This window comes from Pituophis catenifer, unplaced genomic scaffold (assembly GCF_029215685.1).
Source record: "Pituophis catenifer annectens isolate HBS135680 unplaced genomic scaffold, rPitCat1.0.hap2 SCAF_3, whole genome shotgun sequence".
Taxonomy (NCBI): domain Eukaryota; kingdom Metazoa; phylum Chordata; class Lepidosauria; order Squamata; family Colubridae; genus Pituophis; species Pituophis catenifer.
The window spans coordinates 175,185,411-175,762,126 of NW_027256883.1; the positions used below are offsets into that span (position 1 = coordinate 175,185,411).

The 576,716-nt window shown below is 37.1% G+C and overlaps 2 protein-coding genes across 3 annotated transcripts in view; one reads left to right on the top strand and one right to left on the bottom strand.

Annotated features, from left to right (window-relative positions):
* Positions 1-6,924, top strand: part of DDX20 (DEAD-box helicase 20) — an 8,947-nt gene extending 2,023 nt beyond the window's left edge. Inside the window, exons 3-11 of the mRNA XM_070939823.1 lie at positions 115-283; positions 959-1,073; positions 1,968-2,110; positions 2,303-2,441; positions 3,085-3,143; positions 3,780-3,862; positions 4,665-4,770; positions 4,861-4,962; positions 5,691-6,924. Coding sequence (XP_070795924.1) covers positions 115-283; positions 959-1,073; positions 1,968-2,110; positions 2,303-2,441; positions 3,085-3,143; positions 3,780-3,862; positions 4,665-4,770; positions 4,861-4,962; positions 5,691-6,778 — 2,004 coding nt within the window. The 3' untranslated portion in view covers positions 6,779-6,924. The remainder of the gene's footprint in view (positions 1-114; positions 284-958; positions 1,074-1,967; positions 2,111-2,302; positions 2,442-3,084; positions 3,144-3,779; positions 3,863-4,664; positions 4,771-4,860; positions 4,963-5,690) is intronic.
* Positions 6,925-20,186: 13,262 nt separating this feature from the next.
* KCND3 (potassium voltage-gated channel subfamily D member 3) lies at positions 20,187-350,488 on the bottom strand. 2 transcript variants are annotated; one of them, XM_070939824.1, is made up of 7 exons: positions 349,383-350,488; positions 97,235-97,397; positions 58,608-58,709; positions 45,453-45,545; positions 35,136-35,192; positions 31,314-31,561; positions 20,187-20,388 (listed from the first exon to the last, which is right to left on the bottom strand). In XM_070939824.1, the coding sequence occupies exons 1-7, from the start codon at positions 350,486-350,488 to the stop codon at positions 20,187-20,189; spliced, it is 1,971 nt and encodes a 656-aa protein (XP_070795925.1). The 2 variants fall into 2 exon arrangements, with proteins under 2 accessions (XP_070795925.1, XP_070795926.1); XM_070939825.1 differs by lacking the exon at positions 35,136-35,192.
* Between the last annotated feature and the right edge of the window lie 226,228 nt (positions 350,489-576,716).

Genomic DNA, 576,716 nt, shown 5'->3' on the forward strand with positions numbered 1-576,716 from the left:
AGTTTTATTTTTTCCAAGTATTTAATTATATTTATTGGCTGGTCTGAGAAGAGTAGATAATTTCAACTTCAGTTGATTTTCCACTGTTAATTATAGAATTAATATCTGTTTCAGATTCTAGTCTTGGCACCTACCCGAGAGATTGCTGTGCAGATACATGCAGTAATTACAACTATTGGGATCAAAATGGAAGGCTTGGAATGTCATGTCTTCATTGGAGGAACTCCTGTAAATCAAGATAAAATGAGACTTAAAAAGTGTCATATAGCTGTAGGCTCCCCTGGTAAGGAAACATTGCATCTGAGATGTTTTAATCCCATTATTTCATGTGCTGGATAACTAGCAGATGCTATCTATGTGAAATTAAAAAAAAAAATAATATTCACATATTGTAGAAAACAATAATTAGATTAAAAAATAATTAGGGTGACCTAATATGATGTTTTCTTGGACTAGTATACACAATTTCAATTCCATTCTTCAACAGTGGAAGGTTGTTATGCAAGTTAGTTGCTATCACTTGTCCTATGTCGCAAGATTATTATTTTGGGGAAAACTTGGAGAAGGAATGTAATATATGTTGTGTTGAATATCTGGTGAAAAATTGATACATAAGCCTAGTAAAGGAGTAAATAAAAATATTGTAGACATTCTGGAGACAGTACAGCTAGTTCTTGTTTAGCAACTGACTTGTTTAGTGACAGTTCCCTACTATAGTTGTGATGAAAACGTAACTTGATGATCAATCCTCACATTTACAACCTTCACATGCGTATAAAGAAAAGCTGAAGTAAGATCATAAGCACAGTTGTAGTTAGTGAACACTTCACTTAATAACCAAGTTGCTAGTCCAAATTATGGCTGTTAAACAAGGACTTTCTATGTATATATTTCATTGATCTGTATAGATTTACATGATAGTGCCTCTTATCTTCCTTATTGCTTTTTTCCCCTCAAGGTCGCATTAAACAACTTATAGATCTGGACTATTTGAATACATCCAGCATTCGTCTTTTCATTCTTGATGAAGCAGACAAGCTTCTGGAAGAAGGCAGCTTCCAGGAACAAGTAAAGTAAGTATAGTTAGTTACATAATTTCTTTTTTTCATGTGTAAGGTTTGCAAAAATATAATGGTCTGAGAAAATCGTGAATAGACTTGGAACAAATGTGGGAATACAATCCTGGAAATGCAGAAGTTCAATAAAGAAAGGGATTTCTTTATTGAATTTTCAATATTTGTAAAAAAAAAATTGTAATGATGCCTAAAAAAAATAATTCTGTGTAGTTAACAAAGAAACATAAAGACCTTTCAGATATAAAAAGAATTAGAATCGTATATCTCTTGAGACAGTATATTCCACAATGTGGGAGCCATTATGAAATAAACTTGCCTTTTAGTTCACAGTCCTCTTATCTCACATTGGGATGTTTTCTTAGTTCCTGGACATAATAACACCCTGTTAGAAAGATAGCCAATGATATAAATAATGTTATATAATGTACGCTTGGGGTTATTGTCTTTCTGAGGATCTGGTGCCAAAGTTTAAGAATATGAATGACCACCTTTATCAATACTACCTCTAAGCACATTATTTTGGGAGCCTTTGTCTTGCTTACCACGATTGGTAAAATTTAGATGCATTAAGAGTCATTCCTTTTTTTAAAAAAATCTTAGTACTTGCTGGTCCACTTTAGTATTTTGTTCTTAAGATCTTTACTTGAATCAGCAAAGCACATCATAATAGCGTCTCTTGTGAAGCTATTTTATGTTTACTATTATCATAATTTTTGTTTGTTGCACTGGCTATCCGAATGATCCACATTCTATGTATCATCTATACAATATGGCTTATTGGTATTTTAAGCAATTGAAATTAATGTGTATATGTATCCGTGTGCCCCCCTCCCCATTAATTGGTCCAAAATATTTATTGTGAACAGTGTTTTCTTTTTTTCCACATCTTAGTTGGATTTATTCTTCTCTACCAGCCAATAAGCAGATGTTGGCAGTTTCAGCCACCTATCCTGAATCCTTAGCTAATACTTTGGCTAAATACATGAGAGAGCCCACTTTTGTGAAGCTGAATTCTACTGACCCAAGTCTCCTTGGTAAATGAGTTTTTTTTAATTTTTGTACAGATATCCAGTATTTATGGAATTTATGATATGTTCTGTTCAGCTGTTTTATGTAACACTGCAACCACATACTGTGGTGCAAATATATTAATTGTTAAATGTGTATCCTTCTCAAGGCATTTTTGATTTTTCATATGATATATAAACCTATTCTGTTTTGGTTAGGATTGAAGCAGTACTACAAAGTTGTGAATTCTTACCCATTACCTCATAAGACCTTTGAGGAGAAGGCTGAGCATTTACAGGAGCTCTTCAGGAAAATACCGTTCAACCAGGCCTTGGTTTTCTCAAATCTACATAGCCGGTATTCTGAATTTTGTTTTGTTTTTAAATCTGAAAAAGTTCAAACAAAAATTTGGGGAGGTTGGTAGTCATGTGCATTAAGTGAATGTCAAATACATATAATGTTGAGATAAAAGAAAAGAATTAGAATTTTGCTTAAAAATGTTTGGAAGAAGTGTTTTGGCTCTCATCCATGCACAGTGTCCCTCTTATTTATTAAAGCAACCCACATTTTTTCAGACCTGTTTCAATAAGTAGCATAGAGATTGTGTGGTGAAAGCATGCCTTCCAATCATTTTCAAAGAATCCATAGTCCCAGCAAGTATATAGTTAAGACTGCTTAGCCCATTAATTTAGAGAGATGTTTGATCATTAAAAGCTAAGCACATTGCATAAGATTCAATATTCTTTTTTTTAAAGAATCCACCTCCTTTTAATGAATTAAAAAAATCAAGAGTTTATTACTAATAGAGCAGATTAAGCTATGAGAGGAAAAATGTTCACAGTGTTATATCTTCATAAAAAGCAGTAGCTTCTTTGTTTCTGCCACATAATCTTATAAGGCAGTTTAAATAACTGGCAAAGAAAACTATTACGAAGAGGAAACAATACATACATTTATATATAGAAGTCTCTTTCTGACATTTTATTTTTCTGCCTTAAAGAGCTCAACACTTGGCTGATTTATTGTCATCTAAAGGTTTTCCTGCTGAATGTATTTCAGGTAAGCTTGTAGATTTGTTGTTATTTTGTTGAATATTGTGTACACAAAAATTGTTATTTTTAAAGGTATATGCATGTAAATTCAGTGAGTTCTCCTTATTTCTTTAAGTGGGATTGAATTATATTGTACTATTAATGTAGTTTTCTATTTGTAATATCATTTGCCTTCTTGTGCTCCTCCCACTATTCCTGGAATGTTTGTTCCTGAGATGGGTGCAGATTTGAGCATGTGCAAAGTGTTGAACGGAACCCAATGACTGGAAATTCCATTGTGAAATAGAAATCTACTGGTTAAGGCATCATTGCTAGAAACTGGCAGACTGTGAGCCTTAGTCCCATCTCAGGCAGAAAACCAGCTAGGTGACCATGGCCCTCTTCTAACAAATTTGTATATTCTTACCAGGTTCATTTCTAAGGCATACTTTAAATGTTATAAATTAAATTCTGTTCTTAGGATTCTTGCCAAAAAGTTCTAACCTGACAGTTAAGTATAAATTTATTTAAATTTGCTGATGAATAACATGTTACTGCTTTCTTCAGGTTTGAGGTTAGCCAGTTTTCTTAAGAATTCAGCTAGTAGAGTTCATATATTTCCTTCACTTTTCTTTTTCATATTTATTTATCTTTGTTTTTCTAGGCAGTATGAATCAGAACCAGCGACTTGATGCCATGGCTAAGCTGAAGCAGTTTCATTGCAGAGTGTTAATTTCGACAGATTTGGTTAGTTCTTCTAATTCATTTTATACAACTAATAAAAATACAAGACTAACTCAAGGGATCTAGAAATGTTAACCATAGCTAACATATTGTTTTTTAACAGTAGACCACCATTGTATAAATATTTCCCTATCTGAAGCTTTGCTATTTATTCCTATTTATTTGCATTTTATTATACTATTGTTGCAGTGTTTGCAGCAAGAGAAAGATACAATACCAACTTTAGATTTATTTATTTATTTATTTATTTATTTGTTATATTTCTATGCCGCCCACTCTCCGAGGACTCTGGGCAGCTTACACCAAAGACATATTGCCCCCAATAATCTGGGTCCTCATTTTACCCACCTCGGAAGGATGGAAGGCTGAGTCAACCTTGAGCCGGTGAGATTTGATCCGCTGATCTGCTGAACTAGCAGTCAGCTGAAGTAGCTGCAGTACTGCACTCTAACCACTGCGCCACCTCAGCTCTTATAGAATTTAATTCTATTTTATAATACATGTATTAATTCATAAAGCATTGAATATTTTAATTGAATATTTCTGAATACAATTGATTTTTTCTGGATTGTGCCTGCTGTCCTCAGTGGAACTTTTCCAAGCATATGCTTTTATAGAGTGTAGGCTATTGTATTAAGGAAACTCTTTTTGAACTCAAGCACTTGCATTTGACTCAAGCCATTAAGAATCTGCAGTGTTTTTCCTTTATGGATTTCTAACATGGGAAAGGAATACGAAGACAACTTCTTTAAGTTGTTTGGCTTAGCTTCTACTCACAAACACTTTGCTGTTTCTTTTCTTTCAGACTTCCCGTGGAATTGATGCTGAGAAGGTGAATCTGGTTGTTAACTTAGATGTGCCTTTGGATTGGGAAACATATATGCATCGGATTGGTAGAGCTGGACGCTTTGGTAAACACTCTTTACCACTCTACTATTTTGTAGAAGCAACATGGACCAACGGTTTTGTCCCAACTCTTCCTAATCTCTGCTTTATTGTAGGAACTTTAGGATTAGCTGTGACATATTGCTGTCGTGGAGAGGAAGAAAATATGATGATGAAAATTGCACAAAAATGTAATCTTCAGCTTCTTTCTTTACCAGGTAAGAATGACTCCTGTACATGATCATAATTTAATGAATTTAAGTGCCTTTGAAAATGGCGTTCCAGAGATGATCCCATTTAGACAGTAATTGTGTACTATTGTATTGTTAATTGTGCATTCATAGTCTTACTCAGAATTCTAATAATTAATGAAAGTGACACATTTCACATGATGAAGAACTTCAGTGCATATTGCAAATAATTAAATGTGAATATTTCTTATCATGAACACTTTGAAAATTTTGCATTGGTGCTAGGGAAACAGTTCACTTTAACTAATAAAAGTGTGTTTGGAAATGATTTAAAACAAGGTAGAGAGAAATTTTAAGTTACATTTAGCAGCTAACTGCTAAACAAGCTAACAAGAATATTTTGTTACGGGTAACAGAAGAAAAGATATCCAAATTCATTAGCCTGCACTTTGAGATATCATTGTATTTGTTCTATAGCACTGTGTACAATCATTTAGTTTCTAGCAATGCTTTTGTTTATCTTCCCTCCTTTTAAAATGAATACTTGTAACAATTAAAAATCTATCTCTATGTGTTGTATTTAAAACATACATCATTTAAGTTTTGTGTTTCCAGATCCTGATTTTTTCATTTTAAGATAGTGGAATCTGAAAAATAAAAACATAAGATTTTAAATAATTTAAGCACTGAAATTATGGTATGTTATTATCTGATTCAGTCACCCATGTCTGATTTTGTTTTTCTTTTCCTTGAAGAAACTTTGCCACCAGAGCTGCTGGAACATTTTGAAGGAGGGCATGTAGAAGTCACTGCTGTCCCATATCCCAATGCATCTCCTCATTCATGTCTGTTGCCAACTAAAAGGCTAGAAGGGACAAGGCAACCCCCAACAATAAGTGCTAGCACAGAGATGATTGTTTGTGACAATTCTCCGGTAGCCAAGCCAAAACAAGTTTTCAAACAAAAGAAGCTTCTTAAAAATAGAACAGAGCATGCTAAAACAACAATGAATAGAAATAAACATGATAATATCCCACTGGAAAAACACCAAGTGGAATCTGATAGTGAAATTGCTGTGCACAATAACGAACAGGTGGACAAAGAAAGTTTAAAGAACATGCTTCCTAAAATCCCTTGTCTGTCTTCTTTTAAGAACCAGGATTCTGTCTGCTTATGGAGCATGGTTGATTTTATTGAGGATTATGAATATTTCATTAAGGAAGGATTGGAGAGAGATGTAGAGATTATAAGAACTTACGTAAATCCCAGAAACCAAGATAAACAGTTAGATTCTTTAGATTTAGTAGGAATGGAATCCAGTAAATACTTGGAAGCAACAACTGGGACATTGGCTGCGGAATCTGATGATAATGATAGTTCTTGTAGTTCTGAATCATCCATATGTAGCCAAGAGAATCAATCTTGCATCAAGACCTCTTCAGATATGCAGCAAAGAGATAATAGTATACTGTCAACAGACCAGACACATCCTCAGCAATTCAGTCCTGTCCTTAAACAAAAGCAAGACACTTTTCTGGTCCAAAAGAAGATGAAAGGGAATGTGAAACAAAGTAAACAGATCAAGCGTGACCACTATCACTCCATTCACCCCATCAAGACTGAACTTATAGAAGAGGCATCCCAAAGCAAAAGTGCTCCTTTTCCTCACAATGAAAATTTAAATCCTGATGAATATTGGAGAGGATATTACCGGGCATGGCGGAAGCATTATATTGAAGCTTCTCGTTTATACTACCAAAAATACCAGAGACCATTAAACATGCTGACTGCATATCATGCCAATACAATCTACCTGGAAGAGTTGTTAAAGAAAGATAGATAAAATTAAAAGTAGTATGTCTCTTGTCATACCTAAATGATTCTTTATGCTTAGGTATCTTAAGTGTACTCTTATGTAATATTCATTTGATATGTCTTATTTTGTATGCATTTCAATCAAACCATTTTGCTAATAAACTGGACAAGAAATTTTGTGAGTAGCTATTGCCATGTTGTCTTTATGTATTAGAATCAATCTCTGGAATGGTAGGTGGAGAAGACCTTGGGAGACTGAGCAAAAAGTTGCTACCCAAGGGAACAGTCAGATAAAAAAAAAAGGCATAGTGTGCAACTAGGTAGTGGTGGTCCAAGAGACTCGGAAGAGAGCCTCCCTATTTTCTCAAACTGTAAAGGAAAAGGGGGTGGGGAGAATTGTGCTTTCAGACTTGGAAGATTGACGTCAGCCTGATGGGGCAAGCCAGATAAGAATCAGAACCAGATGAGCTAATTGTACTTTATTGTAAAGCTACACTGACAGAATCTTACAAAGTCTGAAAGTACAATTCTCGTAAGAATTAAGGCAGGAACACCTCTACATTAAATTCAAGTTACCAAACCAATGCTGGTTTGACATGTAATGTAGAACAACATGTTATATGGTTAGGAATTTGGCAAAGAGCAAAATATAATTGTGTCCCATGGGTAATTATTGAAATGCTTAGGAAGCAAAGGGAATATAAACTGCTAAAGCACAAGACATGATATCATACAACTCCTTGGCATTCTCATTGCCATATACTTTTTTTTAAAAAAATAAACTATTACAATCCTGAAAACAATAAAAACTAACTAATACTTAGAATAAACAAAAAAAGAGCAGTTAAAAATGCAGAAATCAAAAGATGATAAGTGAGTTCCCATTTTTTTTGCAACATTTATCAGTATAAATGTAATTAACCTCTTAAGGGTTAGAACATTGCTTACATTTTTCTATAATTATTTTCCTCCTAAGCATCAAAACTATATATTATAACTTGATTTTTATTTTGTTTCTAAAGATACAACGTTATTCTGGAAGCTGATAAATGGGTAAAGATAAGAACATCTTAGAAACGAGTGTTCAGAGAGGAATTGGAGAACCATTGTAGATTGTTTGCTCCTCATCCTACTCCAGTTAATTCTCCAATTAATCTAAAACTTGTGTGACACTATGTTCTAGCCCTTTATCTCTTTAAAAGAAATTGAGCCCCTGGAGAACACCATATTGCTGGTCATTTATTAAAAGCTAATATCTAGTGGAAGTCTATTTTGGTTAAACTCTTTAATAACATTAATTTCTATGGCCAACTTTCCCAGGATTGGAATACAAGTATAGCGATCCAAATATACAAGGAAGGTGATTGTAGCCACCCAGAAAACTATAGATTGATTAGTCAGATTTCACATTACAGCTAAAATTATGCAAAACATCTGACTAATAAATTAGAGAACTGGGTCATCAATAATAGCTTGCAGAGGACAGGAAGGGCTTGGAGCAGAAATTCCAACAATTGATCATGGTTTTATATTGGCTTATGTGATAAGTGTGTAAAACAGGCCCATAGGAATTACTGCCTTTGTGAATTTTCATGAACTTTTTGATTATATTGATAGAAGCAAATTATTGATTAAGCTAGATCAGCTGAATTTGAATAAAATGTTATTAATTTTGATCATGGTTTTATATAGAAATATTCAAATTCAGGTTAGGTTCACCCTGGTAGGGCACCTGACAGATATCAAGGCTTTGAAAGGGATAAAATGAAGGGTGGTGGTGTTTACACCTTTTTAATGTATTTATTAATCTTGTACTTATAGTTACAGTTCAAGTTAGAAATGCTATTCTTGGATGCCTGCCTCTTAAACAGACCATTTTTTGTAGTTTTCTTTAAAATTTTAGATACAATCACTGTGCTTTTCCAAAAAGTATACAAGATGGTTTGAGACATATTCCTATCCTGCAAAATTTTTCATTATTTGAAAAATATTTTGATTGGTCATAAAGTTCCATAGACCAGAATGCTCTTTTTCTTCTCCTTAGTTTCCCCAATTTGTTATTAAATGTTTATAAGAAAATAGCAGGGGCAACAGAACAAAGCCTAGTTGGCTAGGAGAAATATGAAGGTTTAGTCTAGACTTTATAATGTCCTTAAATCATTTAAAGGATTTTAGAAAGCATTCTTTTCAGATAATAGCTCCTTTGCATGATCTAGACTTCGACAAAACATTTAAGATCCCTCTCATTACAACGTTCAATAGGTGGTGCTATTGACATTCTGCTTATATGCAGTCCTGTTCATTTTGTTGCTGAAAACCACATGAAATATAAATTTCTGTTTTTAAAAAACACCCATACATTAATATCTTTAATTTATTTTATCCTATCTGCAAATACAATACTTGTATTGATATCTCCAATTTTACTTTTAAAGAAGTTACACATTGATTTAACCTGAGATAATGTGTGATTCAAGTTCATTCGGTGAACTTTTAGCAGATCCAGTCACTCTGCTACATGGGCCCTAATTTTCAAAATATTATTAATGATGAAACAACATTTTTTCTGGTGTGGGTTGTCTTACGCATAAATGTGTTTTCTAGTGTGTGTTGTCCTACACATAAGCAAAAACTTTAATCAGAAGTGAAATTATCAATTGGCCCCCAAACTAATTTCCCTGCTTTGTTTCAGTTGTTTTATATCCTATCTAGCATCTCATAATTGAAACTCAGTTGGGTAGATGTATAACAGCCAGTTTGGTGTCGTGGTTAAAGCAACAGGCTAGAAAACAGGAGACTTGAGTTCTAATGCCACCTTATGCCCAAAGCCAGTTGGGTGACCTTGGGCCAATTACTCTCTTTCAGCCCTAAGAAGCATACAACAGCAAACCATTTTCTTTCCAAGAAAATCCCAAGCACTAATTCAGGAAGTTGCCAGGAGTGATTGCTGATTTAAAGGTGCAAAAAATAAATTCTAGTATTCTACTACCCAGAGAATCTTGTCTCCTTATTGCTTATCAACCTGTGTAGCATCTGAAACGTTGCTATACTCTTCTTTTTCTTTTAGTCAGTACAATTAATTGTTATGTTAGAACTCATATTTTTGCATGATTTTCCTTTGTGCCAGGGCCTGATTATCTGCTGTGTATTATTTTACATGTACGGAAGTAATCATGTCATTCAAATGAATAACTTTTGTCATGATTATCTATGTGCATGGAGTACCATACTTACTGAGCATTGTGGTGCCTGCTGCTATTTTATTCTAATATTTACGATGAGTAAATGTTTTTCTAGGTTTTTGCATCCCTCACCAGACAAGGTTTTGCATGGGGGATTTTTTAAATTCCTTTTCACCTTTCCCAGTACTGTAGTCTTTATATGGAGTCTCCGGAGAAAGGCAGCATATAAATTGAACTAATAAATAAGTGGATAATTCTAAACATGCTTAACTATTGGTATGCATCTGATCCTCAGACTACATGGCACAGCCCAGAATAATAAATTTTCCAGATGGTTGCTTTTGTATAAGAGCAACATAAGCAAGCTAAGAGAAATAATTGCTGCCCAGATTGTAATAGGATATGGGAAAAAAAGCATAAAGAGGTGCTGTTATATTTTATTTTACTGCCAAAATCCCAGACAAGAAGAAAAAGAACTCTGACCACTGCTTAAAGTTTGTTCAAAATCCTCTTGAAATGTAAAGAGTAAAATGAAGCGCAGGTAAGGTGCTTCATTAGAAATCAATCCTTGAAGCATGCAACAAGTATGACCTACTGTTCAATTTCCATTATCTTTAGACTTGACTTTGCCATAGAGGACCAAATATATATTGTTTTCATCTAGCATGACAGTATTTTCAAAAGCTGCTGTGCTAATAATCAACTGGAGTGCCATTTCAACAGATCTTTAACCTAGAAGCATACTTTTTACCCTGTTAACCTATAATTACTTTTACAAAATAATGCTGTCTGGTTGTAAAAATGACTTACAATGCACAAAAAGAATATGTACCAGTCCTATCTTTCTGAGTAATTAGAAATAATTCATACCTGATTCATTAGCTGCGTGGGAATCGCAAATTTCAATTTTGCCTGTGTTAGGCTCTCCTTTTTTTCCCTTGGAACTTTGAAGTTTGTATTTAACACTTCTGTTGAATATCCTTGATAGATTATGTGCTATTGAGTCAGAGTTGACTCTTGAGAGTTGAGTTGAGACCCCATAGATAAGACTTTTTTTTCTGGACAATCTGATCCCAAATTGGTCCTTTAGGTCTTCCAATGATGCACCCATAATCTCTAATTGAGTCCATTCACCTTAGTGAATATTCCTAGGTTGCAAATTATTAGAATATGAATATTTTTTAATTAAGGTACAAAATAAAAGCTACATGTTGTACAATGGTTAATTATTAGATATGTACTCCCCAGTGTTTTCAAAACTTTAGTTTTAGATCTAAATTTAAAAGCTGACGTCATAAAGTCATTTTGAATATAAACTGTTGTTCTCAGAATTAAAAACAGCTAGATTAGTTTTTCTGTTCTACAGTTATGAATGTAAGGTTATGTGGAGGATAAGAGTTAAAAAAATAAAATGTACTGTTGCTCTGTTCCTGCAGTGTTTGGAGTTTCAACACTATAGGAAACAAAGTAGAATATTTTCTACCAAAAATACAGACTTCATTTTCATTGTGGTACAACACAACAGTTGTAACCATGATATATTTCTCTTTATCAGCTTCTTCTCTCTCTTAAATATAATATATATATATTTTGTGGGCAAAGAGAAGACTGCAAGCTTACTTACAACCTTCAGGAACTGTTATACCACACTTATATTGGGAGCTAGAGTAATGTCATTCTGATTTAAAAGTATGCCATACTGAAGTTCATACAATTTGTGAAGAAGCAGGCACAGGTTTGTACAATGATTTGTACAGGTTTGATAAAAGATCAAGAGCTTCTCTGTAATGTTCATATTACTAGGATTAAGTCACCTAAAACACCAAATAGCATTAAATGAGGGCATGTATTACTGATAAATATATTTCATATAAAATGTTTTGAGTTTTATCGAATTCATTGCTAGAAGATGACTAGGATTGAACAAGATTGATTTATCAAAATTTATCAGCTGTAATAACTAAATGGTGCCTCTACCTACAAAATGCTATTGAATATCACTTACTGCTTTCATGTAAAATCTACAAATTTCTTGGAACAATGTAATTATCTATATTGGAAGTAAGAAATCAAACTAGATAGATTTTTGATCAAATCTGGCAAAGTTATGATTGTGGTGTATCTTGGAGTAGAGTAGATGATTTAATCAAATAGATGACATCAGTTAAAAAAGTCTTCAGCAAGAATTGAATATTTTGTGGCACATAATTCATTTAATCCAGAATGGATACATCAGGTACAGCAGTGGCACAAGACACAGTACTGTAAATGATATACAAGTTTCAACATAAGCACTACAGTTTCAAAAAAAGACAACAAGAAACTAAGGATCCTTTAGAAAGTTTTGTCAAATGAATCTATCTGCAGTTTTGTACAGTATGTTTGTCTTGGGCATGATGTTTTGTAGTAAGCAAAGCCCATTTAGAGTATGAAAATAGAAAATAATACAATTGAGATAAAATTCTGGTAACAACATAAAACCTCTAATGCAAACATCATTGCATTGTAATGTCTCACTGGTTTATCAAAAATATACCATCACACACATTCTTTAGTGTATTTTATTGGTCTACGGAGCTGCTGGAACTCCAGCCATGGTTGCAACAGTAATTTAGGAAGAGATATTATACAGATTATAATCTTTCACCTGCATTTCTATATAATGTAATGTGATCAGCACTGGTCTTTAAAAAAAAGAAAAAGCAATTCCTTGCCAAATTAGCATTAAATCTAACTCTGCTTCTTGAACTTTACATTTCACAATGTAAACACAATGGATGCTTCAATTTCACTGTCAATTCTCTGGACATGAAGATAAAGTTGTTCCCTTTTTGATTTAGCAATGTTCATTTCTGAAATTGGAGGGACTGTTTAAACATTTGACAACTCATGAACTTTAATGACTTTATTGATACACTCTGGCACCCTGATAGTATTCATTCATAGCATTGCATTCAAATATTCCTGAGGATCAAGTACAGACCTCTAGTTCTTATTTAAACAAATGTCAGATTTAAGGGTTAACGTTACTGAGCATCTTGGCTTCAATCATCATCTGATTTCAGAGGAAAAGAAACAACCCTCAACCAGCAATCATGTATGTATGATGGGATCTCACATTTCACTGTAAATGCTTTTATTACTTTTAAAGTGATTGCTGAACTAGAGTAGCAGTGATTAAAAAAAAAATTAGACACTAGAAGTAACTTGTAGTGGACTGCATGGGCAGGATTCAACATTTCCAAGCCATACAATTACATACAGCATGATCCTAATCACATTTAATCTAAAAGAAGCTCCATAGTGTTCAATGAATCTTAAATAGACATATAGAGGATTATAGTCTTAATTAGCCAGTATAGAAGTTTCTCAGTTTTGACGTGGCATTTATATATGGTTATTGCTATTGAAAACCTGGTTACAGAGTAACAGTTTGATTTGATGTGCCTGACTTGTGAGATGGACATGAACAGTAATTTAATTATGAACTAATTCAAAGCGGTTACCCAGGAGAAGCAAATCAATCATCATTTCAACACGTTTAAAAACATAGTTTAAAAAAGCCTTCCTCTAGAAAAAATTCTGACCATGTAAGGAATATTAATCAGAATGTTAAAGTTTTTTTCTTTTATTGCTTTTTGCAATTCATTTATTTTTGGCGGGGGATGCAATTCTAACAGTTATTTCTCTTAACTGTGGCAATATTAAATTCAGCATTCTTATGTTCCAAACAGTCATTTATATAATCAGTTTGTAATTGTGAAGAGAAAAGTGGAATTTGGTTGGAAAAATTGAAACACAAGATAGAATGATATTCTTTAATGAAAAAGCCAAGTCTGCTTTACTATATTAGATCAACTTTGAATTGGTTACAAAAAGGAAAAAATTGTCAGTGACAGTAACATGAACCAAATAAAGAATTAGGCTTAAAGCCTTTGGTCAGAGTAACATTTTGTCTATCTACTTCTCAATTGGTGATAAAATAGATACAAAAATAATTAAAATAATATCTTATTTCTTGAAAACATGATGCATTTCACATTCCCTAAATTGTAAAGTATGTGGGGCAATCATTTTCATGGTGGAAAAAGTTTAGATCCATTAAAATCTAATTACTGTTATGCACGTCATTATTCAATATGAGATTCGCCCTTACAAGTACTTGCAGTATATCCTTTATTTCTTGTCATCAGTCTTTAAGGATAGATATAAATGAAATCATCTCCTTTTCTTCTTAAAAGAAAGGAGTGCTATCAGCATGCCAAGGGAAATTGCAATGTATATTTGTCCCAATACAACTGAAGGAAAATTTTATATTATGTCCACTGATACTAGCAAAATTATGTTAGTATGTGGGAACTACAGGTAGTCTTTATGACCATTTATTTAGTGACAGTTTGGAGTTGTGATGGCACTGAAAGAAAGTGATTCATGACCCATCCTTGAAGTTACAATTTTTGCACCATCCCCACAATCATGATTTGAGCACTTGGCAAGCAGTTTGCATTTATAGCTGGTTGCAGCATCTGCTGTTACATGATTGTGATTTGTGATCTTCCCAACCAACTTCTGACCAGCAAAGTCAATGAGGGGGAAGCTGGATTTGTTTAACAACCATGTTATTCACTTAACGACTGGGGGAAAAAGTTGCACAAATAGGTCCCATCACCTGATGACTTGCTTAACTATCAGATTGCTTAATGACCAACATTCCAGTCCCAATTGTAGTTTTAAGTGAAGGATATATCTTGTGGATGTATGGCAGAAGAGCAAGATACCATATATACTAAGTAATGAAATGTAAAATTTCTACCTCTAGAATTTCATAGACAAAAATTAAATATAGTTATACTTCTGTATTTTGTATTCTATACTTCTGTATAGTTATACTTCTGTACTGAAATCAGTTTCAAAAGCAATGATTTTTGGGAGATAGAGCATGACAAGTCATAAATTATATTATGTCAAATAAGACAAATGCTTTAGAAACACTTGACATATTAACAAAAAAGGTTTTCCATTCCCAGATGGAGGTGGGCAATATATATTGACACTAGTTGGGTGAGGTGATGGAAAATAAGAAACCACATTCACTATGATTAGATATGAAGGCTACATAATAGTCTTGTTCTCAAGATATCCAATCCAATATCTCCTATTCCAGGCAATTCATTCTTCTGCATGCGCAGACAACATATGACCTGAGGTTTTTGAGACAGCTGGCTGACAGCTATGCTTTATGTTATTTCAAATTCCAAAGGAGACTGAAGTTTACCACTTCCCTCCCCACTTCCCACCCCCACCCAATTTTTTCTTGCTGTCATTACTTTGAAAAAGGATTGGCATAACCATGCAGCATTTGGAATGCATAATTATGATAATGCCCAAACATATTTTTTCTCTGTCCATGTAGTTGTAGATAAGGAGTATGTGAACACTAAAATGAAGTGGCTACAAGGGCCAGTTTTTGTGGGCCTCTTCTAGAAATTAGTCTTGATCATGAATATAAGAAAGGGCAATTTCAGTAAGTATAATGAATGTCATGGATATTAGTGAACCAGATCTGTTTGGGGCTAAATCCAATCCTCATTGGCTTAATTGCCTGGATACTTTTGAGTTAGCATGAGATGCTCATTGTGATTCAGTCACAGGAAAGTATCAGGGAATCAAAGTTTTTCCTCTAGTCACCAAGTTTTAGAAAAAATGTTATCTTGTCTGATAAAGGGACCTGCTATGTCTAAATAGTGGGCAACTCTTTTTCACAAAAAGAAACTGGCATTTATGAGAATGCAATAGAATTTAAAATTCTGCTGAGGCCAGTCTGTTCTCAACAAACTAACTACACATGGGATTCCAATCTGGTTTAGATTTCTGAATTTTCTAAAGATTCCAAACTTTTCATAGCAGGAACACATTCTTAGAACTTTAGGATTTTGAAACTGATTTTGAGCTTGCCCAGGTGGACAAAATGCCAATTTGGCAATTAAACTAGATATCACTGTATTCTGATGCAATAAAATTTTTTGAAACTAAGAACATCAATAGTCAAAGGATCAGATCAAATGAGTACTGTTTTAAATAGCTGCATGTGGTGAGTTTCATCAAAAATATTTCCAATGCTAATAGAGAAAGATATATGCAGTGGTGGGATTCAGCCAGTTTGCACCACTTTGGGAGAACCGGTTGTTAACTTTCTGAGCATTTTGGCAAACTGGTTGTTGGAAGAAATAATTGGGGCAGAGAACCGGTTGTTAAATTACTTGAATCCCACCATTGGATATATATCTTTCTAGGCATTGACTAGCCTTGCAGCTGCTTAGCTTCAGCCTTAAAGTATGTTCTAGATGTATGAAAGTGACAGGGCTTCTATTTTCTTTGCATATAATCACCTTTGTTAGAATTCAGTACCAGTCTACTACACTATGTTATCTATATAGCACTAGTACTAGCACTTATATATCACTCCACAGTGCTTTGCAGCACTCTCTCAGTGCTTTACAAATGTCAGCATATTGCTCCCAAAAATCTGGGTCCTCATTTTACCAACGTCAGAAGGAAGGAAGGCTTGATCAACCTTGACCTGGTCAAGATCGAACTCCTGGCAGTAGGCAGAATTAGCCTCAATACTGCATTCTAATAACTGCACCACCACATCATCTGGTATGAATCATGGTACGATACATATCAACACATGTGATTGCTGGATAATAATGTTCTGTTGGGTAGACATGTAAGCTATCCTTTGGCTTGTTTTAACAGGATTGTTAAACAAGCCATGGTAGCTTAGTTTACCCATCACTATGACATAAACCATGTTTAAAACTATTTGCATATCATTGTTATGCCAGAGGCAGCAAATATATGTCTACTGCTATATTGTGTGTAGCTTCCCGCTATACTTTTGGGGGAAATAATTGAAATTTGGAAAGTATGTTGTAATGGAAGGCAGTAGTTTAAAGGATCAAACTTTTCCTATAGAAAGGTAGATTATACTGTGAGTAGATTGAAACTCAATAGAGCGAAACCCAATTTTTACATAATTCGCTATTTCAAACAGATAGTCTTATTTCTGCTAATGGGGTGAAATGAATTGGAAATAGAGCAAAACTAAGATTTCTACAGCTATACTTTGCATAGGAACAAAAATCAACACAGTATATTAAAGAGAATGGAGGAATATACTTCAGATTGCCTAGGTAGGAACTGATTAAGGTATAATGTAATCTAAATGAAGCTAAATGAAGCAAAGGAAAGCTTCAATAAGGCATTTCTGTAAGTTGCATGATCATTTTTTTAGATTATGTACCAGTATCAGAAAAGAAAGACTAGCAGTTTAGCCTATCTGGCAAGTAATTCAATCAGCATCAACATCACCAGTGAAATTATGAAAACAAGGCAACAGTCCTTTACCCAGTAACCTTTTCCCCCATCAAAGTGTGTGAGATGGGTGGTAGTTACTAAGTAAGAGTTCAATATATAGATATGAAGTGGACAACTCTGAAATTAAAAAAAAAATCAGTTCATAATTTCACAAGCTAAACTAGAAATATCTTCAGGAATAGTTAAAGCAAAAATGTCCAGATGGTGTATGTAATCCTGTGATCTCACAATTTTTTTTTCATCAGACATATGTAAAGGGGCCCAGCTTAGATGGTATAGTCATAATTGCCATCCTGACTTCTTTCAACCACTGCAGATAGCCCTGGGGTTAACCCAGGCACTGACATTTTGGATGGCAAATTAAGGCCTCCTTCAGATTATTAGAATAATGAATTTTTCAGTATATTGGGGACATACAGCATGTCCAACTTTATTTTTTAAATTACAAGATGCAGTGTTAAGCAACAGATTATCAAAATTTCCTGTTTAGCATAATGCATGGATCCAGCTATTTGTATAAGCCAATGGATAGAATTTAGAGTTGCCTTAGTTGAATCCTTCAGCTGATAAGACCTCTTATGGTGCAATGTGCAGGAATGCCTCATTTTAACAACTCAAAATGGAAACATTTACAAAGGTGGGATTTTTTTATAAGCTCTTTGAAATTCAGTTTTCAAAGAGCTGGTCACATCCTGTTCAAAACTTTGGTTCCAGACTCGGTTTAAGATGTATTAACATGTGAATTCTACCATTTAGTGGTTTCCAATAATTGCTCATCTGATACCTTTAATTTTAATGTGAAAAAAGCAACCAAAAACAAAACCCATACAGAAGATAACTTTTTCAGCACAGTTTTTTTCTCCCCTTTTGGTCTGAACAATGCTTGAATCAGCAAAGTCTGTCTTCCTTTTGCCACACAAATTCTAGCTCAAAATGTCTTGGGCTATATACTTTGTGAAGATATATAAAAATGAAAGCAAGGTATCAAAAGACAGCATGTTGTGGACATCAGATATGTCAAAGCTTAAACAAATCTAAGATGGTTAATAAATTGCACAATTTAGTAAGAAAAGAAGAATACAGTGTGTGTACAGTGAAGCAGTGTGTGTCTTCTTGGCATAAATGTGGCCACGCAGGTTTGCTTCCAGAGAAAGACATTAGGAGAATATCGGTATAAAGCTTTAGATGGTTATACCTCACAGTCCTAAACTTTCTAAACAGCGTAACAACAGTTAACAATTGGTGAACTATTCTGAAACATAGATATTTTTAAACCATCTATTAACAGTATTTTATAAATTGATTAGAAATGAAATTCTAATATAAAGTAGGCCCCCCCAAATCTAAAAGCAACATCTCCTCATTGAAAAGAAATGATACTTTATCTAGGGAAAGTAAAATATTATATTGCTGTATCCATTAAGCCAATGCAACCCAGAGAGTTTCACTAAGAGCCACAGGACTGCAAAAGTTTTGGCTCTTAAAATAGTCCTAACAAAGGACACATCCACTGACTATTGGCTATTATATACAATGGGAGACACTTCCATTACTATTAAAGAAACACATATAAACATAAAAGAAAGCATGGGCATAGATTACATTTCAGTTATGAACATCTGCAGCAGCTGCTTCAAATGATTTTGCCCTCTGAAACTTGCTTGAATAATTTTTAAAAAAAATTAAATTTCCCCGAGGCCATTTTCTGGACTTTAAAAATACAGAACTAGTTAATCTAATCACATTCTCTACCAATCTGTGATAACCAAAGTAATACTTTGAAAAGCAAAGAATTGTGGTGAACTATGAAAGCCTGTTCTTTTGTTCCACAAATATGATTTTTTTTCACAGACAATAATTAGCAGACAAATACACTGTTTGCAACTGCAATTTTTGTTGAATTAAAGGCAATTACAGAATTGTGTTAAGAAAAAGTGCCATCTAAAATGAATGTTTCATTAGTGCTTGTGTGTGTGTGTGACTGCATGCAGGCATCTGTTTTGCTACTGCGCACTAAAGGCTGAAGCCTGCAAAGACACACTCATGCAGAAAGGGATGGACAGTAGGTAGAACCGTTGAATCCACAGGCATTACTTAAAGCATGTTGTTGACCATGCAAACAGTAAGTCTTTGCAGGATTGAGCCCAGAAACAGGAATGTGTGCTCAGATCTTTCATAGTTGGAAAATGCCAGTTTTGTGGTTCTCTTATTCGTTCTTACACACGCATGCACACATGCACAAAAGAATGAAAATTAAATTTGTGTGACAGGATGCATTCTTTTTTTTTTTTTAAATGTTTGGGTATAAAAGAAAATAAAGAAGTCATTTTGGTTAATAAAAGATCCTGCTGCATGAAGACAGAAAAAAAAAATCACAAAATCCATTTTGGTCACCTTTTTCAGTCATTTCCTCATGAATAAATATTATCCATTAAAAACCTTTAAAAAGGTGTTGAGATACACAGTGTTATAATTCTACTTCTTTACTGACCTTCTTGTAGTTATGACAGGACATATATATCACTATCCAAAAACTATTCTACGCCTCATGTCTTAGAACAAGGCTTCAACTTGTCAAAGAGAGATCCTTTGGCCACTCTGTTCTTACATGCATACACACACGCATACACCCATACATACAAACACAGCTTCCTGATTCTTCTGAGCTCGCTCTGCAGCATGAATGTGAGTTTGAAGGAAGCTGCCTCCTTCGGCTCTCATCCTCAGTTCTTAGATGTTGGTCAGGTTGGTCCATTGTCCATCCAGCCATTCATCTAGGCACAATTTGCAGCAAAGAAGGAACATGGAAGTTGGGGAGAAAGGGAGAAAGATTGGCCTTCCAATCTACTGCCATCATGTTTGACCAAGCCAGTCTTACAAAGCTGAAACCTTGACAATGTTGCTGCTAGCCATGATTGTGTTCATTGAATGGCTGGGGTTGGAGGAGGAAGGCCTGTTTTCACCTTCTGGTGCCAGAGCCGGTGGTGTTGGGATGCTGATGATTGCAGTGGTTATTTGAGGAGCTTTGCAGTTCGGTCTCAGACCATCATCTGATTTCATGTTTAGACTGGAGCGACTATAAGATAAAAAGACATTTTCTGTTCATTTTAAAGGAATAGAAGGTAAGAACAGAGCTGCTGCAAACTTTGTATATGTTTGAACTCCCAATTTTAGGACTCTTCCCCATGTATCTATTATCCTTGGGCTATGAGCATGCAAGAACCACACTCTAACAACATCTGTATGACAGAGACTGACAAATGGATGTGGGTAATACTACTCAATTTCCCATGACGGACAGTCAGAGAGACATCCTTGCACCTTGCAAACCTTAATATTCCCAACCAGAGAAGGGTCATTACTTTAGCCTGATGTAGTGCACTACTTTCAGCACTCCTAGCTGGAAGATACAAAAAGATACCATAACATTTACAAGTATGTCCTTGTGATTCAGGACAAGTAGAACATTTTCTTTTGTACTGCCAGTTTTATACAGCACCTTGAAATGCCCTAATTGCCCCACTTCTGATTAGTAAAACAAGCATACAATGATCACCAGTTCTTATTTTCTGATATTAACTCTGAAATAACATACAAGATTGCCAGGTTCTGTGAGGTGACATACGAAATTAGATTAAGAATACTTAAGATGTAATTGACAGACAGTTGTTCCATCTCTTGCAATCGTGTCACAATGTAGAAACACTCTTTTTAATTTCTCTGTGCCATAGTGGTCACTAAATATTTGTCTGGAACTTGCTTTCCTCCTTCCTGTTGTAATAGGTATGCCTTCATATCCAAGCATCACTTGGTGCTGGCTCACATATTCTTAATTAGAAAATATTCTCCAAAAAACAAACAAACAAAAAGCCTTCCTACAATCAAAGAAAAACACCTACTCATTGCAGTTCCAAGCCTTCTTCAACTATTATGATTAGCTATCTTTATTAGTGCATATTTCTGAAGGCTTACTGTACTTTGCTTAAAAGAGAAAATTTGACATTATCACCTTGCAGTCTATAAATACTATTATCTGTACATACATATGTGAAATAAAAGAATTCATAAAGCATTATTTATGCCTGACTTGATGTTCCTAAGTAACGTTTATAAATGTAGCTCTAATTTAATTTTATGGGAGTGGTATGTTATCTAAAAGGGGTAGATTTAAGTTTCTATGGAAAGAGATGATTTTAAGCAGGATTCTCGCTAGCCAGAACATAATATAAATTCCAGCTATAAGAGAACTGTAATTCACATTGAATTAATGTGGGTAATTGCATATATTGTTCAGGATGAGGAGAAAATCAGAATACCGTTGAGGTAAATAATGACGTAGTGATCCAGGAGATGTCAGAAAGCATCATTCATGAGATGCTGGAAGACTGTGAAAGCATTAGTCAACCCAAAGAGCATGACTGTATTATTTGAAATGCTCATACTGAATGGGAAACACCATCTTTCATTCATCTCTTTTACTAATGTACACTACATTATTGTTGTGGCCCGCCAGCGGCCTGTGTGGATCGTGGCTGATCCCGACAACAAGGAGGCTGGTGTGGTGTCATGCCAGCAGCCTGCGCTCGCGTGGGACAGTGAGGAGGCCAAAGAGGATGTGATGCCAGAGGCAGAGACTCAGCCAGGGCCTTCAGAACCTCCAGAGCTTCCTTCCAGTAGAGAGAGCGAAGTGGAGGAGCGTCTCCTCAATGCTCAGGCACGCAGGGCTGCCAAAAGGCAGGAGTGGCTACTCAGGAGGAGGAGATCTACTCGAGAGTAGGGCTTGAGGATAATTGGCCAGTCCCTTAGCCTATTTAAGTCGCACGCAGCTAGTGCTTTCTTGCTAGAAACAACGTCTCATTACTACAGAGCATCTTGGAGAGCGAGCGACTTCTCATATCTGGTTTTCTGGGCTGGTTGCCAACCTTTGTCGGACTTTGTTCTTAATAACTTTGATAAGGACCCTTTACACGGGAAGCCTGCATTCTTTGAGAGGGGTTTGTTTGGAATTAAACAGTGTTTGCTGTTTTTATACTATAAAAATACTTTTTATAACACCAATAAACCAGGCAGGTGGTTAGCATATCTGTTAAGGAAAAAGCAAAAATCAAGGACAATAGAGAAAATAAGATATAAGGGTAAGGAGGTTTATGAACAACAACTGATTAAAAAATCTTTCCTAGAGTTTTATTCGAGGCTGTATACTGGTGATAAAATCAAAGATATAGATATAGATAGATATTTGCAGAAGGAAAATATTTATACAATCTCAAATGAACAGAGGGATAGTTTAAATCAAATGATAACTTCCGAGGAAATTGTGTTAGCAATTAAGCAATTGAAAGTGGGTAAGGCTCCTGGGACAGACGGTCTGACAGCTATTTACTATAAAACTTTACAGGAGGAAATGGTGGAACCATTGAAAGAATTATTTAATAATATACAACAGGGAGGAGAGGTGCCTCCAACTTGGAAGACAGCATTTATCTCGTTGATCCCAAAAGAAGGGCAAGACGAAACAGATCCTAAAAATTATAGGCCGAACTCATTATTGAACACAGACTATAAGATTTTTTTCTAAAATTTTAGCAAATAGACTAATGACAGTTATGCAGCAAATGATTAACTATGATCAAACTGGATTTATAAATGGCAGACAAATGAAGAGTAATGTAAGGCAAATTGTTAACTTATTAGAGTATCTGGGAAGGAACAACCAGGTCCCCGCAGTGTTAGTGTTTTTGGATGCTGAAAAAGCCTTTGACAGATTGAATTGGCAATTTTTATTAAAATTAATAGAAAGGATGCAATTTGGAGAACAATTTGTACAATCTATTAAGGCAATATATCAAAAACAATCAGCACAAATAATAGTTAATGGTGGCTTAACAGATTCTTTTAATATAGAGAAAGGAACAAGGCAAGGTTGTCCCCTGTCTCCATTATTGTTTGTGTTGACGCTGGAAGTTCTACTAAATAAAATACGTGAGATGGATACAGTAAAGGGAATTAAAATTAGATAGCATGAGTATAAGTTACGAGCATTTGCGGATGTCCTGGTTGTTACCTTAACCCAACCGGCACAATCGATTACAGCCTTGATGGACATAACCTGCTTATATATAGACAAGTATCTGGTTTTAAAATAAATGCAGCAAAAACGAAAATAATATGGTGAGAAGCCAGAAAGAAGAGATAGAAAGGTTAACAGGATTTGAGGTAGTTAAGAAGGTTAAATACTTGGGGGTTTATATTATGACTGCAAATATGAAATTATATCAGCACAATTATGAACCACTATGGCATAAAATACAAAAGGAGATGGAAAATTGGAAAAAACTACAATTGTCTTTGCTGGGAAGGATAGCCGCTGTAAAAATGAATATTTTACCAAAATTCCTATTTCTTTTTCAAATGATACCTATACTTAAAAAAGATGAAAATTTGAAGGAATGGCAGAAGGGCATAAATAAGTTTGTGTGGGCAGGGAAGAAACCTCGAGTTAAACAAAAGATAATGCAAGATATTCGAGAAAGAGGTGGTCTTAAAGTGCCCAATTTAAGATTGTACTATGAAGCCACTGCCCTCTCAGCAATTACAGACTGGATAAATTTAACGGAGGAGAAGATAATGAATATTGAAGGATATGGTTTGGTCTACGGCTGGCATGCTTATTTAGTCTATGACAAGAAAGTGGATAAGGCTTTTAAAAGTCATATTTTAAGAAATTCCCTATTGCGTGTCTGGAAAAAGTGTAAATATAAATTAAGTGACAAGTTACCAATATGGACAGTACCCAGACATGCGATAGAGAATATAAACTTAGAGCAAAAGCAAGATAAGATTACATATAAGGAACTTCTTTATAAGGAAGGAGTTAGATTACAATTAAAATCAATGGACCAATTAAAAGAAGAAGGAATTATTAGGACATGGTTTCAGTATGGACAGCTGCAGGCCAGATGGAGAGAAGATCAAAAAATTGGTATTTTGCAGCAGGATGAGAATTTGATAAAGCAAACAAGAGATAAAGGTCAAATGCATATAAAAAGGTTATATAATGCATTAGTGGAAATAGATTCAGAAACAGAGTTAATTAAGGACTGTATGATAAAATGGGCACAAAACGTAGGTGAACCAATAATGATGGAAACATGGGAAAAGATATGGGTTAGAAATGTAAGATTTACACAAGCACGAAATTTAAGGGAGAATTTTTATAAAATGTTTTATAGATGGCATTTAGACCCAAAAAAATTACCCTGTATGTATTCAAACTTACAACCTAAGTGTTGGCGATGTGAATGTAAAGATGCTACATATTTTCATATATGGTGGACATGTAAAAAAATTAAGGCTTTTTGGATAAAAATATGGTGGATTATTCAAAACATTTTAAAGAAAAAAATCAAATTTACGCCACAGTTTTTTCTGTTGGGAATAGTCATGGATTGTAATGTAATAGAGACTAAGTTGGTTTTGAACTTAATAACGGCTGCCAGGTTACTGGTGGCACAGTACTGGAAGAAGGAAGATCCACCCACCATTGAGGAATGGACATTAAAAGTTGTGCACTTGGCAGAAATGGCGAAAATTTCATCATATTTTAAAGACCATTCAAATGAAAGATACATATTGGAATGGAGAAGATGGATCGATTATATACAGAAGAAGTATCCGAATAAGAAGATTCATATATAAGGTGACCAGACGTCCCGCTTTTGGCGGGACAGTCCCGCTTTTGAGCAATTTGTCCCGCGTCCCGCGGCGTTTCAAAAAAGTCCCGATTTTTCTTGAGCCCCAGCTGATGGCTAGAAGAAAAAAAAACTGTTTAAACTCTTGCCCGGGGCTTCAAAGGGCCGCCCTACAGGCAATCAGTGTAAAGCAGTTTTTTTTTCCCCTAGCTAAGCTTCAGAAACGAAAACGAAACCGAAACCAGGGTCTTTGGTGCAGCGTGACAAAATGAGGCAGAGAGAGATTTATTTTTATTTTTATTTTTCCTCCCCAAAAAAGGTAGGTGAAAAACTGCAAACATGGGAAATTTAGGAGGAGACTTCAAGATTTTAAAACACAAAGGAAAAAAAGCTGTATTTAACTAGGGAATTGTAATAATTGAGATACTATTAATTGTATATTGTGTTGAAAGCAGAAATGGTTAAGTTGTGGTTCGGAGGAATATATGGGAGAAATTATTTGGTTTATTATTATTGGTAAATATAATTAATTGATTTGTAAGAAATTGGATTGCATGGAAATAATTGGAATATTCATGTTCATATTGATTAATATACAAAAAAGATAGTTTTATAACTAATTGATTTATATTAAAATGTTGAATTTGTATTAAACAACTGTATTACATAATTACATAATTAAACAATGTGAGGATGGATATAAAAATAGATGACAATGGGAAGGGGTATAATATAGAATAGAAGGGAAAAATTGAATTTGATTAAGATTAGAGATGAGGATGAAGGGTAATATTGGTTTTTTAAAAAAATAGATGAGGAATAAATATGGCAAAAAGGAAATATAGAAATTGTAAATTTAATTGAAATGACTAAACGCTGTTTAAATTTGTGAACCAGCCAAATATTCTGTTCAAAGAAAATACATTGTATGTTTGTATGTGTGTTTCTAATTATTGCTATTTATTCATATTTGTTCTCTTTTATTCTTTAAAGTTTAACAATTCATTCTTTATCTTAATATCTTTATATTTGCTTGGGGTTGGCTTTCTTCCCTTTCATCTTTTTTATTGTACAGCAATCTTTCTCCTCAAACCTACCACCTCTCTCTTTTCTTTCCTTCTTACTTTCTCTTCCCCCCACCCTCTTTTTCTCCTCCCTACTTCCTCTTTCTTTCTCCTTCTCCTCCTCTCTTCCTCCCTCTCTTACCCTCACTCCTACTCTAATTTCCATTCCTTCATCCCTCTCTATTGCTGTAATCCTTTAATGCATATGGACTACTCAGAGGGCTGAAAAAGTTATTTTTGACTGGTCCTCACACTTTTGACCAGTCCTCGAACTTATGACTGTCCTCACATTTTACATTTTTGCCCTATCTTGTCATCATGGTGAAGAGAAGCAGTTGTGAAATGAGTGACATGGTTGTTAAGAATGCTGCATGGGCATAAATGTGAGGATGGTCATAAGTGTGAGGACCAGTCAAAAGTGCGAGGACCTGTCAGAAATGACTTTTTTCAGCTCTCTGGTTAGTCCTTTTGTGCATATGGACTACTCAGAGGGCTGAAAAAGTTATTTTTGACTGGTCCTCACACTTTTGACCAGTCCTCGAACTTACGACTGTCCTCACATTTTACATTTTTGCCCTATTTTGTCACCATGTTGAAGAGAAGCAGTTGTGAAATGAGTGACATGGTTGTTAAGAATGCTGCATGGGCATAAATGTGAGGATGGTCATAAGTGTGAGGACCAGTCAAAAGTGCGAGGACCTGTCAGAAATGACTTTTTTCAGCTCTCTGGTTAGTCCTTTTGTGCATATGGACTACTCAGAGGGCTGAAAAAGTTATTTTTGACTGGTCCTCACACTTTTGACCAGTCCTCGAACTTACGACTGTCCTCACATTTTACATTTTTGCCCTATTTTGTCACCATGTTGAAGAGAAGCAGTTGTGAAATGAGTGACATGGTTGTTAAGAATGCTGCATGGGCATAAATGTGAGGATGGTCATAAGTGTGAGGACCAGTCAAAAGTGCGAGGACCTGTCAGAAATGACTTTTTTCAGCTCTCTGGTTAGTCCTTTTGTGCATATGGACTACTCAGAGGGCTGAAAAAGTTATTTTTGACTGGTCCTCACACTTTTGACCAGTCCTCGAACTTACGACTGTCCTCACATTTTACGTTTTTTTCCCTATCTTATCACCATGGTGAAGAGAAGCAGTTGTGAAATGAGTGACATGGTTGTTAAGAATGCTGCACGGGCATAAATGTGAGGATGGTCATAAGTGTGAGGACCAGTCAAAAGTGCGAGGACCTGTCAGAAATGACTTTTTTCAGCCCTCTGGTTAATCCTTTTGTGCATATGGACTACTCAGAGGGCTGTAAAAGTTATTTTTGACTGGTCCTCGCACTTTTGACCAGTCCTCGAACTTACGACTGTCCTCACATTTTACATTTTTGCCCTATCTTGTCATCATGGTGAAGAGAAGCAGTTGTGAAATGAGTGACATGGTTGTTAAGAATGCTGCACGGGCATAAATGTGAGGATGGTCATAAGTGTGAGGACCAGTCAAAAGTGTGAGGACCTGTCAGAAATGACTTTTTTCAGCTCTCTGGTTAGTCCTTTTGTGCATATGGACTACTCAGAGGGCTGAAAAAGTTATTTTTGACTGGTCCTCGCACTTTTGACCAATCCTCGAACTTACGACTGTCCTTACATTTTACGTTTTTTCCCTATCTTATCACCATGGTGAAGAGAAGCAGTTGTGAAATGAGTGACATGGTTGTTAAGAATGCTGCACGGGCATAAATGTGAGGATGGTCATAAGTGTGAGGACCAGTCAAAAGTGTGAGGACCTGTCAGAAATGACTTTCCAGCCCTCTGAGTAGTCCCTATACACATAGCCATGGCCACCCGGTCACATGACCAGCTAGCCACGCCCACCCAGTCACATGGCCTCCAAGCCATGCCCACACAATAAGCCACGCCCACAATGGTGTCCCTCTTACCAATGTTAAAATCTGTTCACCTTACCCTATACACATAGCCATGGCCACCCGGTCACATGACCAGCTAGCCACGCCCACCCAGTCACATGACCAGCTAGCCACGCCCACAAAATAAGCCACGCCCACAATGTCCCTCTTTACCAATGTTAAAATCTGGTCACCTTATTCATATAGCATATGAATGAAGTAATCTTAAGTAATTTATGTTTGTTTTTTGAATTATAAGGAGTTAAGGATCAAGGGAGAATATGAAATGTAATAATTTGTTAGTATATTTTAGCTTTTGATTTGTGAATGCTATACCCTGTGCTTGTTCTGGGAAGTCTAGGGAGGGGGGTGGGGGGGGGAAGGAGGGGAAGGGGGGGGTGGGAAAGGGAGGGGGGTTGAGGGGGAAGGGTGGGGGGATAAAAATGTACTTTCTATAAAACTTTTCAATAAAAAAAAACAGTGTTTGCGAAGCTTGGTGTGTGTCACATTCTCTGGGAATTCGAAGCTGGGGCAGAACAATTATATGCTTTTCTAAGGGTCCAGCTTGATAAACACCAAGCCTTTCAGAACCATTCCAGAAGTTGTGAAATGAGTGACAAAAGATAAGGTTATGCATGGTAATCTGGTTCAATTGCCAGCAATCATTTCAGAGCCTAAGGTTTCCCAATTTTTTATTTTTATGAATGTTCAGTATAGGAGCTATTGCAGGAGAGGATGAGGATTGAATTAAAAAAATATCAGTGAAGATTGCCAATTCAAGTCCTAAGAGGGTGTTGAGTTGCCCAACTGGGATCTTGGTTCCAGGCACCAGATCAACAGGGCATCCATATGATCACTGAAGTGCTAACTGATCATCTTCTGCTTCACTGAATATGTCTGCGAGTGCCTCTCGGTCTCATTTGGCAGCTAAAATGCCAGTTCTCTGGTAGTTCCCCAGAGCTCCAGGATCTTTGAAAAATTATGCTCAGTGGTTCCGAGATCATGTCTGCTAGCTCTTTCAGAACCCTGGGATGTAATCCATCTGGTCTGGCAATTTGAACTTGTCTAGAATGGATAAGTATTCTCTGGACTATTTTGACTTGTATTCCTATTCTGTCTTCTACAATACTACTTTTGATATGTTAGACTATTTTTTCCTTTTGTATAAAGACAGAGGCAAAGAATGAATTAAGCAGTTCCACTTTTTCCCACTACCTGTGACCTCCTTGCCATCTTGTCCCATTAGTGAACTGATCATTTCCTTGACATTTTTTTCATGTTGAAAGAAACTTTTAAAATTATTTTTGGTATTTGTTTTAGTTCATTCTGTACCTTAGTTTCCTGACTTCATTTTTGCAGATTTAGTTATGTGTTCCACTTTCCATTTTTTCCATTTTAATTATTAAGTGTCAACATAGATGATTGAAGCTCTTTTGTGTTATTATGTGTGTTTTTTAAAACTATTTTTTAAATGTAACATGCTTATTGTTTTATACTTCTTTTTCTGTAAGCTGCCTAAGTATCATTTTATGATATAGGTAGCCATAAATTTGATAAATAAATGGAGGAGCATATTTTCATTAAGATCTCAATTTGATCACTACCATCCCCATCCATTAATACTGAGACTTTGCAGACACATTCAGTGAAGCAGAAGATGATCTGTTACCACTTCATTGATCATATGAATGCAGGTCAGGACTGGGGAAAAAAAATCTTGAAATCTTGAAAGTCAGTTTTGACAGAAAAGAAAAGGCAGATTTCTCCATCCTTAAGTTCATATGAACTTGATTTCAGAAAAGTAGCTGCTTAGTTCTTGCTTCTAAATGGTTCTTCCATGTACAATTTCTATTTTTTCTTCTTCTGATACTAATGATAGATTAGTGCCCTATCAAGGATCTTTACCCAAGAAGGAAGTGACAGCTCAGTCGTATTTAAAAAGAGAACAGAAGCTGAAGTTTCAGTTCCACTTACCAATATGCAAGGGATGAAGTTATATTTGCTTTTAAGCTGATTTTAAAAAAATAAACTGAGAGAAGAAAAACGCAACTCATTTGAAACATTGGTATGTTTTTCTTTTGCTACTGAAAACTTTTTAAGTTAGAAAAGAAAAAATGAATTAGAACTACATAAACTATTGTCAAGTCAATAACACATTGTTTTTAACTGAACCATAGCCTAACCAGCGAAATTAGTTACTTTCTTTTGTTTGCATTTCAAACAAAATTAATCCAATTTTGCTGCATTCTTTGAAATAGCACCTTGGAATTTTTTTGTTTTGTCTTCCAGCTATATATAACAAAGTCTATATTAGATCTCACATATTTTATATTATATTTTTTATATTAAAGACAAATTGCAGACTTGGTTTTTGAAAGCTGTGCTTCTCTCTGCCTTCATTTTGGGCAAATGTACAAATTTTATAGCAAATTTTGTTTTTTTGCTATGCACAGTAACTTGCCATCTAATTCATAAAAGCCCATACAAGAGATCAATACACTCTGCAGAAGGTTAGGTCCTGACATCTGAGTGTCATATGTTAGTTATTTAAAAGTTTACTGGATGATGCTTGTCATTGCATAAGGCAGCTTTTCCCCAATTCGATACACTCCAGTAATATTAGGCTGGCATTTTTGAGAATTCCTATAAAAATAATAGGATATACCATGAGTATAAGAGGATATACCATGGATAATAGATATACCATGAGTTGCAATTCCAAAATATCTCAAGGTGGTGGTTATTTAAGATCTTACTTTTGGTTTCTTAATCCTAGCATTAATAGCCATGACAGTATAAAACTAGACTAGACTAGACTAGACTAGACTAGACTAGACTAGACTAGACTAGACTAGACTAGACTAGACTAGAATCCTTTATTGGCCAAGTGTTATTGGACACATGAGGAATTTATCTTTGGTGCATATGCTCTCGGTGTACATAAAAAGACAAGATACATTCATCAAGAATCATAAGGTACAACACTTAATGATAGTCATAGGGTACAAATAAGCAATCAAATCAATATAATCATAAGGATACAAGCAACGAAGTTACAGTCATGCAGTCATAAGTGGGAGGAGATGGGTGATAGGAACGATGAGAAGACTAATAGTAATATATAACAAAATATATGTCAGAGTTCCATCATCCAGCTAAATGTGGAATTAGAAAATGCAGATTTAAATTTTAGAATTAGCCAAATACTTTCAAATACTCTCCTGGAAAATTATCTTGAATGCAAACTCAGCATAGTACCTAAAACCACTTTTCCATGTTTGGGCTGGATGCCTATGTGCTAGTCCCCTTACATCAATGAACCCACCCTCTTCTCCACTGTACCTTGTTGTGAGTGAGGGTTGTTCACTGCATTGGATATGTATAGTGCTGAGCTCCTGCATGCTCCGTAGTCGGGTTGCTGGCACACTGGAATTGGGGAGGTGCGTTGTCTTCTTACTACGTCGAGAACAGCAGGAGGTAGTCAATCCCTGTTGACTTGAAAGGGAAGGGCTTCGGGTTGATGGGTAATTCTGCATTGAGCTCTCCAAGCAGTTTTGCTCAAACATCTGCTCATCAATGAACTCATGGTTCTGTCAGAGAGAACATCAACATATATCAGTAATCAGAGTTACACTTTCAAACACTTTTATGTGTTCTCCATGGGAATCGTGACAGCATTTCCTTTCTTTAAAATGCATCTGGCTGTCATGTTGAAAAATAATTTGCTTATGGTAATATAGTTCAGTTATATCCAATTCCATAGTCTGAACATTTGTTTTGCTGTTGAATATCAGGAGGAAATATCCTGACAGCTAAATGTGGAAGTACTTGCATAACTGATTGGTGTGATTCAGTAAATAAACATTTCCTAAATTAAGAAATAGTTCCTATTTTTATTAGGGAATAAATTTAAGTATCCTAACCTGATATTGTATATTTGTTTCCAGATATTAATGTATTTTAAAAGAAAACCCGACATTCAAATATGTGGATGCCAAATGCCGATGCCATATTTCTGAACTGTTATAAATCAACTCCAATATAATTGATATAGTTCAACGGCGGAGTCCTTAGTGCTCTCTAAATTTGGTTGCTTGCAGGCATTTCATTATCTGACCAGGTAACATCACCAGTGCTAGTGAGTATGAGGTTTGCTCCCTGTTTATATACAGTACCTTGCCCTGTCAGTATAGATCAGGATGTGGTTTTTTCCCCATGGTGGTTTCAATACTCATTGGTGGTTTCAATACAATACTAATCATTAAAGTATTGTTTTTGCCTAGTTTTTGTCTGATTTTACCTGGGTATTGGTTGCCGGAGGGGATCTGTTCTTGTCTTTTTGTTTCCTTCTTAGCTTTTCATTGTCTCTTTTGAATAGTGTGTAAATTTGGTTTACCTCTGTGTGTTTATTAATGGCTGGTTTGTCTAAATGCCAAGCTACCATAGTGTTTTTGGATGTAGCTTAGATGCTCACAGTTTACTAGTTGAAACTATGTTGAATCTGTCCATATGTTCTACAATGAAGGAGTTTTCATCATGTTTTCTGAGTGCTAGTTGGTGTTCATAGCTCTTCTGTTTGTCTTACCTAGTGTTTGTAATAGTCCTTATAATGTGTGTTGATTCCTGTTTTTTCTTCTTGGGCTACTGGGTCTTGGTTGACTTAAGATGTTTTGGAAGGGTCTAGTTGGTTTGTGTGCTATAATGATGCCATGTGGTTGTAAGTCTGCTGGTTGTTGGTTGTTTCTGAGATGTTTTTGATGTATGGCAATGTTACTCTTTTCATAATGTGTTGGTTGTTGTGTGGCAATAGGTTGTGTGGTCAGGCAGTTTTTGATAAAGTTGTATGGAAAACTGAACAGTTAGTTTCTTTTTTTTCTGGTATCCTGGGTTGCTGCAATGTGTTTGTATGAATAATGCTTTTACACAACTGCACCTGTGGGAGATTGAGTTGTTACTTTGGTAATGGAACATTAAGTTAGTGTGGGTTGTTTTTTTGATAGACATAGTTTATTCAGTTAGGATTACTGCGTTGACCAGCTACAATGCCAATATCAGTTCAGAAAGCTAAGATGATTTAATTCAGTTTGACAGTTTTTATCAATTAAAGTATTCAGTTCAATGTGATGTTTGATTTGAATTTTTGATTTTGACTTGAGAAGTAACTTTGATTTGTTGATAGCAATCAAATAATCTTATTGAATATTTGAACTTAAGCTTCATTGGGCCAATTTTGTACCCTTATATATTTTCTGTAGGCCTAAACTAAAAATTTTTGATGCCTGCAGCAAGTTGTTTTTCCATGGAAAATAATACATATGTAGTCCAGAATATTTGTAAGATATAACTACACAATCGAAGATTGTCATTATTTGAAGCAAAAAATAAAGTTCATTATTTAAGATGTCTTTTAATAGATAGGTAGGTTGCAGTAATTAAAAATACTAATTGTATATTATGATAAAAACAGCTGATTATCAATCTGTGCTTTTGACCATCTTTTTGAATGGAACATCATTATGCATCTCAAGTCTCTGAGACAAATCTAAGTAGTCTATAAATAGGGGCATACCCAAGAACATGTTCTCCTTTATATACTCATGCAAATAATTTCAATTCATGTTTTGAGAGTAACATCAGAAGGTATTCTCCAAGGGAATTCTTGTTCACAAGGTTTGAAATGAAAAGCATTTAATTCAACTTTGCTGGGTGACCTATTAAAGTGGGGGTAGTCTTTTAGCTATATATAATTGCTGCCTATTTGAACATTCAGAAACAGACCATTGGATATATTTGAATAAAACTCTGGAATGAAATTTTATTAACAAAGTGGTTACTAGTAGTGCAGAACACATAAAGAATTGTTTGTTTTTGAGATTTGTTTACAAGAATTCCAAAGTAATAAACCAGCTGTCAATTTTCATTTAAGAAAATTCAGATGTCTTCAACTCTGAGTCAAACAAGGCATGGTTGTGATTAACATGGCAAATAAGTGGAAATAAAGTAGTATTTTATCTTTTCTTAGATAAGATAACTTAGATAATAATTTGCAATGGAGCAATCATTTATAATGATTAATGAAGCCATTTTAGTTGAATAGTGTAGAACTATTCACAGAAAATTTATATTTTCTACTGGGATGCAATGAGTGGAAAAACTTTAATCTAGCATTCTGGAGACCATCCTCATCTCCATCGTTGTCGTCGTCATCATCATCATCATCAGGAAGGACTTGATAATTGGACAAAAATGCAAAAATCCAGTCTAAACAGCTGGCTGACCACTATAATAAAATGTCTATGCTGTCCAACCTTCAATGACTCTGGGCAGCTCCCAACAATCAAATAAATTGTTGCAGATGTCTTTTACAGATGTTGTAAGTTTATTGTCTGTGACTTCATCCTAAAATGAAATGCCCTCATACACTGAGGAAGAGCCTGTAATACAGTGGACTAAACACTGTTATTAACATCTGCTGCTTACAATTACTGCAAGTTCAAATCTCACCAGGCTCAAGGTTGACTCAGCCTTCCATCCTTTCAAAGGTAGGTGAAATGAGGACCCAGATTGTGGGGGCAATAAGCTGACTTTGTATAAATATACAAAAGTATGAAGGCTATTGCTTAATGCATTGTAAGCCACCCTGAGTCTCCGGAGAAGGGCGGCATATAAATTAAAGCAAAAAAAAAAAAAAAAAAATGAGGACATTTTCAACAGGCTACAACAATTCTCAACTATGTTTTACATAAATCCAGAACATGAAAGTAGAAATCTTGGATAAGAATTTTTATAGTTTGCAATCTAAAAAAATAATAATAGGCAGATCAGGAATGCATAATATAGGTATTTAGCAAATAGGTGAGAAATGAATGGAACTTTACTTATGATAAGAGTTAAAAGGAAAAACAAACATCTTAGCATATTCAAAGCTGCCACATCCACATCAAATAATTAAACATTCACATTTAGCATATTTGAGCTTTTAAAAATAGATAAAGCAATTGCTGTCCCTCATTCAATAGTCTTAACAGTGCTCAAAGCCAACAGATAATAAAAAAGCTCCAACATGCACCATCTGTTAAAAACAGGATCATCACAAGGAAGGAAGCAACACTTGAGACATGGCACAGAGATGGCAGTAAACAGATTGAATTAAGAAAGAAATACCTTGTAGGTGGAAGTTCGTACAGATAACAGGGGATCATCCACAAGATAGGACAATCCCTAGAGGACAACATGTCAACAAAAGATAAAAACACCATTGATTGTCCATTCCAGCATTCCAAAATCCAATCCCAGCATTGTGCCTAGCATCTCACACGTTTGAATGGGCAATGAGGCCTTTCCTCAAGCTTATTTTAGATTGAACTGTCATCGCACTGGTAGCAGAAGCCTCCCAAATAGCCAGGAAAAAAGAAAATTATTGTATAAGCCACTAAAGGAGACTCTCTCAAATGGAAATGCCTAGGCAACATGAACCAGAGAGCTGATTGATAAAAACTGAGGTTGCTTCCAGACCTATATTGCACAGTGTCTGCCTTATTCAAGGAAAATTTCAGTGCAAGTAATTTCATTATTTAATTATAATCAACCCATGCTTTCCCATTTATAAATTAGAGGCTTTTTAATAGAAAAACATTAAGCAAGGAGGATATTGGGAAATTATTCTGCCGCATAGCTCCCAGCGACTGCTAAGATCCCACAGAATTGTCTCCTCCAGGTCCTGTCAGTTAAACAATGCTGGTTGGTGGGCCCGCGGGGGAGGGCCTTCTCTGTGGCAGCCCCAGCTCTCTGGAACCAGTTACCTCCTGAGGTCCGGACCATCCCTACCCTATTGGCCTTCCAAAAAGCGGTGAAGACCTGGATTTTCCGGCAGGCCTGGGGCCGTTGATCTCGCTCTTGTGATCTGGCGAGATCCAGCCATGAAAGGCGTGAATGAGTTTTTAATGTTTTTAATTTTTAAATGTTTTTTATAATGATTTTTTAAAATGTATTGTGAGCCGCCCTGAGTCTTCGGAGGGGGGCGGCATATAAATTGAATTAATTAAATTAAATTAAATTAAATTGAATTAATTAAATTAAATTAAATTAAATTGAATTAATTAAATTAAATTAAATTAAATTAAATTCTTCAAAATACTGTAGTGTTATATTCCCAGTCAATAAGTACAAACAACTTAAACCTTTGACAAAACCTATTTTTATTTACTATTATGGTATAATTTTGTTCATTATCTGAGTATTAGTTACAAATTATTACATACTGTACTGCTTTTATTAAATATGCTTCTAAAGTGCAGCTACATACATAAAATTTGTTTTATGATTTCCAAATGTTTAGATGAACAAATTAAAGGTTGAAATTAACTGCTTTCTCCTCCCTTAACTTTTTTTCTCCTGTAACAAGAAAAAGTTTTACCAGTTCTACTCCTACCAATTTTCTTCTTTTTACTTGGAGCAGAAAGGCTTTACATTGCAATGTAATTTTTTTATAAACCTTTTTTAACAAGCTACTTTCCCCTCCCCCCACACCTTTCCCCCACCCTTCGGCCTGAATGCTGGAAAATAAAGGGATGAGGGAAATTTGTAATTTAGGAATTTTATTGCTGTCCTTTGACTTGGTCAGTTAATTGTTTCTTTCACAAACTGGACCTTTCTTTATTGAGTCAGTCTTCTTTCTGAGCCAGCACCACCAGGATCATTGCCCATCTGCCATGATTCTTTCCCTGGGTCTCCTCAGTTGCTCTGAAAGCTTTTTCTCCAGGGCACTTGCAGGGATGATCTCTTTCCTCAACTCCAATTCTCTTTCTGATTTCTTCTATTCTTTGGATGTTCTAAAAGTCCTCAGCTTCTTCTCCAGGAACTAAACATGTTCCATATTAAGCCATATTCTTTGAGAAGCAACATCAGCAGCAGTAATAAATGGCTCTAATTGTGATAAATCTTAGTAATAGCAATTCAAACACCCAGAGCTGCAACCAAGATTAAGGAAAGCTCCTTAAACTCTCCTGTATTCTGCCTTAAAATGCCCATTCTTGCCACCTTGCACCTTCATGATCTTCAGGTGTACATGCAGCATTGGACATTTAACTGAAAGTTATCGGTACCAGTCATTCCTTGAGTTTTTTTCCTGAGTAATTCTCAGTAATTATATTTGGGCAAGTAGAGTCCCAGCTGCTCTTAAAGAGTTGGGCATCTTCTCACAGAGAAGAAAACAACATTATGACAATTCTTTAGCAGCTGTAAACAGAAAACTCTGCAATTGGGTGAAGTGAGAAAATTTATCCCTGGGGAAAGATAAATAATACATTAGGGATTCTGCTTCTTCCTCTGTTATGTGAAGTATTTATCCTATTTCCAACTGCAAAGCTATTTTGTGTCCTACTGTAAAAGCTTTTTAGTCCTAAAGCAAGGATTTTTCCTTCTTTATAAGCAACTCCAATGTTACAAACCCTTCCAGAATAAATAATAAATAATCTTTCTGAATAAAGTGGTAAGTCTGCAATCCTCTTTATGGAGAGCAGATCAAAGAATTAAGACTGCACAAAGACTTTGAATGGGGTATGTAGCAGAGCAATAACTTGACTAATACTTCCCTCTCTCCACTCAGCTACTGTGTGACTGTGTGAATGTATATGCATAGCAAACACTTCTGAAAAGGGAACTGGCTGTATGCATGTACATATTATAATCGGGGTGGGCTGCTGGGAGTCCGCAGGGGTTCAGGAGAACCTCTAGCTAAGATTCTGTGCAGTTTGGGGAACCCAAAAAATACTCCTGGATGGCCCCACCCCACCCCTCCCCACTCCCAGGAGTCCCCACGCAGCCTGTTTTGGATGCAGGTAAGTGCAGGGCACATGCAGAGGCTTCGGGAGGGCAAAAAACAGGCCTACCAGAAGTTTGGAAAGGCCAGAAATGGGCCGAGAGGGCCTTCAGAGCCTGGGGAGGCTGTTTTTGCCCTCCTGGAGGCTTGAGGAAAGCCTCTGGAGCCCAGGGAGGGCAAAAACGCCCCCCCCCACCATGGTGCAGGAGTCTGACTAGGCCACACCTACCATGGCCACACCCACCCAGTAACTGGGCAGAGAACCCCTTGCTAAAATTTTTGAAGCCCACCCCTGCATATAATGTAGGCAAATGGAGCAAGTCTTAAAAGTAACAACACTGAGCCTTCTGGAGAACAAGGTTGCTTTCATGTTTCAAGAGAGGGTGTTTTATAAAGTGCTCCTTTTGAATAGTTCACACTGCCCTATTCACCAGTGTGTCTTAGCTGAATCTAACTCTGGCTTTGATAAGAGAAAGAACATCACCATTTTGATGCTTTGTTCTGACTCTATTCACTCTATATATTTGGCAGTTCTGGAAAAACTGAGATAAGATGGACTAAATATTGGCCTGGGGATAAGCAAAGCTAGTATCATGAAGCCAAGGAGAAATTGGAATTCTCTGGCTATTTTAATGAGGCTACAATTAACTAATGGAGAAAAGCACTTAAACTTTTGAGGAATTGTCAGTAATGGCCAAAGGCTTGCAAATTATAAACTGGGAAGGAATGGACCTCGTTTTCCAGGTCTGCTTTCAATGGTTGGGAGCAGAAAACTCTGGAAAATATTAATTTGGAACAGATTACTGTAGATCAATGTTTCTCATTGAGACATGAAGAAAAAGAACATTGGACCTTCCCCCTGTCGTGAGAGGACAGTGGAGTCCAGCTCTACAAATGGACATTTTGTGATCATTATGCTCAGTTATCCCTTTGGACTATGATAGACCCCCGGACTGGCCTTTCTTTCCCATCTTTGGTTCGGTCGATGCTCCAAAAAGCCGACCTTCTCGTGCTGCGAGACTCCCCCCTCTCGCAGGCTTGGCCCTCCACATTATCGAGGGCCTATCTTGATGACGGGCTTTGGAATCCCGAGAGATGGTATGTAGCGAAGAGGGGGTTGAGGGGTTTTTTAGTTAAATTTTTAAAGAAAATCTTAAGGGGACCCAGGAGGGCGGGTGGGGGTTGTAAAAGCGGACCTGGGGGGGTCTGGATAGCGACTGAGCGGGATGATGGGTCGATTAGTTGCAGCAGGAGGGTCGTGAAAGGAAATTTAACCGGGGAGCAGGGGGATGACAGGAAGGGCTGTGAAATTGAAATAATGAGTGGGAGGGGCAGGTATGACGGACGCAGGGGGTCATATCAAGTGTCGGGGGTGTGCATACACTGTTTACGAGCGATTGCGCACTCCGGCCCCCAATGCGTGACTCGTGTCCTGGGTTGTGTAGAGTCTCAGGCCCAGGGTCCGCGGCTGATGTTGTGTAATGCCAGGTCGGTGGTTAACAAAGCCCCCCTCATTTGTGATCTTATTTTGGAGGGGGGTGCGGACCTGGCAGGTATTACGGAGACCTGGTTGGGCCAGGAGGGGGGGTCCCCCTCGTTGAGATGTGCCCGCCAGGTTTCCGTGCATTTCATCAGCCAAGGGCCCAGGGGAGGGGTGGGGGAGTGGCGGTGATTATTAGGGAGAGTCTTTGTCCGAGGGAGACCACTGTTCCTCAGATAGCCGGATGTGAGTCCCTTTGTGTGAAGTGGGGCCGTGGGGTGCAGATGGGTTTGCTGACTACGTACCTGGCTCCCTGCCACGTGGCAGTGACCCTGCCCGAGCTACTCGACGTCATTGCCGGGGTGGCGGTTGATACCCCCAGACTTATTGTCATGGGGGATTTCAACCTCCCATTCGCGGGTGAGGCGTCAGAGGCGGCTCGGGAGTTCATGGCTTCCATGACGGCCATGGACCTGACCCAGTTAGTTCAAGGCCCAACTCACATAGGGGGACACACTCTGGACCTGATTTTTGTCTCTGGTCAGTGGTTGAATGATCTTGGTAGAGGGGACCTAGATATTAAACCCTTGTCATGGACAGATCATTCGCTCCTCCAACTAGACCTCCAACAGGGTTCTGGGTAGGATTAGTGCCGCCACGTGTTTATTGGACCCGTGTCCCTCCTGGTTGGTGCTGGCCTCCCGGGAGGTTACACGAGGCTGGCTCCAGGGGATTATAAGTGCTTCTTTGAGTGAGGGTGCCTTTCCTGCTGCCTTGAAAGAGGCGGTAGTGAGGCCCCTCCTCAAGAAGCCTTCCCTGGACCCGGCTGAATTAGCCAACTATCGTCCAGTCTCCAACCTTCGTTTTGTGGCGAAGGTTGTTGAGAGCGTGGTGGCACGACAACTTCCCCGGCACCTGGATGAAGCTATCTATCTGGACCTGTACCAGTCAGGCAGGGGTACAGCACAGAAACGGCATTGGTCGCGTTGGTGGATGATCTCTGGAGGGCTCGGGACAGGGGTTGCTCCTCTGTCCTAGTCCTATTAGACCTCTCAGCGGCTTTTGATACCATCGACCATGGTATCATGCTGCAGCGGTTGAGGGGGTTAGGAATAGGGGGCACCGTTCTGCGGTGGTTCTCCTCCTTCCTCTCCGACCGCTCGCAGTTTGTGTTGGCAGGGGGACAGAGGTCGACCTCGAGGCATCTCGCATGGGGAGTGCCGCAAGGGTCGGTCCTCTCACCTCTCCTGTTCAACATTTATGTGAAGCCGCTGGGTGAGATCATCCGTGATTTTGGGGTGAAGTGTCATCTGTATGCTGACGATACTCAGCTGTACATCTCCACCCCAGACCACCCCAACGATGCCCTTGATGTGATGTCCCGCTGCCTGGAGGCCGTGCGGGCCTGGATGGGGAGGAACAGGCTCAGACTCAACCCCTCCAAGACCGAGTGGCTGTGGCTTCCGGCGCCCCGATATAGTCAGCAGGTGCCATCACTGACTATTGGGGGTGAATCTTTGCCCCCCACAGAGAGGGCTCGCAATCTGGGTGTCCTCCTGGATGCACGGCTGTCTTTAGAAGAGCACATCATGGCCGTGGCCAGGGGGGCCTTTTATCAGGTTCGCCTGATTCGCCAGTTGCAGCCCTTTCTGGATCGGGACGCCTTGCGCACGGTCACTCACGCCCTTGTCACCTCCCGGTTGGACTATTGTAATGCTCTCTACATGGGGCTCCCCTTGAAGAGCACTCGGAGGCTCCAACTGGTCCAGAATGCGGCCACACGGGTGGTTATGGGTGCAACTCGTTGCGCCCACGTGACACCCCTCCTGCGCGAGCTGCACTGGCTCCCAGTGGTCTTCCGGGTGCGATTCAAGGTGTTGGTTACCACCTTTAAAGCGCTCCATGGCATAGGACCCGGGTACCTTCGAGACCGACTTCTGCCACCAATAGCCTCCCACAGACCAGTCCGCTCCCACAGAGAGGGTCTCCTCAGGGTGCCATCGGCCAAGTTATGTCGGCTGGCGACACCCAGGGGGAGGGCCTTCTCTGTGGGAGCCCCAGCCCTGTAGAATGAACTGCCCCCGGAAATACGTAAGATCTCCGACCTCCGGGTGTTTCGCTGCGCTCTGAAGACCCTGTTGTTCCGCCAGGCCGGGCTATTAACATAACGTTTTAAATTGGGGTATTTTAAATTTCTGGGATTTTTAATTGGAGCCTAACTATTTAATGATTTTAAATTTTAATTATTGTTTTGTTTCTGTGTTTTTAAATAGGCTGTACACCGCCCTGAGTCCTTCGGGAGAAGGGCGGTATAGAAATAAAATTATTTATTTATTTATTTATTTATTCAACATCTTTAATAGGAGCGGCCTCCGATTCCCAGAATTTTTCTGCAAACATTCTGGGGAATTCTGGTGGTTGAAGTCCACACATTTTAAAATTGCCACAGTTAAGAAAACACCACTCTAGATTAACAGTGGGAGTGTGTGTGGAAAAGGGACTCAGAGATAGGAAAGCTGGGAAAAAACCAATTATAAGATAAAAGGTCTAGTGTGATTACTAGATGGAACAATTGGAATTGTGATTTCAAAGACCTTTGCCTGGAAGCACCTAAGAAAATAGAAGCTACATATTCATATAGAAAAAGTTGAATATTTCAGTACAATATTATTTGTTTGCTTATTTTTTAAATTGATAGCAAATCCTTTCCAACATTGTTTTACTTAATTAATTGAATTTAGAGATGATTCATCACATCTCGGATGTTTTAACACAAAGCTTAGACAATAGACAATACCAAAAGCATTATTTCTGATTTAAGGAAAGGTGAATTGCCCCTTGAAACCTGTTAGCAATGCTTATGTATAGGTCATTCTTCATTCCACTAGCAATTGTGGGACACTGCAAAATAACTCTTTAGTGGCTCTAGAATTCATTGTCTACAATAAGACAATGTGTTAGTGTGATGTTTTTTTAGTCAGTTAAGTATGATGGAAAGGCATGCATGTTCAGCACAAATGCTGAATGAACTATTTTGATGAATGCACTGAAAAACACACTGAACATGCTATATGTCAGTCCTTGAATGACAACCTATCTGTTCAAAATGATAGATGGTTAGGTCAACAGTAACACACCCAATAACTTAACAGCTATTTATTACTGATTGAGATTGCAGTGAGCCTGATTCTAATTCCATGCTGATGAAGCACTACATGTATTTTCATTACTATTTCTGGTAGATAGAGATTTCAGCTGATTGGTGAATAATTTATTCTTATTCATTCAGATTGTATATACTTTGCTCATTAATTATTTCTTTAAACAGCCAATCTCCAAAGTTTTAGAAATGTATTTGACTATTCCCCGTTAATTATGCTGAAAATAATTCAACAACTAATTATTTGAATCATTGTTATTCATTGAATAGATTATTCTTACAATATAGCTAGTTTCTGAAAAATATATAATACATATTGAAGGGAGCTGGAATGATATTGTGCCCCACAATCCATCCAAACACAGTATTCATAATGTTTAGTTGGGGAGAGTACCTTGTTCTTACTCTTCCCCTGTTTATTCTGTAATTCTGTAATGGGATTACATTATGTGTGTGTATTTGTGTGTACACAGTATGTATGTGTGTGTATTCCATTTTTCAACCAGAGCAGGTATCAAGATATACCATTTAATGTTCACAACAGCAGTATGATTTAACTAAAAACACGTAGTCAGATTCATGGCTAAGAAAAACTTTGAATTCAGGTCTCATTGTGGCTCACCATTTATTTAAGTTATAAATAATGTAATTTAAAACATAAATATGCATTTCATATAATTTGGAAAACCCCAATTTAATAAGCTATAATATTTTAAGCAGTTCATGTAATTAATAATCTATTTTCTCACATATTTTTCTAAATCCTGCAAGGCAACACATTATCATTATCATCATCATCATTATCATCAGGGATTGAGATATTCTAATAACCTTAAAAAATAATTTGTAGGTTTTGTTTGGAATATTTTAGGAATAGGATAAACCATGTCTGTACCTCTGTGCTCAAAGGAAAATAATTACATTCTTTGTCAGAATCTACTCCTTTGTTATGGTTCAATCAGAATCAGGATGCAGGTTTTATTACCTGCTATTTAACACAAATTTGTAGGTTTGAAAATGCAAAAATACTTTTGTGTATAACATAAATTCAATCTGAAGAACAGACTTATGAATTTACCTTACTATTGATGTATCTTTCCTAAATTATAAAACAATTACATGATATATGTGTGTGTGTGTGTGTGTGTGTGTGTGTGAAGAAAGAAGCAGACATTCTGCGAGCTCCGGAACTTAAAATTTTAAAATAATTGAAAGGTTTTATTCTATTAAGCTTTTGTCAGTAGAATAATTTTTTTTAATTATTTAAAAATTTTAAATTCCGGAGCTCGAAGAATGTCTGCTTCACTCGTATTTTTACAATAGTTTTATATATATATATATATATATATATATATATATATATATATATATATATATATATATATATATATATGTATAGGTCTTGGGTTATTCGGGTTTTCTCCCGCGTAAAATTGGAAGTGTCTTGGCGACGTTTCGATGAAGTCTCATTTGTCATCTTCAGGCTGGTGTCAACCTGAAGATGATGAATGAGACTTCGTCGAAATGTCGCCAAGGCACTTCCAATTTTACGTGGGGGAAAACCCGAATAACCAAAGACCTAAATACAAATACCCGCGAAAACCTCAGAAAACAAATATATATATATATATATGTACATACATACATACATACATACATATATACATACATGTCTTCTTAAGTTTTAAGAATTTTAAATATTTTAACCAACTTATTTACAATGACGCGGGAAAACACCTGAGATTTTAATTTTTTCCATATATATATATATATATATATATATATATATATATATATATATATATATATAAATAGCTGTAGCAATTGTAGGGACATACACTTTCCTTCTTATGCCTAGAAGAAGAATACAGTAGATAAACTATATTTGCTAGCTGTACATATTCACTAACGTTAGGTGAATACATGCCTTCTGAATTTTTCTGTTAGCTCTCATTGTGGAGATAGTATTCAAGACATGTTTGCAATATTTATTGCATATAGTAGAACATGCTTATGTAATACACTATTCTCCAGAATTCTCTTTTTTTCTTCTTCTGTGCTCTCAATGTGAAGGTTTTCTATTTGTTCCTACAGCTGCAAGAATGACAACAATTCCTCCAAGGCTTTGCATTCTGTACCCACAAGAGGCCTTCATAGGACTTTCCTCATGTATAATTCATACATTTAAGAAGGTCTATTGCTTTGTATAAAAAGCAACACAGGCAGGATAAGACTGAAAATGTTATAATTTGAAGAAGGGTAAAATAATAAATAAAATAAAATGTTTATTAAGATAATAAAGATACGGATACCAATGCAACAGTAATCATTACAAGGTAGTTGTACAGAGCAACTAGGGGCCTTCAATATGCACTTAGGGGCATATTCCATATACACATATACTGGCACATCTGGCCAAATGATCAAACTACAAAGGTAGTTTGATCAAATTACAAAGATAACTAAGAGAGCAATGTGCTTTGGTATACAGCAGATTGCTTTCATATTAATCATGGATCCACAGAAATGGCCTTCTAGATGTTCCTTACAGTACTTCCAAATCTTAGCAGCCCTACCCAGCATAGTTAACGGTTTAAGATGAGGGCATGTGTAATAAACATATAGAGGGCCATTCATTGTTCACCCTTACTCTAAATACTGTAGTATGATTATTGAGTAGCCAATGAATAACCTGCTCGGGTTTCATACTTCTATTTCAGAACTTATGCACATATTTCCTTTTCGGCTTCTTTTTTCCTCCCTAACTGTAGTTAACAAGTGTATTTGATAACAGTTTTGCATATTTGCAATAAATCATAATGTAATAACAACATTATTACAGGGAGGGAGGAGAATATGGCACTCCAGTTAAAATTAGGCTTATCAAGGCTCAATATTGACTCAATCCTGGCAGGCTAAATTTAATATATAACCCCCTTTTCTGTTGTTGTTGCTGTTGTTGTTTTAACTGCATGGGCTTGAGTGAAACAAAACTCAAAAGAACTCCCTCTTTCTACTTACAGTTGTTTTTTCCAGGCAATGCAGCAGGTGGTGATGCTGACTTTCAATGATAGATGTGGCTTTGCTGATATTGTGCTCATCTTCCATAGACCCCTAAGCAGACAGAAAAGGCATCCATGAGACCATTGGTACAGAGAAAATAGCAATCATGTCCAGCATCTGAAAGTGCAATATGGAAAAGATGAGCGAGAAAAAGACAAATAAGTGCTCTTGAGTTTCAATATCCTTGCGTAATAAGAAGGAGTCCTAGTTCTACTGCATAGGGTTATCCCAATACATGTAGTTAAATTTTAAAAAAGGGAAGAAGAGGACTGTAAACTTCCCCCTCCACCATTAAACAAGGGTGAAGACAGAGATAGAAAGAAAAACAGATTGGCAGGTAAAGCTACCAAATTAAGCTTAGTTGTTGTCTTTCCTAATCCCCAGCTGGACAGTGATTGTAAGGTTATGTGCATTCTAATCCAGACCAGAACAACAGACTGGGAGAATCTTATTCCATGGTAAAGTGCTGCAATAGCTGTCCAGATTGCTTTTGCTACAACATAATCAAGAAGATTTTATTCCTGGTTAATAGAATCAACAGAAACATACCAGACAATCTAAAAATTGCCTAAATATCAGGGGTGAAATGCTCCTGGTTCGGACCGGATCGCCCGATCTGGTAGCGATGGAGGCGGGTAGTTCGGAGAACTGGTAGCAAAAATTCCTGCCCACCCCCATTGCCCAGTTGAGCCGCATAATCATCAGAGGCTTTTTTTTATTTTTAAAAGCATTTTTTCTACAACCTCTTTGGCTGAAAAAATTTACTTTTAAAAGTAAAAAAAAAAAAGCCTCTGATGATCGCGCAGCTCAGCTGGGATCATCAGAGGCTTTTAAAAGCATTTTTTCTACAACCTCTTCAGCCGAAGAGGTTATAGAAAAAATGTTTTTAAAAGGAAAAAAAGCCTCTGCCGATCAGGCAAGTCAGCTGGGATCGTCAGAGGCTTTAAAAGCATTTAGAAAAAATGATTTTAAGAGTAAAAAAAAAAAAAAGTTGGTCACGCCCACTCAGTCATATTACCCCCTCCCACCAAGCCACGCCCACAGAACCGGTAGTAACAAATTTTACATTTCACCACTGCTAAATATATAATTTAGAACTTTTTTAAAAAATTGTCTCTCTCTAGAAAGCTGCACTAAACAGGTCCAAAGTCACCAAGGAGACTGGCTTACATTCCTCAATTGTGCCACCAAAGCAACTACTCCTATATGTCTAGGTTAGCTCTGCTTCTGCATTCTTTGACACACCAATAACATCTGCAGCTGCAATACAAAGTACAATTTAATTCAGGTGCATGGTTCTTGGTAAGAACGAATAGATCTTGGGAAGAGGTTAATACACATCAGTGTAACAAACACATTTTAAAAAACTACAAAGAAACTCTATTGTATTTACAGCACAGACAAGAGAGGATGGAAACCCAACCTCCCCTTTTTTGCCACAGCTGCATCGCAGCTTTATTATCAGCATGGAACATCTGAGCTACTTGTAAAATAGTGATTGAAGATGTGGACAAAAATTGTGATGGCTCTCTAAATTCTGCACATATGACAAGAGGCTTCATTTATCTGGAAATACTGACATTTTATCAATAATCAGCATTTAAGCAGATCTAATGGTCAGGAAAAAAAGGATTTTACACCTCTGTGCAAGTGATTCATATTCAACACTTTCTGAAGGGAAACAGGATCTTTCCAAGTAATCATTTTAGAAAGGAATGCTTACTACTTCATCCTTGTAGGGAATCAAAATGAATCTCTTCTCTGTCATTGCATCTCCTGCTTGTCCTTGGAAAGCAAGCTATATTTTCCTAGCATTCAACATGAAGACATGGCACAATCCTTGACATATGACCACAGTTTGAACTGGAATATCTGTCATTGAGCAAAGCAGTTGTTAAGCAAGAGATCACATGATGGCTTCATTCAGCGATAGCAATCTTGGCATTCCTAGACGGAGTCGCTAAGCAATCTTGCCAGTCAAAGTCCCAGATAAAGGGTGTGAGGCGCCTTGAGGTACCTGTGCTCCTGCATCTCCACTCAGGAGCTGAAAATACTCTATTCCAAAATGTAAGTAGAATTTTCAGCTTCCTGCTAAAGGAATTCAGCTTGTGCAAGTAGGCATGAAGTTGAAATCCTTTGACAGTGTAATGGACTGTGGAAATTACCTTGGGGAAAGAGAGGAAGAGATGCTGCATAGGAAACAACCAGACAACAGAGGCAACCCCCCCACCCCCCCAGTGGCTTCATGGTCAGAGAAAGAAATTTAGAAAGGACCTGCCTTGATAAAGCAGTTAAAAGGGTGGCAGGAAGTTTTGTTCTTTCAGACTTGCACTTATCTGTTAGTGTGGCCTTATAATAAAGTAGATTTTGCTCATATAGATATGTATCCTGTCTCATTCACTTGGGAGAGATGATAGGATTTCAGTTCTGTGCAGGCACAAAGGATTTCAGGTCCATGCAAATCGGTACAGATCTGAAATTCAACAGCAGGCAGCTCCTTGAAAAAGGATTTCAGCTTTGGGTCTGCTTGTTTGGAGCTGAAAACTTTTGGAACGGAGCTCTTTCAATCAGCCTCCAGAGAGGAAAAAAGAGCATAGCAGCTTGCAACCTTCCCTGTTGACTTCTGTACTGACTTTTTAGGGAAGCTGGCAGAGAGGATTGTGAATGGTAATCACATGATTACCATTGATTAATGGGGGGGGGGGCTTGGGGTGATCAGCTGGGGGGGGCTAGATGTGATCAGATTGCCAAGCACCCAGATCACATGAGGTGACTATGTGTACATGAGCAATGTTTTGCAACAAATGGAAATCCTTTACAGGCATTTCCAAGGCCATCGTTAATTTGATTCACCATAAAGTGAACAGTACAATTTTGTGTTTACAATATTATGCCCAGCATAATATTGTTTATAGCCATTACCTTGCACAAGTCCTTGATAGGGTTGCAGCTTATGTTTTTTGTCCCATACCTACCATCTGTACTTTTATGTGCACAGATGGATGCTGTCTGGTTGAATTAAAGACAATAATTAAGCACCTCCCATTACAGATTGCTTGATGATAATTCAGCCTTATTACAGTTATTTACCTATTGTGGTTCAAGAAACACATGTCAGCTCAAAGGAAATGGAATTTTGTTCCAAGCAAGGCTATGTTCACAACTCTATAGTTCTATAGCTTTATCTGAGTCCTTTCTGGGTTATTTCACTGGCACACTATTACCTAAAACTAGGAGTGAAACCTAGGGATATGAGAAGCTTCTTATACTGAATCATACCTCAACTAGAGTTTATGTATCTGGATCTGATCTGGAATTTTTGCATGCAAAACACATGTTCCATCATCTGAACTATAGCCCTCTTCTGAAAATAACAACTGCAGTCTGGATTATTTAGATTAAGTTAGTGATTGGTGGCCATTTTGTTTTCTTTTTGTGCCTCCTTGAAAGAGTCCTTGAAGAGTGTATTTTGAAGCAATCCTAGAGCATCAAGGAATCAAAGTCTGGAACAAATCTACCTTGTTTTAAGAATTTTCTGAAAACAATTTGTAAGTTGGCAAAACAATAACATTGCATTACTTCCTTTTCTTATATTTATTTCAGCATATTCAGAAATGGCAAATGAAATTTGCTAGACATTTTCATCAACTCAATTAAATGCAATAAATTGCAGAAGGTCATTCTAACTCCTGTGAATGACCCATTTTTTGGAATATAGCTGTAATGCTGATCTAATGAGGACATCACCTATTTAAAGGATACTCATCAAATTAACCTCTGTGGCTGAAATTCTTTGAGGTACAATAAATGCCCTAATGAATGGGCAGTGCATATCACTAATTTTGTGATTCAAGGACATGATTTGCCTAGAATCAGATATATATATATATATTATTTTTAGTGTCCCTTTTTTTGTTGCTATGCTTTAGAAATGACATGGCTAAGTATGTGTGTGTATTTAATTTAAATTTCCTGACCTTGAACTTCACCTCAATTTCACAGCATGTCTTCTTTAATCATTGCCATCAATTTTATTTGTGTTCAGTAGTTGGGACTTTCAAAAACCATTAAATATGTTAAATCAGTAATTATGCGCTCCAAACAGCTCCTTTAACTTGGATCGGTGTTTGACAAGGACATATCTTAGAGAATCATTAAAAATGCATTTACTGTATGATAATGAATATTATTATTTCTGTTATTATGGCATAACTATAAATTGCAGTTATTGACTCCAAATTTTATATTTCATAATTCTAACAGAGCAAAGATGAGAGGCTGAATGGGGATATGGTCAGTGGTGGGATTCAAATAATTTAACAATCGGTTCTCTGCCCTAATGATTTCTTCTAGCAACCAGTTCACCAAACTGCTCAGAAAGTTAACAACCGGTTCTCCCGAAGTGGTGCGAATTGGCTGAATCCCACCACTGGATATGGTGGTATGACAATTGTGGATACATATTTTTTTCTTCAGAAGTTATACTGCTACATCATATATTGTGATTCTGTCTTGCCCTTGTTATAATTATCCTCTTTTATAATTTTAGCTTTCAAGCTTTATATAGTTGCATTGGCTTGGCTGCTTGCAACCTGTTTTAGACTTTTGTTTAAAAAAATAAATAAAATTAATACAATGGAAAAATTCAATACTGACGGAGTTATGTCTTTATACATCACATATGGAAATTGCCACCATTAGGTATAGTGATAGCCATCAATTTAGACGAATTAAGACTCAGTTCATGGAAGAATAGTTTTGATATCAGTATATTATTTCCTGGGTCACAAAGAGCACATCTTAAATAGCAACTATAGGAGAGCAGAAAGAGAATAAAGTTATTTCTGTTGTATCCTGTTTGTAAGCTTCTAGTTGGTTACAATATGATATTAAAGATGAGACAATGGCTCTTTAACAGAGGTATTATTCAGTGGTGGGTTCCTCCCAGTTCCACCCAGTTCCGCTGAGCTGGTAGCGGTGACAATATGAGGTCACTGAACCGGTTCTGCCCCCCCGCCCCCCACCCCCATGTTATTCTTACCTTTTATTTGGCCCTACCCCCAATCTATTGCTGCCTCCTGAGTCCCAGCTGATGGCTAGAAGGAAAAAAACTGTTTAAACTCTTGCTGTGGGGCTTCAAAGGGCCGCCCTACAGCTGATCAGTGTTAAAAGAAAACAAATGAGTAGAGCGGTGCCTGCAAAAATAAATGGATAGACCAGTGCCTGCAAAAATACATGAGTAGATTGGTACAGCTCTGCAAGCAGTTAAAAGCCTGGTGGACCAGTACCTCTGCTAAATCCTAGATAATTGTCACATGACCATCAAGTCACACCCACAAAATAAGCCATACCCACAGAACCGGTAGTAAAAAAATTTAGAACCCACCCCTGGTATTATCTAAATTATGCAACAATTAGAAATAGCTGAGCTCCAGATACTTTTCTGGTTAGGCTATTCCATTGAACCCTGATTCTCTAGCTTCATTCTCAAAGTACAGCAGTGCACACATAGACACACCAAAGAATGAAATAGTTGGAAAGGAAGCAGTTGGAGTGGGTATAGGCACCATGAGTGCAGAGGTGAACAACTAGGCTGCCAACTGGAGGGCATTAGTTGTTTCCTGAATCTGATCCTACTAAGTTTCAATCTGTTCTCCAGTTGAAGAAGACAGGCTAAAAAGGCTAAGATAAACCTATTGTCTTTTGATCTGATTTGGCAGAGCTCTTTTTATGTTACAACCAGGAAGAGCTACTCCTATGGTATAGGGTTCCTGCCTAAGCAGGGGGTTGGACTAGAAGACCTCCAAGGTCCCTTCCAACTCTGTTATTCTATTCTATTCTATTCTATTCTATTCTATTCTATTCTATTCTATTCTATTCTATTCTATTCTATTCTATTCTATTCTATTCTATTCTATTCTATTCTATTTTTGCATAACATGTAAAGAAGGATGCCTTAATAAGCCAAAGCTAAAAGAAAAGATTTATTCCTGACTTTCTTTTCTGAGTTGTTGTGATGGGAAAAAGCCAGAGGTCCTGCTTTAAATATCACACTATACAAATCACAGAAGTTTCCATGGTTTATTTTGGCCCTCTTGCTATACTTGCTCATTTTGAAGAATTCTGGCAATATGATATCAGAATAGCTCACTTTTTCTGCATGTTTTCAAATAAGTTGTCATATACAGTACTGGTGGATATTTTTTTACATTTTAGGAATGTATATAATGCTAAACAATCTTTCTTTCAACTTCATCCAAAGGTACATCTATTAACTTTCAGGTCTCACCCATTTGGATCAAAATGTTGTGAAGTTTACTTTTCCAAATTGTTCACATAATAACAACCATTGCAGCATCCCCGTGGTCACATGATCAAAATTCAGATGCTTGACAACTGACTCACATTTATGACAATTGCAGTGTCCCAAGGTCATGTGACAAGCAAAGTCACATTCTGACAAGCAAAGTCAATGGGGAAGCCAGATTCACTTAACAACCGTGTTACTAACTTAACAACTGCAGTGTGATTCACTTAAGAAATGTGGCCAGAAAAGTCGTAGCAAATGTAGCAAAACTCACTTAACAAATTTCTCACTTAGCAACATACATTTTGGGCTCAATTGTGGTTGTAAGTTGAGCACTAACTGTATTTATATGGCTTTCTAGAAGCCTAAAAGAGTGAGGGCCTGCGGGATCCCAAGGGAAGGGTGTTTCATAGGACACAGTCTCCTATGGAAAAGGCACACTTCTTAGCCCCCACTAAATGGCAGCATTTGATTAAAGGGAGCTGGAGGGTGCCACTTCATCCAATCTATGCTTTAGTCATTTAAGAGCTCATTTTTTAAATGTATCTTTTTAATGGTAATTTTTGATAGTATGGTTATGTAGTGTCAGCACCATCAGAAAGGAGATTTCATCAGGTTTCTGTCTAATAAGGCTAAGTGCAGTCCATGAACTGGTGGCACTGTTGTTTGCAGGCGCAGTAAAGAGAAGGAACAGGCCTTTTTCGGAACTGGTAGCAGCACATCAGCACTATCAGTGGCATCTGAAAGTCAAAGGGGACATAGCAATGACACAGTAATATCTTCAGAGGGGTTAGGCTTACATTTTGATGAGCCATTCACTGTGGCTTTAAATTCTGCAATTTACAGTATAAATTTGGCAATGCAATCAAGTACATTAAGTCAATGACCTACAGAATTTAAAACAAAAAAGCATTAAGTCAGCCTCAATCCACTAGATGGCTGCTGGAACTAAACTGAGGATCTAAATGTGATCCATATTCTATCTATGCATATACAGGGTTATGTATCTACTCAAGAAAAAAAAAGTTCCACTAATCTGCCAGTTTAGGTCTGTAGTTTAAATGCAGTGTTGGCCTTAGATCTTTTCCGAGAACTGAGATTCTTAGGAGAATTGCATTCCCATTTCCTTCTGAAATGAGTAATTTTTGAAAATCTGGCAACAGAGGGCAGCATAGAAGGGCTTTATGATCTATTAGCTTTATAAACTTGATTTGTATATTTACTGTCTAACAAGGAAGGAATGTAAGCTTTTATAGACAGCAACCTGAATTCGGGCAGCTGATAACTGTAGTATTACTATTATCTACTAATCCATATCTGCCATAATGTATTGGAGGGAAAGCAAAAGCATTTTGATAAGCACAGTGGAAGAAGAACTGAGATTCTATTAAGGAGGTTATATTTGAATCAGGAATACTCAAGAGTTAGGCTAGCAGATTTACTGTGGGTCAGTCTGTAGTCTCAGTTCAGTTCAAGACAAAGGGAAATGTAATGCTTGTAATAATGTTTGTGGTGATAAGAAACAGAGCAGAATTGCATCACATTTATCTATCAGGTATTCTATATAAATCATAATCAGAAGACACATATCAGCTATTCTATTCTATTCTATTCTATTCTATTCTATTCTATTCTATTCTATTCTATTCTATTCTATTCTATTCTATTCTATTCTATTCTATTCTATTCATGAGCTTAGTATATTTCCTAATATTGAATGCTATGATTTGGTTTTTAACTTATATAAAGCAGAAATATAATATCCAAATACCTGCAGTTTTACAAAACATCATTTCAGCAACATGCTTTCCCATTTCTTTTTAGCTGTGTGTATTTGTGTATAGGGGGCTGTATTTAGACTGATGATACTTTGCCTGGCAGGATTTCACTAATGGAAGGAATTTATGAAAACTACAGGTAAAAGAAAAGAGCAGAAACAAGTTCCAGGAAGTTCTGCACATCTGTTTCAAGAAACTGTGATGCTATAAAAACATCAAGCAGTCTGATTTAGATTCCTGCAGCATCTTCCCTGGGGTTGCATAGTTAAATCATAGACTTTTATTAACTCATTGGAGCTGGCATTGGGAGCAGGAGCCAAGTCACGACAACACTGTGCTGTGTCCAAAGGGTGCAATATGCTTGATAGCAAGATTTCTAAGACATATTATTTGAGGGGGGAAAAAACTACATGTGACTGTTAAATGCTTTTTCCCCATTAAGTAAAACTGGCACCTGGTTTTAGTGGGCAATAAAGCTGTAGACAGCAATAATTTGAAAAACGTTTGCTGCTATTCTATTCTATTTCTGATGATTACTTTATTAAATGGAGTTCTATTCTCCTACTCATCCTTCATGACTACATTTTTGCAGTTCTACATGAAAATAAACTTTATATTTTCTTATTATGATGGCTGTTAGCTTGGCCATTAGAATCAACCAAGAGTAAGATTGGAAATCTGAATTAAAAAAAATTAATAAATTAATTGTCCCTACACTATAAACATTGATGTAGCTAGAGAGAATATATTAAAAATATGTAAATAGATGTCTCTGATGGTAATACATCAGTAAGTATGTGTCTCTCTGTGTGTGTCTGTTTGTCTGATCATGCATGTTCTTCCCCCTCGCTCTGCCTACACACAGATATTATAAATTTTATTAATAAGATCAGAAGGCATGGTATCAGATAATAAGCAATGCACATTTGGCCTGGAGGGCACATTAGAAGTATTTTTTGTTTGTTTGTTTGTACACAAAGGTTTACTTCAGGGGTGAAATGTAAAATTTGTTACTACCGGTTCTGTGGGCGTGGCTTGGTGTGTGGAGTGGTAATGTGACTGGGTGGGTGTGGCCAACTTTAAAAAAAAAACCTTTTCAAAGCATTTTTTCTAATGCTTTGAAAAGCCTCTGCCGATCAGGCAACTCAGCTGGGATCGTCAGAGAGGCTTTTTAAAAAATACCTCTCTGACGATCCCAGCTGAGTTGTCTGATTGGCAGAGAGGGATTTTTTAAAAAAGCCTCTCTGATGATCCCAGCTGAGTTGCCTGATCAGCAGAGAGGTATTAAAAAATGTAAGAGGTTGCAGAAAAAAATGCTTTGAAAAGCCTCTGATGATCCCAGCTGAGCCGCAAGATCATCAGAGGCTTTTTTTTAACTTTTAAAAGCATTTTTTCGTCAGAAGAGGTTGTAGAAAAAATGCTTTAAAAAAAAAAACAGTCTCTGATGATCGTGCGGCTCAGCTGGGCATGGGAGGGGTGGGTGCAGGGATTTTTGCTACCAGTTCTCTGGTCTCTTTGCTATCCGCAGCCATCGCTACCAGATTGGGTGATCCGGTCCGAACCGGGAGCATTTCACCCCTGGTTTATTTGTACATTTCAGTGATGCCCTTAGTGAACAGAAGACAACACAACTTCTACAATAGATAGAGTTTAACATGACAACGGTTTGCAAATTTGAATCCATATTTACAACTTAGAATAAAAGATACATGAGAAGAAAGTACTGTTTTGGAGACTCTTCCAGAAGAGTTATTTGTAACAATTTGTTGACAAACATATCCTGTGACCAACAATGGGGTTTTCTATTACTGTTTTGGATCTTTTCTCTACTTTTATTTGAATAACTTTTCTAGCTCAAAAATATTCTTATTCTCCTTGTGTGATCTCTCCAAGTGTTTCAATACCATTCAGTATTTCAAGATAAAGTAACATTTAGGGAAGAATATTCCAAAATATTCATTGTATATATATATATATATATATATATATATATATATATATATATATATATATATATATATATATATATTTAATCATGCTATAGTATTATACAGAAGATATAGCTAAAGTGAGTTGTTCCAGAAAACAAAATAAGGAACCATATTTTTTTTTATTTTTTTATTTTATTTTGTCGCATTTCTATGCCGCCCAACTCCCAAGGGACTCTGGCTTAAACCATAGGCTTAAATAGCAAAATAAGTAGAGTTTAGTTGGACATCAGGAACTGAGGTAATCCTTGGAAAAATGGTTTTGCCAGTCTTGCCCCCCACCCCTGGAATGACTATCCTTTCAGTTATACAGTAGTGAGATACAAGTAGCCTTCATAATCTTGCCAATCCCATTCTTAAAATGAAATAAAATTTATGCCAGCACCTTTAAGTGTTAACTTGGTATCCAATTTCTCATTGTCAAGAGACTTAAACCTGCCCTAATTTTGCGTAGTTTAAAAGTAGGAACTGACCCAAACATACATACTAGATTGAACATCTTTGAATTCAAATTTAGACTGCTAAGAGAATTTAAGTAAATTCCCAGTTGCACTGACAAAACCAGCACAGAAATGTATCATTCCATCTATACAAGTTAGAATAAATTTTAAGGTTGTAGCATAAAAGAAGTTGCAGGCTAAGAGAATGAATAAAATTCAAATCATGTTAGTGTTGCATCTCAACAGTGCTATGGCAGCCTAGGAGATAAGGTAATAGAATTATTTGCTAGCTATTCACAACATGTCAGAAACACTGCTCTACACCCACAACACAGTATTCTTCATAAAAGTGAAGCTACAACTTTGTATATTGGGAAAGTGCAAATCTAACCATTCAGATAATGGGATGCTAGACACCTGCAAGCTCAGCACAGGAGAAAATGAACGCTTTGGAGATTATTAGAACATTCTAGGCCTGTAACAGTTATGAATAACCCTGATGTGTATTGACTGTTGCAAATTCTGAAGCAGAAGAAAAACCACAAAATCTATAAAATAAGTTCAAAGTTATGATATGTTCTCGAACCACATGATTAGATTTGGTTGTTTTGCTTTGAAGCATGTTCCTGCTTCAATTTGTGAATCAGCTTTGATGGGTTGATTCAATAAAGGGGTTTTAAATCAAAATACTCCTTTGGAGCTTTGAACAGCTATACTTAATAGCATCCTTTCCCTCTACTCTCCAATTGTTTTGACCTGTAATCTCCAGAATTCCTGGGCATAAAAGAGAAAGGAATAGTTTGTCAAATAAGCCAATACCAGCTTCTCTCCCAAAATGATGAGATTTAATGCAACACCTTTGTCCCACTATAATATCACTATTTCATAATCAAAAGGTAGAAACAAGTAGAAAAATAAATTAATGATTTTTAACTCATTAAGGTGGTAAAAGGAGCCATAGTGGTGTATTGAAGCTTGGTGGTGCAGTGGTTAGAATGCAATATTGCAAGCTAACTTTGCCCACAGCCTGGAGTTCAATTCTGACTGGCTCAAGGTTGACTCAGCCTTCTATCCTTTCAAGGTTGGTAAAATAAGGACCCAGGCTGTTGGGGCCAATATACTGGATTTGTAAACCACTTAGAGAGTACTATAAATCACTATGCAGTGATATATAAGTCTAAATGCTATTGCTAAAAAGCTGAAATCCAACAAAGAAAGATGGAAAAAGAGTTAGTCAGACTGATCAATTTATTGCCCTTAATCATTATCATTTGAATATTTTATTAAAAGTTAGTAAATTGAACCTGTTGCAATTTATTAAAGGTAATTTATTCTTTGCAAACTGAGTCCGTAGTTGTGTTTTATTAGAGGAAAAAAAAAAATTCCAGATTGGGAGAAAAATCCATAATTCAGAAAAACACAGGGTTGTAGTATTCTGACAATAATATCATGATCCTTTGTTTCTAAAAAGCCCTCAGGAAAAAAACCCTAAAAATCTCTGAAATTGAAGAGATATAATGCATTCATCCTTATTCCCAACCTAGTTAGTTATTAATTCTAGTGAAATTGAAATCTTAAATATGATTTTTGGCAGGCCTTCTCCTGGGCTTCTAACAAAATTGAAATCTTTTTTTCCCCTCAGAGACATTGGAAAAGCTGCTGATGAAATTTGCTTCCCTTAACTTCCATCCTACTTTATTATATTTAGCTTAGGCCAGTTGAATGTTAGGATTCTGATGAAATATGTCAGTGGCCAAGGCTAAATATCTAAGTCTAAATCCTGTCTTTTGTGCTTATAAAAGAAAATTAATTTTCAGAGATTCCAAGTAGCAGAATTATTGACCTGATAACTTTGTAGTGTAAGGAATTTAAGCATTTTGGTATGTAGAAATGGATCTAACAATGGACTTTGCCTATAATTAACAAACATACAAAACATAGTGGTGATTGATGACCATCCAAATGTTTCATTGGAAAATAATGGTTTTGTTAACCTGCATGATGTGATTACTTGTCAATTGAGTCTGATTTTATTGTTAATATTAATTTTCATAATTTAGCAATTAACTTCATTTAATATTATTAAAATATAGAGACATGTATATTTAGCATCTACTATAGAACTGATTAGAGATGTGGTGGCTCAGTGGCTAAAACACTGAGCTTGTCAATTGAAAGGTCAGCAGTTCAGCGATTTGAATCCCCAGTGCCACGTAATGGGGTGAGCTCCCATTACTTGTCCCAGCTTCTGCCAACCTAGCAGTTCGAAAGCACATAAAAAATACAAGTAAATACAAGAAAAATAGGGACCACCTTTGGTGGGAAGGTAACAGAGTTCCATGCGCTTTTGGTGTTTAATCATGCCGGCCACATGACCACGGAAATGTCTTTGGATAGCGCTGGCTCTTCAGCTTTGAAACGGAGATGAGCACCACCCCCTAGAGTCGGGAACGACTAGCACATATGTGCGAGGGGAACCTTTACCTTTATAGAACTGATTAAAGCAGAATTCAAGCCTACCTACAAAAATGACAAGATAAGTTGGAGTGGAGTTATCTTAAACCTTGCTCTAAAAGATTCTCATATTCCAGTCAACATACCGTCAACTCCAGTGCTTCATTGAGAAGGCCGTTGCGCTTACTGTGAAGGTAGGCGTGGGAACTTCCTGTTTTGGCTACACGAATCCTGGCTAACCGGGCTTTCTGCAAAAGGAAAGAAAGAGGAGACAGGTTAAATTTCAATAGTAATGGGTGATATCTGAATCTGAATATTTAAAATTTGATTCTTCTGGAAGTGTAAAATAGTGGAGATAATATGGGCTTGTCCTCCTATTATTGCATTTTTCTTTACCATATAGTTCTATAAAAATGATTTTGGGAAGAGTAACATGGCTGAGAGCTGTGAATATGTTTTGAGTGACATAAGATTGAATTTATACTTTGAGATAAAGTATAGCAAAAAAAAAAAAAAAACCAAAAAAACCAAAAAAACATCAATGCTGTTTTATAAAGGAGACAATGAGGAGTTATATGTGTTATTGAACTAGATCTGTGGTAATATATTGAAAGGTTTGATCAATTATTCCATATGATCAAGATTTAATGCTGTGTTTAAAAACTGAAATATTTTCTGCAGCTAGGTATTTCATTTTTATGATTTTCTTTCACCTCATTTACTCTTATTTTTATTTTATTTCATTTTTTTTATTCCTATATATTACAGCAAATATTTAAAAAAACGAATCCATCATTATTGAGCTACGTACTTTTCTTTCTACTGATAAAGCATGCAACCAAAGCTAAGCATCAGCATTTTTACTATTTTTACTCTTAACGAAAGTTAATAATTGCTACTATTTATTATTTCTATTCATTGTTGGTTAGACTTGGTTTTAAACACTGAAGTCTATAAGAAAAATCCTGCCTCAATTTTATGTCTGCTCAGTGACTGAGTTAAAAAACCATAGAGTTCTGCCACATGCAGAGAATGCTCTGCCTCTGAAGCTTGACTCCTCACTATCACTATCGATGGAGCAGCAAATGCCTAGTACATTTCTGAGTATCATATTCTTGCTATCCTTTACTAATGTGTTCCCTGGGTCTCTCTTTCTGGAATAACGTGAATTTGAATGTTCTCTTATTTGGTGATTAGGAAGGGTGTCTGCCTACAATGGTATCAGCCCACTGGTTGCAGACAAAAGGAGATGAAAGTAACAAATTGTGTGAAGGGCTTAATTCACTGCCTGTTGGGTATGATTTGTAATTTCAAAATGGATAGGTATCTCTCAAGTCTATTTCACTATTAATTTGGAACACTCCTGACTTACCTACAACTGAATAAGGGAAAGAGTGAGGACATTGTACATATTTATGCTGCAATCCTATTGAATTAAACTGCCTTTGGTGGAAACTATTTCCAAGAAACTATACTTAGGATATAAATATAACGATGGCACTCTAAACATATTCAGTGGCTTTTCTTCAACAAACTACAAGAGTAGCACAGAGGAAAAACTATAACAATGAACCTAGCAGGTATGCCCATCAAATCTCAGGTGTCTTGTTTCTATACCAATGTGGAAATATGAAAATTAAACACAAACATAAACTAGGGTCCCTAAATCAGGAAGACAAAACAAAACTTGACAGAATGACTCTTACATTTGTCACATAGTATTAAAAACATAGTAGGCAAAAGAAATAGGTGCAATAGAAAAATGTATGCATATTATACTATATAAAAGAAGGCAATATATACTTGCACAGAAATCTAGGAATTAAAACATGGAAATGCTGTTAAAAATATTTGGGTAAAAATAAAAGAATAAAGAAAAGTGATGCCACCAGGGGAGTTTATTTTAGACCACCTAAGCACATAAAGGAGATGGATGAGGTCTTTCTGTGTCAAATGACCATTCTTTCAGAGACACATACAATAATGGGATAATGGGAGATTTGACATTTGTGGGAAATATAAATCTGCTAAGAGTCAGAGGTCTAACAGATTTTCTTTTGTTGGCAACTTCACTTGTCAGAAGATGGAAGACAGAAGAAGGAAGTCTGCTACTGTGGACCCAATCCTCTCCAGCACAAAGGAATTGTTTGAAGGAGTAATGGTAGCTGTTATCATAAGGAAAGTCATCCTGGGATCTTTGAAATTGAAATTTTAGTCTGAAATATTTAATAGAATAACAGAGTAGGAAGAGAAGTTGGAGAACTTCTGATCAACCCCCTGCTCAACCTAAACCATTTCAGACAAATACCTGCCTATTTTCAAATGTGCTGAATGACCACACCCATCTCTTCTTAAAAATCTCCAGTGATGAAGCACCCACAGCTTTTGAAGGAAAGCCATTCCATTATTTGTTCTAACTGTCAAGAAGAAATTTATGGAACTGTCAGGAATTTAGGGAAGGAGAAACTGAGCTCTGCATATTAGACCCTGGAATAGTAGTTTTTAATGAATTCTGAGGGAGGTTAGGCTGGATCCTATGGGTTGAATTTTTGAAAGAGAGAAGCATCAGGAATGAAGGGAAATCCTATAGAATGAGGGAGTATAAGAGTCACATCTGAACAAAATATACGAAGAGCAGAAACTGGAGAAATCTAAAAAGGTTAGCATGAACAAAATGCTGAAGACAAAAAGAGATATTTATAAGGAATGGAAGGACAATTGAATAAGCCAAGAAGAATATAAGGCTGTTTCCTCAAACTGTAGGAACTGTGTCAGCAAAATTAAAGCTGGGAATGTTTTAGACCTGAAAACTATAATAACAACAACAATAACAAAGGTTCCTAGAGACAAAAGGAAAGGCCAAGACCATGTAGGTTCTTTGCAAGAATGAAATCTTGACTTGGTAAAGGGTAATATGAGAAGGCAGAACTTCTTAACTCCTCTTTTGTCTTCGTCTGTAGCTAATGTACATGCATTAGATAGTCACTTCAGTAACCTGGAATGTAAACCAACAGACAAATTTGTGGAACAGCTGTTAGACTCTGATAATTCTGGACAACTCCAGAAGACTGAAGGAGAGCAAATACCATTCCCATTTTCCAAAAACCGGAAGGACTTGGGCATGTACAGAATTCTCAGTTTCATGTCTATAAACAGAATTTCATAGGTTACAACTGATTCTGATGTTTCAGAACTACAAATAGGCAGAAAGCAGGGGTTATTTCAAAATGTTATTAGGAAAAGGGGAAACCTTCAAAATACCGAGTAAGACTTTAAATGTCAGAGATGCTTTTAAAGAACAGCCATCCTATTTTATCCCAAAATGTTTTATCTGCCAAAATGATTGATGAACATCTTGACTGACATTTGTCCTTTAATGAGATGGGTTTCACTTTGCTGTGCCTGGAACATCTTTTAACCATTTTATTTACTTAGCTTTATTTTATTTATAAGCATTTGCACACTGTCTTTTCTCACAATTCTAGGCAGGCTACAATACACAATAAACTTTCTGTATAATACTAATAAATTCAGCCCATTAAAAACCAAAAAAGTGCAAGAATTTGGGCCCTGGTCTTATGAATCTGCACTTACTTGCTCCTGCTGATCAAGTTCTCAGTTTCTGACTCTGTCATACCATCAAGGTAAACCAGGTCAAGAAACAGACCCAACAGGGATTCCTGGAATGCTCTTTATTTTTGGGGGTAGAATAACAGAATCTTGAAAGTTATTCCATTTTACCCCAAGCAAAATCAAGACAGGGTTATCTTGAGTTTCTTTCTCACACTTTCTTCTTCCTCAATTGTATGTTTCCTGAGATTCTTCCCTTAACAGTTTGATTATTCCTTTTGCGTCTTAAACCCAGATGTTTTCTTGATTTCAGTATTTTGTGAAAGAATGTTTCAAATTCAATCAAACTTTGCTACTTAAAACAATCCTAGAAACAAAAACCATACATTATTTGCCACAAATAATTAATTTTGCTTAGAGATGTTTATATTTCATGAGAAAAAATAAACAATGCTACATTCTCACACAATATTTCACATAATAAAGAATAATGATTAAAGTTGAAAATTTCCATGAATTTATTAAAATTAATTAAGCTATTAATTCAATTTAACACTATTCATATTAACTAGTAGATGCAAGTACAATATTTCTAATGATGATCAGTTTAAGGTTTTTGAATGGAAGCTTGATGCTGAGAGTTTATAAAAACAAAACTGTAATTCATATACCACCATTCTTACGAGTGCAAACTGATGTTCTGGCCTCAAGGTACAAGGCCAGGTTATACCATTTCAGGTGAGGGCGTAACATTAAATGTTCTCCATACAAGAACAAACCAAAGAAAACAATATAGAAAACATAAAATAATTGTTCCCCCTAGCAAAAACTTACCATGGCTTATAGAAAATTTTTAACCAACTCTGGTGGTTTCAACTTTAAGGTTTAAAACAAGAGAGGAAAACTTTTTATAAGCTATCTCATTTTAGTCTGCTGACAGTGTTCATTTGATCATTTCAAGAATCCTGCTGCCTCTTCATCTTTGCTCAGGCCATATGGTGCATATCAGTATGTTATATCTTTGCTAGCAGTGAAACTCTGCTTTGAAAACTTACCATGTCGACTCTTTTAGAATCATTGTAGTTCAAAGTAATTTTGTTCATTTGCAGTTAGCATAATGAGGATGTGGGATGCATTCTAACTAATTTCTATAGACCACCTACTAGAGTTCAGTTTTTTTGTACTGCTATCCACTCCCAACAATTGACATTATAACAAGCTGGTTGCTTCTGGTTTTACAATGCTGCCTGGCATAAGAGACCTATAAGACAGCCAAGAATGAGCATTTGAGTCCTAGTATACTTAGTACATTCAAATATCCTTCAAAGCAGCAGAAATGGCACATGAGATACCTTGCACATCCATAAATAATCAGGGTATTCATTTTCAGGTTAAATAATGAACATCCATTCCTAGTTTAATGACCAAATTAAAATGACCAGGTCATTAATCAAAATGGTTGCTAAGCAAACGTGTGTGTGTGAGAGAGAGAGAGAGAGGGAGGGAGGGAGAGGGAGAGAGAGAGAGAGAGGGAAGGAGGGAGAAGGAGAGGGAAGATCCTATGAAGATCACAGGTTGCTGCTATCTTATTCAGATAAAGTTCTGTCATATAGCTACAGCAGTGTTACTATCACACCAACATGCATTGTTGTCATATGCACAAAATATGGTAATTAACACAGACATTGGTTGGAAAATGATTTTTTTATTACTGCGGAGCTACAAATAGTCACTAGCTGTGGTAGTTGCTAAACAAAATGTAGAAAGTAAGTAAGAAAAGAATAAGTAAAAACAAATTAAACACATGAGGTAGGAAAACAGAAATATAAACATCTAGTTTATATGACAGCCTTCTCCAACCTTCCTTCATTCTATTATTGCAAATCATTTTGGTTCCATCACATCCATACGATGTTGGCCTTTTAACTGTTTAATTGTGCTCATGTTTTCAGGATTTCATCAATTCAATCCAACCACAGCGTTCTTCATTTATTTATTAATCAAACTTATGTAGCTACCCACTTATGAGAAGTGACTCTGGGTGGCATAGAACAATACATAAAAACAATGCATATATGAAAACAGAGTTCTAAAAATATAAAAGCAACCTTAAAATAAAAATAAATAAAACTAAAAAAAAAAAGTACAAACCCCTAGCGGAGAAAGAATGAGTGCATCCCCAATGTGGAGCCATCTAAACAAGTCTCTGGTTTCCTCCTGGGATAGCATAACCAGGTCTTGAGGGACTTTAAAGGTTAAGACCACCACCTTGACTTAGATGCAGAAGCAAACTGGCAACCAATGCAACTCCTGAGCAGAGGTGTAATATGTGCATTCCTAGGAGCACACATAATTGCCCGTGCTGTTGCATTCTGCACCAGCTGTAGCTTTTGAATACTCTTCAAGGCATGCACACACAGAACACATTATGATAGACCAATTTGGAAGTGACTAAAGTAGAACATGAACGACTGTAAGCAGAACCTCCCAATCCAGGCACACAACCTGAAGCTGTGCAAAAGCCCTCCTAGCCATAAAGGTCACTTGCTTCTGGAGCAGGACTTGTTAGTCTAGGACCTTGCATATCCAGTCTGCTGGGGTAGTGCAATCTCAAAAACAAACATCAATATTATAGTTCAATTAAATGCAATTGCAGTGAAAGAAGATTCAGTTTCAGGACTAACTCCTTCCCCTACTTTTGGGACTGTGCCCCTGATACCTCAAGGTAAAATTAAGCTCACTGCAGAAACAGTTGCATCTCTTTGGTGTATTGACTTGTTTGTTTCATTTAAAATAAGCTTCTTTACATAAGTGTATATTGTATTGTTTTCCCTTCATTCTTTAAGCACATCTCTTTACTACTAGGACTCTGAAATCAATCTAGGGAAAGGTGACATCATGACACTAATAACTGGATCCCAACTCTGGAAGTTAGCTAACATATAGCCAAATATATAGCCTACCCATATCTGCTATAAATTGGGAATATTGCACACAGAGGGTCTTGGGTGTTAGAACTGCAGTTGAGCTAAGGCTTATCAATGGCTTTTAGTAAATTTAGAAGTGCACATATATCAGGTGTACAAATATAGCACTTAAATTTACATACCACTCCATATAAAAGCTTAGAGCATTCTCTGAGTCATTTACAAATGTCAGTATGTTGCCCCCAACAATCTGGGTCCTCATTTTACTGACCTCAGAAGGATGGAAGATTGAATCAACCTTGAGCTCGTCAGGATTGAACTCCTGGCTGTGACCAGAGTCACAATACTGCATTCTAATCACTGTGCCACTATGGCTCTTATAGAATATAGAACAGTATGATAATAGAGACTACTGCCAACAATAAAAATGATGTGTTTCAAATTTTCAGCAGAGACTAAGCAAGTCATACTTGACTGTTCAAATGTCTGGAAAACCTGTCATTTTAAAATTCTGTATGAATTACTTTCCAAATGTGATAAGGTTCATGTCAACAAGCTGTAGTTTCCTAGCAACCCTCCTTATCATTTCCATACTGACATCGTATGTGCACTCATACACAAGGGAAGTATTCATTATAGGGATAGCAGGAGGAAAAACATCTGTGTCAAGAAAACCTATGTCCAGAAATAGAGATGGCGCTCTCTATAATGCTAGCTATTAAGAATTAGTGCCATGAAATATTTAGGAAGAATTGGTTTTCTGCAGTGCACATGCAGCCAATCAATTAACATATTGTTTATCTGCTGCAAATCTGTCATTCAAGAAAATAACTACTCACCATGACCTGAAAAATGAGTGTAGTGAGTAACACCACAGATATAAATTGTATATTTAAACTGTATCTATAGGTACTAAGATAGAGGTACCTAACCTGAGACACCAGAATTAAATGTACTTTTCCAGTTCTCTTAGTACTACTGAAACCTGCTACCAAATTTAAGATTTCATGTGAAAACGGGAGAAGATATTGCATATATGGGAAGTAAAATATGTCCCATTGTGTTTACTTTACTTTTGAACAAATATAGTTTTTCTGTGGTCCCCACTCATGAAGGTAACTCTGAATTGTTAAATAAAACACCAAGCCCACCCCGTAGTTTGAAAAATATTTATTCCTTGCAAAACAAGGAAAGGATGTTTCTGCTTTTAAAAATTATGATGAGGGCAGGAGAGAGTTCCTTAGTTTGCAGCTAAGAAGGGATCTTGAATTTTTATAAACTCCTCACTTGTATACTTGCATACGTGGTAGTGGGAATTCTCTCTCTCTCTCTCTCTCTCTCTCTCTCTCTCTCTCTCTCTCTCTCTCTCTCTCTCTCTTTTTGCTTCCATGAATGATCAGGTGAAAATGCAATAAAAAAAGAAGAATTCCTTAGCTAACATGCTGATGCAGATTTTTGTAAAAAATAGTCAGCATCCCATCCTCACAAATGAAGAAGATCTTGTTCTTGTTCTCCTGATGTCCCAAATGAGAATTTTGAAAAGGAATTTTGAAAAGGAATCCTGCATTCTATTCATAACTGGTAGGGAACCCCAGTTATAGCAATACTAATTTTTTTAAAAATAAACATGTAAGTTCTACGCTGATAAGATTCAATTTGTATCATTTGCATTTACCAAAATGTTCTAATACCATTCTTGGCTTCAAAACGGAACTCAGTAATACTATTTTACATTGGCCTAAGCATTAGACACCTTCTTCATAGCTGTTACAGAAGGAGAATCAATTTTGTCATATCTGTTTGATGCTAATTCCCAGGCAGGCCATTTTTATTACCATGCACTAATCTATAGAATTTGATTTCATGCTCTTGGCAAAACCCAATACTCTACATATTTAACAGCTGCTTCAGTGTTTTTTCTTTCGGTAATTAATATTCCAAATATCTGCAGTAGTCACATCTGCTCTGTTCAGCACTGCATTGTATTCCTTGCTTACAAGTTGCTTGAAATTTATTTGTAATAGACCCAGTTTTATGTGGGCATTATCTACGTACATTCACCTGTTTTAGACAAGTAGAAGAGGTTATCACCTGCAACAAACTATTCTTCCTGGATTACTCTATAAAAAACAATTGGCCTAAAACCTAGTAGGCATCTCAAAAATACAAAATATTTTGCAGTAACATTTTTCAGTGTCTGTTCATCACATATTACATTGGAAAGACAAGTGTTCCCCTTTTTCTACCATGCATGTTAGTAATCAATGCTATGTGCTTCATTTGCATTTGTTCTGTGCCAGCACTTATAGGTCAAGAGGCCAGCCTTAGACAAAAAAAAAAATCACATTGCAGGAATACAAAGGTTCAGGAAAAAAATATATTCAATTTCAGAATCAAAAGTTCAGTGCAAGAGCCAGGAATTAGAACTAAAGGTACCAATCTATCTGTCTTTCAAGGAGCCTCATTGAAGATCTTTGTCCTGTTTACTGGAACCTTGGCATTTGCGAGGGCTAAAGATGTTTTGCTGGACAGGTCCTAAGCCAGGCAACTCAGTCTGCTCAAGGGCCTCTACAGCAGGTGGTTGAGATCTCTTTCAAACTGAATATGCCAATATGCCCTATTTTTTTTAAGAGCTCACTGGCTCCTATAAGATTAAAAGCTCTCAAATCCTGTTTCTCCAATTCAGAGTCTGGCTTGTCAAACATGCCTAGAGCAACAATATGGCAATTGTTTTTCTGGTGGACTGGTTCCTGTACAGTTTTAAAAATGCTGTGCTCTTTCATTCATTCATCTATTTCTCCATCACAACTCCATGGCTTAAATCAATAACAGGCATCCAGCCTTAACTGTATATTAACCATGAATACTCTCTCTCTCTCTCTCTCTCTCTCTCTCTCTCTCTCTCTCTCTCTCTCTCTCTCTCTCTCCCTCCCTCCCTCCCTCCCTCCCTCTCTGTATCATCTCTCTCTGTATCATCTCTCTCTCATCTCTCTCTGTATCATCTCTCTCTCTCTCTCTCTCTCTCTCTCTCATCTCTCTCTGTATCATCTCTCTCATCTCTCTCTCTCATCTGTCTCTCTCTCCTCTTTCTCTGTATCCTCTCTCTCTCTGCATCATCTCTCTCTCTGTATGATCTCTCTCTCTTGTCTGTATGTGTATGTGTATGTGTAGGTCTATGTGTATGCCTATGTCTATGTCTATATATATTTGAGAGCTAACATATGTTAGCATGGATCTTGTCAATAGATATAGCACTTTGCAGTTATGTTGCCTCTTCTAAATCCAGAGGTATCTAAATGAGTTAATCATGGTGTTAATAATATTCCAATATTATCTATTTTAATCAGCAGAGGTCTCTATTAATATACAAGAATACTGCAGGAACATGAAACTATATGAAATGCTGCCTGCTTCCTTTGTTGAATTTCCTTGACACTAATTATTGGAGTAAGGTGGTGCTATATAATAGAATGTGGGAGTGGGAGACTGAGAGATTGGGAGACTGGGAGAAGGATGCCATCTAGGGAACAGTCAGATAAAGAGCATAGTGCATAGTGGGTGGAGTAAAAGGCTCAGGAGGGATATCTCTATTGGCCTATAAAGGTGACAGCAGGAGAATGAACTATCAGACTTGCAAGACAAGTAGACCAATCAGGAAACCCAGCCAGTTAAACTAATTCGATTTTATTGTAAAATTATATTAACAGAATCTTGCAAGCCCTACATTTGCTGTTACCTTTACACCCCAATAACATAGGGAAGGTCCCACCTGAGCTATCTACTATGCAGCTGTGGGCTACTCTCCCTCTTTTCTGACTTCCCTAGGCAGCACCTCTCTGTGTAATGTTCCAAGGTGTAATTGTATGTGGGAATGAGTTTGAAGGATGAGGGGAAGATATTCTGCCTAGAGAACGATCACACAAGAGTGGGAAGAGCCCCCAGTGGCTTAATGGTCAGAGAAATAAACCTAGGTCCTTCCCTAATTGATCAGGCTGTTAAAAGTGACAGCAGGAGACAAGGCCATTCCCACCTACCTTTAGATGTTGTGACATGAAAAAGCAATAGAGATAACGAACACATTTACTATACCAGCAGAAATAATAGGTTTTATGCAGTCAATAGCTCTGCTGTGATGCCTGGAAACAACACTGCTTCACTATGCAGAACAACATCAAAGGACATTTCAGTGAAGGTTTAACTTTATTAACCAGTTTTCAGAGAATTTCTGCATACATAATTCTTGACTGATATTATATGCTTGATTTATAAAGGAAGAGAAAACAGACTAGGGGTAAACAGCTTTAGTTAAAATGTTGATTTCAATGGGAAAAGGTAGTTATGTTTCATTACATTAGTACCAGTCAGAACAAAGTGCAGCTAACTTAGATTGGATCTTGTTCAATATATTTTGGTGAAATATTTCTACCCACTCAATTTTTAAGTTAATATTTCTAAATGTACTAAGAACAATTGAAGTATACCTGGACCCACTTCATTATAAAACAAAACTAGCTAAAGTTAGTAATAAAGACAAGTTAACTATAATAAATAGAAATGTTTCTCTTAACATTGGCTTTTTGGTAAATAATATTAGTCCCATCATTGACATTTACATTTGCAGTGCTGTCTTCTGCAACTATCATAGAATATGTGTAACCACATTTTGCATGGTAAAGCAGTAGTTTCCATTTAGTGTATGTGTTACTAAAAGCTTCCTTCCTTCCTTCCTTCCTTCCTTCCTTCCTTCCTTCCTTCCTTCCTTCCTTCCTTCCTTCCTTCCTTCCTTCCTTCCTTCCTTCCTTCCTTGCCTGCCTTTCCTATTTTTGCAAATGAATGGTGTTGTGTATGTATCTATTTTGTGCGGGAAATTCAAATGCATAGTGAATCCTGATTGGTTCTTGGTCGCCTCTGGAAAGTATATAAAGAGAACTGTTGCCTGTGAGTTTTTGCTGAAGTTTCACCCTGAATTAAAGAGCTGTTGTCACTAGCCTGCTTGTGCCTCTCGTTATTCCCGCGCTACAACATTGGCAACGAAGATGGGATAGAGGACACAAGAGGAAATTCAAAAAGAGCTTAGAGTTTCAGCCAGGGTGACTAGCGAACACGGAGATACGGCATGTCTGCCTACGTTCCACCAAAACCCTTCGACCCAACCCGAGAAAAGTGGGATCGTATCTGACCAGGTTCGAGTGCTCCCTGGAAGCGAGTGAAATGCAAGGGCTCTCTGCGAACAGAAAAAGGGCTCTGTTCTTAAGCCACTGCGGGCCAGACGTATTCGAGATGGCCGAATCCCTCTGCGAGCCAACCCCAGTCCAGACGGTTCCTGGGACGTCCTTCAGGCCAACTTGAAAGCCCACTACGCTCCAGTTCTGTCCAAATTCGTTCAGCGCTACGAATTCCGGCAAAGAGTTCAAAAAGAAGGAGAGCCGGTCAGTGCTTATGTGGCCGCACTTCGAAAAGCCGCAACGCATAGTGACTACAGAGACTTAGACGACGCATTGCTTGAATAACTGATTTACGGGGTTCGAGATACCTGGTTGCAAAGGCGTCTTCTAGCCAAGCCAGACCTAATGCTAGCCGGCGCGCTAGACGAAGCCCGAGCACACGAGACATCAACGAAAGCGTCGGAAGCGCTGCAGCGTCCCAGTTCAAGCAAAGATGGGCTGAAAACAGCCCCCGTCCACAGAGAAGAGGTGCGAACCAGCACAGAGGAAGAGTTGGACGAGGACATCTTCCATACAGAAAAGAAATCGAACGAACAAGGCCGCCGCCACGAGAACTGCCCTAGCTGTGGCGGGGATCACGAGAGACAGTCGTGTAAATACAGAGAAGCCATTTGCAGGCATTGCGATAGAAAAGGCCACCTAGCACGAGTTTGCAGAGCTCAACTTCTGCGTAGTCGAAAGCCACGTGACTACCGCAACCAACCAGAACCAGCTTGTTCAAAACAGCCAATCAAAGATGACGGCGCGAGAAAATGGCGCGAACCTCAAAAGCGGGAGACCTACAGCACGAGAATCGGCCAAGCCAGCACAACCGACGACGAGAAAGTCTACACGAAAGTAGAAATCGATGGCAAATCGTGCGAAATGGAGATCGACACCGGGTCTACGTTATCGATCATGTCCTGGTCAACACTCAAGGCACTCCTGCCCAAGCTTCAGAAGAACCAGCTGTCCCGGCAGAAAATCCGCCTACTCGACTATCAGGGAAACCGAGTTCCCGTTGAAGGCGTGGGCACGTTCCGGGTCACGTACGGCGAGTTCCAGAAAGAGCTGCCCCTGACCGTCGTTAGCAAGCCCCTACCAAGTCTACTGGGCATGAAATGGTTCCGGGCCCTCGGCATGGGCTTCACGGGCGTTCACAGCATCAGCGGATCATCACTTAAAGAAATCCTGCTCCACAAGTTTCGGGACGTTTTCGAAGAGACTCTAGGCAAGTACGTGGGGACCCCTATATCTTTCAATTTAGACCCCAACGTAGCGCCAATTAGACTGAAAGCAAGGCAAGTTCCCTTTGCTTTAAAGCCCAAAATTGATGCAGAGCTCGACAACCTCATTAAGCAAGGGGTGCTAGTTCCCATGGATCATGCTAAGTGGGAAACCCCAATAGTTACGCCAGTCAAATTGGATGGCTCAATTAGAATTTGCGCTGACTATAAGTGTTCGATTAACAAGGCGTTGCAGCAGAGCGCCTATCCGGTTCCAATAGTCCACCATCTACTACACTCCCTGGGCCCTGGCAAGCTATTCGCAAAACTAGACCTTGCGCAGGCGTACCAGCAACTGCCAGTAGATGACGCTACGGCAGAATCACAGACAATAGTAACTCACAGAGGTGCCTTTAAATGCACCAGGCTTCAGTTTGGGGTCAGCATCGCCCCAGGACTTTTTCAGAGTACTATGGAGCGCCTTCTACAAGGCCTCCCAGGTGTCGTCCCATATTTCAACGACGTCTTGATTAGTGGCCAAGATGAAGTTCAGTTGGGCCAAAGGGTTACACAAGTCCTAACCAGATTCAGAGAAGCGGGACTTAAACTCAAACGAAATAAATGCAGGATAGCAGTGCCATCAGTGGAGTTCTTAGGCTACAGAATCGACGGCACAGGCATTCACCCCACAGAAAGCAAAGTGAGGGCCATCCAAGGCGCACCCACCCCCAAGTCAAAATCCGAGCTGCAGGCCTTCCTGGGCCTTCTCAATTTCTATACGATGTTTTTGAAACACAAAGCCACCATTGCGGAGCCTCTGCACAGGCTCCTGGGAAAAAACATTCCGTGGGTTTGGGGCAAGCGAGAAGCGACCGCTTTCAATGCGGTAAAGAGACTTTTGTCCGAGGACAGTTTCCTCATTCAGTACAATTCTGAACTACCTCTTGTATTGGTCTGTGACGCTTCCCCCTTTGGCGTAGGCACGGTTTTAGGCCATAGACTGCCGAATGGGTTAGAGGCACCCATCACCTATTACTCTCGCACTCTATCTAGTGCTGAAAGGAACTATAGCCAGCTAGATAGGGAGGCACTAGCGGCTGTAGCGGGGGTCAAAAAATTTCACGAGTATTTGTTTGGCCGCACCTTTGAACTCATTACAGACCACCAGCCTTTTGGGACTTTTGGCTGGAAATAAACTGACCCCGGAGGCTCTGTCCCCCTGGATGACCAGATGGTCCATTTTCTTGGCCGCATATTCATACAGACTGCTCCACCGGCCGGGCAAAAGCTTAGGACATGCTGACGCCCTCAGCCGATGTCCCTTGCCCGAACTATTGGACAACCCGACCCCGGAAACCCCGGTTTTACTGCTTGACATTGTTTCCCTGGGCCCCATTTCTTCGAACGAGGTGGCGAGGGTTTCTGCCAGAGACTCTGTTTTGTGCACAGTAATGGGCTGGGTAACGAGAGGTTGGCCTACCAAGGTGGACGGTGGTGACTTCCAATTGTACAAAAAAAATGAACTGTCAATGTTGGGGGGTTGCTCGTTGTGGGGTGACAGGGTGGTCATTCCTTCGCGGTTAAGGCACAGGGTTCTAGAAATGCTGCACGAGAGACACCCTGGGGTTGTTCGCATGAAAGGCCTAGCTCGTAGCTATGTTTGGTGGCCACATCTCGACCAAGATGTCACTGAGTGGGAGGGGAAGTGTAGGTCCTGCCAGGAGCCCCGCCCAGATCCTCCCATAGCGCCCGTTTGGGAATGGGAAAAACCAAAGGGACCGTGGGGGAGGATTCACATAGATTTCGCTGGCCCGTTCCATGGCCAGAACTTTCTAATTATTGTAGATGCATATTCTAAGTGGCTCGAAATTTCCTTAATGCCATCGACCACTTCTGAGGCCGTAATAAAAGTACTCAGAAAACTATTTGCAACACACGGGCTGCCGGACACCCTGGTATTCAACAATGGGCCCCAATTCACGGTGACTCAATTCGAAGGCTACTTAGCTGAATTAGGCATAAGACATGCACTATCCGCTCCTTTTCATCCGGCTTCTAATGGCCTTGTTGAACGATTTGTAAGAACGGCCAAAGGAGCCCTCTCCCGACTCGATGCAGGGGACTGGCAGGCTAGAATAGATGAGTTCTTAGCGGTACAGCATGCCACCCCATGCCCCACTTCGGGCCGCAGCCTGGCCGAACTTTTAATGGGCTGAAAGCTACGATGCGTTCTAGACAGACTGCATCCTAATTATTCCTCCGATAGCTTCACCAGGGAAGGGGGAGGACTAAGACACTTCGAAGTAGAATCACTAGTTTTTGCTAGAAGCTACACCAATGGGCCCTTATGGGTAGAGGGAATCATTGTAGGAATTACCGGTCCAAAGTCATACACAGTTGATATCAGGCATGGTAAAATCTGGAGGAGACATATAGATCAATTGCGTAAATGTTTACCAAATGAAAACTCGTGTCCTAACTATCCAAGTCTTCCCGACACAGCTGCCTCAAGCCCGAGTAAGCTGGAATACTTATCTGGCAGTATGGAGCTACACTTTATTCCATATCTATCTTCATTAGTTTCTGAAGATACACGATTCCATTCTCTTCTTATATGGAATTCCTTTTTAATCTTATTTGCCCTTGGCTGGTAAAGCAACTGATCATCATTGCAAATGCAGTGTATCATTTTATCTTCTTCAACACAGGAGAACATAATTTCCAATCTATTTATAGAACAATAACCGGAATTTGGAACTCAATAAGTACAGATATACAAGATGATTAAAGAGGCAGATTCTGTAGCTAAACTGGACTAGATTTAGTCACTTTTAAAATCCACAGAATCCCTTTCAGATATACTGCAGAGCTTCCCATTCAGTTAGATATTTGATTTAGTCAAACCTGATTTCTTCTACACATGAATTAATATCAAATTGATATCTAGATTTTGAAACAACTTTCATATTTTAATGTTGGGTTAGTTTTCTCTCTGTGCAATACATTATTCACACTATCTAGAGTAGTACAGATAGTCCAATAGCATCATATTCTTACCACAATAAGATCTGACAAATATGCTTTATGAAAATCAAATTCTTTCAGGACCATTTGAAACTATCAGTGTCATATTTGACTTGAACTCTGACCTATCACAAGAATGTTGCCAAGCTCAAGTGAAATGCTGACTTTATTCTCAGAACTTTAAATAATTTGAGGACATCTTACCTGTCTGTCTGTCTACTCCTGTTTACTCGCATGTTAAATTTTGCAAATAATGATTGGTAGCATAAGGGGGAGAGCTGTTTAGTTAATGAGCATACTATTGATAATGGTGTGTTGTACAGACAATCTTCACTTAATGACCAGTTATTTTACAACCATTTAAAGTTAAAATGACCATTGTAAATGGTTGCACTGCCCCTTCATAATCAGATGACTGCATGTGGGGGTGGGACAGCTTTACAACTAGTCATAGTGTTCTGCCATCACTTGACTGCACTTTGCAAAATATTTTGTTATTTCCAGAAATTTTTTGCTGGTTTTTGGCAAAATATTCCTATTGAATCAATGGGTTCTTTTAATATCCATGGTGTTTGCTGTGAAAAAGTCTAGAAAATTACTTCTTGTCACGTGGGTGCCTCAATTTACATCTGTGATGACTTATCATAATTCCAAGATCAGTTAGTCATAAATCAAGGCCTACCTGTAATCCCTAAGAGAATTCTGAGCATGAACTTGTTTTGTTATGATCCTTGTTGTGCTGTTAGGGAACTGCAATGGTGTCTGATTTGTAAAGGTTCTGTGGCTGTTGATTTATAGCATATTATAGCATCACCCAGCCATTGCTAGGATGAGTTACAGCCTGTCTTATTAATGATTTATTGCTACAGTGATAGCTGGATGATGGTGTAAAATGCTGGTTTTTCCAGAATATAAAAAAAGATGTTGAGATTATTGCAAAAATGCAGAAAAGAGCAACAAAGATGATTAGGGGATTGGAGGCTAAAATATATGAATAATGGTTGCAGTATGGTAGTTTAATGAAAAGAAGGAGTATGTCATGATGTCATGATAGCCATGTTCCAATATCTAAGGGACTGTCAGAAAAAAAGAGGGGATCAACCTATTTTCCAAAGCACCTGAAGGCAGGACAAGAAACAATGGATGAAAACTAATCAAGGAGAGAACCAACCTAGAAATAAGGAGAAATTTCCTGACAGTTAGAACAGTACAATATGACTTGCTTCCAGAAGTTGTGAGTTTTTAAGGGATTTGTCTGAAATGGTATAGAGTTTCCTTCCTGAGGAGGACACTGGACTAGAAGACCTCTAAATTCCCTTCCAACCCCTTATTCTGTTACTCTGCTATAAATCATTAACAAAAGGCCACTTAATATTTTGGGTAGGATTTTTTTTTATTATTATCTTAGGGATTTATTAATTTTTTAATTTCTGTTTATGTCTTTCATCCTCTATGCCATCCTGAATAGCGACCTTAAAAGTTTTATAAATAATAAACCAGTATATCAAATGCGATAAGATCTTTCTGATAATCTGTGTTCCTTTTTTTACTTTTTACTAATTCACAAATACATAAATCTCACTCTCTTAAAGATGAATGTATAACCAAAACCTTATACAAAGAACACCCAACCTTATATCAAAGGCAGAAAGACAAAAGTTGCCAATGCCATCCTTCTGCCAAACATGGAATAGGAGTCCATTTCAGTAATACATTTACTCCAGTTGTCATGGAGACTTATTTCCCTGGCTCATGATTCCACTCTATGGCATTGGTACACATATCAGCTAGAATGGGCCTTAATTATCACAACTGATAGTTTAGAAAGCCTGAGATGCTTTCTATTTGCCACCTGGTATGAGGCTGCCTGACAAGAGAGCCGACAGGAAAAAAATTCTGAAATTGCCTTTGATTTTTACTTTTGGTTGATGCTGCTTGACGCTTATCATCAGACATACATGAAGAAAGGGACTGCTTGAAAGACAATCTGCATGACTAAAAGATTTCTGATGGAAAGCTTTTTGCTGATTTTGATATAAATCCTGGTCATGAGAAGCTGCATGTGCAGCACAAAATATTCTGTCATTTTTCTTTAATCTTCTATTAGTTTATATGTGATTTTTTTTGATATCTCAGGACTCATGCATTCTTTACCTTTAATTAAGGAGAGAAGCAACCTAGAACTAAGAAGAAATTTCCTGACAGTTAGAACAGTGAATCGTGAAACAGCTTGTCTCCAGAAGTTGTGAATGCTCCAATATTGGACATTTTAAAAAAGAGATTGGACAGCCATTTGTCTAAAACAGTATAGGGCTTCCTGCCTGAGCAGGGGGTTGGACTAGAAGACCTCTAAGGTCCCTTCCAACTTTGTTATTCTCTACTCTACTCTATTCTAGTCTACATCTTGCCAATTATGCGGCCTCTGATCCGACGCAGATCCCGGGTGGCTCCTTGGTTTACCGTGGAGCTCAGGGAAATGAAGTGTCGGAAAAGACGCCTGGAGGGTGGTTGGAGATCCTCCCGATCCGAGTCCGACCGAACACAACTAAGAACCCATATTAGGTCTTATCTTGTGGCGATGGAAGTGGCAAAACGTAACTATTTCGCCACTCTGATTGCATCTGCAGAAAATCGCCCAGCAGCCCTGTTTAGAGTGACCCGCTCCCTCCTTAATCAGGGAGCGAGGGAGCTCAGCTGTGCTGAGGATTTTGCACAGTTTCTGCAAGATAAAATCACTCAGATTCGGACCGGGTTGGACTCCGACTGGACAGAGTCCGTTGAGGTGACAGGGTCTAGTCTCGGTGGAGACATCTGGGTTGAGTTTGAGCCTGTTTCATTGGATGACGTGGACAGGATTATGGGTAGGTTGGGGTCTTCCACATGTTTACTGGACCCTTGTCCCTCCTGGCTTGTTTCGACAGCCAGGGAGGTGACTGGAGACTGGATCCAGGCTATTGTCAACGCTTCACTAAAGGAAGGGGTCTTTCCCGCTGCGCTTAAAGAGGCGGTGGTTCGACCCCTCCTTAAGAAGCCTAACCTGGATCCTGACGTACTTAACAACTACCGTCCAGTCTCCAACCTTCGCTTTTTAGCGAAGGTTGTTGAGTCCGTGGTGGCACAGCAATTCCCTCAATTCCTGGAGGAAACTGACTACCTGGATCCTTACCAATCTGGTTTCAGGCGTGGCCACAGCACGGAAACGGCATTGGTCGCCCTAGTAAATGATCTCTGGCGGGCCAGGGATGGGGGTTGCTCCTCCATCCTGGTCCTTCTTGACCTCTCAGCGGCATTCGATACCATCGACCATGGTATCCTGCTGCAGCGGCTCAGGGGGATAGGGTTAGGAGGCACTGTTTTACAGTGGTTCTCCTCCTATCTCTCGGGCCGTCTGCAGTCTGTTTGGGCGGGGGGTCAGGGATCCTCCCAGAGGCCTCTCACTTGTGGGGTGCCTCAGGGATCGGTTCTCTCCCCTCTGCTCTTTAATATCTATATGAAACCGCTGGGTGAGATCATCCGTGGTTTTGGGGTGAGGTATCATCAATATGCTGATGATACCCAGCTTTACATCTCCACCCCTGACCACCCTAGGGATGCCCTTTCCGTGATGTCCCACTGCCTGGAAGCGGTGCGGGTTTGGATGGGGAGGAACAGGCTTAGACTCAACCCTTCCAAGACTGAGTGGCTGTGGATGCCGGCATCCCGGGATCTGGAGGTTCCATCCTTAATGATCGGAGGTGAAATCCTTGCTCCCTCCGACAGGGTCCGCAACTTGGGTGTCCTCCTGGATTCTCGGCTGTCTTTAGATGACCATCTGACGGCCATAACCAGGGGGGCCTTCGCACAGGTCCGTCTTGTGCGCCAGTTGCGCCCGTTCCTAGACCGGGATGCCCTCGCCACGGTCACTCACGCCCTTGTTACCTCTAGGTTGGACTACTGTAACACCCTCTACATGGGGCTGCCCTTGGGATGTGTCCGGAGGCTTCAGCTAGTCCAAAATGCAGCCGCGCGGGTAGTTACGGGGGCGTCTAGATACTCCCGTGTAACACCTCTCCTGCGTGAGCTGCACTGGCTGCCGGTGGCACTCCGGATACGTTTCAAGGTGCTGGTGCTCACCTATAAAGCCCTTCATGGCTTAGGCCCGGGGTACTTGCAGGACCATCTCCAGCCGTTCTCCCATCGTCCTGTGCGCTCTCACAGAGTCGGCCTCCTCAGGGTGCCATCGGCTAAACAATGTCGGCTGACGACCCCCAGGGGGAGGGCGTTCTCTGTGGGAGCCCCGACCCTCTGGAATGGATTGCCCACTGAGCTCAGGACAGCCCCCGACCTTCTTTCCTTCCATCGCGAGCTGAAGACGTGGCTCTTCCGCCAATTAAACTGATCCGTTTGGGGGTACACTGGTATAATTTTAAATCGTTTTTAATTGGGTTACTGATTTTAATTTGGTATTGTATTGTGATTTGTATTGAAGCTGTCATTTTGTAAGCCGCCTTGAGTCCCTAGGGAGAAAGGCGGCATATAAATCGCAATAAATAAATAAATAAATAAATAAATTAAATGGATCTTGTGGTGGGTCAATCTTGACAGTGAAGAAGTTTTAGGCTGAATCATAGATAACATAAATTATATTATATTCATGCCTCTGTTGACTGAAGAGGGAGACATAGGTGCAAATTTATATTCTGTGAACACTGAGAATAGCACGTTTTCAGATACAGATACAGGTAATCTTAATGCACAGTGCTGGGTGTAAGTTACTGCTCTCAAGACGAAGGCAAAAAACTATGAGAAGGAAAGGAAAGTAATTGAAGTAATTGAACATGAGGTGAAAAATTGAAAGAAAAAACAAACAAACAAGCAAAACCCTGAAGCTTGCTCTCTCTTTCAATAGAATCCTTCAGATTTTGCTGCATACACAAAATGCCAATGTATGCAAATTAGGAGCTTATTCTCAAAGATTCCCTCTTGAGCCTCTTAAGGATATGTTCAGATTTCTCAGACATTTCCTTCAAAAGCTTCTGCTTGGCCCATAAGTTCCTAGGCTGGTGCTAAGTTACCATTAATTTTTAGTTTCAGTCTTCTTACCGAGCATCCTTTTTAGAAAGTTTCAAGTCTCTTGGTTTTCAGACTCTAAATAGTTCCACTTTATAATTTTGGACGGCAAGTTACATCAACTTCTATTAAAATTTAGCAATGTTAATTAAATCTTCCAAGAATCTAGATAGGAATCTAGAAACCACTATATAAATTTCCGGGCCAAATTTATTTAATGTGGTTTTATATTGTTCTTTTAAATTTTGTAATCTATGTGTTTTATTTTTTGGCTGTTCACCGCCCTGAGTCCTTCGGGAGTAGGGCGGTATATAAATTTAATAAAATAAATAAATAAAATAAAAATAATATATCAACCTGTTGTTAGTTTTGAATTTATGATATGAAGCATGTTAATGTTTTATTTATCCTATAGTTCACATTTAGGTCAATATATAAACTCAGAGGCTTATCTTGAGATTTTTCTTTCTTATTAGTGAATTAGGGGAATGGAGCCAGAGCTTCAGAGAATGAACTCTGAAATATCTTTGGTATTTAACTGTGATTGTGACAGTTTCATCAATTATAATAAGTCTTGGTATTTTCAAAAGATGAGATCTTACTCCCATATGCCGTCCCATGCACCTTTTTTTTTTTTTGTTTTGGGCATTGATTTTTTTTGTTAGACAAATGAATATTTTTAGAATTTGTCAGCTTATCTGTTATGTTAGTGACATCTTTATTGACAGATGTGTGAAACATCTTTCTCTGAGGCAATATAATGTCATAAATCTAGTGTTAAACATTCATCTCATCATCACTCTTCATTTTTGCCTTTGCCAATTGCTATCACATCTCCCCCAGCCTCTGGGAACATGGGTTGTAGGGATGAAATATTATTGGTTTTCATTAATCATAAAATAGACAAAAGGAAGAAAACACAGGTTCTATTTACTGGTATTATTATGGCATTTTCATATTTCTTCATATGTTTCCCTCAAGGTTACATCATTTATAACAGAATAACAGAGTTGGAAGGGATCTTAGAGGTCTTATAGTCCAACCCCCTGCCTAGGCAGGAAATCCTACACCACTTCAAACAAATGGTTATCCAACATCTTGTTAAAAACATTCAGTGTTGGGGCATTCACAACTGATTAATTGTTCCGTCAGGAAATTTCTCCTTAGTTCTAAGTTGCTTCTCTCCTTGATTAGTTTCCATCCATTGCTTCTTGTCCTGCCCTCAAATGCTCTGGAGAATAGCTTGACTCCCTCTTCTTTGTGGCAGCCCCTGAGATATTGAAATGCTGCTATTATGTTTCCCCTAGTCCTTCTTTTCATTAAACTAGACATACCAGTTCCTGAAACTATTCTTCATATGTTTTAGCCTCCAGTCCCCTAATCATCTTTGTTGCTCTTCTCTGTACTCTTTCTAGAGTCTCAACATCTTTTTAAAATCATGGCAACCAAATTGGATGCAGTATTCCAAGTGTGGCCTTACCAAGGCATTATAAAGTGGTATTAACACTTCATGTGATCTTGATTCTATCCCTCTCTTTATGCAGCCTAGAACTGTATTGGCTTTTTTGGCAGCTGCTGCACACTGCTGGCTCATATTTAAGTGGTTGTCCACTAGGATTCCAAGATCCCTGACAGGGCTATCAACATAATAGTTTTAAATTGGGGTATTTTAAATTTCTGGGGTTTTAATTGAGCCAAATTTATTTAATCATTTTAAATTTTAATTGCTGTTTTTGTCTTGTGTTTTTAAATAGGCTGTACACCACCTTGAGTCCTTCGGGAGAAGGGCAGTATAGAAATAAAATAATAATAATAATAATAATAATAATAATAATAATAATAATAATAATAATAATAATAATAATAATAATAATTTACTACTATTGAGTGAAGTACCACATAAATTGTACCTGTGCATTTTGTTTTTCTTGCCTAAATGTAGAACCTTACTTTTTTCACTGTTTAATTTCCTTTTGTTAGATAGCACCCAATGTTCAAGTCTGTCAAGATCCTTCTGTATCTTAAACCTATCTTCTGGAGCTATTCCTGCTAGCTTGGTGTCGTCTGCAAATTTGATGAGTTCCCCATCTATTCCCCCATCCAAATCATTGATGAAGATGTTGAAGAGTACTGGGCCTAAAACAGAGCCTTGGGGTACTCCACTGCACACTTCCCTCCATGTAGATACAGTTCCATTGAGGACTACACATTGAGTGTGGTTGGTCAACCAGTTACAAATCCATCTGGTGGTGATGCTATTTAACCCACATTTTTCTATTTTATCTAGTAGTAGGTTATGGTCTACTTTATCAAATGCCTTACTGAAGTCCAAGTAAATTATATCGACAGCATTCCTCTGGTCCACTAATTTTGTCACTTTGTCAACGAATGCAATAAGATTAGTCTGGCATGATTTGTTTTTGACAAACCCATGTTGGCTTTTGGTTATTACTTTATTTGCTTCTAGGTGTTTGCTGATTCGTTGCTTGATTACCTTTTCCAGAATCTTCCCTGGTATTGAGGTCAGGCTGATAGGTCTGTAGTTTCCTGGATTTATTTATTTTCCTTTTTTGAAGATGGGAACTACATCAGCTCTTTTCCAGTCCTCTGGTGCTCCAGAATCTTTGAAAGATATAGTTTAGTGGTTCTGAGATCTCGTCTGCCAGTTCCTTCAGAATCTTGGGGTGTAGTCCATCTGGTCCTGGTGATTTGAACTTGTCTAGGGTAGACAGATGCTCATTTACCATTTTCTTCCCTATTTTAACTTGTATTCATAATCTGCTTTCTGTGGTGCTGTTTTTGATAGATTGGATTGTTTTTTCCCTTTGTGTAAAGACAGATGCAAAAAACGAGTTAAATAGTTCTGTTTTCTCCCTCTTGCTTGTCACCTTCTTGCCACTTTCTCGCAGCAATGGACCAATTGTTTCCTTGACTTTTTTCTTGTTTTTAACATGTTGGAAGAAGCTTTTTTTGTTATTTTTTACTTTTGTCACAAGCCTTTGTTCATTCTGAGCCTTAGTTTTCCTCATTTCATCTTTGCAGGCTCGGGCTATTTGCTGATATTCTGCCTTAGTTATGTGCCCCTCTTTCCACTTTTTATACTTGTCCTTTTTGTCTTTCAATTTGTCAGAGAGTTCTTTATGCAGCCATGCTGGTTTCTTTTGAGAGCTGTTATTTTTCTTCTTCATTGGTATTGTGCTAGACTGGGCTTTTATAATCTCACTTTTCAAAATTTCCCAAGCTTCTTGAGTTGTTTTCCCCTTCAAGTCTTGAATAACCAATAGGTATAGTAAGTATATAATAAAATAAAACAAAGCAAAAATTATAGAATTACTATGTTAGAAAACCAATGTAACTGACTGAGCATATGGAACAAGCTTTTCCTTTTGAGACTCATCAATATTTTCTCTTGGGTTTCTCTTAAGTGGGATAAAGTTTTATGGGGTTGGGGTGAGGAGGATGGAGGGATGAGAAAATTTTCCATATCTATAAATCAAGGAGATAGTTATCTGATTAAATAAATAATTAAAGTGAGTGTTATAAAGGCTTTGCAAAAGAAAAGGTAGGAATGATACAGTGGAAATGGCTTGGTAGATAGTTTATGGTTGGGGATTAATACATTCTGAAACTGGGAAAATATATTGCTGGGCAGCTATTTTATATGTCAATTTAAATACCAATACCCCACAAGGTTTAACTTTTACTCTTTCATAGATTAACTTTCAAATTGTGCAAAATGTTTAAGATGTACTAAAAAAAAATGAGAATGGAGGGAAAGTTTTACACCTTCAAAATCACATTAGCCCAGGGCATTGACAAATAAATGGAAGCATGCAATATGAATTAAAAATTACAATGGCTTGAGAAATGCATTTCATCCATGAGTAAAAAAACACTTTTTAAAAATAACTCTTCAGGTTTTATGCTCATCAAAAGGTATTGCTTCAATTTTGGTCTTATAAAATGCATAGCTGAACCCAAACTAATCTTTCAAAGATTATCAGATGTTATAGTATCTTTGCTGGAATCATAAATCTTAGCATTAATCACTTCCACTTTAGCAATGTTGCTTAAAAAAAAAAAACTATTGGCTGCCTCATCCAAGGTTCTTTTGTGCTTCACTTTGTAGCTAAGGATCCATACTTCAGTAAAAGAACATCTGCTTTCCATGCAAGCCCCCCCTCTCTCATTTGCCAGTCCAGCAATATCCTAAGAAATTTCTCTTTGGAATCTTAGCGAACTGCAGCTAGTCAATGTAAGTGACATTGAGTTAAATGGACTAACCAATCTGATTTGGTATCAGGAAAGATTTTGGAAAGCACTGGCAAAACCCATAACATATAAAGACCTTCAAATAGAAGTAGTAGTATGACTGTGGCAAAAAAAGAAGAAGAAAAAACAAAGAAAAAGCAAAGATAGTACTAATAGTAATAGGCACCCTAAGTACAATTCCAAAACATTTGGAGCATCAATTGAAAACCAACAGCATTAACAAATCACCACCAGCAAATTGCAAAAGATATCTTATATGCTCCAATGATCTTTGGAAATGACTCTATATGTGAATAAAAATGGCAAACCCAGTTTAAATATCTGGTTGACTGTGTGATCAACCATAATAAATTTTATCTAGACTGAAGTCACATCCCTGGGGTTTTCCTCAGTTTAAATTATTTGCTTGTTTTCTCCTTCATGTCTTTTTCGTCTTTAATTCAATATAAGCTGGTTCAAAATATTTCAGGGCTATTTCCTTCCATTTCTATGCTTGGGTACTTGTTTTGGACGCAGATCAACAAACTTGTTACTAACTCATATTTTAAGGGTAGCCTTGAGCTACTCAGCTGGCAGCCAATTTTGCAAGATAAATTTGGTGCTTAGCAGTTCTAAAATTCACTCTTAAAATTTGTTTTTTAAAAAGCAGAGCAAATTACATTGTGCTATTATGTATACTCTGCAGGTGCTCATTATCTGGATTGCTGTGCAGCTTCTTTTTGTTTTCTACCACATGAAGCATAACTTAGTGAAATGAACTTCCAGGACTAGTTTAGTTATTATATTTGATCATTCATATTAACTTAGAAAGCAAAATCATAGATTTTGCTTTCTAAGTTTTGCAATATCACGACTTCTCACCTTTTTCTAGATGCATTAGAATTTATATGGAATTGTTTTAAGATAGTGTAATTTATTTTTAATATACAATACAATTTATGGAGCTGGTCTTTGTAGACTGAGGAAATTATTTTTTGCCACTCCTCCTCTTCGTCCATTCTACATGATTTTTATAGCCTTATCGACTCTTAATGATCTTATAAGTTATTAGCCAATTGCTCACAGTCAATGTCAAAAAACCATTATACTACTCAACCCCACCCCCCTCTGTCTTGTGGATAATATCACAAGCTACAGGAAAAAAATATCACTGAATTAACAAAGCTGTCTGAACATCGATAAAGTCACCTGATTTTTTTTTTTTTAATTTGATTTATATGCCGCCCTTCTCCGAAGACTCAGGGCGGCTTACAAAGTGCTCAGCAATAGCCTTCATCCTTTTGTATATTTATACAAAGTCAGCTTATTGCCCCCACAAACTGGGTCCTCATTTCACCTACCTTAGAAAGGATGGAAGGCTGAGTCAACCTTGAGCCTTGGCGAGATTCGAACCCTGCAGTAATTGCAGGCAGCTGGTCTTAATAACCAGCTTAATAACAGGGTGCCTTAAACTCCTGTACTACCAAGTCTCTTATTTGATTTATTGCTTTGAAATGGTTTCTGTAATAGTGATTTCTATGGCTGGGGAAAATGGGAGTTTCTCAAAACATTACCAACAGTGAATATATTTCAGGGCCAGCCATATCTGAGAAAAAGAAAGTTAACTCTGGTCCTGCACTCTGGGAGAACATAAATTCAACTGTCTAATGAATTCACTGATCAATGAACACTACAGATCAGTTTCCAGGATTCTGTATGTTAATCCCTTATCCTCTTGACAAGAGGTCTAACTCATGAGACTCACTGTGAATCTGTCTTTCTGGATTATATTCTGTTGTTAGGGGCTTGATAGATCCTCACTTAGATTTGCAAATGTGCTTTGATGTTTGATTTGACTAGTTTTGTTGAACTGAAACATTCCTTCAGAGCTAATTCAACCTAGTACATTGGGGATTTGTTCTTTTTTCCTTTAGCTTTCTTTTGGATGCTTCCTGGATTCTGACTTTTGTATCTACTCTGACATTGTTTTGCCAAATCTTTTCTGACTTCTGGCTAGCAAATTGATTTTGTTTGCAATATATGGGGTATGCTGCTATCTTGAAGACCAGATTTTACCACCTGATTTTGTTATGGATTTTATTCTTTACTGCATCTAGCTCTAAGAGATTCTAACTAGAAGAGAATATTTGTAGCTAAAAATTGAACTGTGAGATCTTTGGTGCTCTCTGAGCTTGTTAGTTTTTTGACAGATGTTTCATTACCAAACTAGGTAACATCATCAATCCACTGATTATGTTACCTAGCTTGGTAATGAAATATCCACAAGAAAACCACCAAGCTCAGAACTACATAAATAAAATGCCAAAATAATTATGCCACAAAATTCCAAAATAATTATGACACAGCAGATGGATTTTTTTAAAAAAATCATAGCATTCCAAGGAAAAGAGGATAGTTCTATACTACAGTATAAAGAAGAAAGGAAAATGGTAAGCATTGATATTAAATGTATATTCCGTAATATCTATAATTTTAAACTTCAAATGTAGAAATACTTCTAGTAGTAGTAATCATCCTTATAATCTTAGCAAAGATGATGACTTATGCCATAAATAAACACATTGTAATTGAATCAAATTGCAATTTCCTTAAATTAATGCTAAATTTAAGCAATAACAAGTTTTCCCATGTCATGTATTTCTACTATATTCTGCAGGTCAGGTTGCAACCATGTTGATCCCTCTGCCATGAAAATTATCTTTACAATAGCCCTTTGAGGTAAGTTAAGCTGCAAAATAATCGCAGACAATAAATTATATTTCATCCTAGCTGTCTCTGATTCTGGTCTGACACATTAACCACTTCATTACACTAATAATGACAGTTTTATTCAAGGTAAGATTACTGACTAAATTGCAAAAGGTACCCCTTTTTGTATTATGTATTCTATGTTTCTGAATATTGGTCTCAATTTTAAAAACTTCAGATTCTCCTGTAAGACTTAGGGTATGTGTTTTTAGATCAGAATTAGTTTACAAACTGAATGAGCTACGGAGTATCCCTTGGGGAAAGGCCAGATTAGGTGAACCATTTCAAAAGTGTTTAACATATCCGTTCACTTTATGAAATTAATGAGTAGTAAGGAATATAGATGGAGGAAGCTTGTATAGGAGGTCCTTTCAATCAATATTAAAATAGTTCCCCCCCTTGTAAACTCAACAACTTCCTTTATTCTGTTCAGTGATACTAAATCTGATTTATAGTCATTCCTTTCAAAAACTTATTTCAGTATTGAAAAGGACTAATAGAACAAACAAATTTGATTTGTTACACCTAACAGAATCTCCCTGCTCATTGAGCCATTTCTATCTGGTTATTTGAAAAGAAGAGCAATCTAAGCAATGCAAAGACCAATGCAATATATGTTTCAATACCCTGGGGAGAAAGAGGAACCTGTGTGTCAAGGGACTTGGGTAGGTCGGACATGGGAAAAAGTTCAGATAGTTTCTTTATGTTGAATACTGTACATCCTTTCAATCACATCTTTCTTTTTCTTAAATACAGGTAGTCCTCGAGTTACGACCACAATTAATCCCAAAATTTATGTTACTAAGTAAAACATTTGCTAAGTGAGTTTGCCCCATTTTACGATTTTTCTTGCTACCATTGTTAAGTGAATCATTGCAATTGTTAAGATAGTAACATGGTTGTTAAGTGACTCTAGCTTCCCCGTAGACTTTGCTTGTCCAAAGGTTGCAAAATGTGATCACATGACCCTGGGACCCTGCAACTGTCATAATTATGAACCAGTTGCCAAGCATCTGAATTTTGATCATGTAATCATGGGGAGGCTGTAATGGTCGTTAGTGTCACTTTTTTCATTGCTGCCGTAACTTTGAATGGTCACTAAATGAACTGTTGTCAGTCAAGAACTACCTGTATTTCAGATACAAATCCAGTGTAAGAACTTTCTCTTGTAAGGCAAAACGTTAAGCATGTTGAAACTCTCAGGGCTACAGAAATTTTCAAAAGAGCTGATTTGGATTTTGAGGGGAAAACAAAATTTTGGCCTTGTTAAAGCAGCTGCATCTTCTTACAGACTTGCAGAGACAAAGGTGGGATCAACTTCTGGAGCAGTCTCTTTGGAAATAAGTCTGAAACTACTTGGGTAGTGTAATTGCACAAAATGGAGATGCAGTGACAGACGTCAAATGCTGCAATGGAAAAGCAACAGAGGATGAATAAAATCTGGTCCTTCTCACCTATAGCACTGAAACTTAAATTTTGTTTGCTTGCCTTACTATAGTTGCCTATAGTGATCCCAATAACTTTTTATGCCAGTGAGACCTGGAAGGAGTCAGTGAGTATTAGCAAGAATTGGACATCTTCCAACAATGATACCTTTGTCGAATCCTAAAGATTCACTATTTTGACCATGTTACTAATGAAGAAGTGCCCCCCAAGAGCTTTTCCTGCAAATTACATAACATAGTCGCATGCAGAAGATTCCACCTTGCAGATCATATACTCCGTACTTATTTTAATTGTGATGCTTCTGAGATGAATAAACAAACAAACAATATTCTCCATAAGGGAAATAATTGAATTCCCAAGAGGGTAATGATTTGGATCCCCCGATGCCAAATGACCAAGAAGGCGTCCTTGAAATAAATGGTAAAGAACATTCATAGATGACTTAAAGACTTTAAACATCATATGGGAAGGTGCTGATGTACTCGCCCCCAAACCAAAAATACTGGAAATCCCTTGCTGCTAGATATGCTACGTAGTATAGGACTAAGGTAAGATCTAATGCTAATGCTAAATTTGAAAATAATACATCCTTAAATACTTGAAAAAGCCTCTTTTGCACAGGCCTATAAATTATTACAGCATTTTTTCAATTGATTGGTTTAACATCAGGAAGCCAATCTTGGAAATGGGATGGGGTGAGGGATTGGAAAACATTTGGGAGCATATTTTATGTCTGGTTGGAGGGTAGGTTTTGTATTGGAGGATTTTGTTTTGTTTTTAAAGTGTTCTATGTTCTTATGAACCAGTGGGAGGAAAATAGACTTGTCTCCATGAAATAATCAGTTCTACAGTCTCTTTAGGTCCATTTTTGATTTGTTGAGTTTTTTCTTGTTGTACTACAGGTTATATAACAGTTCATGAAAAGAACAGTTTTTTGCAGTATTGAAAATTAGCACAAGTCTTTTTGTGTGTGTAGGAAGTTTTATTTAGGAAGTAACTTCATGCCCTCTAGATATTTGGGATTTTTACTAGCTCCAGTCAGCAAGATCAATTGTATGAGATTTTGGAAGAAAATATCTGGAAGGCATTTTATTTCCCCATCTTTACTGTCTACACCTCCACCATAACTAAGCATTCTAGTTTCTTGTCCAGTTCTTCCTTTTTCCTGTCTTTTTTGAACTGCATTAAAAATTCAGATCCTGCACCTGAAATTACATAATTTAGGCTTAGTTTAGTCTGGAAAGTCATTGAGTTATTAAATAAATTCCACAAAATAAGACTCTTGACATTCACTCAAAAGGAGCATCTTTCAATGTTTTACACTTAGAAGATGTTTAAAAAATATCCATGAAAGGCCTTCATCCTCAATTGTACTGAAGTGAACCTTACAAAAGTTATTAATTTACTGTGATCGAATTAGCAAATTATTAATGTCTAAACACTAGCATGAATTTGGACAACGAATCTTAATGTTTAATTCAGGCAGATCACTTACTAATTCATTTCCACTGTGTCAGTTTGGGGAATAGCTGTTTCGTGTGTTTACCTGACTTATTAGCATATCAGCAACTCAGTATACAGTTTCAGAGCTTCAATCAGAGTAAGAGTTCATCCCTTGCAGTGCTCCTGGATCAGGTCTTGACCTATACTGCACCCACTACAGTAGTTTGTTTTGAAGGTTGAAGCAGCATTTGGTTTTTTCCTGCTTTAGTGCTACTTTAACTGAAACTAGAGCAAAACTGGAGGTTTTTGTGGGAGAGGGAGGTTGCATTACTACTGTAGGATTCCTCATTGTTTGTTTCACTCTTGGTTTTGCTGTTGTTTTACCTATCAGCATCTGAATGCATGGAAGACATTTCTTAGCATTTGCTGGAACCTAATCATGCTAAAGCACCATAAAGTAACCTAATCAGGAAACTCAATCTTATTTCTTCAAGTCACTCTTGAATCAGTTGCACAATTGGTGTAAAACTACGGTTCATCTTGATTTTCCTTGCTTATATAGCAAGGAAATTATATAGTATGCAATAAACTCTTGCCTCGTTCTGCTTTCCAGCCTCGGGACTCAAGAAAGCCATTATCTCCTCTTTTTCTCTCTTCTCCAACGTTCCCATACAGGTAGTCCTGGATTTAGGTGCCACAATAGGAACAAGAGAATTCATTGCTAAGCAAAGTGGTCATTAAGAGATGTTATGATCTTTTTTCCCCTCAGGATAATTAAGCAAAGAGAGAAACAGAGGCTCAACACAATAACATATGTATCTACTCTCTATCTCTCTTTTGCTTGACAAATATATACAATATGCTTTGAATATTGTTGATAGCAGAGAAGTGGCAACTTTTTCATGGAGCGCAAGTATAGGAGTTTTACTACTGTTGGAATTGGGCAGTTCAATGAACAGGATATTGAATTCGTTTTTAAGGCCTTTTATCATCGTCTGGAGGGACTTGTTTAGAAATGTTGAGGGCTACTGTAGTGGAGGTGATCAAAATTCAGTTTCAAATTCAATTTATTATTGAATGAGAGTATGAAAATAGAATAAAAAAAATGTCGTTTTCAACTTTATGATCGCTCAGTTGTGGAAATGTAGATCCATTCCTGAGCTATCATGCTTTATTGATTTGATTGCTTTGATTTCTATTTTGACTTTCTCCTCAGCTGAGTCTCAAAAGCCAAAGAACAGCTTCTTATTGTATTTCAGATTCTGCCACTTATTCCCATTCCAAGTCCCTGCATAGTTTTTCCTGCTCCAGCCCTGCCTTCACCTAGGATTGGCCTGGCCAGTTCTTTGGCAGTTTCCATTCAAATCCAAAGCAAGCCCTTCTCTATTCCAGTGTTGAATTATTTGACTTCTGGCTTTGCCTCTCCACCACAGGTTATTGCAAAGAACTTTAGATGCATTTCAACCATGAAATCATGTCCCTTAAATATATTTAATAAGGTAAGCATCAGCCTATAGATGTAAAATTCCTTTCAAGCTCTTTCTTCTTTTACACAAAAGCAAGGAAGAATTGATAGAAATATGGATATAAAACTATGATAAAACTACGAAGTTTCTTTTCACTGTAAGAACAAAACAACACAAATCTACAAAAGGAAGGGACATTATTTCCAAGGTTGATATGTGGATAAATAATGTATCATTTTAAAGCTCTCTCTTAGCCAGTCATTCCAGAACTGATAGCAATATGAAATGAGCACTTTGCTAGTTATTTATCTAGTTGCAAATGGTGGAAAACATAATCATTAAAAAGTGGTGTGTAAGATGCATAAAAGCTCCTCAAATTTCATGAGTACTCTCCACAGCATTTGTAATGAATTGGTTTGGTTGCATGTTTACTGAATTATTTGCTATGTGAAAAGTACTTGCCTGTTTACATTTTGAGTCCTCTCTGAGCTTTAGAGAGCACCAAGGACTCCATAGCTCATGAGCTATGTATGTTCTCTTCTATTGTATTACCCTTGGTATACTTTATTTAATTCAGACATTTATTTCAGCAGAGTGAAAATTAGAAATGTAAATGTGATGAGAAAATATAATGTGCATGTTAGTGTGTGTGTGTGTGTGTGTGTGTGTGTGTGTGTGTGTGTGTGTGAGAGAGAGAGAGAGAGAGAGAGAGAGAGAGAGAGAGAGAGAGAGAGAGAGAGATTGTAAGACCAGCAATCAATCACCTTAGCATGAAGTTAATAGCAAAGAAAATTAAGTGTCAGAAAGTGAGTGTATTGGGGGATTATAAATTACTGACAGTTTTGGATAGAGGAAGAAACAGGTGGAGGAATACAGTTTTGTTTAATCTAAGCACTAAATTCATATTTCAAAGGTTTATATTATTTATAAACTATATTGTAAAAGATACATGACTTTTACATGGGTATATGCTGGTTAAAGCAGTATACTGTATATTATTACTTGAATGAGAGGAGCTAATAAAACTGCCCTTTAAGAAATAGGGAACAAATTTTGAGTGTAGAGATCATTACCTAAAAAAAATAATGTGGAATATTGAGTCTAAATACTGAACTTGAAAAACAAAGCAGGGTCAAATCTGTCTATTACTTTTTGGAAGACCATGAAGAAATCCCATGGCTGTAGTTAGACTGGTATGTTGAAAAAACATCCTGGAAGAAGGCAATGAACCATATTCATATTGTGGACAAGAAAACCACATGTTCATGTTGTCACTCAAAATAGAGTTCAACTTGAAAAAATAGAGACATGGATGTTATAATTGCTATTTTGGGGTTTCAGTGTAAATATTCCTGGGTGAATTCAATAACCCTCTGGACAATTGATACAGAATGGTATCTTTAAGGTGACCCACTGATCCTTGGAAAGAATAGAATAGAATAGAATAGAATAGAATAGAATAGAATAGAATAGAATAGAATAGAATAGAATAGAATAGAATAGAATTCTTTATAGTGTGATTGGACACACAAGGAATTTGTTTTTGGTGCATATGCTCTCAGCGTACATAAAAAGACAAGATACACTCATCAAGAATCACAAGGCACAACACTCAGTGACAGTCATACGGTACAATAAGCAATCAAATCATACTAGAAAACAATCAATATCAATATAAATCGCAAGTATACAAGCAACAAAGTTACAGTCATGCAGTCACAAGTGGGAGGAGATGGGCGACAGGAATGATGAGAAGACCAATAGCAATAGTAATGCAGCCAAATATGAATAGTTTGAGAGTGTTGAGGGAATTATTTGTTTAGCAGAGTGATGGTGTTCGGGAAAAAACTGTTCTTGTGTCTAGTTGTTCTGGTGTGCAGTGCACTATAGCGTCGTTTTGAGGGTAGGAGTTGAAACAATTTATGTCCAGGATGCGAGGGGTCTGTAAATATTTTCACAGCCCTTTTTTTGACTCATGCAGTATACAGGTCCTCAATGGAAGGCAGGTTGGTAGTAATTGTTTTTTCTGTAGTTCTAGTTATCCGAACTAGACAATTATAGAGGTGCAGAGGACAGACTCAATAGTTCCAACATACAGGAAAATATAACAGATAAAATAATGCAAATCATAAGGATTTGGGGATATTATTTCTCTAGAATATAATTGTTTTCTGTGAAAGTATGTATTTTTAGAGTCTGTGTGATCAAAAAGACTATTTTAAGAAAGTGAAATGCTATTGTTGTTAAATTAGAGGTATGGAGGTGTGAATACTGTTGTTGGTGATAACAAAATAAGCTTGTGTTTATGGGCATTTAAAAAAGATCCGTTTTGGAGATCATAATTAATATGATTTGTTGTATTTTATGACATTTTAAGGATCGGAACTGATGTATATAAAGAAATAACATAAGAATCCATGTAAGTTTTCTTTTTTGTTGCCAAGGTTACAACAAAGGATGGCATTATGTTGTTGTAGGATAGTTGAATTTACCATTGGTAAAACAAGCTAGATTACTTTATAACCTGTTCAGATGCAATTTTCAAGATATAGAAAAGGCTCATGAATATCAGATTATTAACTCAACAGTTGGAATGCTGGAATGAAAGCACTATAAAAGCTTCTCATATTGACACTAAATATCTAGAAATCCTGTTTAAGAAATGTGCTTAGAGACAAACATCTTCATAACAATGGTTTTGTTCCAATAAGGTAGTGAACTTCAACTAGTTCATTTGCATGGGTGGAATCTCATTGTCTTTAATGAGACTGTAGCCTTATTTTTTTAATATAAACCAAATACAAACCAATTATAAACCAGAATACAAGTGGTAGGCAATTTGAACTGATCTAATTAATAATTAACAGTATACATATTTTAGTTATATGAGATAGATAGACTGTATAAACTATGACTGTTACCTGGCAAATGAATCAAACATATCTACATAGATAGCTCTTTTATGCCATGCCTGGCTACGTATTGATCCCATATCCCGTCTATATTGCTTATATTAGGGGTGTCAAACTGATGGCCCGCGGGCTGGATGCGTCATACGCAGGCCATGCCCACCCCAGCTCTGTGAATGTGAAAAATGTTGTGAAACGTCACGTGATAGCAACATGACATGGTGGGTTTGAGAGCGTGGCTTATATCAAGACAACCACCTTATATGTTTCTCTTGATGACAATGGTCTATCTTGGGCTCAGGGTCCATCCATTCCTCCTATGCTACTGACATTAGATTTCAAGTTATCTTCTGACATCACATTATGCAAAACTGTACTGTTCCTAACCTAGTTAGTATGTTAAATGGGAAATCATTGGAAGCTCCTTGTCACTGAAGCTGTGAACTTTTTAATGGGAAATGCAATATTTATGTAACATAATAGAAACTTATTAAACTTATTAAAAAGTTGCCAGATAGAGGGTGAAATGGAAGTCAACAGATGTTTTATTTTTTCCTCTTCTCTTACAGCTCACTCATTTCCATTTGTTATCTCCTTTTGTGTTATAACAATAGTGTGTTCATCATTCTTTGTTGCAGGTAGAAGAAACATCCAATTCATTGTGGATCATGTCTCTCTGCCTGTCACTTGGATTTACCAGTCAACACTATGATGTGCAAGAGGTCTACTTCAGCCTTTTCTGCAAAAGAGAGGGAGGTGCTGAGGTGCTATTAGAGCTAATTAGAAGAAAGTCAATTACCAGAAATTTTTCCCCAGAAGAGTAAAAATGCTAGACAGCCACATCAGCTGTCTTTTGTTATATTTGCAAGTTTACTGAGAGGAACATTATTTAATGCTCACTCCGTGTGTGTGTGTGTGTGTGTGAAAGACCTTTCTTAGACTTTGAAATCTAATATTTATAGACTAGCTATTAAAGTGATTATTGCAATGCAACCCTGTCCTTGAATGGCGGGGTAGACTGGACATTAGCATTTGAACTACTATAAGTCTATGTATTTGCCATACACTACGTAAAATAAAATGCAGTGCAATCTTAGCCTCAAATTATACCTGTAGTGGATCATTGAATCATAAGAATTGTGGAATTGGAAGATACTATGGGGATCATCTAGCCCATAGATGCATCTAAGTACATAAGAAAACCAGTTAAGCATCCAGATTCTTATTTAAAACATCTAATGAGGGAAAACCCATAACTTCAACAGGTAGAGTGCTCCAAACTTATATCTGAACAAGAGGTAAGCATCTTCAAGAATATTAATTATTTCTCTTCTTAGTTCCTGATCATTTTCTCTATGACAGTAATGGCGAACCTTTTTGGCACCGAGTGCCAAAAAGGGAGTGCACGCGCACCTAGGCCACAACATGGAAGAGGAGCTGCCCAGGGTGCATGCGTGTGCCCAAAAATGAACTTCCGGTTTCAGCTACTCTACTTCCTGTTTCAGCCAGCTACTCTTTTTTTTTTTTGGTAAAGAATTTTTTATTTTTTTTTCCAACATAAACATAAAAAATGAAATTTTTTCAAGAACGAAGTCTTGGTCCGGTCACAAAAGGGTACACTAATTTAATAAATGAAAAACAAACAATTTTAACATGAATTCCAACATCTTAATAAATTTTTCTATTATCTCATCATACATCCTAATCTACTAAGGCAAAACTCCTTTTTATATTCAATTATAAATTCAATTATAAATAAAATTCAATACCGCTTTATCTAATTTTTTTATCCCTTGCTCCTTTTAGCATCAACATTGAACACAAAGACAATCAATCCTATTAATCTATATATTTACCTTAAAATTTTATTGCCACAAATCTTAATTGTATACTCCAAGTGTATACAACTCAATTCTTATTTCAATTTTAATCAAAATTTCTTTCTATTTTTCTCGGTTTCTAAACCCAATCTATTCTATCATGTTCTTAAATTTTTACACAGAAATCTCAAAATTTACCATTTCATTTTAATTATCACCCAACATTTTCTTTTTCACCCCTTATTAATAATTATTCTTCAATATATTCTCCTCATTCTCCTCCATTACTCCACCTATTATTTGGCTGATTTCCAGCATAGCATATTTTGGCTGAGTTTTCAGCATATTATCCTCCTTAACTCCCCCTTTTATTTGGCTGATGAACAGCATTTTTTGTTTTGGCTGATTAACAGCATTTTCCTCTTAACTTATGGGCTTCTGGTGCACATTCGCGTACAACGATCAGCTGGCTGGCGTGCATGCTCATGCAGGAAAATGGAAGACCAGCTCTTCTAGTTTACGGCACTGACACATGCAAAAAGGCCAACTGATCATCTTGCATGCATGCGTGCCAGAAACCCAGGAGATGAATGGGCGACGCCACATGTGCCAGGTGACATGGCTCTGGTGCCACTTCGGGCACATGTACCATAGGTTCGACATCATGGCTCTATAACATCTTTTTACATGCCTGATCTCATGCCCAGTCTTCTTTTCTTCAAACTAAACATCATGTTCCTTCAGATTGTCCTTACAAGATATACCCTTAAGTTCCTGTCTCATCTTTGTTGTCCTGCTCTCACTCTATTCTAACAGAGTCAGTATCAGGATCACCACTAAATTCTTTATTCCAGCAGAACAAAATATTATGCCAGCAGAAAAAATAGCTTGAGCTATATAGGTATAGACTTTGAATCTTAAGAAAATTGGTCATGTACCTCAGAACCTGAAGATGCACATTTGCATATGGCATACAGATAAATACTTTTTCAGAGTGGCTATTCACCTTATCTCAGATGATGGATATACTCAGAAGAAAGATTTGAATAATGAAATAAGGGCCAGGAGTAGTGACAGATGATTTGACTCAGTTCTGAGGAAGCACAGTAGGACATGTGTGTGAACAGAAGACAGAGCCAGATTCCAGAAAATGATGGTACTTCCTCCTGTTTTTTGCACAAAACTCTCACACACCAACGTATAATGACTAAATTTTATTTGATTTTCCTATTGTGAGAAAATGTAAAGGCAACTAGAGCTTTAGGGAACTCTTCCTGTCACTAGTACAACGTGCTTTCACATTCATTATCTAAAAATTGTGACATTTCAGAATCTGATGTTAAGTAATTATGATAATTATAATGATGATAATAGATATAAAACACCTGAGTTCACCTTTATGACTGCCACAGCAACTGAGGTGTTTTCAGAGTTTTATGCTTCTGTTTAGGATCTTTCTGCCTGAACAAATTAACCTTGTTAAAAAAATAACCCACATGTAAGGAAGATAAAACCTGAGTTGCTAAAACACAGACTAAAGTATGATAATTTATCTGGATGTCTCATTCATATCATAATGAATGCATAATATTCATAGAAAAACCAATGCAAGCTAGTGTCAGTAGACTCAAACTAAAATATGTTTATTGTAGCTTTCAATATATCTTACCTTTTGTGCTCGTCGCTTATCAGCTCTTTGATTCTGATGGTAAATTCGGCTGAAATTGGAAACAATAACTGGGACAGGAAGAGCAATGACAAGCACACCACTCAGCGAACAAATGGAGCCAAATATCTTGCCAGCAATTGTCTTGGGCACCATATCTCCATAACTGGTATGGGGGAAAAAAGAAGACAAATAAAGTAGCAGTGTTAGTACTAAGTAGAGCATATGTAAACAGTGGCCAATCTGATAATCTAGAGCAGTGCTTCTCAACCTCAGTAAATTTAAAATGTCTGGACTACAACTCCCAGAAATCCTCAGCCAGCATGGGGCATTCTGGGAGTTGAAGTCCACAATTAAGCAGCTGAGATGGAGAAACACTGATGCAGAGCAGGCTTTTTAATCTGTTCCATGGAATTCTGAGATTCCACAAGAATTTGATGGGATTCTATAAGAGAAAACACAATCTACCCAAAATTGTGTAAATTGGGTATGGGAAGCACTCTGAATACTCTGCTAACAAAAAGTTCTGCCGAATCTACTTTAAATTTCCTACACTCTTTACTGAATCTTAGTTTGTCTTCATTTAGTGTGATGAAAGCAACCTGCTCCATCGGATGTTCCATTTTAGCACTTCTGCAGAATAAACCCCTATGGCCCAAGATATAAAAGCAATCTTGAGCTCTATAAAAATGACAGATGATGCATTATCCCATATTTGCTTTGTTTACATTAACAACAATCTCATGGTGATGGATGTGCTGTTTAAGCTTTTACTTGCTTTTCTTCAAGCCACTCTGAATCTAGTTTTTGGCAAAAATGAGATGACTTCAGATTTTGCATCAATTTTTCTAAGCCAAGAATACGTTACAATTTTCAGTTACTTTTAAAAGACACTGGGACTGCTTTATGTCTAGAGTTTTTTAAAAAATCCAAATGCACCCCATATATACTTACTGACCTGTACAATATTAACATAAGAAAAAATGTACAAAAGCAAGCATAGAATTCCATTTTCAGGTAATAGTTCAACGTTCAATTGCCTCTACTGTAGATTGTTTGTTATAATGGCTGTTGTAATTTTGAACTCTAGGAATCACTATCCTATCTTCATTCATGTAGTAAACTATTGGTACTGACCACAAAACAAGAAATAGAACTTGGAAAATGTAACAATAAAATAGTCTTCCCTCACTGAATATATACAGTATATATGGTGGATTTTAATTCTCCTAATCTATAGTCAGTACAACCAGTAAGGAAAATTGAGCTAATAGGGAAACCTGACAATAAAAATCATTCTCCTTACATCAAATCTTCATAATAAATTCTGAGACACACTAATTAGAAGGTCTGTGAGATCCTTTGATCTATAGATAGCTTTACTGAACTGCATCTTCAAACTGAATTTTTTTATTCAATTTCCAGATAAGTTTACTGCATTGAATCAAAGCAAGTGACTCCAACTTTGAATAGAATTAATTCAGTCTAAAGGTTCAAGATGAATATATACAACAAATTAAACTGAATTACTGTTTCATGTAAGATTTGGGGGTATATCCCTATTAATTGACTGAAAATAGGGAAAAACAAATGCACACTTTAAAATATATTGAAAGATTTATTCCTTTTGTGTGTATCCCAAAGTCAGCTTTTTGAGGTAGACCAAGTCAAGAAACACATAGCACACTAATTTATTGTTGTTTGATGCAACAACAGAATTATGAAAATCTGAAAGTGTTTTCCCCCAATCCCTCTTCCACTAAAGAAAATAAAGTTTCATTCTTGTCCGCTATTTCTTCCCAGGACTAAGTGGATGTTTACCTAACAATTCTTGCATTCTTCAAGTTTAGCCTGGTATCCCTCCACAACTGGTGAAATCAGTACAACATATTAAATGTTGAAAGGTTCACAACACGTTTTTAATTCCCACCTTTCAAGTTTATCTTAAGGCAGGACAGATGGATCAATAACACACCAATCCACTAGTTGGACAATCTTCGGAATTAAGCATGGACACCTCTTTCATGAGAAGCATAAGGCCAAGCATTATTAGAAGAATTAGAAGGCAGAATCTTCCAGCAATATAAATACTCTCAGAATTAACCACAAAAATAATGTATCAGTGACATTACACCATGCTCCATCTGTAACATGTTATCTGAAATATCTAGACTTTTCTCAAGGGCTTATAATCAATGCCTATTTTTGCTGAAAGATTCTGGGATGCCTATAAAAATGTTTAATACTTCTTTAAGAGCTGAGGTGGCACAGTGGTTAGAGTACAGTACTGCAGGCTACTTCAGCTGACTGCTAGCTGCAGTTCAGCAGTTCAAATCTCATTGGCTCAAGGTTGACTCAGTCTTCCATCCTTCCGAGGTTGGTAAAATGAGGACCCAGATTGTTAGGGGCAATATGCTGACTCTGTAAAACCGCTTAGAGAGGGCTGTAAAAGCACTATGAAGCAGTATATAAGTCTAAGTGCTATTGCTATTATACAAGTATAACTATGTTTACTGATCACATTTCCGAAGACTTGTAAACTATTTCAAGAATACAAATTAGTTCATACCTTCTAGAATTACTATTGATCTGTATTAGAAAACTGAAGTACCTCTCTGCTTGGATCAATAGTATTTAAAAGCATTGGGGATAGTATATCTTATAAAACAGATACAGCAGAAAAAAATCTTGAAAGAATCCCTTTATTCAAATTTTTCAGTTATACAGGTATCTTAGTAAAAATATTAAATAAACACCTTTAAAATGTTTATCTTTTTAAGATTGCATATGCATCCATATATAATACTTCTTTTTAAAAGGTAAAGAAAGAAAAATAAAAACAACTCTAGTAAATGCCAATACTTAGAATATGGGTTTTAAAGCTTACAGCAATATACACCGTGAATCAATTGGAGAACAAAGAAGGGGAAATTCAAAAATTACATATTTATTTATATTTTTAGTTTCTTTTTCTTCTAACAATGATAAATAATAATGTAGTGGAGATTTTGCTGTTAGGCTAAAAATTCATATATTTTTTCTTTAATATGAATTCTGCTTTACATCTTTTATAAATGTTATATTGTGCATTAATGGTATAACCTAATTATCTTTCCATCTATAGATATTATCCTTTTTGAAAATATATCTGTTATAAATGAAGGGGGAAAAACATTTTGAATGAACAAAAGAGGTACATTTGCTTCTAGAACTCACTACCTCCTTGTCTAACAGAGTCAGAGAGCTATCTTCCAATGGTGGGTTAAGTGGTGGGTTGCCCCCGGTTTGCACTGGTTCTATAGAACTGGTAGTAAAACTGGCAGGAAGCTCCGCCCACCGACCCTGATGTCATCAAAATACTTCTGTGCGTGAGTGAAGAGAGCAGTGTGTGTGGCCCCTCTGCGAACCAGTAGTAAAGGTAAGTAGAACCCACTCCTGGGTGGGTTGCTACCAGTTCGCAATGGTTCGGGCAAACTGGTAGTGGTAGCAGTGGGAGGCTCTGCCCACCCACCCAAACATCATCAAAAATGCTCTGTGCATGCACAGAGGTGCCGCACACTCACAAAGTGAGTGTGCGCACCTGCATGCTCCCAATAGCGAACTGGTAGCGCTGGGATTTGAAACCCACTACTGCTACGTTTCTTTATTAAACTTTGCTTTTTAAAAAATTTTGAACTTGTATAGCAACCCCCTGTCTGCAACCCATTGGGCCACACAAGTGGCGAGCAAGCGTGTGAAGCTTCATTTAGTACATAGAATAATAAAGTTTTGGTACTTTGGAAAATACTTTGAACACCTTTGTCTTTGTAGGAGCCCCTCAAATATTGGAACACTGCTATCACATCTGCCCTAGTCCTTCTTTTTCATTAGACTGGACATACCCAATTCCTATAACCATTCTTTGTAAGTTTTAGCCTCCACTTCCCTAATCATTCTTGTTGCTCTTCTCTGCACTCTTTCCAGAGACTCAACATCTTTTTTATATAATGGTGACCAGAACTGGATGCAGTATGCAGTGTTGTCTTTTTTATTTGCACACACACAGGAGCTAGGTTGTGTTCACAAAACCATCTTCTCACCCCTTGTAGCCACTGCTGCTGCTGCTGCTGCTGGTTCAATGGAGGCAGAAAGTTTAGGAACCTCTGTTGTATAGAATCCTTCTGTTCTGACCCGGCTCCCAAACACGACAAGCACACTGTTTTTAACTAAATGTTCCCTTTATTAGGAGCGTCAGCAGCCCCGGCCAAGAGTTTCTCTCTCTCTTACACACAGCAGGCTAATGAAGTCTCTAAGTGCCTGTGGAAAGCAAAGCCCATTCCCTTTCTCCTGAAATGGCCCCAACACACCAGGAGTCTTTCTCTCTCTACCCACACTCGTAAAAGAAGTCCTGGAAGGTACACTCACTCTTATCCAGCAGCAGAGACACACACACACATGCTTAGAAGGTATGCCCGACACTCAGCGCCACAGATTCTAAGAAAGAATTCTGATAAAGTTCCAGACAGGATTCAGAAGTTCATAATATCAGTGGCTGACCAACAAGGAGACAAATAGTTGTCTGCCATGCCTATTTATCTCTGCCCCCTGCCTTTTATCCCCAGAGCTAGGGTGGGACTTAGCTAGCAGCAGTGGCTCTTCCATCCTCTTCCATTCCTTCTCTGCCTTCTGCACATCTACACGTCAGACACCAGACCCAGCTTTTCTCCCTCTTCCTCATCAGCCACCTCCGGATCTGGGGGATGTTGCTTATCCATCTGGGGACTGATGGACAGCCCAGGCTCTGACTCTGTCTCTATCTCTGACAGCTCCATTCCCTCTTGCCGCTTGGAACTCTCTGATTGCCTTGATGCTGGCCTCGACTCCCACCCCACCTTCTCATCTGATTTGGCAGCCAGGAGGGCCGGCGGCTAACAGACCACGATACCTCCTTTCTATACTATCCCAGAAACAGACAATTATGACACAGGGTTGCTTGTAGCCTTGGGGAACCCTTTTAGTGACTGCTTGGATCCTCTCTAATTTCCATGATTGTAGAAAATTAAAATCATGTTTTCTTGCCTTTTTGACATGAAAATGTATTACATGCCAGACAATTCTGGTGACATCATGTCTATCAGGTCACAAGGAATTGGAAGAATTTATATAAGAATAGTGCTCTAAAATAAAAAAGTAAAATAAAGGTTCCCTGCCAGTTGTGCCTGACTCTAGAGCAGTGATGGCTAACCTTTTTGCCATTGCGTGCCAGGAGAGGGAGGGCGGGGGAGGTTTGCGCGTGCGGGTGTCCACACCCATAATTCCCTGTCTTGCGCATGTGTGTGCAAACCCCTCTCCCCCAGCTCCTGGCACGTGATGGCCCGGTAGGCCCATTTTTCTTTCTTACCTGGCTCCAGGTCCTCTCTATGCATCTGGGAAGGGTGAAAAGAGCCTTTCCCACTCCTTCAGAGGCCTGAAAGGGCCCATTTCCTAACTCCCAGTGGGACAGGAAGTGATGTTTTTTACTGTCCCCAGCCTCCAGAGCCTCTCTAGGAGTCTCTGGAGGCTTGGGACAGCAAAAAAGTCACTTCCTGTCCCATCGGGAGTTGGGAAATGGGCCATTTCAGGCCTCCAGAGGGCCTCTGAGGGAGTGGGAAAGGCTGTTTTCGCCCTCCGCAGATGGATAGAGAGGATCTGGAGCCAGGTAAGAAAGAAAAATGGGCCTTCCCCACGCCCCCCCAGGCCTTCCGGAGGCAGGAAACAGCCTGTTTTCCTACTCCTGGTGGGCCCTGAAGGCCCAAAAATCAGCTGGCCGGCACGCGAATGCGCTCCAGAGCTGAGCTGGCATGCCCACTGATATGGCTATGCGTGCCATAGGTTCGCTATCATGGCTCTAGAGGGTGATAAAAAGGTAAAGGTAAGGTTCCCCCTGCACATATGTGCTAGTTGTTACCGACTCTAGGGGGTGGTGTGCTCATCTCGTTTCAAAGCCGAAGAGCCAGCGCTTGACCAAAGATGTATCCGTGGTCATGTGGCCGGCATGACTAAATGCCAAAGGTGAATGGAACTCTGTTACCTTCCCACCAAAAATGGCCCCTATTTTTCTACTTGCATTTTTTATGTGCTTTCAAACTGCTGGGTTGGCAGAAGCTGGGACAAGTAACGGGAGCTCACCTCATTAGGCAGCACTAGGGATTCAAACCGCTGCACTGCCAACCTTTCAATCGACAAGGTCAACATCTTAGCCCCTGAGCCACTGCGCCCCTTCTAGAGGGTGATATTCATCTCCAATTCACAGCTGAAGAGCCATCATTGTCACAGATGTTTTTTGTGATTATGTGCCAGCATAACAATATGCTGATGCCACATGGAACAGTGTTAACAGGAATGTCATTTAAATACACAGAAACCCTCAAAATCCTCTCATCACTAATTAGCTCTGGTCACTTGTAAGATGTGGTCTTACACATTTGAGATTCTTATTTTCCACAAAACTTTAAGCCTGGCTCTTGCCCAGACAAAGATTTGCTCAGAAGAATTATACCTATTACAGTCCTTATCTTGTATCTAGAGGATCTCCAAGTACAGTGATATATATATATATATATATATATATATATATATATATCTTTTTTCTTTTTTCATAGGCTTTTATGTGCATATTCTTTCTAGCCAGGTTTTACCTATGTAAACTTAGTTGTTTAGGGCTGAAGGGGCTGAAGAACAACTAAGTTTACATAGGTAAAACCTGGCTAGAAAGAATATGCATATATATATATATATATATATATATATATATATATATATATATATATACTGATTTTCTTTGATTTAATTTTTATCTGCATCAACTATTACTGATACCAGGATAGAATGATTTGTTCTATTTTGCAGAATCCAATCTGTGTTGGTCACTGGGACAGAGATTCAGTCTTCCGAGCTTTCACACTCATGCTAGGGCCCATCCTCAGGTAACTTCTCTCTCACCAAAATGTGATCAATACGGATTGGATCCTCCAAATCCCAGATTATTCTGGGATACATATATGTATCTTCTATTTTGTGCCAAAACAAAGCATTGGACTGGATATATATTTATGATAGAATAATATGAGAGCGACTCAGTGCAAATGAAGAGGAATACAGACACAGCGTAAGAAGTTGTCAAGAACTTTAGATATAGTGCAGAATATTTGTTTTAATACAACCGACCTTATCACATGTTTGAAAATGAAATTTACAGAGAGGGAGATTGACACATTTCATTCTATAGAAACTGAAATATCTTTTAATTACTATTACTTTCATCCATTCTAACTGGGTGCAAAGCTTGTTTTGCAATGAATTTGATCTTGCAAATTTTCATATTTATTCTAATCAGATTGTTCTCTCGAAAACAATTACTTTTGCAATTATTTTAAAGTTCAACCCTGCTTTTACTGAACTAAATCCAGTGGAAAGTTGATTGATGATATTGGTATCTATGGATAATTGTCTATTTTTCACTAATACATTAAGCAATTAGAAATAAAAAGTAACTAAAACAGAAATTAAACAACACAGGAGCCCTGGTGATACAAAAGATAGAATGCAGTATTGCAGACAAACTCTGCTCACAGCTTGGAATTCAATCCTGATGGGATTCAAGCAAGGTTGACTCAGCTTTCTATCTTCTGAGGTTGGTAAAGTGAGGACCCAGATTGTTGGGGGTGATATGCTGACTCTGTAAACCGCCCAGAGAGTGCTCTAAAATGTATAGGATGGTATATAAATCTAAGTGCTATTACTATTACAAACTGAAAGTCAGCCAAGACATTTTTTTAATTAAATATGAAATAGTCTTTTAACATGTATGAAAGGCAGGAGGTTCTGACCAATCACTTTATAGACACTGTGGAAAAGTCTTCATATTTCTTTATTGGTTTTTTCTTTACTGGTTTTATCATCTAAGAGTTCTGGGACATATTAAGTCTAATGTATATCTGGTATAGGGATGCGGTGGCTCAGTGGCTAAGAGGTTGAGCTTGTTGATCGAAAGGTCGGTAGTTCAGTGGTTCGAATCCCTAGTGCCGCATAACAGGATGAGTTCTCTTTAGTTGTCCCAGCTTCTGCCAACCAAGCAGTTCGAAAGCATGTAAAAAATGCAAGTAGAAAAATAGGGACCACCTTTAGTGGGAAGGTAACAGTGTTCCGTGCACCTTTGGTGTTTAGTCATGCCGGCCATATGACCATGGAGATGTCTTCAGACAGTGCTGGCTCTTCGGCTTTGAAACGGAGATGAGCACCGCCTCCTAGAGTAAAAATGACTAGCACATATGTGTGAGGGGAACCTTTACCTTTATATCTGGTATGGTATACGGATTTCCATTTGACCTTAGTTACTGCTGGCTGGTTATTTTTCCCAGGTTTGTTACTGGGAAGTTAAGGTCTGAGGTCTGAACTTGTGTTTGCATCTTAATTTTCTGAGAGAAAAAGTGGATTATTTCTGTAAAAAATCCATAAATAATAAATGAGCAAACAAATGTTCTATAGCTTTAGTATTCTTTGTGGATTTTGCTATAATGGCTAACAAAGCTATCGTTTTGGATAGTGTTATGACTTAGTAATATTGTAAATCAAGGGTAGATGAAGCAAAATATACCTTTCTGGAGGATAAGCGATCAGGCACATTTGTGCCATGTTTACCTCTATTCCATTGCATGGAATCGTAAGATGTGTAAGTGTTTGTGAACATGTACAAAATGAGATTCCTGCCTATACATGTTCAAGAAGAAAAAAAGTTCTATACTTGGAAGAAAGAACCATTCAAAGCTATCACCCAGTAATTGTCATATTTGAAGTTATGAAGTACAGGTATATGACTACCCATTCTCTTGCATAGCTCTGGCTAAAATAAAGGAGTGAGTGAGCTATTTTATTCAGTGATGAAACTTAGCTAAGCCATACTTTTTTTCCTTCATTTTTCAAATAAAAGCAGAGAGAAAATACAGGTAAACTGCATCAGCATGAAACTCTAATGCACTGAAGTAATATGAAACTCTATATAAATGGCATTTTAGAAATAAACAAAAATGCCAACAAAATGTTCAATTTGCTAGGACAAAAAACACCACATGATTTTCAGAAACATATCAAAATAATATCAAGACCAAAAAAAAAAAAAAGTCAGAGGCATTTTTAGAGAAGGAAAATGGATCTGGTAAGTATTCTCTAGCATGAGAGTGCACTTTTCACAATTTACAATTTACAATTGACTTGGTCTAATGAGAAAAGCAAAATATTATTGGCTACAAGCAATATCCAATAGTTTCATACGATGCTCAGCAGGTGGCTATTGCAAAAGGAACAGATGTATAAAGGAGGCAAAAATGTCAAAGGGAAGCTGAGAATAATATTTTCTTGAGGCCAAATATTATTGGATACATGTAACTTCCTCCAAATGGACAGATTTAATGAAAGAAGTTTGATCTCCATAAAACACTTTTATAATAATAATAATCATCCTTGAAATATTTCAGTCAGAGAATTTAAATGGCGAAGAATCGAGGCTAATTAACATTATGCTTGCATCGTGTCTACCAATTGTAGTGCATGAAAATTATTTTTAAGATGTTCCACATTGAACTATCAGCTCCTAGCTTAAAAGATATATTTGTGTATCTATTTTTCCACACGGATGCAGGTTTAACTTCTAATCATACAGATAATTATTAACCAAAGTTCTAATATTTCTGGCCACTTTCAGTCCCATCCTGGTAATAGACCATCCAGGTGCAATGTCTCTAAACAGGAGCTACAAAGAAACATACTGCTAGTTGTACTTCTTGCTCTCAAGATCATATGTTTCCTCCTGTCAGTTTGTCACTAGTATGTTATTAGTATCTTGGGGAAAGGGCTCAGCTCAAAACACAACTGTATCAGCCAAAACAAGATAGTTGGCAGGTCTGAAGTAAGTTGTGTATTTATTTTTCAACTTCTTCTAAATCTTTACTACATGCTTAGATTCTTCAATTTAGGAAGAGGCATCCTTACTTCTGCTACAAGGAAGCATGAAGAAGGCTCCTATTTGTGGTTTATAGTGTCTTCTGTTCAGAGGTGGGTTTCAGCAGGTTCTGACCAGTTCTGGAGAACCGGTAGCGGAAATTTTGAGTAGTTCGGAGAACCGGTAGTAAAAATTCTGACTGGCCCCGCCCCTATCTATTCTCTGCATCCCGACTCCCAGCTGATCGGGAGGAAATGGGGATTTTACAGTAACTTTGCCCTAGAGTGGGGTGGGAATGGAGAATTTACAGTATCCTTCCCCTGCCACGCCCACCAAGTCACACCCACGGAACCAGTAGTAAATTTTTTTGAAATCCACCACTGTTTCTGTTCTCACCCAGCAATGAGATGATATAAAGCCTGTTCTCATTACTTTGTGTAGCACATTCATGGTTTGAAGACTCTATAATAGCAATAGCACTTAGACTTATATACCACTTCACAGTGTTTTACAGCCCTCTCTCAGCTGTTTACAGAGTCAGCATCTTGCCCCCATCAATCTGGGTCCTCAGGATGTAAGGCTGAGTCAACCTTGAGCCTGGTGAGATTCGAACTGCTAAATTGCTGGCAGCTGGCAGTCAGCAGAAGTGGCCTGCAGTCCTGCATTCTAACCACTGCGCCACCATGGCTTAGAGTAAGATACTCGAAGTCACTGTTTTGGAAATGGTCAATACAAACATTGTCTGAGTCTACAAACAAGGCTATGAATTGACTTTCGAGTTTTCAAAACTACCTTATATCAACAAATCTTTCTTAGTATGAGAAATAAATATTTTACTTGCAACTGTGAACAAAGCTCTTTCGGTGCGGGGAAGGTGTTTAAGTCTTAGTTATGATGGATCTAGAGCTTAAACCTAAAACCTAAGGACTTAGACCAACAAGGAAAAAAAATCACATACTATGTTTTTTCTTAGATGTAACTAGGCTTAATTTTAAAGAACACTTTCATCATTGAGAAGAGTTATTGCAGAGATAGTTCACAAAAATAAGCAAATTGTCAATAAATGGGATAGCAGAAAATGCCAGCTTCACAGAAAATGCAATATTACTGAGTTCTAAATGAAAGTGGATATCCAAGAGTGGTATCATTATTTTACTGGAATTATTTGCCCAGACAGTTACAATGCTCTTAGTACATTTAGCAATTATTAGGAGATAAAACATATGTTCAGTGTTGTGACACAGCTATCAGTTCCCCCCACCTTATCTAATTCTAAATGTCAAACTGTATTAAAAAAAGACAATATAAGCTAGAAAGCTTAAAAATACTTCTAAGATGTAGGCTCTGGAATCTTGAATCTGCAGGTCTTGGTTGGAGGAAAAAAAAATGCTTCTATGACCGCAAAATATCAGTCCTAAAATGTGTTAATTTATATATTACTAGCTGTACCTGGCCACGCGTTGCTATGGCCCAGTCTGGTGCTTCCGCTGGGCTAAAAGAGCGAGGCTGAAGTTCCAAAGTCTCCACAAACATTTGGTGGGTGTGGCCAACTCGACGTCACTCACTTTCATCAGTCATATGACAGCCCTCAAGCCACGCCTACGCAGCTGGGGATTAGGGCAGAGAACTGGTTGCTAAAAAACAATGGGAACCACAAAATCCTCCCTCTCTGTTTCCCCCTCTCTTTGTATCTCTCTATGTCTCTCTCTCTCCCCGTCTGTATCTCTCTATGTCTCTCTCTCTCTCTCCCCCCCTGTATCTCTCTATGTGTCTCTCTTTCCCCCTCTCTCTGTATCTCTGTCTCTCTCTCTTCCCCCTCTCTCTGTCTCTCTCTCCCCCTATATCTCTCTATGTCTCTCTCTCTCTCCCACCTTTGTATCTCTCTATGTGTCTCCCTCTCTCCCTCTCTCTGTATCTCTATGTCTCTCTCTCTCCCTCTCTCTGTATCTCTCTATGTCTCTCTCTCTCCCCCTCTCTATCTCTCTATGTGTCTCTCTCTCTCCCCCTCACTTTGTATCTCTATGTCTCTCTCTCACCCTCTCTCTCTGTATCTCTGTATGTGTCTCCCCCCCCTGTCTCTCTGTATTTCTCTATGTAACTGTCTCCCTCTCTCTCTGTTTATCTCTGTCTCTGGCCCGGCATCTTCTGCATCCCCCGCCATTGCCCTTACCTTTTCAGGCCAGGCCTTCGCAGCTCTCCACACCACAGCATGTTATGTTAACAATATATTTGTTTCTACTCTCCTACCTATCTTAAGCTAGAGCCCATTACTTTAATTTACAACTATTTATATTTTATAGAATTATGAATTTCTATATCTGAGTTTCTATTGCTATGTTTGTAGCACTATATTTTTCTTATCTGGTTTTGAGCTCTTTAAATCTTTCCAATCGAATCCAATCAATCTTTAATACAGGTAGTCCTTAATTTACAACCACAACTGAAACCAAAATCTACATTGCTAAGTGAGAAATTTCTTAAGTGAGTTTTGCCTCATTTTACCACTTTTTTTTTGTTGCCACATTTGCTAAGTGAATCACAGCAGTTGTTAAATTAGTAACCCTGTTGTTAAGTGAATCTGGTTTCTCCATTGACTTTGCTTGTCAGAAGGTTGCAAAAAGTGATCACATGACCCAGGAACAGTGCAACCGTCATAAATGTAAGTCAGTTGTTAAGCAGTTGAATGTAAATTACATAACCATGGGGATGCTGCAATGATCATAAGCATGAAAAATGGTAATAAGTCACTTTTTTCAGTACTGTTGTAACTTCGAATGGTCAGTAAGTGAATTGTTGCAAGTCGAGGACTACCTGAGTCTTCTGTATCTGGACTGCTGATATTTTTTTGTTGATATATTTTGGAATTATACCTAGTGAAAAATTTGTGATTTAATTTTCAAAATTCATGTGGTAAAATGTTCATTTTCTTTCATGGCATTGCCAACATTTATTACTAAGTGATTTATCTATCCTGGAAATTATTGATAGAGTGACATTTCATAACCAGTCTGCTTTTCCCCAAAATTCCCTTCATCTGTGCTTCCTATAAGTATTCAGGAATATATGTGGAAATGCCCATTTATAGACATTTCATTCAGTAAAAACATAACTGCAGCTGTGGTGTAGTATGTTTCCTCAGAGAACAGAGCAACAATTTTTATAGCATTTTTAAACATATAAATGTATGTGCTACCTGAGTCTTCTGTATCTGGACTGCTGATATTTTTTGTTGATATATTTTGGAATTATACCTAGTGAAAAATTTGTGATTTAATTTTCAAAATTCATGTAGTAAAATGTTGGTGTGTTGGTTTTATGTCCAGCAGGTGGCACTATTTTTCAATGTTTTTCAATGTTTGTCAATGTCTTTCAATGTTTTCCAATGTTTTTCATGTTTTTACCTGTCACAGGTGTGACATGTATATAATATAGGTATATAAAAACACGCCCGTAGTCGAATGCAACGTTGTGTCAAAATTTGAAAGCAATCGGTGAAGAACTTTCGGAGATGTGCGGTTATGTACAAATGGACATTTACATTTTTATTTATATAGATTAACAACCATTTTGATGTGAGATAGAAGGAACTGTATGCAAAAGGGTTTTCTTAGAATGTATTTTTGGGAAAGGAACCGCAGTTGGGTGTGGAGCAGGGGTGGGTTCTACTTACCCTTACTACTGGTTCGCATCGCGCCCAGTAGCTTCTGCACATGCGCAGATCAACTTTGAGGACGTCTGGGTCAGTGGGCGGAGCCTCCCGCCAGTTCTACTACCGGTTCTTGCAAACCGGTTCAAACTGAGGGCAACCCACCACTGGTGTGTAGAACTTGCTTTGAAGCTAGATATGTTCAACCTCTGCTAATATGGAAAATATTTAATTAGAACAATGATCTGATTTGGAATAAGCCCATTTTCTGTGTGAAAAGTAAAAGCACATGACTATAAACAGCAACATGAACTATATTCTAAAACTCATTTTATATTTCAAGATATTTCCAATTTTTCATATTCATAGGGCTGGGTGGTGATTGGTATTATAACGAGCGTCAGAGTCAGATAAGTATGCAATCCCTCCCCTTTTTGCAGCCATTATAACCCCAAACTGTACATAGACAGTACATAGACATAGATGCTGAGCTTGTCAATCAGAAAGGTCGGCAGTTCGGTAGTTTGAATCCCTAGTATGGGTCTCCTGCATCAGCAGGGGGTTAGACTAGATGACCTCCAAGGTCCCTTCCAACTCTGTTAGTGTTAGCATGCAGGTGAAAAAAGTGCCACAATTAACTCCCAGACCTGAATATCCAATCTGTACATAAGCAACATCATCATCCAAACCCTGTAGTCATTCCACCCCACAAAATTAAACTCTGTCCATGTTTGCTAAAACATTGCCCATAGTTGACCTGAGCAAATGCAAAGACACCTTTTATTTTTGTAAATTGTTACAAAATATAAAACAAAGCAGAAAACAAAACAATTTGCTATGAAAAAAACTGAAGGACTTTTATCGATTTCTCATATGTTTCCCCACAGTGTCCCTTTAATACTGTAGCTGTTTGATTATTTGATTTGGCAAGAGAGTTCATAAATGAAATGCTAGCAATAGAGACAGTGCTTCTCCCCCTCAGGCAGTTGAGCAGTGAATAAATACTTTTGAGAGGTACTATGAACCACACAGTCTGATATTTCTCATTTCCACGTGTTATCACAGCTGTAAATGATAGTCCACAGAAATATTGTAAATCAAAGTGCAAGAATGTGTGATTCAGTCTACTATGGAAAGATATTACATTGTTTGAATTTTCTAACAGGATTACTAAAATGGTCTCTTACAGTTTTAAAGGCTGTTAGTCCTCTTTTGAGCAATCCTTGATCACAGTTCTGCTTTTGCCTCATCCATTACACCCATTATGGACAGTCTCCTGGGATGGTTATACTTTGTTTCTATTTTTGATGAAATAGAAGAAGTAAAAGGAATACTTTCTTTTACTTCTTCTATTTCTGAAGAAATAAAATAGAACCTGATTTTTTCTATCTAATGAGTTATGCTAGAAATTTTTGTTTCATGTAGAAAAGTTGATGAAAAGACGTTTGTAGAAAGACGTGACATTGAGAATGGTTGAAAAACCTAAAAATGTCTCTGTGGGGTGTGTGTGTGTGTGTGTGTGTGTGTGTGTGTGTGTGTGTGTGTGTGTGTTAGAGAGAGAGAGGCAAACAGACAGAGGGGGAGAGAGAGAGAGAGAGAAAGAGAAGAGTGAATAGCTAAACAAATGCATAAAACTGGAATGAGTGCAGGCAGCTTCAAACAATGTCAGTATCCAATAGGATGCTTCTACTGAGTTGGATATAGGAATCCTTTCCTGCAATAAATTTGATTCATGCATTAGAGCAGTGTTTTTCAACCTTGGCAATTTTAAGACAGGGCGAACTTCAACTCCCAGAATTCCTCAGCCAGTAGTAGAGGAAAGGCATACAAAAATAAGCAGGTTTGCTTGATCAATTTACAGAAATGATGAAGATAATGATAGACATTGATATGAGAATAGTATGGAAGAAATTAATCATATTCATTTCCTGTTTTTATAATATGAATTTTGATGTTTTGATGGATGTGAAGAAATATCAAAAATGGTCTTATTCAAGTATTGAATACTCTGATGCAAACACAACTATTGCCTGATAGATACAGTCTCAGAAGATAGCTCTAAAATTTATTTATTTATTAGATGTTGATCCTACTTTTATTTCTTAATAGTTAACTCAAAGAGGTGAACATTCCTTATATTCCTTCCTGTCCTATTTTCTCCACCATTACAATCATGTTTGATGGGTTGGGCTGAGAGAGAGTTACTGGCCCAAAGTTATACAGCCACCTTTGATGCCTAAGATGGGACTAGAACTCATTGTCTCCTGGTTTCTTGGCTGGCACCTTACCACTACACCAAACTGTCTCTCTCTATAGCTTATATTACAAGATCTCCAAAGATAATGCATTCTTTGCTCCAGGTAGGCTGGACTGTTATCACATATTGTACTTGGGTGTTTTATTTAAAGAAGTAAAACATATCTCTGATTTCATTATTTTATTACAGTAATTCAAGGGAACAGTCAAGCCCTTCCTAACCCAATTTAAACATCTAAAACCAAGATCATAAATATATGTTTCTGTAATTAAAATGTAACTGTTGCAATATTTTCAGGATCTGACTCAATAAATTTAGTAAGAGTTAAAGGTTTAAATATTTCTCCTTTTATTTACATTAGGCATTCTATATTCACTGAATATTCACAGATAGAAGCAAGGAAAATGGGTGCATACAGCTCCTTATATATACAATGGGTGGAGCTAGATATGGGAGTGGTGAATTATGAATACATTAAGAAGTGAAGAATAAATTAACCCCTGATACCCCGTTCATATACTATTTACACATTAGAGAATAAGGCATTTACATCTGACAAATCCCCCTCTAAATGCCGATTCGTTATGCTACACCAATTACATTCAGATTCAGGACAGTACAAAACATATAACTTAGAAGTCAAGTATTTATGCTGCTTAGAAGGTAAAGGCTTTGTCAATATGTCAGCTAATTGTTCTGAAGTTTCACAATGCACTGCTTTAATAAATCCATCCTGAGATAATTGTCTCACATGTTTAAATTTTATATCTATGTGTCTGGACCTTTGCCCAATGGCGTCAGATCTAGATATTTCAATAGCTGCTTTATTGTCTTCATGCATAACAAAAGGTAAAGCAGGTTTTTTCCAAACATCTGAAATTAAATCATTAAACCATACAAGGTTATTTGCAGCTTTAGATAAACAAACATATTCTGCTTCTGTCGTTGAAGTGGCCACTAATTCTTGTTTACCAGTGTACCAGTAAACTGGACAGTCATTTAAGAGGAATATATAACCAGATGTACTTTTTCTACATGAGGTGTCTCCAGCCCAATCCGCATCTGCGTAACATGTGAGCTTTGGTTCTTTATTATTGTTAGGTTCTAACATTAAACAAAAGTCTAATGTATTTTTCAGATATCTTAATATTCTTTTAACAGCTTCCCAGTGGTACATTGTTGGCTTGCTGACATGTCTGGATAATAAATTGAGGGGTAAAGCGATATCAGGTCTTGTCCAATTAGAGATATAAAGAAGTGAACCTATGACTGATCTATAAAACGTGTTATCTTTGAATTCAGGGGATGATTCATCAGCATTTCTTAGAAAGTCAGTCTGCATAGGAGTATCACAAGGTTTGGCATCACTTAGATTGCATTTGTTTAAGAGCTCTATGATCTTATCTCTCTGAGTAAGTTTGAATCCTCTTTTAGTCTTATTAATTTGAACACCAAGATACTTATTTACTTTGCCTAAAGATTTCAATGAGAAATGTTCATTTAGCTTAGTTACAAATGTTTCTCTTCTCTCTTTATGTTTTCCTATGTATAAAATGTCATCCACATAGATCAATACAAACTCTATGTAATCATCACCCTTTTTGACAAAGAAACAATTATCAGCGGTGGTGGCATTGAAGTCCATAGTTTTAAGTACTTTTACTAAACAATCATACCATCGTTTACCAGATTGTTTTAACCCGTATAAACTCTTGTTTAACAACCAAGTCTCATTCTTGTTTGTGTATTGACTGTGAGGTGCTCTTACATATATTTCCTTATCTAGTTTTGCGTGTAGATACGCAGTCTGTATGTCATATTGGAATACATCGAGATTGAGTGCTGATGCTACTACTAGAGCTGTTTTGACACTCTCAGTTCTTACTGTGGGGGAATATGTGTCAGTATAGTCCTCCGGATATTTCTGTGCATAACCTTGTGCAACTAGTCTAGCTTTGTATAGGGTATTGCCTCCCTCTAAGTTTTTAATTTTATATATCCATCTAGTACCAATAATTGTTTTATCTTTTGGTGCAATTGCAGGTGTAAATACGTTTAATCCTTGTAAACTTTCCATCTCCTTTTTCATTGCTAATTCCCATTTTTCTTTTTCTTTACGAGGAAGTTTTAACACTTCCTCATATGTATTAGGTGTAGTTGACTCACCATCCATATGCATTATGTAATCTTTGTATTTATTTGGCATCTGATTTCTGGTGTTTCTAATTGTTTTTTCAGGTTTACTATTATTATCATGCAAATATCTTGCTTCCTTTTTTGTTAGTGTATCTGTCTTTATTTTGTGTTGGCTATTTGTCCATGTTTTGGTTTTGTTTCTATGTTTGTTGATATTTTGCTTTTCTATAGTCCCTTTCTCTTGAGATTTTGTATCTTTGTTGTTACTTGGAAATATTTCATTAAGATGTATTTTAGACCAGTTGGCCTGCTCATGGAACACAGCTGTTCTGGAAACTATAAATTTGTTATTATTATCAATGAATCTCTACCCTTTAGTGCCTGTCTCATATCCCATAAATCTGAGTCTTCTGGACACGTTTTCTCCCTTTCTTCTTAATTGCTTAGGTATGTGTACGTCTGCAGTGACTCCAAATATGTGCATGTGTGCCAATTTTGGTTTCCTATTATACATCACTTCATATGGTGTCTTATTTACAATACTGGACCAGGTTCTATTCTGTGTGTAATTGGAATAATGCAGGGCTTCTGACCAGAATTGTTTGCTTAAGCCAGCATCTTCCAATGTGCATCTAATCATGGTTTGTAATGTTGAGTTCTTCCTCTCTACAATTCCGTTCTGAAACGCAGAAAATGGACTAGATGTGTAATGTAACATTCCTTTGTCCTTCAACCATTGGGAGAATTCTTTAGACATGAATTCACATCCCCTATCTGTCATGATTTGTTTTATTTTTTTTTTATTGAAAAAGTTTTCAAATACAAATTTTTCCCCCTTTTCCCCCCCCTCTCCCTCCCCCTCCCTAACCCCCCCTCCCCACCCATCCCCCCCTGTGACTTCTTCGTAACAAAAAAACCCCTTTCATAACAGATTACTTACTCCCTCCTCAAAATACTGACCTTTACTTACTAAAAATATTATAAATATCATAACATCCCCCTTTATCCATACGTTTCAGAAAAGAAGAGAACAAAAAAACAAAAAAACAAAAAAACATTATACTATAACTATTATAAAATAACTTCTAATTTAACATAATAGTGTTTTATATCTATATATTATTACAACAATTCAAAACCACCTTCCACTTTAAAACTATACGATAAATCCTACTTTAATATTTAATCTTCTATATATATTACTATAACATTTCAAAGCGGCCTCCCCTTAAAATCTAATTTAACATTTATTCCACTCTATCCATTTCCTCCACTCCCCTAAATATATCACTTAAAAATCCCTTTTCTTAAACTAATCAGTCTGTAGTTAGCTTATTCACCCACTGTCCTGCAAATTTACCATACACAACAATTCTTAATATCTTTAATTCACTGCCCACACTACTTAAATATATATATATATATATTCCATTATATCTAAATAAAAAAAAAAGAAAAGACAATAACTTTAAATTTATAGTCCATATAATATCTTCTTTGAGGTCTTTCCGCTGGATTGTTAAAACCAACATCCATAATAGGGTAACATAGCTTACTGATGCAACAGTTTATTCAAGATCTTCAATCATATCTGCCCCCATCAGTAATAAATATCTTCTTATATGTATAAAAGTAAAAACAACCACCCGAGTGACATTATAATTATATTCCATATAATAATAATTGTGGGTTTCATCAGGATTATTGATTTCCATCATCGTAGTGGGTAACAACCGGATCTTCTGCATGCCCCAGCATGATTCTCTTGCCTTATGATTCAAGATAATTATAATATATTTATCAACACAAAAAGAAATTTCAAAGTAGATAATTCAAATCCATCAGTTTGAGGCTCTTTCCACGTCCCAAAATTATGGCAATGCAGAGATCTGCCACTATCCTCAGGATGATATTGACCAATATGTCGCCTCCTCTATGTTTTCACATAATTATTCATATTTTAAAGTCACTGGCTTCACTGTTGCTTGAGTTAGAAATTTCTATTTTTATACAACCTATTTCTTTTTTTGTTTTCTTTTTGTGGGTTTGACTTCCATCCTGGTTTCCTTTCTACAGATTGTGTGTCAACTGGTCGGTTTTCATTCTGCTTTGTAGATTGGTCGTGTTGATTTTGTTTTGGTGTCTCATGTTTCTTTTTTATCCCTTGTATATCCCCTAATTGGTTTCCATGCTTGCCTTGATAAGTCATCACATTAAAATCAGATGGCACTTCTCTCAAATTTGTAGATAATCCAGCTGGGGTGTCTGGTAAATCCAAAGGCAATTTATCTGGTACAGTCTCTGTAATTCGATATTTTCCCTTTATTTCCAGCTCCTTCTGCTTATCCTGTATCATTCCTGAAGATGTTAAATTCATGTTCAACCTATTTTGATAAAATTCTTCCGCTCTTTCAATAGTATCTAACTGATATCTTTCTCCTTGATGTCTCAGTATAATACCAACTGGGGCATTCCACCTATATGAGATATTTCTCTTTTTTAACTCAGACACCAGAAAACCAAATTTCTTCCTTTCTGCTAATATCTTAGGTGGGAGTTCCTTGTAGATCCATATTTTTCTTCCATACAATTGCAAATTAGAATTAAAGGAATTTTGCACAATATTATTCCTAATTTCCTTGTCCGTAAAATAAATCACCACATCTCTAGGCAGTTGCCTTTGCTTAGCAATCCAGGAATTTATTCTGAAAACTCTGTCAATCCTACAAAACACTTCGTCAGGTTGAACCTTTAAAATCCCAGCTAGAATTTCAGAAGATATTTTCCTTAAATCATCTCTATTATTTTCCTGCAAACCTCTCAGTCTTATCGCATATTCTGTAAAATTATGTTGAACCATTAGAACCTCTTTTTCAATCCTCTGTTGCAGATTTTCTACATTACCAGACTTTTGGTCAGCATCCATTTTAGGTTTTTCTTCTGAGCTATTATCCTGAATGTTTATCAAATCATTTTCATTTTTTTGAATTCTATTGTCCAATTTATCTTGAATTTCATCCATTTTAGACTCTAGTAAATTAGTATTTGTATCCAACTGTATCATAAATTCTGAAAAACCATCAACCACTTTTAAAATTTTTTGCTCCAAAAAGTCAAACTTAGATTTTACCAGTTCTTTAATTTCCTGCTTAAATTCTTCAAGATGCTGATTCACAATCTCATCCCTTCTTTCAATCTCCTCTAAGAGAAATTCTATTATATTAAAATCAGGTTTCTGAGACTGAAGAGTTAAAACTTGTTCCTTTAAATTGTGGGTGAGGGAATTCCCCCCCCCTTCTTGTTTATCTGACTTTGTAAGTCTCAGTGCCATGTTTCCGCCCAGGCAGGCTTTGTTAAAAAGAAAAAAAAAGAAAAAAAAAACAAGAAAAAAGACTTCTTTCCAGTCAACAACAATATCAAGTCTCCAATGATTTGTTTTATTTTGATATTGTGTTGTGTTTCTATGCGTTTATAAAATTCTTTAAATTTCTGAAAGGTTTCATCTTTGTGTTTTAATGTATAAACAAATCCATAGCGACTATAATCGTCCACTATAGTCAAGAAGTAACGTTTTCTATAAGTGATTGATGGAGTTAGTGGACCAACTAAGTCCATGTGTACTAAATCAAAAATTTTGTTGGTTGACCTAGTAGATTTTCTTGGCCTGGGGCTAGTTTTTAGTTTTGTAGATTTACATACTGAGCATTCCAAATAGTTTTCACAATTTTTTATTTTAACACCTTTTGCGTGTTCAGTCATTTTTTGTACTACAGGAAAACTGGCATGTCCTAACTTCCTATGTAAGATGTGAGCACACTCATCATGAATTGGCTTACCTATTTTTGGTTTTTTTTCATTATGTGCATCTTTGTGATCATGAGATATTTTACATTCATCATTATCACTGTTGCTAATGTTTTCATCATCTACTTCAATACAATCTTCCATATTTGAATCAATGTTGTGCAACCATTTTTCCTTTGTCATTAGATAAGGTAGGCCTCCTTTAATCATCACAGTGCCTATATCTATTTTATTTTTCTCCAAAGTCGCTTTTCCTTTAGAAAAAACAATGTTAATATCAGAATCCCTGCTTAGTTTTATGGCACTTAGTATGTTATGAGGTATTTCAGGTATTAGTAATACCCCCTCTATTTTTCCTAGGCCAGGTAAGGTTACATTCCCTCTACCTAATACTTGAACCTTTTCTTGGTTAGCTACCTTTATTACAAATTTATCTTCTATAAATGAAGATAATATATTTTTGTTATTAGTGGTGTGATTAGTTGCTCCAGAATCAATAAGCCAATTATTGTTCTCATTCTGCTGTATGTTAATGTTGTCTTGTTTATTTAACCCATTCAGTGAACCAGATTTTCTATCCTTTGAATTATCTCTGCCCCCTCTATTCTCTTTGTAATTTGGTGGGCTTCTATATCTATGTCTACCCATGGAAGGTTGTCTATAATTGTATTTGTTTCTATATTCTGACCTATGTCTTTCTTTTGAAATTTTGGGGCAATCTCTTCTATTGTGTTCCCTGGATCCGCAGTTGTGACATCTAAAAGTCTCATTATATTTATCTTGAAAAGCTACTTTTCTATATGGTTTGTGTTCTATGTGATTGTTAGAATGATTCCTTCTTGAATTGTCTTCTGCTATTAACTTATTGGATAGACTTTCTATGGATAAGTATCCTAGATTGATTGTGTCTAAGTGTGACATATAATTATCCCATGATGGGTCAAGTGAGTTGATGATAACACTTTTCATTGTTTGGTCTGAAATCACCTCCCCCCTTAAATGCAGTTCAGCTCTTATTTTGTTTAAAGATATTAAGTGCTCACTTATGGAAATCCCTGGTTTTATCCTAGATGAAAAGAAATCTTTAGACATCCTTGTGGTGGTAGCTACACTGTCACTGTGAAACAAATTGAACATGCATTGAATAATTTCTGAAACAGTCATATTTTGCTTAATGCTGTGATACATTGCAGGAGATACACTAGAAATTAATAAGAAAAATGCTCTATGGTGTAAACAGTCTAATTTTAGAGTCCAAGGTCTTTTTGGGGGACTAGTGATAAAAAACAGTAAGTTTTCTTTCATAAAGACAACCTGGAGCTGCTGATACCATTCTTGTAAATTAATGCCATCTATCCTCAGCTTTGGGAAGTCACTGGGTAAGTTTCCGACATTATTAGGTCCATTACTTACAATCTGAGGTAGTCCGTGGTCTCGTAAATGCTGAAAGTTACAAAACGGCGTGGGGATGCTCGCAACGAGCCTGCACGGTCTTCTTAGCAATTCATGTCTTCCCGGACCGTCTGCGTAGTCTTGCGCATGCGCGTTGTCCATTTCGTCCCTGGAGTCGTCGTGAGAGGTTCTCGTCGTTGCGGCTCACTCGTTCTGCTCCTCCTCAGACGAATCGGTCTCTGGCTCGATCTTGGGAGTCCTGACGATGGTGGCTGCTCTTCCTCTTCTTTTGAGAGCGTTGGTGCTTGCTTCGGTCTGTGGTGTGGGGCGGTATCGGCAGGGCTCTCTGGGTTCGGGCATCGGCGCTCTTGTAGTCAGGATGGGAGCGGGTAGGTCTTGAGGCACTGGCTTGCTCGCTCGCTTCTTAGTTAACTTTTTGTTAATTTTTAGTTTTGGCCCAAATGCAGCAAAAAGTGTTTTCATTGCTGATTTTATCTGATTATTTGTTGAATCACCTTCACTTTCCGATTCTGATTCTTCTGAGGTGTTTGAATCTTCTTTTTCGTTTTCGTTGTCTGATAATGTTTTTCGCGCCAGAAATTTTGAATTGAGTTTTCTGATTGGCTCTGCTTCGCTCACCCTGGAGGTCTGTTGAAACCAAGATGGCTGCCATTCAAAATTTCGCGCGGGATCACCGTTTTTCTTCTTCACAGTATTTTTTTCTGCAGTCATATCACTCACTATTTTTGGGTCTTTTGGTTTTTCATTAGTGATGTGCTTCTCTCTCGCTGCTCCGCTGTTCTTCAGCATATCTTGGAGGTTCGCGATGAGGCTTTCATCATTCTTCTGGCTCTTTAATAGTTTTAATATCTCTGACCTGAGTTCGTTGTTTTCTATTTTGATTTCCTCCCGATCATCATTTTCATCTATTATTTCTTCGTCTTCAGTGGTATATTCTTCGGATTCTCTCGAAATCGCGTTTGTGGATTCGTCGATTATTTCTTGGTCCGTTTCCATTTCTTTGCTGTATGCCCTGGTGTTGGGCCTATCTCTCTTAGACATTTTTAAATTTTTTATTGAGTCAATTAACCATCCTCTGCTACCAGATTGTTGCAATATTTTCAGGATCAGACTCAATAAATTTAGTAAGAGTTAAAGGTTTAAATATTTCTCCTTTTATTTACATTAGGCATTCTATATTCACTGAATATTCACAGATAGAAGCAAGGAAAATGGGTGCATACAGCTCCTTATATATACAATGGGTGGAGCTAGATATGGGAGTGGTGAATTATGAATACATTAAGAAGTGAAGAATAAATTAACCCCTGATACCCCGTTCATATACTATTTACACATTAGAGAATAAGGCATTTACATCTGACAGTAACTTTGTAATACTTTTTCACTCATTCCTATTATTTTATTTTAGGCTATCTCTGTGTGAAGAGCAAGTTGATTCATTCACTGAGATAATGCAAAGCATTTGCAAGTTGACTTTGGGAAGCTTTAATTCCTAATAAAGGAGACAACCAGGCCTTGATAAGCTATAAAGCTAGTCTCCAAAGTAGAGGGTCATTAAAAAAAAATATCTGTAACTGTGGATTAAACACAGTAAAATTAAAGTACCTGTCATTGTATGAACTACCTCGGGAAATTTTAAATAGCCGACTTGTTCTTATGGATGCTAGTTTGCTAATTATCTTCAAAGTAGAAAAGCCTAGAATTTTTGTCCAGAACTGTTTTCTTTTACATTATGTATCCTAGGAACAAAGATCTACTGTGCATGAGAACACATCAAGTTCATGCCGATCTGGCAACTCTTTCCAAGTCTCATGATAGAAGATTCTTTTAAACATTGTTTTCAGAGGAAAGTAGGAGTGCAACTTCCCCAAAACTTCTCAGCTGCAACAATTTTTCCCACAGTGCTTTAAATTATTCTGAAGCTTATCAGAGTGATCCTATGAGTTTAATCAGGGACAATGTTAAGCTTCAGGAAAAAAAAAATGCAACACTATTCCGGTCAACATTGGCAAATTGTAGGCACAGTTCAGGAGCTGGAACCCTGATAGCTGCTACAGATTTCACATATTGTGTCAAACATCTATGGTTAATGGTAGAAAACTTTCCTTGAAAGAGAGTATTTGATTTATATTTTCTTTGTTATTTTCCTAAAAGATGATGCCATGAGAATTAATGGATGTGAACTATGGCTCATCCTCAGTTTCCTCAGAGGAAGAATGGCACTCAACTGATCTAACTGGTGTCCTGTGTGAATGGAATAAAGCAAACTTCCTTCATCTTGAGCTCAGCTTGTGGTGAGTTCATGGATCCATTCATCTTGGTTTCTTTGAAGGAATTTGCTATTGCCTTCTGGGATTTATTTCAGTTTTCCAGTGTAGTCTACTATTTAATCACTAAGTAAACATGTGTAATTCTATTTAAATCTGTTGATGTCAGTCCAGTTTTACATTCTCAAGTTTATCCTTTTTATTCTGCATTTCAGTTTCAGCTTCATGCTTCAGCTCTTGCCTTTTCTGTTAATTGACATGTTTATGCAAATGATTAGGACAAATAATTCCCCCTTGTTGACAATAGCTGCCCAGTACGCTACATAGCATGGGAGGATCTAATCGTAATGCTAAAAATGTTGGCAATAGCACATTAAAGCAACGGTGTGACATTCTCTTAATTTATTAAATTTGAATCAAGGAAATGTGGTTTTAATAATTGAGTTTATAGAATAAGTATCACAGTTTTGTGTTATGTCCATCTAAAAATGTGGTGGTTACACTTTTTCTAAATTCATAGATGCATGAATATCTGGGATGGGGGTTAAGCTTTAAGAATATCATATCTTCAGCAATTCAGTGAGGGGCATTGTAAAGATCAGTGACCTGTCAGGGGAATTTTTGTGGTTGGGTAAGAGCTTTGCTTTTAAAATGCATCTGTTCTACCAAGCATTCACTGCAGCCAATGAACTATACCTTCATCTAAGGTGGTTAGGCACCGTTCTGCATGGCAATTTTTCTTCTGTTCAAGGTTTTAAGCAGACTACTTTTATACATTTTATTGAACTACATTCATTTTAATTTTTCCTAATATTCCTGCTTTTGAACTTCTTGAATTTTTTTTAATGTTGAAAAGTGAATTAAAAGCTTATTTTAGAGAATTAAAAAAAAAAACCCATAGGAATTAATATGTTCACTACTCCCTTGTTTTTATCTATGATCAATTATAGTTATAGGACTAATTGTGTTACAGAACATATATAATGAAGAAAACGTCTAGTGTTCAAAAATATTGTATTTCAATGAGCTTTAATTGAATCTTCTTAACTCAAATGCATTCTAATTTTTTCTCCCTCCTTCATGACTAGGAGACCCACAGAAGCTTCCAATTATTTGTTTTTAAAAGGTAACTAATCATTTTGAAAGTTTTTGTTGTTGTTAAAAAATGAACCAAATGACCAATTAACGAATGTACATTTTATTCAATAGTTTCCTTAGTGTGGCTATGAAATAAAAAAAAGTCTTACAATAAGCAACCTGAGGACCTAACTAGCCTTATTAAGAACATCAAAGCAGTCACAGGAAAGTTTTCAATGTTCTGCTTCTGAATCCAAATAAAACATTTTTCTCAGTTAAAATGTTATATCTTAGCATAAATTCTACTTTTGAGGGGGTCTTCACACCTTAAGTTAGTTTTTTCTTGCTGCCCTGTTTAGATAGTTTGAACCTTTGCTTTTTCCTTTCTAATACATCTAAATGAAGGACTTACATCTTATCTCTGTTTCTTGCCCAAATATTGAAAAACATACTATGATACTAATCATACCCTGACTCTGATACAAATATTTATGTAATTCAAATTATTAAAAATGCTGATATTTGGGTGGAAGGAGGACCAGGGCTAGAATCTCCAATTTGTTGCACTGGGTGAAATATAATTGGGGTTGCTAAGTTGGCCATTCTAGTGGAAGATAGGTCTCCAATTTCGTGGTTGCCTCCTCTTCCAACTCAGCTAGCCCTACTTGGGGACCTGGTGGCAAAATTGTTGTGGCAACTGACCTCAAGCTGATATTGATAAGTTTAGGTCTGTCTGTAAAAAGTTCACTTCATTAATTTGAAGTGAACAAACAAGTAGTTCTTGCATGCATTACTGCAACTGAGCTGAGGGAAGGTTTTGATGTCCTCTTGTAGATTTGCCCAAAGAGGTTACTGGGTCCTGCACCAACATTGATTTCAGAACTGGAGAGGTGGGAAGGTGATCTATTGCAATACCTTCTCTGTGGTTAGGGTTACTGTTTTTAGAGCTACCTGGGTGTGAATGCCCATGTTTTTGATTAGGGTATAGGGACAAACTAGGAGTTGTTTCATTATACCGTCTGCTCTGCTGCTCCTTAGGATCCTTTCTGGAGTTTCTGGACCTGGTTGTTAGGTAGTAGACACTCCCTATTGGGTAGTACTGTGGGAGTTTAAGTGAGCCTGGGTCTAGTAGAGTCCAGGAATTCATGGCCTCCGTGATAACTATTGGCTTTTCACAGGTTATCTCTGCTCCATCACATGTGGGCAGTCACATATTAGACACCTTGCTAATTTCCAAGCAGTTGCATGATCTGGATGTGGAGGATATTACCTTTGCCATGGTCAGATCACTTCCTCCTCATTTCCTCTGTAGAGTTAAATCCATTCAGATGGTCTGCTAATGATATTTTATAGTTCTGGCTAGTTCTTAGGGATCTTGCAGGCACTTTAGCAAGAACTGGATAGCTAATTGAGATAGCTGTTGAGGACCAGCTATAGAATGACCTAGGGGAAAAGGATTTTTTTTGGATTCATCAGTTAGTTTTAGAACTGGGTTTGAGACAGAGCCAGCATTGGTCATGACTCTGCCTGGACTTAGATGGAGATAGTGCATTTGTTCTAGTCCTTTTGGACTTCATGGAAGCTTTGAAACCATCAAGCATGGTATCCTTCTGGACTGGTCATAGGGGTTAGGCATTGGAGGCATTAGTTTTACAATTATTTTACAAGTGAAGTCTTTTGCTGATAGAATTATATGCATGGAAGTGTTAGTGTGTATGTGTGTGTATACATGTGGTTCTAGCTTACCAACTACTTGTTCAATGGCCATTCAAAGTTAACAATGGCGCTGAAAAGGAGATTTGGGACTGGTGTTCAAACCTGTGGCCCTGGCAGCATCCCTGTGGTCACATGGCAGCTGGCACACATTTAGGATAGTCACAGTGTCTTGCAGTCATGTGATCACTATTTACAATCTTCACAGCTGATGTCTGACAAACAAAGTTGGTGGAAAAACTGGCAGGAATTAGCAAGTTTTGGTCAGGTGGCATCACACTTAATGACTATAGTGATAAGTTTACCAATTGCAGCTGGAACTAATGTTGTAAGTTGGGCATGATCATGCGATGTTTCACTTTACAATCTCATCACTTGCTAATAGAATTGCCAGTCTTATTTGTGGTCAATAAAGTGAGAATTACCTATATGTATGTACCTATATGTGTGGGTACACATATGCATACCTGCAGACATACACACTCCTGGATAAATATCTCCTCAGGATTTTACTTTGTCTTAATTTTTGAACTGTACTCTGTTAGAGATATTTCCCATGCAATATTTCATACATTTATAGTTTAATATGTAGAGAAATCAATAAAAAATGAATAGAAAAGTATATTCCAAGTAATATAACATTTATTAAAGCATTAAAACAAATAAGAACATCAGACAAAACCAGCAGACAAAACCAGCAGATAAACAAACAACTTTATTAGTTTGTTAATAAAGGAAGCCTTTCCAGTAAAAGTTATATATTACCAAAACCTGGGAGACTTCTTGAAAAATGCAGGAGAGAAAGAAATATGCTGCAATCTAAAGTGTCAAGTTTTTATTTGTTGTGGGCAATCATGGTGCATAAATGAAAAGTTATTCTTAATTGTTGTTTGTTTCAATTGCATTAACATCTTGCTATGTAACATTTCAAGCAAGACAAAACCTGCTTTTCCACCCAATCTTTCATATACTGTAAGAGTCTGTTCAAGTTGTTACTGTCAATCTTTCTTCCTTAATCTAAGGCCATTGACAGCTGAGGATGCAACTGACAATAGTTCCTTGACTGTTTGCATCCAAGTGTTGGATATCTTTTGGATAGCGCTTGTGACATCACTAGTGATATATGACTAATCTTCCTAGAATTATTTTGCAATTTTTATACTATTAAGCATCACTTTAAAATAATACTTCAGAGTGAAGTAAGGGCATCACAGCAAGTAACAGTGTCTGTCATTGACAAAACATTAATTTATTTCATTTAACTCCAGAATGACTCACAGTCCCAATGCAAGAGAGACACAGATTGCATTGCATAGGTGCAACACTCATTTTGTCATCCCCTTCCCTGCTTTATCCCACTAAATGCCTCTGGAACAAGGATGAGGAATCAGTAGTCCTCCATTCATTATTGAATTACACATCCCTGGTGTCACAGTCAGAATGTATACTCTGTGTAGTTGTAACTGAATAGATGAATGAATATAGTGCTTATACAGCTTCAGTTTCCAGAATCATACTAAAATAATATGACATCAACTAACTAATACAATCCTGGGTTCTATAAACAGAGGCATAGAATCAAAATCATGTGAAGTATTAGTACCACTTTATAAATGCTTAGTTAGCCCACACCTGGAATATTGCACCCAGTTTTGGTCACCACATTAAAAAAAGATGTTGAGACTTTGGAAAAAGTGCAAAGAACACAACTAAGATGATTAAAGACCTAGAGACAAAAACATATGAAGAACAGTTGCAGGAATTGAGTATGGCCAGTTTAGAGAAACATTAACTAGGGGTGACATGATAGTAGTATTTCAGTATAGCAGTATTCCAGTATTTGAGGGGCTGCCACAAAGAAGAGGGAGGGTCAACTTATTTTCCAAAGTACCAGAAGGCAAGACAAGGAACAATGGATGGAAACTAATCAAGGAGAATAGCAACCTGGAATTAAGGAGAAACTTCCTAATACTGAGAAGAGTTAACCAGTAGAACAACTTGACTTCATAAATTGTAGGTCCTTGGAGGTTTTTAAGAAAGGACTGGGCAGCCACTTGTCTGAAATGGTTTAGGCTTAGGGTCTCCTTCTTTAGCAGGGGGTTGGGACTAGAATACCTCCAAGATCCCTCCCAATTCTGTTCTAATTGATTGATTGATAATATGTGGCCAGAATATACCTTATTCCACAGTGTTCATAAGATATCCTCTTTGTCATTCTGTATCCTCTGGATACAATTTGAGATGCTACTGCAAGGTGATTATTACTGTGATTGTGTCAGAAATACAAATCAACGGAACCATGTAGGAAATAATGTTGATCTATGCTGAACTGCCTGGCTCCTGCATGCAGGTACATTGGCTTTCAACTATCAGTAATCAGGTGAGATGAGCAAACAAACTCTTGGCTGACTGAATTGGTCCATCTGCTTTCTTCCTTGGAGCAATGATTCCATGCAAGCCAAATATAGCACATTATTGCATCTAAGCAGACATATATAAAACATATTGCTTCCATGACAAGATAAAAACATTCTTTTTGTTTTGTTTTGTTTTTTTGACTGAAGGGTTCTTCAGAATTTTTTTAAAAAGGCAATTCATTTCTTATTGTTGCATAGAGCTGCAGGGAGTATCAGCTTTTGTTTTGATAGATTAATATCATGCTATGGCATCAAACAAGGACCTCGATGTCTCCAAAATGAATGCACAGTAAATCATCTGGGACTACAAATAGCACAGTAAAAAATGCTCCCTGTTGTAGTATAAAGATATGGCTTACAGATTTGCTCATATGTCATATTTTTCTGAATGAAAGGGGTTCAATTTAATCTCCATCATTATTGCTATCAAGAGATGAGAAACTTTCCATGAAGAAAATCTGGAGTAAATCTTGAATCAAATGGGGGAAAGATGCTGGAAGACACATTAGTTAACATTAACTAAAAGCTTCTTTCTTCTAATGTGAGGGTTGTGTCAGGTCAGACTTTGATCCCCTACATGTCAGGAATAGACAAATGGTGGCATTCCAGTGCAACTCCTACCATTGGCTATAGTTTTTAATAATGTAGGAAATGATAGCTCAACAACCTTTTTCCACAGATGACTTTCCGTATTATGTAGTATTCACACATTAAGATGATTCTGGACATTGTTTCTTCTGTCTCATTGTATTGTAGAAATTATTTCCTTTCAGTGTAGACATCCATATTATCTGTGCTATTATTCTTTAGTATTCCCTTCCCTTTCCCCTCTTTTTTCTAACTGCTGCAACTTTAATAAATTTTTAGTGAAAATCTGACTTCAGAAGAAAAATACTGTTCTCAGTTTCAAAAGGCACGTCATGACATATCATTACAGAAGTCCAGATTAATGGACTTCAATCTCGGTGTTTCTCTCTCTGTCTCTTTCTCTTTGATGAAAGTTATGATCAAAGGGACATCACTTCCTCAGGACTTTGAGCTAAGCAGAGAAGTTGTCTGGACAGAGTTGAACTCTTCCAGCTGGTAATAAATAAGGTGCTGAGCAGCTCATTGGGGTCTAAAAATAGCTTTTCCAGCAGCCTTCTCTGATGATTATCTCTCTATCACACTCTCTCTGCAACATGCACCTAAAAATAGAAAATGATAATCAAAAGGCTGAAAGCTCTTTAACTACAGTGTAGAGACATTAGCAGCTGCAGAAATAATGAAGACTTTGCACAGTACAATTTTTGATTAGATTGCTGTTTTCTACTCTACATGGTTGCTGCAATTTTAATAAATCAGATCCATGACATGGAAGCCCTGTGCCTAATGCCAAAAATATGTATTCAAAAGAATGGGGTTATTTAGCAGGTGAGGTGAGGAACCTGTGGTTCTGTACATGCCTCGAAGGACCATCCTTTTCCTTCTCCTTTTGTAAGGCTTAGGGTGGATATGGGATTGGTTCTGGAACTACTTTACATTTTGTCACTCTACAGAGCCCTGGTTAAACTACCACTTGGTTGCCCTGCAGACAGGATGCATTTATTTTTATTAAGAGCTTGGTGAGATAATATAGATCTTTTTAAACTATTTATTTAACATGTTTTACTGTGGTACCATAGGATTGACAGAGCAATTTCCATAGATCTTTTTGGCATTTGCATATCAATTTATGCCTCACAGTTTGCAAAACAACACATTTCCTATTTATCAGCTCTCATTAGAATAACTGTAGCTACTTTTTTCCCCTGAAGAATTTAGTACTGTGGGTAAATAGGCATTAATGCATTCTATTAAGATCTGACACATAAATGATGTAAGCTGTTAGTTGTTGTTGTTAGTGTTTATTAGTAATTCACTGATTATGTAAAATAAATATTATATTCTAGACTTGAATGATGTTCATGACAACCATTAAATAAATGCTGGATATGCTTTTCCAATAGTGGTGGTGTAATGCATAGTGAAATTAAGTTTCTCAAAATCATTGAGAACCTAACTACATATTCTTTTAGTCCATTGCTCTGAATCATAGGGATTAAAGACACTTCAGAGGTCATCTAGTACATTCTTGGCACATCTCAACTTGACAGATGCAGCTCAAACCTTCCAATGGCATCGCAACATCTTTTTCATGCCAGTTTCTCAGGAATGTAGCTGGTCATTTTAGATTTCTCAAGAGAGAAAGAAAAAGAAGACCTTTATTCTTCCAGATGGTTGATCTTATCTCTATGACAGAGGAGACATTTTGAAGTTAAGAACGTTCTCAGTTCATTTTCTGGCATCTTGGGACCATAGAAGGAGCTTGGAAAGCAGTAATCAAAAAGATGTTTATGTTTGCAATTTCTGTTTGTGTATTCCAAGATTGTCCTTACAGGTTCACCTGCCAATGACAGGGTCTTATAAACTTGTTCTTTATTTGACAGAGTTACACTGGGACTACAATGAGAGAGGTTCTAGTTCTTGAAATTAAGTGTTATGATGCTTAGCTCATTCCGGAATCTAAGGAGTCTTTTTTTCAGAATTCTGAATATCTAATAGCTTCCAAGCAGTTCTTCTGAAACAAAAATCCTGACAATGATAACAGGTGGTCTGTGTACAGTCCATTTTCTTCTTTTCTGTCATCTCTTGGCAACAGTGGTTGTAGCTCAGAAATATAATAGGTCCACCTTCCACAATGAGCTCTAACTGGATTTCTATCATTTCAGTTTAAGATAAACTTTTAAAAAGAGTTTAATTTAGAAGTATAAGTGTTGGAAGACAAAATATTTAGGTGATATAATCTATCATACTTTTTGTATTCCAGTCTTGCAAATACTTAACAATCACAGTGTTGTAACTGAGGTTTAAATCAAAAAGGTTAAATAATTTACAAGTTCTTTCTCACTTTTAGTCACACTGAATTAAATGACAAATAGGTTACATAAGCCTTGGAATATGGCACTTCAGTCTTTTAAGTAAGGCAGATTGAGACAAACCACCATTAAAAGCTAACCTTGATCTTTTAGAAACTTCTTGATTTCTTTATATAAAAGTATATAGAAACTTTGTTGCTTTTCAAGAGTATCTTAGATGTTTAATTTGCTTTTTAAAATGTTGGGTATCAAATAGTGGCTTATGAAATATAATATGAGAAGAGAGGGCCTCCTCAGGGTGCCATCCATCAGACAATGTCGGCTGGTGACTCCCAGGGGGAGAGCCTTCTCTGTGGCGGCACCCTCCCTCTGGAACGACCTACCCCCAGAGATACGCACAATACCAGACCTCCGGACTTTTCATCGGGCCCTGAAAACTCATTTATTTCACCTAGCCGGGCTGGCTTGATCCCATCCATTCGGTTTTAATTTGAAATTGGTTTTAATTGGGTTGTTTTAAATTGTGGGCCAAAATTATTTAATTACCTTTTAAACTGTTTTTAAATTTTGAATGCTCTGTTTTATCTCGGCTGTTCATCACCTTGAGTCCTGCTGGAGAAGGGCGGTATAAAAATCAAATCAAAGAAATAAATAAATAAAGATCATATAGCTCTAAATCATATAGTAAAAGTAATAGAACAGAATATGCTACCTTTAAATCTCAGATGTCCTGTTTGAATTCTAAATTTTGCACTGATTACGCTCCACAAAAATATGTAATTCTAATGCACAAATTATTTATGGCAAGCAATTCTGTAATGCTGATAATGATCTAAGTGATATACTGAGAGCAAATAGCAATAGCCCAAGAAGGTTTGCTGCCTGTACAGAAAACCCACATTTATCACAATGGAAATATAAAAGAAAAATACACAAATAATTGGAAATACTGTTCTTTAATGATATCCCTAAATCTACTGTTCAAGTTGAACTACCTGCTTAATGAAAGAAACATAAAAATTGAGGAACAAAAATGTTTCAGCTCATATTATTAGCTTATTAGCTCCCATCCTGAACTCTTTTTGGTGATTTGGACTGTGATCTTTTCAGGTCTCACATGGAAAATAAAAACTATAGAAGTAATTATGTAGGGCCTGCATAATCTGTTGCATAAGCAATGACTTGGGAATCAGAGCACCCGGCATATGAGGGTGACAGGATAAGGGTTAAGATGAGGCTCTTTGACCTAGGGAAGAGCTGGTGGATGTTAGGGGGTTGGATGCAGGTGGGAATTTACAGATAGGACAAGGAGATAAGGCTGGCTGCACTCAGGGAACACAACCCTAGTATCTTTTACCAGTTTTGGGTTCCAACTGCCTTACATCTCTTTCTCATTGATTAGTCATTGGACTTTCAGAGGTTCAAGTTTTCACCTGCTATTGCTAAATGCCAGGCTAGCATCCCTCATCTGTGACTTAATTGTGGCTGAAAGGGATAACTTGGAATGTAGGGCCCAGGGGAGGGGCGGGGGGGGGTGGCGGTTATTATTAACGAAGGTCTGGGTCCGAGGGAGACCACTGTGCCACAGATTGCCGGGTGTGAGTCCCTCTTTGTGAGATGGGGTCATGGGGTTCAGATGGGCTTGCTGCTTATGTACCTGGCTCCCTGCCGCGTGGCAACGGCCCTGCCCGAGCTACTCAACGTGATAGCCATGGTGGCAGTTGATACACCCAGGCTTATGGTCATGGGTGATTTCAATCTGCCGTCCATTGGTGAAATGTCAGAGATGGCTCGGGAGTTCATGGCTTCCATGACGGCCATGGACCTGACCCAGTTAGTTCATGGCCCCACTCACAGGGGGGGACACACGCTGGACCTGATTTTTGTCTCTGGCCAGTGGTTGAGTGGTCTTATTATAGGGGATATAGACATGAAACCCTTGTCATGGTCAGATCACTCACTCCTTCGTCTGGACCTTCGAACCGCTACACCCCGCCGCAGGAAGGCGGACCCAATTAGATGGATCTGCCCCAGGCGCCTGATGGATCCTGATAGGTTCCAGACGGAGCTTGGGCCAATTCCTGAAGATCTGGCACAAGACTCGGCCGAGGACCTGGTAGCTGCCTGGGATCGGGCGGCTGGTGGGGCCTTGGATCGAGTCGTGCCTTTGCGGCCTCTGACCCGGTGTCGATCCCTCGTGGCTCCTTGGTTCACCGAGGAGCTGAGGGAGATGAAACGCCAGAAAAGACGCCTAGAGAGCGGTTGGAGGGCCAGTCTCGCTGAATCTGACCGAACACTGGTAAGGTCGCATATTAAGACCTACCTAGTGGCGATAAAGACGGCAAAGTTTAACTACTTTTCCGCCTCTATTGCGTCATCAGGGAATCGTCCGGCCACCCTGTTCAGGGTAACCCGCTCCCTGCTCCATCCGGGAGCGCGGGAGGATCCCTTGGAAGGCAGGGCGGAGGATTTCGGACAATACCTGTATGACAAAATCGCTCAGATCCGGGGGGATTTGGACTCTGACTGGGTAGATCAGGGCAGGGTGACGAGGAATAGTCTTGAGAATGTTACCTGGGAGGAGTTTGATGCTGTGACTCCGGATGATGTGGACAGGATTTTGGGGAGACTTAGTGCGGCCACATGTTTACTGGACCCGTGTCCCTCCTGGTTGGTACTGGCTTCCCGGGAGGTTACACGAGGCTGGCTCCAGGGTGTTATCAACGCTTCATTGAGTGAGGGTCACTTCCCCGCCGCCTTGAAAGAAGCGGTGGTGAGGCCTCTCCTCAAGAAGCCGTCCCTGGATCCGGCAATATTGGCCAACTATCGTCCTGTCTCCAACCTTCGCTTCCTGGCGAAGGTTGTTGAGAGTGTGGTCGCGCGACAGTTTCCACAATTCTTGGAGGAAACATCCTATCTAGATCCGTTCCAGTCGGGTTTCAGGCCTGGACACAGCACGGAAACGGCATTGGTCGCGTTGGTTGATGATCTCTGGAGGGCTCGGGACAGGGGTTGTTCTTCTGTTCTGGTCCTGTTAGACCTCTCAGCGGCTTTTGATACCATCGACCATGGTATCATGCTGCACCGGTTGGAAGAGTTGGGGATGGGGGGCACCGTATTATGGTGGTTCTCCTCCTTTCTCTCCGACCGGTCGCAGTTCGTGTTGGCAGGGGGGCAGAAGTCGACCTCGAGGCCTCTTATATGTGGAGTGCCTCAGGGGTCGGTCCTCTCGCCCCTCCTGTTCAACATTTATGTGAAGCCGCTGGGCGAGATCATCCGTGGCTTTGGGGTGAGATACCACCAGTACGCTGATGACACCCAGCTGTACATCTCCACCCCTGGCCACCCCAACGATGCCCTTGAAGTGATGTCCCAGTGCCTGGAGGCTGTGCGGATCTGGATGGGGAGGAACAGGCTCAGGCTCAACCCTTCCAAGACTGAGTGGCTGTGGCTCCCGGCATCCCGATATAGTCAGTTGACTCCATCACTGACTATTGGGGGCGAGTCGTTGGCCCCCACAGAGAGGGCTCGCAATCTGGGAGTCCTCCTGGATAGGCAGCTGTCCTTGGAGGAACATCTGACGGCTGTAACCAGGGGGACCTTTTGTCAGGTTCGCCTGATCCGCCAGTTGCGGCCCTTTCTTTGATCGGGATTCCCTGTGCACAGTCACTCATGCCCTCGTCACCTCTCGCCTTGACTACTGCAACGCTCTCTACATGGGGCTCCCCTTGAGGAGCACCCGGAGGCTCCAACTGGTCCAGAATGCAGCAGCGCGGGTAGTGACGGGAGCAGCCTGGCGCTCCCATGTAACACCGCTCCTGCGCGAGCTGCACTGGCTCCCAGTGGTCTTCCGGGTGCGCTTCAAGGTGTTGGTTATCACCTTTAAAGCGCTCCATGGCATAGGGCCTAGCTATCTTCGAGACCGCCTGCTGCCACCGACGATCTCCCATCGACCTGTGCGCTCCCACAGAGAGGGCCTCCTCGGGGTGCCATCAGCCAAACAGTGCAGGCTGGTGACCCCCAGGGGGAGGGCCTTCTCTGTGGGGGCACCTACCCTCTGGAATCAATTGCCTCCAGAGATAAGGAGAATCCAAGACCTCGGTGCCTTCCGCCGTGCCCTTAAAACCTTCCTTTTCCAGCAAGCCGGGCTGGCCTAATTTTTTAAGTGTTTTTAAGTGTTTTGTTTATTGTTTTTAATTAATGGGGCCAAATTTATATATGTATATTTTAACTGTATTTTAATATTTGTACTTGATGTTTTTAATTGGCTGTTCACCGCCCTGAGTCCTCAGGGAGAAGGGCGGTATACAAATTCAAAATAAAATAAAAATAAAAAATAAAGTATTACTGACTTAGAGGGATTCAAAAAGGGTTTTCAAAGAGGGATTATTAGATGTTTGTAAAACTGAACTCTAGGAATCAGGATTGTTGCTGCTGTACCAGGCTCCCTTCAACATAACAACTTCTTGCCTAAGTTGAGTTCTGTGGGCAGGTTGGCAGTGGAGTTTCCTAGGTTTGTGCCTATTTCGCTAGATCAAGCAGATTGGGCATGTTTCCAGTCCCATCTGACAGGACCCAGGAAATGTGCCTGTCCATCACAGTCACAACAATAGTGAACATCATATGCTCCAAGCCTTGTTTGGCACAACCCCACTGGTATTTTGTAACTCCATGAAGTTACGGATGTTATCTTGGGCATGAGGTGTGAAGTCTGTTAATTTGACTTTTTCTTAGTGATTGCTGTTATGTGAGTTGGCACTAGTGTGCTATTATTGTATCATTATTGTTATTTATGTGTGTGGGAGGGCTCCTTCTTGCTCTGTCAGTTTTTGAAACTGATGTTCATTGCCAACATCTTCAGTTTGCACAATGAGTGATTATATAAATTAATATAAATAAATATATCTTCTTAGTCATCTTTTCTGTAAGCTAAACACACACAGATCCTTTAACCATTCCTCATAGGCCTTGGTTTACACTCCCTTCACTATTTTGGTAGACCTTTTCTGATGTTGCTCCAACTTGTCATGGTCATTGTTGAAATGTGGTGCCCAAAACTTGACACAGTATTCCAAATGGGATTTGAACACAATAGGGTGGATGGGGACAATTTCTTCTTATGAAATAGGCTCTTATGTTTCTATTAATGCAATCAAAATAGTGTTTGTGTTTTTAGCTACATCCCACTGTTGGCTCATGTTTAACTTGTGATCTACTAGAACACTCAGACATTTCACATGCATTTTTGCCAAATCAGCTGCAATATTTACATCTATTTTTTCCTCCCCAGTTGCAGAACTTTGCATTTCTCCCTGTTTGAAAATGAAGACTCGATCATCCAGGCCAAAAGCATCTAAAAAGGCTAAATCATGGCAACTGGACCATACATATTGCATTTCATTTTGGGGAAAAACCCTTGCAGTCAGTATAGCAAAAGTTAGTACAGTCCAATGACTTTGACTCTTTGCCTAACCAAATTTTCATTTTGACCGAAGAAGTTATTTGGATGAGTAACAAAACGTCTTTAATAAACTTTGGTCCAGTAGCCTTTTTAGAAGATTTTTCCATGTTAAATTTCATCCTGTTCATTTTAGCTCACTACTCAAGAGCCTAGTAGTATAGAGCCTTTAATCTTTTTCTCCCTTTTTCCATCTAAGTGCCTGCAGAGTGTCCTCTATGATACATTAGAATGGCATGTCTTTCTCAGTAACATACCAGGTCTCAGTACTGACCTGAATTTTATTTTTATAAAGCATCAAAATTGTCCACAATATGAACTGGATATACATTTATTTTAAATAAATAATTGAAAAATAATTAAAAAAATATTTGAGGCAGTACTTTGCTGCAAAAAAGGTTGCAAAGGCAAACAATTTGCAAGAAAAATGTAACTGGAGAGAAGGGTGGAAGGAGTCAAGGCTCTTAAAATTACTGAGGTCCAATAAGATGTAAGTGGATCCAAACGACGGAGCAATGCATAGAGAATCTGTAGCCATATGAAGTGAAATAGAAATTACTTAGCTTTATAAAAAGGATTAAGGACATCGCCTAGAACAGTGGTTCTCAACCTTCCTAATGCCACGACCCTTTAATACAGTTCCTCATGTTGTGGTGACCCCCAACCATAAAATTATTCCTAAAACCATTGAAAATATGTGTTTTCTGATGGTCTTAGGCGACCCCTGTGAAAGGGTCGTTCGACCCCCAAAGGGGTCACGACCCACAGGTTGAGAACCACTGGCCTAGAAAGATAGCCATTTAAAGTTTTGTTTTTACAGCTTGCAGAATAGCTTGCATTATTCTTCCATACTAGAAGCAAATTAATTTTTATTGGGTTCCAGAAAGAAAACATTTGAAAATCTAACCTTTAGTCCCACAGGAGTCTTTTATTTTATAATTAAATGTCTCATTAATTTTTCTCCAGGTGTAGAAGAAATGAGCAGGAAATTGTATCCTCCCATTTCACACACACAGAGCAAATAAATCAGAGGATTGTTTGCCTACAATCCCACCTTCTTCTCAGAGATTAAATAATACTATCCTCCCTGTGCCATTTGAAGCCATTGCCTCAACGAAGTCACACCAGTATCATTACAGGGGAAATGTGCATGTAATGCTTTCCCAAATACTAAGAAAATAACAGTTTTGTCTCTTTAATCATGCTAATTAGCATGGCACTAAGGTCATGATGGCGAACCTATGGAACACATGCCTGAAGTGCCACACGGAGCCATGTCGCCTGACACGTGCAGCGTCACCCGTTCCTCTTCCAGGTTTCTGGTGCACATGCGCCCACAAAGATCAGCTGGCTTTTTTGCATGTTGCAGTGCAGGAAACTAGAAGAGCTGATCTTCCGTTTACCTGCGTGAGCATGCATGCTGGCCAGCTGATCATCGCGTGCGCATATGAACCAGAAACCCGGAAGAGTAGCTGGCTAAAACCTGAAGCTCAGTAGCTGAAACTGGAAGTTCATTTTCGAGCACCCTGGGCAGCTCCTCTTCCAAGTTGCAGCCCAGACATGTGCGTGCATGTGCATGCTCCCATTTCGGTGCTTGGTGCCAAAAAGATCTGTCATCTGCTTGGTGAATCCTAAAGTTATTTGGAGTGGAGGATAATTAGCTCAACTGGCCAGATTGGCAGTTGGGACTTGTGAATAATCTGAGCACATGGAATTTCAAACCTAGTTTCATGTCAAAGGTTTTTGCAGGTGATCAGTGTGGTCATCCTAATGTTTAAAATACTGGAAAAGCAATAGCGATGAATGATTCCAAAAGAAAGCAAGGATTAATTTCTCTGTAGTGCTACATAGTAGAGATAACCCATGATGGAATCCTAAATTAGCAATCCTGAATTTATGTGTCAACAAATGGGAAAGTGTAGGTTGATAAGAAAGTTTTCTAAATTTCTTGTTTTGGTGATCTCAGATATCGACAATGACTGGCTAGGAATATTGAGGTTCCCTTGGGAGTTTTGAGCTGACATGGCAGTTGTAAAATTGAGGATGTTTTAGCCATTGCATTTAACCAGCTCATTCAAATAGTCTGATAACAAAGTAAATTTGTTATAATTCCAATCACTTGAAGAAGACTGCTACTAAGTGAAAAAGTATGTGACTTGCATACTAAACATTCTATGTTGAACCTTCCCTAGAAACAAGTTCATTTCTTATGTGATTCAGTTGCTGATCAGTGTAGGCCAGTAAAGAATATTTTCAGGAAGGGAGGGAAGGATTAGGGTTAGGGTTCATACCAGATTAGGTGAAGCTTTGGAAATTAAACATCATTTAATTTGATTTCAATTTAATTTGGGGTGGAGACATCTCAAGTAAATGCTTTGGGCCCTGATGAGCATTGTGTGGCTGGGCCTTGGTGTAGGGATGTCAAACTGGCGGCCCGCAGGCTGGATGCATCACACATAGGCCATCCCCACCCCAGCTCCGTGAATGGGAAAAACATCGCATAACGTCACATGACAGCAACGTGTTGCCGTGAGTTTGACACCCATGGTGTAGGCTATACTGAGCAAGATGGACTCAAGGATTGATTCTGTAAAAAGCAGCTTCAAGGCTAGGCTTCAAGATTCAAGGCTAGTTATTATTATAAGCAAATTATTAATGTGCTTAATGAACTACAGCTTTAATTGATTAGCTCTGTGTAAACATCATGCAAATTTTATAGCTAACAAACTAGGAGTGTTGAATAAGATATTTTGATAGATGCTAATGCTTCATCATATAATTCCTTGTGTCTTATTTTTATTAACTCCCAGAAAAAGCAAGCAAGATATAGACAAATGTTTCTTCCTCTGGTCCTTTACTATTTTCAGTAGCAGCTGAGCTTCCTTACCGTGTACATATTTACTTGAGCATAAATCCCATTGATTTTAATGGGAGTTACTTCTGTATAAACATTTTAGGATAGCAGCCAGAACCTAAAACTGCTAAGACAATCAATATAAATTTAAGTAAGATGTGTTGAAATTAATGAAATCATTTTCTGGTTAATCCCACATTAGGTTTAACTTTGTTATTCTATTTGGTGTATATTTTTAATAAATATCATGGGGAATTATAAAATATAATATTATTGTTTAATGCAGATTATGCAAACACATATATATTGTATTCACACACAGTTGAGTCTTGTTTATAAATCCATTGTAATTCTTATGACTCCTAATTTATATGTGATGAGACAGTTGGGAGCTTTTTCTGGCATCTCTCAAACTCTTTAACCTGACAAATAACAAGCAAAGAGCAAGTGAGAGCAATATCCTTAGTAAAGACTGTCAACCAACATTTTTCTTAAAGGAACTGGGTCATTTACAATTCTCCCCTCCCCAACATGTTAAATTTCATATATATCTTAAAATATGCACATGGGCAGCTTGTTTTTTCATTTTTTAGTAGAACAAACATCAAATGTTTGGCATGCCAGTAAACCTTTAGTAATATTTCTATCATTTATTAGTGGTTATTAAAACTGTAATTCTCTTCACTTGCTATTGAGAACAAGCCCTTTATGCACATGAGAACTCACTTTTGATTAAGCATGCTTTGGATTCCACCATGCAAAATCCTAATCCCTAAAACATTTGACATGTTTTTCAAGGGGACAATGAATAATATAAACAACCACAGTGCATAACTAAAATCATCTTATGCTTAATGCCTTTAGAAGGTAGGCTAGCATTACAATGTAATCTGTAAAAAGACGGGGGATAAACAACTTGTTTTCCCGGCTGTGGGCCTCACTTGCATTTTGAGTAGCATGCCAAAGTAGCATGATGGTACTAGGGTAAACAAGTAGATTGAGCCAAAAATGATATCATATTCTTCCAAAGGAAGATCGCTTTGAACAGAGGGAGGGGAAGGATAGAGAGAAGAAGTTAACATAGACGTAAAAGAGCTAATCTGAAGAAAACGTGCTCTCTATGAATTTTCTAGCTTCCTCTATTTTTTCAGCCTAGGTTACCAATTTCACCTGAAGAACCTGGGTGCATTTAATACATTTGTATATGCAGACTGTATATGTCTGCATTAGAACCCACAATTCAAGAAGAGCTAAGGTCTGGATGGAAATTAATTCTGGCCTAATTTTCTCCCCTGTTTTAAAATTTTTTACATCGAAATTTTAATTTGTTTTAAATTATTGGGTTTTTTAATTGTCTTGGGCTAAATTATTTAATCTGGTTTTAATTATAGCTTTTAACTTTTGTATTTATGTATTTTATTTTGTGACTGTTCACCGCCCTGAGTAGGGCGGTATATAAATCTAATAAAAGAAAGAAAGAAAAAGAATTCAATTAATAGTTATGGAGGAAAACTGCCTATAAAATAAGTACTCCATTAATTTATTTTCTGTTTGCATAAAACACTATTTCACAAGTTCACACATTTTTCTTACTCATTTGAGCAGAAATAAAAAAAGGTGACAAATAAAATGGAAGGAATACATAGCTATACTGGAAAGGGAAAAAGGAGGAGGGAGAATACATTTGGAATAGGAAGAGGAGAAGGAGAAGATGAGGCAGGGAAAGAACAGAAATCCTGCTTAAATATTTGGAAAACAAATAAAACCAAGCAAGCACTAAAAACAATTGAGTCTCATATTTTAGCTGGTGACAGCTACTCTATCTACGACAAATGCTTACTTTTCCTATTAGATAAACATGATAACTATATTTGGTTATATTATGTTTAATCATTGTTGCCTTTGATCACATGAAAAGCTATAATTTGGAGATAGCTCTGGGAACTCTGGAATTCTTTTGGAAACAGGATACAGTCCTATACTCAGGATTATAATAGAGGATAGAGGATAGAGGACTTCTGCTGGTGAAACAAACAGCAGAGAAAGAAATGCATGACTTGAATGACTATATTAAGAAAAGTCAATAAGCTTCGGTGATGGAAATCAGTCAAGGAAAACTCCTGAAAACAACAAAAGTGAAGGTTGAATATAGAAAAGAAACAACTGAAAAGAAATAATTAAAAAAGTACCATTAATGGGAAGAAGAAGCCACTGCATGGTCAATATATGAAAGATATAAAAAGAAAAGTAGATAAAAACCCACATGGAGTTGGTTAAGATCAGGAGGGGTAAAGAAAGAAACTGAAGGCTTTATTTTAGTAACTCAAGGCATGCTTTGTCAGATAATTGCATGAAGGTGAAAACTCAACATGTAACAAATAACACCTTTGTAGTGAAAAGGATGAAACAAAGGTCCATTTGATCAGTGACTGCAGTAAAATTTCATAAACTGGCTACAAGAAGTGTCATGACCTGTTGTAATTTTGTAATTATTATCTATTCACAACAATCACAGTCATAGCTGTCATTAGCTATGGTGTAGACCTTCGCACACTTCAAGTTCTTTCTGAGAACCTAGGATGTTCTAATGCAGGGGTCCCCAAACTTGGCAGCTTTAAGACTTGTGGACTTCAACTCCCAGAATTCTCCAGCCAGCTATGCTTAAAGCTGCCAAGTTTGAAGACCTCTGTTGTAATGTGTGGTACATATGGTATGCTGATTCAAGCAGTGTGACCGTTTGCAATTGAAAGGTGGAAATGTTGTCAATGCACAGATTTTCTAAGTGTTGCCCATGATTTTTTGGTATGGCACCCAGTGTGCAGATAACCACTAGGGACCACTATCACCAGTTTAGGCCATAATATTTCAGTTTTGATTTTCCAATCTTGATACTTTTTGACCTTCTCCTACTCTTTGTCTTCTATTCTTTAATATCAATCCCCTAGTATTGTCAATCCATATTTTCTTCTTTTCATCCACAATTAAGACAGGCATGTTATAAGTCAAGATTGTATTAGTCTGCATTTAGAAATGATACTTAGCTTGCTCATTTTTGTCTACTATATCTTCTCACCAATTATTCATCATTGACACATAATTTTTATAGATGTCCCAATGAATCATTTTGGCAACTGTGTTATGTCATTGTTTAGAATCAGTTTGTGCAATCTTCTTGTACAAGTTCAGCATATGATTACTGCTTCTGCTGTTTCTTTGGACAATTTTCATTTTGAATCATTTGTTGGTTTTTTTCAATTCTGGTCTTGATTGGATTGATTAGTATTTTACATTTTTCTTCCAATTGCTTTTTCTCAATCCTAGCATTCATTTTCAAGTATTCATTTTATCATAAGAAGTCAGTTAAGCAGGAGTTCTGGATCAGAAATGGCCCATTTCAATGTATACTCTGGCTTCCAGATTTATCAACAAGAATCTCATATTAGATAAATAATATCTAATGCAAATTCTTTTCAATCTTTTCCAGCTTGATAACTTCAGAAGCAGTGGAACTGCAATTTTCATAATTCCCATTTTGCAGGACCAATCAGGCTACTCTAGATACACTTTATTATTCATGATTTATTTTATTATCCATCACTAGTAAACATATTAATATTCCTTGATGGCCAGTAATTAGGGAACATATATCCCAATGCTTGCATAGGAAACGTACTCTGCAGCCAATCACTACCCTGTTATTCTGAGAATTCTTAATTTTGGAGACTCCCTTTCGACATATTGTATTTTGCTTTAGAATTGACTCAACTTTCTCACTGTCCACTTCTTAACTGAGGCTCTAACACTTTTCTGGATATCTTTTTCCTACTCCCCCCCTTCTCCCTATAGTTGGAGCTAGAAATGGCTTATTGCCATGCCCTTCCTCTGTTGTTCCTTCAGTCTCCTTCCTTGCATCTAGATCCACTATTTTCTTAATCGTGCAGTCAGAGCTCTAGGCAATATACATTGTACTTTCTCTTTAAATTTTCTGAGAAAGAATGGCAAATGATTAATGGTTCATGGAAGGACATGATTAGTTCCCTCATCAAAGGACAAAAAAAGAACTATCCCCCATTTTTTTTTTTTGCACTTTGTATTTTGCACAGGAAGCATGAGTGAATAATGTGTACCAAGCTTCTTTCCTAGTCTCTGGAAAGGATCTAGATAGGAAGAAAGGCTTCAGCTCTGTATGGGCAAGGCTGGATTCAGACATTTTTTTATCTTTATTTCTGAATGGCATAGTAGTATGTGATCCTATAAATATAAGTTTATTTAAAATCTTTTAAAACATTAAATGAGATGAAGGATTAACATGCACACAATAATAAGAAATATGCACTTAGTAGACACATAATTTCTGGGCTGAAAATGTTTAGGAAGATTACAAAATGCACAAGATTCTCTAAGCTGCCTTAGGTGTAGTGCAATAACTCTGGCGAGGGATGATGTTAACTACAAGGTTCATTCATACTACTTGATGATCTTTGAAGAGATCTTCAAAGTCTAAACTTTTTAATTCATTCTGGCCCTCTTACTAAAGTCATCTCAAAAGTCTACTTTATTTTTATCTCAACTCACTGTTCTCACCCAATATATTTGCAAACTTTTGTTAAGTTGTTATCTCATTTGTATGTAAATTCTGATTTTGAACAATTCTCTCCCTAGCCTATGACTCATAATCTGTTACATTAGTATTTTGAGGCCTTGGGAGCTAAAAAGAAGAAAAAGTCTAAATTTTATTTAATCTTCTCAATTCCTTTGTGAACTTTAAAATTCTGATTTAGCATCTGCAAGCAACTCACCCTGAAGGATATTTAAGCACCTGACTTTTATTGTACAAGAGGCTATCGACAGTCTATTTCTTTGCTAAATGGGGATGTTCTTCATTAATTTAACTTGTTGGATATTGGAGAGATGAAATTTATAAAACTGCAGAAATGAATATACTCAGAAATCTGGCATGCAAATAAAGTTGTATCATTACCGAAGAGCATGCAATTTCAAAATCCATAATCTGACAAATACAGGTAGGAAGAAGAAAACTGTCAAATGACAATCTTAAATAGCAAATCAAGCATATCTAGGGAATTACAGAGATGATTTCATGCAAGAATTCATCTATATTAAGGATACTCATTTTTATGTCCCATGCTCATAACTGTTCAACTGTGCTGAGTTTCTGCTATATTAGCTAATATTATTTGCATGGGGACAGACACTTTCACTAGCAATGCGATCTGAAATTCATTTATCAGCTAAAGAAGTCATAAGAGGATAAGAAATGATACAACCGTATGCTATAGATATTCTCCTGAAATTAGACATTACTGCATACGTACTTTTCCAATTGGGAAGTTATGAACAGCCATTTATTAACAACACTAGCAGAATAATAGAGTTGAAGAGACCTTGGAGGTCTTCTAGTCCAACCCCGTTCAAGTAGGAGATCCTAAACCATTTCAGACAAAATGTTGTCAAATTTCTTCTTAAATATCTCTAGTGATGGAGCACCTACAACTTCTGAAGACAAGTCATACCACTGATTAATTTTTTTAAAGTCTCATGAAATTTCTCTTTATTTCTAGGTTGGTTCACTCTTTGATTTGTTTCCACCCATTGCTTCTTGTCTTGCCTTTGGGTACTTTGGAGAATAGCTTGACTCCCTCTTCTTTGTGGCAGCCCCTTAGATATTGGAGCACTGCTATCATGTCACCCCTAGCCACTTCTATAGCAATAGCACTTAGACTTATATACCTTTTCATATTGCTTTTACAGTCCTCTCTAAATGGTTTTCAGAGTCAGCATATTGACCCCAGCAATCTGGGTCCTTATTTTATCCATCTTGGAAGGATGGAAGCCTGAGTCAACCTTGAGGCGGTGAGATTTGAACCGCTCAACTGCAGCTAGCAGTCAGCTGAAGTAGCCTGCAGTACTGCACTCTAACCACTAGGCCACCTAGGTTCATATCACATAAACACTATTTATTTATATATATCTAAATAATAATAATAATAATAATAATAATAATAATAATAATAATAATAATAATAATAATAATAATAATAATAATAATAATAATAATTTTATTTCTATACCGCCCTTCTCCCGAAGGACTCAGGGCAGTGTACAGCCTATTTAAAAACACAGACAAAACAGCAATATAAAATTTAAAATAATTAAATAAATTGTCTCAGATTTAAAACCCCCAAAAATTTAAATACCCCAATTTAAAACTATTATGTTGATAGTCCGGCCTGGTGAAACAACAGGGTCTTCAGTGCGCAGCGAAACACCCGGAGGTCGGAGATCTTACGAATTTCCGGGGGCAGTTCGTTCCACAGGGCTGGGGCTCCCACAGAGAAGGCCCTCCCCCTGGGTGTCACCAGCCGACATAACTTGGCCGATGGCACCCAGAGGAGACCCTCTCTGTGGGAGCGAACTGGCCTGTGGGAGGCTATTGGTGGCAGAAGACGGTCTCGAAGGTACCCGGGTCCTATGCCATGGAGCGCTTTAAAGGTGGTAACCAACACCTTGAATCGCACCCGGAAGACCACTGGGAGCCAGTGCAGCTTGCGCAGGAGGGGTGTCACATGGGCACAACGGATTGCGCCCATAACCACCCGCGCAGTGGTTAAAGCACTGTGAAGCGGTATATAAGTCTAAGTGCTATTACAATTAAAGTGCACACAAAAAAAAGTTTGTTTCTCTTTCAAGGTATTACCAGAAGTTATATTTATAGTCTTCTGCATCTGAAAAGTGGAAGGGAGGGAGCCCTAATATCCTGAAAGGGACACACTTTATCTACCCTTAAAAGAAAAGAAGGAAGCCCTTACTTGAATATACTTGTTGAATATGAAACAGCAGATGGCATGAGAATGAAGTAAAGGATTCATAGATTGAGTATGTGGCCTGTCAAGAATGACTTACAGATAACATGGATGGTGGTGTAGCATATTTCAAAGAACAACAGCAGAAAAATGTGGAGTTTTTTTAAAAAAAGATTCTTGTGCTCCTGAACAGAGAAGGACATTTGCAAAACAATAACCAAACCCACAGCTTGAAAGACTTTAGCATATTTTCACCAGATACTAATGTATTCATTTTCATACTCTGCTTTTTTCAATTATTTTGAATTATTTCCTTCTGAAATAATTGCTGAAAATTGGTGGGGTACTATTTTGAGGTAAGGAACATGAGTTTAATTGGAGAAATTTGCACAATACTTTGTATGGTTATAATGAAATAATATACACATACATACATACATACATACATACATTTCAGTGGTGGGTTGCTACCGGTTCGCCTTGGGTGGTGGGAGGCTCCGCCCACCTGCCCAGACATCATCAAGAACCCTCTGCACATGCGGAAGACCATGCACTTGTGAAGTGTGTGTGTGCACCCGTTCGCTCCCAATATCGAACTGATAGCGAAGAAAATTGAAATCCACTACTGATACATTTGTTTTCAGTGAAAAGAAAACCGGTATAGAGGAAATTTTCCTTCTTTTCCTTTGATTCTTCACTATTATGCTTTCAAGCTTAATTCTATCAACATATGAACTATATTTTTTAAAGAGAGCAAACATATAGATATTCCCAGAATTCTATATGATCACATGACATATGATTATTCACAGTAATTGTTTGATATGATCCATGATAACTATGCTTTGCTTGTTTTCAATTCCTTTGTGTTAAAATTACAAAATTGACATAGTCCTCTGTCTCCGGTCTTCCTCTCCAGTAATAGGAAACAACATATTTGATTTTTGCTTTCCTATAAGGAAGAAACAATATAATTTTAACCCAGATTATCAAATATCAAAAAATATTCCATAAAATGTTTTCACACCTGGATAAAAATATGTATGCCCAATAATTTATGTATTTTAGACCTAAAATTCAGCATATAGTTATATGCCTTCATGTAAACATGAAGGCATATAACTATGCCTATGACCTGGCCATCTTCTCAGTCTCAAGGCTCTGGTAAAATCTCAAAAAAGAAAAAACACTTTCTGCAATAAAAGGAACTTTTCTGATAAGAAAGTAAATCAGAAGCTAAAGCTATTAGTCATAAACTGATGAGGAACAGCTAATAAAGAACCTCTTATTTCCACTCATTTAACACAAAAGAATTCATAAATAAAGCCTTCTAAATGTGTCTTGTGGAGTTCCAATTGTAAGTAAAATAAAGAAAGAAAGGAAACTAATTCATATATATTATAGTACCAAGAAAAAACAAAACCATCCAAAACCAAACTTTAATATTAGATTCATATGAATATTAATCAACTTCTGTATATGCCTATCTCTCAAAATGCAATGAATATAAAGCATTTTGCTTCTTATAAGTTAAATAGTGACAAAATGCCTCTTTTCTTAATTTCTTAATATTGTGTATGGTTCTCCTGATAGTCCTCTCAGTTGCCTGGTGCCAGATTGTAAAAATTTCCAATTCCCACAAATTGCCATGAAGTCCTTGCTTGCACTAAGTAAAGAATCTTTCTATTATACATTTAAATTGAAAACCTCACTATTTTTCATGAATCACATAGCAGAACATATTTTAAGTACTTTAGCTGGAGAACATGATCACTATAGGACAAAGCATCCCTTGGGTCTCATGAAGCTACATAATATGCTGTGCTTGTTGCCAGATGGTGTCACAGTAATGAAAAATCCAGATTTGTTTTAAAACTCATCTATTTCATGTGCTTTTTTTTTTTTATTTTAGAGTTCTTATTTTTTCCCTCTAGGTTTAAACTCGGGAAAACATCCTTAGAGTTGACTAAAACAGGACAATATTTTAGAATAGGCTTTCATTGCATTGTTATGTGTAAAACTATTTTTTGATCCGTCATCATCAAGATCAACTAAAGAGAGTTTAGGAGTTTTTTTTTTTAATCTGTTCTTTCAAACAACTGCTTGCTTCATTGAGCAATATTATTTTGCCTGATCATTAGGATGCTGTGATTTTGGATATAGCTTTTGCTATAGGATTGAAAAACCAGGTTAGGGATAGATTGTCATGAAGGAAGTCTAATAATCTAGTCGCTGGGACTTGATGCCAACTTGGTGGCACATAATAAATCAATTTTCCTATAGAAACTAAAATGCAAAATCAGGCTGTTGAGGTTTACATTGTATCATACTGACCAATAGAGCATTATAAACTTTGCATTCTAAAAAGCGTGAAAAATGCTACAGATTAAGGCATTGTTTTTTTAAAAAAAGAAAAGGAGAGTAAACAAATGTAACTCTATGGTACAATCAGTGTAAGGAATTAAACCTTCTGGAGGAATAATTCCTTCTGGAGGAATAATGCCTGATGTAACCCCTTTAGCTTTTTCATACAACATTTTTTTTTACTTTGAAATAGATGGTGGGGAATCTATAAGCAGTTTAGTCTAGTGGTTAAGGCATTGGGCTAGGAATGGTGAGATATAAATCATAATCCTGGGTCTCTTTAGGCCACTGGCTTTCTTTCAGTCTAGTAAGAAGGTAATACAGACTATTTCTGAAAATGCCTCAAAAGCTGCAGGGTATCAAGGAGTTAAGATAGCCTTGAAGGAAAAAAATAAACCACAAGCTGTGCAACAGCAAGCTGGGTCTTTTAAGTTTTCTTAGGGGAGGGGGTACATTCAAGCAATAAGCGTGAATGGCCTTTGCTTCCAGAAGAAAATAATGATTCACCATCTGATGAATTAACCTCACAGCAAAATTATATTCCATTAGAGTAGAATTGCCCTTCAGCAGGATCACTGTAATACAGCAAGTCCTCAGGTTAAGAATGTCATGATTTAAGGATGACCCATAGTTAAGGACAGAGCCTATTATAGCAAAATTTGAGTTAAATATGCAGTGATTCAAGTTAAACACATAATGATTCAAGTTCATTACATACAGTAATACTACTTATACAATATTATATAATAATATATTCCAGTTTATACAGAAATATGACTTACGAACACCCGTTGCATCTTGGAAATGCAACTTATTTTTCAACTGGGGACTGCCTATACTTTGCCATCTTCAACAAGGAACATGCCATCCCAACCAAATGCAAGTCCAAGCCCTATTTTTTATCAACACCACTTTATTTTGGAACAAGTATTATGTTGGAGTCATCTGTATGAGAGGTCATCTCTTTAAGAAACTGTAGTGATCAATGTAGTAGGGCCTGGGCAGGACCTATGTACAGTATGTAACTGCTCTGTACTAGGGATCACAACAAGATGCACATTACAACAGGAAAATTCTGCCCTTTGAGAGTTTACATTTGAGCTGAGCCATCTCAGATATTTCTAGCTAGTTTTCTTGAATAAAATTCAGAAAAAAGAAATCAAAATAATAATTCGGAATGTTAATTTAATCAGGTTAAAACTAGGAAGTGTAAATTACTGAATAGTGTTAACCGGATAATGATGGTTCTGTAAATAGATACTAATATAAATATAAGAACGTAGATGAACGATTGAATAAGAATAGAGAATATATATCCATGTCAATTCAGTAAGCTGTAAAATAATATATGATGTAATGTTATGCTACGTGTTTTTAATGTGTTTTCTTTACTTTGTTTTTAAAGTCAATAAAAATTGACTTTAAAAACAAAGTAAAGAAAACATTAAAGTTCAGTAAAAATTATTTTAATTTTTTTTTTAAAAAAAATCAGCACACTTTGATATCACAGAAGACTAACTCAAGAAGTCAAAAAGTCAGGATCAATTTCTGTACAGTGTCCTCTAGAATACATCTACCAATGCAATGTATCACTAAGGGAAACAACTGTTTGGCTTGACTGCCACTCGATCCTACCCTGCTGAGTTTGTCTTTGTATTGGACACGCTTATCTTTTTATCTTTTGGCTTTACCAGTGACTTTTTGAGTAACCTTGACTAATAATATTTTGCAGAATATAGTTTGCTTTCCAAAGCTGTCTGCCATTCTTGAAGCCTGGCACTGTCAAGGAAGCTAGCAGAAGTGAATGACACAGACTAAAGGACATAGCAAAAATCTCATTCTGATTCTATGTTATGAACCGTCCATCAAAATAGAGTACCACCTTTCATCTGCAAAATATTTTTTCTTCTGAAGGTAAAAGTCTGTCTGATTCTTTTTCTGTAGATTCTTGTTTATTTGATAGTTGAACCTTTTCATGCTGATACCGGAAGCAAGCACAGGTCAATATTTAATTCAGTTGAAAGTCCATTGTAAATTTTAGAAGGTAAAACTATAAGGTAAAACTATTTAGTGCAAACTGATTCATAAATGACTATGCCTGTTTTCACATGTTCTGTTAAATCAAAAGTAAGCAACCACATTATGCCTTAGCAGTATGGGTAAACTTACGACATTATCTGATAGCTGCTTCAAAACATTTTTAAAGAGTTCTTAGAGTTGGTAAATTTTATTAAACTCTTTTAACCTGTTTTATTTTTTAGTTAAGAAAAGCTCTTTAGAAGATTCTTGTTTTAAGTCCCTAGCACAGCACATACAGGAAGAAATTCACCCCAATTGCAAAGTGACATTAAATGTATCTTGAATTATTCGGTTTTAGGGAATAAAACATCAGGGGTGGGGGCAAAAATTGGAGTTGCAGTTGGGATGCAAATGGAATTCAATCTTTCTTCTTTGTGCAGTAGGTATTTGTTTGGAAGATATATAAATATTTATTTGTTGTGGAATTATTTTATAATAGAATGGAATCACATATTCTGCCCATATGGAGTCTCTAGGACCTGGGCAACAGTTAACACCATGACTTGCCAATTTTCTTCCCTTGTGGCAGAAGTTTATGTTTCTACTTATTTTCAAGGTGCTAGAGAATTTGTCTGAAATTTGTCTTGGGCCTGTGTACCTTATGGTTGGAGGTGGCAAATGATATTTCTTCACCCATATTTCTATCATTCTGAAGTCTCCCTGGCTGCTGCCCAGATTTAAAAAAAAAAAAAAGAAAGAAAGAAAAGAAAAGAAAAGAAAAGAAAAAAATCAATATGGAGGAGTTTCTTTTAATATTACTTTTCCTTGGATGCTACTGAAATATGAGAATCCAAGTAGGCTACAAAACTACTGAAGCACTAATTGTAGAATGTAAGAAAAGAAATTTGTATACATTTTTTGGTCACTTCATAGCCAAGTATGTGCAAAAACACTTCACTCCATCCAAGAGATTTTCAGCAAAATCCTCTGTCCTTTTCTTTCAGTGGTTCTGCACAGTGGTGGGATTCAACTGGTGTAACAACCAGTTTGCACCTTGCATGCACCGTGCATTTGAAAACAGCTCTAAAACTTACCTTCTACTGCTGCCCTGGTGAGTAAAACAGCTGAGGCGCAGCAATCTGCTCTGCTGCTCCTATCAGCTGAGTTTCAAACAAAGAAAATATAGTGCAGGGGCGGGCAGGGGCGGGCAGCCCCAGCTGATCGTCAGAGCGAACTGGTTCGCTCTCAGCAGATTGTTGGAGCTACCGATATGCCTGAACCAGTCCAAACCAGCTGAATCCCACACCTGGTTCTGCACAGAATCCGCTCATATCCTTCATTCTTAGTTTAAAGTGCTTGGTATGTATTTGTGTGTCTATGTCTGTGCATTTGAAAGTATACATCCCAAAGATGGGTATGTTGGTAAGAGTTCAATTAAAAATTAGATTTATAGACTATTAAGTACAATGATGGAAAAAACTGGTTTTAAGACTGAGAAAAAGTAAAATACTTGTGTATTTCTTTGACAAATATGAATTGTATATTATTTCAACATAATTATGTTGAGCCACGGAGTGAAATTAAAAAGAACATTGTTAAGTTAGGAGAAATTAAAGTTGTCACTGGGGACAATCTGCAGTAAAAAATTAATGTTTTTATTTCAGACAATGCCTGTTTTGACAATTCCTGTATCATTTAAACAATTGCAAAAGATATATCTACATTTATATAGCAAGGGGAAAAAACCACAAATTAATATAATCTGTAACCAAAAAACAAAGGAAAGAGGAAGATTGGGTTTACCAGATTTAAAATTGCATTTTGCTACTTCTTGTTTGGTTTGGATAAAAGAATCGATGTTGCTGAGCCATAGGAGACTTTTAAAGATGGAAGGTCATAACCTGAGGTTTAGATGGCATGTATATTTATTGTATGATAGAATTAAAGTTAATGTGAATTTCAAAAATTTATTAGACATGCCATATTGAGGATGAAGAAAAGATTCAAATCCAAGAAGTGCCTAAAACAAGAAACATATCATAGAAGAGAAATAGGAGCCAAGAACAAATGGTTGACATATTAGGAATTACTGAAAAACCATCAAGGGGAATTTTAAATTCTTTAATTCTTTAAAAAGAGCCTTTGGTGGCGCAGCTGACTAAGTGCTGTTAAAGTAGTACCAGCTGCCTGCAATTACTGCAAGTTCAAATCTCACCAGGCTCAAGGTTGATTCAGCCTTCCATCCTTTCGAGGTAGGTAAAATGAGGACCCGGATTGTGGGGGCAATAAGCTGACTTTGTATAAAAAAGAACACCGCTTAGGGGCCTCCGAAAGCCCTACTAAGCAGGTATATACAAAAGTATGAAGGCTATTGCTTAACACATTGTAAGCCGCCCTGAGTCTCCGGAGAAGGGCGGCATATAAATCGAACCAATAAATAAATAAATAAATAAATAAATAAATAAATAAATAAATAAATAAATAAATAAATAAATAAATAAAATTAAATCAAGAGAGCAATTAATAGCACAAGAATATAGTTGTCAATGGTTTTCCCATGTGCAATGATTCAAAATGGACAAAAAGATTTAAGGTATGGAGCAAAGCATGTCAAAATTTGAAGCACAGTTGTACTTCAAATGATGATGATGTAATGGTCATTATGTATAAACTTTTCTTGAAATTTGAAACAGAGGAAGAGCAATTAAAGTATGTATGATTATAAGATGAGCTAACAATTTTGATTATAATTTATGGATGGACAAATGAGAAAATATGAGTTTAAAAGGATTTAAATTTACATTGAATTATGGTCTTAAAGACAATTTTTACAAAAATTTTTACAAAAAAATGGTGTAGATCAGGGGTGTCAAACTTCATTTCATCAGGGCTATATTTGATCCCGGGGGGTGCGGGGGCATGGCCAGGATGGGTGTGGCCAGCTTGATGTCACGCCTGTTGGGGACACCTGTGGTGGCCCGAGCGCTCTGCCAGTGAAAACAGGCTCCGAGCGCTGTTTCAGCTGCCATGGCCTCCTGCAACCCCCAGCCAGTGAACGGAGTCAGGAGCCTGTTTTCTGGCAGATGTTTGCAAGAGGCCATGGCAGCTGAAATCAGAGCTCGGGAGCCTGTTTTCACTGGCAGAAAGGGCCAGTCCTTTGCTGTTTCCAGGGTAGCCCCATGGCCAAATCTAAGTACCCCGCGGGCCAAATCTGGCCCCGAGGCCTTGAGTTTGACACCCCTGGTGTGGATGATACCAGAGAAAGAGTCTACAATACATAAAGGCACTTCAGATGTATGTTGGAAATGCAAACAACATAAAATCATATAAAATAGATTTATGATAGAATAATTAATGTCCAGATTATTTCAAAGAATAGAATAAGCACATGCTTGTCACATGTAACTCTACCAAGATCAAGTAATACAGAAGCCTGTCTTCTGAAAATTTTACATTCTAGACCAGAGGTGTCAAACTGGCAGCCTGTGGGCCGGATGTATCATGCGCAGGCCACGCCCACCCCAGTGCCATGAATGGGAAATGTCACAAAAAGTCATATAATGGCAACGTGATGCGGCGAGTTTGAAACCTGTGTTCTAGGCAAATAGAAACTTGTTCTAGTAGTTCAACATAGCAAACCCTGCTCCTGCTTACAAAGATATTATGTGATCTGTAAAATACATGGCACATTTATATATTCACATAAATTTAGCAATAACACTAAATACAATAGCACTTAGACTTATATACTGCTTTACAGGGCAATGTCAGCATTCCGAGTAATACATCCATTGAAAGCAGAACTCCAAGGCAGGTGGATTCCTCTAAGAACATGTTTATTGGATACATCATATTGGCAAAGTCATTGAAAGTCAACTCTGAAAGTTCCCACAGTTTCTACCTAATTAAAAGGTTAATACTTTCCCCCTTTCCAGTGTCATCAGTCACATTGTCCAATGACTATGGCTGGCAGGCTTCTCTCCTCCTTCACCAGCCACCTGTTATTATGACCTTGTTCCCACAGGAAAACTTTTTATTTTGACTGTAAGCTGGGCTATCTACTTCCCCTCTCCCCTTCTTTTTCAGGCTTCATGGCAACTGTGAGGCAGGGCAAGATGGCTTCAGTCAGGTTCACTTCAAAGTTGACATGCAGTATAGCCCTCTCTATGCAGTTTACAGTGTCAGCATATTGCCCCCAACAATTTGGGTCCTCATTTTACCCACCTCGGAAGGATGGAAGGCTGAGTCAACCTTGAGCCTGGTGAGATTTGAACTGCCAAATTGCAGGCAGTCAGCAGTCAGCAGAAGTAGCCTGCAGTACTGCACTCTAACTACTGTGCTACTGTGGCTCAACTTTAATTAAAAGGATCCATTATTTTATTAATTAGTCATCCCTTTTACTGTTATTAGAAAATCAATGAATTGGAAAGGACCATTTAGGCCTTTCTGTTTCTGTTTGGTGTAGGAATCAGATGGTTATTTTTTTTTAAACAAAACAAAACCTAAAACAACCATCATCCATTACAATTACAGAAAATGTATCGATCGGTTACAATTCTTTTATGCTTAATTCCGTATCCAACATTTACAAGTTATTTAATTTCTCTTATTTGACAATTTATTATATCCCTTTGTATTATTATTCTCATTTACCAATTATTTAACAGTGGCTTATCTCCCGTAAAAAACCGCTTCATATATTCAGATGGTTCAGATGGTTATTGTTTGACCTCGGCATGAACATTGTGCAGAGTTCAGTTGGAAGCTACTCCCAGACATTAGCTGGTTTTTAAGAGATACCTGTTCAGAGCAGTGAGCCAGCCCATACTTTGAACTAACTTGTGAAAGGAGGCCAGGAACCAGTAGGAAGAAAAATTATATAATACAAGGGAGAAAGAGATCTTTGCTGTCTTCTCTGTCCTGGTGTTGTATGTCTGAATTCTTCTTAAAATGTGAAACTCAGAACTGGACACATTCCAAAGTGGGAATTGAAAATGCAAAATTGAAATTGCACTTCTTTAGATTCCACCCAAAAAATGCATTTGTTTTTTTTTTAAACCTAATCACCTAATAGTTGGAATAGCAGTTAATTTCATTTTGTAGTTGTAGATTTGATTTCTGTTTCTTCAGAATCTTGCATTTATCTCTGTTAGTCTATTATTTTCATTCCATTTCTCTAACATAACAAGATAATTTTGAATGTTATTTCTGCCTTTCAGGGATTTAGCTATCCTGCCAATTCTGTTTTGCCTGAAAATGTGATAAGCGTTCCCTCCATCTCTTCAACTAAGTTGTGAATAAAAATACTAAAAAGTGGGGGACTCAGGACTGAATCTTGTCACATCCTATTTAGTATCTTACTTCAATTTGATGAGGAACTATTGGTGAGGATTCTTTGGATATGATGATCGAGCCAGCTATTTTCAATCAATATATTTAGTTGTCATAACATCTAGCCTATAAATTATTGAAACTTATATAGTATTAATCAAAACATCACATCACATATTTTACAAAAGATGTTAAAATACGTTCAAAATCCCATAAACTACTAAGAAAGATATAAATTATAATCTGAGAAAAAGTTAGTTTGGAAAGATCTATGATATTTGTAATAAAAAGATTATCTTATATATTTTTCTCTTATATATGTCTATCTGAATATTTAAGAATGAATGGCGTTAGTTAAGATAGACAAAATATCAACAAAACAAAAGAAAGAATTATATTCCTTTTGATAGAAGGGAGTTATTTTTCTTCTGGCTATGCATTCTGAAGGATTTTTTTAATGATTCAATGTGCTATCCACTCTGGCAGAGTCATCATGTTGGACAGAGCTGAAACAGTCTTAAAATAGCCATCAGTGGATTCCATTTATTTGAAAACCATAAAATGATAGAAGAAATCACAGCTGGAAATTGAAAAAAGGGTGTTGATCAGTTAATCTTTTCAGCTGAAATGATGGTTAAAGGCACTGTAACCTCTGTCATATATTCTTAATTACGGTGTCAACACCAAGCAAAGCTGTTCTATTTTATCTCCACTTATTCTTCTCCTTATTTTTTTATTATTATTGACTTTTTTAAAGAAAAAATCCCACAGCTTCTGGTGTCCTTGCTGAGCCATGTCATAGTTAAACGACACACATGCTGTGTATTTTAATGAGCTGCTAACACTGATTATATGAAAAGCAACCCTGAGACTTCAGGGTCCAAAATGCTCCTATGAGATATAAATTACCTTTTTAAAAAGTCCTCAGCTTTGAGGCAGGTTTCAGTCCTTCTGAACTATTGGATTAGAAACTGCAGGGAGTTAAAAAGATGTCACCTTTCATGTTAACAATGAAGCTGAGAAGATTTTGCTTCTACCCTAGCAGTGGCTAAGGCAAAGTTTGAACAGGAGAATTTATTTTGGTCAGTCTCAAATGAGCTCAGGGCCATTCAGATTTGATCCTGAGATGGTAACACAAACCTATAGCTTTCTAAATCTGTTCACTGCCATCTAGTGGTTTTCCAGATATTTGCAATCTAGATCAGGCATTCTACTCCCATTAGGAAGTGAAAGAGTGAAAGGCAGGAAGGCAATTTCCCCTAGCTTTTGAATAATCTGTTGTGAATATTTAAGGGAATCTTTTTCTACAAAGAATAACAGAACAGAATGACAGAGTTGGAAGGGTTTTTGGAGGTCTTCTAGTCCAACCCCCTGCTAAAGCAGAAAATCCTATAACATTTCAGACAAATGGTTGTCAATCTCTTCTTAAAAACCTCCAGTGTTGGAGCGCCCACAACTTCTGGAGGCAAGTCATTCTACTGATTAATTGTTATAACTGTCAGGAAATTTCTCCTTAGTTTCCTTGTTTAGTTTCCATTGATTACTTCTTGTTCTGCCTTCAGATGCTTTGGACAATAGGCTGACCCCTGTCTTTGTGGCAATCCCTTAGATATTGGAACACTGCTATCATGTCACTTCTAGTCCTCCTTTTCATTAAATTAGACATACCCAATTCCTGCAATTCTTGCAGTTACACATAAATGTGTCAGAAAGAAGTTTTACCAAACCTTCTTTCCAACAACTAGTTTTCTCTATGAGCTTTAAGATCAAAGGACATTCTATCATTAAAAATCCATCAGAACTGCCAAAATTCAGTGGACCGAAATGTATTGCTGTGCTTAAATATGAATTTGAATATGTGTCTCTAGAAGATTTTCAGGCATTGTTATGCTAAAGGCAATCCAATAATTATTTAGTAGACAGTATTTTTTTGCTTAGTTCAGATTTGGGTTAGCCGTTAAAAAGACATTAACTGTGAGACTACTGAGAATTGAGATCCTTTCTTTGGCCAGACCTTGACTATTGGTATGTATTTTTTTTTATTTTTTTTGCATATTCCTCTGGATCTGCTGTCAGAAAGAAAGGCAGGAAAAAAATAATAAAGTGGGTTACTTTTTATCAGTTGAGAGGATACGGGGATAGAGATAACTGCAGGGAACAGAAGAAGGGACAGTCATAGAACATAGAAACATAGGGCTGGAAAGTCGAATCCACTGTTCAAGGCAGGAGACCTTATATCATCACAATGAAATGGTTGTCCAGTCTATTTTTGAAAAAAATCAGTGATAAGAGGACCCATAACTCTAGAAGTCAAGCTGTTCCATTGGTTAATTGCTCTCGTTGTCAGGAAAAAGATCTCTTTTTAATAAGGTTCCACCCATTACTTCTTGTCCTGCACTCAGGTGCTTTGGAGAATAAGTCAATCCTTCTTCCTTAAGACGGGTCCTCAAGTACTGGAAGACAGTTATCATGTCCCTCTTAATCCTTCTCTTTGGCAGGCAAGACATACCTAGTTCCTTCAATTATTCATTATTAGTCTGGATTATTCAATTATTCATTATTACACTGGATTTATACTGGGATTTAGGTAACTATTGATGATGCCAGTCATTTTTAAAAATAATATTTATTTTTATTCCCCTATATTATTTTTTTTAAAATAACTCAAATCAGAGAACATATCCAACACACCCTTCTCCTCCTATTTTCCCTACAACAACAACCTTACAGGTTGGGTTGAGAGAGAGTGACTAGCTCAAAGTCAACCAGCTGGCTTTCATGGCTAAGGTGGGATTTGATGGTCTCTTGCTTTCTAGCTTGATGTCTTAACCATTAGAAAAAATCTAACCCTTGAAGGCAACTCTCTCACCCTTTGTACATCCTCAGTGTTTTAAGTTTTAGATGAATGGATAAGGCACCAAGCTGGAAACTGGGAAACCGTGAGTTTTAGCCGTGCCTTTGGCACCCACTCTCTCTGTCCTAAACAATAAGCCAGAGCAAACCACTTCCAAAATATTGCCAAGAAAGCTGCAGGGATTTATCCAGACAGTCATCAGTAGTCAAAGGCACACATACACACAAGGCACACACACTCACAAAAACCCAAAACCTAGAATATAATCTGTTGGCAGATCAGGAAGATCAGGAAGGAATGTAATGCTGGAGAATTTGTCTTTTTTAAAAAATCCAGAGATTAAAACTACAGTTTTCCATACTTCTTTAAATCCTGAAGAACATTTAATTTTATGCTATGCTGTCCATCATTTCCAAAGATAAACTGCTGTTTAATAGTTTTTCAACGCTAATCCAATATCCAACATTGTGTCAAAAAAATTCTGAAGGTGAAAGTTGTTGATCCTGAGATTGAAAGTAAGTGGTTAAAAATGGATTCAGTATTTATTTGGTGGTCCAAACACAACACCCACTAAATGTGGGTGTTTGAGTGCCTACATGTGTCTTCTCTGCCAATTAGCTGACAGATGCATAATTTCTGTCATGTTAGGAAGTCATACCCATGTCAATACATTGATCAGCATCTTCCTATTTAGAAGAGGAACAGCATTTGTGAGCAGAAGGGATTTGAAAGAAGTCATTACTATGACAGTCTGGAATTCAATCAGGAAATAGAAAATGAGAAAAATAAATAGAATTGAAAAATTGTATTGCTATGTAGATGTTATTACTGAAATGCAGACTAGTTTAAACTGGTCAAACATCTAGCCATAATTAATGTTGAATGCATCATGAAGATGAACACAATAGACTATGGCAAAAAGTTCCAATTCCTCCATCTTGAATAGCATTAAGTATGAAAGGGGACATGGAGATGAAAAAAATGTCATTTTTCCAAATGTTTTCTGCACTGTATCCCTATTCAGTTTTCCAGGGGACAATATAAAGAGAGAAAAAAAATGAAACTAAACGTTCAGCAAAATGATCCTACTCAGGGATCTGATCCCCATGAGTTACCAAAACTATGCAATATCAAACCTGTCAAACTCCACTGTGGAATGTAGACCTTAGAAAGGGATAATCCAATCATTAGAACTCTACTGGATAAATAAATGGAGCTCTACAAAACCCATAAATTTAGCTACATTTTGAATTCTTTTGTAGTTCCTATAATTCTAAAGAGAGGTAAAATAAGGATTAAAGACTCAGAAATTTACTTTTCTACATTTACTACAATTTCTACAATTATTCTTCTATATGTGTAAGAGGGAGTTTGGGGAGGTCTGCTCCCTACTGTTCTGCAACTCCTTGGTTGCAGAATTCAAGAGCCAACATTTCAGCAAAGAACACTCAATAATCCAGAATGCTAGACATACAAAGCAACAAACAAGTTAGGAATTATTATTTTATTGCTTTTATTAATAACTCAGTTTCTCTCACATTCATCTTCTTTCAAGAGAGACCAAAATAATTCCAGAGTTTGGCTAGTCAGTTAGCCAATGAAGCAATTTGTTAATTTTAAAAAATTTAGTGAGATATCTCATAGGATAAGCCTAGAAATTATGCCTGTGCACTGCTTTGAAGACATGCTTTGCTTTAATGATATTTGTTCAAAGCAACCCTTTGAAGATGCTTGCAAAGCAATGCACTTAAAAGCAAAGTGAAATGGCCAGGTTGCTCCACTTTGCCTTCATTCCCAGGCTTTTCTACTTCAAAATATTGCAGAGCTTCCTAATAAGTCAAATCACAATGCTCTCTTCCTTCTTGAGATGAATCATGTTGCCTCCATGATGTAAAGTGCCTTTCTGAGACAAATTATGGTTACTGTTACTTCCTCTCCCTGAAAGGCTTACTTGCATTAGGATGCAGAAGGATAATTAATAACGCAATGGCAATCGAGAGGTCTGTAAAGTTCCCTTATTCGTGGTTTTAGAAGATCTTTAAAGACATCAGGGCAGTTTACCGAAGTCCATATTGGCAGAGAGTTGTTTGGTTAGTAAAGTTATTCTTTATAAATTTGATTAACTGTTATCATTCCTTTTTACCATTTTTAGCATGTTGTAAAGAGATAAAAACTGAACCAACCAACCAACTAACCAACCAAGCAAAACAAAACAATCCAAAAGTAATTAAGTGACCCTAAGTAACATTAGGATTTACAGTAACAAGGTGAGGAAAGTGTGAAGATTAGGACTTCTGGAATTCTTTGCAGTCCCTTTACCAAGGATTTTGTATGTGTGAGGGTCTAACCATAGCTGGTGAATGTATGAGCCACGGTAGCATAGTGGTTAGAGTGCAGTACTGCAGGCTACTTCTGCTCACTGCAGCTGCCTGCAATTTGGCAGTTCAAGGCTCAAGGTTGATTCAGCCTTCCATCCTTCCGAGGTAGGTAAAATGAGGATCCAAATTGTTCTATAGTATAGTTCTTAGAATTCTCAACTAATTCTACACATCTTTAACTGCATAAAGAAACTACTAATCCAGCAAAAACTCAACTCCTGTCCTTTTTTTTTAAAATGAACCCAATGGATTATTGTGCTTCCTGAAAAACCCTACCTACATTAGGTTTGGCACATCTGATCAAAGAGTACCCCAGTAATTCAGTAAAATTAGATATTTTTTTAGTTCCTTAAACTATAAATATTCTAAAATCAGTTAATGCGTCCGTCCTATATCACAAATATAATAGTCTTTTTTTAGTTCTATAGAATACATGGGGAAACTGGGAAATCTATTGCTTAAATAACTATTCATGATGGTTTGGATAATGGAGTATGCCATGGGAAATGATATTATCATTACACTTTATAAATCATAATCTCACCATCATAATCTCACCTGTTTATGAGAGGCAAAATGCACACCTGTGTCTAGTTAGCAACAGACTAAATGAGTTCAGCATTTCTTTGCCATCCTATTATCCTTCTTTCTTCTATTACCTTTGGAAGTCATGTTTGTTATGTCAGGAAAATGTATAATAAACACACTACTTGGATTACATGGCACTCACTGAATGGAATATGAAGCCATAACATATCTGGGAACAGGAATGGAGGACTAAACACAGCTTCATGTTTTGCAGAGCCAATGACTGAGGTAGTAATAGGAGCAAGTGAATGGATGAGCTTTTTGGAATTCTTCTCTGGATCAAGGACATGACAAAATCACTCACAAAAATAGCCTCCCTCTCCACATACACAATCTTCTTGTGAAAAGATTGTAAATCAGTGATCCCCAGTGGGTTTAAGAGCTCTGGGAGCAGAAGAAAAAAAAATATTCTGCCTAACCACTGTTCAATGCCATTTCCTCTCTTAACTACTTTTGGAAGCTGCTTATTATTGACTTCTTTGAAGTTAATAACTCTCCAAAGGACAAGCTTTACTACATCGCTGGGAAAACCTCCTTCTATCCTGCATGAAAGAAATTCCCATGTAAATTTAAGGATTAAAAATAAAAGCTTTACTGTTTGGAAAAGGGGACTAGAATGTGGATTTTGGAAAGTTAAGGGGCTAGATGGACTTGAAAGAATATTTCCTGTGGGGTATTTAAAAATTTATAAAAGAATATGTGCAGATTTTGAAATTAACTATAACTGTCTTGTGGGAAAGTTTTCTTGATTGGAAAATAAACAGAAGATGGGGGGGGGATTTGAAAGTTGACTAGAGGGAACTAGAGAGAACAAACAAATACATTTAAAGGAGAAGAGGCCCATTAATATAATGAGCAGTTCTATTTGACTATAGAAGAAATTAAGACTGTTTGGGAACAATGTACTCAAACATTTGTTTGATGCTATAGCAAAGGGAAAAACAACAGGCTGGATAAAGCCGAGACTGAGATTGATTTGAATGAGGATTTGGGGGTGTTTTTTTTTTTAAAAAAAATCTGAATTACAAAAGTTTTATAGAAACAGATGTTACGTATCTGAAACTAGATTTAAAAATATCAGAGTATAAAAGTCACATGGGAAAAGATGCTAAAATGAATTTATAAACAAAACCAGCTGTTGTCTTAATAATTAAAGGGGGCATACAAATAATAAATTAGAAAAGTGACTTGGCAAGCCGTCTTATCTCAGATTTACAAAAGCACTGTGTGGAACGAAGGACAATTCATTCTGAGAGGATACAAAAAGAAATTACTGAACCTGTTCCTGAAAAGAAATAAAGAGAAAATGATAAATCAATTTGTAGAACATTACTTGATGGGATTAAAATAAAGTTTTTAAAGTAAACAAAAGTTCTACTAAGTGAATCTATTTCACTATAATGCCTTGGTACTGCCACACTTGGAATACTGCATCCAATTTGGTTGCCATGACTTTAAAAAGATGTTGAGGCTCTAGAAAGAGTGCAGAGAAAAGCAACAAAGATGATTAGGGGACTGAAGGCTAAAACATATAAAGAATGGTTGCAGGAACTGGGTATGTCTAGTTTAATGAAAAGAAGGACTAGCGGTGACATGATAGCAGTGTTCCAATATCTCAGGGGCTGCCCCAAAGAAGAGGGAGTCAAGCTGTTCTGCAAAGCACCTGAGAGCAGGACAAGAAGCAATGGGTGGAAACTAATCAAGGAGAGAAGCAACCTAGAACTAAGGAAAAAATTTCCTGAAAGAACAATGAATCAGTGGAACAACTTGCCTCCAGAAGCTGTGAATACTCCAACTCTGGAAATTTTTAAGAAGATGTTGGATAACCACTTGTCTGAAGTGGTGTAGGGTTTCTTGCCTAAGCAGGGGTTGGACTAGAAGACCTCCAAGGTCCCTTTCAACTCTGTTATTCTATTCTATTTGACCAGGGTTAAAATATGTGGGTTTTGCTAGCTATTAATGGGATTTCTTTTTGACCAGGACTGAATGACATGGATTTAAAGATTTGTTTTTAAGTATGGAAAGATTTTTTTTGCTTTATTTCTTAAAAAAGGTGATAAATCTAGATTAAAAAATAGATTTTTAATGCAGGTGTTAAGTTGTAAAAAATGTTTCTTTTTGTCTGGAGGAGAGAATCATCTTTTATTTATTGTCTTTTTCTCTTTTTTCTTTTTTTCTATCACTTTATATTCTTTCTTTACTTTTTATATTTTTCTTGTTTGAATTAGTTTTTTTAATCTTTGTATTCAGAAACCTCAATAAAATTATTATATATTTCTAAAAAAGCCATAACATATCAGGGAGATGGTGTAGAATAGAAATGGAAAACCTCACTGAGTCAATCCTAAAAAAAAATATTAAGCCTAGATTTTTTGTTAGATGCAAATCTACATCAGAGCCAATCGTCCTCAGTGAAGAGATTCCCTTGATACCTGAACGGGCTCCTGGGAGTTGGGAATTCTCTAAAACTGGGTTTTAAATTAATTTAAATTTAATTTATTAATTAATTGCCTTCAAGTCAGTGTTGACTCCTAGTGACTGCGTGGACAAATCCCTGCAGTTTGCTTGGCAAGGTTTATTAGAAGTGGTTTGTCGTTGCTTGCAGTGGTGGGTTGCTTCCAGTTTGCCCCGGTTCGGGCAAACTGGTAGCGGCAGTGGTGGGAGGCTCTACTCACCTTCCCAGACGTCATCAAAAATGCTCTGTGCATGCTCTGAGCACCATGTGCTCACAAAGCGAGCGCATGTACCCACATGCTACAGAAAGCAAACCGGCAGCCCCCGGAATTTGAAACCCACTACTGGTTGCCTGCTGAGAAAGGACTCTGAAAGTGACTGACCCGCAGTCACCCAGATGACTTCATGCTATAAAGACAGGACTAGGTCTCATGATTTTTAACCTGATGCCATAACCACTACACAAAACCTACTCTCTAATTTAAATTAGTTCAAATTAATTCATACCAGGGGTGGGTTTTAATTTTTTTTACTACTGGTTCTGTGGCCGTGGCTTATTTTGTGGGCGTAGTTTGATGGTGATGTGACAATTCTTTAGGATTTAGCAGAGGTACTGGTCTACCAGGCTTTTAACTGCTTGCAGAGCTGTACCGGTCTACCCATTTGTTCTCGGAGCGTTCTGGTCTACCCATTTGTTTTTGGAGGCACTGGTCTACCCATTTGTTTTTGGAGGCACCGGCCTACCCATTTGTTTTTTGGGCGCACTGGTCTACCACCACACTGCTTTTAACACTGATCAGCTGTAGGGTGGCTCTTTGAAGCCCCATGGCAAGAGTTTAAACAGTTTTTTCCTTCTAGCTGATCAGCTGGGACTCAGGAGGCAGCAAATAGATTGGGGCAGGGCCAAATAAAAGGTAAGAATAACGCAGGGGGGGGGCAGGAGGGCCCAGCTGCTGAACAAAGAGAACCGGTTCGGTGACATCATATCGTCACCGCTATTGGCTCAGCAGAATCGGGCCGAACCTGGAGGAACCCACCGCTGATTCATACAGAATGAAGACTTAACAAAGGGAGAAAGGAGAAACATGCAAAAGTCCTTAATCTGACGATTAAACAGAACAGAGAAAATTGCCCACAGGTATGAACTGGGCATATTTTATGATGGATGTCTCATACAGATTGGAGGAAAAAAGTGCTCCACTCCCATCATTGCCATCCTTTTCCCCAAGTACAATCTTTCTTGCTTAGTGAGAGGATGACAAAACTCATCTGAAGTTGGGCAACTTCTAAATGAAAGCTTTGTCTTGTCTAATGAAGAAGAGGGCAGGTTTTCACTTTCTACAGGGTATACATACAACTCAATAATATGACTACTTTTAGACATATCTAAAAGTAAGTTAGCATATGCATACCACCTCATAGATATTATTGTAAAAATTACGGGTACTTTTCCTCCTTGCAGCAAACAGCCAACAGCCTGATCAGCTTCAGCACAGCCTGATTTAGCACAAGCAGCTGATTGATGATTGGATCTGCCTCCCGGAATAATTCCCATCATCTGTTCCAGGCTGCAGGGATTGCCACCACCCATCGCTGCCGTCATCACCCATCGCTGCAGCCACCTATTGCCGCCTCTGCATGCCCCATTTTTGGCTTCTGCATATCCTGTTTTTGGCCTCCGTGTGCCCCATTTTTGGCCCATTCTAGGCGATGGGGATCCCCACTGCCATCATCTATCCCCCCCTCCGGGAATGGGCCAAAAATGGAATGTGCGGAAGCCAAAGATGGGACGTGCAGAGGTGACAATAGGTGGCAGTGACGGTGGTGATGGGTGGTGGCAATCCCCACAGTCTGGAACAGCTGATCAGCAGTGTTCTGGGAGGCAGATCCAATCAGCTGTTTGTGCTAAATCAGGCTGTGCTGAAGCTGACCAGGCTGTTGCTGCAAGGAGACAAATTGCTGGGAGGCAAATTGCTGGGAGGCAGAGACAGATTTTTTTTCTTGTTTTCCTCCCCAAAAGCTAAGTGCGTTTTATAGTCCAGAGCGTATTGTAGTCCAAAAAATACGGTAGGTGCATAGGTAGCTTTTTTCAAGCTTCAACTGTTGAAAAAGGTCTCTTCTGCCTATGTTGACACAAGACAAAGATAAAACTATATAGCTACTAACATAAAAGGAAATTGAATTTTTCAATTTGTTCCTTTGTCCTTACTATTTAGCTATCTTTTCATTTTCTGTCTTTCAAACATCGAAAAGATGGAAAGTATATTTGTGTATTAGTGTATAGAATATATTAATAAAAATTATATATATATATATATATATAAAAGAAAAGATGGAAAGTCTGAAACTCCAGCTTCTCTGTGTGAGGTGAGGAATGCAGTATTCCATTAAGTTCACAATAGAACAGTAACCTGAGAAAAATATTTATTTTCCCCTATACTGTATCTCTCACAACAAACTGATATAACTGTTTTTAAATAACATTCTCATTCTATTTCAGCTTTCTGTATTTCTTCATAAAAAGAAAAGCTATAAATTGAATCTCCGCTTTGAAATCTTGGTTATTTTTTACTTGACACAGAGATATAAGAGCTCTACTTTTATCTGCAATGGGTTCATTCATATGTCACATGCAATTCATGTTTAATTTGAATGATAAACATGCATATGTAAAATAATTATATAAAAAAGAAAAAAATCTTCACAAAATTTCTCGACCATTCATGATTTTCGTATTTTTTATTTCCTTAGCTTTATGAGTGATAGACACAATAATATGGGATAAGGGATGAATAAGTAGATCTTGCTTGGCTAGTAAGGCAAGAATATATTTCCCATGAAACAAATCTACAATAAGATAGAACATAGAACATAGAATAATTTGTTGGAAGTGAGGTCTTCTAGTCCAACCTATTGCTTAAGTAGGAGACTCTATATCATTTCATATAAATGGTTCTCCAGTCTCTTTTTGAAAGCCTCAAGTAATGGAGCACCCACAACTTCTGAAGGCAAGCTATTCTATTAGTTTTTTTCTCTCACCATTAGTGTCAGGGCATCTATTAATCCCATGTTTGGCTCTGGGACTAATTACCCTGGTTTAGAGGAGATGGATCGTGGCTTAGTCCAAGTTGCAATATTCTGAAAAGAAACGCGAGGAAGAGTTTCTAATAAAACTCATTTATTTGTTATAAAGAAAATAAAACACCTCACTAACTAAGAAAAGTTAATTGCTACATTTTTGAAAGTAATTCGCGCCGGCTATGTCAGCCGGACCTTGCTGGAAAGAGAACAAAGGAAAAAATGTGAAGGAATGTGGGTGGATGGACATGCGTAGTAGCTTCTGATAACAATTCTTGGCAAGGTACGGAAAGTCTGATAGTCCAGAAATGAGAAGCTCAGCTGGTAAATAAAATAACGCAGTGACAATTAGGAAATGTCTCCTTTGTTCTAGGTTGCTTCTCTCCTTGGTATGTTTCTAGCCATTGCTTACTGTATTTTTATATTTTATATTATTTTTTTTACTATATTTTATATGATATTTACTGTAGCAAAGTCATGAAGCCATTATGAAAGAATTCCATCAATTGATGTGTATCAAATAGCTACTCTATTTATACTACCGATTTCCAAATCCTCTTTCTGTTTGTTATATGTAAAGATCTGGAAGATAGTTTCCACTTGTTCCTTGTTTTGATAAAGGCTAGATTATCCATTTATATACCTCTGACTTCATGAGAACTAAGGCTCACCAGCCCCATAATTAGCAGCGTTATATAGGGCAGAAGCAAAAAGAACCTCACTACATTTTTTTGCTCTGTAAGATGATAAGTAGATACATTCAAGCATTAAGGATGAATTAGAGAAAATAACTAATTTCTTTAGTTTACTGATCCACTAAATTGGCAACATCAGCATTCCTTGCTATCAGTGTCATATGGATTATGCCTGCTATTATGCTAGCTAGAGAGATGGCTGAGCATATAGATATTGCTTGACCAGATTTGACCAAGCAGTTGTTTGCTTACTCCTTGCACCTCTTAAATGATCATAATAGAAAGGGCATGGCAAGCTCTGTCCTCAAAATACAATGCCTTTTTAAGAGAGTGTTGTACTTACCTCTTTAAAGGATATAATTTAACCTGTCCTGAAATAGTAAGTTCAATTAAAAGGCCTTGATAATTTTATCCAATAATACTATTATCAAATGCACAAATTTATTATGATTTGAGAGACTATGATCATCAGGATGAAAGGACTTTCATAATAAATTTCAAATGGAAATTGAATAGGTTTCAATTTTTGGGAGTGACTAACATTTGGGGAAAGGCAAAGTCTGGCTTTCAATAGGAAGAAAAATGGATTAAGGAAATTGTGCTGATGGTACACTTCTCCTCGATCTGTGGTATTGGGAAGGGATACTTCCACTATTATGGAAGAACCACTGTCTATTATTAGTATTGTTAGTCCTGACTTAACAACCCTAATTGGGACTTGGAACTTTGTTGCTAAAGAAAGAAGCCATTTAGTGAAGCAACACATGATCATCCAGTTTAATGACAGAAGTTCCTGCAGTTTTTCGTTGTTGTGATTGAATCAGAGTTGGTATTCAGCTGGTTCATATTGGTTTGAGTGAACCGGTAGCGGAGATTGTGGGTGGGCTCTATGCTATCTTATTTAGGCACAGTTTTGATGCTGGGCGCATGCAAGGAAGGTGCATGTGTGTGTGAAGCAAACATGCATGCACACGGCGAACCAGTAGCAACAAAATGTGAAACCCACTACTGCATTGAATCTCCGGTGCTTGCTAACTGAAACATCATGTGCCACAACTTGCTGCTCTTGCTGGCTTCCCCAATGACTTTGTGGGAAGATGGCTGGGAAGGTTATAAATAACAATCATGTGATCATGAAAGGATGTGACTATTGTAAATGAACAACGGTCACCGAGTGTCTGAACTACCCAGCCTGGTTTTTATTGCCAAATGGCTCAAAAATTAATGGAAAATTTACTTCTAATCATTCAAATCCATCAACATATGTTTGACAAGAATGAGGCTGATAGAGTTCTAACAGCTTTCTTCTAAGGAAATGAATGTTGAAAGATGTAAATAAGTAGTCTTTAATTAGTTGATTTAATCAATTAATTAAGTTGAATTAATTTCTCAATTTAAGGAATTACTCCTCATGCACTTTCTTGTTAAGGCATTAGTTATAGTGCTTAGAGCCAAACATTGGTTTGTGTCTCCATTTGAGTGATTAGGTAGTGAATAATACATTTTTTTTTAAATCCAGAAGAAGCCCAGATTCTTCTCCTCCACAGAAAAGCAAAATGAGGTACTCCAAACTTGCATGAACTGAGGTGTATCTCTTCCATGCACATTTAATTCTTTGGATATTTTCTTCTGTACTATTATTTGTATATTAATAAAATTAGTCAAATTATCTCCTATGGCAGATTCTTGAATAGGATCTCTAATTTCTAGATTTGGAAATAAGACTGGGGGACAGAACTGAAGTGGAAAAAATAAATCATATTAGGCCTGTTTTCTGTCAAAGAAACATTCATTCTTTTTCATCTGCTCTTTTGCAAACAAGAACAACAACAAAAAAACATTATGCGTCTTGCAGTTTAGTGACAGCTACTCACATTTCTTTTCATTTGGTCTACTCTAGATGAACAGTTGGCCAATATTCTTTTCTGGTGTTGGAAAAAAAACCTTGGTAGAATGGCCATATGCCAACACTGAACTATCATAGGAAACATGGCATGCTACCTTATCAAAACAGAATGCCTAAGAGTTTTGAAGAGGAATGTGGGAAGAGACTGATACCTGCACAGTTAAGGAGAAATCTACTATTTGATACTATTGATGGAATCAATCAATAAGGGACCTGAAGATTTCTTCTTCATTTTCTTTTTCCATATCAGCCAATCGTGGGAAAAGATTGGATATTGCCTTTAAGATTTTAGTGAGATCTGGGATGCAACCGGAGACATATATTTCCCTGCTATGGCAATGTCACTGAATATGCAAAAGACTCTTGTGTCAGTAATACTTGAAAACTGCCAAAAGGGATTATCCAGTATATAGGAAGCTCTCCATATTTCTCCCTTTTCCCACAGAAATCTCTTAAATACTTAAGTTTTATTCATGGACATGGAGACTATATCTTAGATGCAAATTATCTATAGAAGCTAAGAAGCATTTACATTCTGTCACTGTTTATCAGAAACATAGTGAATATATCAGATGTACTTGCCAACATCCCATGAAGGACGAAACTCTTTCTTTATAGAAATTACTTGAAAATTTGGAAAAAAGCACAATTCCTTCATAGAATAGTGAATAACAACTGTGTTGTCATTGTTGCAATTTATAAATGGAGATACACTTCCAAAAATGTGGAGCTAAAGCATACAAAGCACAAAAAGCAGCTTTGTTCCTCTGTAAAATGCTCAAATAAAATGACACAGTTAAAAAAAATAACAGAAATATGTCTATACAGAGAAATATGTAATGCAATGTAGATAAATGCTATCTGTGAATTATTATACATTGTGTCTGAGGTCGCTGGCATTTTGATGTTAACATCCATCCATCCATCCATCCATCCATCCATCCATCCATCCATCCAAGTCCTACATTAATCCCATAACAATTGCAGCAATAATTTCATCTAAAGTTTTTACTAAATAAAAGTAGGTGTCGTAAATATCAAATATTATCAGGGTAAATGGTTAAATACGAAAAAAAATGTGCATATTTATATTCTGTAGGTACTGAAAAAAAAATTATATTACAAGTAAATTTAAGGGGAAAAAAATATAAAAAGGAGTTTTGATGACAGTGGCAAGTTCACATCCCTAAAGCAAGCAATGTAATTTTCACATTTATCTTGCCAAACATATCTTTCAACAGCTACCCATCAAGTTGAGCCCATAATATCTCTTCTTCTCATCAACATAAAGAAGAGATAGAGGCCAAATATTTCTTTATTTATACCTGGTACATTACATAATAACAATGAAAAAAATACATTTCAGCCATAAATAATTACAATTCTGATTATTATTTTTTTAAAAAAGACAAGTGTAAATTGCTTAGCACACTGCCCTGAGTCTTCGGAGAAGGGCAGCATATAAATCAAATTAAAAAAAAAAAATTACACAGTACCCACATAGGTTGTTTACACAATAGCCTTTTTTTTTAAATTGCCATTATTTTTACCCTCTAAATACAGCAAATTGTAATCTCATCTTGGAGGAAGATGAGAGGGAACAGTTCTTCCTTATTTTACTTTTCTCTTTGGAGCCCTCTGCTGTTTTGAAGTCTACTAAGCTTTCCCAGTGATGACTGCCTGTCCAGTCCCATTCACTAGCTCTACTTTGGCTCCAAATGATGAACTTTGTAAGGGACATTGTTATAGCCTAGTTTTTTTTAAAAAAAATGTACTGTCCTATTTTTCCCCTAGTGTCATGGAGAGAAAGAGAGAGAGATTTCATTTATTTTGCTATAAAATTAGGCTTTTCAGACTTGATTGCTGTCAGAGAATGCAGTTTGAGTACTAGCCTGTTCATCCTTGAGGCTAGTGACCTGATAACAGTAAATCTGCCATGTCCATTTTATTTTCACTTGCGCCTCTGTGGGTATGTCCCCAGTATTTCACATTTACCTCTTTCCAGTCAACTGTTCCATAGGCATACCTCTCGATCCCCAGAAATACACAGGAATGTTCTGTCTGCTTTGCTACACAACATATCAGATCTTTACATTAGTGAAAGAACTGCATCCTTTGGATAGTTCTGAGATCAAACAAGTGACAACAACAACAACAACAACAACAACAACAACAACAACAACATTATCTTAACATGTTAACTGTCTATGCAGGTGAACATCTAATTAAGATAATTATAATGCTTTTGCAATGCCAGTCTGACACAGTTTGTGACATTGCAATTATGTAGCAGCAGTACAGAAGGCACCTAAAAATTGGAGGGTTACAGAAATACAACCCTGGACTATGTGTGGAGGAAAGAGACTTTGTAAAATAATGTTGGGATCAATTATGTTAACTTCAAATATACAGACGAGGGAATTTTGAAACTATTCTCAGTTACAGCCCAGCAACCTATCTTATATACTTTAACTTGTGTAAGAAAACAAAAGACAATAAGAACTGTACCAAGAACAATGCCAAGGCACATGATAGGTTTTCTATTAAACTATCCTAACCCACAAATAACTGTCTGGGTTCTTAAGAACTCTCTACACCATCCTTCAAACTTATGAATACAAAGTTTAATTCCTAGGACTGACCAAAATTTTACAAAACAGATCTTTTTTTTATCAAGCTGGGTGAAATAAAAATCAGGATTGGGGAAAGGAAATAAAAGCAAGCAAAAAGAAAGGATACAATACAGACTGTAGTCAAGAAATGGAGATTAAAAATTGAAAAAAATTGAAAATCAAGAAGAGTCCGGTAGTATCTTTTTCAACTATATAAGTATATATATATATACAGCATGTGTGTGTGTGTGTGTGTGTGTGTGTGTATTTATCACCATCATTTTAGCCATTGTCTATCCACTGAAGGATGAAGGCACCTTTGCATGTTTTCAATGATTATATATTTGTGTGTGTGTGTGTGTGTGTGTGTGTGTGTGTGTGTGTGTACATATATATGTATATGTGTGTGTGTGTATGTATATGCATGTATGTATTTGTATGTATATAGATATGCATACACACACACATCTATAATCAGAGAAGAGGCCTTCATCCTGCAGTGAAGAGACAATGGCTAAAATGATGATGAATATCATATATATATACACATACATACATACACACACACACGTATGTATAAGTGTAGATACACACTTAAATCTAAATGGAGATTTTATTACTAGAACAATAAGCTTAACAATGGAACTGTCTGTTTTTTCTATAACTAGCCTGATAAATAGTTTTGGAAAACTCATAAATTTGCTTATTATATTTCTTCATTTGAGTTGATTGCATATGTTCAAAATATATTTGAATTCTTTTCAGTTTAAAATTTCACTCCAGAAACAAATCTCAACTTTTTTCTGATCTATTAAAAATCCATCTCCTTTCAGGGAACTCATTTGTTCTTAGCATTTAGTGGCATCCAAGATGCCCTGTACCAGAAGCCTTCTCTTCTGTTTACAATCCCTTCCTAGAGTTTCTCCTTTAAAAATTCATTCAGAATAGAGCTGGAAGGAACTTTGGGGTCTTCTAGTCCAAATCCTGCTTAAGCAGGAAACCCTGTACCATTTCAGACAAGTGGCTATCCAGTCTTTTCTCCAGTGATGAAGCACCTACAACTTCTGAGGCAAACTGTTCCACTGGTTAATTGTTCTCATTGTTAGGACGTTTCTCCTTAATTCCAGGTTGGTTTTCTCATGATTAGTTTCCATCCATTGTTTCTTGTCCTGCATCCTGGTGCTTTGGAGAATAAGTGCTTTGGAAAATAATAAATAAATGCACATATTATATAAGGTTTGCCTTCATAGACAAATGAAACTTCCCATGAAAGCTTGTTTATTCCACAATGAACCTTTCCAATAATTGAAGTTTCCAAATTCTGCCCCTTACGGTCATAATTTTTTAGTAACCCACTAGTAACTTCCTAGTGGTCTACAGTGTTTGCTAGGAATTCTGGAAAATAATGTTCCAAGTCATCTGGAAGATACTATTTAGGAAAGGATGTTTAATTAGAATGCATGATAAGCATTGATACCTTCAATGGTACCATAAACCATAATTCATCTATAGAAATTGGGATGTGTGACTGAGTATTTGAGAGAATTAGTGTTAATAATTCATTTTTGTTGTCATGTGGAAATAAGACAAGTTTTTAATCCTATGCTTTTGGTTTTTTTCCTCATGGATTCAAGTCAATGTGTTAGATACTAAAGCCAACCTGTTTGATCTACTAATCAGCTGAATTCACATATAACACTAAGCCAAGATATTTAAATTATGATAAAACAAACAATAATGGCTTTACTGACTTCGCATACAGAATCAAAGCCAAAAGAAACAATGTTGTGATATAAATCCACAACCTTAGACCAGTGGTGAAATCCAAATTTTTTTACTACCGGTTCTGTGGGCATGGCTTGGTGGGCATGGCAGGGGAAGGATACTGCAAAATCTCCATTCCCTTCCTACTCCTGGGGGAAAGATATTGCAAATCTCCATTCCCACCCCACTGGGGCCAGTGAGAGGTGACATTTGCTGGTTCTCTGAACTACTCAAAATTTCCACTACCGGTTCTCCAAACTACTCAAAATTTTTGCTACCGGTTCTCCAGAACCTATCAGAATCTGCTGGATTTCATCCCTGCCTTAGACCAGTCATTCTTTCTCAACTTTAAGAAAAAAGCAGTGACAAGCCACTTCTGAAATTTGCCAAAAGGAAATTGCAGGGACTAGTTCAGGCAGTTTCCAGGAGTCAGTACTGACTCAAAGGGATACCTTTCCCTCAAAATGTTTCACGTTTATGTAGGTTTCGGTTGAAAAACCATATTACTCTGCTGGATGTTCACAATATAAACTCACAAGTACGCTGTTTACATATCCTAGTATTGCTTTTTTAAATTATGCATTTTGCATAAAAAAACTCTTATGTCTATATTTGAAATTAAAAGTCCCTCTTAAATATTACACTGAATATATTAGACACATCAAATTCATCTGAAAATCTTAAAAATATGAGATATTTGAAGTTTGAACTTGATGAGTCAGCTAGGAACACCAAATGGCGTGAGATTCCTTTTACGTTTATTTCACTGTCATATTTCAGCTATAAAACTAAATAATAATGGTATTACATCCTCTTAAAATTGGATTATATTAATTATAGTCTTTTTATATTGTGTTGGTACATACTACTGTCTCTGGTGGCAATGCCCATTTAATTACTAATTTTGGCTGAAGGAATTTGAGGAAACTGGAAAATTTCCACAGCACTTATTAATAATTAATGCCAAAGTAACTTTATTATTTGTTTTCCAGAACATAGAAAATAGTGCAATACAAAAACAACTTCAGTTTTTATTGCCCAGTGCCAAATTTACTCTACAAAACACTGGAAAGCTGAAGCATATATTTCTTTGAATCATGCATACAGGAAAAGGGTTGAAAAATTAACACAGCAACAAAGTATCTTGAAAGATCATTTAATTGCATAATCAAAATCTGATTTCCCTTTTACAACTGTTATCAACAAGATCATTCCCAACATATTACTTTCATCTATATAAATGTATTTTTGATTAACAAAAATTGATTGTGGAATTTTTTGTATTTAAGTATTACTGAGGTATAAATCAGAGGTGGGTTCTAGCAGGTTCTGACCAGTTCCCCTGGAATGGGGTGGGAATGGAGATTTTACAGTATCCTTCCCCTGGAATGGGGTGGGAATGGAGATTTTACAGTATCCTTCCCCTGCCATGGCCACCAAGCCATGCCTCAACCCAGCAAGCCACATCCACAGAACCGGTAGTAAAAAAAATTTGAAACCCACCACTGGTATAAATATAGACAATAGACATAGATGATGATATAGATGTAGTTGATCTAAATACAATAAAGAGCCAGTTTGGTGCAGTGGTTAAGACATTATGCTAGAAACCAGGAAACTGTGATTTCTAGTTCTAGCATTGGTATTGCCAAAAGGAAACAGTCACTTTCCCCACTTGGGAAAGTCACTTTCTCTGAACCCTAGGAAGGAGGCATGAAAAATCCTTGCCAAGAAATCTGCAGGAATATGTCCAGGCAGCCTCTGAGCATCAGATACAATTGAAGGGAACAACAACAACAAAAATAATGCAGTATATGAATTTTGCTTTTGTGTGGATCCTCTTTGCTTCCCAATAATCAATATTTTATTGATCACTATGTACTGTCTATGATTTGATTTTAAAAAGAAAGAGGAATTTAAGTAATCTGAAAACATACATTCAACTTGAAGTTAGTGCTTCAGTAGATACTTGGTTTTAATTCTGATTTTACAGGTCATAAAACTAATTTCTATTAAAAAGCTTCCAAATTTATAAAAAGTAAACAAGATTGTTTTTTTTTCACTGTGGATACCAATGGGTAAATTGATTAGAATGATATTTATTAGCTTCTAACTCCTAACAACAGGGGTAAGTATATCTTCTCTTTCAAGGTAATTAGCTGGAATAGAGTGATCATTATAAAACTATGAACATACCTTATATTGAGTCTTAATGATTGTGGTATTGTGTTGTACTGGAATATCCAATCTTGGAATGAATTTGCTACTCATTATAATCTGTATGTTACATATTTATTTTTATAGTAGTCCCAAACTAAAAGAATCTAGATGGAGCATTAAAATGATTAAAAAGAAACAATGGTAATAAATCAATTTATTAAAAAACCAACAGGAATAATAGACCAAATAGTAATAAAACAAATAATAAACTAACACTCCCACAAGATAGATGTCAGCTCTAGATTGGAAGGTGTGGTAAAATAAAATTGCCTTTAACAAACATGAAGAAAGGGGACTAAAGTCCTCTGGAGCTAAAGAGTTCCAAAGCTTGGGTTCAGAGAAATCCCATCTAGTTCTCTCTTCGGATAAAAGAAAGACTCTCAATAGACCTTCAATTCAATTCTGTCAAAGCAGTCATGATATCATTTCTTTCAGGGGTGGGTTCTAAATTTTTTTACTACCGGTTCTGTGGGCGTGCCTTATTTTGTGGACATGGCTTGATGGTCACGTGACAATTCTTTAGGATTTAGCAGAGGTACTGGTCTACCAGGCTTTTAACTGCTTGCAGAGCTGTACCGGTCTACTCATTTGTTTTTGGAAGCACTGGTCTACCTATTTATTTTTTCAGGCACTGGTCTACTCATTTGTTTTTGGAGGCACTGGTCTACCTATTTATTTTTGGAGGCACCAGTCTACTCATTTGTTTTTGGAGGCACAGGTCTACCAGCACACTGCCTTTTAACACTGATCAGCTGTAGGGCGGCCCTTTGAAGCCCCGCGGCAAGAGTTTAAACAGTTTTTTTTCTAGCTGATCAGCTGTGACTTAGGAGGCAGCAATAGATTGGGGGTGGGCCGAATAAAAGGTAAGAATAACGCGGGGGGAAGGGGGGGCAGAGGGGGCGGGGGAGCAGAACTGGTTCGGTGATGTCATATCGTCACCGCTACTGGCTTGGCGGAACCGGGAGGAACCCCCACTGATTTCTTTATAGGTAAGTACCAAGCCAGTACTTTGAATTGGGCTTATTGGTAACCAGAGGAGCAAATTCAGGAAGATTTTATGTTGCAGTGTTGGGGCCAGATTCAGGAGTAGTCATAATGTCTAAGTCATGGCAATTCTTATACCAATCCAGCCAGGTAGTGACCAAGACTTGAATTGTTCACAGTCATTGTAATCCACTGCAGATATTCTACACCACACAAGGGCACCACGAGGGATGGCATCACACAAAGGAGGGCACCAGTAGCAAGTTTTTTTTTTAAAAAAAAATGTTTTTAATTGCATAAAAGTGCAAATGCTACAGCTGTAGTATAAAACAATTATTTTTCCCCTGCTTTGCATGGAGCAGGTTTCCCAGATTACTCAAACCAGAGTGTCTTGGTTCAAGGAAGGTTGCAATTGGTACATTAGCAAAAGTTGTGCAAAACCTCCCCTGTCCACAGTCAAAATGGGAAACGTCTTCACAGCCAACTCACCATGGCCAACTTGCTGTGGAATGACTTGCTGCAGGACAATTTAACAATTCTATTTAATTATTTAAAATAAATAAAAATATTTTAATTTTTGCCATTCACATTTCATTCTGTCTCACCTTTTACATCCTTTCTTTAATGATTCTATTCCACTATTTCTTTGATATTCATGTAACTCTTGTCCCACAATGAGTTGGCAGTGGCAAGTTGGCCACGACAAGCTGGCCATGGTGATTTGGCTGTGTCAAGTTGGTCGTGGCAAATTCTCATAGACCTGTCCACAATGTCCACTTTCTGTGCAAGTGCAGGAGAACTTCCAAGTCATACTTTTGGATGACACATTCAGAATAACTTCTGGGACCAATGGTCAGGGATGTTTACTGATATACAACAACTTATTCTTAGATATATTTAATGTATGTTAATTTTATTCTGCCAAAACAGACAGCCTGCAGACCATAGGTCAAGTTGCTGCTATCTAGTATTATACCATTAGTTCCAGAATGTTAGATCAAAGTCTTTTTCAGGTCCTTCTAGTTTAATTTTTCATCCAGAGATTTCTCAAACCTTACAAGAGCCTGTATTTTATGTGTTCTTTCATTTAACAAGAATAATTTGAAATCCTTGATTTACAATCTTATTTGTTCTATGTATCTTGGAACAAGAATGCTAAACCTCACTTGGATTGTATTTTCTTGCACTGTGCCTGTATGTCTGTGTGAGAGAGGGGGGAGGTGAAACTAAATTTTTAGTTTCTGTAAGTAACATTAGCTCACACATTAAGAAGCCTGCTGCATTTTTTCTCCAAACGTGCAAAACACTTTTCCTATTAGTCCTGAGGAAGGAAGTATCATGTGCTTTAATGGAAAGATGGCATACATTACTGCCACAGTTTTGAGCCAGTGGAGTGAACTATCAATACACATGAAATGAAACCCAGCAATCTGGGCTGATGCAGGGTAAGTTACTCACCCAGAAAACTTTTTGGTTTGTTGAATGCTGTAGTAGTCTTGCATGAAAAACCTCAGGCATTTTCTCTCTCCTTCTGAATGATTTCCATAGTTCCATAGTCAGATAACCAAATAACCAATAAAAAGGGAGAGCTGTTTTTAAATTTTGTATTATATTAAAGACTCTAACACCTGGCAAATTATTTATTGATTATGTTTTGTTTCCTTGAGCAAAAGAATTTTGGGAAGAACTGGACAATGGGGAAAAGTTAGCAACCTTCCTTTCAAACTTTATTCATGAGGCAGGTTAATCAGCTGGAAAAGCAATCACCTCACTTATTTTTTTTAAAGAGATGTGAGAAATGGCAGAGTTCCTATGGAAAAGTAAATTTACTACCTTTTCAGAAATAATTTCAGGCACAATCTATGACATATTGTTCCTGTTTGATTTTGCCTGATTCCTTGATGAATGAGAATGAAATGAAGCAGGACTGATCATATAACCCATTGCTAATCCCATGTCAGCTCCATATATTTCTGCGCCTTGAAATGCATATACAATGAGTATGACTTGATCCTATTTAACATAGATTGAGAAAATGATGACTGAATGAAATCCAACTTTCTGTTTAAAAAATGCAGTGATTAAAAACTTAAATGGAGTAGCGAACTGTTGCTGTCCTTTAATCTGCCAAATCAAGAAAGATGGGAAAAGGTGAATTTTAAAAGGAACAAATCTAAATGGAGGGGTAAGAATGTATTTTGAGATTTGCAAAGTATGCAAGAGAGTTTTCATTACTTGGAGATGATTGAAGCATATAGTTCTCTTTCTGTGGGGTGTTTGTTTTTGTCATTAATATCTTGCTGCTTTTAGGATCTCTCAAATTTCCAAATAACATAAATCTTCAATATTAGGAATAACCAGGTAATCCATGACACCTTGATCCTAAATTGTGTGTTTTTTTCTAGTTCTTCTAATCTATGATCCTTTTAAAGATAGTGGGTAGATTATGCAAATTAATAACAAATGTCAGTGGTTTCCATTTGGGTCTAAGGCTCAAGAAGGTAAATTTAATTTTGGAGGCAACATAAGTGGGTTTAAAGAGGATACTTCACTATAATCTAACAGAGAAGGCATTTTCCCATTAAGACAATTTTATTAAAATCCATCTGCTTTCACTGATATCAAGATGATCAGGAAGTGAAATTTGTCATCTTTCTCTACTTTGGGAAGAGACTTGGAATGAATCCACACACCTTAGTGGTACCTCAGAACAGAATAGGAAGCTGAATGGTATGGCTCATGCTTTGCAAACATGAGACTTAATCTGCATCCTGAAATTTTAGGGAGTTGTTGCCAGTTAGTGTTGAAAATATTAAGTGAAGTATATATTGCCATTACATTTCCTAAAGTAAAGCGAGGTGGCAACATTCATACATACAAAACAAAAGCCCCTTCACAACCCTCAATGGTGTAGCTTCTACTAATAGTGGATCAATCTATCTTTATATAGATTTACAAAAACCAAGAAATGGGGTTACCTATGGTTCTTATGATATATTTTTTTCCCTCTAATCCATAAAATTCCTTTCTTGGCCATAATGTTTCATATTTTGCTTTATCTTCAAGTGTGCAGCAGGGAGATGTAAAATGTGACAAATGTCACAATTACCCAAGGAAATAAGTAATTCACCAGCTAGGGTTTTTTTTTCTCCCTATCCTTTTTAATTTATTGGATAGATTTGATCTCTTGGATAGTGGCTTGGAAAAGCAAATTCTTTTCATAACTGGCTATAAATGAGACACAGTAGTTAGTCTAAGGTAAAAATCTCTCAGATTTTTTTTTATCCTAGATTAGCAACTATTTCATTTACAGCCAATTAAATAAATTGATGACAACTAGGAAAGCACCTTGATATCCGGAGATTTCCACTTACTTTATTTTGGCTTATTGATATTGAGTCTATTCTGTTTTTCATTTTCACAATCATAACATGAATAATAGCATTTTTTTTAAAAAAATCCCTCAGCAAATCACAAATAACATTAAAAAAGATTAAAAGCCCACTTTTGCTAGGACCATTTTCCCAAAATCTAATCTAGTTATGACAATTTAGTAGAGTTATTAGCACTCCCTTCTCCAATTTTACCTTCTTCACTGGAGAAGATCATAAAGAAAATCATTATAAGACTTACACTGCTATTTATTGTTTTTATTTATCCTGAAACTTTGGACAGGTAAAAACTAATGCAGGTTTCCAAATCATTTTATGAAATGAAACTCTCACAGTCATACATATACATATATCTATCAAACTAACTGAAAATCTAGCTGGATTTGAGTTTTAGAAGAATCAGGGTAGGTCACCAAAGGCATGGTACCTCATTCTAGCATCATATAGGACTCTTCAAATAATGCATCAGAAAAGATAGACTGTATATTTTCTTTAATAGCAATATAAGAAATGTCAGGGTACATTCTGTCACAGAATTTAATCATTATTGGTGTATGAAAGATGTTACAGAAATATTTTATGTTTTAGATGAGAATGTTTTGAATTATACTCCAAAATCACAAAATTTGACTATTTTTGAGGAATTTTTTTATGATTGTATCAGACATGAGGAACTTTGAAAATGCAATTTCCCCCCATATTAATCAATAAATCAAACAATTTACCAATTACACCTTGGCATAGATTTCAAAATATTTTAAAGAATAGACAAATTTTTATGTGTTATTTAAGGCATAATTGTTAAAGATATGATATACAATTTATTCATTTTTATTGATTTTGGGTCACTAAAAATTATTCATATCAATTTAACTTATTAATTCTTTTTTATATTTATTTTTCTTTTGTTTGCTTTGGTTTAATAATTAATTAGATTACTTTTTGATAGGATGCATATTATCTTGAAAATATGTTTTATTCATTATGTTCTGTGTATTTTTTTTTAAAGAAACATTTGCAATAAAGTAGAAAATGGTACCTTATTTTTTGTGACTAAAATTGTAGCCCCTAAATTGTATTTTCCACCCACTTGTAAAAGTTCCAAGAAGGAAGTTCTACTTTAAGCATTACCAAGAAAATAAATTGGAGGTAAAGAATATCACTATGAATCTAAGATTAGTTCACAACTTAATAACCAACCCAATAAAATCAATGTTTACAATTAAAACAAATCAAGCACAACAATTGTATATATATTAAGGAATGTTGTATAATCTCCAAAAACTGTTTACATCCATAATTAATATAAACCCAATATTAACCTCAATACTATCAAACTTCATGACAACAGAGTACAATAACAATCCACTAGTCCACTAAAAAGTATTTTAAAGCCTTTTAAAGGCCATAAAACTTTCACAGAGTTGAAGGAAAAGACGAAGCTGATTCTAGAGATATGGCACTAGGCCCCTAAAATTTATAATGTTATCTAAAACATAGTAAACCTTTAACTCTGCTCAATCATTGTTTTTTGCATTTTAAAGTGCATGTGATTTTGCAATCTCCTTTCTACACTTTGGCAGAATTTCTGCAGTACACAGGTGTCTGTATATGCATTCTTCTGTGGCATCATAGGCATGTAAATAGGAAAGTAACAGTGTCCTAAAGAACTGCTAATTGCATCTACCTGTGTGCATTAAAACACCTAAAAACAATATTTTAGCACAGATTGAAATGATAATTTTTTTTAAAAAAATTCTAAAACTACAGTCTGCCAGGAGTATAACAGCCTGTTAAAATGAAACAGCAGGGTGGTAAGACTCAGCTTCTTCTAAAGTCATTGCACATATCATAGCAGCAATTCTTTAAAATAAGAGAGAAGGAGAGAAATGGAAGATGTAGAAGAAACTTAAAAGAACATAAGAAAATGATTTGATGGTTGTAGGCATATGTCCATATTGGGAAAACTGACTGAACCAAGAAAAGTAACAGCAGGGGCAAAACTCAGCATGAAATTCACTGCTAAAGCTTTTTCTTGTAGGTTTGCTTCATTCACCATTTAAAGAGGACAGAGAAGTGGTTTAATGGGTAGAAGAAAGAATAGAGTTTTGAACCTTTCTGATATTTTACTTCTTACACATGCTATTTACTCCTGCCCATATTTTTTTTCTTAGTTTTTCTTGGCTCACTTTCAGGAACATATCTGGGCAAACAAAAAAAGAGAGGGAGGGAGGGTCTTGGAAGCAAAGAAAGAAATAGAAGAAAACGTAATACTCCACCCCCACACTCTTCCTTTCAAGTAAATGTTCCAATTTCCTGCATGAAAGAGGGACTGACAAGTAAATAATCCAAACATCATTTTACCTAAAGAGGTGGAAAGCTAGCAATTGCCTGGAGATAAAAGATCTGCTGTCTGTTTTAGGCAACCTGAGATAGGATTAGAGGCATTGAATTTCGTGCACAGAAATGTTTTTGGTTCTGTTACATTCTGGTTATTTTTCTGTAAAGCCTTCTACATTTGCAAAGATGCACTAAACTCCTCACTTTCTGATCCAAAGAATCAAAAGTTTTATAGCACAGATCTTAGAAATACATAGTGTATAACAGCAGTTTCAGGTATGCCAAAAATACCCTTTATATATTTGTTGGCTACTTTTCTTCTTCATGTTTCAGACACAATGATGTGAGTCACATCATTGTGTCTGAAACATGAAGAAGAAAAGTAGCCAACTTCATGTGACTTCAATATGAAACATATTTTTTTAAAAAATATATAGTTTGGGCCACACATATTAGGAAAAGAGTGATAATGAACATCTGTAAAGGCCTGTACTAAAATTGTAAGAAAAAAGCAGCAAAGGGGAAACTGATGGGCCATTAGTGAGAAAACTTTGCTCTTGGGTTAATTATTCTGTCTTTGTTAGTGTCATAATGTCTTTGACAGTGACATAAACAGATGGAACACACTTCTTGTAACAATGGCCCTATGAGTAATCTTTCTCAGTCTATTTAATATGGTAAAAGTAATAGCCAACATTTGAAATTAGTCCAGAAATATCATAATTTCAACCATTTGAATATTCTGCCAATCATGTTTTCCACCTATTCGATTTTCTGAACTAATATCAAAGGTAATTCAACTCATAATATATTCAGCATTCCAATTTAGATATATAAGGAAAAAGGCTACCAAAAGTAGGCCTGGCAGATAAAAGAAAACCACAGATAACATAATTTCTAGTTGGCAAAATCTGTTCTTCCATCATTGCCATCATTATTGCCACCAATGGCTGAGATGATGAGTTGAGTTGGGGAACCCCAACTAGATTGCAATCTTCAAACCTCAGAGTATGTCTATCAGAAAGATTTATTTTAAAAAATGTTTCCAGCGCCATGTATAACAGGGAAACCTGCATTGCACTGCTTGGGTGACAGTGGAAAGGACCAGAATAGATGAAGTGCCTTCTCTATTATGAACATTTTTATATGGTTTGGATAAGGATGGCCTAAAGGCTTTACATTTTTTCCCTTAACTTTCTCCTTCCATAAACTCCAGGTTTTGAAGTAGGAGCCATTCATGTGGATTTCACAATTTTAGCTCAGAATGTCTTGGTGTGAAGCCATTGTGAGAAACGGTCACCTTTATTCTAAGGAAAAACTTTCAGTGTGGGAAAACTATACAAAGTTGTGCAAGTTATTATGTTATGTCAAAGTACACTGATTAATTGGTTCTTATTAATAATGCATAAAGAACCAACATTTTCAAGACAGGATTTTAAGGATTTGCAACTATTCCACTCAGAAATACAAACAGTACTGAGGGGGAATATAGCTGTTGGAGGCACTTTAAAAAACTGCATCTCATATGATAGTCACACAGCCACACAGAAAGTATGGGTTAGAAATAAGGAACACTATCAAGCTGAGCTGAGGTCATTGTGCTCTGCCAATGTAATGTAGGACATGTCAAATTTTTCAACTTTCAAATTCCAAACATTAGGGGTGCTCAAAAGTTGCGACATGCCTTGGGGTATTGTAAAGATATTTTGATAACTTTAATATAATTTAGATGTGCTTGGTAAGTAACTACATAAATATCATTACTATTTAACATTTTGTTTGTTTAATGGGCAGAAGAAATAAGCTTAAGGAACAGAAGGAAGATCCAAAATCACAATACACAGATAAATCCGAAAATGCAATTTTGAGAAAGTGTCCCAGACAGAACTCTCCCTAGTCCTCATCAAGATAAAGATTCTGTTACTGTAATCTCCCAAGATAAAAAAATAAATAATAAACAACAATCCAATCAAGGAACCACCAAGAAGAAAACAATACTCCCATCAACACTGACAGGGCAAGCCCCATTCCATTCTAGTACTGAAGACTTTACAAAATTGCATAATGAAATATCTGCAAGAAAACAACCAAGCTCAGAACATAGGAAGGACCCTACATTTCAACCCTGAGCTTATCTATTAAATAAGAAACAAGATGGCAAACTCTAATAGCAAAAAAATAAACAAACCCTAATAATAACAATAACAACTACAACAACATATACTTAAAAAGATAATGAAGAGCATAATTCTAACACTGAGACCAGATTTAGCAATCAAGAACATCTGAATCCAAGAACTTCTAGGATAAAATTGTGGTTCTATTCCAGAGATAAATGCTCCTTACTTTTAAGAGCCTGCGGTATGACATTTTCCTTTCATGACCCCTTTGACTCCCCATGTGCATGCCATTTTTATTTACCAATGCCTACCTACTGTACCTACTTTGCCACATACTAATCACACTAATCTGTTTACCCCAGATTCTTATGTTTCTCTTCATGAGATACATTAACTGGATTCAAAAATCATGCTTAGGCACGGTGTGTCCCTACCATTGTCCTGGTTATCTGTGAGATAGCCTCTCTCTAATAGTTTCTGGTCATGTATATGTTTATGTTTATGTTTATGTGGAGTGGAGTGGAGTGGATGTGTTCCAGGTCCACTCAATTAAATGTTATCTTGTGGGACCAAGGAAGTATATGTCATTGTCCTGCCTTCTCTCTCGAACAGCAACTCCCCATAGATATGTATGGTATCTACTCTCCTGAGTTCTGGGGGGGGGGGGCTTAAATTCTGTTTCTGTTTCTAATCCTGAGGTTAGGGGGTTTATGGAACCTTTTTCATTTTTTTATTGTTATTGTTGCTTTTTAGACAGTCTATTATGTTTTGCTATTATGTTTTAATTGTTCTTACAATTAAACAATTGTATGTTGTACAATTGGAAAAACAATTTCCTATGTTGTAAGCTGCCCAGATTCTTTTGGAGTAGGCAGCCATAACAAATTTAATAAATACAATAATATAATTTAACTAGCTGTTAAGTAGGCAGGATTCTCATAGTATGTTAAACCATAAACCATGATTTATAAATTAGAGTGGCTAGGTTCAAACATTAAGTCAAAACTATATAAACCACATTATAGTTGAATGTGACATATAAACTCAATCATTACTGAACCCTGTGTATATGAATTTCTTATAAAAATACCACTGTATGTGGAATCTCTGTGATGCTCACACAGATACAATTTGTGATAAATTACACTGCTTGCTTTTTTAATGTGATGCTTGATAGATTAAAGTGCTTTATGTAGAAGCTCCATCAACATCTTATAGACCCAGCTGCAGCAGTTGATCTGTACCCAAGCTTGTTATCTTGGACATGTATTCAATATTCAAATCAGATTCATTCCGTATGTCTTTCAGACCTAGATTCCTTTGTGAGTCTTTGGGAAAGAAAATTAGTTTGATTCTGAATAGTTTTAGATGCAGAGTTAACACAGAAATAAGAGGGATAGCATTCAAGAAGTTAATTTTTAAAGAGCTGATTTATATTCATGAGATCTTTGACAGTATTTCAAAGCTTAGATTTTATTTAAATTTAACAAATGGTCTTGAACCTGTACTTTGATTTTTAGGCCCAGTGGCTTTAAGATAAGGATAGTTTTAGTTTCACGCTACAGGCATTTCATACAAAGGTAAAGTTATATCAACTTTCAGACCTCCAAATTTGGATTGCTATCTGGACTGTAATATAGCTCAAAGCATTCTTATTCCACCATGATAGATTGATTCTCCCAACTTTCATTTTGTTTTGACTGATTTCCTCTCCCAAGTATCATAATGCTATATTTATTTTTTATGGGGGTGTTTGTGTAACAGATGTATACAGGTTGAAGTCATACTTCACCTGAAATATTTCTATCTCAAAGTTGATGGAAGATTGTCAAGATAGCCTGCATTTGCTGAAGATTTCACAGGTCTCCTTGTGACTGTGATCATATAGTAATTCTCCAAAAACAGAATTACAACATAGCTAGAACATTTGAGAAACATATTTGTCTATCATTTTGAAAGGAAAGTAATACTTTATGTCTTGAAATTATTGGAAAGGATAAAACAATGGTGCAATCAGTTTTGTTTTGTTATTAATACAGTATCAAAACATAGAAGTCATAAAATATAATCATATGTAGCAGTAGTAGTAGTACCTAGATATCTCTTCCAATATTTTATCTCACAGGTGATTAGATGCCTATCCCAAATATTAAATTCAATCATTAGTTTTCACTAACCTGGCCAATGGTCAAAAAGAGTAATAGTTTAGCAACATCTGGAGTTTTTATGCATATGATATGACAAGATGCTTTTTTCTTGCTCATTTGTAATAAGCATCTTCTGATTTTCCCATAATTTTCAGTCATGGTATGATTACAATTTTCTGTATTGTCAGATTTTTATGTTTTTCATTCATTGTCCTCCTCCTCCTCCTCCTCCTCCTCCTCCTCCTCCTCCTCCTCCTCCTCCTCCTCCTCCTCTCCATTTACTTTATCCATTTATTAAATTTACTAAACTTGTATTATTCAAATATGGTTGATTGCTGAAATCTGGGAATGGTTTTCTTCTCAAAAACACCAGATAATCTAATTGATGCATGGAAAAATGTCAAGGCTAATACATATAGGATAGATAGAATACGCTAAAAAGGGGTAGGTGAGTCACTTAAGACAGTGATGACTCTTGTTATGTTACTATTCTATTATTTCTTTGATTAGAATACTAATACTAATAATTCTTTATTGTGCTTACTTTATCCTTATGCAAACAGGCTCTTTACAAGATATAAATTAGCTATAGATGAAAAGCACAGAAACAATGTAAAACAGAAGAATGTCTGTGCCTCTGATCCCAATGCCATATGTTTAACTATTTACACCAAGGCAGGCAAACAAACATAGTTCTCTCCAGAAATCCCTGCTCCTCTGAGACCTTCCCAGTCTCTAAAATATACTAACTAAGAGCATCCAGAGAATCTTTAAAGCCACTAGTATGACAATATCCTCTAGATTTTTTATGTCATTAGCAATAGGAATGCTAGCTATATGATGTCCAGTTTTGGTTGCCACGATGTAAAAAAGACGTTGAGACTCTAGAAAGAGTGCAGAGAAGAGCAACAAAGATTATTAGGGAACTGGAGGCTGAAACATATGAAGAATGGTTGCAGGAACTGGGTATGTCTAGTTTAATGAAAAGAAGGACTAGGGGAGACATGATAGCAATGTTCCAATATCTCAGGGGCTGCGATAAAGAAGAGGAGTCAAGCTATTCTCCAAAGCACCTGAGGGCAGGACAAGAAGCAATGGGTGGAAACTAATCAAGGAGAGAAGCAACTTAGAATTAAGGAGAAATTTCCTGACGGTTAGAACAAGAAGTTCACAACAACAACACTGGAAGTTTTTAAGAATAGATTGGACAACCGTTTGTCTGAAATGGTATAAGGTTTCTTGCCTAAGCATGGAATTCGACTAGAAGACCTCCAAGGTCCCTTCCAAGTCTGTTATTCTGTTATTCTGATATAACCGCACAGTAGGCTAGTGTCATTATAAAGATATCAGCTACCTTTCTCATCTCCAGCTTACTTACATATCACATTTCTAAACTGCCTGACAACTTCAGTTCCCTGAATCTCAGGTCATAGGTGACCTCTTCATGTGCAGCTGCCATCCTCTAAGCAGGTATCCCTGACCTTGATAAAGTGTTCTGTTTACAGCAGAGCTGTAAACTTGGAAAGCCATCGCTCTTTATTAAAGTACTTCTGTTGTGCACAGTTCAGTCTTTACAAGAGATTATTTGATCCTATTCTATCAGACATATGCACTAGCACCAATTGAAAGCACATGCAAACTCAATTTCCCATTTTGCAGTCTGATTAATTTGAGGGTTCTCTGTTTGGAATAGTACCATTTATTTCAGATAATCACAGTTGCCTTATGCTGAGGTATGGTTTTATCTGATCAAATAGGGGTATTCCCCAGCCCAGCCTGAAGTTTTCAGGAAGTGAACCTGAATGAAGAACATGTGTTTTATGACCAAACTATATTCCATTACACAATGGACCAGCTAACAGCAATCCATCCCCCCCCTTGCAAAAAAAATAAAATTAAAAAAAAAATTAAAGAACAGTTTAACAAACTTAGAAAATTCAAAGTAAAAATTAAGTGTTACATTTTGGAAGAACTTTTATGCCGAAATGACAACCATGACTTTTCTCCTTTCAGAGAGTAAAAAAAAAGGTGGAAATGGGTTGTTAGGAGGGTTAGAAAGATTCTAGCAGGAGGAAAAGAAAAGAAAAGAATTACTGAAGCACTTTCCACAAAGCAAAAATCAACAACAATCAATTTGTGACAGTGTTATTTGGGTAGTCTCATTATTTTATTTTGTTGTTTTTAAGAAATCATGAATCAGCCTCTCTATATTTTTTTTTACAGATATTACAGGGTTCTCCATTTTTTATTTATGTGGTCTTAACATTGATCTAAACCTTTGCCTGTGAAGTTCTAGTTTTTCTTATCTTTCTTTTATATTGTTCTCATGTTTTTCCTCAGATAAACATCAAATTTGGGGAGGCTAAGATCCTAGACTATAAATCAGCCTATTGCTATTCAAGTGTATGGAGCAATTTATTCCACTGGGATGACCTGAAGCCTTTGGTTGGTTGTATTTGTAAAATGAACTCATACCTTAGATCATTGACTGATTTCTTGGAACATATGAGCTGCATATGAAGAACATTTGACAGTCAGAAGAAGCTACTGTTCTCTTTCTCTCTCTCTCTCTCTGTATTGATAGATAGATAGATAGATAGATAGATAGATAGATAGATAGATAGATAGATAGATAGAAGTTGCAATAATGTTACATTAAACATGACTTACTTCAGCTATCTTCACGCTGTGTTTTTTCCCCCAAAGCATTGATTTTACTTAAATCCATGAATATGTATGGGTAATGTATTTAACTTTTTTTAAATACATTACTGAATTTGCATGGATAACGCTGAATGAGTTAGCAATAGCATGATGAATCATTTTTCCCAGTTAGCACCATGTCAGTTCTGACATGCCTGCCCCCTTCTTCTATTTCAATCAGGGTTGGGATTTTTTGTATGAGGATAACAGGATATTTCTTAGGTTTGTTGTTATTGGGGGCAGGGAGCAGTGAAAGGAGAATGGATATGGAGGAACTTTCATTTATGTTTTAATGCCAATTTTCTGATTTATTTACTTATTTAATTTATATGCCACCCTTTTCATTATCCAGAGCGCTTTCCAACTGAATCATTAGGAGGCAAACTAATTATTCCTCAGAACCTGTTGTTAAGTGAAGGCAGCAGAGCAAATTGGTTGGGGGAGATAGCACTTTTTTGTGAGATGTAAATGCCTTATTCCCTAATGTGTAAATAATGTATATATGGGACATCGGGGGTTAACTTATTCTTTGGTTCCTAATGTATTCATAATTCACCACTCCCATTCTTGGCTCCACCCCTTGTATATATAAGGAGCCACCTTCACCATTTTCCTTGCTTCTATCTGTGAATATTCAGTGAATATAGAATGCCTGTTATAATTAAAGAGAAATATATTTAAACCTCTAACTCTTATTATCATTATTGAGTCTGATCCTGAAAATATTGCAACAAGCTGGTAGCAGAGGATGGTTAATTGACTCAATAAATACTTAAAGATGTCTAAGAAAGATAGGCCCAACACCAGGGCCTACAGCAAAGAAATAGAAACTGAACAAGAAATAATCAACGAATCCACAAACGCGATTTCGAGAGAATCCGAAGAATACACCACTGAAGAAGAAGAACTAATAAATGAAAATAATGACCAGGAGGAAATCGAAATAGAAAATAACGAACTCAGGTCAGAGATATTAAAACTATTAAAAAGCCAGAAGAATGATGAAAGCCTCATCGCGAATCTCCAAGAAATGCTGAAAAACAGCGGAGCAGCGAGAGAGAAAAACATTGCTAAAGAGAAACCCAAAGACCAAAAAACTGTGAGTGATATGACTACAGAGAAAGTCGTTATGAAAAAGAAAAGATGTGATCCCGCGCGAAATTTTGAATGGCAACCATCTTGGTTCCAACAAGCCTCCAAAGTGAGCGAAGCAGAGCCAATCAAAATGCTCAGTTCAAAATTTCTGGCGCGAAAAACGTTATCAGACAACGAAAGCGAAAAGGAAGATTCAAACTCTTCAGAAGAACCAGAATCAGAAAGCGAAGACGACTTAACGAAATCCCAAGTAAAGTCAGCAATGAAGACGCTTTTTGCTGCATTTGGGCCAAAATTAAAAATTTCCAAAGCGACAACGAAGAAGCTAGAGAACAAGCCGATACCTCAAGACCTGCACGCTCCCATCCTGACTTCGAGAGCGACGACGCCCGAGCCCAGAGAGCCATGTCGATTCCGCCCTACACCGCAGACCGGATCAAGTACCAACGCACACAAAAGAAAGAAAAGAGCAGTCGCCGCCATCAAAACTCCTAAAACCGAGCCAGAAACCGACTCGTCTGAAGAGGAGCGGAGCGAGCGAGCTGCAATGGAGAGAACCTTCCACGACGACGCCAAAGAAGAAATGAGCAACGCGCATGTGCGAAACTACGTAGACGGTCCGGAAAGACTTGAACTGGCCAGAGAACCGCGCAGACTCGTTGCGAGCATCCCCATGCCGTTTTGCAATTTCCTGCACTTGCGAGACCACGGACTACCTCAGGTTGTAAGTAATGAACAAAATAATGTGGGAAACTTACCCAGTGACTTCCCAAAACTTAGAGTTGATGGCATTAATTTGCAAGAATGGTATCAACAGCTCCAGGTTGTCTTTATGAAAGAAAATTTGCTATTCTTTATCACTAGTCCTCCAAGAAGACCTTGGACTTTAAAAATAGATTGTTTACATCATAGAGCATTTTTCTTAATAATATCTAGCGTGTCTCCTACAATGTATCATAGCATCAAACCAAACCTAACTGTTTCAGAAATAATTCAATGCATGTTTAATCTGTTTCACAGCGATAGTGTAGCTACCACTACAAGAATGTCTAAGGATTTCTTTTCTTCCAGAGTAAAACCAGGGGTTTCCATAAGTGAGCATTTGATATCTCTAAACAAAATAAGAGCTGAGCTGCATTTGAGGGGGGAAGTGATTTCAGATCAAACAATGAAAAGTGTTATTATCAATTCACTTGATTCATCATGGGATAGTTTTATGTCACACTTAGACACCATCAATCTAGGATATTTATCCATAGAAAGTCTATCTAACAAATTGATAGCAGAAGACAATTCAAGAAAAAATCGTTCCAGCAATCACACAGAACACAAATCTTTTAGGAAGGTAGCTTTCCAGGAAAAATACAATGAAGCTTTTAAATGCCATAATTGTGGGTCCAGGGAACACAATAGAAGAGACTGTCCCAAAATCTCAAAGGAGAGACATAGGTCAGAGTATAGGAGCAAATACAATTATAGACAGTCTTCCACAGATAGACATAAATATAGAAGCCCACCAAATTACAGAGATAGTAGAGGGGGTAGAGAAAATTCAAAAGAGAGAAAATCTGGTTCACTGAATGGACTAAATAAACAAGACAGCACTAAAACACAACAAAATGAGAACAATAATTGGCTTATTGATTCTGGGGCAACCAACCACACCACTAATAACAAAAATATATTGTCTTCATTTACAGAAGATAAATTTGTAATAAAGGTAGCTAATCAAGAAAAGGTTCAAGTATTAGGCAGAGGAAATGTGACCTTGCCTGGCCTAGGAAAAATAGAGGGGGTATTGTTAATTCCAGAAATACCTCATAACATACTAAGTGCCATAAAACTAAGCAGAGATTCTGACATCAATATAGTTTTCTCAAAGGGGAAAGCAACTTTAGAGAAGGACAAAACAAATGTAGGCACTGTGATGATTAAAGGAGGCCTACCCTATCTAATAACAAAAGAAAGATGGTTACATAACATTGATTCAAATATGGAAGATTGTATTGAGGCAGATGATGAAAATGTTAGTAACAGTGACAATGATGAATGTAAAATATCTCATGATCACGCAAATACACACAATGAGAAGAAACCAAGAATAGGTAAACCAATTCATGATGAGTGTGCTCACATCTTGCATAGGAAGTTAGGACATGCAAGTTTTCCTGTAGTACAAAAAATGACTGAACACGCAGAAGGTGTCAAAATAAAAAATTGTGAAAATTATTTGGAATGCTCAGTATGTAAATCCACTAAACTAAAAACTAGTCCCAGACCAAAAAAATCCAACAGATCAACTAACAAAATTTTTGACTTAGTACATATGGACCTAGTTGGTCCATTAACTCCATCAATCACTTATAGAAAACGTTACTTCCTAACAATAGTAGACGATTACAGTCGCTATGGTTTTGTTTACACATTAAAACACAAGGATGAAACCTTTCAGAAATTTAAGGAATTCTACAAACGCATAGAAACACAACATAATATCAGAATAAAACAAATTATGACAGATAGGGGATGTGAATTCATGTCTAAAGAATTCTCCCAATGGTTAAAGGATAGAGGAATGCTACATTTCACGTCTAGTCCATTTTCTGCGTTCCAAAACGGGATTGCAGAGAGAAAGAATTCCACACTACAAACCATGATTAGGTGCACATTAGAGGATGCTGGTTTAGGCAAACAATTTTGGTCAGAGGCCTTACATTATTCAAATTACACTCAAAATAGAACCTGGTCCAGTATTGTGAATAAAACACCATATGAGGTGATGTATAATAGGAAACCCAAATTAGCACACATGCACATATTTGGAGTCACTGCAGACGTACACATACCTAAGCAGTTGAGAAGAAAGGGAGAAAACGTATCCAGAAGATTAAGATTTATGGGATATGAAACTGGCACCAAAGGGTACAGATTCATTGATAATAATAACAAATTTATAGTCTCCAGAACAGCTGTGTTCCATGAACAGGCCAATTGGTCTAAATTACATCTTAATGAAATATTTCCAAATAAATGCAAAGATACAAAATCTTGTGAGGAAGGGACAATAGAAAATCAAAATATCAACAAAAATAAAAACAAAACCAAAACTTGGACAAATAGTCAGCACAAAATAAAGACAGACACATTAACAAAAAAGGAAGCAAGATATTTGCATGATAACCATAGCAAACCCGAAAGAGCTATTAGAAACAATAGAAATCAAGTACCAAATAAATACAGAGATTACATAATGCATATGGATGGTGAACAAATGACACCTAATACATATGAGGAAGTATTAAAACTCCCTCGTGAAGAAAAGGAAAAATGGGAACTAGCTATGAAAAAAGAGATGGAAAGTTTGCAAGGATTAAATGTGTTTACACCTGCGATTGCACCTAAAGATAAAACGATTATAGGTACCAGGTGGATTTATAAAATTAAGAATCTAGAAGGAGGCAATACTCTATACAAAGCTAGATTGGTTGCACAAGGTTATGCACAAAAATATCCGGAGGACTACACTGACACATACTCCCCCACAGTGAGAACAGAGAGTGTTAAAACAGCTCTAGTAGTGGCATCTGCACTCAATCTTGATGTATTTCAATATGACATACAGACTGCGTATTTACACGCAAAACTAGATAAGGAAATATATGTAAGAGCACCACACAGTCAATACACTAATAAGAATGAAATTTGGCTATTGAACAAGAGTCTATACGGATTAAAGCAATCTGGCAAAAGATGGTACGATTGCTTGGTAAAAGTACTTAAGACCATGGATTTCAACGCTACCACTGCTGATAACTGTTTCTTTGTAAAAAAGAGTGATGATCATATTGAATTTGTATTAATTTATGTAGATGATATTTTATATATAGGAAAACACAAGGAGAGAAGAGAAACCTTTGTAAATAAGCTAAACGAACATTTCTCGTTGAAATCTCTAGGTAAAGTAAACAAATACCTTGGTGTACAAATTAACAAAACTAGAAGGGGATTCAAACTTACTCAGAAAGATAAAATCATTGAACTTCTGAACAAATGCAATTTAAACAATGCCAAACCCTGTGACACTCCTATGCAAACTGATTTCCTTAGAAACACTGATGAATCTTCCCCTGAATTCAAGGATAATACATTTTATAGATCAGTCATAGGTTCACTTCTTTATATATCTAATTGGACCAGGCCAGATATTGCATTACCACTCAACTTATTGTCAAGATATGTTAGCAAACCAACAATGTATCATTGGGAAGCAGTCAAAAGAATTCTAAGATATCTGAAAAGTACATTAGACTTTTGCTTAGTATTAGAACCTAGTAATGATAAAGAACCAAAACTTACATGTTACGCAGATGCGGATTGGGCTGGAGATATATCATGCAGAAAGAGCACTTCTGGTTATATTTTTCTATTAAATGACTGTCCAGTTTACTGGTACACTGGTAAACAAGAACTGGTAGCCACTTCGACCACAGAAGCGGAATATGTTTGTTTGTCCAAAGCTGCAAATAACCTTGTATGGTTTAATGATTTGATTTCAGATGTTTGGAAAAAACCTGCTTTGCCTTTTGTTATGCATGAAGATAATAAAGCAGCCATTGAAATATCCAGATCCGATGCCATTGGACAAAGGTCCAGGCATATAGATATAAAATTTAAGCATGTGAGACAATTGTCTCAAGATGGATTTATCAAAGCAGTGCATTGTGATACCTCTGAACAATTAGCTGACATATTGACGAAGCCTTTACCTTCTAAACAGCACAAATATTTAACATCAAAATTATATGTCTTATATTGTCCTGAATCTGAATGTAATTGGTGTTGTATAGCGAACCGGCATTTAGAGGGGGATTTGTGAGATGTAAATGCCTTATTCCCTAATGTGTAAATAATGTATATATGGGACATCGGGGGTTAACTTATTCTTTGGTTCCTAATGTATTCATAATTCACCACTCCCATTCTTGGCTCCACCCCTTGTATATATAAGGAGCCACCTTCACCATTTTCCTTGCTTCTATCTGTGAATATTCAGTGAATATAGAATGCCTGTTATAATTAAAGAGAAATATATTTAAACCTCTAACTCTTATTATCATTATTGAGTCTGATCCTGAAAATATTGCAACATTTTTAAAGAAAATATTAAAGCCAAAAGAAACAGCAGATGCATTTAAGATATAATAGAGGTTACAAAGCTCAGGTTATGCAATAGTATAGTATATGGTACAAATAATATAATTTGGAACCTGTCTTGTTAACTGTAGCTGCAAAATAGGGAGCTATTAAGATGCATTTTAAAAATGTTCATTTTTAGGGGAAACCATTTTGGAAGTTTTTACGCAAGTGTAAAAAGATAAAAAATATTTGCAAATAACTAAAGGGACAGCATAGTACACTTGAAGATCTTTGATATAAAAGAGAAATACCAGCTTAGATTCAGATATAACCTTGGGAACGTGTATTGCTCACCTCAAAGAAGAGGTGAACATTGTTGTCACCTACTTTCACTAGCTAAAATCAGAATATCAGCCCATTAGAAACAAAAGTAAAGGATAAATTAGATTACTGTTTTCTTTCTTCAGAAATGAAATGCTGTCACTTATATTATAGGACTTCCATGTCTGGGCTATATCTAGATGGTCATAGCAATAGCAATAGCACTTAGACTTATATACCACTTGACAGTGCTTTATAGCTCTCTCTAAGCAATTTACAGAGTCAGCATATTGCCCCTAGCAATCCGGATCCTCATTTTACTGACCTCAGAAGTCTGGAAGGCTGAGTCAACCTTGAGCTTGGTGAGATTTGAACTGCCAAATTGCAGTCAACTGGCAATCTGCAGAAGTAGTCTTCAGTACTGCATTCTAACCATTTATTTCAGTAGAAGAATTTATATTCTGTTCTTCTAGAGATGCTAAGAGTGACATACAATCTCATATAGGACAAGAAATAAATTGTTATTCCCTTTAAAAAAATGATTTCCAAAATAAGAATGTGTCAATAAGATGATGATCAATAATTAAAAATGATGCCAACAGCAACTATGGACATTATGTGCTGTCTCCAACAAAGCTTCTTCTCTCAGTCCTATCAATAAAGTTTCCTCTTCAAGGTGGAACGTAAAGATCTGCCTCTCCAACAGATCTTAATATAAGTGGATGTTGTATTCTATTAGCACATTCTACTAGGAACCCTTAATGGCAGGGGTGTCAAACTCAAGGCCCGTGGCCCAAATCTGGCCCATTGGGGTACTTAAATCCAGCCTGCGGGGCCAGCCTGGAAATATCAAAGGACCAGCCTGTGATACCTCTGCTGGATAAAATCGACCATGTGTGGGTCCCCCATAGCCCATTTTCAGCCTCCACAGCCTCCAGCAGCACTCTGCCAGCCGAAAACAGGCTTTGCAGGGGCCTTGGGACAGGCCTGTGCAGCCCATTTTTGGCCCATTTTCAGCCAGCAGAGTGCTGCAGGAGGCCATGGAGGACAAAAATGAAGTGCAGAGGTTAGAGTTAGGGTTAGGCATAGGCCTCCTGGGCCCCATTTTGGCCAGTAGGGTGCTGCAGGAAGCATCCGTCCTGTCTCACCCTGCTCCCCCGCTGCGCCCCCCGCCACGATGTCAGCCCTGGAAGCCATCTTTTCTTTGGATCTTCAGGGCTGCCACATTTAGTGCTGTGGGAAACTGGGAGGGGGGAAATTGAATGGAGTGGGGAAGATATCTAGCCAGAATAACCTTCTTTTCTCTGACAATCAATTCTGCCTTGCATCTGGAGTGGAATGACTGGGAGGCATCTCCAGTTGGGATGGTGCATTGATTGGACCATGTGATGGACATGTGGGTGCAAGGGAAGGGACTTGGACTTTCTTTTGGGTGGGGAAAACCTGGAAGCTTTCAGATTCAGGTTTTCCCAGATGTGCCAATATAACATCTCTAATAAAATGGAACTTGGAACTCTGACACATGGAGGAGAACTACAATGCTGATCCAGCTCTCGAAATCCAGTTTGACACCCCTGCTTTATGAGACAATCCAAGGAAGGATTCATGGTGCTGCTTTAATGTACAACTTCCCTAGAAATTTGAATGTCCCCAACCAAGCTGGCCTTCCAGAATGCCAAGAAGAGTTTTTCCCCCAGCTGTTGGGACTGGAATGTTAATGAATGTGTATGTCTATTATGTGGGTCAGGTCAGGAGATTTTTACAAGGCCTTCTACTCTGCTCTTTTATTTGATTTTGATTTTGATTGTGTCTTTTAATTTTCTGTTAATTAGCCTGAGTTCAGTTAATTAGATATGTAGCCACATAAAATGTGTTAAATAAACAAGAAAATAAAAATAAAAAATGAGTAGAAATGATGGTTGTCTTTATGCACAACATCAATAAAAAATGCTACTTAACCTAAATGTGTCTCATGAGTTGTGTTCTATATTCCTAATAGCAAACTTGGAAGATTGATGCATAATTTTGAAAAGATTTTGTTAGAAGAATTAAGTTATTATAGTGCTAAAATTCATAAAGGGGACTGCTCATAGATACGGTAATTTATAGAAGAAGCTGGCATAGTGATGGCCAAGACAAATTCATGAAAGTTTGGTCATAATCATAATTGGAATAAAATAGTAGAAACAATACATTAATATAATGAATAATACATATCAAAACATATATCCTACACATTAAACAAGTGGGCTGATGATCTTCCTTATTAGGAAAGATTGTGACATTTGGGGCTTTTTAGTCTAGAAAGAAGATAAATGAAAGGGAGTGATTCATATGTACAGAATTATGCATGGATAAAATAAACAAGACAAAACTGTTTCTCCTTTCTCAAAATATTAGAAACAGCGGTTGAATTCTAGGAGACAGGACAGGACAAAAAACTGGAAGAATCAGGACACACAAAACATATTTTTTTTTACACAATGCATAATTAAATTTTAGAATTTGCTACCATAAGATATGGTGCCAGGTACCTGCTTGGACCAAATTGTGAAAGTAATGGGGATCAATAGCTATCAGCCTTGATTGTAGTGTGACTGCCCCTGAAGACCATCTACCAGGATACTAGGGGGCTTCCTTGGAGACTAGGGGACTTCCTTGTGCCTCAAAATGAGTTAGCATTTTGAAGCAGCTCGGGTAGATGCTTCCATAATTCACAGAACTTTAAGAAGGAAAAGCAGATATAGCACATTTCAACTGTGAGACTTGAAAGAGTCTATTCTTATATCCAATCACAATAAAAGTAGTTTTAACTTTCCTGAGGAGTTGATTTCCTGGTCTGGTCTACTTGGTGGGAGTGACTTCAATCTTGCAAGTCTGATTGGGTGGTACTCCTCCTGAACGGCTTCCAAACTATACATACTGTATAAGGGTTGCACAGATATTTATTCCTAACTAGTGATTGCTTGATTTCTGTAGCTATATAAAAATAAAGCAAACACACAACTACTCATTTTTGCAGCAACCTGTGAATGGTGTAGCTTCCTGTTTGCTTTCAACCTAAGAAATGCCCTTTGCATTTGTTTCATGCTATTTCAAAAGTTTTTTTCTCTCTAATAGGTCACTCAAGATCTAGGCCATTACATCATTCACCAGAAAAGTATATTGTTCTTGAACACTCCAGAGTCCAATATGACCTGTTTCCCATTTTCCACCCATGTCAAATCAGGAAGAAAGTTTAGAAAAGAAGTACATGCATACTCTATTTGTACAATACATGTTGGTCTGAAAAATGATAACTAAAAACCACTTATTACCAGTACCTGGCTACTTCTGGCGGGCTGCTATAGTGGCACATGACTAATGTCATGGCAGCAAAGAGATAAAGTAAACTTCAGATCTTTGCTGCAATCTGCATTTTGAATGCCCAAAAGTTAATAAAATTGAAGAAACTGTATGCTATAGACTTAAAGCAAATGACTGACAAGACAGAAATTAAAGAGAGATGGAAAATGATTTAGATAATTTTACATTATTGGAAATGAAAGTAAAAGAATTCTGCTTAAGATTTGGAGCAATTTCAGAAAAAATAGAAAGGATATCAGAGAAAATATTTCTGTACCTTAATAAAGGTACAGAAGTAAGGGTAGTTTTATAAGAAGACATTTCATATAACTGAATAGTGATTTTTTTTTAAAGGCAAGAGTAAATACAAGTGATTTTCGATGATTTTTTAAAAAATATCCATTTTTTAAAGATTTTTGCATCACCACCAAGCATGATAAAATGTTTCTTCATGTTCTTTATATTTCCAATATACATTTGAAGTGCCTTTCTATATTCTAGAATTTTTTTCTGGCATAATGTATGAACAATATGTTATTTTATAAAAATTCTCTTTGAGATCATAACACATTTTAATCACATATTTTCCCATTGATCAGTCTAAATATTATACCCAAATTTCATAGCCTACTTTTCATGAATTTTTAACATGTTCTTACTGTGTTCCAAATTTCAATAAATATTTTATACATCATCAATTGTTTTTCAAATTCTGTCTTGCTTTCTTCTAACCCATAAGTCTTTTTTTTAATTTTTCAGATAACTGTAAATCAGAAAACCATTGATAACTGTATCCTTCTGCTATTGGTCTCTTGATTTGATTTTAATTTTCCCTTGATAAGTTTCCAATGTCACAGTCCATCAACTATTTTTTTAATGCCTCTATTAAATTATTTTTAATTTAATTACTTTTATAAATTATTCAAGGTGGCAAACATATTTAATAATCCTTCCTCCTCTTGTTTTCCCCCCAACAACAATTTTTGAGTTAAAAACAAGCTTTGAAAATAACTCTCTTAAACATGGCAACCTATTTTAAAAAAGAAACACACACACTTATTTTTCTTCTTATGATCATATTTATTCAGTTAATTCCTTTTGATGCTGATAAGCAGCTTTTGTGAGAAGAGAAAAATTCAGAGCTGGGTGAACATTTCAAATACAAAAACATTAACTATCAGAGAGAGTGAGTAAAGAATGTGCATAATACCCTGGATCACTGTAAAAGGATTAAAGCTTAATCACAAATTCTGACTTGAGTCTCAGAGATTGGTCTCTTTCCTGTTCCCTTGCTGTGCAGCGGGCCATAATTGCTATTTTGATGCACCATTGAGAGGATAATTATTATTTTTTTAAAAAAAAGCTAAACTGGTTTCATCAATTATACAATATTATTAATTTCGAGTCTGCTTAATTGAGGGAGTCTTAGAGTCTTGTGACCTAAACCAAAGAGAAGATTTTGGTTTTGGCTCTCTCTTTAAGGGCTTATTTTTTAATCTGGCACATGCATGCTGTGTTACTAGGGAAATCAGTTTTCTGCAATGAAAAAGGAACTGTTTTCTTTTTTTTAAATAGTAAGCCAACCATGATGTAGATTTAATAACCGGTGATAGGTTTTGAAGTTATCTCCTTTAGTTTTAAAGTCTGATTTTTGGATTAGCTGATTCATGCTATACTTTATTATCTAAAAATAATTTAACTCATTCTCTATATAATCCTTCTGGATTAATAAACTTGGTTTTATGAAATTGGGCTCCTTGTATCAGTAAATGGATAAGTATTAAGCAATAAATGATGATTTTATGCAAGCCAAGAATAAACTGCTGAAGCTACTGTACAAATAGAGGTGTGAAATGATAGGTCTGATAGATATATTTGACTTTGATATAGCGGTCTGATGGTTATATTTGACTTTTTAAATATAAAATATGAAACCAAAATATATTGGCTGGGTTTGCACGTTATGCTTTGGCCATTGTAGCCTGTAAATCATAATTTATTAGTTAATATTATCCATGAATAAGTGTCCTAGGATTTATTCACAAACCATGGTTAAAGCAAAATATGTTTCAACCATTGTCTGACTCCTTGCTTTAAATCCTATTGTCATCTCAAGGATCTTGCTTGGTCCTTGAAATTACAACAATGATGCATTAATTGTGCTGTGATTAATTATGGAGCAGAGATAATATCAAGATCCAGGAAGTAGGTAGGTGTGGAACAGTGTTATACTAAAAATAATTTTCAAACCATTGCTTTACCAATTGATTGTTTTATTCTGCTTTGTATTAAAAGAACTCTAGACATAAATTATATTTTAAACTCTATCTACCTACAAATAATTTCATCACCTGTTTGAGGTAGATAGATAAAAGATAGATAGAAAGATAATTAACTTGTTGACAACTTTTAGCAATCATAATTGATATTTTCCATGATGATCTGTCCCTAACCTGGCCTTTTATGTCTTCCAAGGGTCTATTTATATCTATTGCATCTATTGATACTATAAATGTGCCCATTCACTTTGCTGCTAATCATTCTCTTCAACTTTTCCTACCATTGGAGCTTTCACATAATGTTTCAGCCTGATCATTTGTGCCTCAAATGAGAACTCTGGTTTAATTTGTTCGATGATGAGCTTGTTTGTTTTCTTGGCTGCCTATGGTATTCTCAGGACTTTTCTCCACCACTATACTTCAAAAGTATCAATACTGTACTCTTCCTAACCTGCTCCCTCAAAGTCCAACTTTCGCTTCCATAGGGATACCATTAACTGCACTACTCTGATCTTTGTAGGTACAGATACATCACAGAATATCTCTTCAAAGGCCTTCATGGTCATCTATTGTGTGCTAGTCTACAGTGTATTTACAGTCTACAGACGGTAAGATGGTTCCGCCCCAGGCGCCTGATGGAACCTGATAGATTCCAGATGGAGCTTGGGCCATTTCCTGAGGCTCTGGCACACGCCTCGACTAGGGACCTAGTGGCCGCCTGGGATAGGGCGGTCACTGGAGCTCTAGATCGGGTCATGCCTTTGCGGCCTCTGACCCGGCGCGGATCTCACCTAGCTCCTTGGTTCACTGAGGAGCTGAGGGAGATGAAAAGATGCCTAGAGAGTAGTTGGAGGGCCAGTCTTTCTGAATCCAACCGGACACTGGTAAGATCTCATATTAAGAATTACCTAGTGGCAATAAAAGCAGCAAAATGTACATATTTTGCTGCTCTTATTGAGTCATCAGATAATCGCCCGGCCGCTCTGTTTAGGGTGACCCGCTCCCTGCTCCACCAGGAAGCGCAGGAGGACCCCTTGGAGGGTAGAGCCAAGGATTTTGTTCAGTATCTGTATGACAAAATCACTCAGATTCGGGAAGATCTGGACTCCGACTGGGTAGTTCCAGGGGGGTTGACTGAGGCAGGTCTTGAGAATGTTATCTGGGATGAGTTTGATCCTGTGACCCCTGATGACATGGACAGGATTCTGAGTGGACTGAATGCGACCACATGTTTATTGGACCCGTGCCCCTCCTGGTTAGTGCTGGCTTCCCCGGAGGTGACGCGAGGCTGACTCCAGGGGATTATAAATGCTTCATTGGGTGAGGGTGACTTCCCCGCCACCTTGAAAGAGGCGATGGTGAGGTCTCTCTTCAAGAAGCCTTCCCTGGACCCGGCAGTGTTGGCTAATTATCGTCCGGTCTCCAACCTTCGTTTTGTTGCAAAGGTTGTTGAGAGTGTGGTTGCGCGACAGCTCCCCCAGTACCTGGATGAAACAACGTATCTGGATCCGTTCCAGTCGGGCTTCAGGCCTGGGTACAGCATGGAAATGGCATTGGTCACGTTGGTTGATGATCTCTGGAGGTTGTTCCTCTGTCCTGGTCCTATTAGACCTCTCAGCAGCTTTTGATACCATCGACCATGGTATCATGCTGCACCGGTTGGAAGAGTTAGGGGTGGGGGGCACTGTATTACGGTGGTTTTCCTCCTTTCTCTCCGACCGGTTGCAGTCTGTGTTGGCAGGGGGGCAGAGGTCGACCCTGAGGCCTCTCATATGTGGGGTGCCACAAGGGTTTGTCCTCTCGCCCCTTTTGTTTAACATTTATGTAAAGCCGCTGGGCGAGATCATCCGTGGTTTCAGGGTGAAGTACAACCAGTATGCTGATGACACCCAGCTGTACATCTCCACCCTGGACCACCCCAACGATGCCCTTGAAGTGATGTCCCGGTGTCTGGAGGCCGTGTGGATCTGGATGGGGAGGAACAGGCTCAGGCTCAACCCATCCAAGACCGAGTGGCTGTGGTTTCCGACATCCCGATATAGTCAGTTGATGCCATTGCTGACTATTGGGGGCGAATTGCTGGCCCCCATGGAGAGGGCTTGCAACTTGGGTGTCCTCCTGGATTCACGGCTGTCTTTAGAAGAGCATTTGACGTCCGTGACCGGGAGGATTTTTCATCAGGTTCGCCTGATTCACCAGTTGCATCCCTTTCTGGATCGGGACTCCCTACACACAGTCACTCATGCCCTCGTTCCCGCCTGGACTACTGCAACGCTCTCTACATCGGGCTCCCCTTGAGGAGCACCTGGAGGCTCCACCTTGCGCAGAATGCGGCCGCGTGGGTGGTTATGGGAGCAACATGGCGCTCCCATGTGACACCTCTCCTGCGTGAGCTGCACTGGCTCCCGGTGGTCTTCTGGGTGAGCTTCAAGGTTTTGGTTACCACCTTTAGAGTGCTCCATGGCTTAGAACCTGGTTATTTACGGGACCGCCTACTACCACAAGCAGCCTCCCACCGGCCGGTACGCTCTCATAGAGAGGGGCTCCTCCGGGTGCCGTCAGCTAAACAATGTCGACTGGTGGCCCCCAGGGGGAGGGCCTTCTCTGTGGGGGCACCCACTATCTGGAACGAGCTCCCCCCAGAGATACGGAGGATCCCGGATCTACGCACTTTCCCCCGTGCTCTTAAGATTCTCCTATTCCAGCAAGCCGGCCTGGCCTAATTTTCTCCCCTGTTTTAGAATTCTTTTAAATCGAAATTTTAATCTGTTTTAAATTATTGGGATTTTTTAATTGTCTTGGGCTAAATTATTTAATCTGGTTTTAATTATGTCTTTTAACTTTTGTATCTATGTATTTTATTCTGTGCCTGTTCACCGCCCTGAGTCCTTCGGGAGTAGGGCGATATATAAATCTAATAAAACATAAAACATAAACAAACATATTTTTTGATTGTTTGTTCATTTACTAAACTGAACCAAATTTTGGCATAACAAAACAATAAGAATGAATGTGAATTACCTAGATATCCATAGTACAAATAAACCACATGAGTAAAATCTAAAGAGAGTTTTGAATGTAGCTCACATGTCAGTCTCTACCTCTCTAACTTTGTGGATCCCACTTAAAATGGCAAGTAATCAGTAGTGGTTTCCACTTACTTTCGCTACCAGTTTGGAATCGGGAGCACGCACATGCGTATGCTTGCTTCACTCGCTTGTGGCACTATACTATGGTGGTTGATCATAAGTGGCAGAAGTATTTTTCGGTAACTTCATTGTCAATTATAAGATTGGTTGTTGTACCTTGTCATTAGTATACCATTTACAAATTACACATTTTAGAAATGTAGGAATTTCATAGTAATCTTATAGTTAGTTATCATTAAAACAATAGTTTCTGGTACTTTGAAAATAGTTATTATCAGTAAGAATATCTGACAGACTCAAAATATTCCTAGTGATCTTTACCCAAAGCAATAAAAAAACTCTATGTATCTTTCATTTCTTACTTTCTGAAATATTTTGGGACCAACCACCCATGAAAAAATATTTTTCTATAACTGTGCCCTGATTAAGTCACAGTACACAAAGTATCATTTTGTGTGGTGTTTTAAAATATGTATTTTAACATAATTTATGTATTGGAAACTTTAAAGCATTAAAAAACTAAACTGAACCAGTTTAGTTTTTTCATTCAGTTTAGTTTTTAGCTTCATTCACTTGCGGCACATCTACACATGCGCAGAAGTATTTGTGATGACATCCGGACAGGTGGGCAGACCCTCCTGCCGCTGCCACTACCGGTTCACCTGAAGACCGATTCGTCTTCATTACTGTACGTCCATTGCTCTAGAAAGCTATTATTTCAATAAATTATTATAGTTTGACAGAATTGAAAGCATTTAGCATACTATACACATTATCTTATTGAAAGTGCTTTCCAGTATTACTAAAAAAATGTGGTGTCTATTGCTGAAATGCTTTGGCATTAAGTGTGTATCTTTAATTTGTAGATAAGAACTGGTGATTGGCAGATACTAAGATTAGAGCAACATCTGACAGCTGTGGCTAGGGGGACCTTTGCACAGGTTCGCCTGGTGCACCAATTGCGACCCTACTTGGATCGGGAGGCTCTCCTCATGGTCACTCATGCCCTTGTCACCTCACGGTTAGATTATTGCAACACGCTCTACATGGGGCTACCCTTGAAAAGTGTTTGAAGACTACAGTTGGTCCAGAACGCAGCCGCGCAAGCTGTCGTGAGTGCACCTAGGTACACCCACATTAGACCAATTCTCCGCGAGCTGCACTGGCTCCCTATTGGTCTCTGGTCACAATTCAAGGTGTTGGTTATTACCTTTAAAGCCCTACATGGCTCAGGGCCAGGGTATCTTCGAGACCACCTTCTACCGCATAACTCCCAACGACCGGTAAGATCCCAGAGTTTGTCTCCTCTGGGTCCGGTCAGCTAAACAATGCCAGCTGGCGGGCCCACGGGGGAGGGCCTTCTCTGTGGCTGCCCCAGCTCTCTGGAACCAGTTACCTCCTGAGGTCCGGACCATCCCCACCCTATTGGCCTTTTGAAAAGCGGTGAAGACCTGGCTTTTCCAGCAGGCCTGGGGCCGTTGATCTCACTCTTGCGATACGGCGAGATTTGGCCATGAATGGTGTAAATGACTTTTAATGTTTTTAATTTTTAAATGTTTTTTATAATGATTTTAAATGCATTGTGAGCTGCCCTGAATCTTTGGAGAGGGGCGGCATACAAATTGAATTAATAAATAATAAATAAATAATAAATACCTGATGGGAAGGGAGTTGGTATTTGAATGCTATTCAATGCATGGTCTCAGCTCATTGTAACAGTTTATAGTCATTTTTTATTCTTTGCTATATAAATGGTCTTTTGAAGGAATTAATTTTATTTCTGTACATTTTCTGCTGAGCAATTCATGCTGTTGGAGATTCAGATCTTATTTTGTTCAGCTAACAGAATCTACAATAGACAAATACAGGGTCAAGACTTTTAACTTGCAAATTATAATATTCATGATCCTGCATAAAGGTTTTTCCCAGGAAAAATACAGTTTAGTTCAAAATATTGATCAGGAGAGAGGAGATATTTATTCCTTTTCATGCATTCCTTTTATTATGAAAATCATCTCCTTTGAGCTCCTTTTTGCTCCATTGAAGAGAAGAAACATGCATTCATAGCTTGGTTGCTGTTGTTGTTATCATCATCTCTGTTACCTGAACAGATTCCTTAACAAATTCATGCTTTTAGATAGTCCTCTAAAAGCCCCCCCCCCATTTTGGTCTACAATAGAAAAGGTGAATTGCTGTATCTGCCCAGATATACTCTGCACACCCTGATGTCCTGTCTTAAATGCAATGAATAGTAATAGCAATAACACTTAGATTTATATACTGCCTTACAGTGCTTTACATCCCTTTCTAAGCAGTTTACAGAGTCAGCATATTGTCCCCAACAATTTGGGCCCTCATTTTACCCACCTCACAAGGATGGAAGGCTGAGTCAACCTTGAGCCTGGTGAGATTTGAACTGCCAAATTGCAGGCAGACGGCAGTCAGCAGAAGTAGCCTGCAGTACTGCATTCTAAACACTGCGCCACCGAGCCTCATAACTAATGAAGATAACACCAACATGAAATTTTCCTGAAAATTGATTTTTGTGTTTATGATGTAAATTGGAAGCTTTTCTCTTCTCCAGTTGAAGTTATACACTAATAAACAGAACTTTGCTGGGCCTTAAATTGTTTTACTTGTTTATGTAGCCAATAAAGTTTGCAGTTTTCCAGTTTAGGCTGCTGCTACCTCAGTAAAAAAATAAGATCACTTCTACCACAACCCACTTCAGCTATAATTATATTCCAAAAATAGTTCAAACTTTCTGGTCCCTGCAAAGTCACAATCTTCTTTTGAGGGAATGTATTTAAAGTGATGTTAAAATGTTCATTTTTGAAATGTCAAGTATTAAGAGTTCAGTCCTCCGCTAAAGTATTTGGAGATAACTCCCACTAGATAGAACAAGATTTACTTTTTGTGATTAAACTTGGACAGAATTGGCCTATAAAATATTAGAAGGAGGGGCAGGATAGCTAGAGTTGTTTTATATTGAAAAACCAATAAAAAAAAGTTTCCTCATGGTATCTTCCTTTGGAATTAAAGCAAAACAAAACAAAACCCCCAAAGCTGAGAAGTGCCGCATAAAAGATTGTACTATGAAAGAGATATTATTTGTATACATCTGATTGGTCAATAGTATCACAGGCATTGATACTAAAGAGGCACCATCACTTCTTTAGCTATGAGCATTCCTTCAAAATTCTTTTCTTTTGAAACACACACACACACACACACACAGACACAGACAGACAGACACACACACACACACACACACACACACACACACACTTTTCTTTTTCTTTATGAAACTAGGAACTAGTAAAACAAAAGTATAGGACAATTTCTCAGCACCCATTCTAAATCTTGGTGAGTTAATTGAATTCTTTTCCAAATGAAGTTTGAAAGGGCATAGCTATAGGATAATATGTGATGAAAGCACTACATTCAGGTATTGTTTCTTTATATAAATCTAAACTTGTCTACAATCCTATGCACAATGCTTTTGAAGTAAGCCCCACTGATGACATAGAAGTTGACTGTTAAAAACATGTCTACAACTGAACCAGAGCTGCTGTTCATTCATTGCTTATTATCCAAATAATAGTGACAGTGACCTACATCTAATTCCAGAGCAGTGGTTCTCAACCTTCCTAATGCCGCGACCCTTTAATACAGTTCCTCATGTTGTGGTGACCCCCAACCAGGGGTGGGTTCTAATTTTTTTTACTACCTGTTCTGTGGGCGTGGCTTATTTTGTGGGCATGGCTTGGAGGTCATGTGACTGGGTGGGCGTGGCTAGCTGGTCATGTGACCGGGTGGCCATGACTATGTGTATAGGGACTACTCAGAGGGCTGAAAAAAGTCATTTCTGACAGGTCCTCGCACTTTTGACTGGTCCTCACACTTATGACCATCCTCACATTTATGCCTGTGCAGCATTCTTAACAACCATGTCACTCATTTCACAACTGCTTCTTTTCACCATGGTGATAATATAGGGCAAAAAACGTAAAATGTGAGGATAGTCGTAAATTCGAGATCTGGTCAAAAGTGCGAGGACCAGTCAAAAATAACTTTTTCAGCCCTCTGAATAGTCCATGTGCACAAAAGGACTACCAGAGGGCTGAAAAAAGTGATTTCTGACAGGTCCTCGCACTTTTGACCGGTCTTCGCACTTATGACTGGTCATCATTTATGCCCATTGTAACATTCTTAACAACCGTGTCACTCATTTCACAACTGCTTCTCTTCACCATGGTGACAAGATAAGGCAAAAACGTAAAATGTGAGGACAGTCGTAAGTTCGAGGACTGGTCAAAAGTGCAAGGACCAGTCAAAAATAACTTTTTCAGCCCTCTGAGTAGTCCATATGCACAAAAGGACTACCCAGAGGTCTGAAAAAAGTGATTTCTGACAGGTCCTCGCACTTTTGACCGATCTTCGCACTTATGACTGGTCATCATTTATGCCCATTGTAGTATTCTTAACAACCATGTTACTCATTTCACAACTGCTTCTCTTCACCATGGTGACAAGATAGGGCAAAAATGTAAAATGTGAGGACAGTCGTAAGTTCGACGACTGGTCAAAAGTCGAGGACCAGTCAGAAATAACTTTTTCAGCCCTCTGAGTAGTCCATATGCATTAAAGGATACAGCAATAGAGAGGGATGAAGGAATGGAAATTAGAGTAGGAGTGAGGGCAAGAGAGGGAGGAAGAGAGGAGGAGAAGGAGAAAGGAAGAAGAAGTAGGGAGGAGAAGAAGAGGGGGAGGAAGAGAAAGTAAGAAGGAAAGAAAAGAGAGAGGTGGTAGGTTTGAGGAGAAAGATTGCTGTACAATAAAAAAGATGAAAGGGAAAAAAGCCAACCCCAAACAAATATAAAGGTATTAAGATAAAGAATGAATTGTTAAACTTTAAAGAATAAAAGAGAACAAATATGAATAAATAACAATAATTAGAAACACATATACAAACATACAATGTATTTTCTTTGAACAGAGTATTTGGCTGGTTCACAAATTTAAACAGTGTTTAGTCATTTCAATTAAATTTACAATTTCTATATTTCCTTTTTGCCATATTTATTCCTCATCTATTTTTGTAAAAAACCAATATTACCCTTCATCCTCATCTCTAATCTTAATCAAATTCAATTTTTCCCTTCTATTCTATATTATACCCCTTTCCATTGTCATCTATTTTTATATCCATCCTCACATTGGTTAATTATGTAATATTACAGTTGTTTAATATAAATTCAACATTTTAATATAAATCAATTCGTTATATAACTATCTTTTTTGTATATTAATCAATATGAACATGAATATTCCAATTATTTCCATGCAATCCAATTTCTTACAAATCAATTAATTATATTTACCAATAATAATAAACCAAATAATTTTCCCCATATATTCCTCCAAACCACAACTTAACTATTTCTGCTTTCAACACAATATACAATTAATAATATTTCAATTATTACAATTCCCTAGTTAAATAGAGCTTTTTTTTGTTTTGTGTTTTAAAATTTATTATTCTTTATTTATTATTCAAATATCTATACCGCCCTTCTCTTTTCGGACTCAGGGCGGTGAACAGCCAAGATAAAAACATCTATACAAACATCACAGTTAAAAATAAAGTTAAAATAATTTATAAATTTGGCCCATAATTTAAAACTTGTCAATTAAAATCAATATTAAAATTTTAAAACTAACCCTAAAATCAGGACAGACCGGCTAACTGAAAAAGATAAGTTTTTAGGGCCCGACGAAAAATCCGGAGGTCAGAGATCACTCGTATCTCTGGGGGTAGATTGTTCCATAGGGTAGGTGCCACCACAGAGAAGGCTCTCCTCCTGGGGGTCGTCAGCCGGCATTGTCTGGCCGACGGCACCCTGAGGAGGCCCTCTCTGTGGGAGCGAACCGGCCGGTGGGAGGCTATTGGTGGCAGAAGGCGGTCCCGTAAGTATCCTGGCCCTAAGCCATGGAGCGCTTTAAAGGTGATCACCAACACCTTGAAGCGCACCCGGAAGTCCACCGGAAGCCAATGCAGCTCGCGCAGGAGAGGAGTCACATGGGAGCGCCCCGTCGCTCCCATAATCCCCCGCGCAGCCGCATTCTGCACCAGTTTGAGCCTCCGGGTGTACCCCAAGGGGAGCCCCATGTAGAGAGCGTTACAATAGTCCAGACGAGAAGTGACGAGTGCTTGAGTGACCGTGCGTAGGGAGACCCGGTCCAGAAAGGGGCACAACTGGCATATCAGGCGAACCTGACAAAAAGCCCCCCTGGCCACGGCTGTCATATGCCCTTCTAAAGACAGCCACGCATCCAGGAGGACACCCAAGTTGCGGGCCCTCTCCGTGGGGGCCAATGATTCGCCCCCAATAACCAGCGATGGCATCAGCTGGCTATACCGGGACGCCGGCAGCCACAGCCACTCGGTCTTGAAAGGGTTGAGTCGAAGCCTGTTTCTCCCCATCCAGACCCGCACGGCCTCCAGGCACTGGGACATCACTTCCAAGGCATCATTGGGATGGTCTGGGGTGGAAATGTACAGCTGAGTATCATCAGCGTACTGATGGAACTCCACCCCAAAACCATGGATGATCTCACCCAGCGGCTTCACATAAATGTTGAACAGGAGGGGCGAGAGGACCGACCCTTGCGGCACCCCACAAACAAGGCACCTTGGGGTCGACCGCTGCCCCCTGTCAACACGGATTGCGACCGGTTGGAGAGATAGGAGGAGAACCACCGCAAAACGGTGCCCCCCACTCCCAGTCCCTCCAGCCGGCGCAACATGATACCATGGTCGATGGTATCAAAAGTCGCTGAGAGGTCTAATAGGACCAGGATAGAGGAATAACCCCTATCCCGGGCCCTCCAGAGATCATCCACCAACGCGACCAATGCCGTTTCCGTGCTGTACCCAGGTCTGAAGCCGGACTGGAGCGGATCCAGATAGACAGCTTCATCCAGGTACTGGGGAAGCTGTCACACCACCACACTCTCAACAACCTTCGCAATAAAGCGAAGGTTGGAGACTGGACGATAGTTAGCCAAAACAGCCGGATCCAGGGATGGCTTCTTGAGGAGAGGCCTCACCACCACCTCTTTCAAGGCAGCCGGCAGGACACCCTCACTCAAAGAAGCATTAATAATCCCCTGGAGCCAGCTTCATGTAACCTCCCGGGAAGCCAGCACCAACCAGGAGGGACACGGGTCCAATAAACATGTGGTTGTGTTCAGCCGTCCCAAGATCCTGTCCACGTCCTCAGGAGCCACAGGATCGAACTCCTCCCAGATAACACTCTCAAGGCCTGCCTCAGTCATCTCGTCTGAACTAACCCAGACGGCGGCCAAGTCTTCCCGAATCTGAGTTATTTTATCATCCAGATACTGTACAAAATCCTCAGCTTGGCCCTGCAAGGGGTCCTCCCGCGCTCCCAGATGAAGGAGGGAGCGGGTCACCCTAAACAGGGCGGCTGGGCGGTTATCTGATGACGCGATAACAGCGGCAAAATAGCTAGATTTCACCGCTTTTATCGCCACTAGGTAGGTCTTAATATGAGACCTTACCAGTGTCAAGTCAGACTCGGAACGACTGGCCCTCCAACCGCTCTCTAGGGGTCTTTTCTGGAGCTTCATCTCCCTCAGCTCCTCGGAAAACCAAGGAGCTAAGTGAGTTCGGTGCCAGGTCAGAGGCCGCAAAGGCGCAACCCGGTCCAAAGCCGCGGCAGCCGCCCTATCCCAGGCGGCCACCAGGTCATCAGCCGAGTCATGAGCTAGAGTCTCAGGAAATGGCCCAAGCTCCATCTGGAACCTATCAGGGTCCATCAGGCACCTGGGGCGGAACCACCTGGTCGGTTCCGCCTCCCTGCGACGGTGTACGGCGGTCAGAAAGTCAAGTTGAAGGAGTGAGTGGTCAGACCATGACAAGGGTTCAATATCTACATCCCCTGTATCAAGGCCACTCAACCACTGACCAGAGATAAAAACTAAGTCCAGAGTGTGTCCCCCCATATAAGTAGAGCCGTGAATTACTTGGGTCAGGTCCATGGCCGTCATGGAAGCCATGAACTCCCGAGCTACCTCAGATGTTTCACCGATGGATGGCAGGTTGAAATCCCCCATGACCACAAGTCTGGGGGTATCAGCCGCCACCTCGGCTATAACATTGAGGAGTTCGGGCAGGGTCGTTGCCACATGGCAGGGAGCCAGGTACGTGATCAACAGACCCATCTGCACCCCACGACCCCACTTCACAAAAAGGGACTCACATCCAGCTATCTGAGGTACAGTGGTCTCCCTCGGATCAAGACCTTCTTTTAGAAAGACCGCCACCCCCCCTGCCCCTGCCCTGAGCTCTCGGCTAATGAAATGCACAGAAGCCTGATGGGCACATCTCCACGAGGGGAACTCCCCCCTCATGGCCCAACCAGGTCTCTGTGATACCTGCCAGGTCCGCTCCCCCTCCTGAATAAGATCACAAATGAGGGGGGCTTTATTTACTACGGACCTGGCATTACATAACATCAGCCGGAGACTCGGGCGCTGAGACTCTGAGCAGCCTGGGGAATGGGAAGAGCTAAGGGGACCGGGGCACGCAATCGCTCGGAGATAGCGAGCACATGCCCCCACCACATGATATGGCCCCCTGCTCCCGCCATACCTGCCCCTCCCACTCAGCGTGTTAATAGAGAAGCCCTCACTAGAGGGCATTCTAACAGTCCCCTTTCCCCCAGAGTCCGCATCCCCTACGGCACCATTAATAGCAGCCGGACTGGTCTCCAACTCCCGTGGGTTTTCCCCCAAACCCACATAACCTTCCCCACCCTCAGAACCCCTTAAAAGTCTATTTAAAAAAGTCTTTAAAAAACCCCTCAATCCCTTTTTTGCAACATGCCACCTTTCGGGGTCCCAAGATCCGTCATTAAGGTGGGCCCTCGATAACATAGGGGGCCAGGCCTGCGAGAAGGGGGAGTCTCGCAGCGCAAGAAGCTTTGCCCTAGAATACATTTTAACACTAGAGTGATAATACAAGTTTGGCCTAGACATGGCCTAGGGGTTTATAATGATGGTTTCAAATGTCCAGGAAGCAAGACTAAGTTAATCGGAAGAGTCACCATTACCCTCTCACGGTAATGGGTAGGAGTCCTCACGTTCAGTCCAGCTGAGGGAAACTATCCAACCACCCTCTCACGGTGGTTGGCCATCCTAATCAAGGCAAGATGGAAAAAGTCAGAAAAAGTCCAAAAACCACCCTCTCACGGTGGTTTGGGCTTCCTGGCCCTGGAAAGATGAGTCCCATCCACGGCGAACGTAGTCTGGAGCTGGCTCCATCCATCCTCCCGTAACTGCCTTGAACTCTTCTCTTTTTCCCTAAATTTCCCATTGTTTGCACCTATCTTTTTTGGTGAGGAAAAAGAAAAGAAATCTGCCTGCCTAATTTTCCAACGTTGCAGCAACAGCAAAGCCAACAGCCTGCTTTACTTTCAGTTTCGTTTTTCACCATAGCTAGGGGAAAAAAAATCTGCTCCAGCAAGCAGCAGAGCCCTGAGCAAAACAGCTGAGAGCAAATCAGCTGAGAGTCAGGAGCCGATCTAATCAAGGGCTAATTAGCTTATGCTGAAGCTCCACGGGCCAATAAAATTACAAAAAAACACTGAATCATTTGTTAAATTGCTGGCTCGCCCGCCCCTTGCCCACCACTATTTATTGGCAATAAATAGTGGTGCGGAGGGGCGGGGCAAGGGGCGGGGTGAAACCGGCAGAATCCCACTACTGGCTATAGGGTGGCCCTTTGAAGCCCCGTGGCAAGAATTTAAACAGTTTTTTTTCCTCTAGCCATCAGCTGGGACTCCGGAGGCAGCAATAGATTGGAAGTGGGCGGGGTAAGCGAACAGCCAGCGATCCAACAGAGCAGAGAGTGAGGATGAGTGAAGGCGTGGGGGGGGGGCGAGAGAGGGCTTTGGCAACCCCTGTGAAATGGCCGTTCGACCCCCAAAGGGGTCGCGACCCCCAGGTTGAGAACTGCTGTTCTAGAGCATTCTGGAGTTCCTCCAGATTCTTGCAGCAGCCACTGTCCAGTGACAGACAAGCCAGTAATTATAATGAAAGAAAGACCATCATCTTACAATTGGTCTTCTCTTCTGGTCTTTAGAGGTGGGGAAAAATTTAATAGGTTTGCTTTTTAAAGTGCTCAAACTAACATCAAAAGTGCAGTGCAATTATCTGCTGATATTTATTCAGTTCTTGTTTCCAGAAATGCAAACAAACATGTATTTTATGGGAATTAAAAATGAGCTCATAAGCTATATGATGGAAATAGCTTGCGAATATGTGCATTAGATAATAGATATGTTTATTTGGGCAAGAGTAATCAGGAATGAATACATACCATCTTACAGATTTTTTTTCCCCAAAATTGTAAACTGATATGGAAAGAGGAAAAGGAAAAGGAATTTTAGGTTGGAAGCTGAATAAAATCAGATTTGACAGATCTGCTTATTCCAATGTCAGCAGTGACATAGATTAGGCTCAGAAGTAAAGGGCAAGTAAATAAATGATAGAAACAGCTATGAATATAAGATGTGGTTCTTTAGGGAAGGAGCTTCTGAGGGATTCTGTTCAAATTGCTTCCCCCAAAACAGGCCATCTCAGCGGGTTGGACTATGGAATTGTTTTAAAGCAAGAGCATCTAGAAGCATCAATAAAGTATACTTTCTTTTTAAAGAGGCTTGCTATTTTTTCCCCCTTTTTCTCTTTTCTTTGACATTACCGTTCAGTATTTCCACTATAATTTACTCTCTCCCCTCCCTTTAAATTATGACAATAGAAATAAAAACTGGGTAAAGCAAGAGAGGATTGGTGAATGAAATACATTTTGCTTCAAAATCTACCTAAGAATTTTCACTGGGATCAATGTAAAACTGACCTTTTGTAGTTATCTATCTTCCCTTTTTCTACCTTTTGAAGATTGACTTTGTAAGTTTTGAGAATGTTAATTATAATTAATGTTAATTATAGCTTGAAGGTTATCGCTTAAGGCTCAGTGTATTGTGTGAATCCAGATGATATTAGCATTTCCAATAAACTGTGATTAAGAAAAAATGCTTTAATATAGTTTATGAAACCACATTACCCAACACATTAAACTAATATCACTAACTAAAGTGATTGCAAGACCATTTCCTTATCTTCATCCTGTGCATTTTTTTAAACATAAATTAATGCACTGTGTAATATTCATTATGACCTGTGCAATTTGTTTGTTTAAAGGATTGATGTTTGTTTAAGGATGTAAAGGATGTTTGTTTAAAGGATGTATGTAAATATTGCAATTCTGGATGACTAATAACAAATTGCAATTCTGGGTGACTACCACCAGACTACTACCACCAATAGTCTTCCACCGGCCGGTATGCTCTCATAGAGAGGGGCTCCTCCGGATGCCATCGGCCAAACAATGTTGACTGGAGGCCCCTAGGGGGAGGGCCTTCTCTGTGGGGGTACCTACTATCTGGAATGAGCTCCCCCCGGAGATATGGAGGATCCCGGATCTTCCGCTGCGCTCTTAAGACCTTTTTATTCCACCAGGTGGGCCTGGCCTAATCTTTTCCCTCTTTTTAATTATGCAAATTTTAATCGGTTTTTAAATGATTGGGGTGTTTTAATCTGTCTGGGCCAAATTGTTTAATTCAATTTTACTTTTTTTAAAAATTTTGTATCTATGTATTTTTACTATTTGGCTGTTCACTGCCCTGAGCCCTTTGGGAGTAGGGTGGTATATAAATCAAATAAAGTAAGTAAGTAAGTAAGTAAGTGACTAATAACAAATATCAAACAAAAGATAGACCCCAACATCAAACAAACAAACAAACAAAAAAAACAATTCCAGTTCAAAACCAGAAATTTGTTAATACGTTATCAGGACTCATACTGATACCCAGCTCCAGATGATGGGGAACACTACTGTAATGTAGCTGTAGCTGAGTTAACTATATAATGACTGGGGGTGGGCAGGGTTTATTCCAATGAATGTAGAATGACTATAAATCTGAATAGGGAATGAGGAATATCCATGAATGAACACATACATCTATATATGGAAGGCATAGGACTTTGAGCATGTAGTTATGGTTCCCATTTTGGAACTGGGCAATTATAAAACAGTCAGTTTTATATTGATCCCATGCAAAATTCTTAAGATTTTGAAACAAAATGTACTTCAGTCATTAGCCATCTCTTGTTCATCCCAATTTTTGTGAGTATTGTCAAAATCTAAAAGGGAGAGGCCAGGACAGATATATATTATAATGGAAATGTTGTATTTAATATCAAAGAAAAGAGAAATAATTTTTTTCTCTTGCTTCAAAAAAGTTCAATTAAATCTTAATCTGTGTAGTTTTAATGTTGTAATATTTTAATTGTTTTTCTACTTGCTTTATGTTTTCTACTTCTTTTGTAACCCGTAAGCCACCCAGAGTCACTTAACATGGGAGATCGGTGTGCTAACAAACAAACAAACAAACAAACAAATGTGTTTGATTGTGTTTGGACTTTGACAAAGCCCCTTTCCTCCTCTAGATCCTGGGCCATTACATGCAATGAATTTCTTAGCAGATAAAGGACTTCCAGAATGCAGGTAAAGGTCAGGATAACAAGTTTCAGTTTAATTCAAATTTTAGTTAATTTGTATAATTAAATATGTAACTTTATTGTTCTTATAGAATATATAGCATTTGTGAAATAACAAATACTTTAAATATATACCTCATGATGATACATATTTACATAGAGTACTTTAGTGCCCTTTTGTAAATAGACTGAAGAGATTTTTCTAAACAAATGTCATGGTTATGAACATTACAAGGTTTTTTTTTTTTTTTCTCTTTCTCTTTTTCTTTTGGAAGGGGAGAGTATTTCATTGAGATGATTTATTATCTTAGTCTCATTACTAGGATAAACATTTGGCACCAAGCTGGCACTTTGGCTGGCCACATTCCCCAGGCCAGACGAAGAAGTTTATTATATGGAACATATACAAATATAATAGAGATGCTGTTTCTACTTTATTTACATGTTGGAGTCATGTTGTCGCCTAGAAATGCTTATTTAGAACATCCCCCCACTCTACCTCCACTCTTGTGACCCTTTACTAAAAATGGAGTTCTGAAACACAAATACAGTATATGAAAGGATTGGCTACTCTTCAGAGTCAGGAATCTAATACCTATAAAGTATTCTCTATTTGAGGAACTTATTAAATACATGCATGCAGAGTTTATTAGTATTAATAAATAATATAAAGGGTGCATTAGCCATCTTCTTGCATAGGAACAGAACTAAAGAGATGAAAGGGGTCAGACCGCTGAATTGAACATATTTTGTGTGGGAATCCAAATGAAAGACCTGCATCAAAAATGGTATAGACCTTCTAAGGAATACTGTATTTCAGAGAATAGCTACTGGAGGAAATGGAGTTCTACTCATACACAGTATATTGCCAAGTATACATATAATGGATATGGATTGAATGGTTGCAGGAACTGGGCATGGCTAGTCTAGTGAAGAGAAGGACCAGGGGAGACATGTTTCAATATTTGAGGGGCTGCCACAGAGAGGAGGGGGTCAAGCTACTTTCTAAAGCACCTGGAGGACAGACAAGGAATAATGGATGGAAATTGAACAAGGAAAGATTCAACCTGGAAATAAGGAGAAATGTCTGACAGTGAGAGCAACCAACCAATGGAATAACTTGCCTTCAGAAATTGTGGGAGCTTCATCACTAGAAGCTTTCAAGAAGAGATTACACTGCCATCTGTCAGAAATGGTGTAGGGACTCCTACTTGGGCGGGGGGCTGGACTAGATGACCTACAAGGTCCCTTCCAACTCTGCTAATCTGTTAAATTGTTTATTTGCCTATTTATTTCTATCAGTTGACAGCTAAACAAAAAAAGGAAGGCTATGGTTGTTTTATATATATCCTCGTTGCTCATGCTACAACCCCTCCCCCAGTTTAATCAGATATGAGTCCTATTATGACCAAGATGACATACACCCAGCTGCACAGTGTTGCAGCTAAAGAAATGTACATGGTAGAATTGGCAGGAATTGGGAATAAATAGAAATTTGTCAGGCTCAACCCCAAAGATGACACAGAAATTCGAATAAAGTCCAATTCTTTATTTGCTTGCACATAACAGATCGATATTGTCAAACTAAAACCATAACCTTCTAACCTACTAGATATATCCTAAGAGATTCTATGATGTGGCTACCCTGAAACTCTTCCTACATTCCCAACCTGGTTCAGGGTTAGAGTTAGGGTTAGCCATGCTGAGCTATTTGAGCAAGCACCACGAACCTTTATGTTCTGCAGGCAATTGTTTTCATAAGTAAACTTTTGCCTAATAGTGTGTTCATAGTCCAATTTACAAAGCAGATGGTTAGAAATGCAGCTGTGCTATGTTAATTAACTACACACATAGCATATGACAATACACCCTGAATCCAAGCATCGTGCATAAGTGTGAGATTCAATTAGCACTTATGCATAAAAAGTAGTGAAACAATCAAAAAGACATATGTCATAACCTTTGTTATAGTGGCTAATAAAGTCTTCATGAAGACTTTCAAAGGCCTAGAATCTGTCAATCAAATTATAATTTCTGGGCTTTTTTTTACTTTGGTTTGATTTGATTTGCTAAGAAATATGCTCTGAAGGGACTCAAAAGTGAAAAATATGGATCATTTTGTTTTTATTTTCTTTTATATTTTTTAAAGATTTATTTTGTTATCGCTACATTAATCTTCAACTCTGTAGGAATGTTAACTGGCTAGAGATATATGGCTAAACAGCAAGGCCACATTATTTCTTTATTCTTAACTTCTGTTAGTATTACCACTCTAAGTATGTCCCAGTCAGTAAAATAGTAATCAATAAAGCAATGAAGGAAGTGAGAAAGACTCAGTGTTCCAGTGTCCCATTATGCATTTGCATTTGGAAACATCTTGAGAAGGAAGAAAAAGATAGCACTGGAATACTTTTGGGCAGCAGGGAGGAATACCAATTATGTCTGTCTTAGATACCTTGAGGGATATCTGCATAACCAAGCCTGCAATGAAGAACCTAGGGCCACACTTGTTTTGTGGGTAGATAATTTCTATCACCTATTTGATTTATAGTTATTAGCTAAAACACATGAAAATTCAGGTCATACTTCCAGAATGCTTCTGTTCTTAAGAGTTAATAAATATTACATCTAGCAGTATGGTATATTGGTAGGACATTTTTCAAAGTAGATATCAACATAAAATAAAGTTAAAGTGATTGAATCAATTCCAATTCCCAATTCAATAGATTTAGTAAAGAACTCAGCCACAAGAAGTCAGAAATGTTCAACTGAAGTTTAGAATAAAATAAAACAGCAATTTTGTTGACTTATCAGATTTAGCTATTCAGTTTCATGAGGAACCTTAAACTTCGATGGTTCCTGGACTTCAAACAGGAGCTTGTTTTTCCACTTTGCCAAACTTGGAACTGGAAAGCAAACCAGTCTCATCAAATAGAAGGTTCTTAAAGGGAAGAAGGAAATTTCAGCTGATCAGTCAAAGCCTTGAATAACCTAAGCAGGTGTCTTCCATGTAACTCCTACATGGAAGTATTTGTTGAGCAACAGACTGAGTCATAAGAATAACAGAAAAAGAGTTGGAAGGGTCCTTTGAGGACTTTTCATCCAAATGGTTGTCCGATTTCTTGTTAAAAACCTTTAGTGTTGGAGCACCCACAATCTGGAGGCAAATCATTCCATTGATTAATTATTCCAACTATCAGGAATTTTCCCCTTATTTCTAGGTTTCTTCTGTTCTTGATTAGTTTCCATCCATTGCTTTTTGTTCTGTATTCAGGTACTGTGGAAAATAGGTTATTGCTTCTTCTTTGTGGCAGCCCCTTAGATATTGGAACACTGCTATCATGTCATACTTAGTCCTTTTCATTTAATTAGACATACCCAATTCCTGCAACTGTTCTTCATATGTTTTAGCCACCAATCCCCTCATAATCTTTGTTTCTCTTCTCTGCACTCTTTCTAGAGTCTCAACATCTTTTTATATTGTGACAACCAAAATTGGATGTAATATTCCAAGAGTAGTTTTATCAAGGCCTTATAAAGTGGTACTAATACTTCACACAATTTTGATTCTACCCCTCTGTTAATGCAGAAGAAAAAATATAGGGATGTAGATTCCTGTTGGTCTTATTGCTACCATGTTTGGATATATTTTTTGTTTAGAGCAAAAGCTTAGAAAGAAGAATGAGGACTCTATTAAAAAAAATGAAGATGCTTCCAGTTTGAACTGAAACTTCCTTCCTTAAACAATGATCGTCTCATAGCCACACCACTACCACTTATCTTAAATCTTCAATCTTATATAATGGTATCAACTCCTTCAGATAGACATATATAACTACAAACAATCTGTCTCCCTTGACACCCATCTAAATGTTCACAGACATATGATCCCTGCCCATCATATTATAGATTCAATGTCAGAATATTACTTCTAGTTACTCTACATGTATACTGAATCTGCCAGAAATACATGAAAATAAGGAACTTTGAATACAAGTAGCCAGATTTTGTAGAGTTCTTGAATTTGAATAGAAGTATCTTAATAAGCAAAAGGTTTGGATTTTTGATCAGTTTTAATCATCCTGCTCCTTTGATTTCCCACTACATTTATTGAAACAGTTAATAACAGTTTAGAATTTCAGTGTACACATTTTTAAATAATCTTGATAAAAATTCTATATAGGGTGTAACAATCTTATTTTTAATTAGCAGTAGGCTTAATCCTATTCCCTTTGAATTCTGTAACAAGCTAAAGCAGCCCATAATGAATCACTTCATTCAAAATATAGTAACTAGATTTGTAGAGAAACAAATCTGGATTAAGTAAAATTGTCAATTTCAGAAAAAAAACAAAAACAAATCCAGCTTTAGATGAGCACAAATGAATGTAACGAAATCTAAATTAAAATGTCCTGCCAGTCAGATTATTTAGACCCTTCTCATTTTGATTGGAATTGCACACAGTAAAAACCTATGCCAACTAAAAAAAACCCTGAGAATAGTGGTGCCATCAGGTTAGGACTTTAAGGCAGATGTCCACAGCCAGAAAAATAAACATTAAGATTTCAGATTGTATCAAAGCCTCATTTTGAAATAGTTGTAGGAATGCATATTTAATGCATTTAAAGGAGTGGGTGAAAGCAATGGCAAGCCTATTAAGCGTAGATTCAAAATCGTTGATTGCATGGTTCCTTTCAGCAGAAGTGAAGATGGTATATACAGGTATGTAAAGTCATTTATAAATTATTTTGAATTAAAAATGATACTAGTTGCTCAAGAAAGGCAAGGATTTTTATTTTCTTAATGCTGTAATACACCTTCTGTTCACCTTTCTTTTCCTTTACTAGTATTAATCAGCACTTATTTTGCATAGAGCAAAAAACAAAACAAAACTTACCGCAACAGGATCAGAAACCATATAATTATCTGAAGAAAAGAGGAACAGAAGAAAAGCCACATTTGGTCTAACCTTCACAACTTGATAACTCCTGAGACAAAATAAAGGCCAGCAGATGTTTCAGTTTTCCTTTGAGTTTTCAGCTTTCCTGAACTTTATACTAAACTGACAGTGAATATTAATAATCCCACTCAATTGCTAGGCTACATTCAGTGGGTTAATAATTTTGCCCACTGTATTTTATTTATAAGTTCAGCAGACTAACTAAAGTTTCAAAAACATGTTTAAATGAAGTCTTTTCATAGTATAGCAGAGACATTCAGGACAGATTTGTGAGAGATACAATAGATGTAATACACTATATTCTAGAACAGAATATACTAAATTTTATTTTCTGTAAAAGCTGGTAAGCATCATTGGGTCCATCTGGTTACATTATAACAATAGAAGGAAAACTCTAATTAGATTTATATTCTTGACATTGTAGCAAGAAAGCCAGGTTAGTGCATGGTGGGAAAAAAATCCCAGGAGTATCACCTTATTTCACTAAAATGTGTAAACTTTGATGAGCTGCAGCTTACTTCATGAGAATAGTTTTTATAAAACTATTAGAAAAGACTCTTTACTGTTTATATTCCAGGTAACTCTTGCCACTGCATTTCTATGATTCTAATTTCCTGTCACCACAATAACATATTTGGCCTTGGGAATCAACCTGTATTGGTCTCAACTGATTCTTTTTACTAGGCAACAACACACACACAAGCCTATTTCTTGTCCCCCCACTGAAATAGCTTCTCAAAGGCTTTGAATTATTGGGAAACATTTTGTCAAGGTTCCAAGTAACAATCCCATATCAAGCAAAACTCTGAGGCCAGTGAAGTCCTCAAGAAATAGTTTTATTGGAAATATCATATTGGCACAGATCTGGTGAAAACCGACTCTAAAAGTTTCCGTGGTTTTCACCTAATTAAAAGTGAAAGTTTGTCACTTCTTCCAAACCCTCAGTCACGTGGTCCAATTAGCATACAGTCCAGTTGCTAGGTGACCTCAGTCTCCTCCTCCTGAACCTGTGGGAATGTCCTTGGTTCCCAAGGGAAAACATTTTGTTTTGGCTACAGTACCCCAACTATCTCTATTCCACTCCTCCCTATCCCTCAGTTCCAGTATGTGTCAGCACTGAAGTGGAAAAATAAAAATGGTCTCAGTTCAGCCAACTTCAGGGTTGACATATTTATCTCTAGAGTTGCAACTATTAAGATTCCTCTTCACTGGTAATTTAAGCATTGGTTCCAAGTTACAAAGAGAGGAAATATGAAGAGTTTTTAATGACAACCCTTTAAAGAACAAATTTGTTTACCTTTCTTTGGAATAATGTCACGCAATTTTCAGTTTTTTGGGTTTGCAACTGCCAGGACAAGTCTCTACAGTATTCTTGGCAAGGTTTTTTTGGAAGTGATTTGCCACTGTCTTCTTTCTAGGGTTATGAGACACTGGCCCAAGGTTACCAGCTCACTTTGTGCATAAGGCAGTACTACAGTTCATAGTCTTATTTCTAGCTGGGTGTCTTAACCACTATAAACAAACTGGCTCTAATTTTTTCATATTCCATTAAAATACTCTAGTGTTGCATATTCATAAAAATACTGGCCTGTTGACAGATATTAATATATTTTTCAAAAACAAATACTGGCACTTTTATTCATTATATTTTATTGTATCTAGATTTTTCATAAACCAGGCAGCTGACCAAATCTAATGACAGAAAAGATAGATTGTAATTATCTAGCCCTTTGCTTGAATGCCATTTTAAACCTAAGAGCTAGTCATTTATCAATCATCAGTTAATCTTTCCACTGACTTACATTGGAAAAGAGATTAAAATGCCTTCCATAGCAATAAGAGCTGAAATGGGATTTTAATCTGCCTGGTTATGGATTGATTAAATTGGGCAGTAAATTTTCAAAGAAAAGTCTCTTTTTGTTAGGGTCTGTAATTGACTTCCTCAGGCAATAGTCTGTCCATCCAGGGCTATGAATTAAAATAAAATGGTCCATCCCATTTTTCATTTTCTATGTCACTTTTTCAATATGTTAACTAAACCTCTACCACTAAATTTTCCTTCCCAAAAGACTGATTATCTACCTTTGTTTTTTTTCCATCATTAATCTACTCTCCTTACTTTGATAGTATATTCATTTATTAATCCCATCTGTCATTTACATTTGTTAAGGGATGGAAACGTAATCCCTATGTGACTTTAATTCTCTGCATAATGGGTACTCGTATAGATTTACATGGCATCAATTGCTCCAAAAAATTCTTAGTGAAGTTGGATGCTAAAATAAAGAAAGTGTGGTGGCAGATATTGCTCTTCCATAAACAAACTATTATTCTGTAGCCATGAATAAAACATTCAGCATATATCCATGAAAATATAAACCAGAATAAAAGTGTCCTCTATCCAATTGTTCACATTTAATTACAGTAAAATCCAGGTTTTATGCATTTTAGAAACAATGGACACATTTTTCATTTGATCACCCCATGTCTGTTAAATGACAGAGTTTTCTGCAGATAGTGCTATTTATGTCTCATGCGTAATTCTGTAATTATTTTTCCCCCTTCTGTTCAATTGTGTCCTGTTCTCAGAGACTGCCAAGATTTTTCAGAAGTGGTTTTCCATTTTCTGCTTTCTAGGGCCAAAAGAAAGTGACTGGCCCACAGTCACCCAGCTGGGTTTGAGCCTAAGAAGGGAGTAGGTCTCAGAGTCTCCTGGTTTCTAGCCTGATTCCTTAACCACTACACCATGGGTGTCAAACTCATGATGTCACATTGCCATCACATGACCTTTCACAATGTTTTTTCCCTTTGTGGAGCTGGGGTAGGTATGGCTGATGCGTGATGCAACCGGCCCGCAGGCTGCCAGTTTGACACCCTTGCACTACACCAAACTCTTACTATCAAGCTACTCTGGGCTAGAGAAATTGCCAGAGAATCTATTTCCCAAAACAGTACTCTTGTTTATTGAAAATATTTTTCACTTTGCTAGCCAGGGACATTTAGAAATTCCATAAGTAAAACATAAAGACAATAAATGATCCTCAGTAACCGGCATGAAGTAGAATGTCTACATAATGTTTTGCCATCGGTGAAGCTACATTCAATTTGTAGTACCCTTTTTTAAGCCAATGATGATCACCAGTTTTGTGGCAGTGAATTAGTATGAATTCTTTCTTGTATCTGCCTCAAACCTATTCCCAATCAGTTGCTTTGGATCGTTTCAAGATACAGAAGAGTAAGTGTTTTCACATCTATATTTTATCAATTTTAATGTATTTACCCATTAGATTATCTTTTTTTGGAGGAAAAATGGTTATAACCAAAAAACTTTATTTCAGTCATTCCTTGAAAGGGAAGTGTTTGCCATTGTACTATCTTCCAAATACAATACGTATTTTGAAATATTTGCCATCTGGAGTTTACTGGCCTATGTCATAGGAAGTGAAAAGATTCCTCTAAATGTTCTATTTGCCATGACACTAACAAACCAGCCTTTTGATATTTCTTTTCCCATATTACTCTGCTCTCTATAACTTGACATCAGTTGAAAATAAGCTCCCACCACATCTATCGATGTTTCCCTGGATTCATTTTCATCCCAGCTGAATTTAAGCTTTTCTAATATCTCTCTAAATGACTTCTCTCTCTCTCTCCAGCTTGTACAGCATCCTGCTCTCACAACCTGGCTCTTATGTTCTGAAGTTATTGAGCAAAACACCCCCTGGCCTTGAGCATCATCCACTGAGATTGCCTGCCAGATTCACTTACAGACCCAGCTTGCTGGAGACATCTGCCTATGTTCATTCAAGATGGCTGAGGCTTGCATGAATGACTACCAAGTTAGATGTCACCCTGTTGTGAGACATCTGGTGTCTAGCACAACACCAGAACCTCTCAGTTTAACACCATGCCAGGCAAATGCTTTTGGAAACCTGGAGAAAAGGGAAGGGAAACAACAGAAAGGCTGACAAGCTGTTAGACAGTTGCTAACACATTAGCTTAGAGACAGAGTAGGGATGAGGGTCGGGAACCTGACAACCTCCCAGACTGTGCAAACATTTTATCATTTGTGTCTAAATGGGCACCAGCTGCAAACTGCCTTTATTTTATTTATTTATTTATTTAATTCAAGGTTAGTGACTAAATCTTATTACATATCATATTTATTCATCATATTTATGACTCATACTGAGTTGCTTTGGTGCTGTCATTGACTCATTTATTGTTATTATTAATAAGAGCCAGTTTGGTCTAGTGCAGTGTTTCTCAACCTTGGTAGCTTGAAGATGGGTGGACTTCAACTCCCAGAATCTGGTCTTCCAAGGTTGAGAAACACTGGTCTAATGATTAAGACATCAAACTAGAAAGCAGGAAGTAAGTTTTGGTCACACCTAAGCCATGAAAGCTAGCTGGGTGACCTTGGGCCAATCCTTCACAGCCCAACACAGCCCAGAAGGTTGTTGTTGTTGTGAGGAAGATAGGTGGAGAAAGAAGTATTAGGTAGATTTGGTGTCTTGAATTATTTATAAAAATAATTAAGGCAAGATTTAAAAAAATATACAATTTCCAGTTGTACTGGCTGTTTTTTACATAACTACTAGAAGTTATAATATGGATAAGTATCTTAGGACAGTTTAGGTAAGATTTATATGCAGTGGTGGAATTCAAATAATTTCTGCCTTAATGATTTCCTCCAACAACCAGTTCACCAAACTGCTCAGAAAGTTAACAACCGGTTCTCCCGAAATGGTGCAAACTGGCTGAATCCCACCACTGTTTATATGCCATTGCAAGCATCAGAATATCCCTGTGTCTACATAAATGACTACATGTAAAGAGCCAATCTAGAACAGGATGAAGCAATAGGCAGACTTATCCAATTTGACAACTTCCAGATGAATTGACTGGGTTCAAATGATAGAAACGTAAGTGTTTGAAAGCAATTTTCAATTATTTTTAAAAATATAAACTTTGTTTTTACAAAAAATAAAAATACTCTTGTGGGGTAGCTTACAAGAAATTGTAGAGTAGAAATGAAATCAAAATATAAGCTGACAAAAATGACTAGATAAAATTTTGTAATTTGAACAAGTATGAAATATATAACACAATGTAAGTGTGCTTTACACTGTGCCTTAAAACTGTCTTCCTAAATAGAGGTAGATGCGTATTAAGTTAACAAAGGATTCTGCAACCACCATCAAATGTCTCTAAAACATTTACTTTGTAACATCTATTAAATTCTCAATTTTCTATTAGGCTGAAAAATTAAACATTTAATGAAGTTCAATCCTGTCTTCAGTTATTACTACAGGACTGTTATTCTTCTTTAGTATCTATTGGAATTTAGTAAACTGCAGTTCAAATACAAATCACTGCATACAATGTTATTTCTATCAGAGTTACACTCATGGTCATCTCATTCAATAAGCCTTTATTTAGCTTTATCTACTTCACAGGATTGCTATGAATTGATAATGGGATAACAAACCCTAAGCCCTTTATAGCTTAAGGACACCTGCATAATATTCCCTCTTTGAATTTTCTTTCAAGATGTTAAGCAGAACAATAGTGATAGTTGCTAAGTAATTCCACAGTTACATACTATAAGCTCTTGAACTTGGATCTCCAAATCTGAGACCAGCACCATAAACACTGCATTGATTGTAATGGCGTATTAGCACAATATGTAAAGGGAAAGACTTTGACAAGTAGAGTTCAACTCTTGTGGGCTTCATATGTCCAATTAGTTTTCTTAACAATAATACTGATTGACAAATTGCCCGCCTACAATGTACCGTAATGTATTGTTGTATTGTATCAGTCCATGTGTTTAGATAATAGTTCACTGTGACATGTAAAACCAGAAGATTGAATTAAATAATTGCTCAGGTAAATCTGAGTAATCTTTTAACAACAGCCACCGGCATTTACCTATGCCTATGATGAAGATGACTTTCTATAATAATAGGTGTTTGTTAAAACAATATAAATACATTACAATCTCCTCTTAAACAATATTTCAGAAGAAATTCTGCCCAACACAAATACATGTCTAATTTTGCATGCCCTTGAAATGCCCAGCTGCTACTATCTATATCAGCAATGAAACTTATGAATTTACCAGTCTATTTACATTTACTCTCAAAAATAGGGAATTGTGTGCTGCCTATATCAATGCTACCTATGAAGCAGCCCAGAAGCAGTCTTCAGGATATGAGTCATGTCACAATGCATCAATGTATTGCCCCTGCAAAAAACTGACAAAGATATTAGAACTTCAATATCCCAAATAAGAGTGGGAAAAGATGTTGTATGTCTATGATTAATGCCAATGAGATTTGCCTTTTACTTTTATCTTGCATGAATCTCTAAGACAATTTAAATTACAAGTCTTGCTTTCTTAGTAATTAAAGTCTCAAGCGGCTCATGTAGACTGATTGTACACACATATGTCACAGTTGTGTATGTGAAATTGTATTACCATTTTTCATATTGAATTAAAATACTAATTCAGAAACAGTATGCTGAAAATATTTATGCATACTATTCCTATTTTTAAAAGCATGAACATAAGTGGCATTGTAGCCATGGGTATCTTATACAAGCCTCAATAATATGACAGCGATGACAAAAGTAACATGATGTCACTGCAAGAGCTGTGGTGGTGCAGTGGTTTGAATGCAGCACTGCAGGCGAACTCATTGCTTATACCAGGAGTTCGATTCTGAGTGGCTCAAGATCGACTCATCCTTCCAAGGATGGTAAAATGAGGACTCAGATCGTTGGGGGCAATATGCTGACTCTGTAAACTGCTTAGGGAAGGCTGGAAAGCATTGTGAAGTGATATATAATTTTAAATGCTATTGCTATTGCATGATTGATGCAGATATGTAAGTTTCATGACACAGATCACATTCTTTATTTTAACCCAAACTTTGTTACTTTATAAATAACTCAAGTTGTTAATAATACTTAATAGTCTTTCTTCCTCTTTTTCCTCACTACAACCCTGCAAGTTGCATTGAGCTGAGATAGAATGATTGGCTCAGTCACCCAGCTGGCTTTCATGCCTAAAGCAGGATCAGAACTCATAGTCTCCTGGTTTGTAGGCCAACATCTTAACCACTACACCAAACTGGCTTTCTATGATGTTATAATGTACAGCTTATTATCATTTCCTTCCTTTCCCTCCTGAAATCACCAATAACTATAATATTATGGCATATACAGTCACTAATGATGATAATATGTACTGTACTGCATACCTTGTTTCCCCCAAAATAAGACCCTGTCTTATATTTTTTTGAACCCTGAAATAAGTGCTTGGCCTTATTGCCATGCGCTCAAAAGCCCGGGATGTCTTATTTTGGGGGAAACAGGGTAGCATTAACAATCTCTCCCTTCTCCTCATAATATTAATTAAAAGCAAAAAGCAGTAGTTAGTAAAGGCAGGAAACATGCAGGATAGTCTATGCCAGGGGTATCAAACTTGTAGCCCGCGGGCCAGATGCATCACACGTTGGCCACGCCCATTCCTGGTTTAGCAAAGGGGAAAAAAGTCCCAAAACATCATGTTATGCCGCCGTGACAATGTGAGTTTGACACCCCTGGTCTATGCTATACTTTGTCTTTATCACCAATCTAAGTGTACCATAAGTCTCCCTTACTGATCTAGTTGTTCAAAACTCATTTTGAAATCAGTGTTAGATATAGACTTATACTGCGTGTATTAAGTCAATTCAGCATAGTCTCATCAAAATAGCAGGAGGAATTTGATTAAATCTTTGCCTTTCTACATCTAATTCTTTCAACTTGAAGTTATAATATTCTTTACTCTATATCTCTGTAATCTCTGTATCTCTTTCTCACATGTTTCTGTGTCCTCCTCTCCAACCAAGGCTAAATCAATTCAATAGAGTATAGTATCTTCTTATTACGCATCCTTTCATCACTATGGAACTCTTCCAGATGTGATTATATGTTCATTATCATATTTTAAATTTTCAGTTTCACAGGATATAAATTACCCAGTAGGTAAATGGCAATCAGTGCAGATCCTTCAGTACCAGAACAGTATTATCTCTCTACTTCATATCACTCAAAAACATTTGGCAAATACCTTGCTCAGTTTAAATTAGCAATCTAATCTCTATATTACATGGGCTCTAGATAGCAGTTGAAGCTAACAAGAATGACTTATATAGATCTGAGGTTTCATTAGTTTGTCTACCAGAGCTGTGTAATACAACACTCTTAAGTAAAAAAGGTCTTGCAGGTGCATTTATGTATTGTACTAAATTTAATTAGGCCTATTAGATTTAATTAGGCTTAGGATGTTGTGTAAAGCCAAATTGTTTGATAAATTTATAATTCACTTTATTGCATGAACACAGAAAATGGGTCAAATCAACCATGACTTTAGTCTTGTAATGTAAACAGATGTTATACAAAAAAGCTTTTGCATGCTACTCCACAAAAATCTTACATGCCTGGGTTACATCTGAATCATATAAAATACTAGATAATATATCGAGAATCATATTTGAAAACAATCTAGGGTAAATCAGTGCAGGAGGCCATTTATGCATACATGCCGCCCATCTACCAAGGCATCTATTACGCACTAAGGCCATGACTATGTCCAAACTCTATCATTAGGTACATTCTAAATATACTGTAAGCATTTTAGTTTAGATTGCAAACAGGTGCTACATTCAGCCTTCATTAAATTAATATGAAGGAAACTGCTGACATTCCATCCCAATCTCATCCGGCGATGGAAGTTATTTACTTTATTAATGATCAGCTCTATTAGCCCTTGTCATGGTTGCCTTTGACTTTTCTCTAAAGTTGCTGGGTTGGTTGTAGTTAGGTCTTTCCAGAAGCATGCTAGAACAGTAATAAATCTTCTCTTAAATGCCAATGAACATCATAAGACTCTTTTCTGGTTGCTGCAAAATGAATAATGAATGTGAAAAAATACAAAGCACCAGGAAGACAACTACAACTGAGAATGACACTTCCTCTTTACTTAATGATGCCTTCAGTTTTGTGCTTATAACGAAAGTGGATAAATTTGTAGAACCATATATTATGTAAACCTTTCTATCCAGAGTTCTGGATTCCTCATTGTTAATGTGAATAAATTAAAATTTTACAGGCTTTCTTGCCATATTGGCAGACAAAAGTCCAAAAAGAGAGCAGCTTGTTTCAATAACAAGATCTAAAGGTTGCCCTATTAAATGAAAAGATGTCAATTTCAAGGGAAGACAGTGTGTGTGGTTGTATATCTAACACATATATGATCTTATTTTATATGTTATTGCATGTTGATGTTATCATTGGATCAAATAGTCTATGATATAAAAGTCTTCCTTTGCTTATTGCTTTCAGCTAAAACACCATAATATTTTTGAGGTCAAGGGCTAGATCAGATCTGCATGATATTTTGGGAATGACACATATGGATACGCCAAGAGGCAAAGTGTATGTGCTCTTTTGAACCTTACCTATTCACTTTTACACACTTACTTAATTTGCCTTACCCCATCTCTCAATTTATCCATTTTTAAAATCATAGGATTAAATCCATATTTAATTGGAAAAATGGGTGGCAACTAAGAAGGGAACCAAACCTGAATCAGAATGTGCTAGTAAAGTTTCTGTAAATAGGTTGTGGTACTTTTCACATGAAAAGTAGATGCTCAGTCAGGCTGTTATGTCTGCTTATTTGCTTTTGCAAACTATGAAAAGCTTTGTGGGAAGCTGATTTCTTCTTCCATGCTAAACTGCAGCCTTTTAAATAATGAGGCTGTTTCTAATATGAGTCTGTAAGTGTTGCCCACCAAAGGTGCCATTCTCTTCCCCATCTTGACATTTGCATCTTGCAAACGGCATTTGAGCACTGACATCAATGACTTGCCATGCTGAGCAGCTTGTCACTGATAAATATTGTTACAGGACTATGTCACCTTGAAGAAAAAAAAGGCTCAGCTCATGAGACAGAACATGAGTTGCTTTTCTTTGGAGAAGAGATTCAAATTATTAATCACAAGACACTGCTGAGACCTTATTATCAGAATGCATAAAATTATAAAGAATACTCTGTTCACTTTCTCATTGTAAGTATATCTGAACCTCAAAGAGAAAAGAATATTAGAAATGTAAGTGTGTTACTGTTATATACATCAACAGTTAAACTTCTTGACTTCTGGGGAAGAATAGTAGACTTAAGATACTTCTGGGTGTCTTATTATAATGGCCTTCGGAGACATTTTTGATTGTCTCTGAAGTTGCATTGGAACCTTGAACCACTTATGTCATTTGTGTTCTGTGTTCTTAGCAACAGTCTGTTCCAGAAGAAACTGTTACAGAAAAAGATTTGGAAAAAAACTTGAAAGAGAATAATAACATGAAAAAAATTTCTGTTAGACATTGTATATGTATATGTATATGTATATGTATATGTATATGTATATGTATATGTATAAGGTGCTTTATAAACCAAGAAGCAGGGGTGAAATGCTCCCAGTTCGGACCAGATCACCCGATCCGGTAGTGATGGAGGCGGGTGGTTCGGAGAACCGGTAGCAAAAATCCGTGCCCCCGCCCCATTGCCCAGCTGAGCCACACAATCATCAGAGGCTTTTTTTTAATTTTTAAAAGCATTTTTTCTACAACCTCTTCGGCTGAAGAGGTTATAGAAAAAATGTTTTTAAAGGGAAAAAAAGCCTCTGGCGATCAGGCAAGTCAGCTGGGATCGTCAGAGGTTTTAAAATGCCCGGCTTATTGGCATTTTCAAAGTGGTATTGTTTATTTGTTTAATTTCATACGCCAATTTAGTTTGTTTAATTTCTTCAGCCGAAAAGGTTGTAGAAAAAATGGTTTTTTTTTTGTTTTTTGTTTTTTTTTAATTTGATTTATATGCCGCCCTTCTCCGGAGACTCAGGGCGGCTTACAGTGCGTTAAGCAATAGCCTTCATACTTTTGTATATTTATACAAAGTCAGCTTATTGCCCCCACAAACTGGGTCCTCATTTAACCTATCTTAGAAAGGATGGAAGGCTGAGTCAACCTTGAGCCTTGGAGAGATTCGAACCAGCAGTAAATTGCAGGCAGCTGTGTTAATAACAGGGTGCTTTAAACCACTGTAGTACCAAGGCTCTTTTAAAAATTAAAAAAAAAAGTTGGCCATGCCCACTCAGTCATATTAATCCCCCCACCAAGCCACGCCCACAGAACTGGTAGTAACAAATTTTACATTTCACCACTGCCAAAAAGGAAATAAAAATGCCAATCTTAGACAGTAATTGGAATAATTTCTTCTCACTAGACTTCCAGAACAGGCTTTTTAATATTTTGAAGAAATATGAGACAAGGATCAGTAACTATTTGGATGGATTAAAGAACAAGACTTTTGTGCAAAAAGAAATGACACAAAGTTGGTTTATTTGATCAGGATTAAAACTTGACATTCTTTTTTTTTAAAAAAAATGTGTGGTTCTTTTTGGACTTGCTAACATTTAGATTTGAAAAATAATTGCTTACAATTAATATGGTGATTAATTAATTAATATGGGCTTATATTTCTTTATGTCTCCTAATGTAACACATTTAACTTGTGTCTAACTTTGTATCTAACTGTCCTTTTACTTAAAATAAGGAATCTTTGTGAACTTGTTCTCTCTAAAGAAAAATATTTCTGTCTTGTTTTCTTAAATATCAGTCTTTTGTCCATACTACAATATTGAGACCACTTTATATATACTAAATGTAGATTATAGTTAAGAGTTATGAAATGATGAGGTTTATATTTCTTACTGTTATTATTTTAATGTTATTTTAATATTATTTATTTCTTTATGTTACCATTTTCTGTTTGGACTGCTCTTACCTGCATTGGAGAATATATTTACTTATTGGATTTACCTATAGTTACCTGCAGTATATTTAGAAGTTGAATTATGGAAGGAAGAGTTTTTATCTGCTAATCAAGAAGAAATGAATAGATAGGTAGATAATAGATTGTACATGTGATGGGGATTTCTTTAGGCTTCTTTTCCCTTTTTCTTTCTCTTCTTTTAATTTTCTTGTGCTTTATATTCCCTCCCATTTTTCTTTTAGTTTGTATTATCTATTACTATTGTAATTAAAAGTTGTAATAAAATTACTTGTTTAAAAAAGTTAAACATTCTGTTTTAGTCATGATTCCTTTAGTCACAAAATAGCTAATGGTTCTTGCTTACTATTAAATAAGTAATGTAATGTAAATTAATGTAAATTTAGCCTTTGCTACTTTCTCTTATTATCAAATTAAGTATTGATAATGATAATTCATCATCTACATTCTTCTGACATTTTTGATGAAGAACAGCTGTGACATTATGAAAGCTTTATACTATAATGAAGTAGTAGTAAAAACCTGTGGAATCTATAATGAACTCATATTAGGTCTGAAATTACGTACTGGGGAGGGAAAAAAGAAAATGGTTAGGAAACAAGATGGTAACATTTAGGGCTGGAAAGGGATCCTTTGGTAAGAATTTTGATCATAATTAAGCAAAGGGCAAACTGCAGTGTGTTGATGGAATTTTATTTATTTATATTTTATTTTATTCATTTATTCATTCATTCATTTATTTTTCACATTTCTGTACCACCCATCTCCCCAAAGAGGGAATGTTAGAAACATGAGAATAATAACATGTTTATTATAAAATACTCAGAATGTTTGAGGATTTTTTTTTTCTAATGCATCACTAAAAAGCTAGTTTCTCATTTACAGCTTCTTCCTCAATTCATTAATTTTACAAACTATATATGTCACATTATTAATATTCCTTTTAGCATTATATTTAATTTTACATTTATTTCTTCCATTTGTTCCTTCCTGCTATGTAAATATCCTGTGTTTGCTAGTTTGGAATCTTGCTGATACAGTCAATATTATTTAATATGGTTTGTTAATATATGTTAACTTTATAAGAAATTGTTGCTTTTGAATTTTAAAAGCCAAAGAAATGTCTGAAGGAACTAAAGCCAATCTTGGAACTAATATAGGGTTCCTATTTGTGTGTTCTATACTTGTAACTATATATAATTATTCATGTATTTCTTAGAAAAGGCATTATAATTGCCCCTTTTAATTTAAAATATTTTGTTACTATGATAGTAGTTGTTTATTTCTAATGAAAATGGAAATTTTTGAATCCTTTATTCACTCTTCAGGGAATTTTATGTGTGAAGTTTCTGATTTTTCCCCCCTGTTAATTTGTTGTGAAGGTGACAATATTTAATTATGTAACAATGGCTTCTTCTGAAACATTGGTAACTTTCATACTCCCACCTGTTTCTTCACTGGGCTGTGTTTCACAATTCCCCTCTTGTCTGTGATTTCCTGTTGATTGATGGGTGAGAAGAATTTTGGATTAGAGCAGGGGTCTCCAAAGTACAGCCCACAGAAGGAACAAGAGTACAGAAGGAACCCACAAGATCCTTCTGGCCTGCCAACTCCTCTCATGTGCTGTGCTCTCTTGGATCGTTGCCTCCACCCCAGACAAAGAAAGGTCCATCTGAACTGGCTCAGGTCTGGTAGAACGATGAAAAGAAAGCTGGCTGGAGTGTCACTTTTCTTTGCCTGGGGTGTGTGAGTGAATTTTATTAAATTTTATTCAGTCATTCATAAAATTGACCCCCCCCCAGCTTTCAAATGTTTGCAAAATGTCCAACATGGCCCAAAACTGAAAGGTTTGGAGACACCTGGATTAGAACATTGATTTCCAATCAATGTTCTGCAGTGTTTAAATGTAAGTTTTGTCTGGTTGGGAATTGGGTTGGTTTTGGAAGGATTGGGGCTATGCGTTTTCAGAAAGCTAATATTTATTGTTTGAACTTTGAACTCTCTATCTCTTAACTTTGAACACCTCTCTACTTTTTCAGGCAACTCCACAAGCTTTCTGGGTATGTTCAATATATCTATGAATAAAGGCCTTAGGAAGCCTGTGAGATGAACTTCATTTTAACTTTTATAATTAACCGATAAAATAGTCAGAAAATACCTTCAGTTCAGGGTTCAGTTGTCAGAACACTGAAGCTCACTAACATTCTAGTGACATTCTAGCCACAATGTTATTTGTTTTATTTTTCTAATTTTGATAGAAACAGCAATGATCATGATGCTGCACACCAACAGACCATGATAACTGTTTGATTGAACTGACATTTGACACTCAGATCTCATATGGGACCATTACTACTTCTACTTTGGAACAGGGAAGAAATTAATTTGGTTAGCATTTTAATACAGTTACTTAATTCACACTTATTGAGCCAATACACAAACTGAAATGAGGTTACACTTTTATAGTTTTCTCAATTTTGTAATGCAGATCTCCAATTACAAGGTGTGCACAAAACTGCATTTATTAGGGGAAAGTGCGTAGAAAAATACAGATAGGAAAAATAACACATGAAAATATATTATCTTGGGGAAAATTACTTGCAAAAGATGTGCACAGAAATATGCAAGCAAATACAAATGAGCCTTCATTTGCTCTATTAAGACAGTTACCAAACCAATGTAGAAGTAGGATAAAACAAAGGTGGAGATGAAAGTCCACCTTCATAGGTAGGTAGACTCAGATGTCTTCTCCTTGCTGTTTACCATTTCTTCTTCCATCTAAATGAAGAGATTAAAGGGGCATAGATCAAGACAAGACATGCCTGTTTCTACAAGAGGAGGTTTTATATCCAGATGCTCTTCAGCTCCTGAAGATCTCATTACAGAGACAGGATAGAAGATGAACTGTGCCACCACTGCAGTTATGCAAATAGTTCAATTTCCTTCTACTACTTTTAATAGAAGGAAACCTTTCAACAAAGGAAATAAATTCCAAGTATAAAGCCTGTTGATCTCACACTCAGCTTTTGGATTCTTCGGAGTTTTCCACAAAATATAAAATACCAAATAAAGAAATCTAACACATGAAAGATTTCCAAAACTGCCAGTTGTCTATTTCTAAAGCTCTTTACTATGTGTAAAGGTTTACTAGGTTTTGAAGTAAACAACAACAAAGACAGGAAACAATGACTAGCGTATCAGTATATTATAAGGGTAAAAACATGAGGTTTCATCATTTTTAAGCTTTTTATTAATTTATCCAAGTACTATTAACACTTGCATAGTTATCTGAATGGCTAATGTTAGTTAGAAAGTGGGCAGCCACAATCTGAGCCAGCTGTAGCTTCCACATTGCCTTCAGAAATATCTAACTGTAGCTTTCAGCAGCTTCTGGTCAGAAAGAATTACAATTAATGGCTCAACTGAAGCTGGCTGAAGGTTGTCCTGCCCATGACCTTTACCTGCTGATCTAGCAGGAGCCAGAAATCTAGAAGACTGTACATCTGCTTCAGGGGAAGTATAATTCTATCAGGAGTGATTGATGGCTAGTATGGACAGTATTACAGGATTAGTCTACACATTTCCCTGCTGTTATTGTGCAGTAACCATGGATTGTTCCTCTCTAATTAACAAGCAGTTGTTGCGGCTTCTGTTCAGATTTATAAATTAAATGGAAATCTTTCTGAGCAGCTATTTTTAATCCTCGATTTTGTTGCGCAAATTGCTATGGTCAAGTTAATCCCTCCTGAAAAGGAGACTGGTATTTTATTATGACTACATGGTTAACTGAATTTTTTAAAATGCAAGATTTATTTTTCTATTTATATCTTCCTCTCAAAATGCAATTGGACGTTTTGAACTTTTTGTGGAAAAGAGGAAGGTTGCAAGCCTTATTTCCTTGGGTATCCCCCCACCCACTTCTTTGAAATGGTTTATAGCTCTTCTCTGCAAATAGAGATACATCTCAACTTGGCACTAGAGGTAGCAAAGCTTTTCAGAGTAGGGGCAGGGTGGGTGGGTGATTGCATTTTCCTAACTAGAGCACTGAGAAGAAGGCATTATGAAATTATAAGGTTAGCCATAAATTGTTTTTTTATTTGATTTCACATCTAATCTATTTCAAAAGATGTACTCTCTAGGAAAAAAGGCATAGACTAAGAAAATGTCATGCATTCGCTGCTTGTTCATTTCATGAAAGGAATATTTTTCACAGAAATAAAGATCGCATTGTGCAGATTTAGCAGACTGTCAATCTACTTCCAGCATTCAATGTAGGTATTAACACACAAGTAATATACATGTACAGTACACCTATACACAGTCACATGAAATAGCTGACATACAATTACTGTAAGTCTGAAGCAGGAGGCCTTCCTGTATGTTGAATCAGGATTTGTGGATCAATGAAATGAATATCACATAGATTTATTTATATACATGAAAGCTTCTTTCAGGAGCATAGTTGCCATATACATTGGCATCTAGGAAAGAGCCAGTTGTATTCATTCCAAAAAGTATCTTCATGCTTTAGTCATTATGTTGCATGCTAGCCTTCTTTCAAGAATGCCAGAAACATAAACATTGGGTTATTGGGTGCTATATTTGCATAGCAATTCTGCAAGATTAAGAGTTTCATTGGACTAAATAGACCTTTATACAACCCTTATAATTCTTATAAGGCCTGTGCAGGGCTTCATATGTGAAGACAAAAAAAGTACAGATAGTCTTCAGTTTATTAAGGTGATTAATACCAGGAACTTTATCACTGTGACACAAATATAAAATGCAACATCACGTGGCAACCCTGATTTATGACAGCAGTTCTGGATTTCCAAGTTGCAGTTGTTAAGCAAATTCACCAAGTTAAGTGTGATCCCTGGGCATGGCTAGACTAGTGAAGAGAAGCACCAGGGGACACTTGATAGCAGTGTTCCAATATTTGAGGGGCTGTCACAGAGAGGAGGGGGTCAAGCTATTTTCCAAAGCGCCTGAAGGCCAGACAAGGCATAATGGATGGAAACTGAACAAGGAGAGATTCAACCTGGAAATAAGGAGAAATTTTCTGACAGTGAGAGCAATCAACCAATGGAACAGCTTGCCTTCAGACTATGTGAGAGCTTCATCACTGGAAGCTTTCAAGAAGAGACTTTACTTTACTTTACTTTACTTTATTTTGGATTTATATACCGCCCTACTCTCGAAGGACTCAGATGGACTTCCATCTGTCAGCAATGGTCTAGGGCAGAGATAGTGAACCTTTTTGACACTGAATGCCGAAAAGAGAGTGCGCACGCATGCGGGCAGCACCAACTGCCAAAAAGGAAGCACTCTTCCGGTTTCAGGCACCGCTGCATGCACAAAGGCTAGCTGATCATCATGTGCGCATGTGCGCCAGAAACCCAGAAGAGGAACGGGTGACACCGCACATGCCAGGTGACATGGCTCTGCGTGCCACTTCGGGCACACGTGCCATAGGTTCGCCATCACAGGTGTAGAGTTTCCTGCTTGGGTGGGGGGGTTGGACTAGATGACCTACAAGGTCCCTTCCAACTTTGTTAATCTGTTATCTGTTATCCCGTGAACACCATTTGTAACCTCCTGCCATTTCCCCCATTGACATTGGTTGCCAGAAGCCGATAGTAAAATGGTGAACATGTGACTGCAGGACATTCTGACTAATTGCAAGCAATTTGCCAAGCAGCCAGATTGGAGCCACAGGGACACTGCAATGCTCATAACTTCAAGGACAAATCATACATCTTCAGCGTTGTTGTAACTTCAAATGATCGCTGAAAAAAAATCATTGTTAGCCAAGGACTATCTGCATTTCAAAGTGTGCAGGAATATTCAGCTACTGTAGTACCTGTCTGCAGTTTTTTAAAGGAACACGTTATTTTCCTAGGATCACACAGCTGCCCTCAACAGCTACAGCTAGAAAAAGATGCACTTTGTTTAAGGAATATTTAAAGAACTGCAGATTGTAGGTGTTGAGTGTAGGTCCCATGTGCTTTGAAATATCTTTTTGTCGCTGAATCCAAAGCACTTATACTGTACACACTACTAACGACCTTACCAGTAATGATGATACTTGCTTTTGCTGGCCTTGTTTGGGTGGTTCTCTTGTTCATTGTTTTCTGCTGTACAAATAATGGTATTATGAAAGAGGAGGAAGTAATTTGTGCCTATAGTGCGTGCCTGTAGTAGAGATTGACAAGACATGTTTTGGTTATTATGCTTCTATATCAGAGGTGGGTTCTGACCAGTTCTGGAGAACCAGTAGCGGAAATTTTGAGTAATTTGGAGAACCGGTAGTAAAAATTCTGACTGGCCCCACCCCCATCTATTCTCTGCCTTCCAAGTCCCAGCTGATCAGGAGAAAATGGGGATTTTGCAGTATCCTTCCCCTGGAGTGGGGTGGGAATGGAGATTTTACAGTATCCTTCCCCTGCCATGCCCACCAAGCCACGCCCAGCAAGCCATGCCATGCCCACCAAGCCACACCCACAGAACCGGTAGTAAAATTTTTTTGAAACCCACCGCTGTTCTATATGATATTATTTATTGACCTAGGCAACAATTAAGTTTAGGCAAAGCTGTGAATGGATAGAAAACATTGGCAAACAGGCTGTGTGTCATATAGCTTGATCTGCATTTCTCTAACTCAGCTTATCCATAGATGCAACGTATAACTTTCAATCAGTCTTTGAAGGGAATTTGGATTGGAGTAGAATTGTGGATATGCTTGAGCATAGCTCTGTTAAAAATTGTAGACTCTAATTATCATAAAGGGATTTTAAAGTATTGGTGGTACTAGTGCAAAAATAAGAAAATGTACCAGGAATATGTATACTTCCAGCAAGTGAAATTCAAGGGGTACATCTCTAGAGAAACCAGAATCATTTCCAGAAATTTTTTTTGACATATAGATGCAAAGTCTCACATTTCAGATTACTCAGCCTATTCCTTTGTATTCAAGACCCTATGCAGAATATTGTCATGCTTAGTAGCCTGAATTCAGATGTCTAACTAATCATTTAATATGCTAAATGTTGGTTGGGTCACTAAGTATATGTGCTCAAGAGCTATGCTTTCAAAATCACTACTAGGCCTTTACAAAATGAGCCATTAGGAATACAGTCTAGTCCAACAAAATTTATATTCTGACAAAATCTGCCTGTGTCATATTTATTAAAAGAGAAAAGGGATTTCATTACTGAAATCTCTACAACTGAATACTTTAATTTTAAAATCTAATTTATTTCTAAGTTCACTAGGGCAGGGATTTCTTAATTATCTTGCTAACAATCTGATGGCAGGGGAGGTGGCTAATTGTTTTTTTATAATGGGAGGATGTACAGATGTTCTGAGCTAATAATATTACTCACTTCTAAGCCTTTGGGAAACTATGACAATAATTAGGGGAAAAACATTTCTTTTGGAGAAACAAACAAACATTCTGATCCAATGCTGTGAAGCACAATTCATTTACAGCATCCTCTATTGTCAAAAGAGCTGTAGGTAGGTTGGTTTTCTTTATGTTCTCCTACACCTTTGGGTCACATATTTAAAAGCCTAAAAAGGGTAACATTTAGATTTGTGCATAAGAAGCAAACCTATATCCACCAGTGAAAAGATGATTGACTAATTTTCCACCGTTTTTCTGAACGCACATCAGAAATTATTTTGCGTCATTTTGGAGTTTTCTTTTTTTAAAAAATCTCATTCACTGAACTGTTATTACATTTTGGTCATTATGCTTTAGCAGAGGCTAAAAATAGACTTTAATGATAGATGTCTCCTTAAAGATGGAGCTTGACTAGAGAAGAGACAGAGAAAAGAAGAAAAGCTTCTAAAAGAGTATCTATTCAGCAACAGTAAATTGTTGCTTTCAGAGCTCTTTTTTTTTTAAAAAAATGACCATTTCACATGAGTTAGAATTGAGTCTGAAGATACAGAGTGAAAGGAAGAGAGTGATTTAAGTACACAGATGCATCATAAAATAGAGAACATTATTAATACCAATGTACCAAGCACCCATTTTTATTCCACAAGGACTGTTGCTTGCTAACCCTCCATATGTCAAGTGGGATCTTTTTCTTCAGAAGACATACTGAAAGAACAACCAATTATTTCTCCATGCTTTACATCCTTGCCTGAGCAGGGTATCATGATATCAAAAATATTCCAATCTTTCAATGACTGCACTCATTTACCACTTGCAATGGATATAAGCCGCACCAGTTAGATCTAGTGCTTTCCTTTGGGAAAACTAATACAATCCTGGGTTGTATAAACAGAGGCATGGAATCAAGATCACATGAAGTATTAGTACCGCTTTATAAAACCCTAGGAAGACCATACCTGGAATCGGGGTGAAATCCACTTACCTTCGCTACCGGTTTGCAAATGTGAGCGCATGCACCTCTTCCACACATCCTCCAGCGCTGCTCTGCTCTGCTCTGCTCTGCTCTGCCCTGCCCTGCCCTGCCCTGCCCTGCCCTGCCCTGCCCTGCCCTATTCTATTCTATTCTATTCTATTCTATTCTATTCTATTCTATTCTATTCTATTCTATTCTATTCTATTCTTCCATTCCATTCTAAACATCTATCAGAGGAGGCAGAAGGCAGAGTGAAAACTCACTCTGAACTTGCATGTGATCATACTGTAATTTGTGTCTTACTACAGCAAGCCTATCTTTCACTGAACAAAATTTCTGTTCCAGGAAAGCAATTCCTTAAATTGTTCGATTACAGTAATCAGTCTTCTACAATGTACCCTTGAACATACAAATTTTTAAATAGCACATCTTTCAACCAAATTGCATCTCCTACTCATTTTATGACATCAAAATAATAAAATGGTGGACGTTACAGATAACTAATGACTACATATAGATATGTAAAGGCCTGTGTAGTGGAGAAATTAAAGTACTTAATCTTCAGGGCAAGAATAGAGGCAAAGAAAGACATTAAGAAATAATATAAATGGAGAGGTAAGGGTGAAGTTCATAAATTGCCATAAGAAAAGTTCAAAGGATATCAGCAGTATAGTGAAGTCAGACAGACATTTGTAGAGTTGTTAAAGCAGCTAGAATGTTCACATTCAACTGAATTTCCCTTACAATACTTTTGATTCATACATGCAATTAGAACAGAAGGTGTATCTGGAGAAATAGTGTATGTAACAAAAGCTGAAATGATTTTCTCCAAGCTAACACTTATCAGAAACTAGAGATGTTTAGTATAGGCAAGAATGAAAAAAATATTCTTCCTCATCTTGAAAATGACTTACATGAAAGAATAAAAGGGGTGCTGATAAAATTTGCAAAGAAAACAAAGTTGGGGTATGTGGATTGCTAATGCCTTTAAAGATTCAAAATGTAACATTCTGCACTTAGACAAGACAAAGCAGATGCTCACATATAACACTTCTCATCATCATGATATTATACATCCATTGATGCAGCTCAAAACTGCATTGCTTCTTTTACTACCTATAGCACATTGCTGTTTTATGTTTAATCTGTGGTCTACCAAAGAAACCAGCTCCTTCTAACAAGTGCTACTGCTAAAGCAGGTACCACCTCTCTTGAAGCAGCACACCTGGGTTTTCCTACCTATGTGCAAACTCTTATATTTCTCACCACTGAACAACATGTGGTTTGTAAGACCAGTGTTCAGGTCTATCAAATTCCTTTTGAAATAAGAATGAATTTCCTGATTGCGGGAGCTATAAAGCAGTGGAACAGCCTACCTCCTGGGTTTTCCATTACTGGAAGTTTTCAAGAGAACATTAAACAACCATTTGAGCCATGGTGACACAGTGATTAGAGTACAGTACTGTAGGCTACGTCTGCTGACTGCCAGCTGACTGCAACTTGGCAGTTCAAATCTCACCATGCTCAAGGTGGACTCAGCCTTCCATCCTCCCGAGGTGGGTAAAATGAGGACTCAAATTGTTGGGGGCAATATGCTGATTCTGTAAACCGCTTAGAGAGGGCTGTAAAGCACTGTGAAGTGGCATATAAATCTAAGTGCTATTGCTATTGCTATTTGTCCAGGGTGGTGTAGGGATTCCTGCCCTGGACAGGATTGGACTCCCTTCTTACCTATTCTAAATAAAGAGGTCTACAATCCAGTACGTACAGGGATTTACTTTTTGTCTTTAATTGGATTAGCCTTATAGCTTTAGCTGTTTAGCAAAGTTCTTGTTTCCCAGAGTACACTTAGGCTGCTCAGCATATTTTAAAAAAAGAAAAAGAAATCTTTTACGCATAGGATAGATAGATGAAAAAAAAAATCATTCCATTTTGACCTAGATGATTTACTGGTATTTTCCTGCCACAGTTTTTACCAGTAATGGACATAGGAGGATAATAGTAATTAAATGATGTCATTTGTTTTTTAGCACTATATTTTTTCTGTACTTACAAAGTTCAGAGGGAAGGTTAACAATGCAAAGAGAAGACTTTTTTTTTTTTATAAAACTTCCTGATCTCAAAATAAAAGGTTATAGTTCAAAATTTACCATGGTTAGTAAAAAAGAAATGATGAGCACAAACTCTACCATCCTGCTGGCTTTTTGCATTAAAATTTAATCTTCATAAATCTTTTCTTTTCAAAGATTATTATTATTGTTATTTGCTGCCCATCTCATAATTCAGGACCTGATGCATTGTATGGAGCTTAGAATCCTTGAAAAGCACATATGGCCAGAGTATTAAATTTTTGTCAATCAGTATATAGAAAGGAACCACTTATCTATTTTATAACCCAATAAACAACATTTACATGTGGTGGTTGCTAAATTATAATAAATTTGTGTGGGTTTTCTTTTTATCAAAGGCAGATTCCAAATTATTCTTTGGAATCTTGTTTCAAAATTTGACCTTTTAATTCATAGAACCTGATGATGTTTTCAAAATATCTGTTGTGGTCCACCAGCAGCCTGCGGAGCTGGCAGCAGAGTTGGACAGTGAGGAGGCTGGGGAGGACAATGGGCCAGTCCTGGAGTCAGGGGAAGGCCCGGATGAGGGCTCTGCGTCAGAGGCAGAGATGGGGCCAGGGCCATCTGGGAGCGATGCGCAGACTCCGGAGCCTCCAGAGGAGGACAGCAGAGAGGCAGAGGAACAGGAGGAGCCAGAAGGCAAGAGCAGCTAAAGCAAAAAGGACGACTCGGGAATAAGGCCAGATGATTGGCCCCTCCCATAAGGCTTAAAAGAGCAGCAATGGCTCTTAGGCTCTTTATAAGAAAGCAATGTTGCTACATTTGTTTCTTATTGGCGTCTCTTGTTTCTGAACTTTGCAGGGCTTTGTCAAGAAAAGCCTTTGGCAGGGTGCCAAAGAAGACAAATGTTCGTGATAAGGCCGAAGGACTTTTTCTGAAGGACTTGTTTTGGAATTAATTTGGACTAAGTTGAGAATGAAGTACTTCTTAGCTGTTCTAATAAAATATGTATGTTTAGGACTGATTGTGTCTGGTAATAACTACTTGGGCCTAGGTCACAACATTAAAGTGAAAGACTTTACAGTTAGTCCCGCTTAACAACCATTTGTTCAGTGACTGTTCAAAGTTATGACAGTATGAAGGTTACTCAGGGCTGGCCCTTGAAGTTGTAAGCATTGCAGTGCCCCCTAGGTCATAAGATCAAAATTCCGGTGCTTGGCAACCCTCCTGCATTTACAACAGCAATGTGCACTTCAACTTCTTCACCTACCTATCTCCCCCCATCTCTGTCCTTTTGGCTGTCCTGCACTCCATGCCTACCCCTGTCCTGCACTGTTATCTCAGCTGACTTTCACATTGCTATGAACAAGACATACTCAGTCAAGGCAGCAGCTGGCCTTTTGCATAGTTTTCTACAGCCTCCCAGAAGCCTCACAAGACCTCCATGCACCCTTCCCAAGGTTTCAGTCAGGAGTGCTTCAACAACATCAGGAGAAAGAAGGGGCTGTGGTGGAGTGCAGGACTGCCAAAAGGAGATGAGAGGGTCATAGGCCGGTGGAGGGGTTGAAGTAGACAAAAGCACAGAAAGGCAGAAGAAGCATGAGATACTTGCCAGATGACAACCTGGTCCTAGTCTAATGATTGCCACCAGCCTACCAGACCTGCTGTCACTAAGTAGTGCATTCATGTAATGTTTCACCTAATGACCACATTGCTTTGCAATGAAAAATACATTTCCAATTAGGGTCTTTAAGTGAGGACTACCTGTATTATGGTTATTAACAGCAAAACCAAATTTAATAATATATGCAAAATGGCTTTTATTCAGCTGCAGTCTTATAGTATTTTAATAGAATAATTATTCCTAGAAAATATTTCTTTCTATATAAAGTTGTTAAAGATAGAGATGGAAATAATTTGGCTTGTATTTTATTATTTGCATTTGAGCACTTTCCAATACTTGTACTGAAACTGAAAAACAATTATTTTTTGGTTGTTGATCCTCTCTCAAATTGTGAGATAGTCCTCTGATCCAAAAATATATTTGTAAAAATGCAGATAAAACACATATTTTAAAAGAAAGGAACAGATGCTTGCTATAGAAAATTTTAAAAATGCATGCACATATTAGTGCAGATTTTTAAAAAAATGGAAGTGAAAGGGATAATCATATAGGTGAAAAATGAATATGTGATTTAAAAAATGTCCATCCATACTTACAACAATCTGGACTGGTGAAACTGAATTACTTTAAGCTACCTTAAAAATTAGATATTTCAGACATTTTGGCTTGAAATCTGCATCCAGTTTTGGTTGCCACAATGCAAAAAAAAAAAAAAGTTGAGACTCTAGAAAGAATACAGAGAAGAGCAACAAAGATAATCAGGGACTGGAGGCTAAAACATATAAAGAATGGTTGCTGGACCTGTGTATGTCTAGTTTGATGGAAAAAAGGATTAGGGTAACATGATAGCAGTGTTCCAATATCTCATGGGTATGGATTGCCACAAAGAAGAGGGAGTCAAGCTATTGTCCTGGCTTCAGGTGCTTTGGAGAAGAAGCAATGGATGGAAACTACTCAAGGAGAGATGCAACCTAGAACTAAGGAGAAATTTCCTGACAGTTAGAACAATTAATCAGTGGAAGATTGAGAGGAATTGAGAGGAAGATAACAAGTAATGCAGAAAATTGCTCCAGCTTGACACTACCTCTCCCCTACACTGCTGCCATTATTTTATTTTGAATGCATTCATTAACAATTAATTATGCTGTTTATATAAATTACAATATGCTTTGAAAGGGTTATGGTTAAAGTTAGGGACGTGATTTTGCCAATAAACAGATCTTAAGAATCCAATTTTCCTGCTTAATTAGGATTGTTGAATTTTGGTCAAAGCAACTAATGAAATTTGATATGGATCATTTGGATTATTAATGAGATTGAAGAAAAATCTATCTAGAATAATCAGCTTTGTTTGAATTTTGTGACAGGCAGATATATTAACATGTTTACATGATCAAGATATTTGAGATAAAATATCTATAAGACCAGTTGATTTCTTATGGCTTCTAGATCAGGATTATTTTAGGGATGGAGGAAATGAAAAATAGGAGTAAACGGATAGGAGATTCTGTTAAAAATTCAAACCTAATTATCTTGCCTCTCCTACACAAGCTGATAGCTGCATATATACAGAGTAATGAATGAGACCAAAGAGCACTGAAATGCTAAAAAAGCCTCATTTAAAGCACCAAATTTAGCAATGAAAGGTATCACTGAATGGATTTAGCTGAGGTAGAATATCCCTTTTCCACATATTTTAAATAAGAACATAAAACATGAGTATTGGAGAAAAAATGGATTTCATATCTGCAATTATAACAGTGTTTAGTCCCTGACCTTCTACTTTATTTTGCTGCACACATACACCAGGTTTGAGGCAGGATTAAATTTAGATATCAGTCAAAACAGTAGGATAGCTGTATGTCCTACTTGAACAGATGACAGTTTACTGTTTGAAGAGTTATCAAGGACAATTCCTAATTTAAAGGCATCCATCCATTATTTGAAAGTGTCATCCTTTTGAGATGCTTCAAGTCAAGAAACAGACTCCACAAGTTTAGCTATACTTTATTGAGATAGGCTCCAGTATCAAATCTTGAAAACCTAATTGTATTTTCCTTGCTCTGTCTCTTATAATCCTGAAAGTTAACACTGAATCAGTTTGGATTCCTTTGTGTGGTTTCTTTCTTTCCTGGTTTTAAAGCATGTTTTTGTAACAGTCACTACAGTTTCTTCAAGGTCATGTATGTCACACTTTTATAGAAATATTGTTCATTACACATCTGATTTAAAACAAAGCAATATAAATAGGAACAGCAGCTGTTTATCAAAAGTTGGCATCCAAACAAGACTGACATATTAGCTCTGTCTCTCTACCTGTAATATGTACTTAGTTCTTATTTACATTATTTGCAAATTTACTCTCAATTTGATATTTCTTCCTTTCTTCCTCTCTCCCTCTCTGTCTTTATAAAGCAATGCACATATAGCCATATTGCATAGGCCTTTATAGATTATTAAAGGAATCAGAGCTGAACTTTGTGACTGCCTTAATAATGCCCAGCTAGTAATCACTAAGTTACACTCGTCTACCCACAAAGCCTTTAATTAGTCATGAAAAAAGTAAGATAATTTGGATGCCTTTTGATTTGGGGCATGATGATTTCTAATGTAACCATGTAGGCTGCAACATTTATTGACCCTGAGCTAGTCAGACTTGTTTGGTTCAGATGCTAATAGGATGGATGATGAATTCCCAGTTTAGTCCACGCCTAATTTAGTCCATACCTTGGATATCCCAAAGTACGGAATAAACTAGGAATTGTTTTAAAAATCCCAGAAGGCAACAACATACCTCTTACAGAACATTGTCATGAAAACTATAGGAATGTCATCATCAAGAGCACATCTCATCTAAAGGATACTTTTAGTTTTAACTACTGTATATTCCAAACATCAATCCTTTGTTAAGGCAAGAAGATTTAAATGAGAAACCAACATTTCTCAACTCCATTACTGCCCCTGTGCCTTACTTGGTACATTCCTTATGTCAGAGATCAGGTGTCTGGCATGCAATTCTCCAAGAACTTTAGATCCAGGAGAATAGTTTTCAACTATATGAGATTAACAACCCATGATATCTAGTCGTTTACACTCAGTATTGGCAATTATGTGATAATAATTATTTCTTTTTTCCCTGAGTGCAGTTTGTTTTGAATTTTGAGTTATTCAGCTTCAACCACAATAATACACGTGCACACAATAGATACAAACTTAAGGTAAACCACTCCAAACTCGATTGCAATAAATACGACTTCAGCACCAGAGTGGTCAATGCCTGGAATGCACTACCTGACTATGTGGTTACATCCCCTAACCCCCACAACTTTAACCTTAGACTGTCTACTGTTGACCTCACCCCATTCCTAAGAGGTCTCTAAGGGGCATGCATAAGTGCACCAGGGTGCCTACCGTCCCTGTCTTACTGTCCCCATTTATTTGTATCTATTTCCTGTAATCATAATAATGTTTATACTTATATCTGTTATCTTATACATGTATGTATGTATGTATGTATGTATGTATGTATGTATGTATGTATAAATAAATAAATAAATAAATAAATAAATAAATAAATAAATAAATAAATAAATAACTATTAACAGTATCCTTTTCTTTCTGGACTAGCCAGGATCTGAAATAATTTTGTGAAGCAGTTGTGCTCATTGTAAGCAAAACAACAAATACCATTTTACCAAATAGCTTTTTTCTGAAGTATTACTTTTCCTGAGGCTTATATTGCTACTGCTGCTTTTAACTGCTGAGGTACTTTCTAGTGCTTTCAATTCATTGTTATTGCTACTGAAAAGTGTTTAGATGTTTGTAAACCATCATGATTAAGAGAAAGATGTGATGTAAATGTCAGGAATAAGTAAATAAGTGTATTCACATATATGTAATCAATAGAATCTGCAGAAATCAATGGATCTGAGTGAGCCACAAAGTCAGTTTCAGCCTTCAAACGATTTTTTACCTTGATTGCTAACATTAGCAAGGACAGTGAGATTAAGCAGCAACATAATTGATTAACCTTTCAGTTTAATCCATAAAAGGAAAGCAGGGATCCCAGTAAATATGAATGGCTCTGTTTTCTGCTGCTACAAATTAATGAATCTCAGAAGCCAATAGAGCACATGAGGTTATTTATGGCCATGGCTAATTGGTCCACATGCCTTGATTAACTCAGTAATTTGTCAGTCTGTGGCTATGCGTAAATAGGAAGTATAAATCAATCAGATGAGATATTTGTCATCTTCATGTAACATTTCCAGTTCTTATTTTTCAAACTGAATAAAACTTTAGAAGGTGGTAATTATATTTCCCTCCCCTCATTAAAAAAAAAGTACATTCTGTATTAATCCTTCCTAATAATGTGTGTTTTACCTTTGGAGGCCCAGCTTCTGTGTCCAGCATCATACAGTGTAATCTGTGACATTCAGTCTGCTTTCAGTAAGATAAGAGTAGAATGCAACCTATACATTTCTAAACTGCTAAGGAGACTGAGTGTATACATACACTCCATTTTTGATTAAGCAATATTATGAAAAGCACAAGAAAGGAACTAGAAATAATAAGCCAAAGAAAGTAAAGGTATGTGATAAGAATATATAGTATAATACTATATATTAAATCCAGTATATACCAACATTATTTATTATACTTCTCCATAATTTTTTCTTGCAAATGATCTGTGCTTCCACCATGTCAGTATGTAATTATTACATTACATTTCATTTTGTTTTTTAAATTTCTCACCTCCTTTTCAAGATCTTCTCAAGTCTATCCAATCATGACTTATGTCTTCCCCTTCCTCTCAACCTATTTACTTGTCATTCAGTCTCTCATACTTTTAGCATAACTATACCACCTTAATGTATGTATTCAGTCCTTTGTATTCTTCATCCATTCAATCTTGACCTATCTTTTCTTGTTTCACTATATATATTTCATAACTATCCTATCTCATCTTCACTTGATCTTTATGTTTCTCCTCATAAACACAGGTCTTATTTCCATATTATATGTAATAAAGTGAAAAGATGCATGCTGTAATATATAGCTATTTTTAGTTCTTTCAACAAACATTCATCCCTTGCAACAAATATTTTATCTACTATCTTTTTACCAAAATTTGCATGTCTTAAAAAGTTCCCCATTCATTTTTTTCATCTTTAACTAACATTCTCCTGAGATATATCCTCTAGTTTTCACAATTGCAATTATTCCATTTCAATCTATTATCTTGGTGTAGTGCTGGTGGTTTCACCAAAAGGTTTGCAAGAAGGAATCAAATAACGATGTGTACTTCTCTCCTTTAGGTATATGGTACATAGAATTCTACATGATTTTATAATTTCATATATTCATATGATTTTATTCACTAAAAGTTCATACTTGAGCCATGCTTTATTTTGCCTTGATAAGGCACCTGTGTAGAGCAGGATGATCTTTCTCATTTTCAGTTCCAGCCACCTGGTATAAATAAGTACTCCTTAATCTTGATGGTTTCATTCTTGGTAGAACTTCCCCAAACCCCCAAAACTTTAAACTGTCTACTGTTGACCTCACCCCATTCCTAAGAGGTCTGTAAGGGGTGTGCATAAGCGCACCAAAGTGCCTTCCATCTCTGTCCTAATATTCCTTTTTACTCTTACTCTTTTCATGTATTCAAATTTACCTGTTATCTTATATATGCTTGACAAATAAAATAAACTAAACAAAATATTTTAACCACAAATTAAGGTGGAATTGTCTTCACTTAACACCAGTAAAATGAGACCATCAAAAATAGATGTCAATAATGATGATTCAGAGTCTATATAAGCCAGTCAGAAACCCCAACAGGTAGGAACTTTAATGTAGACCTTATATGGAAGATGTTGCATATTTGCTGGCTTTGAAGGAGTTTATTCTCTTTATGGTTCCCTGACCAGCAGATGGGGCATAAATTCTTTCTTTCCTTGTCTTATTAAGTATTCTTTGACTCCTTTCTACTGTACTTCTAATATCTTTTTCAAATAGGACTCATACTCCCACTTTCTAAAATTTATTCTACTTCTTTTTCTTTCATGTCTGTTTTTCTCAGTGCCCTACTTGGCACTACTAAACAATGATCTATTCCAAAGTTAAACATTCTCATCAGCCTTATAGCTTTCACAAATTCTCTCAATATTTTATTATAAATAATAATATTTTTTGTGTTTTAGTTGTAAATATATTTTTGCCATGTGTTAAATATTTATATTTAACCCTTGTATTTAACAGACTTTTTGCCTAAGCAAATATAATCAGTCAGTCATTCTTACATCTTCAAACAGACCAATAATAACCCCCAACAATCTAAAAATATTAATTCATAATTTCTGATGTACATTTTTGCTATTTTATTCATAATTACCTAGACCTTCACTTGTTAGGAGTATAGAAATGCTGTTGGAAAAGGAATTCAATGACCATTGTAAACATCACCTAGATAGACAGGAGGGGGTGAGGAAAATTGTCTTTTTTGGTATAAGAGGGCAGGAGAATAATTTCTCTTAGGCCTTCAAGATTGTAGTTATAATAATAAAGTAGTTCATGTGGTGTCTTCAGGAATACATACAGTAAGTAGTTCCCTGCATGTATTCATCAGCTCGAACTATTTTCTGGCTAAACCTTAGGAAATACTGAATCAAGCTGTGGCAAGAATAATATAGGATAGGCAGACTGGAAACATTACATTCATTTAATTTACCTGTACTATGTCAAAAGCAAAACAAATGCAGCTGGTGTATGATGTCATTCCCTAATATCTAGTGACAAATTATTTCTCCACAATGGGAGTTTATTTTCAGGCAAAACTGTGGTGTTGAAAAAAAAAGATTGCAACAAATTATCGAACATACAAATATTTTATGCACGGTTTTGTTGGTTTGTTTGCTCCGCAAGATTGGTTTTATATTTGCACAAGCAAGCCATTCCCATTTCATAGTCTTAAGTAGCTGACAATATTTAAAATTCAGTATAACAAATGAAGTAAGTAAGCCAGCAGCTTAAAAACAAAACAAAACACCTTTTTAGTGAATGCAACATTTAGCAGTAGAGTGGTTGAAGAATCCACAAAAGGAGGCTGAGGTAATGAGTACAGCTTTGGGAGTGCAGGTTCCCCACTCTGGGATATATCTTGAATAAACAAACATATATACAAAATAATGAATAGACTAAAGCAAAACTTTATTATTTAAGGCATATTGGAAGATCTATTACGAAAACATTCATCTATATTTATCTATATTTTCTGCTTTGTGTTTCTTTTTGTTGCGGTTGTTCCCCAGGCGAATCTTTTTTTAAAGAGATTAATGCAGACGCTGAACAATATCAAATTGCTTTCCAATGGCTAAGTAATTACAACAAATTTCAAACTAAATGTAAATAATGAAGTGCTACTTTTTAATAAAGGATAGTTTCTTATAGGGTGCTTTTAACAAGACCTCATTTGTCTTACTTTGCAGCTGAAAGATAGAAGTGCCATTGATTCTCCTCATTGTTCCAATTACTATTTCTTCTCCACCCACCCACCATTACAAAAATCAACTAGAATTTCAATCCCTTTAAATAAATTGGCTATAGCAAGAAATATCTGTAAATATCTGAGGTAACTATTATGTTTGCACAGATAGAGAAGCAGACAATTCACTTACTGCATGATATATCTATTAATTTCATAGATTTCTCTCATTTATCATTATTTATCTAACATATGCGGACATAATAATATGGCACATAGTCCATGAGTAGTAACATGAAAAATGCTACTTTCTTTCATTACTACCACATGATCCTTCAGTTCCTAGGAGAGCAACTGATGTGTGTGATGATGTTGGTTGCATATATGTGCATATACTCCTGAGAGTCACTTGATTAAAGCAGGATATAAATCGAAGGAAGGAAGGAAGGAAGGAAGGAAGGAAGGAAGGAAGGAAGGAAGGAAGGAAATTGCTAGCCCCTCTATAATATGCAGAAAGACAATGACTGGGATACAATCAGATGAAATCACATGATTTGTTTATTCCTGGTTTGCTGAGTTTCAACAATTTTTGTCTGCATTCACTAAGGCACAAACTAGTTTAGATTATTGTACCTGAGAAAAGACAACAATATCACTCTTAGGAGATAAGAACTTTAAAATTAAAGCAAACTGACCGCTGTGCTCTATATGTCCCTTTTTAATATCTTCCTGTTCATGTAGTATTTTTCTCTCTCAAGGAAGACTGAAACTAGTTCCTATCATGATTCTAGTGAACAGTAGATTCTTACTGTATATCACAGGGGTGTCAAACTCGCGGCCTGCAGGCCAATTGCGTAATGTGCTGGCCCCAACCCCCGCCCAGTTTATCTAAGGGGGGAAAAGTCCTGATACGTCACATGATGCCACCATGACAACGCGAGTTTGACACCCCTGTTATGATCATTTTAATGAAACATCACATTGCAACCTGAAAGGATTAGGCTGTACTCTGAAAGAAAATACTTTTTCAAAGTAATGTTTTGATAATAATGTAACAATTTATTAAACTTATGTGCCTCCCAATTTCAATGTAACACTATCAGTGTTCTATTTGTAATGAGAAAAGAAAAATCCTCCAAAAGTGTCAAAGGATCCTATGATCAATGGTAGCTGCCCTAAAGAAAGCTATTAATAATGATGGTTAAGCCATGTAAATGTTAGGCAAACTGATAAATTTGAACTCTGTTACATCTTTCAAATAGAGGAAGACTTCCAAAAATAAAGTAAAAAGGAAATATGGATTAATATTTTGGTTACATCTACACAGAAGCTTTGCCATGCTTCCCTTCTTTCTTATAACCATCAAGAAATCATACTACCTAAAGTTTTCTTTACTGCATACCAAACATGGCTATATCCTTTGTGTTGTTGGCCAATGTTCTAAGGGTTTTGGTGGTTTTCTTTCCAGCCTGTCCCAATATTCACCCACATGAGAAGCTTTCTTCAACTGGCAGATAGTGCTTTGGTTGCTGTATGCACTGCATTTTTGTTGTTGTTCATGATGATGATTCATTGAAGTGGCTGACTTGGATAAATGGCTAGATTGCTGCAAGAGTGCAAAATTGGGAGGAGGAATGAGGGAGGGGAAGAAAGGGAAGGTGTTAGATCCATCTAGCCACTTGTGGATCTGACACAGTGAGCTGCAGCTCATCGAAGCTTATGCCTTTTACTTCAATTTATTAACAATAACAACAAAAAGATGCTATTAGATTTCTGATTTTTGCCATAATAGATCACATGGTTTTCTCCCACAAAATTATACTAAGGAATTATATGAACACCAAAATTCATATACCGGTAATTTATTTTTATCATTATAAACCTTTAAGTTTTCAGACTTTTCAATACCCAGAATTCTAACAGAAAATTCAATAAAACCAGAACTGTAGAAAAGTAAGATGATGGGTAACCATCAGTGGTCTAACCACAAAGTAACTATAATTTAGTGCACCCACTCTATGCAGCTAAAACAATATGTTGATATTGGGTACCCTTCTAATGGCTATATTAGTGCTATTAGAAGGATACCCAGTATCAAAATCACAATTTTTGCACAACAGTTAAATGCCTGAGGACTAGGAAAGCAAGGTCTGAGATTTACATCCAAAGATGCAGTTTTCTGATGTTATGTAGTTATTGTATTGGAATCATTAAACTTTGTTGTTTTTTTTTGTTCTGCATTGGATCAAAGTGATAGTGTTAGAGTTGCTTATGGGTTCTGTTTTAAATATCAACGTTCTCTCCACAAATAAGGCATGATTTTATCATTCACTGAAAGCCATTACTTTGTTTTCTCTTTTTCTGTCTCCAAGCAGGTATTAGTTAAGTCAGTCATTCCTTTGGAATGTAAATTTTTCTTATCCAGCTTCTCCTGACAATTCTTTCTTCCTCTGATTAAACTTGTAATGCTTTCTTCCTTGGTGTAATTGATAGCTCATTCCCTTTAAGCACGACACTATTAAGTTTCTGCCAGACAAACTCCTACTGAGTGGGGAAAAAATGCGGCTTGCTGTCTACATTTTCTACTCAAGCCCTTTTATACTTATCGGTAGCTAACTGATTTTCAGCCTTCTTTTGAAAACTAAGAATTCTTCATTCTCAACATGCTTGATATCCTTCTGTTCAGGTTAGAAGTGGCATATGCTACGTATGCTTTAGGTTTCAAATCCTCAATATCTTTGGGCTGATGGATATACTTGGAATTTTGAAAACATGTTGTTGGAATTCTAAGTAGCTTCTGGGCGGTTGTTTAATAATTCACAAAATAGCTGCCTTGGGAACATACTGTAACTAGTAATAAATCAAGTATTATATATTATATTATAAATCAAATAAATCAAGTATCACTGATGTCCCACTTTCCCATAGGACACTTACTATAACCTTCATTTACTGTACCTTTGCTGTTTTTTTCAGAGCCACACTTCCAAATACATTACTAAACTCAGTGACCTATTATTTTCTAAGAAAGCTTAAGAAACCTAATTTATTCCTGATGTCATTTTTTGGAATTTATGATGATAGTGGAGATTGATGCCTTATTTTATAGCATCCCAGCATCCTATTTTTCTTAATGATTGTTTTTGGAATGGGAAGTCAGTTGAAGTTGGGAAATTGATGGACAGGAAGAAAGCTATTTATGAGCAAACTGTGGCCTCCATATCTCGTACAGAAGATCCTACCTTTATAAATGATTATGTATTATACAAATCAGGTGCCTTGAGTTTGTGCCCTCCAGATGTGTGAGGGATACACTTATCACGTTCAAGCTAACAAGGTCTTTAAGAATTCTGGAAATTGTAAACTCACCAGGCTTCAAAGACATCAAGCTGGACAACATTGTTGTAAAGAAAATTTATCCGGTAAAGTTTATTCAGCCCTATAGATCTACTTGATTACAACTATACTCATCTGAATTGTGGATAGTTGTAATGTGATGGATGTGGTGAAAGATACAGTCCAGCATGCCAAGTTGGGGAAAGATGAATCTATGAACACGAAAATAGATATTTTAGGCACTTTCCATGAAATTAAGTTCCATGATATGAGCACATAGCCAAACCATACTTCTTCAATCCCTTTAAAGATTGGATTGACATTGATACAAGCTAAATAATCCATCTGATTACTCTTCCTCAATACAGAGTTATTTTCTCAGTGGATATTGTGGAGATTTAAAAGTTGCTTGCTGCAATAAACAGTTATTTAGAATTGAATAACCTTCTTCATAAGATCAAGGATGCATTGCCTGCAGGATTGCATAAGATTATGGTGTTGGCATACAATAAACACTCATTAAATGGCAATATTTGCAAAGGAGTGCTGGAATTTGGCAACCTCACAAAATGAACTTTCCAATTCTTTTAATTGTTGATATTTCATCCAGGATTGAACTACACAGGTTATGATGCTCCTAGGACCTATTCACTTTGAATACATAGAGACAAAATTTTAAGAAAAGAAAGCAACTATTCTGTGTAAATAGGGAAAAAGAAACTTACTTTTGCATAAATCCATAAAACAAACCAAATACTTGCATATTGCCAAAATCAATAAAGACACCTATGCTGCTTAGAATGAATAGCCAATCAGAGAATCCTCCCTGCTAATTAGTTACATGTTCATTAAAGCCATTAATGAAAAAAAAACAAGACTAATGAGCGTGAATTGTATTTATTTAGTCCATAATCCCTAGTCTCTATTAAAAAAACAACACTCAAACTGTTACTTTGCTTAAACAATTGAAGTAAGCATAAAACCCTTTGTACCAACTGTTATGCTTTTTGATTGTGAACATATTTGTATATGTTTATGTCTTTTAAAAACCTATGTTTAAACAGTCCTTTCAAGTAAACTTTTCCTTTTTTTCCTTCTTTTTGAATACATTTTTAATAGGAAACTGGTTCTGGATTCTGAACACACTAACATGTGTCTGTGTGTCTATGTACACATATTCTGTGAGATTTAAGTCAGTCATGAGGGATTAGAACACAATATAAAATACAGTCTGAGCAGATAGCTCGTAAAAGGGTATTTTCTATGGGAATTCAAAGTGAAAGTCACTCTGAATGAGTCTGCCAGGGAAACTCTTCTCCTGAGAAGATTCATTGGTTTTTGTTTTTTTTATTAAGTTTTATCTGTAATTGGTCAGAAGGAAACAAAACCTAGACATGCTACAGAAATAGAATCACATTGAGAGTTATGTTTAACAAGGAGAAATATAGTTTTAGGTTGAGCTTTGACATGACATTCAGATGCTGGTGTAGGAACCAATTCATGCTATGTGAATGCTTGTCCTAAATGTGCCAGTGACACTTTTCTTACATGAGAGCCCATCCCAGGACTTTTTATGTGTAACCCGTCTCTTCATGATCAATTAGAAATTTATTCAACATTACCAGGCCAGAAACATTGCTTAAAACAGCACCTTTTCTGTTTTATATGTTTTATAATGGTATCATTAAAGAGTAACAAAAAAGGAGAACAATTGTAGCTGAGGATTGAAATGAGGGATCCTTGGTGCTCTCTAAGCTTGCTTGTTTTCTTGCAGATGTTTCATAACCCAAAGACAGGGGTGAAATTCATCAGGTTTTGACAGGTTCTGGAGAACTGGTAGAGGAAATTTTGAGTAGTTCAGAGAACCGGCAAATACCATCTCTGGCTGGCCCCAGAGTAGGGTGGGAATGGAGATTTTGTAATATCCTTCCTCTGCCATGCCCACAAGCCACACCCACCAAGCCACACCATGCCCACCAAGCCACGCCCACAGAACCAGTAGTAAAAAAATTTGAAATCCACCACTGCCCAAAGTAGGTAACATCATCAGTGGTCTCTCTCTCTCTCATATTATATATATATATATATATATATATATATATATATATATATATATATATATATATATATATATATATATATATATATATATTTTCTCAGGTTTTCGCGGGTGTTTGTATGTAGGTCTTTGGTTATTCCGGTCTTCTCCCACGTAAAATTGGAAGTGTCTTGGCGACGTTTCGACGAAGTCTCATTCGTCATCTTCAGGCTGGTGTTCTCGGCTTCGTGCTTCCAGGAGCAATGTGAGATCACAGCTGTCTCTTCCTTTTAACTGCTAGTGGGGGTGTGAGCTGATTGGGTGGGAACTTGGCTGAATTCACAAGAATTCAGTCAGAAAAGAGGAACCAACTTCTTCCCTGGTCCAACACCTTAAAGCCACAGGACATAATATTGACTTTAAAAAGACCAGAACTATCGCCAAAACTGAACACTTTAACAACAGAATAATCAGAGAAGCCATCGAGATAGAAAAATGCCCACACAGCATGAACAAACGAGACGATACCTCCCGCCTACCAGCCATTTGGAAACCCGCCCTCATTGACAAACGAGTCCCTAACACGATGAATGACACCAGACCCACACTCACGAGAGCCACACAGGATGTCACCAACACAAATCCACGCAGAAAGCAGACTCAAACCCACACTGATAATGAGCCACGACCAAGGACCAGAAGCCAGACCGCAGCTGCATCATTAGCCACTTTAAACCCCTCCAATCCATACATGAAGCAGACTGACACCCACCATGAAGAGCTCGCACGGCCACAAACACGAAGCCAAACAACAACAATGCAGCTCACCAGCTCAAATCCCCCTGCAACTCAGACTAAGCTGAGCACAACCAAGCCCCCACCCAAACAGAACACACCCCCAGCCAATCAGAGCATAACCAACCCCCTATCCAATCAGAGCACAGCCAAGTTCCCACCCAATCAGCTCACACCCCCACTAGCAGTTAAAAGGAAGAGACAGCTGCGATCTCACATTGCTCCTGGAAGCACGAAGCCGAGAACACCAGCCTGAAGATGACGAATGAGACTTCGTCGAAACGTCACCAAGACACTTCCAATTTTACGTGGGAGAAGACCCGAATAACCAAAGACACACACACACACACACACACACACACACACACACACACACACACACACATATATATATATATATATACATATATATATATATATATATATATATATATATATATATATATATGTTTTCTCAGGTTTTCGCGGGTGTTTGTATGTAGGTCTTTGGTTATTCGGGTCTTGTCCCACGTAAAATTGAAGGTTTCTTGGCGACGTTTCGACGAAGTCTCATTCGTCATCTTCAGGCTGGTGTTCTCGGCTTCGTGCTTCCAGGAGCAATGCTGGACAAGACCCGAATAACCAAAGACCTACATATATATATATATATATATATATATATATATATATATATATATGCATATATATATATGCATTACTATTCTAGCCAGGGTTTTTCCTATGTAAATCAAGATGTTTATATAGCCATAGTTAAGTGACATCCCAAATCACTATTTTCTAGGCTTTATCAGACATTTAAGCAGCATTATGCTGTCTGTTTAAGACTTAAGGGAGACTAAATAGATCTATTTCTGACTTATTTGCCTTCATCAGTTAGCCACACCCTCATTTTATGACTCCTCCCTGTAACGGTCAAATATTTATTTTGTTCTTTTTTCGTAGGTCTATATGTGCATTACTATTCTAGCCAGGGTTTTTCCTATGTAAATCAAGATGTTTATATAGCCATAGTTAAGTGACATCCCAAATCACTATTCTCTCTCTCTCTCTCTCTCTATATATATATATATATATATATATATATAGATGACGAATGAGACTTCGTCGAAACGTCGCCAAGACACTTCCAATTTTACGTGGGAGAAGACCCGAATAACCAAAGACCTACATATATATATATATATATATATATATATATATATATATATATGTATGTATGTATGTATGTATGTATGTATGTATGTATGTATGTATGTATATATTTTCGTAAACTTGCCGGAACTTGCATATATATATATAATATCTATCTAACTCTGTCTGTCTATCATCTACCTATCATCCATCTATTTAACTATCAAATATATAGTGCATTCAGAAATTATTCAGACCCCCTTCAGTTCTGTCAATTTTGTTATGCTCCAGCCTGATTCTACAGTTGTTGAAATTCATTTTTTTCTCAATAATCTACACTCAATTCCCCATAAGGACAAAGTGAAAAAGAATTTTAGAAATGTCTGTAAATTAATTAAATGAAAGAAAAGATGAATGCACTGTACATGTGGACTGATCATTGCAGACTAAGAGCTCTGCTGTGCCAAGACTTTATATCAATCCAGAATAAGCTTCTCAGCAATTTGATCAAATGATGTTGTAAAATGTGCAGCTGTGAGGGGAAGAAGTAAAGTTGTGGTTGAACTCTACAGAAAGTGGAGACAGGATAGTTTGCCCAGGAAATTGGGAGACTAGGAGATTCAGGTTTCAGCAAATGGAAAAACACCTGCCCACAAGCTCTGCAGACTGGTACCTTTGTAAATAGAAGCATTACTTTTCATTGATTTTGAACGTACTGCAGCTAAGCCAGAAATACTAATGATATGTGATATTATAGCTCAAGAGTTGATTTTTGAACAATGCAAAGATGGATGTAAACAAGACTGGAGTCCTGATTCTATCATCATGGCCCCATCTTTATTTTTTATTTGTAAACATTTGGGTATGCTGTAGGCACCCTTGAAAGTTATTGTCATCCAATTGCTGGCTGTTTTCTGTAAACCAACGAAAACAGCAACAACAGCAGCAGCAACGATGCCTATACGGTTAGGTAAAACAATATTGCTTGAAATTAACGAAGCCTCAAAAGCTTCTAATAAGATAGAGGAAAAAAAGGAGTAAATTCTAGGTGTTTTCTTTCTTTTCGCCTTCTGAGCTTGCTACTTTTGTCCACAAAAATCACCTTTGCATAAACATGCCTTGGCATACTGAGGAAATGGCTGTCACATTTAGTTAGTGGCAGATTTAGAGTTAATTATTCTGGTCAGTTCTAACTGTTGTTGACTGTGTCTATTGAAGGAAATTGTTCAAGTGAAATAGCTAACTATTAGTTCACATCAATATAAAATAAGAGAAAAAAGTTACTCCTCACAATCTGAGTGTGTATTTGTGAACATCTATTTCACAAATTTGAAATGTTTATTGTTTTCTTCCTCCCCAAGATTGGCATTGTTGAAAGGAATTCTATGGGCATCCACTTTCTGTGTTCCTGAAATTCATTGAGACACGGATGTAAATTTCTAATTATGTATAAATTTGGAAAGATCTTCACATAAAACATGCTATGAACATAATACTTTTGTCATGTATAAAATCTATTTTTAAAACAAATGCTTAATTAACAGAAAAATCTGATCTATATCTTAATTAAGATATAATTTCAGTTGCAAATAATTAGAATATGGCTCGGATTATGGCTAAAATTTACCTACAGAACGTGAAATGGTAGTAAAGAACAATGTTTTTGAACATGTGCAGACCATTACATTACATAAATGTAAACTGAAAATAGATTATAGGTTTAAAACATTGCTTTTTTTACAAACTAAATCAAAGTCCTAAAATGAACAATTTAGTGCCTCATTTAACCATTACCAATTACTGATCCACTGAAGCAGTGGTGAAATCTACTTATCTTCGCTATTGGTTCAGGAACAGGAGCGCGCTAGAGCGCATGCATACTATGTGTGTGCATGCCTCTTCTGCGCATGCACAGAACATTCTGCTCATGCACAGAGGATCAAAAATGGGACAAAATGATGCCCCGGTGGGTGGGCAGAGCCTCCCGCTCCCAGCGCTACTGGTTCACGCGAGCCAGATAGATCTGGCCAGATTTCACTGCTGCACTGAAGGTTTTTCTTTTTAAGCACTGTATGGATTTTTAATTTTAAGTAATCACAGAAAAGACATTGAACAATATTGGATCTATTCAGTGAAGAAATGGTCAATGGTGGGTATTCTTCTATTTTTGTCCTTTAACATGTACAATGCCATGGACAAGGATACAATTCTTTATAAAAATGTTAATTCTTGCAACACTTCTTTGGAAAGACTATGTATATAAAAAGGTAGATACAATATAGGTGGGTGGGTGGGTAGATAGATAGGAATTAGGTTTGTTTTAATTGCTGAATGTTAAGCCTTATATATTAAATTATTACCACACAAATTATTATTAAATTATTATTATTAAATTAAATTATTACATTATTTCAACTGAAAGCAGACCATAAAATAGTGACAAGATGGACTGATGAAACTAAATATCTATGGAGATTCTCAGTCATCCAGGTCATGGTTGTCCCAAAGGCGCTTTTTCAAAAGACAACTAGACCTTGCTTTTCCTTGAAGACATTTTGCTTCTCATCAAAGAAGCTTCTTCAGTTCACTGAAATATCAAGAAAAAATAAGAAAGTTCACTTGCCTTTTAGAAAACACCTTTGGGACAATAGTGTATTCTATTCAGTCGATTACCAGCAAAAAATTTTAAAATTATCAAAGTAAAATCAAAAGAGAAAATAACATATAAAATGTGATATATACTGCTAATTAGACATTACTTGATTTTTGTTATGCTAGTATTTTAATGTGATATACACGGCTATTCAGCAACTATTGTGGACCCAATTGGCAAAAGAAAGCTCAGGACCGTATTGGTTGGAAAATTGCGGAAGAGGCCTTCATCCTGCAATGGATAGAAAATGGCTAAAATGATGATGATCATGATGATACTGCTATAATGATGCATTGATTCTGTGCAAGTGTAAATCTAAAATATTATGAATTAAAATATATATAATCTAAAACAAAAATATGTCTAAAAGAAAGCATAAATTCTAAAGTGATAAATAAAACAGAAGTATTTGTACAACCAGTTTTCCCTTATTTTTATTGCAGCAATATAGAATTTGCCCAGGTGATAAATGTCAGGTACCTGCACTGACATAATTCCAAGATACATACATACAAAAGAGAAAGAAATACAGAAAATGCAAACAAACAAACACACACACACACACACACACACACACACACACACACACCTCCCCCATCATGTAAATAAAAAGTCAGATACTATCATGTTAAAATTTATAGTATATAAGGAGTACACCACACTATAATATAGTGCTATTAAGGTAAATAATAAAATCCAATCAAATTTGATAAAATAAAAGTCGCAAAAGTTGTGACCAGATGGACAGCAAACAAATTTAATAAACAAACAAAGAAACAAAGTAGTTCCTGTTTCTAAAATTTTATTATTTTATCTGCAATTTTTTTTTTAATGTGGCAATTGAAGAGGATTTACAAATCCACAACTAAGTTGTTACATTATCTAAAGTTTTCTTGTGTTACCTGATTGGGATTTATGAGAGAGTTGAAGTGAAATGCATTTGTAGGGCATCACATGGATGCTAGCCTTATGCACGCCACTTATAAAATATGGGGCTGTGTTCTTTTGGCAACAGGAGCCATTCTGATCAGAAGTAGCCTTGGAATCCTTCTGGCATTTCTAGAGGAATAGAACAGGATGAATAATTAATGTGAGAAGTAGGTGACATTATGATCAAGCTGTAGTAAAGCATATTTAAGCCTTTTTTTAAAAAAAAATAAAAGGATGAATCAGTAAATGCACATCTGAATTTGTCGTGTTCTACTTAAAATAACCAATGGCGATTTTTCAAAAATAACTTCTGAAATAAATAAAATGTTTATAAACTATTTATGTCTCATAAGTTAATAACTCTTCCTAAATGGGAATTCTATCGGTTAAGACAGACCAAAGCAACCACTTCCTAGTCATGGCTGAATTTTTCCCATTGTTTTTCATACAGTATATGGCATTAGCACAGCAGCTGTTCTAAAGCAGTCAAAAGCAATAATTTATGCTTTGATTTTTTTTAAACAGAGCTACGTTGGGTTCACTAAACCTAGTATAGAATTTCAAATGGCCCAAGGTAGGATTCCCATTCAAAATTTAGAAAATATAACAGGAAGCAAAATGATGAAACTGAAGAACTTGCTAATTTCCTTAATATTTGATTGAACTGAAAGGAATAACAGCAAAAAATTGTAAATGACTTGTCCAGTTCTCTTAGATTCAAAAAGGTAATTTTAAGATATCCAATTTTAAATATTTTGAGACTTTCCAGTAGCATGATTATTTGTTGAGATTGTTATCAGTTCTACCAGTTTCAGTATTCATTAATTTCAACACAATTTAACTACATGTTAAAAAGCTACTTCAGATGTTGCAATACTCATGTTTTGTGAGTATTAGTTATGAGTTTATAACAGTAATATTCATAGGAATACTTATAGTAAGTATAATACTGTATATACCTACCTCAATAATTTATAACTCATATTGTAGTAACCACTTTGTTGTGAAAACTGAAGATTTACAAATAATTTCAAGAAAATCCATAGGTATTCATATAAGAAGAAAGGATAAGGTGATGGTGACTGTGTGTGTAAGAAATTATATTGATGATTGAAATGCTTCAAATGCTTCTATTGGTTCATATAGAAAGTCCAATTGCTTCTTGAAAAAAAGCACCTTTGGGAGAATCTCCATAGACATTCAAATGCTTCTATTGGTTCATATAAGGTACAAAATTGGTGTTGAGCTGTACCAAACAGTCTTCTAAAACTTGCTGGAAAGCTTGATGGAAAGAGTAACTTGCTCACCTCAAGGACCTCCCTCACTATGTGGAGAATCTCCATGCCAAGTATTAGAAGATGACACAGAAGATTCCTTCCTGCTTAATTAACTCGTGTGTGTTCCTCATTTTGTTATATGCTGAGCTAAACCTTTTGAATATGTTCTTCATAATTCTTAAGGCATGGCATTCTTTTCTATCATATGCCCGACATATTTATTATTTTTAGAAAGCTATGGGCTAATAAATGAGCTGGTTCTTCATTCCAATTCTTCATTTTTCTTGTTTCCAGCCCCCTGTGTAATGTTCATACTTGAACATGCTGAATTTCACTTTGAGTGAGAAAAATGCAAATTGTGCCTGTGGCTATCATGAAACACAATAAATTGATTAAAAGTTGGTTACCATAAAGTGGTAAATGTTACTTTTTATCATGACAGCAGATTTAAATATTCAGCATACAAAGCTGACATAAAATCAGTTGCACATTTGTTGTAACACATGTTTGTGACCTGTAAATTCTTCCCTAGTGGAATGATGCACTGAATTTCCAGATTGTCAGTGAGGAAAAGCATGATCATAATTCACTCGACCAAATTGGCTATCAAAGGCAATGTTATAACAGTACTAATTTATTTCATATGGTGAAAACATACAAAGTATAGAATACTCTAATACAGTGGTGGGTTGCCCCCGGTTAGGACTGGTTCTATAGAACCAGTAATAAAACCGGTAGGAGGCTCCGCCCACCAACCCCAATGTCATCAGGACGCTTCTGCACATGCGCGCGTAGCCCCATTGCGAACTGGTAGTAAAGGAAAGTAGAACCCATCCTGCTCTAGTAGTATATAGCTTAGTAATAAATACATCTCTGTATCCATTTTAAAGAAAAAAATAGAGATTTCTTTACTTCTGAAAGAAAATTGCCTTTTATTAATCTAAATTTGGGCAGATAATTAGTACAGTAACGGAAGATGGGCACCCACTGTGTCACCCTTCTGCCTACAATTGAAAAGAAAACAACTTCCCTCACTCTTCTTTCCTCCTCCTCCTCCTCCCGTCTCAGAATCAAAAGATTACACTTAGTGGCCTAATAAGGCTTCAGGAAAAGGGCTAGACACAATGAAGCCCCCAGATGGTTCCTCCTTAATGGTTCCATTATTAAGTTTTCTATTTTTAGCCCAATTCTCAGGTACCCTCTTGCCTGCAGTCCCCCCCACACCAGTCAATTCTTTAGCTATTCAACATTTCTAACCACAAAAGAAGATGGCTTTGTGCTATGTTGCCATGGCAACTCCTGCTGTCACTACAAAACTATGGAGGGGGAAGCAGAGAATCAGGAGGACGAGGAGGGAATCAAAAATCAAAAGAATGATTTTTATCTCATTTCACAGCCACACCTACTGTTCAATCATATGCAGATACCTTATGATGGAAAAAGTTAGAACAAAGGAAAAAATAGAGCAGAAAATGTTCATTATGCAAAGGATCCTAATTTACTTTCTATAGTAACAATGAACCAACCTTCCTTCCTTCCTTCCTTCCTTCCTTCCTTCCTTCCTTCCTTCCTTCCTGATAGCTGATAAAGATGGCCAGTTACATCTCTCACTGTAGTAGAATCACTTTCTTTCACTGCTGCAAAAGTAAAGTGATTGGATATGGTCATTCTTACACCAGATTTTTATATTTCCTGAATTGTCAAATGGCTTATATACTTTACATATTTCAGGCAATATTGTAATCATAAACATTCTTCCTGCCACTATTATTAGACTGTTTTTATCATTCGTGAGTATTTAAAGTTATAACAGCATTTTATCTATCTTTGAATTTTGCCAAATATAAAATCGAAAAAAGAATTTAGTATATTTATTTGTATTCCCATTATTTTCACCAGTGGAAGTATGTTTTAGTTATTCATTCATTTATTACATTTTCATGCTGCCACCTCCCCTACAAAATGACTCTTAATAGCTGCATCTTAATCTTAATCTATCTTAATCTTAATAGCTGCAAAATTGAATGTATGTCCTTATTTGCAGCTACTAAGATTGTTGGCCGAACTGGTACAAAGATGGCCAGTGAAATGGTTGAAACTTGGAAACGGGCCCCTTGTCAGCTAACAGGACTGCTGATTTACCACCAACTTATCAGGTACTTAGAAGCCAAGGATTTGCCAGCACAAGGAAACAATAACAACAGCCAATAGCCAGCCATCAACACACCAACCAACCAATAGGAAGAACACCCAACCAGGCACCACATAAAAAAGCACACATTCTAGTAGAGAGAAGTTTCCTGAGGATGGGCTCCAGCACAAGTCCTGGTAGTGCAGCAGACTAAAGCACTGTTATTAACATCAGCTGCCTGCAATTACTGCAAGTTCAAATCTCACCAGGCTCAAGGTTGACTCAGCCTTCCATCCTTTCTAAGGTAGGTAAAATGAGGACCCAGATTCTGGGGGCAATAAACTGACTTTGTATAAATATACAAAAGTATGAAGGCTATTGCTTAACGCATTGTAAGCCGCCCTGAGTCTTCGGAGAAGGGTAGCATATAAATCAAATTAAAAAAAAAAAACTCGGAAAACTAAACCTCAGTAATGACCCAGATTGGATTCTACAATATTATCTTGGGATACGTATATTTGCCTTCATTTGTACAAATATTCTCCTTTATTGATACTGCACTTTGATTTGTGCCTCATTTCCTTATTCTACAATTCTTGGAGAAGCAGCGTCAGATTCATTCTCAATGTAAGTGGGGAAAGATGCTGATACCTAACTTTGATCCTGAGTCACAATTGGAAATCACATTGTTAAAATCACATCACAAATGTTAGAGTTAGTACAAATATATTTGTTAAGTAAGGGAGGGATATACTAGTGCTGATGATCTTTTATCTATATCAACTTATAACTAGTATTCTGTATCTTGCAAAACTAGACAAAACACAAGGAAGCCGAGGAAACAAAAGAGAAAAAATATTAATACTACCTATCATAAAATCAATAATGTTGTTCAGGTTCATGCAGATTCTCTATGGTTGCCTCTAGTGTGCATTAGCTAATGCATAAACTCAATCTTCAGCAATTCAATGTTATCAGCATTTTCTAACCTTTTTTTTAAAGGATTCAGCTATGAAGATGCTGAGATTGTTTCCCCATATCTCACGTTGTAAGGTGAAACCTCTTTAAATTGCTGGGATTAGTCGAAGTTATGGTTTAATGCAACTCACAATCCAATCTTGCCAGACCCTCTCAATTGTACAAGTTTCATTTTTCCTCAACCAGAGCTTACTTAGTTTCATGACACTGTTTCTTAACATGGTCTAAGCTTGTTTTATTGAAGGAAAATAGAGTTAGGAATTTTCTAAAGCATATCATTCATATTCTCATCCTGGAAAGGAGACACAGCGGTTTATCCACCCTAGATTAGATTCCAGTTCCAAAGTTAGGAGCTCAAAGTTTCCCCAAAGTCTCAAAATTGTCTCAAAGCTCAAAATAACTCCTATTCAAAGTTTCTCCTTCCATGTGCCCTCTCTTCTGATTGCCTACCTTCTACATTCTTGGAAATGGGAAAATATAGAGATCTTATTTCTTCCTCTTTCAGAATAAAATAAAAACACAGCATAACAATTGCATTCATTTAATACATTTCTCATTTCCAACAAAACTAATTACAAGTATACATTATTGATCAATAATATTTTTCCAACTACTGTAAGCACAGAGGATATTTACACCGGTATCAGATACTTACCAAAAGTTGTCTTGATTCCAGAAAGATTTCCCAGTGTGGAAAAGGTGGCAAGAGAAGTAGCAGGCAAAAAACAGCAAATAAAATAGCAGGCCATAGAATTGAGCATTACACTTCACACATTTCTCCCTGCTTATACTTTTTACTCAGAGCTTCTTTTCATCTATTTTATAGAAGTTGGAGTCCAATCAGCTGTTTTGCACCAATCGTATCCCAAAATATTGTCATAGTTTAGATCACACTTTGAGCTTTTAGCTATTTAGCTATTTTTGGTCAGTCTTTGATCCATGGAAACTTATGTCTTGATTCTTAGCATTTTATCCACCATTCTTATACTGATCTCCTGGTCTTTGGCATCTCTTTATTTCGATCTACCCTAGCATGCTCTTAAATTTACATACACTTCTTTTTTCCATATACTTAATGTATATATTTCATTAGACTTTAGCCTTAGTTTTTCATTAGAATATAGTTCATTGAGCTAATTATCTTTTGTGGAGATGGTGGGGTGTTTTTTTTTTTGCCTTCGAGTAAGTTTTTCCCTGCTTATGACCACCTGGACTATTCCCTATAGTTTTCTTGGCAAACGTTTTCAGAAATGGCTTGCCATTGCCTCCTTCCTAGGGCTGACAGAAAGTGACTGGCCCAGGATCATCTGCTTGCTTTGTGCATAAACTAGAACTCACACTCTCCTAGTTTCTAGCATGATGCTGAACCACTACACCAAACTGGCTCCCTATTATCCATCATGATCACTAGAAAGGATCATTTGCTGGCAGGCCTGCAAAAAAGTTACATTTGGTTCAAATACAGATTTTGTTTGGTTCATCTACACTTAGATTCTGCATATTGAAACTCACCTTCTAACATGCTTTCAGTGTAAAACTGAAAGCCATCATAAGCGATGGAATAGAAACATGAGTGTGCATTCAGTCAATTCAAAACAATTTCACTAGTTTATCCCCCTCCAGTTAGCTGATGCTAATAATAATAATACCACAAATAGTCAAGGAATTTTTTAAAAACCACTTGAGGATTGCTGAAAGTACAGAGACACCTACAAGATGTGTGACTTTATGGCACAATCTTGTATTGTGTCTCTCTGTTTGCCTCCATTTTTGTTTGTTTCTGAATAATTGGTTCTTCTTATTCACTGAACTTGAATTTCCTTTCTGGAGTATTAAGACACATATTCTTTGACAGATCTGGATTTCTCTAGAATGGTTTCTGTCCACTTCATTTATTCAATAATAATAAAAGGGTGAGGTGCACAAGTAACTATCATTGCTCTCTGTATGCAGAGTACCAGTGGAGAATATTGTTACGTGTAAATGTTCCCAAGATTTATACAACCTTGTTAGGAGAAAAGTATGGAGCTTGCTTTCAAGCTAATGTGGTATTAACTAGCTGTTTAATTACATTTCATATTTATTTAATGAACAAATTAGAACATGTGTTGTATTTTGCTTGGGTTCATTTGTGATTCGGTTCTTATCAAATCTAACTTTAAAGCAGTGAATGTAGGGAATAATAATAAACGGCTTCACATCTGTTATTTTGAGGCTGTTGCTGCCACTTTTATCATTTAGATTAGATTTATATTTTTAGGTCTTTTAAATGTTGCATTTATTGTTTTTATAAATAACTCAAGACAGCAAACATAGCTACAGTAATACTCCTTTCTCCTATTTTACCCACAACCACCTTATTGTGACTGGCCCAGGGCCACTCAGCTGGCTTTGTGCCTAAGGTGGGAGTAGAATTCACAGTCTCCTGATTTCTTGCCTGGGGTGGGGTGGGGGTGGGGGGGCAGAATACTATTCTTGACCATCAATCCTAGCCAGCAACTTTTCAAAGACTGTGATAGCAGAGAATTGAGGAGCTATCATTTGATGCATTTGAAGAGGATCTAGTTTGAAATGCTGTTTTACATGTTAATTTTAAGCTAGCTACTAAATTTCTTGGTATTTGTTTATATATCATATTTATATAGATGCCCATCTCACAGATTTGTGATTCTCATAAATTCACCAATTCCTGAAATTCCAAAGCCTATTGGCACAACCATGTTTTAAGGGACTTCATGAAGAATATCAAGGATTGAGCCAATTTCACTTCATGGTATGGTGGGGGGTGGGATATGATGTTCCACAGGGTGGGTGGTATGTTGTTCTGGTTTGTTGCCAATGATAAGCCAGTACCTGTAGTCTCTCAATTCCACATTTGTAGCTTCTCAGCATTATGAGATCATGACACCAAAACTCAAAAATAAAATAAAGGGCTGAATTCTGGCAATGTCTCCTAATCCCATTTTCATCTTCAAAGCACCCCCAAAACACAAAGGAAATAATAAACAGAATTGGCCAAGCATCTTCAAATAATAGTATAGCATCACTAAATAGCACACTCAACCTTTCCAGGTAAACTAGCCAGGAAACATGAGCAGAAGACATAATTCTACTTTACTGTAAGGCAAAGTCACCCCCCTTCAGACTCATCCCACCCTTCTGAGTTCCCAGAAGAAATAGACTGAGGCTGTGAGAACAAAATTTAGTTGTGTAGCTCCTATTGTCTGATGATCACTCCCTGTGATCACATGAGGTGTCCTGTAAATCAAAAGTGTGCAGTCAATATAAATGACGGATAATACACAATTATCTGTTGTGTAATAGCTATCCTCTCTTCACTGTGAAAGGTGCAATGGTACCTTGATGATAACCCTGGAAATCATTCATCTGGCCCTAATCCAATCAAAGACATCAACAGCTTTTCTACCTGCTCCCAGATTTTAATGTTGATCTGATCTGTAGTGTGATTCAGAGTTGCATGGTTGAAGTAAGAAGGCTGGGAGGAATGACTGGGGAACCTCAAACTCCAGGTTATATGAGAGGGGATCTGGAAATTTGCTCTCAAAGCTTGGGATATATAAGATATGAAAACCTGGTAGCATTTTTTTCTCCCCAATCACCCAAGGTCATTTCCACATACCATTATGCTCTCCATGCCTTTTTTCCCAGGATTTCTTGTGATCAAATGTCCAATAAAGACATTTTAATTCAATTTTAGTTATTAATTTAATCACTGTAGAATATTGAGCACCTTGACATACACATGTAAGATCTGTACAGTTCACTTTTATTTTTACATTCTTATTTTGCCTGAAGTGAAGCTAAACTAATCTCCTGGTTTCTAGGCCTTCACCTTAACCATTACACAAAACTGCCTCTCATTTTCAGTTTTCTTGCTCATATTTACCTTTTTTAAAAAAATCATTCACCGTTCAAGGAATAGACACTATTCAGGTTAATTTGGAATTTCATTCTATTTGTGAATTCTTATGGCACCATTTCCAATTTTAATGAGAGTCTAAATATACAGACACAAATAGCTCTGGTAACTCAGTTTTGCTCATATAAGTAGGGAATACAGGAAAGATTTGGCCTAGTAATTAACATTTTCAAGCCCTCCTGCTTTAAAGTCCTAAATTTAATTCCTAATATGATTATCTGTGGCACAGGGCCCTATCTATTGTCATTTAACCTACTTTAATGTCTTTCACTTTTATGAATGAAATGTATTTGGCAAATTGATTCTTTTATTGTCATTTTAGATTTCAGATATCATGGTGATAAGTGCTGTGTTAATTCCTGGAGGGAAGCAGAAAAATGAAAAGGCAGAATAAATTAATGGGTATCTAGATGGCTATTGAGGCCGATGCATGCACCAAAAGACTGGATGGCTTTTGTTTTGAGCCAAGGAGAGAGATACAGGCCAATTAGTTGTGTGGGGCAGGGAAAAGGAATAGATGGATGGAAACAATAACCTTGAAGATTAAGGATAGAGGAAGATAGGTGTTACACTGGCTGCTGAAAGTGGCATTTAAGGAAGCTAGCAGATGAAGTATATCTTGCTGAATCACATTTTATAATAGCATTGTCATCTATTTCTAATCCTCTTTAATTTTCCTGAGCTTTGCTGCCTTCGTTTTTCTGCTTGTGGAAGGTCCAGCTTCCTTTGTGCTCCCATTCAATCTTTGTGCTCCCATTTGTGCTCCCATTCAATCTTTTTAAGGAGTCATGGGCAGTGTGAATGTTAAACGTTCCTAACATTTTAGCATAACATTTGTCATAGATACCACATTGTTCCTTGTTTTCTTAATAATCTTTTAAGGTTGGGAAAAAAAGCTTTTTTCAGCTGTTACACTGATATTATGTTTATATATGTATTTGGGTCTATGGAACATCTGACAAAAGCCTCAGAATTAGACTAGGAGAATAAAGTAATACTTCTCACTCATTTGGATAAAAAACACCAAGAATCACTAAATAAACAATTCTTTATAGCAGCATAAAGTGAGAGCAGTGCTATCAGTAAGTAGGACAAGCATCTGTTTTAACTCCTTTTCCCAGCATTCAAACATGTTCCTCATCTTAGCATCATTTTTTAAAGGGCGATGAAGGAGGAGCGTTCAGGATATATTAGCAATTTTTTTACTGAAGCTTACAGAAACATGCCTAAACCATTAGTGATTTGCTAAATATTTGCCTCCTTGATGCATATTATTGATACCATCAAATCTATAGCCTTAGAAAGGACACCTCAACCTTCTGAAGGGCAGAGTAGGAAGGATAAAATATTGCAATATGCCCTTTTAATATCAGATATGCTTTGTACTAACTGTAAACATTGTTTGGTGGGCCGCGGCAATATTGAAATATTGAACATCATACTATTTCGCCCTTTTCTCACTCTGACATTTGCATCGTGGTCCACAGAAGGTTGCTCTTAGCATATGCAGAATCCAGCTGCCAGACTTTGCCATTGCAATTATGCTGGAGAGAATCATAAGGGTCTGCTGTGCCTAAATCCCTGAAAGTCGCACCTGTTGCATTTGAGTTGCCTTCACTGCAGGTTTCCATCAGTTGTGATTTGTGCCTTACTCAAAGTCAACCTCCTGATGGGCAAACATTGTTTGAAAGTTCTTTCTTTTTTCTGGTTTTCTCCCAGCTTTGGGAAATGCCATGTAGATGAACAAGAGGCTGAAAACAAATTAAATGCTTAGCTAAAAACTTTATAATAAATAGTGAAAACATAAAGATATAGAAATAGGTTTTTAGAATGTGTCATAACTTGTTATATTTATTTCCCTATACATAGTATTTTCATTCCTGAATCTGGGTTACACATTTACCAATTACAAAGGACAATCCCAAATGGCATTGGGATCTTCCCCAGGACACACACACACACACACACAATCATTCCATATATCTGCTTGAAGTGATGTATCTCATTTTCTGATCCAGTTAGGAACTCCAGAAAATTTTAATGGTTAAAGAAAACAAAATCAGGCAATCTAACATTTCATGAATAAAAAAAAAACAACTTTAGAAACAACCAGTTTGTATAAATCAAGTATTGTCCAAAACATGCCTGAAGGATAGTTCATTATCCAAAAATAAAAAAATAGATTCAAGCAAACATTCATTTATTATTGCTATTAATGTTAATATGACTTTTCCCATTACCAAACTATACATAATATCTGCTTATTTGGTACTAAAAAAAATCAGTCTCTTGAGAAATAATATTCTGCCATTCTTGCCCAGATATAAAATATATTAACAAAATATATTAAAACTCTCTAGATTTTGAGAAGAGTTGTGGAATTTATATGTGAAGATGGGATAGATATAAGGTTAACAACATTAAACAACATGCATCTCTGTGCTACATCATTGTCTACACTTAGTCACATTATTATCAATCTTGTCTCAAACTTGACTCAGCTCTCATCCATCCAGAAAATAAACACTAGCAGTAAATTGGAATTATGAATCACTAAAAACCTTGTTTTTACTTTCAACGTTAGTAGGACAATGTTCTAATCTGCTACTTGCTTGATTTCCCTACAAATTAAAGAGAAGCAGAGAAATCTCATTAACTGTTTATACTGACTACAACTAACATATGGAGACTGGAGCCTTTTTAGATACTTTCCAAATTTCCCTAACCATAATTGTTAATGTAAGTTGCTTATTTCAGGTTTTATTACAGTATTTTAAACAAATTTCTCTGATGCACTCTCCTAAAGGCTCTTTTTTCAAACAGAATGTCTGCTATTTGTATTCATTTTCTTTCTCAGTACTAAGCAAGGAAATAGGAAACATACACACTTTGATGCTAGTTTTTATCCCATTGTGAAGGCCAGCAGGAGAGAAATGCGTGCATTTTCTTCCCATGGAATTTGTGACAAAATTATTTTGTATTCCTATCCAAGATACCCTATGATACAGAGCAGACAAAATTACTCTAGCAATGAAGATTCAGTAATAAACTTTACATTTCAGAACCAATAATAGCTACCAGTGAGCTAATTATCTGCTTGAAGACCCCAGAGATTGCAGTATAAAATACCCACAATTTCCTTTGAAAAGAAATAATACCAATATTTTACCTGCATATACTAATGGGATTTGTGTAGCATGGTATGCCTGGATTTTGAATTCTAGCAAGTGAGGCTCCCTATGAGCAATTAATATATAAGCCAGCAGGAGTGATTTCAGCAGAAGCTGAAGGAGGCTTCACTAGTCATACATAAATGTCACCAATAAATCTCTTCAATCAATTTACATTTCTTGAATGGTAATTTTTGGAGGTCCCTAACAATTACCCTATTTTACAGGTTTTTTTATTTTGGTTAAGTAATAACTGTCAATAATAACATGGTCAGCAATGAATTACATCATTATGGCCATTTAACCTTATTCTGTGATGTCTGACACTGCAGAACTAAGATGAATCAACAAGGGACTGTTCCAGAAATAATTGTCCCACTGCAGGTAAGGTAGCCAATTCTTATTAGGTAGCAAATTAAAGAAGGAGGAAAATGAACTGTTGGAAGAAGGCTAGTAGTTTGGACTGGATATGTAGAAGTAATTTGACTGTGGATTTTAGGAGTCCTCCAGATCCAGTGATTTACTACTGTTAATCTTAACTGGTACTAAATTCCCTTCCCCAAAGACAGGGTCCAATCAGAAGGTTCTTGTTGGATTTATGGTTTCTGTTCAAAGAGCTTGTGGTAGCCATGGCTAATAAGCATTTTTTTTCAGAAGTAGAAATTGTGTGTCAATTGAAACCATTCCTGGATCAAGAGGTGTTGCTTATGGTTACCCATGCCTTAAGAACTCCCAATTGGGCTGTTACAAAAAGTTGTACACAAGGCCTGTCTTTGAAGAGCATTCAGAAGTTGGTCCAGCTGGTTGAGTTTGGGGTATACCTCAGTAAATCCATGTAACACAACTATAACATGAGCTGAACTGGCTCCCATCAGGCTTCTGTCTATAAATTAGGGTGTTGGTTTTCACCCTTAAAGTCGTACATAGCATGAAAGATTATTTGTGAGACTGGCTTTCCCCAATGATTTTTGCCCATCCCACCAGAACTAGCCAAGTGAGCAAGCTCCAAGTACTATCAATAAAACAATATCATCTATTGAGTTCATGGAAATACACTTTCTCTGTAATGGGACTTGTTCAGTGGAAATACAGGGGAAATATGTCCTGCAATGCAGATGGCTCCTACTCTATTGCCCTTTGCAAGGTCAAGCTGATCTGTCTCTGTAGCATTGGACATTAATTTGGGAGCTCCAGCATCTGTCTAATGGGTTGTAGTTGTATTGAGCCTTGATACAGTTTCAGTTGATTTTAATATAATTCCTTTTGTTTGTTTGACACCCTGTGTTTCAGAAATAAATGAGTAGCCATACAGTAAATTGGATGAATAAATAAAATATATTGAGGCTAGATTAGGGATACACAGGTTTTCAGCCAGCTAACTGGATAGTTCTGAGGCAGCCACTCTCTGCTCAATTATGAGGTGGTTACTGGAGGAAAATGGAGGGCTAAATATTATATGTACTGCTATAGCTCTTAGAAGAAAAGCAGCATACAAATCTAAGAAATAAGGACTGTTAGTGTGTTTTCTGGATGGAGATATGTTCAAATCACACCTTTTCTTGATTATCACAGCCCACAATTGATCTCTGGCCAAAAGAAAAACCACAGAGGCATTGCTAAAGCAATTTCCCTGCTTCACGGACCTTTGGAAATGTTCAAAGGAAGGAATGCAGTCCAGTTCTTTGATATAGCAACAAAGAAGGAGCAGATCCTAAATGCTTGTATGGTGGAAGTCTCATCAAAGCATCTTGTTAAAGTTTACTGATTTGCAAGGGGTTTGAAGAGATCCCAAGAGGCTTGCAAGTTACCTAAAAAGCTCTCAAAATGTAATGCACAAATAACACTGAATACAACAGGATGGGCTTATTTTGAATGCCAAGCAATGCAGTTTCAGTGACTGTTCTTATTTGTTTATGTGTCACATTGCAGCTATGAATTTGAAATTAATTCCAAAATTGTTTTGATCACAAAGCATCTTTTAAAAGAACTCCCACATTCAGATCAGCACCCTTATCCCCTTTGTTAGATTCATGACCATCAATATTTAATAACCAGAAGGTATTTGGGGGATTTCACAAGGCTAAGGAAAGTGGTATATTTTAAATCAATTTTTGTCAGGGTATCCAAGACAGTAACAATTCCTTCTTCTGAATCATAGTTTTACAACTGGCTGCCATAAACCAAATTATTCATAGCTTCTTTTATTTGTGGAACTTTCATGAGCACAATTCAGTAAATTTGATTTTTTTATGGAGGTGGGGGGAGAAGCCTTCAAAACATCTTGGCACCTTCTGTACCAGAATCTGGTTCCATAATTCTTTAACAGCCTAACTGAACAGTTGTCAGAGAATAACCCTAAAGTAAAAAGGTTTTCAATAAAATCAATTCTGGTGTATTTGGTGAATGGTTGGTTCACGTGTACTGATTCCTATATGAAGAAATTGTTATCTCCATTAATTATCATTAGCCGATGCTTATTAGTACTACAAATCCGAAGAATAACAGGAAAACAATGTTTTCATCTCTATTTGGGGATTAAAAAATAAACTGGTTGCAAATTGTGAAGGAAAAAGGAGTTACCTATGATTTTAAGGGCATATTGTTTTACTCTAGTCTTCAAAGAAGACCTCTGCCAGAGTACTTCAGCTGAAAAAAAATGAGAAATCATGAGATCCTTGTTCTTTTCCCCTCTTCATCCCCTGTTTCTTCTTTGCCATGTCTTTTTAGCTGGATGTCAAGCACTGCCTGGCTTTTATTATTCTGAAAATAGCTTTCAGAACTGTGCAGGCTAGAAAGTGGCACAGATGCTATAAACAAAGCTACATGTTCATTACCAGTTGATAGCGTCAAATAATGTCTTGCTTCTGTGAATGAAAGGCCTGTAGCTCCATGCTGAGCTAGGTGCACCAACTGTTTGACTTCAGATGAACCAGATTGCTCTGTTCTTTTTCATTCAGAAGAATTATGTTCTTGCAGAAGACAATCTTATTGTGCCATACTTTAAAAGCTAAAGGGACAAATGTAGCTGTCACTTTCTAATCCACTGTACTTTCAGACATAATCAGTTGTACATAGAAACAAAATGGAATCAAGGAAAAAGCACATTATAAAATGCCTCTTTGTAATCTGTCTCTTTTTTTCCTCTGCAAAGTGAAGTCCAGAGTACCTCAAGCTTGTCTGAGACGTGTGAAGTATTTCCGTGGAAGAGCTGCCTGTGAGGGTATCCAGATGTCCTAGTAGATAGCTCCAGGTCTTTTATTTTCAGAGACACAGTGTGACTCTAATGTGACCTCTTCAATATCCTTTGGGAGCATATGGAATTATTTCTTCCCATCATTCAGCTTCTTGTTTGAATGAAAGAATGTTATATCATGCAGGGAATTATGATTTCAGACCAAGGGCTAAATTTAGAAAACCTAGTTATTGATTTGAGATTGATCTATTTGATACTATGTATGTATGCATGTATGAAATTTATTGCTACCCATCTGGTCACAAATTGACTTTGGATGGCTTACAACATTAAAAGAGATAACACTATAACAATAAGAATATAAAATTATGATTAAAAGAATAAAGAATTAAACGGAAGGGAAAGAAGCAAGATGTGCAGTGGGGGAGGTGGAATCTACTATTAGTTCTGCAACCCAACAAGACAGACACAGACTTTAGAGGATAATTAGAACTGCAGAAAAAACAATTACTACCAACCTGCCTTTCATTGAGGATCTGTATACTGCATGAGTCAAAAAGAGGGCTGTAAAAATATTTACAGACCCCTCAAATCCTGGACATAAACTGTTTCAACTCCTACCCTCAAAACGACTCTATAGAACACTGCATGCCAGAACAACTAGACACAAGAACAGTTTTTCCCCGAATGCCATCACACTGCTAAACAAATAATTCCCTCAACACTGTCAAACTAGTTATTAAGTCTGCATTACTATTAATCTTCTCATCGTTCTTATCACCGTTCTCCTCTCACTTATGACTGTATGACTGTAACCTTGTTGCTTGTATCCTTACAACTTATATTGACTGTTTCCTAATATGATTCGATTGCTTATTTGTTCCCTATGACTAACGTTAAGTGTTGTACCTTAAGATTCTTGATGAATGTATCTTTTCTTTTATGTACACTGAGAGCATATGCATCAAGACAAATTCCTTGTGTGTCCAATCACACTTGGCCAATAAAGAATTCTATTCTATTCTATTCTATTCTATTCTATTCTATTCTATTCTATTCTATTCTATTCTATTCTATTCTATTCTCTATTCTCCTATTCTATTCTATTCTATTCTATTCTATTCTATTCTATTCTATTCTATTCTATTCTATTCTATTCCATTCCATTCCATTCCACTCCATTCCACTCTATTCTATTCACCATCTCAAATATGGTGGTCCCTCTGAGGGCCCCAGGCCAACTGACAAAGCAAGTCTTCAGGCTTTTGTGGAAGGTCAGGAGAGTGGGACCCAATCTTACCCCAGGAGACAAGATGTTCCAAAAGGCAGAGGCCATGGCAGAGAAGGCTCTTCTCCTGGACCTTGTCAGCCAGAATTCCTTGATTGACAGAATCCACAGAATGCTTCTCTGCCGGCACAAGGATATGAAGATTTCCTCAAGCAACCTGTATCTATGCTATGGAGGGCTTTATAGGTTATTATCAACCACCCCTTCAATTGTACCTGGAAGCACTGTAGAGTGCATTGCAGTAGTTCAAGATAACTAGATAACTAGATAACTAGATAACTAGAATTTGAATGGCTGACTGCAGAAATTCCAGATCCAAGAAGGGCCGCAACTGGTGCATAATCTGGAGTTGTGTGAAGATAGCCAAATGTTCTTCAAGAAGGGAGCTGTGGGTCCAGGAGAATCCCAAGTTACTAACTGGGTCTGTTTGGGATAGTGCCACCAATCCAGAACTAGAGATGTCAAAGTCCTGGATTTTGAAGCTCCATGCACCCAGAGTCATTTGTTCTTTCCAGGGTTCAGCCAAAGCCTGTTGTCTCTCATCCAGCGCACACAGCTTCCAAGCACAGCAAAATGGTAAGGTGATGTATATATGTAGTTTTGTTTTAATTTCATTAAAAATGTTTCCTTTATTCATTCAAAGTGGATGTTATTCAGCTATTAACTATCATGATAATGAGTCAAATGTTTGCCAATGGAATGATTATTACAAAGACCAGTACAATTAAAAATACTTGAGTAACTAGTTAAAAATTCTAGAATACAATAATAACAAATAAAATATATGTTAAAATCAGAATTTGGCATCCTGTTTGTCTTTAAGCAGCCACTGAAGTTAAAGAGGGTCAGAACAGCCAGGATACCTAATTAATTAATTATTATTAATTAATTAACTAATTAATTATTGGGAAAATAAATTTTGTTCAAATGTTTGTATTAAAAAGAGCAGCGAAGAAGGACGTGTCCAGAGGTTTCCACCTCTCCAGAATCACAAGGATAGAGCCTTCCAACCAGTGGTATCCTTTATATTTATCATGCAGGATGGCTAATGGAAATGCATGTCATCGTGCCAATGGAATTTGGAGCCAAAAACAATGGAGCTCTCTCTAAGTCTTCTACCCTTTGCCTCAGGATTCGGTATTTAACAAGGAGAAAAGCCTAGTTTAACAAGGTTGGATTCAAAAGCCTTGATCCATGAAGAGGAAAATTTATCTTGGAGGATTAATGGTGCAAGGCCTTGAGAAAAAAAAAGTTTTAGCCAAAGATTTAAGGAAACTATACAAATTCTTGCTTCAACTTTTATCAATCCTGTCTCCAGGTATAGAAGTATGTTTTAAACACAAGAAGGCATCTGGATAATTTTATTGATTTATTTTATTTTAATTTATTTATTTTGTCAAGCGTGTATAAGATAACAGATATAAGTATAAACATGATTATGATGGATACGAATAAAAGGGAATGGTAGGACAGGAATGGTAGGCACGTTGGTGTGCCTACATGTCCCTTACAGACCTCTTAGAAATGGGGTGAGGTCAACAGTAGACAGTCTAAGGTTAAAGTTGTGTGCTCGTGTATTGTTGTGGTTGAAGCTGAAGTAGTCATTGACAGGTAGGACGTTGTAACGGATAATTTTATGTACTATGCTTAGGTCAGACCAAAGGGGGTGTAATTCTAAATTGTCTAAGCCCAAAATTTCAAGCCTGGTGGCATAAGGTATTCTGTTGCGAGCAGAGGAGTAGAGGACTCTTCTCGTGAAATATCTCTGGACTCGTTTAATTGTATTAATGTCCGATATGCATTGTGAGTTCCAGACAGATGAGAATTGGTCTAGCAAATGTTTTGTATGCTTTAATTAGCAGTACAATATTACCAGAGAAGAAGCTACGCAAGATTAGGATAACAACTCTTAATGTCTTTTTTTTTTACAGTGGGCTCTGGCACTTAGATCATTAGAGAGGAGTACTCCAAGGTCCTTGACAGAGTGAGGGTTGTCTACGAGGTTGTATCTGCCTAGCTTGTATTTTGTGTTCTGATTTTTTCTTGCCAATGTCTTAAGACAGAGCATTTGTTGGTTGAGCTTTGGATTTGCCAATTATTTGACCATTCTGACACATAGTCAAGATCTTTTTGAAGGACAACAGCATTGTCGGTGATGTTGAAAGTTTTACATCATCAGCGAAGAGAATGCAGTTGCTTATAATATGATCGCAAAGGTCATTTATATAAAGTACTGTATAAAGAGTATTGGTCCTAAACCAAATTGTTTGTTAAGAGAGTAGGTTGTTTGTCTCTAAGTGGAGACAAAGCTGGTGGCTTGTATGACCACATACAACACATCTAGATACTTTAAGGGGCTATCATGATAAGACTTATTTCAAATAAAATGTTATGTGGAATTTTAGAGTAAAGTAGTCTTAGATTAAACCCTGTTTCTGAATTTTCCTACAGATCTGAAGAAGACTGCAGAAATTTGCATGCAAACCAATGCTGAAGAGTTCATGAGCCATTGTTTGGTCATGAACTACTACTGGTCTATCCCCATACTAAAAAACAATGCTTTCAAACCAAGAACTATTTGCTTGGTGCATAAATTCAGGAGAATTTATCCATTAGTAGCATTACTGTCATGCAATGCTACTTAATTGTTTGTCAATTGTTACAATTAATTAAGCCATAAAATTTCAACAGTTTTTGGCAGTGAAATAACCATTTTCTGAATCTCAAAGGGGATATATATATACATATATACATACATACATACATACATACATACATTACATACATACATACATACATACATACATACATACATACATACATATATATATATATATATATATATATATATATATATATATATTCTAAATTCCACTAAATTCAATTGCACAGAACCAACCCATAAAGAAATCACCCCCATCTCCCTTACAGAAATTAGGTATTTTGCATAGTACAATTTCTCATGAAATACTATATTTCCTAATGTTATTATTTATTATAAAATATTAATCCCACATTATCATTGTTTAAATAACATAAAATATGGGTTTCAGTCAGGGATGGGTTCTACTTACCTTTACTACCGGTTTGCAGTGGGGCCGTGCGTGCGGAAGCGCACAAACTTCTGTGCATGTGCAGAAGCGTTTTGATGACATCGGGGTCAGTAGATGGAGCCTCCCGCCAGTTTTAATACCGGTTCTATAGAACCGGAGGCAACCCACTACTGGTTTCAGTTGAGAAAAAACTTTCAAGTTAAAAGCAACTTTTTTAAAAAAAAAAAAACATAAATAGGTAAATCTGTATGTTTTTTAAATCTTTCTAAAACAATTCAAGATTCTAAAATAAACTAAAACCAAAAAGATCTGGCCAGATTAGACCAGATAAATATTGAAATATCAGATTAACAAAAAGCCTGAGTATGCAAGTATGTCTTAAATTGTCACCAGAAAATTATAAACCATCTCTAAACAATAAGTAAGCAGGGAAGGATTTTCACAATCAAGATACTTGTATAAACAATGTCTTCTCTTGGATTACTAGGCAGCAAAACCTTAGTAGATTAATGATGTGAAATACAAGTGAAAGAAGGTGCTCTGTTGGGAAGCTGTATTATTACATTGTAAAGCAGGGGAGTCAAACCCGCGATTTGCGGGCTGGATGTGTCACACGCTAGCTACGCCCACGCTCAGTTTAGCGAAGGAGGGAAAAGTTGCGATACATCACATGATGACTCCATGATGACGCAAGTTTGACACCCCTGTTGTAAAGGAACAAAGTCCACAGAGAAATATATCACATATTTTAAATATGTAAATTATGAATTATGCAATTAGCTAATGAATAAATCTGTACTTCTGCAAACTTTGTGTTCTATAAAATGGCTTTGAGAATCCACAGTGCACCAAAGCAAGCCCTTTGCATTTTGATGGCCTGCTGTTTATGCTATTGACTAGCAAAGAAATAAAACCAGCATTTTAATTAGTACCCAGGGAACCTCATTATTTTGGAGGTCAAACTGGCACCTGGATTTTGCTCTCAAAGTAAATTTATTCTGAGAATAAATGAATTCTTCAGCCAAGAGAGAATATTGGGTTGCTTTTTGAGGGTTTACTACCCACATCCTAAATGAAAAAGCCCTATGGGAATAATTTTGGGGCAGAAGTTGCCAAAAGGGAACAATCTTCTCTTTATCTACAGTTCTATGGATTGAACTTTTGTGCATTCTTCCTAGCCCCAAAAGTTAGCATTTGATTTCCAGTGATTTGATTTCCAATCTGGTTTGGGAATTCTGGGAATTGAAGGTTATGCATCATCAAATTGCCAAGTTTGAGAAACAGTAACAAACAAAGCTGTCAACACGAATGCCTGGCACATACTTCACAACTTGGAAATTATGGCTAAGCCTGTTGTCATTACTTTTATGAAAAATACAGATTACATAGGGCATGTACAGATTTTCCTACTAATGGACTACATGGTGAGAAAAGGAAATAGTTGTCCCTTTAATTCTTAAAATATATGCTATTACATAGACTAAATAATGGAAGTTCAAATTTGGAGACGGAGGGCTGCACTAGGGTGATAGCATTACAGGAGCCATGAGGATATATGCAGCATTAGTGTGAGATAATGTCAGATTCAACATAAGAACATCATAGAACAATCTAGTTCTGTTTTGCTGATACCAAATAGACAGAATCTTGCCAGACTAAACCTCTACTACTCTCACCCTAATAGATATATTCTGAAAGATTCTAGACCCGTGTTGGCGAATCTATGGCACAAATGCCAGAGGTGGCATGCAGCACCCTCTCTGATGGCATGCAAGCCATCACCCCAGTTCAGCTCTGCTGCACATGCACACGTGCTTCCTGCCGACCAGCTGGTCTTCAGGTCTCTGCCATGCATGTGTGGGGGCGGGGCACGTGCAGGGGCTGTGTGTGCATGCACAGGGGGCGTGGGGCATGTGGAGGGTGCACATGTGCAGGGGCGGACCATGTGCGGGGGGCTGCATATGCATGCATGGAGGGGCACGTGCAGGGGGGCCATGTGCACATTGCATTTTGGGGGTTTGGGGCATGTGCTTTGGGCACTCAGTCCAGAAAAGGTTAGCCATCACTGTTCTAAGGAGTGGCTATCCTAACTCTCTTTCTCTGTCACTAATTCAGCTCCAGGCTGCTTTGTCTCTTGTCCCACCTCCCTCCCTGGAATGTGCTTCTTCCTTCCTGGGAAACTGCTGCTTTGTTGTAGGCCATTACATCACCTTCCCCTTTGTGGACACAATCCATCACAGATGGATTGTGTCATGAAATAGATTTAGGTAATAAAATGCCAGTAAATCTTTAGTTGATTTGTTATGTGTGTGTGTGTGGGGGGGGGAGAATGAGAATCAAACAGACAGCTATGTTAAGGTAGTATCTACTAATCTTTGGCTGGCAGAAAAGTGTATCAACATAAATTGTGCTGTCTTCATTACTGATAGTAATGGGGCTATGAGAAGTGCATACTTTCATAGTTAAGGAAAGAAATTCATGAATTCCCTCAATCTTTGTTTTTCTTCATTGCTGTCAGGAGAAAGATAATGACCAATCATTCTTAATGTGTTGTGAGATGGGATGGGGCTGGGCAAGAGTAGGCAGGTGGTATTTAATACACCTGGAAGGATATATGAAGTATGATGGAATGACCTGTGTGCTCATGCAGGACCCAGGTTTACAGCAGAAGAAAAGCTGGAGTGGTAGTCATCCATAATGAGAAGATAAAGATAACTATTGCCTTTTCTGTTAACTTCTATCTGGAGTTAAGAAACACAACTGAAGGCAGAAAAGACATCATCATTTTAATGTTGAACAAATGTGAACAGTTTTTCTGTATTTACTGTGACATTTATGCTACTTTGCAGTCATAAATATACCACCCTACTCCCCAACATAATCTCCCTTCTATAGAGAATTTCTCTGCACAAGTTGGATATAATGAAGTGAATTTTTTCATTAACCCCAAATTTAAACACCATTTCTATGAAAGAGCCAATAACCCATGCTTAGACTGAGATTAAGTCTCTTTGACTAGTCAGCTCGCTACTTTTATTTTGACCTTCAAAAGTCTGAGCATTTATTTTCTGGAAAGTATTTCTCCTGATAGGTGATATCCAGTGAGTTCCCATCCAACTTACACCATACATCTTTACACTGAATATATCCTATCATGCTGGTAAGATAATAAAGCTGTACATGGTTTGTAACTCCTATTCAAGGTGGTGCAGTGGTTAGAGTGCAATAGTGCAGGCTACTTTAGCTGACTGCTAGCTGCACTTTGGCAGTTCGAATTTCATCGGCTCAAGGTTGACTCAGCCTTCCATCCTTTTGAGGTGGGTAAAATGAGGACCCAGATTGTTGGGGGCAATATGCTGACTTTGTAAACCGCTTAGAGAGGACTGTAAAAAGCACTATGAAGCGGTATATAAGTGCTATTGCTATTCTACCTCTGCCCTGGTTCTGACACAATTCAGAATGTTATATGTTAGCAATCATATAGGCAGATCATTTCCAAACCATGTTTTTAAAATGTATATGGTAAGAATTGGGTAGTGCTTGAAGTGAAAAACAGAAGAAATTTAGGAAAGAAGAAGGAAGGGAGCTGTATTCAACATAACCCATCAGACACATTTGATTAGTATATTCAGCTCAGATTTTATATTTTCCTAATGGGTGACTTCAGAAGAAATAATTGAACTAATTCAAATCCTCAGTAAGAAGCAATCTTAATTTCTTCAGTAGCGGGCATCCTTTGTAATTATGAAGAGTAGATTTGCTGCTTTCCTTCAAATGGAGTGTAATGAAAAGCTTGGTGTGTAGATGAGTGGATGCAGATATTACGGTACTTTTTAAACTGAGAAAATTTGCTTTCTCTCTCCTCTATCTTTGAGAAGATAAATTATTCTAACTCCAAAACAGTGCCGCTATTTTACACAGGAGAAATAGATTCTGCTTCATATGCTCAGGCTCTTTAGGCTGAGTACTCCAGGTTTGTTTGTTTTTTTGTAAAACTGAATAATTAGAAATGTATGCAATTTGTTTATCAATATTTGTGGGAAGAGGGAACGAATCTTCTGTTCTAAGAGCTTTACTAAGATGTAGTAAAGCTACTACATTTGTACTAGTAATTTGTAGTAAATTCCATAGAGAAATTACAGAACATATATTCAATATTACTATTTTTATGAACAGTGCACATAAAATGTAATGTGCAGTCAAACAGGTTGGTTAACTACAGCATCACTAACAAAAATTATACAGCAGAATCAACAAACTTTCCCTCCCCCATCTGATTTAGCAAATTAAACCTGTCCCCTGTTCCATGTAGGACCCAAATTAAAGTATCCATAAAAGATTCATGTCCAGCCTTTTTCAAGTATACCCAATAAAGAGAGTCTACCTCCTCTCCAGATAATTACTTCCATTATCAAACTGCTCTGATTGTACTATTAGGAACAATACAGTAATATCATTTAGTCACCATTTCCAAAATCATTACACAAGTAGAAAGCTGCATTTTCAAGACATTTCTTTATTAATGATTTAAAGCAAGTTCCAGAAACATCTAACTATTGTATTAATACCTCTAAATAAGAAAAGGCTTTATATCACTTCATCAATGACTAGTGAATGTAAGAAGATGCTATGAAACACTAATGAGGAAATGGCCTGGGTCTTTGTGAAGTGACTTGCATTTGCTTCATCTAAGAATTTCATGCCACAGAAGCCAAGTAGAATAGAGATCTGCATATATCTTGTTGAACAATTCAGGTGACCGCAAAGTTGCTTCTCAGCCTTCTCCTCTAGGATGGCTGAAGTGCTTTGAGGTGGATCCTTTGGGATTGCCCACAGCATGTTGGCTACTGCATCGACTAGATGGCCTCTAGTGCACCTTAAATTATTCCAGGCAATCTGCACCATATTGCTAAAGGTGCAGATTGAGCTTGGATGCATTTCAATCAGTGCTGTGAGTGAAAAGTCCTGTTAGCCTTCTGGTTGGTAAGAGCCAGGAGTGGGATTCAACCGATTCGGACCAGTTCTGATGAACTGGATATTAATTTTAATCTGGTTCACTGAACTGGCTGTTCGAAGGACTAGCTGACCCTGCCCATCCTGCCCCTCCCCTCCCATTAGTTTCCACACGGTCCGTTTTGGATGCCAGGTAAGTACAAAGCACACACGGAGGCTCTGGGAGGGTGAAAAATGAGTCTACTGGAAGTCCAGAAACAGGCCCATTTCGGCCTCTGGAGGGCCTCCAGTATCTGGGGGAGGTGGTTTTCCCCCGGATACTGGAGCCTGGGGAGGGTGAAAAACAGGCCTACCCCCCCCCCCCCCACCATGTTGCAGGAGGCCGAGTAGGCCATGCCCCTATGGCCATGCCAACCCAGCAACTGGGCAGTGAACCAGTTGCTGAAATTTTTCAATCCCTCCCCTGTTATGAGCTCTGTAGCAGGGGTGGGTTCTACTTACCTTTACTACTGGTTTGCAATGGGGCTGCGCGGGCTTGCGCGCTTTGCTCGTGAACACACTCTTCTGCGCATGCGCAGAAGCATTCTGATGACATCAGGGTCAGTGGACAGAGCCTCCCGCCAGTTTTACTACCAGTTCTATAGAACTGGTGCGAACGGGGGGCAACCCATCACTGCTCTGTAGAAATGGGCTTAGAAAGCTGATAGGACCTCCATAGCAGAGAGAGGCAAGCAACACTGAAACATTTTGCTTTGTGAAGCAGCTTCAAGGGGGTGCTTTGCTCAAACCTTTGTCAAAGGAAAAGGCTCCCTTGAAGTTTTACAAAATGTGCTTTTATTCACAGCTACGTTTTGATAAAGTGAACCCTTGCCTGCCTCACTTGAGGATTTTTTTTCAAAGAGCGCCCAGGAAGAGATAGTAGGAGAGAGTTTAAATCTTCAGATCAAATAGTTAGACTTGTACTCCAATGAGTTGCTGGTCTACCCACTAATCTGCTTCACTGCCCATTATCCAAATGTATTAGCACCACAGTTTTCAGAATTTTAAAATTATTTCCTGGGACTCTAGATAATTCTTAAAAGAGATGAGTTACTTTGCCAATGTGTTTTGAGTAGAATTTACAGCCATTTTTTCTCCAGGGATAAGCAAGATGGGCATTATTTGTCTTCATAGAGCATTTTGTATACAGAAATGATTTTCTTTGTTCAGCTGAGGAGGCAAGAGATTCCTCACTGAGATGCTTTGAATCTTGAAGTGCCGAATGAAGCAAAGCTATGTGATCCCATACTTTGGTCTTAGGAGTAGGGGGAGTTTATGAAACATAAAATATTAAAATGAAACACTTTTCAAAAATGTTTATAACGGTTAAAAATTGTTTACGTTCCTTTGCTTATATATTGTATGAGGATCAGATTTAGCATGCCATTGCTTTGTTTTATTCAGAACAGATATGCTTCATTAAAACTATTTATGCTTGATGTACTTATGTTTGTATTCTTATTATCCCGTTCTCATTTTGCTAGCTTACTTGATCTTTACTTTTATTTCAAATACAGCCTATGCTGTTCAATCCTTCTCACACTTTTCATGCATTCATGTTCTTAACAGGCCACAGAACTCACATCCTCAGCATAGCCTTCCTCCTTTTTAAATAGGTCAGAATTTATACATTAGAATCAGTTTTCATAATCCTGAAAAACGTAGGCCTTGTAGTGAAACCTAATCCACTAGAGCAATTGCTTTCCAAAATGCAGATCAACTTCTCCCTATGGAAATTAACACAAGGTATTAACTAAGCTCTGCACCTGCATTATCCCAAAAAATCATCTTTTAATACTTTATTGTCTGTTTTCTTCTAACACATTGTGAAAATACGGAAATGAAGTATACTGAAATGCATAGTTTCCTCCCCTTTATTGATAAAGTATTTCTGAAGTGCCTCTGATGAACTATAACTGGTAGCTTTGCTTATTATCTTCAATAATCTACTTGTTATAGAATTTAAAGGAGCTGGAGAAGTGGGAAGAGAAAAAAACAGTCTTAAGAAGCTATGGAAATTTAGATTTAAATTCATTTATGCAGCAGGTCCTGTATTCATTTTTTTTTTTAAAAAAAAAAACCCATTAGATATTATTCTGTGATAAATTTAGCAAACACTTAGGTGAGGCTGCCTTGGGAGCTTTTAATCATTGTATTAGGAAAGAAGAGAGCTAATTAGACAGACAAATTTAGAATGGATTAGCTGTTACTCATTTAAAAAGCAAAGTGCCTGACAAGGCATGTGGGCAGGGTGGGAGATAAAATTTCAATATGTTGATGAGCAGTTCAATGCTCTGCATATCCTACTTGCAGGCAAATGTGTATCTAATGCAACCTTAAATAATAAGTAAAGCAAATGTTACAAATATGTTTAAGAATGTTTAAATTTATTTTTCCCTCACAGAAGTTAATCTTAGCCTTAACATTGTTTTCATTTAAGAACATGTTGGCCCAAGGTAAAAACCAGTGTTGGGTTGCTCCTGGTTCGCACCGGTTCACAAGAACCGGTAGTAAAATTTTTTAGTAGTTCAGAGAACTGGTAATAACATTGGCTGGCCACGCCCCTGAACCAGTCCCCGGCCCAGTCGCCACTTGCTTACCCCGCCCACCTCATCAGAGGCTTTTTTTTTTTTTTTTTACTTTTAAAAGCATTTTTTCTACAACCTCTTCGGCTGAAAAAATGCTTTTAAAAGTTTTTTAAAAAGCCGCTGATGATTGCGCAGCTCAGCTGGGATCTCAAAGGCTTTTAAAAACATTTTTTCTACAACCTCTTCGAAAAATGCCTTTAAGAGCCTCTGGCGATCCCAGCTGACTTGCCTAATCATCAGAAGCTTCTAAAAGCATTTTTTTCTGCAACCTCTTAAGGTTGTAGAAAAAATGCTTTTAAAAGGAAAAAAAAGTTGGCCATGCCCACCCAGTCACATTAACCCACAACAAGCCATGCCCACAAAATAAGTCACGCCCACAGAACTGGTAGTAAAAATTTTTAGAACCCACCCCTGGTAAAAACCATTTTGACCACTAGCTCAGATAAATAATTACACAAAGGGTCAGACAAAAGCTAAAGATCTGTGGTCCATATATTCCACATATTCTAAGGACTTTTATGAATCAAGGGGCAAAAGAGAACTGTTCTTGTTTTATTTTGCTCAACTGTTTTTCATTTGCTTCCTGCTCCTCTATTGTATCTGATCATCTGTAACTATTAGATGTTTCTTTCTGTCTTCATTAGTAGTGGCCATCAATACTCCAGTTCTTTTTAAAAGGTTATCTCCAGCTGTAGTCACCAAGACACCCTAAAGGAATACTTTTTGTAATTTTATTATCAATTGAATTGTGCAAAAAGATTTCTCTTCTTGGCATTTCAGTTTGCTTCTTGGGTCTGTTTTTTATGTGATTGCTGGAAAATAATTTGCGTTGATTCATTGTCTCTGCATTGTAGATAATGTTATCAAACAAATGTTTGCCATTTTCTTTGAATTAACCTTCAAACTAAACTGTAAAGTTTAGCTGTCTTAACTATCCTATTCTGTGCTTTTTTAGAGGTACATTCTACCAAAAATATTATAACGTACAGTTAAGAAACAACTTGCACATTTCATGCATTTCTACAAACCTGACCCTGTTATTAGGCTAAGTGAATTGAGTGCCATAGAAAGCAGGAACAATCATCCAACTGTTCCTCCTTTGGTTTATACTCTTCTTTTGTTTGAATTTGCTTTGCACACCTTTAAACAGTCTGGCTGTCCACAGAGATTGTTGAAAATAAAAAGCAGCTGTAGTCAAATCAGATTCTAAGCATGGAATGGGGGACTAGTTATTCTTCACATTAGGCCACAAATATGACTTCATGACTGTTTTAAGCTTTCTAAACAAAACTATTTATACATGACAGAAAACTTGAGGAGCAATGGATCCATTTGTGGGGTTAGAGACTTTCTGTCTCAGATTTATCATTTCAGGAGCTTTTTCTGCTTATGAGAATAGGATATAGTCTTATCTGTCGCTCCTGAAGATGACTTATGTGTAGCCATTTTTTATTGTAGCCTTTGTCTATTCTTTTCTTAGCTTTTAGGTTTGCTAGTAAAAGAATTTAGTATTACTTCAGGCTCGCCACTGTGGTAGAGGATATCACATGCCAGGTGGACATCCATCCAAGACCCAAGCCTATTGGGGACCCATAGATGGGATCCAGCTAATGGAGAGGGACCTACTGGGACAAGTGACACTTTCAAACCTGCTGATGGATCGTTCCCTCATCTCTTCCTGAGAGTCAAGAGCTTCTATGCTAGAATGGAGATAAACTGGAGTAATCGATCTAAGTGAGACAGGAGAGTGGCAGTATCAAACTGCGGTGTGCAGCCAGACGTTTGAGGGACTACCAGACCAATTTGAGCAGCTGAATACTGGCCAGGAGCCAGTGATCAACTAGCACTGCAAATACCTCCCCAGAAGGACCGATCTACCCGAGCTTTGAGCCCATCAACCCTGGGTTTGACGTAACTGATCAGCGAAAGAAGCCCTTCCAGGAGAAGCTCCAGTAGCCAGCCCTCCGGCACCAAGTTTGTCTCATACCAGTCAGTGAAGCCAGCAGAGATACCACTGAGGAACCAGCCCTCCTCCACAGTTACGGTTCCCACCAGGTGACTAAATACCCCCTGGATGGGCATTTTATCCTGGCCTAGGATGGCTGTGAGACCGGGACCAAAGAATAGCTGCCAAGTTACTGGTCCCACAACCAAACTGCCTCCTGCTAGAGTGAACGCACCCTACCCCTTAAGCTGGTTTTCGATGGGGCCGCAAGCAAGCTTGCTTTCTTCCTAAATCGAGCCTGGTCTTACATCAATTGTCATGGGGATGAGTTCCATGATGATAGCAAGATTGTCTCCATCTTGGGTGACAACCTAGAAGATGAAGCATCTGAGTGGTTTACCCAACTCCATGATGAAGGTGCCCCAGAGTTAGAAAATGTAGATGACTTCCTGAGAGAACTCCGAGCTCAATTTGAGGATTCCTCTCGAACCCAAGAAGCAGACACAGGCATAAAAGTGATGAAGCAAAGGGATCAGGCCACAAAAGAAATTGTGCAAGAATTTCACCACTTAGCAGGGAGATTAAGAAATTGGCCCGAACGGATTCTCATGCATTACTTCAAAGAATGCTTGGACGAGGAATTATTGAAAATATGTTTATGCAGAGCACCAGGAGAATTAATCCATGAGTGGTACCAGGTGGTCATTGCAGATGCTGTCAATAAGACAGCATCACTGAGCTGCACCAGAGAAACAACCCAAGAGACAACTTGGTCACCGGACCACCCCGTAACTGCGACCAATCCCATCAAATGCTTCTGATGTGGGCAACAGGGCCATCGAAACTTGGAGTGTTTGGCACCAGCCCCTGTGCCACAAGTGAGAGCGCCCACTCCAGCCAAGCTGAAAAGAGCCCGCAGAAGGCCAGTCGAGAAGGGGAAGTTCATCTGTCAAGCCGTGGAGGTCCCCCTCCCCAATCCTATGGGGGAGGAAGGAACTCCAGTCCCTGACATGCTAATAATACAAAGTGAAGACACTGAAGAAGATAACCCAATGGTAAGCGAAACCATCCACCCCTTTCTAATAAAAGCGAGACTAATCGTGCCCAGAACAGGGACCCAGAACAGAGAACATAGAGACCATCATAGATACGGGCTATACCTGCTGCCTCATCAGTCCGGCCATAGTGGAAAAATTGGGGAGAAATACAAAACCCCTAAGAAATCCCATCCGATTTGAACAAGTAGATAGGTCACTAATAGGAGGCCAACCTGTCACGCTTGTTATTGAAGAGCTAAAGCTAGAGATGGGAAAGCACTGGGAATTAATTAGCTTTTTTCTGTCTCAGACTTTCAGAGTTTCTGTCTCAGACTTATCATTCCAGGAGCTTTTTCTGCTTATGAGAATAGGATATAGTCCATCTACCTGATAAAAGTATTTGAGCAAACAAAATCTGGTTAAAAAGAATGAAACATGCCTTCTTGTTGTAGTCTTCTAAATCTCCCATGTTGGAATCTATAATTCCTCAGATATTGCTGAACGACCCATCTAGAAAATCTCTTAACAACTGTGGTGAGTTCAATGGCTCTGATAGGATAATTAAGAGATATTCCAGTTTGGATTCTATTGGGGAGAGAAAAATGTATGACTTAGAACTATATCAAGCATTTCCCAAGGAAAGTCAAACAGTCTGATGAGATTCTTGTGAACTGGTAAAACAACAATAAAGAAACTGCTTTACGTACAATATGTCTGTTGTTCTGGTTGACTGCACCTGACATTAATCTTGCTAGAATCACTGTTACTTCCCTTATAGTGCCTTCTCCTTTCAGCCATTGAATCTACCCCAGGAATGGCCAACTGAAAGATGCAGCTCAGCAGCATGTGGAGGATATGATGGACTGTATATAGTTAATTAGGGCATCTAATCCAGTGTCTCTCCTAACATTTGGCTCATTTTCCCCTATTATACTGGCTCTCCTTATCCTAAATCTGGCCTCTGATACACAAACGTCAGTGGATGGCAACCACCAACTTCTCAGATGATCCAGCATCTCAACGTCAACTCAATTCAGTACTTTAGAGCCTCAGGTGCTTCTTCTTTAAACAAATTAAAAATAAAGTCCAAAAGAAGGAGCTGTCTGTAATGTGAAATTTTCCTAACAATTGGATCTTTTTAGTAGTAGTACTATTTTCTCTCTTTTTAAAGAGCAGTATTGTTTGCACTGAAAGGAGCAAGTCTCCCACCTGAAAAGAAATTCAGGAAAATCATTCATTTTACTGCCTACAGGTTTGATGGAGTATCTTTGAAAGGTCACTTACGTCCAATTCTAACTCTGACTCTAACATAGGGGGCATGTAAATCATACACTTTTTTTTCCTAATGGCTGAGGGCTGCTATAGGCCTCTGAGTGTGATAAAGGAAGCCTTCTTTCAAAAAGCAGTGATAGGTTCAGTATAAAAAGGAAAATTTAATTAATTAAATTTAAATATAGTTGATAGAGTGCAGTCTTACGTCACAATTTCCCTTCACTTTCTCCAATTGACAGGGGATCCAAATACTAATGGACTAAAATGACTTTCCCCAAATATTAAACATTACAATTTAGTAATATCTTTTGTGGCTTGGGCCTCGTGCTCTTAGGCAGAAATTCTGTCTTTAGAGAATACCTGCATGAAATTTCTTTATTTTGGTTTATCTATAAGTAAAAATGGTCTTCTAAGTTTCCTGGTTCATAATAGAGACATTTGCTGTGGACTTTTTTCTGAATCTATTTCCATTTTTACTCTTTCTTTATCCATCTTCCCTTCCCCTTCCAGCATTTCCATCTTTCTATCATCTGACAGCCTTCACTCTACAGCCTATCTCTTTGTGCATTCTCCATCTTTAGGGACTGCAAAGAAGAGGCACCTTATTAACACTACCTAATGGAATTCAGTTTGCACACTATGAAATGCCTAATGCTCAGGCCAAGGAAAATAATGGACTGTCTTGCTACTGAATGATGGAAGTACTGGCTCTACGTGGCTGTTCATTTTGGAGAACATTGTTTTTCTTTCAAGTTGTTAATTGAAAAGGAAAAAAAAACTGACAAGGAACTCAAGTGTCAATGGATGAAGATTAAAAAAAAAAACACTTTGACAAAATAAATGGAATGGAAATGAAGTTACTTGGAAATGTAAAAGGCATAAAAAATCCAAAATGTCCATTTATAGGACTGCAATAAAAACTTTATCAAGATGGTCTATTATGGGTTGTTCCTCTGTCCTGGTCCTATTAGACCTCTCAGCGGCTTTTGATACCATCGACCATGGTATCATGCTGCGTCGGTTGGAGGGGTTAGGAATGGGGTTGCGGTGGTTCTCCTCCTTCCTCTCTGACCGTACGCAGTCTATGTTGGCAGAGGTCGACCTCGAGGCGCCTTGTCTGTGGGGTGCCACAAGGGTCGGTCCTCTTGCCCCTCCTGTTCAACATTTATGTGAAGCGGCTGAGTGAGATCATCCATGGTTTTGAGGTGAAGTTCCATCAGTATGCTGATGATACTCAGCTGTACATCTCCACCCCGGACCACCCCAATGATGCCCTTGACGTGATGTCCTGGTGCCTGGAGGCCATGCGGATCTGGATGGGGAGAAACAAGCTCAGACTCAACCCCTCCAAGACCCAGTGGCTGTGGTTTCCGGCGTCCTGGTATAGCCAGCTGGCTCCATCGCTGACTATTGGGGGTGAGATCTTGGCCCCCTCAGAGAGGGCTCGCAACTTGGGCGTCCTCCTGGATGCATGGCTGTCTTTAGAAGATCATGAGACAGCTGTGGCCAGGGGGGCTTTTTATCAGGTTCGCCTGATTCACTAGTTGCGTCCCTTTCTGGACCGGGACACCTTATGCACGGTGACTCATGCCCTTGTCACTTCCCGTCTGGACTACTGTAATGCTCTCTACATGGGACTCCCCTTGAAGAGCACTCAGAGGCTCCAACTGATCCAGAATGCAGCCACGCAGGTGATTATGGGAGCGACATGGCGCACCCATGTAACACCGTTCCTGTGTGAGCTGCACTGGCTCCCAGTGGTCTTCCGGGTGCAATTCAAGGTGCTGGTTACCATCTTTAAAGCGTTCCATGACTTAGGACCTGAGTACTTACGAGATCGCCTTCTGCCACTGACAGCCTCCCACCGGCCAATACGCTCCCACAGAGAGGGACTCCTCAGGGTGCCGTCAGTCAAACAATGTCGACTGGCAACCCCCAGGGGGAGAGCCTTCTCTGTGGGGGCACCTGCCCTCTGGAATGAATTTCCCCCAGAGATTCGTATGATCCCTGACCTACGTACCTTTTGCTGTTCCCTTAAGACTTTACTGTTTCAACAGGCTGGGCTTGCTTAAGAACGAATTTTAATGGGTGTTTTAGTTTTTAATATATAGCCAAATTATTTAATATGTTTTAAACTGTTTTTAAATTTTATGGATATACGTGTTTTATTATGGCTGTGCACCGCCTTCAGTCCCTCGGGAGAAGGGCGGTATAAAAATTTAAATAATAAATAAATAAATAAATGAGACTTGTGGAGGCATTAGTAAATTGATCTAGAATCTACAGTTTCTTGGTCCAATTTCTCCTTTTGTTCGTTGAAGATCAGTCCCAAATTCTGAGTACCCAGGCATTTCTTTCTTTGGTCTTTATTGCCACAAACTGTATGTACCACCAAAAAACAGATGCAGGTGATCACTAATGCACCCAAGCACAAATAAAAATGCAGCTAGCCCTGAATTTTAATTTTATATATCATAAAATGCTTCTAAGTGAGACCTAAGAGATGATTTTACATGTGCTGGAATGAAAGAGTTATACACTATAGTTAGTTGAATGCTGTGCTTATATGTTAAAGTAGTTTCTCAAACTGATAACTATGCTTCATCTTTGATTAACGTGATAAGTCCACATTCCTAAAGGAAAGGAAGATAAAAAAAGTTTCAAAAATAACATGTCTAAATTAAATTATAATAAATTAGATGCTTATTCGATTTCAATTTCACAACTGAATTAGTTAAATAAGCAGTTTAAATAATATATTTTATTTTATTACTACATTACATTACATATATTATATTATTATTACTAATATTAATATAAATAATAATATACTTTAAATGTATTAAATATAACTTTCAGCAAAAGTTTTATGGACTGTATCCAAAACTTTTGGGACCATGTACATCCCTAGAACTTCAGATTCTGCATCACTATTCCATGTAGGATAGCCATGGTCAATTTTCAATAAAGCTTAATCTCTTGTTACATCTGAACTAAGGGAATCATGAATCTAATTAATTGGACATCTGAATTGACCAAATCATGAATCTGGATAAGTCTATAGTGAACTCTTGACTGTTTAAGCCTCATTATTGCTCTTCAGGAACACAAATGAGAATGAGAGATAATAAATTTGAGAAATAGTCCCAACTGTGTTAGGATAAGAGGAATTCAAGAAAGGAGTACGCTTGTCCTCCCAGTATACTTCAAGTAAAAAAAAAAAAAATGAGAAAATGAAGTCACAATTGTATACATGCAACCACAGAAAATAAGATGTACGACAGGTCTAAAATTAAACCTAGATCTTCAGGAACTGCAGTGCTGATTTCCAAAAGAGGCTGGCTGTCATCAGTAAAGGAGGTGACTTGGTAACCCAAGACTCTGTCTCTGTACCTATCAGCTGTGACACATGGAAGGACACTGTGAAGGACCTCTCATCTGTCATGCCCAAGCACATTGAGGGAAAAGCAACACTACCTGACTCTGTTATCAAAGCAGGCGTTCATAGAATCACAGATCCTAGAGATGAACAGCTGGAAATGGACATTGAGTGCATCAAGTCAAACTTTTGTTTAGTAGAGGGAGACAAATGAAAAAATTTCCCACAAAAAATGTACATCTAGCCTCTGCTTGAAAAAGCCAGTGAAGAGGAATCTTCCATCTGTCCAGGTAATTGGTTCCACTGTTGAAATATTCTTATAGTTTTCTAATACTTCTTTAGAATTTATGTCTGCTCACCATAACTCCTACATAATGGGAGTTATGGGAAAGCACGGCATCCCATAAACTCTTGAATCATAACCAAGCTGTGTCTGCAAAAGAAAGCAAACTTTATTGCATCAAGGAAGTTCTATGTTCTCACCGTCACCATTAATAAAACTGAGGAAAATCAGTTAAATGAAAACCTTTATATGTTTTATGGGAATAATTATTTAATGTAATATATTTCATTTATGTCCACCTTACAGACTAGTTATGGAAGATTTCCAATTATTCATTGTTTCTATTATTGTAATAAACAAGGCAAAGGTCTTAAGACTTGCCTAATAAACAAAAGAGACTCAATGTATCCTGTCTGGTGTTTGATTTATCTAGAAAACCAATAAAATGGGTTTTTGTCTTCATTTTTGTTAACCACATTTTTTTTTCATTGCTTATGCTGTATAAAAACCCCTAATATCTAAATATTATATTAATGCTGGCTGGGGAATTCTGGAAGTTGAAATCTACAAAGCTTAAAAATTATCAAGGTTGAGAAACACTGTCTTACATATTTTCTACCTTAACTTATCAGAGGTTGGGATGTCTAAAGAGAGGTAAAGGAGGCTTTTAAATTCATCTCTGCTTAGAAGTATATTCAAAATCCAATATCAAGCAGACTTAGCATATTAACCACTGAAGCTGACTCAGAAGAGTTACACTTCAAGAGAGAAAAGACCTTAAGAACTCATGTTCTTCTTCTCAAGCGAAGTTACTCAAACTACTATACTAAGAATGATACCGGAGGCAAAGTCAACATACATGGGAACAGTAAAGGTATAAATCACAATGGCCTTGGTAGTAATATATATGGATTGATTGTCTGGAAATTTCCAAAATAATGCAGTCCTGAGTCCATAGAAAGCCTTAGATAGTCAGTCTAGAATTTTTATTGTACACACAATACTGGGATTGATGGCCAGTTTCAATTGATACAGATTATGTTCCGTAGAACTTACCCCAAATTTTTTAACAGCAGTTCAAATAAGACACTCCATTATGTACCCGGGTATTATATATCAGGTCTATTAATGAATACCTTGTCTGAAAGTTCATCATTCATGATTGACTGTGATGCTGGAACACAACCTTCCGGAAATGGAAAAGAAGGGCTGGTTCACAAAGACAGATATATGCATGTAAAGCATGATATAAAAAAGATCAGTCAGCTCAAGGACTGCATCTGGCTTTACACAATATGCTAAGAGCTCGTTTCCCAAAATCGGCTGATCGATCTATCTATCTATCTATCTATCTATCTATCTATCTATCTATCTATCTAAAATGGTTCTGTGTGTTCTGCGCATGTATGTTCCAGCATGACTCTGGAATGCCTCAAGCAATTTCAACCAAACTTGGTACACAGAATACTTACTCTCTGGAAAAAAATACTGTGGGGGTAAGACACATCTAACACCCTTCGGGGTTTGTGTGTTCTGTTAAGATACAGCCTGTTGTGCCTTAAAATGGCATCTACTGTACTGCCTTAAAATGGCTTCTATTGTACAGCACAGTGGAATTGTCGTGATAACTGTTTCATAGTATTCCACAAGGGGGATTTTCCCCCTGGTAAGGGCGAAAATCTAACATTAGAAATTACATTTGGTCCAGACATTTTCAATACAACAGGGTTGCAACTCAGCCTGCCTGCACCACTACAAGACTGACACAACGTACTTCACGCAGAAAAGAACTACAACATCAAACAGATTAGTGCATATATCAAGAAGAAGAAGTCACTTCTAAATCAAGATCAGAAAAAAGCATACTAAGCGACCATTGATCCACTAGCAAAACAACAAGGTGGTGTCATTTTACTTGATGCTTCTGGGGGCACAGAGAAAACATTTTTAACTAATTGAATTCTCGCCAAAATCAGGGCTCACCGTGAAGTTGCTCTTCCTGTCTAATACAGGATTGGGATAAATAAATACCCGGGCAATGCTGGGTTATATTATGAAGAGATTCAGGAGTTCTAAGGGATAAATGAAATCCTTAAAAACTAATAAGCCTTAAGGTACCCATATTACCTCTTAATCCTTTCTCCAATATGTTAAAAAGTTTCACTTCCCTGCACTTCTGGGAGAGGTATGATAAACTGAATATGAAATGAAGACAGAAGGTTTCCCACTTGTGCCCCAGAGAAGGAAACCTCAGGGCATTGGTTTTCTATGGGTTTGAGTACCAGGAATGACATGATTTAGTCATTTTATTCTCAATTGCAGCACAGACCTTTAAAGAACAAATTTCACTTTCACGTTCTGAAGTTGCTTATTAGCTAAGCCCCAGATGATCGGGAGGAAATGGGGATTTTGCAGTAACCTTTCCCCGGATTGGAGAGGGAATGGAGATTTTACAGGATCCTTCCCATGCCACGCCCACCAAACCACACCCACAGAACCAGTAGTAAAAAATTTTGAAACCCACCACTGATGCACACAGAAACAAAAAGATTTATTACAATTTAGGCAGATTACAGCAAACAAGAATGTGATTTAAATGCTTAGCAAAAGTCCTTACTTGGAGAGAGGTGAATATAGTCCAAATACGTTCCAAAACTCATAGGATGCCAAATCAAGTAATCAGCCAAATCAAAGATCAGGGATCACAAAGGAAAAGCAGGGATGATTTCTATGCCAGTCACTTTGGAAAAAAAAGCAAATTCACCTAACGTGGAGTTTTCCAAGCAGGCTGGAAGTAGGTCTGAGAATCAAAGTCCTGGATGACCTGATCAGGTGTTTTCTATATCATTCAAATTGTACTATGGAAACTGACATATGAGAAAAGCTGGTTGGAATGTGGATTCAGAGCTTTGGTCTGCTCAGGGAGGAATAATCTAACTAGGGAAGGAAGTCTGAATCCATCTCAGTCACAATAACATAAAGCCAACTGAGGACAATGCCAGCAGAGAGGACCAATATTGCTACTATTCTGAACAGAATTTGTCCTCTCTACTGTGTCCTTCAAATCCCTAAAAATGGAGTATGGCCGCTTTCATTATCACAATTTTCCTTTTTCAAGTGTATCTATTTTTACCTTGATGCTTCACTAGATATGATTTTACATTATTGCTGTTTGTGGTTAATTTGTTTTTGAGGTCCTTGGTGCTCTCTGAGCTTGCTTGTTTTCTTGCAGATGTTTCATTACCCAAACTAGGTAGTGAAACATCAGTGCTAATGATGTTACCTAGTATGGGTAATGAAACATCTGCAAGAAAACAAGCAAGCACAGGGAGCACTAAGGACTCCTCATGTCAACCCTGAGCTACAAATATTCTCCTTTAATTTGTTTTTGTTTGCTTATTTGTCTTTATACTGCTAAATTTCAAGAACTGCCATGAAATATGCTTTGATATATCATTGATACCATTGATGGTACAAAAATATTTAGGAGTAAAAATGATTAATTCTAGTTTTTTTATTCCTGTTTCTTTCACATTACAAGGCCAACACAAACATAGTTCTAGAAATAATGTGTAATAAAATGCCTAAAAATGGGAAAAGGGGACTATTAGCAAATTAGTAATAACATTGCTAATTTAATCAATTAATAATAGTAAAGGAAACATCTGAAAATACCACATTATATTTGTAATTTCATGTCATTTAGTTTGGTGTTACTATCAAATATAGCAGATATGTTTTCTGTTTTTTTTTTCTCTTTGTATTAATTATTGTCAGTAGAATAAATCAGGAGCTTGTTTTATACAAGAGCACATACTCTCCTTTAAAGCAAATTTCTATTTCTTCTTTCTGGGGGCGCTTATTTAATAGCATATGATGAAATGTCAACATGAATTAGGAAAAATAACATTCTCTATTAGACACTAGGTAGCTATTAAAATGAACTCCATATATAGGTCAATTGGTCAAGAGATGAGAGGAATGTTACTGGTTGATTGATCTCTTGAATATATCTTCATAGAATCTTGCCAACAATTATATATTCTTAAAATCTATTTTTAGAGGGCGGCAACATTAGTGCAACTATGGACTATGATCTTGCATTCTAATTTAGCAGCATGACAGCCAAGTTCTTATGCTTATTTGTGGAATAGGAAGAACTTTAAAAAGCAGAAAGGACACATTATTAATACCAAAACCAGAGTTTATAAAACATTCTTGTTCCTCACTTAGATCATGGACTTTCAAATGTTTTTATAAAAGTACTTTCCCCTAATACTGTTGATAAAGAAAATGCTTTGGTCTAGAAATCCATCAAACTATGAGATCTGAAGGGTCAAAGTTCAAAGATTATCTAATGCTTGTTGTTGTAGGCTTGTTTATAGGAAAATTCTCTAGATGTAGCTGTTCCTGAAAATGCCTGCAACAAGATATATTTAAAAGGCATGATAGACAAGAATTTAGATGTATCTGTTTGAAAAAGGATCTATAAAAGATAAATTGGCCATATGGCTTTGACTTCCAGGAAGTGTAGTTCTATCACATGTGAATGGAAACTAAGCATTTGGCTTATTTACCAAAAATGTTGTCACATTAATCTGAAGGATTTTCCATTTTACAGGCAAGCAGATATGAAAGACTTTATAGAAAATAGCAAAGTCAAAAATCTTATAATATGTGATTCACTAAATCAAGCACATTACATTAGAGTCACAAGATAGCTCAGCAGATGAAGATTAAATCTCAATCCTGTGACTTTGAGCTTGTTTGGACGTTCTAAAAAGAGAGTGCAACTGTTATATACCCTTGACCAAAGATTGGTATACTTCTTCCAAATAGGATGGTTGTCCTTTTCCATTAACACTTGAATAATGTTTTTTATTTCAATACACATTCAGATTTCATTGCAAAGAAGATGGTAGGAGAGAAATAATCTGGGCCTTCTTGGATGTTGTTAGAGTTGCAAGGTTCCTTACTAGAATAATAATGAACCCTGAATCTCTAACAATGTCAAAGGAGGCCAGATTATTTCTCTCCTACCATCTTCTCTGCACTATGATTACTACTATTTTATTTCTTCCTCTTGAACACTGAATTCACTGTTTTATAGGATGTGGACATTGAGCTAAAACCATCCTCTTTGGGGAGGTTGACCATTTGCTTTTCCTAATTGGTCAAAATGCTCCATCTGTGTGCCAGATCTAGCCAGAAAATCAAACAATTGTTTGGCATCTAAATATATATTCCTTAGGACTTACAAGCAGAATAATAATGATGGATAGTATTACCATATAGAAAGGATTTTATGGGAGAAACCTTTTTGAGAAAAACATGTAAATTCTGTCTATTCAAAGATCTCAGCATGGAGACAATAATGCTTTATTTGGTTTTGTTGTGTGATAGGAATTTATCTCCCAGCCTATGAAAAGTCAGAACACCTTTCAGCATCTATTTTTCTAGCTAATTGAAATAGATAGGTCCAATCCCCAAAACTGCCATAGGGAATAAAGTCTAAGAATGTGGAATTGTCCTTAATTCCAATGAAATCAGTAGAACATATTACAGAGAGTGAGGTAAAAAAGGTTGGAAACACCTAGGAGAAATGTAAGTCAAATATTCCACATCAATAGAATACATTTAATTGCTTCCCTGTCCATTATGTATTTTTATTGCTTGCTGTCTGCATGGTTCTTGGCCCAGAGGAATGCATTTCATGTGATCTTTCCATATATTTGATTCTCAGTTTTGTATAACTGGTTTCCCATGAGCCAAATCTGATGGGGATTTGTGCGCAGCTTTCACAACATCAGGGATTCTGGCAGAGCTGTCTGCTTTTCATGGGTCACTTGCCTCCAAAGTAGTTCCAAATGAAACAAAAGGCTGCTGGATAATTGGAGGCCATCCATTGTGTTTGATGATCCCATTAGCTCCTGTAGAGAATGCCAGCCTGTGATTCTCAGGTACCTCTTCCTTGATTGATGCCCATTTGCATTCTGCACAGAGGCTGCAGAGCCATTATGGTGAGGCTGTTTGTTACGCAGAGCCCAATTAATGAAAGGTTAGGATGCAATTAAAAACCATAAAGTGCTCTTTATCTCTGGATGAGGTTTATCTGACTACTTGAAAACTCTGTGCATCTATATGAAGATGTTCTTAAAGGCTGAAGCATATTTTTTTTCTGTCTGTAGCTCTCTTGTTATGTACATGTTTGATTTTCTGGAGGAGGTGAAATGGGAAGGTAGGCTCAAATCAAAGGCTAATTTATTGGCAGTCATGCTTTGTATATATGCTATTGGGTTTTCTGAGCCTGAAGCACATAGTATGTCAATTATGTTTTCAAGCTCATACATAGGCTGTCAGGAGTAATGTCAACCTTAGCTATACATCCAAGGGAAATTAGCCCATTTGGGTTTAGTACAATGGAATCTCAGAAGCAAGTCACACACATGAACACATTAGTGAGCAAACAAACAAAAAACATCTAGTTTCAATCCAGTTTACACAGCTGCAGAAATAAAAGTCCTTGGATATATTATTCCTTAGCTGGGGAAGAATACTCCTTGGCTGCGAATAAAAAAAAAAAAAACCTACTAGAAGAAGCCAGGATGAATAATTTGTTAGAATATAACTTTGTATGTACTGGCTCTCTGAACCAGTGGTGGGTTGCCCTCGGTTCGCACCGGTTCTATAGAACCGGTAGTAAAACTGGCGGGAGGCTTCGCCCACCGACCCCGACATCATCAAAATGCTTCCATGCATGCGCAGAAGAGCGCGTGCATGCAGCCCTGCTGTGAACTGGTAGTAAAGGTAAGTAGAACCCACCCCTGCTCTGAACCTATAAACCCAGGGGTGAAATGCTCTCGGTTTGGACTGGATCACCCAATCCGGTAGCGATGGAATCGGGTGATTCGGAGAACCGGTAGCAAAAATCCCTGCCCCCCCCCATGCCCAGCTGAGCAGCACAATCATCAGAGACTTTTTTTTTAATTTTTAAAAGCATTTTTCTACAACCTCTTTGGCCGAAAAAATGCTTTAAAAGTAAAAAAAAAAGCTTCTGATGATCACGCGGCTCAGCTGGGATCATAAGAAGCTTTTAAAAGCATTTTTTTCTACAACCTTTTCGGCCGAAGAGGTTATAGAAAAAATGTTTTTAAAGGGAAAAAAAGCCTCTGCTGATCAGGCAAGTCAGCTGGGATCCTCAGAACTGGTAATAACATTGGCTGGCCACGCCCCCGAATCAGTCCCCGGCCCAGTCGCCACTTGCCACTGCCCACCTCATTAGAGGCTTTTTTTTTTTTTTTTACTTTTAAAAGTATTTTTTCTACAACCTCTTCGGCCGAAAAAATGCTTTTAAAAGTAAAAAAAAAAAAAAAGTCTCTGATGATCGTGTGACTCAGCTGGAATCCTCAAAGTCTTTTAAAAGAAAAAAACCCCTTTTTTTTCTTTTAAATGCCTCTGACGATCCAAGCTGAGTTGCCTGATCGGCAGAGACTTTTTTTCTTTTAAATGCCTCTAACGATCAGGCAACTCAGCTTGGATCGTCAAAGGCATTTAAAAGAAAAAAACTTTTTTTTTCTTTTAAATGCTTCTGACGATCCAAGCTGAGTTGCCTGATCGTTAGAGGCATTTAAAAGAAAAAAAGTCTCTACCAATCAGGCAACTTAACTTGGATCGTCAGAGGCATTTAAAAGAAAAAAAGTCTCTGCTGATCAGGCAACTCAGCTGGGATTGCCGAAGAGGTTGTAGAAAAAATGGTTTTAAAAGTAAAAAAAAAAAAAATTGGCCACACCCACCCAGTCACATTACCCCACCACCACCAAGCCATGCCTACAGAACCAGTAGTAACATATTTTAGATTTCACCACTGTATAAACCGAATGACCACTACTTCATATTCTGCATTTTACATCATTCCTTATCTAAAAGACCCACTTTGCCCATCATTACCTTTTCCTATTGGTCAGACAGTCATGGGTCTTAACTCTTGTCACACCTAAATCACTCAGGCTTTCCTGCCACCAATTTATTTCATGTTATCTTTAATTTTCTTGTACAAAAGCACCAGCTTCAAGAATATTTTCGTCGACAAATCTACCTTTAATGGTTTTTTCCCCCTCTGTACCTTCTTTCTAAACTATAAATCTACTTGCTATGCAACACAATTCTCTCCCCCCACTCCCCATGCATATTACAAAGATTATTGTGTAAATATCCAGGATCTCCACACAAAGTTCATGGTCTATCCCCATTTTTTGTACATGTTAAGTTATAAACTGACAATGTGTTCAACAGAGGAAAACAAACATAAAGATGCTGTCTCCTATCACATTTTTTTTTCTCATTGCCTGGTTATACTAAGCATATTTTTCTACAGTGTTGTGTGTCTTTTTGACATCTGTTATTAAACTGCCTGACCTTTTTCAAGAGAGGGGAGAAAAATGAGTGAATAAATTAGATGCCAAAGTAAATCTCATAGAGCTTTTCCATGTGTCAGTAGTGAGAGGGGAGTGCATAAGTCTGGAAAACCATCTCATATCAGGGGTCACAGATACCAGCTGTTGCCTTTATGGAGTGTTTATGGAATTGTATGCTCACAGGGGCTAATACTGAATCAATGAAATTTCTCCCAGTCTAAGCCTTCTATAAAAAGCACCTGTTCTTTAAAAAAAAAGGAGGGGGGATAAATGACCTTCAAAGAGAAGGAGAAGGTTCTTTGTAGCTAATTAATAAAAGTCTATCAGAATTATTTTAGAGGGCTGTCAAGCATATAGAAAGAGCAACTGCTGTCTTGGCATGGTCTACCACAGTGGTGAAATGCTACTGGTTCGCACCGGTTCGAATGAACGGGTAGTAATAAAACTACCGGTTTGGGCAAACTGGTTGTGAAAAAAAAGCTACCGGATCCTCTGAACCGGTATTTCTGACAATCAGCTGTGTAGCACGATTTAAAATCGCTAGAAGGCAGGAAATCCTGCTTTCTAGTGAATCTAAATCACGCGGCACAGCTGTCCCCCCCCACTGTTCTACTTACCTTCCCAAGCCTCCTTTTTCTGTGTGAAGTGCGTGTTTGGCATGCACTGTGCATGTGCATGCACACAGCATGCATTTGGCACGCACTCTGCATGCACAGTCAGCAAACCAGTGGCAAACCGGTTCAGATTTCATCACTGGTCTACCACCATACCATTTCCTCCTTTATTGTATTAGTTTTCTATTTGTTTTCATGAAGTCTTTTATGAAATGGAACATTTACAAATAGCCTGATCTACTATCTCATTCCGCTACACCTGGAAAGACAAGTCAGTTCTTTTTCTGTCTTGTATATTATTTAGAGAAAGAAATATCAGAGGTATCTGAAATAGCTTCAAATAACTCATTCAGTAGGCCAATGATTTGCAAGATGACCATGCACTATATCTGAACTGCATGCCTTACAAAAACAGTGTTTAAACTGTAGGGAAACAAGATACTGCTTGTTACTTTACGTTTTTTTTAATGTTCATTATGTGGAATAATTAAAACAAATACTGATATCAGGAACTGGAAAATTTTGAGTTCAAAAAAAGTAATGGGAAATTATTTTAATATATGATCATAGCAGTGAGATTACTGTATGCATAAAGATGGGAAGATCTGACTCCTACCAGTTATGGACGAATGGTTGATGAAGTTGAGACATTTTGCAGAAATCGATAAATTATCAATTAAAATTAACACTTTACTTATTAAAGAGATTATCTAATTTTTTTGCTGGCTAGAAGCCTTCTGGGCTTTTTTTGTAAAAATGAAAAAAAAAAGTGACTTTGGATAATTAACAGGATAGATTATAGAAAGAAGAATAATATGATGCAACTTTAGAGAGAGGTTAAATATGAAATAATAGAAAATACTTGTAGCTCAAGTTTTAGATTTTGGCAGTGGTTTATTCTCCAAGCGTGTTTCAATTTAGTTTCTGAACGTTTCGGTACCAGATTAGGTAACATCATCAGCAGGATTTTCTTATCCTATTCTCCTTAGCTTATAAATGTCTTGTGTGCCACTATTACTGGTTAGCCAGCCATGTGGTTGTCTGTTTCTTTGGAACTATATTTAAATTTGTATTTATAACTTCTATGAAGAATATTGCAAACCACTCCTTTATACTTTTTCCTTTCTTTTCTATTATTCTTTAACTTTTTTTCCTTTTCTTGAACCGTTTGCTTTTTCTTTTATTTCTTTTTTCTTCCTTACTTTCTATTAGTTTGTGTTAGCTTTTATCTTCCAGTTTAAAAGTTTTAATAAAAATGATATATAGAAAGTTTTGAATTCAGGCCAGATCATGTGTCAAATTCCAAGGAACATATGCCATGCCAGTCCAAAAGTGAAGTGAAGTTAGCATTCAGCTAGTGATCACATCCTCAGTGCTTCATCAAAGGTTGAGTTTAAAGATTCAATTAAAAATGCTAGTTATCAATAAACTTCACTGGGTATGACATTGGTCTACTTACGTACTTTCTAATTGATCCCTTTCTTCCAGGATATTAAAAAATGAAAAAGCAGAGCTTGAGCTTCTTTAAGAAAGGAAAAGATATACTGTAAGAAGTAAATTAATCACAGAACCCCTTGGCAAATGTTTGTATTGAACACATGGTGCACTTCTATTGATGACTATCCATCCTCCTACAAGATGATAATGCGTTACATATTTTGTTAGTATGCCAAGGTTGATGATAAATGTGGGTGAAACACAGTGCCAGAATTCTATACTGTTTTCCTTGTCCTCAGTGCTGAACTGTTCCTGTTGCTAGTTCAGTCACAGAAAATAAATGCAAAATGCTGCCCACTTCTCGAGCGTTGGAGTTTGTATGTATGGCAATATGAATAAGGGAATGTGTGCATAAGGATATGAAAATATTCAATTCAGAATTTCAATTGGAAGATAATTAGATCAAATCAAATTGTTTTCCAAACTGACTCGGCAAGTCAGTCTGAATGTCAGGCATAAGTAACTAGGAACAGGAATTTAGTTCAAAGCATTAAAGTTTATTTCATGCTATCTATACACAGGAATCTGATATGATCTGATTCAAGGGGGTCTGGAGTGATGACCCAGGGCCTGGCACAGAGATAACATACACAGCTGGCAGTTCAAACCACCCCTTTATTGCTCCAAATTACCCCCAACACGCCCATGTTTCTGGCAAGTCCTAGAGCAGAGGTCTCTTGTGGAAGTGTAGCGAAACTGATGGTGCATTTGACCCCTCCCTTTGGTTCAGCCAGTTCATCTCCTACATTGAATAGACAAATTGAATTGGATGCCTTCACATTAATTTGGATGATTCAGTTCATTTTTTATAAATATTTTTAATGAAACAATTCAAAATTCTGAATTTTATTTGATTACTTTTCAAAATTAGTTTTTTACCTAATTCATACATCTTTTGTATGATTCTACATACATGTATATACACATCTATATATGTATTTTCATGTCTAAGTCTTTGACAATCATTTTATCCATTCCATTATCCATTCCATAGTAATTATGTATTACTGTGCAAACTTACAAATATTAGAGAACATATGCAGCAAAGTTCCACACTCTGTACAATAACACTTTTGCATAACCCATCTCTTCATTGTTGCTCATAAACATTGTTTCAAAGGTAATATCTTTAAAAATTTATAGAATATTTTTGCATTAAAGTTGAAGAAGATTCTAGTTATTCAAAGTTGGGCCTGAAGTTTAGCTAATTAAAGAATACAAGCAGAATATTTTAATATTAAAAAGATTTTCTGCATCATTCTAATCTCTGGAACTTTTAAGGGTCATCTCTCTGTTGGCCGGCAACCGTAATTCCAAGCCTGGCATGTCTGATTTTAACTTCCAATACATGTTCCTTTAATCATATAAGGATAGAGATGGAAAGACCATATAAGTCAACCCATGTTCCATGCAGGAATCACTTAAAAAAATAGGACAATTTTTCTATTTTTTTCCAGAATTCTGAGGCGAAGGAGACTCCAAAGTATTCAAAATATCATCCGATTGATACCAATACTGTCTATTTTTAGGATTAATGGTGTTTACTAGAATTCTGAGAATACTTTTAGCTTTATCACACTTGAGGAAGCCATGTTTCATAGTAAGGAAGAGCCCTGAGACAATTTCTCAAACCTATTTACAGTACAGACCAGTGATGACTAACCTTTTTGCTGTCGTGTGCCAAAAGCAGGGGGAGTGTGTGTGTGTGGGTCATGCATGTATGCGTGCCCACACCCGTAATTCAATGCACCCTGCGTCCCTGGGCATACATGCGTGACCTCCCCCTGCACACCCCCTGCTTTTGGCATGTGATGGCACTATGGGCCCAGTATGCTTGTTTTTCGCCCTCCCCAGGCTCCAGAGCCTTTCTAGGAACTGGAGAGGATGAAAATGGCCTTTCCCCCCTCCCCCAGAGGCCTCTGGAGGCTGGAAACAGCCCATTTCCCGACTTCTGGCGGGACCAGAAGGCCTGTTTTTCACTCTCCCGAGGCTCCCGAGGCTTTCTAGGAGCCTGGGGAGGGCAAAAACTGCCTTCCCCACCCCCCTAGAGGCCCTCTGGAGGCCGGAAACAGCCCATTTCCTGACTTCTGGTGGGGCCCGGAAGGCCTGAAAATCAGCTGGCAGGCGTGCACATGCGGGCTGGAGCTGAGCTAAGGCAATGCTCACATGCCCACAAATAAGGCTCCACATGCCACCAGTGGCACACGTGTCATAGGTTTGCCATCATGGATATAGAGAGAATGGCTGTGTTATCTCTGTACAGCCTAATTTAAAATGGTTATTGTCTACTGAGGGAGAAGGAGAAACTCTGATCTTGGCAAAGTTTGTACCATCTATTTTACAGTTGAAAAAAATGGCTTCCTAAATATATCTCTGTATTACCCATTTTGAAAGCTATGGCTTGAGAGATAACCTTGAAGACCACAAAGGACATACATTGTATTATTCTTCTGAAGAGGTCAGTGAAAAAAGTGAGCAGTTTCTCCCATAATTTGTTTCTGGGAATTTAATCAAATGCTGTCTTCAAATGTATGGAAATGGTATGATTTCCCCTGAGGGCAGGTATATTTCTCTGCTAAATTCTGGAGGACTCAGCAAAGATCTAATTTGATATACCTTCTCTAAAATCAGCTTGTTCCTGTGCTGAGATGTTATCTAATTGAACAATTTAATGGAAAGGTGTCCAGCATATAGTTTGTTAAATTATACTCAGTAGATTGATCAATGGACTATTTGTATCACCTATTTTGAACAATGGGCAGCTATATAATTGTACCAATATATGGCTTCTGAAGTGTATAATCAATATATGTAAGAATGTTGGAAATACTTTTCGGCCTAGAGGCTTCACTTTTTTTGTGTGTATCTTCCTGAGGGTCAGAGGAGGCATCATAATATTACCAAAATATACAGAGCAGAATTCTTTGGCCCTTTTTGTACTAAAAAAAAATGGATAGAATTTAAGAGGAATAACATGTTGTGGTCAGTCTTATAGGTCTTAAAATCCCATCATGTTATTATTCATCCAATCATATTGAAAATGATTAATAACATTTGTTCTGCACATTCATTGAGTTTGAAGTAAAACTCCTTGATAATTTGTCTGCTGTCTGGTTTTGGTCTCTGCATTTTAGACATATTCAGATATCTGTCCTGCCCATCTGCTTTCCTGCAGGTGATTTTTGAACAAAGTAAGTACCACTATGCAATGGAAAGCAATATTACTTTGAACTGTAATTGTTGCATTTCTGCAAAAGCATTAAAGACAAAAATGTATCAGAATCATTTAATGAATAAAATCTCAGTTAGAAGCTATATCAAGCTTGTCCATACTTACAATCTATGATATTAACTTGTATTAGTTATAACACATATAGATAGATATTGGATTCTTGTATATTGCATATAAGTAGATAGTTGTGTACTAGAGATGTACATTATCATTAGTGAGAAAATTATAGTAGGCCCAATTTCCTTATTTCACCAGCCTTTCCTCAAAAGCTGAAAAGATCCGATCCGATTAGCATTTGGATGGAAAACCACCAGAAATTGTCAAATCTTGAACTGGTGGGACATCTAAACAAATAAACAACTTGGAAGATGGTCAGGGCAAACTATTTCCATAATGTTAAGAAAAAGATAGGGATATTTCCATATAGTCGTCGGGAGCTGAGCTTAACTTGAATGAACTGCTTTATTGTTGAGTTCTTGGTGTTCTCTGATCTTGGTTGTTGGCTTGCCAACCTTTCATTACTAGACTAGATAACATTTTCAGTATTAGTGTTACCAGTGTTACCTAGTTTGGCAATGATACATCTGCAAGCAAACAACCAAGCTCAGAGAGAACCAAGGATTCCACAGTTCAACCCTGAGTTACATATATTCTCTTCAATTAGTATTTATTTTACATATGCACCTTCTTTGTTTATTTATCAACAAGTGACAGAGTGAAAAGATATATAACAGAACATTATTGAGATACACTGTGCCATCAGTCCTTCCATAATGAAGAGATTGGGAGATATTAGTTGTTGGGCAAATCATAAGATATCAATCCTGTCTAGACTTCCAAGTCTCTTCCAATCAAATGATTCTATCTCAAAATATTTTGTGCTTTATCTCAGGTCAGTGTTGGATTCCTTGCTAGAGGAGGCAAGTAAGGAATGGGAGGGGAAAGCCAAGGAAAAGGAGTATTTAGAGCTAGTAACTAGACTAAGAAACAACAAGGTAATGGAATATGAAAGGAGAGAATAGATAAACTTAGTCATCTACAAGTGTTCTCATGGACTTTAAATGTAAAGCAAAAAAAGAATTGTGAAAAGAGAAAAGCCCAGGGAATTAGATACAGGAGATAACATTTTTGTTAAAATGTTTTTTCTTTAAGAATTTCTACAGTACTGATCTCATCAGTCTGGAAGTATTGACTGTCCTTGCATAGGAGGATCATATTTTTTATCAGATCTGGTTTGATTTTTTTTAAAAAAATTGCATGTTGTCCAGTCACCTCTACTTGCAGTTCTTTCCTTATTTTGTGTTTGTCTAGAATCTTGTTGCAGAGGCAACTTCAGTTAAATATCTATTTCAGCATCATAAAGTTTTGTCTTTATGGAATTGGATTACTTTTTCTCAAAAGGAAGGGAGAGTGGGAGCATCACAAAGGTTACTGAATGGCATGAATGGAAAGAAGGATCTGTATTATTTATCAAAGTTTCAGGAAGAGATGGTGCAATACAGTCTTAGATATACAAGTAAATTATTGACTGCAGTATCAAGCATATATGGGCCGAATATGGAAAAACAAATTGTGGCACATAAATGCACTTATTTTAGATAATTAGCTAGATAAATTTAGATAATTTATCAAATGCAAGCTTATGTGAGGCTTATTCTTCAGTTACTGCTGCGTATTAATTAGAAATACTGAAGCAAAATATGATGCAACATAGATTACCTCCCTTTAGTTACAGACATTAGACAATTATTTTAACTTAGTTACAAATATGAACATTCAATGTTTACTTTTATATGTATATCACTATCATTCATTTATTCATTAAAGCACTCAGATTTTCATCTAATCTCCAAAGCCTGGCAAAGAACTCAAATTAATGAAAGAAAATTGGACGACCCTGTAGATATCCTGTTGATCTAGGATCCATGTAATTGGCTTCTCAAAACCTGGAAAAAAGGATGACAGTTTGCAAAATACTATAAATGCTGAACATCTGCTCATTCTTCTTTCATCAGGAAAATGGGCAGCCATCTTCACATTGCATCAATGAGTGATTAGCAAGAGGATCAAGAAAGCTCTAGCCTTAGAAATATAAATATAAACTGATTGTTGTAATAACATATCTAGTTTCAAGTTTAATCTCACGCCTTTAGCACTCCCAATTTTCATCAGAGAGTAAAATTATCACTATTTTCTTTAATGACATTTATTTGTGGGGGGGAGATATTAAATTGCATTAAATTTATTTCTAAGTTTATTTGCAGCAGTATCTGGAGGGGGGGAGGACAAGGAAGTTGTCAGTGATTGGAGCAATGACGCAACATTGTGTTGTAAACCCACCTCTTTTCTTCCTGTGTTGCAATGCTACAATAGCAAAAGGATGGAGCTTGCAGTGAAACATGAAAACACGGGTGGTTGTGAGACCAGAATCTTTCTTGGTGTCTTGCTAACCACCTACTGATGACTTGCTGGTTACCAATTTTCTCAACAAGAAGAATATGCAGATTTTCTATGCCTGCTATATTTTGCAAGTTCCCATTCTTTTACTCTAGCTCTGAAAAGTCCATCGCCATCATAAAAAATGGTTTAAATATTCTTTCGCTAATGTCTATGACTTTCTTAACCCAGGAGGTCACTATCCATCCATACAGAATTCTTATAAGAATAGTCATGATGAATTTGCAAGGCACTTTATATTCATTTTATAAGCTTATATCCTTTATTAAGGTAGAACAACACAACTGATAAAGCACAACAATTCCAATAATATTCACATAAATATAAACATGGAGGTAAACTGTTGTAAATATTATATTTAAGTTGATATTGTGGTTTCCATATATTTTAAATTGTGACAGTTGCAAGTACTAAAGAACAGCATTTAACATATTATAAACAAACATTCCATCAAAGCTATGAGAAGCCATGTTTAAATCAGCACCCTAATGCAGTTTTTGTCCACCTCAACAAGTTTTAGTGTGAATTTCAATTCAATTTCAATTCACAGAATTGCACAGCCAGCATTAATGCCTGATGATATAACGGTAGCACAAAATGAGTCCCATTTAGAAGGGTACCATTGACTTTTAGTTTCAGACTGAAAAGGATTACTTGGTTCTCTGAGGAGCTGAGAGAGATGAAGCGTCGGAAAAGACGCCTAGAGAGCATTTGGAGGACTAGTCAATCCGATTCCGACCGGACACAGGTGAGGTCTTATATCAAGACCTACCTAGTGGTGATAAAAGCGGCAAAGTCTAACCACTTTTCCGCTCTTATCGCATCTGCAGAGAATCGCCCAGCCGCCTTGTTTAGGGTGACCCATTCCCTCCTCCGGGGGGGAGTGCGGGAAGATCCCTTGCAGGGTCGCGCTGAGGATTTTGTGCAATTCCTGCACGATAAAGCCGCTCGGATTCGGGATGGCTTGGACTCCGACTGGATGAGTCCACGGGAGGAGACGAGGGCAGGTCTTGAGAATGTTACCTGGGAGGAGTTTGATCCTGTGACTCCCGAGGATGTGGACAGGGTTCTGGGCAAGATTAGTGCCGCCATGTGTTTATTGGACCCGTGTCCCTCCTGGTTGGTGCTGGCCTCCCGGGAGGTTACACAAGGCTGGCTCCAGGGGATTATAAGTGCTTCTCTGAGTGAGGGTGCCTTTCCTGCCGCCCTGAAAGAGGCGGTAGTGAGGCCCCTCCTCAAGAAGCCTTCCCTGGACCCGGCTGAATTAGCCAACTATCGTCCAGTCTCCAACCTTCGTTTTGTGGCAAAGGTTGTTGAGAGCGTGGTGGCACGACAACTTCCCCGGCACCTGGATGAAGCTATCTATCTAGACCCGTACCAGTCGGGCTTCAGGCAGGGGTACAGCACTGAAACGGCATTGGTCGCGTTGGTGGATGATCTCTGGAGGGCTCGGGACAGGGGCTGCTCCTCTGTCCTAGTCCTATTAGACCTCTCGGCGGCTTTTGATACCATCGACCATGGTATCATGCTGCAGCGGTTGAGGGGGTTAGGAATAGGGGGCACCGTTTTGCGGTGGTTCTCCTCCTTCCTCTCCGACCGCTCGCAGTTTGTGTTGGCAGGGGGACAGAGGTCGACCTCGAGGCATCTCGCATGGGGAGTGCCGCAAGGGTCGGTCCTCTCGCCTCTCCTGTTCAACATTTATGTGAAGCCGCTGGGTGAGATTATCCGTGGTTTTGGGGTGAAGTGTCATCTGTACGCTGACGATACTCAGCTGTACATCTCCACCCCAGACCACCCCAACGATGCCCTTGATGTGATGTCCCGCTGCCTGGAGGCCGTGCGGGCCTGGATGGAGAGGAACAGGCTCAGACTCAACCCCTCCAAGACCGAGTGGCTGTGGCTTCCGGCGCCCCGATATAGTCAGCAGGTGCCATCGCTGACTATTGGGGGTGAATCCTTGCCCCCCACAGAGAGGGCTCGCAATCTGGGTGTCCTCCTGGACGCACGGCTGTCTTTAGAAGAGCACATGACGGCCGTGGCCAGGGGGGCCTTTTATCAGGTTCGCCTGATTCGCCAGTTGCAGCCCTTTCTGGATCGGGACGCCTTGCGCACGGTCACTCACGCCCTTGTCACCTCCCGGTTGGACTATTGTAATGCTCTCTACATGGGGCTCCCCTTGAAGAGCACTCGGAGGCTCCAACTGGTCCAGAATGCGGCCGCGCGGGTGGTTATGGGTGCAACCCATTGCGCCCATGTGACACCCCTCCTGCGCGAGCTGCACTGGCTCCCAGTGGTCTTCCGGGTGCGATTCAAGGTGTTGGTTACCACCTTTAAAGCGCTCCATGGCATAGGACCCGGGTACCTTCGAGACCGACTTCTGCCACCAATAGCCTCCCACCGACCAGTCCGCTCCCACAGAGAGGGTCTCCTCCGGGTGCCATCAGCCAAGTTATGTCGGCTGGCGACACCCAGGGGGAGGGCCTTCTCTGTGGGAGCCCGAGCCCTGTGGAATGAACTGCCCCCCGAAATACGAAAGATTTCCGACCTCCGGGTGTTTCGCTGCGCTCTGAAGACCCTGTTGTTCCGCCAGGCAGGGCTATTAACATAACGTTTTAAATTGGGGTATTTTAAATTTCTGGGATTTTAATTGGAGCCTAATTATTTAATGATTTTAAATTTTAAATTGTTGTCGTGTTTTTGTGTTTTTAAATAGGCTGTACACCGCCCTGAGTCCTTCGGGAGAAGGGCGGTATAGAAATAAAATTATTTATTTATTTTATTTATTTATTTATTTTGCTACTTAAAAACTGAATGATGATCAAAAGAGCTATGATATTGGCCAGTACTTGAATATGATTAATATATGGGGAGAACTCTATATTGTAACCACATTACAAATTACTTAAAATAATCTCATATAATTCGTAACCTGAAATCTCTGAATGATTAATCAGAATTATTGTTCTTATGTTACAGATAGCAATAGCAATAGCACTTATATACCGCTTCACAGTGCTTTACAGCTCTCTATAAGTGGTTTACCATGTCAGCATATTGCCCCCAACAATCTGGGTCTTTATTTTACCGACCTCAGAAGGATGGAAGGCTGAGTCAACCTTGATGCCAGATGCCAGAAAAGGCAAAGAACTGAAAAAATAAATAAATAAGGAAACCCTTATAGTCAACCAATCAAGGCAAGAAGATAAGAGTGAAGTATTTCAGTATCTCCCACCATCAGGCATCACAATTCACAGTCATTATACTAACACAGACTGGATTTGTATTGTCACAGTAACACAAATCACTTATGTGGAATTGGTTAGCCATCATGCTACCTCAGATTCCTGAAACTGTAAGACAATAACAGGAACAACACATTTAATTATGATTCAGTATCAAAAGAGGTCATAAACTAATAATATCTAAAATGTAGAATTTGGCATTTTGGTTAGATGATTAATGTAAACCTCTCCACCTCCAGCCCCAAATAATTTCATTCTGAAGCAAGAAGTTGTATTTTAGGACTTGCTTTTGTTATGGCCTTGATCCCAAGGAACTTTTCCTGGTAGATATATATATATAATTATGGCTGTAAACTAATTTTAGTAACATGACTGCCAAAATTGTGGTTTAAAAAACTGAAAGAGCAGACAAGTACAATAGAAAGGTAATAGAAATAACATACATTACAAATGTAAATGGCCAACACCCTATGACATTTCAAAAGGTTTTATCCAATAATGACAATATCTACAAATGCTTGAGATGAATTTTCAAAAATCTCAGGTCAGCTTTTAGGGGAATTGCTGAGGTGGAAGGCACCTGGGTAGTTATACAATTTAACACAATGGGCTAGTAATATTTTTTCCTAATTGGGAAAGGGACCATGAGAAGATAGCTAAAATCAAACTCCATTTAATCCAACTATATCATCTCTTAAGATTTAATTGAAGTTTCAGGCTACTATTGACTTTATGATTAAAGGCAGACACTCAGACTCATTGTAAATGTAACCCATAACCCGTGATCTCAAAGTGCCACTAAAATAAAGTGCCACTACTGAAAAATTTCTAAAGACATTTCTTTTCTGGGATCAAATTGAAATGAGAGTACTTTTTTTAAAAAAGTAGGAAAAATCTTCAGTCACAGAATAATACTTAAAAACAGCTTACAAATGCTAAGTATTATAATGATGCTAAACATAGAACTATACTTTTAGTAACTGTCTGCAGAATTACTGTAGGTGATATAGAAATGTTATACAAAAAGCAATGAAGAAATTTTACAAACGAAAATAATAAAATAGCACTTCAGTATTCAATACAGACATTGTGGTCTATTCTTCTCCCCACAAAGCTGAAAAATCTTGGATCTGAAATTCTTTTGTGAAAGAAGGAAAGCAGAACATAAACTTGAATACCCAGTATTTTTATATTAATTGGGCTGTGGATCAGGTCTACAGATTCAAGCATTCCTGATATAAAAGCAATATTGTTCCTGCAATTTCCTCTGAAGGAAAAAAAAAATAAGGAAAAGTATGTTTGCAAATTGCAGGCAGTTTTTTCTGCTTTGCTCTGACAGGTTTGTATCTGACAATTCATGGAATATTTGAAATGAATTTGCAGTCTGTTTAGATGCTGAGAGTGGGATTGTTCACTTTGAAGATGTGCAAATTAGCCAAGACATTCAGTTTTCCCTTTCTGTTCAAGCAAACACTTTCACTCTTTTTTTCCTGCACAGCCACGTAGCTGTAAGCTCACACAATGCCGAGAGTGCACAGTGTTCATGATTTTCAAAGAGGAGAAAAGCCAAGAACTACTGCTATCTTGTATACTTTGGAAAAGGAATTCAACTTTTCTTATTTCTCTGGGGAAGGATGCAGACTAACATTGACCGACTCGAGGTTGACTCAGCCTTCCATCCTTCCAAGGTTGGTAAAATGAGGCCTCAAATTGTTGGGGGCAATACATTGACATTGTAAACCACTCAGACAGTTCTTTAAAGCACTGTGAAACAGGTATATAAGTCTAAGTGTTATTTCTATTGCTAACTCTTGCTAATATTTTGCTGCCATGAATTCACTGAAGCAGCAACCTTCTACTAATAAAATTTGTTGTTAAATGCTTTTATAGCATTACTTGAAACCTTGACATGTCCAGTATACATCAGAAAGCCATGGAGGCTTATGGGACCAGTTCAAGGGTACTTCGGTCATGTATTTTTCAATTCACTGACAGTGTTCCTGCCACTCAGGGGTAAAATCCAGCAGATTCTGACAGGTTCTGAGAACTGGTAGTGGAAATTTTGAGTAGTTCGGAGAATCAGCAAATACCATCTTGGCTGATCCCAGAGTGGGGTGGGAATTGAGATTTTGCAATATCCTTCCCCTGCCACAGCCACCAAGCAACGCCCATAGAACCGGTAGTAAAAAAAAATTTGGATTTCATCACTGCTGCCACTGGTTTACTGAATAGACTACTGCTATATGGGAAAGAATAAATGGGTGCATTTCCTATATATTTCTGAGTTAATGGAAACTCAACCCAGATCTATTCTTTTTTTAGGTCTACACAAGAGAACCATATTTTTTGTGGAGGCATTTTTACATTCTGATGGCACTGATTTGCTTTAATTTGGCATGGAGATGAGGTAATTCATTTCAACAGTGTTTCACACAATTTCTGGGTACCTATTGGGATTTACAGTAATTGTCCTTAAGACTTTTCCATCTACAAGAATTGTCAGAAATGCTCTCAGGAATATTGTAAAAAGATCCAATATGGTTATTTTGCCTCACTTTTTAGAAAGGGGACGTGGGTGACTGCAAAGCGGCTTCAAAAAAGTGTTTCACATCAGTATTGGACAAAGAAAGCACCTCTTCAAAAACAAGCATGGCCCTAAGATTGTAGGTATATTATGGCAAATGTTATCAGTAGTGCTTCCAAAATGTAAATATACATAATTTCAGACAATAAAAAAGAAAGAGAGTGTTGCAGTGGAAAAGAGAATGCACTTACACTAAATAGCATCCTTAAAAAAAGAAAAGAAATTCACATTTACTGTCAGCAAAGCCACAAGCTTATTTGCTTCCAGTAACAAGTTCAGAAGCAAACTTCTTACTGTTTCTGATTTACATATTTTATGTAGGACTTTTCCCCCAGCAGTTTTGAAGCAATTTTGAATAATGAAGAAAAAAATCATTTTGAGGAAAGGGACTTCTATTTTTCATCCTTCAAATATTATCCCATTATAATTTAAATTTATATGCCACCCAAGTTGGGTGACCGAACTCTCAGCAACTCTGAGTGGTTTACAATTGTTAAAACATTTAAGAATAATGCAAAAACCACCAAAACAACTTAAGTCAAAAGAACCTGGATGTCAAGAAAATAAACTGAGAAAGGAACAGAAAGCGGAAAAAAGTACACTAGTTGTCATATAAGAGCCATGATGGTGCAGTGATTAGAATGCAGTATTGCAGGCTAATTCTGCTGACTGCCAGCAGTTTGATTCTCACCAGCTCAAGGTTGAGTGAGCCTTTCATCCTTCCAAATTCGGTAAAATGAGAAACCAGATTGTTGGGGGCAATACAGGTAATCCTCGATTTACAACAATCAGTTCATTTAGTGTCCATTCAAAGTTACAAGGGCACTGAAAAAAGAGACTTATGACTGTTTTTCAATTTATGGCCGTTGCAGCATCCCCCTGGTCACATGATCAAAATTCAGAAGCTTGGCAACTGGTTCATATTAACGACCGTTGCAGTGTCCTGTGGTCACATGATCAGCTTTGGCAACCTTCTGACGAGCAAAGTCAATGGGGAATCCAGATCCACTTAACAATCATGTTACTAACTTAAGGAATGAAATGATTTGCTTAACAACTGTGGCAAGAAAAGTCCTTTCACTTAGCAACATAAATTTTAGATTCAGTTGTGGTCATAACTCAAGGACTATCTTTAAGATGACTCTGTAACTGCTTAGGGAAAGCTAAATTGTGAAGCAATATATACAGTAAGTCTAAGGCCTATTGCTATTGCTTCTCTAAAGGCCTGGGTAAATATAATTAAGGCTCTTCAAAATACCAGTAAAGTGGAAGCCATTTGAATTTGGGGGAACCATATTACAGAGGGCAGGTACTGCTTCAGAGAAGACGTCCATATCTCATTTCTAAAACATCATAAGGAGCTGAGATCCAGACTAAATATTATGCAACTTGATCCATCCATCATAACTTATGCTAGGCCTTTAACCTGCTTTCTGCATTCAAATAAGGAAAAATGTTTTTCTCTTCAGGCTCCTTTTTGCCCTTTAGGTGAGATGACTTCATTAGTACTACTAAACAACCTATTTTAATACCATCTGCTGAGAAGAGTAGCCTAAGGAAAACCCTTCAGCATTTGTCTGTGCTAAAATACCAAAGTGGGTGTCTAGAGTTGCTTTCAATCTGTGTCTCTGCAAAATGTCTCTGACCTTTTTTGTTATAGGTTGATTCTGTAGCAGTATTATTAATGCTGCTAAAAATTTGCTCATCCAGAATCAGCCACACGCACAATAAGAAATAAGGTTCCATACTATGAGGTGCTGGCCTAAGATATGTGGCTGCATTAAATGGAATTCACACTCTTTGGCTGAGCTAATATTTTAAAGCAATTCTTGCCTTTATTCTTGTCTCCAATTCTGTGGCTGAACCAATCTACATCTCCTTGGTTTATGTTAAGGCCAGACTTATATTCACTGTAGTGTCCATTTCCTTGGCAGCTGAAAGCATAAGTAGCTTTGCTTGAATTGAGTACATTCAATGTACTCACACTGAATATGAAATCATAAAAAAAGTTTTTCTCCCCAAAGCTACATTCAAAGGATTAGACTTATTTTCTGGCAAGAAAGGACGCATGCTCTGTAATCATTTCAGGCTACTGGATTTGTTTCAGATTCAAGAAAGAGAGGGGCAGTTGCAGTGATATTAGTGAAGCAGTAACCCCAAATGATTAAAGTACCATTTGGTTTAACAATGGTTAAAGTACTCAAATGGCACAGATGCTGTGTTGGATGGAGGTACAACTGCAAGCATAAGAAGGCATTAGCACTCATTTTCACTTTTACTTCTTCAAATGGTTGTGCATCATTATTTATATTGAACCAGGAAGATATTAGGACTAGATCAGTGGTTCCCAAAGTGGGGCCCATGCCCCACAGGGGGGCAATTTGATTTTTAATGGGGGCAATTTGAACCGTGTTTAAACCAAGTTAATGGCCTTTTAGGCTTCCTCCACATGAGTAGAGTTCACTTTTGAGTAACGTAAGAATTATATGTCACAGGGGGAGCGTCAGGATTTTAGAGATGCTTAGGTGGGGCATGGCCAAAAAAAGATTGGGAACCACTGGGCTAGATCTAATGGGGGCAGAGAGGAAAACATAGTGTTAATTACTTTCCTACGATCTGTAGTGGAGTTTCTCATCCTTAGCAATTTTAAGATGTGTGGACTTCAACTCTCAGAATTAGCAAATTGGCTAAGCGATTCTGGGAATACATCTTAATATTGTCAAGATTGAGAAATATGGGGAAATGTCTTGTCATAGGTTAAGACAAGGTCATAGCAGAGGAAATGCCTATGAGAATCACTTCTAAACTGCAAGCACCAAAGGCAGCAACGTATCCAGATGGAAACTTTAAAGTTGCAGCTGAAACGCCCATTATTCTTTTTTTTTATTTGATGCTAATTCATGTTCATAGTAATGGAGCCTATGGATCTAAAATGTTTATTCTGCTATCAATATAACCATCACTCACGTTATATGTTTAATGACACTGATATGTTTAATACTTTCTAGTTCATGGAATTAGGTGGGGATTAAAATAAAATTTGGTTCATTTTATTTATAGCTTTGTCAAGTATCTAAAATATTGTAGAAATAATTAAGCATAATAATCTTCCTAGACACAGATATTATCTCCAAATGGAAATATTTTTGAAGTGATCTGTGAATGTGAATTAGAAATAGGGCTTTGGCTTTGCAAGGGTTGTGGAGAGAGAGAGAAGTTTCCTGATCCGACATGGTTCAGAAGAAAGCACCAATTTTATGCCAAAGAAGTTTAGAAAACAACTGCTGAATTCTCTTGAGACCTGGATTAAAAGAAGAATGTTTTCTACCACTACATTCAGTGTCTGAGGCATATTTAAGTAAGGTTCTTTAGAAAATCAGATGTGATTTTAGAGTAGCAAATAGCTCAGCAAGCTAAAGCAGATTATAGGAGATGACTACTTTTTCAAACCTGAATTCGTTTTTACTACGGCATTTTATCTTGAATGTGCGCACAGCTTAGGCTAGTGGCAAATGGAGCAGTTAAGCTAACTTCCAAACATAGGAGAAAAGTATTTTTCAAAACTGGTAATAAAGTGAGATAAAACATAGGCAGTAGGCCCGGCCTGCACTTCATTCCTGAAAAGTAACATTTTCTAAGCAGCAACCTTCTAAATCCTCATGTGGGACAGGAAACGCACCAGAATCTAAAAGTTCATATCTGTAACAATTCTCAATGTCAGCTTTGGAAGTCATCTCAGCACCAGAAGCTTCCACGCTGCCAACTCCTTGCGCTTGGGAAAGTAGGAGGGGGGATTTAGGAGAGTGAATATAGTTAGATATAATAGCATTCTTCCCTTTGGTCAAGGTCATGGTGTTTATGCATCTAGAGGAGGAGTGGTTGCAGGGATGGATCAAGTTGGGACGGATGATGATTGGACCATGTGACAGACTGATGGATGAAGGGGCCAGATTTGGGGTTTTGATTTACTGAGGGAAAACCCAGAACCCTCAGATTCGGGTTTTCCCAGATGTGCCAGTATACCTACTCTAATAAAATGGAACTTTGAGAAATGCCTGCCTCAGAGTTTTTACTTGGAGTTGGGGTCTTTCTGGAACAGTTGTTGTGAAGAAACACTTCTCACCGCTCACTTTATTTCTGGTTTTAATAGAAAAGGTAACAATAGCACACCAGATCCTGTGCATGCTTAGACCACCCGTGACAGTGATGCTCATTTGCTTTAGATGCAGCAGGCATGCAGCAGACAGTATCACACATTATATTCTACCTCTTCCAGGCTCAGTAGCACAAAACAAAAGCTAAACTCCTTCTGCGTAGTTTCAGTTGTGATAGCTTGATGTAGTCTACAAAGGAAATAAGTTAGAAGGGAGGAGGAGGAGTTTGGAGGAGTTAGAAGTAAAATGTTTGATTCTCATTAAGGCACTAGCAAAAAGGATTTAATTTACCCACTTAGCATGATTTAAGAAGAATGAATTCTCAAAACTTTTGTTAATATTCAGCCTGCTATGTTGACCCAAAGAGATGTATGGTCCAGAACAGTGGTGGGATTCAAAAAATTTTACTACCTGTTTTATGGGCGTGGCTTGGTAGGTGTGGCATGGTTTGGTGGGCATGGTTTGGTGGGCATGGCAGGGGAAGGATACTGTAAAATCTCCATTCCCTCCCCACTCCAAGGGAAGGTTACTGCAAAATCCCCATTTCCTCATGATAAGCTGGGACTCAGGACGCAGAAAATAGATGGGGATGGGGCCCGTCAGAGGTGGTATTTACCAGTTCTCTGAACTACTCAAAATTTCCGCTACCGGTTCTCCAGAACTGGTCAGAACCTGCTGAATACCACCTCTGGTCCAGAACACAGGAATATAAGATAGTATAAACTTTTCTAAGTAAACAGTCTGCTTAGACTCTCTCTCTCCCTCTCCCTCCCCCCCTCTCTCCTCCCTCCCTCCCTTCCTCCCTCTCTCTCTTTTTCTCCTATACAGTCTACTTGTAAAATAAATCTTAATTTTCAGGCAGATATAAAGTAGGTATGACTAATGTAATAATTTATTAGAATTCATTCATGTACAGCATTAATTGCATTGAAGAATACGTTTAGTCAAACCTAGAGATATAACATATCCCTGACAGAATATCAAATACACATTAATATTTGGTTTTTTTATGAGGGAGTTGAACATTAATTTTGCAGGAAAGCTAAATCATTCTCCTAATACGAAACATAAACTGTCACTTCCTTGGCTCCATACTTTCCCTGCCTTCATATTCTGACAACTGAAATTGGATTCAGGGTTAGCCTTAGGTATTATTAAAACACCGCACTCAATCCACCAAGCAAGACACCATTCATTTTGATCAGTTCTTGCAAATGTTTGTTATAATACATTGCACTGTTAATAATTTCCATTATAACTTTAGGCCATTTGCAGGTAAGCTCATGGGACGGATCAGCTCCAGAATGTGAAAAATAGGTTGCACAGCTCAATGAAATCCTTGGAAAGAGGAAAAAATTTATAGGACCGTGGGTTACAACAAATGCCAGTTTGATGTACAATATGCAGAATTTTAAATGCATAGCTATAGATCATTAAAGCAATCCACCACATGCAGAGAAAATGACACACTTGTTCTGCTGCAAAGGTATGTTTAATACACCTTTTTGTATATAAATCACTTGCTGTTCTCTGAAACTATTCCAAGTATTTGCTTCATCACCTTATAAAAAGAGCAGCTTAACAGAAAGCAGTGAAACCTCAGCTCCCCTTTCCCCACAAATAAGATGACTAAATCAATGATGTGCTAATTTAAGTAATTACTATGGCAACTGTTTATATGACACATACTATTTGTTAGAGCCTTAAAAGATCCTCTTACAAAGCAGAAAGTCTGTCACAAGCAGAATTTGAGAAAGTTCTGCTTTATCTTTATTCTATAAAAGTGTTCAAGAATGCAACTCTGGGCAATGTCATGGATGTATCCATAATTTTCTTGACATTACTACAGAAGTTTTGCCATTGCCATATTCCAGTCTGCTTTTTCAGCTTCTCTAGCTTTTAGATTCCTGTGGTCCCCCATCCAAGTAGTAATCAAATCCAACCTTTCTTCATTTCCATGCCCAAGGTCAGGAAAATGTTACTGTCTGGTGAGATGCTATATTGTTAGGATGATCAATGTTGGCCCTTGATGGCCACATAGACAAACCTTTTCTGGAATGATCTGTCCCTCAAGTCTTTCACCCTTTGCTGCTAAAGTTGATCCAATGCTTGTCCTGCTTTTGTTTTTTTCCTTCTATCTTTCCCAACATTCTCGAGAGAGCTGGTTCTCCACAAAATATGTCTGAAATATGAAATATGAACCTAGTCGGAATTAGAACTCATTCTAATGAGAGACTCTTTGTATTCTGAACCAATGTCTGGTAAAAGTGATGAACAGATGAGGCCAATTTTCTGAGACTGAATAGGAGATGAAAACTAAAGTGAGTGGATGTTTTTCTGGTACAAGACATGTTATAAGACATTAATAATTAACAGGATTGCACTCCCTCAGAACAGCATGTATATAGTTTTAGGATGTTCCTAGAATCCTTCCTATCATTGGAGGCCAAAGTGATCTTTATGATGAGGAATACATGCTACAACTTTCAGTTGATGTGCTAATGACACAGCAATTTATTATTTTCACATACCAGTAAGATAATATTTAGAAGATGCATGATTTGTGAGCCTACTGTGAACCTTAGCTTGAAACCACAGACGGTACAGAATATGGCAACCTAATTGTTGAGTGGTATATCTAGTTGTGTAACTGTTTAGCTCTGAAGCAATTGCATTTGCTGCTAATTAGATGAGTTATTTGTGAAAATGATAAAGGCAGAATATAAATAAATGAATAAATTAAAAAATACTAAGCCAGGTACAACGTGTTGTTTATGATATATACACGGTCCAATTGCATGAACGTAAACAGCAGAATGCCATCTAGTGGTTATTTTTATGGTATTTGTAGTCCTTAGTGCTCTCTGAGGTTGCTTGCTTATATTTATTTCATTACCAGATTAGAAATAGTAGCAAAGTGGATAGTATTTCTCTGTGATCATTTCTTATAGAGTGCTTTCTCTCCCAAAATTCAAAAAACACAAATATGTTTGTTATAAATGTGAATTCTTTGGCTTTTATCCTCCTTCCTTTGTGTTTCTTTTCTATATGTGTGTTTATTTATGTTTTGTGTTGTATATTGTCATGTATTTTTATGTGAATTTTATATGTTTAAATCAGTGGTGGGTTGCCCCCAGTTCGCACCGGTTCTATAGAACAGGTAGTAAAACTGGTGGGAGGCTCCGCCCACTGACCCTGATGTCATCAAAATGCTTCTGCGCGTGAGCAAAGCGAGTGCATGCACGCGGCCCTGCTGTGAACTGGTAGTAAAGGTAAGTAGAACCCACTCCTGGTTTAAATGGTTCCAAAATGTTTTATGTAAGAATACTATGTAATATAATAATAATGGAGAAATGGTGGAGAAAAGGGTAAGGAAAATCAAGAATTGATCAGCAATAGTGAAGATTAATTGCATGGTTTTTGGTTGAAACATCTGGTCTACATCCACTCATTGCCAAGAAGTTAATAACATACTGCAAGGAGGTGAAATTGAATATGGGTTAACATCTGGCAAAACCTACCTGATAATGAAAGATCCAACAAAAGAGGCAGCACCAGGCAACTACAGGCCAATTACTTGCTCACCAATAACTTTCAAATTGCTAATTGTGGTAGCTCATGCTACCCAACAGCATCTTGATGCTACCCAAGCTCTTTCTATCTGAGCAGAAAGGAAACTGCCCAAACAGCAAAGGAACTAAAGAACAGCTCCTAATTGACAAGATAATCTTTGAAAACTGCAAAAGAAGGAAGACCAACTGGAATGTAGCTTGGATAGATTACAAGAAGGTATTTCACCAGCCACATGACTTAATAATCAAGTGTCTAGGAGTCAGTAAAAAGATCAGAAGCTTTGTGCAAAGATGGCACAATGGCACACATAATTGTTGGACAATGGTGATAGACTGGGAGAGGTTAATATCAAGAAAGGATTCTTTCAAAGAGATATATGCTCACCACTCCTGTTTGCCTTGCACTGATTCCTCTGCCAACTATACTGAACAAATCAGACCATGATTATCAAACATAAAGTACATCTGCCAGGCTATCTCACCTCTTATACATGGGTACTCTGATGTTTTATGGAAAAAACACTGAAATAGAATTGCAGCTGAATATACTGTCTGCATAAATAGTGAAGATATTACCATGGAGATTGGACCAGACTAATGTGCTACCCTCACCATCAGCAGGCAAAAAATAGTGGAGACTAAAGGAATCAGGATATTTTATAGAAATAACATCAGGAATCTGGATTGCTACAAATGCCTGGGTATCATTTAAGCTAACAATATCAAGCACACAGATGTCAAAGTTAGAAGTGAATACATCATGACAGTAAAGAAGCTCTTAAAGTTTAAATTTTGTGGAAGAAATATCATCAAGGCAATTAACACCTGGCCAATTCCAGTCATCAAATACACAGCTGGAATAGTGGACTGGACTGAAGCAGAACTAAAAGACCTAGATAGGAAGAGTGGAAAAATAATGACAATGAACCAAGGGAAACTACAAAGCATATCCATAATGGTGATGTATGTCTTCTTAAAATGAGTAAATTGGTAGTTGAAAGGAAAAGTCAAGAGAGTAAAGACTCTCCAGTATGTTTGGGGAATTAATCAAAATCACAATTATAGAAGCTCAGTTAGACTAGTATGCCATAGGTCAGTAGAAGATACAACATACAGCAAGACACAAGAGATTGCCATGATTATAGCAACAGATTCATTTGCCTTACAATGTTAGTGTTCATCTTTCAGCCTAAAACAAGGAGCTTCTTTTAAAATAATGAGATTGGAAAAGTTCCTATAAAGCCTTTTTAATTTAGTTACTTTTTCCAAGGAGAAAAATGGACAATAATCCCACATGCCTTATAATATTCACTTAGCTATGGGCATGATGAAAAAAAAGTATTGATACAGGGTGTCCCAAATGTCTTAGTACAGTTTTAAGTTTTAAGACTATTGGGACATCCTGTATTAATTTTACAACTGGATTTCACTAAATTTGTATCCTACAGATGTATTGGATTGTAATTATATTTTTCTCAAATAGTATGACATGAAAAAATTGAGAATGGCAATAGCACTAGGGATAGCACTTAGACTTATAGTGCTTATAGCAGTCTCTAAGCCAGGGGTGTCAAACTCTAGTCGTCATGGCGGCATCACATGATGTATCGGGACTTTCCCCCCCTTCGCTAAAGCAGGTGTGGGTGTGGCTTGTGACACATCTGGCCCCTGGTCCATGAGTTTGACAGCCCTGCGCTAAGTTTACAGAGTCAGCATATTTCCATCAACAATCTGGGTCCTCATTTTACTGACCTCAGAAGAATAAAAGACTGAGTCAGCCTTGAGTTGGTCAGGGTTGAATTGCTGGCAGTGAGCAGAGTCAGTCTTCAATACTGCATTCTAATCACTGCCCCACCATGGCTCTTTTTTTTGATAATGATAATTGCATCTATTTGGAGAACATACCTTGGAAAATTCTTCCCTAATATCTTCAAATATCTCAAAGCAATTTGACATAACAAGAGGATAACTAGTAAAGAAAACAAACATATTATAATATATATGTAAAATCTATTTTAAACAGAGAACTGTTCAATCACGATGTGATTGAAATCTTAAAACTGAAACAGAGGCTGAGATAAATAACTATGCTTTATTTATTTATTTGTTTATTCAATCTTAATTTTATTTACTTGTTTATTCAATTCAACTATAGCCACCCATCTTGGCTTACAATTCCAAGATCTTTATTACCTTCCTGTCACTGCCATGCAAAAACTGAGCTTCTGACTAATGTCCATGCATTGTTACGTGCAGTTATGTATGACTTGGGGATATGATTGGCAAATTTTTATCTGTCTTTCTCTTTTACTTTGTCTGCCACTGTAAAAAAAAGGTCATCTATGTGATATAGAACAAGTTGCCTGCAGATATTACAGTTTTGTTTTTATCTATCATCAGCCCAATGCATTGGTCTGTTTGGACATGCAGGCTGCCTTCTCACAGTCAAGATTTTGAACTCTAGTTTGCTGAATAAGCCATAATAGTTGATTTATACACATACATGATTCTAAACTAAAACCAATGCACATTATGGCTTACTGCTGTTGCTACCTTTTTCTTAGAAGCTAAACACTCAAGGTAGGTAAAGAATTATATATTTTTGAGAGGTCAGTTGCCAATATAGGAAATATTCTTCAAATACAAAGAACCTTAAACATTATTACATGAACAGAACTGAAATTAAGATTTCCACCTCATGAAATGTTAAATTCCCAATATTTGGGGTATAATTTTTAAAATAAAAAAGCATATTGATTCATCAAGGCTTAAACCAAAATACCCCTTCAGAGTAAAGCTGCAAATAAAGTGGCACTTTGTTTTTCTATATCAAGCTGGAAAAGTCACATTGCTTTACCCTGTAACACCAATTTATGATATTTCCCATTGAGGCACTTCTCTACCTCAGTGCTGACTGAGATGCCCTGTTGATGTGGATCATGCACAAATACCTGCTGCAATTGTCCCTCCAACAATGGTTAGTAGTGGCAGAGTTGACAGTTGATAGTGATATAGAAAAAAGTCCTCATTTGCTTACCAACTCTTTTCTCAAAAGGGATCAGCAATGGGCCTGCCTGCCTGCCTATCTATTTACTCAATCATCTTTCACAAAACTCTTGTGTGTGTTCTTAAGATAGACATCATTCATATATCATGTCAAGCTGTAACGTGATCGTACGTTTTTTCCTTATCATGTTCCATAGATCCAGTCATTGCCATTTGTATTCAATAAACAGTGGTTGAGGTGTAATTGTCTTCAAAATATCTTGGTAAGCAAATGAGTTCTGGGCTACTGCTTTGGCAAAGTAGGAAAGAAACAAATCAGGAAACCATCCTCCTATCCTTCACCTTTGCCAACTGGATTATCCAATCACTAATGTTTAATGAATGTTTATAGTTATAAAATATCTTTTTGATGAATATCATGCTAATAACTATTGATTCATCTCTACCAAATTTTTGATTTATAGCAGTTATAATGATATTAATTTGTTAGATCAAGGGTTTTATACATTTGGTCTGAGTGCACATGATCACATTTCATTCTAATTCTTTTATTTCCTCAAATTAAAGGAATTTTTATAACAGGACACTCCTTTTCATTGTTGGAATAGTTATACTGAAAAGCTATTTGTGAGACAAAATTTACTGTCAGTTTACATCCATCATCAATGTTTTCTGCTGCTTGTTAATATTTTGAAATTGGGAAGGTTTGCCTGGATTGAGAAAAATGGGTCTATTATTATAGATGTGAATTTGGTTTTATTTCCCAGCATAAAACTATAATAACACTACGTAGAAACTGTATAATTTTAGAAATCCTTCTGCAGAAAGGAATAGTTTACACATGTGAACAACTTGCCAGAAACACTTTTCATTATTTTAGAAGAATGTATTTTATTGAAAAGTTAGATTAGTGTTTTTCAAACTTGGCAAATTCAAGATGTGTGGATTTCAACTTCCAGAATTCCGTAGCCAGCATTCTGGGAGTTCAAATCTACATATCTGAACATTCTTTGAAAAACACTAATCTAAGTTTTCAATGTTTTTTAGTTGTGCAGGAAGCAAAACAGATAAAAACACCCAGGAAAAAGAAATTAGGAGTCCTTAGTGCTCTCTGAGGCTGTGTGTTTTCTTGCAGATATTTCATTACCCAAACTAGGTAACATCATCAGTGCAGTGATGGTGTTACCTAGTTTGAGTAATGACATGACTGCAAGAAAACATCCAAGCTCAGAAACCACGAAGAACCCTTCATTTCAAACCTCAGCTACAGGTATTCTCCTTCATTGGAAAAGAAATGGTTTAGCCTTTTCTAGCATGGTGTTAACATACTGTATGTCTAAAATGATAGCTATTAATTGCTGGGATTCATATCATAGCATTTGACCATAAGTTACATTAATACATAGCTCAGAAGCATGGTTTTAATATGTCAACCTTCTAAATCATTTTTTATTTTTATTTTTTATTATTCAATTTTCTATGCCGCCCACTCTCTGAGGACTCTGGGTGGCTTACACCAAAGACAGTATACTAAATAGCATATTGCCCCCAACAATCTGGGTCCTCATTTTATCCACCTCGGAAGGATGGAAGGCTGAGTCAATCTTGAGCCAGTGAGATTTGATCTGCTGAACTAGCAGTCAGCTGAAGTAGCTGCAGTACTGCACCCTAACCACTGCGCCACCTTGGCTCTTTGAATAATTGAATCTGTGTGGAAGCCTCCTTCCCATTTAAATAAATGGGGTTACATTTGAATAAGACATGAATGTCCTCCTACATTTTCTTGTTTACATCATGGGGGTTTGCAATATTGCAACTGCTCCCTGGGACATGCAATGCAGAACAAGCAAGGACCAAACACCCACCACCACCACCACACATACACACAACTGATCCCCTCAGAAGCTCAATTAAGCATCAGGTTAGTCATTTGTAATCTAAGAACTCTTTGTGAGATGTATAAACACTCCATAACTCTGGAATTTTGATTCAGTTGATTTGGAATTTAGCCTTCCCAAAATCTACAACACAAAATTTTCTTCACCTCCTTCTACTTACGGTAGCTACTTTACCAGGCCTGGAAGCCATCTTTTGTATTGGGCCTTCAGGCCTGTCACATTTACTACTGTGGGAAATTGGGAGGGGGCATTGTATGGAGCATGGGTGATATATTGTCATAATATTCTTTTCTCAGAGAATCAAAGACATCTTGCCTGCACTTGGAGGATTGAAACTGGGAAGCATCTCCAGTTGGGATGGTGTTTTGATTGGACCATGAGATGGACATATGGGTGCAGGGGAAGGGACTTGGACTTTTTGGTGGGGAAAACCTGGAAGCTTTCAGATTTGGGTTTTCCCAGATGTGCCAATAGACATCTCTAATAAAATGGAACTTTGAGGAACTTCAAGCTCGGAGTCTTCTTTCATTGGGTGTGTTACTTGGAAACCTGACATAGTTTTAGCAATAATTAAGCATTAAAATATTACAGTTAGGATTTCTTGAAACACACAGGAAATTAAAATGTGGCATGATAAATTAATTAAATTGTATAACTATATAATTTATAAGATAGAATCATCTAGTGAAAGGCAGAAAATATTAAGTTATCAAGGGAAAAGAATGGGATCAAAACCCCTATAGAAGAAACAAAAAGAAATAAAGAACAAACTTTTTAAAAAACACAAATAGCAGCTTAACAACTAAACAAAACTAAATATATCCATATCCAAAAAAAAGTAATCAAATGCTAAATTTAAGGACTAATTACTGCAAATGAATAACTCAAAAGGGTTCATGTTCATCAGTTCACAGTAAGACCTTAATAAGATTTATTTCTGAGTGAATATTAAGATTGAGCAAAATATTAAAAAAAAATAAATAGGAAAGTTTCCCATTGTAAAACATACCTAATATCCACTTTAAAAAAAAGGGTGGCTTCACTGAGGATTTGTTTGATTTTGAGAGTACCTTGATCTGCCCTCCAAAAGGTTGAAAGCAAATGAATATAATGGACTGCAACCTGAGAGGCTGCAACAAATAGTGGCAAGCAACATCTTTAGTTTGCTTATGTTGGCTTTTGTGATAGGTTATGCCTTCCATGGTTTCTATTTAATAAAAACATTCTTGGTATGACCTCAACCTTCCAAATATATTGACCAACTATTGTTTGTCTATTCTGATATACCTCTTTATTTGAGGAGATAGAGTGAGAATTTATATACTAAGTTCCACATTTGTTCCTTCAGATGCAGGACAAACTTTTCTCTAGCCATTGATGCTGAACTGAATTTAATCTCTACTGCATTTAATCATCTTCCTACATATGTATAATCAGAACTGAGATAGATGGAAATGACATTGCCCTTCTTCTCCCTGTCTCTTCTCCTTAATGTAGTGCACATAAGCTTTAAAAATATCTTTTGAAAGGCTGATTTCTGATAATTTTTAATTCCAATGCAGTATGAGCATAATTTGTACTAAGCAAGGAATGGCTCCCCATAGAAACACATTTCACTTGTGATATCTATAAATGTATTATTTTGGGAAAAGTGGTGTCCTTTTTCTAAAGGCAGGCAATTAGAGTTGTACAAGTGTAGGTATTTCTATTGTACCGTCCATTTATGTTTGGATTGAGCTCACTATATTAAATTCAGGCTGTTTTTCATGTTGCAAATATTAAACTAGGGCTGGGGTTGAAAAAGTGATGCTGATGAAATTTAAAAGTTGGATTATTACCCAAATACTATTGGAAGAGCCCAGAGGTGCAGTGGTTAGAATGCAGTACTGCAGGCTACTTCTGCTGGCTGCCTGCAATTTGGCAGTTCGAATCTCACCAGGCTCAAGGTGGACTCAGCCTTCCATTGTTCCGAGGTCGGTAAAATGAGGACACAGATTGTTGGGGGCAATATGCTGACTCTGTAAACCGCTTAGAGAATGCTGTAAAGCACTGTGAAATGGTATATAAGCTAAATGCTATTTCTATTGCTATTCTACCTTTCTATCCAGTAGGTTAAAATAGGAACGCTACACTGGCATTATTGGAAGACACTTATTTGAGATATAACACATAAAATAAGATTGCATAGATAAGCATCCCATTTTAAGAGAAGACATTAGGAAAAGCTATAGCCTACAATTGATCTGTATTCTGTTCTCTCCCTTCTTTTGTTTATATCAAGTAAGGAAAGCAAATGTTGAAATCAGCTGTATTGCCTCCTGCACAAACACCATTAAATGAAGGAAAGAACACTTGTGTACGTCCCATTGTTTTCTATGTCATATGTGAACAATTGGATTCCATCCTTTTCAATTGCAAGAAAAGAAATCACATCTCAATTTGCAATTATAAGAAAAGGTAACCCATTTGAAGGTTGAACAGGAATATGTTTGAAGTTCTACCTCCTGATTTTTGCATATTAGAAAAAAACCTTTTGAATTTGATGGATGTGGTTCAGATGCATAAAATCTAAAGCCCTAGTGCCTTAAGTCATAAACTTTGAAGGGGCACAAAGTCTCAGAAAACAATCATCTCATGCTGGTTGTTAAAGAAACATGAGTGGAAAATATATGACTATGAAATAACTATGAAGAGCCTCGGTGGTGCAGCGGACTAAAGTGCTATTAAGTGCTAGCACTTAGCTGCCAGCTGCCTGCAATTAGTGCAAGTTCGAATCTCACCAGGCTCAAGGTTGACTCAGCCTTCCATCCTTTCAAGGTAGGTAAATTGAGGACCTGGATTGTGCCAACTTTGTATAGAACAACACCGCTTGGGTGGGGGGGGGGGCAAAAGCCCTAATAAGCAGGTATATACAAAAAAATATGCAGGCTATTGCTATAATGCATTGTAAGCCGTCCTGAGTCTACGGAGAAGGACGGCATATAAATTGGACTAATAAATAAAATAAAGAAAGAAAGAAAGAAAGAAATTATGCTAACCATGCTTTAAGTATATAATATTTAGTGTAATTAATTAATTAAATTTTCATCCTTAAACTATCCATAATTCTCTAGATAAGATTTCTGGAGTGCAAATATGATTCTGCTCTGGAAAATGTGCTTCTGTGATTCAGTCTTCCAGTAGTCATGCCATTCAAGGAAATCTGATCTTAAATGTCCCTAAGAAAAGAACATGAAGCCATTCTGTTCTCTTTGTTGCTCTCCAGAATTTACATGCAATGACACACTACCTCTGCACACAGACTCTTCTATAGTCATTAAGTAGGACATGAAACAGGAAACAGAGACTTACATTACCCATACCTCATTTATTTTCTTAATACTGGACTAATCAATGTTTGATGAATTAAATCTAAATCTGTTCAGCTAAACATTACATCTCATTTTAAGTGGTATAAAAGTATGCATATGTATGTAATGGACTGTATACTCCGTTGATATTGCATTAAAAATTTGCTAGTGTGAATCAATCTAGAGTGAACATCATACCTTTAAACCCTACTGTATATCTCACAACACTCAACTACCATAAAAGATGAAACAAAACAACTTGCAGCTTCTCAAACTAGCAGATTATGCTGCAATCCTGCCTTTTGGCTCACTTTATGAATAGTTCTTTCTCTTGACAAAAATAATATAAAAATAAACTCTGCCTTTTAAACTTTACTTTTGAGAGCAAAAATGAGAAGCAATATCTTGAGAAACTTTTCAAGAAAAAGAAATATTCTTAAGTCAAAAACTATCAATTTGTTATCTTAGACATACTGAAAAACTAATCTGAACCATCAATAAGATTAAAAATTGAGGTTAATATGCAGTTTTGTTTTGTTGTTCTTAAAAGAGGAAATGTGTTTTTACACTAACGCTAATAATAGCCTATTTGTGTTTATGACTTTCTGATTTCTTGTTACACAACTAATGTGTATTATGTAATATTAGATATGTTATCCCATTTTAGCATTTAGTTTTTCACTAACTTTATTAATCGAAAAATTTGAAAATACTGTTCTTCATGTTTAGCAATAGCTCTTAAGACTTATATACCACTTCACAGTGCTTTACAGCCTCTCTAAATAGTTTATAGAGTCAACATATTGCCCCAACAATCTGGAACTTCATTTTACCACCCTTGGAAGGATGGAAGGCTGAGTCAACCTTCATCTGGTGAGTTTACTTTTATTCTAAACAGAAATATTTCCTAACAGACTAGTACATGACATTTTGTTGATTAAAACTTTATTTAAACACATCAAAAGAAAACAGTGAATTTCTAAGATATCTGAATTCTGTTTTAAAAAATCATACCATGGATAACATAACAAGAAAGAATCACCACATTTCTAATTTTTATAATCAATTTGGAAGAAAATACACAAAATGTTAGCAATGATACAAAGATATGCCTAGATATAGATCTCATTGAACTCACTACAAAGAATGTCTTTGCAAGTTGATTCGTACAAATGCTAGTGGCCTTATTTATTAAGAAAAGAACCATGGTCTATAGCAGTGGTTCTCAACCTTTTTTTTCCTATGAACTCCTTTAAATACCTTTTGTAGTCATGAACCATGGCCATGGACCTCCAAAATGTAACTCAAGATTTAAAGGACGAGATTCCATCAAGCCTTTGTGAACTCCCTATGATGACATTGTGGCCCTTTCAGGGGTCCACGGACCTCAGGTTGAGAACCATTGGTAGATAGGAATGACCATAGCAGGCATCTACATCTATTTGAGTTTGACTATTTCGTTTTGTTTGTTCCTTCACAAACCTTGTGCCTTCATGTCATTATTGATTCCTGGCATCTGCCTACACAGTCCATGCAGTTTTCTAGGTAAAATTTTGGAAGTGGCTCACCATTGTCTTTTTCCTATGGTTGAGAAAGAATGACTGGCCTAAGGTAACCCAACTAGCTTCATAAGGAAGGACTAAAACTCATGGTCTTCTGGTTTCTAGATTGGTGCCTTAATCAAACTGACTCTAATTTTGGTTGACCTCCTTGAAAAAAAGAACTGGTTAGTGTTTGGTTAGATGATCATCATCAAATATTAGGGTAAAAGATAGTTTACATCCTAGACAAAGAATAAACTGTTTCCATAATGCTACCAAAGGACAAAAGTCTTTACTACCTTTTCCCACCTGTAAATAGAAATAAAACCAAATAGTAATCCTTCAATATAGGTACACTAACCGAAATCAGAAGGTATCATGGCAGTGTAACAACACTTCTTTATTTAAGTTGGATAATTGTAACTAGCTACTTCTGCAAATGTTTCTAAGGTATACCTGACTTCATACAAGCTGCAAAGCTATCACTCATGGTTTTTAAATCACACTGATTGTGTTTTGGTTGGATGTGATATGTATATGTTTGACTTTGCCTGGCAAGCGGAAAGTTACTTCTTCTTATTTGTTTTATGTAAGTAATAGAGCCAGTAGCATCTCTGACGTTAATAAGAAGGGGAACCAATATTTAATATAGTAAAGCACATAATTTGTATAAAGGTAAATAACTAAGGGCTTTGTGCAAATAAGACAGCCAAAAATGCGTATGATATCAAAAATGACATAGCAGAAAAGATTTTAGCAATTCTAATTTTTTGCATCACTGCATGACAAGTTGGCCTTATCCTTATTCACATTTTAAAACTGGTTACCTTCCAGAAATCACCCTTTCCCCAAAGATTGATTCCCATATTCCACTGTAGACTCCCTGGATAATATTGAGCAAATCCTTCTGGGAAAAAAAAACTTTCTATAAATATACTGAGTGTATATTAAAAGCCTCTAATTTTAGGCAGAGGAAACACACACTCACAAACAAAATATTTAATTATGTTTCCCAGAAGGATGGTGGAAGCTGCCAGCCTCCAGAAGAGACTATCTCTGCTAGAAGCGGGCAGCTGATTTGAAATTAATTCTGAAGAAGCATTTCAGTAATTCAGATTGATTAAGGATGCACCCAAGAATAACACTTTCATTACAAAACCTCCTGAGTAAAATTTAAATGATGCTAAATTAAAAACAGCCTCTGTTAAATCAGAAACTTATGAACACAACAGAACTAGGAAAGATGTAGGACCAGTATAATTTTATTTGCTTTTATTTCTTACAAAGATTCATGCAGATTCTATTCCTATTCATGCCTCAGTTCTGTACGACGTGATTGATTCCAGGGGTGCTGCTGCCGTTCCTTGGACTCCATGAGTCATGTGGCATTTTATAATCCTTCCCCTGATTTGCAAACCATATTTACAATATATGTGTGCATAATATGTTCTATGTTGGGAATCCGCAACCATTTGGAACCTTTCAGTATTTTGGGAACTATTGGCTGCCGTGATGTCTTTGAGTAGCCACCAAATATCTTCAGAGCAAAAAGCATTAAAGTGCTAGGCAGTGCAGTCCACCTTCCCCATTTCTTATTCTAAGATTGTCTCTGGAGTATCTCTGGGCGGGTTTTAACTCATCCCTAGATTAAAAATTACATGAAGAATTTATTTTTAGTCCTTATAATAAGGACTTTCTCCCTTATTATAACGGGAGAAAAATATATTCTATTTTTTCTATTAAAAAATAGAAAATATATTCTAGTCTATATTCTACTTGGCAGAATAGAAGGATCTTGACAGAGTTTTGGATTTCTCCAAAACTGTAATGTTAATCTGAAGGTAGAGGTAGAATTACCTTATCAGTTGACTTACTTGCTTTAATGAACTGGTGGACTTGGATCTGAGTTCTGATGAGGGATTCATTTTATTATAGACTGTAGCTTGATTCTTTTCTTTGAGTGATCTGTTTTAAATCCATTAATTGTCACTCTGATTATAGATGCATAAACTCAATGTTTCCCAAATATCTCTAAACATATACTAAATACAAAGTGTGAATGCATGTGATATTGTGAATGGGCAATTATCAAATCTGGGGTGTTTGTTTGGTTTATGCTGGTATAGTCTAGATTATTTCAAAATTTTATAAGTCATTTACTATTGAAAAATAATTAATAATTTAAAATATATACATATAAAGAAATTAAGGCCCAAACAGAGAAATGACTCTTCAGAATCACTAAAAACTGAGCCCAGAAGAAACTTCATATACTACTTACTTTCAAACTACCGTATTCCCTAGTTTTCAGAAAACTCTTCAGGTGCAGCTGTCCTTTAAGTCTTATTAACCTTAGCCACCATAACAATTGAAAGGGAAGATGGAAGTTGTAGGTCATTATCTGGACTACATGCCCCCTCCAGAAGACCATGGCAAATTCACTAAAAATGAAAATGTGACCTTTCGTGCATAGAATAGCTGCATCTGTGAGTAAGGGCTCTTTAAACTTAAATGAAATACATGAAATCTGCATTTGTCTTTGTACTTTTGTACTTTAATCTACTCAGGACTGAAATATATATATATATATTAAACTTGTTTTTAATGTTTACAATCCAAAGTGAAATATTTCTTTTTAAATGGAGATGTTTCAAAAATATAATGCACTTTGGCCTCAGTGTTTCTCAAACTTGGCAACTTTGAGATGGATAGTCTTGGCTGAAGAATTTCTGAAGTTGGAAGGCCACATATCTTCAAGTTGCCAAGAGTGAGAAACACTGGTCTAACCTATATTCAGATCCTTTCTCAGGCAGGAATTGGTAAAGCTTGATAAATCACATTACTAATTGCCAGCTCTTTTTCTCATTTGTCAAATGAGAATAAGAGCAGCCTACTTCAATGGCATGTCAAGCCCTTTATAAATAAAAAATGTTGCATTTAGGATTCATTAATAATGCATTTAGAAGAAAATTTGCTGTTCAAAACCAATTGTGGCTTTGACTTTTGTTTTTTAAAGACAGATGTGCAGACAAAGATTGCTGTTTTAGTATCATTCCTTTCTCTCTTATATTTTGGCAATGAACTTCACTGTAACCTCAAAGCATTTCACAAGGTCAACATTTTGTATCTGCTTCTCTATTGCTTTCAACTTCTTAAAGGTTAGCAAAGATTTGATTTTGTTCCAGTTATTAAGGGTAGATGATATTGTCATCAGCATCTTTCATTCTTATACCTATTTAGTTGGTGGCATATAACATTAAACTCAGACTTATTTTCAAGTAAACAAGTTTATGACTGTATTGAACACAATTCATGGACCTTGCGCCATATTATTCCTTTAGTTGAAGAACCCTAAAAGAACTCCATTAAGCAAACAAACTAAATTTCTTACTATTTGTGTTTTGAAAAAAAAGAAGAAGGTCAAGGATTAGGGATTAAAGCATGTGAAAATATCCAATTACTGTTTTGGCTGGGTTATATTTTAGCAAACTTTTTTTTTCTGTCTCAGTGAATTTAATGTAAGAAAAGTTCACCTACATATCCCCAATTATTTATAAATCAATCTGGTTTACTAACAAAAACAAGGTCAATGATTCAATTACTCAGATTGAATTCTTTGATGCATAAAATAAACCAGCACACTCTTATTCTTATTTTAAAGCACACATAAATTTGGCTGGTCCAAAATCATTTCAAAAATGCTAATTGGGCAGTAAAGTGCAACTGAGCCAATAATTTTGAACTGTTTATAAAAGTCAGAGAATTATTCAGGTGCAAAGTGCCATATCGCTAACTGGGCAAGGTACAAACCGATTCTGCAATCCGCTAGAGAATAGGGTTGGATGTTTTGGCAATGTATCACAGATAGAGAATTGCAAATATAATCTAATTACAAATAGACTCCTGCCAAAATGGCATCAGAAGCTCGTTGTATAAGTTTGCCTCGGCAGAAAGAGACTGTCGAATAACTTGGAAAGCAGCATTTAGCCTATTCTCTAAGAACAGTGCAACTTGAAGTTCTGTAGGAGGGGGAAAAAAACTTCATTACAAAGTTTATAGTAATTTTATAAATTTGTTTATAACCATTATAAGTAATTAAATAAAATGTGTTTTCTTGTATTATAGCATGTGCAATTATTTACTTAAAGAAAATAACATTTTATACTGAAGGAAAGATTAGAAATAGCAGAGCAGAACAGAACAGAACAGAACAGAACAAAACAGAATAGAACTGTTCTGTTCTAAACAGAATAGAACAGAATACTGATTGAACACAAAAGGAATTTGTCTCCAGTGCATAAGCTCTCAGTGTATATGCAAAACAACAAAGTAATAATAATCATAATAACAAGGATAATAATAATAATATTACAATAGAGTAGGCAGTAAAAGGATAAAGTAATATAGGCATACTACATGGGTAATATACTTACACATAGACAGAACTGTCTATGAAACTGAAATTCAGCAGAGTGAGACAAGAAGAAGAGTAAGACAAGAAGAGTGCTATTTATAAAATTTCAATTAACCTTTCAACAAATTAATATGGTCATCAACCAGAGTTGCCAGGAAAGTAGGCAGCAAGTTCTAGCAAAGACTAGGTCCTTCTGATCTACAACTCTTGTTTGTTTTCATATTTTGATGACATTCCAGCACAAGTCTACAATAATTAAGTTCTACCTTGAGTTTGGGATCAGAGGTCTGAGGCCGGAGATCAATCATCTTTTCATTATAACTTAACATGGTCAATATGCTGGCAACCATGATTCCTGAAAATTAGGGCTGGATTAAGAAGCAGAAGAAAAAAAAATACAAATGCAAAATGCAAAACTCATTTTGAAAATAAATATAAGATATATCCCATACTTTGCCCATTTTGAAATATGGGCTAAATATGATGAACAGATTTATGATCTTAATCTTCTCCCAGGATAGAAATTATTGCCTGAGTTTTGGGGTGTTTTACTCTCTACTATCTAACTGGTAAGTGAAAGTCTCCTTTCATCTTTCTGGATTTAAGGTACTAATTTGTGGTATATTTCACTTGAAGGACTAAGTGCAAAAATTATAAGAAAAGTAATTGCAACACAAAGTTACCACTTGAAAGTTCCTTTCTGTGATTTGTATACATTTAGAAGGAGTGAGTTCTTGTAGATAAAATGTTTTGAAATAGAAGTTGAAGTGTTAGATAGTTAATCAGAGTCACTTTGGATAGTGAAATGAGTAGCGTATAAATTTAATAAATAGATTGATTAATCAATCAATCAGAATAATATAAATGAAATAAGAATTACTCAGCTCAAAGGTTTTGAAAAATATCATGACACAATCTGATAAAATGAAGAGAGCTCTTTAGGATGAAATGGTCCATTGATAGGGTCTTTACTTTAAAAATATCTTTATTTCATCTTATTTCACATAGTCCAACTCCAGAATGAGTCTAGTTTTCTCACAATACAATGATCAGAATAAAAATAAATAAGAACAAAAGAATATGCAACACCAACAAAAACTAGAAAAGGAAAAAAGCAAGGACATCCAGCAAGTAGCTCCAGCTGCCATAACCCAGGAAAGCCTTCTGGAATGTCATCAGGGTGGAAGTCACCCTGGTCTCATGAAGAAACTCATGACAGAGGGCAGACACCATGACATAAAGTTGCATTTCCTAGGTCCTTGTAGGTAACACTGTTTGATCAAAGGCATCTGGACCTTACCAACCCTGACAACTTGCACCAGTGGGTAGACATCATGGGAAATCATAACAATATAATGTACAAACAATACATGATTTTTAATGCATTCAATGTAATGCTATCCAGGACACTTTCTAGCAGGTTTTATAAATACATTTATACATGAAACTTTACTGCAAGCTGAATCACGGTTTGGAATTGAAGTTGCTTAGCATGTATGTTTTTAATTTTATTCCACACAAGGAATGTGTGGAAATGTGTCCTACTGTCCAGTTTTTAAGAACAACAGTACAAATTCATACTCTGCATTTATTGTGGCAAACAGGATCTAGAGAATGAAATGGAAACAAACAAAGTCATGATTCTCTCCCCAACTCTTATTTCCATAAATTAGTTAGAAGCAGAAGAGGAGGCAGAGACATTTTCTGAGAAATCTAATTCTTTTAAAAAAAAAAAAACCTGCATGTCTTAATACCTTTGTTATATTATGCATGATCTTGGCCTGCTATTTAATTTACAATACTCTTTTATTCAGATGTTCTAACAGGAGTTTGTTGGGGGAGATTTTTTGTTTGCTTCTTTGCTTTGTTTTACTGGTGAAGTAAAATCCTGAGTGTACACAATTTGAAATAAACTTTGGACTGTAATCTTCCTAATATTAGTTGTAGCTGATTTGCGAAAATGCTCCATTCAGATGCTAGTGAGATTCAAATATCCCAAACCTGAAAGATGATGAAAATTATGAATCAAAGTCCATTTCTAATTAAAGGAGAGGATTATTATAAGGATTTCAACACATTGATTTCAATTTTTTTAAGATGGCGGTATAGATTTTAAATTTTCAAAGTCCAAATGTACCGATGTTACTTTAGAGGCAAAGACAAATGTTTCCGTTTTATCTTTGAAAGAAATCCAAAATAGAAAATGCCATACTAGTTCCTTCAGAAGTTCAGAAATGCCATAGCAACCATCATGGTATAGAGTTGCCCTTTACAAATCTAACAAGACAACATGGTACTTTCTGAAAAATCAACAGGAACACATAACTTTAACAGCTTTTAGGAGAAAGGGCAAGTAATGACATATTAACAGAAAAGGTGTAATGGAAAGTGAAAAAAGTAAAGAAGTTTGCCCTCCATGTATTATTATCTGGTGTTTTGACCTTATCGTAAAGAGACCTTTATAGTACAAAAAGGTCTTTAAGAGATCTCAGAAATGCAGACTGTATAGCTGATGCTTCAGCAAATTCTTCCATTTAAAAATCACTCCAGACAAATAATACAAGTAGGTACATGCATTAATCTCTGTTGGAAGACAGTAGTTTGCAAAAAGCTTAAAATGATCAGCCTTAAATGTTAAATATCCTATTTTAGTGTCTGCCATTTTTTAGCCTGCTCAGTGAGCTTAACACCACTGTTATAATTTATATGATTAACCTTGTCGAAGAACACTTTAGAGTGCTCAAGAAGACTCACTCTGGACTATCATTATGTGCAAAAAGGAAAGGTGCTTTATGTCTGAGAGTATTTCAATTAGCTAAACACAGAATTAATGGTACTGTGGAATCATTCCCTGTATATTTGGACAAGTTAGATACAGTTCATTTCCTGTCCTGCTTCCCACTGAAAAAGGGAAACAATAGAAATCTCAGTAGAGGATAATAGATGTAGCTCAAGATTGAACTGTGGAGTCCTTGATGCTCTCTGAACTTGGTTGTTGTTTCATTAAAAACATGTGCAGGCAAATTTTATTAAAAAATCTGAGAAGGGAACAAAAAGACCAGAACACACCCTTTACAGTAGTTAATACCCGGATAAACAAGGATTAACGTCAGACAAACAAGCAGAAAACAATAGTGTGACCAAGGAGAAAATGACACCCCAGAGCAAGTTACTCTATATAAACCAGGGGTCTCCAAACTTGGGAACTTTAAGACTTGTGGACCTTAACTGCCAGAATTCCCCAGCCAGCATGGCATGGCTGGGGAATTCTGGGAGTTGAAGTCCACAAGTCTTAAAGTTCCCAAGTTTGGAGACCTCCGATATAAACAGAGAGCAAATCAGGCACTCACTAGCACTAATGATGTTACCTAGTTGGGTAATGAAATGTCTGAAAATAAACAACAAAGCTCAAAGAGCACTAAAGTCTCCAACAATAGAAAGGTTTTTTTTTCTTTCCAAACATGTTTGTCGGCAACCTTAAATCTTATTTTAAGTATGGTACTATGAATAGGAGCTATGTAGCCTGGCACATTTTCAGATTCATTTTTATATTCTATGAAGCTTAAATGAGATATACAGAGTTTCAAAATGTACAGCTTCATATAAAACATATGGTGCCATATAATGTTTATCACAGATGGCCCACATGCTTTCCTCATCTTTGAATTTGTAAGAATTTTCAACTGCCATGTGTAAAATGTATATATTTGCATAATATTATTAACTTTTACAATCATTTTACACCATCCTAAAAGATAACAACATTGTCGTTTAAAATGCTGTATTTTTTCCCATTGAAAGTAACATTTGAAATTATATGCTATTTTGAGTTTTACATCTGTTTTTGTTGCCCTTTTGCAAATAATTGAAACTAATAATTGTTAACATCTTCTTGCAAAAGAAGCCAAAATGCAATGAAAATACATTCTAGCACATATTTTCAATTCAAGGTGCCCAAAGCAATCACTTTTGTACAGCAAGCTTTTGAATCGTTTTTAAACAAAACAAAATAAGGAGATGGCCATTTATTTGAGTGAAGTGCCAAATGTTCAATTTTCACATTTCTGTATTTTCCAAATATTTTCATTCCTCTAAAGTATAATTGGTTGCCCTTTTAGGAGATAAATTATATTTAATCATTTCAGCTTATAAAGTTCAAGTTTCTTTGCACGCAGTGAATACCCATAATACAAGAATAATGTTACATGGTGTTTGATGATCAAACATTGAAAAGCAAAAGTATGGTTAAAAATCAGGAGCCATACAATCTTACAAACAGATAGAAAATTTATTATTTTTTTGTATCATTTTTTTTTTGCTGATATACAAACCCTGATATTATATGCAGAAGTTAAATAATTGGGGGGAAAGCCACTAAAGTTGATTTTCTTCCACTTAAAAAAATTTATAACTACCATCAACATTCCTTCTTAAAGTTAAAGTTGCAGAAACTGAAATTTCTGGTCCCTATGATGTACAAAGATAGTGGAAATATCCCATGGGTTAAGGGCCCCTCCTTTATAATATAGATTGCAAATGTTTACACCAGTCCAAAACATTTGAGTACTGTATATGAGGATGTGATTTCACCATCAGGATTGGTGAGTTTAACATTTTGTAATTCCTGTACTATAGATATCATACTACCATTACCCCAAGTCTTTTTTCTTGGCACACACTCATTTAACCATGTACATTAATTTCCAGTTCAGTCCATTCTACCTTCTGAATTCTTAATTTGCAGTATCTGTTCGGATTTAATCAGAAGCTAAGATACAATTAAGGATGAAAGAACCACATGTGTTAACCTTTCTTATACCTTCAATTTATAAATATTATCTGTCCTGCTCTTCCTCCAAGATATTGTTAAAATATGAAAAATGCTAACCATGAATTGCTAACAACAATAAAACTGAAATAAATATCCATGACACCACTAATAGGTAAGGGTAATGGTTTACTATTTGTCTTTTCATATTCCTCCCTATCCGAGTTTTTGTATTTTATTTCTTAACTCAGTTCCTGTGCTGATCAGAAAACAAATTGAGGGAAGAAATTCTAAAAGCACGAGAATGCCCTTTGTTTGAAATATGGAAAAATCAAATAACAACGCAAGGGTAAATAGTGACAGCACTCTTTGAAGCTGACATTTTTGAGAGCGGCTCAAGCTCTTTAAAATGAAATATTTGATTTCGAAGAATGCAAATGTACACTTTTATTTGCTTTCTAAACATCTGGTTTGTGCCTGCTCTCTTTTCCAGTTGAATTAGGCCATATTCTTTTGATTCCAGTTTTAATTAATCAGCATCTCACCTTTTGTTAAAAGCAATGTAAAAAGGATTTCAATAATCCCATACTAGAAAAGTATTATTTAAACCAAAAGAAACTATTTGTACAGGCCACTCATATCCAAAATGAGAACAAGAAGAAACTCCAAAAATTCAAAATTAATTAACTAACAACTGATTTTTCCAAAACATTTCGGCCTATCTTCTATCATGCTATAAACTATGTCCTTTTCTAACTGCAAATATGAAATGGTGATTTATTGTAACTAATGTACACAGTAGAACAGTCAAAAGAAAAAATTATATATTTGATTTATGCTCTTGGAGGGATAGAAGATCAGCTACCACAGAAAATTCTGAAACTTCACCAATCAGTAATCTTTTTCTTTGCTGAAGAAAGAAAAATATAGTACTTACCCAAGAGTTGTCATGGTGACAATAGTATACCAAAATGATGCTGGAATGCTAGTGAACTTGCTGGCTGAAGATCCTTTCTCTGCATAAAACATCACAGTAGCAAAGATAATAATTGCCATCGTGAGTGAAAAGAGAAGAAAACCAAGCTCAGAGGCACAGCTCTTCAGTGTGTACCCCAAGATTCGTAAGCCTTGGGAATGACGGGAGAACTTGAAAATCCTGAATACCCTGAAAACCCTCAGAGTCACAAAAGCTCCACTGACATCCTCATTGCCAGTCATCACCAAACCTATGTAGTAGGGCATGATGGCCACTACATCAATGATACTCATCACACTCCTGACGAACCGGTACCGGCTGGGAGCTGCAAAAAGTCGCATCAGGTATTCAACTGTAAAAATCATAACACAAGCAGTGTCCAAGCAGAAGAAAGCCATTTCATACCTATCCCCACATGGCTGTTCCTTGTTGCCGGATATTGAGCCACATGGTACGGTTTCCACCACATTGGTGATCACAGAAACAGCAATAAAGAAGCCTGTGACATAATAAAAGACTAAGGCTAAGGTGCTAGTATGAGGGTTCTCAAAGGCTCGCCACATGGTCTGCCGGAAGCTCAGGGCTGGCATAGAGTCTTGTTTATTCTCAGAATCCGCATCATCCATCAATCGCTCAGCATTTTCCCGTTTTCTATCCTTGTACTCTTCATAACAGCAGTCCCCGATGATATCAGGCAGGATCCCATAAAAAGCAAGCTCTTCATCATAAGCGGAGATACACTCATACCTTGGATAATGTAGTTTACCAGTTCTATAAAAGTTTAAGATACACCTAAAGACATCAGGATCCCGGTCAAAAAAGTATTCCTTGGTGTCTTCATTAAAGAAGAACTCTTTTTCTGTGCTGCCAAGTAGAGTATCAGGGTATCTCTCCAAGGTAGTCCTCCATGTCTGGAAACGTCGGCCACTCACATTGAGAATGATTAGCTCATCTTGGCGCTTATTTTTTTCTGATGGGGCCAGTGGCATGGGACAGTTGGCCACCGGCATCCAACCTATGGCAGCTGCCCTGGCAAAAGGAAGCCATGCTGCCACACCCGCTGCCATGATGGATCTGGTCTCAGGACGGAGGAAAGCAGTTCTTCAAGACGTCCTTGGCTTCAGTTCAAATCCATCTAAAAATACAATTAAAAAGACAGTGCAAGATAAGTGCCATTTTTTGCCATCTGTGTAATGGTTAAGTGTAATTCTTTCTAGCAACACTTAGTCATAGTGAAGGGGTGGGAGGTAAGAATGCAATAGAGTTTCACAGAGTCTTTGAAATACATGAGACAATGTTTTAGTGTTAACAAATGCACCGCAGGACTTCTTAACAACATCTTCACAAGAACTCCTGGAATTTAAATCTAGAACACAAGAACTCATGGAATCTTGAATCTAAATAAGATTCAAGATAATCAACTGCCAGAAGCTTGGTGCTCTGGATAAATACTCCAACTTTAACATACAAAAGCATCAAGTATATTAAAATCATGATTTTGGATTAGTTTGTCTCATACTCCCATGCTTATCCATCCACAGGGAGTATAAAGAAAGGAGGCAGGAGGTTCATATTGTAAGAAATACAATAGGTACCTGGATCGTGTAGTTTCACCTTGCTTTCCCTTTTCAAATTTAAACCTTGGTAGTCCAATGAATTATTGTTTAAAAATACACGTGATAATCAGCATAACAAAGTTATATCATTATTATAGGTTAAAATTTTGAATAGTAAATTATTCTTCATTAAACTCAATTTAAAGTGGCACCAACATGTTAATTTAAATTTGCTTCCTCATAAACAAGCTTAAAATAGCTTTCCCCAAGAGTAAAGGCTGAGCCTTAATTGAAAAAACACTGATATTAAGCTAGGCATTACACAATGTGTGTGGAAGAACTATTCTTACTAGAATGCATACCTATGTATACCGTAGAAATAGGTTGGAGATATCGTTTTATATGTTTTTGTTTGGTTTGGTTCAAATCCACCATAAAGTGTTAAGCATAAATGAAGTGAGAATAATTATAACAGCTTAGCAATTATCCAGCACATTGTTAAACAACTAGGGGAACACCATTGCACAGATTTTTGATTAGGCAATTGACTTTTGCTGGCCATTAAATAGTTTTGGACAGTAGTTGAACAATATTTGTATCAGAGTGCTAAACCATTATAACAGACCAGAGTAACAAACTAATTTCCCAAGATCTTCGGAATCTCCAGCATTTCTGTAAATAGACTCTCTGAAAAGGGCACCTGTACCCATAAACTCACACATCTTCCTTGTAGGTTTCATTTCAAAATACAGGGTTGGATTTGGTTTTCAGAATATACAAATGCGGATAGCTACACAAATGCCAGGTTATGTCCAAACCTCCAATTCTAGAGAATCAATGGGGAAAGAATATTTTAATTCTTACCCCATTTTGAGAGGCCCACTAAGAAAATGCATAGTCTATACCCAATATATGTATAATAATACCTCAATATTCAATTACAGAATCTTAATCTTCCTAAAATGTGAAGTCATCTTTTAAAACTGCAGTCATACTCTTTTTGTAGTTCACCTTTCATTTCCTTTGCATTTTCATTTAAATATACATGGTCTGTTGCTCTATTTTATGAATTTGGATGTCATATTTCCACTTTATGGTCTGTAAAATGATTTGCAATCGGTAAGATAGTCTACTGTATTTTTTGGAATATAAGATGCTCCAGACTATAAGATGAACCTACCTTTTTTGGTGAGGAAAACAAGAAAAAGAAATCTGCCTCTGCCTCCCAGCAATTTTGCCTCATTGCAGCAAGTAGCAAACTGCTTTACTTTCGTTTTTGTTTTCAGCCTAGCTTGATTAGCACAAGAAAAAAAAAATCTGCTCCCAGCAATTTACCTCCTTGCAGCAAGCAGCAGAGCCCTGCGCAATGGCAATCCCTGCAGCCTGAAACAGCTGAAAGTCGGGGACAATCAACTTGTGCTAATTAGGCTGTGCTGAAGCTGAAATGGGCTGTTTCTTCTTGCTGCTTGCTGCAAGGAGGTAAATTGCTGGGAGACAGAGGCCATAGGGTGGGGGCCAGTGGGTGGGCAGGGCTACATTTGGTGTATAAGACGCACCCAAATTTTCACCCCCTTTTAGGTGGGAAAAAGGTGTGTTTTATACTCCGAAAAATACGGTAATTATTTAAAGACATGAAATATACATGCAAGTCTTGACAGAACCATTATACTAAAGTGGGGGGTATAGAACTCGGCACTCTGGTTGCTCTTGAGTTGTATGTTCTTAGAAATCTAAATCATTATACAAATAAATAATACAAACTTTATAACATGAATAGTTTTGTGCAAGCCAACAAAATTGACAGTTTTAGCAAAATGGCAGAGCAAGTCACAAGAAAGCTATTAAGTTGTTGACTAATATCTGACCAGTTGCATAGCCAATTTTAATAGCATAATACACAAATTGGATGGAAATATAAAGCTAAAGAGGTGAAGCCATATATTGAAGTGAAGGCTTGAATCTTAATGTTTGGCTGGCAGGATTGCTTTTCTTCAGCTGTTTGAATGAGATGTTCCCAGTTATCCCCAGAAAGGATATATTTCTGCAGTGCTCTCCATCCTCCTCAACACCTGGTTACCTATCTATCAATTATATACTTGACATTTCAAAGCTACCAACAGTTTTCAAAAGCTTCTTTACACATCTCCTATCTACTACATTGATAGATGTTTTGTTACTTAATATATAACATTCAATGTTCCATGCTCAGGTAATCCTGTTTGGATTATTATAAGGTATTACAAATGGAGCTATTTCTGAAAATACTGCAGCAGTTTCACTAAATACATAATATCTCTGTAAGATCAAGTATGTAGAAACCAGGGCAATATTTTGATAGCTCCACTGGTCTTCAGTTCAATTGCAGATCCGATTTGAAATGTGGGTTTCTTACTTTTAAAGCCTTTCTAGACTTCAGATCTTAGTATCAAAAGAATTTTCTCATCCTACTTGTTCCCAATCAAACCTTGATTTTACTAGAACAATTGTTTTTTTCCCCCCCATGTATGATGTATTTTTATGAAATAAAAGTCACCACTCACTTATGGAATACTCTCCTCAGAGAGCATACTGTAGTGCCCTTATGGTATGAGACTATTATTATTATTATTATTATTATTATTATTATTATTATTATTTAATCTTTAGTGAGATTCACAGCCTTTGAGGCTGGTTAATAGCTCAGCAGCTCGAGTCCTAACCAGGGACCTAGGAACTGCCAAGGTATCGTCGGAGGATGTAAGCTGTTCCGAGTAAGGTGGTTTTTTGTAGAGTCAAAATGTTCAAGTCCGGTAAATTTAGAATTTCTAAAGAATAATTCTAAAGAATTATTATTATTATTATTATTATTATTATTATTATTATTATTATTATTATTATTATTTATTGGTTAATCTTTAGTGAGATTCACAGCCTTTGAGGCTGGTTATTATTATTATTATTATTATTATTATTATTATTATTATTATTATTATTATTATTAATTTGATTTATATGGCGCCCTTCTCCGGAGACTCAGGGTGGCTTACAATGTGCTAAGCAATTATTACATTTTCATAACACATTTCTGAGTTTTTTTAAAATAGTATTTTAGTTCTAGGTATTTTGTTTTTTTTAATCCCTTTCTGCTTTTCAAATTGTTGCAATGTTTGGGAGTCTCTGTTCCCTAATATAAAATGGTCTTGTGATTTTGCTGCAGTGTTACAGTGGTTATATTCTTGAGATGCAAATATATTCAATTTGAAGATTTGGCTAAAATTTAATGCAGAGCATCAAATCAGTTTTGATACCATTGAATTGAATTAACAATTCAGTGGAGTTTGGGATACTTTTTTTTACATTTTATGTATTTTTCTAGAAAAATACATATTGAATCTACCTGTTAAATGAGCTGCAGTGGCACAGTGGTTAGAGTGCAGTACTGCAGGCTACTTCTGCTGACTGCCGGCTGCCTACAGTTTGGCAGTTCGAATCCGACCAGGCTCAAGGTTGACTCAGCCTTCCATCCTTCCGAGGTTGGTAAAATGAGGACCCAGATTGTTGGAGGCAATATGCTGACTCTGCAAACCGCTTAGAGAGGGCTGTAAAGCACTTTGAAGCGGTATATACATCTAAGTGCTATTGCTAAGTGCTTTTGCTAAATGGATGAAGTTGGCTATCCAAACTGAATTGACTTCATTTCTCAAATTAAGTTAACAATTTAAATTAGATCATACCTAATTAGCATGTGTTTACTATATTCAATATTTTGTTTACTCCCCGGACATTTCAAAACATTTTGATTATTTGTTTTCATAACAATATATAGTCTCTCTTTCCTTATGCATGTAAATGTGATTTGGTCCACTATTTGGTCCATCAGAACCTCATTGTCCATTTAGCTTATTTAACTGATAGTATTTTACTGTCAGATATCTTACATGTATAGAGAGTTCTATAAATTCTATTAGCCTGGCTAGGTGGCTCAGTGGCTAAGACGCTGAGCTTGTCAATCAGAAAGGTCGGCAGTTCAAATCCCTAGTATAGGTCTCCTGCATGAGCAGGATGTTGGACTAGACGGCCTCCAAGGTCCCTTCCAACTTTATTACTGTTATTATTATTAAGTATATTTTGACAGTGAAGGAACTGATGTCAACATCAGTTCATATCTTTGAAATGTTAAATAAGAATGGAAAATGTCACTTTTGCTAAATCACTGCAAAAACTGTCTTTAAAACAATTATCTGGCAATTAAACAATTCAATGATATATTTTTTAGAAATCAAATCAGCTGAAATGCAGGATGACAAACTAGTGAAGAAAAGCTAAGCCAAGTCCATGATTTATTTATAACTGATATTAGATTTGTGTATCATCCATCTCATCTAAAGATATTTATTAATTAAGTTAAATTTACTTGCTGCCTATCTCGCCATGGGGAAACTCTATTCTATATACCATACAAATGTATGTGTTTATTTTAATACAGTAAACATTTTGAAAATTGAAATATTGGAATAGTTTTGAAATCACATTTGTTAAAAAGAATTTATGTGCATCCATACACTTCTAGTAAAAGATATCACATTTATTTTCAAATTAACAAGGGAAATGAAAAAGACAATTCAAGGCCTTCATTTATGATCAGGAATAAAAGCAAAAAAGGTGAAAGGTGAAATATAATGTATTATTTCATTTAATATTTTAAAAATCAAGGTATTAAAGCAAAAAGTGATATCAATATTTAAACCACTTGTTAGAATTTTAGAATGAATCTCAATTCCATGCCCATATTTATTTGCAAGACCCCGCATATACAAGCATAATTTGGTATTTCTTTTAACAATTAAGATAATACAATGACAGCTGATATGTATTCAAATATGAAGAGCTCCTGTTTTTAACCATGAGCTGTCCAATGCTACCCTTCTTTCAAGAGCAATAGGAGTACGATATGCTCTGAAACACTTTTTTTGTTTTTACTTTTTACAATGTGTAAGGAAAATTCTAAAATGATTATAACCAAATTTTGAGAATTTTGAGGTTTATTTCTTAATAGATAATGTTTGTCTAATTTATTAAAAATGTCCTTACTATGAGATGCAAAGTGAAATATAGCATATGGGCTTTTAGCTTATTGCCAGAATATAATCCTAAATAGATTTGGAAATGAGAGCTGAGCATAAGCAGAGTTTGGAAAATATGTGTACCAGAATATTATTATGGAGTTTTAGAAATATATCTTCACTAAACCTAGAATATCAGCAAGATATAAAAAAAGTGAAACAAATAATCTATTTCATCCCTAAAAGAAGAAACTCCATTGATACAAAGTTTAGAAAAAACAGGCTGCACCAACTGAAATTCAGCTGTGAAACAGAGAAATATACCACCACATCAAAAGTTTAATTCAATCTAATTCCTAAGATAATTTCATCAGTTAACTGAAGTTCCAGTATTTTAATCAGTCGTGGGATGGCTACGGTATGAATAGCAGATAAGAACAAGTCAAATATTCTTGTAACATTGCCACTATGACATAACAGCCTACTTTTTTGTTGGCAGAGTTTGTGCCTGAGAAACACTATGCGTCGAAGTAATGCAAGACCATTTCCACATGACTTGTCTTTACAGGATAGGCATTAGTTGACAAGACAAAGAATCAGACACTGAAGTTTTATCTAGAACAAGTCTACCATCACTCCACACACTTCTGATGAAAGCACAAATGGGAGAGGGGGTAGCAAAGAAGGTCATGTCATATGTATACCAAACAAGCACATACCCAAGCAACTCCTTTTGGGGAACTTCCTACTGGAAGAGGCTCGCATGTGAAGAAATAGCACAATGGCACACTAAAGGCCTCCCTGACATCACTTGATATAAACACAACCCCTGGGAAGTCCTGGCACAAAACCACTTTGCAGTCTCAGCCACAAAAGTGGTCAAATTTACGAAGCAAGGCACATTGCTGAAGCACAACGTAAGTGCTAGCCTCATAAAACCAAGGCCACTAGCACAACAACTGCAGTGTCTATATCTGTCTGTTCAACATGTGCAAGAACATTCTTTGCCCAAATTGGCTTGATCAATCATCACATCACATCTAATCTTAACATGATTATTTAAAAAAAAAAAATCCAAACTGTTGAGGCCTTCATCAGTGATGACAGATAAACAAGAAGATTCTACATTTTTGCTGGCAGAGTCTCCAGGTCAAAAAGGAATGTTGAATATAGTAAAAAAAAAAAATTGATTGAATGAGCACAATTAATACCGAACTAAACATTTAAATGGTAGGACTTTGAGATTCTCTAGTTGAGAAGACCTAAAAAATACAGGGTTAGTAGACATCTCATCTCCGAAAACAAACATGGCACAATCCTGTAAACTAATATGTTGCATTAAATCGTTCACCAGAAGACAATATTAATGGACTATTAAATGTTATTAATAAAGGAAAAATCTTAGAAAATGTTTCAACTTTCTTAGAAGGGACCCTCCTGATGTACAAGCAATGCATATTTAAAAGCAATTCAGAACCCAGAGAATACATAACACTACTTTGGCACACAGAACTAAATGATTTTAAAAGAATGCCTAGGCTACCCAGAATAGATTTTTAGAACTTCTTGGAATGGAATGGAATAATGCTGGATTTGTCTGATAATTATAATTATATTTATAAATATAAATATATATTTGAAAATGAAATGGAGATTTCCCAAAATTTCTGAAAGGCACCAGAATGCATTTCTCTAAATGCATGCATCTCTACTCCACATTGCTGTCACAAGCACACCAAATGTGTCCCTTAAATCAATATTAAGCCATAATTGAATTTGCATAAATTACATTTTAAAAACAATAAGTATTTATGTTAAAATGGATTTTAGACATGGCCTTATGATGATTTCTTTGTAAATTCCACTGATTTAAGTAGCTTTTACTCCGATTCCAAATAAGTACATGTAAAGCTGCAAGTCAAAATTCAGTGCTATTAAATCTTATCGAACTCAGTAAGTTTACACTGAGTGAGTATTATTTATTGGATTGCAGTGTTAATTATCAATTGCAGGATTTGCACGAATATTTAAAGAAATGTACTTATTGACATGCTCCAGAGAACAAGCTATGTTTATCAATAGGTTAATATTAATAAAAAATAACATAAAACATAGAGCAGCTCACTGTTCCCAAAACAATTTTAAAATATGTTTAAGACTATGGATATGATTCTGTGAACTGTTTGATTCTGAATTAGTTTAAGTGGTTTCTAAGAGACCAATGTGGAGTAGGCCATAGGTTACATCCTACTATAACAGTAATACATGAAAAATGTAAAGTATGCACAAGGTATTCTAAGGTAAAAGGAAAAATGTTCATCATAGAACGTCATCTGCAAGGACAAGTCCACACATAAACATAAGTATGCTATATTGCAATGATTTAGTCCTGAAAATAAATGAATTGGCTCTAGTCCCACTAATAAAATAATTTATTCTGAAATAAATGTGCAATGTACATATTTTATATGCTTGCAGTACTTTGCTTTGCCAATGGTTGGCAAGGTTTCAAAGGTTGTTCACCTCACTGCACAGTTTAACATAATTTGGCTGTCAATATATTTGAGCTAAATGTCACTCTAGGGTACCAATAGTAAACAAACAAACAAGCAAACAAGTATTTTAGATAGATGTTTTGATAGCAATAGATTATCACCAAAAATCCTCCTTCCATAGAAACACATGCAAATATATATAATGCTGACAATGATAGAATATTGTGAACCAACCAGAATAAGAACGCAGTGCATTCTACGGTTTTTTTCCCCAGACATCAAATGCAACAGTAAAGATGCTATTACAGTTTGGATTAGACTCATATTAACATCACTTGAGTACTTAAAAGCAACAACAAATAGGCATAGTACTGTATATTGTATATGTGCCTACAAAGATAGAAGTAGATGACTTGATAGGACTTTTTAAAAAATCAACAGTCTATTGATATTTTTGAGTAGAACAATTTTTATATATGACTTAAATAAAATGTTAGCTAACTGTCACAACAAATATTTTTTTCTTTCAGTAACAAGTATCCTGCCATCATAAAAAAGCCCCAAGACTAAGCAAAAGGTCTTTGTTTATTTCAAGCTTTCTTCAAAATAATTTGTATTTTTTGACCATTCCATCCATTCTTAAATAGACATGAGTCATCTTTAAACCAGGGCTGTTAATAATTTGATTTCTACACTGAAAATATAAATCCACAGTCTTTTCTTAGATCCATAGCGCACTGGAGAAGAACTTTATGAAACACTTACTTATTCACCCATAGATAAAGGAAATAAATGATGGATTCTTGTTAATTTCTGCCAGAAATCCAAAATTTGTGTGTGTCCCTGAAAAGCATACATATGTTTTCCCCCCTTCCCCCCCTCAACAAATACAATTTATTTCTAAACAGACAATGATAATCTAAGAAAGAAAAGGTAAACTGCAAACTCGGAGTTTCATGATGTAAATTTTAGGTTTATAATAAGTCGAATACATACATTAGACTGCAGCTTTTTTTAGTCTGGATTTTATTTTTTTAAAAAAGCTCACACTTAGGTTCAAGTATCATTTCATTTAAAATGCAAACTGTGCTCAGATGAGTCTTTTGCACTTTCTCACAATTAGATTCCCCTCTTCTCCTCCCAGCTGATAATACATCTGCTTACAAGAAATTCCATTTATCTTTCTTTAACTGATGTGCCCAGCATAAACACAGTTTAGAGTAGCACAATAAAGATATGCCAACTTTCATCTCTCCAAACTAAACACTACGCACAGATCATAATGAGCCCAATACATTTATTTATTTGTACTTCATATTTTGTAACTTCCCATCACCCTTGAGACATTATATTAAAGGAAAATATTATTATTGTTCTCATATTGTTTGGGGTGTGTGGGTGTGGCAAGATACATAGACATATAAATTTGGGGATACATTTGAAAGTTCTTTCTTATCTCTAGATTCTCCACATGCAGGTAAAAAAAAAAGCAGGAAATAACAGTACAGGAAAACAGATAAGGAGGCTACTACTGAATTGCTTAATTTAGTTTTGCTCAACCTGCTGGGTTAATTGAGACAGGCAGCCAACTAGTCACCTTGGGGATATACATTTTGAATTAATCTGGAAATTCTAGCCAAGCATTTTAACTTCCCCCTTTCTTGAAGGGAATCAGCCTTAGAATATTTCTCTTCAAGGCAGCTTAAAAAACAAGGATTCTGGAAAGAGATTGTGTGCTTTAATTCCAGAAATAAATAAATAAATAAAGTATTTACTATATACACCAGCCTAGACACAGATAGGAGAGAATGGAATAAGGACAGGAAAATCTAAATTACCTGTTGGAGCCTTCCCACATGCTGTAACTAACCAAAATGTTTTTTTCCTGCAAGCATCTCTTGCACCCAGTGTGGCTGATTCTTCTCTTCAGCCCCTGCATATACTTTGCTCTCTTTTCAAGGAAAACTCCATTTTTCCCCACCTTCTTTAGGTCTTAGCAAAATTATACCTAAGGCATCTAGAAATTTGAGTATCCTTGCCCTGTGAGTTAAAGAAACTCCAAGAAAGTATTGTATGGGTTACAGCAGGACTGGGTGACTTTGAGAAACTAAGACACATACATTATATGTGATATAGGTGCACTCGGCTGTCGTCCTCCCCCCCCCCAGTGTGCGCCATCTCTTTTAGAAATTCAGCATTCACTTAAGCAGTGTGAGTACATGTGGAGTTAGGCAGAGGGAGCTGATCTGGTATTAGTAAGGAAAATCAGAAAAACAAAACAGAAGTGGAAGAAGAAAAGGAAGACATTGAAGGGAAAGAATCTTGTTCCTTAGCATTCCTAATTTTGCTACAGTTTCGAAAAGCATCCACAGTCCGGCAAGCAAGACTTAGAAGAAGAAGAAGGTAGAAGAAGAGGTAAAAAGTGAGGAGAGATAAATCCCTCTACTCGCCACTTGCCCCCACCCCCACCTCCCGTCGACCACATGCACATCATTCCTCCTTGTGCGTCCATTCCCTTACCTTCTGGGTAAAGAGGTCTCTTGCCAGACGATTCCATCTTCTTCACGGGTTCAGCAGATGGGCTGAAGCATTGCCATCCAGATGCTGAAGGCGCTTACTCTAGCTGCCCAAGTAGGAGAGGGCGGTCCCAGGAAGGGGGAGGCGCTTGCCAGGGGGCTCTTATCCCATTAGCTCAGCAGGCACGGACCGGGTACAGGAGCTGGGCGTGCTCTTGCGAATGCGCCTGGATGCCGCCTCCCACCCTCGTGTTTCTCTGTCGTTTTGAGTTAATCTTCGCTCGATTCCTATTTAGTAGATAGGTGGCGCCGCCCTACCAAGCTTTCCTAGCATTTGGCCCGTCAGCCTTAACGCTGCCCGTTCTCCAAGCGAACGTCTGAAGACTTTTTCAGCACCTCGAGACGCTGGACAGTTCCATTCGCCGAACCTTCTTTGCCGCCGGACGACTCTGCTTCACCCCATACTCCAAGATGTCTGGTGCTGTTTTTGAAAAGACGTTCAGAGGAAAGAAGGTGAAATCGAGAATGAAGTAGTAATTAGGCAAGAAGCAGACTGAAATCTCCGAAGAGTAATAGCGACACGGAGATCTCAAAAGTCTTGCTTTGGCACTGATATAGGAGATCAAGGTCCGCGAAAAATGCTATTCCCAAATTCCCAGCAACAACGTTCTTCTCTCCATCTACACTGCCAGGGGAAAAAAGAAAGACAGGTTTGACTTTTTAAGCTAATAAACTGAGGCTTCTAGTTCTAGTGGAAACGGCATGAGTTTTAATAGAAAAGATTGCAGGATGTTGTTTGCCTCTTTAAAATAAAAGCAGGTTGCAGTCTCTGGTTTTAGATTATTTGGTAGCAGCAGGGATATATTACATTCTGACTGCTACTTTGATAAGTAACATACTTATGAGGTGATTGAGTAACATATGAAAGCAATCTAGGCTGGTTAAATGGTAATCTTCCAGAAGCAACTAGTGACAAAGATTTGCTGAACACTCACTTTTCACCAGTAGATGTCACTCAAGATAAATTGCTCTAAAACAGGTTGATCTAAAAAACTGAGCTGCAATTCATGAAAGATTATGCCTTTTAATAAAACTTGTTAGTTGGGAAAAGTGCTATGACACTTTTTGGGATGTTTTTTTCACCCTAATCTAACATGACTCTCCTCCTACAACAGTTAAGTACGCAGTGCTGTTTTCCTCTAGTTTTCTAAATGTGACAACTCTAAGTATTGTTGAGTGACAAACACCGAAGTATTAAAACATTCCTTATTCTCTTGCCACTGCAGGATGGTTTGATTTGGTTTAATCAAAATCTAAACTAGGAAAGATGACCATGGACCTCAGCAGGATCAATATTGAATACAAATATCTTAATTCAAAAAGTTAACTTACTTGGACTGGGCATAAACTGAATCCACGTCAATCTTGCAACTTTTAATTGGTTGTTAGCTGAAATTGAAAAGGGCATTCTAATTCAATATGGTAACTTTTTTTTAAAGCATTTGTTCTGAATGTAAGTAACTTGGGGGTTCCTTTCTGTAGAATTTACACTACAAGGTTTTAGTTTTACATGAATTTACCTATGAATAAACCTGTTTGAGCAAGATTTACTTATTGCAGTCAATTGGAAAACTTCATTGAGAGGAATCATCTCCATCTTATTCACAGAATGAAACATCTCTGCAATGTAGAGCACATCATCTAAAACAAAGAAGGCATTTTTCCTTCCTTCTCTTCTTGATGCACATTCTTTTCATCTTTTAAAAATAACTGAGTATTTATGAAAATGTAAATGAAAGGGGATAATCTAGTGATAGTAATAGATAGAATCTGGTGATAGTAATAGATTGGTTCAAGGAAAATAAACTGATGGTAATGAGTTTGTCTGTTCAGGCAAATGGTATACACACAGAAACATAGAGACACATACCAACCACCAGACAGAATTCAAGGTGCAGACTTTGGAAGAAGGCTTCATAGACAGTCCAAAATAGAGTGGCAGGTTTAAGAAACAATCAGTGTATACTGAATGGCACAACCAAATAACTGGCATTGTATATAGGAACATCTGCACAATGTATGCTAGACCCTCTAAAATTCAGATTACATATATATCAAAAATCTTTACACAGAGACAAACAGACACACACACTTATGCTAATTTAAATGACTAATGGGAATATCTGATAAAGTGATATGTGGAGATGGTAATGGATCTAGTAATAGCAAAATAACCCAACCCAACATCCAAAAATCAATTCCAAAATGATAATCAGTTTGGATAGTTTATCTGCCCCAATGTCTGGGAAATGATGTTTAGCTATATTGGCTGGAATTACTTCTTTTTTTTTGTTTTAAAAAAAGAAAAGATTAACAGCTTCTGGGCACTCTTTGACCCATATATATATATATGAGCATATATATATGCTTTAATTTATATGCCGCCCTTCTCTGGAGACTCAGGGCAGCTTACAATGCGTTAAGCAATAGCCTTCATACTTTTGTATATTTATACAGTCAGTTTATTGCCCCCACAATCTGGGTCCTCATTTTACCTACCTTTGAAAGGATGGAAGGCTGAGTCAACCTTGAGCCTGGTGAGATTTGAACTTGCAGTAATTGCAAGCAGCAGATGTTAATAACAGTGCTTTAGTCCACTGTACTACAGGCTCCTTCTATGTAGGTCTTGACACTGAAAGTCTTGTACCAGAAGCAGCTGTGGTGAGTCTGCTAAATGCAGATAATCTGAATTAATTTATTTATGTTCTGCTAATCTTCATAGTATAATACATGGTTTATGATACATAAAGATGATTTGCAAAGCGTAAGTAGTTCTGACTGTGGACTAGCATGACAATTGGGATTATACTTGTTGTTTTCTGGCTCCCATTCCTATTTCAAGGCCCAATAGAAAATCTTAATTTGAGCTTTAACACATTTTGCAACTTATTACTAGGTTACATGAATAGTCCTGTCTCTAAATTTCCCTAATAGCTTTTTGTTGTACATAGGAAATTGGTGCATCTAAACAATGAATGGATTATTAAAGCTATCATTATATGATTCTATTTTTAGTCTCCTGAGCTAAAATCTGTTTCTGAGAAGAAATACAGCATAGAAATATTGGTTGTGGCTGGGCTAATAGGGCTTCTTTTGCTGAATAAGGTTTACAATACTCCCCCTCTCCCTCTCCCTCTCCCTCCCTCCCTCCCTCTCTCTCTCTCACTGTGTGTGTGTATGAGAGAGACAGAGAAAAAGAGAGAGAGAACGAAAGAGAGAAAATTGTTTGAACTAATTTTCTTGGCAAAATTTCAGAAGTAGTTTTCCATTGCTTCCTTCCTAGGATTGAGAGAGTGACTGGCTCATGGTAATCCAGCTAGTTTTGTGCCTATGGTGGGAATAGAGCTCACACTCTCCTAGTTTCTAACCTGATGCCTTAACCACCACATCAGACTGATTCTTGTTGCCCTACTTTATGTCCAGAAATAAAATTACAGAGCCAATTGTACCATAGTTCAATTATTTTACTGTCTCTTTCACTCAACATATGCAAAAGGAACAAGCTTGTTTCATATATTCCATTCCAACATCTCACATGATATAATCGCATTACTGTACAGTCTGAATTTTTGATGGGAAACAGACTTCACCCATATAGCCTCATGATTTCAAGGCCTGAGAATATACACATCTGGGGAAGGCTTTATGTCATATCTACAATGCAGGATATAGAATTATGCAATACAGCTCAGGTCCTGCTCACATATTTAGCTAAACATGAAACAAATAGAATAGAATAGAAATGGTGACTAGAAATAATGTTTTTAAAAGATCAGAGGTTAATATTTACATAGAAATCAGTAGACTATAGGTCTAACTGTGATTTAAAAGCACAGGACACCTTTTGCCTATTCCTCTATATGCAAAATAAGAGAAAGATTGATATTTCTAGTTTAATTCTTAGCAAATGGCTGTGGACAATATTTAGGCTTCTATTTTATTTTTTTGCTCCAATTTGTTTTATTGACATGTTGATGCATGCAACTAGAAATAAAGGCAAAAAATAGTTCCGATTCAGTCTGGTCTGGTCCCATAAGAGTTGAAAAAAGTTATTATCAGGCTCGTTTTGCCTTTTTGCTATCATAGATTAGCAACGTTCTTCTCTTACAATGCCTGGTTAAGTGACATTCTTCTGAACTTGCTTATTCCCTGCTAACTCTAGTTCAAATGTTTTGTTCTTATTCTTAGATTCAGGATGAATGTGCAAAAGTGCTTTGAAAATTGGGAAGAAATGCCAAAAGTCTTGATAAGAGAATTAATTATAGTCAGAAGATGCTGGAAATGTGAAGTTTTGATCAATAAGGAGCAGAAGGACCCCCAGAATTAATTCAGAGAGGACAGGCTTCTCCTTCTTATGTGTTAATTTCCATAACTGAACTAACTGTTGGTAAGAAGACAAGAAAGAAAACCAAAGAGAAAAGATCAACAGAAATACTGTAAGGTGAACATGATATGGCTTATTTTTCAGGAAGTTCCTAGAAGGTAGCAATGCCCTAGCACTATACCAATTTCATGAAGGGAATTGGGAAAGGAATCATTTTGTAAACAACCAATTTGGCTAGAATACAACACTCTCTGGTCCAACATCTTTTAAGATATTTCACTGTGGGAAGAGAACCATGTTAGTTTGTGTGACAGAAAAAAATCAGAAGTCTAATAGCACATTTGCACTTAATAAATTTATTAAAAGGCATAGTCTTGCTGAATCTTACTTCATCAGATGTATAGTGTAGGTAGAATGATGTATGATTTAAATTGGAATAAATCTGAAATCTTACAATATATGCGAATTAAACAATTTCTTGGTCAGCAATGCTGTTAAAGTCTCATGTCTTCAAAGTAGTAATTTTGGTATCTGCAGTAGAGGATACTAGGAAGTTGACATGCTCTAATATTATTTTATCCATGTTTCAAGCCCTGATATCAAATTTGTGTTTTTAAGATATATTTTTAATATATAGTATTGAATTCCTATGTGTATACATACACAGACATAGGTATTTAATACTCTGTTAATTCATATTGAAATATACAAATAATATATAGAGAGAGGATTATGTATTTTAGATAGGGAAGATAAACAGATAAACAAACAAAGGTAGACTTTTTTCTGCAAATAGTGTCTCAGCAGGGTTTTTCTTATGTTTCCTTCCTTCCTTCCTTCCTTCCTTCCTTCCTTCCTTCCTTCCTTCCTTCCTTCCTTCCTTCCTCTGTTCTAATTTTGTACATTTAAATTTTTTTTTTTTTTTTACAAAAGCAGAGTTTGATTTGTTAGTAGTGAATCAAATACCAAATGACACAGGGAATATTTTCTTCATATTTTCTTCATATTTATATCTTCTTTCATTGTCTTCATTTGATCACTCTCTCATAAGTATTTCATTTCCTAGGAAATTCATGCTTTTTAAATTGAACTGTGAACCAAGATAATTTTTTAAAAATTTTTTCCTTGTCTAATCCAGTTAGATATAATAAAATTCAAGTTAACAACACAGCTGCATGAAAAAATAGATACGTAAGATTATATCCAGCATTTTCACATCTCTTAATCCATTTTTATAGGAATTATTTTCTTTTACATAGTTTTGCTATTAAAGGAGTGATAATGGCGAATGTCTGTTAAAAAAAGGCATATTGGTAGCTTGTGTCACAATGCAAGCCCAAGCCTCTTTTTAACAGATTTGGAAGGGACCTTGTAGGTCATCTAGTCCAACCCCCCACCTAAGCAGGAGATCCTACACCATTTCTGACAAATGGTAGTCCAGTCTCTTCTTGAAAGCTTCCAGTGATGAAGCTCCCACAACTACTGAAGGCAAGCTGTTCCATTGGTTGATTGCTTTCACTGTTAGAAAATTTCTCCTTATTTCCAGATTGAATCTCTCCTTGTTCAGTTTCCAGCCATTATTCCTTGCCTGGCCTTCAGGTGCTTTGGAAAACAGCTTGACCCCCTCCTCTCTGTGGCAGCCCCTCAAATATTGGAACACTGCTATCATGTCTCCCCTGGTCCTTCTCTTCACTAGACTAGCCATGCCCAGTTCCTGCAACCATTCATTGTATGTTTTAGCCTCCACTCCCCTAATCATCTTGGTTGATCTTCTCTGCACTCCTTTCTAGAGTCTCAACATAATTTATAGTGTTGTGACCAAACCTGGATGGAGTATTATATGTGTGGTTTTACTAAGGCTTTATAGGGTAGTATTAGTATCTCACTTGATCTTGATTGTATCCCTTTGCTAATGCATTTTAGGATTGCATTGGCTTTTTTGGCTGCCACCGCACACTATTGCCTCATATTTAACTACTTGTCCACTAAGATTCCAAGATCCCTTTCACAGTTACTGCTATTATGTGTATGATACTGATATACATACAAAAGTAGTGTGCTTCTCATTTCAATACCACATCTGCTTTTTTTCACTCGTCCAGCCAATACTACTACCTATTAATCATAATTTTTTTCCCAGATCCTAATTCTTGTTGAGAAAATGAAAACTTTATAACATAATGCTCAAACACTTCCTGGGCCATATTTATAAATTGCCTGTAAAAAAATGTCTCAGAAACTACACAAGTTAAAGATTATATGGTTAAATGTATGCAGAATTTAGATAGAACAATACATAAGCAACAATGGAAATTTCTATAGAAAAAAATTGTATGTACATTTTCTGTTTAATATTATATTTAAGCCAAATGAGCCACATATAAATTTAATAAGGAAAGTAAGGAAGAAGAAAACTGGCATAAGATAATTTACAGTCAGTGTATTTATTATTGAATTTATTTATTTAAAACATTTTTATAGCTGCCTATCCTATACCAAACTCTGGGCAGCTTGCAATCAAGAATTAAAATAACATGAAAACCGTATAAAAATTATTAAAACCATAAGGATTAAAATTATATCACTTCAATATTGATTGCTAAAATTGAGAATTCATTCTATAAAACTGGGAAAGATAACAATCAGGTCAGATTATTCCTCCACATTTAATGACAATAATGTAAAGCCCAGAAATTTTAGAAAATATTTTTAACACAATGAACCAATGTTTAAAAACTGAAATACTTTTCTAAAATTTGAACCTCTTCTCAGTTTTCCATTTTCCTATTAAATATTACTATATTTTATGTTTTTATATAGTATACCAAATTAGTTTCATACATGCTAATAGATGCTAGACTTTCACTGGAATTCTTTCAACAGAAAAATGTCAAATTAAGTTGTGGAATATGCCCAATGTCTAAAATAACCTCATATTTGAAAAACAAATCAGCACAAAATTAATTTAAATTCTACCCACAGGCTTGTGTCATGTCTGGAATTTCATACTTACATATTAAATTTTTTAAAAATCAGTGATTATAAAATAACATAAGTCTTCTAAATATAGTATATAGAACTAAATAAACATTATTCTGAGAATCTGTATTTAATTTACTTAATGCCATGATGCTTGCAACCTTCTTGTTTATTTCTTTGGTGTTCTTTTCCCAGTCTCTTTTCTTTATCTTTGTTTCTTCTTATTATTATTCCTTTTAAAATGTTCAAAAAAATTGAAGGCTAAAGAAGAAAATGGGAAACAAAATGAAGGACCATTTCCATGACTTCAATGTCATGAATCTTTCATCTTTTAATCTACTTTATCCAACAAAGGCTAGAACTCTAAATTTATTCTAACTTAGATTTTTTTGGGATCTGAAGGATTTTAGAAAACCTTTAAGACCTTGTTCTTTCAGGAAACCTTTTGGCCAGAAGTCTTCAAACTTGACAGCTTTAAGACTTGTGGACTTCAACTCCCAGATAGCTATGCTGGCTGGAGAATTCTGGGAGTTGAAGTCCACAAGTCTTAAAGCTGCCAAGCTTGAAGACGTCTGTTTTGGGCAATGAAGTATTTTCAGTTTGTAACTACAGATAGACCTCATTTAGCAACTGCAATTGGGATCAGCAATTTCATTGTTAAGTGAAGCGATTGCTAAGTGAAACCATGACTGTGCTTATGATCTTATTTCATCTTTCTTTTGCTTCATAGACCTATGAAAGCCATAAAAGTGAGTTGCAAAGTTACTTTTTCATCAATGTTATAACAGTGAATGGTCACTGATAGGTAATCACTGAAGAAGGAGATAAGCACACAGACAATGTTACCCCAAGACACATAAAACTCAGTGGTACTTCAATTGCACTGTTGTAACCATTGTTTCCATTTTTTAAATTTTAGCCTTGGTTTATATATGATGCCGTAATTAGGATTATTGAATTTATTATGTATTTTGTTATTTGCTCTTGGTATTTCATCTTAGTATCTTTCATCTGATAAGGGGTGAATCAGGGGTGGGTTCTACTTACCTTTACTACCAGTACGCAACAGGATCGTGCATGCGTGCTTGCTTCGCTCACGTGCATGCCTTGCTTCTGCGCATGCGCAGATCACTTCTGATGACATCAGGGTCAGTGGGCGGAACCTCCTGCCAGTTTTACTACCAGTTCTATAGATTTTCTATAAAACCAGTCTGAATCGGGGGCAACCCACCACTGGAGTGAATATCTCTAACAGTTACTTGGAATCAAAGTGTTCTATACACCTAAATAAATAGATAAATAAGGGAATTTTCTAGAAAAGTCATTCGGAATAAAAAAGTAAAATATCAACAACTTCTGTAATGGGAGAGATGCTACAGCTGCATGGCTATTTGAGGCACCTTGAGGCTTGGCCCAGTTGAATATTTTGGCTTTATCCCTTAAGAGACCCCATGCCATAGCACAACACTGCTTTTGTGATATCTCCTCAATGAAAATGAGGAAAACCTGGAAAAGCAGTGTTTAAGATACTCAAATCTGAAAATCCCTTAGTTCTGAATGGTACCCATTCATATTGGATCTGAGATTTTGTTTCTAATATAGCTAGATTAGAAAACAAATGACTTTCTGAAGAATAATCAGACAGTAATTTGCCTCATAGCTGACACTAACTATGTGGAGAAATGGTTGAAAAAATAATTTAGACCCTTGTGGCTTTCACAGAATGAATGCACAGAAGGATAGTGGATAATCAGTTTAGCTAGCAATTGGAATATTATGTGCTTTTAATTTTGAATAAAACTTCTTAGGCATAAACTTTTTAATAATAAATGACTTGTTTGCTCTGTGTTTTTAAAACCTTTTTAATAATGGTGTGATTAAAATTGCATCAACTTGAAAAATATCATTTATTAACTTAATATCATATATCAAGGAAGAAATATTTCTTTTTATAGTAATTTTATTAAAGATTATAATTATCATAGTAGAAACTAAGAGAAACTGAAAAAAATTAAAAGAATAGAAAGAAAAAGAAGGTGCAGAATATAAAGAACAAATAAACAGAAAATAAAGAAAAAATAAGAATATAGTAAAGAAAATGAAAATAAATATATAAAGAAGTGACTTCCCATTTTCATCAGAACAAATATAAACAATGCTAGTAGAAATGCATTTGAATATGTTAGCAACAATGTTAGTAATTTATAATTTCTTAATATACAATAAATTGTTTCTTTCCATATTTCATCTCTTATTTCTAAACAATATATAAATCCTCATCATTTCAGTCGCAATGTCAACGAAGTCCACTAAGGCTTACCAGAATAACAACATATCTATTTTAACCTGGATCAAATAAATCAACTGTATGTCCCTTCACTTCTAACAATCTTGATCTTTAGTCCCTTCAAATAATGTCATAGAAATTCATTTTTTCTTAGTCCTTTTCACAAAACCCCCTTATGAGAAGCATCTGATGGAGCATCTGAAGTACTGCTTTTGTCCAGAAAGGAATGACAAAGAGCTGGTTTTTGGCTCTTCTTTTTGTGAAACTGCCTTTGGTCCATCATTTCTTTTCTAGAAGCCATCCTCTCACATTTCTAATGTACATGCATGTATGCTAAAATTTATATTTAATTTCAATTTATGTTAGCCTTTTTAAAATTGATATCTTGATCTCTAAGAACTGTTCTTCTGGAAATGGTCTGCTATTATGCCTGGCTTCTATTGCATGCTGTTTTTCCTTACCCACAAAGCTCCATATCTTGTGCATTAGCACAGTATTGATTGGCCTGAACTACCTGATCATTTTGAACTGAGAATTGCTGACTTAGCTTGATATGATGTGAAGGACCTAGAGACATAGTAATATTATATGTGTATATCTGTGTTCAATCTTGAGGAGAAATTAATTAATTGGCAATTAGCCTAGTAAGATCCAAGTGTTGTCTACAGTAGACATGGGTGTTATAAATGGTGCCAGATACCATTTGTGTTTGAAGGAAGTCAGGCACCAATTTATCGCCAATAGAAAAGCAATCATTTTAAGACAGTAAAAGCCTAGCTGAGTTAAGTGTCTGAAAATAACATCACATTCCACTAGAAAAGGGATATGCACTTAAGGCAAACTAACAATAAATTTCATGGGGAGGAATTACTTAGGGGAAATAGCAGATCAATTAAAAGAAGATGAAATCACAAGGCTCATTGGAAGGTGCCTGACCTAGCCCATTTATTTATTGCATGTAGTGTCTTCCCCAACATCCTACCCAAGACCCAATACTCCTGGATGAGGAATGGTACATAAGAGTTAAAGAATGAGAGACTGAATGGGGACAGATTATTAAAAGCATTTAAACAAACAATTTTTTATTATTTAAATTTGGGATTATCATTCCATGCCTCATCTTGGATAAGATTTGAACCTTTTTGACATTGGTTCCTGAGTGAGACTATTTTACTTTTTGGGTGTCTAGATTAGACTTCAGAAATTCTGTAACACAGGGAGATAGGAAAAAAACCAGAAACCAAATTTGCCACGAGCCTTGACTGAAACAAGACTTTTATTATTTGTCAATATTATTTTCATAATGAAATTGAAAGGAATTCCTACTAGTTTCTCCTCCTGTATACTGGCAACTTCTTGATTATATATTTAAAATAACTTATTAATATCCTTTTAATAACTCTCCTTTAATCCAGTTAATCAGAAGCCAGCTTCCCCTTCTTTTTCTGTTAGTTGTCCTGTCATCAAATAGCTATTGTCTAAGAAGTTCTTTAAACATAGCATATTATTGCAACGAGTATAAATACAGATAGTCCTTGACTGTTGACCACAATTGAAATTTTTGTTTTGGTAAGTGAGACAGTTAAGTGAGTTTTGTCCTGTTTTATGACCTATTTTGCCACAATTGTTAAGTGAATCACTGCAGTTGTTAAGTTAGTAACATGGTTGTTAAGTGAATCTGGCTTTTCCAATGACTTTGCTTATCAGAACTTTGCAACAGGTGTTCACATGATCCTGGGAATTATTATGACTGCAGCCATCATAAATATGAGTCAGTTGCCAAGAATTTTGATTATGTGACCATGGAGTTGCTGCAATGGTCATAATTGTGAAAAATGGCCTTAACTCACTTTTTTCAGTGCCATTGTACCTTCAAACAGTCATTAAACAAACTGTTGTAAGTCCAGGACTATCTGTACTATATAAATGAGGAAGAGCTTCTGTTATCCAGCACGGAACATGTTTGGACACGATAGTCAAGGACTGTATTACAACTACTGAAATGTTTTCATTCTGAACTGAACAATCATTATTATGTTGGGTAGCATATTTATTGTACAACCCATTATTATGGTAAGCCATTTCAAATCTAATTATATATGGAACTACTGTAGCAAATGTAATGAGATAGTTTTAACATCCAACAGAGAATTACCTGGGCTCAGTGGTCTTGCTATAAAGAACACATCATAACTTACAGAACTTCATAAATTCTAGAATAGAATGGGAGCAATTCTTTGCTGAGAGGTAGACATTAATGAACAAGCAGAAAACATCTGTCCTGCAAGAGCTACCACTGCAGCCTTTTCTCAAACTTTGCTAATTTAAAAAATTGACATTTTTATTAAGTTAACGTTGCTAAAGCCAATGAATACCTTAACCTTACAAACCTTAAACTATTACTCTAAAATCATTCAGGATCTTTATTAACTGTATTACATTTTATCTCAGCTTTCTAACCATACAAGACTCAAGGTGTCTTGCTGAAGTTAAAATGCAAATTATAAAATAGGTATGTAAACTATGCAGTTAGAATCATGCATCATTAAAATCAAGTTGTTATAATATAGCCTCTGATAGTCTTCTCCAGGTTGTTGTGACCTACTGTGTTGAATTCCCATAGAAAAACGGTAAAAGCATGCTGACTGAAAATGTCTGGAGATAGTGCAACGTATGTGAAATTCATCAAAGGATGATCCGTAGAATTTTAAAATATGTTGTCTCTGCAAAGCAGTAAAATGAATCTGAATGCTAAGCAAGTTGGGCATTCAAATACTGTAGCTAGCTGAAAGCAGATTCCTGAGGCTAGAATTCATGTTTAGATTTCAGAAAACAAGAGCCTGATCAGTGATACTTTGAGTGGCATCACTCCCTTCTCCTAAACCAGGGGTGGGGCACTATGGCCCTGTTATGACTTGGGGACTTCAACTCTCAGAATTCTGGGAGTTGAAGTTTCCAAGTCATAAAGGGGACATAGTTCCCCACCAACGGTGAAATCCACTTACCTTCGCTACCGGCTTGGAAATGGGAGCATGCACGCCTCTTCTGCGCATGCGCAGAGCTTTCTATGTATGTGCAGAGGGCCAAAAACGGGACATAATGATGTCCTGGCAGGTGGGTGGATCCTCCCACTTCCAGCACTACTGGTTCACGTGAGCCAGATAGATCCAGCTGGATTTCACTGCTGTTCCCCACCTCTGTTCAACCCTTATAGGAACAGAAGAACAATTCTGAAAGCAGAGGCCAGGATTCCTCAAACTAAGTATAATATAGTTATACTAAATAGAATGCTTAATTCTAAGATGCTCTTAAGAAGATAAAATTGAAACGTGTTGTCAAAACACCATAACACAGCAATTTATTACTTTTCTAGCACAGGTTTGAAGTCCTCTTTTGCTCTTCAATTCATACAAATTATGGGCAACTTAGAAATATATTGTTCTATTGCAAATAATCACTACTACTATTATTTTTTGCTTCCATGTTTTATAGCAGTATCACTCAATTGATAAAAAAAAGCAACAATTTATTCAGATGCTAATGGATAACCAAGCCTAGCATGACTAAGTAACATAGTGATAAAAAAACATACAAAGCACACTAGAAATATATCTCATATTGATTTTTCAAATGCTCCTTGCGGACCTCATGTGATTGGATTATCAAAACAATCTGAAGATTCAGTACTAAAATGACACTAGTGGAAGTTTTTTAAAAAATATTTACAGTCTATTATTCAATTGTCATGATGTTGTAACCCACTACTCAAACTGTACAATTGAAATGACTATTTATGTGGACCATTTATTCCCTGTTGTCATCTAACTACATTTGTAATCTCTCTCTAATCAATGTGCTGTAGCCATTCCCCAGAAATAAATCTAAACTGAAAGTCTGAGTTGGTTCTATCTGTTGCCTAATAAATCTGATAACACCTATCTGTTCCTTTTTCTCCAATAAGCAAATATTGTTAAGCCAGAGGCATGCCACAATATGGAGTCAAAATAATTTGTAAACTTATATATCTGTCTAATGTATATAATTTATCCTTACTACAGCAATACCCTGGATCTGACAGAAATATAGCTCTTGATCAAGGAGCTGAGAAATACATTTTGACTGTATATTTTCTCTTTATGATAACTCACTCCTTCTGTATGTCCTGACAGTTTTTCCAATCTTTTCTTTAAGTTGTATGTCTCAGCCTGTTCAGATTAACATTTTTGGGCAAGGCTCTTTCTATTTAGCTACTTGAAATCACATTTTCAAATCTCTTTTACATTAAATTCTATCACGATAAGAACTCAGTTTGATCGGAGACCATGTCAACTCTCAAATTTTGAAGCCCCTGGACACCGCCCCCCCCCCAACCTTCCATTGCTTCAATTTTTCACCACCAGTAGCACAATCAAACAAATAGGCTTAACAGTTTTTTTTTTTTTAAATCCAGCTTCAGTCATATGGCACCAGGTTAACTGAGAATCTCAATGACTAAAGTAATCACAAGTTTTATTGAAATGGGGCCCAGGCAATTCATTCAGATTTGTCTGGATCATTAATGATGATCCATGGTGGCGCAGTGGTTAGAGTGCAGTTCTGCAGGCTACTTCTGCTGACTGCCTGTAATTTGGCAGTTCAAATCTCACCAGGCTCAAGGTTGGCTTAGCCTTCCATCCTTCCAATGTGGGTAAAATGAGGACCCAAATTGTTGGGGGCAATATGCTGACTCTGTAAACCGCTCAGAGAGGGCTGTAAAGCACTGTAAAGTGGTATATAAGTCTAAGTGCTATTGCTATTGCCAATGGAAACCAGACGAATGGAGGTAATTCAATTATAGAACACATAACAATAACAAGATGAGGAAAAATAATATCAATTTTGAAGATCTGCATTTCTCACTCACTATTATTTGTTTAGCAATGGTTATGGTTTAGGAGTTTTGCTCTAGAAATATGGCTTTCTTTGTCAGTGATAGTCAATCATTGAAACTTTCAAGCTTTCAAGATTTATAAGCTTTCTAATTTATGCAGGGCCATATATTCTTTAAAATGCTGAGTTGCAACTGGGGTGAAAAAAAATTGCATTGATGTTAAACTCACTATTGAGCTGAAGTTTCTGAAATTGCTGAATTAGCCCCAAGGTGAAATTTCCAAACCTTTCAAACTACATTTATTCTCCAATTGTTGGCTGCATTTGAATCAAAAAGCCTTGCTGTAATCCTTCATGCCAGTTGGTTTCTGAATAAATCCAAAAATCTCAAATCATGTCTAATAATAGTTTATTCATGGCAGCCTAGTACACGTTTTATACCTATACCTCATTCTGTGTCTCCCTCCCTCCCTCCCTCCCTCTCTCCCTCCCTGTCTCTCTCTCTCTCTCAACTCTCACACCAAACCTAGAGGGTGAAATGTCCAAGTATCCCAATTCTTCCCATCCCATTATATCATTACTCATCCGAACATCCATTGCTGTGGGGCAAAATCAGAGTATTTCCTGTCCCAAAATACTTACCTGTCTCCAGTACTATTTGAAACCTTCCATCAATCTCATTTGATGTTCATGTGTATTTATGCGTAAGGAAAACTTTATGCTCAGGCTGGATTTAATCCTTTTCAAGGATTTACAAGTCAGACTATTAAGATCCTGAACCCATATAAAGGGTGGTAATGCAGAGTGTAAAGGCTTAAATTGCATGAGCCTCCAACAGGTAGTGTACAAGAGTCTGCCTGTTGAAAATACTTGCCTTCCCATGCAAGTAGAACACAGGGTGCTCATGATGGAGATGTATAGGATAAGGCAGAGCCTTATACCTTCTGATATATTCTGCTATGTTTTAAAAAATCTAAGCAGAGCTAAGACCATTACTGCAAATCTGTATCTTGAGGGAGGTATCAAGGAGTTTTCCATAAGAAGGATTTAAAAGGACTAGAAAGCTCAAGAGTTTCCACAAAAGGGGTTTAAAAAAGGCTGGTCAGACTGCATGATTGAAGCTACATTTCTTTTTAATGTTTGTAACGCACATTAAAAAGCACTGCTTTCAATTACAGAGAGATTACTTTTTGACCTCTACCTACAGATCCCTATCCCTACTTTTTGGGTCAGTGGGAAGTCCCTCATCAAACTTTTAAGTTTGTTATATACCTGTTGATACAATTTAAACCAAAATTTAGCCAAAATAATCATTCCCATAAAATATAATTAATTGTATTTAATCTTTAATTAATCAAATCAATTTTACTTTTTTTGGCCTAGACTTTCTTTATCATGGGAAGATTCAAATGTCAAGTTTTGGCCTGGCCCATACCAAGTGCTGCTACTGTGATCTATGTGGGTGCAAAAAGCTCCCATCTACTGCTACTGTTTCTGTTTTCCCAATCTCTATGTAGCACACTGAAACGTGATGGCAAGAAGATCCTAAAAATAACATTGCATTAACAGGATGATTTATCCTGTTTAGGCTCAGACTTAACCCAGACAAGACCGAGTGGCTGTGGGTATTGCCTCCCAAGGACCATGTTGATTGTCCATCCTTAGCCCTGGGGAGGGAGAAGCTGTCCCCCTCAGAACGGGTTAGCAATTTGGGTGTCCTCCTTGACCCACAGCTGAGATTAGAGCAACACCTGGCAGCTGTGGCTAAGGGGACCTTTGTACAGGTTCACTTTGTACACCAATTGCAACCCTACCTGGATCGGGAGGCTCTTCTCACAGTCACTCATGGCTACCCTTGAAAAGTGTTTGGAGACTACAGTTGGTCCAGAATGCAGCCGCTTGAGCTGTTGTGGGTGCACCTAGGTACTCCCACATTACACCAATCCTTCATGAGCTGCACTGGCTTCCTATCAGTCTCCAGTCACAATTCAAGGTGTTGGTTATTACCTTTAAAGCCCTATATGGCTTAGGGCCAGGCTATCTTCGAGACCGTCTTTTACCGCATAGCTCCCAGCGACCGGTAAGAGCCCACAGAGTTGGCCTCCTCTGGGTCCCGTCAGCTAAAAAATGTCAGCTGGCGGGTCCATGGGGGAGGTTCTTCTCTGTGGCTGCCCCGGCTCTCTGGAATCAGCTACCTCCTGAGGTCACCCTACTGGCCTTCCAAAAAATGGTGAAAACCTGGCTTTTCTGGCAGGCTTGGGGCCGTTGATCTCGCCACTGTGATCTTGCGAGATCCGGCTATGAGCAGTGTGTATGGGTTTGTTTTTTTAAATGTTTTTTTATTGTATATTGTTCATACTGTTCTTGTTGTAAGCCACCCAGAGTCCTCAGAGAGTTGGGTGGCATAGAAATATGATAAATAAATAAATAAATAAATAAATAAATAAATAAATAAATAAATAAATAAATAGTGTTCTGCACCATTTGTGCCAATTTCCATCCTGATGCATCAAGGGATGCCATATCTCATTTATGAATCACTTTTTTCTCTGAGTATAAAACTAAAGGGAACTTATGCACCATGCCTGGTATATATCACAGAACAGGAGCTCTACAGACTGTGCCTTAATTCTCTGCTCCACACACAGTCAGTGTTAAATCATTTTAGAAATGAAAAGGCTTGATAATGTTAACATCTCTAATTATGTACAGGAATATTTGTAGGTTCAACTACCTACAAAAGACATACTTATTGGATACAAGTATGCATCTACTTTTCAACTGTGACAGCAAGAAGGCTGAAAACAGAAGACTCTGAAGGAAGTCTAAAATAACTATGTGGTAAAAATTATGAATGCAATTTATGCATAATCCTGAATATGTCAAAACTCTACATTTATTTCCTCACTTTTGTAATCCGCAGAGTGCTGGATTACAAAATAGACTTTAGATAAGAGATCCTGGCTTGCAGTAAATAGCCTGAACATATTTGAGGTAAAATTGGAGCTTGTGACACATTGGACGAGAAATTAATGAGAAAGAATGTTTATTGTGCATATGTTGAATTTAGAAAGAATGTGTGCTAAAGTAGATAAGATTGAATTATGAAATGTCTTACATGAATATGGAGGTGAAACTTGGCTGCCGAATGAGATAAGAGCACTATATGATTAAAAATGACATTGGGTATATCAGAAAAAACTTAAAGATAAATACTGTGAACATGGGGTCCTTAAAGAGTTATTGCGGTAAAACCAGAAAAGACAAGATCAAAAACAAAGATGGGCTGAATAAATATAGATTGAATACAAAAACGAGTGACGAAAGAGATACCATGAAGTAATTTAATGATACAGAGAAAACAACTGAGATTCAGACTGCAGTGTAAATATACAAAGACACCATGAATGAATTGGGAGAAAGGGGAATATCGCAAAACTTTTCTTTGAGTGGATCTTTCCAAAGAGACAGTGAGCAGTTTAAAGAATAAATGGCAGTGGGTGAGCATGAGGGAAGATGGATAAGATGGTATTTATTTATTTAGCGTAGAGTCATGCAATCACTGATATACAAATATAAGCATATATAAGCATATAGGAAGATAGAGTGAATATAGTTGGTATAGATGGGGCTAGATTTTCCCTTCTTTTCCCTTCTTTTTTCCTTTTAAATTGTTTACTACTGCTTACTCATACTCTCTGCCTCCTTAGTTGCTTCGCCTTAAACAGTATCACCAATGAAATTCATATATTTCTTATCGTTGAACAAGGATGAAAACATATACATGTGGGACTACCAATAAATAGCGCTCCATGGCATAGGGCCTAGCTATCTTCGAGACTGCCTGCTGCCACCGACGATCTCCCATCGACCCGTGCGCTCCCACAGAGAGGGCCTCCTCGGGGTGCCATCAGCCAAACAGTGCAGGCTGGTGACCCCCAGGGGGAGGGCCTTCTCTGTGGGGGCACCTACCCTCTGGAATCAATTGCCTCCAGAGATAAGGAGAATCCAAGACCTTGGTGCCTTCCGCCGTGCCCTTAAAACCTTCCTTTTCCAGCAAGCCGGGCTGGCCTAATTTTTTAAGTGTTTTTAAGTGTTTTGTTTATTGTTTTTAATTAATGGGGCCAAATTTATATATGTATATTTTAACTGTATTTTAATATTTGTATTTGATGTTTTTACTTGGCTGTTCACCGCCCTGAGTCCTCAGGGAGAAGGGCGGTATACAAATTCAAAATAAAATAAAATAAAATAAAATAAAATAAAATAAAATAAAATAAAATAAAATAAAATAAATAAAGCCAATAAAGAAAGATATCTGTCCAAAAGACATGCAATATCTACACTAATATGAGGATGAAAAGGAAAAAAAAAGATTCAAGCTGGAATTTCAAGTTATATTGCCAAAAGAACCAGATGAAAAGTCAGAAATCTATTCTATCTATTTCTTTTATAATATTCTCCCTGGGACTCAGCTGCTTTGGGTATTCATAATGTCAATGAATGAAGCAAAGTCTTCTCTAACAGCACCGCCTTTATCCCTAAACTACTAAGTAAGAGAAATCTCATAGTTTTTATATTCTTTCACTTGAAGCCTGTATATTAGAAATTTTCTTCAAAAACACTATAATAAAGCCAAAAGCAGAAATTAGCATAATTTCAACAATTAGGCAGATGTGGGCAGCCGCCTTCTCTGTTAAGAACCACATTTTCTCAGGGTTCATTTGCATGAACTGCATGAAAACTGTCAGTTGACATTCAACAAGCTGCAGGCTATAGACTCACCCATTCGCTCTAATATCTCCTTTATACTCTTTTCCAACAACTTAAATTGTCTGTTTACAGAAGGCTTTTACCCAAAACCCATGTGAAGCTAAGCAAAGAGCCACAAGTTGCTAACCTGGCTATAAAGACAGACTGAACATTTTGAAGTTTTAAAATTGTTTTATTACAGAACTTAATCTGATTATATATTTAGGCTGTAGTACTGCCCTCCTCTGCTTAAGCCAAGTTGCTTCAACTGGATTGAAGACCAGGTACATGTACTGATGCACAACTGAAGCCAAGAGCTTGTTCAGTACTTTACTATAGTATACGGCAGAACCTGCAAAAAGTCTGAGAAACCAGTCAACCACATTTATTTCTACCAATTTTAATAGGTTTAAAAATTAAATAGTATGTATTTTGCAAAGGATATAAAACCTGCTTTATAAATTTAAAGTGTTATGAGTTCTTTTAATGCACAAAATACTGTAATCAGTTAACAAGCCTGCAATACAGTTAAAAAACAATATACTCAACCAGATTTAAAGAAGCAAACAGTAAAAATAATAATTACATTGCAACTTTGGTGCCAACCACACACAGTAATCTCATTTAGATAGGCTGTTAGTTATTGTTTTGTCCTATTTTTATGCTTTTGTAAACTACCTTGAAATAGGTAGTTATATGGAAATGAGTGTTATATAAAACCATGTAATAAATAAATGGTAATTGAAGCAATCAAACCATAAAGGGCATATTGTAAAACTCTGTGTTTATTGTTTTGGAACAAAAGTGAAGAGCTGATACTGTTTGAACCTCTAATGGAAGACTATTCCTTAAGACTAGGGAAACATTATTTCCCAAATATATGGGCAATCCAAACCATCCCTATCCAAGATTGCTCTGTTTTCTGTTAAATGTACTTTTTAAGTAGTCTTCAAAGGAGCTCCATGTGAATTTTATCCTTATGATGGAGCCATATGAATCACCATCACTAGGACCTCTAATTTCCATGTAAGACTGCAACTCGCCCATTGACTGAACTTGACTGAAAATTCCCATCATTATTGATTGATTTGATTTGATTTCTTAAGTCATCATTCATTATTACTTGCATGACTTTTAGTTGGCTTCCAACAACAAAAAATGACAAAATGACAAAATAGTATCGTAAACCACAATAAAATATAAAATCATAAAAAAGACTGAAAACAAAATCCACAGCTGAGATAGATACACTCAAACACAACCATTGTATAGGCTCTACTGCACCTTCAGATCCACAAACCTGGTGAACCCAGCAGTAGTCATGAGTCAAACTCCCAGGTTTTGGACTTCTGCATTGAGGATGAATGCCATCCTCTTCACAGTTATAGCCAGAGCACCCAGGGCCAGGCTAGCTAAAAGATGCACTGCACATGTGAATGCAGCGCACGTCTGGCGCGCATCACGCATGTGCGGGCAGCAAACTGGTGGTGACCAGTGGAGGATTTCACCACTGTGTACAGTGGAATTCAATAATTTCTAACCATTAGGTAAACAATTCTTCCCCTTTTCTTTTCTTTCTCCTTTCCTGCATTTTAAATGAGTCTCCTCCTAATCTTTAGGAAGAAATGAAAGTGAAAAATGATCTATCAAAGAGAGTAACAAATTCTAAAGAGAATGAAAAACAGTTACCAACAGACATTTCCAGACTCCTGAAATCTTACTATTTGATTCAATAAGGCTAAGAATTTAATACACTTACTGAAAGATTAAATTCAGAGAGTAGACAATCATAAAATTATGCTGTTAATCAATTATTTGTCTTGCCTCTCAAAGTTAAGAGGACTAATGCATTTATGTATTACTTATTTAATGACAAATCTTGAATTTTAAATGTATGACATAAGCGTTATCTTTGATATACAAAGAAGAATTTAATTATGTTGCATTAACTAAAATTTATTTAGGGTAAAAGGAGTGAGTGATAACTTGAAAGGGAATTAACTAAGTTTCTTCTGGATAAATTCACATTAACTACACAGTTCCAAGAATGGAAACACTCCTCGTTTAGTTTCTCAATCAACACAGAGAAGATACTGATGATATTAACTTTATGAATCCTTTAAGCAGATCAAAATTAATGTGATACCTACCACATTGATCTTTAAAAGACTTAGGAATCCATTGTAATGCATTTAATGCATCTCCAAATTGAGAAGTTTGGCTACATTCAGCTTTGTGCTCAGATGCTTTTGGACTTCTAGATATTTTAATGGATATGCATCCCTGTGGAAATAACTGTTAAGAGATGTATACTATACCACATTGAATTGTCACATTACAATACCAACAAGTGAGGTTTACAGAGCTGTGGCGGCACAGTGGTTAAAATGTAGTATTGCAGGCTTAATCACTGCTCACTCTGGGAGTTCGATTCTGAGGGTTCAAGGTTGACTCAGCCTTCCATCCTTCCAAGGTGGGTAAAATGAGGACCCAGATTATTGGGGGCAACATTTTGACTCTGTAAACTCTTGGAGAGGGCTGTAAAGCACTGTGAAGTGGTATATAAGTCTAAGTGCTACTACAGAAGCAATGAAGTTGGACATTCTCTATATTCCTTTATGTTTCTTTTGATTATGGTTTCAAGAATCTCTGGGCCCAGAAATCAAATGCCTTATGACTTAGGTAAGCATAAATAAGATATTTAATGGGCTTTATCCATTAGAGGGGTTGTTAATTAGAGTTGTGCTGAACCAACTTCCATTGCACATATTTAATTGTTCTGCCCCAATTTATGTAAATTGACTATGAATAATTGCAGCAGGGAAGAAGATTTAGAGGTCTAAATAAAGACTATCCCACCTTAATATAAATAGCATATGTGCATTGAATTTATCTTCTAATTTTCTTTCAAGGTGCTTAACACCAACTTAATCTGGATTACTTTATATTTGTCCTTAGAGTTATCATGTGTTAATATAAGTTATCAATATAAGGCACAGTAATTGTCCCAAACAAGTATGAGCTCCATACTGTATCTTGAAGAAGCATTTTTATAGTTTATTGTCTATAAACTCTCCTAGGAATAAACATTCATGCTGGAAAAGTATGATTGTGATATATTAGTATACCCTGTTGAAAACCAAAACAAACTGTAAATTTGGGTGACAGCAGGCTGAACTTTAAACGGGCAATATTTCTTTGATAAAACCAATCAAATAAAACTATAGAAGACCTCAAAGGAGAGTAAAGTGGAGTGGGAAAACTGTAAAGGCTATTTTCAATGATTTCCCATAATTCTGACAATGTTGTGTTCTCCTTCAGAGAGCAGCAGTGACATTATGTGCCAAATGAATGTTGTTTAAAGTTCAACGTCATTGATTTGTTCTCCACCAACTGCTTCTGTGCTTGCTTGTTAGCGGCAACATTCCTGTCAGAAAATATAATTGTTCCTTTTAAACATTGAATATGATAAAAAATATACTCAAGAAAAACTAATCATCATTATATAAATTTGGAACACAAAAATGTTAATCTTCACCCCACATCTTCCTGGTTTCAGGTTGGGACAAATGTATTAGTGCATCAATAATGGATAATCTTTACACTTTGGGAATCTTTTTTAAAAAATAGGACTCAAACAGTTTTTCCTCTTCCAGTGTCAGTATCAATGTGTTGTCTAGTTGGGTGTCAAAAAAGATATTGAACTCTATAATAAGATAGATACTGACATACTGATACAGTATAAGCAAAATATGATAAAATATCAAGACATCCATCCTTCCTTCCTTCCTCCCTTCCCCCATTCCTTTTTTTTTTTTGGAGTAAGTATTATAGCACTCAAAGGCCTTTGTGTGTGTATCAACAAGAAGACTGCTAATATCCACCTTATTATTTACATACCCACTTCTGTCACTAATTGTGACTTTAAATCATAATAGTTTAGTCGTCTATTTCTACCAATCAAAGAGAATATTTGTAGCTCAGGGCTGAACATGGGATTCCTGATACTCTCTGAACCAACCTCAGAGAATACCAAGGATCCTATACATCTATTTCTCTAGGGAAAAAAAGAAAGACATTTTGTGCATTGTGGATGTGGTTTCCTTCTTTTGCACTCTTTTTTTTCATAATTCTATATATCCAAATTGGATCTCAAATAATTTTAATGCAATCTTAAGTTAATTATTTCAAATCAAATTGAACTGAGTTGTGTTGAGTTGAGAAGTGCTTGAAGCAAAACATTTGACTTACCCTCAGAAGGTTTCAGATACAATTAATTACATTTCTTTTCCAAACATTTTTGGAAGCAAGTGATGGGAAATATGTTTCTACAGGAAAACCTGTATCATTACTGTCAGAGTAGAAAGTACTGCATGGATGATGAAGTAGTTTGTACAGTATAAATCAGCCTCAGTATAATGAGATATAGCAAGAGCTGAATCTTTAAGAGCTATAGTACTATACATATAGAGCTCAAGAAGCCAGGACAGGAGATAATAGGCACATGTGTTTCCTTCATGGATTTATTATCCCTGAATTTTTAGTACTGAACACAGATATCTAAAAAACTTTCAAAAGTTTCAAAGGTTTGAAATTTTCCAGAGCAAACATGAGGGTTACATTTTTCAATCTCAGTGAGAAAGCATTATCCTCCACTATATTTGTACAACTTGTTGAATGTATGTGACTGATTGCTGGACAGAAATAAAACAGGGTGGAAATGTCCTGCAATTTAAAACATTTCTGAAGAAACTTGGTCTCATTCGGGATTGTTTAAATCTAAAAGTAAAAAAAGCTTTTGAAAAATAGATGAATTAAATTTTTTCTTTGTCCTTCCCACAACTTCTTCCATTCCTTTCTTTTGTACTTAATGATGCACATGGTTCACAAAGCTCTCTCTCCCTTTCTGTCTCTGTCTCTGTCTGTCTGTCTCTGTCTCTGTCTCCCTCCCTCCCTCCCTCCCTCCACACACACACAGACACACACAGTGTATACCTTTCAATCAATGGCCAACATAAGTAATGAAATAGTTCTGAACTATATTCCTCATTTTACCTCTATAATTTCTCATTCCATTGGATGGAATAAATGTACCTTTAAAAGGTCTTTCAAAGAAAACTTCACCATAGTTTTGATGAAATTCTTTTGGATGGGATTCAGTGTTCGTAAAAGTTGACAGATTGTCATGATTTCACTGTACATTCATCTCTTCAATAACTTTTCTGATTTTCCATACTTTGGTTATATCCCAATAGAAGATATGATGAAAGCACTTTCTCCATTTGGGGTGTTTCCTCCCAGATTGGGTTGTAGGAACAACCAGTGAAGCTTTGGATAGGTATAAAGATTAGTTAACATGAAAGTACAACACTAATGATAGCAGCTTCTGTCCCCTCCAAAAAGAAAATAAGCTTCAAAATACATTAAGAAAAAATACATTTGCAAGTATCCTGAGAGTAAGGTTAAAAAAGAGAAGCCTGTTTTGCCAGGCAGATTTCAAGACAGCATTAAATAAAAGACAAGGACTCAAAACACAGCATTCCAAGGAACCAGTGCTAAGATCTTAAAAACTACAAGGAGTAAAATGCACAGTGGTGGAAAGATACAGAAATAGGACCAGGGAGAGAATCTCCATACGTGGATGAGAAAAGTGAAATCCATTTCAAGAAGCAAAGAACTTGAGTTCAGAACTTTGACAGAAGTATTTCAATAAAGGCATTTCACAATGCCTTTATTGTGAAATAAAGGGCTCAGGATTGCTCAAAATTTAAAAAAAAAAGTCTTCAAATACTGCAATCTGTTTTGAATTCATCCTACAGGAGGCAACTGCAGTGTAGAAACTATTTTGCAGGAACATGATCCTCTTAGGAAAAATAGGGGATGTGAATTATTTTCAATTATGAAGCCTTTCTTAACAATTAATGTGTATAATGCTCAGAGTGAAAGCCTCTTTCTACTATAGAAATAAAATAAGGGTTTTTTTTTTTTTTTGTGAAACAATGTTTACAAAGCTTGTTTATTCATATCACAAACTTCACTCAGCCCCATCTCTATTGCAAATCAGTTTTCCCCAAGCACTTATTTGGAGCATTTCCATTATGCAGTGCATAAAATAAGCATGCTAACCCTTCATATGCTGGCTTTTTCTGTGTCAAGGAATAGCTCATGGTGCTTTGCAGAGAAGGACCTGATTTTGAACACTGTTAATCATGACATAGTGATATAATTCACATTGTATTTGTCATTCTGCCCTCTGGTCCTCTTTATGTTATACTTCATTTCTGCAGAAACATTGCCAAATAAAATTAGCTGTTCTTAATTTCTAGATAAGCAGATGTTCTCTGCCCTATTTTAATACATTCTACCTTTCACTCCCGATATCTTCTGAAACTTTTGTATTTAATATCAGAACTGACATATGCATAGTATTTGGAATTCTTAGCATACAAGCTTCACTTTCCTTATGAACCACTATTACACATTTACATACACACAGCATTAATGAATGTTAATTAAACAATTACAAAACAGTAATGAAACCCCAGTGAAACAAGAGAAGTTGCAACTTTATGAGTATATCCTTCTTCTATATTACATACTGTGCCTTAGTGAAAATGTGCCCATGTCTTCATTGGAGAAAATCCAACTATGTAACTGTTAAGCAGAAGAAAGAAGAGAGAGCAAGCTGTATCACAGGCAATAATTTACATTGTTTACATATTTTTTCTACATTAGCTAAAAACAATATGATGGATAATTAGCATAGATGTCTCAATGACCACTGGTTTTTCCTTCTTTAACCCTTTAATGTACATGAGTAGCCTGGTGGCCAAGAGTGAAGATGCCTGCCTCCCACTTGGAAGGTTGAGAGTTCAATCCTAGGCAGTGGCAGATGTTTCTCTATCAGGGCACAAAGGGACAATATCTGCTGCAAACCCCATGCAGGTGTCAAGAAGTACTTCTGGCTAGTAATGCTCAGCTCCACTCAGTTGCCCCAATTCCACCCTGAATAAAAGGATTAAAGGGTTGTAAAATGGGGAGGGGAAATCCCTTAATATACTTAGTGGTGTATACTTATACTTATACTAGAGATGGAAAGATAGACACTAGATAAACCTTCCTCTATTCTAAAAGAAGAAGAATTTTTTTGATGAATTCAGATAATGTATCCAACAGTGAACAAGTTTCTTGAGAAATTATCTTAAGGCACAACATTTGTGCATAGTATACACTTCAAAATAGAAAGTTTTTTTTAAAAAAATCAGGTATTCTTTTATTAAGATAGCTCTACTTAAAGCAGTAATAATTTTATACTCCACTGACATGAATAAATTCCAGATTTCATCCAAAATAGAAAGATTGACATGAATAAATTTCAGATTTCATCCAAAATTCCAGTTTTCATCCAAAATACAAAAAAATAATTAATTAAGCCATGGTATAGTAAGCTGTTTTCTTGAAACTGGAGTTCCAGTTCTAGGAGAAACAAAGGCTAATTGACAGACTATTTAGGCAAAATAGAGATTTCATTTCCAGGTGATCTTTAATACAAGTTGAAATTATACCAAAAAGAATTGCTGATTAATGTATGCTGAGGCATTACATTTCTTTCAATCAGTTCAGTTCCAATTTTTATTAATTAATTTAGAAATGAATTCTGACCTTATTAAATTTTTAGATAGCATAATGATTTATTTTTTAAAAAATTACTAGGAGATCAAATTACAATATTAATAGATAATATTATTTATTTATTAATCTAATTTATATAATATTCCAAAATGGATCATTGGAAGAATTTGTCTCAAATGTCCGATTATGATGACAATATATTAAATGAAAAAGGACAGAGTATTTGACTTTTAAATTGTTCGCCATTTGTTTCACCAAAGACACATCAAAATGAGGTTACAAGAAGTAAAATAAGGAATATTCCCTGTATAATATACTTCAGTAGTTCCTGTCCGACACTAGCATTAGGTTTCAGTATATTGTAAATTGCAACAACTATTTTCCTCTTGAGGTTCCTTCTGGGGAAAGGTTTGGAAATCCCAAAACAAGAAATCCCTGCCCAATGGAAACTAGAAACAATATCAAAATCAAGGATAGTATGAAATCATAGAAGAATTTCAGTTCAGTTCATTAATAATTAAAGTCAAAAACAGTGTAATGATATACATGCAGCATTTTTAATTTTAAGAATGTGACTCTGATTTATGTTGAAATGAATTTAAATGATGCTTATTACCAGTAAGGAAGACTCCAAGGTTGACATATGACTGTTCTGTCCCCGTACCACGCACCCCCCCCCCCCCACAGACGGCCTGGAGTTAATAAGCCACACGACAAAACTCTTTGAAGATAAAGCTGGCAGCAACCCAGTGACTAGCTGCCAATTCAGACTTTACTCACACAAAACAAAGATTAGACTGCAGCATTCTGATAAAACAGACAGAGTGTCAATAATACAAGGATTAGTCCAAATGCAGTCCGATAAAGCAGGCAAAGTCCAGTAACACAGAGATCATGGAGTATTTCCAGTTTTTGCTCGTCACAAACTGAACCGGCCACCACACCCACATTTATACCCTGTGGGGTGTAGTCCAGTGACTCAGCTAATCTCCGGCACGCCTTCCCCTCTGCTGTGCACGCTTCTCCCTGCGCTCTGTCGAGGGTCCAGCCAGCACTTATCTTCCTTGTCGCTGTCCACCTGTGGCTGCAGGGACGTGCTTGGCTCTGAGCCTATCGTTTGGCCTTCGGTGTCCTCCAGAGGCATTGCCAGAGAGGAGGGTCCTGGAGAGGGAGGCCTTGCCAACTCCTCCCCCTCACTCTCAGAGTCTGCATCTGTCGATAGCCCAGGCTCAGGCAATGGAGCCACAACAGTGACTGGCAGCTAGTTACAGTCCAAGGATGATTAGATTTAATACTCTCTCTCGTAATATACAGTAAATACTGTCTTGAAAATAATCCATTTTTAATTTTAAGTATCCTTTTTAAAAATATTTGTTTAAATAACTGTCCTAATATTTTTAAATATAATAAAATGTATTGATATATTAGGTTTGTTCTTATTTTTTATTGTTGTTGATATTTGGAGGAAGAATGCCTTTGAAATATTTGTGCATATGTGCTCTTACTGGAGACAACTTGCCACCCTTAACTTTCATTATCAAACATTTGAAAATTAGGAGAATGAAATATTTTTCCTCAATTATGAACATGAACAAACTGTCGGGGTTTACTTCTTACCACAATGCTGAAATAATATTAAAATGTCGTAACACAAATGTCAGCCTTGTGTGCTTGCTTCTCAACACTGAATACAAGTATATAATGTAATCCGTTCTAATCAGTGGTGAAATTCAAATTTTTTTACTACTGGTTCTGTGGGCGTAGCTTGGTGGGCATGGCAGGGAAAGGATACTGCAAAATCTCCATTTCCTCCCCACTCTTGGGGGAAGGATACTGCAAAATCTCCATTCCCAGCCCACTCTGGGGCCAGCCAGAGGTGGTATTTGCCAGTTCTCTGAACTATTCAAATTTTCCACTGCCAGTTCTCCGCACTGGTCAAAATTTCTGCCACCAGTTCTCCAGAACCTGCTGGATTTCACCCCTAGCTCTAATCTTGATTGCAGAAAATACGACTTCTGCAATAGAGTAGTAAATGTCTGGAACACTCTACCTTATACTGTTGTTAGTTTCTCTAACCCCTATACCTTTTACCTTAAACTGTCTACCATGGACCTTACACATTTCTTAAGAGGTCCCTAAAGAGGCATGCATAAGCACACCAGTGTGCCTACTGTCACTGTCCTACTGTCCCCATTTATATGTACTCATTTTATGTGTTATATTTTGCTTATTTATATCCATTTATTTGTGCCACTTTTTTTTCAGGTGTCCATGTCTATGTCTCTACTGATACTTGTTTCCTTGTACTTGTTGACAAAAAATTAATAAAAATAAATAAAATAAAATAATTCATGGGCTTTTCATTGTGACTTCACATACACATCATAATTCTAGTCCCCCTTGCCCAATCTAGAAATTTCAGGGAACTTGGACCGGGGCAGTTTAAGTCCAACTGATTCACAATAATGGTCATTAAGACCTAATCTGCTGAAAACTAATGTTAAATGTGACAATGAAAAAGTTAAGGTCATGATAGCTAGGGAAAAAGAAAAGACCTCTATGGTGCTGCCTTTCCTTGGTGCCCTAAACACATGTTCATTTTGTTTAATGGTAGGGCTGATATGAATGCTAAAGCATCATACAGTTCATGTACTGTAAATGGAAACAATATTGTGATTATCTTTTAAGATAGCCAGAGTCACTTCACATATTTTAAATTTCACATTGTACATTATTGCCCCTTGGCAACAATGATCAACCTGCTGAACAAATTCTGAAATACACATCTACTGACAGGTGTTCACTCTTTCTGGATGGTTCCATCAAGATTAGCAATATCCTTTCTTGTTTGCCTAACAATCAGCAGCTGAGAAAGTTGGACCATAAGAAAGGCTGAGCACCAAAGAATTGAGGTCTCTGAACTATGGTGCTAGAGAAGACTCCTGCGAGTCCCTTGGACTGCAAGGCAATCAAACCAGTCAGTCCTAGAGATAAACCCTGATTGCTCTTTAGAAGGCCAGATCCTGAAGATGAAACTCAAATACTTTGGCCACCTAATGAGAAGGAAGGACTCACTGGAGGGCACTGGAGAAGAGCCTAATGCTCTTTAAAGATTGAGGGCAAAAGAAGACGGGGACATCAGAGGACAAGGTGGCTGGATAGAGTCACTGAAGCAGTAGGCATGAGCTTAAATGGACTCCAGAGGAGTCCAGAGGATGGTAGAGGACAGGAAGACCTGGAGGAACATTGTCCATGGGGTCACGATGAGTTGTACATGACTTTGCAACTAACAACAACAGCATCAGCTGAACTCAAAGGATTTGAAACAAGAAATTCTCTGTTGCTGTATGTTTTCTTCACTGGTATTGCATTGCTTCTGTCTAGCTGCTTTTGGTTTATCTGCCTTGTTTGCAGCACACATGAAATCAGGAAAGGTGGCTTGAATTCAATAAATGGACACATCAGAAAGCTCTGAGGCTATTTGATTCTCTACAAGGGTTATGTTTGCAAAAGAAGCTAAGTGATGGAAGTCACTTGTATGTAGTATTACGTGAACCAACTTTGAAGGCAAATAATTTAGAGTATAAACCATGAATACTGTTCTTAAATATGCCAACAAGCCTCTCTTAAACAATAGTAATTAATCCCTAAATTCAAAAAAGAAGAAAAAACTGCATAGAAATGTAAGTATCTAATAACGTCACTCCAGTAGCTTTGATTCTTTTTAGCAGCTTATCATTCAAACCCATATCCTTGTTTGTAACAGTATTCATGTATTGCATTCAAAGTTTCCACTAAAAAAGAGATTTTTTTTCCTCTCATTTCAAAGCTTAGGAATCAGGGGAAAAAAAATAAAGACTTTCACTTAATCTTGTCATTAAAATAAAGAAAAGCTTCATTAGGTAATCACTCTTAAACATAGTCATGCCACATACAACATTCCCTACTAAACTTAGACTACAGTTCCAGTTTGTTTGAAACATTTTGACCAGTATGTCCCAAATATCCACAAAGTCCAATTTTGCTCTAGGCATGCTCAGGCTGTTCTAGACAAGCTAGGATCTCTAATCTAAAGACTACCTTATTAGCTATGATAGTGGTGCCTGCTTCCCAACAACTAGGAGATACAGGCAACTGTGTTAAATGATCCCAAACAGGCACTGAATAGATTAATTTTTCGTCTTTAGCAGATAATTAAGCAATATGTGAATGAAAGAAAGAAACTTTACATGTTTATGAATGTAGAGGAGAACATATAGAAGAGAAAGCACCAACATATAATGAAAAGTAATTCTGGCCTTCAAAAGAATATCACCAATCAATTGTTTGGCAGTTAGCACAGCAGCAGCAGCAATGGAGGTCACAGTGACATGGAGGCATTGAAGGTGCCCAGCAAGTGCATCTTCTGGTATAGTGGCAGCAGTGGTTAATTTATTGGTTGTTGTTTTTTAGATGATGGACCTTGCAGTTGGATGGACTACATGCAATAAATTAACCACTGCTGCCACTATAAGCTGTGTGCCTGCCTGGTTTAGAGAAAGCATATGATAAATTGAATAGGCTTGAATTATCGAATGTTGTACCCAAACATGAAATTGGAGGTTGGTTCTAGATTGTGATAAGAGTGATAGAAATTGGACATTAGAAGAAATAGAATATTTATCAGATGTCAGCACTGAATAGGGATGTGTGACTACCAGGTAGTCCTCAACTTACCATAGTTTGTTTAGTGACCATTCAAAGTTACAGTGGCACTGGAAAAAGTGAATTATGGCAGTTTTTCACATTTAAGACCATTTCAGCATCCTCATGGTCATGCAATCAAAATTCAGATGCTTGGCAACTGACTCATATTTATGACACAGTGTCTCAAGGGAATGGGATCGCCTTTTACAACCTTCTGACAAGCAAAGTCAATAGGGCCTTGATAGCACAGTGGTCTAAGCACCCTGTTATTAACACAGCTGCCTGCAATTACTGCTGGTTCGAATCTCTCCAAGGCTCAAGTTGACTCAGCCTTCCATCCTTTCTAAGGTAGGTAAATTGAGGACCCAGTTTGTGGGGGCAATAAGCTGACTTTGTATAAATATACAAAAGTATGAAGGCTATTGCTTAACGCATTGTAAGCCGCCCTGAGTCTCCGGAGAAGGGCGGCATATAAATCAAAATAAAAAAAAAAACAGGGAAGCCAAATTCTCCTAACAACTTAACTACTAACTTCATAACTGCTTAATAACGACTGTGGAAAGAAAGCTTGTAAAATGGGGCAAAACTCACTTAGCAACATAAATTTTGGGCTTGACTGTGGTTACAAGTTGAGGACTACCTGTGCTGTGCTTCTGTTAGATGATTTATGCAATTGAATCCTCGAGTATAACAAAGAGAGTTCAAGATTTCCAACTCCAACTATTAAAATATGCAGAAATGGCCACAATATACCATGTTCACATGGTTCCCAAACAATGCCTTCCATTTTATGGTTCAGTGGAACTCCTGAGGAGCGTGATCAATTCACCACAATCATCAACTTTTCTTGGATAGTCAAATTGTAGAACCAAACTAATCTTTCTCAGTCAACTAGTTTATCTCATCTACATCACAGATCCAATTTGCCCGGTTATCTGATAATAGTTATAACGTTGTAATATTTCAATGCTTAATCTCACCCAGTAAGAGGAATTATATATTCACATCTCACATATTAGTATATGGTTCATAGTACTAAAATAAAGTCTTTAATTCATTTTGATTGCTGAATAATGAAGTCAGGAAATCACCTATTCTATAACCATCCTACTGCAGTTTGATAAAATGTTTTTATGCAGGTGGTAGAACCTGGCTGTCCTTGGGCTCACAAGCTAAGGAGAGATAGACCTCATTATCAGGATTGTAGGTCACAAAAATGTCCTGGGAGAAGTGATGGCAAGACACTTCTGCCCTGATGCCAAGAAAAATTTATGGCTGTAACTATGTAGGTACCATATTTTGAATTTGACTGTTGAGGTTGTCTTATCTATTGCACAGATTAATGAAATGTTATTTTGGGAATCATGATGACTACTGTAAGTTATTTCACTAAAACTACTTGAAAAAAGAAATACCAGCTCTGCATGAGGGATCACTTGTCCTTCTTGAGGAGGAGCAGTCTAACTGAAAATCTGGGGGTGGGGGGAATCTCTGGTTTATTTAGAAAGAAACCTGAGTCAACTCAGGGTCTGTGATTCAGAAATTCCTCCACTCTGGGAAGAGTAAATAAAAATAAAAATAAATTCCCTAATGGTTATGTTGTTGTTTTTCAGCTAATAAGATGAAATTTGCAGAGAAGAAAAAGATGAGTAGTCAGTTTCGTTAACATTGCTTCATGTGTATAAAATGTCTCCTATAATCTTTTACTTTCAAAATGATTTTCCCTTCCTTCTTCTTCCTCCTCCTTCCTTATTCTCTGTAATCAGTTTTGTCCTTGGTGTACAGGAAGGTAAAGTGACCTTCAATGTCATGAAGAGATAGATGAAAGGAGGATTACTATCTAAATGGTGCGTCCTGATTTTTTTTTTTAAAATGTCAGTTGAAGCAAGACTCTTCCAAACAGCAAAATATCTTACTTTTACTGTTTACAGGATTCTGGTTTTATTCTTTATTCTGCCATCAAAGGACATTCATTTCCACCACTTCTAATATTTAATGCTGTAGCTGAACGGGGTGTGAGTGCAGAGATCTTGTTTTCCTTCCATGCTACCCTCTCATCTCCCCCCTTCCTACAGGATTCAGATGACCCATCATTTGAAGAAAGAAACATAACAGATGCTTTAATTTACTTTAAAAGGAGAAAAACAACCCACTTCTGTTGTGTGGTGGAGGCAAACATGTTCAGCTGCATAAAAGAAATTTAGAAACCCTGTCCCTTTGAAAGGGAGTACTCATTTTCTGTTCAATGTGAAATATAAATACATTTGTATGAATCATAATGAGTCAACGGGAGCAACAAGAAGAGTTACATCAAGTAACCACAGCAACTGACCCCCCATTTACCAACCTTACTATTTCAGCAACAAGAGAGAAATAATAAATTAAACAGATGCCGTTTCAGAAAGACAAAACTACTTAATTGGTCTTCACTTTTCTGCACTGTAAATAATAAATCACAGTGCTATGAACATGACCTCCCTTTCTGCTATCGGTCTGATCTTTTCCAAGCTGGAGGACCAAAGCTAACAGTATCCATGGTAGCAGTGTCAGCATCTCAGACTTGCATGCAAAATGCAGGCTTCTGGATCAACAGACATAATTCGGGCAGAGCCCTAAACATCTGGCTTTTCAGTTGGGTCTTTGTGCAGCAGATCTAGCTAGATCACTGTTTTGTTTGAAAGACAAGGGGAATGACAACTAGTGGTCCTGATAAAACTAAAGCCATGAATTACACAGACAACATGCCAAATATTTTTAACAATGAAAGATGGAAGAGGCTTTTTTTTTTTTTTTTTTTTTTTTTTTTTTTTTTAGAAACAGATATAAATATTTCAGACAAGGGAAAGAAGAGATCAAAGCTGGCCACTTGGTGTATTTTTTTATTTGTACAAATGTTATAATGCATTAATTGATACCTTTCTTTGCTTCAGTGATTACTGAGTAGTTTGCAATTAGTAAAAGAAGAAATTCATTTCTGTCAAAGAGGTGAAAAAGGATACATCACTCTGGAGCACTTATTTTGGATTGGATAAATCTTCAAAAGAGTGTTTCACTTTGGCGAAGGTTCCAATGAAGCTGCCTTTTGTAGGTGCTCCATTAAGCTCTTGTGGCCTCAGTTTTGAGAGTGAAGCCCCACTGAAGATGAAAATGGAGAGGAGGCTTTTCTTGTGGCCTTCTTAAAGTAAAAATATCAGACCTGAGGCAGGGATATCTAGGGCTATCTGTCCAGAAGTCCCATAATGAACACACATAAAAATGGGATGAGGCTTTGTTCCCATGACCGCAGCTGCCCATATGATTCTTTTAAAATCCTCCTCTGCATATCTTGCATGTAGCCTTGGCATGAGTTGAAGGTCCCAAAGGTGCTTTTTCAGGAGGCAACTGGACTTTCTTGTTTTTTCTTTTGAAGATGTTTCACTTCTCATCCAAAAAGCTTCTTCAGCTCTGACAGCATAGTGGGGAATGGAAAGATTTATACTCCTTGCAGATAGTTGGTAATTTGCATCCTTTTAGTGCAGCGGCCACCAACTGGGGGTCCATGGACCACTGGTGGTCCGTGAGAAAATTTTGGTGGTCCACAAAAAATATTTGTATTTTTAATACTGCACTAAATCAGGGATCCTCAAGCTATGGCCCTGGGACAGATACGTGCAATGAACATTTGTGTTGCTGCAGAGAGTCTCCCCCTTTGGGGTCTTTTTGTGTGGATCAGAGAGGGGCAGAAATTCTGACTTGGAATCAGCTTCAGCCTCCTGGTGTGGGGCTTTGGGCAAAGACTGGAGGTAAGTGCCACTGGTGGCAAAGAGCCGGAATGGGACTGCATCATGGCCTGAAACTGGCTGACCATCTCAGCCCTCTGAGCCTTCAGGCACTGGTACCTGGCCTTGCACTCCCACAGGTCTTCCCTCTGTTTGGAAAGCCTATGCTCATAGTCCTCAGTGAGGTGCTTCTGCTGAGCCTCCTTCTTGGTCCGATCCAATTTGAACTGAACTGTTTTGCCAACTCTTTCTCATGGTGGCTGCTTAGCTCCAACAACTGCTTCCTGCTGGGGCCCTAAGGAGCCTGGGCAGGGAGATGAGAGTAGCTGGGAGGGGAGAGGTGACTAGAGGCTGGTGACGGGCCCCTCAACATGAGTGACATTGAGTTGGCCACACTCACCCAGTCACATGACACCTAGTCACGCCCACCCAGTCGGTCATTAGGCAGATCATATTAGTGGTCCGCAGGATTTAAAATTATGAATTTAGTGATCCCTGAGGTCCCAAAGGTTGGTGACCCCTGTTTTAGAGGGTCCTTTTCCAGAGTAAAAATTGCAGACTACAGGAACCAGGAGCACTTCTCAGGTGACCCTGAGATACAGATAAATCTTCAAGTATTTTAACAACCTTCAAAAAGGATGCAAATGACCAGCTGTCTGCAAGTAATATAAATCCTTCTATTCGCCACTATTCTGTCAGAGCCAATGAAGTTTCTTGGATGAGAAGCAAAACATCTTCAAAAGAAAAAACAAGAAAGTCCAGTTGCCTCCTGAAAAAGCACCTTTGGGACAACCACGATCTGGATGACTGAGAATCTCTACAGATTATTAATTGAAGGGTTTCCAAGTTGGGCAGATTCTGCGCTGGCTGCATCTTGCCACATGCTGAAATACTTCTATTTGGGAAACTTCAGCCTTCATTGAGGAAGAAGTCCAAAAGAAGATTTGTCAGGCCACCAATTGCTTTATTCAGGTAAACTGCATTCCCACTTCATTTCATTGAAGAGAATCATGTCACTGCCTATGTCCAAATCTCTTTATCAGTGCAAATCTAAGTTACTTTGTATGGAAGAAACTCCTGAAACATAGTTTAAGGAGAAAAAGTACAAAAATAGATATGTTTTACTTAAATCCTGCCTTTTCATTCTGACATCAAGGCAATATTGTTTAGTGCTATCCCAACCCCATTTTAACCATAAAACAATCCTGTGAGGTAGGTTGGTCTGAAAAAAACTGACCCACAATCACCCAGGTATCTTCTGCAATTGAGAATAGACTAGCAGCTGACTCTCCCAAATGTCAGGAAAATATCTTGAGCTCTTTACCGGCAAGAAATTACACAGTATGAGGTAGCTACAGAGAAGGCATATTATGAAAGTACCAACTTCCTTGTTTTCACATAAGGTGAAGATTGCTTCAGGAGGACTGCAGAGAAAAGAAGGACTTAAAGTAAAAATGCAGAAAAAGGCAATGGCAAACCACTTTGGTATTGCTGTAAAGAAAACTGCACGTCCCTGTTTATGAAATTACCTGGAGTCAGACTTGTCTCAAAGGAGACATATAAGCTTTTTGTTGATGCTACAGAAAATCTTGCCAAAATACAAAGTTAAGGAAATAAACAATAACAGAATATTGGCATCTGCAACTGTTACAAAGTGGTAAAGAGAATTGCAACTAGAGTCGAAAGTGACTATTGCGATCATCTACTCCAACTTCCTGCTTAGTGCAGAATTGATTATAGCATCTCTGACATTTGACATCCAATCTTTGACCGAAAACCCTTAGTAAAGGCAAATTCACTGCTTCCTGTGGAAAGATTTTCACCAGCTAGAAACATTTTTTTTTAAGTCTGGCCTTTCAATTTCATGTTATGTATTATAGTATATTTTAGTTACTTTTGCTTCTTTTTAAGATAATTTTAGTTAAAATAAATATACTGGATTACAGGCAATATAATAGATTTTTATTAGACATATTAGATATTTTTAAATTTAATTAACTTCATCATGCTAACCTGGAGGCAAAAGATGTAGGCAAATGATTATTTGAACTACATGGGAAAAAGGATGGAACATGGTGGCATCAGACTGACTTTCCTTTTTTCATCAAAGTCTACTAAATAACCAAATGTACAGTAGAAGAACATTTTATATGAAGAAATTTGTCAATAAAACAACTTTCTGTCCCACCTTTAACAAATCTGCAGCCCTGAATCACTTGAATGGGACCTTCAAACAGAATTGGGAAAATAACAGCTGCTAGATCTTTCATTTTCACTATCTGTCACGGAAAAGTGAGATGAAAATCTGGATTCTTGCCCAGTGTCTCACTGTGTATCTCCAGTATAACTTGCTGGTTCACCGGCTAACCTCAAGGGAAATGAAAATAAGCTTTAAAATAAGATGTAAAATCAGAATATGGAGACGTTCCCAGGAGAAAATTCAACACAGGTTATGGCAAAGCAATGCCTTCTTACAGTGTAAACTGTTATTTCATTATTTTAGCAAGTGTCAGATATCAAATATGACCTGAGATTGCTAAAAAAGAAACTTTGAGGCTTTCATTCAAAATTATGAAGCTAGACTTACACTTCCATTAAGGTTTATACAGAAACTCTGCTAAATTACATATTCTGGGCATGCACTCTGTTTAATTTTAATGATTTACCCTTTATCAAACTGACAAAACTCTGCAACAGTCAAATGTCTGTATTAATAAATTCTTATTCTCGGACAAGGTAAAGAGTTTGTGGGGGGAGGGGAGGGTTCAAGCCTACTACAGCCTCTACCAAAAAAAAAAAACATTTTCCTGCAAGTTAAATCATTCACTCCAGACACAACAGATTGCTCTATGTATCTCCCTGAACAGTATTGGGTGCTGGGATTCCAGGGGACCACTTGAAACTCCCCTAGGAGTTTACTGTTAATGCCTAACACAGACATATGATGTATGTGCTATTGAATGCCTTCCAAGTGCTTCAAACTGAAAATGGATTCTGTTCTGTTATCTTTTAATCAGCCTATTAACCTACTGAAGCTCTTCAAAATGAATTTATATTTAGCATCATTTCAAATATTTCCCACCAGAGTCTTTCACAAAATAAAAGTTAGTTCCCTATTTGGTTCTGTCTGACCTAGATTCCATAATTATTTCAAACTTTACCAGATGCCACCAGGCTTGCCTGTTTCTCACATCTGGCCTTGAATAAAGCAAGGATATGGGAATCAGTCAATCTCATTAAAGAGGTATGTCAGATCAGCTGAAGCTGGCCTTATAAGTGCTTTTGCTTTCCTACCTAGGAAAAACTGGAAAACTTCAGAAAATCTTACTGGTTACAATTGTTACAGTGAGCCACTTATTGACAAAACTTTTGAGATCAATATTTGTTGTGCCCAATGGAACAGCAAACACCCAGCTGTGGTTTGAGACAGGAATGGATGATGATGATAAACTACTGGCTGAAAACCTAATTCTTCCCAGTTGGACCGAGCCCTTTAGTTTTAATATACAGGTTTTTTTTCTCTCTGGAAATGGAGTATATAGCATATCAGTTGGTTTATGGGCTCTCTGTACCATTCCTAATTTCTTTAGGGTATGACCAAGCCAAAGAACTGCTTACTCAAAGAATAAGAAGCTTGGAATTTCATACAGAAGTTAATAAGGTTCCCAAACATGGCAGAAATTGAATAAATAATGACATTTGGGAACCAGCAAGGTATCTATAAAATGTAATTTTTCCCAAGACGATAATACTATTTTTTTTTTTTTTTTTGGTTAAAGCCAGGCATAACTTCTTACCATCTGCAAGGTAGCTACTCCAAAACACCATTAAACAAGCATATCTTGTTTAATGAACTTCATGGGATGACAAGAAGTTCAAAACTGTTTTTCATATATTACAACATTATAAACAGGGATATCAGGTCTGCTTATATGCTGCTCCTAATATATAAATTTCCAAGCAATTTCTGTGGAACCATCTTCTAGAAGATTTGAATCCATTTATTACCGGCGCAAATTCAATATTGCTGCAATGAAAATAAGGCATAACTGGTTACAGAAATAATCACTTCTGTTTTATTTATCACTTTAAACACATGCTTTCTTTTAGACATATCTTTCTTTTAGAAGTTATATATTTTAATTCATATTTTAGATTTTACACTTGCACAGATAATCAATCCATCATCATAGCAATATTTATCACTTTTCATACATTATTTTATTTTTGTTATGCTAGTATTTTAACCTCATCTATTTGATTTTACTTTCATAATTTTTAAAATTTTTGCAAAAGGTCTTCAAGGACAAACAAGAAAGACCAATTGCCTTTTGAAAAAGCAACTTTGGGATAACCATGACCTGGATGACTGAGAATCTCCATAGAGAGAATACACAATTTTATCTCTATTTCTAATCTCATTTCTGTACCTTTACCTTTATCTGTACCTGTATCTTGACTGCACAATTCTCGCCCTGCTTTTGAATAAAAGAAAATAAATCCATGTCTCTTTCTGCTACCATTTTCTTCTCAGTCATCTTTTCTGTAAAATAAATATGCAAGGAGTTAGCTGCTAAACTGTTCCTTGTATCTTCCAGAAGTTGCTCTATTCTATCATTGTTCTTTTTAACTATAGTGCCCAGAATTGGGTACAATATATCAAAAGGATTCTGTCAAGGGCAGAGTAGAGTAGCAGTTATGTCACACTATTGGCTCATATTTTACAAGGGCAGGGCACCCCCATCCCTTGCACCTGTACTACTGCCAAATGAGGACTCCCCATTTTATACTTGTAACTTCCATTTTTCCTACCCATATGCAGAATTTAATATTTCTCTCTACTGAATTTTATCTGATACATTTCAGCTCACTGTTCAAATTGTCTAGATCATTTTGACTCTTCTGTCTTCTCTCTTTCATCTAAAATATTGGCTACCTCTCCCAGCTTGGTATCATGTGCAAGCTTTAAAAATGTTTCGTTAACTTCTTGTTCCAAATCATTGAAATAGCACAGGGCTTAGAACAGAACCATCTGGCACTTTATTAAATGCTTCTCTCCAACTTGAAGTGGAACCATTCACGAACACTCTTTTGTGGTTATTCAACCAACCAAAGGTGTGTCACCCAGTATTGATGTCAAATTGACAGGCCTGTAGTTTGCTAAGAGCTTTTCCTACCTGTTTTTGAAAATGACCTCCAGATTTTGGTAACTACTTAGATTCATTCTCTATTCACCTCTGTTGGTTTTTACAGTAGTACCATGAGATATGTTCCATTTGGCCCAGAAAACTCCAGTGATATAACAGTGGCCAACTAGAGGTCCTTTTCCCTTCCAAGAGAAAACACCCAGAAATACAAGTTCTGCTTTCTCACCATCACCTGACCAAAGGATTTTAAGAAATTAAAATATTTGTCACTATGTAAGAAAAAAAAAACTTTGAAAATTGTTTATGTACATGTGAATTAAAAATTTAACTATATTTTATGCCTTATATCTACAGTAATCATTATGTTTCTTTATAGGCCATGAAGTGGGAATACACTGCCAAAACAGGAAAGTATATATTTAAATAACTAGTGACCTTGATTTAACTAGGCCATGTAAACACTTTATCTTAAATTGTTGATTGTGCTTTGCCCAGTAGAAAGTTGGAGAATTTGAGGGGGCAACATCTTTATCTTTATTCTTTATCTTTGATTCTTTATCTTCAGATATTGCTGCCATATTGTGATGTTTAATGTAGTTAAAAGAAAATTGAATAAGAATTGGAAATGTACTTGTTTATTGCAAAATTTTATATACTATCCACTTTCATAGGATTCAAAGGAAGTTTATAATATTTTTTTTATTAAAAAAATGTTTACAAAAAAAAAGTCTTAGCATATGCAACTTAAAAAGCAATCTAATAGGCTACCTGCTATTGGGCCCTGAATGTTCAGTGGAACAGCCTGGCATTAAGTGACTCCAATTTAGAAGCATGATTAAAGTATTTCAGGAAGCAAGGCATTCCACAGCATGGGAGAAAAGGACCTTTCCCTTCGCTTTGCATAGGAGGTCACTGTCAGTAAGTAGGACCTCTGTAAAGGCAGGCTGCATTTCATTTTAATTTACTTTTTATTAAATGTATATTTAAATTGACTCGAATGTAGGTTTTGGCCTGTATCTGCTCATTATTTGACTTCCACTCACTTACTTTTAGAAAATGGCATCTGCCCCCAGTATATATCTCAAATTCAAATGTGGTTGTTGAGCAGGGTGGGTTCTACTTACCTTTACTACTGGCTCGCAATGGGGCCGCGCATGTGCAGAAGCATTTTCATTACGTCAGGGTCAGTGGGTGGAACCTCCCACCAGTTTTACTACCAGTTCTATAGAACCGATGCAAACCGGGGGCAACCCACCACTGTTGTTGAGTCTGCTAAAGTTGCATGCTGTTTATCGCTTTCAAAGAATTTGTGTTTGCCTATAAAGGAGACAAATTTCATTTCTTTCATGCCAAAGCAGTTGAGAAGAGCTTAAGGGACAAGGGAATCCCATTTCTGTATTTAACAGGCCATACTCTGCTGAGATCTTTAATATTCCATGTAAGCATAAACTGTTGTAAACATAGCTTAAACACTGTTTAAAAAACATTTTTCTTCTTCCTATTTTTTTCTTCTTTAATTATTATGCTTGATGAATTCTGGAAATGTAGGACTTTGTGGGATTGTTTTCTCATAGTCTACCAAGTTGCTTCTCTTTTTCTCAGATAGCCAAAACTATTTTTTGTTTTGTTTTGTAGATGATTAATTTTAATTACTGTATTTTTGAGAATATAAGACACACTTTTTTCCTCCCTAAAAGTGGGTGAAAATTTCAGTGTGTCTTATACAGTGAATGTTGCGGTGGGGAGGGGACGGTTGGTGTGGCACCAATTAGATGTTCTAGAATGGGCCGCGGTGGTGGTGGTGAACAAGCCGCAGTGGTGGCAAACAGGTCACGGCTGCAGCGAACAGGCCATGGCGAAACAGCTGTGGTAGTGCTGAATGGGCCGCACCAAATGGCCTGTGCTGAACGAGCCGCACCGACGACAAATGGGCCATGTCAGTGGGCAGTGAATGGATGGCAGTGAATGGGCCACAGGGCCGGTGAATGGGCTTCAGCAAACGGGCCAAATAAATACCTGATGGATGCTGGGAGGCAGAAACAGATTTTTTTTTCTTGTTTAACTTCCCAAAAAAAGGTAGGTGTGTCTTATAGTCTGGAGCATCATCTTATACTCTGAAATACAGTAATGTATTTGACTTTCCCATCCTTCAGGGAGCTCAGGGCACAAAATATGGACTCTAATTAAGTCTGTTTGAATGCTTTCCATTAATAATACTGTGACATAGCATTAGATATTAAAAAGTTTATTTTGAGAGTCTTCCTTCCTTGCTTGCTTGCTTGCTTCCTTTCTTCCTTCTTTCCTTCCTTCCTTCCTTCCTTCCTTCCTTCCTTCCTTCCTCCCTCCCTCCCTCCCTCCCTCCCTCCCTCCCTCCCTCCACTACCATCAACATGCGACTCTGTGTAGCTAACATGCAATACTGTAAAAACCATTAAAACAAACAAATCCTCACAGAGCAAAATTAATCGATCAGTAATTGCCATAAACAAACAGGTTCAACAAATATTGAAACCCAATGCTCAACAGTAGAACCAGGTCTTTCATGCTTTTCAAACCAGAAAAGTCAGGGCTTTGCAAACCATGGGGGTGGAATGGGGGAGAGTAAGGTGTTCCATAAGCAGGCCAAATCCTACAAATATGCATTTTGAGAAGCAGATATAAATATGTATCTTGGAAAAATGTATTTAAATATACATTTTGAAAGAGTTAAGAAGGAAATATGAAACCAGAACTATATAGAAGTGGGAGTCCCAGAGTATAGACTGAATTTTTTAAAGATGGGCAGAACTTCTCCCTATGGCTCAATGCAGGTCTCCATTATTTATTTCTCATTTAATTTGCTAATTCATTTCCCCTATGATACAGCTATTTAAAATACTTCTATAATACCTGTCACCTTATGCATCTTCAGGCAGTGTACAAAGAATATAAGCAATAAAAAAATTAAGATATTAAATTGTATAAGCAGCAAGACAATACCACCAGGAGCAATAATTTGCCAAGATAAATAAGAAGGTGCCTAAATTGAAATTAAGTTAATGCATGCTTTAGCTTGAGGAACAGAATATCCCATACAATATGCATCAAAGATTGGATTTTGCTGTATGCAGCTTCAGTTGAAATTCATTTTGTGAATATACATGACAACAGAGAAAGAATCTATAGGTCTTCATTGTATGAGTCATGTTTAGAAACTTTGGAGCTGAATCCAAACTATCTCATAGTGGCTTTGAAATTATTTGCTTAAGGGTATGTTAATCAAATGGCATGGGTTATATGTAATCCTTATTAAAGTTTGGAACAAATTATAATCATTCCGAGCAATGCTTTTGGTATGTATTGTGGCTTAATTTGCTCATTTAAGCATTGGATAGCAACTTTCATGTAAGGAATTTCTACCCAAAATATTATATAAAGCATTGCAATTCTGACTGTTAGCATGGATATGACATTTTAATCTTTTTATGATAATCCTTAAGGCAGCAACTGTAAATATAACAATTATGATAAGTGTTAATTCTGCACTTGCTTGTGTGATGGGCAGCTCTATACATTAGATAGATAGATAGATAGATAGATAGATAGATAGATAGATAGATAGATAGATAGATAATCAATAATTGATTGAACTTGAAACATGGAAATTAAAAAAAGCATTGCTATGCCTCCCATCTATCTTTGACAACATGTATCTGGAAGATCATTGGCACATCTTGAGTTTATTCTATTGAGTGAAAAATGCAGGATTTTCTTGAAAATGTTTCTTGGTTGTAATTAGGTTCCATTTTACTCAATAGAAAGTAAATCTCTAAAGTTAATTCTACATTCTAAGATTCTAGCTTTATTCCACACCCAAACTACATGTTCAAAACTTCCCAAATAACAATTGCTGGTAATTTTGCAATGAACACCATAACAGTGTGTTTCCCAAGAAAGCCTGCAATGGTTGTTACATCAACTTGTGGTCATGATATAGTGCCTATGGAGATGAATGGATAATATTCTCTATACTCCTATCATAGTGTAGTTTAATGGCTTAAAGAGTGAATTAATTTTTCTATTGACTTATTTTTAATCCCCCAGCTACAGCTAGATGGTGTTGACATGATGATGATAACAATAGTTTTCTATAACATTACTGAAATTGCAATTCAGAAAGGAACCATATTAAGTTCAATGAAGATTGTTATTTAAAATGATACTTTGTGGGAACAACTTATTCCATAAATAGAGGGTTACCATCAAGAAGGCTTTCCACCTGACCATTGCTTTCTGTCAACCTACCAGAATATCCCGGTCCTATGAAAAGCAGTTTATTTGTGTGTTGCAAGACTTACCTTCTGATTCTAAATTAAAGGTAGGTTCACTACACAAAGATAAACTGACAAGAAAAAGAGTCAAGAAGTGTTCATAAAAGAAACTGAATCAAATTTGGAAGCTTTGGTTGCCACAAGATCAGAATCTGTTAAATCCAGGACAGAGGCAAGTGGGGTAATTCTTTGGGTCTGGAAGCATAGGATCTGATGCTTGGACTATTTCTTCCTTGTTCTCCTGATATTTGTGAGGATGACCATTTTAGGACTATGATACATTAGTAGTGGCTTAAGCAGACTCTCCTCAGTTGACTGTAGAGTACATGTTGGATGGTACTCATAAAGCAGGTGTGAACAGGTATTCCTCAATTTACCCCCATTTGTTCAGCAAACATTAGAAGTTCCAATGGTGCTGAAAAAAGTAGCTTATGACTGGTCTTTGCACTTACAACCATCATAACATCTTCATGCAAACATGATTGCAAATTGGGCATTTAGTAACTATCATGTATTCATGACCACTGGCTTCCCAGATGGCCTACAATTATAGTTTTTATCAATTCAAATTTATTTATTTATTTATTTATTTATTTATTTATTTATTTATTTATTTGTTTGTTTATTTATTATATTTCTATACCGCCTTTCTCCCGTAGGACTCAAGGTGGTGTACAGTCAAGAAAAATATAGACACACAAACATCATAAAATTGCTAATTAAAATTATTACTTAGTTTGGTCAATTAAATAAAATCCAGAATTAGATAACATTTAAAAAATCATTCACATGTTCATATGTTTAGCCCCGCCTGTTGGAACATCAGGGTTTTGAGGGCACGGCGGAAAGCACGGAGATCAGGGATATTCCGTATCTCTGGGGGCAGTTCATTCCAAAGGGTTGGAGCCCTCACAGAGAAGGCCCTCCCCCTGGGAGTCGCCAGTCGACATAATTTGACTGACGGTATCCTGAGTAGTCCCTCTCTGTGAGAACGAACTGGTCGGTGGGAGGCTATTGGTGGCAAAAGACGGTCTCATAGGTACCCAGGTCCTAAGCCATGGCGCTTTAAAGGTGATAACTAACACCTAATTGAAATTGAAATTGAAATTAAATTAAAAATTTAAATTTAAATTTAAATTAAATTGAACCAGGGATGAAATCCAGCAGGTTCTGACAGGTTCTGGCGAACTGGTAGCGGAAATTTTGAGCAGTTCAGAGAACCGGTAGCAGAAATTTTGAGTAGTTCAGAGAACCGGCAAATACCACCTCTGGCTGGCCCCAGAGTGGGGTGGGAATGGAGATTTTGCAGTATGCTTCCCCTGGAGTGGGGTGGAAATGGAGATTTTGCAGTATCCTTCCCCTGCCATGCCCACCAAGCCACGCCCACCAAGCCACACCACGCCCACCAAGCCATGCCTACAGAACCGGTAGTAAAAAAATTTGGATTTCACCACTGAATTGATCCATTTAGAATAAGTATATGTTTGCCTGAATGTTTGCCCACACTTTTACCTGCACAGTAAAATTCAATTTGTTTCATAGAATTCATAGCCTCAGAGACCATTCCAGTCTCTATTAAATCCTCCTTGTAGGGAAAACATACTCATAGTTAGCAGTTCTTACCAACAGACTATGGAGGCTTCTTAAAGGTACAGTACTTTTTAAAAGCACAATATATATTTAACCAACCCAAATGTCCCTTATTCTGTTGTAATTATACAAGTTACAGTCCTTACACTTGTAAGCAATAAAGAATGCAAGTAGAAAAAGTAAGGAATTGCATTACGGCATTTCAGTACACATATTATCATTTAACTACTTGACTCTAATTCCATGACTGATGCTTTCTATCTCCATTGGCTGAGCAACTATAACCATTTTTTTTTCATTGCACTCTCCCAAGCTGCTTCTTTCTCCCTTGTTAGTTGCAGGAAATGCATTCCCAAGTGGGCAAATCATTAAAGGGAAAAAATGTGTTTTCCTCTTTACCCTTTGCTTACAAATAAGTAGTTCTTCTCCCCTGAATGCTTTGTTTGCTTTTATTACTTCTTCTATCTTTTTAGTTTGCCTCTTATTAGGCTATGTCACTCCTATACATTTGTAGCCAGGCCTCAAGGCTGTTGCCTTTTCAATCTTCGTGTTTCTCTATATATCCATATTGGGTGGGTTTCAAAATCCGTTGCTACAGGTTCGCTCGTGGGCGCATGTGCAGAAGTGTCCGGGCGAATGGGTGGTGCGCCAGGGAGAACCAGTAGCAACCCATCACTGATCCGTATACATCTGTGTACAGCCACAATTCTATTTTTCTTTTCTTTTCTTTTCTTTTCTTTTCTTTTCTTTTCTTTTCTTTTCTTTTCTTTTCTTTTCTTTTCTTTTCTTTTCTCTTTTTTCTTTTCTTTTCTTTTCTTTTTTTCTTTTCTCAGATATTTTTCAAGTTTCATTTACTTTCCCCTCTAGTCTTTGGGCAAGGGATCTTCCAGCGCTGATTTCCTTACTGCTTCCACAGTGTCCAAACAGAAGCAACTAATCATTTGCTTTCTTTGCTACCTCTATGTACTCCAATATCTCTCAATGTCCTGTTTCTTAGCTTTGGACTTCTTGCAATTCTGAACCGGTGCTACTGGAAAGTGTATTGATAAGACATTTAAAATAGTGACAGGGGCATAGGAATCAGGCTATTCATCCAGCCAAAGATATATTCTCTATGGTGAATGGCAGGGGGTTTCTTGGATTTTGCACAAGAGTTTTCTGGCTTGGCTAGAGGGGTCCAGAAGAAGAACCTTTTCTGCCATGGCTCCTATTCGCTGGAACTTCATGACTTTCAAGGTAAGATCTGCCCCAGCTTCCTGAAAATCAAACTCTGTTAATTGGCTGGGGGCCTCTATGAAAGGGCGACCTATTTTGGACGTGGTTAGTAGTTTATGTATTGATCTTTTTTATCTAATTTGTTATTAAGTTTAATGCTTTAAGTTTTAATATTTAATGTTTTTCATATTTTACATATTCTAATTGTTTTATATTGTTGTTTTATCACAGTGTAAGCCAGGGGTGGGCTTCAAAAATTTTAGCAAAGGGTTCTCTGCCCAGTTGCTGGGTGGGCATGGCCATGGTGGGCATGGCCTAGTTGGCCTCCTGCACCATGGCAGGTGTGAGTGTTTTTGCCCTCCCCGGGCTCTGGAGGCTTTCTTTGAGCCTCCAGGAGGGCAAAAACAGCCTCCCCAGGAGGCCCTCTGGAGGCCAGAAACGAGCCCAAACTTCCCGAACTTCCGGTAGGCCAATTTTTCACCTCCCTGAGCCTCTGCATCCACCCTCCACTTACCTGCATCCAAAATGGGCCGGATGGGGGATTCTTGGGAGGGGTGAGCGGGGTGGGGCCAGCCAGGAGTGGGATTTGGGGGTTCTCCAAACTGCAAGAATCTTAACTAGAGGTTCTCCTGAACCACTGAGAACCCCCAGCAGCCTACCCATGGTGTAAGCCATCCAGAATCGCATGTGCAGCATATGTAAATAAATAAATAAAGTGCTTGATACCCTTAAAGGATGGCTGATGGTTCCTGAATTCAACCTACTTGGATCAATAGCCATGAGCTTGATATTTATAAAGCTGACTCCAGTCATTCTTATTGGAAAAGTATTGCCTTGGCCTATATTTACTTAATATAAATTTTGTGTTATCTTATAAACTACTCATTAATTCCTTTCAATGAGGAATCAATGTGGTGTTCATTGAAACACCACAACTTGATGTATGCTCATCTAATTACCTGTGTTAATAGATCTAATTGATTTTGCTTTTTAATATTGCACATTACTGATTTGCACTATGGACTGTGTTCCCTCATAGGCTGATATTAAACTTTTAAAGACATATTGACCTTTTCAAAAAACTATTATGCCACATCTTAATTGTACTTGAAAAGAATCGCCCTATTTTTTAGAACTTTTCCCCTTGCTGTTATTTAACCTTTGTACTTATATAAATATGTTAGCAATGACTACTTGAAAACTGGAATTTTTTTAGTGCAAATTCTTGTTCCAGTTGGCAACATAACCAAACTTTAAAGTCATTGGGAACATATTTTTATAAGCTTCATTAAATCCTATACTTAAGCAGTTGTGCAGGTGCTTACTCTGCTATTGATTTACATTTTCCAGATTTTTAGTGTATTTTAAATGTTAAAATACATCCAGTCTCTCAATAAATTTTAATAAATACATAAGACCAATCATATTAACGAAATACACACACACACATTAAAGTTCACCAAGAACAATAAATTAATTTAATAAATGCAGAATATTTTACAAGAGAATTGAAATGTTGCAGGTCTAATTCAACTTGATAAATAGTAAAAAAAATTAAGAATAAGTTCAACAGCCAAAATGAGAAGTATCTGTGATGATGAATTATGAGCAGCAGTTGGAGCATAGAAAACAAATTTAATTAATAAAATATTCATGTAGAAATAAGAACTCCTCAATCTAAACTTTAATTTATATTGGACAGGCCAGACAGAAGAATTTTTAATTGCTAATTCTCATCGATAGTCATATTTTTATAGCTGTTTCAGAAAAATAATTAATTTTAATTTTAAAGTCTCTGTATCCTTATAGATCTATGAACAGCATGGTGGCCTAGCCCTAAAGGGAGCAGTGCAGTGTCCTAGAAGTGAAGATACTTACTTCCCACTTGGAAGGTTGAGAGTTCAAACCTAGGCAGTGGAGGATGTTTCTCTATCAATGAGCAAGAAGAAAATATCTGCTGTGAATTCTGTGTAGGCATCAGGAAGGACATTTGACCAGTAAACTCTCAGCCCTGACTCCACTCCAACTAAAGGGATTACAGGGTCAGGAAAAAAAAACTTATAGTCTATCTCACATATTGACTTTTTAAAAAACTCATTTCCCTTTGTTTATTATGTCAACAACTGAGGACTGTCTGTGAAGCTGTCTCTGTGTATTTGACTGTTTGTAGTTTAAATCATTGTCATTTCTTTTTAAAGAGGAATCTCCTTAGTACTGATCTTTATTCAGAAGCCTACCAAGACAGTTGCATGTTCCCTAAAATGTCTAAACTAAATCCATAAATAGGATGTATAATACATTAAATGAGACATTTATTTAGTACCTCACACAATTTAACTTTTGCAGTTCATATCAGGTAAACTTCAGCATAGATAAAATCTCCTACATTTTTTTTCCTCAAGCAGTTCTCATTTAATTAGATCAAAGAGAATTTTAGAAATTCTTTCAAAAGAGAAGTTTTGACTTTTCTTTTGACTTACGAGTAGCATTTTTGCACCAGTTTGGATAGGAGCTGACCATCCAAATGTGTAATTGACTTCCCTTTCAAGGTATATTCTTCTCTCTATCAATCTGCAATGTCTGTGACTTCATACACTTCAATTACATTCTAACAAGAGGCATAAGGTGGACAATCCTCTCATTTTCCCCAAAATTGCATTATCACTGGTAATAATGTACTTAAGGAAGTATTGGAGAATTCTTCCTTTCTCTGCATAAAACTAATTCACCCACTTTCATTGCCACAAATGTGTGGATAATTTTGAAAGAGCTTTTGTGCATGATTCAAATAAAAAGGTATAAGAATCCAGGGAAACCAGAAAACCAATAGGGACAAAGGAACATTTAATAAAGTTAAGAAAAATGAGGGGATGGTATAATGACTCTTCAACAAAATTGGTCTCCAAGATCTGAGTGTATCAATCAATCACTCACTCACCATTTGTTTTTCACAAAAGTCAATGTGAATAATATCATAACTCCAGTTTTCTAATCCTCTTCTGTATCTATAAAGTATTTTCAGAACAATACTATACTTGCTACTTTCTGATTACTAAGCAAAAAGATGGGTTATGGTAATGAAGATGGGATACCTTTCATTCCTACTCAAACATATGCTTCTTCATCATGTAGAAGAGCTTTTCCCAAAATGTACTTTCTACATACCTCAACTCTCAGATTTCCTTGGCTGGCAAGATCATTGCTGAGAATTCTGAGAATGGAAAGCTACAATTTTAGAATGACAGCTTGACTGGGAAAATATTGCAACTTTAATTTAAAATCCCACTGGAAGAAATCTCGTTAGACTTCCTAGGAATTTTCTTCACAGAGAAAAATGGATATCAAATACGGTACCTATCAAAACTGCGTGTCACTGGACATTTTTTCCCCAAGAAGAAAACTATTCTAAATAAAAAGAATGTTAGTGAAGAACTGAATATCAGTGACATAACACATTCTGCCATGCATCATAGAACAACATTATGATGGGTAGTCAAAAGGCATGAATCACGGCCAATTGGGAGTGAAGATTCAGAAGCAGCAGATTTATTCTTCAGGCCCATAACTTCAGTTAGTTTGAGAATGTGAATACTTGCCATTGAATATTACGTATACTTTGGACCTGGCATGATGAAGTGCTGTAGAAGCACTAGACATCTGGAAGAAGACAAAGCTGCTGAGAGGAAACTTAGTCAAATATACTCTACCTCTATTAGTTATCCTACACTTGCTTATGGAATTTACCTGACCAATAGAATATTGCCTCTTTCCAGACATGACATGTCTGTTATTTAGCATGTGGTCCATCCATGTTTTATGAGAATAATTTGCCATTTGGAGCAGTAATTTTGGATGAAGCACTTTTTCAGATTTTTCAATGAAGGGAATAGTTGAAAGGGGGCTTTTGGGGGGGGGGCATTGCTAAATCTTCTAATTTGCAAAGCACTCAGGTGAATTATTTCCAGAGCAGTTAAAAGCAAGTCCTTTGCCTTCATGAAGCAAAGATTAATTCATAAATTTACTCAGAAAAGATAAACAGCTATTTAACATTTTGATATATATTAATACATAACCATCACTTGGTACCGGAGAGAAAATTACATTCTAGCTGTGATCACCCAATATCCATCTTTAATATTGTATTTAAGTATTTATTATACTTGAACTCCCACAGCAGAAAAATACATACATTAATTCTCCTACATCCTCAGATACAAACTTTTATATGGTTTTCACCATATCTTTTTGGAGGGCAAAGGAGGAATTCCTCTATTTTTACTTCTATTGGACAAAAGAAAGCAGTACTGATACTGATGCTGTCAGTTCATTTGACAGAGAAAGCTATGACTTAAAGTCATGCTAAAAAAGTTTATATGCAAAATTATAGGCTTCTTTCTAAATTTATGGCATCCTAAAGTTCTTTTATGAGACTGAATTTCTTTTTTCATAACTTGCTAATTCTCCATGCCACAGTCAAGGAATGAGTTGAGCAAAATCTGTATAGCAACAATGAATCACCAAGGACTGAACTAAATAGGATACATGTAAGGAGGTAGCTGAGCAGGAGATATCTTTTTATAATGCTGGAGAACCAGCCAGAAGGTGGATGGACTCAGTGGCAATAGAGATGGGTACACTGTTGAAAGATCTGAAGATCATCCTAGAGAATCAATATTGATTTGATGGCATATAATCAATCAAAGAAAAGTCAAAAGAAAAAGTTAATATACGCTAGAACCAAGTTAGTAATATATAAGCTTATGCTTGGCAAGATCTGCCCTCCAAGACCATTCAGGAGCTTCATCTTCTGCAAAATGAGGAGCCATGGTGACACAGTGGTTAGAGTTCAGTATTGCAGGCTGACACTGTCCACTGCTAAGAGTTTGATCTTGACTAGTTCAAGGTTAACTCAGCCTTTCATTCTTCAGAGGTCAGTAAAATGGGGATCCAGATTGTTGGGGGCAATATGCTGACTCTGTAAATCGCTAAAGAGACTGCTGTAAAGCACTATGAAGCAATATATTAGTCTAAATGCTATTGCTATTGCCATTAGTTAAAGTGACAAACAGGCTATTACCGTGGAATATCTATGCAGTGGAAGCTGCACCGGCTACTAGTCTGATTCTGGTTTGCTTCTGGGTGCAGCTTAAGATGTTAGTCCAAAGAGTACATGTGTATTCAATGCATGTTAGGTAGAATCTCAACCCACTGAGAAATTTAGTAAGACGAAAAGTAAATATTATTTTGGGGACCTGATTCTTATGCTATAGGCAATTTTAGCTCTGTTACCGATTATGTTTAGGAAATTTGTACATTTCCAGCTTTCTCAAAGAGGCTTTGGAGAGGGTATTGATGATGTTTGAGAGTTTGTTCTGAGAGCAAGAAATGGTGCTGGGTCTAAGGAATACATATGCATGATAATATTTTGTTTTATTACATTACTACTTGATGTTGTTTTGGACACAGCAATGTTTAAAATGTTTAGAATAAGTTCAGCGGAAGTAGCACATATAGTAAGAAGGAATAAAAAAACAAATGAGTTATATGTCCAGCTTTCTTATAGCAAACGTGCAATATGGTTTTGATGAGAAGGTGATAGCAAAGCTATGAGACTTTGATCCCATTAACATAAAGTACGGGAAGAGGCTATAGTGTTTATCTAGCAAAAGTATCTAATAATCTAGGGTAAAGGAAAAAAGAAAAAGAATGAAAATAAAAACTTTAATAGGGAAGTTTGGGTCATGCCTGGCTATTTCTGACTCAAAAGCATATTATTTTGCAGGGAAGACTGTTTTAGTATAATCTGGCTTCTGAAGTTCACTAAGCAGGATAATTCTTTGTTCATAACTGTTCACAAGGATAAAAGAGAAGTCAGGGAGTGTCTATTTTATTATTCCTTTATTCCTATTGTGAAGGGCAAGGAGAGCTGTTTACAAATGCTTCCAGTAGTTTGCTAGTGATGTTGCAATGCCTATCCTGTGCATTTTTCTTCATGAAAGCTGTGCTTATGTTCTCTCTTTCTGCCTCTGAAAATTCTATGAAGCCCTTGTTCAAGAAAAAAACCTTGAAGTCAAACCTCCTTTAATTACTAAGCGCCATTGGAACAGGCAACAGATGGACAAAGTCAAGGAACTGTAATATTTAAAAGTATCAAGAGAGTTTAAAGTGGTAATTTGCCACTGACTCACTTTAATGCAAAAATGTGGGTGGTGGGCAAAGTTCATGGCTGTATCATAGTGAAGGAGCAGATGGTGTAGAACTTTGGGGATAGGAGATGCTTTGGAAGAAGTAATTTGTAGTCCTCCCACTGAATATTCAGTAAATGAAAATTGGGACTATTTCAATTCATGGAACAGAGGTTACCCAGGTATAAGATGAGACGTTCCAACTTCAAACTCCTGGTCAAGGTTTCTGTAATTGAGGATTTCAGTTTTTAAGCATTCAACTCTGTTTTAATTCAGTAGGTCATACCATGCAGGCTGGGTGTCCAAGCATTTACTTTCAAATGAGATTGCTTGCATTACAGAATCAGTTGTATAACAGTGATGGCTTCCCACCAGGGGAAATATGTGAGTGCCACTTCTATAGCAAATGTGTGAGTGCCATTTCTATAGCATCATCTATGCTATACATAATGTAAAGTAATTAGAGATGTTTTGCATTTTACTACTGGAAGCCTTTTCAAATTTTGTCCTCTAGTGTTCATAAGCAGCCTGTGCCGTTTGCTCATGCAATGAATTCACTTTTTCTTTGCCAAAGCAGCAGCCCTGATGAATTGTAATACAGGTAGTCTTCAACTTATGAGCCAATTGAGCCCAAAATTTCTGTTGTTAAGTGAGACATTTGTTAAGTCACCTCTCATTTGGACTACTGCAATGCACTTTACATGGGGCTGCCCTTGAGGAGCACTCGGAGACTTCAACTGGTGCAGAATGCGGCCACGCAGGTTGTCATGGGGTTACCTCGGTACTCCCATGTCACACCACTCCTTCGCGGTCTGCATTGGCTCCCGGTTGTCTTCCGAGTGCAATTCAAGGTGCTGGTGATCACATTTAAAGCCCTACATGGCCTAGGACCAGAGTACTTGCGAGACCACCTCCTGCCACTGGTAGCCTTCCATCGTCCAGTTCGGTCCCACAGAATTGGCCTCCTCAGGGTACCTTCGGCTAGACAATGTAGACTGGTGACCCCTAGGGGGAAAGCCTTCTCTATGGGAGCTCCTACCCTCTAGAATACGTTACCCCTGGAGCTCCGGATAATCCCCGACCTCCGAACCTTCTGCTGAGCCTTAAAGACCTGGCTCTTCCAACGAGCAGGCCTGGGTTGACTCTAAACTGATTTTGTAGCTTTTTAAATTCTTAAATCTTAAATTTGAATTTGCATTCCCACGTTTAACCTTATTTATTGGATATTAAATTTGCTTTAATTTGTCTTTTAACTTTTGTATTTTCTGTTTCTTATTGTTGTGAGCCACCCTGAGTCCTTTGGGAGAAGGGCGGCATACAAATCCAATAAGTAAGTAAGTAAGTAAGTAAGTAAGTAAGTAAGTAAGTAAGTAAGTAAATAAATAAATAAATAAATAAATAAGTGAGCTTTGCCCCATTTTATGACCTTTCTTGCTTCAATTGTTAAGTGAATCACCACAATTGATAAGTTAGTAACCTGGTTGTTAAGTGAATCTTTTTTCCCCATTGATTTTGCTTGTCAGAAGATCGCAAAAGGGGATCACATGACACAGCAACGGTCATAAATATGAACCAGTTGCCTAGCATCTGAATTTTGATCACATGATCATGGCATTGCTGCAAAGGTCATAACTTTGAAAAGTGCCATTGCAACTTTGAATGGTCATTAAATAAAATGTTGTAAGTCGAAGACTACCTGTAGTAGTAATAGTAGCAGTAGTGTAATAATACTCAAAAACTATTACATGCTTTTCAAAAGAATGAATACACAAATATAATCCATTTACTGATATGAATATGCAAACCTAGGATATTTTTACCCAAATATACTTGATGAATGAATTATAACATATTTTTAATCAGCTAAATATTTTTAATCAGCCAGCAACCCTAAAATACGTTGAAAATCATTGCATCCAGCAAGCAGGTGTTTATCTTGGATAGAAGGGTAAGGGGAATTTAAAGAACCAGAACCAGAGAAGTAGTAATCAAACCAAATTGCTTAATTCTCTCACTACTTTTTTGGCAAAGACATTTTTTTAGACTTTTAAAGTTATATTTTTCATTTAGTTTGATGAAATTCTTTCAAATGAGAGGATAATTTCAACGAATTCTCTTGGGTGTTCATGCCCCTATTTAGTTGCCGTAGGCATGAAAGAATTATCTATTATTATTCCAAGGATTTGTAATTTCTTTAAACTCTTTCACCTGAACAATGGGTCAAGAAAAAGGAAGGAAAGTACTCCTCTTACGTTTTTCATTTTCTATCACCACTTAGGGGAAACAAATTTTGTTGACAAATTCTGAGAAAATTTGTTTCCTTCCCCTAGAGAAATTTGGAGAAACTACCCAAATTTGGTAGAGAATTAAAAAAAAAAAGGTGATTTCTCTCCACTCCTGGTTACTAGCAATAAATGCATTTTATGGGATGTAGAAAGGCTACCCTTAACACTCTTTTCTCATACACTATCTTGAAAGCCAGCAAAACAAATGGCCATCTTTGCTTCTTGTGACAGGGAAATTTATTGGCTTAATTATGAAGAAAGGCCTCCTCTCTCCTTTCCATCTATTGACCTTGAGTTATTTAAGAAGAGACTCATGGTTCCCCAATGCAACCTCACCATGTAAGGATTAATAAAGCAATAAAACAAGATTGGGCATGCTCCCCACTATAGTTCATCTTCAGAATCTTATGCATAGAAGAGGCCCATAGCCATAGCAGACAACTGTGTCCTTGAAGAATATCAGTTATTGCTTGGAGATGTTTAGACGTACCTGCATCTCCAGAGACACTAGATCTGAATTTTGTATGCATATTTTCTTCTATGGTTCCAATTTTCATGAGTATTGGCAGAACAATTTACAGAACTATTGTTTTCCTATAATCAGAGCTCTATTTAAATTGATACTTAGTGATTGCATTCCTTTCTAAAATAAGATTTTAGTAAGTTTTTTTTTTAAAAAAAATGGTATGAATTGGAAATTAAGTTGAAGCAAAACAGAAAATGGCATTGATATATCTTTGCAATAGCTAAATAGTAATTGTAAAGAGTTGCAGAGGATGTATGGACTTAAAGATTGGGCAGGAAGAAGTTGACTTCTGCAATAATTCTGTTTTTGCTAATGAAAATAGTTTAAAAACTTGTTTAAAATTTCACTGTTGGAATTAGTTTAGTGCACAGTAATTCCAATAAAATGGTCCATGAATTAATAATAAGATGAGATTGCTTGAGGAGCAGCAGCCTTGTCAGTATGCATGGATTCAGTAATAGTAGTAATTGTAATGAAGGAATACTAAAACACAATGTCTTGGTCTTTTCATTTAAGGATAATAAATATTAATAATAAATTCCTTTCTGACTTCTTTTTAATTTTTTCCTTTTAATTATAGACTGAAACAATTGGGTTCCCTGAATGTAGGAGTAGGAATGTGGTGAGTTATTCATGCCTCAATAACTTTTTATGCTCTCAATTACTCATCACAGTGCCAAACTGTGAGTATAAGAAAGTACATCTGACTTTAATTTCATGTTTTATCATGATCGTGAGAACCCTAACTTCTCAGGCATTATCTGAATTGCTGGACATTCCTGCTAATTATTGACTTAGTTTTTATGATTTCATGGGCTGATGCAGCCAAGGATTGCTTGAGTTATTATCTCCCCCCCACTTTTTTTTTTTTTTTTGCATTTAGCATTTCTCCTTTCACTTATTTCCCAACATCTGGATGCAATATACAGTCTTTCAGTGGGTCATGTGTACTAGTACAAGTGAAGTAATAACTAGCAGTCAGCATGGGTTTGTTAAAAACAAATCATGCCAAACCAATCTTATTTCATTATTCAACATAGTGACTAAATTAGTAGACCAGCAAAATACTGTGGACATAATATACTTAGACTTCAGCAAGGCATTCGACAAAATAGACCACAACCTACTTCTTGGTAAGCTAGAAAAAAGTGGGATAGATAGCATCACCACCAGATGGATTTGCAATTGGCTGACAAACTGTACTTAACAAGTAGTCCTTAATGGGTCTAAGTCTACATGGAAGGAACGAAGGTGCCACAAGGTTAAGTACTTAGGCCAAGTACTCTTAAATATCTTCATAAACTACAGATGAAGGAATAGAAGAGGAATTTACCAAATTTGCAGATGATACTAAGCTAGGAGGAATAGCTAACACCCTAGAAGATTGGCTCAAGATCCAGATGGATCTTGACAGACTTGAACACTGGGCCCTGTCTAACAAAATGAAATTCAATGTAGAGAAAAGTAAAGTTAGGCAAGAAAAAACAAAAGTACACATATAGACTGGGTGAAACCAGGCTTAAGAGCAGTAACTGTAAGAGGGATCTTGGAGTCTTAGTGGACAACCAGCTAAATATCAGCCAGCAGTGTGCAGCAGCAGCCAAAAAAGCCAATGCAATCCTAATTTGCATTAACAGAGGGATACAATCAAGTGAGGTACTAATACCACTCTATAAAGCCTTAGTAAGACCACACCTAGAGTACTGCATCCAGTTTTGGTGACCACACTATAAAAAAGATGTTGAGGCTCTAGAAAAAGTGCAGAGAAGAGCAACCAGGATGATTAGGGGACTGGGGACTAAAACATATGGAGAACAGTTAAAGAAACTGGGCATGGCTAGTCTAGCAAAGAGGAGGACATGATAGCCATCTTCTAATATTTGAGGGGCTGCCACAGAGAGGAAGGGGTCAAGCAATTTTCTAAAACACCTGTAGGCCAGACAAGGAATAATGGATGGAAACTGAACAAGAAGAAATAAGGAGAAATTTTCTGACAGTGAGAACAATCAACCAATAGAACAGCTTGCCTTTGGAAGTTGTGGGAACTTCATCATTTGAGACTTTCAAGAAGAGATTGGACTGCCATTTGTCAGAAATGGTATAGGGTCTCCTGCGTGGGTGGGTGGTTGGACTAGATGACTTACAAGGTCCCTTCCAACTCTTAATCTGTAAAAATATAAGTATTTATAAATACAGCTTTGATCATTCCAATCCTCTTCCTTTTCATTCTGTTTGTTGCTTTTAAATCTAATTCTGCAAGATCCATTTGATATTTTTTAATGTAGCAGATGAAAAAGAAGAAGAAAAGCTCTATTACTCCAAGGTTTTCTTTTGATCCTCTACCAATTACATTGTTGCACTGATGCCAGATCAGAGTGCCAGAAAAAATATCCAGGAATTTTTCTATGGCGATACATCTATCTTTTTGAATGTCATCCATACTCATGACTTATCACATGCTTAAAAATAAAAAAATAAAAAAAAATTGGATGCAACAAGCTGCTCTTAGTCAAAAAAATCTCAAATGGTCAAAGTATTTGTGCTTTAGCTTCAGAAATCTTTTATACTCCCTACATTTTTTTTAGTGTGGATATGAAATTTCTGACTGTCTATGAACTATACAAAATCTTTCCACTAACCATGCTATTTAGTGGTTCTAGGAACAGAAGTTTAGCAACATCTTGAAGGCTTGGGATTCTTATCCTGGTTTATACCTTCAACAATTCTGTTTTCTATTTGGTTACTTTAACTTAATTAGTTATATCTGAGGAAGGCTATTTTTATGCTGGTGAATGTGTGGTAGCTAAATCAATTATAGAACATAGAATGAATAATAATAGAATTGGAAGAGATATTGGAAGTCTTCTAGTCCAACTTGAGCAGGAGACCCTATACCATTTCAAATAAATGATTGTCCAGTCTGTTTTTGAAAGCTTCCAAGCTCCTCAAGCAGGGGGTTGGATTAAAAGACTTCCAAGATCCCTTCCAATTCTATTATTCTACATTCTATGTTCTATAATCAAAGTCAACAAATAAAGTAAAGTTTCAGTTCTTCAAGGACAAATGTGGTATTCATCATATGCATTGAGATGGTGATGACTCAGACTTCCCGGCAAGATAGTTGAGAGTTCGAAGTCACAGAATATTAGACTAGGAGCTCATTGGGGAAGATAGGAATTTTCATTCCAAAAATATATAAAAGATTATATTACAATCAAAATGCTACATTAAAAGCAAAATGTTCAGAGATCAGTATATTAATGAAAGCATGATTAAATGCTTCCTACCATACTCATAACTGATAGTATATCAAGAAAATCTGTTTTTTCTTATAGAAGAATATGGATCAACTATCCAGTAACTGCAATCTATACTTCTCAAGATGTCTAATTCTACAGTATTCATATTAATTACAGATTCATCATGTTATTTTGGAGCTATGTTGGTTTACTCAGGGACTAAAATGTCATAGAATTCTATTAGATTAAAAAATAAACTAGTGCAGGGACAAAACCAAACATATGGATAACTTCTTATAAGTGAAAAATATTATAGATAGCTTATCAGAGTGTATAGTATGAGCCAAGAAGAACTAAAGGGGAAAAAAATCAGATTTAAATGAGATTTTCTATCCAAAAAAGAATATTGCAACTTCATTGCTGAGTGCCCAAGAAATCTATTGGGGGGGGAAATTTGTTTGCTATTCCTTTAGCTCATTCAACAACTTTTCATGAATTTGAGAGAATTAAATACCAGAGATAATGTATGAAAGAGACTATGAAATTATTATCTATAATCTATTACAATGTAAAGGTGCCTTGAAGCATAAAATTGTGCTTCATGGTTATGACGGCCAAGATGTTTCTTCCTCTTCCTTCTTGTCTTCCACCTCCTCCTCCTCCACCATCACTACCAGCATTATCACCACAACCATAATTTCAAATGTCAAAGATATATGTGGGTCCCCATAAAAATTGGGCCACCATTTGGTCTTAATGATGAATTCTATAAGCCATTAATAGTGAAGCTCTCAAGAATACATATACATATATGTATATACATGTATTATGTATGTATGTATAAAGCTTAAGTCAGAATAATAACACATTTGCATACTATATAACAGGTGGCTAATAGCTTTGGCTCTACAATTTTTGTGGCCCTTGGGATATAGTGATTGTCACTGCAGTTAGCAAAATGCAAAATTGTGTTTGAAAGTATATGAGCCCTAACAGATGATTCTGTCTTTGCTGATGATTCCAGGTCACTGAAGTGTAGAAATATATGACCAAACATTTAAAGATCTTAATTTGATCAAAAGGTGACGAGATTAGTTTTATTGTAGTGTGTAACTAGCTGTCCTCACTGCAATTAATGGACAAAAGCATAAAGTTTCCATCTCAGGTCCACTGGCATTAAAAAAAAAGATTGCTGCCTTTTCAACTCATAGGCAGAAGGAAACGAAGCTCTTGATTAATATGGACAGAGTAAAACTCAGGTTTTGTCAAAGCTTAAGCCAGCAACTTAATATAAAAGTTAAAAAGAAGAGGGATCAATCCTACTTACCCATTTCTGAACCTGAATTATGGGTGTAAGGTATCCTGAGCCAGCAAGTTGTACTATTTTCATGTAATTTCATAGAAACAGCAGCTACTTTATTCCACAGTCTCGTGACAGAAACCAATTCGAAGCTGCCTTTAAATCAATATGGGAAACCTAGAGGATGTCTCAAATATGTTATATTGAAATGTATTGAAAAAATAAGCCATTGAACCTCAGTTCTCTGCCAGGGTTTTATTTTGTGTCACCCAACCTATAAATTTCCTACAGTGGTCCCTAATATACAACTTGCTTATTATACTGAACAAAATGATGGATTGGAAATTAGCTATCTCTCCTTTCTATATTGGGATAATGGTGGATTTTTTTCACTCTTAACCGTTCTAGAAAAAGAACTCTATAGGAATGCAATCAGTCCACAACTGCTGTTAGTGTTACAACTAAGATCAAATTAATTCCTGCTACTTTACCATCTTTTAGTTGTGAGACCAGCTTAGTTCAAAAGAAGACCTTGTGAGTCAGTTTGCAGTGGCATTCTGACAGTGACCCAATATAATTGGGACTTTGGCACATTGTTAAACAAGGCACAAAAATATTCAGCTTAAACCTCAGGAACAATCAGACAATGGGGCTTAGTTGAAACTTTTGGAAAGAAGTGGGGGGAAAGGTACCAGAAAGCAATTAAATTCTCCTTTTCTTTTTTTCCCCTGTACCTGAACAAGTTTATGACATGTATCTAAATTGCTTACAAACCAGGGCATCTGTAAAATGTAGAGGAGATAGGTGATAGAAAGCTGCAACATAGCAAGTTTAATGTCATGATCCAAGCCCACTCCTTTTACATGCATTCTGTGTCGATGCTTGTAAAAAATGCTGGAGTTTGGATGACAAAGTATAACCTCCATCTTGAAGATTTTTTTTTTTTTAAATTTGATTTATATGCCGCCCTTCTCCGGAGACTCAGGGTGGCTTACAATGCGTTAAGCAATAGCCTTCATTCTTTTGTATATTTTATACAAAGTCAGCTTATTGCCCCCACAAACTGGGTCCTCATTTCACCTACCTTAGAAAGGATGGAAGGCTGAGTCAACCTTGAGCCTTGGAGAGATTCGAACCAGCAGAAATTGCAGGCAGCTGTGTTAATAACAGGGTGCATTAAACCACTGTACTATCAAGGCTCCAAGATTTTGACCTAATCCCGGCAGATGACACTGATAGAAATACCATGTTGTACACAGTAGGCTACTCCCGTGTTATATTAATCCTGGGGAGGGGAACTAAACTGTTCAGTGAATATGAAAACAGTTCTTGGTGGAACTGTAATCATTTCTTGAATGTGAGCAAAACTCCCTTCAAATATTTTTCTCAAGAAGGAATGATCTGGATTTAACAGGGAAGGAGCCATACTCACAGAAGATTAAAGGGACTGGCTTTCTAATCTGTGGCTCCATTCTACATATTTTTCACCCTCAGCAACTGCCATATTTATAAAGAGTTGTTTTTCTGTCTGATGCAGACATATGCATATAAACTGTAATATTTTTATACACAACAATATTTCACAATCGTTCTTCCCCAAAGACTCTTATTGTAATAGGGATTTGTAAAAAATGTCTCTAGCATAATGCTTCCTCTTCTTTTTTTTACTTTTTCATATAGAATTTTATTTCAAATTTTACAAAGCCTATTGCTTCCTAACCTTTACTAAAACATTACAAGTTTGGCTACATGAAAACAAATATCTAAATGGAATGCAGTCCCTGTGACTTATAGGGTCGTTAACATTTTCTGTAAACAGAAAGAATCCCTTTATTTCTCTCCTTCATAATGAGATAAATTGCAACATTTATAAAACCCTTGTCTGGTATATGCCTGGTTCACAGAATTGCAGAATGTATGAGTTGGATAGGACCTACAGGTCATCTAATCCAATCCCCCTCTAAATGCATCATCCATTAAAATACAGATTAAATTATCCCCCATTTGGAAAGTGGCAGTGAGGAATATCTACACAGACTTCTCTATGGCTTAACTGCTCTTACATCTGGAAATGTTTCCTAACATTCAGACAGAATTTCCTTTCTTTCAATTTCAGCCTATGGATCCTTGTTCTCTTCATGATTTCACTTTCACATGACTTTTAGAAATGTATAAACCGCTATTACTATATATCTCCCATCAGTCTCCCTTTTGTTTTGCACACCAAACAAGCCCAGCTCCTTCACATAGAGCTTAAGTCCCCGTTTCCTAACCTTCCTTAGTAGCTATCCTATGAATCTATTCCAATTTCTCCATGTCCTTTTAGATATATTGCCCAGAAATAAATACAGTATTCCAATGATTGCACTGTACAATGGAACAATTAACTCATGGAATCTCAATGAATGCAGTCCACTTATAAACTGCTTGCTCATTTTCTGCTAGTGGTCCACTAATATCCAAATTCCCATCAAACCAGATCTCCTGATTTCACCTACCCAGATGAAGACTCTTACATTTATCAAAGCTGATTACCATGCAGTTGAATATGACCTAAGAACAAGCATATTGATGCTGTTTTGAACGGTGATTTTGCCCTCTAAGGTGTTAGCTCATCTCCTTTAGCAAATTGCATAAGCATCCCTTCATTTCATCATCTAGGTCATTTATGAAGATGCTGAATAGCTCTGAGCCAAGAATGGAAACCTAGGAATCCTGGGGATACAGTATTCCACTCCAGGATGATGCAGCACTAATTATAATCAACTTTTGGATGCTGTTGTTCATCACTTGCAAATTCAGTTGGACCACAATACAGTCTAGTTCACATTTATGTATCTTGTACAATGTACAGTAAGGTATCTACATTATCTGATTTTAATATAAATATTTATTAGCATTCAGCCAGGTAGTGCTCGATGGACTATCAATCTATTATAGGATGTTGCTTTCTTAAGAAGCAAATTGCAATAACATATCTGGCCTTATGTCAAGCTAATTCTAATAGATATTTATGCAGAGTTCACCCAACCTAGAACAAATAAAGGGAAACAATATGGAGTTTGCATGGAAATCTCTGATAATAATATTTATCCCATGTTGAAAATGTGGTAGCTTTACAGGAAAGCATAGTATAAACTGTTGCCTTTATTTCAACCTGGCACATTTCTTACACAGTTTCACCTTTATTTTACATCAAAACAGTAATCTTTAAAGATAGGTCCACCTCAGCAAGAATGCTTGAATAAATTTCCATGGCTGAGAAAATTTCTCATACTTTAACCATAGCCTTCTTGCTACTTATGCAACTTATTGGCCAGAATCAGGCCAGAATATTTACAGTCTGGAAAAGAATGGAAAACAACATTCCTTTTTGATTCACAAATAGAATTTAGTGGAAGCAGATAGAAATTTGATAGCAAAAAAGAAAAGATTGCTTTGTAACTATTAAGAGAGAAGCAAAGCAGATGAACCATACTTATGAAATGCCAGGTTGAGCTTCAGGAACATTCTAGTCCTTCTGAATGCTTTAACCTCGTTTATCCTTTAAGTACCTACAGAATCATTTTACATTTGAGTACTTAAAGGATTAAATGAACTACATGGAAATGATTATTACTGCACCGAGCAAAGCTAATGTTTAAAGACATGCTGTTTTGCTGCAAACTAGAACTGCTTTTGCACTGTATGGAGACACTTAGCTTTTCAAAGTAGGCAATGATGAACCATACCATCAAAAACATTCTGCTGCTAATGAAAAAAATCGGCTAGTAACATTTTTAATGCACCACAAAAGAAACTCAAATATTGACTCCCTATGCATTTATCCTGAAAGTTAAATGAATTGAGATCAATGTTGTCTAATCTTAAACAATAGTGAATATGATGACTTACATTAGTGTCTAAATGCCTTAAACATTTTGCATTGACAACTCTACATAGTAGTATTTAATATTTATCATGGCAAAATAGAGGATACATTTTCAACAGCACAGAATGGAATAATTGCTATTCCCCGCCTTTTAAAATCACACAGAGGTGTACATACAACAATAGTAATAGAAGAATAGATAACTATGTAGATAGGCTGCTATACAAATGTGATAAATAAATAAATATATCAAATCTGTCATTATGTCAACAGAAGATACTGTATATGCTCAACATATCTCCAGAACATCACTGACTAAAAGAATGCAAATTATAATAATAAATGTGACTTATAATCATCTTAACCTGTGATAAAAATAAAATTTTATTAAAATGATTTAAATAAAATTTAAATAAAATGATCTAAATTTTAGCATTAAAAGTTACTTGAAAATATAGTTTGTAATAATTAATTTTAAATTATGCCCAAGTAAATATTTATTTTTATTCAGGGGTGGAGGGTGTCACTCAATTCATTTATCATCATAGAGGATTGCAGTTTGGGAAGCCCTATTTTAGGCACTTCCATAGGGATCTGCTGCTTATACATTGTTTGACTGTCACATTTGTGTCCTCATCACAAATCTTCAAAGGAGAAAATGGGAGGATGGAAAGGGGAGTATTCTACCATCTAGCCAATGGCAGCAGAAAAATAAGAATAATTATAATAAGACTCCAGCCAGTACCTTACCCTTTGCCCTTTTTTTTCTTCACTGCATTTGCTGTTGCACTCTTTTCAGACAATGTCCCACTTCTGATCTTAACATGGTAAATGTGAGCACGATGCCATGCTTCATTTATTCATGGGCCATCACTCAGTGGTATAAGATATTTTTTAAAAATGGTCCATAGCACTTTTGAAGAAATCAACATGTAAAATTAACAGTAAAAATTACAGTGCTGTTAGGAATCAATTTAGGGAAGTCTGGGTTATTTTTATACAATGAAGGCAGCCAAAAAAAAAAAAATTGATACCTAAAGCTTTGGAAATCATAATATGCCCTCTTCTGGTTAATAAATTTCTAGCTGTTATTTCTTTTACAAATTTATGTAGGCTTCCCCCATTTACTTTGCTTGTGAGATGCTGGCAGGGGGTGTCAAAAATCACGATCATGTGACCACAGGAACACTGCAACAACCACAACTTGTGAATAAAACTTGTCTGAACTTCATGGAAATTTCAATTCCACAGGAGTAAAAGGTTCTAGATTCTTTAAGTTAGTGGATTTTAGGGACCTTGATTTACAAATTGGCAGTATATTACACTATTTAGACTACCTTGAGTTACAAACAAACAGATCACCACAAATTCAAGTTGAGTTTTAGTAGAATATAGATTTTGTAATTCAAAACAGATATCTTTTTATCATAATGTTTTGTAAAGATTTATGTTTGTGGTACCTTCTCATTATAAAAAAACCAAACAATTAAATGTATTAGGAAAGCAGAAGGTATCCACTGGGGCAGAAGCTTCAATTTATGTTTAATGGCACAGGATTCTCACCCAACTAAACTTTGCATCTGTTTGCATTATTAGATTACTTGGCCTCTCCATCTTTCAGATAGACACACATAGATGTTATTTTCACAACACCCTTGTGAGTTCCATACTTAGTCTATGTTTAGACCCCAGTTGAGAGGAAATAATTGGCTTAACATCATGCAGGGAGCTCCATTATCCACTTGTAAAGTCCACCATGTTCATTCACACAAAAAGATAGATATAATTTTCAGAGATATATTACCCATAGACTCTGAACTTTGGTCTCTTTGCTGTCCAACAACAGTAGTTGTGGTAGTACTAGGAACAGCAAATACAACAACAACAACAACAACAACAACACTAGAAAGGGGGAGACAAGAAAAGAAGTAGGAGTGGATTCTGAGAATAAATAGGGTGGGCAGGGAGGCAGAGAAAAAGAAAGAAAAGTAGGGTGGAGATTTGCCTGAACTCATACAGAACATACTTGAAGGAATTGTAGTCCTTCAAAAGGTAAGGTTTTCAGCCCCACCTCTTCTGGCAAAGTGAAAATCAAAATTCTATTATTTTCTAGTATTTCCTAACTGGTTTTCATGCTATTGCTGCTCCATATCTCTGTATTAATAACATTTTTGTTGGAACCAAACAGATGTAACTGTAATCCTATGCTTCTAGAAAATTTGAAAATTAAGACTGATTGACTGACTGACACGCAGTGGGCTAAAATTCCATTGAATCACAGTAGCGTATAGTAAATGCAATAATCACCATTGTTTCCACACTTCAGTGATGTTAAACTGTGTTTGCTTTAGAGTACTTGTGATTCAGCTTTAGCTCATGGACTCAATTTAACACTTAATTGATGTTCATATAAAGCCCATACTAAATTCTAGAACTTTTTAAAATTTAAAATACCCACTAAGAATTAAGATGTAATGATGCAAAAGTCATTCATCTCCAAGTTTATCTGTAGATATGGTATCCTTATTGGTACATGGTTTTTAAAGTAGAATTTTGCAAGATTTGGCATTACCCATTGACATCTTGGCTTGTCATTTCTGGACAGTTGTACAAGTGAAGCTGGAACAAGATACGCAAATAGTAGCAATGAAAAAGAGAAAATTGACTTGGGAAGCAGGTTCTCCACACTTGCTTAAAAACAGGTCAAGTGCTTGCCCGCCCAGTTCCACAACTTCTTAAGTTTCATGTGTAATAAATATCAGCTAGGCACTAATGATGACTCCACAACGAGTGGATAACACCTGAGGTAACTTCTTTATTTAACACAAACAGGAGACTCGGAACACAGTCTCCTCAGAACCGAACAGAGAGAAAAGCCTGCTGACAGCTCTTATATACTAGCTGTCAGCCCAGCGAACCAATCACAATGTAATAGCCCATTCATGCATTCCAACAGGGGACACAACCCAGGGAACCTGCTCAATACACAACACCATGCTTAGACTGATGCTGATTGTCTACTCTAATTTTTAATAGAGTACCAAAGAAGACAGTGGGATGTATCTTACTTGTGCTAAACCTGTGCCCATCACATTTTAGTTTCATAATGTCTGCATATGGTTATAAATATGAATAAAAATAATATCAAACGAAGAACTTTGTTAATACTTCTTACAATTTTTTACAATTTAAAAGATAAAACTGCCTTTATCATTGGTTTAATACCATGCGTTCTATATTTGTTATACAGTTTACTCCTAAAATGCTTTTCAAACTAAAATGCTATGAACATTAAAAAGCCTAATTACTAGATATAATCATTCCCTCCCTTTCTTCCAGTTCAAACAAATTAATTATGCATATTGAATCAAGACTTTAGGTGTGATCTTATCATCCCTGAGATACATCCTATGGACCATTAGATATTTTCAACCTCCTATTTCAAAGATGAAGATATGACGTTGCCACTATGATCTGGAGTAAAATGGAATACATAACCTTCTGCAAATAGAAGCAGAAATAACTGCTTCCCCAAACAAAAATCAAGCAATAGAAGAGAGAAAGAAATTATTCTCTAGCATCTTTATGTTCTGGTTCCTTGCCTGTGGTAAAGAAATATAAAGCCATATATTATTTGATTGGTTATTATATTTTGCTGCAGCTGGCACTTTATTAGAAAGCAAGTTGATGCTGTCGGTTAACATATATGCCTGTTACAAACTGATATTTGCTCCATGAAGTAAGTAAATATGCTTACATATGTCTTGTCTTTCTGCTCCTTGAGCTATCTTTGGATGACATGCTCTTTTCTTACATAGAGTTAAAGATCTACATTAGTCTTTCTCAAACTTGACAAGTTTAAGATGTGTGGACTTCAACTACCTACCATGGCTGACTGGGGAATTCTAATAGTTGAAGTTCACACATCTTAAAGTTGCCAAGTTTGAGAAACACTGATCTATATGATAGAAGATCTTTAAAGAACTGTCACAGAGATAAAATAAAACTGAGCAGCAATGCAGATGGAAATTTTTCTGAAAGTTTCATCAAAGTATTTACCAATGTAGGTATTTTTCTGACACAATTTTTGAAGCATATGCTAAAATACAGCTGATGACTATAAATCTTCAGATGGTTCTTGAGGCAATTCTTTTCAGCTAAAAAGATTTTAAATTCAATTTCCCCAGGTCATTGCAAAATCAAAGTTCAGCCAAGAAATTTATGTGGATTATCAAAAGACTGTATTATGTGTGTGTTCATGTGAGACAAAGGAGAACACAGAATTAAATGTTGTTCCAAAATGGTATATATAGTCTTCTTTGCTTCTTCTGATTCATTGATTGATTGATTGATTGATTGATTGATTGAATGGTGCAGGGGTGGGTTCTAAATTTTTTTACTACCGGTTCTGTGGGCGTAGCTTATTTTGTGGGTGTGGTTTGATGGTCATGTGACAATTCTTTAGGATTTAGCAGAGGTACTGGTCTACCAGGCTTTTAACTGCTTGCAGAGCTGTACCGGTCTACCCATTTGTTCTTGGAACGTTCCGGTCTACCCATTTGTTTTTGGAGGCACCGGTATACCCATTTATTTTTTGAGTGCACTGGTCTACCACCACACTGCCTTTTAACACTGATCAGCTGTAGGTGGTCCTTTGAAGCCCCACAACAAGAGTTTAAACAGTTTTTTTTCCTTCTAGCTGACCAGCTGGGACTCGGGAGGCAGTGAATAGATTGGGGGCAGGGCCAAATAAAAGGTCAGAGTAACGCAGGGGGCAGGAGGGCCCAGCTCCCGAACAAAGAGAACCAGTTCGGTGATGTCATATCGTCACCACTACCGGCTCGGCCAAAACGGGCCAAACTAGCAGGAACCCACCACTGGAATGGTGGTGAGGGAGAAGTAGGATTAGATTAATATAGTTCATTTGTGAGCTGTAGACCTCAAACTAGTGAGTTGAGATAATCTGCCCTACCTGTTCACATCTCTCTAAGTTTCTAAATAGAGAAATGCCATTAAGAATGCAACAAAAAGACAATATAGATCTTTACAAACAATGTTAATTTAAGTAGAAAAATAATGTATCCCACCATAGTGGATTTGTTGCCACGTTGATTGCTAAGTCTGCTCTGTTTTCTTTCCAGTGTTCTCTGTTGATGGATAACTTCAAAAGGGATGCTGTTGTTCTTCTCCTCATAGTTATTTAGAGTACCCTTGTATTGAAAAGCTCTTCAGATAAAGTGGGAGTGCTTAACAAAAGATACCCCTAAGGTTTTGGAGATGCCCTCTTGGCCCAATGGGCTGGTTTCCATCAGAAGCTTCAGCTGATGCAGAATGTGACAGTGTGGACCATAATGAACACATTATAATATGCCCATGTAACACTTTTTTTTCATAAAGGGCACTGGTTACCAGTCAGCTACTGGGTGAAATTCAAGATGTGAGTGATCTATAAACATCTTCATGGTCTAGAATGTCATTGTCTGGAAATCACCTTTCCCTCATTGCTTCTGCCAGTCTGATAAGATTAGACAACATGAGCATATTTCAGCGACCATTTTTAAACAGGTTCATTTGACGGGACCTAGGCAGCTTGCCTTCTCTGCTCCGGTGCCTGTTCTCTGGAACGGGAATGGGACAACATGCCACAGTGAGTTTGCTGTGGCAAACTCACTGTGGCCAACTCGCCACAGCTAACTTGCAGCAGGCAAACTCGCCACGGTCAACTTGCTGCAAGACAACTCATTGCAGGACAATTTAACAATTATATTTAATTATTTAAAATAAATAAAAATTATTTTAATTATTGCCATTCACATTTCATTCTGTTCCCCATTTTGCATTATTTCTTTAATGATTCTATTCCCCCATTTCTTTGATATTAGTGTAACTCTTGTCCCACAGTGAGTTGTCCTGCATCAAGTTGGCCATGGCAAGTTGGCTGTGGCAAGCAGGCTGTGGAGAGTTGGCTATGTCATAGACCCCTCTGGAACAGTTTCCCTTTGCCACCCTTAAAATGGACCTTGAAGATCTGGCTAGGTTAAAAGTGAGTTTTAAAGTCTTCCTTTATTTTTAAAACTATGTTTAATCTTAGTTTAAGATTTACACTGAATCAATAATTAGAGTTTGTTCCTGGAATGGTTTTTTTTTTTTTTTTTTTTTTTACTATTTGCATTAAGCATAGTGCAATACATCATATTTCAAGCCACTTATCTTTCCCATTTAAAAAGCAATACAAGATTTGGGTAGAATGAAGTGGGACTAGAGATAAACAGTTTATCTGCGAGCTTTGTTGTTACTGCAAGTGCTACAAAATTGTATCTACAAATAAAAGACAGCAATAAAATTCAAAATAATTTTGATATGTTAGAAAAGTGAGGTGAAAATAATAGGATAAATCTGAGAAGTGACAAAGGCATACACTTTTAAACAAAAATTAAATGCAATAGTTTAGAATGAGAATATTTTGGCAATTCTATTGTGAAAAAGATCTTGCTAGAGTTGTTGATAAGAAACTGAATATGAGGCAAATGTCATTTTAGGCTGCACCAATAAAAATAGTTTCCAATTATATGAGATAATAGTTTCAACTTACTTAGTTTTGATCATTTTCTACCTTGAGTGGGCCCTGTTCTAGACATATTATTTTAGGTTTGATTCAGACAAACTGGAACAGGTTAAAAGAAGGGTAATAAAGATAATTAGGGAACCAGAAAGTAAAGTTGATGAAGAAAAATGGAAGAAGCTACATTTAGCCCTGCAAAAAGATGACAAAAATGGGACTATTTTAGTGCATTTAAAATACTAAAAAAAAAGTTTCACAAAAGAAGGTCAAGATATATTCTCTAATATTCCGGAGAGCAGGCTATAGATACTGGAATTTAAAGGAAGACAGATGAAAAAAAATCACGCTCCCAACAATAAGAGCAGTTTAGCATTGTAACCAGTGACCCAGAAAGATGGTCAGCTAGCCTTCATTTAAGGCTAGACAGCCATTGGTCAAAGGTTATTTTGTTTCAATTTCTGCACATAAGAGGATATTGGAGTCAATGGCCAAAATGACTTCTTCCATCTCTTGATTCTATGATACCAAACACTCCATCCAGACAAGAGCATGAAACAAGATCAAGCTCATTTATCTCCTTTTATGATATGACCATCTTTGGTGTGACTGATGCAGACCAGCTTCCAACATCATGAAAAAAGGATCCCAGTTTTTTTGAAAAAAATTCTCAGGTTCAAAAAAAATGCATCTTAAAAACAAATTAATTATAGCACCAACTTTTAAGTCCTTTTCATCATCAGATGCTTTTAAATAACATCTTCAGAAAGCTGTTACTATACAGATGCACAGTGTGTTTGTTTTGTGTGGATTTAACCTCTAACTGAATGACGTTGCTTTCCATTTCCATATAAATTGTAGAGTTTCAACCCTCTGCCAGCAGCCAAGATAACTATCTCCAGTTCTATTTATCTGGGAAAGATCATGTCACATTTTTGCTCTATGAGATGTTTTTCCCCCCCAACTAAAACAAGGGCTGCCAGAATTTGGATGGCCAATAGATGGCAGGAAAGAGAACTGATGGCTCATAGGAGTTTTGCAGATTAGACCTTGAAACTGTCATTAATAGTAAAATGCTATATTAGTACTATGGCTATATCCAACATCGTAGAGGGTCTCTGAAAAAGGTAGTCATCTAGATCTCTCTAAATATAATTTTCTATAGACAGGAGACTTTTATTTTGGCTTCTATTGGAATGCATTTCAAATTTATAAAGATTTGAAAAAGTTAGCAAAGTTGAGACATTTCCCACATACCCCAAAACATCTTTAATCTGGTTATCCCTAGCAAAAGCAAGGGACTAATTTTTCTAGATACAAAGAGGATTATTCCTTCTGGCTCACTGTATAGTAAATAGCTGGATAGCTTCAGGCCATAATACTTTCCTCTTTTTCTTTATTTTAATTGCAGGGTTTTTTTTTTTTTACACAGGCATTCAAAGAACCAACTCATAACCACGTTCCACAATTTGTTTTGTATGTTTTTTGTAGTTTTATAATTTAAATTGTTTCTATCTTTAAATATTATTTAAAGCAATTATTAATGGAAAGTTTATTCATGTCTTTCCTCAAAATTATTTAGGATCATCTGGTACATGGAAGATATTATGTGAATTTTTCCAAGTATAATTAAAATTATTTTGGAATGCATCTGTTTTTCAAATTCACCAGTAACTTTGCCATTGAACTGAAATATTATGAAAAATACTATTCAGCAAAAGTACCCAGATATGATTTCCACCTATTGCAAAATAATTGTTTGAAAAGGAGAATGGAATGGAACATGTACTGGTTGTTTAGATATAATTAGTTTCAACAAGTAATTGCTGAACTTCAAACTGTAAATACCTGATTTAATAAAATTTGAGCCTTGCCAAGTAGTATGTGTCCAGCTTGCATTAAGAGTCCTGTTAGATGAAGAGAAATAAGTTTCTCCCAGCACTATATCTTAGATTTCAGAACTATATAAGGACAAAGCAGAGTTGCAATGGCCTATTGTCAATTTAACCTTTCTAACCAGATCCTTTACTCAAATGTCACCAGATTTTTAGCATTTATTAATCAAAGAATTTGATTAAGTTATGTAAGTGAGGATAGGGATTCTGTTGTATTCCAATTGCCTGCTTCCCACTGGTTTTTTAGCTGTTCTCTAGCATGACTATGACTTTAAAGCATAAGATTTGTCCATTAAGACATTAAAATCTGCCCTAAAGGACAGAACTTAGGTTTTATTACATTTCTCTGGCATTCTGTTATCAAAACATAATGCAATATCTTGTAAGCAGATCACTCACAACTATGGTGCCCATTTAACGGCCATACTTGGAAAATAAGAACTAGGCCATGACAAGTAGCTTTGTCATCTAATTGTCAAATTTTATTTTTGTTTGATCATCTTGTCTGAACTCTGTCCAAAAGGACATTTCAAGAGTTGTTAGTATTTTAGAAATGCAGCATTTAATAAGCAGACACATCCATTTCTCTCCTCAACAGTCACGTGGGAAATCTGTGAGTATCAAAATAAAATTCTGCTTGAATAATTATGTGTTAATTTTGGGTATAGAGAGATGTGTGCAGTATAGATCAAGTTTGTTTTAATTGGTTAATATTTTGTCATTTCTGTCTTCAGATCTTTCTCATTACTGATGAAATGAGCAGTTAATACTCTTCAGGCAATTCCACACATTCACTTAACCTATTGTAACTTGTTTTCTCTTACTTTTTTTCTTCATAGAAGAAGAGTTATACAATTTTAGACTACAATTAATTCAAAAAGATTTTAAAGGCTAAAGTACAATTGAAACCAGTGGCTTTTCTTTTGCAACTAATATGCAGGCAAGTAGAAAAAAGTCATACAACTTTGTTTTTACATGATAGTTGCTGCAAGATTATTACAAGGCTGAAAACTGGTAAGTTTTAACACTATTCACAATGGAGAAATGGTTGATAAAGGTGATGGGACTTGAAGAGATGGCTAAATTAACTTCTTTGATTAGAGAAAAGATAGTATCTTCCTTCCTTCCTTCCTTCCTTCCTTCCTTCCTTCCTTCCTTCCTCCCTCCCTCCCTCCCTCCCTTCCTTCCCTCCCTGCCTCCCTCCCTCCTTCCTTCTTTCACTTCTCCTTTCCCTCCCTCCCTTCCCTCCCTCCCTCCCTTCCTTCCTTCCTTTCTCCCCTCCCTCCCTCCCTCCCTCCCTTCCTTCCTTCCTTCATTTCTCACATTTTTATACAACTCATCTCACTTAAGTGACTCCGGCAGCTTGCAATAAAATCATGTCAGAATTAGAACACTATTAGAACAGTTTAAACAGATCAGAAATAATTGCTTAAGTAAGAACAACATTAAAAACATCATTAAATGGTAGGATGCCAATATTAAAAGTTAAAAAGGTGGAGAGAACATTCTTATGACACCAACTATGCCCAAGATTGCCTAACACTCTTTGACCCCAATGAAGGTCAGAAAAGGGGGGGGGGCTTCTTCACCTCTGGGGCAAGATGTTCTTTAAGGCATGGGCAATATTAGAAAAGGCTTCTTTCCTGGATTCTGCCAGGTGAAATTCTTTAACCAATAGGATCCACAAAATATCCTCCCTGTCTGATGGGTGGGATGGGAAAATACAATTGGGATGAAGCAGTCCTTCAGGTCATGTGGTCCAATACCACAAAGGGCTTAAAGATGATAACCAACATCTTGAATTGAATCCAGAAGCACCCAATGCAGCTCATATATCAGAGATGCTACAATTTTAGGGATGCCCAAGACTGCTTGCACAGTCAATTGAGAAACTGTGAGTTCTAGTCCAGCCAGGTGACTTTTGGCCAGCCAAACTCACCTCACAGCTTTGTTGTTATGGGAAAATAATAGGAAGGAATATTAGGAATGTTCACTGCCTTGAGTTTATAAAAATAATAAAGATGGGTTATAAATAAAACAAATAAATTCTAATGGAGTTTGATGTTTCATCGTACAGCAAATTCATTGTATAAAGATGCAACACAACCGCATAAGAAAAGTAACTGTTTAAATCATATACTTGTTAGAAACAATTTAGGTGCAAAAAAGTCTCATTGTTAAACAAAAACTATTACAGTATCTTCCCATCCATGTGACTACTGCAATTGTGGCCAATGCAAAATGATTTCTTTTAACCAAATGTCCAGTTGGACAGAAACATTATTAACAAATTTTTATTACATGCAAGGGGGGCAGAAGTCGACTCTGAGGTGCCTCATATGTGGGGTGCCACAAGGGTCGGTCCTCTTGCCCCTTCTGTTCAACATTTATATAAAGCCGCTGGGCGAGATAATCCGTGTTTCGGGGTGGAGTACCATCAGTACGCTGATGACACTCAGCTATACATCTCCACCCCGGACCACCCCAACGATGCCCTTGAAGTGATGTCCCGGTGCCTGGAGGCCGTGCGGATCTGGATGGGGAGAAACAGGCTCAGGCTCAACCCATCCAAGACCGAGTGGCTGTGGTTTCCGACGTCCCCATATAGTCAGTTGGTGCCATCACTGACTATTGAGGGTGAATTGCTGGCTCCCACGGAGAGAGGTCGCAACTTGGGTGTCCTCCTGGATTCACGGCTGTCTTTAGAAGAGCACTTGACGGCCGTGACCGGGAGGATTTTTCATCAGGTTCTCCTGATTCACCAGTTGAGTCCCTTTCTGGATCAGGACTCCTTACGCATGGTCACTCATGCCCTCATCACTTCCCGCCTGGACTACTGTAACGCTCTCTACATGGGGCTCCCCTTGAGGAGCACCCGGAGGCTACAACTGGCGCAGAGTGCTGCTGTGTGGGTGGTTATGGGAGCGACATGGTTGATCTGTCCCCGTCCACACACACACACAAACACCGCCAGCTGAGGGTTAAGGAAGCACTTGGCACACACCCAGGTCTTTATCTCCAACTTGGCAGCGATATACACACCGTCTGCCAAGTGCTTTTATTTCCACAGAAAACAGAAAGATAATATACTCAGCATACAAGAGTCCAACAAAAATAAATATTCCTCTCAGCAGTTTCGGACGATGCTCTAGTGACTATCCAAGGTTTATTTTTGTTCGTCACAGGGATCACTGGCCACCACCCTCTATTATATAGTCTCTGGGGTGTGGTCCAGTGACTCAGTTCTAATCCCTAGCACGCCTCCTGAGCTGCTGCAATCGTTTATCACGCCTTCAGAGGCGTGCGTCCAGGAATGATGTCTCTCCTTCACTCTCATCCGAGACACCTGTCTCCCTGCTAATCTCCTGTTCCTCGGCCGGCACCTGAGACAGTGCCAGAGGGGAGGGGCCTGGAGAGGGAGGCCTGGCTGACTCCTCTTCCTCATGCTCGGAGCTTTCTTCCTCCGATGGGATAGGCTCAGAGGGCGGGGCCACAACAATGGTGTTCCCATGTAACACCTCTCCTGCAAGAGCTGCACTGGCTCCCGGTGGTCTTCCGTGTGCGCTTCAAGGTTTTGGTTACCACCTTTAGAGCGCTCCATGGCTTAGGACCTGGTTATCTGCGGGCCCACTGCTGCCACCAGTAGCCTCCTACCGGCCGATACGCTCTCATAGAGAGGGGCTCCTCCGGGTGTCGTTGGCCAAACAATGTTGACTGGCAGCCCCCAGGGGGAAAGCCTTCTCTGTGGGGGCACCTACTATCTGGAATGAGCTCCCTCCAGAGATACAGAGGATCCCGGATCTGCACACCTTCCGCCGCGTCTCCAGACCTTTTTATGCCAACAGGCTGGCCTGGCCTAACTTTCCCTTTTTCTCTTTTAAAATGTAAATTTTAAATCTGTTCTTAATTATTGGGGTGTTTTAAATCTGTCTTGGGTCAAATTGTTTAATTCGGTTTTATTTTGCTTTTAAATTTTGTATTTATGTGTTTTATCTTGTGGCTGTTCACCACCCTGAGTCCTTCGGGAGTAGGGCGGTATATAAATCAAATAAAACCTAAAACCTAAACCTATGAATCAGTGGTGAAATGTAAAATTTGTTACTACTGGTTCTGTGGGCATGGCTTGGTGGGGGGTAATGTGACTGGGTGGGCGTGGCCAACTTTTTTTAAAAAAACTTTTAAAACCATTTTTTCTACAACCTCTTCGGCCGAAGAGGTTGTAAAAAAATGCTTTTAAAAACCTCTGACAATCAGGCAACTTGGCTGAAGAGGTTGTAGAAAAAATACTTTTTAAAGCTTCTGACGATCCCAGCTGAGCTGCGTGATCATCAGAGGCTTTTTTTTTTACTTTTTACTTTTAAAAGCATTTTTTCAGCTGAAGAGGTTATAGAAAAAATGCTTTTAAAAATTAAAAAAAGTCTCTGATGATTGCGCAGCTCAGCTGGGCATGGGGGGGGAGGGCAGGGATTTTTCCGGTTCTCGGAACCACCCGCCACCATCGCTACTGGAATGGGCGATCCGGTCCAAACCGGGAGCATTTCACCCCTGGTATGAATCTTCAATATATAAACAAATGTGCATGTCTCCAAATGTAAATTATTATTTACTAAAGCATTTTATGTGAAAAATTCACATCAGAAAGTCAGAGCTATGATTCTGAGTTATGGAACAAAGTAAGGATAGTAATGAAACACCTTTATTTTAAAAAGGATATTTAAATGGATTGAGACTGACTAACTTAATCCCCAAGGACCAAACGAAGACATTCAATATTTACGTTGATTTGATTCTTGGAGGTTTTCCACTTCCCCATCATTTCCTGATATATTCACCAGAAGCAAAGGTATTAATTCATTTTTCCGAAGCTTATTATTCTGTTCAGCCAGATACATTAAGGTCATTTCCCTTTAAGAATAGAACAGCACTTTTTCATAGACAAAAAAAAATCTCATTAACCTTGGAAGTTAAAGCAGCTGTTCTTTCTCAAAATAAGCTGGCTAGTGACTTGTAATTGGCATTGTTTTAGTTGGTAAGCACAGGTAAAATGAATTCATTGTTGAAAACAAACCATTTTTGGTTGAACAAAAAATATTGAGGCATTTCTGAGGGATCTGTTAAAGAAAGTGTACCTTCACTTTGTTATTCAAGGATGTAAAAACTGAAACAAAAAATGATAAAAGAAGATAAGCCAAGAAAACGGTTTTAAAACTTGGCTTTAAATAACTTAGACTTTTGCTTTGCATAAAGGGTCCTTTGCTGTATTAGTTCCAGATTATTTGACATGCATATATAAGTATTTTACAGATAAAATTAGTAGATTTAAATGGTACCATTTATTGTATGGTTATATGACTCAAGCAATATATTATCCTGAGTGTTGAGACTTTATTCCATTTTAAACTTGGATGTTTTACATGAGTAAACTGTATAAGCCAGGGGTATCCAATCTTAGTAACTTTAAGCCCTGTGGACTTCAACTCCCAGCAATACTGGCTGGGAAATTCTGGGAGTTGAAGTCTACAGGTCTTAAAGATGCCAAAGTTGGACACCCCTGGTATTAGTCATTCTGCAGTGCCCTTAATAATAATAAAAAATACTGCTTAAAATGTCTTTGGGCTTTTGTGCAATAACATTTTTTCCCATCCCTCCTTTTTGGGGAGAAGGTGAATGAACATTCACATTATAATGATTTGTCCACAAAATCATAAGAGCCTTGATAGTACAGGGGTTTAGTGCACCCTGTTATTAACACAGCTGCCTGCAATTTCTGCTGGTTCGAATCTCTCCAAGGCTCAAGGTTGACTCAGCCTTCCATCCTTTCTAAGGTAGGTGAAATGAGGACCCAGTTTGTGGGGGCAATAAGCTGACTTTGTATAAAATATACAAAAGAATGAAGGCTATTGCTTAACGCATTGTAAGCCGCCCTGAGTCTCCGGAGAAGGGCGGCATATAAATCAAATTAAAAAAAAAAAAAAAGAGTTCTCAGAGAAGGCATAGGAGAAGCAGTCCTCTTCTTTCTACCCAATTATTTGAGTGGAGATATATACAACAACAACAACAGAGATATGGAGATATATAAATTGTTGTTGTTGAGTGAACTCTAATATATTATCTTACCTTTAATTTAGAGTACTTCATTTCTTCCATGCTTTTCATCTCCTTTTCTGCATTCTTTATAAATAGTTTAATTTGCTTTATATTTTGATGATATTTTTATATCATCTGTATCAGTGGTGGGATTCAAATTTTTTTACTACCTGTTCTGTGGGTGTGGCTTGGTGGGCATGGCAGGGGAAGGATACTCTAAAACCTCCATTCCCACCCTACACCAGGTGAAGGCTACTGTAAAATCTCCATTCCCTCCCCATTCCAGGGGAAGGTTACTGCAAAACCCCCATTTCCTCCTGATCAGCTGGGACTCGGGAGGAAGAGAATAGATGGGGGCAAGGCCAGTCAGAGGTGGTATTTATGGGTTCTCTGAACTACTCAAAATTTCCACTACTGGTTCTCCAGAACTGGTCAGAACCTGTTGAAAGCCATCTCTGATCTATATACTACTAAAGCTATCATTTCTATAACTTTTAACAGGGTGAAACAATGCATCACAGGACATTGATTTTTGAACCAAGGTACTAAAATGGCCTAACTTACAAAATCTGGGACCCATGACTCCCAAGGGAATGAAATTTGGGGAAATTGTGACTACTTCAGGCTACTGCTATGGTAGGGTGAAAACTTTTTTCTCCTTTGTGAAGTTGGTTTGCTCGTACCCTATTTAAACTGTTATATTGATTAAAAGACTTGTTACAAGTGTACATATCACTTACTACAACATAGTTCAATGACTTAGCATGTAGTGTGTTGATATGGGAATTAGCTTCTTTGAAAAATATGGTGCTCTTTTGATGATATTACTGAGATGGTTGACCTGCGATAAGTCATACATAGAAGTCATCAATTGATCTGATGGTAAAACAGAAAAGTGAGAAAAATGTATGATTTCATTCCATAAACATTCTCTGTATTCAAATCCACACACACACACACACACACACACAAAATTTTCTACTTCATAAGAATGTTCCAGAATTATAATCAAAATATTAGATTCTTACAGAACCATTAAAAGTTAATAATAATCTTCCTATGGTTCTTACTTATTTAAATGCTTTGAGGAGGGATCAAACTGTGTTCTCTTGAAGAAAGCAATTTATCAGGTATGATCTCATTTGGAATTGCGTTAACTCTTGTTCAGATTAATATATTGTCAGAATAGTAGCTTTCTTTTAATTAAGTTCCATTTGAGATAAACATCAATAAACAATGTTCTCTGGATCTAGGTGACTTTTCATCAATTGTATTTGTTTCTTTATTTTATTTTATTTTTTTCTTTTAATTTTATTGATTAAAAGTTGACAGATTGCAGAACTAATCCACTAACTTCAAATGTGAGAGCTGGATTCTTTCTGTGAACTCAAACATAGGCAACATTATATCATTCATGGCTATTGACATAGCATGATAGTAATAGGATTTTTATATTTCATGAACTTATAAGAAAGCAATATTACTCTTTTTTAAAGCTATATAGAGGTAAGCTATTACAACCTTCTGTATTCAAAATAAATAGTTTGTGAATAGCTAAATATATTCACATGTAAGCTTCTTTTCAAAATCCTGAAATTCAGGTTCATTCTTGAGACTTCAATATGTTTCCAAGGTTCCAAGTATTCTTTTTTCCAAGGTTCTTCACTATTTTGTTTTCTATTATCCTTTTTGTTTAATTGGGCATTTTTCTTTTAGAATGATCCTGGGCAACCATGCATATCTGAATTATACAAACAGGGATATGGGTTTTGAGTGTACGCTGAGAGCAAACAAAACACGCAGTAAGGGATGAATGAATATTTCAATCTGAAATTCTTCAAGAGCATTTGCAACACAAAAACATCAGTTTTATATAGCAATTTATTCAGTGTATTTATTCAAGGTTGTGACATGCTAAGCAATGCAATAGTCATTAAGCAAGGCTGTTAATGCTCCAAAATACTTTCTTGTTGATGAATGTCTTAGGTATATCATTCATTATACGTTAAAGTGGCAACTAAAATCCATTTGCTCCTAGGAAGCTAAGGTGTTATTACTGTTTAATGGTACATCACTCTGCTATACGACTATATAACAGGAAAAGCTCAAGAGCTAATTAAAAAAATGTAGTGGTATTTGATGTCTCCATCATTTGGGGGAAGAGGTACTTCAAAGTATATGCAAATTTATTTATACATGGTATTTATATGGTTGTCATTTTTTTTATGGAGATATCTCTGGAAAGCTAATAAGCATAAAAATGGAAGCTAACATATAAAAATAGTAGATAAAAAGATGACAGATAAAAAAATAACTTCACATTTGCCACAGGTCAAAAACACAAACTTGATTCTACTAACACTTTGATCCTAAAATCTAAGAGGGAAAACAAGTCTTTAAGACTTTCCAAAAGACAACAGGATCAGGTCTATCCAAACTTCACAGGGTTCATAGGGCAAGTGTCATGACAAAGAAGGCATTTTTGTTAGTATACAGAAGGAACCTGGAGCATACTCATCATTGCAGATGTGGTAGGATGGACAGAAACCACTGGAACCAGCAACATGCTTCAGGAACTTGCTGGTTCCTTCTTAGTGAAGTTGCAGGGCTAGGTGCTAAGGGAATAGAAATAAAGGAAATCCTCAGGTCTTAATCCAATTTATTTCCTTCTGGAAAACATTTAGAAAACCAGCTGAAGCAATACGTGATTGGGAATAAGCATTTTAATATAATACTTCTTACTCTTTTCCAACTGCATAGCCTAAAGTGAGATGCAATTCATGTCATTAAATCAACAATGACATTATTATCATTACAGGCCACAACAAAAATATCGGCTAAGTAAAACATCCTCTCCATTAATGATACATCTTATTGATTTGCAAATCAATACAGATATAGTTATAGAGTACAAGTCCTTCTCATTTTGCAATCAATCTTTTTTATATATAAAAAAAGTGATTGTAAATCTCATGTAAAAATAGATTATTTGCATTTACATATTCCATCAGTTGACTATTTTCTTCTAAGTATGTGGTGCGATGGGGCTTTGGTGGGGGTGGCAGCCCCTCCACAACATGTGGCCCTTTGGGAAAATTAATTGCCCATCCTCTGGTAGATCATGCAATACCCACAGATGCTTCGTTTCTGCCTTTCCCATTTTACATTTTGCTAAAACAAGAGCATGACATAAATTGTCAGGATGTGACAATAATAAAGCTGGAATTGATTCTTTGCCTGTCATTGGATTGCATGAAAAGAGATTGCAATTTAGGATAAGGTGGCATCAAGATGATGATACAGATTCACATGTTTATATTTCAAATTAACCCATAGGGAAACTCATCTATATAATCATCTTCTGAAATCTAATATGGTAATACTGAAGTCTGGCTGATAGAAACTCCAGATCAAATTCAGATCTCCTTTGATGCTTTGCATCTGTCTTCTTAAGTATATGAGCCTAGTAGCCATTCTGATCTCAGGTGAGCTGTACTATTTAGTCCCACCACTAACTTTATTCACTTACAAGAAAAAGGGCAAAAGAATATAAAAATGAGTTGAATAAACAGAAATAGAAGTCTGAGTGTAAGAGAAAAAGCTAAAATAAAATTCATATTTCAAACTAAAAAGTATAAATATCTCCTGAGTATTGAAAGAATGAAAAGTTTCATAATTGCTGTGGGGCTTTCTTGATAATATACAGCAAAGGCAGGAAATGATGCTCCTCCGTATGGAACTTAGAACTTGAGTCATAGGCATTTCCCTTCCAATTCCAGTTTGAGTCATAATTTCTCTATAACTTAATATTAATCTTGGCCATGGAGCTGAAGAACATGATTTTATACACTGTTTCTTGAGGAACAGTACACCTGGCAGGAGGCTACAGGTTAGGAAAGGCAGGGTATGCTGCAGACCACCAACTACAGCACCATCCTTGGTGTGCCAGTGGAGCAAGAAAAGTTAACAAAGTTTTCTTGGGGGGAAAAAGACAAAATATCCTCAAATTAATGAATTTCTTTTCTGCTCTAAGGAAAAAAAATAGCCAATTGCTCCAAGAAAACCTGTTCTCATATACAGTACTTTATTAGAATTTAAGCTTACCTTTAAAAGTCCTTCCCTTGGTACTCCAAGGGAAGTGCCATGTTCTACTTGAATGAAGTCCTTTCACTATTGACAATCAGCTGAGAATATCTTTGCCTAGATACATTTATGATGATGATGATGAGGAGGTTCCTAGCTTTTTAAATCAATTCTATCAATTCTTATAAATCCCACCTCTCTTTCTTATTTATAAAACTAATTGGCTGCCCATCTTACCCTAGGGTAACTCTGAGTAGGCATCTTAGTTAAAATATAAAATGTTAAAATCAAACCTTACAATCAAAGATACATGGGGAGAGCAGGGATGGAGTGGGGTAGTGGTGGGATCTGTTATTACTTAATCAACCACCTCCATTGCACTGATCCCCCACTGGTACCCAAAGCCAATTGGCACAGCTAGGACCTTATGAAAAGATACTCACATCTGGGGACAAGATGTTTCAGAGGGTATGAGCAACATCAGAGAAGGCCCTCTTCCTGGACCCTGCTTTTAATTTTTATATTATTGCTTTTAAAATAGTAATATAAAGAGAAAAAAACCAAACAAGAACAAACACTAAATTTATTTATTTATTTATTTATTTATTTATTTATTTATTTATTTATTTATATTTTGTATTTCTTAATCTTAATTCTCAGATAGATAGATAGATAGATAGATAGATAGATAGATAGATAGATAGATAGATAGACAGACAGATAGATATATGGATAGATAGATAGATTGATAGATAGATAGATAGATAGATGATAGATAGATAGATAGATAGATAGATAGATAGATAGATAGATAGATAGAGATAGATAGATAAAAAACTCTAACATTGTTTAAGAAATAATTGGAAAAAATACAACAGAAAAACGTACACTATATAATATGACATTACAACAGTACATAGATACAATTCTATATACAATTATATAATATAAACCTTATATAAGTATATAGTGTATATTTCCCATAATATAAGTCCCATGTTTCATAATACTTATCCATGGAACCTCTACATCTATAGCAGGAGTGTCAAACTGGTGGTCCATGGGCTGGATGCGTCATGTGCAGGCCACGCCCATCCCAGTTCTGCAAAGGGAAAAACTGTCGTGACAGCAATGGGACGCCATGTGTTTGACACCCATGATCTATAGGGAATCAGGTTTTCAATCCATTGAGAAAATGGGGCCATAATTTATTTTTCAACTGCTGCAACACTTTTTTAGCCATTCTTAGAGTTGTTGTGTTGTCAAATACTAGATATGTAATTCAAGAGAATATTATCCTCTGAAAATTTTAGATTTTGTCACCCAATCATATTTATATGGTCCACTACTTTTTTCCCAAAGTAAGTATATGACATTGTAAAAACCTCTGTTTTGAAGAAGTGTGGTCCTTATTACATCTCCAACAAACTGCTGTCCTAGTATTCTTGGTCCCAAAGTACAGTGGATTTATACAGTGCTTCAGGGAAATATTGTCAGGTCTATTTGATTGGCATTATGCTGATCATGACCAGCTCTGTATTTTAAAAAATTGAATAAAAGTGATCTCAGAGTAATCTGATTTATCCATGCTATCTGGAATTTTATATGTTGCATTAAGGGATTAAATGTAATCTTAACTATGGGAATTATGTAATACAGCTGTTTCATGTTGCTAGGGCTATGAACCTCATATGGGTTTGAACTGTTTGGTACATGAGTATGACTGTACTAAGCGATACTATGGAGGGGGAACTATACAGGTGAGATTATGGAAATAATGTGAGGATTTTTTTTTTTGCTTTGCTTTGCTTTGCTATGCAAATATTATAGTTGTCAAGATTTCAAGGCAATGAGTTTTATCTTACCAAGGTGTTTTACATCATCTTGAAACTTCTCCCTCAGAACTTCCATTAGCTGGGTGATTTATATCATACAGTGTGCCTTATTTAAATTGTGATGCTTCTGACATGAATAAACAAACAGCTGGAAGACACTTCCAGGTGATTACTGCAAATGATCAGAAGAGATGTGCATATGTGGATATCAGAAAGCTTTTCCATCTATTGAGTCCCAGAAAAATTAGAACAGACAGAGTGAAGGGGCCACTTTGCCTTTCAAAGCAAAGGGAACCCCCCCCCCCACTCCACAAAGCATATTTGAGAGAGCAGGTCATCAGAGACATAAGACCCCTTTAGAGTTTTGTCCTGGGAATGTCTGACTGCTCAATCAAATATTTGAACTTTGATTGACAGTATGTGGAGGAGTACTGTATTAGAGACAAAATAATATCCTTTGCCTTTGACAACCTTTCATATCTTGATAATTTGTTGGACTGAAATAATGAGAAATGGCTGGTTCTATAAATTGGATGTTATTTTATCATCTGTGAATAATCTACGTAATAAAGACAAGAGCTAAATCTGAGTATAGTGAACTGCCAGCAGAGATATTATATTTTTCTTCTTATCATTTTTACTTTGCTTTTGAGGCTGAAATATTTGATTGTAACTCATTAAAAACAATAGAATAAAATGTCCTTGATCTTATAATTTTAAAGGCAAGACAGAAAATGGAACAAGTTCAGAGACCAGTTAGAGTGCAAGGACTTTTAGGTAGGACAAACTAGCCTCTCAGTGCACTAATAGAAGATCCCTCTTTCTCTCTATTGCATCAGGAGGATTGAGCTGAAGGAGAGCCAGCAGGGTTGATGGGTTCTTTATTTATCTGAAATGAAATATTTATAAATTGCTTACTTGCCCAGAACTTCCAGGTGATACATCACTCAGAGGTATTTTACATACAATATAATACCCAATAATGTAATAAATTCATAAAAGTATAAACAAGAAGATATAAATAGTGGAACTGTACATCATAAATGTCGAATACATCATCAGGTGAATAAAGATATGATCAATGTGCTTTTTCTTCTAGCTGCAGAATGGTCTTACATCAGGTATCGACTTTTCCAAGAAGAAGAAAAATTCTCCAGTTGAAATTCCTGGATGCAGCACTTTTGCTAAAGTTAAAGTAAAGGTATTTCATTCCAACAGATGAACAATTAGGAATCAACAGTTGCAGAATCAGCTTTACGGATATATTTGTTTATAAATCAATTGAAGAAATGTACATTATGTAATATTCACTATTACTTTTACATTACCTATCTTGACAATTTTTTTGCATCAGATTTGCCAAAACATCTTGTGATTATATAATAAATATTTAAGGATAGTTAATGTATATCTCAGATGGCTAGATAGAGGAAGAAAACAGATATATACAAATCTGTTTCTCTCTGTCTCATTCACTCACTCTCTCTCTCTCTCTCTCTGTGTGTGTGTGTGTGTGTGTGTGTGTGTGTGTGTGTAATATATGTGTACACAAGTATGTATGTACCGTATTTTTTGGTGTATAAGATGCACTCCCCCCCCCAAAAAAAAGTGGGTGGAAATGTCTGTGCATCTTATACAGCAAATGTGCCAAAGCCCCACCCACCTGCCAGCCCCCACCTTTTGGCTTCTGCCTCCCAGCAATTTACCTCCTTGCAGCAAACAGCAAACATTCTGGTCAGCTTCAGCACAGCCTGATTTAGCACAAGCAGCTGATTGGCAGTTGGATCTGCCGCCCGGAATACTACCTATCAGCTTTTCCAGGGCTGCAGGTATCGCCACTGCCCATCACCACAGTCACCACCCATCGCTGCTGCCACCTATCGCTGCCTCTGCGTGCCCCATTTTTGGCCTCAATGTGCCCCATTTTCAGCCTGTTCCAGGCAGCAGGGATCACTGCCATTACCTATCCCCACTGCCTGAAATGGGCCAAAAATGGGGTGCGCGGAGGCCAAAAAGAGTTGCATTAACAGAGGGATATAATCAAGATCACATGAAGTATTAGTACTGCTTTATAAAGCCTAGTAAGACCACACTTAGAATAGTGCATCCAGTGTTGGACACTATATTATTTAAAAAATGAGACTCTGGAAAGAGTGCAGAAAAAAGCAACAAAGATGATTAGGGGCTTGGAGGCTAAAGCATATGAAGAGATTTGGTATGTCTAGTCTAGTGAAAAGAAGGATTAGGGGTGACATGATAGTAATGTTCCAATATTTGAGGGGCTGCCACAAAGAAAAGGGGGTCAACTATTTTCCAAAGCACCAGAAGGCAAGACAAGAAACAATGTGTGAAAATTAATCAAGGAGAGAAGCAACCTAGAACTAAGGATAAATTTCATAACAATGAGAACAATTAATCAGTGGAACAGCTTGCCTTCAGAAGTTGTCAGTGCTTCCATCCCTGGAGGCTTTTTGGAAGAGACTGGACAGCCACTTATCTGGAATGGTATAGGGTCTCCTGCTTGAGCAGTGGGTTGGACTAGAAGACTCCAACATACCATCCAACTCTGTTTTTCTGTTTTTCTGTTAATTGTATAGTACAGTAAAGAAAACAAAGCAATAATAAAAGGAACTGTCAAAAAGCCGGGTAAATTTATTCAGTTATTTATTCTACTTTATAGTTTTTATATATAGCTCAATCACTAGCACTCAGCATGGTACAGACTAAACAAAGCTAGAAAAATAATACAGACTTCCGCTTGGCTCCGCAAGCTTTGAAGACGCTCCTTTTTGAGCACCCGTTTCCTGCTTCCGTAAAAGCCCCAGAACAGCCGAAAAACTGCTGTCTGGAGGCTTGGAACCCTCTCCCCGGGCAAAGGGGAGAGAGAAGAGTCGACAGGAGGAGGTAGAGCCCCCCAAGTGCGCTAGGAGAAATCCTGGGGTGCAAAGGGTGTGGGCTCCCTATTGAAGCCTGTCAAGCTGCTCCGGACCAGGAACGACTCCGCGAAAGCGGAGCTAGAAGCTGCGACCAAAATCTGCTGAAAATCAACGGGGGGGACTTTTAACATCTGTACTTTGATTGCAGACAGAGCAAATCAGGAGAAAACAAAAGGAACTTGCAAGTAACACTTTAACTCCGCTTTAAAATGCAGAATATGGCGCCTGAGGGCGGGAGGAGGAAACTATCAGGGAAAGTGCTTGTTAAGGCTTGTTAAAGTTTGCAACAGTGATACAGCTACTGGATTACACCCTAAGGGAAAGTTTTACAGGGGAAGCGTCCATGGAAAGAATTTGGTATTGAGGAAAAGAATTTGGTACTGACTTTAACTAAAATCTGGTTTTTATACTGTGTGGAAAAGAGTTGAATTGTTGTCCAGATAGCTGGATGAATACAAAGTGGCTGAAATATGGCTGACAATAGGGCTGGTGAATCAGCAAATTTCCAAGCCGTGACAGTCCAGGCTTTTCAAGAACTTTTAGACTCTTTTACTTCAGCCCTGCTGAATACAATTGAGAGGGCTTTTTCAAAAAACAGCTTGGGAAAATATAAGCAGTTGTTAGCGGGACAGCAGGAAATTATTCAGAAGAATTTGTTTTTGGAAGATCAGAAGATGGACAGGATTAAGAGACTGGCTGGCACAGTTGAAACAAAGATTTTGGTGGACGTTTCCATTCAAATGACAGAAAAGCAACAAATAGTTTCTTTATTGCAAGCTGACAATCTTTATGGCAACAAATTTTGGCTATATGGACAAAGAAATGGACTGAATGATTATACAAACAAGAAGAGACGAACTGGGGAATTCAAGTTAGAAAACGTGATCTCAAGAAGAGAGCGAGTATTTCAGAAACATCAACCTCAAATCACCATTTTAAAAGTTTCAAAAATAAAACTGGGGGGCTGTTGAAAGAATTTATAAAAAAAAAGGAATGGAAAAAATATGGAAAGAAGAGAAGAACAGAAGATTAAGAAAGATGTCTTCCTGTGGATTTTGAAATTGGCATCAGACAAATATGTGTTTTAATAGTATTAAGAGATTTATAAAATGCTTAACATAAGGTTATATTATTTTAAAAGATATAGATTTTAAGATGAATTTTTTTTTTCTCTTTGAAGGAAGAAGATTAATGTTAAATTCAGAATTTCACTAGGGAGTAATGTTTGTATAGAAATGGAATTTATTCATGATTTTTACTGTTTGTAAAACTGCTAAAGTATCGGATTATACATTAAGGGAAAAAAATTTTTTTTTTTAAAGTAGGAAAAATGAACTTAATTTAATTGGTTTTGAGAATATATAAAAGGGAGGTTGATGAATTGGAGCAAGGGAGTTAAAGAACATGTGAGAGTTTTGAACTTTATAATTTGTTAGTTTATTTTAGCATATGTTTGTTAGATACTATATCCTGTTTTTGCTCTGGGAAGTCGGGGTGGGGGGGGTGGGGAGGGTGGGATAAGGGATGGGGGGGAAAGGGGTCAATAGATAAATGTTGTAGCAGAAGACAGTATATTCTATGAGTAGAATATAGGAGTTGCTCAGACATTAAAGGAGGAAAATATTTCACAGCAGAGAAGTTAGAAAGGAGAGAGGAGGAGGGGGTAGGAAGAGGAGAGGGAGGGTGAGGAATGGAAGAAAGGAAAGGAGGAGGGAAGGGAAGGGGACAGGAGTAGGAGTGAAGGCGAGAAGGGGGGAAAGAAGAGAGAAGTGTGGGAAAGGGAAGGGAAGTAGGATGAGGTGGGAGAGGAGGCAGGAGAAAGTAGGAGAGAAGAGGAGGGAGGGAAGGGAAAGAAAGGAGGAGAAGAAGAAGGTTTGTTGTGGAATGAGGGGGAAAAAAAGAGCAAATCCGAATATAATTAAAATGTTTTATTTAATGCTCTCTTTAAGGGAAACATGTATAAGTAGGATTTCTTATGTATAAGAAAGTGTACAATTTCTATTATGTGGGGAAGGGGAAAGGGTGGGGGGAGAAAATTGTTTGTATTTCTTATAAAACTTTTCAATAAAAAAAAAAGAAAAATAATACAAAAAGCATAATAAACAATAGTCATCCAATAGTTAAGCTCTGGGCCAAAGACTTGTTGGAATAAAAGTCTTCAGGCCATTTCTTGCCTGAAGAAAAACAAAAAAGCAGAATTGAAGCCAATTGTACTTCTTCAGGCAAAATATTCTCAGGGGAGTGAAATCATTATTTCTGAAAAGGCTTGTTGTCCTGAACTCATGGATCTTTCAGTGGAATATGGGAATTTCCAATACTTCCTCTCCTGAGAACTGGAGTAGAAAGACAGAATCAAAGACACAATTTGGTAGCTTTATAGATAGTAGAAAAGGGACACTGTGATAGAAAAGGGACGTAGTGGCTCAGTGGCTAAGATGCTGAGCTTGTCGATCAAAAGGTTGGCAGTTCAGTGGTTCGAATCCCTAGTGCCATGTAACGGAGTGAGCTCCTGTTACTTGTCCCAGCTTCTGCCAACCTAACAGTTTGAAAGCATGTAAAAAATGCAAGTAGAAAAATAGGGACCACCTTTGGTGGAAGGTAACAGCATTCCGTGTGCCTTTGGCATTTAGTCATGCCAGTCACATGACCATGGAGACATCTTCAGACAGCACTGGCTCTTCAGCTTTGAAACGGAGATAAGCACCACCCACTAGAGTCGGGAATGACTAGCACATATGTCCGAGGGGAACCTTTACCTTTTTATAGATAGTAGAATCTCCCATCTGGGTATGAATAGAATCATAATAAAATTTTCATTCTTTCCAAACTTCTGCAGGCAGTACAGCATGATATTTTAGTGACAAATGCCACCAAGAAATCTTTTAAGATGAGGAGGGAGGGGTACTCCCCAACCCAAGTCCCAGTGAATGACCATTGTCAATGCCTGGACCTAAACCCCAATTGAAATGGATCGAGTTAACCATTCTTTCTAGGATTATCTATGGCTGATTTACCACTTTTCAACAACTTTCCCACCAAACAGAAAAAAAGAGGAGATAGAGCCAAAAGGTCAAGTATAGCAAAAATAAGAAATGCCTTCTTTAAGAGATGATGAATCATTGCCTTCTTTTGATGTGATGACATAATAACCTCCCTCAGAAAAGCATTAACCCTCTCTCAAATCATCCTGCTCTAATGCCTGAAGGAGATAAGTGGGATGTCAATCAAGTCTACCAGTGTCAGATTCATGCTACAGAATTTAATCCACTTCCTCAAGTTCTATAATGTTAATACTTCCTTGTTCACTTTGTTTGGATCTATCTAACTGCCATAGAAGCCAGAGTTAATATGAGCAACTTTATCTGCAGAAAACCTACAAAATCATCTGAATGGCCTGAACATTTTCTCGCCTCTTTCATAAAAGTACCTAGGTTACCCTATCCATCATTTGAGAGTTTGTGGATTCAATAAACGGAGCAAAGCTGAAACCACACAACTCATATAGTCAATAATAGGTTCAAATGTAAATTGGTAACAATGATACATAGTTCATACACTCACTTAAATGTGAGTTTAATGTGAGTCTGGTTTTATGCCATTTATTACCATTTTTGATATTTTCTCAGCAAAGGCACCAGTGAGCTACTGGAGAATGGCTCTGTTTGGCCACTCTTATCTAGTCTCTGGGTTCATTAAATATTCTAGATCTCTTATCAACAGTGCAAAACAGCTGCAAGACAAATTACCAAGAAAATCCCCAAGATATCTAGAATAGAATCTTTGGAAAGTAAAGAGGATGATCACATACCTGGGGTAGACTGTTTAACAGCTTCTCTATCTTTGCAGAGGTCAGTGAGGCTAGAGTCTGAAAGGACTGTTGCTATTGTTCTCCATATCCAGATCATATATTACTACTATGAAGTAAAGTGTAGATGAAGCTTGCAACTTCCTGTTGCATCAAAGCTACTATTGCTAGTGCTAAACCGTGCAGTTGTCATGGAAGTCACAAGCCAGCCTAAAATGTTCTCCTATAGTATGGAGATTCAAATCACCCCCCAAACAAGGCTCATATAACCAACACCATCTCCCAAGATAAGGTCGAAGAGTTCATGCTGGACAGTTAGTCAGTCAGCACACCACATCAGTCACCTCCGGGAGAGTGTTATTGGTTGCTACAGTACTGCCATGGAAGACTTTAGCATCCCTTCTATCTCTGCTGTGGGAAAATACACCGCATTCTTTATGTGTCTAGGAATACACAGTTCATTAAGCTAGTAAAATACTGTTCATTAAGCTAAAAACAAGTGTATAGTTGGCAAACAATTCATTAGTCTTAGATGGGATTTAACAAATACCTAAGTAAAAGTTCAGCCCAGAATTAATTGCAATATACTAATCAGAAGAGAAAAATCCAGTGCCAGTTAAATGTATTTATTCAATTCTGAAGGCTGGAGGCATAAATAATTTCCAAAAGTAACACTTCAGCAGGTGCTATTGTCTCATGCTGCAAAACCTTGGTGCTTCACAAGAAGATTTCTATTGATTTATGAAAGTATTTACTAAAACAAACACTTTCATTCCTCATTTCACACTTGCAGGTCTGAAACCAGAGAGGTAATTATGTAGAATTTTAATAGAATGACTTAAGTTTTGTGGTTTCTCCTGAGCCTGGGAAGAAAGAAATGGCAATGACAACACACTAACTGAAAAGCCTTTTGTTTGTACAGGCAGGTATTTGATCTGACCAGGCTTTGAATTTATTTTACCTTGATTTTCCTCGTTGCTCCTGATTTTGTTTGATTTCCTTTTAGTTGCAATGCTTTAAAAGATGCTATTAATCATTACAGTGTTTCGGTAAAAAATGCAATTAGAAGATGTGCACCCAGAAAATACATAAATCAACAAACTAATCTGTCAGTATGCAAACATGTAATGGAATATATACATATTTTAAAAATGTAATGTAAACAAATATGTGGTCAACGTAGAAAAAATAAGATGGGTATCTGAAATTATAAAAATAATTTTGATGTGAGTTGGTTCTGGGTTATCCCAGAAATCTCAATAAAAGAAAATGTGCAATAGGAAAACAATATTTATCTCCATCTCATGATGACAAACTAAGTTGGAAGAGTCCTCTGAAAATGAACCAGAACCTGAGTAGCTTTTTATTTTTGCAGGAAAAGAAAATGTTTGAAGAATTGGAGAACAAATTTCAGCAATACTTGGTAAAACATGTAAAAAAAATTCCATAATTTTATCTCCATCAAGATGGAACCTCTAGTGATGTGGGGACAAACTATGCATATATGATTCCATTGCTTTGTGAATTGCACAGGTTGACAGTTGGCTTCCTGGTGTAATTTAGGGTCCTAGTTATCACAGTTAAAGCTCTTCAAGTCATACAACTTGAAGAGGGTCTGCCTATCTTTGGTTATTTTCCCAATCAAGGATGCTCAAGCATGGTGAATGCTATTAAATAATGTCATTGTGGAAAGCTCCGGAAGAGTGTCTCCTTTATTGTATCATCTGCCCTCTGGAATGTTGTCCCTCCTAGAGATTCTTATGGCTCCAACACTTGAGTTATTTCAGAAATTGCTGAAGATCTGGATGTTCTCCCAGAGCTTGGGGACAAGTTGACTGTGAAGTCCCTTCTGTTACAGGTGGCTTACAGTCGGTGTTCTGCTCATCCAGTCATTTGTGAGGTTTTTTTTAAATCCCTTATACATACCCAGAGTACTAAATGACAAGATGATGAATCTAAATCAAAGGAAAAATATATCCCAAACTTGCTAAAGAACTCGCTAAATAAAATCAATAAATGGCTGGATTACTCCATCCTGACCCCATCATCCAGATTCTTGCTTAACCTGATATTTGGAATCTGAAGACTATTCTCCTTAAGTAAGGAAACCATTCCCTTGTAGGTCAAAATTTGAAAGTAGATTGTTATGAATGAACAGTGATGCAACACGTTTTCAATGGATTTTTTAATATCTTCAAGATATCTGTTGTCTTTTCTTTTTCTATTAACTGAATTATTTTCATGCATATAAAAAACAATCTGAATATTTCAGATTTTCATTATCTTTCATTTTGAAAAACAATGAGCCTTTTTTTCTATTTTTTTCCTATCTATGATGCAACATTCTGTAAAACTGAATTATTAACTATTTGCCTTAAGCTATCAAATGAAGGATAAAAAATAAAGTCTGGAAGCACAGTTTTTCTAATGGAAAGGATTTAAAATTGGAAAAGTTGATTTACTATAAGATCTAATGATTATGAAATAAAGTAGAAGTAACTGTGACTTCAAAGTGAAACATTGAATAATAGATTTACCTGTAGAACAATCTATTTTGTTTTGTTTTTAATTAAAAAAATGAAAGATCATTGTGAAGGTTAACCATGTCTTAAAGGAAAGCAGTGCTGCACATAAAATATGAATTTAAAGGGGAAGAAATGCAGTTTGTATACTACTTTACTGGTTTGGTGAGAAAAAATCCTTATTAGTCAATAGCCATCTTATTAGGCCCTGAAGAGCAAAAATGTTGTAATTAAGGTTGCATAACGGGTTTGGTTTTTTTTCAGAATAACAGTAACTTTAAAGTGGCATTATAATGGACTCCCAGAAGAACTGGTATCAAGAAATAAAAAAGAGAGCATAGTTGAGGAATTAACAGCTATGAATCGTTTAATTAGAAAACTGGTCTGCAATAATGTCTAAGGTTATCTAACGAGAATGTCATTATGCATTTAAATGTTAAATGATGGTTTTTAGAGCACTAACTTTTCAACCCCTTTTCAAATTAAATATGATCCATTCAGGACTCCAAACTCGCTTTTTCTTTTGATTACTATGATTGTAGAGGGTAGACATTGGGACCCATCTTTCTTCATAATGGTTCCTTCATGGGTTCAACAGAGATCTGCTCCTTACTTATCCCAATAACATTGCCTGCCATAAGCAAAGAAGGGATTTATTCTTTCCCACAACTACCAAATACAACATTCTTCAACAAAAAATGTTTTAATGTGATCTTTATCATTCTAAAGAAAGTACTACTAAGAAAGCAGATTTTTCATCACTCCAAGTACTTTTATTTATTTTTTATTTTATTTATTTTTCATATTTCTGAACCACCCATCTCCCTCAAAGAGGATGCTTATTTTTTATTCCCTATATTGGATTAATGAATTCCTTTTAATATTGCTATCCCTTTTGGCCAGTAATATGGATCAAAAGATCACCACTGATCAACTGTCCTGAATTCTACTATGGACAGCACATGCCTGAAGAACTAAGGATTTAGCAGGAGTTGTGGGGAGGAGCAACTTTGTACTATTATTCACTACAATGTGAACAGCAAACATTAAAGTCTGTGACCTGCCTGTTTATGCATTAATTATGGAGAAATTGTTTGAAACCGTAATTGTAAAATGTAGGAGGATTCTGATGGTTTCTACTTACATATTACATATTTCAGTTTCTTTGCACTTTAATAACTCTGGTTATGTCACACAACTTTTGGGAGTAACCGTTGTAGACTGTACAATCTGACCTACTTCATGAAACATCTCATAGTTCTAAGGTAATCATCTAATAATAAAAGACGTATAGCCAATTAGAAATTGGCAAACCCTTTGCAGACCCTTCTGTAACTCAGTATGTGTTGATATCAAATACAATCTTATGGCTTTTCCACATTTCGACTTCCTGTTGGTTTTTTGAGTTCTGAGTTGGTTAGCTGACTTAATCAACTTCTTACTTTACTTCATGTTGTTGTGAGAGGAAAATAAGCCTATGTGTGCATAGAATCTGATATACGAGAAAAAGAATTTCAAATAATAACACTGTACAACCCATGCATTGGTTGTAGAATCTTCTTAGAACTTCTCAAGGGCTGTGTAAATGTCCTACTTTACCCATCTTTCAAACCAATGATCCTCACTATCTGAAATGTGGACTTTGCTGTATTCAAAAGAGTGACCTTTGTCTTTATGGACCTCTGAATCTTGTCCTACTGGGTTCAAGGCATTTATGTTAACATTGAGCAGCCCTCTCTCAACTGAGGGAGAGGGTTAAGACACCCACCTATTTCCAGTCTACAACATAGCCCCTTGCAGTTCCAAGAAGATTTCACAATCAATTGCACTCTGATTCACATGACCCTGAGGGAAGGATAAACCCCCAAGTGGCTTCAAGAGCTCTCAGGGAGAGTGCTAATGATCAGATTATATAAGAAATATAATCCTTCCATTTCCCTTCCCATTCCCCAATCTGGTCAGAACCTATCCTACCATCCCACCCACCATCCATTCTCAATTGTCAGTACCTATCTGTCCATCCCTCCCACTATCACAACTCATGAAGCTTCTTGGATGAGAAGCAAAACATTTTGTTCTTCTTCCTCAAGGTAAAAACAGCCCAGTTGCCTTTTGAAAAAGCACCTTTGAGACAACTATGACCTGGATGAATGAGTATCTCCACAGATACTTAAGAAGACATAGTTTATATTGACTCTGTTGTTTATTATTTCAAATGGAATTTTCCTGAGACTCTATTTCATTTCAACCTACTGAGAAGCCTGACTTTAAAAAAAAAACAAAAATCATGTTTCTGAGCAAAATCTCTTGGCTATTTGTGCTCATTCCATAGTTACTGTCAATGCGAAGCAGAGGTAGCTATTGTTAATGAGATCCTTTATGGCCAGTTCACCCTGGGAGTATTCGGGAATCCTGCATAATGCATCAAACTACTAAATCAATACATCATAATAAGAGGATGCAATCTACCCAGCTGGTTTAGGCCAGAGAATGAAGCTTCCATTCCTTTTCATTACAGGCATAGGAAACTGAGCCTGAAAAGTTGTCCTTTCTGTGCTTAGAATGGTTTAGCATTTTCTTCTATGCTGGCCAATGGCTTAACTTTCTCTTATGTAGATGAGCTGTGCATCAATTATTATCAATCCCATTGGTATAGTAAAAGAAATTGTAAGGATTAAGCACCACTCCCTTTAATTTAATATAAATTATACATAATATTTTATATTGGAGTTATCCTAATCCCCTACCAGGAAATTTCACAAACTTAGGCTAGAAGAAATTTAAAAAACAAGCAAACACACAAACAAACATCCAGAAAAAGTCAATGGCAAACTTTTCTACACAATTGCAAAAAAAAAAAAAAAAAAAAAAGTTTCCATGAAGTCACTAGAAGTTAAACATAAATTTGTTTGTTTTTTATTTCCCCAACTTAACCTGCATAATTTTAATCCAAAATCTTGATCCTATGGATTTCGTGATAATCAGATAAATGAAAATATATTCCTATGCACTGTAAAGTTTGCTTGCTATAAATTATGTAGGCCTTGCTTAATCTCCTGTTACTATAAACAGCAATGAATCCAATAGTATATTTGACAGCCAAAGATTGAATCCGCTGTGCCAGACGGTAACTGGGCAAAATGAATTAAGTAACCAGTCCTATGGCCTTTAATTAACAGTATCAGTTATTAACAGATATCTATCAGGAGAGTTAGATAATTGGAATGAAACAGATGATATTGTAAACTTCTAAAAAGTGTGGCTAGTTTATTTAGTTATTTTAAGCAACTACTTATGGGGATGGTGATACATTTTCATCAAATACTGCAGCATCTTCTCACATTAGCATTCCAGAGGGATCTAAATATGTGAACATGTGTATTAATTATATTATAGTATGGGAACCTTGTTAGACTTCTTTAGCCACAATACACAAAACCAGATGCTAATGTCTGTATTGGATGATAGAGATAATTGGGTTATAGATGAGACAAAAATTGAGGAGAAGAATATATATATATATATATATATATATATATATATATATATATATATATATATATATGTAGGTCTTTGGTTATTCGGGTCTTCTCCCACGTAAAATTGGAAGTGTCTTGGCGACGTTTCGACGAAGTCTCATTCGTCATCTTCAGGCTGGTGTTCTCGGCTTCGTGCTTCCAGGAGCAATTTTACGTGGGAGAAGACCCGAATAACCAAAGACCTACATATATATATATATATATATATATATATATATATATATATATATATATATATATATATATATATATATGAATAAATAAATATATGTTTTGATTGAAGACTGAACTAGTTCATGAATAAATAGAATATCATAGAAAGCTTAGAAAGTTACAGTTTATTTATCAGTTTTCTTACTATTAGTTGACAAAAACCAGGAAAAGTGGAACAAAGGAAAGCAGACCCCAGCAATGGATGTCCTTTCTTATCATTATAAAAAAAAATGTACAGACAGTTTTAATCTCCAGTGGAGGCAAGTCTTTTTTCCAAATTTCACAAAGTGTCAGATATGCTGAGAAAACTACAGCAAATTAATAGGAGCATCTTCAAGCAAGTTGTCCCAGATTTACGGACAAAGAGTAGAATAAATAATATAGAAATCAGGAATACATTAATAGCTTCATTTTAACTTCATACATCTGTAGGATAATGAATTTAATTACAGCTGAAAAGAAGAAAGTGTGGTTAATTGATGTGGCAAAACCAGGGGAAAAAAGAATAGAAGATAAAAGATCAGAGAAGATCTTGGAGAAGATATTAAAGTATCAAGATCTGAAAACTGAAGTGGAAAAATTATGGCATTAACTGCCCATGATGGTCCTAGTGGTTAACAGCTCACTATATGTTATATCAACAAATCTTAGATGATATTTAGAAAATTTGAATATTGACAAAGTTTCCATGTGTCAGTTACAAAAGGCCATAGTACTTAGAACTGCACATATATTATGCTGATCCAGTACAACATTGTAGGCTCTTGGAAAGAACTCATTGCATTTGAGGGCCAACGCCAGCTGTGACTTCACATTGTTTTCCATATAATAATAATAAAATCATACCAAACAGAAGAGTAACATTCTTTGCTACAATTTGTCCATTAATGTACTTAATGTATTTCTGAGATCTGAAACTAACAGAGACTTCCGAGGGAAAGAGGAATGACACAGTAGTGGGTTTCACTGATCTTCGCTACCGGTTGGCAACTGTGAGTGCGTGTGTGTGTATGTGCTTGGTTCGTTTGTGCATGGCGCTTCTGCGCATGCACAGAACTTTCTGTGCATGCACAGAGCGTCTGTGATGACGTCCGGGTGGGTGGGCGGAGCCTCCCACTGCCACTACCGGTATGCCCGAACGGTATGCAATTTTTGAGACACCGGTTGAATTTAGAAAAGAAAAACCTTCTGTTTTGTTTTTGTTTTTAAAAAAACAAAGCTGTTCCACCAGGTCTTTCTCTGTGTCCTTACTGTTACTTGCTGTTACTATATAGAAAATATCTTCTCTTCCTCCTCCCCCACCCACACCTTTCCCATTCAGTTTGTTGTTGTTGTTGTTGTTGTTGTTGTTGTTGTTGTTGTTGTTGTAAGCCGCCCAGAGTCCCCAGGGAGTTGGGCGGCATAAAAATGCGACAAATAAATAAATAAATAAATAAATAAATAAAACACTGGATGGGCTTGCTAGAAGTTGAATTTCAACCACAGGTGATGGATTTTTGTTTATTTTCCAAAGAGTTAATAAGGAAGCACAGTTCTGAAATCATACAAGGCTCTGGTGGATATAGACAGTGGTTGATGCATAGAAAGCAATCCATATAATAGACCCTCACCATCTTCCTACTACTGACAGCACCACTCCACTGAAAAAGCATATTGTTTGGATGGGAACCGAATTGAATATCTTCTCAAACAAGGAAAGGCTAAAGCATCTAAGTAGTTTAAAGAGAATATTGCATAAGACTGGTAAGTACTGTGGTGGATTGAATGGCATTAAGGGAAATATAAAGCAGAAATCTGCTTTGTTCACTGTAGCTTGCTTAGTCTGAGACAAACTTGCAGAGCAAAATTCTAGGTTTATATTGGAGCAGCTTGTGAGGATCTGAATAAGATGCTTTGCTTCCAAGGGGTTAGAGTTCCATGTGTCATTTTTAATAAGAAGTGTTTATTCTCCTATTCATGTCTACTTAATAGTTGTCAAAGAACAAATTTGAGGCCTGAATATTGAGATTGCTGTTTGGCATATGGATGCCTGAATAAATACCTCTCAGGATCCATGGAATGTGGAGAGGGGGAGAAACCAGGGGTGAAATTCAGTCGGTTCTATCCGCCTCAGGCAAACTGGTAGTGGCGGCTGCGGGAGGCTCCGCCCACCTGTGTGGACATCATGATATCGCTTTTTTGCGACAATTTTAAGCCTCTGTGCAGCACTTGCGGAACATGCACATTTGTGAACCGGTAGGGAAGGTAAGTGAATTTCATCCCGGAACAAACATAAATATATAACACTATGGTAAGAAAAAAGCAAAAGCAAAATAACACTAACAACACTCCCTTTCTGGCAAAGAAAAGAAAATGCCTCTTCAGACAATGGTCAACATAAATTACAGAACTAATACATGTACCAGATACACGTTGAGTTTAAATTGCATGTATATAAGTTGATATGTAAAGTAGTATCACTGAAGGGATATGATTAAGGTTTAGAGAAAGGAGACATAAATGTTTACAGGTTATGCATATTTATGACACTTGCTTGTGTTTTTATGCAATAGATAAATCCAGTGAAACATTAGTATCTCATTGGGCTTTTTGCAATTCAGAATATTAATCTCTATGATGACCATGGCAATGTACTTTCATGTCCTGGACAAGGGAAAAATAGTTAAAGGCTCCCAAGGCCTTTTGTGCCATGATACTGCTAAAACTTTGGCGGAATGGAATGGAATTTATTCTGGGATAAATAATCTTTATACTGCTTAACGATTATTGGATTATATTTTAAAGTCTAAGAAATTACTTTAAAGACTTGCTATTAATTGGATACTTGAAGATGTCTTCCATCATGGATTTTAATGCCTTTAAAATGATTTTGATCTTAGAAAAGATCTTATCTCTTTTACGGTAGCAAATCAACAAAAAAAGAAAACTTTTGATTTACATTCCTAGTTAATAAAAAGAAATTTAGATTTTTCAGCTTGATTGGTATTACCACAGAGTTAGGAGTGTGGTGGCTCATGTAATTTGGATACTGGAATAACAATTGGCAGGCCTACATTTGAGTCCTAGTTGCTGCTGTGGTCAGTCGAGGTGAGCCCCCATTGTATGTTCCAGCTCTTGCTGACCCAGCAGCTTCAAAGCAGGCAACCATGAGTAGATAAATGGGTACCACTTTGGTGGGCAACTTAACAGGAACATGAGAGGAACCCTCAACTGGGCATTTTCCAGGCAATGGTGATGTCACCATTCAATTCTTTCAACTCCAGATGCACTTTGGCACTCTTGACATGACTGAAGTAGTAGTAGTACCACTGTGCTTTATAGTAACAATACAGTACATTATTAATGGAGATAAAGCAACCAGTGCGCAAAATTTGAAGGACTTAATTATTGGAAAAATATCCTCTTATGATTATGTGACTGATCAACATGGGGTACCCTCAAAAGGACTGTACAGATCTTCAAGCAATATTAGCTTCAGCAATATTTCAGCCAAGTTCTCCCTCAAAGTCATTTTGCAAAACAGCTTCCCCTTCTTCCTTCTAAAAGCAAGTTAAGTGGCCTTTTCCAGCAATTCCACAAACTGGAAGAGGGCTCGGCATGTTGTGAGGGCAAGTCCAAATTGCAATGCAATACAAAGTACCTCGTCAAAATAGGCTGTATCACATCTTTACCTTAATGGAAAGAATTACATTTTTCCTAGCTACATCACATAAACTTACATTCCAGTCTCTAGTAGGTATCATTAATAGGGGCTTCAGAATGTGACTCCCTCTTTCATGTTATTGGTACTCCATAGTACAGTGTCATGCTGTGTCTTGCTTAAAAAGCAATTTGCAATAGGCACTTTTTATAAATGCAAGCAGACCTACAGATGGGCCCACTGATTATTAAGATGATTTCAATTAATCCAACTACAGATAGCTGAGATTAGGAAGAAAGGAAGGTGATGACAGTAGGAATCTATTAAATCTGTCTCCAGGCAGAATTCTGTCATGAATTTCCAGTTCTATAAATGTCAGAAATTCTCTGTAGAGATATATAATACAATTCAGTAGAATTATCAGATACTATAAAGTGTTCCTGAAATGCAGTTCTCTCAAATCAAAATCTGTCTATTTTCTGAAATAGAATTGGGAGAAGTTCCTTTCATCCCTAACATAAAGAAAGATGCAATCAAGAAGAGCCCTAACAGCTAGACTCTAAGGATGTTTATTGCTAAGGAAAGGAACAAGAAATAATCTGGGAAATAAGCAAGATCTATAGTACTATTGAAATACGTTTAGAATGGGAGAATTTACTCTTAAATTAATGTGTTTAATAAGCCAGAATGGGTCTTTTCAGCAGAAGAGAGAAAACATAAATAGTAATTTAATAGAGTCCAATAGTTCTGTCTTTGAATTCTGGAGCAGCTAAATTAGAATAAGGATGCAATCATCAAATCTTTAATGCCCTGTAGTTCTTTCAAAGTTTTACTTCCAAACTCTAATACTAAAACATTATATATTTTTTTAAATTTAATTTCTATAGTTACCCATTTCAACTCAGTGATACTTCACTGGAAAACAATTCTAAAGCAATTAAAACAGTTAAAAACAGCTAGTTAGCCAGCTGTTAAAACAGCTAGCTAACAGTTAAAAACAGCTATCCCTAGCTAGGTAGAGATAGATAGATAGATGATAGATAGATAGATAGATAGATAGATAGATAGATAGATAGATAGATAGATAGATAGATAATCTGTTTTTAACTGTTTTAATTGCTTTAGAATTATTTTAATTTAAGTGTATATCACACACACACACACACACACACACACACTTGTTAGTATAGGCAAGAAATGGCAGGGGGCCTGGGAACATTGGTCATATACTGCACAGGATAAGTACTATGTGGTTTCAGCCTATTAGCTGGATTGCCAAATTATGTAATTTGGTTGCAGAATTTGGCAGGTCTGTGTAGCAATGATTAGGAAGCAACCCTATGCCACTTGAGATGAACTATTTTGTTCAATTTTTCCAGAAATAGGAAGCTTTCCCCTTGTGCTTAATTTGCTTGTCTGAAATAATAGTAAGCTGCCTTGAAATACTAACTCATAATAGAATAGCCTTAATTAACAGATAGAGGCCAAGTCAAAATTCTAATGCAAAGAAATTTCCAGCTATTTGGGGGCTGGGGTGAGGGTGGGGAGAATAGATTTCTAGAAGGTTCAGGGTTTCTAATGTGCAAATCTATCCAACTATATTACGATTTTGATTTTTATTTTTTTGCTGTGGTTTATATGATGTAACTGATTAAATAGTGTTTTTCAGGGAGAAATAAGGATAATAAATATTTCTAATGAAAAGGGTATAAAATAACTGTAAATTAGACAATATAAAATTGTACTTGCACCTTTGAAAAATTCAAGAATCAAAGTTAGAAGTTGACGTAATTTCTGGAAATGTTGATATTACAGTTTCCAGAATACCAAGCTAGAGAGGGCAATGGCTAACTCTGTGCATGATTATTAACTGGAGGCATGGTCATGATAGGAAAGTCAGAGTATTGCAATAGTTAAGATGTTGAACTTGGACTAGAAGATCCAGCAACATCTTGAAATTCAGCCCTGGAGTTCATAGGATACCTTCTTTCTCAGCCAACCCTAACAAGTTAGGGGAGTCTCTCTGGTGTTCTTATTGTCTCTTAGAGAAAAAGTTGGATATAAATAAAAGATAAAGCATCTTGGAAATCTTTCCAAGAGGCTTGGACTTGTAGAATGTTTGTAGGAAGCTTCTTCCTTCCTTCCTTCCTTCCTTCCTTCCTTCCTTCCTTCCTTCCTTCCTTCCTTCCTTCCTTCCTTCCTCCCCCCCCTCTCTCTTTCTTTCACACCTTTGTTATTTTTACAAACTTCTCAAGATGACATACTTTTCCAACATATTTTACTCCTTCTATTTTCCCACAACAACAAATCTGTGAAGTGAGCTAGGCTGAGAAAGTGTGTCTGATCCAAAGCATGCAATGTTAACATGAACATTCTGTTTAACATATGTGATATTAGAGAAGTACCATGTTTTCCTCAAAATAAGATCCTGTCTTATATTTTTTTTGAACCCCCAAATAAGCGCTTGGCCTTATTTTCGGGGAGATCTTATTATTTTGGGGCGCGTGGAGCAAGATGAGGCTCCTCTTGCCATCTTAGCTGATTTCCAGCTCTCTCTCCCTAACCCTAACCAAAGGAAATGGCAGGGACCAGCTGCACATGCATTTAAATATTTTTGGGGAGGGCTTATTTTTGGGGGGAGGGCTTATTTTAGCACATGAGCTCAAAAGCCCGATTGGATTTATTACCAGGGGATATCTTATTTTCGGGAAAACAGGGAAGTTAAGAATAGTTGTCAATTCTTTATCAAGAGACGTTAGTTTTAACAGAATAACAGAGTTGGAAGGGACCTTGGAGGCCTTCTAGCCCAACCCTCTCCTCAAGCAGGAGACCATATATTACTTTAGATAAATGGTCCATCTTCTTAAAAGCCTCCAGTGTTGGAGGGCCCACAACTTCTGAAGGCAAGCCATTCCATTGGTTGATTGTTTTTACTCTCAATAATTTTTTGTATAGTTGGAGAATTAAAAACAACAACAACAACAACAAAGCATTTTTCTATGTTGGGATCAGGCTCCAAAACCAAAAAAGACAGGCTGACTTTCTTCTAAGATGTTTCCTTTATTGTTCCTTGCCTACAGAAATGTTGCCAAAGTAAAGCATCAGTAAGGGTATACTCCAAGAACTCCTAAGGATGAGCTGTCTTGACCTTCTTCCACTCACCCAAACTATTTAAACTTTATTATCTTTTGTTCTTACAAAATGCGGCTCCTCCCTACTCAGAATCTGGACTACATTCCACCAAAGATATTTTGTATTCCTAGTCATTTATTATCTTTAAAAAAAAAACATGAACATCGAAATGCACCTATACAGATCCTTTTTTTTTTTTTTTTTTTTTTTGATGGTGGTGGTGGTTTTTCAAACAAGGATAGCTTGTTATAAATTAGAAATTGTAGACATTGTGGTGAAGGCACATAATTGCCTGGATTTCAAATAAGACCAAGTACTATCAAAACACCGAGATTATACATTTTTCTGAGGCACAGTACATAGTTTCAGTTCAAATGAAAGCCACATTAATAAAGAATATATACTAAAGTTGATGCAGAGGATTCCCATGGAAATAGCAAAGAAGCAAGATTTTTTTTTTGTTTTGTTCTAGAAATAAAGTGTTACCAAAACTGGAAAAAAAATTCATGTCAAGGAGGGAAAGATTTATAATTTCATTGAAAGAGCATTGAGGCCACTGTAATGCCTTTATGGATGTCCGAATGTTCAAAATCTCTTTTTAGTCAATTAACTGAAATTTGTAGTCAACATTTGACAAATGTTTTGTCAACATTTGTTAAACTTTTAGAAATAGAAAGAAAAAGGGAAGAGAATTTTGTTTTGTAAGAGGCTATGTCTAAGTGGATTCTTTTGGGAGGAAAGGTTTCCTCAGTGTGAAATTGGAAGTTGAGGCTTTCGGTCCCTGTTATCACATGGAAAAGTTTTTAAAAAGAGCAGTTAAAATTAGTCTGACAGTCTGCTGCATTAGCATTTCTCTTCGGTGAAATCATGAAGTGTTTTTGTTTTCATAAAATGTCTGATGTAATATTTTACTGCTCACATCCGTAGACTATAATTATTCTTTTATTTGATGAAATTTATGAATAATCTTACTGACAGTTCTCTCCATTCTGTACATGTCTAAAAAGTCCATTATTTATCAGGCAATACTAACCATGGCAGGTGGCAGCCCAGTACATGGATTTTAAGTCTTTGTTGCCACTTGCCACTTGCCACCTCATGGCCTTTTTCAGAAACATCAAGTGGCTCCATGAAAATAAACATGGATGATATTTAAAAACATTTATAACTGGAATGCTTTTATTCCATTTTAACAATATCCTTGAAATAGTTACATTAGGCTAGATTTCCTGAGCAATACAATGCATATATTGACAGCACATCTATTCTTCACTTCTCGAAGAAGTACAGGAAAGTTAATGATATCTTCAAGAAAGGCAGTGTGATAGGATGACCATCATCTTTCTTATCCATGGTCTGTTATCCTGTTTCACCTCTTTATATTCAGGCTTTTATGCTGAAGATAGCTAGTCTGGGGAAAAAAATCATAATATTTATAGGTCCATTATTAAACAAACACATTCAGAAAGTGTAGCTTATCATAATACTATAATATGGAATAGAATACAATACGTTATTTGGACGTGCATTTGTCTCCAATGCAGACGCTCCAGGGTACATGCAAAGCAACAGAATCATCAACATCAGCATCAGCATCAGCATCAGCATCATCATTACTTGGGTACTAGATGTAATTTTCCCTACCTTCACCTGTTGCTTCCTATCTGTCAAAAAGCTAATAAGCCACCTACAAGTATAGACAGACACAGTGAGGTGTATCAGTTTAGAGTGAAGAATTTCTGGAATGATGCTATTGAATGCTGAGATGAAGTCTATGAAAAGGACCCATGAATAAGTCCCCAGGGATTCAAGATGTTACAAGATGTGGTGCGGTGCCATATTAACAGCATCATCTGCTAACCTATTTGTTTTGCAGGCAAACTGCAGGGGGTCTAACAAGGGATCCATGATGACTTTCAGGTGGGCCATACTAAACTCCCAAAGGTCTTCATAACTACAGATGTCAGAGCAACCATGCATCCATTCAGCTCCCTGATGGAGGGTTTCTTAGGAACAGGATGATGGTAGAGCATTTGAAGCAAAAAGGGACATAACACATCTCCAGTGATTTATTAAATGGAGGGCCAGTTGTTTATCACAAGCTTCCAAGCAAGGAGTTAGTCCATATGGGCCTGGTGCTTTTCCAATCTTTTGTCTATAAAATAGACCTCACACATCTTTTTCTAAGATCACCAGAGGTGTGGAGTCCATAGGGATGGAGATAGGTCTAGGACTACTACTGTTGACTACTGTTGGTATATCTGAGGTGGTAGATGGTAGCAACCTCCTCTCAAACAGTAGAGTGGTAGATGTCAGCAACCTCCTCTCAAACAGTAGAACATTATCAAAAGAAATGGACAGATATTATAATAGTACCTTCTAACTATAGCAATAACAATATGACCATCATAAACCATTAAAACCAGTTAAATTTCTGTATCAATGTCTTCATCAGTATGACCCCATAAGGGTTCAGCAACACACACTTGAATATCAAAGGGCTGACTGAGTCATTAAATGGTGACTATCAAATATAGTCTCAAATACCCAGTGAGACATATTTGTATATATGGATGCACACAGAAATGATGCTAATGTTATAAAGTATAATAGTTGTGCATTTTTATACTACTCACAGGATACAACTTGTTCAAAATAAATATTGTTCTGGGTAATTCAGATGATTTTTAACATGGTTCAATGTCTCTTCATGTGAGAAACATTTAGATTTGAACTTTTGTTCTATGGGACGCTTGTTATTAAACCAAAGAGTAAACATACTAATAACCAACATAGTTATTGACCTCTTAGATAAAATACAGGAATGCAGGTATGATGTTGGATGTGTCAATATCTTCAGATAGAAAGTTTAAACCTAATGCAGCTATTTTCCAGAATTCTGCCCTAAAATGTCATATAATCAATTTTCTTAGTGTGAATATTGAATAAGAAAATGAAGGTGACACTCTTAATTTTGCTGCTAGTGTCTCAACTATGATGCAAGGCCAAGTGTTTCATTAGAATATTTGTATTGAGGAATGAAGGTTGGGCTTGAAAAAAAAAGAATCCTAGATATCTAAAGCCATTAATCACAAATGCATGAAAAGCAGACACAGTACAGTAACTCAAAATACAATGTTTAAGCAATGCAATTTCAAATTTAGGTTGCCTTTTAACTAAGATAGTTGGAAGTGAAAAACAAAGTTTGGGAGAATGGTGATGCATTGCTACTAATGGCATGTACATATTATGCCCTTGAGTTGCTCTTGTCTCATGATGATATTGGCTACGGGTGTCAAAGTCAATCATATCACATGACGTCATATGATGTATCATGATGGTTTTTGCCTTTGGGGAGCCGGGGTGGGCATGGCTTGTGCGTGACGCATCTGGCCCGCAGGTCGCCAGTTTGAGACTCCTGGGCTAGACTCTAAGCCAAATCTTAAATATTTAAAAAACCCTTTCCTAAATATGCAGTATATTGTTCCTAACATATACAGTTTTTCCAAGTACTTTCTCCTAATATCCTGCATCTCTTATTTTGTAAAAAAAAATACTCCTGAAAAAGTTTTGCACTATTGTATTAACAACATTTTAAAAATCGAAGCAAGTTCCTTACAGTCAATTTATACAACTTTTAATTTGAGTTATATCCCCTCCTGCCCTGGAATTCATTCTGCTGAATTTCTGATTTTAATTTTTAGAAGTACAGCAATTTTCATCTCCTTTACTTAGAAGCAAAAGTAAGCCTTAAGGGAATGTCTCAATAGATCCTATTTTGCTGGGAGGAAAAGGGATTGAGATGAAATGGTTTGGGTAAATATAATAAGACAGCTCAATATGATTATACGGGGAAAATATAATCTTTTATCACTTTTTCACTAGGCTGAGGATACAATCCACTTGTAGTCCAAGTCTTTTTACATGGTTTGGATTATTTCCAGTTCTTTGTGTTTTGGTATACTTGATTTTTTATTATTATTATATGTATAATAGAAGAAAAAAATACTTTTGCTATGCATAAAAGTGTGAGGTAATCACAAATGTTTGTTAACTTCTCTGAAAAAAAATATGTCAGAACTTGTCCACATAAATAACTGAAGAGCCTGCCAAGTGAAATATTTAATTTTCCTAGACAACGGTATAAAATAAAGTGAGGTAAGGAGGCAGTTTAACACAAGGGGAGCTGTTTGCACATGTTAATTGGATTTGAGAGTGAAAGTTCTTTCAATAAATCTGATATAGAATATTATCTGCAAGATCTCTCCAGTGGCATTAATCCGATATTATTCGTATGTATACCATCTTACTAGGGATGTAGGAACATAGTGCTTTACAAAATGTAAAGCATTGCAGGCAGCTGTGTTTGACTATTTCGCTGAAAGAGACTTGTCAACACACAACTTTTTTTCTGCTTTCCTTCCTACCCTGGTGTTCTACATTGTAATAGAAAAGTGTGTTATTGAAAGGACTGATGTTTCTGTAAATCAATGAGGATCACAATTTTTACCCATTTTATTTATTTATTAATTATTTTCAAAACTGCCTGATCCCATAGTGATAGTTTATAGATTTTTTTTAAAAATGAAAGAAAGCAAGGTATATCAAGAAAAAGAAGAGAGCTGACCCAAGAGAAAACCCAAAGGATAAATCAAACAAGCAAATGACAATGCAAAACAAAGGGAATCAGCCACCCTCTTAACCCAAAACCTGGGACCACAACTAGGTATTTAGCAGTAGGCAAAATATCAAGATGGAGCAGTATGAATCTTTGGAGGCTATCATTCCACAGGGCAGCAGCCAGAGTCTCGCCCTACTTGCAGATGGGCACTTTTCCTTTCACTTGAAAGATATATGACAAAGATTTCTACTACTGCCATAAAAAGTTAAACAATCAATACACTAGCAGGAGCAAAGAAATCCCCATTCTCAGTCAAACCATTAGTCCATGTGTCTCATTCTATATCCATTGATTAATAATGAATTTCAGATAGATTTTTTTTCACCAGCTAGAAATAGATGAATCTGTCACAATTCAATTATCATTATTTAAAAACATAGCTAGTAAATTCTTTTTTCTAGTTAATGCATGCCTTTTATTTAATATTTGCTTTCAATGAACAATTTTTGAGTTGCAAACAACACTGAAAGCTTCCAATGCACAACCTGATGTTACATAGTTCACATATAGGCTTTGGAAACACAGCATTTATGTGGATAAATTTAAGTTAATGTTTGCAGATCTATCCATTTGTTATTCCCAGCCCTGTCTGTCTATGAAGGCTGGGGAGTTTGAACCTGGGAGTTTTGGACATACAACAGACAGATCTCCATGAGATCTATATGCTATGATAGATTTCCAGTTGCTCTTCTTTGTTGGTTCTCCATCTGCATCTGTTAAAATACCAGGCTACTGAATTTGAAACTTGTTTTTTTCCAGAGCTTTATACTTATTGATTCCAGATACATACTTGCAAACAAGGCAAGGATCTAATGAATTAGAGAATGGTAAAACTGTTTTCTCCTCCTCTTTCATCGTGCATAACTCAAATCCACACATTAATCAGATACCATCTTCATTATAATGATAATGATGCCATGATGATAAATTTTCAAATCACACAATGTGGATAGCAAAGGAGGTTGATAGATCCTACATTGAACACAAATGCACAGCATCTTTGGTCATATTGCTGCTCTCAGATAAATTTTAAAAGTATCAACAAAGAAATCTGTTCTAAAACTTCCTGACAAAGAGATACAGAGATCGAAGCTCAATTTACAAGAGAAGAAAATGTTCAGGAAATTTTGATATATCATTGGTTTTCAGAAATGTAAGCTATAAGAAGTACCAAAAAGCAAACAGGTATTCTTCTACCTAGTGAGAAATGGCATATAAGCAGATACTAGTAGGGAAATCAAATGAGGAACAGAAGGAAAATATAAATGAATGTAAACTACTACTACTGGATAAAATTCCCAGCTGAAAATTATTATCATTCAGAAAGCAAGAAAATGATCCTACATTTTCTAATAAATTAATTAAGTACAATAAACCTGGGATTTATTTTATATATTAAATGGTTATGCAGAAGCAGCATCTTTCTGGTCAACACAGCATGGCTGCTCATAACTGCACAGCAGAATATGAAAACCTCCAGCTTGACTACTTAATGCTCAGGAAGAATGCCAATTTTCTACACATATCTCCTTGGTGAATATATCAGAGGATGCCTCTGTCATCATTTAAAGTGAAGTGGCTTTTCACTGCTTTGAAACATATGGCATTAAGTTCTGAGCTTAACCCAGCAGAGAATATTTGATTTTTCATGGCAAGGGAGCATAGATATGAGAAAGTAAATGAATGATAGTGTCAGGGTTCCAAGTAACACCCCCAACAAAAGAAAACTCCGAGGCTTGGATTTCCTCAAAGTTACTTTTTATTAGAGATGTCATATTTGCACATCTGGGAAAGCCTGAATCTGAAAGTTTCCAGGTTTTCCCCACCCAAGTGAAAGTTTAAGTACCTGCCCAGCACCCTCATGTCCATCACATGATCCAATAATCCACCGTCCAAACTGAAGACATTTCCCAGTCATCTGACTCCAGGTGCCAAGGCAATGCATCCTTGACTCTCTCAGAAAAGAATGTTATTTTGACTACATATCATCTACACTCTATGCAATCCCCTCTCCCATTTTCCCACAGAAGAAGATGTGACAGGCCTGAAGGCCCAAACGTAAAAGGTGACTTCCAGGTCTGACAGATGGCCTGTTTAACATTAGGGGTGTGTATACAGAAAGCACATATATATAAGTATATATATATACATGCATATATTAGTATAAGAAGAATCAAACATCTGGACTGTGTGATAAGAGTTGGGTGGTTTTAGTGATAAATGTATGCTGGCTCGAGTCTTGTTAGTTAATATTCCTCCTGGGTAAAATGGTAAAGATTTACAGTCATAAGAATTAAAATTAAGGAGGTGCAGAGAAAGAGAGTAGGAGTACATTATATCTTAATTTTCTGAAGGGCAATATGTTATAGAATAAAATCAGGAACTACAAAGCTTCAAGCTATGTTATGGTACTTTTTTTTTAAATTCTGGAGAAATTTCACAGTGATGCATTAGACTATAGAGAACACCTGTTTTTCTTTCCCCTACTATTATCGTGATAGGGAGATTCAGTATTCTAGAGTACAATCACCTCTATTTAATCAATGGCCAATTTACAGCAATGATTTTTTTTGGCCGAAGTGAGGTATTTTCATTACATATTGATTATTTGCTCTCAGCTCATCTGAAGTGGTAAACTGTATTTTCCACTACTAGTTCTCAATTTAAATTCACATATTACAAGAAACAAATGCACAAATGACTCTGCCATCCAAAGTTTATGCTTTGAACATAAAGTGCATAAATTTGGAATATTCTTGCATTTGATCCACAACAGAAAAAAAGTAAGATATTTAAACAGTTAAATAGGAGGGAATGGGTACATTGATTTCCTCGATGCACATACCATTGGAAATGCCTAAAACAAATGTGCAACATATTAGTCACATATCCACATTTTGTGGTCTTCTTGGAAATGCAAACCTGGACTTCTGTCTGCAGTAGTAATATTCTACATCAAGGATTGATTTCAGATCAAGTTACTCAGATGTCCTATTCTTTATCATGAGTCCAGACTAACCAACATAAAATATCTTTAACTTGAGTCTGATCAGTTTTCAGTGTCTCTCTCTAAATCAAGAACACCAGTGAAAACTGATCAGACTCAAGTTTGGGCTATAAGAGCCCTACTAGGGTTCATTTGTCATCATATAATTCATTTGTCTTATACTTGCTTATTAGATGCCTCCAAGATGCATTTTGCTATCCCAAAACCTTAACATGTGAGGATAGAGCAGTGCCTAGGTTCTTTCAGAATATTAGAGCATGAAAACATTTAGATGTGACACAAAATATACAAGGGAATGGCTCTTATAAAACCTTTTAGGATAAAAAAAAATGTTCCCTTTGGGCATTAAGACTCCTAACAATGGGGAAGAAATGAGTATGCACTGTGTAGCTCAGCCTCCATTTCCAGAACTGCGTTTAATTGGCTGAATGAAGTTACATTATTCCACCCAATTGAGAATCTTGTTTGCGCAGTATCCCTGATTGAATGGAGTTTGTAACTAAATTCAGGTGAGTGCGGTTACAGTCCCTGAGCATGGCTGAAATTGCTAAAAACATTTCCTGTTCTGTCCCCGTCTCACACACGCACCCCCATAGACAGTCAATAGTGAAATAAACCAGCCGACAAAGGTTTCTCTAAGAGCAGAATTGGCAGCAACCCAGTGGCTGGCTGCCAAAAGTCTTTTACTTACAAAGGGAGTGTTTTTCAAAGCCAACACACAACAGATAAAAGAATATTCAAAAGTCCAGCAATGCAGAGAGGTTTGTTCAATATCAGTTTTTGCTTGTCACAGAGATTGAACGTCCACCACACCCCCTTTTATACCCTGTGGGGTGTGGTCCAGTGACTCAGCCTAATCCTTGGCATGCCTCTTCCTCTGCTGCGCACGCTTATCTCTGCGACGCTGTCGAGGGTCCAGCCAAGACTCATCATCATCATCATCATTACTGTCCACCTGCGGCTGCGTGGAAGTGCTTGGCCCTGGGCCTATCTCTTGGCCTTCGGGGGAGACCGGAGGCATTGCCAGAGACGAGGGTCCTGGAGAGGGAGGCCTTGCCAACTCCTCTCCTTCACTCTCGGAATCCTCTCCTGCTGATAACACAGGCTCGGTGATCGGAGCCACAACATTTCCATTATAATAAGACTCAGTGGACCAGGCCACTGCACATATCCCTTCTCCCCTCCATCACTACAAGTAATATTTGAACAGAGCTTTGAGTATGTTATGTGCTCTAAAATATGGAAACATTTCAAAATCATTGTAACTAGGCATATATGGACTGCCTATTTCCTGTGGTTTCTTTCCAGCCAGTAAGGACTGATAGACCAGTGCCCTCCAAGACTTCTTGAACAACCAGTGTCATCTTTTGGAGCATAGATTCTATGTTGTGGTTCCTGCCCCCTAGAATAAGGTCCTCCCTGATATATGGATGTCTCCCACGCTGATAGCATTTCATAAGATGGTAAAGACTGTCTGTTCTCCCTAGCTTTGGGGTCAGATACATGAATCCCCCCTTATTAGATATGTTTGTCACATGTTACATTTATTTTGACTTATAAATTCAGCCTTGAAAAGAAAACCAGACCATGTCTTCATGTCTTCCAGTGCCACATGCCCAAATAGTTTGTTCCCAAAGTTTGGGCATCAGTACAACATTTACAAAAAGTATCTCTGCAAATACAGTTATAGTCGGGATTCCAATTCAAGAATTTCTGGCAGTCTCCCCTTCAGACAATGCTTATTTAGCATGACAGGCTGAAATAGGTTTTGAATGGCATTTGACTGAGTAGGCTTTGACCCTTCAGCAATTCAGTGGGATCCAGTTGACAGGACTGAATGACTCCGAATATGAAAGTGGAAAATAAACTCCAGCACAAATAGCAATAGCAATAGCAATAGCACTTAGACTTATATACCAGTTCACAGCCTCTGTGATACAGTCTAAGTGGTACCACCCTCTGCTAAATATTGAAAGAGAGATCTCCATGCAAGGAGAATTCTATCAATAATTTCAACAAATATAGCAACAATAATAATATCATTGTGAACTAATAGATAAAACATATAGAACCTTGATTGTATTGATTCAGTTCCAAGCCATTCTATGAAATTATTGGATGATCTTGTGATTCATTCCATCTCAATTTCAATATTCTTATATGACAAAATATTAATGAATAAACTAGTAGTATATGAATCAGCTAATTGTACATTGCAGAAATTATATAAAATAATGTAAATTAAAAATAATTAACAGGCAAGATTAGATTTTTATCATTTCGTCTGTTGGAACTTTCTACTGAGGAAGGGCATTAATATTCAATTTAACAGAAGAAGGGAATTTTTAAACTAATATTACATCTTAATGTCTGCATTGGGATTTCTTATTCCTTTTTTCTTGTTTGTTTTCTGGGTGATTTCTATAAGAAGTTGTATATATGTCTGCACCAAAATGGCGGAGGAAAAAGATGAGGAGGAAATAAATTAGTTTTTATTTCTAGACATCCCAACACCCAGAGTTTATATTTACTAACTCCTAAAAACAGATGGTATGAAAGTAAATAGAAATGAGGGGTGAGATGACTATTTTTGAGAAGAGACAGAGAGTAGCCAAAAACACATAAAAGCCCAGACTGTGTCACTAACAAAGAAAATGAGAGAAAAAAGAACATTTTGAACCAGCAGAGCAGGCATGCTGACTCCATCTGCCAGCAGAAAGATTACCTGTGAGTAAGCAACAAGTAAAAGGAGAAAGCATGAGGCTATTCTCCCTGAAGATCTCTGCCCATCAGGCATTTCTCCAACTATCAAAGGGAATGAGGCAACTTGATAAAGATGTGAAGGTGGCGAGCTATTTTACTTTCCTGGACACAAGCAGAAAGATAGTCTGCATGGTTGAGAAGATGCATCTTATGAGGGAAAGGGAATGGCAAACTTAGACAAGATCAGAAGAACAATGATCAGAAGAGTTAAATAATGATTGGTCCAGTAGTAATAGATAGCTATTAAGGTTGGATACTGAGAAAGAATAGAAAAAAGGAGATAGACACTTTCAAACTATAGCCCTGCACATAATTACCAAGAGTACCACTGATTTCAAGAATCAATCTTGTTCACTCCTGTGTGGAAAACATTTATTCTTGCAGTCACTAGAACAAAGCCCTCTTCAGTGGAATCTATAGGAATATCCAGATCTGGGCTGCAATACTCAAACAGCAACAGATGGATACAGAACAGTTTTTTTCCTATCATAATCACCACCTAAAAGTTTGCAGTTCTGGTCTTCCAGTCCTAAGCACCTAAATAATTAAAATAGTTGCCTTATAGAATAGGTTAAGAGAGAAAGCCAAAACAGAACAAAAGTTCACTTCTGGCTGTTTTAGCCAAGATATTTCTGTCTGCAAGTTTGATTCAGACTATTCCACTAATACAGCAGTTCTCAACCTGGGGGTCGCGACCCCTTTGGGGGTCGAATGGCCATTTTACAGGGTTCGCCAAAGCCCTCTCTTGCCCCACCGCCTTCACTCACCCTCACCCTCTGCCTCTGTTGGATCGCCCAGTCGCCATTCGCTTACCCCGCCCACTCCCAATCTATTGCTGCCTCCAGAGTCCCAGCTGATGGCTAGAGGGAAAAAAAACTTTAAATTCTTGCCGCAGGGCTTCAAAGAGCTAGCTGCAAAGAGGTAAATTCCTGGAGCAATTTTTTTCCCCCTAGCTATGCTGAAAAAGCGAAATTGAAAGTAAAGAAGGGTCTTTGCTGCAATGTGACAAAATGAGGCAGAGAGATTTCTTTTTCTTTTTCTTCACCAAAAAAGGTAGGTGCAAAACTGGAAACAATGGGAAATTTAGGGCAAAAGAGGAGGTTCAAGATTTTAAAACACAAAAGAAAAAAAGCTTTAACTAGGGAATTGTAATAATTGAGATACTATTAATTGTATATTGTGTTGAAAGTAGAAATGGTTAAGTTGTGGTTTGGAGGAATATATGGGGAAAATTATTTAGTTTATTATTATTGGTAACTATAATTAATTGATTTGTAAGAAATTGGATTACATGTAAATAATTGGAATATTCATGTTCATATTGATTAATATACAAAAAAGATAGTTATATAACTAATTGATTTATATTAAAATGTTGAATTTGTATTAAACAACTGTATTACATAATTATATAATTAACCAATGTGAGGATGGATATAAAAATAGATGACAATGAGAAGGAGTATAATATAGAATAGAAGGGAAAAATTGAATTTGATTAAGATTAGAGATGAGGATGAAGGGTAATATTGTTTTTTTAAAAAAATAGATGAGGAATAAATATGGTAGAAAGGAAATATAGAAATTGTAAATTTAATTGAAATGACTAAACACTGTGTTGGAAGAAATATCCTTCTGGGTTCTGTTCCAAGTGGGGAAAAAGACACTGGAAACATGGAGACTGCTTGGAAAGATGGTTTAATGGTGGACAGGATCACATGGCTTGAGTTCCTGAACAGAAAAGGGGCAGATACAGTAAATCCTCGGGTTTTTATGCTCTCTCTGACTTTGCATTTCTTGGGGCCCTGAAAGAGTATCCTGATTGATTGTCAGACTCCCAGGGGGTGGGGGTCTTAGCTAGCCTTGGTGGCTGATGGTCACATGTGCTTTCCAGGTCACATGCTTCCCAGGTCATGTGTGGTGAGTTTTGGTTGCTAGATGGGGCCCATTGTGTTAGTTTCTGTTGCTATTGTGTTGCAAATGTCCTTTAACAAAGGATTGACTTTCTGCCTCTGGCCCATTAACAAAGGGTGGGGGGCAGGAAGGTGGGAGCTGCTTTGTCTGTAAAATATGCTTCTCCATTTCTCATCCAGGGAAATATAATATTCTGCCTTTTTAATATTTCCCAAAATATTTCATTCTTCTAGGGAAGGGGTGGGTGCTAACCTTCTACAACTGTTTAAATTTGTGAACCGGCCAAATACTCTGTTCAAAGAAAATACGTTGTATGTTTGTATGTGTGTTTCTAATTATTGCTATTTATTCCTATTTGTTCTCTTTTATTCTTTAAAGTTTAACAATTCATTCTTTATCTTAATATCTTTATATTTGTTTGGGGTTGGCTTTCTTCCCTTTCATCTTTTTTATTGTACAGCAATCTTTCTCCTCAAATCTACCACCTCTGTCTTTTCTTTCCTTCTTACTTTCTCTTCCCCCCTCTTCTTCTTCTCCCTACTTCCTCTTTCTTTCTCCTTCTCCTCCTCTCTTCCTCCCTCTCTTACCCTCACTCCTACTCTAATTTCCCTTCCCTTCCTTCATCCCTCTCTATTGCTGTATCCTTTTATGCATATGGACTACTCAGAGAGCTGAAAAAGTTATTTTTGATTGGTCCTCACACTTTTGACCAGTCCTTGAACTTATGACTGTCCTCACAATTTACGTTTTTGCCGTATCTTGTCACCATGGTGAAGAGAAGCAGTTGTGAAATGAGTGACACGGTTGTTAAGAATGCTACAATGGGCATAAATGATGACCAGTCATAACTGCGAAGACCGGTCAAAAGTGCGAGGACCTGTCAGAAATCACATTTTTCAGCCCTCTGGGCAGTTATCTCTTATTTAAACTATTGCAACTGACTGTACAATGAATTAACCTTGAATATACTCAGAAGTTGCAATTGGTCCAAAATAACTAATGACTGAGAGTGCAATCCAGTTTGCCCATATGACAGCTCTGCTTTGAAATGCATTGTTTTCTGGTTGGCTAATTATCATCATGTTGTCAGTCAACCCTCCTTAGCAATTCTTTCACAGCTCCCCCAAGATCACCTCCCAATCTTTTTACATTATTTGTTGCTGTTGTTCCTATATGGCCCAACTCAGCACACTGATACCCACCCACCCACCCTCTATTCCAATTGGCATCTACCTGTCCACTTGAGTGCTGGAAGAAAAAGCCCACTCCATGTTCTGATCCTTAGGGACTATAAACAACTGGGACCATGGAAATAGGTTTTGGCCATTACTGACCCACATTTCTTGAGTAAAATAACCTTGGAGATCAAAGCACCCATGCCTTGCAAGGATTTTGGACAATTTTAAAGATCTACCTCTTCAAAAGGACCTTTGGGAGTTGGTGTGAATTTTGGTTTTTCTTGGCTTCTGTTGATCATTATGTTTTGATTTTTCAGTTGCTTATTATTTCATGTTTAATCTTGTTACTCTATAATTTATTTATTTATTTATTTATTTATTTATTTATTTATTTATTTATTTATTTATTTGTTAGTTAGTTCGATTTATATGCCGCCCTCCTCTGGAGACTCAGGGCGGCTTACAATGCATTAAGCAATAGCCTTCATACTTTTGTATATACCTGCCTAGTAGGGCTTTTTGGCTCCCCCAAGCGGTGTTCTATTTTATACAGTCAGCTTATTGCCCCCACAAACCGGGTCCTCATTTTACCTACCTCGAAAGGATGGAAGGCTGAGTCAACCTTGAGCCTGGTGAGAATTGAACTTGCAGTAATTGCAGGCAGGTGGCAGCTAAGTGCTACTTTAACAGCAATTTTAGTCCACCAAGGCTCCTTGGTGTGAGACTAGCAATTTTTTTCTTAGTTCTTATGTCAGTATTTTTATGATATAGTCAGGACTATAAGGATGGGAAACTGCTGCCAAATTTCAGCAAAAACCGAGGAACTTTTGTGTGTGTGTATGTTTGAGAGAAATATCTCAGCCCTATTTTATAGTGTGCTTGGTTGCTGAGACACCTCTCTCTCTTCTATTTTCTGCAGAAGGTGCATGAGTACACAGGAGTCACAGACAGAGATAAACAATGTTGCAGTATTTTAAGCATATTTTATTCATACTGCAGACTTCTAACAGCCAGCAAGTCTTCTTTCTTCATAAAGTGCTACGTTGTCTTATTTGTACACTCAATAAAGCTATTTCCTTGAAATGTTGCAGCATTGCACTGAAAAAAAAAGTGATTAAGTGATTAATTTTGAAGTAGTCAAAGAAATGAATTGTCAATCAATTTCAGCTCTTTTGAAATCTTTGCATTTGCCTTTCTTAATCCTTGATGTTTTGTCAAATTCTTTAATGATGGCTCTAGTATTGTTTTTGGTTGAGTCCAATTTATAGCAGACTTCACTGTATACTTTTGTAATTCCCTATATATAAAAGACATACTTTTATTTTTGTTGAAGACTTTCATACTTAGCAATGTATAAGCAATGTTTTGTAATTTGAAAAAATAATGGGGCTGCACTGGAAAAGCATTTGGAAGCGTCAACTGGTGCAGAGTTGCAGTGTGGGCTACCTATGCGCATCCATTACTGTCCCAACACTGCATTCTGGACCAGCTGCAGCTTCTCAGCAGTCTTCAAGAATAATCCTCCTTAGAACACTTTGTAATAATCCACAACTAATGTAGCAAATTTCACAATATTAATTTCCAATATTTTTTTTTCTATTTCAACATCCACAAAATCCAACAGAAATAATTCTGGTTTCATTATACTGTTAAGCCACAACATCTTTTGCACTATTGTATGAATTTGCACCCAAACGTTTTTTTTCACAAGTTCATCTTGCATGATAAAAGCTCCCCTCTTCCTTTTCATACTTCCAATGGCGGTTTGACATTCCTTTGTTCATCTAGACAGCTTGACTGATGTCATATACTAAGAATACATTATTTTTTTTAAAAAATGTTCTCTTAAATTACAATGCAATGTCAATTTAACACCAATTTACCACATTTTCTCCCATGTTTCTCTATTTATATTATATTCAAAATCTACAGCCTAGTTTTGAGAAAAATATTCTCAAAAGTTCTCAAGATCTATGGAAACCTTCAAAATTCAGTGGAAGTAGCCTTCAGCCCTTTCAAAGTTTATATTGGGATTACATTTGCGAAGGCATCTGCTTCTTCTTAGCCTTTTCCACTATACAAGAGGCAGTGGAAGCTGGTCCACAAGGGAATATGGTACAGGACTGGCTCACAATAAGATTGATTTACCATTATTTCCATCAACCTGAATGATTATGGCCACTCACCTTCCTTCAGCAAGAGGGCCATAAAAAATTGTAGAAAATGTAACCAACAACTCTAGATCATAAATTTTGAACTATTTAGAAGGCTCCATGGATATCATGCACCAAAAATGTGACAACAGCATTCTTACTTGCCTTTGTTGAGGCCTTTGGTATTACAAAACTGACAGCACAATTTCAGAAGCAGAAAATTCATCTCTCAACAATCTCAAATATACAACCAGACTGTGTGTATATATATAAATTCACCCCATACCAAAAAGAAAGACTTTGTATTGTTTAATCTATTCAGTCTCCTGGACACTACCTGATTGATCAGGATAATTTCCTTTTCCAATTTACAGCAGGAAAGAACAAGAGATTTACTCCTTTAGAATTGTGGTAGCCACTTCAATATTTATTGGAGATTGTTTGGGAGGTGCATCCAGGACATTGAGAAATAGAGGGTCAAGTTGCATGATACATACAGAGGACCTGCACCATCTATGCAATGCATCATTAATTTATTTCTCTCTTAGCAGCTCCCAGAAAAGGTGATTTGTATGTAGTTGTCTTCTGAAGGCTAGGACATACCAAACTATGGGATCATTATTAAGTCAGGCTTGCTGGTGTAGAGGACTAAATAGAATGGCAAAGACTCCAAGAAACTGGATAATTAAATCAATAAAATATGCTATGTATTTGCAGGATATGTAAGGTACAGAAAATAGGGCAGTATGGATACTCAAAGGAACACTTTGCATCCTTTTGCATCCTTTTGAAGAGCAAAAAACAACTATTTCTAATCTGTATAGTGAAATGGCCACAACACTTCAGATAGCAGCAATTTATGTGCAAAAAGAAGGGCCCATTTACAATGCAAACTGGCACCGCTTCTACTCTTCATCAAGGTGATGAAGACATTTTGAAGCACTGAGGCACAGTAAAACAACTCCTTGAGGCAAACACATCGAGAAGAATTGCTCATAATCTGGGCAAAGGAGGCCATTTTTCAATATGATAAAGCTTTATATGATAGACTGCCTGCAACATTTATAGCTGTGGTATATTCAGGCAATTGTAGATTTGGCAGAGAGCTGAGCCATTCACATAAACCTGTTTCTTACTGCTTTTAAGTATTGGGTCAAAACTATTGTGGTATAGTGATGGGTATACAATGAGTATTTGAAACTGAAACAGGGACATAAGCCTGCTTTTCCCTCCCTATTTAAAAAAAATGACAGCAGATAAATAGTTGCAATATGCTTACAACCAGCCAAATCTTATGTTCAGTAGATGGCTAATTAAAGATTATACTGGAGTTAAAATAGATCACATGTAACCAATAAAGTCGCACTTTTTGAATCAAGGTCAAATGTATTGTTTCACATAGCATTTAACACTTCCAGGCGAAGTATGCGTGGGATTCCCTCAACCCTAATTAACTTGTGAAGGAATTAACATCAGTTTCACACAATTTTATTTATTTTAATCATTCTTTCATAAAAGGAGGGAGGGAGGGAGGGGGAGAGAGAGAGAGAGAGAGAAGTAAAATTTATTCAGGTGTAAAAAAGAGTTTGTTACTGAGATTATAATAATTTATAGCCTCCTTTAAAACATACTATAGAGCTTGTTTCAAGACAGGTGAGGGCTGAGAATTAATTGGCTGTTAATGGGTAAATTTGTGAGGAAAAAAGGACAATATGTATTTGGCAAAGCGGCATTTGCTTTAGTTTTTATTTAATATAATAAAGGAGATCTTTAGTACATATGATAATATATGAATTCTTTTCACAAATAATAAAGGTAAAAATGGAATATATCACAATGTACACTGAAAGGAGAGGAGATGTTTAACAGATAATTCATTTCTGAAATTAACATTTTGACACCTATCTATAGTATCTATGCCACAGTTATGACAAGCTTGAGATAATGTGCCATATTAAATGTCATCACAATTCTTTTTCATTGATGAGAAAAGAAGAGAAAGAAATGAAACCATTAAAATGTTCTAAAAATAGAACCCAAGCAACAAAAGATCAAAATGCCAAAATTTTGCAAGAAGGAAGAAAGGAAAGAAGGAAAGAAGATGAATATCTCTAGTATTTTGAACAGATTTCAGTCATTTCTCTGTTATGTTCTTGCAAGTCCATCAACTAATGTGAAAATATTTTAATGATTAAAGTATTAAATGTATATATCAATTGCAAATGAATTTCTTTATTATTCTATTAAGTTCTCCAATATAGTTATATCTCCTGATAAACAAAGATACTATATATCGCAAATCAGGAATATGCAAATAAGTTTGTCCAAACAATAAATCCTGAGAGGTTGGTTACATCATATTAGAACTGTGATGTTTAAGGTAACGAGAAATCTTTATGAAGCAAGTCAGATGAATCAGGAAGTCTTGTGTTCTGTAGCATTACAAAAACTGTGCCTGAACTCTGGAATAAATACCATGTTTCCCCGAAAATAAGACCCTGTCTTATATTTTTTTGAACCCTGAAATAAGCGCTTGGCTTTATTGCCATGCGCTCAAAAGCCCGACTGGGCTTATTATCAGGGAATGTCTTATTTTGGGGAAAACAGGATAGTACTCTGGTACAGTTCAAAATACTTGCTCTCAGTGTCATCTATTTGTGTTTTTGGAACCTCCCGAAATAAAAATATTTGCTCTACATGACAGCATTTAATTGGTGTTGCAATAAAACCCTTCTCCTTTTTCTCTGAATGAATTAAAGAGAAATGTGTCTTTTTTTAGTTTAAAATCACCTTTGCCTCACTTGCCTAACAATTTATGTATGTGTCATAAGATTATGAGATTGTATAAACACTAATCAATGAACCAATGCTTTAAATAGAATAAATACTTCTGAGAAAAAAATAATGGGACAAACATGAGACTAAAGGCAGGGAGGCAGCAGATGGCTCCCAGATTCCTCCTGAAACCAAATTTGATTCTCAAATGTCTTATTGATCATTGGCCTCTGAATCAACTACTGCTGTAAAACCTTCAGAACAGAATTGTTTTCTGAATCTGTCTCTACATAGTGCTTGTTTATATATTTGGATTCCAGATGTGATAATACTAGATTTGAAAGACTTTTACTGATTCTCCTCCAAAAATGGAAAAGAATTGCTCTTTGGTAAGACATCATAACACTTCGGTAACACTTGCTCTGTTCTACCTCCACCTTACCTGTGGTTTGCTGATAGAGGATTCTGGTGTCTTTACCACAAAAGACACTATATCCTGTTCTGAACATTTTCTGTCTTAGCGGATCAATATCATGACTTCTCACATGAAAAGCTTTGAAGACTAACACAGAAAGACACTCGCTTTGAGAAGTTTGGAATAACAAATTTCAAAATCACTTTTTGAGAGTGATCTGATGGTGACTCCAATCCCAGGAGAGTAAGATTGGACATAAGAGAAGGCAATTCCAAGACAATCTGACTTCCTACTGTATCACATAAATAAAAAACTCTCCCAGAGGAACTTTACGAGCCCAGAGGTATAAGGGTAATATCCTAAATAATATCCCTTAGTTACAAAGTTCAAAGAACTCTCCACTTTATGAATTTTCTTTTTAGTTCTAAAAGGCAAACATAGAATCAAATATGTTTCCATTCCTTTCAGGTTTACCTCAGAATTGAGGGTGAACTGGGGTGCTTTTTTTTCCTACTGGCCAGTGGGAATAGGGGGTCTGCCCGACTTTTTATTGGACTTATATGTATTTCATCCTTCAAGGAAAGAGTAAACAATTCCGACACATAGAAAAATGCTGTGAAAGAGAGATAAATGCAAACTTAATTTAGAAACTGGAAAACCATAAGGAGAATTCTTCTTTGGACTCTTTTATTTTCAAAGTGCAGAAAATGTGACAAAAATGTTGTTCAATAGGAAGAAAAAGAATTTAGTGTTATGCCATGTTTCTTGCTACTGATATACTTGATATTTTTAAATCTTTAAGTTCTATTTTAAGGGGTTCTGAGAGGGATTGTGGGAATGGATCTGGGGGGGATCCATAAATCCACTGAAAGGGGTAATGGGTCTGATGATCACGGTGGGGAGGATGGGGACAGAAATCTGACAAGGATGCAGGGGGGATGAAGCGATGGACCTTAGTATAGTAAGTGGGAGGGGCAGATATGACAGTTGCAGGGGGCCATATTATGTTTCGGAAGTGCGCACTCGATGTTTACGAGCAATTGCGCACTCCGACCCCCAAAGCATTGCTCATTTCCCGGGTTGTTCAGAGTCTCAGACCCAGGGTCTACGGCTGATGTTATGTAATGCCAGGTCAGTGGTAAATAAACCCCCCCTCATTCATGATCTTATTTCAGAGGGGGGTGCTGACCTGGCAGGGATTACAGAGACCTGGTTAGGCCAGGAGGGAGGAGTTCCCCTTGTGGAAATGTGCCCGCCAGGTTTCCATGCATTCCATCAGCCAAGGACTCAGGGAAGGGGTGGGGGAGTGGCAGCAATCATTAGAGAAAGTCTTTGCCCAAGGGAGGCCACTGTTCCTCAGATAGCCGGATGTGAGTCCGTCCTTGTGAAGTGGGGTCAGGGGATTCAGATGGACCTACTGATTGTGTACCTGGCTCCCTGCCACGTAACAGTGGTCCTGCCTGAGCTGCTTGACATTATAGCCAGGGTGGCGGTGGAAACCCCCAGACTTATTGTTATGGGGGATTTTAACCTGCCATCCATTGGTGAGATGTCAGAGACAGCTCGGGAGTTCATGGCTTCCATGACGGCCATGGACCTGACCCAGGTAGTTAAAGGCCCCACCCACTTGGGGAATCACACTCTGGACTTGATTTTTGTCTCTGATCAGTGGCTGAATGATCTAAGAATAGGGGATATAGACATCAAGCCCTTGTCATGGTCTGATCATTCTCTCCTTCACATGGACTTTCAAGTCACTTCCACCCACCACAGGGAGATGGAACCAACCAAATGGTTCCGTCCCAGGCGCCTGATGGACCCCGAAAGGTTCCTGATGGAGCTTGGGCCATTTACTGAGACTCTGGCTCATGACTCGACTGAGGACCTGGTGGTCGCCTGGGACAGGGCAGCTACTGGGGCCTTGGACTGCATCGTGCCTTTGCGGCCTCTGACCCGATGCCGATCTCATCTAGCTCCTTTGTTTTCTGAGGAGCTGAGAGAGATGAAGTGTCAGAAAAGACGCCTGGAGAGCAATTGGAGGACAAGCCGATCTGAATCTGACCGAACACAGGTGAGATCTTATATTAAGACCTACCCAGTGGGGATAAGAGCGGCGAAGTCTAGCTACTTCTCCGCTCTTATTGCATCTGCAGAGAACCGCCCAGCCACACTGTTTAGAGTGACCCGCTCCCTACTTCAGGTGGGGGTACGGGAAGATCCCTTACAGGGTCGAGCTGAGGATTTTGTACAATTCCTGCATGATAAGGTCACTCAGATTCAGGAAGGCCTGGACTCCAATTGGGTAGATCCAGGGGAGGAGACGGGGGCAGGTCTTGAGAGCATTATCTGGGAAGAGTTTGACTCTGTGGCTCCTGAGGACATGGACAGGATTCTGGGCAAGCTTAACGCTGCCACATGTTTATTGGACCCATGTCCCTCCTGGTTGGTAGTGGCCTCCCGGGAGGTTACACGAGGCTGGCTCCAGGGGATTATAAATGCTTCTCTGAGTGAGGGTGTCTTTCCCACTGCCTTGAAAGAGGCATTGTGAAGCCCCTCCTCAAGAAGCCTTCCCTGGACCCAGCTATTCTATCAAATTATTGTCCAGTCTCCAATCTTCGGTTTGTTGTGAAGGTTGTTGAGAGTGTGGTGGAGCGACAACTACCCCGATACCTGGATGAAGTTGTCTATCTGGATCTGTTCCAGTTGGGCTTCAGGTCATGATGCAGCACGGAAACAGCATTGGTCGTGTTGGTGGATGATCTCTGGAGGGCTCAGGACAGAGGTTGCTCCTCTATCCTGGTCCTATTAGATCTCTCAGCGGCTTTTGATACCATCGACCATGGTATCTTACTGCACCGGCTGGAGGGGTTAGGAATAGGGGGCACCGTGCTTCGGTGGTTCTCCTCCTTCCTCTCTGACTATTCGCAGTTTGTGTTGGCAGGGGGGCAGAGGTCGACCTTGAGGCACCTTATTTGTGGGTGCCGCAAGGGTCAGTCCTCTCACCCCTTCTGTTCAACATTTATGTAAAACCGCTAGGCGAGATCATCCATGGTTTCGGGGTGAGTGTTCATCAGTATGCTGATGACATATAGCTATACATCTCCACCCCAGACCAGCCCAATGATGCCCTTGCTGTGATGTCCCATTGCCTGGAGGCCGTGCGGATCTGGATGGGGAGAAACAAGCTCAGACTCAACCCCTCCAAGACCGAGTGGCTGTGGCTTCCGGCGTCCCGGTATAGTCAGCTGGTATCATCACTGACAATTGGGGATGAGATCTTGCTCCCCACAGAGAGGGCCCGCAACTTGGGTGTCCTCCTGGATTCATGGCTATCTTTAGAAGATCATTTGACGGCCATGGCCACGGGTGCCTTTTATCAGGTTCGCTTGATCCGCCAGTTTCGTCCCTTTCTGGATCAGGATGCCTTGCGCATGGTCACTCATGCCCTAGTTACCTCCCGTATGGACTACTGTAATGCTCTCTACATGGGGCTCCCCTTGAAAAGCACCCGGAGGCTCCAACTGGTCCAGAATGTAGCCGCACGGGTGATTATGGGCGCAGCTCATTGCACCCATGTAACACCTCTCCTACGCGAGCTGCACTGGCTCCCGGTGGTCTTCCAGGTGCGATTCAAGGTGTTAAAGCACTTTCAAGGCTTTAAAGCGCTCCATGGCTTAGGACCTGGGTACCTACGAGACCGTCTTTTGCCACTAATAGCCTCCCACTGACCAGTTTGTTCTCACAGGGAGGGACTACTCAGGGTACGGTCAGTCAAATTATGCTGACTGGCGACTCCCAGGGGGAGGGCCTTCTCTGTGAGGGCTCCAACCCTTTGGAATGAACTGCCCCCTGAGATACGAAATATCCCTGATCTCCGTGCTTTCCGCCGTGCCCTCAAAACCCTGATGTTCTAACAAGCAGGGCTAAACATATGAACATGTGAATGTTTTTAAAATGTTATCTAATTTTAGGTTCTATTTAATTGGGACAAACTATGTTATAATAATAATTTTAATTAGCAATTTTATGATGTTTCTGTATCTATATTTTTCTTGACTGTACACCGCCTTGAGTCCTACGGGAGAAAGGCGGTATAGAAATATAATAAATAAATAAATAATAAATAAATATTTATGTTATTATAATTGTGTTAATTTCTAAAGAGACTTCTGTACCATTTCCATTTCATGTCCTGAACCCTTAGTAATCTGTGACTTGAAATGCTAAAAACAAAGAGAAAAAGTCACTGTCCTGCTTTGAGATGCTGTTTATTCAAACAAAGCCTTCTCATCTCAACTTCACACAAAAGGGAAGAAAGAGTAGCCAAATAGATAAACACAGAGGTTCAAAACAGAACTGGTGCAAAAACTTGGTATGGAAATGTGCTAAATTGCCATAAAAAGACCAGATTGGCTGGATTACAAGTAACCAGAAGCATGTGATCCTTCAATTTTTAAGGAGTTTCAGTGCCAATGACTACAATGCCACCATTCCTTATCATTAAATTTACAAGTAAGGATCATGGAAATTATGGTTCAATGCCTAAATGAAGCCCACATATTGCCCATCCCTGAAAAAGACTAATTTCCCCAGTAATTATTACCTTACACCTTTTTACATTAGAAGTCTTAAATTCACGACATCAAAATATGCCTTTTTATGGAAGTGTTAAACTACAAATTAGGACCCATGTGTATTACTAATATATATGCTGTCAATTGTTAACAATTAATGTGGGCCATATCTCAATATTTACGAGGAAATTGATTTCTGGTAAATGTTAATTAAATGAATATTTTCTTTTGACATTCAAAATATTCCTTGAATAGATTTTGGGTTTTTGTCATATTTAGTACTCACTTTGGATCTTTCTGATTGTGGCATTCTTCAAGTATAATAAGATTATGTCTTCCAAATTAATCTCCAGGCTGCTGTAATTTCTAAATGCAAGGACCCTAACCTGGAGGAACACTTTACATGGACCTAACATTCTTAATTTCTTCCTGTAAATTTATTGTGATCAACAGGTTTCCTTCCAAGCTTATAAATCTTGACTGAAGTTTTCGAAGCCTGCTTCAGAATGCAAAGTTTGGAAAATTAATGAACAAATGGTTGAATTAATCAATTAATTATATAGCAAAGACAATCGTGTTTGAATAACATGATGCATTTGTAGAAAATAATTCCTTCTCCCCCACTTTTTTATAATGTGGATAATTAAAATAGACTATGCTGCTACAGAAACAATAAGGTAGCCACCTAGTTTTATTCCCAGGCATTCTCTCAAATGTGACTTAATTAAATTATTATATTAGTAAGTAAATTAAATATGCTCTACATTTATATCAAATTAACAGATCAAAAGTACTACTTGCTGCCTCCATTGAATCAATCAATCAATCAATCAATCCTCATGAAGCCCAGTGGATTTCCTGCAGTAACAGTCTAGCAGAACATCAGTCAACTGTGATTTCGATTCTCTCCAATATGGTGGCAAAGATAGCAGCTGCTAGAAATAAGTATGCAATTATTATATATGCAAATTAAGGGAGCCTAGTAGTGAGAAAATTGAAAGTGTTGTATTGTTTGACTGAACAAAAAATCTTTAACTCTAAGGTTTCACTCTAATGAAAAGTAGGATTAGAATTTCCAAATACAAATCATACATTTTTTTTTATGTAATCATATTCGAAAACATCCTGTTGAGCTTTTGAATCCCCACTTTGAAAAGTAATGTAGGATTCTAGAACACCTGAATCTCACTCTTGAGGCAAGTGGTGCCTATGATGGATTGAATCTGAATATTTTTAATTGATCTAATCAGTACTATTTAAAAAATTGTCCATTGCTTTCTGTCTCACAGGTAATCAAGATGAATGTCTATTAAAAAAAAAAGTTAGCTCATATGCTATATTTAACTCTGGCAGAAGTGGATCTAGTATCCCAGTATGGAGATAGAAGCAAAAAGTATCTCTGCCATTTATAGTGAAGCTGTTACTGACCCTGTTCAAACATAGCATGAATAATAGCAAAGACATCTCTTTCCAATTCATAACCAGTAGAAGTTGGTCAATCATTCCCTTCATGTGTCAAGAGAAGGAATGCTCTTATAACAGAAATAATAGTGTTTCATTGTTGTCCCAGCTCTGCTCTGAATGACCACATATTGGCTTTGATATGGTGAGTTAGTTTGTTTCTGTGCCTTTGAGTCAATTTTTGACTCCTGATGCCTGTCTTTGACTAAATGCTGCAGTTTTCTTGGCATGAGTTTGGAAGTGGCTTGCCATTGCCTGCTTCCTAGGGTTGAAAGACAATATCCAGCTCAAGGTGAACCAAATGGCTTTGTTACTGAGGTGGGAGTGGCTCTCATAGTCTTCTATAGTCAGGCATCCAGTCTGATGCCTTTAGCCACTAAACCAAACTGGCTCTCCAATTGATTTGGGGGGCAACAAAAAGATTAGGGTCCCCTGCTGTATTGATTTTTCCTTCTGATGCATTAATTTGTTTCAGGAATATAGATATTTTGGAGAAAGTGGCTTCCATTCTTCATTGTTTGCTTCTGCGAGTTCCATTAAAATTCAGGCTTAACTCTTCTCACTTCCTTTGCTTGATTCAACAGCTCCCAATTCAGCCACATCACAAAAACCTGACATGAGGAATAAGAGTAGATGTCTGCTATGATTATATTATTGGATTGTTTTCTGGATTTCACTGAAGTGAACAGAGCCCCGGATAGAAAATACTTGCTGTAGTTAACATTCACACTTTCTGGTAGAGAACATCATTTGCCATTCAGTTTTAATGATTATTAGCCAGATTTTTATTTCTTCCAAAGAAATCAATTTTTCACACATCAATTTTTTTAAATCATCAGTAATTTATTTCAGTCTCTAAACAAAACAGGTACTAGTTTCATGGTATCGATGTTACCAGAACATGTTGCTGCTAGATAATTTAGTGGTGCTAGGCAACTGGCTGATCACTTGTGTAAAATAGAACTCTTTTGAGAGAATGTGGTATTCAGAGCGTAAACTATGTTGAGCTCTCTGCCTCCATAAGCCTTTTGCAGTCCCTATGCTATCGTGAACTATATATTTAAGCATTTCTATTAAATTATCTATAATTTGGAAAATCACAAACTATTGGCAACACTAAAAACAGGAGAATTGGCAGAGTATATGAAACCAATATTTCATTAAGCGATTGATTTTGAGTTGGAAGGCTGGGATCTATAAACTGGCTGCCTTAGACTGTTGCTAAAGGCTTTAATATGTCACCATATATTGATGTCAGAATTAATCATGCCTTTTCATAATTTATTGTCTCAATAGAACAGTCCAGAAATAGGTACAATTTGTCTATGAAATCAATAGGGTTTAAGTATGTTTGGACTGAAACTTATCAGATGGGTATGATTCACATTGAAAAACGTTCAGAGAAAAATAAATGTTCTGTCTTCCTTCCAATCCATTTTAGATTCTTTCTTCTAACTGGAAATTCAATCTGACTGGCCACAAAAAAAATTATGCTTCTCTCCTATAATTCCCTTGATAGTTGACTGCATGTATGTGTGTATGTGTGTGTATTTCAAGTCACTATTGATTCTTGTGACTGCCTGGACTAGTTTTCTTGGCAAGATCTTTGGCATTGTCTCTTTCTAGGGTTGAGAGTGTTGAGAGCCTAAGGTCACTTAGCTTGGTTCATGTCTAAGGCAGGGCTAGAACTCACAATTTCCTAGTTTATAGAAAATGTATGTCTTTCTTCAGATTTTTTTCATTTTCCATGTAATAAAATAAACCATGTCAAATTATATTCACATATAATGCAGAAGAGAGGCTTCTTTCACTTTGGCAAATAAAACAACCAGTATTAGTTTTGCTAAGTCAGGAACCAACTAATATTTATGCCCACAAAGTGAAAAAAAAACTCATATTAATGACATTGACATAATTTCTTTTAATTTTTCTCCTTGCAAAAAAACAATAACTTTCTTCCCCCTTAATTCTACTTACTGATTTCATTTTACTTCTACTCCATATTTTTATTCAGGAGCTCAAACCAGCATTATACATTTATTGAGCAAAACAGAAAGGAGAAAGAGCACACAATTACAGTAAGCAAACAGTTACAAATAATAAGTTCATATCAAATATTTCCCTAGTTCAGTTTGGTTCTTTAGTGGGCTGGCTGTTTGAATGGCTGATTGTGTTGTATGAATCAGCTTGTATCCCAGCATGCTTTACAATATAAATGTATCAAAACATACTTTAGTTTTAATTATCTCCCAAAATCACTTTCCTGGTCAATTAATTTAATTATGCTTAGGATAATTATTTTTTTTTATGAGTGTTGTAGCAATTTCAGACTGTGATAGTTTGTACTACAATAACAGAAGATGGAGTGAGGCTGACATGAATGACACATTGAATGTTTCAACCAAAGGCACATTTATAATGTTGACACCTGAATTAATGGCCTTCCTTCTGTAAGAAATGGGAAAATCTATCCTCTGAATGCAACAGGATAAAAAAGCTTTGGATTAAAACATGCAACTTTTAACTTTTCCTACTAGATACTATTAAATATAAGAGTTGAATAAGGAGTTCATAATGGAGGCACAGATTATTTATTTATTTATTATTTATTTATTTAATTTGTATACCGCCCTTCTCCAACAGGACTCAGGGCGGTGAACAGCCACGGCAAAAACACAACATATAAAATTTAAAAACAATTTAAAAAACATTAAATACTTTTGGCAGTCAATTTAAAATAACCCAATTAAAACCAATTATAAATTTAAAACCATAAGGATGGGGTCAAGCCAGCCCAGCTAGATGGAATAGATGTGTTTTCAGGGCCCGACGAAAAGTCCGGAGGTCTGGTATCGTGTGTATCTCTGGGGGTAGGTTGTTCCATAGGCAGGTGCTGCCACAGAGAAGGCTCTCCCCTGGGGGTCACCAGCCGACATTGTCTGGCCAATGGCACCCTCTCTGTGTGAGCGAACTGGCCGGTGGGAGGCTATTGGCAGCAGAAGGCGGTCTCGTAAATACCCCGGTCCTAAGCCATGGAGCGCTTTAAAGGTGGTCACCAACACCTTGAAGTGCACCCGGAAGACCACAGGAAGCAAGTGCAGCTCGCGCAGGAGAGGTGTCACATGGGAGCGCCCCGTCGCTCCCATAATCCCACGCACGGCCGCATTCTGGACCAACTGAAGCCTCCGGGTGCACCCCAAGGGGAGCCCCATGTAGAGAGCATTGCAGTAGTCCAGGCGGGAAGTGACGAGTGCCTGAGTGACCGTGCACAGGGAGTCCTGATCTAGAAAGGGATGCAACTGGCATATCAGGCGGACCTGATAAAAAGCCCCCCTGGCCACAGCTGTCATATGCTCTTCTAAAGACAGCCTTGTATCCAGGAGGACGCCCAAGTTGCGAGCCCTCTCCGTGGGGGCCAATGATTCACCCCCAATAACCAGCGATGACGCCAGCTGGCTATATTGGAATGGCGGAAGCCACAGCCACTCGGTCTTGGAAGGGTTGAGTCAGAGCCTGTTTCTCCCCATTCAGACCCGCATGGCCTCCAGGCACTGGAACATCACTTTAAGGGCATTGTTGGGGTAGCCTGGGGTGGAGATGTACAGCTGAGTGTCATCAGCGTACTGATGGAACTCCACCCCAAAGCCACGGATGATCTCACCCAGTGGCTTTACATAAATGTTGAACAGAAGGGGCGACCCTTGCGGCACGCCACAAACAAGGCGCCTCGGGGTCAACCGCTGCCCCCCTGCCAACACAGATTGTGACCGGTCAGAGAGATAGGAGGAGAACCACTGCAAAATGGTGCCCCCCACCCCCAACCCCGCCAACTGGTGCAACATGATACCATGGTCGATGGTATCAAAAGCCGCTGAGAGATCTAACAGGACCAGGATAGAGGAGCATCCCCTATTCCGAGCCCTCCAGAGATCATCCACCAACGTGACCAATGCCGTTTCTGTGCTGTACCCAGGCCTGAAGCCGGACTGGAGCGGATCTAGATTGACAGCTTCATCCAGGTACTGTGGAAGCTGCCGCACCACCACACTCTCAACAACCTTCGCAATAAAACGAAGGTTGGAGACTGGACGATAGTTAGCCAAAACAGCCGGATCCAGAGAGGGCTTCTTGAGGAGGGGCCTCACCACCGCTTCTTTCAAGGCGGCCGGTAGGACACCCTCGCTCAAGGAAGCGTTAATAATCCTCTGGAGCCAGCCTCGTGTAACCTCCCCGGAGGCCAGCACCAACCAGGAGGGACACGGGTCCAATAAACATGTGGTTGCGTTCAGCCATCCCAGTGTGTCATCTGGGTATAAAATTCTTTGTGTCTTAACAATTAAACTTACCACCATATTACACACACAACCATTTTCATTGAAGGTTTTAGATTCATTTAAAATAAAGTAATGGTTTTACCCTTTTTGAATTCAGAAATACAGACTGAAAATGTCTGTCAACATTGTTTTAATTCATTTTCACTTTTTTATTAGCCTATACATTGTGAATTTATTTGAATTCTTGGCAAGACAGAATTATCAGGAACAAATGATGGTTCTTGTGATACACCAGGCTTGGAACAAAAAAATATCTGCCATTCTGCATTGGGAAGACTGGTTAATGATGCTGGGAAAAACTAGATAACAATTAGTCTGGCAAATCACTGAGACTATGCCATCTGCTCTAAGGCACAATTAGTGGACTAATGAAATCAGAAGCATGGTTCAGTATTTTTGTTTCATAAATTGGAACATGTTCATGCTCCTCATGAACATTTGCTTCATTTAAACAAAGGTAGAATTGTTAAGAGTTTCGTTAAGAGTTAAACAAAAAAACTAAAAATTATTTTGCTCAAAGATTAACATAGTTGCAGAGACAGTAGCATAATTCCTGGCCAGTAATTTGTTATGGAAAATAAGAGAATCATAATGTTTGCGGGTTTGTAAATGATGAAATAAAATAATTAATTGATGCTATAGTAAGAAATCAGGAATTAAGGGCAGATAGTGATATTGCTTATCATGTACTAAGAAGAGATTAGGATAAGATGTGGAAGGTCAATTAAGTTAAAGGGTTTCAATGTAAGAATTGAATATGATGAAGTATATTGTTCAGAGCCAAAAAATGTGATGGGGATTCTGAGAAATATATTTTATAAATGGAGGAATAAGATAATTAATTGATGTTACACTAAGAAATTAGGAACTGAAGGGCGGATGGTGATACTATTATATATTATGTATTAAGAAGGGATTAAGATAAGATAAAGAAGTAGAGAAAAAGAATATTATGGCTGAAATTGAGATATGTAAATTGTACTTGGAAAAACAAAAAGGAAGATTTGAATAGATTATAAAAATCAATATATAACTATGTTATAAGAAGTATAAGATGTGACGCAGTCAACACTCTGTTCATAAAATATGTATGTGAATTTTTTTTTAATAAAACTTGTTTAAAAAAAATAACATTTGCAGGTATTAATTTATTTTTTTATAAACAGTTGAGATTACACACACACACACACACTGTTTTCCCGAAAATAAGACCCAACCAGAAAATAAATCCTAGCATGATTTTTCAGGATGCTTGTAATATAAACCCTACCTCCAAAATAAGCCCCAGTTAAGATTGTCAGCCAGATAGATGCATTTAGTACTGCATTTCCCTCAAAATAAGACCTAATCAGAAAATAAGGCCTAATGCGTCTTTTGGAGCAAAAATTAATATAAGACCCGGTCTTATTTTTGGGAAAACAGTGTGTGTGTGTGTGTGTGTGTGTGTGTGTGATTATTGTAAGCTGCCCAAAGTTATCTTGATGGTAAGATAAGCAGACAATACATTTTATAACTAAATAAACACATTTTTTTGAATTTATAAAGAGTAACAACTTTATTTGTATTATGTGATAGAGGGTGAAATTTGCAAAGAGGACTTATTTTCAACCTTCATGTGCATCCTTATGTAATTATTCAGCACAGCTTTTTAAAAATAAAATTCTTACATTGAAGGTCACAAAACTGCTATGACAAATTTGCAAGCAACTTTGACAATTAAATCATTTTTAGGACAGAGAGACTGTGAGTTCTAGTCCTATGTTCAATGAAAAGCCAGCTGAATGACCTTGTGACAATCATTCTCTGTCAGCCCTAGGAATCAGGCACTGGTAAACCACTTCTGAAATTTTGCTAACTGCCAAAATTTCAGGGACTTTTCCAAGCGATTACCATGAGCCGACACTGACTCAAAGGCACAGATGGTCAAGATATTTGTTTGTTTGTTTGTTTATCAAACATGTACAAGATGACAAGTATAGGTATAAACATAAACATAAACAAGGGAAGTAAATACAAACAAATGGGGACAATAAGACAGGGACGGTAGGCACGCTGGTGCGCTTATGCACATCCCCTTTACGGACCTCTTAAAGGTCCACAATAAACAGTTTGAAGTTAAAACTGTGAGGGTTTGAGGCTGTAACAATGGAGTTAGGTAGAGCATTCTAGGCATTGATCACTCTGTTGCTGAAATTTCCTGCAATCGAGTTTGAAGTGGTTTACCTTGAGTTTGTTTCGATTGTTTGCCCATGTACTATTGTGGTTAAAACTGAAGAAGTTGTTGTCAGGCAAGACATTGTAGCAGACAATTTTGTGTACTATGCTTAAATCGGACTGCAGGCGGTGCAATTCCAGATTGTCCAAGCCCAAGATTTTAAGCCTGGTGGCATAGGGAATTCTATTGTGAATAGAGGAGTAGAGTACTCTTCTTGTAAAATACCTCTGAACCCGCTCAATTGTTGAAGTGTTGAGCAGAAAGCAGACAAGACAATTACATTTGGTTGGCCTTTGGCTCTAATCCATGTTGATTAATTTACTGAGGAGGGAAGACTGGATGGATCCAGGGAGTGGTAAATATATCTTAGTTTTATGGAGTGGTACCATAGATTTAAAATAAAAAGTGGTTGGCCATTCTGAAAAGTCTTCACTGGATTCAGAAGCTCATAATTACCTTGATCACATGGACATGATAACCATCAGACATTTGGCGCTGTAGTGCCACCGATATGCACTATACAAACACTGACTCAGCAGAAGTTCAGCATGACTTGAATTGGTGCCTGAATAAAGGCAAATAAATTGAATTTCAATGTAGTAACTGGGGGCTTTATCTGATCTAAATGATGTTCTACTTAGTTTGAGAATATACCTAAAATCATTTTCACCAGGAGCTCAATCAATCACTGAAACTATTTTTAAGAATTTTGACTGGATTATAAACTACACCATTTCCTGGACAGAAACATTTCCTGAAAATTTTACATTTGGATTACTATTTGTATTCTAAATAGTCCTACCTATACATCTGCGTCAGTAGCTGCAACTGATGCAAAATGAAGTGGGTAGTTTTTCAGCAGGTCATTTTGCCAAGTACACATTGCATTTGTGCTGAAGAAGTTGCATTAGCTACAAATGAGATACTAATTTAGGTTTAAATTTATCCCCCTGACATATAATGCCCTAAACAATTTGAGACCAGGATACAGATAAATCACTATCTCCATTATAATATGATCAATACTTGGAGACTAAAACATATGAAGAACAGCTGCAGGATTTGGGTTTGGCTGGTCTAAAGAAAAGAAGAATTAGGGCAACATGATAGCAATATTACAGTATTTGAGGGGTTGCCACAAAGAAGAGGGGGTCAAATTATTCTACAAAACACCAGAGGGCAGGACAAGAAACAATGGTTGGAAACTAATCAAAGTGAAAAGCTGGAAAACCTGGAATTAAGGAGAAACTTCCTAACAGTGGGGACAATTAACCAATGGAACAGCTTACCTTCAGAAATCGTGGGTTCTCCATCACTGGAGGTTTTTAAGAAGAGACTAGACAGTCCCTTATCTGAAATAGTATAGGTTCTTCTGCTTGAGCAGGAGGCTGGACCAGGAGGCTGCACTAGACCTCCAAAGTTCCTTCCAGCTCTATTCTATTCTATTGTAACTCTATCAATTCCTGAAATTTATTGTAGTTGCCATCACCTGGGGATTACCATCTTGTGCTAACTCATTCCTTCCTGAAAAAGAAGGGCCTTTTCAGAAGTGGTTTGGGATGTCTTTTCAAAATATTCAAAATATGTCAACTACTGTATTACATTGTTTAGATCTCAAGTAAGATACATTTTTTTTCACCCAGATTTTTCTCAAGGGAGTGTGGTTGATGATGATAATGATTTCACTTTCATCAATTGTAATATATGTTTTATATTAACTGCATTGGTTTTATTTATATGAAGCTGTCTTCTTACATAGCCTGTTATAGTCTGAAAGGTACAATCCAAAGTTATTTTTAATCTTATCCATGAGCTGGTATAGAAGACAGGTTCTCTGATTCAGTCTTAGCCAAATAAAGTTATCTTAGACAAATTGGTTTTCATTTCTCATGGTATTTGGGGGGGAAAGGGTTAGTCCTGAGGTCAAGTTGTAGCTTAGAGCTGAAGATGAAGCCATGAAGGTCTCTGAAAGATTTATCAAGACAGATTGTAATGAAGCATTAAAAATAGAGGAATAAGACGTTTCCTGAGGATTAATGACTGTTCAGGAGGGGTTGATGGCTAGAAGAGCAGCAACTAAGGGTCATTAACCCCAGATGGCAATTAATCTCTAGGAATTGCCTGGCAGCTGGGTTGTAATCGTGGAACACTAAAAAAAAAAAGAAGAAGAAGAAGAAGAAAAGGAAAAGACAAATGAAGAGGAGGAGGGGAATGGCAACCAGGCTAGGACAAAAGTATTTTTCTTTCCTTAGATATGCACTATTAATTAGCATTCACTAGAAATGGCTAATAGTCTAATAAATAACACATTAAGAAAAAGAAAAGATATAATACTCTTAGTCCAACATTTTTATGTCCTTTTTATTGGTGCCCAATCATTTAGCATGAATGGCATGTCAATTTATGGGCAAAAAAAGGATACCACAAATTTAAAATGAGGAGCTGTTTTATTCTTTCAAAAACCAGAAAGTATTCGTGGTAATGATGCATGTTATTTTGCAGCAGGAAACACATTTTTATTTTATTTTGCTTCTATAGAAGCATTAGTCCTGTATTTCATATATTGATACATGTGCTGGAGACAATATTGTAAGCCACTCATAGTTTTTAATTGACTGGCCTATCAGTAAGATAAAAAAAAATAAGATAAAATAAAGCAATATGCTACACAACTTCCAATATTGCCAACAATTTGGCTTTCTTGTACAATCTGCTGCTAAGCGTGGAGCTTTAATCAGGTTACTTCCCTACTCCTACAGTGAAACTTTTCACTTATACTCCCTGCTCTGCAGGGTGCAGAGAAGGAAGAAGAAATATTTTCTACTAAAGTAGCTAGTGGATGTAATGGAAACTACCAAATCTGTATAACCTCTTTATTTCATTTTCTTAAAGCATGTCTAGCCCTCACATGGCTCTAAGGATCCATTCAAAAATGTTCAGTCAATGCAATGGCAACAAATAATTGGAATGGAAAGGTCAAGAATCTGAGTCATACACAATTATTTGATTCTCACAAAACCTCCTGTTAGGGACAGATGACTGTTTTTCCTTTTGCCTGTGCTTGTCCAATTACACTCTGTATTTCCACAGTAATTTCTAATTGTTTTTTTTTTAAAATGGGTTTTTCAGTTATATGTATTTTTGTATATATTCTTTTATTTCTGAAGCCCATTGATATTGAATTTGCAAAGAACAAACTCAAACATCCCAAGCTACAATTGTGCAATTGTGCATTTTTACTTTGCTTACTATGATTATTTTTTCCTGTAATAAGAAGATAAATGCAGCTAAACATCCATAATCCTAAATCTGATGGAATAAATTGTGGCTTAAATTACTCTTTTTTTTTAACCACGGAGCCATAAAAACTAATTCTTGTAGTCCATTACTAATGCTTTTCATTGACCATAAGTAGCTAGACAAAACTACAGTTTATTCCTGATAAAGCTACTCCAATATAATCAAAAATTGCTGGCTTTAGATAGTATTTAGAACTCACTCAGGCCAAGCTGCCCACATCAGTTTTGAAATAGTAGAACTTGATACAGATAAAAAAGAATATGTGATTTAATTAGTAATAACAACATAATTCATTTAAATGTTTGAAAGAAAATCAAAAGATCCCTTTCTGTTATGGTCTTTTTTTTTTTACAGTTCTGAATTAATTAATCAGACATATATGTTATGTTAATTATTTAAAAATTCACTTCAGTTCTAAGGATGCAATTGAATAGTGGAAGAGTCATGATAGGCCAAAACAATTTACTTCTGCATACAATAATATTTAAACTCAAGGTTGTTTTCTCAAAGTATGGTAGTGGCCACTAATTTAGAATAGAATTCTTTATCGGTCAAGTGTGATTGGATACACAAGGAATTTGTCTTCGGTGCATAAACTCTCAGTATACATAAAAAAATACATTAATCAAGAATCGTGATACAATACTTAGCGATAGTCATAGGATACAAAATAAGCAATCAAATCATACTAGGAAACTAAATAAAACAATATAAATTGTAAAGATATAAGCAACAAGGTTATAGTCATAAGTAGAAAGAGATAGGTAATAGGAAGGATGAGAAGAATAATAGTAATACAGTCTTAGTAAATAGTTTGACAGTGTTGTGGGAATTAGTTGTTTAGCAGAATGGTGGCATGCGGGAAAAAAATCTCCTTCTGTCTAGTTGTTCTGGTGTGCAATGCTCTATAATGTCAAGCTGAAACAATTTATGTCTAGGATGTGAGGGGTCTGTAGATATTTTCACAGCCCTATTTTTGACTCATGCAGTATACAGGTCCTCAATGGAAGGCAGGTTGGTAGCAATTGTTTTTTCTGCAGTTCTAATTATCCGTTGAAGTCTGTGTCTGTCTTGTTTGGTTGCAGAACCAAACTAGACATAGAGGTGCAGATGACAGATTCAATAATTCCACTATAGAACTGTAACAGCAGTTTGAGCTTTCTGAGTTGGCACAGAAAGAACATTCTTTGTTGTGCTTTTTTGATGACATTTTTGATGTTAGGTGTCCATTTTAAATCTTGAGATATGATAGAACCTAGAAACTTGAAGGTCTCTACTGTTGATACTGTGTTGTCTAGTATTGTAAGATGTGGTAGTATAGGAAGGTTTCTCCTAAAATCTACCACCATTTCTATGGTTTTGAGTGTATTTGGTTCAAGATTGTTCCAGTTGCACCACAAGGCTAGTTGTTCAACCTCCCATCTGTATGCAGATTCGTTGTTTTCTTGAATGAGACCAATCACTGTTGTATCATCTGCAAACTTCAGTACTTTAACAGAGGGATCTTTTGAGATGCAGTCATTGGTATATAGAGAGAACAGAAGTGGAGAGAGCACACAACCCTGGGGGAGGGGGCCTGTGCTAATTGTATAGGTATCTGATGTGATTTTGCCTAGCTCCATCTGTTGCTTCGTGTCTGTTAGGAAGCTTATGATCCACTTACAAGTGTGGTCAGGTACAGCTAGCTGATTTAGTTTAGTTAGAAGAATATCTGGAATGATGGTATTGAATGCTGAGCTGAAGTCTACAAAGAGGACCCTTGCATATGTCTTTGGAGATTAAAGATGTTGTAGGATGTAGTGCAGAGCGATATTAACAGCATCATCTGCCAATCTAGAAGTCTTCTATAGAAGGAATTAGATAATTCACATAGGATAATGCTAATCATAATTAATTCCATGCCATGAGTCTCTATCACCAATAGTAGAGACACAATGGCACAGCTCACCAATTGCTGGTCTTCATGCCATGCTTGTCAACTTCCCATAGAAATCTGATAGATCTGTGGCTGATAAACAGTATATTAAATGAAATTATCCATGAACCAATATAGGTCTTCCAATTTTTTTTCATGGTATTCAAATATCAATATCATTCTCATTTGCTAGTTTGCAAATGCAACTCAGTTATTTGCAAAGAGGTTGTAAGATTTCAGGATGCATTATCTTTCAAGATGGACCAGTAGGTAAATGGAGGTATAGATTTTAAGAAGAGATGGGAAGTTCTTCATCCTAGACAACCGGGCTGCATGAAAAGAAAAAAGGTAATTTCAGAGGCCACAGAGCGGGAACTAGAGTAGAAACATATATATGGCCTTAATTTTTGGTGTGATGGAAGGAGAAGAAAAAGAAAGGAACTAAAGGAGTCAAGATGTGAGGGGGAAAAGAGGAAAAGAAAAGAATCTGGATTTAACAAAGAAATCCTGCCCACCCTCCTTTTTTTTGTTGGCAAAACTACTCAGGAGCAAAAGATAAATGCAGCTCCAAAGATTTGTGCAAGGAATGCCAAACCAAAGATTTACAGTTGAATAAATGTGGTGTGAAGAACTGGAAGTTCAGCTGTGAAGAGAAGCTAAAAAACAGTTTGGAGACCTGACCCAAGAAGAGAAGGTTGGAGTGAGAGAGAGAGACACCAGACAAATCAAAGACCAGAAGCCAAAGAAGAAAGTAAAGTAGGAAATAGAAGAGGCATTAAGAGTAAGCCCCTTTTGGCAGAGTGGGCCAGGGCAATTTCTTGAGTATAGAGCTATTAATTTAAAATCTTAACAAACAGTTCCTATTGCACCAATGTATATACTATTTGTCATTGTTTCCCTAATGATTTAAATAAAAGCTATAAAAAATTCACACAAGTAGGATATTCTTTTTCCTACTGGGTATCATAGGAGGGAAGGAAGTAATCCTTTGAACTTCCTCATTGGCTGAAAAATGGACAGTAGGATTGATAGGATTCAGGTGCTGGAAAAGTGTCTGTTTGGCAAATATCTGGGGGATTTAGCTGCCATTTCCAGGCCTGCTTCCAGTGTTATAGGTAAACATAAGCATTTTACACTTTTCTATTTGAAATTCTTCTCTCCCATGGAAACCATAATCATAGGATTTCTTCTTCCATGAATAATTTTTTTTCAACTTCAACTGGAAAAACATCAATAACTTGCATTTTGCTGATGGCACTACTCTGATGGGGAAAATGCAAATGATTTGCAAGATCTAGAAATGAAAGACAAGGAGCACAGCAAAAACCTGTGACTAAAATAAAATATAGAAAGAATCAAATAAGGACATAAATTTTAGTGCCAACCTTACAAATGACACTAAAGATACTGAAGTAGTGGATAGCTTCTTCTTTTTAAGATCAATTATCAATATTAAAGGAACCAACAGTCAAGAAATATGCCAAGAAAATAATACAGATGTGTCATAACTGTATGTGCAAAAGTCAAAATCATTCAGGAAACAGTTTTCCCCATGAAACTCTGTAGAAGTGAACACTGGATTTTTTGGGGTGGGGAGTGGGGGGGAAGCAGGATAGAAAAAGTGTTGACACTTTGGAATTTGGGTATGGATAATACTCTTTAGAATATTGTAGATAGCCAAGAAAACAAATGGGATCATAGAACAAACAAATGGATCCTAGAACAAACAACTAACAGCTCTTGAGCACAAATGATGAAGCTCAAGTTACCATAAGTAAGACATAGCTCTCTGTAGATATCTATAATGCTGGAAAAGGTGGAAGGAAAGAAAAGAGGGCAAGCAGCAGCAAGATGGATTGGCGTAATTACAGCAGCAATATTTAAAAACTTGAAGAGTCTGGTTAAGGCTACATCAGCATGGAGAAGGCCAATCTATGTGGTCAGTACCAATTTGATTGGTCATGCTATCGTCCTCCCTTTCTGCTCCTGCTTCATCCCAATTTAAATCCTATATCAGTCAAGCCACTGATTAAGTGAACTGCAGCTCATGAAAGCTTATGCCTTTCAATAAAATTTGTTAGTTAGAAAATGTGCTACCAGACTCCTGATTTCTTGGTTCAGTAATATCCAATATCAGATATTCTGAAGCTCAGTTTGCCAATGAAGGTGTGTCAGACCTCTTTGACAAATGAAGCTGAAATAATGAATGATATAAATGACTCTCTGCAAATGGGCAATGTGAACATAAATTATAACAGCTACCTGATGGAACATTCTGATATTTTACTCCAAGGTTGAACTACAGCTGATTAAGCAATTTTATTCCCTTCTTACTGAATTCAAACCTATTAAATTAGATTTACTATACAAGGAAAGAGAGAGCAGAAACTTCTAGAGAGAAAAAACTGAGAATGGAGAAGCTGCTCTTTCATGGTTTGATTCTCCTACTTATGATAACTCCAGGCATTTGTATCCAGTACATATTGTTGACTGCCTCACTCTGTTCAGTTCTACAATGATTCCCTCCCTCCCTCCCTCTGTGTGTGTGTGTGTGTCACACAGAGACAACCATGCTTGTTGTTTTTTGTCTCTTGTGATAAAAATATATCCTTGTAAGCTGACGAACAGCCGTGTGTACAATTTCTTTATTTCTTCTCCTTTAAGCTTGTGCAAGGCAGTATAAATCTGTGCTAACTAAAGATTTCCTGTTGCAGAGAAGACACAAATCTCAAGACAGCTGTTGCAGAGGAGACACCAGACAAAAAGACAGCCTTATTTGCCTCAGTGAACCACTTCATGCCACCTTGAAACTTTGTCATGGTCTCACTTTTCTCAGTTAGTCTTTCTATTCCTGCAAATGCTGAAAGAGAAGCATCCTCTTCCACTTTTGCAACTGTTGGATGATCATAAGAGGAAAATGTTGACTCACAATGTACAGTTCTTGACTGCTTGAAAATTCTGGAGGAGATTTTGGAAGAGCTTTGAAGAAAAGTAAAGTGAGGCAACTTGGTCACACTGCTTCACTCCAAGAGAAGAAAGGGGAGGGGATATTGCTTGGTAAAACAGTTTGACACTTCATTGTAAAAAATTACACTTGTAAAGATTTGTACTGCCTTGTTCACCACTGTTGCATCTTCTGTCTCTGTCTTAAACATATAGCATGCACAATCCCCCAAAGTGTTTAAAGTTTTTAAATCTGCCTTCTTACACAAGTTCAAAAGGTCTTAAGATAATTTCTTTATAATATCCTTCTTATACCAAAGAGGTACAAGAATCTAAAGTTCCAGGAATAGATGTAAGAACTACCCCCCCCCAATCCTTCTCACCCCAAGAATTCATCTTCTTTGGAATTCATCCAAAGAAGAAAATATTTACATGATTGGGTGTGAACCTATTAATTATATCTTAAACAAATTGCTATTTTAAGACAAGGTCGTGATGGGTCAGACACGACTTAGCAACTAACAACAATTTTAAGAGATAGTAAGGGGGTTGAATAGATGGGATTTGTACAGTAAAATTAATATCTTTCAAATGTATGTTTTGTCGTGGGTTATTTATCCTATGTGTGGTCTTCCTTTAGGTTTGCAGAAATGCAAGGTGTTGCTTCAGTGGGTTCCTTAGATAAATTTTCATCCTCATTTCTAATCAGTAAGCTTCAACTGTCAGTGAGAGGAAGCTTTAATTCTTCAGATTTAAATTATTATCATAAGGCATATCTTCTTGTTTGAGGTTAGTGAAGTTTTGCTGCTAGAAACTAGTCCTCATGGGCCATCTAAAATCAATATATTTAACACTCTTCATAAGTTGGAGGATGTTATAATCTAATTACTTTAGGAAGGTTGAAGTTTTATCTTCATCCATATTAGCTACCAGGGTCATATGATTTGTATGCTCTATTTCACATTGGTTATATTTCTAAATGTTATGATCATACAAAGGTAACTTATTATAGAGGAACCTAAACTTTAAATTAGAGAGATCATCCTTTATTGGAAAACCTAAGTAGAGGTGGATTGAATGACGACTGCTTGTCATTAGAAGAATAGAAGCTTGGATGTTATTTATCTATAGCTGTGGAACTAAGAATCTAAGACTTGTGTCAGAGGTTCAACCACACGGGACATATCTCATCAGAGAACCCAGAAGAGTGTCTTTCCCTCAAAAAATATGGTGAGATGTAATTTACAGAAATCCATGCTAGATCACTTGCCACCAGGCCTGTGGTAGGTGTTAAATTTTTGGAAATCTGGTGAGAAATGGGCTATAGGACTCAGAACTCTTGGCTGAGCAAACAGGGCTGCAGGAGAAAAATACCCATCACAAATATTAAAAAAATGAAAACAAAGAAATAATGATGTGTTATTACAAATCAAGTCCAATAGGAAGGGATAAGAATAAAAAGAAATATAAAAATGAAAGAACTTGTAATGATTACAGAAATAATAGACAGATGAGGAAGATGAAAAATTGGTCAGCATCTCTGCAGATGAACTGCATGGTTTTTGGTTGAAACATCTGACTGCTCTGCACTCAGTTATTGCCAAGCAATTTAACAACATACTGCAAGGAGGTGTAAGATTGGTTAACATCTGGCAAACCTACCTGATAATGAAATATCCAATATCCAGGACCCAAGCAGATACAAGCCAATTTCCTGCTTACCAACAACACTCAAATTGCTTCTGGTATGGTTGAAAACAAGCTCTTTCCATCCGAGCAGAAAGGAACAGCAAACAGCAGAGGAACAAAATATCAGTTCCTAATTGACAAGATGACTTTGGAAAACTTGAATGTAGCTAGGATTGTCTACAGGAATGGATTAGTCTCTCAGCCACATGCTTGGATAATCAAATGCCTAGAAATAACAGAAGAAACATTATGAACTTTGTACAATGGTGATAGATTGGGAGAGGTTAATATCAAGAGAGGAATCTTTAAGAAGACTCATTCTCACCATTGCTATTTGTCATTGCACTGATTCCTGTCAAAGGTCTGAACCTTTATGGAAAATATTATCTGTAATAGAATCACTGTTCAAAGCAACAGTGTTCAAGACATTGCAATGGAGTTTGGACTGAATAAATGTGCCACAACACCATTAAATGAGGAAAAATAGTGAGAGCTGAAGGAATCAAGATGCCCTATGGAAATAACATCAAAAATCTGGATGAAAGCAATCAATATGCATACCTGGACATCATTCAGGTCACAACATCAAGCATACCAAAATCAAGAAGAGGGTTACAAGTGAATAGATTATGAGAATGAAGAAATCTTAAAATCCAAACTCAGTAGAGTAAATACCATCAAGACTATGAACAACTGGGCAATTCTAGACATTAAATAAGTATTTGAAATAGTGGACTGGATTCAAGCAGAACTAAAAATCCTGGGTAGGAAGACCAGGGAATTATTGACAATGAATCATGAATCACAGATAAGAATCAAAGATCTGAAAATCAAAATTGAAAGATTATGACATAAACCAGCTGTGATGTCCAGTGGTTATCAGCAGACTAAGGTGTCATATCAGAAAGTATGAACATTGACAAAAGTTCCATCTGTCAACTACCAAAGGTCCCACTTGGATTCACACATATACTACACTGATATATTAAAACATCCTAGGTTCTTGGAAAGATCTTGATGTGTATGAAGGCCAACACTGGTTAAAGAGCTATGATTTCACATTTTTATAAATATAATATGTAATGTCAATATAATCCATTAAAACACTTTCATTAAAACACATTCACAATCCATTAAATACCACTTTATAATGCCTTGGTAAAGCCACACTTGGACTGCATCCACTTTTGGTTGCCACAATGTAAAAAAAGATGTGGAGACTCTAGAAAGAGTGCAGAGAAGAGCAACAAAGATGATTAGGGGACTGGACGCTAAAACATATGAAGTTTAATGAAAAGAAGGACCAGGGATGACATGATAGCAGTGTTCCAATATCTCAGGAACTGCAACAAAGAAGAGGAAGGCAAGCTATTCTCCAAAGCACCTGAGGGTAGAACAAGAAGCAATGGGTGGAAACTAATCAAGGAGAGAAGCAACTTAGAACAAAGGAAAAATTTCCTGAGAGAACCAGAATCAGTGGAACAACTTGCCTCTAGAAGTTGTGAATGCTCCAAAACTGGAAGTTTTTAAGAAGATGTTGGATAACCATTTATCTGAAGCAGTGTAGCATTTCCTGCCTAGGCAGGGGGTTGGACTAGAAGACCTCCAAGGTCCTTTCCAACTCTGTTATTCTGTTTCTGTTTCTACTTGTTTCTAGCTTGATGCTTTAACCATATCAAACTCATTCTCAAGCCAATAACAACTATTTATGATTGTTGGTAATATACTAAAGCCTATTAAATTAACTATTCAAGTATATTGTGAGGCATGGAACAAGAAATTGCAGAGAATTGTCTACAAACATTAATGAAATATTACTTTGGCATCCGTGAAAAATACAATTAATTTAGCAAATATTATTATTATTCAATACCAGTGCATCTTTTCAAGAAAAAATAATCATGGCTTTATATAATTATTGGAGATTATTGGTGCTCAAAATTCAATATGACAGTCATAAACTACAGAGGCTCCCTTTTGTATAGAAGCTATTTTACATTTTAATTTTGCTCTGGAAGACTCGTTTGTTTTTGTTGATGCTCATGTAGCAACAAATGATTTCATTTTTATATATACTGTTCATATTTATATTAAATTTCATTTTTATAAGGGATACACCCAGGGTTTTCTAAGTACATCCACCATTTTTTTTAGAGTGTATAATCCAGGTTCAAGGAAAGTTGATAGCCCTGAAACAGTTATGCACCTCTCCTCACTATCTTTCTTTCTTCTTTTTCTGTTCTGCTTTTTTTTTATGTCATATCATTAATCTAAGGTGAATGGGAGAAGCAAGCCCTTCCAGAGGTGGGATTCACTTACCTTCCCTACCGGTTCGTAAATGTGAGCATGCGCGCCACCTCTGTGCATGTGCACAGCCTTCTGTGTATGCACAGTAGTCGTGCATTACTCCCGCAGTCACTGTTACCGGTTTGTGGGATCTGGAGAGAACCAGCTGAATCCCACCACTAGTTCCTTCCCATCCTAAAATTGAATCTGATGGCTACATTCATGCAGCTATTCAAGAGCTATTCATTTAGACAGCTATTTTCAAGTGACAGCTATCTATTAGCTGCCATTATAATAACAATTCCTACCAGTGTACTACTGTAGAGGTAGTGTTGGGCATGTAACCTCTCCAATCTAGGAGTTGTTAGAGGGTTTCTAAGTGCTATTCAAGATGCTGGTCATAATTATTGAAATCCTTCAAAAGAACTGTTGCAAATGCTCAAGGCAACTATTTTAGTTCTTAAAATGTACCAAAACTATATCAAAATGACCACCATCATTTAGAATGTGACCTTTACCATGCCATGGAAAGCATAACCCTAACTCTTGAGTCTTATGTAAGAATGCACATATATATGAATCAGTGGTGGGATTCAAAAAATTTTACTACTGGTTAAGTGGGCGTGGCTTGGTGGGCGTGGTGCGGCTTGGTGGGCATGGCTTGGTGGGTGTGGCAGGGGAAGGATACTATAAAATCCCCATTCCCTCCCCACTCCAGGGGAAGGTTACTTCAAAATCCCCATTTCTTCCCAATTAGCTGGGACTTGGGAGGCAGGGAATAGATGGGGGCATGGCCAGTCAGAGGTGGTATTTACCAGTTCTCCGAACTACTCAAAATTTCCGCTATCGGTTCTCCAGAACTGGTCAGAACCTGCTGAAATCCACTTCTGGTATGAATCCAGTAATATTTTACCCCCACTGACTTGAATAGTACAGTTATGATTCATTGTCTGTCAATAAACAACAAATAAGAAGTGATAGCACTATGAGTTTTTTTTTTTTAAAAAAAAACAAATTTGAAGGTTTCTAACTCCGAAATCTCTGAATATATTTCCTTTTTGAAATTTGACAAAATGCACCGCATCAAAAATATTGTACTGTCAGATTATTTCTTCCAATTATTTTAAAAAGTTTCTAAAGCAATATTACAGCCACATTGCCCACTTTGGATAAGAGGCAATAGGTGTACTTTGATTTTTAAACTTCTTTTTAGATTTGGCTTCAAGTTGAATCAAGAAGCCCCACTATTAGTCCAAGGTTATTAATCTAGTTTGCTAACTAAAGGTCTAAGCAAAATTTTATTGTCAATACTGTTAATAAATAGATAAATCTTTTTCAACTCCCCAATAGTTTTTCCCAAGTGCTATTTTTTTCAACTTTTCATTTCATAAACTATTTTTTCAGTTTATTTTTCTTGCTGTTTATCACTGAATATATAGAAAATAGAAATTTGTACATCATTAAATCAAAATTTGGTTTGCGAAAGAGTGTGTGATGACAGATTGACATACATGACACTAGCCGGTGGCTGAATGCTTAATCTGAGGTACTTTATGGAAAAGCTGATTTTCTTGGTTTGTTTCCCCTGGGGAAAAAAGTAAATTAAAATATTATCAGTTCTTGCCATGCACAGAAAGGGACCTTGAGGGCATTTCAAGAACTGAAAAAAAGTGGCTAGCTTCAACAGTATTAGTTCTAATTACCCCAAAAATAACATAGTAGAATGCAATATTATTTGAGAAACAGCTAGGTGATATCTTCACAGAAATTTGAGCAAGAATATAAGTCTGGATAGTGTGTGTGTGTGTGTGTGTGTGTTTGTGTGTGTGTGTGTGTGTGTGTGAGAGAGAGAGAGAGAGAGAGAGAGAGAGAGAGAGAGAGAGAGAGAGAGAGAGAGAGAGAGAGAGAGAGAGAGAGAGAGAGAGAGCACACATGCGCAGAGACGTCTGGGCCGGTGGACGGATCCTCCCACTTCCGGCGCTACCAGTTTGCCCGATCCTACCACTGGTGTGTGTGTGTGTGTGTGTGTGTGTGTGTGTGTTCTTTATATGTGTGTATGTGTCCATTTTTGTGTATGTCCATGTGTGTAGATGCATGTGTTTATGTGTGTGTGTTTATGTATGTATCTAGGTATGTATGTATCTATGTATGTATATACAGGTAGTCCTCACTTACAATTGAGCCCAAAATATATGTTGCTAAGTGAGGCATTTGTTAAGTGAGTTTTGCCCCATTTTACAACCTTTCTTGCCACCGCTGTTAAATGAATCATGGCAGTTGTTAAGTTAGTTACACAGTTGTTAAGTGAATCTGGTTTAGCCATTGACTTTGCTTGTCAGAAGGTCACAGAAGGTGATCACAGACCCTGAACATGAGTCAATTTCCAACTGTCTGAATTTTGATCACAGGACCGTGGAGATGCTACAATGGCCGTAAGTGTGAAAATGGTCATAAGTCACTTTTTCCAGTGCTGTTGTAATTCTGAACGGTCACTAAATGAATGTTGTAAATTGAGGACTATCTGTATAATCTGCATGTGTGCATGTGTGAATCATTGTGTTCCTTCAACTTCCTGAAATAAGACAGGCTTTACTCACTGTTTCCCTTTGTTTAGAAGGATTCTACAAATAAGTAAGTTTTTTAAACAGCTTAGTACTAAAAAATAAAGCAGAAAAGAATCAAACTGAAGGCAGATACCTGGAAAGCTATATATAAAAGTTGTCAACTTGATGCCTTGCAGACCTCTGGAACAAAATATTTGGTGGTGAGCCATCCCAGCTGGGACAAAGAGAACTGCTATTCAGTACATCCTGCATGCATAACATTACTTACCTCTATATTAGGCTATGTTTTGAAAAGCAAGTTGCAAGTTCTGTGTGGCAAATTTATACTAAAAATTAAACTCAGCTGGGAGAGTCCATCTAAATAAGAACTTGGATTAAAATCTAGGAATTGTGTTCATTTTTTGTCTGTGTGAGATCCTTTCCTTTCCCCCTTTATAAGAGTCCTGGGGTATTTCCCCCCCTTATTGTTATACATGTTGCTTATTTGCTACATTTGAATTATTTCAAAGGATATTTGGATAGTATTTTAACCTTATAATAATAGAAAGAGATGGGTCTCAGGAAGAAAAGTTTGCCTAAACCTTTCTATATATATTTAAATTCTGAAAGGTATCAGTTAGGTCAGTGGTTCTTAAACTTTTTTTTCACCATGGACCCCTTTAAATACCTTTTGTGGCCATGAAACATTGCTATTGCCATTGCCAAGATTTACCTCAAGATTTTAATCATAACATTTCTTAAAGCCTTTGGAGATCCTCTGTAATGACATTGTATGCCCCCATTATGGGTCCAGGGACCACAGGTTGAGAACCATTGTGTTAACTTATGTGTTTACAAAAACATCCAGATATGTTGCTTTTATTTACTCACTCTGGAGGTCAATAATTTTAAACTCCTTAAAATAAATTTCCCTTCCAACGTTTCCATTTCAGCTAGTTTCTGTTAGGCTAGCATAGAAAAGATCAAGCATAAAAAAGTAACCAATGATTGTATTTGTCAGTAAGCATTTTTATTAAAGTTTAAAGATAAAAAAACCTAATAGAAATGAAGAAAAATATTAAAAGTAAAAAAATGAAAAGTGCATTTCTTGCTGTTTCTGGTGGTTCTTAATGGAATTTTTTACTAAATTTAAATGATGAGGCATTAAAGATTTGTTTATAGAAGGAGAAGCAAACTCACTTCTAAAAGTTCTCCTGTTTATCTTCTTGAGTTAATATTTTATCTTCGCATAGATACACACAGATAAACCCTGCAGACATTCCTAAAAAAAAAAAAAAGTTTATAAATCAGACATAAGATAGGGAAAGAATAAAAATGATTGCATTTTTAAAGAAAATGATTAAGTTACCGTGTTTAAAGTAAAGGAAACTGAACTATTTGATTAAGATTAAAATATATGTGTTGTTATTTCTGGTAAATATTAATAGACTTTTGCTGATTAAGATTAAATGATGAGGCTTTATAAATTGTTTATAGATAAAGAGATGAGATATGGGAAGAGGTAATACTTTCTTAAAATGGTAGAGAAGGCGATAAATTACTGAAACTGATGTTTTAATGAAGAACGGAGAAAGTCATTATTTATATTTCTTTTTTCTTATATACTTTTTATTTACCCTTTTTTCTGTACACTTCTCTTTTTATTTTTATAATTTTCTTAGCTTGCATTTTTACTTTGTTTTTTACTTTGGTATTTTTAAACTTTAATAAAATGATTATAAAAAAGAAAAAAGAACACATATGCAAGAGAGAAAGCCAAATAAAATATAAATAGAACTTTTTTTTTATCATTATCATCTCTTTTATTCATTAAACATGAAACACAGTCAACTGAACATTTAAAAATGTATCTTAAATACCATTGACTGGTGCTGATGGTAAAAGAGCCTTGGTAGTACAAGGGTTTGAGGCACCCTGTTATTAAGCTGCTTAAGACCAGCTGCCTGCAATTACTGCAGGGTTCGAATCTCGCCAAGGCTCAAGGTTGACTCAGCCTTCCATCCTTTCTAAGGTAGGTGAAATGAGGACCCAGTTTGTGGGGGCAATAAGCTGACTTTGTATAAATATACAAAAGGATGAAGGCTATTGCTGAGCACATTGTAAGCCGCCCTGAGTCTTCGGAGAAGGGCGGCATATAAATCAAATTAAAAAAAAAAGAGTATATAAATAAAACCAACATTCAAGAAATAAAGGAAACTCAAAGAGAACTCTTGAACAGACCAATATCGATGTCAGAATTAATTGAAGCAAAGAAGAAGCAGAACAACAATAAAACACCAGGTCCAGATGGCATCCCGGCGGAATTTTACAAAATTGAACACCAGCCAATAGATGATATTCTATTACAAGTCCTGAATGAAGCAATTTTAGAAGCCAAAATTCCTAAATCATGGATAGAGACAATTATTACATTGATACCCAAAGAAGACTCAGATCTCACCCAAACTAAAAACTACAGACCCATATCGCTTCTAAATGCAGATTATAAATTATTTACATCAATTATGGCCCAGAGAATGAAGAGAATTATCGTGGATTACATCCATCCAGACCAAAATGGATTCATTCCAAATAGGCAAATCAATAAGAACATAAGAACAATAATCAATATCCTGGAATACTATGAGCAAAAATCAGATGAAAAAATGGCCTTACTCTTCCTTGACGCACAGAAGGCATTTGACAACCTTAATTGGGGATTCTTAACATTACAATTAGAAAAAATGGGAACCGGCGATAAATTTTTAAATATGATCAAAACAATATACTCCAACCAAACTGCAAAAATATGGATAAACGGAGAGACAACAGACCAATTTAAAATATCCAAGGGAGTGAGACAAGGATGTCCCCTCTCTCCTATATTATATATATTAGCATTGGAACCACTGTTGAATGAAATTAGGAATGACAATGAAATAAAAGGATTAAGAACAAAAAAACAGGAGTATAAATTACAAGCATTCGTGGACGACGTAGTATTTATTTTAGAACGACCAAAACAATCAGGATTGAATTTATTAAGGAAGATAGAACAATATGGTGAAGTGGCAGGATTGAAAATTAATAGACAAAAAACAAAACTACTAACTAAAAATTTGACAAAAATCCAGGAGAAAGAATTGGAAGAGACGTTAGAAATACAAACAACAACAAAAATAAAATAACTAGGAATTTGGCTCACCAATAAGGTATCATCCCTTAAAGAAGACAATTATAATAAATTGGCCAAACAAATTCAAAAGGACTTAGAGGCATGGAGTAAATTGAGACTATCACTATTAGGCAAAATTGCTTCAATCAAAATGACAATTTTACCGAAATTATTATACCTATTTAGAACAATACCGATAAATCCAGGAAAATCATATTTCAAAGACCTTGATAAAATGACATTAAAGTATATATGGCAAGGAAAAAGAGCCAGGATTAAACTGAAACACCTGCAGGACACTAGAGAAAGGGGTGGCCTGGGACTACCAGATTGGCAAACTTACTACATTGCAACAGCTTTAACTTGGATTAAAGATTGGATGACACTTGAAAATAAACTAACGTTAGCATTAGAAGGATTTGACCTGTCGAAAGGCTGGCACACGTTTTTATGGGAGGAAAAACCCAGGCAACATGAACACTTCAGGAGACATTATATCAGAGGAGCATTGGCAAAAATTTGGACCGAAATAAGGAGAAAACACTATGACAAAATCCCAAGATGGTTATCAACCATGGAGGCCCAAATTTACCCGAACACAATGGATATAGACAAGATGAAAACCTATGACGAATTGTTGAACACAGAGGGAGAAATGAAAACAAGAGAGGAATTGAGACAGCAGGGCACGGACATTGACTGGTGGACGTATTTATAGATAAAATCAAGATATAAAATTGACATGAAAAAATTTGGAATCCAAAAAGAAAGAAATGAATTAGATAAAATTATAATGCAATCAGACGATAAATTAATAACTAAAATATATAATTATCTATTAAAATACAAATTGGAAGAAGAAGTGGTGAAGGAAAATATGATTATTTGGGCTAAAAATTTTGGATATAATATCAACCTAAAAAATTGGGAGAAAATGTGGAAAGTAAATACTAAGCTGACAATGTCCGTGCCCTACAAAGAAAATACATACAAGATGTTTTATAGGTGGCATCTCCCCCCTGCACGTCTGGCAAGGATGTTCCTCAATACTAATTAGAACTGTTGGAAGTGTAAAACACAGAAGGGGACCTACTACCACATGTGGTGGACATGCCCAAAGGTCAAAAATTTTTGGAAAACAATTCAAAATCAGCTGGAAGAAATCACCACCCAAAAAGTGCCCCTCAGACCTGAAACATACCTATTAGGAATACTGACAAAGGACTATAAAAAAGAGACACAATACTTGATAATACACATCCTGACCGCAGCTAGAATCACTTTCGCACAAATGTGGAAACTGGAGGATACGCCATCAGAGGAAAAAATAACACAAAAAACAATGGAATGTGCGGAAATGGACAAACTTCCCAAAGAAATACAGGGAAAAGAAGATTCAGATTATTACTTAATTTGGCAAATATGGTACAACTGGTTAGATAAAAAGAACACGAAATAAGGGAATACCACCCAATGATACAAAAATAAGGAAATAAAATGAAATATCATTGTATAAACATTGATACATGATGAAGGATAAATATACACAGATATATAGATATATAATTACCGAAGTAGCTCTATTTTCAAAGTTCAAGCTCTATGACTTGATTTTACTGTATAGTTAGTTTATGTATAGTTTGTTTAAATGTCTATGTCTATGTCTGTATATGTATGTTTGTTTATTAAAATAAAATTTAAAAAAAATAAAAAAATAGATGTATCAACTATCAACTATCAACATAAATAGAACTTTAAATTAGAACTGAAACAACAGGCAGTATTATATTTTGCTTCATCTCATGTGAAATTTGCAATGTGAATGACATTATGCATGGCCCAAGCAAGTCTGATTTTCAGAAAGTGATAATAAAAGCCATCTTTAAATTAAATTTATTCTTGAATTGGAATAGCTATTCAGAAATAATTTTTGCTGTTTTCCAAACAATAATTATACAGATGTATAATCTCCAATGCTTTCTTGCCTTGTGCAAAAGGTATATGGTATCTACTCCTCCCTTGTAAAGGCAGAAAATGAGGGTAATTAACTAGAATAATGAGGGACTGTTCCGATAAAGAAAAAAGGAACAATAATTAAAATGTGTGCACTTGTGTTTCTGTATTTATATAAAAGAGGCATCTTAGAATGGTGGTTGCTGTGCAGTTGGTTTCTGTGGATGGCTAATCTTTACTAATGAAAATTATCAGGGAAACATACAGAGGTAAGGGTCAATCCTATTGGTCTTCCTGTGAATGTGGCTTTTAACATTGACATAATTTAACTATCAAATGAAGTTCTTGCTCTGCTTATTAATCATATGCACTTTTAAAGTGAGTTAAAATTATAGATCTAGCAAGATATTTGCCTTTAAAATGGCTGAACAAGCACTAACCACATCTGCATTCTCAAAAGGGCAACTTGTATTTAGTGACTGCACATGACATAGATTGGGGAATAGGAAATAAGAGTTCAAGTCTTGAAATGAACTAAAATAGAGTCAAAGGCTGCCCAGAGTCAAAATCTCTTGGGGCAGCCTATAAATCTCATAAACAAAAAATAAATAGTAGAAAATAAAATACCAGATATCCTTTGAATCCCTGTGCAGCAAAAGTCACATACGAAGCAAAAAGTAAAATCTCAGTCACAAATTTAACAGAAAGTGCATTGCTTAAATTAAATTAAATTAAATTAAGGCGACTATTATGGATCCTATGAGCTGCAAAAATAACAAAGAAGTCCTAGACCAAACCTCACCAAAACTATTACTTGAAGCCAAGATTGCCAAACAGAGGCTGTCATACTTTGGCCATGTTTTGAGAGCGTAGTCTCTCAAAAAAGTCAATCATACTGTGAGTGATTGGTGAAAAAAGGATAAGCACCCACTGGCTGGAAACTATAAAAGATGACACTGAAATAACTATGGTGGATCTGAAGTATGAGACAAAGGGGCATGGAGAGTGCTGATCCATAGAGTGGCCAATGGTTGGACATGACTGAATGGCTGATGACATTGACACATTGCTTAATGGAGGTATTGCTCAATCACTGAACACATAAATGTGTCAAGTGGAGATAAGTAAATAATAAACATCTAGTTTCAATCCCTAGATCTCCAAAGAAGACTGAATGATTCCTGGAAAATAACTACAATTCACTGTACATGCTACTAAACTAAGTAGATCAATGGCTTAGGCAAAAGCAAAAACAACTATCTATGTTCCCATCCATCCAGCTTCAAGAACAGATAGGAAACATTTTCATCTGGCCATCATCAAGAATCCCAATTAAAGAAGATCATGGACAACTGGAAGACATGACTGAGGAACCAACCAAGCATCATAACTGGAAAACAGACATACAAAAAAACTATGAAAGTCTCCATAAGGTCTGAGATAAGAAAAAAAAAAAGTTCTGTCTTTTTTTTTTTTTTGGATGCGCATAAGTAGCCAAGAGTTAAACTGCATGTACTTGGTCCAGTAGGTCCTTCACTGAGAAGCAGAAATTACATGGCTTAGTAGTTTGCAGATTCTTGTTATAAGAAGAATTTTATAAGACTCTAAAGTGATGCAGCAAAACATGAGGGAATAGTGATCAGCAATTTCTGACAGTAGCGCACACAAACTGTCATAGCAGGACCATACTGGTTGCACACAGAGTGTTATTAACAGCTTGATGGCACCACTCTGAGTAACTGTTCTTCTTAACTAAATTGTAGTCTAACCCATGCAAAGCAATTTAATTAAGCTTTCTTCTTCAAGGGCATCAACTTTTTAGAAACTGACCAAATGTTTTTCACATTTTATTTAGAAAATAATCTGATACAAGAGGAACATATTCATAAATCAACTGAAAATAATTTGAAGTGTATATGTTGATGAAATCCAAACCTCCTTCCTCAAGAAAAAGAATTTCAAATCCAACTGGCATGCAGCTGTGCAAAAAAGCAGAACTGAAATGAATATTTGGTTCCAAAGGGATTTGTGCAAAAAGAAGAAAACTAAATTTACTATTCTGTCAGATGCTTGGCAAGAAGGGAAAAAAGATATCCAGGAACTGAGCAAGATTTTGATTCCATCTTCACAGACCTTCTCTTTCCCATCCACCTATCAAAGTCAAACAGTTGCAAGCTAATACTGAAATCATACACTTCATTTATCTTCTTTCTAAAGATTTACCCCCCAAACACTATTGAATCTTTAGTCCCATTTCCAGCACTTCGCCATGAGTTGTCGTGGGCGAATAGGCAGCAATATAAATCTAATAAATAAATAAGAAGTTTCTGTGCATGCCAAAAGCTTCTTCTAATATTTCCAAAAAGAAGTATTTCACTTCATCCTTAGAAGCACAGTCTGCTGTACTTCAAAAGCAGTTTCCAAAGGGTGCTTTACCTGAGCTTTCATTGCAGAGAAGCAACTTTTGGAAATTCTGTGAAGTCCTACAAAGTATCTTCAAGACTTCATACCCTTCAACCAAGCAAGAAATGAGAAAACAGAATTCTTTCTAGCAACTCTATTAGCTGCCACGGTTTGCAAAATGTGGGCAAGGGAGAGAAAAACAGCACAAATACTTCTGCCATTCTTCTTACCTGTGGAAAAATTCCCCCCTTTGTTACAGCAGCATTAATTATGCAAATATTTTCTCTGGTGGCATAAGCTTTTCCCCACATGGAGTGCAAGCTTGTGTTTAGAACGTAGCTGTTATTGTAAATCGGCTATATATATGACAATGTTGTAATTATTTTCATGTGTCCTGGGTGCCATTAGGCAGCTGAAGAAAGAGCATAAAGAGATTTGATGGGTGTAGCTCCCTGGTTGATTCATTGTCAGTAAGTTAATCAGCAGTTCTGCAAAACTTGTAACCCATTTGAATTTATCAGCAAACAGCTAAGGTCTCTGCTGTCTTAGCATACACACTTAATATGACAGGCTGCTTTCTCTGGCTTGACAGGTGGCATTAGCAACAGAGGTGACCCATAGATTTATTGTATGGAATTTAAAAAAAAAAGTTTTCTCCAATGGGAAAAGTCATTTGTCACTTATATTCCCTTCCCCAAACATTTTTTTTTAAATTCCTCTCACATAGATAGGTACTATTGTCACATTCTGGGATACTTTAAGGAAAAAGGTTTGAATTCCAAAGATGACATCCAGAATGCTGATGAAATTTGTCAGAAGGAGAACAAACAAAGTCAGGATAGAAATCTTGATATTCACCACTGCACACATGGCAATTTGCCCAGAGAACATATTGCCTCTGCAACTGCGAATGATGTTCCAGGTCAATGGGCATAAGTAGGGCAAACACCAAATCGACATGGGAAATGAGCTATTTTATTACCTGGACATCCCTATTTGACAACTTTAATTCCCATCACCCAGAGCAATGTCTTAGCATCTTGTATGAATAGCCAGTATGATTTTACCAACACACAAAGGAACGGATTTTAATCTATTCTGGGGGGAAAGGGGGGTCAGGGGAAGGAAGGAAGGAGGGAAGGAAGGAAGGAAGGAAGGAAGGAAGGAAGGAAGGAAGGAAGGAAGGAAGGAAGGAAGGAAAACTGCAGCACAGCTTATTGTTGATGATCATGATAGTGAGTGTTATAATCATCATTTGGGACTGTTGCTACCATTATCTTATCTTCATTTTTAAAAAACAAACTATGTCAATATATTTCACAAGAAGACAAGTCCTCAACCATTTTCCAAAGCATCAGCTAAATTGAGAGGGTGGTTTTCATCAAAAGCAGACACACTCCGGTGAATCTTTCCGATAAGAAAGAGGTGAAAACACAGCACACTGACTGTTCACAAAATCCAGCTTAGATAATAACCAGGAAGAAGTCACTAGGAAAGCTTAGGCAGGAGTTTGAGTGACCTCTTCCAGGAATGCATCTTGTCTGCCTTAGTTATCTTTGTTTGCAGATCTTGCAGGGAGAGCAAAAATTCCCCTTGAATCAATTATAAAAAAGAGGGAAGGAAGGTCACAAAAAATGAGAGCGTGTAAAATCCCCAATCCTGCTCTGTGCAACTGTGCTCTAATATGGCTAAGATCATTATTCTTTTATTGATGTGGAATGAACTTGGAATAGAAGGCTTAAATCTATTAACTGTGTGTGGTATCTATACATTATTTTTCTTCAAACTGATCTTTGTCCTTAAATGCAGGCTGATTATAAACTAATGATTTCATGCCAAAGAATGTGTATATTGAAGCCTTTCTATTTAGGTTTCTATCTCAGAATGCATCAGTTCACATGCTGGTATCCACTTTTGGCCACCAAATAGCAATTGAGGGCTATTCTATAACAAATGACCAATAAACCATGTTTTTATATAATACTCAGAGAGCATATATACGGTTGCTGAGCCAATGACAACAATAATGTACTTACATATTTGCCAGTATTGTTGCTATGTTGTGTCAAATACTCTCAGGAAGTATTTTCAAATCACAACAAAAGTCATTTGGCATTTCTGCAACATTCCCTCAACACCCTCTCCCCTTCTCAAATTATGCAGCTGCTATTCGTTATCCCTCTTATCTTTTTCAGTGATTAGGGGCAAAAAAATATCTTGTAAATGTTTCTACAATATCAAATAACTAATTTGACGGCAAAACAAAGGCCATTTGGAATAAATGAAAGTATATCTGTACCTCACTGCTTTTATTGGGGGCACGAGAGAGAAATGTGGTTTCCTTGAGTGTCTGTAAAACTGAAGAAGAATGGGAGGACTACTGTTATTGCAGCTTTTATTGTCTAAGCCTTCTGGGTATCATCTAGACCAGTAAGACTATCTAGCAAATAAGACAACATGCACCTGTTTGCAGTATCCTAAATCCTGATTTATTTCACTTCCTTTTGGAGCCACCTTCCAGAAAAATAATTAAAACTGGGAAAGCTGCAAGTTGCAAGTATTGAGCATTGAGGCAGCCTTGGTGGTATTAGGGATTAGAGGGGGTGGTGGTGTTGATTTATTAAAAATTTATATTGCCTGATTCCCAATTGTTCTGGACAGAGACAGATAAAATAATGTTTAAAACAAGAAAAAAAAGGTAGACATAATTGAAGAGAGTTGGGAAGCAGAGGTGGTATTCAGCCGCTTCAGACCAGTTCGGGAGAACCGGTAGTGGCAATTTGAATTGATTCGCCGAACCTGTAAATCCCATCTCTGGTCGGCCCCTCCTATGCCCGCCTGCTCACCCCTCCCACCCCTACCTTATATATGTTGCCTTCACCACACAGCCCAGTCAATTGCCTCACCAGTCGCCTCCACACCTCACCCACTCTGCTCAGCTCACCAAAGGTAAGCATGCCTTCGCCTTGAGTCAGAGGCTGGGGCCCAGGGATGCACCATTCCCCGAGCCTCCACCTGCTCACTGCCCACCTCACTCACCTAACTTCCATTCTGGTCGCCTTGGTGGGGGGCGGACACGGCCAGGCGAGGCTGCCTTTTGCAGGAAGCCTCCAGCCTCCAGCAGTTTTCAGCTACCTTCTGAGCAGCTCCGCTGAAATGCCATCCCTCTGACACATCAGGCCATCCTCCTGGCCAGGTCTGGCCATGAGTGACACTGGCAGGCAATGGAGCATGTGTGTGTGGCCAGTGTGAAGAACAGGGCAGCGATGGTGGTGATGGTCACGGGACTTGCCACTGTCACTGCCCTGTTTGCGCTGGCTGCACACACGCACCCCATTGTCTGCCGGTGTTGCTCACATCCAGACCCAACCAGGAGGACAGCCTGCTGCACTGAAAGAACGGCATCACAGCGGAGCTGCTTGGAAGGCAGTCGCCACAGTCTTTAAGGTACTTTGATGCGGGGGGAGGGGGAACCATGAAGAGACAGACCGCAGGAGCTGCCTTCTGAGCAGCTCTGCTGTGAAGAGAGGCAGAAAAGTTTGGCTTCTCTCTGCCACAGCATTCAACGTGGCTGCTTCTCTCCTCCTTCAGAGCAAACATGAGAAGGATGCGAAAGCAGCCAGGTTGAATGCTAGAAGACTTGGCCGAACTTTTCTGTTGGTTTTGTGGGCATGGCTTGGTGGGGTGGTGCAAGCCCCACCTTGCCATGAGTGATGTCGGGTTGACCACACTCACTCAGTCACATGACCCCCCACCCACCCAGCTATGCCCACCAAGCCACGCCCACAGAACCGGTAGTGGAAAAATTTAAATCCCACCACTGATGGGAAGGATGATAAAAGTTGGATGGGAACAAAAGGAAACAAATCTACAAAGGATTTCAAGGCCCATGAAAACATCAGCAGGATGGGAGACAATCAGATAACAGGGGAATTTCATTCCAGAGGGCAGGCACTGTTATAGAGAAGGCATATCTGGTAAAGTACTTACACCAGAATTTAGCATGACAGAAACTTCCTTTTTAAGGATCCCAAATAATTCATACCTTCATATCTTTTATTCAACCTTCTGGATGCTCTATGTTAAACTCTTTTTCATTTTCTACAGATTCCAACCTAGTAATAAAAAGCTATGAAATATCATTCTTGTTGTTCAGTTCTAAGCCATGTCTGATTCTTTGTGACTCCATGGAGTCACAAAGGCTCCCCTGTCTTCATGGTCTCTGGGAGTTTGCTCAAATTCATGTTCTTTGCATCAATGACCCCATCTCAACCTCTGCCATCCCTTTTTTCTTTTTCCTTTAATCTTTGCCAACATTAGGGTCTTTTCCAATGAGTCCTTTTTTTCTCATTTGGAGGACAAAGTATTTGAGCTTCATCTTCAGTATCTGTCCTTCCAAAGAACAGTCAGGATTGATTTCCTTTAGGACTGACTGATTATGAAATCCCTACTTCTATCAATAATAGTCCTTCTGGACTTCAGATTAATTTTAGCAAATTGTGGTTCACTGAGATACAAATCATAATTTTAATCATGCAGTGATTATCATTAAAGAATTAAAAGATTTCGCCTACGTGCTGGGCTACTGGCGACAGTTTTACTAAAGTGGGATTTTTAAAACATTGCATTCAAAGAGAGAAAGTTGTGAGCTTTGTCCAAAGTTCAGACTTTGATCATTGTTAGCTTCAGAACATATTTTGTCTACTCTGAAATTCTGATGGGTATAGTTTCACACACTGCTATTATTCACTAGTACCTTATGCTCTGCAGTTCTTAACAGATGGAGGTAATTTTAGGATCAGCATAGATCAATTTTGTCTTTATGAACTTTGGAATCAGGAACCAAAGGAAAGAATTTTATACTTAAGGGGACATTAATTAAGTACAATTCATTGACATTTTTTGTGCTTGTTACATTTAAAATGACAGTTTGGTGGAAACCTTTGCAGTTATTTTGATAGCTATATCCAAAGATATCCAAAAAGGAGATTTAAAAAGTCAAGATGGGGATCATGACCATGTGAAGGAAGTCATGCTACTTTTATAAAAATACAGGGTTTTGGTTGCTTAAACAAGTCTACCATCTCTCTTTTTTTTTTACATCCCCCATGCACCTGTCTATATATTTTAGGGGTCATATGAAGACCTCAAACTCAAACTGTCCTAAATCCATTCTGTTCCATATATCTCAAAGGGAATATAGATTTCAGTCCCAAAGATTAAGTAATACTTTATACTGTGTTTCCCCAAAAATAAGACCCTGTTTTATATTTTTTGAACTCTGAAATAAGTGTTTGGCCTTATTTTTGGGGAGGTCTTATTATTTTGGGGCACGTGGAGCAAGACAGGGATCCTCTTGCCGTCTTATCTGATTTCCAGCTCTATCTCTCTAACCCTAACCAGAGGAAATGGTGGGGACTGGCTGCACATGCGGTTAAATATTTTCAGGGAGGGCTTATTTTTGGGAGAGGGTTTATTATTCGGGGAGGTCTTATTTTTGGAAAAACATGGTAGTATTGTCAATTAATCTGTGATTTTTGAGATAAAATATCTGAGACATTATTGAGGCACAATTGCCTGTGAAGGACTATTAGAGAATCCATGTTGTCAAATGTTGCACAATTTGCCTTATTCCTTCCTTCTAGATATTCCCTATCAAAGAGTGTTCCACATTCTGTTGTTTTTCCATATGGTTTGACTGATTCCTTCATTCCTTTTCTCCCCTTTATATATCATTGGAAAAATTCAGGAGAATTTCCTTCAGCCACTGCCGTGACAGATTTTAAAAACTGCAATCTCTACATATGTTTTGCTTTTTTCTCAATTTTTCCAAGAGGTCTCATTTTAGATGCTGCAACTTCATCTATCTGGAACTGCCAGGATTTAAACTGGGAAAGATTATTTTTTTAAAAGCTTTATATTTCACAGAATAAAAGCGTATCTGATAGAGTGAAGGTGTTTTTTTTTTTCAAAACCATCGTTTTAATCTAGGGCCATGGGGAACTCTCTTGAGAAATAGCACTAGACTATTAAAACAGTTTTGCTTTCCTTTGAAATTCCTCACGGGATTGCTGAACAATAAAATTGCATTACGATGCCAATTTCTTTACCAGAGATCAAAGTAATTCTCTTCTACTCTCAAAATCTTTCAGAAACTGAAAGTGGAAAGGCAGTGTGGCAGAGGGTTAAGATCTTGGACTAGAGTCAGAAGACCTGTTTTCATCCTCAACTACAAAAGCTACTGGTGTTTTTGGCCAATTCTTTCTCAACCCAACTTACTTCAGAAAATTATTATGGAGATACACAGGAGAAAAAAAATATATAGTGAAAATAAATAATTTTTGGTATTTTTTCTGCCTATTTTTATAATATTCTTTTTCTCTCAAAAGTAACATTTTGTTGCAATTAGAATTTTACTTCTTTTCCCGAAAAGCCAGATTTTATTTTACTTTCTGGTACTTACATTTGAAACCAATGATTCTGCAACTTTTTTAAAAAAAAAATAAATAAAACCAGTTTATGAAATCTGATTCTTTATAAATGAGGAAAAATATATTGTGGAGAAAATGTCTTTTCTTGGTTGAATTTCATTCTGTTTCAAATTCATTCTGCCTTAACCCTTAGATGCAATATGAGAGCATATCATTCCATTCCACCCCAAAATACTCAAAGTACCATACTTAAATATTTTATGTATAATGATGTAAAATTAACTGAAAACATACATGTAAGTATTTAAATGCTAGAGAATTTATGAATTTGGAATTGGAATAAAGAGTTCTATATCTGATCAGCAAGTATGTTCTTTTAATACAAAGCTAACTACAAACAGTATTTTTTTTTAGTTATTGGCTATCCAATTATTTGTGAAGGAGCAATACAGTACTTTACTCCACTAGTTTCTTACTTGTTCTTCATTAATTATAAGAGAACATTCTGTAAGTTTAAAATAAAAGAGGATGACTTGAAATAAACAATCTTAACTAGTACTTTTTGAATTAACCAGAAAATGTAAAGAAACTGGCAGCAATTGCTCATGAATGTGAAGGACTAACTAGTATGTGTGTTTATATATATATATATGTGCATACACATGCATATCTTCCCTGTCATAAAAATCATTTAATATATGTAATGCATTTAGGAGGAACATGAACACTATTTTTTCCCTCACATCAACAATTAAGTTTCAAATTTAAAAAGACAATAAATAAACAGCTATTGCAGATAGTAGTTAAACACTCATGTTTACACAATAAACACCAGGTTTAACCTACATCATCACCAAGTGAGGCCTAGGTAAAATGTCTGGTTCAAACCCAAAAGAATTGCTGGGTAAAACCCCAGTAATTAAATCCCATAGCCTCAGAACTATACTTAGAAAATCAAATGACTGATGGCTGCAATCCAAAGCTACCTTTGTTTTGTAACTGACCTCATCTACCATGCCCATCATTATTAGGAGAGATCTAATTTGGATTTGTTGCATAATGACATCACTGCTGGTGAGCAAGAGTGTGAAAATATGGTAGCAAGGAACTGTTGAAAAGCAGCTAAGTCCCAACCACTTTTACCACTGATGAGCATGTTTATGAAAGTTAGGAGTTTAACCTATATCTGTTTTTTCAATCTTACTTCATCACTTCTTCAGTAAGCACGTATGACTTTTGAAAGTAGACTATACAGCACTTTTACTCCTCTAATGTAATATTTCAAAATGGCTTTATTCTGCAGGCTAATAAAATGTTGATCAATCCTTTTTTTTTCCCTTGTATATGTAAGACATTCCTATAGTGGACTTTTAACATGTCAGAAGCAAAAAGACTAATATCTCTTGACTTTATTGATTTAATGTAGCTTAAACCATTGTCCACTTTAATCACTGAAACGATCATACTTCACTTTTATGTGTCAGGTTAGCTAAGCTTGTATATTAGAGTTATCATGATGGAGTTATTTTACTAGCTGATGAATTATACTTCCCACATTCCATGCATAGCTTGCTATTTATGTACTCTGTGTGTATGTGTGTGTGTGTGTATGATTGGTGTTGCATTTGCCATGATTTCTGGGAAGTTATTGCTTTGTTTGAGTAATCTATCACTCCTCATTCTTAGCCATCTGTCCAACACAGCATAACTAGATCAATACTTCCCCAATGTCCCTTGCTCTTTCTCATGCTTTATTTGTGTTGTCCATCTTTACATTGTAACTTTTCCTATGTCACTTGACAATATTCAGTAACAACTCCTTTTTTATTGTTTGCATTAAAGCAAAGGATGTTGTAATCCTCCAGATTAAGCACTCCAAATTATGCTTATTTTCTGCTTATATTTCTAAAACTTTACTTTCTCTCAAATGGTCTTTTTCCCAGGTATTGCTGAATTATGATTTTTTTTTGTGCCTGCTGTTAAAACAATTATGCATGTTTTAATTATTACCTTCCTATCTGTAACCTTTCAGCAATAGTCTCAGTCAATCAATATTCAATGCTACTTTGTAGAGACTCTTCCTTTCCAGTTGCGATAATCATAATGCCTCTCTATTTTACCACAATAGGTCTCTGACAATTTAGGATTACTGCCAGGCAAAGAAATGCTTCTATTTAGTTTTTATTTTTTTCTTGTTCAACTTCAAGAAAGAGGTCTACAATTTCCTTCTAAAGAAAAGAGAATTTGGGAAAATTTCTCAAAGATAAAATATGGTGTCCATGTCCTTTTTGTTTCCATAGTGGCCAAGGGGTTTGCACAAATGTGCTCCCTTTCACTATACAATCATTCCTCCAGCAGTCTGGAGCTTCCTTGACTTCCCATATTTTGGTTAAATTTAAAAGGGATTTATCCTACTGGGCTGTTTTCAATACAAGTAGTCTTTGATTTATGATCTTTGGTTTAGCAACCATTTGCAGTTACAACAGCACTGGAAAAGGTCATTTACAAATGGTCCTCATACTTGAAACCATCATAGCATCCCTGCAGGCACATGATTGCAATCTGGGCACTTGGTGACTGGCTTCTACTTATGACAGTTGCAGTGTCCTGCAGCCATGTAATTCTTTTGCAAACTTACCAGCTGGCTTTCAACAAAGAAAGCCAATGAAGAAGCCAGCAGGTAGTCACAGGCTACAATCATGTGATGTCTTATTTAACAACCACAGCAAAAAGGTTGTAAAATTGGATGTGATCATGTGATGCTTCACTTAATGACTGAACCACTTAATAACAAGTTTTCTGGTCCCTGTAATGGTCATATGTTGAGGACTAAATATAAGCAGTGCTATTGTTACTTCTGAGAACAGCCTTGCTCTTCAGATATGTTTAGAGGGTTTTTCTTTTTCTGAAAAAAAATCGGAAAAAATATCTATCCCCTGATTTCTCTGCTCACAGATTTGATGGAAGAAGTTGATTTTGTTTTCTCCTTATTCGCAGTTCTGCTAAACTTTGTAAACCCTAGTTGGTGAGCACTTATGAGCAATTTGGAAATTCTACAGGAACACAGTACTAACAAGATATTGCTCCAGACCTTTTCTGATCTTGTCATATAGATTGTTTTATTATTGAACCAGCACTTGATTGCTTAGCTGATATCAATTTCTGTATTTACATTTTTTTTTAAAAAAAAAATCCATCCTTCCTTCCTTCCTTCCTTCCTTCCTTCCTTCCTTCCTTCCTTCCTTCCTTCCTTCCTTCCTTCCTTCCTGGGGTGAAATCCAACAGGTTCTGACAGGTTCTGGAAAACCGGTAGTGGAAATTTTGAGCAGTTCAGAGAACTGACAAATACCACTTCTGGATGTCCCCAGAGTGGGGTAGGAATGGAGATTTTGCAATATCCTTCTCCTAGGAGTGAGGAGGAAAAGGGATTTTGCAGTATCCTTCCCCTGGAGTGGGGTCGGAATGGAGATTTTGCAGTATCCTTCCCTTGCCATGCCCACCAAGCCACGTCCACCAAGCCACACCATGCCCACCAAGCCACGCCCACAGAACTGGTAGTAAAAAAGATTTCACCCCTCCTTCCTTCCTTCCTTCCTTCCTTCCTTCCTTCCTTCCTTCCTTCCTCCCTCCCTCCCTCCCTCCCTCCCTCCCTCCCTTCCTTCCATTTTTTATTTGTTGATGGATATCACAATCTCCATGGCTCTGGTCATTAACAATGGCCTCACTGATATTAATCTCCAATGCAATCAAGGCTTTGATCAATCATGGCTTTCACACACCACTTTTTAATAAGGCAGAGATGGTATGGAGCATCCTTACTCATGTTTCCTACTCATTGTAAGGATTGTGCTAGTCACTTTGAACACCTTTTGGCTTATATGCCACAATTGCAAATGAAACCCAATTTTACCCCATGCATATTTCTCCAATTCTATTTTGAAACATATTTGCAAGGTATTTCCTTCCCAGGAAGTATCTATGCATATATATATGCATGTAAGTATGTATTTAACTTTCCTATAGCCAAAACTTTTGAGTGAAAACCAGCTGAGGAATACCAGCTCAACAGCACTTATGAGTGTGTGATGAATAGTGTGCAGCGGCAGCTAAAAAAGCCAATTAAATCCTAAATTAAATTAAATTCCTAAATCCTAAATTATGGCCGCTGGTGCTTTAGATCGGGTCGTGCCTTTGCGGCCTCTGACCCGGCGCCGAATCGGCCCAGCCCCTTGGTTCTCCGAGGAGCTGAGGGATATGAAGCGCCGGAAAAGACGCCTAGAGAGTAGTTGGAGGGCTAGTCGCTCTGGATCTGACCGAACACTAGTGAGGTCTTATATCAAGACCTACTTAGTGGCGATAAAAGCGGTGAAGTGTAACTACTTCTCCGCTCTTATCGCGTCGGCAGATAATCGCCCAGCCGCCTTGTTTAGAGTAACCCGCTCCCTTCTCCATCTGGGAGCGCGGGAAGCCCCCTTGCAAGGGCGTGCTAAGGATTTTGCATGTTATCTGCACAATAAAATCGCTCAGATTCGGGACAGCTTGGACTCTGACAGGGTGGGTTCAGGCGATGTGTCTGAGGCAGGTCTTGAGAATGTCATCTGGGAGGAGTTCGATTCTGTGACTCCCGAGGACGTGGACAGGATGCTGGGGAGATTGAACGCAACCACATGTTTATTGGACCCGTGTCCCTCCTGGCTGGTGCTGGCTACCCGGGAGGTTACACGAGGCTGGCTCCAGAGGATTATTAACGCTTCTCTGAGCAAGGATGTCTTGCCTCCCACCTTGAAAGAGGAGGTGGTGAGGCCCCTCCTCAAGAAGCCTTCTCTGGATCCGGCTGTTTTGGCAAACTACCGTCCTGTCTCCAACCTTCGCTTTGTGGCGAAGGTTGTTGAGAGTGTGGTTGTGCAACAGCTCCCACAGTACCTGGATGAAGCTGTCTATCTGGATCCGTTCCAGTCTGGCTTCAGGCCTGGGTACAGCACGGAAACGGCATTGGTCGCGTTGGTTGATGATCTCTGGAGGGCTCGGGACAGGGGTTGTTCCTCTGTCCTGGTCCTATTAGATCTCTCAGCGGCTTTTGATACCATCGACCATGGTATCATGCTGCGCCGGCTGGAGGGGTTGGGAGTGGGAGGCACCGTTTTACGGTGGTTCTCCTCTTATCTCTCTGACCGGTCGCAGTCCGTGTTGGCAGGGGGGCAGAGGTCGACCCCGAGGCACCTCGTTTGTGGGGTGCCGCAAGGGTCGGTCCTCTCGCCTCTCCTGTTCAACATTTATGTGAAGCCGCTGGGCGAGATCATCCGTGGATTTGGGGTGCGATGCCATCTGTACGCTGATGATACTCAGCTGTACATCTCCACCCCAGACCACCCCAACGATGCCCTTGAAGTGATGTCCCAGTGCCTGGAGGCCGTGCGGGTCTGGATGGGGAGGAACAGGCTTCAACTCAACCCTTCCAAGACCGAGTGGCTGTGGATGCCGGCATCCCGATATAGTCAGCTGGTGCCAACTCTGGCTATTGGGGGCGAGTCAGTGGCCCCCACGGAGAGGGCTCGCAACTTGGGCGTCCTCCTGGATGCACGGCTGTCTTTAGAAGAACATATGATGGCCGTGGCCAGGGGGGCTTTTTATCAGGTTCGCCTGATACGCCAGTTGCATCCCTTTCTGGATCGGGACTCCCTATGCACGGTCACTCATGCCCTAGTCACCTCTCACCTGGACTACTGCAATGCTCTCTACATGGGGCTCCCCTTGAGGAGCACCCGGAGGCTCCAGCTGGTCCAGAATGCAGCCGCGCGGGTAATTATGGGAGCGACTTGGCGCTTCCATGTGACACCTTGCCTGCGCGAGCTGCACTGGCTCCCGGTGGTCTTCCGGGTGCGCTTCAAGGTATTGGTTCTCACCTTTAAAGCACTCCATGGCTTAGGGCCCAGCTATTTGCGAGACCACCTTCTGCTACCGATAACCTCCCATCGGCCAGTTCGGTCCCACAGAGAGGGCCTCCTTAGGGTGCCATCGGTCAAGCAATGCTGACTGACAACCCCCCGGGGAAGGGCCTTCTCTGTGGGGGCACCCGCCCTCTGGAACGAGCTACCCCCAGGAATACGACTAATCCCGGACCTCCGGACCTTCCGTCGAGCTTTGAAGACCTTCCTATTCCAGCAAGCTGGACTGGCTTGAAATTTTTAAAGGGTTTTTAAGGGGTAATGGGTTTTAAATACTTTGGGAAGCCAACTGGATTTAATTCTGTTTTAAATTATTTTAAATTTTGTATTGTGTGTATTTTAATCTGGCTATGCACCGCCCTGAGTCCTTCGGGAGAAGGGCGGTATACAAATTTAAATATAATAATAATAAATATAATAAAAAATTACATTAACAGAGGGATACACTCAAGATCAAGTGAGGTACTAATACCACTCTATAAAGCCCTAGTAAGACCACACCTAGAGTACTGCATTCAGTTTTGGTCACTACACTATAAAAAAAATGTTGAGACTCTAGAAAAAATGCAGAGGAAAGCAACCAAGATTAGGGGACTGAAACTTAAACATACAAAGCTAAAACATACGAAGAATGGTTACAAGAACTGGGCATGGCTAGTCTAGTGAAGAGAAGGACCAGGGGAGACATGATAGCCATCTACCAGTATTTGAGGGGCTGCCACAGAGAGGAGGGGGTCAAGCTGTTTTCCAAAGCACCTGAAGGCCAGACAAGGAATAATGGGTGGAAACTGAATAAGGAGAGATTCAATCTGGAAATAAGGAGAAATTTTCTGCCAGTGAGAGCAATCAACCAATGGAACAGCTTGCCTTCAGAAGTTGTGGGAGCTTCATCACTAAAAGCTTTCAAGAAGAGACTGGACTGCCATTTGTCAAAAATGGTATAGGGTCTCCTGCTTGAGCAGGGTGTAGGCCTAGATGACCTATAAAGTCCTTTCCAACTCTGTTAATCTGTTAATCTGTTAATCTGTTAATATGTTAATGAGGTGGATACATTGATGCCATTATCAGAATCAGGTGGCTTGTCAAGTGCAAAGAACCAGGATAACCCAGATATTTGATCAGAATGGTATGTTTATTGCTACTCAACTATTGACCGGATCTCACCAGATTAATTGCTCTCACTACAGAGCATCTAGATAAGCATTCCAAGATTTAGGAAGGCTCCACTTTCTGCTTCTTCCTCCCCCTCAGAAATTCAAAGCTAGCCAAGCTCATCCCTCACTTTAGCTCCGAAGTTTTTTACAGTGGAAATGAAAAGTGCTCAGTATTTACCTCACAAACTATGACTGAACTATGAATTCAACCATATCCTATCTGCAAATCTTATTTATTTATTTAGTTTTATTTATTTATTTGGTTTGTCAAACATGTATGAGATAACAGAAATAAGTATAAACATGGATATGAATACAGGAAATGGGTACGGGAAATGGGTACAAATAAATTGGGACAGTAGGGATGGAAGGCACGCTGGTGCACTTATCCACGCCCATTACAGACCTCTTAGGAATGGGGTGAGGTCAACAGTAGACAGTTTAAGGTTAAAGTTATTGGGGTTTGAGGATGTAACAACAGAGTCAGGTAGTGCATTCCAGGCATTGGAAGGGCGGTATAGAAATTCAATAAAATAAATAAATAAATAAATTGACCACTCTGTTGCTGAAGTCATAATAGCAATAAATCTGCTATCTGCATTGTGCTTCATTTTCCCAAGTAGAGAATACTGAAGTTTGAGCTTTCCGATTATGATCATTTTAACAAGATGATTTTATCAAGAGAAGTTATGAAGACTGTCCTTGAGAAATGGAAGACAAATTCTCATTGATTGAGCAACAAAATGATCAAGAAAAAATGGCTCAGGGCTCCCTTTTGCTATTTCAGTTTACAAGAAAACTTCTTTCTCCTCTCCACCATCTGCTTTTCCTTGCAAGCTCCCTGTACAGCCTTGCCAGAAGAACATCTTAATTATATACCCTTCCTCTTCATAGACTGTGCTAAATATAACAAGAATATTCACTTGCAAAAGGTCATAATTAACGTATATCAGAAGCTTGTGATAGAAAATGGCATTTTGCACAAAAAGAATGGGGTGCATGAATTGAGGTTGTTGTTTTTTTTTTTGCAATCACATGTGACGTTCTTTAAACATAGCTTTACTTTGTACCTGTAACAATCAATGCCCTCCATTGTTTAAGAAAGCTTGTTTGATAGTGAATGCCTAAAATAAGAATTTCTATCCAGTATGAGAATACTACTGTGCCTTATTTTAATAGGCTTTGTGAAGTTGGGATTCCCTTTTGGGAAGGGGCCGGGGGGGGAGCCAATTAATATTGCTAAAGAGGTACAATGGAATAAGGACAAAATTCATTGACCGAAATCTCTGTACAATAAATCAGAATGGGAATAAGTGTAACCATGACAGTAAACTCATTTCCACAACTCTCCGAAAACCCTGGCTGGTGTTTCTGAAATATACAGTCCAATCTATCTAGAGAGCACTGGGATGAGAGATTTAATCTAATTGTTATGCAAAAGAGAAGTTGTAAAGGAGGAAAGGATTGCATCCATTTTCTTGCTAAGCCTATTTTATTTGATGCTGTGTTCATTGTATTTGTTCTGGAGTAGTTCAGGTTCTTTTGTCTCATTCCCTTGAACTCTCTGTTCTTTATATTTTGGACAAGGTTTGCTTCCACCTAAGAGAGCAACACAACCACAGCCCCTTCTGGCAACACAAAACTAATCATTTTAGAGTCTTCTCATGTACTTTGAATCAGTGCCATGATGGCAGCCTAGGGGGAACACTAGCAACAGAATGATGTTGTTGGAGAACAGCAAAAAAAGTTTCTTTTGAATCAAGTTTAAGTCCTAGATGTTACATGGATATGGGCAACAATACAGAAGTATTTTGCCACTTCTGAGATTTTTGATTTTTTTTTACTTCTCAGTCTAGTTTAGAGAGCTGAAATTTCCTTGTAGTCTCCCATTCAAGTGCAAACCAGAATAATAAACAATAAATAAAATTATTATGCCATATATTTTGTCATTTTGTATATGAGAACAGTGCTTCCATTTGTAATGGATTTCCATTCAAGCCTTCACTTTCTGAGATTCTCTGATTCAACAATTTCATAATTTCTCAGAATTTTAACAGTATAGTCATTAATTATGCTTGGTATAAGTACTACTATTACTGATAATATCGTACCAGTAACCTACCAGTTAGACTGGCCCCCTGCTGTGACACTCTTTCATAAGGCCCTGAAGACTTGAGAACCCAGAGTGGGATGGAGCCCACCAAATGGCTCACCTGACTGTGTGATTTGCTGAAAATGGGTAGGGGGTTATTGGGTTTTTTATTTTTATTTTCTATACCATTTTTACTGATTGTAAGCCACCTACAGTCACTGTGAGTGAGTAGGCAGCCATATAAATTTCCCAAATAAATAAATAAAACAGTAGCATTTGCAGTGCTACTGCAAAAGCTTGAGAATCTCCAATTTTTAAAAGATAAACTGAAGAGTATGTTTGGGGAACACCATCTCCCATTCACATCTGACTTTGTTAGGATCACAAATTAAGTTTCCTAAGGAGCACATGGTCTCCTCTTTACATATTACTTTAATTTTTTTCAGTAGGATACAGTTTTGCTCAGCTAGACATTCATATAAAATAGAATAGAAAGCCACAATCAGCTCTGTGAGGAAAAAAAACTTGCATGATCTCATACTGCAGTTGTCAAATGCAGCAGCATTTCTTAGTTGTAGTGCTTGTGCAGTATAAAAGATGTGTTGTTGTTTAGTCTGAGGTACATTTCTTTGCTTCTGATTGCATTTTATGGGAGGAGAGAATGTCTTGACATCTATATTTTCATTGATATTTTCACAACTTGGGTTTTAAAGTTGCTATTCCCACTCTAGGCTCACTCCCATTGTCATTAGTTATAAGAATTATATTTACAACTACTTTAGCAATAATTATTTTGCTTGAAATGTAAATTGAGCAAATACTTCTACTTTTGTGGAAAATGTGACCTCCCACAGAAGGTTTTTTTTTTGGGGGGGTGGCGTCTATGTGAGTGTTCCTTGTTTTCCAAGGACTGAACACACAACACAATAAAAGATAATTGTACAAAATAACTTATTGTAACATGCACTTTTCCTTACAATAGCCTGCTACCCGGGATTAACTACACCCTCTAGGTTTTGCAAATTGATGTTATGATGATGATGATGATTACATCCATTAAATAAATCTTTGATAGTTATACTTAAAACAAATAAAAATCTTGAAGTTTGTAAAAGTGGCATACAACCTTTGCTTCCCTTCAAAAATCCTTACACTTGCTGGTGCCACCTCAGCATAGTTGCTCTTCTTCCAGTTGTTACTGAACTCCAGGTCATGTTCTAAGCCAAAGTGCAGGCAGGAATCATACCACAATGGCCTGCTTATTGTAGGTTGTGGTCCTGGCAGTTGACCAATAGCTCTCTTGCTTGGCTGTAAAAGATGTAAATTTTCAGATGTTGCTTTCCAAATTCTCATTTGCTTGTTGCTTTCTTATATTTTCCTCCTACTCATCCACACTATTATAGGCTAAGAGGCTGGATGAAATGAGGTTGCCTATAGATGTTGGCCTCCATGTTGTGGTTCAGTTAGCCACATACCTGGAAATGTTACGGTGGATGCTTATGAGTAAAATGGGGTGGTGGGGAGGGATGGATGGATGGATGGATGGATGGATGGATGGATGGATGGATGGATGGATGGATGGTTTCATCTCCTCTCAAGTTTCTGGAGCTGTAAACTTTTACTACTGTTTGGGAGAAGTAATAATCTGAGCCTATCCTTAGGAAAGTGGGTATGGGAAGCATTTCTTTCTGGCTGCAGCTGCTTTTCCCAAATGCAGATAGCAGCCTCAGCTTAATTTCCTCACAAGGCATTCAGAATGAATGGAGATATTTTTAAAGAGAATAAACAGCCATTCTACTAGGTGCACGTAGAACAATCTGAATGGAAATTTTAAACATGCGTTGGAATGGGTGAAAATATATAAATTCATCAGCATTAATGTAATTAAATGACTTGGGATAAAATTGATGGAACGGAATGCTGGAAGGAGTGTTTTAGAGATAAGTACAGGAATGATAGCATAGACAGTTGAAGATTTGAATTAAAGTGTATGCTATAAATATTAATGTCCAAGAAACATAATGATGAAATAGAAATCATAAATTCCTTGAGAACGGTGACAAATGGTAAATTGGAAGGTGTTGATGGTATAACTGGAGAAATGTTGAAATATGGATGAAGTTTTCTTATGTAGTGGCTGTGCAGTTTTTAAAACATACAAGTGAAGCTCATGTTAACAGTTGGAAGACGGTTTTTACTGTTTTTATTTATTATATTCAATTATTTAGCCATCTAAATGTTTTTATCATAAATATTATATAGGTTTAGGATAACATTTTACTACAGTTTATTAACCCTATGTCAACATGTAGACATTTTCATATACTGAATTAACAGTAACATATATTTCTGCCTTGAAGTCAGTCTTGACTCCTGGCAACTGTCTGAACTACTCCCTGAAATTTTCTTGGCACCTTTTTCTGAATTGGTTTGCCATCGCCTGCTACCTAGAGCTGAGAGAGACTGACCCAATGTGATCCATGAGACTCCATGCCTAAGGCAGGATTAGAACTTTAGTGTACAATTTACAGAAGCTGACACACTCCAGATGGGTTGCAATCCATATTTCACAGTTCCCAAATATTATGAACTCTGAGATTAAATTCAACACATCTGAAGAGCATCAGATTGGATAGAGTTTATAATTGCCACTGCTTAGTACCACTGCTGCTAATCCAAGATCACAGCAAATGCATTTCACAGCTTCCCCTATTTTTAAATATGTTAAAAAGAAGCAGTTGGAAATATATCTCAACTAAGTCTAGAGTGAAAGACAAGACTATACAATGAGAAAACTATGTTAAATAAGAAATTATCCACGCTATCTGTTTTAGTTACCCGATTTGTACAAGCAAAATAATATTAAGAAATAATATGTGGCAATCTTTGGAATAGTCCTCCTTTAGAATGAATAATTATTAATTAAATGTAACTGTTGCTTTTCCAATTTGATTTTCAGCAACATTTCTAGAACTAATTGTAAATATGCCCAACATATGGATATTTACATGCTACGAGATATTGCATGCAGCAAACATGATTTAGTTGCCAAGTATGGACACAAATTATTCCAAAATGGGAAATCTTTCTGTCTGTTGTTATCTAGTCTAGAAATGTAAGCATGTATTTCTTTCCCATTCAAATTAATTGTTTTGTGTTTTTATATCTTGTAAGCTTACCTGATTTCCTGTGTTATTTGGTTTTGGTTTTATAGTTTTTAAGGATATATTCCATGGCTCTGGCAGCACATAAAAATACTGCGGTTTTTTTTTTTTTTTTTTTTTTAGCCATGTGGGAACAAAGGCAGAAGATTGTGGAGAAAACAAGAAAGATAGGAGCAAACAAGAAAGATAGGAGCAAATTTATTTTTCTTTTTATTTCCATGCTATTCACTAATCCTCTCTTGTTATTATGGTTCATCACACAATCAGTCAGACGTTTAGACTGGATTTGGCATTTTTATCCACCCATTGAGCCTTTCCCAAGGCCCTGAGATAGACAGTTGTTGTTTGACGGTATTAAAGATATCATCATAAGTTGTAAGTTGTTCCAAGTAAAGCTGCTTTTTTTGCAATTGACTGGTTGTGATTTTGTCACTGCTGATAGTGTTCAAATGTACTGCAAATGTTTTAGGATGGTGCCCAAAGTGCCTTTCAATATTTGTAATAACTTACAAATAACTTACTTTAGTTCTTCTTGAGTCCAGTCCATTATTTCAGCTATGATTTAATGACTAGAATTGTGCAAGTATTAATTATCTTGGTGGTATTTCCTCCACTGAGTTTCGATTTTTAGATCTTCTTCATTCTCATGATGTATTCACTTCTAACCTTTCTGATGTCAGTGTGTTTGATGCTGTCAGCTTGATGAATACCTAGATATTTGTGCTGATCATCTTCATCCAGACTCTTGATATTATTTCTATAGAACATCTTGATTCTTCCAGTTTTTCCCCTATTGACAGTGAGGGTGATACATTTGTAGCATCCAAACGCCATTGCAATATCTTGGCTATATATTTGGACAGTATTGAGCAGTGATTCTATTTCAGATAGTGTTTTCCATACAGCTTCAGGTCATCCCTCTAAAGGAGGCAGAATAGCCTAGCAAATATTTTTGACATTTGATAGCCATGGCCTGACTTGTTCAGTATTGTTGACAAAGGAATCATTACAATAATGAACAATAGTAGCAGTGGTGGGATTCCGCCAGTTTGCACCACTTTGGGAGAACCGGTTGTTAACTGTCTGAGCAATTTGGCAAACTGGCTGTTGGAAGAAATCATTAGGGCAGAGAACTGGTTGTTAAATTACTTGAATCCCACCACTGAATAGTAGTGATAATGAATATCCTTAAATGATTTATTTCCTCATATTAACCTCTTCCAGTACTGCATAGCAACATTGACCAAACACTGTGTCTTCCATTGTACCATTTGCACAAAGCTTCTGATATTTCTACTCACTCATGTTATTTCTAGGCATATCCAATCATGTGGCATGGAGTTAAATGCAGTATCATAATAAGGCATTTAATTCCAAACTGGTCTTCCCACTAATAGTTTTCCCAAAACATTTTATCAATTAGGAGTTGATCCTTTGTTCTTCTGCTGTTTGGACAGTTTCCTTTCTGCTTTGGTGGAAAGACATTTTTTCAGCTAGAAGTTGTTGGAATGCATCAGCTACCCCATCAGTTAGCAATTTGAAAGTTGTTGGTAAACCAGGGGTGAAAGGCTCCCGGATCGGACCGGATCACCTGATCCAGTAGTGATTTTTCCCTGTGGTTCGGCAATCCGGTAGCGATCGCCACCCGGGTGTCATTACTTCCTGGTTTTAACCAGGAAGTAATGTTTCTTTACCTTCTGCACATGCAAAGAAAGTTTACGCATGCGCAGGTATGCACGCACATGTAATGCACGAGCAAAGCGAACATGTGGCGCGTGCGCTTCCGAACTGGTAAGGAAGGTAAGTAGATTTCACCCCTGTGGTAAACAGGTAATTGGTCTATAGTTATGCTGCCCCTTTTGAGGGATCTTTCATTTCACAAGGTTTTGCCAAATGTTAACCAATTTCATCTCCATGCAATACTACTTAGTGATGAGTAGGTGAAGACCATATACGTGTTTCAGCCAAAACCCATGCAGTTCATTTTCTCCTGATGCTGACCAATTCTTGATTTGCCCTTATTATTACTATTCTAATTTGAGTTTCTCTACCTCTGAATGTTATGAGAGCAAAATGAACAAATCTGTCATTTTCCTCTTATATTTAAATAAGCTCGAAAAATGCAAATTCAAGGCCTTTCAATGTAGCCAGCCCAGAAACTTGAATATAAATTCATCTAATTTTGCAATTCTTGAATCAGCAAACAAACTGTGTCAGTGTTCATTTGCCAATTTATGACAGCTGAATTTCAATTTATGCTTTGCATTTAGAAATAACGTTTTGAATTCTTTATTTTATAGAATAGTTTTCTAATGATAAAATAGTAGCAAAAATCAGCACAAAATGCATATATTCATGAAAACATAACTGTGCATACTGTAGGGAAATTTGTTTGCAAAACCATTTGCATTAGATAATATTCCGCAAAAAAAGTACATGTTTAGATATATGTTGTTCAAATAGGCATACAAAACTTTACTAGATTTTTTTTTTAAAAAAATCTGAAACTAATATGGCAATGTGGCAAACTGAACTTAGATGTATAAAATGGGAAATGGAGAGAAATGAAAAATGATTTACAAAATAATAAGAAAAAGCAATCAAAATTAATATATTTTTATAAATGGGAAATTGGCAGATTTTCTGATTCAAAGTTTTATCAACAAAATATGAAACAAAATATGTTTTAAAGAACATACAGACTTGTATTTGAGACACAATTTTTACAATCCCTTTGAAAGGATTCTACATATGGAACATATAATCGGGACATGATTTAGGGCAAGTTTGACCAAAAACCATGTTTGTTTGTTTGTTTTTCCTAGCAAAACAACAGAGTCATCAACTGAAATCAGAATTGTTGGACAGGAGAATCTCTGTCATATTTACAGAAAATATGAGATTCAAAACTGCTTCCAAGTTACTTTTTCCAAGTGAAGTGCAAAAAAATTCAAGAATGTATAAACAGTCTCAGACAATATGATTCTTTTTGGGCAAAAAATAATTAACAGATTTTTAAAATATGATGCTCTATTGTAAATATTCTAAAATGTATAATTTTATACAGAAAATATAAAAATGGTTACAGAAAATAAGAGTTACATAGGAATTAATATAATTCAGTTTATAACATTTTTCTAAAAAGCAGCAAGGAAATCAGCATGTCTTCCTGTTATTCTGACTTTATTTTCACAACGAAATAAAGTTGAAGGTGCTACTCTTACTTATAGGATTATAGTGGAACTTGTATCATTTACAGATCACCAACATTTAAAGATGCATGGCTATTAAGATGACTTTGGGCTCCTCACCATTCAGAAGGAAGCTAAAATATTGTTTTTTAGTTGCTGCAATGTTTTTGTCAGAAAAATAATCTGATTATCAAGTCAGACATTCTTTTTCAACTTCAACTTCATGTTTGATTAGAATGTATTCTCTGCCTTTGCTTTCATATTGCAAATCACTATTACATTATTTCTTTAATTCCCAATGGTTAATCATTCTCAAAAAAATTTCCCCTCAAGAGTGAGTGAAAAATAGATATCTCATATGTTGTGCAATGATGAGACCAAACAACATTCCTGGGTCAGCCAGAGACAGTTTTATTGCGCAAGGTTCAGAGCCAGTTTTGTACCTGAAGCTTTGAACAAAGAAAGAACTCTGATACAACTGGTTTTATACATTTCTAGGACAAAGGATTCAGTGAGATCATACATTTTCCATATATGGTTAACATGAGATCATACATCCGATTTTCCCTATATGGTTACATACATTGGATAATATGTTCATCTAATTACTTAAACCATTAATTTTAGTTTATAAAATTATCTTAGCCACACAACTTTTCCTTAAGTGCTCAGAGTTGCTAATGGGAGATTTACTACTGTCCTTGGGTAAATTTATTGGATTAAGTAACTCTTTGTAACATATATGTCTTTGTGTCATTGATAGTGAGGTCACTCAGATGTTTTCCATATGGCTGTCCTTTCGTGACATCTAGTTCTCATCAGAAGATATATTATCACTTAATGAGGTTTAATTGTTTGTTAATGTAATTTCCAACAAGCACTTTTCTATCTTATAATAATGTGAATAGAGAGGTTCTCTCAGAGTTCATGTATCTAAGCACGTCTTCCCCTAATAATAATGTGAATAGAGAGGGTCCTTTAGAGCTCATATATCTGACTCTGTATGCTTCCTTTCTTTTATCCACATTACATAAGCAGGATAGAATAAAATGTTCAGAACTTCTTAAAAAATCAGTTAATCTATTTTAATTGACAGGCTGATGTCCATTCATTTTGTGTGTTTTAAAGTGTTCCCTTCCCCTTAAATAATTGAAGTGTGTCATGTGTCACACATTCTGAAAGTGAATTATTGGCTTTAAAATTCTTACACCCGCTAACAAGGCCTCTGGAGGTTTTTTCTTCAAGAGAACAATATTCAGTGTTGAAAATCAAACCAAAGAAAGTCTCAAAACTCTTGGAAAACTGAAGTTTCACAATAAGTTTTGACTAAAAATGTATGCACAAATTATGCTGGAATTCAGCAATAAAAAAAGAGAATAAAACTGACATTAAAAGTCTATTTCATCTGCATAGTACATTAAATGTAAATCACCAGTTTCTCCTAGTAGTTGCTTTTTACCAATGATGGTATGAAATACAGTAATGCCAAGTAATAAAATGAAAATAAGTCTCGACACCAGTTAGTCCAAAATCTGTGATTAGAATTTATACAAAAGAATTGAAGGTCTTCAGTGTAGCAATAATTGTTGTTATATATATATGAAACATTTGTAGCTTCTCAGAATATTCACCTGAAGTCTTACAAACTTCGATTGCTAACAAAGACAACAGTATAGCAGTCATGAAGCTTAAGTACCTCAGGTATTAGTTACTTCATCATATTTAAAAACAGACATTTAGTCTTTAATACACAATAATTATTAAGAATTATTCTGTAGGATATTCTGCTGATTTAAGTTTGTGGTAGGATTCAAATTTCTGGTAAGGCATAAGAAGCCAGCAAGACCTGCTCAAAATACAAAAGAATTTCATATATGTAAGCAAACAAATATATATTGGTAAATATATTTTTATTTAAAACTTGTCATAGGATTAAGTCCCATATTGCACCTAAAGACAACAATTAGGTCAGGGGGAACTAACAAATTCTACAGTTGACTGATTTTCAGTGCTGCTCATTTCCTGGCATATTTATTTATTGAATCACATTTACAAGGCTGCCAATTCCATAATGACTCTGGATGGTGTGCAATATTTAAAATAATTCAGAACAATATAACAACTAGAAAATAAGAATAAATATCTAGAGAGAGAAATAAAATATAGAGCCTGGATAAAAGAAATTCCACACAAACAATCCACCAAACATACACTATAGCTTAAGAGTTGAGGAAAAGCAAGGTTTTTAAGTCTTGTTTAAATGAGGTTAGGGTAGATGTTGCACAAATCCAAAATGGTACCTGGAAGAGCATTTGCCAGCTAAGGCAGCTCTATTAGATGGAACTGATCTGGCCAAAAATACTCAGTAATTGTTTTTTAATGGTGGGTAGGAAGCATTTTGATGGCTAGGGGAGGCACAAAGGGAGTCATTCTGATTATTGGTCTAAGCAGCTGATGGAGTTGCTATTTTATAAGCTGTGGCGAGTAATTCGTTGGACCACAGTCATGTTTATGGATTTCATACTTATTAATTATCTAGATATTCAAACCAATGTCACTGAGCCAGCAGTCTCTAGCAATAAGATTGTGTTTCTGGGTAAACCATCCTAGCTTCTATTCAGTGGAGGGTCAGATAGCCAAGGGCATTTTAACCCTGAAACAAATTTAGTTTCCAGGCTTGTTAAATAATATCATAGACAGAGACCACATTCCCCAACATAAAAAAAAAAGAAAGAAAAACAGAACCTAAGTGTAATATAGAAGCAAATTCCATGTACACTGAGGAGAAATCTGGTGCACGTCACCAAATCTTCTCAGCCTTTCTCCCCCTATTGAAATCCCAGAGGGAACTTTCAGAGGAGGAAGAGGAGGAACTGAAAGCTATAGGTTCCAACTCCTATAGAAAAATTCAAAAGAGGAACAGAAGGCCCTTGTTACATTTTCAGAGTTGAAAGTATTTAGAAAATCAAGTCAAGCATTTGTACAGGAACATTGTTGTTCAACTGAGGCAGAAGGCCAGTTTTCCTCAGCAAGGAATCAGTTTGTGTGCAGAGACATCTAGTTTATTCAGGAAGTCATGCATGAAGGCACCAGCACAGCATTTAATACACAGTTTGCCTTAAATAGCCACAGCAATTACTTGATTCCATTTTCAACCATTTCGTAGATCTGTGAAAAATAATTGGCTTTTCACACAGTGAAGGAAAGAAAAAGGCTGCTCCATGGGTACAAGTGGAACCAGGCTACAAGTGGCAACAATTTTTGGCCCAGTCAAGTCCTCTTTGCGGAAGATTCCAGGCACTCTGTTATATTTCCTCTCTCTCCAGTTTTTTACTTATTTTTTTCAATTGTCCACATTTTTGAAGTATTTGGCTATTTTTATGCTTTAGCTGTACATATTATTTTAATTCTGTATTCATATATTTCACACATGTATATTGCATGTTTATATGACAATGTGCATATGTATTATGTTCTGGCTCCTCTAAGCTTGTTTCTTTTCATGCAGATATTTCATTACCAGTTAGATAACATCACATTTATTAGCAATTGTTTTTATTTTTTGGCTGCAGAGGTTTCAGAAGACAAAGCAGCAAAGTAATTGTTCGATGCTGTGGCCAGTATATGTAGCAAGTTACTTCCAAAGTATTTGATTCTATAAGAAATTTTCTTTAACTGGCTTAAAGTCCAATTGGCAAGAGCCCAGGACATGAGCAGTTCAACTATACAATATGAATATGTTCTTAATAGACATATTTCATGCAAATTATTTCAGTGTACTTTTAATGTATGTTTTCCATATGTAGGCATTTATAATGCTATAAATTTCCCTGATCTACTGTCATTAAACATTTAGCTAGTTCAATATACATAATCAAAGTTCTCATTCAAGGCACAGATCACCAGGCTCAGATAATCATACTGGAAGACATTATGTGAAGACTAACTCTCTTGAGAGGGTTCTAATGCTAGGGAAGTTGTAAAGAAAGAGGACAACCAGCAGCGAGGCGGATGAACTCAGTTACAGTGGTTGATGCATTGGTGGGTTGTCCCCAGTTCGTACTAGTTCACAAGAACCTGTAGTAAAACCGCTGGGGGGCTCCGCCCACTGACCTGGACATCATCAAAATTGAACAGCGCATGTGCGTTCTTGCTTCACTCGCGCGCGCACATGGGCACAATGCAAACCAGTAGTAAAATAAGTAGAACCCACCCCTGGGTTGATGGGTATGCCATTGAAAGACCTGAAGGACTGGGTTAGGATGAGAACATCATGGAGAAAATCCTGGTGGTCTTTTAAGAGTTCAAAATGAATTGATGGCATCTAACAAATCACATATACAATTAAAAACATGCTTCCTTTTAAATACATCATGCATAAAGAATTTTTTTCACTGCAAATTTTTAACTAGAAAAAGCTGCATGCTTGCTGACTTCGGTCAGTGCCACCTTCTGTGCTGTAGCATGCTTTATCTTGTAATCTAACAGACTCCTTTCAGAGAATGTTTAGCAGATTTCTTCTACATCCCTAGCAAAATTTATTAGGACCAAATGCTTTAGCTTCTAAGAAAGAAAAATATCAAAAATAAAAAATGCATTTAACATAAATATATGAAATTTTATTGTTAAATCAAAATCTTGTGAATAACCTGCAATTCCAACTTAAGTTCATGCAGGTAAATCAAATGTTTTCTCTCTTTCTTATATAAATAAACTATATGTCAGGGCTGTCAAACTCCTGGCCCGCGGGCTGGATGCATCACATGCTGGCCACGCCCACGCCCAGTTTAGCAAAGGGGAAAAAAGTCCTGATACGTGACGTGATGCCACTGTGATGACATGAGTTTGACACCCCTGCTATATGTTATTGTAAAAGATTTAAAATTATATATTTGGGGTGCAATTTTGGACCTATGAAACCTAGTAATGTGTCAGCTAAAAAAATCTTTACAGTGGCTCCTTATATTATAAAGTAAGTTAATTCTGCTTCTTGCAGGATTCTATTTTATGAGCATCATTGAGCAATTCAACTTTTTCAGTGTTACTAAGGTGATTCATTGACCTCTGTCTACAAAAATGAAAAACACGAATAGTATTCATGAACTATTATTTCAAACAATTATTCTCCCCTTCTTGGGTGATGTTGAGTCTGGGTTAACACATACACCTCAAACTGGCATCATCATGATCATCAAAATTATAGTCCTCTGTTTAAGATCACAGAGGGACAAACACATTTTTAATGAGGGAATGATGGAGACCGTAGAATATATTTATGTGTGAGGAATATTTGTCAGGTTTTATAGGTCTAAAATATGCATTACACATTTGATCATGGAAAGCTTCTCTTGCTAAACATGTTGAAAATTAGGTGCAACACTATTTCCCTTATGCAACAGAAAATGTCCTTGAATCCACTAAGCATAATTCTGAGAACATTTGGGATTGCACTTTATGTGACATAATTTCAGTGAGTAATAATTTTATTGTCTTTTAAATTCAGACCAAGAGAAAAACAGCTCACTTCTAATTTGTCACTTACTAAACGCCACTAGGAGTGGACACTATTAGTGTCATGATTCTGCTAATAATGGAGTAAATTTGCTAGTTCCACCTTAGAATTGTATTTCAGATATCAAACCATTGTCAACAAAACTTGGAGCCTAATTTGGTTGATCTGAACCAACTGAATGTCATGATATTTGGAGTGCCAGCAGTCATGGAATCCACCTATAAGGAATCTTTATCCATCCCAACCAAACTTGTAGAAGACAAAGAGAATGATCTTGAGCAGTGGTCTTCAAACTTGGCAGCTTTAAGACTTGTGGACTTCAACTCCCAGAATTCTCCAGCCAGCATGCAAAAAGCTCAGAAGACCTCTGATCTTGAAGAAGAGCTGCTACCAAGGCAATAATAAGATATTATTATATATTTAGAAATAAAATTAAAGAGGAGAGAATCTGGGCAAGAAAGTCTCAGACAAGCTCACTCCATAGTTCATACAAAGATAAAGGAAGGGAGGGCATATTCAGACTTTCAACATTCTGTTACTATAGTTTTACAATAAAAGTTGTACTGACTACATTGCATTGGGTTTCTAGTTTGAAGAGCTGACCAAACCAATTCCCTTATTCCCAAAGTACATTTATTCTGGTCTGGCCATGGTCTGCTGCTCCAAATTTTGACTAAAATCCTAAAACCACTGAGAAACAGTTCATCCATACAAACAACATGAGCCACTGAAATGAACAGTTCAGAGCCAGAAAATATGAAAGGCAATAATATCACTCAGTAATATTGCTGAGGAACAGACAGTTCATAATCATATTGCAAATTACATTTGATATCACTATATTGGCAATAATATTTGTGATTATGTAGAATAGCCTTTGATATATGCTCTAAATTATTAGTTTCAATTATTAATACTTGAGGTGGGTTTGCATCATTAATTTATCATGCATTTATAATTTTAAAGATTATTTTAATGGCAAGAAATGTTAGCAAATAATTGCCTTGATCCATCTGTATTTTTGGCTTGGCTAAGACTCAAAACTGTTAATGGAGATCCACTTTCAGAAACACATTCATATACAAAATCCATTAGAAACAAAGTAGTACAGATGCTTGCATCCACAGTCTGATGAATACTTGTAATAAATGTCACATTTAAACCCAAAGAATTTCACTCATATAATTGCAATTGTATAGAAAAATCTGAGCTATGGATGATATGTTATATAATATATGTGTATATAATATATATTATATATACATTTTATAAGCCAATAGATATCTATAATATCTAGATCAGGGGTAAAATGCACTTACCTTTGCTACCGGATCGCAAATGTGAGCGCGCATGCGTGCTCGCCATGCTTGTGCGTGCCTCTTCCACACATGTGCAGAGCTTTCAGTGCATGTGCAGAGGGTCAAAAACAGGACATCATGATGTCCGGGTGGGTGGGCGGAGCCTCCCGCCGCCGGCCCTACTGGATCGCTCGTGTCGGATAGTTCCAGATGGATTTCACCACTGATCTAGATGTATTATAGATATATCTAGATATTGTAGATATTGTATAAATAGATACACAACCTATACATACTTTATTTTTCATCTATGGAACTATTTTATTTGAACAGCAAATTTCTGGAACATTCTGACATTAAATCCAATTAAAGTGGCATTCTGTTGATCTATAATCAAGCTTAATTTTGGGTATAAGGAATGTTATTCTTGAGGAAAATAAAAATTTGAATATACAGTTCTGAAGAGAGAACAATATTTGGAAGCTATTATCAAATTAAAAAATTCAAATTCAATTTCTTTCCTTCCTTCTTTCTGTCCTTCCTCCATTCTGTCCTTCCTTTATTCTTTCCCTCTTTCCTTTTCTTTCCTTCCTTCTTTCCTTTTCTTTCCTTCTTCTCTTTCTTTCCTTTTTTCTTTCTTCCTTTCTTGCTTTGTTTTCTTTGTTTTCTTATCTTTTCACAGAAGTCTCTAAAATTTAACGTTTTTTTTGGAAATGTTAGTTTGGAAATCCAAACTAAGAAAGTTGTCCCATCACTCTCTTGGTTTGTCATTTGTATATCTCTTTTAATTATTAAAACATCAGCCAGTTTCATGTTTATTTAGTGAAGTATCATTCTTGTTGCCCAGGGGTGACAAACTGGCACCTGATGTGGGCCAGATGTATCATGCGAGGCCGTGCCCACTCTATCTCCGCAAATGGGAAAACGTCACGAAACATCATGTGATGGCAATGTGACACAGTGAATTTGACACCCATGTCATCTTTAAATACACTTTCGTAACAATTTCAGTCTTGTCTGACAAAAGATGCTCCTCTTCTATAAGATCTTCTAAACTCAGTCTATAACAGCAGACAGTATAAAAATTTACTTCTGGGACTATTGTTCACAAATATTCTTCAATACAATCCAATGTTAAAGTATTTTGGTCCATTCTGTATTAGTAAATCAAATCTGTGTTCTTCTCCTTTAATTGCAATATTTAGTTCCTTTTAGTGCCCAACCTTCAAAGTTCCATCCTATCACTTTTTTAAGAATTCAAAACAATAGCATTTTCCCAAGGGAAGGATTCTTATAATTTGTTTCAATATCTTATTTCAAATCCATTTGGACCCTTAGTCCAGGTTCCTAATAGATGATAAGTAATTATCAAGCAAATTCCAAAAGTGATTAGAAAACAAAATATAAGAACCTGATGCCCTTTGGAAAGATCCTTTCAAGCCTGAATTTGATTGGGGTGTGGGATTGTTTGTATCCTTGGATATTCTGATATGAATTCAATTTGATACAGTTTGGAGCTGGGGGAGGATGGAGCCTTTAGCCAAAACATCATAGCTAGAAGATGAGTCAAGCACATTCCAATGGCTGGTTGACCGGAGGAGGAAAGAAGTTGTCAAGCACCCAGCTCCATCTTTACAGTTTCTTTTGGAAACTTGAGAAACTGAAACTTATATTGGAAAGAAAAACACAGCAACTTCAGTACTGGCTTTTCAACAGTTAGTGCCAAGATGGTGTATCTAAATAAATTTGTTCTTTGAGAAAATGGAATGCCGTGGAGTTCAATTTGTGATGGATGCATTACTTGGAACCTGACAGACACTTACCATGGTTTGAATGAAGATAATGTTACCTCATCTTCCAGAGCTCTAAACCCATCAGAAACCACTGTCTTGTGTCTCCTTGTGAGGAAAAACGGTCTGTAGTACAGTTGTGAATAATCTCAAATTCTCTCCATATCTGGAAAGGAATTACAAAAGGACAGTCCACATACGAGCTCTTCATTCCACTGTGATCCTCTAAAAGTGGAACTACCGGTATCCTCAGTTCTCCATTTCTTCCCAGGAAATATCTAAGGCATATTTCCATTATAGACTAGAAACCTCTATGAATTTATTAGGCATCAGTGGTGGGCTCCTCCCGGTTCAGCCCAGTTCGGCCAAGCTGGTAGCGGTGACAATATGATGTCACCGAACCCATTCTCTTTGTTCGGGAGCTGGGCCTTCCCGCCCCCCTTTTATTTGGCCCCACCCCCAATCTATTCGCTGCCTCCCGAGTCCCAGCTGATTGGCTAGAAGGAAAAAAAACTGTTTAAACTCTTCCCGTGGGGCTTCAAAGGGCCGCCCTACAGCTGATCAGTGTTAAAAGGCAGTGTGGTGGTAGACCAGTGTGCTCGAAAAACAAATGGGTAAACCAGTGCCTCCAAAAACAAATGGGTAGACCGGTGCCTCCAAAAACAAGTGGGTAGACCGGAGCACTCCAAGAATAAATAGGTAGACCGGTACAGCTCTGCAAGCAGTTAAAAGCCTGGTAGACCAGTACATCTGCTAAATCCTAAAGAATTGTCACATGACCATCAAACCACACCTAGAAAATAAGCCACGCCCACAGAACCAGTAGTAAAAAAATTTAGAACCCATCCCTGTTAGGCATGTGTAAAATTGAAATGGAACAAAATAAAGCAACTGTACCACTCCAATAATCTGAGGCTGGGTAATTCTTTTGTTCTTGGAAATACTTCAAAAGGAGACCTCTCTTGGATCTTTAAAAAAAAAAGCATTCCATTGAAAGTTTCCACATTTGAATTAATTTATTTTTTTAAATTGTTCTTTCTCTTCCATCCCCTCATAAAAGAAGCTTCCAAAGGCTACAAATAAGAAATAAAGAAACGTCAACAGATACTTCTGCTACCATTGGCCTTTGTTAAACAAGAATGAGTGAGGGCAATTCCACCTGAGGATGTCAATTATGAAATTATTTACTTGGATCCCTTCTCATTTGTGTTTATAGATTTTGAAACAAAATTAGATATCATTTCTTGATGTACTTATATATAGTAAATTGAAATTTATAAATTATGGGAGTTTTTTTTTCTTTTAAGACAAAAATCATATGCAAGACATGCTGGATTAAGGAATTGACTCTGGAAAGATGAAAGAAGGGAGGGATGGAGGGAGGGAGGGAGAGAGAGAGGGAAAGGGAGAGGTAGGAAGAGAGAGAGAGAGATTGATTAAATCTTGGATGGTGAGATGATGCTTCCAAGACCATTTTGGTACACAAATTGGAAATACACCTTGAGCCCAGAGCTGGAATGGAATTATTAATAAAAGTAATATTTCTATTTGATGCTATTTCTCCTATTAAAGCAGGTAGAGGGCCTTGAGTACCTCTTGCAGGGGCATGCAAAGGAATTTGTTCAGTATCTATCAGACAAAGTCCCTTGAATTCATTCACAGTTGGACACTGGCCTATTATTTCTGGATATTGCTCAGTCTTTCCTCCGGAATTTCAGAACATCCAACTCTTTTTCTGGGTAGGGTGCCATCTCATTGCTCCATGGACTTTCTTTCTGTCTAACATTTTGCTGTTCATTGATACAGTGTTGTGGCTTATCTTCTTCCCTGTACCCCAGGTTCAGAGAAAACAGGAATTTATCTGCTAATACAATGATGTTCATAAACCAACTGCAAATGACATGGTACACAAAGGAGTAGGTCTCAGTGAACAGATCAATCATATAGCAATAGCACTTAGACTTATATACCGCTTCATAGTGCTTTACAGCCCTCTCTAAACGGTTTACAGAGTCAGCATATTGCCCCCAACAATCTGGGTCCTCATATGGATAAAATATAACCAATGACACATCAAAACTACCAGTTTTGTTATAACAACTTTCTCAATAGCTGCAAGAAAATCTCTCCTGATCCTCCAGGATTCACCTAGGCATTTGTAGGATAATAACTACTCCAAGTGTAAACCACCTTTATATTTCCTTTCTTTCTTCTCTTTAATATTTGAATAATTTGTTAATTTCTTTTAGCTACAGATGATTTTATTGTAATGGTTTATTTAATTTGTATGCCATAGTAGTGTATTGTTGCATAGCACGGGGTTTGGATTAGGTGATCTCCAAGATTCCTTCTATGATTCTATAGTTTTCATAAACCACTCAGGATAATTCAGAAAAGAACAGCAAAGAAATAAGGGTAACAACAAAAAACAGTCAACTACTTTGCACTCAGAATACCTGCATGAAATATATACCCATAAAACTTTTATTTCTGTCAAGAAAAAGGAAATTAATTGCTTGGTGCCTCTTTTCCCTTGACATACTTAAGGTAGCTTGGTCCTCACTTTCTATAGGAAAATACTTGCTCAATACAGGAAAAGAAAGAAAACTGAATTTACAGCTCAGGTTCCAAATGTCAGAATGGCAGCTGGTCATGGTTCCAAGTTTCTGCATTCAATTTGTGTTGAGAAATTGTTCCAGCTGTGCAGACGATGATACCATGTGACGAGAAACAACAGAGACCTTGATGGAAATGGATGATGATCAGGGATATGGTTCTACTCCCATGTTACAGTGAAGGAAAATTATCAAAAGCAGTTTTTCCTCACCTAATATTCTGTAGCCTGCTCAGGCAGTTTGCTAGTGTTATTGGGCCTTTGAACCACATTCTGCTAGGCAAGTAGCTACAGAGAACTTATCATCTATAGACTCAGAACTTTTAGGAGAAGGAATGGCAGCACTGGAGCACTGAGGTAAAAGAGGGATCCACTCCTTATGTAGCCACAATTGAACTAAGTCCAATCTCCCTTGAATTCTATTTACCCTTATCTAACCCAAGCAGTTATTTGAGAAGATTCTTGTGCATACACACAATTAACAATAAATACATTTAATGGAACTTTACGTGTGGAACTGATTTTTTAGGCTTGACAGCAGTACACTTGACTACTTAGAAATGGAGTTGTTACTATTGGTCAAAATCTTCCTTTGCGCATGCTCAAGATGGCGGCTCCCTGCTGAGTCCGCTACCACCGAGGGGGTGTTATTTGGACTACAGGGGGTCTTTGGGGGCCAGACGAAACAACTATGGCCCCTACCAGGCTAGCGGAGGCTATTGCCAACCTTTTGGGAGCTTTTTAGCTCTCCGGAGTGCTTCCTGGCCAGAGGGAGTCGGGTGTTGCAGAGGAGGCGTTTGGGGGCGTTGTCGGCCCGGATGGCTGTGGCGGCGGCCTTTGCGATCAGCTGGCGGTCGCCTGAGCAGCGGGGAGACGGCGGCAGCGCAGCGCTCCCGGCGGACCCCTCGTCGGAGCCTCGTCGGAGTCCTGGGTGCCCAGGAGGTGTTGGCGGGGCTTGGGGAAGACGAGGAGGATGGCGGAGAGGCTGGCAGCTGTTGTGGCGTCAGCCAGGGAGGAGGCTGTGATGGCGGCTGCTGGCTGGCGGTGGAGGCGGCGGCGGCAGCCTGAAGGCTGCGAGGGAGATGGCAGGAACTAATTCCGGCGTGACCATCTTGGACTGACCTGGGCGGCTGTGAGGTGTGTGGCCGTTTGTGACCAGCTCACTGACGCCCAGAGGCCCCACAGTGAACTGATGGAGGCTGAACTGGGTGAGCGTTGTGACCGGGAAAGACCTAGGGGGCGATGTGGAGGACCGGAAGAGGACTATGGGGGTGTTCCCCCCCCTAAACGCTTTGTATTGCTCCCCCCCCCCCTTTTCTGCCGGGTTTAGCCCGTATGATGGTCCCACGCTATCCAGGCCATTTTCAGTCTCAGCTGGATACCACCATCATTTTCCATCTACTCTCCATTGGATCATCTCCTGATATGCCCACTGCACTAACTCTGTAAACCGACTTATACTTCTGGACCTATGGATTGGCATTGCTCTATCTGTCCTCCCTAACTGAAAGGAGAAGTTTACCTTAGGTATGAGTATTGAGGGAGTCAGCCTCGGCTATTATTTCCATCGTTTCTGGACTATTCTTGGACTCCTCCCACTGCCATGAAGGCAGTGGCGTTTTCCAATGTATACTACCTAAGACTTATATACTTTTCCGTTGGACTCTTAAATCATCATGGTTGATCCCCTGGTTATAAGCCATAACTACTCCCAGTAACAAATGTATTCGGTGTCGGAACTCCTCGCCCTGCGAGATTCTCCCCACTCGCAGGTTTGGCCCTCCACATTATCGAGGGCCTATCTCGATGACGGACTTTGGAGTCCAGAGAGATGGCATGGAGCAAGGAAGAATTTGTGGGGTTTTTTAGGGAAATTTTTTAAGATTTTAAGGGGTTCTGGGAGGGGGGTTTGTAATGATCTTTCTAGAGAAATTGGGAAGAAGACTCTGGGGGATGGGGGGGGAAATCCACCAGGGTCAGAGCCGAGCCCGGCACAGGGTAACGATTTGGGAGGTGTTGGTCGAGGGACTGGGAAAGGGATGGGGGACGATACCTATGAGGTTTGTACCATCAGCACGGTAGATGGGAGGGGCAGATATGGCGGGAGCAGGGGACCATATCATGTGTTGGGGGCTCGCACTCGCTGTTTGAGAGCAATTGCTTGCCCCGGTCCCCATGGCTCCTCTTGGAGACTAGGTGGCTTAGATACTCAGGATCTGGGCCTTCGGCTGATGTTATGCAATGCCAGGTCCGTGGTTAATAAGGCCCCCCTCATTCACGATCTTATACAAGAGGGAGGAGCGGACCTGGCGGGTATTACGGAGACCTGGTTGGGCCCGGAGGGTGGCGTCCCTCTGGTTGAAATGTGCCCACCAGGCTTCAGAGCATTCCATCAGCCGAGGGCCCAGGGGAGGGGCGGGGGGGGTGGCGGTTATTATTAACGAGGATCTGGATCCGAGGGAGACCACTGTGCCTCAGATAGCCGGATGTGAGTCCCTCCTTGTGAGGTGGGGCCGTGGGGTTCAGATGGGCTTGTTGCTTACGTACCTGGCTCCCTGCCGCGTGGCAACAGCCCTTCCTGAGCTACTCGACGTGATAGCCACGGTGGCAGTAGATACACCCAGGCTTTTAGTCATGGGTGATTTCAACTTGCCATCTGTCGGTGAAACGTCTGAGGTGGCTCGGGAGTTCATGGCTTCCATGACGGCCATGGACCTGACCCAGTTAGTTCATGGCCCTACTCACAGGGGAGGTCACACTCTGGATCTGATTTTTGTCTCTGGCCAGTGGTTGAGTGGTCTTGTTATAGGGGATATAGACATGGAAACCTTGTCATGGACTGACCACTCACTCCTTCGCCTAGATCTTCGAACCGCGACCCCTCGCCGCAGGGAGGCGGACCCAATTAGATGGATCCGCCCCAGGCGCCTGATGGATCCTGATAGGTTCCAGACGGAGCTTGGGCCATTTCCTGAGGATCTAGCACATGACTCGGCCGAGGACCTGGTAGCCGCCTGGGATCGGGCGGCTGGTGGGGCCTTGGACCGAGTTGTGCCTTTGCGGCCTCTGACCCGATGCCGATCCCGGGTGGCTCCTTGGTTTACTGAGGAGCTGAGGGAAATGAAGCGCCGGAAAAGACGCCTGGAGAGCGGTTGGAGGGCCAGTCTCGCTGAATCTGATCGAACACTGGTAAGGTCGCATATTAAGGCCTACCTAGTGGCGATAAAGACGGCAAAGTCTAACTACTTTTCCGCCTCTATTGCGTCATCAGGGAATCGTCCGGCCGCCCTGTTTAGGGTGACCCGCGCCCTGCTCCATCTGGGAGTGCGGGAGGATCCCTTAGAAGGCAGGGCGGAGGATTTCGGACAATACCTGTATGACAAAATCGCTCAGATCCGGGGGGATTTGGACTCTGACTGGGTAGATCAGGGCAGGGTGACGAGGAACAGTCTTGAGAATGTTATCTGGGAGGAGTTTGATGCTGTGACTCCCGATGATGTGGACAGGATTTTGGGGAGACTTAGTGCGGCCACATGTTTACTGGACCCGTGTCCCTCCTGGTTGGTACTGGCTTCCCGGGAGGTTACACGAGGCTGGCTCCAGGGCGTTATTAATGCTTCCTTGAGTGAGGGTCACTTCCCCGCTGCCCTGAAAGAGGCGGTGGTGAGGCCTCTCCTCAAGAAGCCGTCCCTGGATCCAGCAATATTGGCTAACTATCGTCCTGTCTCCAACCTTCGCTTCATTGCGAAGGTTGTTGAGAGTGTGGTCGCGCAACAGTTTCCACAATTCCTGGAGGAAACATCCTATCTGGATCCGTTCCAGTCAGGTTTCAGGTCTGGGCACAGCACGGAAACGGCATTGGTCGCGTTGGTCGATGATCTCTGGAGGGCTCGGGACAGGGGTTATTCCTCTGTTCTGGTCCTATTAGATCTCTCAGCGGCTTTTGATACCATCGACCATGGTATCATGCTGCACCGGCTGGAAGAGTTGGGGGTGGGAGGCACCGTGTTACGGTGGTTCTCCTCCTTTCTCTCCGACCGGTCGCAGTTTGTGTTGGCAGGGGGGCAGAGGTCGACCTCGAGGCCTCTCATTTGTGGAGTGCCGCAGGGATCGGTCCTCTCGCCCCTTCTGTTCAACATTTATGTGAAGCCACTGGGCGAGATCATCCGTGGCTTTGGGGTGAGATACCACCAGTACGCTGATGACACCCAGCTGTACATCTCCACCCCAGGCCACCCCAACGATGCCCTTGAAGTGATGTCCCAGTGCCTGGAGGCTGTGCGGATCTGGATGGGGAGGAACAGGCTCAGGCTCAACCCTTCCAAGACTGAGTGGCTGTGGCTCCCGGCATCCCGATATAGTCAGTTGACTCCATCACTGACTATTGGGGGCGAGTCTTTGGCCCCCACTGAAAGGGCTCGCAATCTGGGAGTCCTCCTGGATAGGCAGCTGTCTTTGGAGGAACATCTGACGGCTGTTACCAGGGGGACCTTTTATCAGGTTCGCCTGATTCGCCAGTTGCGGCCCTTTCTTGATCGGGATTCCCTGTGCACAGTCACTCACGCCCTCGTCACCTCTCGCCTTGACTACTGTAACGCTCTCTACATGGGGCTCCCCTTGAAGAGCACCCGGAGGCTCCAGCTGGTCCAGAATGCAGCAGCGCGGGTAGTGATGGGAGCAACATGGCGCTCCCATGTAACACCACTCCTGCGCGAGCTGCACTGGCTCCCGGTGGTCTTCCGGGTGCGCTTCAAGGTGTTGGTTATCACCTTTAAAGCGCTCCATGGCATAGGGCCTAGCTATCTCCGAGACCGCCTGCTGCTACCGATGACCTCCCATCGACCCGTGCGCTCCCACAGAGAGGGCCTCCTCAGGGTGCCATCAGCCAAACAATGTAGGCTGGTGGCCCCCAGGGGGAGGGCTTTCTCTGTGGGGGCTCCCACCCTCTGGAATCAGTTGCCCACGGAGATAAGAAGAATCCAGGACCTCAATGCCTTCCGTCGTTCCCTGAAAACCTATCTTTTTCAGCAAGCCGGGTTGGCTTAAGAAGAAATTTTTAAAATTTTTAAATCCTTTTAATTAGTCTGCGATTTTAATTTTTTGGGCCAAATTTTATATATATTTTTAAATGTTTTAATATTTGTATTCTATGTTTTTTATCTTGGCTGTACACCGCCCTGAGTCCTCAGGGAGAAGGGCGGTATATAAATTCGAAATTAAAAAAAAAAAAAAAAAAAAAAAATTTGCAAAATATATGCAAGGCACTGGGAATATAAAAAGTTGTTTTTGTTAATCAAGAAAATTTTGAGCAATTCTGTTTGAGTCAGCCCACCTGTCACCTGTTTTGAAATCACAGTGGACCGAAATCAGAAGCACACTAACTGTACAGCATCATAGTGTCGGAGAAATATCATGAACAAATTCAGAAAAGTATATATTTATTTCCACAAGAGGAACCTAGAGCTCTAAGCTAACATTTTGCATAAAAATGAGGATTTGTCCCTATTATTTCATATGCAGATTTAAGCTGAAGTTCTTCCCATGCCCAGCTGTCAAGAGGTTTTTAATATGCTACTAGCCAAGGGATAAAAATATACTATTCTTGCATTTATAGTTTCCATCGAGCCTGTACAACTTCCACCTAATGAGGATGTCAGACTGCGCAATCCCTGTCCAAGATTAATTCTTTTGTTTTCCTTTCTTTCCAACATCACTTAAATAAACCAGCAAAATGACAAAACTAGCATTGACCAATACAAATTGGGGAGCCATGTTTTTCAGATACAGAACCAAAAAATAACTGGGGGTTTAAATTAGTCCCTGCAGTGGGTGGGCTTCTTTTCTCTCTGCCTTATATCTTATATTTTCTTTTAGATACCAAGTATTTCTAATGCCTTTCCTGGTCAAATGCCAAACACCAAAGGAAATATCTTCCCAGTGAAGTACTTTCATCCTTCATGGAAAGGCTGCCAAAACCTGTTTCAAACCCTCTAAAATTATTTTTACTTTTTCCTATATTCTGCTAGGTTTGTAATTTATGCAGGCAAATGTGATGGCCAGATTTGCTAGTGAGTAGCACCTTGGAACTAATTCTTCATTGGTCTTTCTAGTAGAAAGCCTCTCCAGTATTCAATCCAGTATTCATGATAAACTAGCTTCCTCTTCAATGGCCTTCAGATATTCCTCCAATGTCTTTTTTCTCAATTGTCTGGTATACTTCCAATATTCCATGCCCACCTCTTTTCTTTAGTAAATAGGGTCTGTCAATATCTTGCTTGGATGAAGGTCAGGATTCATTGCTATTATGAGTAGCAGTAGATCAGTCAGATGTTTCAACCAAAAACCTTGCAGTTCGTCTTCACTTGGCCCTGACCAATTTCTGATCTTCTTTGCCCTTTTCTCCACCGTTTCTGCTGTTATTACAAGTTCTTTCATTTCAGCTTTTTTGTTTGTTTGTTTTTTTGTAAATTTTGCATGCAGGATTTCTTGCAGTTAACTGGTGCTTCTGTTTGATATTACATTTTGGCATATTTTAATATTTGTGCTAGCTGTTTCTTTGGAACAAGCTTCAATGCAAGCAACTTTATTCTGTTGTTTTTGTGCTTTCTAGATGCTCAGTTATTATTTGTTTTAATTCTTATTGTTGTTTGGTTAGATGGCTTTGTTCTTTCAGGAGAAAAACATGGAGGAATGGGTGCCTGGCCTTGGAATGAAAGTGATTCGATAGCTATAGTATGTTGACTTAGAGGTAAACATACTCTACAGCATGCTAACTTACAAAGCTTTGATTTCTTTGCCCTGGATAGATATATGCAGTTCTTCCAATTCTGCTTCTGTGAATATTTTATTGTGTATTATAAAACATTATTGACCTGCTAGTCCCTGTTCTATTATTTCTGGGTTTAGATGTTCTTTCCAGAACTGGTGTTTTGCTTTCACATATTTTCTTTTGTTGGACTCATTTGTAATAGCAGATCATTGTTTCTCTGTTTTCAATCTTCTTTTTGTGATGGATAAACACCTTTTCTTCCAATAGTCTGGAGCTGGTCATCCTGATTACTCAACCCACAGTCCTGTAGTGTCGCCCATTTGTCACCAGATGTCCAAGAATTCTAATACTTAGTATGGTCCTTGTTGATTCATGCAATGACCGATCTGGTAAGGGTCTCACCATATTCTTTATGGGAGAGACATGCTTTGTCGGACTCCTCTGCTGAGACATATTCAGTCTGAAAATTTCTGACAAAGCCCTTGTCTTCCTTAGAACACACAAGTCTCACAACTATGTCAAGGTAGTGTATCACTAAGGAATTATTATTATTTGTTAAATTACACGCTTACAATGATTCTGGGTTATACAAATGATACAAAATATGAAAACAAAACAAGAAAAACAACAAGAAAAAAAGAGTATAATTGATAGGATAACCAACTATGTGGAAACAAAAGAAACTAATTTAAACAGAAGCTTCAGTCATTCTCTTCAAAGGCCTGGGTGATGAATCAGCAGGATGGGGGCTACTATTTATTTATTTATTTATTTATTTATTTATTTATTTGTCATATTTCTATGCTGCCCACTCTCCGAGGACTTTGGGCGGCTTACACCAAAGACAATATACTAAATAGCATATTGCCCCCTAACAATCTGGGTCCTCATTTTACCCACCTCTGAAGGATGGAAGGCTGAGTCAACCTTGAGCCAGTGAGATTTGATCCGCTGATCTGCTGAACTAGCAGTCAGCTGAAGTAGCTGCAGTACTGCACTCTAACCACTGTGCCACCTCGGCTCTATTTGGGTTTTGGAAGGAGTATCTTTTTATAGGGGAAGCGCTGCCACCAAGAAGGCCTAAACATTTTTTTTATCAAAGAAAGAATAATCTTTCTCAGAACAATTATTCCTCATTTTTCCATCTGAAAATGTTATAATAGAATATTAATTGCCTTCTGCTTACCAATTTTCTATTCAACAAACTCATTTTTTTCATTTATTGATTTCAAGAAAGTTAGTTTTATAGTAATTACATTTCAACCAAGTTGGCTTTGGGTCTTTAAACAAATGAGATCATTGCTATTCTGCCTTTGCATTTATCTTATCAACAGCATCTAAGTGAGAACGGTTCTTCTATTAATCCTTTGAAAGTGTCAATATTTGAAGATGTATAACATTAATTAATTTTTCCCTAGTATTGCTGAGCAAACTGAAAATGCTAAAGATGCAATCTTACAGATAGTCACCTGGAAGCAGATCTCCTTGAATAGAATGATACTTATTTTGCAGCAATATATAGCATATAGTTATAATTTATATTAAAGTTTAAAATATAGCTATTTTTATTTGCAGTTCAGAAATGATTGTTGTACTGTATAATATTTGAATGTCACAAATTTTCAGGTTGGGATTAAAATGCAAGATGCTATTTCTGGCCCATGCTTAGATCCAAAAAGACACAAGTAAAAAGGAGAAAAACAAAGACTCTTAAATGTTTATCTTAATACTTGTAGAACAGTTTGTGGATAAAACAAAACAGTATCATTTTAGTGCCATGACTGTCCAATAAAGTGATTTAATCCTCCTCATAAATGCAATCAACTTGCTATAATGGGTTTCTTCTCAGCTTTCTATTCACAGAAATAGACTGCACTTTGTTTCAACACTGAATTAACACATGATGACTTCAGACTGTCACCTCCTGAAATGGATTATATGAAGTGGTTTGTACTACTCATCTCTTAATATCTACTTTCATAAAACTTGCATACAAAAATAAACTGAGATCTCTTTATTGCTTCAACTCTCTTCTCACCTTTAGATAGATGTCTACTCAGGAAATGATTTGTAGAGAAAATTGAGACATCACCATGCCAGATTTACACTATATTTCCTGGATGAAAACCTCACTAGTACCAGAGCTGGTTGCAGTGACAGACAGAGTAAGACAGCCATCTCAGGAGACATATGACCTGGAACTAGACAAGTTAAGAGGATATGAAAGGACAAAACTGTGCAATTTGTTGTGATTCCTCTATGTTAGACAAAAAAGGCCATCCCTATCAGCAGCATCAAAGCATCAACAGTCTGTCCGGTCAACAAGAAGGATTCAGAGAGGTGCCATTTTGTCTTTCCCTTTAGGCAGCTAAATGTCTCAGGCCAACTCTAAATAACAGCACTGTGCTCACACTGTGTGACATAATTTAGTTACAAGCATTTTATTTCTTCCCAGAGTAAAGCCTCATTAATCAAATGTTCTAGAAATTCATCTGATCAGCTATATGAAACCACTAATCTTCATTAAGCAATAATGAAAAGGCAAGTCTACATCAAAAATTGCTTGTGTAACTAGCAAGCTCCATGTCTCAAACAATGCAAATTCCCAGCTTTCCAACTATTTTTTCAACTTAAACTGTAAGTGTTCAAGTAGGTGGAGAAACTGAGAAAATGAAGAGATTAATACATTTGTGTTGTAATACCAAGGTAGAGGTGGAGCAAAATGAACTTCTCTGCTTAATAAGAATGCAGAGTGGTAATTTAAGTGGTAAATTTGAAGCTAGAATGGGAAATATAGCATAAAACTGTATTTTGTTTTGTAGTATGTTATAAAATCATTTAACTTGCATTCAATTCTTTACACTCACTTTACACTCAAAATAACAATTCTACACAACTACCTGCTATTGCTACAAACTGAACAGATTATCTGTTTCTGGTACTTTAATGAATGGATATTCTTTCATTTGATTTGTATACCTAAGTGGCACATAATACTGTGCTTTTGTATTCCAAGAGTAAATGTATGAAGTAGACTGATTGTGGATCAAAGTAATCCAGTAATCTACTCTGACTAAATGTGGCCCTGAATCTGAATCCAGAACCTAACTGCTGCACAGACATAGTACTCTCCTCATACATAATTTGATTTATAGCTTTGCTGGCAGTAATATTCTTCAAGGAGGAAGGTTAAATTAAAGGCAAGTAGAGAATCTGGATAACTTTCCCCTCAAACTGCTTTTCTCCCAATATGTACTAATTGCTTTAGAATTGACCTCATCTCCAATAGGTGATGGTCAGTAGGATTAATGCTATTGATTCAGTGATATGCACATCAAACACAAAGTCTCCCGTGCATTAATAATGCCTTTATACATGTGCAGATTCTGCGATAGCACAAGCAAATAATTCATCAAATTCTATATCAGCAAAAATAGAATCAGAGTCAGACAAATGGGACACAGAAGGTTGCGGTGACCCAAGCTAAAGTTTTGGCAAAGCTAAAGAGTAGCAGATGTATAACATTTCTATATTTCACAGCTGGAGATAGAGATGTTCTCGTACAGTAACATTTTGCTATTTTCTTTCAAAATGCTTTTGCCTCCTCTCCATTTTATACTACTATATGTTGCTACCATAATAACTTAGCACTCATTCCAAAGTATAGCTAGTGGCAATTGTCCTAATAATGATATGTCATGTTCCTAACAGTTTGAAATGAAAAATATCTGTTTCAGTAACTGCAAACCACACTGATATCCATGCTACTCATTTGTACTAGTGCTACAATTATGAGAGATAGTAGCATGGAGCTAGTAGTAGCTCAGTAGTTTCTCTCACTATATACAGGTCACCATCCCTTATGCTTTCAGAAGAGAAAGATACAGATGTTATGCCCCCATTTACTATGTCTTACGTAACTTCTACCTCTTGCCTGGGTAAGGAATTTTGTGTTTTATACAGTAAATATCCTGTGTAGTGTTTTTTAAGTTACATTGATTACAACATAACACTGCAGGTCTGGTTCTCTCTCCTTCCCCCGTTTCAAGGAAGACTGTGGAAATCATGTAAAAACCATACTGGGGGTATGGAATAATATAACATCTGCACAACGTAAGAGAAAATGGAATGTATATATCATTTGGAGAACCTCTAGGTAACCCTTCCTGCAACCACTTGGTACTAGGATGTGGATAGCTCCTGAAGCACTGTATATAGTTATCTAAGTGTGCTTGGGGAACACAGTTGTTAGGTACACAGTTGTTAGTAACACAGTTGTTAAGTGAATCTGGTTTTCCCATTGACTTTGCTTGTCAGAAGGTTGCAAAATGGTGATCACAAGACCTCAGAACACTGAAACCATAAAAATGTGAGTTAGTTGTCAAGCATCCAAATCTAAATCCTATGACCATGGGGATTCTGCAACAGTTATAAGTGTGAAAAATGGTCATGTCACTTTTTAAAGTGGCGTTGTAACTTTGAACTGTCACTAGATAAACTGTTGTAAGTCGAGTACTACCTGTATAGTGGCTGAATTGCTATAATGACATAACTTGGTTTAGGCTTAGAATATTATATCCTACCCACACAATAAATAAGCTTTAAACAAGTTTTGATTTACTAAAAATTGTTAATCTAGAAAAATAATGGAAAGGCCAGTAGTTTCTCTTAAGGCAATATTCTATATTTCAAAAAGATTAGCTTAATTTAAAAAAGCCCTAATAGTGATCTATAAGTACAGGTTTTCTCTACATTTTCATTCTCAGTTTATGATATGGGTCAACTACCAAATTATTTTAGTTAGCATGACTGCATCTTGTCTATTGATAGTGTCCCTTATTATCTATGTGGGCAATCCTGAGAAACACACTTCCCCTTTTCCATTACTTTGATGCTCAGCAGGTCTCCCTTTTCTGCCTAAATTCTGCTTCTAGATAGTGAACATATATCATGAGGCTAAACTAGAAGACTAAAGTGTTCAAAAAATATAAAAAGAAAAACTCCTTGGAAATTTAAAGGATTTCCATTGTTACCCCCAGTATCACAAATACTAACAAATCCAGCTGCATTTGGCTGCAAAACTACAACTTCCCAGCTCATTAGAAACTGGGAGACTGTGAGTTATAGACTCACATTAAGCATGAAAGTCAACTGGGTGATTGATGTTGAGTTACTCACTCTCTCTCAGCCCAGCTCACTTCACAAAGTTGTTGTTGTGAGGAAAATAGAAGGAGGGGGAAGTATTAAATATGCTCTTATTTATGAAAACAATAAAGGCAGGAAATAAATTAAAAATATAAAGTTGTTGTTGTGAGGAAAATAGAAGGAGGGGGAAGTATTAAATATGCTCTTATTTATGAAAACAATAAAGTCAGGAAATAAATTAAAAATATAATGTCCAACAGTTCATTAACTAGGATGCCTTTCTTCAGGGTTTCTCTTTAATTGTGTGTGACCATGTATGGAAGAAGAAATTATTGTTAAATTGAAGATGAAAAAAAGAAAAAAGACTTCAGACTTCAAATTTACTCTGCTGAAACTTTGATAACTTCCCAGCTGGCAAGGTTAGCAAATGGATGCATAAAACATCAAAATGGATAGAGCAGCAGACTATGCTGAGAATTTCAAATTTAGTGGCAACATAATTTTATCTAACATAGAAGAAAAATAATATCACTGAGATATCTCAATGCAAGATAGAACCTTGTAAAAATAATAAACGATACATAAGAAGTTATGCATGAGTCAGCAACATAAAGCTATAAGGTAAGACTACTGATTTTTTAATCGTCTCTTAAGACTCAGAAATCAAAGATCTACTGAGTGCTAGTAAAATCTAGAACTGACTGATTTTAAGATGTTGCGCCACTTTTCCAAGACATTCTCTCAGATTACAGTTACAGTCCTGTTCACAAAGTATTTGGAACACGCTAAATTGAACTAAATTAGATTTTGTTTACTTATTTGGTAGATTTTCTCTCTCCTCGAGGAGCTCAAGGTGGTGTGCATAACACTCATTCCTCTTCTCCCCCCCCCCAATTAAAATAACCATCTGTGGGTTGGATTGGGAGAAAAATGGTTGGCCCAAAGTCACTCAGTAAGCTACCATGCATAAATATTGATTGAAACTTGGACTAGAATTCTGTTGGCCCATTCTTGCTGGCACCTCAATAGTTCTACCATGAAGAATTAATCTCGGAATAAAGATTGCACTGTAATTTTGACAAATGTAGACATATTGGTGGACTTTTGTGAGGAAAGGAAATATTATTTAAAATTACTTGTGATGTACTTTTTGTATTGTGTTAATTTGTTGGTTTCTTTTTCTTTCCCTATCCTCCCATCTCTTTCTTTCTTTCTTCATCATTTTTCAAGGATCATTCACAAAAATGATTACATCAAGGCCTCAGTATATCATAGAATAATAAATTAGTTATAAATAAATTATCAATTACCTGGTTAAAAGAAATCTAGAATAGAAACAATCAAACAACATATTCTGCTAAGAACAAAGGAAAATAAATATTTCTGAAAACCGTCTGAAAAACAAGAATAATGAATGAGTGTGTGTGTGTAGGGAAGGAATTCCAGAGAGAAAAAGAACAACAGTGAAAAGACCTTATCTCAGTTTTATAGATCTTAATGGTAGGCCAGAATGAATGATTCCAGCCATTAAGTTAGCACATAAGTAATTTTATAAAACTATAGACAGTCTTTCAAATAATTCAACAAAACTACTTAAGAATGTAGAGGTCAAGGCAATATTTTTAATTGGGCCTGTGTAGGCTTTTGTAACCAGTGGAGAATTAGTATGCCATTAGATTCTGTAATTTGCTTTGCAAAAGTAAAGTAAATATTATTATCAGTCTCTCAGGCAAGGGTGGAGAAACTTTGTCCATCCAGATATTCCTAGGCTACAACTGCCCACTTTTTTTCAGATATAATCTTTATCAAGAATTTTAACTACAGTAGTAAAAACTACTACAATCTAAACTTAGAAAAAGAAAAGAGAATGGAAAAAATAAAATGAAAGAAAAGAAAAGGAGAGTATAATAAAGAGAAAATAAATATATAAAGAAGAGACCTCTAACCTTCATCATAACAACTGTAAACCAATGTAATAAATCTTTGCCCCCATAAGGTTAAGCAGATATCTCTTCACACCTATCCCATCCCTTATCTATAAGCAAATACATAAAATATCAACTTTTCAATTCTGGTCTCAGCAAAAAGTCCATAAACTATTACCAAAATTATAAAGGATTGCAACAATCTGTCTTAGATTAACCTCAATCAAATAAACCAACTTCATATTCCTTCTTTTTATTTCTAATAATCATAATATTTAGTTCACTTAAATATTGTCATAGGACTGATTTATATATTAATCAAATTTGTATACCATCCACCTCTCTATTGAAGTGACTACAAATAAACCCTAAAAAATCCATATAAAAGAGACAAAATTAATAAAAAATAAAGTGAAAAAGACCGACAGAGCACAGTCAAGCCACTAATCCAGAGGTGGTATTCAGCAAGTTCTGACAGGTTCTGGAGAACCGGTAGCAGAAATTTTGAGTAGTTTGGAGAACCGGCAAATACTACCTCTGGCTCACCCCAGAATGGGGTGGGAATCAGTGATAGGATTCAGCCAGTTCGCACCACTTCAGGAGAGCCCTTTCTGAGCAGTTTGGTGAACTGGTTGTTGGAAGAAATTATTAGGGCAGAGAACTTGTTAAATTATTTGAATCCCATCACTGGTGGGAATGGAGATTTTGCAATATCCTTCTCCCAGGAGTGGGGTGGGAATGGAGATTTTGCAGTATCCTTCCCCTGCCACACCCACCAAGCCACACCATGACCACCAAGCCATGCCCACAGAACCAGTAGTAAAAAAAATTGAATACCACCACTGCAGTAATCAGACTTACCATTCTTGGATCTCCAGTTGACAGAGACAGGTCTTAATGCTCTTCCAGAAAGCCAGAAGGGTGGGGGCCAATCTCACCTCAGGAGGCAACATATTCTATAGGTTGGTGGCAACAGAAGAGAAGGGTCTTTTCCTAAACCCCCACAGTTAATTTTTTTTTTAGCTGTAAAGGTCCATAACATGCTGTTCCTGTCTGACTAGGTAGATAGGCTGATATAATAGGAATAAACTGGTTCTTCAGAAAACCTGGTCCAATGCTATGAAGAACTTTAAAAGTACCGGTAATAACCAACATCTTGAATTGGACCCAGAAGCAAACCAAAACTCAATGCAGCTCATGGATTTCTCCCCAATTGTTCTTTATCCCATTGCACAGATTTCTTCAAGGCTTTTACGGGTCTCTTTTGTAGATGCAATAAGAAAACAATTTACAAGTTATCCTCTTGATTTATCATTTGTATTTCCCTTTTCATTTGTAAAACTTCAGCCAGTATCTTTTGTATATTATATGATTTGGTTAAACTGGAACCTCTGGGCCCAGATCTATTATCTCTGCATAGCAGACCAAGCTTCTATGAAATTAAAAGGAGCAGGAATCAGTCAAAAAAAAAAAAAAAGACTCCAAATCAATAGACCCAACATACTTCAGAGTTCCTGAGAAGAATACTATTATGAAACAGCAGAATATAAGAAGCTGCTTTATATAACTTTGAGAGACATTTTCTTATTCCAAGATTATTCTCACTAACCAAACCTCAGGCACATTCTTTCCATTCTCGAACCTTGAAGCATTGGAAACAAGCATTGGAAACTAAATGCTAGAATGCATTGTTTATTTTTTACTTTATATTCAATACATTCAGTTTGACATGATTAACAATCACCTAACTATCAGGAGTGGGAGAGGCCATGCATACATGCACACATTCATTCATATATCTATACACATTTCCTTCTCTCACAGACTGCATTAAACACATGCTTCCTACACATCAGAACCATAATATAGCTGGCTGGAGAATTCTGAGAGCTGAAGTCTACAAGTCTTAAAGCTGCCAAGTTTGAAGACGTCTGCTCTATGAGTAGCTTGCCTGGCTTCTGTGATAAGAAAGGGCCATCCCTTTTGCATCATTCAGCTTGGAAATGAAGCAAGATGAGGATTTATGCCTATAAGCCTTTTCCTTTGCTACTGACTTCTGCCCCTGCCCCGTGAAAACAAATCTATTAGCAGGTTCCAGATAGTTGGATAAATTCATGTAGGATTTAAAACTTCTATTAGCCCTCTCCAGGAGAGGGCTTGTGAATGTATGAGAACTTGAAAAGAGATAGAAATGAAATGTTCATGTTGTCTCCCTTCCTTTTTCTTTCCAAATTTTATGCTCTTAGAAGAGGTTCTGAAGAAAAATTATTCTCTGATTTGCCTGCTTTAACATAGTCTTTGAAAAACATGGAGAAGCTTACTTAGGGCCAAGTAAATACATTTCCTCTCAACCTCTCTAGTCTCTCTGTGGAGGTTGGCAAGGATGTACTATTTATTAATATTCATTAAGGATTTTCATATAATAAAAGATAAATCAAAAGGAAAAAAAGAAAACCAAAACAAAATTGCAAGAAAAAAGCTAAGGAATATACAAATAACTTCTGATCTTCTTTTCAGAAGATAAATTCTGATTTTATTGCACTTCCTCCCTTGTAACTAGTTTACAATGTTTTTAGAATGTTTTTTCTCACCATGTACATGTATACATCCAAACTAGATTGTGTTGTTTCTCTGTGTTATATAATATATGTGGGTATCAGTAGTGGGTTTCAAAATTTTTTACTACTGGTTCTGTGGGTGTGGCTTGGTAGACATGGCATGGCTTGGTGGGAGTGGCTTGGGCGTGGCAGGGGAAGGATACTTTAAAATCTCCCTTCCCTCCCCAATCCAGGGGAAGGTTACTGCAAAATCCCCATTTCCTCCTGATCAGCTGGGACTTGGAAGGCAGAGAATAGATGGGGGCGGGGCCAGTCAGAATTTTTACTACAGGTTCTCCGAACTACTCAAAATTTCCGCTACCGGTTCTCCAGAACTGATCAGAACCTACTGAAACCCACCTCTGGTGGGTATGTGGGTATATTCATATTTATTTATTTATTTATTTATTTATTTATTTATTCTGTCATGTTTATGTAGTGTATATTGGAGGTGGTGACCCTTTGAGAGTTGTATGCAATGAAATTTCATTTTAATGTATGCTGATTAGTGTACATTTAAAGTGACAAGTTATTCTAAGTCTAAGTCTACAAAATCCTTTCACCCCCCCTCATTCAGTCCACATCTTTTTTAATATTCAAATCCTTTTGAAATTGCTTTCTGGCCAAATTCTGATATTTTCACAATCCATTTCTTTGTCAGACTGTTCTTACTTGCTGTGGCCCCTCAGGTGACTGCCTGGGAAAGATTAACCCATTAGAATGAATCAATATATATATATATATATATATAAACATTATACACATAAAATAATGCAGAGATGATCTTGAAAGTGTGGTTAAAATATAAAAATGATCTTTATATTAAGGCTGGTTAAAATGGTGGTTCAGTTTTAGAAAAGTAGAATACAAAGAAATTCAAAATAATGCCACACTGATTTTGTTTGTATAAACAGAGGATACAGTTAAACATTAATAGGCTTTCAGTAGTCTGTAATTACATCCTTAAACAATAAAGTAGCATTCCTGGAATCCTTTTCCTGACCTGGACTTCTGCAAAGGTTTGATAATATAACACTGGTTTTCAATGGGCTATGTAAAGAGGAATGAAAGACATAGACAATGACTGAAGATTTGAACTTACAGGCAGATCGTTTTGAAATATACTGTGTGTTAGGAACATCTGCATTGCAATAGATATTGTTACACTGCATTTGAAAGATGGATAACTCCTCATAACTCTTAATATCAGCAGGAGCTAAGGGCTTGTATATCTGTTATGTAGTAACACCATGGCAATCTAATTATACCTTAGACTTTTCTGCAATTGCTAGTTAATTCTTTCGAACTCAGGCAATTTTTAAATAAATTGCAAAATTGCTAATTAATCTGGTTTTATTTCAATGTCATTAAACCAATGGAAGTCTTTAGAGAAGAAAATGGGAGTAATAAAAGGAATCCCATTATAATTGAACCCAGATTAATGTCCACTTAAAGTAATTGTTAACATGGTTTAATAACTAGCAGTTGTGATCTCTCCAAATAAGCATACATTACTGCAGCAAATGCTCTGCTCTGAGTCTAATTAACTATTTGCTGTCTAGGATTTGTGTAAACTCTTAACATAAAACATGTAGCATTCTTATTTATACAGTAATCTCTAGATATTGCTATATAATGGTTACTGAGCCCAAATTAAATGTCTAATTGTCCTTCTTCAGTTTGAACACACTTGCAACCAATATATAGAGAATCCCCAAGACTCTGAGACAATCAAACAGATGAATTATTAATCCTTCTTTCTGGATGCTAAACACTATATTCTAGCATGTTAATATAGTACACTGGGGAATATACTTCAACTCCCTGCATACATATTATACAGCTAATGAAGAAGGAGAGGTCAAATTTATTCAAAAATGTACAGTAGGAAGCAGAACTCCATGGCAAGGATGCCTCAAATGGTAAGCACTAGGAAAAATAACACTGGGTTTGTTTCAACTGAATTGTTGATGCTATAAGATTCAGTTGAGAAAATAGGACTAATACTAGTAATAGTCATCATAGTAATAATAGTAGATCCATAATATCTGCCCCCCCCAAAAAACACAACTCCTCAACTTAAAGATGTTTTTCATCTTTCCTCCTTCTTACTGAACTATTCAATGCTTTATATCTCAATTGATACTGTACTAACTACTTGCTGAGATGCCTAAACCCCGAAACTGGTTTGCCAGGAACTGTGAGTAGTGAAATCATCTCAAATTTGAGGAGTTTCTGATCAACCCTGCTTCAATGGCACAGATCCCAAACCATATTTCAATGAAGTCCAGGGCATCTGACTATTTTACTCTTCAAACACTCATCTTTTCAAACTCTTATACTGCCAATGAAGATTTTTCATCTTGAACATAATGGTAAACAATTTTTCCCCACCAAAAAATAGAACAAACAATTTCCTGGATAATTTATTGATTATTCTTTATACTGCTGGAGAAACAGGAGATTGTCAATAACAGCAGTTTCATGTTTTCTAATATCACTCTAAGAAATAACACATTTTGCATAGCAATAGCAATAGCACTTAGACTTATATAAGTCTCCATAGTGCTTTACAGCACTCTCTGAACAATTTACAAATGCCAGTATATTGCCCCCAACAATCGGGATCCTTGTTTTACCAACCTCAGAAGAATGGAAGGGTGAGTCAACCTTGAACCAGTCGGAATCAAACTCCAGACTGTGGGCAGAGTTATCCTGCAGTACTGCATTCTAATTGTGCCACCATGGCTAAATAGCTGTTTTTTATTTAACGTCAACTAAAATACTTGATGAAATAATTTTACTTTATAACAATAAAGTATCTGATAAAGAAGATTGATTAGTATAATGCTGTACCAAAATCTACAAGTTTTGAGAAGTATTCTTGCCCTGAGGGGGGGAAGGCCTTTGTTTTTCTATCTCAATTCTCCCATGAGAATTTTAGCAACTTTCTCCTTCACCAACTGATTGCAGTTTGTTGAAAATATGCAGAAGAATTTTCTTGCCTGTATCATAATCTCTTGTTATTTGTTTCTGGGTTTTTTCTTAAAAAGAATCCCAATTTTCTCCTTGAAGCCAGTGAGCTTAGAATAATTAAAGTACCACTGTGGTTTGCAAATAAGCTGTTGATTTTTGACCAAAGATAACAGAATTTTCATGGTTTTCTCTCCTTGAGCTTTAAGCAAAAAAAAAAAAAAAGGTTCTTTTAAATCTTCAGGGTAGATGCTTGGACCTGGCTAAAAATTTGTTGTGAGAAAGTTTATCAGCCTCACAGGAAGTGGCATTATACCTTCATAACTATTGTGAACATTTCCAGCACAGCTTTTTTTTTTAATATAAATGATAGGATGCTGGAATGAGGGGTGTGAACCATTCACATCCAATCTCTGAATCATTCAAGGAGCTTTCCAGCAAAAACTGGTTGTATTGTACTTACTTTTACTGCCATGAAATAAAATGTTCTTAACTGAAAATTGTTTTATCCATGAATGTGCACTATAGAGAAGCAACATCAGAGCATAACCCATAATTTCTCTTCACTCAAGTGGCATGCGTGGGTGAACATTCACATTGTACTGAGAAATGCAAGAAGTTTTCTTGTAACAGTATGCCTTGTTCCATAATCCAGGAACCAAAACATTTTCAGTATGAATGAGCAAGAATCAGAACAGCATTGTTATGTTACTAACTCCATAACACATAACAACCTTTTCTGGTAACTGGCACGATAGCATAATTTGGGCAGAAGTGCCAGTACAATTTTTAAGAAGTTAAAATAGCTAAAATCTGGCCAAAATGCAAGTTTTTGGTCTATTAAAGATATATTTTTGAGGAATCCCACAAACGGTTTCTGGGCATATCACAGGTAATACGGCTGTCATTGGCCAGAGTTGAGTTTCATGTTACAAATACATTTAAACTGGTATGATAATCCATACTACTATAACTGACATGATGGGCTTAAAATGAAATGGAACAATAATGGCGGAGGATTGAATAAATTGGTTCAGGTTTGATTTTCCCTCAGCTGCTGTGTAATGATGAAAAGCTACAGATAATACATTGAATACTGAAATAACTAAAACTTTGAAATAGAATCCATATTAGTGTCCATGATGCACTAAATTTCTACTCATATTTGAAGAACAGGTTCCTAGCCCCAATTCTGAATTCAGTTCCAGTGCAGATGAGCTTCTATAACACTGGACAAAATGGGACCAGATGGTATACAGCCTGGGATAATGATGATGATGATAATGATGATGATGATGATGATGATAATGACATTTATGTATTAATTAGATTATGTTTATAGGAGCAGAAAATGACATACATCAGTGTTTCTCAACCTTGACCACTTTGAGGGGTGGACTTCAGCTATCAGAATTCCCCAGCCAAAAGGAATTGAAGTCCATCCCTCTTAAAGTGGCCAAAGTTGAGAAAAACTGAAATGCATGATACGCCCTTCTAATTTTTTTTCCCAACAGCACCAACCCTGTGGAGGAGGTTTGGCTGAGAGAGAATGGTTGGTTCCAAGGCATCCAGTGATTTTTTATGCTTGAGAGTAGATTTGGGTCTGAGCCTCTCTCTAGCCTTAATTCAGTATAGTATCCATTATTGTATAATCTTCTGGATATTTAATGTAATCTCAGTTTCTGGCTGGTTTTATTAGTATAAAAATGACTTTGTTGCAATTTTTTATTTTCTCTATAAAATATTGTTGAACAAATTGGTATGAAGTTTCATTATGCTACTTAAGTTTAATCATAGTGGAAATGGAAAGAAAAAGAAATCGGATAGGCTCTTCTGAAGAGATGGATCTCAATCCAGAAGAAACCGACTGTTCCAACTGCCACATAAATTGATAATGACCTCTGTCATTTTTCATTAAATAAGATAATATCTAGTAGAAGGAATGAGTTAACATTTAAATAGTAAAAATAAATGATAGCAAAGTATTTTTTTTAAAAGACTGAGCCATTTCAAAATAGAGACTAAGTGTTCCGAACTATTTATTCAAACATACTTTATAATACTGTATGAAAAATTATTTTCATGAAAGTCATGGTTAGTTTATGGCCATCATGAAATTTATGACCCATCTTATAGTAGGTGTGACCAGTGGGGAGACTATATATTGAACTTGACTTTTGTTTCCAGTAGCAGTTTTGTGATCTGGAGTAGAGGGATGTTGCCATCTGTTCTTTGTCATGGACAGATCACTACCCAGGACCTACTACTCTGTGGTAGTGTGGAATCTAAAGGACTCCACAGTGTTTCTAAAGCTGTTGGGTTTCTTGGGCTATTTCATAACATTCTGATACACAATTTGACTGAGACCTGGAATGTGGTGGTGGCAACAGCCTTAGATTGGATCACAACTATTCAGACTCTTTCTGAATAGATTCCAGTATGCCCTTTTAAAGGACTTTAGGAGGATGAAGCAACAGATAAGGTACCTAGAGTGCCACTGGCAGAAAACTGGGTTGATCAGTTTTATAAATCTAGCTAAAAAAAAAAAAGACATAAAATCCATTTAACCAAAATTAAGAAGCTTTCCTCAATTTGGTAGCAAATGAGGCCCTAATCTTTGAACAAAAACATTCATAGTAAATGTTCCTCTCCTTGCATTTGTTTTCTCCTGGCTGTGCCCTCTTATAACACCTGGCCTTGGCCTTTGGTGAATTCATTTTCAAAAGATTTATTTGTGTAGATACATGAGTGCCTTCAGGTATGATATATTTTTAACTTTGTTTGCTGACCTTTTGTTACTTTTAACAAGAGGTAGCAGACCCACAAGCACATAGTTTATGGATAGTCACACAATCTAAGAAATAAATATAAAGAAACTACAAACATGATTAAAATGCAATTATTGGAGGTATATCCACAAATAATTATAGACTTGCATTAGACTGAGGTTGGGAAGCTTTATATTTTTATTAACCCTGAGCAAACTATTCAACAAAATAACTTAAAAAGATTTATGTGAATATGAGGGGGAGGAAAAGAATTTAAAAAATCTTCCCTGGTATACAAAATCAAATTGTTAGATTTAAATATGTTCATAAATGTTTTAATTTATTTAGGATTTTATTCATCTTAAAGACTATATTGGATTTAAGGACTTTAAGGTGACACTCAGGAATCAGGAATTAAAAATGTTTGTCTTCAGGCAGTCTTGGCTGGGGACCCTGAAAGAAGTTGCAAGAAATGCAGGGGTGAAATCCAGCAGGTTCGGACAGTTTCTGAAGAACCAGTAGCAGAAACTTTGAGTAGAGAACCAGCAAATGCCACCTCTGGCTGGCCCCAGAGTGGGGTGGGAATGGGGATTTTGCAGTATCCTTCCCCTGGAGTGGGATGGGAATGGAGATTTTGCAGTATCCTTCCCCTGGAGTGGGGTGGGAATGGAGATTTTGTAGTATCCTTCTCCTGCCACATCCACCAAGCCACGCCCACAGAACCGGTAGTAAAAAAAAATGGATTTCACCACTGAAGAAACAGGATATTTCTTCACTAGTCTGGGATTAAGGTGCTTCTTCTTCTTTTTCTTCTTCTTCTTCTTCTCCTTCTCCTTCTCCTTCTCCTTCTCCTTCTCCTTCTCCTTCTCCTTCTCCTTCTCCTTCTCCTCTTCTTCTTTACTTCCTCTTTTACAGCTTCAGGTATTGAGAGAGATACAATGTTCTGACTCTTGCTGTTCTGACGGCCTCAACCATTGTTAATGGATGTTGTTATAGTGTATCTTTGATGTTGTCTCTCTATCTTCTTCTAGGTCTGCAAATCAATTTTTCTATACCCCAAGATAAGGCACAATCTAATATCAGCAATATCAAAGATGGCTTTATCCTCAGCACCTCAATTCATCTGGGAACTGATTTTATACTTCAGGCCTCATTATCAACATAGTTTTTTGTATTTTGTTGCTACTTCTTCATAAAGAAGAATTCCGAAGAACTCTTGTCTTCAAAGACAACTTCAAACATTCTTTTATATTATTATGGATGGTTCTAATAAAACTATTGACCAAATGTGGAGAAAGGATTTATGATGACCTCAGAGACCCTTATTGGTAAGAATGTGAAAATGTAATCTATAAAGCAGCTAAAATAGTACCAAAGGTG

Coding starts and splice junctions, on each gene's coding strand:
- KCND3 (XM_070939824.1), bottom strand. CDS start 350,488: ATGGCAGCGGGTGTGGCAGCATGGCTTCCTTTTGCCAGGGCAGCTGCC. Junction 45,546..58,607: donor ATGAAGCACTGGAGTTGACG/GTATGTTGACTG, acceptor CTGTCTGCTTAG/GGGTCTATGGAAGATGAGCA. Junction 35,193..45,452: donor ATTGCCTGGAAAAAACAACT/GTAAGTAGAAAG, acceptor GTTGTCCTCTAG/GGATTGTCCTATCTTGTGGA.